Here is a 527,394-nt window from a genome sequence, read left to right on the forward strand (position 1 = left end):
CTCTCTTCAGTACAATAAAGACGGGTGTAAGAGAGGGTTTCAGACCCCGCCTTGTCCGGGTGGGGACAGTAAACCACATGAAACACGTACTGGATGCTTGTTAGTTATGTTACATTTCAGTACAATAAAGACGGGTGTAAGAGAGGGTTTCAGACCCCGCCTTGTCCGGGTGGGGACAGTAATCCACATGAAACACGTACTGGATGCTTGTTCGTTATGTTACGTTCCTCTCGTCAGGACAATGAAGACCGTGATAAGTGAGGGTTTAAGACCCCGCCTTGTCCGGGTTGGGACATTAAACCACATGATACACGTACTGGAGGCTTGTTAGTTATAATAAATTCCTCCTGACAGGACAATGAAGACAGTAATAAGTGAGGGTTTAAGACCTCGCCATGTCCGGGTTGGGACACTAGACCACATGAAACACGTACTGGAGACTTGTTAGTTATTTTACATTCCTCCTGACAGGACAATGAAGACAGTAATAAGTGAGGGTTTAAGACCCCGCCTTGTCCGGGTGGGGACAGTAGTCCACATGAAACACTTACTGGAGGCTTGTTAGTTATGTTACATTCCTCTCGTCAGGACAATGAAGACGGTGATGTCAAAAGTGAGGGTTGAAGAATCCTTTCCCCTTTTCCCACCTAGAGCCACGTCCCTCACCCCTATGCACGTGGCTTTTTGAGACTGTTTCTGCTGTAGTGGTCGGGAGGGGAGTTACAATTCAGAATTATTCGTGTATTCTTAAAACTAATAAATCTAGTAGCGTTTCAAATACTTTTTTCACTGATTTTCTTAACAACTTAGTAACAGTAGAATATGAACATTGTAAATGATTAAAACTGGAATATTTAATAGTCAATTCAAACAATAGTTATGTAAAAAACGTGATTGAATAAATACTTTGATGTGACTCTATCACTGAATAGGAAATAAGAACTATTTTAATCTACTTAAAAATTGAATAAATAGTAGTTGTATATGCCACCGTCGAGCTGAAGTAAGAGTGTCGGTGAGCACTTTTCATATCTATTGTTGTTACGTGACAAGCGGTTCCCTTGACGTAAAATAACTATATTGAACGTGTTACATGTCAGCTTGTTGCCGTTCGCGATATGTTAAAATATGCTGATAATTATGAAATCGATCCAGTCTAGATATGTTGTTCTTGAGTGGCACAATTATACAGTTTTTTATTCGCTCAATATCGCTGGTGTTTCCTCCCGTAAGACACTGTTAATGCCAGACTCAGATAGTAAATGTTTAAAGCGGTTAAACCTCTCAGGTTGCCGATGCTGCGCTGGATAACAAGTGTGACATGGTCGGAGAATGTGAGGTTGCTGCCCATGAGTCGACATTTTGACACACGCCCACATTCTCGCCATTCACCCAAGACCCTTTCACCTCTCTCGTCGAGGACCACCTTAGGAAGCCACACATACGTTACTATTTGACAATACCTCAGACATCTGATTTCAGCCAATTATTGAATGTCATACATTAGAATATGCAATCCTGCATAGTAGCAAGTGAGCAGTTAACAAGTTACAGAGGGTTTGTCCCAAACAAGTGCCTTGCGACACACCTAATTTCTGATCAGCACAATAGTTTTCTTGCCCTTTACATCCTGTAACTACATAATAATCGAATCCATCATAGTTTTCTTTCGTTGTTTCGTTGACACCTTGTGTATCTAGTCGACTCGCATAATGATATAGCGTAACCAGAGAACTATACATGTCATATATGACTTTCAAATCTAAATGTTGTGTAACGAACTATTAAGAACAAAGAAAGAACCGCAACTTCTGTTCTGAAGCACTCACTACGTAACATTGGAAACGTTCCAACAACAACATGTAATTCTGCTGCCAGCTATACATAACACTTGGATATGAATTCATGCACTTTGAAATTGTATTCATTCATTACTTTTAGAGTAATTTTTATTATTATTATTTTTATTGCATTGTTTTAAGTGAGACAAATCCTTGGGCTATATAGGGTATAACAAAAATGTATAGGCTGGCTATGTATTTTTGATTGTCTGTGTGATTCTAAACTAAAAATTAAGAATGAATTTTTACAATTTCCGCTTTGCAATTACGTTTGTAATATCAGTTTGTAATTTCGTTATGTTTACATTTATTAGTTCAAAGTCAGTTTAAGTGTTGAATTTTAATTACAGTAACAGCTAATTTAAATAACTGCTGTTCAAATACTGTCAAATTATGGGTCATTTACTTTGAATGTGTGGTATGAAATCTTCCATAAAATACCTGTAGTTATTCCTAAGCCGAGTTTTATAAATGAGTATCCTTGGAAAGGAAAAGTTATTTAAAAAACCTTTTCGTATCTTATAACATTTTGACAAGAATAATTCAATAGGTTATGAAAAATTAATTGGCCTCCATTTTTAACTATTAAGTATTAAAAATTATTTTAAAATATTTTTTCTGATGTAATACCTTTTGACTTTGACCCGTTTACCAAGTTTTGTAACAATCGTAAAGATAGCAACAAAGATAAAATTGTTGTAATAAAAATGACAAAATTCCATATATCTCCTAATTACAGTGGAAATTGGAAAATGTTATTCTTCATTTTTAGCTTAGAATCACATACAGATTCTGAAATTGTGCTTAGCCAGCCCAACCTTTTTGTTACACTCTTTATATCAGAGATCATTAATTGATATTGTTGCTATGGTCCTCATTGTTTTTGCGCCACGGTGTTTGATGTTGGTTGATGAGATATCAAACAGAGGGCTAGTGTAGTAACACACTGATTGAGGTGCACGCCTCAGTAACGATAAGTAAGCTGCGAAAGAAACCTTTGATGACGTCAGCAGGGTCATTGCACTCCCTGGTGCACTTATGGATTTAGTGTCTTACAAAGCGTCTACCAAATACAGAAGGGTTTACTCCTCAATCTCCCCTGTTTTACGGTTGTTATTTTGTTTTAATGGTGATTCAGACAATCTGGCTGCGCGTGTGACGAGCAGTCTGGCGGATTAGACTCGGTCACACGAGGACCGGCTGACTCACTCAACTATTGCACTGACTCACTCACTCTCGGAGCCGGGTCGTTACCGCGGCACGAGCCAATCAGGACCGAGCTATGTTGTCCTTGCTGGCGGGATTGCGAAATTTTCACGCGATACTGTGATTACGCCTATTCTTGCGACTCACAGCACTACACACTTGCAGACATCTTGGATTCTCTTACCGTCGCGAACATTGTTTTCTATTGTTGAAACTTTAATGGCCTGGTCTGCCTCCCATATCCTTGTAATATTTTAGTAGCTATTATAAATTAAACATTGCATAAGGTGAGAATTGCCTGGTGGTTTCGGTTTGCTTAAGCGAGTGCTGTGGCGGTCACATTAGACTGAAAGCCTAGTAAATATATGTTATTGTGCTTTTCAAGATCCACTTTGAAAGTTAGTTTCGTGGTCGAAACCTGACATGTTTATAAAGAAGTGGTAAATTAGTACCAAGTTGCTTATATTCATTCAAATTCCAGTACGTTTGTAATAAAACCAGTAATTAACTAGTGTAATAATTTATTTAAGATCAGTTTACTATTTTTGATATTTAGATATTTTTGTAGATCTTAAAATATTAAATCTGTTAATTTCCTTAATGTAACGTATGAAATTTACAATTACAGTTAAAATTGTTATTCTTACAAATAAGCAGATGTGCTATTCAATTTAAACTCACTTGTTATAGTATTTCTTTTGGTTATTATAGTTGGATTCCAACCTCCGCATCCAACCAGTTTCATTCTGCAAAAGAAGGTCTAAAGCTATACAGATTGGCATACGATCTTCTAGCGCTTTCTACCACTCGAACCGGTCGTGCAACTGTTCTGCAGAAATCCCGGTGACGTTCTGCTGGAAGTGCGAACTTCCGGACCTACTCATGCCAGACTCTGATCTTTATATGATCATATGAGACTATAAGTACAGAGTGTCACACACTGCTGTGACTGATAGTATTCATAATTCCTAACTAGAATATCGTGTAAAGATAGGTCGAGAAATGTTTCGCTTATAACTAGAACTAGTAAAGCTAAAGATACCAAACTTTGGCTATAGGTTATGACCAATAAGGAAAAAATAAATTTGTGATTTGCTGTAATATTAACATGGCTCCTGTTGAAAAATTCAAAGTTCTAATAAAAAACCAGTATAAGTAGTTATAAAAACTCCACAGGATACCAAAAATGAAATCCATCAACAGATAAGCGAGTACGACCACTTTAAAGGTATGCTGTACAAGCCCGCCGTCAACAGATAAGCGAGTACGACCACATTGAAGGTAAGCTGCACAAGCCCGCCGTCAACAGATAAACGAGTACGACCACTTTGAAGGTATGCTGCACAAGCCCGCCGTCAACAGATAAGCGAGTACGACCACTTTGAAGGTATGCTGCACAAGCCCGCCGTCAACAAATAAGCTAGTACGACCACTTTAAAGGTATGCTGCACAAGCCTGCCGTCAACAGATAAGCGAGTACGACCACTTTGAAGGTATGCTGCACAAGCCCGCCGTCAACAGATAAGCGAGTACGACCACTTTTTGAAGGTATGCTGCACAAGCCCGCCGTCAACAGATAAGCGAGTACGACCACTTTGAAGGTATGCTGCACAAGCCCGCCGTCAACAAATAAGCTAGTACGACCACTTTAAAGGTATGCTGCACAAGCCTGCCGTCAACAGATAAGCGAGTACGACCACTTTGAAGGTATGCTGCACAAGCCCGCCGTCAACAGATAAGCGAGTACGACCACTTTGAAGGTATGCTGCACAAGCCCGCCGTCAACAGATAAACGAGTTCGACCACTTTGAAGGTATGCTGCACAAGCCCGCCGTCAACACATAAACGAGTACGTACGACCACTTTGAAGGTATGCTGCACAAGCCCGCCGTCAACAGATAAACGAGTTCGACCACTTTGAAGGTATGCTGCACAAGCCCGCCGTCAACAGATAGTATTCATAATTCCTAACTAGAATATCGTGTAAAGATAGGTCGAGAAATGTTTCGCTTATAACTAGAACTAGTAAAGCTAAAGATACCAAACTTTGGCTATAGGTTATGACCAATAAGGAAAAAATAAATTTGTGATTTGCTGTAATATTAACATGGCTCCTGTTGAAAAATTCAAAGTTCTAATAAAAAACCAGTATAGTTATAAAAACTCCACAGGATACCAAAAATGAAATCCATCAACAGATAAGCGAGTACGACCACTTTAAAGGTATGCTGTACAAGCCCGCCGTCAACAGATAAGCGAGTACGACCACATTGAAGGTAAGCTGCACAAGCCCGCCGTCAACAGATAAACGAGTACGACCACTTTGAAGGTATGCTGCACAAGCCCGCCATCAACAGATAAGCGAGTACGACCACTTTGAAGGTATGCTGCACAAGCCCGCCGTCAACAAATAAGCTAGTACGACCACTTTAAAGGTATGCTGCACAAGCCTGCCGTCAACAGATAAGCGAGTACGACCACTTTGAAGGTATGCTGCACAAGCCCGCCGTCAACAGATAAGCGAGTACGACCTTTTTGAAGGTATGCTGCACAAGCCCGCCGTCAACAGATAAGCGAGTACGACCACTTTGAAGGTATGCTGCACAAGCCCGCCGTCAACAAATAAGCTAGTACGACCACTTTAAAGGTATGCTGCACAAGCCTGCCGTCAACAGATAAGCGAGTACGACCACTTTGAAGGTATGCTGCACAAGCCCGCCGTCAACAGATAAGCGAGTACGACCACTTTGAAGGTATGCTGCACAAGCCCGCCGTCAACAGATAAACGAGTACGACCACTTTGAAGGTATGCTGCACAAGCCCGCCGTCAACACATAAACGAGTACGACCACTTTGAAGGTATGCTGCACAAGCCCGCCGTCAACAGATAAACGAGTTCGACCACTTTGAAGGTATGCTGCACAATCCTGCCGTCAACAGATAAGAGAGTACGACCACTTTAAAGGTACACATGTACAAGCACGCACCAACAAAAATTATTGTTAGTTGAGAGTCATCAACCACTTTGTCCTTTTACAACTTAAGATCTGGTATAACTAACAAGAGTGAGCGATAGAGCTGCATGTGTGAGTGCCACTAGAGCAGTACAATATCAGTGCAAGTGTCACTCAACGTATCAGAGGAGTTGGACAGTTGGAGTGCGGCCGGGTAGATGGCTCTCCCTGATGACAGTTAACAACCTGTTATCATAGTCCCGTCTGTCACGCCTAGAGTGCTACACACGATACTGTCTTGTTTGGTTATTGTCTTCAAATAATTTACAAAGTGTACATGTTGCATTGTATACGCACTCTAAATGAGCCTATATGTACGTAAGAGATGGCTGTAGCGACACGACCTATTAGGATAATGTTAATTAAACTTAATGCACTCCGCGCTCTTGAGTTTGATCGTAGCATTATGGGAGATTCTTATTTTAAGGATATCCAAACTCTTATTAGTCTATGACGTACAAAAAAGTATATACTTTTAATAACCTATTAAAGTTTAAAGAACTAAAAAGCGTGTATATGCGTTTTAATTATATCTTTAAAATAAGACATCTTCCATAATTCTAGGACTAAAAATAAAGCCGTATGGGAGTTAACTAAGCTACAGTCAAGATGGCCGCAACTACAGGCGGCTCTTATGGTATTGGAGAACCCAGCAGGGATCACTTCTGGCTGGTTTATACCTTCCAGTTGAACCTACTACCTCTGGGCACATTAAAAACAGATGTCACTTAAAACTCTGCAAAAGGCAAGGGTGGTTGATAGGTCTTAGTCTACTGCGGGAGATGACTGTTGGGGTTTGTTCCCTAAGTATCAGAGGTTCTTGCTAGCCTCAAAAAGGGTGTGCCACTCCCTGCCTGCTTTGACTGAAGAGGCTGGTTCAGAGCTGGCCTCCCCTTCAACCGGGGGGACATGACTTTGAGATTAGTGCCCTAATTCTTCCTCATGGATCTCGATAGGAGGCGGCCCCTACCCCCTAAACTTACCCATTCTGAATATCCTGTCACTCCGGCAGCAGCGCAAACGTTCTTATGGGACTAAGTGTAAGTTATAGCTTCGTGTCCTAAGAGAACAAACAAACAAAAATAAATAAAATGGTATTGGAGGCTGTTGTTTATTTTGGATTCCGGGTTTGGTCTGGGGAGGGATCATGGTGCTTATCGCGAGAATCTGATTTCCTCTGATAAGAAAATTTCAAAGCAGCATGTGGATGGATAGTTTGGCATCTTGAATGTTCTTCTATAGTGCGTGCACAGGGCATATATGAAGCAGTTATACATTGTACACCTATTTTATTTACAGGGTTCAGCTACAATTACATATCGATTATCTTGTTAATTACTCACAAAATTAGATAGAGGTGTTGATATTTGATGAGGGGGGAATTAATATCAAATCCATATCCAATATTTCCCGATTTCATGTTAACAATGAAGACGTTAGTTGTTACGTTGGTCCAGTAGTTGTCATGATCACGGTACTATGGAGTGGAGTGTTACAGCTTATATTTGTGAGGCTGTGGTATTGCGTGACACGGCCTACTCCTGCATGTGACGTCACAGATGATGGATAGCAGTAGCAATCAGGTGACAGTTGCCAGTCCGTACACTGGCCAGGCTGTCGCTTCGGTCCTCACCTATCAGTAGTATTTATTGTACTTTACGTTGACAGGAGTTACTGTTACATTTGTAACTGACACATTCTTACTTGCTAAAAGTCTTATGTTTGTTGTTTTGGTAATTACTGCTTGAATAATCCTAGATACAAAATGAGGTCACCCAAACAAACTTGATTAATTTTTCCCAGACAGTCTACCAGCGAATAGCTTATAATTTGTCCATTTCTTCTTAGTTCACTCGAGTTAAATGAGTTATCCTTTACATGGAAGGAGGCAAAATGGAAATTTATTTAAAAAGACGTACTAAGTAAGCAAAAAAAATTCCCGCTAGATGGGTGCCGAGTTTGCTAACCGAGGACAATAAGAATAATCGACGGTGAAAATGGTTGAATTGAAGTTCGAAACGTTGCAACATCCACCGTATTGGCCAGATTCGGCCCCCGGTGACTTCTGCCTGTTTCCGAATTTGAAAAATGGCTCAACGGACGACCCTTCACTTCAAACGAGGATGTTATTGAGCAAACGAATGCTTGTTATAATGAACGTCCTAAATCGTATTTTGTGGTCGGATTAAAAAAGAAATTTGGTCGAAAAAAAGATAAAAAAGGAATGTATAGAGCTGAAAGGAGATGTTGAGAAATAAAAAAGACTTTGCCGAAAAAACTAGTTTTCTATCTTTTTTTAAGGACTTATTGAACGACCCTCGTACGTTAAAAAGTAACCCATTTTCTTTTACTCTTACGGAGCAAAACCAATAAAGAGATAATCATGTACATTAGCAAAATGGCGTTTCGGAAACATGTATTTTGCATGATGTAATGTATAAAAACTTTGCCTTAAAAACTAGTTTTCTATTTTTTTTTAAGGACTTATTGAACGACTCTCGTACCTTAAAAAGTAATCCATTTTCTTTTACTCTTTCGGAGCAAAACAAATAAAGAGATAATCATGTATATTAGCAAAATGGCGTTTCGTAAAGATGTATTTTGCATGATGTAATGTACACATTAAGTAAAAAAAGTTTTGTATCACGGTAACATACCAGAACGTACTAGACAGTTTTTTTTATTTTCAATTTTAAAGGGCCCCATACACCTGCGAGTCTGGCTCGCGAGTCTGGCTCGCGAGCCTGGCTCGCCGAGCTTAGCTCGCGAGCCGGACCCGCTGATTATATTCACCATACACCTACGAATCTTGCTCGCCCAGTTGCAAACATGAGTTTTTCGAAGAAGGTTGCAGCTGCGGTCATAGTTTTAGATGAGCTAGGTGTATTGTATGAGCTATGTAATAAGAAACGGAAGAAAAGGGTAATGTAGTCAAAGAATTGGTTAATAAATAGAAAGAGATTTAGTCACATGAATTTATTGAATTTTGTTAGGAATGATAGTCGCCAAGACTATCAGAACTAATTAAGGATGTAAGCTGAAAGTTTTAACATGTCATTGGACAAGGTTAAACCGCTTGTAACACAAAAAGACGCTATACTGCGAAACGCTATATCACCAGAGGAACGCCTCACTGCTACTCTCCGTTTTCTGGCTACCGGTTTACATAATAAATGCTATCGGCAAATTTCGATACTCTTCAATAAATATTGTTAAAAAATCAAGGCTCATAAATAACTTGGAGTCAGCCATGTTAACTCAAAACAAACAAAACACCTTACCCATGGCGGAACGAGTGGTGCGTAACGTTTGGCCTACAGTGGTGAAAACGGAATGAACAGATTTTTCGATGGTGGGGGCACGAGTCCGATCCGTAATGCGCCATACACTGGCGAACTGATACTCGAGCCGAGCCGAGCCGAGCCCCACGGCAAGCAGTGGCGGATCCGGCTCGGCTCGCCTGAATTTGACTCGGCTCGGCTCTTTATTGTCCATACACTGACGGATTTGGTCCATTTCTAGGCGAATCGAGCCAGGCTCGCGAGCCAGACTCGCAGGTGTATGGGACCCTTAACACTGTTTTCCACTGTTTAACTAATTTAACGACCTGTCAGTGGGACAGGTGACTTTTCATTTGCCTTCTCACTATTTACCTAATTTGACGCCTCTAAAGGAGTATAAGAGCTGCCTTAGCTCGTACAACATTAAAATAATACATTTTTATTCAGTTAGTAAATGGTACATTATAGCTTCGCTATTACAACGTAATTATTGATCTCGAATTGTCGCTGTTGTGTCTAGAAAGCAGTGACTCATTAAGTTTGATGGGTTAAAACATCAATTTACGTCCTTTGTTTACTTGTACGTTTTATGACGTAGTACCAAACTAATACATTCATAAGTTACAAAGGTGCTAGGATGGTGATGACTTCTTTTGACTATTTTGCAACTATGATTGGAGAACACACCTCGGGCGAGATAAGTTGACCTTTGACCGGTACTTGACCTGCTATCTCGACTGTTTACACTTGAAGTGTTATCTTTCAGTTTCGCACTCAAACTTGAATCTGTATAATTAACGAAGTTCTCGAGTTTTTTGCAGTCTGACAAGAGTTTTATCTTGTAAATCCACAAGTGTGCTCAAGCCACTGGGATTGGCTTTATTTAAACCTAAATTTATCTCAAATGATTCGAATGGATGGAGCTATCCTTTGACATTTAAAACTATTTATTATTTGAGCCAAACGTCACCCGTATTCAAAAATAAGTGAATAAGAAATAAATATAAATCGTCGAGAGACAGACCTCACATTTGCCAAGTTCAATCGTACTCTCGGATCAAAAAGTATAGATAATTATCCGAGTTCAAACATCAACAGCAAACTAACCACTAGACCTGCAATAGCTGCAGTTACACAAGCTTAGCATGTCTATTTTTGCGTTTAGACATATAAAATGAATTATTTAACAAACTATCGACTTTCAATGTCGATACGAGCGTAAAAAGAAGTTTTGCCTTGGACAGTCTCGCAGTTTGCATGTTTAAACGAGCAGACGCTGGCTGCTGTAAATTACAAAACATGCTCAATGAAATCTGTGATAAAAATTAAGTAAATAGTGTTTGACAAAATTATATGCCAAAATAATGACTGTCAGAATAACTGACCAAGACAGGACTTTTCAGAACCGCACAACTAGGAATAAAAGCTAAGGATTTAATTGAATAATAACTTTTGTCTTATAGTTCTAAACTTCTAAAACTGTATACAGTACTCAAAAATTGTACTCTTGCACTTACATTGTATAATAATGGGGTATTAATTCTATATTACCAAGATATCTACAATTTTCTAAGATTTGAGTTCTCAAATTTGCAGGGACGTTGTAAAACGTTAAAGCCAGCACTTATTTCTGTGTACCGGCATAAAAATAGGAAATTATACAGTAATTAATTATTGTAGTAAATAATTTGATGTCTAAACGCGGAAATAAGCAAGCTCAACTAGTGTAACTTATCCCGTTATTTTAGCTCTACTAGTTTTTGGTTAACATTCAAACTCGGGTATCTATAATTTTTATCCAAAATTGTTTTACAATTGTGTTATTATTTTGTTTCTTATTATATATACTACTATACAGAGTAGATACTAGTTACTAGAAAACTTTAGCTTAAGAAATACATAGATGCTCTTGTTTTGTTTTCTTAACAACGATTAGTGAATATCTTATTTAAATTTTATTGTTGATGGATAGTTAAAATAAGTTTGGTTAAAATAAAAAAAGGTAAAAATTACAATGTTGGGATTTCCGATACAAGATTGAAATGCGCGAATTGGGAATTAAATTTAAGTTATAAATATACAATTAAATCCACGTTTCAATGATGATGTAACAGCTAAGACGACCAACTCTAGATTAAGTGAACTAAATTAACGAACAATAAAATTATCTCAACATTAAAAAAAAAATTACCTAACATTTGTTTATATTATTAATTATTAATATAATATAATATATTATAATTTCCAAGTGATCTGTATAATATTTTTGATAAATGAGATAGTTAAATGATTGTTGAAATGTCGCTTTCTATATGATTTAGTATTCTATTCGTATACAAAACACACACGGATACACCATAACTGGGGTAAAATTTCTGTATAAATAGTAGTTAACATCAGCCATTGCCACCCCAACCACATTGCGGGCATGACTTTGTCATGACCAGAGTTTGGTAGTCTTTAACATATAGTAACATATTATATACGTACAATATGTTATTAAGTACCACTAAGCTAAGTGGCCAAGTACTATCTACTCACTAGTACTATCTACTCACTAGTACTATCTACTCACTAGTACTATCTACTCACTAGTACTATCTACTCACATTCTTTGATTCAACCAAAAATGATTTGATGGATGTTCCTGGGTATTCTTTATCTCTGATAAGAAGGTTCAAAGTTCCGAGTGGCATATGTGATGAAATACGCGGAACTTCTTTACAGGCTGAGAAAGTCTTACTGATTGTCAATTCCACTCTTATTTTTATTGTAGGACAGTTCATTTTCTGACTATCTTATATTTCCTGTGATAATATATTCCCTTTAGTGCTCGGGTGGAAACATCACGAGTTGAAAAGCTGTAACAGAATGTATTAATCTTTCGGGTGGTATTATAGGATTTCAAAATAGTATAAGACTTAGAAACAAGAGTGATTTTTTATTACTATATTGCTTTCATGAATTTTTAATTACATCTGGATATTGTATCCTAGTTTTTGTAGCTGTCGTACAAGAAATATTAATGTACGGTAGAAGTATTTTTATTTTCAAAAAAGTGTCGATATCTCGGAACTAAGCAGTAAATTTGACTAAGATTGTGTTTTTATTGTTCTTAAACACTAGCTGAATTATCACCTCGTAGAATTGATCGTTATTGGACACTCTGTACAGCTTGTAAGCTTACAGCAATGTAAGGAATCCAGCGCGATATGGCAGATCAGTACACTCATTGAGTTTGGTCTCTTGTAAAATGACCCATTACTTCAACAGATGTTCCTTGTACTGGACTTGTATTTTGTGTTGGCTTGGTGTAGTCTGCTTCAGTGATAGGTCCATAAATGCAAACTGTGTAATCATACTCTTGGTGATAAGCATTCTACAAGATCTTGCTTCTCAGAATCGTTGATCATCGTCATCGTATAAATAAGGATCTTGTGAAGTGAATAATCTTTTGTATTCTTTAAGAAAATTGCACGCAAAGAGATTATAGGCTGAATGAAAAGTACAAAATAATTTGTTGCTCATTTTTCACCTGTGTGAGTGAGTTTTATTGATAAATTAAACAATATGTTCTTCTGGTTTACTTAAAAACAATTGTACACAATAGTAAAAATACATAAAATTTTGGCTTGCAAATTAAAATTTATGGTGGATTTAGATTCCGATCGATGAGTGTAACAAAGTAAACTGAGAATTTGTTATCTATTTTCTCATTAGCCAGTTAACAATTTCTGAAACGACATTATGTAATATATTAATGGTAAATAGGAACAGGAGGACCTCTGGGTTTCTGTGGAATATCACCCAATGTGTTTTAGTTGCCTATAGACTCACACTCTACACTATCAGGACGCATCTACGAAACTCGACCCTCAGGCTGTGGCGGCCATAAATGTTACTCCTGCCATCAGACCAAAGAGTGTGTTCCTTCAGTAGATTGACAGGTCTCGGTGTCTAACGCGAGATGTCTCTGCTAACTGAATGACGTCGCAAATTAATCGGGTACTCTTAGGATAGTGAATGAGTTTAGAAGAAATATTTAAAAGGTGATATGATAACCTCACTACCATCTGTACAGTGATATAGACAAACTACAATGGTATAGCGTGTTCTAGAGAAAGTCACGTGAACCTACGATACTATCCTGCAGAAGTGTGCAGTGAACAGGAGCCGAAAGAGTGTACTGCAGATGACCGATACACAATGAGCGATGACGTGGTGATTATCGCCCTCGAGAGCCGTTAACTGGCACAATTACCACAGGTCAGAGATTACATTGAGGTTTTGGTCACCGTGGGCGAGTCGGTTAGTCTTGTACACATCACCAGCTCGTCATCGTGTCACATGCTCATGTTGCAGTAGAGAAATCACGTGAACCTACGATACTATCCTGCAGAAGTGTGCAGTGAACAGGAGCGGAAAGAGTGGACTGCAGATGAGCGATACACAATGAGCGATGACGTGGTGATTATCGCCCTCGAGAGCCGTTAACTAGTACAATTACCACAGGTCAGAGATTACATTGGGGTTTTGGTCACCGTGGGCGAGTCGGTTAGTCTTGTACACATCACCAGCTCATCATCGTGTCACATGCTCATGTTGCAGTAGAGATCACGTAAATCTACGATGCAATCCTGCAGAAGTGTGCAGTGAACAGAAGCGGAAAGAGTGGACTGCAGATGACCGATACACAATGAGCGATGACGTGGTGATTATCGCCCTCGAGAGCCGTTAACTGGCACAATTACCACAGGTCAGAGATTACATTGGGGTTTTGGTCACCGTGGGCGAGTCGGTTAGTCTTGTACACATCACCAGCTCGTCATCGTGTCACATGCTCATGTTGCAGTAGAGATCACGTAAATCTACGATGCAATCCTGCAGAAGTGTGCAGTGAACAGAAGCGGAAAGAGTGGACTGCAGATGACCGATACACAATGAGCGATGACGTGGTGATTATCGCCCTCGAGAGCCGTTAACTGGCACAATTACCACAGGTCAAAGATTACATTGGGGTTTTGGTCACCGTGGGCGAGTCGGTTAGTCTTGTACACATCACCAGCTCGTCATCGTGCCACATGCTCATGTTGCAGTAGAGGTCACGTAAATCTACGATGCAATCCTGCAGATATGTGCAGTGAACAGAAGCGGAAAGAGTGGACTGCAGATGACCGATACACAATGAGCGATGACGTGGTGATTATCGCCCTCGAGAGCCGTTAACTGGCACAATTACCACAGGTCAGAGATTACATTGGGGTTTTGGTCACCGTGGGCGAGTCGGTTAGTCTTGTACACATCACCAGCTCGTCATCGTGTCACATGCTCATGTTGCAGTAGAGATCACGTAAATCTACGATGCAATCCTGCAGAAGTGTGCAGTGAACAGAAGCGGAAAGAGTGGACTGCAGATGACCGATACACAATGAGCGATGACGTGGTGATTATCGCCCTCGAGAGCCGTTAACTGGCACAATTACCACAGGTCAGAGATTACATTGAGGTTTTGGTCACCGTGGGCGAGTCGGTGCGTCTTGTACACATTACCAACTCGTCATCGTGTCATATGCAAGTTCTTTGGACCGTTGTCAATGGGTTTCTAGTTTTAAAGAGATCTCGTGTTGTCTTCAACTCAATGTCTTCTATAGAGAGAGTAATTATTTAATTATTTCTAATATCTCTGTTGCATAGATTAAAGTTCTCCCTACTTTGAAAATTGCCCCGCTTGTGTACATCTTTAGTGTGTTTACCATGTCATAGAGGTGGCGGTGTCTTTAGAGGAAAAAATATTTATGAATAAACTATGTCATATAATGAATTTTCAAACACTCCAAAATCTTGTCGTAGTCTTAAAACATTTGGAAGATAGGTTTCATTTGGTCCAAGGAAGAACTCTACTGATTTTGGAGCCAAAGGGTCAAAATTGAAGGTAGAAAAAAATTCTTGCATTTTACCGTCGTCTTATGGGTACCTAACCATGTAAGCAAAGAGAAAGTCACAGAAACTGTTTAAACAAACTGAGTATCATATGACATTTTCCACGACCTTACTTTCTTGGATTGGTTGGTAAGATTTTGTTACGTTTTGTAAGGGTCCTTTGGATTTTGGATTTTATTATTTATTTAAAATATGCAAATATAAGGTAGATAAATGAAATGAACAAATTTAGGTTTCAGTTAAAATGTAAAAATTTTAAACTAGAAACATTTCTACTTTGTATTTTTTTGAACTTTTATTAGAATAGTAGTCATATTACATTTTTTACATGAAATTATTTCAATTAAAAAGATAACACATGCTAAAATATTATAATTTTGAAGATCAGAAATGCTAAAGGATGTTAATATGATTAGATGTACCACCTGAATAATCCCGAGTCTTAAATAAATTCCCTTGTTTTAGTATTTAGAAAAAACAGCAACTTTAATTTTTATTGATTATTATAAAACCGATTTTGATAGCGTATTATATTACGCATAACCATAATATTATTCTCATAAATAATTATTTCAGACAGTAACACTTCCTCTGTCTTTGTTGTGTTAACTCATTAATTGTTTTAAGATTCAATTGACTTTTCCTTTTTTGATATAAACATTTCTTACTATATGCCGATTACCTCACACCGCTGTACTCTTGTCTACCCAATGTATTCAAAATTTCCTCCTGATCCGGTGAACGGTCTGAAGGGGAGAAGTGTATTTGAATGCGACATCTTATTTAAGTCGATTGACAAAACTCCGCGCCGGAGACGAAGTGTGGGGAGGGGGTGGAGGAAATTGTTATTTGTTTGGTGGGAGTGTATACTGACAGATTGGCGAGTTTACCCCAACTAATAATGCGGCTTGACAGAACGGCAGAAGTGGTTTCATTAGTCATCCGATTCGTCCATACAAGAGCAGCTTAACATCCATACAGAGTGGGTTTTAAGTCTTACACTCCGTCAACACATCTTAAGTGTTTTAAAGTTGAAAATCGTTTGAATCAAGCTTACTAACCCCTTCTCAAAGGCGGGGTGCTACTAAACATTTTAGAATGAAATTACCTATTGAATAAACGCCTCAGAAGAATTTCCTCTTTAAGATTTCGGCCACATCATTGTTATAATCCAGAAGCCTAGAGCCAACTTATACTGTATAAGCACAACCTCGTTAAAATGTAGAGGAATTTGTGCTAATAAAGCAATGGATCGACATCCAATTAGTTTTGGTAGAGGTTGATATGGGTTGGTAGTCTATCAACAGGGTTAAAAATAAAAATAAAAGTTTTTTTCCGAATCGTATTTTTCTTAGCTTGACACACCTCTAACCAACCGTCAGATACGTAAATAAATGTTAAATCAGCGTCAACTAACCATATACTGACCCTTAAAACGGCCCTTTAGTATCTAATTTTAAGCGTATAAAGCTATGAAGAATTTTATCTGGGGGGAGGGGAAATTCTCGATTCATATTTTTTTAACCCTTTTGATACCTTTCCATTGCGACCTCCGCTAAAACTAGCGTGGCTGACAAACGTTTCTATATGGGAGATAACGATTTCAAGGAAAACGAGGCTGTGTTATTGTATACCGCGAATTGGCTCTCCTTTCCTAGAATATAAATGTTGCTCTGCCAAAACTATGGTGGCTGACAAACGTTTCTATATGGGAGATAACGATTTCAAGGAAAACGAGGCTGTGTTATTGTATACCGCGAATTGGCTCTCCTTTCCTAGAATATAAATGTTGCTTTGCCAAAACTAGGGATGGCTGACAAACGTTTCTACATGGGAGATAACGATTTCAAGGAAAACGAGGCTGTGTTATTGTATACCGCGAATTGGCTCTCCTTTCCTAGAATATAAATGTTGCTTTGCCAAAACTAGGATGGCTGACAAACGTTTTTCTACATGGGAGATAACGATTTCAAGGAAAACGAGGCTGTGTTATTGTATACCGCGAATTGGCTCTCCTATCCTAGAATATAAATGATGCTTTGCCAAAACTAGGGATGGCTGACAAACGTTTTCTATATGGGAGATAACGATTTCAAGGAAAACGAGGCTGTGTTATTGAATACCGCGAATTGGCTCTCCTTTCCTAGAATATAAATGTTGCTTTCTGCCAAAACTAGGATGGCTGACAAACGTTTCTACATGGGAGATAACGATTTCAAGGAAAACGAGGCTGTGTTATTGAATACCGCGAATTGGCTCTCCTTTCCTAGAATATAAATGTTGCTTTGCCAAAACTAGGGTGGCTGACAAACGTTTCTACATGGGAGATAACGATTTCAAGGAAAATGAGGCTGTGTTATTGTGTACCACGAATTGGCTCTCCTTTCCTAGAATACAAATGTTGTTCTACGAGAAGACAGTGAGTGGGTGAGGAATAACTCTATAAGCTTCGATAAGATTGGTTATCGTGAATTAGTTCGCATGAAAAGTCTTTCTAAGAAGGCCTATATCCGAACGTGTTTTAATGTTGATACCGTCATCCGGTCTGCCTAAGTTAGACTATCCTTTGATGTGTCACTCAATATTTTCGTGTAAAAAGGTTTACTTTTAGCATTTAATTTTAGGAAATCAGGCACAATTACGTATCAACTAGAATCATTTTGAGCTGATTTTATTATTGTTTCTTAGGGGGAATTTGAAACCGTAAATAATTTAAAAGGTCATAAGGTTTTAAGGATAAACATCATGCCTGTAACACACAATTTAATGATATAATTATCTTGGTAAGAATACAGTTTTTTTTCAGATAAAAATCTACAGTAATACAAATGCAGTCAGATTTCGGAATACCTAGCTCGAGAGCTAGACCTCCACTATTCCCACGAAACTGATGGAAAGTCCCTTACATCTTGGTCCACAGGATGAGACAAAAACGAGTACCATACTGCCAGTTACTTTATCTATTTTTACATAGAATTGGTAAAATAATAATAAAAACAAGTTTTTAAGAAATTCAATAACGGATAACATTATAAGTTTTCAAAGTGATAACAAAGAGGGACTAAAACTTCTGAGAAGCGCTTAGTCATACAGTGTTTGTTTGCATAAGAGGCGAAGCCTAATGGACTCATTGGCTAAAGTTTGTGAAAAGCGCTGTTTCCCGTTTTTTGCCAACTAAAATGGCTTCTTTATGACTTATTAAAATCGTCCTATGTGTTTCCTTGTCTAGAAGATCTTATAAAATACACATCACTTTGTGGTAAAGATTTAAAATGTTTTTGCTGGCATTATGCTCATTATAGGAACATGGTTAAAGTTGTTAAAAACTGATTTAATTTAATAACATTGTCTTGGATTTTTTTGGGAACAAGTAATATATAGTGGTGAAGGACTTAGCCAGAAAAACATTTGGGGGAGGGGGATCAAGACAAATGTGGAGGAGGTGGAGGGCCTCCCAAGGAAACATGTAAAATTGTGAAACTTTCAAATTAAGAAACCAAATTTTGCTAAAAGTATTTACCTAATTGAATAAGTTGTATTGGCGATTGGTATTCATAACTATGGAGGGTCTGCTTTAGTAGGCTGTGTAGGATTAATAATTGAAATTGATTAGACTTATGTAAAAAGGTAATTAAAAAAAGACTATACTTTTCCTGTCTGCAAAACACAGTACCGTACATAGTATACAAATCCACCTTCATAAATAATGAAATGTAAATTAATTTTTTACAAAAGTAAAATTCTTCTTGACTTCTGAGCCACGGTATTTAGTACTTGCTATGGAGAAAGGTTCTTGAACAGTCTCAATGTTGAGAATGATCTTTCAGCAGTAATACAGAATTATTTAAATAATAATAATATTTTGCTAAAAAATTGAAAACAAAATCATAAACTGGGGGGATCCTGATCCATTTGGACCCCCTCGCTGGTTACTGCTGATATAACGAAGTATTCAAGCCAAATGTAGAGTTAACAAGCCGGGATTACTTCAAACAAAATATATAAGTTGTATGAATAGCAACATGACAGTATGAATGATGGGGATGTTTTATTCACGCCATAGATTACGTAACAAGAATGACAGGAAGTGACTAACGTACAACAGTTCATTATCGCGATTCATTATTATTTATGAACATCGAGTCAATCGCTTCATTATCATATCTGTGTACTTTTAGTGGTTTAAGTTGTGTTTATAATGTATCCGCATCGCAATACGCACTTCTAATCTAAACCATTATCTCATGTCATTTGATTACGAAAATTATTTCCATCACTTAACTGTAAGTGGCAATTTATGAAGTACTTTTGACTTAGATGTGATTTTGTATTAAATTCCAAATTTTGCCCTGTTTTAAACGCATATTTAATGCCAAAGTCACGTGATTCCCCATAGCGTGAAAGAAGAAATTCTATGTGGTTTTAAAAACCATTCACTGTTTCTTTTTTTATGTATACAATGTTATAATATACAATATTAGCACGCATGAAACATATACCACATGTATATGGTGGGCATGGTGTGTACATGTATGTGTTTATATTACTACATGTTTTATGGCCGCTAGTGACAAAACTCGAAAACTTTCCAGTGAGTGAATGTTGGATACTTTCCGCGAATTTTTAATTATGGGAAAACATTTTTTTATACAGAACAATAGTACATTACTCATTAAATATACATCCTTTTTAAAGTTTTCTAATGTATTTTCCCTGCTTATGATGAAAAAAAATCATTAGTTGATGACATTTTCGTTTCAATATATTTTGATTGTACATAATATTCAATGTAAATATCCCACATTTTTACGCAATTTATATATTCGTTAGCAATTTTTCAGCTAAATGGAAACCTATGTTATTGAAAGTACAGGCGAAGAGAGGTATAATCTGTGCATGTTGTAACGTGATGGTTAGCTTCGTGATGAGGAAGGACGTATGTTGTGAAGTATACAGTCATAGATTGCATGCCGCCCACCAGCAGGTGGACAAGATGACTCATATGTTGCCGGAGTGACGCGGTGTGTATTCATCGTTTCCTCGTTTCCTGGTGCTGTGTACAGACCAAACCATGTAGCGAGATGCGCGACCAGCGCATGCGCACAATCTCCCCCCTCTCTCCAGTACATTAGAAACGAAGCACGTGGTACAGTCCAAAATAAAAGTAGTGTTATCTTTGGTGAGGGCGACTTGTACTATCAGTTGCTCGTGGATTTTGGAACGAGTTGTACTCAGTCGAGCCACGGGAGGAGTAGGCTATTTGCAAGTAGTGGGGGAATGTGACATCTTCCCCGCGCGGCGCTCCTTGCTAAATGGTTCGGTTTGCAGCGATTCACCAACTGATGCAATGCATGATCTTCGACGTGTGTTGTGATGGAAATATATTGTCAGGAGAAAGCAAGCCGTCCACTACGAGACATGTGAAAAAGACGGCTCTTTCCTTGCAGCAATGGTGTACCTGTAGTCTACTACATTCATCGCTGCCTACTCATCTAGCCCTTTGTTGGAGAGTGACTAAGACCGCTATTGTAACACTAGGCGCAATGTTATCCTATAGTAATTTGGTAATGTAAGGTCTTATAACAAAATGATTAACGTGATAATAAATTTACTGTGAATAAACGAGTATTTTAAGAATTATGAAATGTATTAGAATCTTGTGCAATAGTTGGTACATTGCTCAAAATATGTTCTACACCACTACATGTAAGTTTTTTTCACAAACGGGTATGAATTGTGTGTGTAAGAGACCATATCGGCATGTTGTGACAAGTAGCTGTATGGATTGTGATGGATGGGGGAGGGGGAGTGTCAGACAAAACAGTCACCTGATGGCCACGAGAGAGCGGACCGCTCAGCAGATGATTGGTCCGCCTGCCTGGGGCCGCTATCACTTCTTGTATGCCTGAGCCTGGGTCGCTGTCGGGCCGGATGTAGGTTACAAGCCAGTGTTTCTGGGTAATGAACCGCTCAGGGCGTACCTGACTCGTCATCTGGCAACTTCGCATCTGTTTACTTTCCGTGCGTCAAGGTGACTTGGCTGCTCAGGGGTCCTTTCTTCATCTATTGTAAATAGATTCAGAAATATGTTTTACAAACATTCTCATGTCAAAGAAGGGTAATATAATTCTGGATAATATCACCTGAAGCGAATGACAAGGTTAAACATTGCGGTATAAACCATCGTTATACGGTTGGGCTATATTGTTTTAGCTTTAATTAGTCTGCAATACCATTACAAGTTGAAGTTTTTTTTTTGCAGTTTAAACAAGTTCCTACTTGACATGTATCGCCTGCAATGTGTTAGAGCCTACACCACGCTCACCCATCTGAGGTTTGGGTGATGTGAGGTTGTGATTACGAGTGTCCCTTGTTCTTTCTATTTCTCGATTTGTTCAGTTATGTTACTGGCAGTGTATAAAACAAGCAGATTAATGTGTATTGTTTGCTTGCAGGTACGGTACCAAGTTCAAGTGCGGTAGGCAAACGTAAGTAAGTAACCCATATGCTGCTACTCAACGGTGAAACGATGGGCGTGATTTAACATTTTTTCTAAAAATCATGGCATTGTAGTAAGTGAAAAAAATGCTGTGAATAATTAAACCCGAAAGGGGCAACAAAAAATTTGTATTGTTAGTATTTTAATTAATTAAAAAAATTAAAAAAATAAATATATTTGTTCTTGAAATTAATGTAAGATTCATTAACGTATATATATAACTGAGGGCTAATTATATGTTTTTGATTTTTGTTATCGTTCTTAGCATGAATCCTGTTATGTTTTCATGTAAATATATACCTAATTTTAATATAATATGTAGAATTTCATGTAATAAATACGTTACTGATTATATGTCATGTGGAAAGCAATAGATTGATGTCGTTTTCTTGGAAGTAAGTATTACCTTTATGTGGGAATATTACGTTTACATTTGTAAAGTCATGTGAAAGTGACCTAAATGTACCGAAATTCTTTGATTACAGTTTGTTTTTGAAAGTGGAAGGATTGTGAAGAAACTACTTTTCAGGACTTTTCAGTTTTTAGAATTTTGTTGTTTAAATTAGACCTGACGTGACCTAATTCTTTAGTTCGGTTTTAATAATTAGCGTTTTGTTTGTATTCAGTGCATGTTTTAAAAATAGGTGCATAGAGATTACACACAACGTGGTCGTTGTAGTTTTGTATCTCAAAATGCTCTGATATGATTAGTGTATTTTAATCTATATTTTAGTAACGTGTTGGTTAGTTATATACCTGGGAAAGAGATTGAAATGCAGATCTAGAAACGTAGTGCTATTGATTTCGTGTATCACTGTATAATTACAATGTCCGGAAACTTCGTGTCTCTTCACAAGTGATAGAAGATAATTAACACGCTCTGAGATACGGATATTTTTGTTTTAAAACCAAAACTGTGTGTACAGATTGAAAGAATCCAGCGGTTGTATGTGGTCCGATGAGAACGCCGATCATCAGTTGATGAAACGCTTGATGATGCAATTCCACAGTTGGGATTGAACGTTGGGGTGCACTGTAGAGCACGGAGGTCCCCTCGCTCGGATTTGGCCAAACTGGGCCGAACTGAACGCAACGCACGCACTTTATTGATCCCCCGACTCGTCTCTAGTCGCTTCGTCACTGCTCGAGTTGCAGTTGACTTCGACACGACACAACTATGACGTTGGGGTGCACTGTAGCGCACGGAGATCTTCACTCGGATTTGGTCAAACTGGGCCGATCTGAACGCAACGCACGCACTTTATTGATCCCCCGACTCGTCTCTAGTCGTTTCGTCACTGCTCGAGTTGCAGTTGACTTCGACACGATACAACTAAGACGTTGTGAGCACGGAGGTCCCCTCGCTCGGATTTGGCCAAACTGGGCCGAACTGAACGCAACGCACGCACTTTATTGATCCCCCGACTCGTCTCTCGTCGTTTCGTCACTGCTCGAGTTGCAGTTGACTTCGACACGATACAACTATGACGTTAGGGTGCACTGTGGAGCACGGAGGTCCCCTCGCTCGGATTTGGTCAAACTGGGCCGATCTGAACGCAACGCACGCACTTTATTGATCCCCCGACTCGTCTCTCGTCGTTTCGTCACTGCTCGAGTTGCAGTTGACTTCGACACGATACAACTATGACGTTGTAGAGCACGGAGGTCCCCTCGCTCGGATTTGGCCAAACTGGGCCGATCTGAACGCAACGCACGCACTTTATTGATCCCCCGACTCGTCTCTCGTCGTTTCGTCACTACTCGAGTTGCAGTTGACTTCGACACGATACAACTATGACGTTGTCGAGCACGGAGGTCCCCTCGCTCGGATTTGGCCAAACTGGGCCGATCTGAACGCAACGCACGCACTTTATTGATCCCCCGACTCGTCTCTCGTCGTTTCGTCACTACTCGAGTTGCAGTTGACTTCGACACGATACAACTATGACGTTGTCGAGCACGGAGGTCCCCTCGCTCGGATTTGGCCAAACTGGGCCGATCTGAACGCAACGCACGCACTTTATTGATCCCCCGACTCGTCTCTCGTCGTTTCGTCACTACTCGAGTTGCAGTTGACTTCGACACGATACAACTATGACGTAGAGCACGGAGGTCCCCTCGCTCGGATTTGGCCAAACTGGGCCGATCTGAACGCAACGCACGCACTTTATTGATCCCCCGTCTCGTCTACACGATACAACTATGACGTCACATCCCATCGCCTCACATGCCGCTGTTCCATGCATCCATCACCGACTAACAGTTTATATTTAGTATTTCAAAACGCTGTCGAATGTTGTGCACATAATTTATTCGATGTGAGAAGAACAGGCGGAGCGGAAAACGAGAAGCTCGTTCCGGATATTGCTCCAGACGAGGAAGAAGTAGACGCTCGTAATGCTTTTGATATGTTAATCGTCCCCGTCCTCCTTACATGACTATTCATCAGGCTCCACGAGCACGTGAAATAATTGAATAATATCGGTCAGTGACTTACGTTGTCGCTAAATTTGTTTTTACTTTTGTACGTTCAAGATTTGGTAAGAATGCGAGGTTATTTTGTTACTTTAAAGTAAAACAATTGTTAATTGTTTTCTTTTGTGTATTTGATATCTGTTATTGTTTTGGTTACACAAGAAATAAATCATCCAAAGCTATAAATTGGGCCATGGAAGAAGTAAGTGCTCGAACCGCCCTCTGTGGACGTCTGGGGAATGAGACCAGATGAGAGCTGTAGAGATCGTTTCCGATCTTGTGGGATCCTTATCTTGGCCTCCCTTTTAATTTTTCATTCGACGATGTTTGTTTTTCAAAATAAACATCTTTTTTCACATTTTAATCATGATCATAATACACAGAAAATACCTAATTTCAGACAGTTTCAGACTCAACCTTTTCAAAAACTAAATTTTTTAATCTTGGGTCTAAACTCTACAATTTACTTCCAAATGTAATCAAAATTCGAACAAATGTAAACAGTTTCAAAACTTATTTAAAGGTTTACTTGATCGAGAAGGCTTTCTACAGTCTCCACGAGGCTCTCGTAATACCCATGTCTTGATTAGACCGATTTTTTTTAGTAGGAATAACATAAAATTGTTACAAGAATTTATTATGTTCTACTTTTAAATTGTATGCTCTGTTATAAACAGTTGGTCTGTTGCTTTTTTATAATTACTGATGATATGACTTGCACAGAAAACCTTTGAGTTCTATTGTGTGAATACATTATTTTTATTCTTATTCCGTGGAGTGAGTTGCTCAGGTAGAGGCTCGGAACTCAACAAACTGAAATAATCCTCCATACCTCAGTCAGATAATCTCTGCGCTATGAAGGATTTATTTACCGTGTTACTAATACAATCAAAGGTTATGCGAATCAGAAAGTATTTAATTAAGCAATTGTCGTTTTCTTAGCGGTTTGTTGTGGTTTTAAGATTTGCAGTTTAATTTTTTTTTAACTCAATACTAGTGACTAAATAAATATTGTGTTTCTTATTCTCCGTCATATTTTTTTCATATGGGAACGTTTTTATTATTTATAACTCTTATATCCCAAAAAGTGACGGTGCCTGGCATGTGATTGCATGAGCACTGTTCTGACATGCCATTGCCACGCAGGACTGTGATGGTTGGGAATGCATTTTGTACGTTGACTGCACCGTGCCGAGCCGTTGTCATGTGGCAAGTTGCCATTATCACTGCACCCCCCCCCCCCACCTCACAACAGGTGCGCATTACACCGCCACTGAGCTGTTAATGTTTTTATCGGTTGTTAGAAACCCGCGCGCCCAGCCACTGATCCAATTTTAATTTTCAGCCGACACGAGTAAACACAATCACCTGCCGCGCGGAATAATTTAATTTTTAGCGAGCGACCGTTTACAAGCTTATTCAGATTTTACACCGGTGATCGATGATGTGTACGCTCTGCCTAACGTCGTTTACTGCAGGTAGTGTGTAGTGTGGTACTGTCCGACCGTTTACAAGCTTATTCAGATTTTACACCGGTGATCGATGATGTGAACGCTCTGCCTAACGTAGTTTACTACAGGTAGTGTGTAGTGTGGTACTGTCCGACCGTTTACAAGCTTATTCAGATTTTACACCGGTGATCGATGATGTGAACGCTCTGCCTAACGTAGTTTACTACAGGTAGTGTGTAGTGTGGTACTGTCCGACCGTTTACAAGCTTATTCAGATTTTACACCGGTGATCGATGATGTGAACGCTCTGCCTAACGTCGCGTCGTTTACTACAGGTAGTGTGTAGTGTGGTACTGTCCGACCGTTTACAAGCTTATTCAGATTTTACACCGGTGATCGATGATGTGAACGCACTGCCTAACGTCGTTTACTACAGGTAGTGTGTAGTGTGGTACTGTCCGACCGTTTACAAGCTTATTCAGATTTTACACCGGTGATCGATGATGTGAACGCTCTGCCTAACGTCGTTTACTGCAGGTAGTGTGTAGTGTGGTACTGTCCGACCGTTTACAAGCTTATTCAGATTTTACACCGGTGATCGATGATGTGAACGCTCTGCCTAACGTCGTTTACTACAGGTAGTGTGTAGTGTGGTACTGTCCGACCGTTTACAAGCTTATTCAGATTTTACACCGGTGATCGATGATGTGAACGCTCTGCCTAACGTCGTTTACTGCAGGTAGTGTGTAGTGTGGTACTGTCCGACCGTTTACAAGCTTATTCAGATTTTACACCGCTGATCGATGATGTGAACGCTCTGCCTAACGTCGTTTACTGCAGGTAGTGTGTAGTGTGGTACTCTCCGACAGTTTACAAGCTTATTCAGATTTTACACCGGTGATCGATGATGTGAACGCTCTGCCTAACGTAGTTTACTACAGGTAGTGTGTAGTGCGGTACTGTCCGACCGTTTACAAGCTAATTTAGATTTTTACACCGGTGATCGATCGCGTGAACGCTCTGCCTAGCATCGTTTACTACAGGTAGTGTGTAGTGTGGTACTGTCCGACTGTAGAAGAGGTTTTGTGGGATGACAGAGTCGCTTCCTTGACAATGTTATACGCGGAGATCTTGACCACGTGTTTCACAAGGCTGTCTAGAATATTAATGAGGTTTTGTGGGATGACAGAGTCGCTTCCTTGACAATGTTATACGCGGAGATCTTGACCACGTGTTTCACAAGGCTGTCTAGAATATTAATGAGGTTTTGTGGGATGACAGAGTCGCTTCCTTGACAATGTTATACGCGGAGATCTTGACCACGTGTTTCACAAGGCTGTCTAGAATATTAATGAGGTTTTGTGGGATGACAGAGTCGCTTCCTTGACAATGTTATACGCGGAGATCTTGACCACGTGTTTCACAAGGCTGTCTAGAATATTAATGAGGTTTTGTGGGATGACAGAGTCGCTTCCTTGACAATGTTATACGCGGAGTTCTTGACCACGTGTTTCACAAGGCTGTCTAGAATATTAATGAGGTTGACACTCTCCCCTCCCCCCTCCCGCTTTTGTCAATTGCAAGAGGGTTCACTGGCGGAGGGTGCTTTTTGATTTCTTCATCGAATAGAGGGGGGAAGAGGATTGTCAGACTGTAACACCTCGACAATTTTGGTCGACATTTAACCGTTTAAAATCTGCGCAGAAAGTACGAATAGTATGCACCTTAGTATAGTAAGATACAAGCTGGGAGTGATGCTTTATTGTTTGAAGCTTATTAATGAAAAGATAACGCTATAGGCCCTTTAAATCTGAGTTAAGCTGTTGTAATATCTATTCAATAGGATTATTTTTCTTTGTTTCACAGTTACAGCATTTCAAGATACCTTCCTTAAAGACAAAAAAAGTGAAAAAATGTATCATTCCATGAAGGAGTGTATGTTCCTAAGGTTGTTTATTTGGCCGTTTTCAAATCAAGTCCAGAGGCAAGATGATTTGCCGTCGTTCAGTGATACAACCATCAGTAACACTACGTTTCAAGATCTGCAATCTGATATCTACCTCAGGTGAATAGCTAACCTAACACATAACGAAGATATCAGATTGCAGATCTCGAAACGCAGTGCATCCGCTTTGTTGTATCACGGAACTATGGGAAATCTGGTTTGGAAAAATCCTGTTTCCTTCACAATCCTTCATCAAAAACAAAGAGTGGCAATATTATGATATGATACTTTTACAATATTTATGTGAATGGAAACCTTTGATATAACAAAATTTAATCATGTGTCTTATATATATATATATAATATTTCACTTATTGAAATGAAAAAACAAAGATTATAAGGCTTCTATATATTTCGTGGGATTTAATACCCACATCTTCAGGAACCATAATATAAATGAATAAAACAAGAAACACAACAAATAAAATAACCAAAAATGTAAATACGCAACTAAAACATTCAAAAACCCAGCTGATATATCATTAATGGCACAGATGGAAATTTGGAAAAGTTAAAATTAAAATTATCTTAAATTTAGACCATTTGGGTATTTTGATTTTAAAAGTAATTGATGTGCTTGTTCCAGATTTTTTAATTTTAATCTATTTAAATTCTCTTCAGGACAAGGGAAGACCTTATTAATTCCTTTAAGGTTATAACATTCTTCAATTTTGTCTTTTTGGTGCTCAGCAGCATGTTTGGCCAATGGCTTCTCCTTGTCTTTATGGAAAATATCAAATCTGTACCCTGTTATTCTGACTCTAAGGTGGTTAGATGTTTGTCCAATGTACTGTTTGTTACAAAATATATATATATATATCTTTTAGTACAAGACATGCCATTCCCTTAAGTTACTTCATATACATAATGCGAAATATTCATGCTCTTACCGTTATTGGGCATTGCGCTAAAATGGTTTGTCAGTTTTGAACAATAAAACTAATTTAATTTTGGTTATTGAATAAAGAGAATTACTTTAAAATCTGTGGTGAATATTACTCTTTTTCAATTCTCTTCCATCTTAACCAACGTCGACTGTAACATTATCATATTTTACTTTCGTATCTAATGACAGTAAAATAATTGTACTCACAATAATACAACTGTTTTTATTATTGCTCTGTTATATTTAGTGCCTAATGTCGTATTGCCTCGTGTAGTTGTAGTGTACACTCGAAGTTCGTCGCTCCTGTGACACACTCTTATCGAGCCAGGACCGGACAAAACGGTAGCAATAACCTGTCTCTATAAAGGGCCAAGTAATGCCTTTGATATGGTGATCGGAGTGTTCCCTATTCAACGCTCTGTCAGGTCTCCTGGAATATATTGAAAATTTATTAAAAGCTCATCGCCATTCAATTTTCTCAGACGTAGCTTGTACAAAACGGGACAGAGTAACCGTCCAAAATCGTGTGAAGTATTTTAAATCCGTTTGATTTTCTAAGGTTAGAAAGGCACACGAGGGGGTTGGATCTTTTTTTTTTGATATGTGTTCGCAAGCTATCTCGAGGACGAAGTGGTCTTTACACTTGAAACTTTATTTCTGTATAAGCCACATCAAGTTCGATGATGGCGCATTTCACTCCAAGGGATTTGGCTTGATGAACATGTTTACTTTGGTCGTATGTTAAACCATTATAACTACGAGAAAATCGCAGAACAAATGAATTTTTTATCAAACAGTACAATCATGTGCCATTTTAACATGTGACGTAGTATGCCTAACTTGCCGCAAGATATCTTGACACTAATTCCATCCTTCAACTTTACATAATGTATAAAACAATTCTACATAGACAAGAATGAGTTACATAAATATGACAGTGCATGTCCATGCAAGCGATTTGAATAAGCGTCATTAAAACATATCACCAAATAAACGGGCACAATTTCTTTTTTGTCTGCTTAGGGATGTAAACATTTAGTTTTTAGTGGTTAGTGTACCTGTTCCTAGGACTTTCAAGAATGAAATGAGTAGTTATAGAATTCAAATTTTACAACTTCCTTAGGGAAGAATCATGCGCAACACCTTGCATGTTTCTACCTTGATTAATACGTGTTTTTTATTATTGGCAAAATTTATTATAACATATGACACGTGAGAAATTGAAGCGTTGTTGATAAATATTAAGTTTTGAAATGTAGAAATCGTTGTAAATCGAGTACAAAATATATAATAATAGAAAATTTTAATGGCTTATGGCTGGACCTAAACAAGGATAAAGCGTCTTTTAATTAATTAAGTTGCTAATTTTGAGTTTGTCTGTACTCGAAGTGTGAGAATAAAATAGATTAAAAAGGGGTTGTTTCCCTTTTATATTAATTACTTTGAATCCCGTTCCTGGATGGAAATGGATGCTGGACATACCTAAGATCTGAATTGATATTGTCAAAATTACTTCAAGGCCTGTGATGAATGAAGAAGTTTGACGCTGACTACAACGGAGGGCTTGTTATCACCTTTGCCCTTCTGTTAGTCTTAGCTACAGTTGTTCGTCAGTGTGTACAAGTCATGTGTCGTGTAGTCGCAGCAGTTCTGCGTTTGAGCGATTACTTTCTTAGTTCCCTCCCTTCGCCCGTACTCTGCGCCTTCACTCCACGGTATGTCGGTAGTCTTGGCTACAGCTGTTCGTCAGTGTGTACAAGTCGTGTGTCGTGTAGCCGCAGCAGTTCTGCGTTTGAGCGATTACTTTCTTAATTCCCTCCCTTCGCCCGTACTCTGCGCCTTCACTCCACGGTATGTCGGTAGTCTTAGCTACAGCTGTTCGTCAGTGTGTACTAGTCGCGTGTCGTGTAGCCGCAGCAGTTCTGCGTTTGAGCGATTACTTTCTTAGTTCCCTCTCTTCGCCCGTACTCTGCGCCTTCACTCCACGGTATGTCGGTAGTCTTGGCTACAGCTGTTCGTCAGTGTGTACAAGTCGTGTGTCGTGTAGCCGCAGCAGTTCTGCGTTTGAGCGATTACTTTCTTAATTCCCTCCCTTCGCCCGTACTCTGCGCCTTCACTCCACGGTATGTCGGTAGTCTTGGCTACAGATGTTCGTCAGTGTGTACTAGTCGTGTGTCGTGTAGCCGCAGCAGTTCTGCGTTTGAGCGATTACTTTCTTAATTCCCTCCCTTCGCCCGTCCTCTGCGCCTTCACTCCACGGTATGTCGGTAGTCTTGGCTACAGCTGTTCGTCAGTGTGTACTAGTCGCGTGTCGTGTAGCCGCAGCAGTTCTGCGTTTGAGCGATTACTTTCTTAATTCCCTCCCTTCGCCCGTCCTCTGCGCCTTCACTCCACGGTATGTCGGTAGTCTTGGCTACAGCTGTTCGTCAGTGTGTACTAGTCGCGTGTCGTGTTGTCGCAGCAGTTCTGCGTTAGAGCGATTACTTTCTTAGTTCCCTCCCCTCGCCTGTACTCTTCCCCTTCACTCCACGGAATGTCGGCGACAATGAGAGCGAGTGCCTCGGGGTGAGATGCTCTTGTAAAAGGGTGGAAACTGTAATTAGAACCAGAGAGGGTGCCCAGGGGTGTTTACAGTTGGTCTTTGTTTAGGTGACCTTTGACCCCGAGTATTCAATTCAAGCGGTTCACGGGGGAAAATGTTTTGAAATCTTTTTTATCAATTTCCTCTAACGTTAAGGTGTGGATAATATTTTGAAACATTAGAAAATCCGTACAGTATTGTATAGAAATCTATAGATTACTTGTATATAATGTATATAAATATGTATATATAAATAAATTTAATAAAATAGTATACCAGCAATTTCACTTCTGAAGCCATTGAGATTAATAAACATAAACATTGGCACTTAACGCTGCATTCCGTCTAACCTCATGAAGTTGAAAATTCAGTGAAATAAAAGTTATTGTTATAATATTTTTACTACTCGGATTTTAATTGAGTAATATAAGGTTTATATATATATATATATATATATATATATATATTATATATATATATATTTATATATATATATGTTTTTTTATATATATATATGTTTATATATATATATGTTTATATATATATATATATGTTTATATATATATATATATATATAATGTTGGATTGACAACAAATCCATTGCACATAAGAATGAATAATCATCGTTGTTCGTCTAAAAAACAGGATGAAAAAATTGGTTTCACAACACGCATTAGGCCACCAACAAAATTTTGAACAATGTTATTCACTGAAAGGTATTTGCAAAGTACCCGAAGATGGAAACAAAATTGACTTAGAAAATTTAGAACAGGCACATCAATTAATATTAAAATCAAAAGTACCCTTTGGTCTGAATAAAAGATGAAATGATAAATTGTTTTTATTATGTATTATTTTTTCTAAATTATTTTTCTAAATTCTTTCTCTGTTCATGATATTATTAATTATTTATTTCTCTTTGGTGTTAATCACATGTTCAAAAATTCCTGTTTATTTATTTATGTCAATTTTTATTTATTTACTTTTGTAAATTTTGTTGCTGTTTTGTTAATTTTTATTATACCTTTTTGAAAACGATAAAAGCCGAAATATTAAAGGAACTTTATATCAAGAAGTCTAATAAGTGATATATATATATATATATATATATATATATATATATATATATATATATATATATATACGTTCGGATGATTTTACTTCAGTTATGACTTCGTTAAAAAATTTGTCACATACCTGGAAAAACTGTTGAAACACTATTTTTGGAAACAAAAATAAATAAATAAAATTATACTTTTTGCATTAAAAGACAGACCGGCCGCCACGACCTAGAAGCCGGTGACGCGGTTAGTAGACGTTGTTTATTTCCACATCATTTCACTTGCGGTCATGGAATGGTCAAGGCCTCGGTTTCACCGTGGAAAAGATAACTGATACTGTTATCTATAAAAAGACGTTTTCTATCAATAAAATGTTGGTTACAAAGTTTATCTTACCACAGATAATTGCGATGAAATATATTTACCTTGCATTTCGTGGAACTCGATAATATTCCGAGGACATTGTTAGTTTAGGAGTAGTTTTGATTTTGATAAATCAAAGTTTAATTAAGCGTATGCTTTTATGGAATTAATTTTTTATATTGGCCTAAGTAATTTTTGTTATCGAAATAACACACTTTCTTCTTCTGTTCAGAAAAACACACTGATTTAGCGTTTTTTTTTTTATATTATTACTCGTATTTTATTGGAATTTTGTTCATTTTATAGTCATCCTATTTCATGTACTTAACAGGAACTATATATCATTTAGTTAATGATATTCAGTATCACATTGTTTTTAGTGTCTAATCAGTACTAGAATACTTAGAATTAACAAACTCTAATATGGTAGTTGAAGTGGCTTGTATAGTAGTATACAGATAGTATGTAGGATTTATATTCACCAATGCCGTTTGTAGGATGAAAGTCGTGTCGCGAGAAGTGAAGTGGCTTGTATAATAGTATACAAATAGTATGTAGGATTTATATTCATCCATGCCATTTGTTGTAAGATGAAAATCGTGCCGCGAGAAGTGAAGTGGCTTGTATAATAGTATACAAATAGTATGTAGGTTTTATATTCATCCATGCCATTTGTTGTAAGATGAAAGTCGTGCCGCGAGAAGTGAAGTGGCTTGTATAATAGTATACAAATAGTATGTAGGTTTTATATTCATCCATGCCATTTGTTGTAAGATGAAAATCGTGCAGCGAGAAGTGAAGTGGCTTGTATAATAGTATACAAATAGTATGTAGGTTTTATATTCATCCATGCCGTTTGTTGTAAGATGAAAGTCGTGCCGCGAGAAGTGAAGTGGCTTGTATAATAGTATACAAATAGTATGTAGGTTTTATATTCATCCATGCCATTTGTTGTAAGATGAAAGTCGTGCCGCGAGAAGTGAAGTGGCTTGTATAATAGTATACAAATAGTATGTAGGTTTTATATTCATCCATGCCGTTTGTTGTAAGATGAAAATTGTGCAGCGAGAAGTGAAGTGGCTTGTATAATAGTATACAAATAGTATGTAGGTTTTATATTCATCCATGCCGTTTGTTGTAAGATGAAAGTCGTGCAGCGAGAAGTGAAGTGGCTTGTATAATAGTATACAAATAGTATGTAGGATTTATATTCATCCATGCCGTTTGTTGTAAGATGAAAGTCGTGCCGCGAGAAGTGAAGTGGCTTGTATAATAGTATACAAATAGTATGTAGGTTTTATATTCATCCATGCCATTTGTTGTAAGATGAAAGTCGTGTCGCGAGAAGTGAAGTGGCTTGTATAATAGTATACAAATAGTATGTAGGTTTTATATTCATCCATGCCGTTTGTTGTAAGATGAAAATTGTGCAGCGAGAAGTGAAGTGGCTTGTATAATAGTATACAAATAGTATGTAGGTTTTATATTCATCCATGCCATTTGTTGTAAGATGAAAATCGTGCCGCGAGAAGTGAAGTGGCTTGTATAATAGTATACAAATAGTATGTAGGTTTTATATTCATCTATGCCGTTTGTTGTAAGATGAAAATCGTGCCGCGAGAAGTGAAGTAATAAAATGAAATGAAATATGCCTTTATTTAAGAGGCGGAGTTAGGGCTATTTAGCCCTCTCTACCACTCAACCTCACATAATATAGATGTACATTGAATGATCTTAACTAATAACAAATTTTAAATTAAAAATAATGCTTAAAAATTAACCAAAATATATACATACTACGTAATAATTAAAAATAAAATTTATCAGTTTAATATGTAGAAAAATTCAAACAAAGTTAAATTAAAACTTAAATTAACAGGTTACTTTTTAATGAATTTCTCGTTATTACTACATTCATTCTCTCAAACACACAGCCTGACCACAAGCACGCCACGAGCACCGCCACCCGTCACCCCTACAGACCGGCCAGCAACAAGTCCTTGATCTGAAGTGGCTTGTATAATACAAGATACAAACAGTATGTAGGTTTTACATTCCCCCGTGCTGTTTGTAGGCCGAACGTGGTACCGCGAGTAGTAAAGTGATTGTAAACAGTTTACGATGTCAGACGTTCTTGTGTATTATTATGCTAAGAGTTTGTAGGTCACTGGACTGTTTGAAGTTTTATTACAGTAGTATTTGCGCTGCACGCAGATACAAACAGGCTATACCAAGTGCTATAGTGGAACCCGAGTAGTGTGTGTAGTTTAAGTTCGTTCTGTTTATATGTCTCTTTGGTATCTGATACGTGTTTGTACCTTTGGTAGCATTAGTTTTAAAATGATATGCCGTAACATGTATTGCCTAGAAGTTCCTACAGATTAAGCTTTATATTTCTAGAAACACTGAGTTCTCCTCAGTTTGAGGATTTTACTGCATAGTAAGCCCACATGTTTTATTGACGCATAAAAATCACTACTTGTATTCATAATAAAAACAACAAGAAAAACTCAGCCGAAATGTTTTTTTAAAGAAGTTGTCGTTTGCGGGCTCTGGATTGCGGGTGCTGCACACATCTCTCAAAAAGAACAAAGCATCAAAGTGATAAAATGGAAAGGGATCAAAGCCTCTCGGAAGCACTGCCGCTAAATCGTGCCCGACTGGATTTGGGCCACTAGTGCTTGCTTTGCGATTATTATCCATGCATGTATTTTGGCGGCAGTCGGATCCGTCTGTGCTTTAGTGAGTAACCAACGGTAAAAACTGTATGACACATATTGTGTTGCCACAAAGCTTCACCTGCTCTAATGTACGGTCCGGGTGTGAAGAAAATGTTCTCGTTCAGATCGAACTGACAGTTGAATAAATACGTCAAAATTGTCTGCGTCCGCCTGTTACCACTATTAATACGTTACTAGTGTTTTTTTCTAAATGTATGTTTTGTACCGTTGTTTAGTTTGTATTTTATATAATTAATATTTTTGCAACCCTGTTACTCGTTACTGGTTAATATAAGCTACATCCGATGTTCTTGGAACTAAATTCTTGGCGGGTTAATAACCTAATTGGCACGCGTATTAATTTTTTTTTCGTGAACTTTGTAGCTGCCGTTCCTGTTGCTGAGCAACATCTCGCGCGCCATGTCCGCGAGTTCAACCGAGTCTCTTATTTTAACTTCGAGTGCTTGCAGAATTCATGTTTTAGACTTCTAGTTTACTAATCTTCACTTTTTCCGACTACAGCTGCAATGTCGAGCCAAGATGCTGACGCCCGCGCTTGTGAGTCGACATCAACGTGAAAGGAAGTCAATTTCAAAGTTGTGTAATTATTAAGTTCGTATGCAAAATTCCCATAGAACATTGGAACCGTTAGGCCCACCCCTATGATGTCATTTTGTTCACCATCTCTCTATTTGGCAGCAACGTGGCAATACATTATTTTATTTTCAATCTCTATAAGTGGTACTTTTATGTTTATTTGCTATAATTAAACATATAAGTGAACTTTGAAAATCGAGTATTCATTACTATGACCTCAGCGGTATCCAACCTCATGGATTTCGTCCATTCGGTACAGTTTTATATATTAATTCATTAGTGTGAAGATTAAAGTTAGTTAAATTTCATACATAAAGCAACAATAATCCAGAATTCGTTCCACACATCAAAGCGAGTTCTAGCCTAAACAATACACTTGTTGAAACGAACTATTGATATTTATCGGGAAAAATGTACAGTTGGAGTGAGATTGGTTTTAATTTGACCAGTGGCTTTGTGAGTCAGAGCATCCATGTATTAAATATTTACTATGCGTTTGGTAAGTAATTAAAGCCTCTTGGACCAGTAATTATCAGGAATTTATTACCAAAACAAGTGTTTCCATAAACACATATTAATAAATACAAAAAACTAATCTAGCAAAATACAGCCTCTTGAAATTCCTTAACAGTGTATTGGCACACATTCGTTTAAAATTGTAAAGTTTTGGTTTTAAATGGGCTTGTATGTGTATAGGTTTTCATAATGACACATAAGGTACTTTCATAATGACACCTCCTGACAATTAGGTTAGTTTTATTCCTAGTTCCATACTTGTGTATATCAGCTTTTACAAGTTTGGATTGATTAAACTGAATATATAACACAATTAATAAAACATACAATGAAGGTAAAGAAAGTATGGCTAGCCTAATGCACAGCGGTTTACAGTGAGTTTTAAAAGGAACGCCACAAAATAGGCGAATAGATCTCTTCTGTAAAATAAATATTTGGGTAGCGTAACCACAGTTTGTCCACAGAGCAGTTCCATATGCTAGATGATTTGTGTACATGTCCATAATATATGATATGGAGAATGACAAGGGCCTACATTATTGCTTAAGGATCTTAACAGAAACATTCCCTTCGAGGGTTAAGATGGTGTAAGTCAGTGTGATGTTCCCACTTAAGGTTATATTGTACAATTACGCGCCAAAATTTAATCGACGTCACGTTTTGCTTATTGAAAGACAAAGCGTTAGGTCATGAACCTTGTCATCATTCGACTGTGATTTATTTGCGTTAAAAGTAAAGTAAAAGTAAAAGTAAAGAATGTCTTATTTTACCACCCAAGTTAGGGCTAAGAAGCCCTCTCTAACACTTAACCTGGGGACCAACGGCTTAAAGTTGACTTCCGAACCACCACCAATGGCCGGGCAGGCGGGCCGCTTGCAAGGACAGGATCGCTCAGCGGTCAACTATCCAAGCAGCGGCCACGCTCGACGTTGCTTGATCTGGTTATCTTGCGATAACCGCCGTACCCGCTACACTACGGCGTTGGCTAATTACACCAGTCAGTGATCAGCTCAGATGTAGTGTTTAAGAGATCACTTGTAGAAAACAATGAGGTGTCTTGTACACACAGACCATGCAAACGTCATGCAAAAGTCATGCAAACAGAAATATCAAGCTTTAGAGCTGTTTGACATACTTTTTTTCTTGAGGGAGAGGCAGGAAAATGTTTTTACACACACAGGTGGCCAGCCTGTAGTGTGGGACTTCTACTTACGTAGAATACCCACTAAAAACCTCCTTTACTTCTAGTATTCTAGCCTTTAATCCTGTTTGACATACTCGAACTAAAGGTAAGATCATTAATATAAAATATAAACAGAGTAGGCCCCAAGATAGAGCCCTGAGGCACACCATACCTTACAAAAATCAATGTTTTGGATCACAAATTAACATTGATTGTATCTAGGGTTTCAGTGTTGTTCGGTGTACACATTATTCTAAGTACACATATTTTACTCGTATACCTTGGCTCTAACGCCGTGTATCGGACGGAAGTAAAATGTGTCAGATTTCAGACGCTGCACTGAGTGGAAGGTGAAATGGAGCTAACTGAACATTTGCATGGTAGTAAAGTAACCCTGCCATCTTAGTTTCGTTTAAAATTAAAAAAAAAGTTTATAACAAGAAAAATATATGAAAATTAACGATGCGTGAAAGTTTAATTTTAGGATAAAGTAGAAACAGTATTACAGTATCTTACCATTTTATTGAAATTGCAACGTTGTTATGTGTTTTACGTCATTACTGTAATAAAAAATTTTAAACTTATATTTTCCTATTAATATCATAATGTTTAAAATAAAAAAGTTATGTATAACAAAATATACAAATAAATTTGAAATGTAGTAAACGTTAATCTTAAATGTTGAATTTTGTTATTTATACAATGTGATGTTTTATAAGTTCATATCCCCCTTTTCCAATTCCACAACGCTTGCAATCACTCACGGTCTTTGATTTTCTGCGTTCTATGAAATCTTTAAGTCTTTTGTTTGAAGTTTATTTTTGACGGATTATAAAAGAATCAGGATTTTCGGACATTTGCCATCGTTCAGTGATACAAAAAATCAGTAACAATACGTTTCCAGATCTGCAATCTGAACTCTTATTCAGGAAAATAACTAACCTAACACATAAATACCATCTAGGTTAAAATACTGACGTGTCACAATGCTGTGGTGATTTGTTTATTTTAACCTAGTTTGTATTTAAGATTGTAACTTAACTATGTACTCGTATATCCTTATTAGTCCAACGTTTACTCAAGTAAGATTAGATTACAATATTCGTGAGGTTAATTTATATTTGATAGTATTGTACATATTCCTTTGTTTAGTAAATTAGTTACGTATGTTTTTTAATTAATCTTTCTGTTCGCATATACTTGTATTTATTCAAAAAAACAAAACACACGGGGGGGGGGAGATCTTATCAGCAGTATCGCAGGCTCTAGACAAGAGTTATGGGAGCGTTTCTTGTTGCTACGGGAACTGTTGCAGCGGAGATGTTGGAACAGAAGAGTTAGTTTACAACGTTGCTCATGATTCACAAATATAGTTGCCCCAGATGTGAGTTGTTCTTTCTCTTCTCGGTTCAGCAACTTAAAGTTGTGAATCTTGTAGAAGGAAACTTTTTATGATCTTTGCTGGAATTTTTGGTTTATTTGAGTTTGTTCTATGTGTTTCTAATTATAATACGAACTGAGTTTCTACAATAAACTGACTTTTTCTACTTCTTACGTATTTACATCGGTTCCATTACATTTATTATGCGAAATCATTCTGTAACGGTCATTTATAAGATGCTGCTATTTCAGACGTGTTAAACCATATTATTTTAATTAATTATTGGCTTCTTATAATAAAGTAAAAGATAACATAAATTATGTTGACATCGATAAAAGCATTATTGTTTATAGGTTGATTGCTGAGCGTTAGCAAAGCGCATCACTAGAGGGTCTGGCAACATTTCACTTGTCTGTATATCAGCACGATATCTCGAGAATAAACTAACCTACGGACTTGGAATTTTGCACAAAGCTTCTATCTCGGAAAAAGTCTCGAAAACCTTCAGATTCTATAAGATTGCTATCAATTAATATATTTTGTTTTAAATTGTAGTTTTTTAAAATCCAAATATAAGGAGATATTAAGTACCTTCGTTAATCTAAGGGATTTTCTCTAATTTTTTATCTGTTTTATTCATTTGCTCAAAAGTAATCACACATATTTTTTCAGCGTACTGACCATTCCATAAGGGATGAGTATAATAGATAAGATTAAATTTTTACTTTTGCCTTACCTTGTTTATGTTGTGATACGTAGTGGCATGCGAAATTGGAAACTAGTTTGAACCTGCATACAATACGGCAGTTCAGTGGACAGTAGATAAGGTAGAGAGGTGGCGCGGTGTAGCGGCAGAACCAGGAAGTAACCATCTCGAGACTAATCTCATCATCCACCTACCGGGCAGACCTTAAGCCACTTTTCCGCTCTGTTGTCTTTAGTACCATGTGAGGTTCTCGTGTTCTGTGATCGCATGTAATTATCCACCTAATTTTAAGGTTTCACAAGTTGCTAGCTTTGGGATCGGTGGTTGATCACTGAAACGCCCAATAGACCTCCCCGGAAATGCTTTTGAAGTGTATTAAAATTTTGTGGTCAATGAAATGACACATTTAAACATGACCATAAATAGGCTACATGTTTAAATAGGGTATTACATTTTCTACGGAGTAAAACATGACATATTTATTACATTTTTTGTTAATTTTCTGGTATTTTTAGACAGAACACATTACCTTTTTTTAAATCTCACCATTTTAACTAAAATTGTGAATTGACTAACACTATCTCAACAAATCTGTAGTGGAGGTATTATTCCAGGCTATCGTTTTTTCTATGTATTGTTTAGGTGTACTGATGGCGAGAGAAAAGAAGAGACCTGGATTCTGGCCTATCTGAAATTTGCAGGCGTTACTACTAGTATGTTGCCGCGCCCTGTTTCGTAATTCCATTATTGTTTCACTGTTCCATTGCTAGGATAAACAATTCGCAGGGTTGGCTGTGGGGCGAAGCGCCTGAAATTACCGGGCGGCAACACACTAGTACACAGCTGTGCGCCGGCACGGGCCAGGTCTCTTCTTTTCTCTCGCCAACAGTATAGTAAGCGCTCTGTGGTGTAATGGTAGCACATTCACCCGGCAAGTCAGAGATCCGGGTTCGACTCCCGGCGGAGCAAGTACTTTTTGCGATTCAATGTTTATTGAAATTAAATAAGGCTATTGCCATTTATACAGTTTAATGTAAATAAAAGTCGTTTGACAGGTATTTGGTCTTCCGATCATATGTTAGTTTGCTTATTTACACGCATATGTGACAGATACGGCCAAATACAAAATAATTGAATCGGAAAAAGTAAGCGCTCTGTGGTGTAATGGTAGCACATTCACCCGGCAAGTGAGAGATCCGAGTTCGACTCCCGGCGGAGCAAGTACTTTTTGCGATTCAATGTTTATTGAAATTAGGTGTATATTATCTAGACATAAACCTAATAATGATGTATATAATTCATTTGTGGTTTTCATGCAGTTTCACATAATAACAAGGGAAAGCTTTTAAGATTGACACGGAGTATGTGCGACCACGCAATTGTTGTGGGGGTAATGTGAGTACTGAGGTCAAATGTCAAGTGCGACAGACCATCTGATGTGATTTCACAGTCAAATCTGTGAGTAGTTTTCGCTGTTGGAATCTGTCCGTGAATGAAATTATCATCTATAAACAGTGATTCAAGCCGTCGCGCCGCGAGCTACGCGTTGACTCACGGCCAAGCCCTTCTTTGTAATAATGGACCTCTTCACTGATATCTTCTAATCAATCTTCTGTCACAGTGTGCAAAGTGGCCTAGTTTTCTTGAATTATGTTTCAATTGCTTAAAAGTTATGAGTTTTTGAATCGTGATTTATTTGTGTTTTATTACTATGTCGTGGGATGAATATATAGTGCTCTAACATTTATAAATAACTTCATATATAAACATAGATCATCAAAAATCTTAGCTTATTACAATCAACACAAGGATATAATTTGTGTTGTTTGGGCATACCCAATCAATATTGTGGAAGGTAACAATATTTTTTCATTAAGACGTGTTCAACGCGAGAGTGACTGTACCAACAGTCAATTAATAGTAAAATTGAGTTTATTGGAAAATATACCATGTTCGGGTCATCCACACTGAGAGAAGGTCGAGTAGTTATAATTCTGTGTGTTTTGAACTGTACAAGGAATAATACAGTCATTGATCTACATTATTGCCATAATTATCATTTGATCATGAGTGCTTTACGTATGTAGTTGTAAAAACTTAGCTAAAAAAAAGGTACAATTAAACAAACTGTGAGTACAACCTGATTATTGTCGATAACATATGGCCACAAAACGGCCAGAGGTAATGCTGCTATCTGTGTAGCGACGTAGCCTGAAAGATAACTGCTTGTCGTAGATGATCGCAGATGTAATCTCGCAGCCTGAGGCAGCCACTACTGATGACATGCACTTCCTTGTTAGCTCGCCTGTTATACCACTCATCCTGGCTATTATACAGACAACCACTGTCTGGAAAACAATCAGTAAATATAACAAGAATGCTGTCGATATCAAGTGACCAATCCCTGGGCAAAGTTAATGCTGCTATCTGCGTGTAGCGATGTAGCCTGAAAGATAACTGCTTGTCGTAGATGATTGCAGATGTAATCTCGCAGCCTGAGGCAGCCACTACTGATGACATGCACTTCCTTGTTAGCTCGCCTGTTATACCACTCATCCTGGCTATTATACAGACAACCACTGTCTGGAAAACAACCATTAAATATAACAATAATGCTGTCGATATCAAGTGACCAATACCAAGGCAAAGTCGATGCTGCTATCTGCGTGTAGCGATGTTGCCTGAAAGATAACTGCTTGTCGTAGATGATTGCAGATGTAATCTCGCAGCCTGAGGCAGCCACTACTGATGACATGCACTTCCTTGTTAGCTCGCCTGTTATACCACTCATCCTGGCTATTATACAGACAACCACTGTCTGGAAAACAATCATTAAATATAACAAGAATGTGTCGATATCAAGTGACACCAACACTCGGACAAAGTTGATGCATCTGTCTGTGTTTAGCGAGGTAGCCTGAATGGTAACTGCTTGTTGTAGATGAATGGAAGGTGAATTTGAATATGAATGAGGTGAAACCTTTTACGCTCGACAGCTTCTAAACTGTCTGATACCAGCTATTTGCCTGTTCAGTCACATTATACAGTTTTAGGACAGTCCATGTCATAAGTATCAAAGTCATGGTTTAGTGTTAATTTGCTGAATTTTTAATTTTTGTATAGTTTCATAAGTCAAATTACTTTCCGTATTCGTGTACAAGAACTCATTATGACGCCTAAGGTCGGACGCAATTAGATCATTACAAATACAACATAGTGTCAAGGTACCTTAAGTATATTCTTTTAATTATGGTAAAGATGTTAGATGTTATGATTGAGAAAGAATATGTTTTAAAGAGGCAAAGAAAAGAAGCTAAGCGTATGCTCGCGGAATGGAGGAGCGCTATCAAGCCTGAGCCTAGGCCTAGGCAATTGAAACGAACAAGGTCATGATACATCGGAGGGCAATGGTTGCATGTCCCACAATCAACCAGAGGACAGTAGTTACATGCACGATAGATACTGAGTATCTCACGTGTTAACGTCAAGGTACAGTCTGGATGGGGCCATAATTCACCAGAGGACAATGGTTACATGCTACACAGTATCTCGCGTGTCAACGTCAAAGTACAGTCTGGGTGGAACCATAATCCACCAAAGGACAATGGTTATATGCTACACAGTATCTCACGTGTCAACGTCAAGGTACAGTCTAGGTGGGGTCTTAATCCACCAGAGGACAATGGTTACAGCTACACAGTATCTCACGTGTCAACGTCAAGGTACAGCCTGGGTGGGGCCATAATCCACCAGAGGACAATGGTTACAGCTACACAGTACCTCACGTGTCAACGTCAAAGTACAGTCTGGGTGGGGCCATAATCCACCAGAGGACAATGGTTACATGCTATACAGTATCTCACGTGTCAACGTCAAGCTACAGTCTGGGTGGGGCAATAATTCACCAGAGGACAATGGGTACAGCTACACAGTATCTTGCGTGTCAACGTCAAAGTAAAGTCTTGGTGGGGCCATAATCCACCAGAGGACAATGGTTACATGCTACACAATATCTTGCGTGTCAACGTCAAAGTACAGTCTTGGTGGGGCCATAATCCATCAGAGGACAATGGTTACATGCTATACAGTATCTCACGTGTCAACGTCAAGGTACAGCCTGGGTGGGGCCATAATCCACCAGAGGACAATGGGTACAGCTACACAGTATCTTGCGTGTCAACGTCAAAGTACAGTCTTGGTGGGGCCATAATCCATCAGAGGACAATGGTTACATGCTATACGGTATCTCACGTGTCAACGTCAAGCTACAGTCTTGGTGGGGCCATAATCCACAAGAGGACAATGGTTACATGCTATACAGTATCTCACGTGTCAACGTCAAGGTACAGTCTGGGTGGGGCCATAATCCACCAGAGGACAATGGCTACATGCTACACAGTATCTCACGTGTCAACGTCAAGCTACAGTCTTGGTGGGGCCATAATCCACCAGAGGACAATGGTTACATGCTACACAGTATCTCACGTGTCAACGTCAAGGTACAGTCTGGGTGGGGCCATAATCCACCAGAGGACAATGGCTACATGCTACACAGTATCTCACGTTTCAACGTCAAAGCTACAGTCTTGGTGGGGCCATAATCCATCAGAGGACAATGGTTACATGCTATACAGTATCTCACGTGTCAACGTCAAGGTACAGCCTGGGTGGGGCCATAATCCACCAGAGGACAATGGGTACAGCTACACAGTATCTTGCGTGTCAACGTCAAAGTACAGTCTTGGTGGGGCCATAATCCATCAGAGGACAATGGTTACATGCTATACGGTATCTCACGTGTCAACGTCAAGCTACAGTCTTGGTGGGGCCATAATCCACCAGAGGACAATGGTTACATGCTATACAGTATCTCACGTGTCAACGTCAAGCTACAGTCTGGGTGTGGCCATAATCCACCAGAGGACAATGGTTACATGCTTTACAGTATCTCCCGTGTCAACGTCAAGATAAAGCCTGAGTGGGATCATTCAGTCTGTATATCACTCTTGGCTGTTAAAAAAAAACAATAATACCACAATTCTTCCTGGTTCAGAGTAAACGATACACTACTGTATAAAAATGTTAGGCGCATCAAAAGAGTGGTAATTTTTATACTTCGTTGAAGCTAACTTGCACACTTATGTAATTATTATTAGTGTGATGTTGTGGTGAAGGGTATTAAAAATCAGTAATAAATTACATTTTAGAGCAGGTGCACACAAAATTGATTTGGCTCAAATTCCTTCCCTTGTCTGGAATGGGTATTTTGTACTACCCTTAGTTATTCGGGGCCACATATTTATACTAAATAATGTAGTCAGTTTGTATATATATTATATTGGCAATATTCTACTATACTGTATAAACACTACTCAGCACTGTAAACAAGATCAGGACGCCGCCAGGCTGACTGTGTTGCTCGTAAACTTGCAATGTTTCCCTATTACTTCTGTTCTTAATTGTTTACTTGATGGTGCCAGGCCGCAATATTCTACTGTACTACTGTACTGTATAAACACTGCTCAGCACTGTAAACAAGATCAGGACGCCGCCAGGCTGACTGTGTTGCTCGTAAACTTGCAATGTTTCCCCATTACTTCTGTTCTTAATTGTTTACTTGATGGTGCCAGGCCGCAATATTCTACTGTACTACTATACTGTATAAACACTACTCAGCACTGTAAACAAGATCAGGACGCCGCCAGGCTGACTGTGTTGCTCGTAAACTTGCAATGTTTCCTCATTACTTCTGTTGTTAATTGTTTACTTGATGGTGCCAGGCCGCAATATTCTACTGTACTACTATACTGTATAAACACTACTCAGCACTGTAAACAAGATCAGGACGCCGCCAGGCTGACTGTGTTGCTCGTAAACTTGCAATGTTTCCTCATTACTTCTGTTCTTAATTGTTTACTTGATGGTGCCAGGCCGCAATATTCTACTGTACTACTGTACTGTATAAACACTACTCAGCACTGTAAACAAGATCAGGACGCCGCCAGGCTGACTGTGTTGCTCGTAAACTTGCAATGTTTCCTCATTACTTCTGTTCTTAATTGTTTACTTGATGGTGCCAGGCCGCAATATTCTACTGTACTACTATACTGTATAAACACTACTCAGCACTGTAAACAAGATCAGGACGCCGCCAGGCTGACTGTGTTGCTCGTAAACTTGCAATGTTTCCCCATTACTTCTGTTCTTAATTGTTTACTTGATGGTGCCAGGCCGCAATATTCTACTGTACTGTATAAACACTACTCAGCACTGTAAACAAGATCAGGACGCCGCCAGGCTGACTGTGTTGCTCGTAAACTTGCAATGTTTCCTCATTACTTCTGTTCTTAATTGTTTACTTGATGGTGCCAGGCCGCAATATTCTACTGTACTGTATAAACACTACTCAGCACTGTAAACAAGATCAGGACGCCGCCAGGCTGACTGTGTTGCTCGTAAACTTGCAATGTTTCCCCATTACTTCTGTTCTTAATTGTTTACTTGATGGTGCCAGGCCGCAATATTCTACTGTACTACTGTACTGTATAAACACTACTCAGCACTGTAAACAAGATCAGGACGCCGCCAGGCTGACTGTGTTGCTCGTAAACTTGCAATGTTTCCTCATTACTTCTGTTCTTAATTGTTTACTTGATGGTGCCAGGCCGCAATATTCTACTGTACTACTATACTGTATAAACACTACTCAGCACTGTAAACAAGATCAGGACGCCGCCAGGCTGACTGTGTTGCTCGTAAACTTGCAATGTTTCCTCATTACTTCTGTTCTTAATTGTTTACTTGATGGTGCCAGGCCGCAATATTCTACTGTACTACTATACTGTATAAACACTACTCAGCACTGTAAACAAGATCAGGACGCCGCCAGGCTGACTGTGTTGCTCGTAAACTTGCAATGTTTCCCCATTACTTCTGTTCTTAATTGTTTACTTGATGGTACCAGGCCGCAATATTCTACTGTACTGTATATAAACACTACTCAGCACTGTAAACAAGATCAGGACGCCGCCAGGCTGACTGTGTTGCTCGTAAACTTGCAATGTTTCCTCATTACTTCTGTTCTTAATTGTTTACTTGATGGTGCCAGGCCGCAATATTCTACTGTACTGTATAAACACTACTCAGCACTGTAAACAAGATCAGGACGCCGCCAGGCTGACTGTGTTGCTCGTAAACTTGCAATGTTTCCCCATTACTTCTGTTCTTAATTGTTTACTTGATGGTGCCAGGCCGCAATATTCTACTGTACTGTATAAACACTACTCAGCACTGTAAACAAGATCAGGACGCCGCCAGGCTGACTGTGTTGCTCGTAAACTTGCAATGTTTCCCATTACTTCTGTTCTTAATTGTTTACTTGATGGTGCCAGGCCGCAATATTCTACTGTACTACTGTACTGTATAAACACTACTCAGCACTGTAAACAAGATCAGGACGCCGCCAGGCTGACTGTGTTGCTCGTAAACTTGCAATGTTTCCCCATTACTTCTGTTCTTAATTGTTTACTTGATGGTGCCAGGCCGCAATATTCTACTGTACTGTATAAACACTACTCAGCACTGTAAACAAGATCAGGACGCCGCCAGGCTGACTGTGTTGCTCGTAAACTTGCAATGTTTCCCCATTACTTCTGTTCTTAATTGTTTACTTGATGGTGCCAGGCCGCAATATTCTACTGTACTGTATAAACACTACTCAGCACTGTAAACAAGATCAGGACGCCGCCAGGCTGACTGTGTTGCTCGTAAACTTGCAATGTTTCCCATTACTTCTGTTCTTAATTGTTTACTTGATGGTGCCAGGCCGCAATATTCTACTGTACTACTGTACTGTATAAACACTACTCAGCACTGTAAACAAGATCAGGACGCCGCCAGGCTGACTGTGTTGCTCGTAAACTTACAATGTTTCCCCATTACTTCTGTTCTTAATTGTTTACTTGATGGTGCCAGGCCGCAATATTCTACTGTACTGTATAAACACTACTCAGCACTGTAAACAAGATCAGGACGCCGCCAGGCTGACTGTGTTGCTCGTAAACTTGCAATGTTTCCCCATTACTTCTGTTCTTAATTGTTTACTTGATGGTGCCAGGCCGCAATATTCTACTGTACTACTGTACTGTATAAACACTACTCAGCACTGTAAACAAGATCAGGACGCCGCCAGGCTGACTGTGTTGCTCGTAAACTTGCAATGTTTCCCCATTACTTCTGTTCTTAATTGTTTACTTGATGGTGCCAGGCCGCAATATTCTACTGTACTACTGTACTGTATAAACACTACTCAGCACTGTAAACAAGATCAGGACGCCGCCAGGCTGACTGTGTTGCTCGTAAACTTGCAATGTTTCCCATTACTTCTGTTCTTAATTGTTTACTTGATGGTGCCAGGCCGCAATATTCTACTGTACTGTATAAACACTACTCAGCACTGTAAACAAGATCAGGACGCCGCCAGGCTGACTGTGTTGCTCGTAAACTTGCAATGTTTCCCATTACTTCTGTTCTTAATTGTTTACTTGATGGTGCCAGGCCGCAATATTCTACTGTACTGTATAAACACTGCTCAGCACTGTAAACAAGATCAGGACGCCGCCAGGCTGACTGTGTTGCTCGTAAACTTGCAATGTTTCCCCATTACTTCTGTTCTTAATTGTTTACTTGATGGTGCCAGGCCGCAATATTCTACTGTATTGTGTACTTCCACTGGGAGAACTGATTCTATATTCTAAATCATATTAAAATTAATGCTGCTGTTTTAAGGATAGTTTTAATTTTTATTTTATTAATAATGTTAGATGGTTAATTTAGAATATCAATCAGGGGGTGACGAATTTTATTTCTGTCTATTTGTCAATCGGTCACACTCACTGTCACAGCTCTCTTCGATTTTTATCGGCACGGTATTCTTCAAAGATCTCGATGTTAATAGGTTTTTTTTATTAGGCCTCTATATTATTGGTTTTTATGACAAATTTATATTAGGTGAGTTTTTTCTTTGTTGCCAATTTTTCATTTAAATAATTGAAACCGTCTCTTTCCTACCCAGTTTAAAGTGTGGGAAAAGTAGTTTTCAGTTTTATTAAAAAAGACACATTGTAACAAGGAATTAAGGTATCTATTTTGTGATAATATATTCTTGGATTTCTTTTCAGGATTAGAAGAGAGTGTTTACAGTTACCAAAAGATGTTTAAAAAGACCAGTAGCTATGATCAGGCGGACATTAATCTTTCAAATATAACTTATTTACTGATATTTTACATAGTAAATATAGCAGTAAGTCCACGATGACTTGGTCTTATTGGAGGTATAGGCTGTGATGTGTACTAATCCTGTACACGAGTGTGAGGAGATAGCTACGAAATCAGCCAAAGAACAAAGCGAAGGAGTGAGACGTGTAGCCTATAAGGCGTCAGTAGGCTGACAGCACATAAACATGTGGGTATTTATTGTCGAGTGACGAGGGGGGGGGGTTGGGGGAGGAGGTGACGAAGAATATAGGTCACTACCGATGGTCTGTTTATTTACATCTATTCTAACACACGGTATTTATGTACGGTAAATTGTTTAATCTCACAGTCCATTTCAGTCAGTGCTTTCCTGTACAGCCTGCTTCCTTCTACATCTACGCGTTATTGGCTGAGCGTTAGTGTAGCGTATCACGCCAGGGGCTCTCTGTCCACACGGCATTTGCATGAGCTTCATTTCTTTATAGGCAACATAAGAGTTTAATGATGGTGCATGTCACTCCAAAATATTTGGCTGAGCGTAAGTGAAAATTTTTACGTTTGTTTTATGGATATCATGATGTCAACGAGAAGATAACGCAACAAATGAATTTGTGAACATACTGAGTACAATCATATGAGATTTTATATGTTATATATTAACCTAACTACACAATACATAGAGCATCATCGTTTGGAGATTTGGTGTGTAGACTTTTATTATTTTAATGCTATAAAACCTAACTTAATGTCAAAAATATAAATGTATCATGTGACATGATATTTCAACAAAGATTTGATCTGTAGGCTTTAAATTGTTTATGTATCTTCATTTCTATATGGACAAGAATGAGTTCTGTGATGGAACAATTTCTCTGTTGTCTGCGGTGAGATGTAAAAATGTTTTTTGTACGAGTTATGCCTGTCTTTCCGTCCTAGGATATGTAAAAAATTAAATGAGTTATAGACTTGGAACTTTGCGTGCATTCTCAGCGTAGCTTGTTACGCGTCACGTGGTTTAGCGTACTCCTGCGTTGTTTAAAAATCCGAGTTGTTTGTTACCTGTTGTTCTGTCTGACATGTTTGGATTTGATGTGGTTTTGAATTGAGTACATATATGTTCTTAGTGTATTAAACACATGAAATCCAATCGCTAAGGGAAGAAAGTGAGTGACCCCTGAAAACAAACTGAATGTAAATACCCATCTCGTCTAAGTATGTACTCATGTACTTTATTTGCATTAATAAATAATATAACCTTCAGTTCCGGTCTGTTTGGGTTATAGCATTGTTTGGCGAAGTGCTTGCTATCAAGTGAAGTGCCTAATTTACGTAACAACGAGTTAAAGTAAACGAAGTTAGTTATGAAATGGGTTCCGGTGTTACACAGCCAGCAGTTCACAGAGACGAATTTAAATGAAGTTCCCGCTCGTAAAACCGAATTAAACTTTCCCTTTACCTGCTACAACAAAACTCGGTTATACTTTCTTCGGCGTAATTTCGAATGTGTCCGCTTGAAATACCGACGGAGTTTGTCATAAACAAACCGTTCGAAGGTTTGACGCCACTAGGAGTGAAGTTTGTCTCGGCAACAAACGTTTGTTCCCCACCAATAGGAGTAGAGTTTGTACTTAAACTTCATCAATCACTGCCGTGTTGAAAGTTTGGTTAGAGAGAATAGGGTCAAACTTCCATTTGGCGGTGCACTCGAAATAAACCGACCTTTTATATGTTGTTTGTAGAGAACGATTTAAAAAACAGTTAAACTATGCTTTTTAAGTTTTAATGTGTTGAGCCTTTAAAAATTTATATGGTACTCAATCCTAATTGATTTTTATTTTTAATTTGCTCTCAAAGATTTTAAAATCATTGAGGATTTTAGGTTTTGTAACATTCAATGATTTTTCAAAATAACGTGGATATATGTATGTTAGCAAATTTATATCCCTCCAATACATTTACCAGTCAGGTAGTTTTGAGAGTAAATTCAAGAAATTATGATAATAGTTTACATAGGTGTAACCAAGACAATAAACCAGTTAAGAGTTTATTAAAAAAACCAAAAATTATTAACTCGAAAAATAAAAACAGACGAAAAACGTGTTTCAGTTTGAGTACCTTTAGGAGTTCTCTATCTCTGGGTTTTTGCTTGACACGAATTTTTGGACCAACCTGTAAAATTGGATTTTTTTAGTAATGTAAGAAAATGTGACTAATCATTTATGTTCTTGCATAAATTGATTCGCGACAACCTGTTATTTATAAAGTCTGTATCACAATGATAATACATCTAGGAGAATAACTATTTTCCGTTAAAAAATTATGTTCATTCAGAACAAAAACAATGCACTGACGATTTTCATTCATAATTGGAAATGATACTCTGAAAAGACAATAAACGTTTACAGTAAAGCACGAACGGTGAGTCAATAATGTCGTGTCAATTATAGACCTATTTAGCGGTGTAGGGATATAGGTGAGGAAAGCCAAGATGTTTATGTCTGCCTGTCTGGTGACGACCGTTAAAGATGGCGCTCAGAGAGTAAAATATCTGATGAAAGCGCTCGTCCGTTCATTGAAATAGCCAGAGTGTCGACAAAACGCAAAAGCGTGAAAGATCGCGTTCAAAAGATATTTTCTTAAAACCCGCTTTTCTGTCGTGCTTACGGTTACTTACCTTTCTCGAATTATAGGATAGCAAAAGCTTAAACATTATATGCGCCTCATACGAAGAAACACGTGTGTGTTTGCGTGTATTTTGTCTGTTTGTCTAGCAGTATTCGGCACATCACTACAGAGCAGAGTTATAATTTAGTTTAATAATTAATGTCTGGACTAAATTAACAACACCAGTCGTGGGTATATTATCCTCTCTTTCTACTAATACCCTTGTGAGGAGTGTGGTTATAAGATTGTCTGCGCTCAAGGTATTGTAACGTACATGCGATGGGGTGCTTTGAAAAACCATCAATGAGAGTACTTTATGTCGTGAAACTCTTCATACGCATGACAATACATAATGGTATACATTAGAATACTTAGCTGCTGATCTATCACAAATATAAATATGCATAACGTTTTTGAACTTTCAGAAATTAATACTTATGATTAAAAATAAAGATCTTTCCTAACTGAAGCATTCGCTTTTAGCTACGCTCATGGGGAGTAATAAAAGGACAGCTTGTAATGTGCTTGCTATCTCTAGCTATATAGTTTGACAGGTGACATCATTCTTGAGTTGAGTGGACCGCAGAGACGGTCTAGAGACACGTACTCCTCCTGGAGAACCAATCGATAGCTATTGAGCTGTCGTCGGCTCTCGACTCTCCTCCCTCTCTGTCCTCATGGACTATATAGTTTGACAGGTGACGTCATTCATGGGTTGAGTGAACCGCAGAGGCAGTCTAGAGACACGTACTCCTCCTGGAGAACCAATCGATAGCTATTGAGCTGTCGTCGGCGCTCGACTCTCCTCCCTCTCTCTCCTCATGGACTATACAGTTTGACAGGTGACGTCATTCTTGGGTTGAGTGAACCTCAGAGGCAGTCTAGAGACACGTACTCCTCCTGGAGAACCAATCGATAGCTATTGAGCTGTCGTCGGCTCTCGACTCTCCTCCCTCTGTCTCCTCATGGACTATACAGTTTGACAGGTGACGTCATTCTTGGGTTGAGTGAACCGCAGAGGCAGTCTAGAGACACGTACTCCTCCTGGAGAACCAATCGATAGCTATTGAGCTGTCGTCGGCGCTCGACTCTCCTCCCTCTCTCTCCTCATGGACTATACAGTTTGACAGGTGACGTCATTCTTGGGTTGAGTGAACCGCAGAGGCAGTCTAGAGACACGTACTCCTCCTGGAGAACCAATCGATAGCTATTGAGCTGTCGTCGGCTCTCGACTCTCCTCCCTCTCTGTCCTCATGGACTATACAGTTTGACAGGTGACGTCATTCTTGAGTTGAGTGGACCGCAGAGACGGTCTAGAGACACGTACTCCTCCTGGAGAACCAATCGATAGCTATTGAGCTGTCGTCGGCGCTCGAGACTCTCCCTCCATCTCTGTCCTCATGGACTATACAGTTTGACAGGTGACGTCATTCTTGGGTTGAGTGAACCGCAGAGGCAGTCTAGAGACACGTACTCCTCCTGGAGAACCAATCGATAGCTATTGAGCTGTCGTCGGCGCTCGACTCTCCCTCCATCTCTGTCCTCATGGACTATACAGTTTGACAGGTGACGTCATTCTTGAGTTGAGTGGACCGCAGAGACGGTCTAGAGACACGTACTCCTCCTGGAGAACCAATCGATAGCTATTGAGCTGTCGTCGGCTCTCGACTCTCCTCCCTCTCTGTCCTCATGGACTATACAGTTTGACAGGTGACGTCATTCTTGAGTTGAGTGGACCGCAGAGACGGTCTAGAGACACGTACTCCTCCTGGAGAACCAATCGATAGCTATTGAGCTGCCGTCGGCTCTCGACTCTCTTCCTCTCTGTCCTCATGTTCTATATAAAATTAAATGAAATGAAAGTTCATTTCCACAATTTTCATATCGATATAGAGATTACAAACATGTTTGCAAAAAATTAATTTGTTAGCTAAGTATTACAAATTAATTTTGTAATTTCTGAATATATGTTTTTTGGAAATTTGCCTACATTGGCAAGCAGCCTGTGCTTAGGACGTTATCCTTCACAGAAATTAATATTAGTTCATTTTTGTGAGTAAGGTACAGAGACAAACGAGAGAACAAGAATAAAATTAACAATTTAAATTAAACTATCCGGCATGAAAATATATTTCATTTACTTGAATTAATTATTAACTTGAAAATGAAGATGAATGACAGGTGCTGTTGGGGGGGGGGGGGGTTAGAGAAAGGACCAAGGTCAATAGTTTGACAGGTGACTTCTTTCTTGGGTTGAGTGGACCGCAGAGACAGTCTAGAGACACGTACTCCTCCTGGAGAACCAATCGATAGCTATTGAGCTCTCTCTGCCTCTCTTTCTGTCCTGTAGCAATATATTGTTCACGTATTTTTCGGCTCCTTTTCTAAGGGTAGTCGCAGAGGTGTCTTAACTTGATATACGATTTTGTCCACTTAACAGACCTCAACACACCGATACGATTATGTCCAACAGGATTTATTACACTTTAGGAATGCGATTTCGTCCAGCAGCATCTATCAAGGTCTTAGTTAGAGCCATGCCTCCTTCCGCCGTCTAAACTTTGGAGTTACGCGATCCTAATCGCTGTGTAGATGGTTAAAGTATATCGAGGGCGGAGGCTTCCAGTGAGTCAACATATTTTAACTACTTTACGTTGTGCTTTTAATTTTTTCTGAAAAAAGGCATTATGAGCATTATTACTATATTATGGGGAAGTCCCAGCGGAGCACGTACTTTTTGTGATTCAATCTATAGGGTATTGAAAAATTTAATCAGGCTATTGCCGCTTATACAAACTCGAAGACTGTAAAAAGTCGTTGTTCAGGTATTTGGCCTTCCGATGATATGTTCGTTTGCTTATTTAAACACATATGTGACAAAAACGGTGATATAAAAAATATTGAATCGTAAAAAGAAATGTCTCTGTAGTGTAGTGGTAACATGTTCGCCTGGTAAATGAGAGACCCGCGTTCGAGTCCCAACGGAGCAAGCACTTTTTGTGAATCAACTTTATTGAAAACTTTAAACACTCTATTGCCGTTTACACAAATTAATAGATATATATGCAAATACACACACATTATTTTATTTATTTTTAATGCTACGCATCGCAGCTTGCTGTTTTCTCAAGCCAAGAGTAATGTTCAACGTTACATACCAATAAACTAAACTTTTATAAATTTAAGGTCTTCTAAATAATTGAACAAAGTTATCTCTTTATCGCTTTTCTTTACATAACTTTCTCATAGTTCCGCTGACGAAATTGTAAAGTATCGATAAATTATGTGGTCTTTTTACGCAAAATACACAGAAGCAAGTTACTAAAAGTCACTATTATGACACTATTTATTGAGAAATAGTAACAATATGATTAATATTTTTGTGTTGCTAAAGTCACTTTGCTCCTTTTTTGCCCCATGTGTTGACAACCCTGGTTACCAATGCCATAAAGAAATGGCAACGGTATGTATTGATGTACAGAATCTTCGAGAAGTAGCAATGCAATCTTAGAATTGCTCGTATTACAATTTCCATAATCCGTATATCATAGCTAGATAGCTATAAGTATTATATGTTACTGATTTCCCATCTAGGTAGTTATGAACAATTGGTAACCAAGTATTGTATTATTAGTTACATTAGTAACAAACTCAGTAATAATTGCTTTTCTAGAAAATATGTACACGTACAGTTTTTATCTCGCTTATGATTATTACCCTATGACCTATGGTCTTACTTGTAATGGATGTGAAGGCAACTTTTTATGTACCCTGCGTATCTTGCGGTCTTACACTATAAGCCACGCCCACGTGAGTGACGTGGCCATGTCATAGTGGCTCTCAACGCGTTTACTGCTTCCGCGACTATGTATGTCGCCGTTCAAGGGCAAATGTGTTGCCGAGTAACGTTTACGTGTTACCCAACTGTCGCTGTTGTTGCCTCCAGTCTGTACAGGATGTTCCGTGAATCTGCGACAATATTCAAACGATCGATAGTTTTTCTCAGATTCCGCAGTATAAAAATTAGTCTAAAATCACAAAAACAGGTCTTGAATTTGTAATGTGAAACCCCTAATAAAATCAAATTATTTTCTCACCGAGGTATACTTATAATAGTGTTAAATACGATGCAGTTCAAAACCAAATGATTACCAAAACCTTTTCCGTAAAACTCAATGTTTTCTTCGCTAGCAATTATCGTAATTGTGATTTAAAATACATTAACCAAACAAAAGGTTACTTAAAACCGAGAGTTAATGAAACATAGATCATGTTTAAAATACCAAAAAAAGAAATATTGGCCACGGCAAAATATGCACTTTCAAACACGAAACACTGTTTTAAAATGCAAAAGAAATCCAAAATAAAATATCCCTCCATGCAAATGAAACAATTTTTATAAGAAGAGCCAAAATAATCTACTAAATAATGAACCTGGGTCTTTTCTAAATTAGCAGTTACTTTTTTATCTAGTTAAAATTAACTTTATTTTGTGTGTGTGTGTGTGTGTGTGTGTGTGCGTGCGTGCGTGCGTGCGTGCGTGCGTGCGTGCGTGCGTGCGTGCGTGTGTGTGTGTGTGTGTGTGTGTGTGTGTGTCTCCCGGCGGAGCAAGTACTTTTTGCGAATCAATGTTTATTGAAATTATATATATGTATTGGCATACTTTCCTGTTTTAAAACATTGTTGTACAAAAATGTTTATATTATTATTGTAACCGTTTTATTCCAGTTGTGGCTCTGATGATGTTTTCTTTGAAAACTAAATACCTTACAAAACTAAAAATGTTTTTATTTTAAAAAGTAAGTACACCATTTAGGTAACAATTTCTTTTTTCTAACAAATATTTTAGCAAAAAGTACTGATTTAAAAATAAAATAAACTACAGTGTTGCTTATTTATAATTTAAAAATATCAATTATTATACGACTTTTAATATACGTAAAACATATGCCTTTATTCTATTTAAAATGTATGCTGCAGTAAAGTTTAGTATTGGTAAATGGTGTTTGAATTACGACGCAGTCTGAAAAATAGAATAGCAACTTTTTAGGGAAATTCTCTCTGTTCGCTCAGCCGCGAACTTGAACAGACTTTCCTCATTTATAGTACACCAATAATACGTTTGTATAAGTGATGTGGCTAGGAGCAATATATACAAATTTATAGCTTTAAAATTTATAGCTTAATCAAATTATAGCTTTAATACTTAAAGTTTTTGTGATATCTTATGTGTGTTTGTACAGCTTTGAGAAAGTTAATTTGGAATTCCAATACTTAATTAAAAATATGTAGGTGCAGTTTTGATGAAGTACAAGTTTTTAAATATTATTCTGCTATGTTCACTAAATGAACACTGAGTATACGTTTTATGGGTATACACATGCTTGTGATGTACATTATACGCACACATGATATATTTACATTTACAAATAGCCATATATATAATCTTGTTACCCAAACCTGAAAGAAGTTGTTTTGTTTCAGGTAATGATGGCGCACAAAACATTTTGGATGTTGTAATGTGAGTAGCAGAATTTTCATTTGTGATAAATTGATGTTTGTTCTCTTATGTTGCATTAAAAGGTTTATGTTTACACCTTTTGATGTATATATATATATATATATATATATATATATATATATATATACATTCATTAAATTTGTATAAGTGGCAATAGCCTAATTTAATTTCAATAAACATTGAATCGCAAAAAGTACTTGCTCCGCCGGGACTCGAACCCGGATCTCTCACTTGCCGGGTGAATGTGCTACCATTACACCACGTGTGCATATATATCATATATATATATATATATATATATATATATATATATATATATATATATATATGCACTTGATTTTGAATATTATTCTTTAGACGACTATTCCGCTTCTATGAACAAAAGTTGTACATTTTACACACCATTCTTAAAATTATAATTGAAAAGTGTATAAAGGTTCAATATCATCGGCCAATAAATGAGGATATCATGGAAGCTTAAACGTGTTAACCTTTTCGTGGGACTCACTGTATGTAAAACGTTGTAAATAACCAAAATGTTAAACAGATAACAAGATTTCATACTATAGTAACTTTTATAAGAAACGTCGTGTTATATTGAATAGTAGATAAAAAAACGTTAGAGATTAGACCTTTTGAGAACATGGATTACAAATTCAAATTAAAAATTGTCGCTTTTAGTTTAATCGTCTACGTGTCTCAAAACCGTAATCATTGTTTCTATAAATACGTATTTAAAACACTAAAGTAATTATATGATTACTAAACCATTCGGCAATGTTGGATCACTAAATTTATACAAGGTTTTTAATTTATAAATATAGATTTTTTTATTTATTTACTAATTTTATTTGTTAAATTTATTTTATTTTTTACTTTATTTGTTAAATTTATTTCATTGGCAATTTTAGCGAAGTTTATTGTAAGATTGTTAAAAAGAAAACTTAACCACTGGGGCTTATAATTTTGCTTACATCACGGCTATAAATTTAACTTAAAAACGATGATAATATAAAGTTCCATTGTATAAGGTCCGGTGTAGTAGAGCGCCGTGCTGCGGACAGGATAGGCAATGCTACACTGTATCAATATTGCCCGTGGACGAGTATGAAGGCGCTAGCGGTCGGGTGTCGAAGCTCTAGCTAGTAGTTCAGCGTTTCGCCGCTAGGTGGTGTGCACTGCTCGGATAGCGCCAGTCAAGGTTATTCCAGGAGCGTAAATCAAACTGTCGTCCAGTAATTGTTGTCGGTTATCGACCCGTGTCCAGACCAATAAAACTGGACCTTGGTTACATCTCTGACCCACGCTACACCCATCGATGCAAAATTCCGGCATCGTTAGAGCCATGCCCTTCATAAATCAATCATAACAATGACAATTATTCGTCACCGATTATATTTATGGCCTATATAAATAAAGGTGTTCCGTCGGGAATAATTGCGTAGTTGCCAGTCCAGTCGGGATCGGGACACATATAGTAATCAATTATTATAGGGCCAAATGTACAACCCTGTTTTCAATAAATCATATAAGTAAAATAATTATTAATTATCCTTATTAATGATTAATTATTAATTTACTATCCACACTCAATTAGCATTAAAATTTGGCACAAGTCATTTCTACAGATATTTAATTTATAAGAAGAGAAATGAGTGGTTAATATCAGAAGAAATTCCAATAATGAATTAATAAGGAATAAACTAATTGTTGTTAATGGAGATTTGTTTTCCACATTATCTATTTACATAACTGTGTTGTATTAGAAATATTAATTAAAGGTTACTGTGGGTTTAATATGTACTGTAGTTGTAATAGAAACTTTATCGGAACTGATAATAATATTTTTATTATATATTTTATTATATTTTCAATATATAACTGCAATTGGCAATAGAAAGAAATATGTATTACAACCTAGAATGTCGTATTAGACTTAATCCTCGGTTCCTCACCATAATCTTTCAATTTTTACTAATACTTTGTGTGGTTAAGTCTTATCGATCATGTTTAGCGTACTGTTCATATATTCCACTGCTTTGTTAATCGCCCATATCAGATAGGCTATATATACCTGGTAGTGGGGGATTTGGGATATAATTTAAGTTAATCTGTTTATAATACAACTTGCACTTATAACAATGAATAAATACAATCTACGTTACAGGGATCATTATTATGTAAGTCTTGTAAGAAAGTAAAGTTTCACTTTATATACGAGTATTCGCACAAGGTATCATAATTTGATACTATCTAAATGATAATAAACGAACAGATGTACTCTAGAACGTTATCGTAGTTTAATAGACTTAGTTTACTCTGTAGATCTTAATTTTAATCTGGTTTAAGTACTTATTCAAATTGACTTAATGTTTCTTATATGTAGGAAATTTGATAACTAATATAACATTATAATAAACTAAAAAATCTACAATATTTTCAACGTAGTTTTTTCAAATGTCTAAAATTTAGTATTTATAAAAATAATAGTTTAGAAGTGTTTATAAAAATAAAATATGTTTTAAAATATAAAATTTTAAAACGTTATCAGATGTTTTTAAGACTAGAGGGAACTAATAGAAATGAGATCATGCGACTTTGTACCTAGCAGCAAAAGTGTGGTTGTGGTCTACGAGAAACGTGACGTGACGTGGGGAATGCGAGGGGAGCGGTCACTAGTACCGGCTTTGACCGGTCACTCGGCTACTGCAGTCGGTACTGGACGATCTGCTGCGGCGCTTAGCAGCAAAAGTGTGGTTGTGGTCAGCGAGGAACGTCACGTGACGTGGGGAATGCGAGGGGAGCGGTCACTGGTACCGGCTTTGACCGGTCACTCGGCTACTGCAGTCGGTACTGGACGATCTGCTGCGGCGCTTAGCAGCAAAAGTGTGGTTGTGGTCAGCGAGGAACGTCACGTGACGTGGGGAATGCGAGGGGAGCGGTCACTGGTACCGGCTCTGACCGGTCACTCGGCTACTGCAGTCTGTACTGGACGATCTGCTGCGGCGCTTAGCAGCAAAAGTTTGGTTGTGGTCGGCTAGGAACGTGACGTGACGTGGGGAATGCGAGGGGAGCGGTCACTGGTACCGGCTTTGACCGGTCACTCGGCTACTGCAGTCTGTACTGGACGATCTGCTGCGGCGCTTAGCAGCAAAAGTTTGGTTGTAGTCGGCTAGGAACGTGACGTGACGTGGGGAATGCGAGGGGAGCGGTCACTGGTACCGGCTTTGACCGGTCACTCGGCTACTGCAGTCTGTACTGGACGATCTGCTGCGGCGCTTAGCAGCAAAAGTTTGGTTGTGGTCGGCTAGGAACGTGACGTGACGTGGGGAATGCGAGGGGAGCGGTCACTAGTACCGGCTTTGACCGGTCACTCGGCTACTGCAGTCGGTACTGGACGATCTGCTGCGGCGCTTAGCAGCAAAAGTGTGGTTGTGGTCAGCGAGGAACGTCACGTGACGTGGGGAATGCGAGGGGAGCGGTCACTGGTACCGGCTTTGACCGGTCACTCGGCTACTGCAGTCTGTACTGGACGATCTGCTGCGGCGCTTAGCAGCAAAAGTTTGGTTGTAGTCGGCTAGGAACGTGACGTGACGTGGGGAATGCGAGGGGAGCGGTCACTAGTACCGGCTTTGACCGGTCACTCGGCTACTGCAGTCGGTACTGGACGATCTGCTGCGGCGCTTAGCAGCAAAAGTTTGGTTGTAGTCGGCTAGGAACGTCACGTGACGTGGGGAATGCGAGGGGAGCGGTCTCTGTGACCGGTCACTCGGCTACTGCAGTCAGTAAGGGACAGTGTTGCGTTGAAACTTCTCATAGGTAAATAAACAACCAGTACCGTATGGAGAATAAAGTCTATTTGTACTGTGGTAATTCTTGATAACATCGTATACATGTAACATTGTGTATTGTTATCCAGTACATGTTCTCGAGAATATATGAATAAAAAATGTCATTATTTATTGAAGACATTAATTTGTTAATATACGAAGTATGTACGCTATTGGTATTTTTTAATATAGGAAGTGTGTACTCTGTTGGTAACATTATATCAAAGCCAATGGTTATAGATAACTGTAATCAGCAGGTTATCTATAACCTGACGTGTATGACGGGACAGTCGGACGGAGCTTGCACGTCGCTCTGTGACCCCGGAGTGAAGTGGATGTCAAAGAGCACGAACCAAAGCCAATGCGATCAGACGACTGTAATTAGTAGCGGTCCCACTCGGTGTCGATGCCGCGGCCGCGCCCCCAGCTCCGCGATGACGCGGACATTGTCCTGCGATTCATGGCCCATTGTCCCCACACTCGCTCGCCCACCGCACTCTATTATACTTTTGTTTTATACCCCCGTGTCTGCGTCCAGGGGCCGCGCCTCACTTTACCTATCCGCGTCGCGAATCCTTCTTTCGCCTGCAACTGTCCTTCACTCCGAACAGTTCCTTTTAGTTTAATAGCTTTTGACATCGATAACTTCTTTTCATAACGTTCTAAATTATCTTTTATGTATATATATATATATATATATATATATAAAATTGTTCTACTAAATTACAAAATTATGTTATTAACCACTTGTTTAAAACTTGAATTGGTTCCCAACGATTTACAGCCGAAATTTCTATTATTTAGTTTTCCACCACAACTTCGAAAAGAGGTAAAAGTATTTGGTAGCATTCTGGCAAACAATTGACTGATGTATATATATACTAGCTGTTTCCCGCGGCTTCGCACGCTTTACGTAAGCCTTCGCCATGTATTTGCACTTCTGGTTCAAGTGCATTATATTTCTAACACCGATTTAGAGTTTGCCTTGTTGTCACGATCAAGAAAATCTGTGTATGCTTATTATATAGCCATTATACACGTACATGTATTTTATTATAAAGGCGGTCTAACAGTCAAGCTTTAAGTTCAACCACATATTTATCATAAAGACAAACATATATTCTAACTTAGTGCCTTCAAATAGTCTTTGGCAAATTAATATACGTAACTGTCTCGTAATTGCAGTTTATAATGTGCAGGCGCTTTGAAAACTTTTATATTTTGCAGCGCCACCTCGTGGTGAGTTTTATAAATGAGTATAGCATATAAACCTTCTCCGTCAAAAAGTACATATACATTAAAATTTTCATTATGATCGGTCAAATAGTGTACGATTCCATAAAGGACAAACGCACAAACATTCATTTATATATATATATATATATATATATATATATATATATATATATATATATTCTGTAACACCAATCGGCTTCAACACTCTTCTAATTACTTTAAAGTTTAGACAAAAACAGATAACATTCAGTGCTCATGTTTTAATTTTCGAGTTCTCAGAAAACTTCATCAGAAACACACTGAATTAAAAACATACAAACAGAACTCAAACCAAGAACAAGAAACATAGCCAAAATTAAATTTTAACAAATAAATACCATAAACAACAAGATTCTAATCGGCTGTATGTAGAATGTTTCAATCAGCTGTACGCATGATACTCTTTTCCTTCTTAAAACTAAATTTTTTGTTCTGTATGTAAACATTTACAAACATTCTTACATATATATTGTATGCTAAAATAAATGCGCAGAGGCTTCTTACAACAATAAAAGAGAAAGACTTCATACAACCCTTTAATGTTTCGACGAATTTCTAAAACTGAAATTTCATCATCGGTGAGATTATATTTCGAAAGGTTTACTACATTGGAAGTTAATTTACTAACCTTACATTAACTTGAGGTTCCTGTTATAGGATTCTCAGTATTTTTATCATAGAATTACTGTACGCTAGGTAGATGTGATCTTAGAGTTTTAGACGGCTTATTCAACAAGGCAGGATCATCTTTTGAATTACCATTATAGCAATTAGTAGTAGGCTTTTTAGACCTGATGAGATTAAAAAGCTTTTTGGATAGGGTGTTCATTTTATTATCCATCACGCTTTGTAGTTCAAGGGGCAAACCATTAATTCTTAAAGTAAACTCTGGTCGATTAATAAGATCTTGATACGACACTCTCAATTTTACTGCATGTTCTCTTGGTAGCTGTTGAATACTTATTCCGTCACTTGTTTGCCAGTATGCATGGCAAATACTTTAACCCCGTTTCGAAGTTGTGGTGGAAAACTAAATAATGGAAATTTCGGCTGTAAATCGTTGGGAACCAATTCAAGTTCTAAACAAGTGGTTAATAATATAATTGTTTAATTTAGTAGAACAATTTTTACGGAGTGATGTTGAAATTGTTTTATCGCTGAGTGTGAATTTTCGTCTAGGTTATCCATTAGTTTTAGACAGTAAAAGCTTGAGATTGAAGAAGTCTAACTTACGTATATTACATTGGTTTTTGTACAAAGACAGGGAATATACATGTCACAATAACATATAATGTAGCGTTACATCCTTGGATTGGCTTTGTGTTTTTAAATGATTAGGAACGTTTCTCTGCTGATTGACACCATTGGTTAGATCAAGTAAATCCTTAAACGAGGCCATACATAATACAATACTTACAACTGTACGTCTCTTGAAGTCGCGGTGGTGTGATCTTTGTTTTCAAAAAATTATTTATTATTTTTGTCACAGTTATATAAGTTCGTTCTCCGCACACTAGGAAAATGAAAGATGAGTATCAAATAAATGCACTGGATGTCACTATTAAGTTGTTTTGCACAAGATTATATAAATTAAGTGAAGGGGCTAATAACTATGATGCAGGATTGACCATATGTTAGACTATATTTGCAACGATTCTTTCATTAAAACGCAAATTCTTTTAATGAACTGTTCCTGATCCAAATTTTATTAGATTTTAAAAATCAATACAGTTTTCTGTGAGGCTTTTTTAATGTACCGCATATTTCCTACTTATTGTGGGTCTTACATTACCAAGAAATCAATTCACTTTTATATCTTAAATATGGGCTGTTTAAGATTCTTTGGTTTGATTTATAAGTGACACATATAAATCACTATAAAATCACCATAAAATTCTATTTTCCCATATCGGAGTTGAACTATGGCGGGTGCGCTATGATTAAATAATTTCAATTACTTTTGGCCGTTAGTCCAATAATTGATACTTCCATAAAGTTCCAGGAAGTATTGCTATCCTATAGTAGTTTTGTTTATCAAGTTACCGTATATACGGTAAGTAGAGTATATAGTTTTATTGAAGCCAGACAGACGTATGTGGATACTGGATGCGATGTTAAAGGAATATTATTATTAGTCTTGAAGAACGCAAATTACTCTTTTGTCATTACTTCCCGAGCTTCTAGAACTTTGCAGAGCCGCGCTGCGAAGGGAAGTGAGTGACGGGTGTCGAGACTTCCTCCCGATGTTATCCACTTGTTGGCGGCCTGTCGTAACTTCCTCCCATATTGACTTTGTGTCACCGCCACTTGCAAGTTTCTAGTAACCGCTCGCTCTCCTCGAGATGGTCGGTTCCACAAAGCTTTATACATCAAGTTACACAACTTTTAATGGAATCTAGTACGAGGAAGCCATCTTATCTTTCATGCGATTATCCTTCCCCGCAAATCGTCGTGTAGAATGTTCCCGTGTTCGTTATCCAATACGTTGCTGATGGATGTATATCACATAGCATTTCACAAGAAATTACAGTGTAGGTATTGTTTGCGTAGTTATCTGAGGAAACCATCTTATCTTTCATGCGATTATCCTTCCCCGCAAATCGTCGTGTAGAATGTTCCCGTGTTCGTTATCCATAGGTTGCTGATGGATGTATATCACGTAGCATTTCACAAGAAATTACAGTGTAGGTATTGTTTGCTTCGTTATCTGAGGAAACCATCTTATCTTTCATACGATTATCCTTCCCCGCAAATCGTCGTGTAGAATGTTCCCGTGTTCGTTATCCATAGGTTGCTGATGGATGTATATCACGTAGCATTTCACAAGAAATTACAGTGTAGGTATTGTTTGCTTCGTTATCTGAGGGAAACCATCTTATCTTTCATGCGATTATCCTTCCCCGCAAATCGTCGTGTAGAATGTTCCCGTGTTCGTTATCCATAGGTTGCTGATGGATGTATATCACGTAGCATTTCACAAGAAATTACAGTGTAGGTATTGTTTGCTTCGTTATCTGAGGAAACCATCTTATCTTTCATGCGATTATCCTTCCCCGCAAATCGTCGTGTAGAATGTTCCCGTGTTCGTTATCCATAGGTTGCTGATGGATGTATATCACATAGCATTTCACAAGTAATTACAGTGTAGGTATTGTTTGCGTCGTTATCTGAAGAAACCATCTTATCTTTCATGCGATTATCCTTCCCCGCAAATCGTCGTGTAGAATGTTCCCGTGTTCGTTATCCATAGGTTGCTGATGGATGTATATCACGTAGCATTTCACAAGAAATTACAGTGTAGGTATTGTTTCCGTCGTTATCTGAAATATCGACGAAAAGTACAAAAATGAAAAACATTGTCCAATCGGGGAAATCTATCTTTATTACTTGGACTTTTATAGTTTACCTAATGGTGGGATTTGTCATATAAATGGTTTGGCATTTGAATAACCCTGCAGTTGATATTGGAATCCAAGCCTAATCCAGGATTTGATTCTAAAGCCGCCGATATTATAGAACTGATGGCAGATATCGTGTCGTTAGAGTGATTTATTAATCCGATAACCGGTTTCCGGTGAATCCGCCCAATATCAGCCGATGTTGCGCGGAGCGGCCCAGGTGGTCCGATATCCCTAATCTGCTTACTGATAGCGCAGCAAGATATCGACAGACGTATCAGCAGATACAATCCTGGCAGCACGTGGAACATCAACAGCATTAGTTTATAATGACATATCAGGAATATTCACGTAATAGTACTAATTAATATTCAGTACCATATTTCCTGTATTATTAGTGTGCTCTGTCGATTTTGCTCTTTAAAGGCAAATTGATAATGATTGTAAGTAAAGTGACAATTGTGTGAAATTTAAATGGTTTCATTCAGCCTGACTTGGACCTGATCGGAAGTATTAGCAAGATTGATTTTATATTACTGGCCATTTTCGGTTTTTAAGTGGATAGTTCAATTACTGAAAATACATAATTATATTTCACAACAGACCATACTATTTTTATAGCAATTTCTGCAATTTTCTGTCTGGGCATAGTAGATTTACATACCCCAACAGATAGATATTCGAATTAAGGAACAATAATTGTGTTAATGTCACGTGGGCTAATCGTAATCAGTATTGAGACGGTTTGTATCGTCAAATAGTCGAATCCTACAAACGTCTTGTAAATGGTGTGATATTGGCTTTTCTTGTTATGTTCTAACATCCCTTAACGAGGCATCCAGAAAATCCTGGATTACGCTTAAAAGTTTAATTTCATCAAAGAGTAATTATTATATTAAAGTTTTATTTTAAACGTTGTCAATAATAACATTTTACGGACAAATGAACAAATTAGACAAAATGTAAGTTATTTAGTTTCATTGATCGTAACGTTTATAGACCACCGGCGATGAGATGTTTCTTAACACCACTGCGAGGTTTTATTGAAAGCAATCCTCTGGAAAACAAGTTCACATCAGTTGAAGTATTTGCATTTCTCCATGTCATACTCGTAACATTTTATGTTATTGTAACATGTATATTCCCCCCGTCTTGAAATTTACTGAAGTGTAAGGTAACGTTCAACTCCCGCAAATTTATATTTTTGTTGTTTAAATAACACTGTAGGTTCGTAAGAGTTTAGAACGTATTTATAGTTCACAATACTATAAAACTGAATTGCCCATTTTCGAGTTAGTCTAACAAAACAGAAGATCTGACTCTACCGTCAGTTGGTGAGCTTCACGCGATGTGTTGTGTGCTGTGTGAGATGGGTGACTGCCAGAGAGTTTCATCACCCTGGCAGCAAATCCTCTACGTGTTTATACTGATGTCTTCTTCAATCCGTTGTTTGTTTCTCCTCTCGACAACTAACAAACACAATGTTCCAGTTGGCCATCCTCATCGGCCTACTTGTCCAATTGCCCGGTTTATTGAGTTAGATTTATTTTTTATAACGTGCATACTTACTTTGCACAGCCACACACTTTATAATTAAGTATATTTGCTTATTACGCCTTCGTCAGCGAATCGTGCATGACGAAATCCCGTGGCTTCTTACCGCGTAAATTATATCTGTCTCTGTTGTTTATTAAGTAAGTGTTGCCCAATGTGGTCACCCAATTCTGAATCGACTTATATATAATTTATTATATGCAATTTACTTATGTAACAGCATGTTGTGTTTCAACATTTTCGTCACCTGGCCTGTGGTGAGTGGATTAATTTAATTAACATGTTGGTCGTTTCGGTGCAGCACGGTGGTCTAGGAGTGGTAGCCGGTGGGGCTTACACGTAGTTCACTTCTTCCTACGTGGAGTTCACCACACGGCCCGTGCTTCTGTATAATGATACGGTCGTAATAGTAACGGCTGGACCAACAGTCTTGTGATTGCCAAGAACTGCGCAAACCTGCTTTTCCTCGAATATAGTCCTTTATCAATTACAAACATTTTCAGGAAGTAAGTTACTGGACAATTTATTGTTCACCTTTAAGTCATGACAAACACTGAGTGGACCTTTAAAAGCATTTTAAACTTGTCTTTTACGCATTGTTTAGATTGATGCTAGTTCAGCTTGTAATAAACTTAGAAATAAGGTGATGACTATATAACAAGCTTGCACGTAAAGTAACAAACACTCCAACTGTAACACTTATCAATTGAATCACTGCGGTAGAGATGAGTGGTTGGAGTTGTGGACAGCCCGAGGCGATAATCTATTGTGGAGTCGCTGGCGCAGCTTTGTCGCTCCGGGGCCACTTTTATACCCTCGGTTTAGAAATGTCAATATCGATACAAATAGGTCACCTCGCAATTGTTGTTGCCGCAACAATTTATAATTCCAGGCATTGCATTCCTAGAACCATTCGGTAAGTTATGATTTGCCGCGAAGTACACTGTCCACTGCGATCCGTACTTGGTCTCAATCGTTTACCGCGGGTCATTGTGAGAGCTGCCATATGTCGCGCCAGCCACCACCTGCACCTTTTGTGGCATGTTTCACCGTAGACGGAACGGCTCAAATCATACGCTACGGATTGTAATTGAGTGATTGGCCGATGTGTTAACTGTCCCTAGCCAACAGTCGGGCGGGAGTTGTCTAGCGCTCAGCGCCCAGCCTACGACGGCCTCGTCCCACCCACATCGCGTCGCACTCCCAGCCATCAGTCACTCGGTGTGTTGGCGGCCCTGCGTCTCTCAGTCACGTGGAACGTTCTGATTGCTTCTGATACATTGTTCTGATCACACTAGGGGCCGATGTGCTAACTGTCCCTAGCCATTAGTAGGGCGGGAGTTGTCTAGCACTCAGCGCCCAGCCTACGACGGCCTCGTCCCACCCACATCGCGTCGCACTCCCAGCCATCAGTCACTCGGTGTGTTGGCGGCCCTGCGTATCTCAGTCACGTGGAACCTTCTGATTACTTCTGATACATTGTTCTGATCACACTAGGGGCCGATGTGCTAACTGTCCCTAGCCAACAGTCGGGCGGGAGTTGTCTAGCGCTCAGCGCCCAGCCTACGACGGCCTGGTCCCACCCACATCGCGTCGCACTCCCAGCCATCAGTCACTCGGTGTGTTGGCGGCCCTGCGTATCTCAGCCACGTGGAACCTTCTGATTACTTCTGATACATTGTTCTTATCACACTAGGGGCCGATGTGCTAACTGTCCCTAGCCAACAGTCGGGCGGGAGTTGTCTAGCGCTCAGCGCCCAGCCCACGACGGCCTCGTCCCACCCACAACGCGTCGCACTCCCAGCCATCAGTCACTCGAAGTGTTGGCGGCCCTGCGTCACGTGGGACCTTCTGATTACTTCTGATACATTGGTCTCATCTGTCATTCATCGGCGCGATTGTATCTATTGGCTCAATTGCAGCATCAGTCGAGCCCTTCACGTATCTCAACAGAAAACTCGATTGATGCCCATAGTCATTTTAAGGAGAGATGAGGAAACTACCTATTGATTAGGAATACAGACAAAAGATATAAATTAAATTATCAAAACAATTTAGATCGTAGTACCCTGCCAGTTACTACCACAAGCGTATTTTGCTCAAATTGGATTATTGGCATATTTAAGCAGCCTACTACCTCCATACCCTACAATTCAGATATTAGATTGGCCTATTATAGTTGATTTCAGGAGACATGAAAATACAATTAGGCGTCAATCAAAAACATCACTACATGAAAAATGCATTGTCAAAAAAAACACACACACATATCTGGGCAAATACCAACATCGAAATAGTGTGACAACAGATTCGTGGATTTTCCTATACATGTTGTATCGTGTTATAAATCTTCCATTTTGTACATGAGTTATTTTCCACAAATTATTTTCGGCTACTAACTTACTCGTTAGAGATTAGTTAACCGTCCTATATATATAATTTGGCTTTCGGGTATATCCTTTAAAATATTCATCAATTCTTGCATGCGGTTTCTTTTAAATTTAATGTTATATTCTTAATTTAGTTCTCTTATCTGTGTTTTTATGTCAATGGTACTACAGCACTCGTGTTTTATTTTTCCTTTCATTCTGGTGTTAAGGTTCATGTTAATCCTTGAAGTCGCAGAGCCCGATCTGCAGGCTGCAGTAGGTATTTTGTTCTCTTAAGACAGGAAACTTTGAAAGTACACCTAGTCCTATAAGGACCTTTGCGCTGCTTTCGGAGTGACAGGATATTCTGGATGGGTAAGGTTGGGGATGGGGGCCACCTCCTGTCGAAATGCTCGAGGAAGAATTTTGGACATTACTCTTAGCCATGTCTTCTTGGAAGAAGAGGAAGCCAGCTCTGAACCACCCTCTCCAGTCAAATCAGGCAAGGGGCGGCACACACTTATGTCTAGGCTAGCAAGAAGAACCTTTGACACTTAGGAAACGAACCCCACCAACTCTTAATAGTCATCTCCCGCAGTAGACTAGACCTATCGAATTACTATTGCACCACAGAATATCAACATTGCGGTTAGTGATGTGCCGCTCCTGGTCACCCAAAAGGTTGCCCAGATGGAAGTGACATATCGGTTTTGCAGTGTCCAGTGCGGGTTCAACTGGAAGGAAGGTATTAACCAGCCAGAAGTGAACCCTCCTGGGTACTGCAGTAGGTTAATTAACATCACCGGCACGCCCAGCACGTGGTGGCGGTCAGAGGTAAAGCGTGGGCCGCTCTGCGCGTACGTTCGGTCACAGAAATCGAATATCGGGTCGGGAAAGCGTTGCGTAACATGATCGAACTGTGCGCGGCGCTGTCTCGCGCGGCGGGCCACGACACAACTCCACTTTCTCCGGATCACCCTGCCCTTCACTTTCATATGCATCGCGCACCCACCGTGTCCTTCGCGAGTCCTCCTCCACCACAGTACCCGAGCGCTGTGACGACTCTCTACTTCGACACTTCCTTCGTTGTTGAATTGCGTTCTCCTGTCAGCCACCTCATAATCCGCAGTGTGTTAGTTGAGATTGTGTGCTCGTCACAAGGATCGGGTCGTCGTGTCCTTCGCGAGTCTCCTCCACCACAGTACCCGAGCGCTTTGACGACTCTCTACTTCGACACTTCCTTCGTTGTTGAATTGCGTTCTCCTGTCAGCCACCTCATAATCCGCAGTGTGTTAGTTGAGAGTGTGTGCTCGTCACAAGGATCGGGTCGTCGTGTCCTTCGCGAGTCTCCTCCACCACAGTACCCGAGCGCTGTGACGACTCTCTACTTCGACACTTCCTTCGTTGTTGAATTGCGTTCTCCTGTCAGCCACCTCATAATCCGCAGTGTGTTAGTTGAGAGTGTGTGCTCGTCACAAGGATCGGGTCGTCGTGTCCTTCGCGAGTCTCCTCCACCACAGTACCCGAGCGCTTTGACGACTCTCTACTTCGACACTTCCTTCGTTGTTGAATTGCGTTCTCCTGTCAGCCACCTCATATTATCCGACACCCATCGAGTAGTTGCAAGGTTCAGTTCCGGCCGACGTTTTGTTTTTGCTAGCCAAGAAGTGAATGAAAACGACAATAATAAATAAATAACAATAAATGTTTGACAACATTGGGAAAACCGGTTACCGCATGTTTTAGGGTTGCACTGAGTGGGTTGGTTTTCTTTATTAGTACTGTACTCTCGGCCTTGTATTGTACAGATATACGGACCAGAAGAATAAATCCAAAAGAAGATGTTCGTTTCATGAAATCTGCTATGTATACTATTATTGCTATTTAGGATACACAATTGTTATAGCTCTCATACTACGAGACAGAGCGTTGCGAGCCGGAACGTTTGCCTCCATTATGTATTAATAATGTAAGAATATATCAATTAATAATTTTAATATTAGAGTTATCGCAAGAGTATAATCTCATATACTTATGCGGAGTTTAACAATATAACTCAGTCTAAGTGTATTTGTTTCTAAGCGTATAACAGTCTATTTGATATACAAACACAGGCTTGGAATGATGTGGCTCGTACTGTAATAAACTCCCCCCTTTGAGGCTGGATTGTACCCTCCAGTCGAACCTACACTGGGTTCAGCAAAAACCGATTTGTTCCTTAAATCTGGGGGTCAGAACGGCAACTGTCGAGATTCTGGTGTGGAAGGGTAGATCGATAGGTCTAGTCTACTGCGGGATATGAGTATTGGAGTTGGTGGGGCTTCTCAAGTGTTAAGGGCTGTTGCTAGCCTAGACATAAGGGCACAAGGGCGTTCCGCCCCCTGCTTTGACTGGAGAGGAGTTTTGAGCTGGCTTCCCTTCTTCCGAGAAGTCATGACTGAGATTAACGCCCCAAATCTTTCCTCATGGTCTCCACCCCCTCAACCGTACTCATCCAGATGATTCTGTCAGCCGGAAGCAGTGCAAAGGTTCCTGTGGGGCTAAGAACAATGTCTAAGCTTCTTGTAATAAGAGAACAAAACAAAATTATCAAAAACTTTAGAAAACTAGTAAAAAATGTCAGTTTCGTGGTGAACATATTTTTAAAATTAATTTTACTTTAGTTATAACATTGACACAATTAGTGTATTACTAATACAACACTTATGACAAATGTAGTTGTAAGACGGTAGAGACGAGACAGCGGCATACGGGATCTCCTCTTCCTCAAAACGGGCGAACTGTAGATGGAGGATCGGCCGGTTCACCTTGGGACCGAGCCACTACCGTGGTCGAGCTGTGGGCGGGGAGCGTCGATTGATCCTAACCTCAACACCGACACAAAAACTGGGCGAGTACATTTTAATAAACGCCGATCCTATCGTGGAATATCGCGTGTAATGGGATTTACGATATTAGTGCTTCCAGGGGCGATAAATATTATCTCCTACGGAAATGTAAGTTGTCGGATTGAATGTGCAGTTTTCTTGTACAAGTAGTGTAATACCGCAGAGCAGCGCACGCTGTAATGCGGATAACGCGGTTGGCGAGTATGTCGCGCTTGTCGAGGAAACAACATAAAGTCCAAGCTCGGGTAATTGCTCGGTGGGCGGCTCCTGACCTTGAGCGAGCATTTCGCTATCCGACTGCTCATTTCCTGTGTTCGTCAATAGAACTTGATTAGCTTCGTTGAATTTATTTCCCGGTCGTCAAATACCGGACGGTAATGACAGTAGCATACAGACAAGCTGCCCATACGTTACGAGCAGAGCCGTGTTGTACACTTCGTCATTGTGCATGCATGACTGAGTATGGGCGTTTCTGTTTTCATGCCATTGTACATCAAGCAATTAGTAATAATCAATTGTAATAAACCAAACAGGTTCCGACAAATTCTATAAAGTATGATTATTTATGTTATTTTAGTATCAGTGTGACACAATTTCTCATTTTTATGTTACGGTCATCCTGATTAATTATCAATTCAATCACGCCACCCGATCTCTCGGTTTTTACCCTAACCTAAACAAATGTGTTTCTCCGTCGACCTCAGTGAACATTGGTGTGTTAATTATACCAATAATGACTTCCGAACATTTGCTATAACAATACTTCCAAGTTCGTATACGTGTGAGTTTTCCTATTCACTAGACTAATAATCTGTTTTCTTCGTCTTGGTCTTTAATGATATTCTGCCTAGTTTATGGTAACTTTCATTCCACCGTCATACATTACGACCGTGCGATCTTCTCTGATACTATGCATGTGAGGTTGGATCTGCACCGAAGAGGAATACTTGCTATCGCTCGGTATTAGAGGCAGGCACACTGTTACGTCTAAACTGAGTTCTATGTGGTGCTGTGGATTTACACCAAAGAGGAATACTTGATATAGCTCGGTATTAGAGGCAGGCACACTGTTACGTCTAAACTGAGTTCTATGTGGTACTGTGGATTTGCACCAAAGAGGAATACTTGATATCGCTCGGTATTAGAGGCAGGCGCACTATCACGTCTGAACAGAACTCTTTGTGGTATTGTGGATCTGCACCAAAGATTACTCCAAAGACAACTCTTCAGTGAAGTTACAATGTAGTCAGTTGTATGATTGCCACAATGTACGTTGGTGGGGAATGGCGATGATCAGGTAGAGATTACAGTGTCCTTATTGTTGGACATGGAACTCCCTGCATGTAGATAGTATCTGCTGTAGTTGTGCTACCAGACGTTTGGCACACGCACCGAGTCAGACGCGGACGTGGGATGTAATACCCTTACTCCGGTACATACAGCCGTGTTGCCCGTGTCGCAAGTGACCTTGTGACCTCGGCCCAGGCCGGGCGCATAACTGTGCCGCCACCACCGCCGCTGCGCAACACTTGGCCAACTCTGTGGTCTTGTCGTCACACGATCGTGTCAGTCTGCCGTGAGTCTGTTGTTGCTGTGAATTAATTGTCTGTATCACAATCGCACCAGACAAGTGCAATAAGGATTCCACTCCGTGAGTTTGTTATTGTTGTGAATTAATTGTCTGTATCACAATCGCACCAGACAAGTGCAATAAGGATTCCACTCCGTGAGTTTGTTATTGTTGTGGATTTGTTGTCTGTATCACAATCGCACCAGACAAGTGCAATAAGGATTCCACTCCGTGAGTTTGTTATTGTTGTGGATTTGTTGTCTGTATCACAATCGCACCAGACAAGTGCAATAAGGATTCCACTCCGTGAGTTTGTTATTGTTGTGGATTTGTTGTCTGTATCACAATCGCACCAGACAAGTGCAATAAGGATTCCACTCCGTGAGTTTGTTATTGTTGTGGATTTGTTGTCTGTATCACAATCGCACCAGACAAGTGCAATAAGGATTCCACTCCGTGAGTTTGTTATTGTTGTGGATTTGTTGTCTGTATCACAATCGCACACCGACAAGTGCAATAAGGATTCCACTCCGTGAGTTTGTTATTGTTGTGGATTTGTTGTCTGTATCACAATCGCACCAGACAAGTGCAATAAGGATTCCACTCCGTGAGTTTGTTATTGTTGTGGATTTGTTGTCTGTATCACAATCGCACCAGACAAGTGCAATAAGGATTCCACTCCGTGAGTTTGTTATTGTTGTGGATTTGTTGTCTGTATCACAATCGCACCAGACAAGTGCAATAAGGATTCCACTCCGTGAGTTTGTTATTGTTGTGGATTTGTTGTCTGTATCACAATCGCACCAGACAAGTGCAATAAGGATTCCACTCCGTGAGTTTGTTATTGTTGTGGATTTGTTGTCTGTATCACAATCGCACCAGACAAGTGCAATAAGGATTCCACTCCGTGAGTTTGTTATTGTTGTGGATTTGTTGTCTGTATCACAATCGCACCAGACAAGTGCAATAAGGATTCCACTCCGTGAGTTTGTTATTGTTGTGGATTTGTTGTCTGTATCACAATCGCACCAGACAAGTGCAATAAGGATTCCACTCCGTGAGTTTGTTATTGTTGTGGATTTGTTGTCTGTATCACAATCGTACTACACCGGCAAGTGCAATAAGGATTCCACTCCGTGAGTTTGTTATTGTTGTGGATTTGTTGTCTGTATCACAATCGCACCAGACAAGTGCAATAAGGATTCCACTCCGTGAGTTTGTTATTGTTGTGGATTTGTTGTCTGTATCACAATCGCACCAGACAAGTGCAATAAGGATTCCACTCCGTGAGTTTGTTATTGTTGTGGATTTGTTGTCTGTATCACAATCGCACCAGACAAGTGCAATAAGGATTCCACTCCGTGAGTTTGTTATTGTTGTGGATTTGTTGTCTGTATCACAATCGCACCAGACAAGTGCAATAAGGATTCCACTCCGTGAGTTTGTTATTGTTGTGGATTTGTTGTCTGTATCACAATCGCACCAGACAAGTGCAATAAGGATTCCACTCCGTGAGTTTGTTATTGTTGTGGATTTGTTGTCTGTATCACAATCGCACCAGACAAGTGCAATAAGGATTCCACTCCGTGAGTTTGTTATTGTTGTGGATTTGTTGTCTGTATCACAATCGCACCAGACAAGTGCAATAAGGATTCCACTCCGTGAGTTTGTTATTGTTGTGGATTTGTTGTCTGTATCACAATCGCACCAGACAAGTGCAATAAGGATTCCACTCCGTGAGTTTGTTATTGTTGTGGATTTGTTGTCTGTATCACAATCGCACCAGACAAGTGCAATAAGGATTCCACTCCGTGAGTTTGTTATTGTTGTGGATTTGTTGTCTGTGAAATCGTACTACACCGACAAGTGCAATGAGTGCATAGGTCGACATCGAAACCTTTTTGTGGTCACCGGTACAAAAACCAGTGATGTCTTGTTGGTTTGTGTGGAGTTGCATTTTAATGAGCCTCAAGTGGAAGCTCACAACCTGATGAAAATGTGTTGTGGTGCAGAGAGAGCTCGGTATTCTAATGCGAAGATGAGTGTGGTCCATTACGTGTAATAGCTGCACTGTGTTGTCGTCGACCGTTTATCTGGCTGTGTGGGAGAGGAGACACCCACCACGTCTAGTTGGACCTTGGACCTGTGAGAATAAACTGCTCAAGGCTGTAACACTCGTGACGCTTCTAGGGTTTAAGAAACAGTGGCGAAAGTATCTAAACCAGAGACACACTCGGTCTCCAGATATGCTAGCTACGGCCCTGTGCCCTCGCAGCTAATTGTAGTCCTGGAGAATGTCACCTGAGCGATAACCTTGCTCCATTGTTTATACCTGGATATTCCGGTATCTTGTGCAGCCTGTTTAACCTGTTGGATGGTCCGGTAAGTAACAGGCGAGTCACACTCGAAATCCGCATATAAGAGTGTTCAATCAATTCCTGTACATATGCCTTGTTTATTCATCCGAAGCGATACAGTACAAGGTCTGTGGTATTGAATTATTTATTACTATGTTCTTGGTATATGCTATTAAGTCGTTTACACCATCGTATATAATGTATATTTTGATAATATGGTTTATGAAATCAATTTATTTGTGAATGGAAATGTGATAAGAGTGCATCCAGACAAAGACAAGAATGTCCTGTGGCCTGGAGGTCCTTATTTTTCCATAATTTAGTACGAGTTACTAATTAGTTATAGACAAGTTCGTATGGGTAGAGCAGTGGCGAAGCATGTAAAACTAAAGTGTATGTAACACATATTGAGGAAGTGATTATGTAGTGACTCTAGTGTTGCTTTAGGTTTGGTATAATATGATATATAAGGTAACATACGGTGATGGGTCGAGTAACCGGTGTATTGTACCATCCAAGTTGGGAAATTTTTTCAGAGCATTTCTTTGAAGACCGTTCAGAATGTTTTTCCTCCAATCGTTTTTACTGCACTCTATTAGATTGTCTGTCTCTTTTGAATCGAACACAAAACAGTAAGTAACTGTTTGTTGGAATTACAACTAAGAGTTCAGAGTCAACAAAAATAATGTCTTAGAAACTAAAATGTTAGTGTTGATATAACTATTGTGCAAAGTAAATTAAATTAAACTTTATTAAATATATGATTTCAAATTGTTACGTGTTTTTTTCTTTTTAAGTCTAATTACAATTTAGTATAACGTAGCCTACTACTAATACAACAAACAATATCAATGGGTTTGTTTGTAAAGTTAAATATGTTAATATGATAACTTATAGTATGATAACTTATGCATAAACAATTACAATGGATTAGAAACATTAATTACCGTTCCAATAGCACTAACTATAGACAGTTAAAACTCCTTATACCTAATTTGAGACTTCTGTTGCAATGGATAGGTACATATACGATGCTGGATTTTTTCAACAAACAGCACCGTACACAAGACGATGAGTTTGGAGAGATCACTGATCTTACCGTCCAGCAAGTATCTTCTCTTTGGGAATACCCAACAGATGATAGTATACAAAACATCAGAGGGCATTTAGTTAGACACACTCTTATTGTCACTGTATCAGCAGACTTTAAAGAAAACTGAAAATTTTTGTAAATGCGAGACAATCAATGTTACGAAGAGTTGAGCTCTCCATCGATGCAGGCAAAAATCAATATTTCTGTAAACGTAAATCATTACACCTAATTTTAATTATTTTTCATTGTGATGTGTTTAATTTGTTTGTTTGCAAGCAAAAATAACAAACAGTAAATTTTGTTTTTGCGGCTTTGAGTTTCCTTATACAAATTTTAAAGTGGACACGAAAACTTCAGGCCACACGCCTTTAATAAATTTGTAATTATTTTGTAAACGATACATTGGCGACGCTAAGTGTTAGTGGTGAGAAACATTCTCAGTTTGTACACTGCCCCCCAACCGTCCATCTCGTCCATTGTACATTCTCCTCCATTGTTGTAGGCCGTAGCGTACGAACTACGCGCGGTACGTCAGACAGTAGTCCCAACCGGTTTGTTGCGGTGAGCACATTAGCTCTGAAGGCTATAAAACCGTAGCGTGTATAATTTTTGGTCATCGGCGATAAAATATTTCAGTAATGGGCTCCCGTGGGCACAAATCCGGCAAAGGTAGCTGCCGTTGATTTCGTTTCGCGAGATGAGGTGTCGGGTCGGGCCCCCGTGTAAGATCAATCGCAGGGCGGCGTTCCCCAGGGGTCCGCTTTGTCTCCGCTGCGCCGCTCTCACTGTTATGAAAGCTCTCATTAGTACTAGGATTGCCTCATCTCGCAACCGAATAATAGTTATAGGCCTTGTTACAGTAATGGACCTGTTGCCGATTCATCGGGCACCGGTTCCTGCCGTGTCGTTACGTGCCGATCGCTCTTTATGAGGAAGTAATATCGGCTAAGATTCGGTCGTTGCTACGGCTCCATTTCACCACGGTCTTTCTCCGACTGTTTCACCGATGTTTAAAAGGAACCTATTATAAGCAAATGCAATATTACAACATAAGGTATTATGTTACTGTTTATAGTATAATTAAGATGGTAAACCCATATCTTGAGTATAAAATGTAACCTTAGAAAAAGATTTTTGACGTGCAGACTTAAAAATAGACACTGCCTGTGTTAGGCCTAGATCGAATACATGATTATGACATTGCGACTTGAAAATTTAATTTTTATTAGTTTGAATACTAGGCACATATAAATTGAGTCTTTTTGAAATGTCCAGTTTGAAATATAGAGCTTAAGCACTCGGCTGTTGAATAATTACTTTCCGTCTAAATACAGTAATATAAAATGCATTATTTAACAAATTGTGGGTTTCAGGAAGAGGTTATATTTGATCAAATCTAAATTTATTCTTCTACTAATAAAAGTACGACAGTGAAGCCGATAATCCTAAACGTGAAAACAAAATCAAACTAAAATATTTTTTATCATTTTTAAAAGCCTGCATACGAGTGCGAAGCGGTAAGCTTTCTTGAACAAAAACCTAGCTTTTTTCTTCCTCGACTCTTCCGTGACTCCCGACGTAGCCTTTCCGCGATTCTCCTAGGGGTCACGACCCCCATGTTGAGAACCCCTGGCCTATATTATTAAGGTACTGACGGGGCCGTCTATTCTAGCCTTAAATCGTGTCGTACTACTTCCGTCTGTGCGATATCCCTTGAATGCCCCTAGAAACTTGAATTTTGGCACCTTAGGTTCCTGCTGGCCCAAAAAAGAATTGTATTGATAAAAAAAAAATGTTTGGGTCAAAAGATCAGAGGGCAGCAAAGGGTGACTTTCGTTACGTTCTGTGGGGACTTCCTATAGCACACTTATTATTTATTTTCTCAATTATTCACCTATTCCCACTTGTGCTCATTTCATATTATCAGGAATAGATGTTCAGTTTGTGACTTTTAACACTTTAAACATTTCCTTCTTTCCAGAAGACAGTATGATTAATGTAGAGTAAAACAGGATTCAACCCAAGCTCATTTGATTCGAGGTGTAAAAATTCGAGGAAAGACATTGTCACGTTGTTGACGGAGGAGCGTGGACGAGAGCAAGAGTCGTCTGGAAACGAGCAAGGAAAGTTATGTCGGGAGGAAGCTCCAACTGGAGCCTAATTCACCTACAATTAATTATGGCGGGCTACCAGTTCACAGTTAAAACAATTAAAGAGCCGTTATCCTCGCGACGCGCGCCGACCGCCTCGTTACCTTGGTAACAGAACTCGCTCCTGCACTTTCTGCTGCTTTCGTTTTTTGTGCCAATTTTCCTTAATGCTTTGCTGGGTTGAAATAAGAGTAAACGTAACGACTTCTAGGTGTTCTAGCAAGCGTAGTCACGTTTTACTGAGTGTCTAATCAGGTTTTTGTAGAATAACTAAATTTTGTACGTGGCGAATATTGTATTTAGAAATAAAGAATATTTAGATTTTTTGTTCTCTTAGTACAAGAAGCTTATAAATTGCACCTAGTCCTATAGGACCTTTGCGCTGCTTCCGGAGTGAGAGGATATTCTTGATGGGTAAGGTTGGGGGTGGGGCTGCGTCTTATTGAGATCCATGAGGAAGAATTTAGGGCACTAATCTCAAAGTCATGTTCTCCCTGAAGAAGGGGAGGCCAGCTCTCAAACAAAGCAGGGGGTGGCACACCCTTGTTGAGGCTAGCAATAACCTCTGAGGTTAGGAAGCAAACCCCACCAACCGCAACAGTCATCTCCCGCAGTAGACTAGACCTATCGAATTGCCCTTGCACCCCATAATCTCGACATTTGCGGTTAGTGATGTGCCGCTCCTGGACATCCATAGCGTCGCCCAGATTTAAGTAACACATCGGTTTTTGCTGTGCCCAGTGGTAGGTTCAACTGGAAGATTTAAACCAGCCAGTGTGATCCCTGCTGGGTTACTTAGATTTTAGTACAGATAGCCCTTACCATAATAGTCCCACGTTGGATAGTGCGTCTGATCCCCCCACTAAACCCCTCTCCAACACTGATGTCAATTTTAAGTGCAGGAACACTACTAATCAGTCTGAGCAAACACCATCAGTTGTTACTTTACACAAATATACGTACGTTTGTTTACATTCAAATGTTTTGCATACAACGTATAAGTCAAAAAGATAGTAGTATATTGTGGGGACAGCTGGTGCTTAGCAGCGATATGGCAACACCGCTCACAGTATCATCGGGCTATTTTGGTTCGAGCTGCTCTAGAAGTCGCTTGTGGTATGTTACAACCGTGGAGTTATTGTTCTTGTTGCACTGCAGATGCAGCGCGTCCCGTTAGCTGACATTTTATTGTTTTCTGTTGCGTCATTATCTCCCACTTTCTAAACAAACAGCTGATGAAGATGTGCACTAGCCTCGCGTCGTGTACTGTAGCCTCGCACAGGGTGCACGCAGGTGGCGGTGGTGACGCAACGGGTACAAACACCTCTGAATAGGCGGATCAGATTGTCGGTAGGCCGGGACCCGGGTCCATTGTCCGACAAATAGACGGCTTTAGGCAGTTCATTAGCACATGTCATTAATCAGACGTGCCCGTAGGGCGCCCTCCTGACATCTTCGGTTGCCTCACCGACCACGGGTGATGATGCGCCGATGGCCATTCCTGGGCCGCGTCCCAATTAGTATCTGCCATTATTACCGTCAGAATCTGAGGATGATCATTCTACTGCAGACTATCGTGGGAGAAGTACTGTTGCTATTTTAAGGCTAACTGAAGAAGGTCACTCGTAGTATTAGGTGTCTTAAAGAGTATTTCTATTGAAATGGCGAACTCGATAAAATGAGTCAGGACAAATAATTAAAAAGTTGCTTTCAAAGAAATAAGATTTAAGTGTGTTGAATATAATATTTTTGTTTTGTTTCCTAATCAGTTGTTCAAGAATTTGAAGGAATCACGACTCTGCTAGACGAGTTAAAATAGTACTAGTTTGAAAACTATCGTGAAACTTTTCACTGCTTATCATTGGCTTACTGAAGGCTCACTTGTACAGGTGGGAGAAATGTTGAAAATCAAAGCTAAATTGAAATTTTATATTTTACTTTGTATATTTGTAGGATATTTAGCAGACATAGATTACCTTTGATAATTAAATAGTAAACGTTCATTTGATTTTTACACTGTCATAATTGAACAATCTGTCAGCTGGAGATCGCACAGTGGAGCAGCCAGCATGAATTCAAAATAATTCAAGATTGGTTTACAATTTTTTATTATAATTTTTAAAACCTACTACAACCCATGAGTTTTTAGCCAAATTTTGTATGTTTGATTTCGGGCACACAGAAATCGTTGGTGCCTTGTTTCTAATGGACAGAAATATTGACACAATGGAAAGTAAAGTCGGGGAAAGTCGACTGCCTGTGGTAATTCGGTGAGCCAAAACCGAGGTCGCAGGTCAGCAGGTTGCTCCACACGTCTGTGCGGCAAGGGTCATGGCGAGTTTCTGTTCCCAGCCACTCGACAACCGTATTCTTGTCCGCTTCCTACTAGGAGCGAGGTCCAGGTGAACGACGTTGTTACACTCGCTGAAATGTCGGGAGGGTTGCAGTGGTTTACAATCTCTTGTATAATTTTGATATCGGATGAGAACTTCAGTAGTCTGACAGTGTCTGCTAAGTTGGAAATTGTCCGCTCATCAATTTTTCATGTACTATGCTTTTTCATCTTTCGCTCGCTGCCTTACTCGGGAAAATGTAATGGTTATTACTAGATTGCAAAACAGAGCTCTGAGATTTATCACATTAGTGAGTTTAGTTTAAGTTCTAAGGTGTTATCGATTAAAGATTGCTGTGACGCAAACTATTCAACTTATTTACAAAATTATTCAGACTGGCAAGCCTGAATATTTCGGGAAAAAAGCAGTACTTGACAGGACGGCCTACTTAATTTGCTAAGGGTCCGTCTAGAAATCGGCAAGAAAGCTTTTAGATACTTTGGTCCGGAAATATACAATACTTTGCCCCCTGCTTTGAAGAGCCTTAGTTCGTTTAAAAATCATGTCAAAAAGATTTTTATGTAATTTTATTAAGTTTTAGATTTGAATGATTGTTTATCTGTTGCTATGACAAGAGATGTCTTGTAAATCAGAGTCTGTAACTTTGAAGAACGCTTGCTGAATAAAAGACGTTATTTATTTATTCATTTTAGTCCGCACAAATGCCGCTGCATATGTGCTCTGCGGAACCAATCACGGCACTGGTGCAGGTTTGCCGATGGGGTTTTACTTAGCACGGTTTGCTGTTCTATTCTCTCATTAGACAGTCAGTTTTCAATCGAATGAATATTAATTCGATTAATACCGTTAATGTCCTGTGAACGGTGCTCTGACAGACAGACCCTGGTAATATTTTAACAATTCCAAACTTACAAATTTCACGGACTCTCCCTACGTACGCACTATACAGTACGTCCATCTCAACAGTGCATCTTGTCGCTGTTTCACTGTAGAATTCTGTGCAATAAATGTCTAAAATTAAAATTGGGTAAACAATATAAAGGGGTTTCAACATGAAGTCATTATAATTTAGTTTTGCAGAATTTAATGCAAAATCGTATAGTTTTAGTAAACGCAATTTGTACAAGAACTTTCATCTTACATAACTCTTGTACAAGAACTGCTAAAGATATGGAGTTTGTAGAATTTGATCTAGCTTCTAAATTGACTGTAAAGAATTGAAATTTAATCAACGTTTTTAGACCGGGTTGTTAAGGTTTCAATTGTTTACCAAAAGTACGGGTTTTGAGTAAACTAATTAAATCAATAAATTTTTAGCAACATTTAAGAATGTATGTGAGTAATTACAACTACCTCCAAAAGTTTTTGAAAATTGATATTTTGCGGAATACAAAAAGCCTACAATTTTCTTTTAGTTAAAAACTAAGACACTTTATGAGCTGTTTTAAATGAAGACAAGATTACATAACCGTGAAGCGAACAAAACCGGTTTGGGGCACAGCATGCGTTCGTCCCCGAATCAGGGACAGAAAATCGTAGCTGCAAAGCTTCTCCACTTTTTAAAATTGCCTGCGGTCTTCAGTATTAATTCTGAACTCGCTAAACAAACATTAAGTGTAAATAGTATCGTGTATTAGTGGCATGTATTAAAAATGTAATCTTCTAATTGGTTGATTTTTTATTATGTTCTTTCTTAATGAGTTTTGTGTCTTTTCAAAGCTGTCCGCATGTTAAATTTAATATTTAAATTTAGTATTAATTATTTCGGAAGTCGCTTTCAGAAAATTTTTGTGGTTCTAAAGGTATAGATTTTCAAGTCTATGCTTCAAATAGTAAGACATATTTAGGATTTAAACGGATTTTCGAGGTTATTTTATGGCATTTTATAATAGTCTCCAAGCAAGTGTTCTTTCTTTGAATATTTTGATTTATGACAGTGAGTGGTATATTTTTGTTGGATACACATACTTAGCACATTTGTATGCATTAATTATAGACACGCGCTAATTATAATATATCATCTTATTTTAAATGGTATATTTAAAATTATCGGATATGTGTGTTTTTTTTATAATTTATTTATTACTACACTGAAGAGTATTTTGATCACGTAAATTTACTGAACTCGGTTATCGTGGTGGCGGCAGTAGCTGGCTCTGGTGGCTGACGTAACGTTAAAGCAATCACAAGTGTGTGCGCATGCGCGGACTGATATCGAGTATTCCTACTCTCACTGGAGTCTTCACCGTTGTTCAAGGCCGTGCGCATCATGGCCTGTTGGTCTAGGGGTATGATTCTCGCTTCGGGTGCGAGAGGTCCCGGGTTCAAATCCCGGACAGGCCCACTATTTTTGTGCACATTTATATATCTAACATCATTCTCTATTTCAAATTAATTTCGTCTTATAAATTCCGCAGTTATTGTCATGTTAAGAAGTAATAAAATATTTTTTGTATATGTAGCGTTTCTGCCATTGTCGCATACTTACAGATTATTGATTATTAAGTATCGCAAAAAATTATGTCCTTGGATGGGCAATTGTGTTTGATTACAATCATTTTCATGTTCCCGAACAATCCAGCAAGTTACCCAGGAGTATTGATGAACTTTATTTAATAATTAAAGATTGGAAAAAATTAAACATTTTGTAAAGTACATATACAAAAAATACACGTTGTGTAAACATAACTTATCTTCTTGATTCCCTCTTCTTTCTAGATTTATTTTATTATAATCCATCCGAAATTAGGTTTCTTCTGAAAATATATAAAATATTGTTTAGATGAATAGTGTTGACACTGTTGTTCTTTTTTTCAACGAGATCTAAATATAAAGGTTTAAAACCGATAAGTATCTTCAGCAAGCTATTACCAAACAACAATAAATTATAACCTTGATTACAACAGGATTGTTCAAAACTACGTACGTGCAACGATCGCGTGCAAACTTAGTTTTAGTAACAGAGTTGTGTACAGAGCCGCAGATTATTGTTATAAACACAATAAACCTCGGTTGTACGTAGTTTATGACTGTTGTTACTGGCTTGGACGAGTTTTGATATTCATATAATATGATATTTCTGTTGTAAACAATTTAGTGCGTTGTAATCATGTATTACCTCGTCAGTTATGTGTTCGTATATGACGAATAGAGAGAGACTTTAAAAATTGTATATGTAACTTGTGTATATAAAAATATAGATTTAAATAATTAGTATATCATTGGTTTACATTTTCATACTTTAAAGGTATTTATAACCATTGGCAACTTTCAGGAATATTAAAAAGAATTATAATCTCTTCAGCTATTGATACAACATTGGCACATTTCAGGAATATTAAAAAGAATTGTAATCTCTTCAGCTATTAATACACCATTGGCACCTTTCAGGAATATTAAAAAGAATTATAATCTCTTCAGCTATTAATACACAATTGGCACCTTTCAGGAATATTTAAAAGAATTGTAATCTCTTCAGCTATTGATACACCATTGGCACCTTTCAGGAATATTAAAAAGAGTTGTAATCTCTTCAGCTATTGATACACCATTGGCACCTTTCAGGAATATTAAAAAGAGTTGTAATCTCTTCAGCTATTGATACACCATTGACACCTTTCAGGAATATTAAAAAGAATTGTAATCTCTTCACTATTGATACACCATTGGTACCTTTCAGGAATATTAAAAAGAATTGTAATCTCTTCAGCTATTGATACACCATTGGCACCTTTCAAGAATATTAAAAAGAATTGTAATCTCTTCAGCTATTGATACACCATTGGCACCTTTCAGGAATATTAAAAAGAATTGTAATCTCTTCAACTATTGATACACCATTGGCAACTTTCAGGAATATTAAAAAGAATTGTAATCTCTTCAGCTATTGATACACCATTGGCACCTTTCAGGAATATTAAAAAGAATTGTAATCTCTTCAGCTATTGATACACCATTGGCACCTTTCAGGAATATTAAAAATAATTGTAATCTCTTCAGCTATTGATACGGGTTACGATAAGGTTGGATCATATATGACTCTAGATGTTTCATTATAACATTATAACCTCAATCTTCCATTGATGATAAGAAACCGAATAAAAAGAATAGGGTGTTTATTAATAGGCGGATACATATACATTATATTGATTATTCTTTGTTTAATGTTTGTTAATGGTGATAGAAGTTTTGAAATGATAACAGGATTTCGGACATTTGCCTTCGTAATATGATCAGCTGTCCTCTTATTCAGGTGGGAGGGGTGGTTATTAATAATTCTTTTTGATCTTTATTTTTGTATGTATTAATACCCCCACCACAACCTGACGAAGAGGATAGATTCCAATCCTCGAAACGTTGTGTTATACCTTATGTATCATATAACGAAGGCAAATGTCCGAAATCATGTTATACTGATTATGATCTACTAAGTAAGTTCTGAATATAACACATACTGTAATAATTGACTAATAGTTACAAATGCAACCGCAATCCTGTATAATGCAAATTCAAGTCTTGCAGAAAGTTTACGTGCTGGGTAGTTTTACAGTTTCATATTAAATATATCCTGCCTTTATACCTCATAAATGTCAAATGATTGTTGTTTAATACACGTAGCTCTTTTGCAGATTTTTAATTATTTACACAAATGTCTAGTAGTCGTGACAAGAAATAAATATTAGTCTCAAATGTGACTGGAGAGAAACGTCGCGCCCAGGTCAAAAGAACCGTTTCAATCAATATAATACGCTATAGATTGTTTGGAAGACCATCCGATAATACTCAGTGGTTTGTTAAACGTACTTAAACCAATCATTTAAAGGGAGGGAATCATTTCGATCGCATATAGCTGGGAAATCTTCCCCTTTGCCTCTGTATTTATATTCTTTGAAATTTTGTCGCAGAAACAAAGATTTAAAATTTAAAATCTAAAAATGTAAAATTCAAGAGTGCATGTATCTATGGAGAAATGCTCTGCCACGTATGTAGTGTTATTTCTGAAACCATTTGGATTACTGACATGAAATATTTTATTTATCTTAAAATAGATACTACTTTGAAATAAATACTACTAGATAGATGCTTTTTTGCGTCATTGTTTTTAAATTTTATATATTTTATATTTATTAATAACAAACACTACACTAAAGAAATGCAAGCTTTTACTCTCCGTATAATGCAGAAAGACCATGCAAATGTTCAGGTGTCTGTAGCTCTACTAGTTTTTACAATGCCTATCTAAAATATAAAAAAAAACACATCTTACGAAAAGTCTTGTCTAAAGTGTGATGAACTACTGCACTAAAGCCCACCACCAGGGCAATAATTACTAACTCCACTTTTCTTTTTCCCTAGAGCCTTCTTACCCCCTTTTCTTATTCTCATTTTATACTTCTTTTTCTACTTGTCATGTTCATTTTCTGTTGATGTCCAATACCCCTTCTATTGTCGTCCGGTTTTTGTCGATTGCCTCTACAAGAACTTTTGTAGATCTTCTAATCATAGTTATTATTGAAAATAATAGATCACTCAGAATAGTCATAACCCATAAACCTCACAAAAACTGCACAGCAGCGAGCACTCTCACAAACAGTACCGGTATACAATAACTTTTACATCAGCTGCTGTCTGCTACCATGGATAGCAACTGCAGAAACGAAAAAATGTGAATGTGTGTATGTATATACAACCATACGTATGGTGAAAATAAAGCGCTCAAGGCAGGCATAACGCTTTGTCTTTAAAATATACAATCTAATACAATAAAATAAATATATCATGTTTTTTTAATACTGAACGTATATTAATTGTTCGATGTACAGTTTATAATATTATGAATGCTTTATAATGTATAAGGTGTAAAGTATTATACATGCAATTAAGGGAAAGAAAGGATTATGTTTTAAATACGTATTACCTCAAATGGTACGTGTTATTCCCTTAAGGCATATTGTATTACATATCTTATATTCATGGTTTAGTGTGGAACTGTGTACACAGCACACAGATAGCACACCATGCGCCGAACAGTCGCTGTTGAATATTCATGGCGAGACAGGTGATAATATTTATCCTGGTACATTGTCCACCCTGAGACAGCAATGTACCTATCAACTAAACTGTGTACACAGCACACAGATAGCACACCGTGCGCTGGACAGTCGCTGTTGAATATTCATGGCGAGACAGGTGATAATATTTATCCTGGTACATTGTCCACCCTGAGACAGCAATGTACCTATCAACTAAACTGTGCACACAGCACACAGATAGCACACCGTGCGCCGGACAGTCGCTGTTGAATATTCATGGCGAGACAGGTGATAATATTTATCCTGGTACATTGTCCACCCTGAGACAGCAATGTACCTATCAACTAAACTGTGTACACAGCACACAGATAGCACACCGTGCGCCGGACAGTCGCTGTTGAATATTCATGGCGAGACAGGTGATAATATTTAGCCTGGTACATTGTCCACCCTGAGACAGCAATGTACCTATCAACTAAACTGTGTACACAGCACACAGATAGCACACCGTGCGCCGGACAGTCGCTGTTGAATATTCATGGCGAGACAGGTGATAATATTTAGCCTGGATGCCAATTTCGTGTGCCCTTGTTTCCAATACAGTGGTTTAACTGCAGTCAATTTAACATGACAGGTCCATTGCTCTTTATAACGTTACTGCTCTCACAGTAGTGTGGGTCACTGTTATCTGTTTATGTGAGTAATGAGTATGTTGCTAAGAAATAATATTAACAGTATTTTAGCTAATCAGATGACATTTAAAATCTCTCCAGAATTTATTTGTATTTATTAATTCGTTGTCTTTTTCAGGTATGGTGTATTTCTTGCATTTCTGTCTTTCAAAAATTATGTAAGTATGCATGTAGAAAAGTATTTTTAAATCATAAAGGGTTGTCTGTAAACTATAAACAACTAGATACTTTGTTTATTTTTGACGATGGAAGGGTTGTGAAGGAAACAGGATTTCCGGACATTGTTCATCATTCAATGGTGAAAAAAGTAACACTGCGTTTCGATATCTGCATTCTGACCTCTTCTTCAGGTGAATAATTAAAATATACAAATCGTATCAGAGTGTTCTGACACGTAGAAATTCAGAAACCACAACAACCCATGTTGTGTGTCAACTCCATGCACGCAAACTATAAACATAGTTTTTCGGAGTTTAGTATCACTAAACAATAGCCAATGTCTATTACACCCCTGTTTTTTTTTTCATAACTAGATAACTGAACATGTGCATAATCAGTCACACGCGTGAATTATGCGTGCATTTTATTATTTATGACGTTGTTTATGTTCAGTACGCTTTAGGTCATAAACGTTCACTGAAAAATGGTTTTAAACAGTTCTCGATTCTGACTATTGACCATTTCACATATAAAAAATGTAAACATAACCAAATTAACAAGTTTGTAAGATCAGTTTGCAATTTATTGGTAGTGTTATGGAAAACATGTATGACGGACATGCACCTGACGTATGTACGGCCTTGTAAACTGCAACCGTGATGATGCTCGTCGTTTGTATGCATTTTAATTACAGTAACAGCTGATTTTAGCTGTTAATACTATCAAATATGAGCCGTTTAGTTTACGTGTAGTACGAAACGTTCCATAAACTGGTCATTTTTAACAACTTTAAAAAAATGAGGTACCCTTGGAAAGGAAAGGTTATTTAAACAGTTTTTTGCGTCTTATGCAATTTTGATAAAAACAGTGGTTTTTTTATAACACAAAGAAAATGACCGCCATTTTGAAAATATTGAACTTATTAAAAAATGTCGTTTTCTTGTACAATATCTTCTGGCATGGACCCGTTTACCAAGTCTTGTAACAACAATCGTAAAGATAACAACAAAGAAAACATTTTTTAATAAAAAAACAAAATGGGATGTAGCTGCTAAACAAAGTGCAAAAATATTCTGCATTATTAGCTTAGAATCATTCATAGAATCTGAAAATGCTTAGTCGGCCCAACTTTTACAGTTTGTTACCTTTAAAGTCTGTTACCTTTACTCTGTATATACATAAAACAAAGTCGGGTTAGTTACATCGTTTATAACTCAAGAGTGGCTGTACCGATTATAATGATCCCTGATTTGTTGGATTCGTCTCCACCCCGAATATCAGAATGAATATTAAAATATCGTAAACGTTCACAGTAGAATCAGATAAATATAAGAAGAAAATGTGTATATAATAGTATAGATTGAAAGAGATGGTTAAATGTAATCAGCTTTTCTGTGTAAACATTGTTTAATTTTAAATAATATAACCACTATTTTAAATTTTATTACATTTATAGCCTTGAAATAATTTGCCTCTTACTTTCCCACATATAGTAGACCAATGTCGGACATTGACAAAGGGCCAATTTGTAGACGCGATAAAGTTGTGGATCTACTCCAGTAAGCGCGGAAACGTACTACATATCTACATCAATACTTGGATCGTAAAAAGAGAACAACCAGGTCTACAACATACTGTACGCGAAACGTGTAGTCTAAATAAGGCAGTTCAACTGACCGTGTTCGCTCATGTATACATTACGTGACTCACATGCAGGAGAATACTTCATCCTACAGGATTATACAGGACAGTGGATTCCTTCACCGGTTTTAATAACACAACTTTTACAAAACAAGTTCAGATTTGACAAATAATTTATAAAATAAATACCTAGATACATGGACGTAGCATTAACAAAGTAATGCACTGCTGAACTAAGACCCGAGCAGTGTCAACTGTCCCAGTTATCAATGACAGATAACAGTCCTGCTAATTGCTTTCTGTCGGCCGCCTTGTTACCGCCTGCACATGGACTCAGCCACCTGTATTAGATACATGTACGTAGCACCAACAATGTAATGCCACTGCTAAACTAAGACCCGAGCAGTGTCAACTGTCCCAGTTATCAATGACAGATAACAGTCCTGCTAATTGCTTTCTGTCGGCCGCCTTGTTACCGCCTGCACATGGACTCAGCCACCTGTATTAGATACATGTACGTAGCACCAACAATGTAATGCCACTGCTAAACTAAGACCCGAGCAGTGTCAACTGTCCCAGTTATCAATGACAGATAACAGTCCTGCTAATTGCTTTCTGTCGGCCGCCTTGTTACCGCCTGCACATGGACTCAGCCACCTGTATTAGATACATGTACGTAGCACCAACAATGTAATGCCACTGCTAAACTAAGACCCGAGCAGTGTCAACTGTCCCAGTTATCAATGACAGATAACAGTCCTGCTAATTGCTTTCTGTCGGCCGCCTTGTTACCGCCTGCACATGGACTCAGCCACCTGTATTAGATACATGTACGTAGCACCAACAATGTAATGTCACTGCTAAACTAAGACCCGAGCAGTGTCAACTGTCCCAGTTATCAATGACAGATAACAGTCCTGCTAATTGCTTTCTGTCGGCCGCCTTGTTACCGCCTGCACATGGACTCAGCCACCTGTATTAGATACATGTACGTAGCACCAACAATGTAATGCCACTGCTAAACTAAGACCCGAGCAGTGTCAACTGTCCCAGTTATCAATGACAGATAACAGTCCTGCTAATTGCTTTCTGTCGGCCGCCTTGTTACCGCCTGCACATGGACTCAGCCACCTGTATTAGATACATGTACGTAGCACCAACAATGTAATGCCACTGCTAAACTAAGACCCGAGCAGTGTCAACTGTCCCAGTTATCAATGACAGATAAGAGTCCTGCTAATTGCTTTCTGTCCGCCGCCTTGTTACCGCCTGCACATGGACTCAGCCACCTGTATTAGATACATGTACGTAGCACCAACAATGTAATGCCACTGCTAAACTAAGACCCGAGCAGTGTCAACTGTCCCAGTTATCAATGACAGATAACAGTCCTGCTAATTGCTTTCTGTCGGCCGCCTTGTTACCGCCTGCACATGGACTCTGCCACCTGTATTAGATACATGTACGTAGCACCAACAATGTAATGCCACTGCTAAACTAAGACCCGAGCAGTGTCAACTGTCCCAGTTATCAATGACAGATAAGATTCCTGCTAATTGCTTTCTGTCCGCCGCCTTGTTACCGCCTGCACATGGACTCAGCCACCTGTATTAGATACATGTACGTAGCACCAACAATGTAATGCCACTGCTAAACTAAGACCCGAGCAGTGTCAACTGTCCCAGTTATCAATGACAGATAAGAGTCCTGCTAATTGCTTTCTGTCCGCCGCCTTGTTACCGCCTGCACATGGACTCAGCCACCTGTATTAGATACATGTACGTAGCACCAACAATGTAATGCCACTGCTAAACTAAGACCCGAGCAGTGTCAACTGTCCCAGTTATCAATGAGAGATAAGAGTCCTGCTAATTGCTTTCTGTCCGCCGCCTTGTTACCGCCTGCACATGGACTCAGCCACCTGTATTAGATACATGTACGTAGCACCAACAATGTAATGCCACTGCTAAACTAAGACCCGAGCAGTGTCAACTGTCCCAGTTATCAATGACAGATAAGAGTCCTGCTAATTGCTTTCTGTCCGCCGCCTTGTTACCGCCTGCACATGGACTCAGCCACCTGTATTAGATACATGTACGTAGCACCAACAATGTAATGCCACTGCTAAACTAAGACCCGAGCAGTGTCAACTGTCCCAGTTATCAATGACAGATAAGAGTCCTGCTAATTGCTTTCTGTCCGCCGCCTTGTTACCGCCTGCACATGGACTCTGCCATCTGTATTACATACATGTACGTAGCACCAACATTGTAATGCCACTACTGAACTAAGACCCGAGCAGTGTCAACTGTCCCAGTTATCAATGACAGATAACAGTCCTGCTAATTAATTGCTTTCTGTCGGCCGCCTTGTTACCGCCTGCACATGGACTCAGCCACCTGTATTAGATACATGTACGTAGCACCAACAATGTAATGCCACTGCTAAACTAAGACCCGAGCAGTGTCAACTGTCCCAGTTATCAATGACAGATAACAGTCCTGCTAATTGCTTTCTGTCGGCCGCCTTGTTACCGCCTGCACATGGACTCAGCCACCTGTATTAGATACATGTACGTAGCACCAACAATGTAATGCCACTGCTAAACTAAGACCCGAGCAGTGTCAACTGTCCCAGTTATCAATGACAGATAACAGTCCTGCTAATTGCTTTCTGTCGGCCGCCTTGTTACCGCCTGCACATGGACTCAGCCACCTGTATTAGATACATGTACGTAGCACCAACAATGTAATGCCACTGCTAAACTAAGACCCGAGCAGTGTCAACTGTCCCAGTTATCAATGACAGATAACAGTCCTGCTAATTGCTTTCTGTCGGCCGCCTTGTTACCGCCTGCACATGGACTCAGCCACCTGTATTAGATACATGTACGTAGCACCAACAATGTAATGCCACTGCTAAACTAAGACCCGAGCAGTGTCAACTGTCCCAGTTATCAATGACAGATAACAGTCCTGCTAATTGCTTTCTGTCCGCCGCCTTGTTACCGCCTGCACATGGACTCAGCCACCTGTATTAGATACATGTACGTAGCACCAACAATGTAATGCCACTGCTAAACTAAGACCCGAGCAGTGTCAACTGTCCCAGTTATCAATGACAGATAACAGTCCTGCTAATTGCTTTCTGTCGGCCGCCTTGTTACCGCCTGCACATGGACTCTGCCACCTGTATTAGATACATGTACGTAGCACCAACAATGTAATGCCACTGCTAAACTAAGACCCGAGCAGTGTCAACTGTCCCAGTTATCAATGACAGATAAGAGTCCTGCTAATTGCTTTCTGTCCGCCGCCTTGTTACCGCCTGCACATGGACTCAGCCACCTGTATTAGATACATGTACGTAGCACCAACAATGTAATGCCACTGCTAAACTAAGACCCGAGCAGTGTCAACTGTCCCAGTTATCAATGACAGATAAGAGTCCTGCTAATTGCTTTCTGTCCGCCGCCTTGTTACCGCCTGCACATGGACTCAGCCACCTGTAATAAAGTATTGATATGGGTAATTCTGTTTGTGCACGCCATGTACGCCATTTGAATGTGTTATAAGTAAAATGTTCATGATATAGATAGAAAAGATTTTACAGAATGATATATGAAAAATTTATAGATAACTCTACAAACAAATATATCCACCTGTAAATTTTATAATTAATTTATATAACCCAGTATATGTTGCTTTCAGTGAGGTGAAAACTATAAATACAGCCTCCTGGCTCATAATTAAAGGACCGAAACCGCTGGAATGTCTCCATTCTCTGATGTTTCGATAATTACAGATGCTAACAATTTGTTGATTGAGCGCGAGGCGCTCTCGTCGACTCTCTACTCTTCACACGAAAATTTAACCATCGTAATTTTGAAACCGCCTTGGTGAAACTGGTCATCAAAACTGCATTACCGGTACTTCGTAAACAATAAGTAAAGATTTTGACAGTTTTCGGGTGTAAACGAACTGAGGACGGTTAATGTCTGTGCAAGTTTTATTGTTACAAACTACATCAGTATTAGTTGCACTGGATTTATATTTTATTGCAAGTTGAAGCTTTACTACATGATGGTAGTTTCTGCTCCTTTACCACCTGTGAAATAAGACACCGTTACTTTACTTTAAGTGAAAAGTAAGACCCTAAATATAGCATAAAATACCAAAAACCACTGCGAGAGGGTGATGGTGGAAAATGAAATGAATCTTCAAACTGTATTTAACTTACCTTCAAAATCGTGTCCATGTAATCGAAAAACTTCCGATGAAATTTACCAATGACTTCCAGCATCACTGAAGTATGTCGTGAAGGATAAAATCTTAAAATATTCGGATGTAAGTAGTGGGTTGTTCACACATACCAAGTGATATTACAACACCTCTGTAGACTGACATAGAAAAAATTATCTCAAAATCTTAGGATGTATTTTACGTGCCTCCTTGTTCAGGCGTACTAATGGAAATTCCAGAACCACTGGAGAATCTCACTGAGCGTATTATCCCAACACCTTCGGAGAGCGTATGGGAATGCTCACAATATCAAGAGAAAGTTCAGAACTACCGGAGAGTCTGATGGTGCACTCATCTCGAGTGTCAATAGCACAGTATTAGAGCAAGCAGTAACGTGTCGACTGTGGAGTGGCGGTGATGGGAGTTGAACACTGCTACTGGAACACTAATTGACTGGTAACAACACGGCTGCGCTGTTTGTAGCGTTTCTACTTGTAATTGTAATTGCAGTAATGCAGCACAGTGTACGTGCAGTAGGTCACTAGCGGCCCACATCTCATAGTGTGCCGTCATCACTCGTCCCCCTTACTGACCACACGTTATCCTCTTCTTGTGTTTCACAACATCACTCGTCCCCCTTACTGAACACACGTTATCCCCTTCTAGTGCTTCACGTCATCACTCGTCCCCCTTACTGACCACACGTTATCCTCTTCTTGTGCTTCACAACATCACTCGTCCCCCTTACTGACCACACGTTACCCCTTTCTCATTCTTCACATCATCACTCGTCCTTCTTACTGACGACACGTTATCCCCTTCTCGTGCTTCACAACATCACTCGTCCCCCTTACTGACCACACGTTATCTCCTTCTCGTGCTTCACGTTATCACTCGTCCCCCTTACTGATCAAACGTTATCCCCTTCTCGTGCTCCACATCATCACTCGTCCCCCTTACTGATCACACGTTATCCCCTTCTAGTGCTTCACGTCATCACTCGTCCTTCTTACTGACGACACGTTATCCCCTTCTCGTGCTTCACAACATCACTCGTCCCCCTTACTGACCACACGTTATCTCCTTCTCGTGCTTCACGTTATCACTCGTCCCCCTTACTGATCACACGTTATCCCCTTCTCGTGCTCCACATCATCACTCGTCCCCCTTACTGACCACACGTTATCCCTTTCTCGTTCTTCACAACCTGTGTCCACATATCCTTTCAACATGCCTAAGCAGAATTGAATTATGTAAATATTTGAATCGTTAAAAATAAAAAAAAAACAAGTACAGCGAAAAGTTTTGTTTGGGAATATGGAAAATCAAAATGCACATTCATATAAACGGGTTGTTTCAGCTGTGAATATGACCATTCGATGTCTTCTAGGGAGTAAAACTTGTCTGTTTTCATAATATGCAAAGCTATATAAAATACTTCTAAACAAGCAGTAAAGTTTAATGAAGCTGAGTGGCATTAATGATGGCGGAAAAAAACTTAGCAAAAGGCTGCCTGAGCATTTACAACATCTCACTTATGTGAAAAAGGGAGACATTTATTTTTAGATGAAATACACAAGAAAGAACATACTGAATATTCACCTTCTTTCCTTATATTATAAGTGAAACACATATTTCTCGGAACTCAGACAAACGTATAAATGTAAACAAAGTATTGGTTGTTTGGAAAACATATGTCATGACGGAAAAACGAGTTTCCAAATTAAGTCATAAATATTACGACATGCAAAGAAACATTACGTAATATTATAACATGGCACTGTCAATGTGGCATTGAGCGGATTTAAAAATGTCCTAGATCAGATTCTAAATAAGGATAAGGTGGATTAAGATAATGATTCTAAGGATAGACGGGCAAGTGTGGAACGATCAAAGCGAGTCAGAAATCGGACCCGGCACTAACTAGATTACTCGACATCACGTGACGTGTTCCTCCTTGCCTGACTCTACCCTCTTAAGTGTCTGCTTGTTTTTTTCTCCACACGGTCGCAGGTAAATACTAAAAAGGTTATGTATGCAAGTATAAAATGGTACGAATAAATATATTTCCTTTTCTAATATTCTTTTTTTCAGTTCAACCTTTGATTGTATTAGCTACACACGAAATTACTCTCATGAATGGAGGCTAGGAAAAAGTTAGCTCTCGGACTGTTCTCTGTTGAGCGAGAAGCTCTGGTAGCTCAGACAGTAAGTACTTGAACACTAACTGTAAACGTTACGTGGCGCAGCCCTAGCGCCGGACCTCAGAACTAACTGAAATAATACAGCGGCACTTAGCACACCTCGTACCTCATCCGTATGAATCATTTATATACAGTGTAACTAATACAATGAAGGCTCAACCAACCGATTTTCAACCTCTCAGATCAATAATTCTGAGAACTACAGGTAGATGATCCCGTAAGACCTTTTCTCGGTGGGGAGCGTTATCAATTTGGCAAAACTTTGGCTTTGACTATGCTGAGAATCACACTCAGTTTGTTAAGAAGTAAATACATGAGGATTGGAATGTCGGCAATAAGGGCGGAGAGTAACTATTTACCAAGTAGTTAGGGAGACGAGATGCTCGAAGTGTTAAAGTGGCGCCACTTCGGGTTTTCGACTGTGAGGACCCAAATTAGGGATTCTGTGCACGACGTTCACGTTCGAGTCAACTGCCTGCCTACATAAATACGAACTACGAAGGAAGACGATATTAAGATATCCAGCGGCGTGGCCTGGTATTAGGGTATGTAATACTAAGTTGCCACGGTCACGATGCTCAGTGGGTTTTCATGAGGCAACGTAAACCCGAACGTTCTGCAAGAGGGGGATAACCTGCACATTATTACCGAGGCCAAATATAAAATTCATAATTCATTCTGGATAGCCCAGGATCGATTTAATCACTAAACATAAATAGGTTTTGTACCCTATCGTCAATCCCACATGCATCTGTGCCTACGATGACGTGTTTCGAAGGTTAACCTTAATTTTTAAACTTGTTGGATGGCTTTGTTATAAAATTAAAATTACACAACACTATACATATACAAATGAATAAACAAATATCACTCTGATATTGTGTGTACTGATATACTCTGTTATACTAATACCACAAAGAACCTCAGGTCGCACTGCATTGGGCTTGTTAGCCATACCTCAACAAGAAAAAAAGGTCCGACGAAGAATGTTAATCTCCTAAACATGTCACCGTAGGAGCACATACTCTTGGATTGGATTGACGGTAAGATATAAAACCTATTTATTTATTTTAAAACAATTATAATAGTTAACATAGTACCAGCTCCATTTTAAAAGTAAAATGATACGTCCAAAACTTTGTCTTTACGTACGCAGGCCCTTAGTCAGCGCGCGTTCTCTGACAGCTAGGTGAAATTTTTCCAGTTGTACAATATTTCAGAGCTGTAAGAGCTGACCAGCCACCCATACATACTATGTGAGGGATTTGGCTGAATTGGGAGGATCAGTATTGCAGCTTCAGCGCCTTTATATCGGTCCTTCTATCTCCTATTGTGTGCCATTTCCTCGCTAGTTTCTGTCGTAGGTAATGGTAAACGTAATCTCCCATGGAGATGGAACATTGACCTACAAATTACTCATTAATTTTTATGTAAGCTACAAAATACGAACAGGTGTTACGTGGTGTGTGGTACATTTTTAAATTTAATTCGTCAGAAAAGTTTGACGAATTTTAATCCGAAATCCACATTGAACAGCATCGTAGAAGTCACATGATGCAGTGGCAAAGCAGATGTTTCTTGCATTCTTGATTACATCCTACATTTTTTAAACTTTAATCACTCATAATATGTATTTAAATTCTAGCAATATATTACTGATGCAATTAACGAAACAGGATTTTTCCGAACATTTGACATCGATCAGTGATACAAAAAAATCAGTATACTACGTTTCGAGATCTGAAATCGTATCTCTTCTTCAGGTAAATAACTAACCTGACACACAATTAAAAACTAGTTTAAAATAAACAAATTATACCAGAGCGTTGTTAACACGCGTAAGTCAGGAATCACAAAACCACCATGTTGTCAACTTCACTAACTCCAAAACACGCACTTAATTGTTGTGTTAATAATTAGTGTTGTGTTTAGTCTTTTATTAGGAGCATGTTTTAGAGTTAGTGAAGTTGACACACAACATGGTGGCTGTGATTCCTGACTTACGTGTGTCCCAACGCTCTGGTATGATTTGTTTATTTTCACCTAGATTTTAATTATGTATTAGGTTACTTATTTACCTGAAGAAGAGATCGGATTGAAGATCTCGAAACGTAGTGTTACTGACTTTTTTTGTATAACTGAACGATAGCAAATGTCCGCAAAAATCCTGTTTCCTTCACAATCCTTCCATCGTCAAAAACAAACTTCAAACAGAGAATTGATGCATTTAAGGTAAACTTCCACTTTAGACACGACAAAATAATATCTTAATTACCATAAACACCCTAGGGTCGGATTTGAATATAGGGCCGACTGGTTAGTAGCACTGAACCCACCCAAGAAGTAGTTCCTGGAGCGTAAATTTTACGCCTCTAGACTTCATGTTTCTAAATCAACGAAAGCATGAGAAATGTCTTACTCGCGAAACAAATCGATAATGAATAGTAAATGAGGTAACGCGCTTTAAAATTGGCGAGAAAACTGGTGTTGATGTTGCGGGAAAGTAAATTATTGTTGTCTGCATTGTACCTGACGAACGCATTGTATGACGGATATCCACTACATTATGCAACGTGTAAATAGGTCAGGAGGACATGAGCGTACTGTACATGAAGATTGCACTTATCAGATTGTACGGTTTTATGCAGAATTGCGTAGTACGCTTTGTGCAATATATTGTAACATCTGGATACATCTGACAATTTATCTTGATAGCATTCTAATCTGAGATTCAATCAGTTCAAAGTGCAGTAATAAAGTATTTTTATAGGACGCCAATGGCCAATTTCAACTGGATATCATTCCGTGTCGAGAGACAATTTGGCCACGGATCGAGCCCAGGAGACTTTGAGTAATGGTTCTTGCGGACAAGAACAGACAACCGTCCTTAGTACCACGGGAACATTTGACCTGACACCCGGTTACACCTAGACGTAATCACGTGGTCACTGAGTAAAACATCAGAAACTCCCCTTGTAGAGTGACAGAACAAGGGCGAAGAACGACCGTTGTTTATGTGAAGGTCACTTTAAATGGTCAAAATACTCCACAACTCCACAATTTCCACGTGCAATATTTGAAGAAGTTCTCAAATTGGTAAAAACGTCTCTAAGCTATTTAATCAAATCACACGACATTTGGCATCAATATTGTTAGAAAGGCGTGGGAATTACAAGCTTGAAATGTACGGAAATATTCTCAAAATTTATTTTCATATAATTCAATAATTTACCTTGACTCAACTTATACCCAACTCCAGAGATTCCGCTCCTGAACCTTAAGGCGAGGCATAAACGTTTCCCGAGACAAGAGGCAAAGACTACTACCAAGCTCAGAGTTCCCTAGCTCACAGCTTCCGGAGATTTGCCTGAAATGGTTAGATTGAAATTAATCAATGGGATTCCTGAAGGTAGAAAACAGTTAATCAATTAAAATCACAATTTCTTCTGATTTGATCAGTTCATGATGAGCCGATGTGACATTTGACATTTAAAAATCATAATCTGGCGTGTAAGCTGGATCTGGTGTCAAGTATGAGATGTGTGTTTGTAATTTTGTGGTCGAGTTTAGGAGAAAAATACTCATTAATTGTAATTGTAATTATGTATTAGGTTAGTTCTTTACCTGAAGAAGAGATCAGATTGCAGATCTCGAAAAGTAGTGTTACTGATTTCTTGTTTTACTGAACGATGGCAAATCTCCGGAAAAATCCTGTTTCCTTCACAATCCTTCCATCGTCAAAAATAACTTTCAAACGAAGAACTCATTAATCAATAAAACATCGGGGTACCAGCAATAATCAACAGCTTCACTTATGACAGTAACAATCTAACAGATGTAGCTGATTTCACGGGCGTCAATTGGTTTCTTCCACTTTACATGAAGGAAAATGTAATAGCGCCTTGTTTGTTCGATTCATCCAGTTTATACAAAGTACTCCAATACGATGTTGGTTCTATTTCTTTTGCTAAATCAAGTCAAGATATTCTAATCTAAACCAATCGAGATACAGCGTCCAAACTGAAAACTCAAATAACGGATAGTGAATAAAATGTGTGCTAATTTAATTACCACTGATTTACTTGCTGGTCAGTAATAAATATTACATTTAAAACATGCCGAATTGTGATGTAATTAGTGCAATCTGCAGTGAAAGGGCAAAATGGTGTGTAAAGTTTAAGTAAACACAAGAAATTAATTTACTTCGACCTTTGATTCGCAAAGAAGATAATCAATCATACAGACGAGAAGTGGTGAGGTCCTGGGAATTATTTCAGTTAGTTCTGAGGGCCGACACTAGAGCTACGTCGCCTGTCTTTGATTGTTACCATTCCTGATTTTACTCCACATGTGGCAGTTCAAGCGCTCACTTTTCCTACCATTCCTGATCTTATTACTCCACATATGGCAGTCCAAGCGCTCACTTTTCCTACCATTCCTGATCTTCTTACTCCACAGAGGGCAGTTCAAGCGCTCACTTTTCCTACCATTCCTGATCTTCTTACTCCACATATGGCAGTCCAAGCGCTCACTTTTCCTACCATTCCTGATCTTCTTACTCCACATATGGCAGTCCAAGCGCTCACTTTTCCTACCATTCCTGATCTTCTTACTCCACAGAGGGCAGTTCAAGCGCTCACTTTTACTACCATTCCTGATATTCTTACTCCACAGAGGGCAGTCCAAGCGCTCACTTTTCCTACCATTCCTGATCTTCTTACTCCACATATGGCAGTCCAAGCACTCACTTTTCCCGTGCCTCAACTTATAGCATTTTATGAGTTATCTTGTAGTGCAACTAATACAATCAAGGCTTCAACGCACTGTTATTGTACAATTTCAAAAATGGGGTACACTCCAACATATTGATGAAAAAATGTAATATTATTATTCACAATTGTCCAAAATCGTCTAAACACTTTAAATGATATTTTTTATTTACTTTAATATCCAAATTAAAATGTAATATTGAGTTTTGCAAGTTTTACCGATGGAACTAAAATCAAATTTAGTATACAAATGAACATTACTGTGAAACAAAACTGTTTCACTATCTAAACGAACAAAATTTAAGCTTCTAACTGAAAAATAAATATTAAATCATAATATATAAAATTTTAAACAGAAGTGAAAATGCAAAGTATGTTATAACAATAAAAACTGATGAAATCGAATGATTTAAATATGCCGCTTCCTATCACTTAATATGAAAATATTTATGAAACAAATATACAATTATTTCAGAATTACGAAAAGCCTCCAGCATGTCTTTGTCTCTGCGTGGGCGGGTTAAGCCAGACAGTACAGCACAGTACTGCACGGGACGGTCAAGGTCACCTGCAGGTCAAAGGTCACGTATGGCGACGTGTATCTTCCTCCATAGCGGTCTTGCGCACCGCTCCGTGCCTGCCCGCTCCTCAGTTTATTGAACTCGACGCAACAAACAATGGGCCGATTGTTCCGTTATCGGTCGGGCCTTCCTTGTTCCATGATATGATATAACATGGATGCTCATATCTCTGACGTTATCGGACGGGCCTTCCTTGTTCCATGATATGATATAACATGGATGTTCATATCTCTGACGTTATCGGTCGGGCCTTCCTTGTTCCATGATATGATATAACGTGGATGCTCATATCTCTGACGTTATCGGACGGGCCTTCCTTGTTCCATGATATGATATAACATGGATGCTCATATCTCTGACGTTATCGGACGGGCCTTCCTTGTTCCATGATATGATATAACATGGATGTTCATATCTCTGACGTTATCGGTCGGGCCTTCCTTGTTCCATGATATGATATAACGTGGATGCTCATATCTCTGACGTTATCGGACGGGCCTTCCTTGTTCCATGATATGATATAACATGGATGCTCATATCTCTGACGTTATGTAATAGGTCTTCCTTGTTCAATAATATAACGTGGATGCTTATATCTTTGACAAACTATCAGATAAGGTTAAATTGACTTCGTTCGTAACTCCAGTCCTTACTACTGATTATTAGAAGTTTTGCGATTATTAACCCGTTACTGGTAGGTAATGCGGACGGTTGACTGTTGACAGAGTAACGTCATCTCGTGAGCCGTGAGAGGAGTGTGACGGGCAGATGGTCGGTTGATTCCAAACACAAGCTGCAGTTAACGCATTGCAATACCGACCATATGCTGTACTTACACAACCCTTCATACCCTATTCATGCAAACACCCTATTGAGAGTTTATTGTCCAATCCCTCAGTTTCTCAATCCTATCGCGCAATTCATCTATTTGACAGAGTTAACGAACGTTTGTTAGATCTCATGACATCAGCACAAGTATAAGTTCTTCCGTGCCAACTGTAATAAGAGTTTGTAAGATTTAAGCCACAATTATTTGCTAATTACGTACTCATTCAACTCACTACAGTTGGAAACAAAAACTGCTTGGACAATTAATCAGATCCTCGATTAATGCGTCGATGAACCAATCAGCGTGCTAGGAGACCGCACATCTGCTGGGATAATCCGGACATAAACGTCTCCGGGAACGTTGTTTTTAAGCAGGATTAACCTGAGAGCTTAGTGCCATAACGTTCCCCAGTCATTACCGTCCCGCAGACACCACCAACCTCTACGTGCCTACATGAATATGTAAAGTAGCTGGCGACTAAATGAGCTTTGGGTCGCCTGTCTCACACGAACTACTTAGTTTATTATTTTATATTTAGGAGAGCCCTTAACCTTGATTACATGACAGAAAATATATTACACCGTGAATACCTATTTAATAACATAACAATAACCATTTTATTTCATTTCCATTGAATTTACAATTACAATTTTGTTGGAAAGTTTACAGTATGAACTATAGTTTACTGCGTAATAATAGCATACTCTTAAAGATAGACATATACATTTCATTAAATTACTACGACTTTCATATTAGTTATTCAGGATCGAATATTCTATATCACTATAATATTCTAATTATGCTAACGAATACCTTATAGAACACAACCTATTTATTTAATTTGTATTGAATCTCCAATAACAATTTTGAAAACTTTACTACATAATAGCAAACTATCAAGAGTTACATTGAATTCCTAAAAACACTGACACTTTTTTTAATAAGTAACCTAAATTAGTTGTCTGGCATCGTATGTATATTCTTTATACTATAATGTAAATAATAGTAATACGACATTTTATAGAACAAACGTTTTCATCTGCATTGAATGTACAAAAAAATAATTTTTGTATCTATAAACGTGATAGCAAACCGTCACATATATTCACAAATTTAAAATTACAGAGTCTTGTATGTAAATAAATCAGTATATACTCAATACATTATTAATGACAATGTTATAGGACTAGAAAAAATTCTATTCCATTTGCATTGCATTTATAATAAAAAGTGTTGGAAAGTGTTCGTTTGCTGTAGCACACTCTAGCTGTTGTACAGAAGTAATTAGTCTTTCGCCATAGGGTACTGCAGCCATCAAAACCATAGCTATCCTTACTGCCGTGTTACATAACCCGAAGGCGTAGTGACGAGGCGGGGTTCGGTTCCCATATAAAGTGCAGGACCCTGTGCAGTTGTAGCGTTGTACCTGTAGCACCCACGCGAGCTGTCGCACATAAATATAGGCCCGCTCCCTGTCCCGCCTGCTGTCTATGGTGAGGTGCCGGGCATCCCTTGCCTATCGGGCATCAACCCGCGGGGACCGTCCCACCATCTGATCTGCAGTTCACACTGGTGGTATGCAGAAGCGAGTACTTTGATAGGTCATATTGAGTCCACTTGGCGAAGGAGGATAGGCAAATAGACAACCTCGTTTCAGAGACCCATTTACTATCTGTGCTGAGGTGCCCGTCATCCTTTCTATTATCGGACATCAACCCGCGGGGACCGTCCCACCATCTGATCTGCAGTTCACACTGGTGGTATGCAGAAGCGAGTACTTTGATAGGTCATATTGAGTCTACTTGGGGAAGGAGGATAGGCAAATAGACAACCTCGTTTCAGAGACCCATTTACTATCTGTGCTGAGGTGCCGTCATCCTTTCTATTATCGGACATCAACCCGCGGGGACCGTCCCACCATCCAATCTGCAGTTCACACTGGTAGAATGCAGAAGCGAGTACTATGGTGTGTCACAATTTGTCCACTTGGGGAAGGAGGCTAGACGAATAGACCACCTCGTTTCCGAAACCCTTTTGCTACCTGTGCTGAGGTGCCGTCTTCCCTTCTATTAACTGACATCAACGTCATCAACCCTCTGGAACTTATCTACCATCCAATCTGCAGTTCACTCTGGTAGAATGCAGAAGCGAGTACTTTGGTGGGTCACAACTTGTCCACTTGAGGAAGGAGGATAGGCGAATACACCACCTCGTTTCAGAGAGTCATTTACTACTTGTGCTGAGGTGCTGTCATCCCTTCTATTATCGGACATCAACCCGCTGGAACTGTCTTATCTAATCTACAGTTCACATAGGGACAATACAGAAGTGCTTTAGTTGGTTTTACTTTAACGGCTTAGGGAACGAGAGGCTATGAGATTAAGCTCACACACACTAGGTGAGACTGTGTACAGACACTATCGAGATAGTGAATAGCTGGTAGAATAAGAATATACTATAAGACTTTCTGGGCAAGATGAGTAAAACTGATGGTTTAGTGGTGTGGTAGTAGGTATGGTAACGATTACCACTAGCTGCAACTCATTGTGTCTGGAACTGGGGAGAGAAACTCGGACGATCAGGTGAGATCGATCCTGCAGAGGAAAGGTGACGACATGGACGCCGTATCGGCCAGTCGAGTGTTTTAAGTGTGGTAGTAGGTATGGTAACGATTACCAGTAGCTGCAACTCATTGTGTCTGGAACTGGGGAGAAACTCGGACGATCAGGTGAGATCGGTCCTGCAGAGGAAAGGTGACGACATGGACGCCGTATCGGCCAGTCGAGTGTGTTGTGCGCCCATTGTGTCTGGAACTGGGGAGAAACTCGGACGATCAGGTGAGATCGGTCCTGCAGAGGAAAGGTGACGACATGGACATCGTATCGGCCATTCGAGTGTGTTGTGCGCCCATTGTGTCTGGAACTGGGGAGAAACTCGGACGATCAGGTGAGATCGGTCCTGCAGAGGAAAGGTGACGACATGGACGCCGTATCGGCCAGTCGAGTGTGTTGTGCGCCCATTGTGTCTGGAACTGGGGAGAAACTCGGACGATCAGGTGAGATCGGTCCTGCAGAGGAAAGGTGACGACATGGACGCCGTATCGGCCAGTCGAGTGTGTAGTGCGCCCATTGTGTCTGGAACTGGGGAGAAACTCGGACGATCAGGTGAGATCGGTCCTGCAGAGGAAAGGTGACGACATGGACGCCGTATCGGCCAGTCGAGTGTGTTGTGCGCCCATTGTGTCTGGAACTGGGGAGAAACTCGGACGATCAGGTGAGATCGGTCCTGCAGAGGAAAGGTGACGACATGGACGCCGTATCGGCCAGTCGAGTGTGTGTTGTGCGCCCATTGTGTCTGGAACTGGGGAGAAACTCGGACGATCAGGTGAGATCGGTCCTGCAGAGGAAAGGTGACGACATGGACGCCGTATCGGCCAGTCGAGTGTGTTGTGCGCCCATTGTGTCGGATTGCTCACGCTATTGTCTATGCAGACGTGACTTTTCACTTCCTAGTTTCCTCTTAGTGACCTTGTAAATTGACAACCTCTTACTTCGCTCGTGCCAGGGCGTCCACTAGCACCTTCAGTCATCATCCGATAATGCTCTATCCATATTGTTTATACGACTAGTTTATCATACACTCTCGATGCTTCAGTTAGACAATCGATTTGGACTTAGGTGCTTTTAGTTGCGGTACTTAGCTTCGCGGTTGTGATAGTCAGCATTGTTCTTCAACAAACGATGGAATTAACTTGAAGCGCCTTGTCGTCGTTATACATTTCTGAAATTAAAATCGACAACCTCTAAAATTTACGATTTCGAGATGTACTTAATCGTTATATAGGGCAGTTTTATTTTTATTTCTCGGCACACATGAATATGGTCCGAATATGGAAAATGTACTTTTCTTTGGTAAACAACTAATAGCTTACAACCTTTTTCATTTGTATTTTTGTATCACACATTGGTTCGTTTCAAAATGCTGCACTGAAGCAATAATACCTCTTCAACAGCACCGATTCCTCTAGCTGGATTTTTCCTAGTTTATACATTTATTTTTTATTTCATTACATCTTCAAGACATCTGCTAGTAATGTGGTAGGTTGTTCTGCGTGTTGACTTTTTGATCCTTAAAATACAACATTCCTTAATTTTTTCATCTCTTTAAATCTTTCCTTTAATCTATTTGTAGCATTTACGCTAATAAATTTCAATACCGTATTATCTAAATACGGTGTGTGTGTGTGTGTGTGTGTGTGTGTGTGTGTGTGTGTGTCCGTGTTGATGTTGTATGACAATTAATCACCAGATTCGTCCAAAATCTCCAAGGAAGCAACTCGAGCCTTTGCACAGGCTTTTCTGCCCATGTAGGCTGATTTCCTAGGCCACTTTAAATTGATGTGTATCATATTTTTATGTAAACATTTAACTAGTACAGGAATAAGATAATATAAATTTGATAGTAAATTTGCACGCATGTAAATATTTTTTGGAAATAAATGGTGATTCAATTCAATTGAATAAGATGGTCTTCCATAAATACTACTCTGTGAAAGAGATACTGGAATTGTAACAAATGTAAAGACAATGAACTACCTATATGTGTATCTATACAGGGTGATTCATGAAGTTCTCCCCCCACTTCTATAGCACATTGTACTAGTAAAAATAATGAAAATATGTTATATAAACATAGGTCCGAAAAACGCTTCGTTAGCGAGTTACAGCTAGCGAAAGATTTCGCCTGAAATTCCTGGGTTAAAGAGTAAAATAAAGCCGTACTGAACTTTTGGAAAGGTTAATTAAAGTAAGAAATATCGTGGATTCTTATGTATTTTTTACCTGATAAAGCTAATAAAATAGGTTTCAGAACTGTACCTGTAGTAGTTTTTGAGGGATCCAGGGTTAAAATGCAAAAAATTGGGGCACGAAACAATGTTTTTTTAAGTTTGATGTACAATAACTTTGTTAAATTGGTAATAAATACATAAAATCAACAAACATTAATTGTAGAGAGAATTTAATTCTGAGAAAATTGATATAATCAAAGTCTAAAATAAAACAGAAATAAGTACCAAAAATCGAGTTTAATTCAGTGTAATACATCAAGAGCTGCGGCAACTCTTCTTGAAGATATTCAAATAGAACTCAGCATTTAGGCGTCCAGGTAATATGAAAGGTCCAATCAGCCGATTGTGCAAAAAGGCCACACCAGACAATTGACGCTAAATCGGTGTGTTGAAATTTCTGTTCCACTATCTCATGTGGATTTTTCTTCTGCCCATGAGTGTTCATTGTGCAAGTTATTGACACCATCCCGAGTGAATTGTGCCTCATCCGTAAACAAAATACGCTTGTATGAGTTGATTATTAATATTCAAAAAGTTGCAAAACTCCAAGCGAAGCGGACCATCCCCTAGCTGTAGATGTTGAACCTTTTTGTTTATGAAACGGATAAAATTTGTTTTCGATTAAGTGACCTCCACACCGTTGACTGCGAAACTCTTATCCGCCTAGAAATACGTCGTGTACTTACACCTGGACTGCGATGAACAGCATTAATAACAATATCATTCATCAAGTTGGACAGCTCGTTCATAATTGGTTTCTAGTACTTGGTAGTGATCCTGTTTCCCGAAGAGTACGAAAAAGTTCCTGAAATTGTTTTGGTATCTGGTAATCTGGAATCCTCCTATTAGGGTAACGTAGTTTCATATTCTTTTTTACAGCAGCTCCTAGCATTACCATTACAGTAACCCAAAATAAAAAACCATATCAGCGTATTCCTCTGATGTAAATAAGTAAGGCATTTTTTTCGCTGAAATAAACAATCGAATTATAACTCACAGAAAAATTGCATTTAAATAACACGATTCACAGAACCCGATCTCCTGCTGTAGCTTGCAAAACACCACTAATACACAGTTCTAACGTAACAGTACAGAATACCATTGTTGATCAGCTGTTATTCGTGCGTTACCAACTTAGAAATTAATAAAACAAAAAACTGCATTTCGATGATTAGTAAACAATAATGGGAAAATGTTTGCATCATTTATTTTCGAACATTTGATGTAAATTTTTATTAAAAAAAAATACAACGTAAATAAAACATGATATTTTTATTTACGAACAAATTTATTTAACAGTTAATCTTGTTTTCTCAATTTATCTATCATTAAGGAACAAACATTTTCCTGAACAGTTGGCGCAGCTCTTGATGTATTATACTGAATAAACTCGATTTTTTGGTACTTATTTCTGTTTTATTTTAGACTTTGATTATATCAATTTTCTCAGAATTAAATTCTCTACCATTAATGTTTGTTGATTTTATGTATTTATTACCAATTTAACAAAGTTATTGTACATCAAACTTAAAAAAATATTGTTTCGTGCCCCAATTTTTTGCATTTAACCCTTAATCCCTCAAAAACTACTACAGGTACAGTTCTGAAACCTATTTTATTAGCTTTATCAGGTAAAAAAATACATAAGAATCCACGATATTTCTTACTTAATTAAACCTTTCCAAAAGTTCAGTATGGCTTTATTTTACTCTTACCCAGGAATTCAGGCGAAATCTTTCGCTAGCTGTAACTCGCTAACGAAGCGTTTTCGGACCTATGTTTATATAACATATTTTCATTATTTTTACTAGTACAATGTGCTGTAGAAGTGGGGGGAGAACTTCATGAATCACCCTGTATAGACTATGATTGACTAGGAATTGCTCTTTGAATAATCCTACCGTCGAAGCCTAGCCAACCGTGCCGTGACCTTCACTGCCCTTGGACTAATGGCACTTGAGTGAACACTCTGATCAGTATTCGCATGTCATCTGTCCTTGAGGCCATCCCGGGACTTCCTTCATCACCGTGCCTGTGTTTGCATTACCGTGGATGACGCCGTAATGTTGAATCCTGATTAGCCTCTGTCTCTTATGCAACTGAGTCAGCCCGAGTCACGTGACTTCTAGCCAAAGAGCTTTTGAAATTAGTTTTATATCATCTCGAATTACGGCAATTGGTTGCCGCAACAGCGGTTGTATGGCGGCAATCCAATTGACTATTTCAAACCAGATGGTGCATTCGAGCATTATTTATTACTACAAGATTTATTACTCAGTAGCTCTGTGTTAGACGAGACCATTTCGATTTTCAATTTTATTCTTGATGAATTAGCTTCTTTGTTACACTCGCACACAGACTTATTTCAGCGAGCAAAGAGCAAGCATTTATGCGTTTCAGAACTCAGTAGTCGTTCTGCCGTTACGCCGTGTATTAGCGTAGGCGACTAGCAGTATGGTATCTTTATTGCAGCATCTATTATATACTTTACAGCGTATTTTGTTGCTTCCTATTCATCATTTGTGTTATAGATCGTAAATATCAGTTCATTGTCTTTCATAAATTATCCTGAAATCGTTTATTTTTTATGATTCTACGTACAAGTTCAAGTTATTACAGATTTCCGTCTTGAATCCAATGTTTTTTTTTTTTACTCTTGGAATTTCCTGTGTCCGATTTGTATTTTTGTCTTCATAGAAGAATAAAAAAATAAATATCTATTTGTTTTTATAATAAATAACTGTAGTTAGAGAAAATAAGATATTCGAAACAAAAAAATGAGTAAGACGACAAAACGGTGGGCAAGAAGTTTTGATGTTATCAATTAAAACAATATAACTACAATGTGAGACGTTGTAAAGTACATGAATTATTTAGTAGTTTGGTAAGAACAAAAAACAAAACAATCAATAGAGTTTTTTTAATAAAATAAAACTTATGAACATAAATTTTGTAACAAATATGTATTTTATGTTTATGCGTTTGAAGAAAACGAGTGTTGTCAAGTGGGTTTTATTTAAACAAAATTGTCAGTTTTGTATAAGCTTAAGAATATGTAAGTATTTTGAGCCATTTAGACATTTTTCTTAGAATTTTCGTTAACGACGTTAAATTTTAACGGTTTTTGTTAAAAGGTATAGATTCCCGTATAATTTTGTTTTCAATTTTCACTGAACCTATATCCAAAAAACGAAATCTATATACGGTATATAAAAGGAGATGTCAGGAGGAGCGACATAGCAAACTGAACTTTGGTACCAAAATCTGTAAAGCTGAAAGTAAATGAAAACTTCCGAAAGTATACATCTGAGAGTTTTCGTGATCGGGATGACGAGGAAAGCAATTTGCCTGGACTTTGGTAATGAAATTTAAGGAAACCAGTAGCTATTATACGTACGTGCAAAGCTTAAAATAAGAGGCACATAACTATGAACTCTTGACGTAATATGAACCTAACATATGCCTACTTCCGTCTCTAAACTACATAGAGGATCATCACTTATTACTGGGAAGCTGAGGACTTTATCGTTGGGATTCCGACACCTATTGGCCAGAAATAATTCTATTGTATGGAGTGTTACTGAAACCTTTGGTCATATTCAATCAAATACCATGGAATTTGGGAGATAAATTCGAGTGTGTTCACCGGTACTTTCAGTAAAACTGTTTTACTCTCTTGACTTCAGGATGTCAAACACAGTTTAATCTAAAAAGGATCCGGAGAATAAAATATCTTTCGTAGAATATGCCCATGTTGTGTGAACCACAAGTAACTAATATTAAGTTCATTCAAGTTAATAATTACCTATGCGTACAATTTAAAAATAAACAAATAGTTCATCGCTTTTAAGATTAATAGTTATGTTATAAGAAACAACAATATTGTACCCATATTAATGTTTGACATGGCCAGTTCCTTATTGCAAGTAACTACTTATTTCTCGGAGATATCAGTCTCACCTTGTACAAAGGCGCGCCATACAGTTGGGTAATATCGCTGTATTGTGCCTTCGGCATGATTTGTGCACGTTTCTTTCGTCAGGCTGCTGTTGGTAGTGCTGCCTTGTAAGGTAGGCGTGGCTGCTCACAGATACTACTCGCGTATTGAAACCTCTATCGTGCCCAGTTTCTGTTAGACGTCTTTATATCGTCAGGCTACTGTTGGTAGTGCTGCCTTGTAAGGTAGGCGTGGCTGCTCACAGATACTACTCGCGTATTGAAACCTCTATCGTGCCCAGTTTCTGTTAGACGTCTTTATATCGTCAGGCTGCTGTTGGTAGTGCTGCCTTGTAAGGTAGGCATGGCTGCTCACAAGTACTACTCGCGTATTGAAACCTCTATCGTGCCCAGTTTCTGTTAGACGTCTTTATATCGTCAGGCTGCTGTTGGTAGTGCTGCCATGTAAGGTAGGCGTGGCTGCTCACAAGTACTACTCGCGTATTGAAACCTCTATCGTGCCCAGTTTCTGTTAGACGTCTTTATATCGTCAGGCTACTGTTGGTAGTGCTGCCTTGTAAGGTAGGCGTGGCTGCTCACAGATACTACTCGCGTATTGAAACCTCTATCGTGCCCAGTTTCTGTTACACGTCTTTATACCGTCAGGCTACTGTTGGTAGTGCTGCCTTGTAAGGTAGGCGTGGCTGCTCACAGATACTACTCGCGTATTGAAACCTCTATCGTGCCCAGTTTCTGTTAGACGTCTTTATATCGTCAGGCTACTGTTGGTAGTGCTGCCTTGTAAGGTAGGCGTGGCTGCTCACAGATACTACTCGCGTATTGAAACCTCTATCGTGCCCAGTTTCTGTTAGACGTCTTTATATCGTCAGGCTGCTGTTGGTAGTGCTGCCATGTAAGGTAGGCGTGGCTGCTCACAAGTACTACTCGCGTATTGAAACCTCTATCGTGCCCAGTTTCTGTTAGACGTCTTTATATCGTCAGGCTACTGTTGGTAGTGCTGCCTTGTAAGGTAGGCGTGGCTGCTCACAAGTACTACTCGCGTATTGAAACCTCTATCGTGCCCAGTTTCTGTTAGACGTCTTTATATCGTCAGGCTACTGTTGGTAGTGCTGCCTTGTAAGGTAGGCGTGGCTGCTCACAGATACTACTCGCGTATTGAAACCTCTATCGTGCCCAGTTTCTGTTAGACGTCTTTATATCGTCAGGCTGCTGTTGGTAGTGCTGCCTTGTAAGGTAGGCGTGGCTGCTCACAAGTACTACTCGCGTATTGAAACCTCTATCGTGCCCAGTTTCTGTTAGACGTCTTTATATCGTCAGGCTACTGTTGGTAGTGCTGCCATGTAAGGTAGGCGTGGCTGCTCACAAGTACTACTCGCGTATTGAAACCTCTATCGTGCCCAGTTTCTGTTAGACGTCTTTATATCGTCAGGCTGCTGTTGGTAGTGCTGCCATGTAAGGTAGGCGTGGCTGCTCACAAGTACTACTCGCGTATTGAAACCTCTATCGTGCCCAGTTTCTGTTAGACGTCTTTATATCGTCAGGCTACTGTTGGTAGTGCTGCCTTGTAAGGTAGGCGTGGCTGCTCACAGATACTACTCGCGTATTGAAACCTCTATCGTGCCCAGTTTCTGTTAGACGTCTTTATATCGTCAGGCTACTGTTGGTAGTGCTGCCTTGTAAGGTAGGCGTGGCTGCTCACAGATACTACTCGCGTATTGAAACCTCTATCGTGCCCAGTTTCTGTTAGACGTCTTTATATCGTCAGGCTACTGTTGGTAGTGCTGCCTTGTAAGGTAGGCGTGGCTGCTCACAGATACTACTCGCGTATTGAAACCTCTATCGTGCCCAGTTTCCTGTTAGACGTCTTTATATCGTCAGGCTACTGTTGGTAGTGCTGCCTTGTAAGGTAGGCGTGGCTGCTCACAAGTACTACTCGCGTATTGAAGCCTCTATCGTGCCCACTTTCTGTTAGACGTCGTTATATACAAACAGATGATGTTCTCACGTATTTCGCGAGGAAAGCGAAAGCGTTTTGAAGCCAACTTGCATCAAAATCACATCAAAATTTTACCCGAGTTTCATTGGAGCATTACAGGGCGAGTTTCAAGAATAGACGTCCAAGATATAAATAAAGTAAAATGAGAATTGTCCACAAAATTATAAACTGAAAAAGGATTACAACAGTAACTATTACTCACACAGTAACAGTAACAGTAACAGTAACAGTACAGTTAGTAACATTGATATTAACACTAGGCTGAATAAGAATACAGTTATTATTGAATATTAGCAAGTAATTCACTACACTTTACTTCGTGCCGGAACGCGGGCAGATGAGATCGTGTTATATGACAAGGATGTTACACGCTGTTATATTCCTTCACGGTGATTATGTTAATTCTGCGTGTAATTTTGACGGCCGAGCGAGGCTTCTGGCCATTACGCTTGTCTGTGTGACAGCTCGAGATCATGTCCGTAGGGAAGGCTTATTAATTTCACGATACTCACCGCGTTCGTGAAGGAAACAGGTTTTTTCGTGCATTAGCATCGTTCAGTGATACTAGAAATTAATAACATACGTTTCGAAATCTGTAATCTGATCTCTTCCTCACGTGAAAAACTAGCCTAACACGTACCTACAATCTAGGTTAAAATGTAAGATTCACACCATGTTGTGTGGCAACTCCATTTAGACTAACTGAACACAATAAGTCTACAGTCTATTTCAATTTTAGCTTTATTTAAACTACCCTTGTTTTAGGATCGAAGATGTTATGAAACAGAATAATGAGAAGTTCGTGCTTAGACTGGGCAGATAAAGAATGCTCTATCACTGACAGTATTAGAACCCAAATCTATTTCAAAGTTGAAGGTCAATCAATCATCGTAGAGCCTGTGGCCACTGGCTCTTCCAAATTATGGTCGTAGAAGATCCTCAGAACACGTATTCGTGAAATTCATATTCCTCAACATGCAGCCCGAGCTCGAGTCCGGCGCCACTGGACCCTTCCAGGTGCAAATTCCCGTCCATTCTTTGCAACTCCCCGGTCCTGGCCTTGTCGCCAGCTGCATACTGCCCACCTGAGTACCGCTGACCTCCGCACAGCGTCTCGCTGGAGCCTGCGATTGCACAATCTCGGTCTCCACACCACTTCCTGCGTCCTGATGATAACACTGACAGGAAAAGTATATCCTTGTAGAGAGGATTAGTCAATGTGGAGGAAAACACATCCAGGAGTACAATAGATCCATAATTAGATATTTATTGTTTTAATGAGTTATATTAAACATGTATAGAGTTTCAGAATTACAGTAGAGAACGTTTTATTAACTACATTAACCTTCATTGCATAACATGCATTATTCATCAGTATACCAAGGTCTTGGTTCAGTTAATAAAAACGATATAATCACATAAACACACGTTTTTGTTAAAATATAGTGTTTTATTACTCCTGTATTTGACCGTAAAGATGAGTTCATGTAATCGTAAATAATTTAAAACAAAATGAACGTGTACGATGTGTCAGGGCGCACATGTGATGAATATGTGGCGTGGACGCACCCACTCGGGGCGTTGTATTTCACGTTGCGGTGTGACGGTGATGCTTCAATCACATTTTTATGTGACGTGCACAATGCAGAGGGCGTTGTCACTGCCACTGGCCAATAACCAGATGTATCCAGTGTACCGCGGTCGTGAGACATGACCTTATCCCAGACCGGATATTGTGGAAACACCGGATACGACGCTGTTTGTGGCCGCTCCGCAGTAATGTCCCGATGTTCGGTCAAATATATATCAATCTTGTTCACGCCTAATGTTGCATTTTCCTCGCCGAACGCCATTCTATCAGTCCATCCAGCATATATGTTAAGTTTTGTGCTGAAAATAAAAATAAATAGAGTATAATGCAAATAATTAATATAAACAATTAATATAAAGCAGTTTCAACTTGAAGTTTACCAATAATTGTGTAACATTGTTTTAAATACATTTATTCGAACATAAGATTATAGGCCTACATGCTATCTGTAAATGTTTGGGTGAAAAGAAAACTACATAGCATGTTTGTTAATGTGTGACGAAAACACGATGAGCTAATAGATTTCGTCATATAAATTTTAAATCTATTATTTATCAATAACTTGTTAAGGTATCAAAATGGCAATGGCACTACACTACCTTATTATTGTAATGTACTGAAACTGAAATATATCAACATGGTAGAAGTTGAAAGCTGAAAGAGTCAAAAACTTGAAGAAACTTTTGATACACTGGGAGTCCCAGGAGGCCCAATTCTTTAGAGGTCGGAAGACATTGTGTGGCGGAACATAAAGCGAAGGCTCCAGCAGTCCTGAAGAAATCTGTTATAGATGATGTGAGGTCATTTTGTGAAAGAGACAAGTCACTTTGCGTATTTAGATGAGTAGAACTTGAATGGATCGATATCTGGGTGATTACTTTGTATATCTAGTACTTTGTAGATAATATGAGCCGAGGGCTTCATTAAGTTTTCAAGAGCGATTAGGTCTAGTGCTCGAAACGTTCTTTTGAACTGCGATGGAAATCTACCTTTCTTTAAAAATTTAATTTTAATATTGAAACCAGCAAGGCAAAAGCTTGTGATTTTTAATACCTCGCGAGTTGAATATGCACAATAGAAACATGTTTCTTGAAGCTGTATCATTGCGTATTTACGAGATGATAAACTCATAATGTACAGTCAAAATGTGGAATTTGAAATTTTCTGTTTGGCTAAAAATGTATATGTTGCTTGTTTATACAGTATTAGTAGTAAGAGGTACTTATCTTATACGTCTCTTCCAGTTATCATTAGCGGTGGTCTGAGAAATCCACAATTTCGTTGTTAAGATAGTAACCCAATTCGAGGATATTAGTTAACTACAGATTGCAAATAGAGATTGAGGTGAAGGGTGAATGTGTGTATAGTTCTCAGGCTGAGTAGGCTACATCAATAGAGTACCGGTCATCTCATCTCATCACATCACATGCAGGTCCGACCAGTAACCACACAATCCATCAGCTATACTACCGCTCCTCCCCGCTCCAGTGACTGTCATCGATTGGATTTCTCTTGATAAAGAGTACCGGTCATCACATCACATGCAGGTCCGACCAGTAACCACACAATCCATCAGCTATACTACTGCTCCTCCCCGCTCCAGCGACTGTCATCGATTGGATTTCTCTTGATAAATAGTACCGGTCTTCACATTATATGCAGGTCCGACCAGTAACAACACAATCCATGAACTATACTGCCGCTCCTCCCCGCTACAGTGACTGTCATCGATTGGATTTCTCTTGATAAATAGTACCGGTCTTCACATTATATGCAGGTCCGACCAGTAACAACACAATCCATGAGCTATACTGCCGCTCCTCCCCGCTCCAGTGACTGTCATCGATTGGATTTCTCTTGATAAATAGTACCAGTCTTCACATTATATGCAGGTCCGACCAGTAACAACACAATCCATGAACTATACTGCCGCTCCTCCCCGCTCCAGCGACTGTCATCGATTGGATTTCTCTTGATAAATAGTACCGGTCTTCACATTATATGCAGGTCCGACCAGTAACAACACAATCCATGAACTATACTGCCGCTCCTCCCCGCTCCAGTGACTGTCATCGATTGGATTTCTCTTGATAAATAGTACCGGTCTTCACATTATATGCAGGTCCGACCAGTAACAACACAATCCATGAGCTATACTGCCGCTCCTCCCCGCTCCAGTGACTGTCATCGATTGGATTTCTCTTGATAAATAGTACCGGTCTTCACATTATATGCAGGTCCGACCAGTAACAACACAATCCATGAGCTATACTGCCGCTCCTCCCCGCTCCAGTGACTGTCATCGATTGGATTTCTCTTGATAAAGAGTACCGGTCATCACATCACATGCAGGTCCGACCAGTAACAACACAATCCCTCAACTATACTGTCGCTCCTCCCCGCTCCAGTGACTGTCATCGATTGGATTTCTCTTGATAAAGAGTACCGGTCATCACATCACATGCAAGTCCGACCAGTAACAACACAATCCCTCAACTATACTGTCGCTCCTCCCCGCTCCAGTGACTGTCATCGATTGGATTTCTCTTGATAAAGAGTACCGGTCATCACATCACATGCAGGTCCGACCAGTAACCACACAATCCATCAACTATACTGTCGCTCCTCCCCGCTCCAGTGACTGTCATCGATTGGATTTCTCTTGATAAAGAGTACCGGTCATCACATCACATGCAGGTCCGACCAGTAACAACACAATCCATCAACTATACTGTCGCTCCTCCCCGCTCCAGTGACTGTCATCGATTGGATTTCTCTTGATAAAGAGTACCGGTCATCACATCACATGCAAGTCCGACCAGTAACAACACAATCCATCAACTATACTGTCGCTCCTCCCCGCTCCAGTGACTGTCATCGATTGGATTTCTCTTGATAAAGAGTACCGGTCATCACATCACATGCAGGTCCGACCAGTAACAACACAATCCATGAACTATATTGCCGCTCCTCCCCGTTCCAGTGACTGTCATCGATTGGATTTCTCTTGATAAAGAGTACCGGTCTTCACATTATATGCAGGTCCGACCAGTAACAACACAATCCATGAGCTATACTGCCGCTCCTCCCCGCTCCAGTGACTGTCATCGATTGGATTTCTTTTGATAAAGAGTACCGGTCTTCACATCACATGCAGGTCCGACCAGTACCAACACAATCCATGAACTATACTGCCGCTCCTCCCCGCTCCAGTGACTGTCATCGATTGGATTTCTCTTGATAAATAGTACCGGTCTTCACATCATATGCAGGTCCGACCAGTAACAACACAATCCATGAACTATACTGCCGCTCCTCCCCGCTCCAGTGACTGTCATCGATTGGATTTCTCTTGATAAAGAGTACCGGTCATCACATCACATGCAGGTCCGACCAGTAACAACACAATCCCTCAACTATACTGTCGCTCCTCCCGCTCCAGTGACTGTCATCGATTGGATTTCTTTTGATAAAGAGTACCGGTCATCACATCACATGCAGGTCCGACCAGTAACAACACAATCCATGAACTATATTGCCGCTCCTCCCCGCTCCAGCGACTGTCATCGATTGGATTTCTCTTGATAAATAGTACCGGTCTTCACATTATATGCAGGTCCGACCAGTAACAACACAATCCATGAACTATACTGCCGCTCCTCCCCGCTACAGTGACTGTCATCGATTGGATTTCTCTTGATAAATAGTACCGGTCTTCACATTATATGCAGGTCCGACCAGTAACAACACAATCCATGAGCTATACTGCCGCTCCTCCCCGCTCCAGTGACTGTCATCGATTGGATTTCTCTTGATAAATAGTACCAGTCTTCACATTATATGCAGGTCCGACCAGTAACAACACAATCCATGAACTATACTGCCGCTCCTCCCCGCTCCAGCGACTGTCATCGATTGGATTTCTCTTGATAAATAGTACCGGTCTTCACATTATATGCAGGTCCGACCAGTAACAACACAATCCATGAACTATACTGCCGCTCCTCCCCGCTCCAGTGACTGTCATCGATTGGATTTCTCTTGATAAATAGTACCGGTCTTCACATTATATGCAGGTCCGACCAGTAACAACACAATCCATGAGCTATACTGCCGCTCCTCCCCGCTCCAGTGACTGTCATCGATTGGATTTCTCTTGATAAATAGTACCGGTCTTCACATTATATGCAGGTCCGACCAGTAACAACACAATCCATGAGCTATACTGCCGCTCCTCCCCGCTCCAGTGACTGTCATCGATTGGATTTCTCTTGATAAAGAGTACCGGTCATCACATCACATGCAGGTCCGACCAGTAACAACACAATCCATGAACTATAATGTCGCTCCTCCCCGCTCCAGTGACTGTCATCGATTGGATTTCTTTTGATAAAGAGTACCGGTCATCACATCACATGCAGGTCCGACCAGTAACAACACAATCCATGAACTATATTGCCGCTCCTCCCCGTTCCAGTGACTGTCATCGATTGGATTTCTCTTGATAAATAGTACCGGTCTTCACATCACATGCAGGTCCGACCAGTAACCACACAATCCATGAGCTATACTGCCGCTCCTCCCCGCTCCAGTGACTGTCATCGATTGGATTTCTTTTGATAAAGAGTACCGGTCATCACATCACATGCAGGTCCGACCAGTAACAACACAATCCATGAACTATACTGCCGCTCCTCCCGCTCCAGTGACTGTCATCGATTGGATTTCTCTTGATAAAGAGTACCGGTCATCACATCACATGCAGGTCCGACCAGTAACAACACAATCCATGAACTATAATGTCGCTCCTCCCCGCTCCAGTGACTGTCATCGATTGGATTTCTTTTGATAAAGAGTACCGGTCATCACATCACATGCAGGTCCGACCAGTAACAACACAATCCATGAACTATATTGCCGCTCCTCCCCGTTCCAGTGACTGTCATCGATTGGATTTCTCTTGATAAAGAGTACCGGTCTTCACATTATATGCAGGTCCGACCAGTAACAACACAATCCATGAGCTATACTGCCGCTCCTCCCCGCTCCAGTGACTGTCATCGATTGGATTTCTTTTGATAAAGAGTACCGGTCTTCACATCACATGCAGGTCCGACCAGTACCAACACAATCCATGAACTATACTGCCGCTCCTCCCCGCTCCAGTGACTGTCATCGATTGGATTTCTCTTGATAAATAGTACCGGTCATCACATCATATGCAGGTCCGACCAGTAACAACACAATCCATGAACTATACTGCCGCTCCTCCCCGCTCCAGTGACTGTCATCGATTGGATTTCTCTTGATAAAGAGTACCGGTCATCACATCACATGCAGGTCCGACCAGTAACAACACAATCCCTCAACTATACTGTCGCTCCTCCCGCTCCAGAAACTGTCATCGATTGGATTTCTTTTGATAAAGAGTACCGGTCATCACATCACATGCAGGTCCGACCAGTAACAACACAATCCATCAACTATATACTGTCGCTCCTCCCCGTTCCAGTGACTGTCATCGATTGGATTTCTCTTGATAAAGAGTACCGGTCATCACATCACATGCAGGTCCGACCAGTAACCAACACAATCCCTCAACTATACTGCCGCTCCTCCCCGCTCCAGTGACTGTCATCGATTGGATTTCTCTTGATAAAGAGTACCGGTCATCACATCACATGCAGGTCCGACCAGTAACAACACAATCCATGAACTATACTGCCGCTCCTCCCCGCTCCAGTGACTGTCATCGATTGGATTTCTCTTGATAAAGAGTACCGGTCTTCACATCATATGCAGGTCCGACCAGTAACAACAACACAATCCATGAGCTATACTGCTGCTCCTCCCCGCTCCAGTGACTGTCATCGATTGGATTTCTCTTGATAAAGAGTACCGGTCATCACATCACATGCAAGTCCGACCAGTAACAACACAATCCCTTAACTATACTGTCGCTCCTCCCCGCTCCAGTGTCTTTTATGGATTGGATATCTCTTGACAAATCGTTAATTGATGCAGTTCTTATTAGTAAAATGGTTACAATAGTAAATATAGTAACGTCGATGTGATATTCTATCTCCTTTGTTGGTGTTCTATCAATTAGATAATTCAATCAGTTATTGGATTTTTATGTTCAATGTCTTAGAATGGAATTATTTATTAATAATCACAGACGTTATCAGTTGTTTCAAGAGCTGTTTCTGAACTTAATATAATATATAAAGGGAAAATTTTGTAAAAAAGGAATCGTTATAACGTTAAATATTAAATGATTGCAAGATTTTGGACATTTGCCATCAGTACAAGTTGAAAAAATAGAACATTGCGTTTCGAAGTTGTGCGACAAAACAACTTGTTGTGTTGTAACGTGAACTGTAGTGAGTTCATCGCCTTATATAGATTTTTACTTGGTTAACCTTGTTTCGCAATGTTTTTACTCAAGAACAGGATAGATTCCAACCCTCGAAACGATGTTTTCTATCTTTGATACGTAACGTTGGCAATTTTTCTAAATCGTGGTACCCCTTAATATTTTCCATCGTCAATAATTTAAAAATCTATGTACTGATTAATAAGCCACTGAAAGATATAACTCTATTCTCAGCCAATTCTAAATATTCTAAAACAAAGAGTTAGGGTTTTATTAACACTAATAGAAGTAATGGTGTACTGGATAATTTTCTCAATCCAAGAAATCTGAAACCTGCTGAAATTCAGTTTCAATAATAATACCTTGACATTTTTCATTTTTTGAAATGTTGTGAGTTTGAAACGGTTAAAAAAATTCACTGTTTTAAACCTACAGTTTTTGGGAATCTGGAATTACAATAGGCCTTACATGATGGAACACAATATTTTTCTCACAAGTTATTAATAACATCCCAGGCACATTACGTGGATTATCTAGGTCATTTTCGTGATACTCCAATTTTATTTTTGATTGTTTCTTCGACTGTGGTATGAGAGTAAGAGCTGCATTTCCGGGCTAATCTCACCTGCAGAAAGTCCTATTTCGCCGTAACATATGACCTGGTAATTCCAACCATCAATATTGTGGAACACCATGTATATTTAACGAAAATTCCAGAGACGGTCTGATTCGAATAGAATCAATTCATGTCTGACCTATTGAATTAAGATTTTGGGTTATAGACAAAAACGATATTTTAGCACTGTAGTTAATATAGCAAGTTAAACATCAGTGATGTACCGATGTGAAGAGATGTAACGGGCGCTGGTGTACTGTCGAGTCAGCACAGCTCGGTATCTAAAGTACAGGTTAGTGCGATAAGAGGATTACGTCGACACAGCATTTCACTCACTTCTCTTTTACCTTTATCGTCAGCAGTTTTTGTTATGATTATTTGCTTTTCTGGACGCGTTTCTAGTTTTCATCTTCACAATGGTGGGTAGTAAAACCGCTGGAGAGCCATAATATTCCAGACTCGGTAAGATGGACAGTTTTCTTTTTTGGTGTCATAGAGCAGCTTCTAAGTTTGTCGTAAAATCTTAAATAGTTTTTTTTTACGAAATGTTGATAAAAGTTTAGGTTCCCTTGAAATATTTAAGTTGCTTTTATTCCTTAACACATATGCATGAGTTATTTAAATGAACTGGAACAGAGTCGGGTTTTTTAAGTTTTTTTACCGTGGCATCTAGTACTCGCGCTACATAAATTTCGAGTGATTATCGTGTAATGATACACAGAATCTATGTAGGTAACATATCATTTGGTCTCATATAAAACATCATTTAGAACCCAAGCTGTTAGTAGAAGTCTATTGGCACAGTACATATTTGTATGGAAACAGTCTACTGAGGAATTAGTTGTAATATTTTGTTAAAATCAACCATATGACACATGTGTAAACTAAACTTAATTGTGTTGAAAATAAGGGCGAACAAATTTGTCCTACATGTACTTTTTTATTTCGCGCAATGTGATGGTAGTCATGTTCAAGGAGACGAGGAGACACATCACTCAGACGCTGATGTCTGACCATTGGGTTATCAGGCGACCTCAATACATCTCTCACTCAGCAGTCCTGATGTTAACATAACCCCAATCCATACGCGTTCTATACTTTTGGGAAATAGTTTGTAACATTGTTATAACGAATTCCTGCAAGGACAATTGACTGCTGTGCACGTCCACCACTGTGAACCACACAGAACCAACACGCTTTCTGAAGACTATTTTCCAAAACTTGTTTCCTGTGTTTACATTTTTTATATAAATGTTTTCTGACTTTTATTGGATGTAGGTTTGTTAAGCGGCTGAATGAAATTGCAATAAAGGCTATGCTTACAGAAATTGCAGTTTACACGAATTAGTTAAATTAAGCAAATATTTTCCTTGTTGTCTAAAATAGTTGTAGAGAACATTGACATTAAATCAGATTAAAAGCATATTGCTAATTCTATTCCGTAAGTCGTTTTGATGTAATTTGGGACCGGTTTTACTTGTGAACAGAACGTAGGAAGTCGACGCATCCATAGGAAATATGACTGGGAAGCAATTAGCTCTAATCGTCTTAGGACTTAAAAGCGTCGTCTACTTTTTTCTGTTCTTGGAACATATAAAGAAATGTTTACTACATTACCCGAATATAAGATGATAAGAGTAGAAACGTGTATGTATTTTTCATAAATGAATTATTAGCATACGAAGTTCTTAAGAGGGCGCAGTACCCCTCAACTATCACGAGTTTAGCCTCATATGTCCAATGTTAATTTCAAACTGTCGTCCTGACCTTATTTTTAATCTAATTCGTCGACTTTTTCATAATTTTACTCGTTAATGCACTGTCTTGAGAATCCAGTGATTACTTTATAAATAAAACACAAACAAACAAAACCTCGAAATTGTATTTATTACATGCTATTTTGTGATTACGTTATCAGTTCATTTTATTCTCAATTACGCAACTTTAACATCACTGGGTTCCCTTTTTATCTCGTATAGGTATGTCAGGAGGACAGTTTGATATTAACATTGGATATGTGGGACAAAACTCACCATAGTCGATGGATACTGCATTCTCATAAAATATAATTTTATACAAAAGTTTTTTCCGGGTGCGAGGTGGTACTGTTTTTCGGATAAGATATACGAGTACATTGAATTGAATCTTTTAAGTTTTTCTACATATCCAATGCCATCGATTTCCCGGAAACGGTTATCTGGCGGAACAGTGGAAAACTCGCATTGTGTGACAATCATAGTGGGTGTCTTTCTTGTCGCTCAAGAAACAATAAAACGTCAGTCCAGTCAGAGGTGCGGTGGTGTGGTGGTGTGGGGTGTGGTGGACGCGGAACTGTACCTTATCTCTGCTATCGGTCCGCCACCGCCGCACACCGCTGTTAGGAAATGTCTGTTGTAGCAACAACTTGTTACTCTCGGCGACCCGGTTACCTATAGCCTGGCTGAGCCCCCTGTTGCAAACACCCGCCGACCTTAATAGTTCGGAGCCGGTCCGGTCCCATTGTTCTGTTTCACTCTCTGTGACACCACGTTATAGTTCAATTTACATTGTTGGTTAACTGACAGGCCCTGTGCGAGTGCTACATTAGGTTCGTTATTGTAACAATACTGAGCGGTCAGTGGTAAGTTTCAATTGTATTTTTCCTAGAAATGTGTAAACTTTTTTAATTAAGGAGAGGCCGATACCCTTCTAAACCTTTTTCTTTCTGTCCTCATGGACCACTAGCCTGTGCGAGGATCTTATCAAACAGAATATCTTATCTCCCCCTTATTCCGTTTGATAAGATACTCGCACAGGCCAGTGGCCCATGAGGACGGGCAGAATAAGGCTTAAAAGGGGATTGGCTTCTCCTTTTTTAAAAAAAAAAAAAAAAAAAAAAAAAAAAAAAAAAAAAAAAAAAAAAAAAAAAAAAAAATAAGGGGGAGAGTCGATACAGTACAAGGTCAATGGTACTGATAAAAAAGTGCTTCGGTCACAGACAGGATTTGACCCCCGCTATCTCTAACTCAGACCTAAGTCCAACGTCTAGACCGCTCGGCCATCGGCACTCCCTAATTCCGAACTATTCCGAAGATTCCCGTAGTGTAAACACTCGACTGTGCTAGTGGACTAGTACTACTAAAACGTCGTCCAAACCAAAAAGGACTTTAATAAACGAAAGGATGTAACTGAAATTGCCATCTACCAACTCTCGCAGGCGAGTCTCTGATAGCCAGGCTCGGATAAAACGTTTGTGCTGATTTAGAAAGATGGTGAAGAGAAAGTAATCAGAAGATTCGGTCGGTCAGCGTAATAGAAAACTGTTGTAACAGGAGTCCCTCCAACATTCCGTGATGCACAAAAGACATAAAGCGATGCAGAGTGGTCTCGAGAGAAAATGGAGCGGACGTGACGGTTGGTGGGTCTGGGTTAAAATTTTCCCCGTCGTAAATACCACAGACACATGTCTTTGTCTCCGGTAGCGAGTTGACCACACATTCCGGCCACGACACATCCACGGTCACGTCACGCTGTTCACGCATCAATTCTAGCGCGTCAAAGCGTCGGCCGATCCGAGCCCAATTTCATCGTGGCTTTTATACGATGTGTAACTAGTTTGGCTTTTTTGTCTTTGTCTGTCCATTGTAATAAAATACGGCGAGCCTGCAGAACCGGTTGGACACAGCTAATCAAGATGGACTCCCCCCTCTCGTTCGCCCCCCCCGGTCTTCTCACGACGGACAATGGACCCGATCCTCCCCCCCTCCACTCTTAATAGTTCTCTGTTTATGTTCTCATCTTATCCATTATCGGTCGCCCGAGGCCCCAGCCCCGTGTAAGTCACGTTAAATGCTCTTTAATTGATTGTTGCCAGGTACCAGTTTCCACGCGCGTTGCGTGCTATTTTGCTCCAAGGTGTGATTCATCCTGTAACCAGTTTACCGGTAGCTGAAGCGTGTGCGATGTAGCTCGAGCGCTGTCAGCAAGGATGCCTTTTCAACTGCAATATCCGAACCCAGCGTCTCCGTAGTCGATGTCTAGTTATTAGTGTTTCATCACATATTTAGTCTATTTCAACTTTGTTTACCCTTACATTATTTGCCATTTAATTTTTCTAAAACTATAGCTCCAGTTTTTTCTACGAGAAAGATAATGCACCGTTATTTAGTTGTATTTGATGTAATACATATTTTTTCAACCCTGTTACTCGTTACTGGTTAATATAATTTACATCCGATATCCTTGGAACCCAATTCTTGGCGGATTAATAACCGAATTGGCACGCGTATTAATATTTTCTCTCGGGAACTTTGTAGCTGACCATCTTTAATAATTATTAAGTTCGTAGCAAAATTCCCATAGAACATCGGAACCGTTAGGCCCACCCCTATGATGTCATTTAGTTCATCATCTCTCTATTTGGCAGCAACGTGGCAATACATTATTTTATGTTTAACATCTAGAAGCGGTGCTTTTATGTTTATTTTCCACAATTAAACATATAAGTAAACTTTACAAATCGAATATTCATTACTACGACCTCCGCGGTATCCAACCCAATGTATTTCGTCCATTCGGTACAATAAGATTGAATGTATTGCCACGTTTATATTTATATATATTCAATTTTATTTATATTTCAAGCCTTCAAAATGTGTAGTGTTTGCACAGTAATATTGCTTTCTTTATCTATTTTCCTATAAAAAGGAAATGGTCTTCTTTGAATATATTTCACGTTGCTATTTTGTAATAGCAGAGCATATTTTTTGTTTTCATTGGACTCTGTTCCCGTTATTTTTATTTCGACATAGGGTATAACTCATCAGGCTAGAGAGAGTGAGGGGTGTGGAGGGGCGGTGGTGACATGGGTCGACGCTTTAGACCCAAGTTCTCGGGAAGGGAGTGGCTTTCTTGACATTTCAAATGTTTCAACACCAGACCGGAGATAGGTCCGTAGATTTGTCTTTTAAATTAATTGCTTTCCGGATGAAAAACTAATTCATGATTATCAAGTTCGTGATTTTAATTGTGCGGGGAGAGCATAACTCGTCCATAACAGTGAGTCGATCAGTACTGAGATTGTCCCATGCGGGCTGGTTTCTTAGTTGCTGCATAACTGATGATTCAGCAATGGTAATCTCACAATTCCGCGACAATAACCTAAGCAAGGGAATGGAAACGTTAAAACTAAAACCGTTGTTTAATGTCCTCAAGGCAAAATTTGTTGACTACAAATGCATGGGCTATATTTTGATCATCTGGATGCTACGTACAGATATTTATTGTGTTTTTATGATGACTTTGGTGTGAGTACTGGAAGTAACGTTAAAACCTATTTAAATATTGAGTATTACACTTGTGGTGGGATTGTAACTTGTGGTGTACGTGACATTGTCTCTGGTACCCCAAAACGTGATATTTTCACAGCTTCACGACAATAATAACGGTGATTTATCACTTTGTTATATATTGGCCTTTAACAAATACTATAAAAGGTTGGTAGCTTTATAAAACGATTTGACTCATACAGCCGACTAATAAAGCTGCGGCAATTAACTGACTGTTCCTTTTTTATAATTCAAAGAGATGCACAATCAATGGAACATTAAAACCAATTAAGCTATGTTTAAATAACATAGCTATGGTGGGAAGGACTGAGAATGTCGAGTTTAGCTCCAGTTGACCTTCTTCCTAGTTCAGCGTCGACTTCACTCCTGAAATCTGGAGTCATCTCCGTCTCAAGTGATCCAAACAAGAATCGGCGACGAACAAGCTCACGTTCGTTGTCTAGGTATCTTTGATGTGGAAACGATGTAACGAGTTCGTTGACTCATTGGTGAATATGACTCCAGATTTTAGGAGTGAGGTCAGATTCCAGACGCTGCACTAGCTAAATGATTGATCCCTTTTTACACGCTGAGAAATATCGATTAGTCTAATACTGTCCAGTCCGTCTTTGCATATAGGTGACCTCTAACCCTCTGAAGACCAGAAACACGTAAATGATGAACCCGGTTGGTGATGGATGGGTGGAAGTGACAGGAAGGAAGAGGACACAATGTCGTGGCATTTCCGGTCGTGTTGTGAGCGGCAAGGTTGTGTCGTGGTCCGCCGCCCCTCGGCATGACAGCGGGCACACGGCAAGGTTTATGTGCTGATTTTATGGTCGCGGAAACGTCACGTGGATCCTGCAAGGATAAGTCATTTATTGTATTCCTTTAAATATACTTGATATTTGGCTGTTGAAATTTTTTTGCGAAGTACATAAAAAAAAGTTAGTTATACGTGTTTCAGATTCAAATGTAGAAACAAATACTTGAGAATTGACCGATTACGATGGTTACATTTAATTCCAATAGTTATGGCTTGAAATAATAAGTAAATAAAGGGATTAAAATGCAATTTTATATTCAGTCGGGCTGATGTGATAATATAGGAGCCGTGCCGTTAGTTCCAAAGCTAAACAGGGATTAAAAAGGAATAAGAAATTATACCTTCCAATATGTAGTATGATCACAAATCTCTCGTCTCGTTGTTTTAACTGGGATCATAACGAAAACCTTTCGTTTGTGGATTTGTTTTTACATTATAACAGCATTAGAACGTCAGTATTTAACAACATTGCTTTAACAACAGCGCCACCTATCGTGACCATCTAGGGATCGTAACGAACTTGAGATAAACCCTATATTTGTGGATTTGTTTTTGCACTATATCAGTGTTTTTACGTCACCATTAAAGGGAAAGATGGCGGAACGAACATAATTACGGTGCTTGCCATGTAGGGGTTATCAGTAGATAGTAATTAACGTGGTTGACGCAGTTTGACACCACCAATACTGATCGTCAACCTTCCAATCAGCGCGCAGCAGTGTCACGTTGCAACCATTGTCTGCTGCAGAGAAACTTAAAATGTGGATAACTTAAATATTATAATGAGTGTGGGGATTTCCAAATTAAATATTTTTTTTTGCTTTCGATAAAACTATTATTACTTTCAGTCACACATTTTGAGGCTTGAATTTTACAGTTTTGTACATAATAAAAATGAATAGCAATCGTGTTGTTGTGTCTGTAAGTTACATTATCGTATCAAACATGTGATATTTGTACTTCAATATGAAAATGTTTGTAACTGATTTATTATAATCCACTGCATTCCCAAATATCGAACTTGAAGTGGAGAGTATTAAAACACGCGTTTATTGTTTTAGCACATGCGATATGGATTTAGGTAAACCAAAAGGGGTTTATCAAACGGTAACAATTCATAATATAGTATTATTTATTGTAGAGTTATGTAATTTCACAATAGAAAATTCCTGGCCTTCATGAATTGAATTTAAAACAAGAAGATGGATAAAGAGGCAAGGGATATTGAGTTTGTCATAAAATTAAATTTGTATTAAGTGCACCAAGTTACCGATAGAAAATATATGTGAGTGTGTGAGAGAGAGAGAGAGAGGAATAAGAGGTAAAACTATTGAATCTACACTTTATATTATACAAAAAATTCCATTAAAGGAACTAAATTGGACGCTGCCGTCGGAGTTGATTTTTAGTTGAATGGAAGTACAGGTAAGAAGAAGGAGATGAAGCGTAGGTAGCTAAAAGTGAAATGACGTGTGTAGAGTGAGAGAGAGAAGGGGAAGAATGTGGTGGGATGTGGTGTGGAGTGGTGGAGTGGCGGCCTTGCTGCTAGCCCCGGGGCGGCGCGACCGGCCGGCTAGCTGGCTGAGCGACTCGGCTCGGGCTGCCATTGCTTTCTCCAGCTCAGTCAGTGTACTGCGCGCCATGGGCAATGTCGTTGCCCCGGCCACCGGCTCGCCTCCGCTATGAAGCCCATCACGTTCGAGAACCTGCGCCGTCTCGTTGGCGGCGGCAGGAAGAAGAAAGACCGAGCGGAGTCCTCGTTCAAAAGAAGTGATTCGTTCAAGAGGATATCGATTCGGAAGAATTACCTGGACCGCGGCGGCAAGGGAAGGAACCCTCTGAGTGCGGCGAGTCGCGCACAGGCGGCGGAGAAGAAGAACGGTGCGGTGCCTCCGATCAGTGAGACCAGTGCGGAAGCCGGCGCGGTGCCGGTGGTGATCGGCTACGGCCAGTGGATAAAGTGCATGAAGGCTGAGGATTATGGCAGTAAGGAGAGGACTCGCTCGCCCTCGCAGGAGAGGAAGCCTCCGACCCCGCCTCCCAGGAAGAAGTACAACACTCCCAGTGCGGACTCCTCCCTGGAGATACTCAGGTTCGAGAAGTCGCCCATTTTCGTGCGCAGGCGGTTTCGGATGTCGCCTCCTCCGTCGTCGAAGGTGTTGGATCCCAAGACCGAGGACCGGGAGCGCAGTGATTCCGCTTTGAGCGTCAGTCTAGGGCGAGTGTGGATGGACGCCCCTCTGGCGATGGCCAACGCCCCGCGGAGCTTGGAGTTGCCCAGGCCGTCGTCCTCGTCCGCGGACACGGAAGTCAGTGCACGCCGGGCTCACCACTCGCTCGAGAGTGCGCTAAAAGACCGGCGAGACGACAAGCCCCAGTGTTCCCGACGCTTCCATAACTACCCCTCCCGCCCTCTATCTCCTACTCCCTTCATAATGCCCAATCCGTCAGCCATATGCAGGACCTTATCCTCCACCACTCAGACCACATCCACCAGTAAAACCATCTCGTCGAGGGGCTCCACCGAACTGCTCAGTACGAGTAAAGATTCCGGATTCTCTTTTTCGATATCGATCCCTCGTCTCACCGATTTCGGGTCTCCAAATGCCGGTGGAGGAGGTTTCTTCCGTAAGAAAAAGTGCACCAAGCCGAAGCCCAGCGTCAGTAGAGACGGTTACTTTAAGAGGACCAGTGGTGCTTACAAACAGGTGGACTCGCCGCGGCGCGGGTCCTTACGCAGGAGCAGCAGCCGTACGAGCGCCAAGGCGGGTAATGGTGCCGGCAGAAAGAAGTCGTACGGCGGTACGGCGCGGAGTGACATGTACCAAGTGGTGGTAGGCCGGCCGCCGAGGTCGTTAAAGTCCCTGAAACTGGATCCTATGATCTTCGTACCGCCGGAAAAACGGAAACCGACCAACACCGTGCGGAGGCCAGTCAAACTGGAGGTGCAGGAGATCCGGGACTACTGTTCCCCGAGAGACGTGCGCGAGGAGGTGGACGAGGGTCTGTACGAGTGTATCTCCGGGGAGTTGTCGAGCGAGGGCGAGTGTCCGCCGGGGCCGACGTTCAGCGACAACGACGCCGACACGGAGGACGAGACGTACGCGCCCCTGGGAGTGTCTCCAGTGCCGGACCGCAGACCAGTGCGCCGCAGGAAGTCTGCACGGAAAAACGTGAAATACCTGGTGAAACCGACGATACATCGTGCTCCGTCCACCCTCAAGAAGAACAGGAAAGCCGTCAAGAAAATAGGTAAGTTTCGTCATTTTCCCGTCAGTGGCCGTAGTGGCCGGGCTGGGCCAGAGTGTCGTTACTGGCATCTGGCGAGCCGCACTCAAATAATCAGCTATCTTACTTGCTAGGGTTCTTCTGTTTATTGTGAAATGCACTTGCGTAATATAATTGTGACGGCCGCCACGCCACTGTTGGGGTCGGCTTAGTGCTGCATGGTTCCGTACACTTTAGGAACCGTGAACTGTGAACTAGTACAGAAATTCACTGGAGTAAGCTTTTAACTCTTGTTCTTAAAATATGAACAGTAAGTTTGTATAAACGTTTTTGAGTAAACAGTTTATTAAATAGCACAATCTTGTTCATTTTGGTGGCGTCGGGTATTGGCTTAAAAGAGAATTATTTTTTACCGTATCATGCTAAATAATGAAGTTTATAAAAGTAGTTTATGACCTGATGTGATCTTGTTGATTGTCTGTACAGTATATCCATGTCAGGATTGTCTCAATAATTACAAATTACATTTAATAAACGATAGTAATCTTTAAACACTTCATATATACCACTTTTTTATGAATTTGGTTTTATGAGATATTAAATTACTCATAAAGGTGTAATTAATCACACTTAGATTGATAGGTTCTGATCATTGATTAAAATTAGGTTCTTTCGCTTGTGACGAGTCCCACTCGGATATCTCGAGGGGTGACCCCTTCTATACGCCGCAGGGGCTCTACGTGAGGACCCCTAGCTCCCTCACTCTTGGCTACTTCCACATGCACACTCCCTCAATAACTTAGCGACCCGCTGCTGCAGTCTCGGACGAGGAAAGGTCGACCATCCCATCAGTCTGGTCTCGGATATACAATTATAATGAGCTCGACACTGTCGGAAATGAGTTCAGGACTCGTTAATATTTATTTCTCACGTTATACATTGCTATTACGTTAATGTTAATCTATTGTAATGCCTTGCGGTTAAGGTCATCCAGGTCGTAGTGACATAAAGATGCGTATTTATTAGTGTTCTATGTTGTGTTTTTAACTCACAAACTTGTTTATATACTTATTTAACGTAACCAACATTAGTGGAAATTAGACGATACTAAATAACACAGGAAGTGATGGCAGTTGATGAAATTCAAGGATTAGCAACAGATGTTGTAGTCACCAAAATTCAGAGATCTCTATGATATTAACCAGTCTAACATAATCCTTTAGGACTATCTAAGAGATGAAGTGTAAGGGACACCAGTAAAAGATGCAGTGGGTATTGCCATGGCAGTAGGCTACCGCAAATGCGGGAAAACCGCAAATGTGTATAAATTCTATACAGCACATTCTACGAAGCTTGGAATGACAGTAGGAATCTCATATTTCTGGTGATCATACGTGATTTCCTTTTTATCATTATGATGTGTTTTTTGTTTGTAAAATGGTTTGGTGAAATTAAATTACGTTGCTGTAGTTCTGTGTTTTGTTCTTCAAATCTCTAGGAGGAGATAACAACTAGTAACTTGAGTAAAAAATTCTTAATTTTCTTGAAACCTGTTTTTTATATTATTGAGATGGTATCCCCATGTATATAGGCGAAAAATATTCACAATCTTAACCAGTGGAATATAATATCATTGTTTACGTTAATGTTTAAGAAGCAAACTAGAAGATTTTGTAGAATGGATTGGTGGTAGTGTATGCAAACATTTATATTTAGTTGTTATAAGAGGGAAGCGAATTCTCTTAAGCTTATCCGAGGTTGACACACGACACGTTCTGCGTTTTACATATTATAATAGTTGGCGTGTAGTGTTCTTGATCAGTAACAATGTTAAAACAAGAATAATACCGATTGAATAAGGCTAACTAACAACACTACATTCTGTCTGGAGATATGTGGGCTAATGTTTAGACTAATAATCATATTCATGTCTTACAGGAGACGTTAACGAAATCTGATTATATCCTAGACATTGAAACTATTGGACCTATATTATTCAATGTACTCACAAATTGTACAAAATGTATGTCTGTTGTTTACAATGAAGTATTTTAACTGTTGCGCAGAAATGTTCGGTTTTACTGCTATAACACATGGGAACTATATTATACATAATTGATAACAATTGCACATGTGTTTAACACTTGTAATTATACTTCAACTCCCAAATCTGAAATTTCAAACCAAATTCAATAAACTATTATTTGTGTAATTTTATTGTTCTTTTAACATAAAGAAACAAAAGTGTTATGTACTTTACAACGATTAATCGTTAGTCTAACTGAAGACATATCAGTGAACATCTACTTTATTTTTGTCGCTGATTACTTATCAAGTTGTTGTATCTTTATGCCTATCGGTCCTATGAAGAAATATAAATAAACATAATAGTTTGTTTATAAGTATTACCATCGTTATCTAACTTTAATCTGTGTTGACATGCATACAAACAGTAACAGTAGATACGGTGTCGACTAGAGATTGTCTCAAATGTTGTTTATTCGATAGCATTTTGAGTTGCTTTAGTTATATTTTTATCTAGTTTTAGTTATATTTATGTTATGATATGTTCAGTAACAAAGAAAACTGCGTGCAACGGAATAACTATAGAGAATTAGTCTATTACTTATGTTTATATGAATGAACCCATGTGAACGTCGCATTAGCTTTGATGGTACCCTGATACTGCTGGACATAGACTGGCCATAGGTTCCGCGGACTCGACAGGGTCAATCTCGCAATTCAAATGTTATGAATATGATGAAGCAGGATCAATATGATGCAATCCTGTTGTCTCGCTATGACAGCAAGCTCATAAAATATGTTTGGTGTTAGCTGTTAGTATGCAGTGCTCATCCCGAGTCTGTTACATGGGGTAGGCTATAGCAGACTCCTAGTACTTGTAGTTTCTATATGTTATAATCATTTATTGGTTTCTGTTTTAAACTCTTTCTGGGTACATTACGTTTGAGGAATATAATGATTAAATACATTCCAGTTATACCGTGTACAACACTTAGGCATCTATTCTCTCTCTAAACCCTTATGGTGATTCAATATGATGCTCAGTTTCAAGTTTAAATGAAATATTTTTATTTTAATTGGCTAGAGGGCACAATCACGTTAGTATAATAGCTATAAAATACAATCCTGCACACATACATTACAATCATGCTGCTGGTAGATTTATCGACTGATCGATGCTACAGTTGAGCTGGCTTTCTGTTGAAGATCGATAGGAGGTTGGTTTAGCTTTATGTTGTGGCAGCCCTGGCTCTTGCTGTTTTTACACTAATCGATGCTACAGTTGAGCTGGCGCTCTGTTGAAGATCGATAGGACGGTTGGTTTAGCTTTATGGTGTGGCAGCCCTGGCTCTTGCTGTTTTTACACTAACCGATGCTACAGTTGAGCTGGCTCTCTGTTGAAGATCGATAGGACGGTTGGTTTAGCTTTATGGTGTGGCAGCCCTGGCTCTCATGCTGTTTTTATACTAATCGATGCTACAGTTGAGCTGGCTTTCTGTTGAAGATCGATAGGAGGTTGGTTTAGCTTTATGGTGTGGCAGCCCTGGCTCATGCTGTTTTTACACTAATCGATGCTACAGTTGAGCTGGCTCTCTGTTGATCGATAGGAGGTTGGTTTAGCTTTATGGTGTGGTAGCCCTGGCTGATTCTGTTTTTACACTAATCGATGCTACAGTTGAGCTGGCTCTCTGTTGATCGATAGGAGGTTGGTTTAGCTTTATGGTGTGGTAGCCCTGGCTGATTCTGTTTTACACTAATCGATGCTACAGTTGAGCTGGCTCTCTGTTGAAGATCGATAGGACGGTTGGTTTGCCGTTATGGTGAGGTCGCGGTGCAGAACTATTACTTGCAGTGTGCAGAAGTTTACAACCCAAGAACAATAATCGATAAACGATGAGGCATATGAGTGTTTTGTGGGTTTTGTTTTTACCACCTTCATCTGATAACGTATAATAGTTATTAGATTCAGCCATTAGAAACATTTCTTAATTTATCTGCAGTGTTAACAAAATTGCGTGCTCAGCACTGAAAATGCATTAAATTTCTAAATATAACTATATTTATTTGTATTTGATTAACAACTAATATAACTATAAAAAAACTAATCAGTGTTGAAGTTTTGAGTACTTTAGAGGAAACTAAAGGGGAAATTGTAACAGAACGTAATCTTCAAGCTGATAACAATAAAAATTAGCTATCCCTGAATATCACCAAGCCAGACACCAAATATCCTCACTCGCTCCTTGAAGTTGCCTAAGAGAAGATCTTTGAAACTGTTACAAACACTAATGTGTTACAAAATCTACTATTTGCTTGTTATTGTTATGTGTTATACTCGTATTGTTGTATGATTGCGGTCAGACGGTAGAGTATGTCTAGCACAGAATGATAGGCAGGTGTGCGAGACTATGAGGCGTCTCATCTGACTTGGAACACCCTGTGCTGCTGATGGCCGAGATAGGCCAGTCAGTGCTGAGCCGTTGGTTGTTTTTCTACGTCTCGCTCATTGTTTCCATATTTATAACACCTCTTTGCAGGCTTCAAACCGCCGCTTCGCTCACCTTGCACTTGGACTCGTCGTATAAATAGTTTGTTTTTACGTTGCAGTTTGTTGTAGTGTTTTATCTACCAGTTCTCTGTTAGTGGGGCAAACTTTCTTAAACATGTTTTAAAATATTTCCTAATTATCTTTAGAGTTTTCATCAAAAGTATTTATTTTTGCGGATATACATACAGTATTGACTTGTAAAAATTCTTCATGGTAAAAACTTAATGTGAATTACAGGTACTTATTTGATCTGTCTAAATTATGCTTTTATCGCTACAAAACTATCGCAATAAAATAAATCTGGTGATGATAAATTTGGCAAAACGTTTGCTGTTGTGAAGGAAGTGAAGTTAACGCACAACGTAGTGGTTGTGATTCTTGACTAGTTTGTAACTATGTGTTGGGTTTGTTAATTACCTGAAGAAGAGATCAGATTGCAGATGTCGAAACGTAGTGTTACTGATTTTTTTGTATCACTGAACGATGGAAAATGTTCGGAAAAATCCTTTTTTATAATAATATTTGGTATAATGTTTCTCGTTATTGTTTCCTATCAGTATATACTAATCTCTTTAGGATAACATCACAAATAACACTGGCAGAAGAGCACAAGGCAACAGCGGCCTTTCCTAATCCTTGCACATGTGTGTGTGTTAGTATCTGTGCGGGGGGGGGGTTAGATTCTGCGTTTGTGTTAGTATAAAACTACCCGAGCTCCAGCCGCAGTCACTCACTATTTGCTAACGCCATAACTATGAAACCTACTCCGCTTGTAAAGTGCGGTTTCATACACGGAATCGAATCAGAATGAGACCAAGAGCAAAAAGTTGGTAATTTATCCCCGGTAGAAACTCGCAAAGTGCTCCAATTAGCGCCATTTGTTTTCCCAGTTTTATATTTCACTTATAAACCACTAGGTTTGTCGCTTAATGTTTCAATCGGGAGACTGGAAATTCCCGACTGCTTGTTAATTTACGGAGTACATTTTATGTACCAGTAAAATAAGCTGTTAAGTTTTAGTTACGGAGTAAAAAGTGCTGTAAGTAATCAGAAGGTAGTTACTACGATGTCGTGAACGTTAAACCAGTTCCTCGAAGGCACTTCTCCGAGAGACCATATAAAGGAGTACGTGGATCACACACTCTAGTTACTACGTATATCTGTAATTAATAACACACTTTTTCATATTCTAGGAATTAATTACGTGGTTTGTATAAATTTATCGCGAATTCAACAGATGAATAAATGAATATAGTGTAATAAAATGTTTAGACGCAAAGAATGATGGCGTTACTAAGCGGTGTGCTGTGCCATTGATGAATAAACAGAGGCCCCGCCTGTCACCCGCATCACTGTGAAGAGTCACGTATTAATAATTTCGGGACAGTGCACAGTTAGTTGGGGACAGGAAGTAGGTCTGTTACTGGGTCATGGTGGTGATATATTATGCACCCTTTACTATTGTGTTCACGGTCGTCCCGCTACACTAATCTAACCCGGTATTTCAATACAATATTGCTTTTGAACAGTCAGGAGATTATTGAAATGATAATGGTGATTTAAAAGTTAAATTAGTTAAATTAAATTAAAAGTTGTTGAAAAGAACATGAACAAACCTTTGTTATTGATGTTAATACATTTTCTTGTGGTATTGAGAAGTATTATGTAAGTAGAATAGTAGAAATGGATGATACAGAGGTGGTGAAGGATTTCCTGACATTTTCCATCGTTCAGTGAACAAAAAAATCAGCAACACTACGTTTCAAAATCTGCAATCTGATCTCTTCTTCAGGTAAATAACCAATCTAACAAGTAATGACAAACTAGGTTAAAATAAACCAATCATACCAGAGCGTTGTGACACGCGTAAGTCAGAAATCACAACCACCATGTTGTGTGTCAACTTCACTGACTCTAAAACATGCCCTTAATAAAAAACTAAACCCAACACTAACTATTAAAACTGAACTACAGAATACAGGTCACAATACGTCTGCATTCGTCGACCAACCACCTACGTCTGGCCAGAGGCCAGTAATTAATTAATAATTAGTGTTGTGTTTAGTTTTTTATTAAGTTTATGGTTTGGAGTTAGTGAAGTTGACACACAGCATGGTGGTTGTGATTCCTGACATAAGCGTGTCACAACGCTCTGGTATGATTTGTATATTTTAACCTAGTTTGTAATAATGTGTTATGTTAGTTATGTACCTGAAGAAGAGGCCAGATTGCAGATCTCGAAACGTAGTGTTACTGATTTTGGTTTTGCTAAACGATGGCAAATGTTCGGAAAAATCCTATTTCCTTCACAATCCTTCCATCGTCAAAAATAAACAACAAACAAAGAACTGTGTTATTGATGTAAATACATTTTCTTGTGATATTGAGAAGTATTATGTAAGTAGAATAGTAGAAATGGAAGATCTAGAGACGGTTTGCTGCGGCGGTGGCAGGGACCGCTAGACGCTAGGCTGTACAACCGGTACCCACGGTAACTAACTGGTCTACAGGCCTCAGGCCGGGGGACGGCACCCAGCCGGCACACGGCATTGTGACCGGTCCGGGATAAACGCTCTCCCGTAATCTAATCGGTCATCCTCCCGAAATACGGTACGGTACATCCACCAGTCTGGCACAGTTCCATCCGCTTGTGCCGGGGAGACCATTCGCCTATTCTGGACCATTGCGGTGGAATGGTCCACCATGGAACTGTGGACAGTTCACACGATAGACAGGAAACGTGTGAATGAAACGCACCCGCACAAAACTCCTGGATGCGTCTTAGAAACCTCCCGCTTAAACAATTAATGTTCCTGGAGGTATTTTCACTTGTGTAAAAGATGGAAGTTGTTGAAAACGTTGTCATAGTGATGGATAGTACAGTAGAAATTGATGTAAAGTAAAAGTAAAGTAAAGATGTCTTATTATACCAGGCGAAGTTATGCCTAAGAAGCCATCTTTCCTCTTTTATAACCTGGGGACTATAAAACGACTTAAAAGTGACTGCCGAACCACCACCAACAGCCAGGCAGATGGACTGCTTGCAAGGACGGGATCGCTCAGCGGTCTCCCATCCAAGCAGTAGTCACGCTCGACGTTGCTTAATCCGGTTATCTCGCCATAAACGTTGTACCCTTTATACTACGTCATTAGCCGTCGAATTGTGTATTACAAAATATTTATATATTTGTTTAAATTTAAATGATTAGGTCGTTAGTTTCGTACTATTTTACACATATTAATCACAAGTACCACTCTGTATCAAGCGCTGGAGGAGGTGGCTTGTGGTGAAAACTATAGTACTGTATCCACTCGATCTGCCCCACATCTACAGTTCGCAAGTACCGGTACCAGTTATACGGTTGCTGGGGACTGGTGAACGGTACAGTCCCGTCACGCACCTGATATTGTACTGCCAACACTGTACGCTGCACTGACTGTACTCCCAGGTAGACGTAATGAGCATAGTCAATGTGCGTACATACGTATTGCAGTATTCGAGGAATAAGATATTGTTAATTAATATCTCTAAAATTTGTTAAGCTAAAGAAACCATTTTATTGCAATTCCAATGGTATTAGTTTTAACGGTTATCCTTCAAGGTATAAACGAGCACAACCCTTTTGAAGGTACGCTTGCACAAGCTTTGAACTGCAAACATTTTATCATCAGCTGTATTATATCAGTTATAACAAATTTATAAGGTACCAACTATATGGAAAAAGTTTGCAAGCCTATCTTTAAAGTGGCCGTGCTCGCTTATGCCTTGACGGATTTCGTTGAAACTAGCGTCGGTGGAATTGCAATAAAATTCTGAAAATAATTGGTCTCAAGTACATTTTTTATAAACATTTTTTTAAATTAGACTTTAAATATTTTCAACAGTACATTCAGTAAATTTGTATACCTAATAAAGAGATTCTAGTCTTTTGTTTGCATTAGTTATTGCGTCTAAATCTAATTTTTGCAAACTGTTTTACTTCAAAATAAATAACTGTTTGAGTGTAAGGAAGACTGTACCATTAGAGCCAATAGTATGTCGACTGAACTGTGTAATATTCTATAACCGTGTGCCGGGGGCGTGATCCGCATATCACTTGCAGGATTTACCCAAACACCCCGTCCTCTGAATGTATCGCTGAGCTGTAATTTAATCAGGTCTCCCACCACCCGCATTTGTAACTTGAAGACTGCTGAACATTATATTTCGTTTAGCAGACGGCCTCGCCTTTGTTTGTCGATCCATGTTCTGTGTGTGCCAGCCAGCAGTAATATAGTGAACGGCTGTCAGAGGTGAACAGTATCACAGGCCACCATTGTCATGCAGATCCCGCCCGACTGTTCATTAAGGTAAAAGGACTGTAGGTCCACGTCATAAAACTGTCGGGATCATTTCTTACCTACTTCTTAAGGGGTGGACATTGGGTCCACGGTCCCTGCCTAGGACCCACTGTCCGACTCGGTTAATGGACTGTAGGTCCACGTCGTAAAACTGTCGGGACCATTTCTTACCTACTTCTTAAGGGGAGGACAGTGGGTTCATGGTCTCGGGCTGGGACCTACTGTCCGTCCTAGGGGGTTTCTTTTGACGAGGGGTTGACGGAGGATCGTCGTAGTCTGCAGCACTGGAACGAGTGTTGCTGAGACACCGTCGTTCAGTGATTACGCCTCACAAGACCGGTGGGTGAATCCTCAGCGGCCAAACACAAACAATGCACATAGCGACACGTGTTGGTGGTCACGTAGCCTCCCGGACACATAGTGCACGGACTCGCGGCCGAGGGTCAACGGTACCTCAATGGCACCCGAAGTCACGCACACATCGACTGCGGAGTTCGGCTCGAGACAGTACGAGGTCTGCACCTTTGTCGCTTCTATGGATCTATATTCTATCTTCTTCCCATCCCCTTCAGTCGTCAACATGTCATTTTCGTAAAAAGTATATCTTTATCTACAGCGGTGTTTCTCTTCACCCTAAGACTGCTTTTACACAATTCGTCGTGAAATTTAAAAAAAATTGTTTTTTCTGTCTCGACTGAAGATATCTCTTAAAGGGCTGTTACTGAAATTATTTTTAAATTTCACAAAAATGTATCCAACTAAAATTCGATTCCTGTTCTGGTACTTTCTTTGCTATAAAATGGAAAAGGAATTGTGGTTCGATTAGAGCATTTTATGGCTCAGAATCCACGAAGTATTTACAAGTATTTTTGCCTTATGAACAATTTATGATTTTATTTTTATACAAACGAATCTGAACCTAAACAATCATTAGAAGTGGTACACAAAGAATTTATTATGATTAAATGTAGCAGAGGCAAAGTACGCATACGATAACCAAGTTATTTGGGAAAATGAATACAACATCGACGAAGAACTTACATATTTACCATCGAGGAATCCCGTACTGTTTGCCCACAACTAGACGGATGACGGGTGAACCTCCAAAGTCAAGTGGAGAAGAGACGGATAGCGGCGGCGGTGGCTGTACAGTGTTTGGCAGAAGTGGATGAGATGACGGGTGAAGCTCCAAGGTCAAGTAGAGAAGAGACGGATAGCGGCGGCGGTGGCTGTACAGTGTTTGGCAGAAGTGGATGAGATGACGGGTGAACCTCCAAAGTCAAGTGGAGAAGAGACGGATAGCGGCGGCGGTGGCTGTACAGTGTTTGGCAGAAGTGGATGAGATGACGGGTGAACCTCCAAAGTCAAGTGGAGAAGAGACGGATAGCGGCGGCGGTGGCTGTACAGTGTTTGTCAGAAGTGGATGAGATGAAGGGTGAAGCTCCAAGGTCAAGTAGAGAAGAGACGGATAGCGGAGGCGGCACAGTGTTTGGTAGAAGTGGATGAGATGACGGGTGAAGCTCCAAGGTCAAGTGGAGAAGAGACGGATAGCAGCAGCGGCGGCGGCACAGTGTTTGGCAGAAGTGGATGAGATGACGGGTGAAGCTCCAAGGTCAAGTGGAGAAGAGACGGATAGCGGCGGCGGCGGCACAGTGTTTGGCAGAAGTGGAACGACCGGTTTTCACGTTATTTTTGCGAGCCTGCCGAGACAGAGACTGACACTCGATGTAATCGCCATATATAGATACAGATGGCAGAGGACTTCTTCTGTTACGTCACCTACACGCATTGTATCGGGGTAAAGGGGCTAACTGCCTTGGCGTTGTTGGCAGATAGCGATATATCCCGTGGGAAGTACAGCACGTGCAATATGCGGACATAAGCTCTACAATTTACGTTTTTAATTACCCATTGTAAAGTTTGTTATTACTTTTGAGCCTATTTCCCTTGTTACATGTAAATTTAGCATTTAAATACCGCTTAGATTTCATGTAAATATCCTTGTGCATCGAGTTCTATGGAACGTACATTATCGAAATTGAGTCAAAGCAGACTTTAGTCACTGAAGTGTAAAATATTTGTTTATAATAAATAATAAACATATACAGCGATGAAATATTAATCTACAAAAAAAAACATAATTTAACTAAATGTAAATTACAATTAAACATAATCTGATATTAGGTTGGTTAGGAAAATGGGATGACCGCCTGAGCAATACAATGTTGTAGTAGGCTAATTAGCTGTATTAAACTAAACAAAAGTGTTCTGTTAAAGTAGACAGAGTCCTACAATCGGGTATTTTTCACAAAAGGTGTATCTAGTGTGTAAGAGCTTTCGATTGATAATAATTATATAATATAACAAACTGCCTAATAATATAGGTACTAATAATATATAGGTATAGGTTTTAATAATATAGGTACATGTGTTTCTAAGATTTCTAATCTATTTTGAGTTGGTCGTACCTATCATTCACCTAGTAGGGGTAAACCCTGACTTATTTATATAAATGCTATTATCAGCATAATGCATAGGGCATCCTATCCTAGACAAATGTTTTTGTACAGAATTAAATTTTATTGCCTTCGTTGTGTTACGGATTATTTTTAATCATGTATTATAGCAGTACGCTTAGTATTTGTATGTCACAACGCGATATCACCTGTAATCCGTAGAAACACACCAGTGTGGGTTTCTAAATCTTAGTGCATTCACAGATTTAGCAAAAAAATATATTGAGACACAAAATTATAATGTCCTAATCAAATCCGTTTTATAACAATTACAAATTTTAATATTAACTCACGACTTTGGTTACACCAAAGTTATTGTTTGAAATTAGAAAAATATAGGCTTTGCTTTGATACATTGTCCACGCAGCATTATAAATTAATACAGGCTAAAAATGCTGGAAATATTTTTCATATGGTGTTTTGGTATTAAAGTTGTGACTAAATACCGCAAAATTCTAGTTAACTAAATAGTTGAAAATTTTCCATTCAGTTGTGTTTCTTAAGTTTTTTTTTATGTCTAGTTAGTTTGTGTCTTTGAAAACTAAAAAAATCTAATTAAATAGAACATGAGTATTTCAGATTCATAAATGTATCGATCCATCAAGGCATTTGTAGAAGTAATTTGAACCAAATTAACAACTATTTTTTCATAAAAAACTAAGTGCATTTTCAGATCGTGGAAAAATACTTTTAATTTTATACACATTGTGTCTTTGACACGATTATTAAACATTGTGTTTATTCCCCCCCCTCTTTGGTTCTAAGTCTTAAGGAGGCCAAGAACAGATATTTATTTCCAGTACATGAAGTCTACACATACGCCAAGTTTTGTAAGACATACTTACCTACTGTAGATGTAGAGTAACATTTAGTAAAGTTAGGTCGAAAAACTGCCCTCCGTTAGTTTAGAATGTGAAGTACATTAGAATGAATAGTCTTGTAAAATTTACTCTGAGATAAAAGCAGACTGTTTAAAATTTTCAGGTTAATTTCTTTTATTTGATTTTGTCATTTAGTACGGGAACTGTTCAATTTTGTTTTACACTAGTTAATAATTTACCATTTCTTGTGGATAATTCCTTAATATTAAGCACATAACATTTTGGACACATTAACATTAATATTAACAGTTAATATTGTATCTGTTGTAAACAAGAAATCTAAATGTATAGGCTATTTTGTAAGTAGTTTCAGAACAAACTGTGGTGAACAGACAAATCTGAAAAAAATTGAATATTTGGAGGATTATTTATTAAACATTGCTAAACAACATTACTATGTAAGGAGCTTAGAAACGATCTACACATAACATAACATAATACAGTACATATGGGGCTAATTGGGCAGCATTCGCCGGACTTGGGTAACGAGACATTGTAGGCTGGTGACATCATCGTTAGCAGTGATCAGGCAGATTGTAGAAGGTCGGTATTATACTACGCATACGGTTCCATTGTGTCTTTAACAAATTATGTAATACAGAACAATGAAATTCTATTCAAAACTCAGTAAGATTCGATCATATCTTTTATTAACTGCAAGATGTAACCCAGACAAATAAGAAATACCAGTGTTATTACTCAGGAATTCAAATTAGCACAATGTCTTTTCAGACTGCACTTGAATTTTAAATAGACTAACGTTATAAAACTGAACGACGCTACGGAATTGCGATCCTTCGGAGTTGAGCTTTCTCATAAAACGTTATTTTAGTTTTTATTTCAGAATTTCTATTCTGATTTAGTTATAAAATTCTTCCTGGAATTGCTATGCAACGGTTTACAACAGTGACAAATGGTTTATAAACTAGGGGACACTCCTGCCGGGTTCACGCACAGAATTTGGCTTGTACAAATAACTTATACGTACACAACTTTAAGCCTGGTGACGCGTGATATAACTTATGTTTTTTTACATATTTTATGCAATTCATGTCAGTACTTTTTTATTCGCATACATGAACAACTCAACGGGGATGTCATACACGTTTCTTTTTTTTTTTTGCCCGTAACGGTAACTGTAATTGTATTCTGAATCATATCTAAAGCTTAATCTTCTACTTGCAGACTTAATCACGTGATTAATTTTATCAAAGTTATCTGATGTTTTTGACGGTGGGTTATTCCATAAAGTATGACATTTCTAAAAGTAGTAGTGTACCTGAATTCGGAAAAGACATCAACCATTGAGTAGTTTGCAAGTACGATTGGTATTAACGAATAAATCCCAATTTTTGAGCAAGCTCAGACTTTAATACGGAACATTTGATAGACCGAATAAAAAAGGAAGTAGGCGGCCATCTGGAACTCGGCCAGCAAGGATTATGTAGATACAGAAACGGTAATAAGATAGGGATGGTCTTGCCTTCTTTAGTGAAGTTTTATTTTTGTAACGTACTACACAATACACAATTACAGAATACAATTCACTACGCATCTCACATTATAGGAGATTACTGCGGCCGCTGTCACACATGTGTTATATATAACACAAGGTAGGAGTAGCCACACCTCGTGTCGCCGAGTTCGGATGCAAAATTTCAAGTCTGTAGTTTATTTCATTCTCGACACCAAGATGGACAGCATACATTATACCCAGAAATATTTATGTTTTCCCTCAGTCAACAAGAAATTGTGTCGGCCTACTGAGTGATATGCTTTACTGAATTCTGCAGACGATTTCTAACACTACACATTTTTGCTACACAATTATAATTGTGTTTATTGTGTTAGGTTTGACAATAGTATTTAAATAAAATAATATAAATAATCCGGAGAGGACTGCAACGCAAGAGTGCGCTGAAGTCAATTCTTGTCACCGACTTTCAAAAATGAATTTCGACTCTCTGTGTTTTTTTGGACATGATTGTTCTCAGCTTGTTTATACATTCATTTGTTCTGCTGTTTTCTTATTGCCGTCATGGTCACCCGTAAGACCAATGTAAAATTATTTGCTAACACTCAACCCATGGAGCCCCATGGAGTAACATGTACCATCATCAAACTCTACTAAAAACTATAATTCAGTTCGTTTTCGACATATAGAACCGACAGACAGCATCGCATAGTGACGCACGATTGTGATCACTGTGGAGAAAGCCATTCTCTCACGTCCCCACCACCACACACACACACACACACACATGTGTGTCGCATTCGTTACGTGCAGCTATTAGACATTCGTAATATCATACAGGAAGAGGTTACGCAATAGAGTGATCGGCGAGATCCTCAGATTAACAGAGTAGCAGCTTCGCTTTCACAGCGGACAGAAGGAACACGAACACATATATCTCCGGCCTTATCTGCACATCTCCGCCGCCTCGGTGATTGCGCTACCGAGGTGTGATAATTGGTGAGGGCTGTGCGACGCCAGAACAAGTCTGCATGCATTAAACGTGTGCAGTCTGCCACAACGCTGTAGATTAACTGGATATATGGGGACGTTTTGTGTTTATACTGTCTACTTCATTTCATTTCCCGTACAACATTTCCCCACTAATGACTAGGAAGAGAGAGATGCCAGTTTGTTGCCAATGCTGTTAATGCAGTTCGGGTAGACACATTAACGGCACTCGCACAAGGCTGAGCTCCACTCGGTACTTTGTCGTTACATGTGTCTGTGTCGTGCTAATGATGTTAATGCAGTTCGGATAGACAAATTAAGCGCACTCGCACAAGGCTGAGCTCCACTCGGTACTTTGTCGTTACATGTGTCTGTGTCGTGCTAATGATGTTAATGCAGTTCGGATAGACACATTAACGGCACTCGCACAAGGCTGAGCTCCACTTGATGTTTTGTTGTTACATGTGTCTGTGTCGTGCCAATGCTGTTAATGCAGTTCGGATAGACAAATTAAGCGCACTCGCACAAGGCTGAGCTCCACTCGGTACTTTGTCGTTACATGTGTCTGTGTCGTGCTAATGATGTTAATGCAGTTCGGATAGACACATTAACGGCACTCGCACAAGGCTGAGCTCCACTTGATGTTTTGTTGTTACATGTGTCTGTGTCGTGCCAATGCTGTTAATGCAGTTCGGATAGACACATTAACGGCACTCGCACAAGGCTGAGCTCCACTTGATGTTTTGTTGTTACATGTGTCTGTGTCGTGCCAATGCTGTTAATGCAGTTCGGATAGACAAATTAAGCGCACTCGCACAAGGCTGAGCTCCACTCGGTACTTTGTCGTTACATGTGTCTGTGTCGTGCTAATGATGTTAATGCAGTTCGGATAGACACATTAACGGCACTCGCACAAGGCTGAGCTCCACTTGATGTTTTGTTGTTACATGTGTCTGTGTCGTGCCAATGCTGTTAATGCAGTTCGGATAGACACATTAACGGCACTCGCACAAGGCTGAACTCCACTCGGTACTTTGTCGTTACATGTATCTGTGTCGTGCTAATGATGTTAATGCAGTTCGGATAGACACATTAACGGCACTCGCACAAGGCTGAGCTCCACTCGGTACTTTGTCGTTACATGTGTCTGTGTCGTGCCAATGCTGTTAATGCAGTTCGGATAGACACATTAACGGCACTCGCACAAGGCTAAGCTCCACTCGGTACTTTGTCGTTACATGTGTCTGTGTCGTGCTAGTGATGTTAATGCAGTTCGGATAGACACATTAACGGCACTCTCACAAGGCCGAGCTCCACTCGGTACTTTGTCGTTACATGTGTCTGTGTCGTGCCAATGCTGTTAATGCAGTTCGGATAGACACATTAACCGCACTCGCACAAGGCTGAGCTCCACTCGGTACTTTGTCGTTACATGTGTCTGTGTCGTGCCAATGCTGTTAATGCAGTTCGGATAGACACATTAACGGCACTCGCACAAGGCTGAGCTCCACTCGGTACTTTGTCGTTACATGTGTCTGTGTCGTGCTAATGATGTTAATGCAGTTCGGATAGACACATTAACGGCACTCGCACAAGGCTGAGCTCCACTCGGTACTTTGTCGTTACATGTGTCTGTGTCGTGCCAATGCTGTTAATGCAGTTCGGATAGACACATTAACGGCACTCTCACAAGGCTGAGCTCCACTCGGTACTTTGTCGTTACGTAGTTAAGTGTGTCTGTGTCGTGGCGCAATAGTGTTACGTACCGAGGTTTAATTTGGGTGCAAAAAGTGTGGTCGTAGCGGAGCGTGTAAACGCGGCCATTAGGATTGGCCACGCCACGGTGGAGCGCTGTCCATTCTGTGACGTGTGTTACGTCACTACTGATGTGGATACTATTAGAGCGTGACGTCATAACCGTGCTGTGCTACTTGGAGTCGTACACAGGAACTGGATTCGGTGTTCTGTTGTTGTTGATAATTACGCTCTTACAGACAGTCAGGTCTACTTGTAATGCGTATTCCCTACATGATCAGCTTTAGATCGCAATGTTTGTCAGTCCTTTATTCCATCTATTATTGTACACTCCAAACTGCAGTGGTAGTCTGATTCTACTGTTTTTCGATGAGGTGCCAACAGAAAGGTATGCAACGGTGTATTTTTTACCAAACTGTATGAAGATATAAATAATCTATTTTATTATAATTATACTGACTTTCAAATAATGTGGCGTTTAAAGATTTTACGTTACATAAATTACTTATTTACATTATTTACGTACGATAAATTATTAAGAATGTTGGGTGGTAGGTATTGGAGTCCTTCATTGTTCAGGCGATCACTTGGGAATAGCTTTTCACTCTGGGAATGAAATTACGTCCGATTATACAGTTGGAGGAATTGAGCTGTGCTCGTAGGGCCAAAATACTACCCTTTCAACAAATAAACGCTACCTGTGTGGCGGGTTACGTTTACGTGCTAGCCGCTGAGATGAAGGTGCAACAATCTCTTTAACGACTTTAAACTTACGATTTCTATTTGCAGATTAGTATTGACAAATACGTTATTTTCAAAAACACGTTAAACAACACTCTAACAACTGAAAAACAAGGATAAATCCTATTATTGCTATTATTTGGTATTCTCTTATTATTTAATTCCTCTACAATCAGCACTGTCACAAAATAGACTGATTTTAGCGAGTATGATGAGTTATTTGACCAATACGATTCCTGAAAGGAGGGTTTTACCTATGAGTCACAGGAAATGTTTTCGGGACGCAGCGCATAATGCTACCCCGCCACTCCTCCCGTTTATCAACACACGTAATGTCACGCGCGCAGCTTAAGTCCTCGAACTTGTATGAAAGTGGTAATCCCATTGACGTAATTTCTAAGACTTGTGGTACATTGATATCTCGGCAATAAATCCTTTCCGAAACTTCTTAATTGAGTAAAAAATTAAGGTAATTGTTTTGAATATAATAAGTCGTAAGTAGGGAAGAGCCTTATCTCTAAGGGTGCTTCGTACTTAATAACAAGGGTTCCAAAATTTTAAATAACATAGTCATGAACGTAGGTCGATAGACGAAGTGCTTACGAGCTTTTTCAGGTTGGTGTGATACTCGACAGGCTGTAAATTCTGAGTTATTCATTATCCCTGATCGAGTTGGTGGAGTTCTAATTGCTTGGGCTTCATCAATTAATTAGAATTGTAGAGAAGAACGATTGACAAAACATCTGCAAGCCCGAGCGTTTGATAGACGATAGCTGTTTAGTCAATGGTGGGCTCAGAGGTGGACCTTGCTACGTTCGGTTCTATCACGTCCGCATCAACTTGTCTTGAGAGGTATAGGGCAAGAGTGAGTCGTCATGTGCCAGAGGCTGTCGCTTACGTAGTTGCATTATTACATCGAAATGATAGAGACCGACTCAAACTGCTGAGACGTTGTGTGTGATGAGGTTGCTGCAGTCACATAGAGACCCTGTAGAGTAGTACTTGTTGTATTGGGAGTCCTAACCGTGTGTAATCATTACGTCCTTGTATGCATTATTCTGTGTAAGGGAACACTTGGCAACCCTCATGTATCAGCACCATTACACTACCGTTGGAAAGTAAAACATCGATTCTTTCTGTCCATTGCTCGAAAAGGACTGCTTCCCCATCATGTCTTGCGAAATATTCAACTGTCTGCCAATACAAGTAAGAGATCTAGAAATGAAGACTCTCGAAAACAAAGTGAAGTGAAGTTAAAGGCTTTCTATTCCATAAGGGAGTTGTTTGTGACTGATTTGTAGAGTATTGGTTCATTCTTTGTATACTGTATAAATGTGCCACCACAATCAGTCCAGTTTCATGACCTTAGCCTGAGTTATTTTAACACTTGGGTGTTATGTAGAATCGCTTGTTGGTCGCCAATGTTAGAATATTTATACACACAACCATTATTATTTTACAAATTTATGTACTAGAGTACTTCTTAAAAAAGATGATTTCAGAGAACGTATACACGTTTCAAAAACTTCTGTTGGATAATAAATATTTATATTCTTTATTGTTTTGTTTAGTGCCTAGTGAAACCCAACAAGATTTCCATATCTACTCAACTAATCGATCGGATTGTTGATGGCAATAATAGGCCGTTAATCGTCAGTAACAGAGTTAACGTGTAGTCTACCGTATTGACCAATGCGCGACTATGGACTGGGTGGAGAGAGTATTAATGTACAGGGCAGGGGCTATGTACAGGGCGCGCAGGAATGTGGTCGACGTTAGTGTAGCGGGTGAAAGGTCCAAGGTTGTGGCCGGCACGACTGTCTCGCTGCTGCACTCTTTCTTTGTTATGCAAATCGCTCTTACTTTTAGTGAAACAACGATGATGTTGTGCGGCTAATTTTGAAATTTCCTCGCACTTTCTATTAAGCGTAAAAGAACACTCGCAGTTGAAGATTGTTTTTGACGTTGGAAGGATTGTGAAGGAAACAGGCTTTTTCCGGACATTTACCATCCATCGTTCAGTGATACAAAAATTAGCAACACTACGTTTCGAGATCTGCAATCTGATCTCTTCTTCAGGTAAATAATTGCAAACTGGGTTAAAATAAAAAATCATACCAGAGCGTTGTGACACGCGTGTCAGGAATCACAACCACCACGTTGTGTGTTAATTTCACTAACTATAAAACATACACTTAATAAAAAAATACACACAACACTAATTATTAAAACTGAACCACAGAACACAGGTCACAATAGGTCTGCATTCGTCGACCAAACACATACGTGGGTGGTTGGTCTGCATACGTAAACAGTCATAGTTTGAAAGCAATCGAAATTTGAGTTCTAAATAGGCTGGTAGAGGTACCAAGTCGTGATTATGTAGTTTATACATTCATCCCTTTGGTAGTCAATGGTTTACGTTGTTTTTCCGAATCTTGACTTCATACACAATAGTTGTGTGCGAGACATATATCGTGGTAACAACCTAACGCCGTTTTAGTTTTATACACCGGTACATAACATAATACAACCGTGTTGAATCCTTTCTTTGAGCTTTAAGGCCTTTTTAAGTAATTAATTTAATGTTCTTATTCGATAAATTGATTTATGATACAGTGTATGATGTTTCTTATTACTGTTAGAGTACAGATATTTAATTAAATAGCCATTATTATTTTATATTAGTATATTAACCGTTATTATTTCAGTTGTTTGGCAATGTATAGCAAGCACTGTAAACGTTTCAGAAACGCAATGGATTTCTGTAAGGTTTATTTTTGGGTAACTAAGAAAACCGCACCGATCCCAAGTTCTCATGTTTTACTTAGCACTCTGTGTTCGTGTCCGTATGAGTGTTTATAACACAACATTGTGTTGTTACAGGTAAGCCGGAGTCTGACTGCCCTGTTCCCGGTAAAGTGATTAACAGCTTGTCACAAATGGAAGTAAGTAGAAGGTAACGGTACCGGCCGCGCCGGCGACAATGGGGTAATTAGGCGCGAGTCACTGACTAGAATAACCGCCCAAGCTCCTCCAACTCTATATGGGTTATGTTCGTCCTAGTGGAGATCCGGCGGAAAACGTTTTGCGAGGCGCCTACAGCTGAGCTTGCGGCATGTATCTAGTGCGTCTTCACATTGTTGGGTTTTTATCTAACGTGGAAGATACCCAAAGGTTTTACAAAAAGTGGAGTACCATTTATAATTTCAATAAATAGTGAATCACAAAAAATACTAGCTCTGTCAGGGCTCGAACCCGGATCTCTTACTTGCCGGGTGAGTGCGGTACCACTACTCCACAGATGCCTTGCATTTTACGATTCAATTATGTTGTATTTGCCCGTTTCTGTCACATATGTGTTTAAATAACCAAACGAGCGTATGCTCGGAAGGCCATATATATTATATAACTAGTATTTTAAATGGATTCACGTTCTTTTGAGGTTAAGGCAGGGATTAACCACACGAAGCCTGTGTTAGTGTGGTCAATGCAACAAATAATGAATGATCCAAAACTAACCACGTTTTTTTCTGTTTTAAGTTGGTCGTGTAGTATCGCAGAATTCTAAGAAATATATAACATAGAAAATATTCTATATTTTGCAATTGTCAAAAACATTACATTAGCTATTCAAAAATGTAATCTTCAATTTGAACATTATCTCTTTTAAATGGTTTCTAGCTGAAGATTGACTCTTCTGAGGAAAGTGGATACTTACTAGTCATTTGATGCATGCAGTATGTATATGCTCATCAGACGATCGTATTTCTTCTGAGAGAGGTGGACACTCACATTAATTAATTGATGTCTCTTCTGAGGAAGGTTGATACTTACTTTATGACATGATATATGCAGTAGGTATATGCTCTCCAGACGATCGTATTTCTTCTGAGAAAGGTGGACAATCACATTAATTAATTGATGTCTCTTCTGAGGAAGGTTGATAGTTACTTTATGACATGATATATGCAGTAGGTATATGCTCTCCAGACGATCGTATTTCTTCTGAGAAAGGTGGACACTCACATTAATTAATTGATGTCTCTTCTGAGGAAGGTTGATACTTACTTTATGACATGATATATGCAGTAGGTATATGCTCTCCAGACGATCGTATTTCTTCTGAGAGAGGTGGACACTCACATTAATTAATTGATGTCTCTTCTGAGGAAGGTTGATAGTTACTTTATGACATGATATATGCAGTAGGTATATGCTCTCCAGACGATCGTATTTCTTCTGAGAAAGGTGGATACTCACATTAATTAATTGATGTCTCTTCTGAGGAAGGTTGATACTTACTTTATGACATGATATATGCAGTATGTATATGCTCATCAGACGATCGTATTTCTTCTGAGAGAGGTGGACACTCACATTAATTAATTGATGTCTCTTCTGAGGAAGGTTGATAATTACTTTATGACATGATATATGCAGTAGGTATATGCTCATCAGACGATCGTATTTCTTCTGAGAGAGGTGGACACTCACATTAATTAATTGATGTCTCTTCTGAGGAAGGTTGATAATTACTTTATGACATGATATATGCAGTAGGTATATGCTCATCAGACGATCGTATTTCTTCTGAGAGAGGTGGACACTCACATTAATTAATTGATGTCTCTTCTGAAGAAGGTTGATAATTACTTTATGACATGATATATGCAGTAGGTATATGCTCTCCAGACGATCGTATTTCTTCTGAGAAAGGTGGATACTCACATTAATTAATTGAAGTCTCTTCTGAGGAAGGTTGATAGTTACTTTATGACATGATATATGCAGTAGGTATATGCTCTCCAGACGATCGTATTTCTTCTGAGAAAGGTGGATACTCACATTAATTAATTGATGTCTCTTCTGAGGATGGTTGATACTTACTTTATGACATGATATATGCAGTATGTATATGCTCATCAGACGATCGTATTTCTTCTGAGAGAGGTGGACACTCACATTAATTAATTGATGTCTCTTCTGAGGAAGGTTGATAATTACTTTATGACATGATATATGCAGTAGGTATATGCTCATCAGACGATCGTATTTCTTCTGAGAGAGGTGGACACTCACATTAATTAATTGATGTCTCTTCTGAGGAAGGTTGATAATTACTTTATGACATGATATATGCAGTAGGTATATGCTCTCCAGACGATCGTATTTCTTCTGAGAGAGGTGGATACTCACATTAATTAATTGATGTCTCTTCTGAGGAAGGTTGATAATTACTTTATGACATGATATATGCAGTAGGTATATGCTCATCAGACGATCGTATTTCTTCTGAGAGAGGTGGATACTCACATTAATTAATTGATGTCTCTTCTGAGGAAGGTTGATAATTACTTTATGACATGATATATGCAGTAGGTATATGCTCATCAGACGATCGTATTTCTTCTGAGAGAGGTGGATACTCACATTAATTAATTGATGTCTCTTCTGAGGAAGGTTGATAATTACTTTATGACATGATATATGCAGTAGGTATATGCTCTCCAGACGATCGTATCTCTTCTGAGAGAGGTGGATACTCACTAGACAGTTGGTGTTTCTTCTTAGGTAGGGGGATAGATGGATGATTCTCAATCAATGAGGGATATCGGGTTGGATACTCTATAGAGTAGTAGACCGACGATGGGTGATGAACAGAGTGATGTGACGTCAGGAGATGATAAGCCCGGAGGGTGCTGGTGGCGCGGCCCAGCAAGGACGCAAGGTCGATGGATGATAGTCCGGGTGATGTGACCTCAGCAGAAGATAAGCCCGGAGGGTGCTGGTGGCGCGGCCCAGCAAGGACGCAAGGTCGATGGATGATAGTCCGGGTGATGTGACCTCAGCAGAAGATAAGCCCGGAGGGTGCTGGCGGGGCGGCCCTGCAAGGAAACAAGGGCGATGGATGGTGGACCGGGTGATGTGACCTCAGCAGATGATAAGCCCGGAGGGTGCTGGCGGGGCGGCCCTGCAAGGACACAAGGGCGATGGATGGTGGACCGGGTGATGTGACCTCAGCAGATGATAAGCCCGGAGGGTGCTGGCGGGGCGGCCCTGCAAGGACACAAGGTCGTCGACCGCAGACAATCACTCTTATTGATATCTGTGGCCGGGAACCAGTTCCAAACTAATTATGTGGCCAGGCCAGGCCGGCTCGCTTCACCCCGTCTTTGCATTCATCCCAACTCACTCACACTAACTAATCATAATCTTTTGTAATGACCGGGTAGGGTCCATCAGCTGCTACTTGGTAGCTCGTTTTTTCTATCGCATGCGCCTCCTCCCCCTCTCCTCCCACTGAGATAGGAATGTCGCTGCCGCACAGGCTCGGCCACGGGCAGTCGGTGTTAGTGAACTCCCGTTGACATGCCATGAGAACATTATCACCAACTTCATAACGTGGATAGGTTTATTTCTTGCAACTTAACCAGCCTATTCCTCCCTCTAACTTCAAAAATACGTCGTCTATATTTATCAGCTGAATAAAACATTATTTAAAATTCAAATATCATTTTTTTAATAGAACTATAAATACCATTAACATTCTGATTCGTATTTCCAGTGTAGTAGTATCAGGAGCACGAAGCCATCCATCACTCGGAATGACCCAGGAAAAAGTCTTTCAATGTGTCTGATACTACCAGAGAGATTATTGAACATATGACTTGGTAGGGGTATCTACCAACTTGTGTTGTAGGTAATATATTGCTACATCTTACACAGCTTACGCAAATGTGTGAAATGAAAGAACTCCATTAAAACCTACATTGAAAAGATCTGTTTTTCAATATATTGTCTAAAGAGAGTATCCACTTGTAGTACTCGTGAGTACCTTTCAACTGTTATGTAAATGAATATAACGTGTCGTACTCGCGAGGTTCTTTCAACCTTTATGTAAAAGAATGTTATGTGTCGTATTCGCGAGGTCCTTTCAACCTGTATGTAAAAAGAATATAACGTGTCGTACTCGCGAGGTCCTTTCAACCTTTGTGTAAAAAGAATATAACGTGTCGTACTCGCGAGGTCCTTTCAACCTGTATGTAAAAAGAATATAACGTGTCGTACTTGCGAGGTTCTTTCAACCTTTGTGTAAAAGAATGTTATGTGTCGTACTCGTGAGGTCCTTTCAACCTGTATGTAAAAAGAATATAACGTGTCGTACTCGCGAGGTTCCTTTCAACCTTTGTGTAAAAGAATGTTATGTGTCGTACTCGTGAGGTCCTTTCAACCGTTATGTAAAAGAATGTAACGTGTCGTACTTGCGAGGTTCTTTCAACCTTTGTGTAAAAGAATGTTATGTGTCGTACTCGTGAGGTCCTTTCAACCTGTATGTAAAAAGAATGTAACGTGTCGTACTTGCGAGGTTCTTTCAACCTTTGTGGAAAAAAAATGTTATGTGTCGTACTCGTGAGGTCCTTTCAACCTGTATGTAAAAAGAATGTAACGTGTCGTACTTGCGAGGTTCTTTCAACCTTTGTGTAAAAGAATGTTATGTGTCGTACTCGTGAGGTCCTTTCAACCGTTATGTAAAAGAATGTAACGTGCCGTACTTGCGAGGTTCTTTCAACCTTTGTGTAAAAGAATGTTATGTGTCGTACTCGTGAGGTCCTTTCAACCTGTATGTAAAAAGAATGTAACATGTCGTACTTGCGAGGTTCTTTCAACCTTTGTGTAAAAGAATGTTATGTGTCGTACTCGTGAGGTCCTTTCAACCTGTATGTAAAAAGAATGTAACGTGTCGTACTTGCGAGGTTCTTTCAACCTTTGTGTAAAAGAATGTTATGTGTCGTACTCGTGAGGTCCTTTCAACCGTTATGTAAAATGAATATAACGTGTCGTACTCGCGAGGTCCTTTCAACCTTTGTGTAAAAGAATGTTATGTGTCGTACTCGTGAGGTCCTTTCAACCGTTATGTAAAAGAATGTAACGTGTCGTACTCGTGAGGTCCTTTCAACCGTTATGTAAAAGAATGTAACGTGTCGTACTTGCGAGGTTCTTTCAACCTTTGTGGAAAAAAATGTTATGTGTCGTACTCGTGAGGTCCTTTCAACCTGTATGTAAAAAGAATGTAACGTGTCGTACTTGCGAGGTTCTTTCAACCTTTGTGTAAAAAAATGTTATGTGTCGTACTCGTGAGGTCCTTTCAACCTGTATGTAAAAAGAATGTAACGTGTCGTACTTGCGAAGTTCTTTCAACCTTTGTGTAAAAGAATGTTATGTGTCGTACTCGTGAGGTCCTTTCAACCTGTATGTAAAAAGAATGTAACGTGTCGTACTTGCGAGGTTCTTTCAACCTTTGTGTAAAAGAATGTTATGTGTCGTACTCGTGAGGTCCTTTCAACCGTTATGTAAAAAGAATGTAACGTGTCGTACTTGCGAGGTTCTTTCAACCTTTGTGTAAAAGAATGTTATGTGTCGTACTCGTGAGGTCCTTTCAACCTGTATGTAAAAAGAATGTAACGTGTCGTACTCGCGAGGTTCTTTCAACCGTTATGTAAAAAGAATGTTACGTGTCGTACTCGCGAGGTTCTTTCAACCGTTATGTAAAAAGAATATAACGTGTCGTACTCGCGAGGTCCTTTCAACCTTTGTGTAAAAGAATGTTATGTGTCGTACTCGTGAGGTCCTTTCAACCGTTATGTAAAAGAATGTAACGTGTCGTACTTGCATTGTTCTTTCAACCTTTATACACATGTCTGTGGTTATGGAAACACGTTTCCACAGAGAGTCACCATTGCAAGTGTTACCTATCTGGCGACCACTATAGATATTTTTAAATCCTTTTACAAATGGATTTATTAACATACCTGTTCTTATTGGTTTAAAGGTACGAAGGGGGTGATTTAATAAAATACTTTTGATGAGTAAAATGTTACCTGTCTGTAACACCAATGTTAACCTTCCAGTTCAGTGTTGTGTATCAGTGATGTTTCCTTATTGGGTTGAGTTGTTGAATACTGTACAACGTTGCGTATTTTACTTCAGCAACTATACTGAGGAGTAGAATTGTACAGTTTTATTATACTAGTAATGCTGCCTGGCCGGTACTGAAGGCCTGCGACAAGCTTGTCCGCCGCGCCGACATGTCAGAAGAGGTACGTACTTATAATGATGAATGACATTGAGCGAGGGAGCATTACTAAGTTGGGCTACTGAATACTGTATATTGCCAAGTTGTTCGGAACAAAACTGGCAAGTCTGACTCGGGAATTATACAGTTGGGTTAACTTGTTGACAGCAAGGCAACTTTGCGTTTAGCTCCGTCTACAGTTTGGTACACGTTATTTTCAATCTGTTGATTCTTGTTGATCGTGCATTCATGTTTCATCCACTTTTGGATGTATGATGTAAAAATTCAATATACGGAATAATCGTAGAGGTGAATAAATTTAAATAGAATTTTAACATACATACTTTACTGACAGTCATACATTCTCTGTTTATTTTAGCGTAGTTTTCATGTCGTTAATCATACAGTAAAAGGAGAAGGCGAAGGCCTGTTGGATCGTTGAAGCGAGCATTCTGTCTCGATTGAGAAGTGAATCAGATTCGCGTCGTTAGGCACTCAGTCGGCGGCAATTGCAGCCGTGATTTAGTAAACAACCGAAAGTGCAGCCGTAAAAGTAAATTTCACTCTGTCATCCCTTGCACTTTCCTCACCGGCTGTTGGGTAACAAGCTGTAGCAACGGCTGTTGTTGGTAATCAGACTCGCCAGTCCTTCACTCTCGTTTTCAAAATGGACTCAACTTTTACTAGTAATTCGAAATGATTTGTTGAATTGAGGAATCTTGGTGAATTAGTGTAAGTACAGAAGCGGTAAAACTTCAGAAAGTAATATGGTTTAAGTTGAGATCTTCGCTGCTGTGAATGCAATTCCAACCGCACTAATCGGGAACCCTAAATAAATGCAGTTAAGCAGCGATTTTACTTGAGGAGACAATAATAATGTTAGTTTGATATAAAACAAAATTGTTTATTGTTTACTGTGTGCATTTTATTTAGGGTACATACAATAATATCAGTACAAAAATGAGACTTCTCTTTTATATCAAGAAGATGTCACATTTAAATTCTCAGCTGGTTTAACGTACCGTTAAAATGTTCTTAGTTTTAAGAATTGCCTATAGTAAAATAACCTTGAGGTTTCCCCTATGAGAACAATGTTACACCTTATGAAATTTTAAGGCCTCACATTTTATCGTAGCGTTTATTTTAAATATATAATTAATATGCCACTAAACTATATTTTGTTTTATTTTTCTGATACGTTTTTAGTATTTACAGAGTATCAAATAACAGGGGTTTTGACTTTTTTTGTGTGAAAATCTACTAAATATATATAAACAAGTGTTGCACGCATATTCCTTATTTATTTAAAATGAGACATCTCCACTAGTAATTCTAGTGGAGATAACCAAACAAATGTAGAAAAAATGCATGAGGTTTATCCTTTCTACTGGTGGTACAATGTTGATGGCCGCCAGTGCAATATTATAGGTGAGAATAGCGGTGCTGGCAGTATACAGAGATCTCGAAGCGGGTTTCAAAGGTGGATAATGTAACTCTCCGGCGATCAATCAAAGTTGGACTTCCTCTCCGGCGAGGCGTGGGCAAGGACAAGGAACAATACGACATAAGATTGTCGGTGTTGTCAACCATTAGCCGCGCCGGTTTACAAATGGGCGAGTTATGTAAATGTAACAGAGGCGCGTAGGAGGAATGATTGCACAGTTACGTGTCTTAGCACATTGCGCCCTCTTGTCATCTGCGACGTTTGACGTTGTAAAACTTGTCAACCATGTCCGTGTCTGATAGTGGCCTAATGTAACAGAGGCGCGTAGGAGGAATGATTGCACAGTTACGTGTCTTAGCACATTGCGCCCTCTTGTCATCTGCGACGTTTGTCGTTGTAAAACTTGTCAACCATGTCCGTGTCTGATAGTGGCCTAATGTAACAGAGGCGCGTAGGAGGAATGATTGCACAGTTACGTGTCTTAGCACATTGCGCCCTCTTGTCATCTGCGACGTTTGACGTTGTAAAACTTGTCAACCATGTCCGTGTCTGATAGTGGCCTAATGTAACAGAGGCGCGTAGGAGGAATGATTGCACAGTTACGTGTCTTAGCACATTGCGCCCTCTTGTCATCTGCGACGTTTGACGTTGTAAAACTTGTCAACCATGTCCGTGTCTGATAGTGGCCTAATGTAACAGAGGCGCGTAGGAGGAATGATTGCACAGTTACGTGTCTTAGCACATTGCGCCCTCTTGTCATCTGCGACGTTTGTCGTTGTAAAACTTGTCAACCATCTCCGTGTCTGATAGTGGCCTAATGTAACAGAGGCGCGTAGGAGGAATGATTGCACAGTTACGTGTCTTAGCACATTGCGCCCTCTTGTCATCTGCGACGTTTGACGTTGTAAAACTTGTCAACCATGTCCGTGTCTGATAGTGGCCTAATGTAACAGAGGCGCGTAGGAGGAATGATTGCACAGTTACGTGTCTTAGCACATTGCGCCCTCTTGTCATCTGCGACGTTTGACGTTGTAAAACTTGTCAACCATGTCCGTGTCTGATAGTGGCCTAATGTAACAGAGGCGCGTAGGAGGAATGATTGCACAGTTACGTGTCTTAGCACATTGCGCCCTCTTGTCATCTGCGACGTTTGTCGTTGTAAAACTTGTCAACCATCTCCGTGTCTGATAGTGGCCTAATGTAACAGAGGCGCGTAGGAGGAATGATTGCACAGTTACGTGTCTTAGCACATTGCGCCCTCTTGTCATCTGCGACGTTTGACGTTGTAAAACTTGTCAACCATGTCCGTGTCTGATAGTGGCCTAATGTAACAGAGGCGCGTAGGAGGAATGAGTGCACGGTTACGTGTCTTAGCACATTGCGCCCTCTTGTTATCTGCGACGTTTGACGTTGTAAAACTTGTCAACCATGTCCGTGTCTGATAGTGGCCTAATGTAACAGAGGCGCGTAGGAGGAATGATTGCACAGTTACGTGTCTTAGCACATTGCGCCCTCAAAATGTAAAACCACAATGTAGAAAGGAAATAAATATTCCACATGAACAGTATCAGTAGTATTAACAAATAAAGTTACTGTTTTAAACATTGGTAGTGGCTTGATGGCTAAAAACAGTGTGAAATGTAATTAATTTAATGAAAGAGAGATCCAATCGGGATGATTTTATTTCCATTTCCAATCAATTTGAAATAGTTCATCAGAGAATGCACCTGTGTGATTCGAAGTCAAATAAACAGATTTCGGTTTTTTTTTTTTTGTGTTCTTTAAACACTGAAAATCTTGCCATCATGTAAAAAGAAAGAGAACAATAGTTTAGGATTAAAAGGAAAAATACACGAAGGTCGAACTGATGTTTATTTTCCAATACATAAGTATATAATATAGATTGATGAACAAAAAGTACTCGATATGCCGGGACTTACATCCGAATCTCTCACTAGCAGGACGAGAATATACACCACAGTACTTTTTATTCTTTGATATTTAAATTAAGTAATCACATTGTAACTTACAGTATAGAAACATTAAACAATTAACATCAGTCTATGTTGTTATTAATCAATGGTAAACACCTACATAGTATTTTAACCATAGTTCTATGTTACACAGTTACTTAAAGCCGTAGTGAAAGTATTATTAAACAAAATATTGACGATTCCATATTATGGCACATTAATAATGTTAAGTGTCGCCTTACATAACGCCTGGTGTGTGCTCCAACATAATTCGTTTTATAACTAGTACTTGGAAAATTTAATTTGCAATATTCTCTGACAAGAGGGTTAGAAATACGTAGAAACGCGAATAAAACTGTTTTATTTACCCAGTAAACAGAACAAAACATTGATTATATTTAATTCAGTATTTAGAGATTTGGATTAGTCAATATTGAAACTAACAATTTAATGGTAAATAACAAACCAATCGCTTCTGTTTTGAGTGTTGACGCAGCTCAGTTCCCTTGTAAACATATACCTACAACCAACAAAACGTACTACCAGCACATATTACCCTTGTAGATCTGGTACCTTACCTATGTGCGCGACTGTACCTGTTGTAGGTTATCTCTGAGGTTAGAAGGAAACATCTAGATATTGAAAACATAATATAACTACCAGCACATTTACCCATGTAGATCTAGTACCTTACCTCTGTGTGCGACTGTAGCTGTTGTAGGTTATCTCTGAGGTTAGAAGGAAACATCTAGATATTGAGAACATATTAAAACTACCAGTACATATTACCCTTGTAGATCTAGTACCTTACCTCTGTGTGTGACTGTAGCTGTTGTAGGTTATCTCTGAGGTTAGAAGGAAACATCTAGATATTGAGAACATATTAAAACTACCAGTACATATTACCCTTGTAGATCTAGTACCTTACCTCTGTGTGTGACTGTAGCTGTTGTAGGTTATCTCTGAGGTTAGAAGGAAACATCTAGATATTGAGAACATATTAAAACTACCAGTACATATTACCCTTGTAGATGTAGTACCTTACCTCTGTGTGTGACTGTAGCTGTTGTAGGTTATCTCTGAGGTTAGAAGGAAACATCTAGATATTGAGAACATATTAAAACTACCAGTACATATTACCCTTGTAGATCTAGTACCTTACCTCTGTGTGCGACTGTAGCTGTTGTTGGTTATCTCTGAGATTAGAAGGAAACATCTAGATATTAATATTAACATAATATAACTAGCACATATTACCCTTGTAGATCTAGTACCTTACCTCTGTGTGTGACTGTAGCTGTTGTAGGTTATCTCTGAGGTTAGAAGGAAACATCTAGATATTGAGAACATATTAAAACTACCAGTACATATTACCCTTGTAGATCTAGTACCTTACCTCTGTGTGTAACTGTAGCTGTTGTTGGTTATCTCTGAGATTAGAAGGAAACATCTAGATATTGAGAACATAATATAACTACCAGCACATATTACCCTTGTAGATCTAGTACCTTACCTCTGTGTGTGACTGTAGCTGTTGTTGGTTATCTCTGAGATTAGAAGGAAACATCTAGATATTAACAACATAATATAACTACCAGCACATATTACCCTTGTAGATCTAGTACCTTACCTCTGTGTGTGACTGTAGCTGTTGTTGGTTATCTCTGAGATTAGAAGGAAACATCTAGATATTGAGAACATATTAAAACTACCAGTACATATTACCCTTGTAGATCTAGTACCTTACCTCTGTGTGTGACTGTAGCTGTTGTTGGTTATCTCTGAGATTAGAAGGAAACATCTAGATATTGAGAACATAATATAACTACCAGCACATATTACCCTTGTAGATCTAGTACCTTACCTCTGTGTGTGACTGTAGCTGTTGTTGGTTATCTCTGAGATTAGAAGGAAACATCTAGATATTGAGAACATATTAAAACTACCAGTACATATTACCCTTGTAGATCTAGTACCTTACCTCTGTGTGCGACTGTAGCTGTTGTTGGTTATCTCTGAGATTAGAAGGAAACATCTAGATATTAACAACATAATATAACTACCAGCACATATTACCCTTGTAGATCTAGTACCTTACCTCTGTGTGTGACTGTAGCTGTTGTAGGTTATCTCTGAGGTTAGAAGGAAACATCTAGATATTAACAACATAATATAACTACCAGCACATATTACCCTTGTAGATCTAGTACCTTACCTCTGTGTGTGACTGTAGCTGTTGTAGGTTATCTCTGAGATTAGAAGGAAACATCTAGATATTAACAACATAATATAACTACCAGCACATATTACCCTTGTAGATCTAGTACCTTACCTCTGTGTGTGACTGTAGCTGTTGTTGGTTATCTCTGAGATTAGAAGGAAACATCTAGATATTAACAACATAATATAACTACCAGCACATATTACCCTTGTAGATCTAGTACCTTACCTCTGTGTGCGACTGTAGCTGTTGTAGGTTATCTCTGAGGTTAGAAGGAAACATCTAGATATTGAGAACATATTAAAACTACCAGTACATATTACCCTTGTAGATCTAGTACCTTACCTCTGTGTGTGACTGTAGCTGTTGTAGGTTATCTCTGAGGTTAGAAGGAAACATCTAGATATTGAGAACATATTAAAACTACCAGTACATATTACCCTTGTACATCTAGTACCTTACCTCTGTGTGCGACTGTAGCTGTTGTTGGTTATCTCTGAGATTAGAAGGAAACATCTAGATATTGATAACATAATATAACTACCAGCACATATTACCCTTGTACATCTAGTACCTTACCTCTGTGTGCGACTGTAGCTGTTGTTGGTTATCTCTGAGATTAGAAGGAAACATCTAGATATTGATACCATAATATAACTACCAGCACATATTACCCTTGTACATCTAGTACCTTACCTCTGTGTGCGACTGTAGCTGTTGTTGGTTATCTCTGAGGTTAGAAGGAAACATCTAGATATTGATAACATAATATAACTACCAGCACATTTACCCCTGTAGATCTAGTACCTTACCTCTGTGTGCGACTGTAGCTGTTGTAGGTTATCTCTGAGGTTAGAAGGAAACATCCAGATATTGAGAACATATTAAAACTACCAGTACATATTACCCTTGTAGATCTAGTACCTTACCTCTGTGTGCGACTGTAGCTGTTGTAGGTTATCTCTGAGGTTAGAAGGAAACATCTAGATATTGAGAACATATTAAAACTACCAGTACATATTACCCTTGTAGATCTAGTACCTTACCTCTGTGTGTGACTGTAGCTGTTGTTGGTTATCTCTGAGATTAGAAGGAAACATCTAGATATTGAGAACATATTAAAACTACCAGTACATATTACCCTTGTAGATCTAGTACCTTACCTCTGTGTGTGACTGTAGCTGTTGTAGGTTATCTCTGAGGTTAGAAGGAAACATCTAGATATTGAGAACATATTAAAACTACCAGTACATATTACCCTTGTACATCTAGTACCTTACCTCTGTGTGCGACTGTAGCTGTTGTTGGTTATCTCTGAGATTAGAAGGAAACATCTAGATATTGATAACATAATATAACTACCAGCACATATTACCCTTGTAGATCTGGTACCTTACCTCTGTGTGTAACTGTAGATGTTGTTGGTTATCTCTGAGATTAGAAGGAAACATCTAGATATTAACAACATAATATAACTACCAGCACATATTACCCTTGTAGATCTAGTACCTTACCTCTGTGTGTGACTGTAGCTGTTGTAGGTTATCTCTGAGGTTAGAAGGAAACATCTAGATATTGAGAACATATTAAAACTACCAGTACATATTACCCTTGTAGATCTAGTACCTTACCTCTGTGTGTGACTGTAGCTGTTGTAGGTTATCTCTGAGGTTAGAAGGAAACATCTAGATATTGAGAACATAATATAACTACCAGTACATATTACCCTTGTACATCTAGTACCTTACCTCTGTGTGCGACTGTAGCTGTTGTTGGTTATCTCTGAGGTTAGAAGGAAACATCTAGATATTGATAACATAATATAACTACCAGCACACATTTACCCCTGTAGATCTAGTACCTTACCTCTGTGTGCGACTGTAGCTGTTGTAGGTTATCTCTGAGGTTAGAAGGAAACATCCAGATATTGAGAACATATTAAAACTACCAGTACATATTACCCTTGTAGATCTAGTACCTTACCTCTGTGTGCGACTGTAGCTGTTGTAGGTTATCTCTGAGGTTAGAAGGAAACATCTAGATATTGAGAACATATTAAAACTACCAGTACATATTACCCTTGTAGATCTAGTACCTTACCTCTGTGTGTGTGTGACTGTAGCTGTTGTTGGTTATCTCTGAGATTAGAAGGAAACATCTAGATATTGAGAACATATTAAAACTACCAGTACATATTACCCTTGTAGATCTAGTACCTTACCTCTGTGTGTGACTGTAGCTGTTGTAGGTTATCTCTGAGGTTAGAAGGAAACATCTAGATATTGAGAACATATTAAAACTACCAGTACATATTACCCTTGTACATCTAGTACCTTACCTCTGTGTGCGACTGTAGCTGTTGTTGGTTATCTCTGAGATTAGAAGGAAACATCTAGATATATGATAACATAATATAACTACCAGCACATATTACCCTTGTAGATCTGTTACCTTACCTCTGTGTGTAACTGTAGATGTTGTTGGTTATCTCTGAGATTAGAAGGAAACATCTAGATATTAACAACATAATATAACTACCAGCACATATTACCCTTGTAGATCTAGTACCTTACCTCTGTGTGCGACTGTAGCTGTTGTAGGTTATCTCTGAGGTTAGAAGGAAACATCTAGATATTGAGAACATATTAAAACTACCAGTACATATTACCCTTGTAGATCTAGTACCTTACCTCTGTGTGCGACTGTAGCTGTTGTTGGTTATCTCTGAGATTAGAAGGAAACATCTAGATATTGATAACATAATATAACTACCAGCACATATTACCCTTGTAGATCTAGTACCTTACCTCTGTGTGTAACTGTAGCTGTTGTTGGTTATCTCTGAGATTAGAAGGAAACATCTAGATATTAACAACATAATATAACTACCAGCACATATTACCCTTGTAGATCTAGTACCTTACCTCTGTGTGTGCGACTGTAGCTGTTGTAGGTTATCTCTGAGGTTAGAAGGAAACATCTAGATATTGAGAACATATTAAAACTACCAGTACATATTACCCTTGTACATCTAGTACCTTACCTCTGTGTGCGACTGTAGCTGTTGTTGGTTATCTCTGAGATTAGAAGGAAACATCTAGATATTGACAACATAATATAACTACCAGCACATATTACCCTTGTACATCTAGTACCTTACCTCTGTGTGCGACTGTAGCTGTTGTTGGTTATCTCTGAGATTAGAAGGAAACATCTAGATATTGAGAACATAATTAAAACTACCAGCACATATTACCCTTGTAGATCTAGTACCTTACCTCTGTGTGCGACTGTAGCTGTTGTAGGTTATCTCTGAGGTTAGAAGGAAACATCTAGATATTGATAACATAATATAACTACCAGCACATATTACCCCTTGTAGATCTAGTACCTTACCTCTGTGTGCGACTGTAGCTGTTGTAGGTTATCTCTGAGGTTAGAAGGAAACATCTAGATATTGAGAACATATTAAAAACTACCAGTACATATTACCCTTGTACATCTAGTACCTTACCTCTGTGTGCGACTGTAGCTGTTGTTAGGTTATCTCTGAGATTAGAAGGAAACATCTAGATATTGAGAACATATTAAAACTACCAGTACATATTACCCTTGTAGATCTAGTACCTTACCTCTGTGTGTGACTGTAGCTGTTGTAGGTTATCTCTGAGGTTAGAAGGAAACATCTAGATATTGAGAACATATTAAAACTACCAGTACATATTACCCTTGTAGATCTAGTACCTTACTTGTGTGCGACTGTAGCTGTTGTAGGTTATCTCTGAGGTTAGAAGGAAACATCTAGATATTGAGAACATATTAAAACTACCAGTACATATTACCCTTGTAGATCTAGTACCTTACCCTAAACTGTATACTGAGATTACAGCCATACATATTACCCTTGTAGATCTAGTACCTTACCTCTGTGTGCGACTGTAGCTGTTGTTGGTTATCTCTGAGATTAGAAGGAAACATCTAGATATTAACAACATAATATAACTACCAGCACATATTACCCTTGTACATCTAGTACCTTACCTCTGTGTGCGACTGTAGCTGTTGTTAGTTATCTCTGAGGTTAGAAGGAAACATCTAGATATTGACAACATACTATAAACTACCAGCACATATTACCCTTGTAGATCTAGTACCTTACCTCTGTGTGCGACTGTAGCTGTTGTAGGTTATCTCTGAGGTTAGAAGGAAACATCTAGATATTGAGAACATATATAAAACTACCAGTACATATTACCCTTGTACATCTAGTACCTTACCTCTGTGTGTGACTGTAGCTGTTGTAGGTTATCTCTGAGGTTAGAAGGAAACATCTAGATATTGAGAACATATTAAAACTACCAGTATATATTACCCTTGTAGATCTAGTACCTTACCCTTGTGTGCGACTGTAGCTATTGTTGGTTATCTCTGAGATTAGAAGGACATATCTAGATATTAACAACATAATATAACTACCAGCACATATTACCCTTATACATCTAGTACCTTACCTCTGTGTGCGACTGTAACCCATCTGTAACAACATAATATAACTACATATTAGTACATCTAGTACCTTACCTCTGTGTGCGACTGTAGCTGTTGTTAGTTATCTCTGAGGTTAGAAGGAAACATCCAGATATTGACAACATACTATAACTACCAGCACATATTACCATTGTAGATCTTCGCTCTATGAGGAAACCATACAGCACGGGTACCGTGTGTTGTGGGTGGCTAATGCAGTACACGTGGGGGCCAGGGCCCTGGCCTTGCCCTGTCCGCCATGGTTACAAGACTCATTCACAACCACTTTCGTAATCGTGATATAGAAATATCCCGGCCCAGGAGACTGCGCTCGATTGGGAAACCACAGCCAGAGATAGAATTCGGCCCTTATTTGAATAATCCGATTCCTATTAATATTTTGTCGCTTTCAGCCTTGAAAACAACGCGAGAGAGTAGGTGTCCTTGTGTTTTGTAATTGTCGTGATTCGAAATCAGATAATAATTGAATACCAAGATTTTATGTGTACCAAATCGTTAAATTAGTATTCAACAATGTTAGGTATGGAGTCTGTTTGTGACCAATTGTCAACGAGAGTCTTGCCACTCAATGGTAGTGATCATTATAAAATGTTAGGTTTGGTAGTAAACGGCATGTTATACTGACATATGTTATACTAAGAATTCTTCGATTTTGTTTTAACTGATTTAACACTTTATGATAGACACAGATGTCAACGTGAAATTGTTTGAAACAAGAATTGTAGTTCGACGTATCTTCCCGAAGTTCGCATGCATGATGCAAGAGCTAAAGTTTTTTTTACTTATTCTTGAAATGGAGAAATATAGGTGTCATATTTAGGGTTATGTTATTTAGTATACAGAAAACTCAATACGGTAGGTTTTCGAATTACATTTTATTTAATACATATCAATAAAATGGGTATAATTTGTTTGTAAATGATAAACCACGGCAGTGTGTACATTGCCCGAAATTGATGATTTCTTTTCATATAGAACCATGTTATAGTTATCTACTATACTAGTAATAACTGTGCCGCATACATGTATTTAATATAAGTATAATTTTATCGATTCTTTTTGTTTTTGTTTTTTTAGTAGTTCCTACAATGACACTGCACTCTTTTATTGACGTTTCTTAGGCGTTCTCCATTGTTTCATTATTTTTGTTGACATACTTAGATTTAGTTTTGTAATGTGTTAATTAGTGTATTGTTTATTAATATGGTTGCTGATTTATCATTATTTATTTTAGCTTCATGGATGAGAGAAGTTTGTCATGTCCATTCGGGTTCTTTGCACTTCATCACCCATATCTTAGAACTTTTTGGAAAGTCTTCCAAGTTATATAGAAATCTAGCGTGTAAACAGTTTTCTAGACAGAAATCCAACTTTTAGTTTATACAGATTAATTTTTAATTACTTATCAAAAGTAATTTTTTACTACACGAAAAGTTGCTCAATGTTAAAATTACACTGACAAACATTCATCTCGTATTATCTCTTTTTTGAGTTCTTGCTTGTGATATACAGACATGACATGACATGATATACGCAGCGTAACTTGAACATAGCTCACCATTTATTCTTGTTTCCTTCTATTGATTTTCTCATCAGCGTAGAAATGACTTCTCTGCCAACTTCGTATCTACCATTACGGGTCATTTAGGAAACTCAGGACGGTTTCACAATAACGACAATTGAAGAATAGGCTGAGTTATGGGAGAGCTTGAACCACAGCGACTACGCTCACTCGATTGCGTCTAGGACAAGTGATCTGTCAGCACTTGCAGTACGTGGCTCAGCAATACCTTGCCTTCATTTCTCGATCATTCTGTATCTTATCCGCTACACTAACTGGAAATAATAATGATTGATTTACAAGTTTACCACAACGTCCCTCAAATTGAAACTGGAAAAGGAAAAAAAAGGATTTTCCATTTTTTACAGTACAGTAAATAATACACCCAAAATATAAATATTTACTATATTTCTCATATAACCGTACTTATAATCAATTAAAGCTAAAATAAAATTACACATTATTAGTCACAAAACCTCTACTGTAAAAGTATCTAGTGTAAAAGTAGTACGCAATATCATTGAGCTCTATATTATTTTGACAAAAGTGATTACTTCTACTTATAACTCAACCATGGTGGAAAGGGTCGGTTAAGTGGGAGTATTGTGGTTTTGCTTCGTGTCACCTTCCGCTTAGTGCAGCATCTGAAATTGTACACCAGTGAAGCAATGTGAACACCTATTCTTCTGAATTGCACTGTTCGGTAAACCAGACGTACAGGCCTCTATTGTAATCTGGGTGTCTCTGATGTTGAAACTATGCAAATAGTTCATTTTGAACGCCTTCATAGTTGACTTTTTAAAAATAACTTAAGTTGGACCTGGCCTCACGATTTTAGGAGTCAAGTCTATGACAGTGTCAGATTTCAGACGTTATACTAAGGAAGGTGAAATGCCAATATTCCCAGCGACTATTTGTTAAGTTGTTGGCTTTGAGATTCTTTGAAACCACTGGGGAAGATTAATTTCTAGTCTTACTCATGCCCACCTTGACATGCTACTTGTCCCCCTCCCCCACCCCAGAGCTGAGCCTCAGACTCCCAAAGCGCGAGGAGAGGGGAGCAGTGGCACCCGTGTATCGGAAACAATGCTGTTCGAGTCTCTGATTGAAACCGTGCGACAAAGCCAGTTAATTACGCGCTATCTGATGAAACGTGCTTAAACAGTACAGTGTCATCATGTCGCTCGCTTAACGACCTGTGTCTCCAAGTTAACCGTTCTAACTACACGGCTGCCGTGTAACGAGCTCGCTCCTCGCATGTGATATTTCATCGAAATGCCTTTACTTTGTAATATACTTTGCACATCAGGAATTCTATATAAGACTTTGTAATTGAGTATTTGTTAGTGGCGTGCAACTTCAGGCAAATTATTGATCGTTCTGTTGGCCAGGGTAGAATTATCAATTTCCAACTACAACGCCACACAATTGTGTCCATACATACATATTATATAACCCTGGAAGGTCTTCTGCATTCTCATGTCGCACTTTCCAAATGCAAGCACGTAGCCTCGCACGATATGCGCATATATTCCCGAAAGAGCGCGGCAGGAAAAAAGAAAACTCTCCATGTAGAATATCGTAGTACAGTGATTCTTGGCTAGTTCGGCACTAAATAAATCTCCAGTGTTGCCACTGAAACAAAACTTCCGAAGAATTGCTGGATTGTGACCAACAACACTTGAAGTATTTTCTCAACTTTTTAATCTTACGAAAAGCAAGTCAAATCAAAAAGCGGTAGTCTCTTTTAGAATTTTACTTTTTTATGTTTATAAAACAAAAACAAATATATTCCTTTTTTATTTGGACTAATCAAAAAGTTATTACTTATTAGCAAGAGCCTTTTATGATATAAAATTTGACGGAGAGCAAATATAAACATTATAAGAAAGCAGATCTCAAATGTAAAACTTTACCTGCACATTACCTACTTTATTACCTTATCAACAAATTTTTTGGGCTCAAATACAAAAACGATTCATCAGGAAACATACGCTGTTGGCCGACCTGTTAAGAGCCGACTGTACTAGTGGTCATTTGATTGTAGTCTCTCAAGAGTCATAATACACCTGGTGCACCTTTACGACCTTATTTTAGTCGTAGAACTTTCAGAGTTATTTTGTTTTAGAGATGCATCCTAACGCTTTATTCTTTTCGTAATATTTATAACAAAAATCTCAAACTTATATATAAAAAAATAGGTTGGGTGTTTATGAATTGTAACTTTAAAATAAGACGTCTTCGATTAACCTACGATGTGCCCTAACCAGGGGAATTAACATAGACGGGTATGAGTCTCGAGGTAGAGATAACTACCGAACTGGAAGACAGAATTGTGGTTTATAAGTAGGCCTACTTTCCTTCGCAGGCAGATGTTCATTTCATCAACAGATTTCCAAATTCTATGACAACGCCCAAGACTTCATAAGCTCCAAAACAGCCCGACACTACAGGATGAAATGACCGCCAGTTCTAGGGTTAAGTGGTTTTTAGTGTCCAATGCATTCCACAGCGTTGACGAGTTTCTGGCGTTTAACTAGGAGACCGCCCAATTCGATGACCGATTCCAGCGCTGGAAGTGGGTTGATATTGGAGAAGGATGAATGAGACTGGAATTTATGAAAAATTATGTAAGTTTGTACGTGGTGGTAATGTGGTATGAGAGTTAAAGATTTAGAATAAGTTATGACGTTTGTCATACAATGTGCAAGTGTTACGAGAAGTTAATGATTTGATTTGACGATAAAAGTACAGAGAGCAAAACTGCATGAGTCCTAACATTGTTCTTATGAAGGAACACTTAAGGTAATTTGACAATAGTCGGCTCCATAAACTAATAGTTGGCAGATCGTGTTTGCTGACACCTTCACGCCTGGTGACGAGGATGCCCTGCCCACTGCCCACACTCCTAGCACGACCCCGAGTAATTGGACAGCTCTATCGGAATGTGCTCGCCTCGCCGCTCGGTCGATCCGGTTGCGCAGCGCGGCGATCGCAGATTTATTGCCGGTCGCCCGGTTCCTATTAGTTTTTGGCAACATTACGTCACCGGTACGGACAAATGCTGTTTATTACACGGGGTGATTTAGTGAATCCGATAACTCGCCAACTCATTGTTCTGCCAAGGTTCCCTGCATGATCACGTGTCGGCTGGGATAATGGACTCTTTGTCCGTATCCAGGTCAGCGTGATGCAAAAACGCGCACAGCTGAAGTCGCTCAGTGCGAGGGATTGGCAGCGATTACGGGCTGAGCTGTCGGTTAGGTAATCGGTTTGTTCTTTCAGTCCGTTTATGTATTTTGGTCAGCAGATGTTGTAGACTTTAATAGTTTTCTTACACACGGTCCTGTATATTCTACCAGAAATAAAAACAGTTTGATTGTACCGCATCATAATTATAACATTTTCCGAAAATCAACACAATCTCTAGGACCCAAAGTTTAAAATACATTGCCAGATTATTTAAAAACCAGCCCTTCCTTTTCATTCTTTAACTGTACGCTTAATGACTTCCTTATAAAAAAACTGTTTTTATTCACTCTCTGAAAGTTTTTGCTCCACCCATCCATACCATTAATACATATCCATAGTACTGAGATTTTAATCTATTAGTTTTGAAATAGTCAGTCAGATTTAATATTACACTAATAGTATGAATACTTTTCTACATTACGTTTAGCATTTAGTTGCTTTATGTATATCGCTGTCGGCTAGTCAGGCGGCTCGTGGTGATGTAACAATGCTCTGTGGAATGAAGACTTTAACGCTAGATGCTTCAGGTGCCAATTGCGGTTTCTCTTTGTTGTTTTTGACTAACTTTTGCGCTGCCATGCTCAAGGACGCTGCCAAGCTGAAGTGCGCAGCAGGACCGCGCGAAACGAGCTGTACACAGGATACTAGCGACCGGAAGGATGGCTAGCGTAGCGCGGTAGCCAGGAGACCGCAGAGCGGCCTCGACTCTGCGTGACGCGGTGGTGACTACGACAGCGAGTTTCACTCTAGCCAGCCGCACGGTCACGTAGCGCTAGCAGCGGCGGAAATCAAATAATGGTAATTTAACGATGTAAAAAGTAGCCATTGCCCGTGTCCAGTGGAGGGGAAGATCAGTTTCTCCTTCGCGGGACGTGTGGACAGCCGACTGGAGGCCGTGTACGTGCGAGAAATCTCGCGTGACAACGGTCGTAACGTACAATTGTCGATTATAAGAAGTGAAAGTGTTCAGTGTCTAACTGTGTCGTTAAATATCAGTCTTTAGTTGAGAGGCTTGATGGATCAAACAGTTTACAAAACATAAGTAAAATTAGCTCTTGGTAACACCCAATACTCGTTTAGATTAGTTTTGGCCATACTGTAGAACTAATTAAAAAAATACATTTTCCACTGTCTAAAGTATGTTAACGATACAAATTTACTCATGTTCACATAGACTGTCACTCGAGGTGTGGGGAAAAAATATATTTCCACCTGCCTGTCTGTCCGCACGCGTTTTTAAAACGAACTATGAATTTGAATATTGCTTAAAACTTTTTTTTTCTCGTATAGGTAACACTGGGTTCCATCATGATGTATGTCATTCCGTGTGACTTGACTGGGCGTTAGCGAATATCTTTGCATTGGTCTTAATATTCAGAATAAATAAATTTGTAAACAAACTGAGTACAATTATATGAGATTTTAAATGCGGTTTTTTATTCATAAAGTAACAATAACAGAGTAGAAAGTCAATGTTAGAAGTAGGTGACAAGATTCGTTTGCAGCGCACTCTTGCGTTGTATACCGTACTACCTCACTGGAACTTTTACAATTTAAACACTGCCAATGAATGAAACCTTGCTCAATAAAAAAATGTGAATATATCATGTGGCAACATATGGAATTTGGCGACTGTGAAGCTTATCAGTAGGCCTATACAGCAGTTGACACAATTTCCCTTTTGCTTCCCAGGAAATGTAAGCATTTTTTTCTGTTTGGTTGTCTCTCTGTCTACCTCTCAGGACATCTCAAGAGTGAAAAGAGCTGTAGATGTGAAATGTTGCATGCAATCTCAGCGAAAATTGTTACGTAATACTTTGTACCTTGCTTTAAATAGTGTAGTGTTTCATTTTGATACCAATGATCGACTTTCAGTATTTGAACTGTTCACTCTGCATAGTCGAATATTAGAACGCTCGTTGTCTGTCTAAAAATACTGGTGTGTAGCGGAGCAGTGTCTTACCTGTAATTCTGTTTGAGAAGTTGTTCTGGTGAGATTCACTTGGCGGAGCAGTGTTTGCGGAGGTACGCTCGAGCCCGATGTTATGCAAGGTGCGCTCGACTGTGAAGACGCGCTCAGCCGATTATCTGACTATCGCTGCGTTGCAGGCTTTACAGTGCCGGTATTATCCCTGTTTGTAAATGAACATGTTCATATGGGAAATAAAGTTCGGAGTGAGTTAAAAGTCAACGATTTCATGTAGTTTTATGGGAATTAAACAAATCAACCGTAATCGATTAGTATAAGATGTTTATGATCAAATTGAAAACTTACGGATCAACCGAACTATAGATGAGCCAAGCGATTTGAGCGCGCACGAGCTGGCCGCCAGACTGTTGGTCGGGAGAGAGAGGTGTCTTTTCCACGAACATCGGGCATTCAAGAACAATATTCTAAAAACAGTATTAATAAAGAATACTCTGTTTTGTTCACAAGTAAAGTTATATTTAAATAAAAGTTTTTCTGTTAGTTCAGTTCTTTTAAATCAATCACCAAATGACATAGCATATGTGAGATCAATGTTTCGTGGATGGCTAGTACAGCTTAGGCCGCGCGCCCAAAACCTTGGCCTACCTGTACTAGCCATCCACGAAACATTGCAAGCCACTTTGCAATGACAAGGAAAGTTTTCGCTGAATATGTATGGCCTCGTAAAAAGTTTTGGTTGAACCAGCCTTACAATGTTTATGAATATTAATTATGGAAGTGAGCTAAATAAATTGTTATTTCGAAGGATGTCAATATATATTTATTATTCAGTCCGGGTTTGTAAGCATACGTAATATTACACCAATTAAATATCCGGCATTTGACATGCCATGTTTTGGCTTTATTCATCCTAAATCCATTTTGAGTAGTTTTTGTAATCGTGTATATATACAATAATACGCATAAGTTGTATCCGAACTCATATAACTCGCTATAAAACATGCAATTTGTCCACTAAGAACATAAAAAAGATAAGCGATTTGAACTTCTATTTATATTATACTATTCGTTTAATTCTCCAAAATCACCGACTTAACAGTGCGTCTGTTTTTAGTATGAGGTTTGTTTTGGCTCGCCTCTTACTACCGAACTGCTAATACTCATGAGCGGTGCTAATTTAATTTGTAATTTTAATTTCGATGTTATATGTCGCAGATTTTATTAATCGTATAAATAGTTCCTATAAAAGTAGTAATCTATGTAATAGAATCACGTTTTATGACGACTTGGGAACCATAGTGTACAAAAATGATTGTTCGAGACTTAAGAGTTATAGTGGAAACCAACGAGAAAGGTACATATAGTTAATTATTCGTTATTTTGCTATAGTTGCTTAGTTAGTTAGTACCGGTAACATAATCTGTCACTCCAACATCGTAGTTTACTATTTTTATTTTAGATAAAATCATGGTTAAAGTGAGTGATGTAATTTAATGTTACGTTCAGTTTTGGTTTTGACATTTATATGTCAGGGTCCTTCACTACCTTTGTGTGAAGCTTACGATGGATAGAAACTCACAAGAAGGCTCTCTTAGAATATGCATAATACATATACTCAATATTGATTAAACGTGTAGTAACAGGCGAAACCCCCAAAGTAAACCGTAGGTACATCTTGCTTTCTCCACTTACAATAATGGTATATGATAGGTGTACCGCGATGACGTCACGCTCGCGGTACGATGCCGTGCTGCAGAAGAGAGTTGTGCAAGACCCGGAGTCGGATCTACCCACGCGTGAAGTGTTCACGCGAGGATGTACCGTTGTTATACAACGGGGGGGGGGCGTGTGCTCGTGTGCGCGCGTGTGTCGGCGCAATTAGTCTTCACACCCCGGTTACGCACAGCCACAACACCGTTACGCAACTTCACTTCCGTCCGAGATAGGGTCGCGTATCTGCGTAGATGTGCTAGTGGCCGCGTGTAATTGGTGTGAGAATTGAGTGGCTGTCACAGCCAGGTGTGATCTCTACTTGAGCAGTGTCCGCCTTTAGCCGGTCACGCAGTTCCCACTGTTGCTGCTCACCCTCGCCACCATTCTACAGTTCCAATACTCCGGGACACCTTTATTTATGGATTGTGCATACGCGAAGGAATCTGGTCCATCATACGGCAATATATGCCTGGACTGACCATCTACGCCCGTATATGGGGCTAAATTTGAGAGTATAGGAGTAAAATGAACTGTACTACCATCATAATAAATATAATACAAATGTTATATCGCAACAAATGTGTTGCTGTTCGAACTAAGACTAGAGCATTAAACCATTTATTTATGTGCTCTTTAGTTTGCTAAAATGTCTTTCCAGCGGCGACGATTAGTTTCACATCCAAATTCAGCTGTAGACACATTGTTAGTCCATCAGTGATATCAAAACATAAATGCATTAGGTTATCTATTATAACTATTAACTAGCTGTTTCCCGCGGCTTCGCACGCTTATCGTAAGTTTTGTACGTATATGAGCCCTTCTGGTTCAAGTGAATTATATTTCCAACGCTGATGAAGAGTTTACCTTGTTGCCAAGGAAGTCAAGAAAGTCTGTCAAGATTGTATGTTTATAGCCATTGTACACGTACATTAAAGTGGTCTAACACTCAAGCTTAAAGTTCAACCAGAAATTTATTTTAAAGACAAATATAAAAACTTCGCGCCTTCAAATAATGTTTGGCTATTTAATATTCGTAGCTCTCTTGTAATTGCAGTTTATAATGTGCAGGTGCTTTGATAACTTGTATATTTTGCAGCGCCGCCTGGTGGCGGGTTACACCAATGGGCATAGCATATAAACCTTCTCCGTGGAAAAATACATATACATACAAATTTTGATAATGATCGGTCACATAGTTTCTAATTCTATAAAGGACATACATACAAACATTCATTTTTATATAGATAGATTACGTTAATTACAACGTGAAGTAATAAAACATGTAAGGAAATTGATAGAAAAGTAATAGGTACCGTTAAGAATTTACGAAAGCGTATTATTCATCGCTGTTTAAACCCTGTTCATAAAATAAGTAGCGCACAAGGTAATTTTGGTGTGGAGGAACACAATTTTCCTTGCCGTGCAGTCTAATCTGGTGAGATATGCTAATTGGTAAAAACTCATTAGCGCCTACGCAAGCATATTTCGATAACGTACGCAATGTTTAACATTTTGCTGGCACCTACGCTCCGGGAAATCCCACTTCAGTTGGTTATTATGTAACAGTTGAGGAGTTACCTGCAGAGTAATAAATCCCGGATTAATTGTGCCATTGAAGTCAAACTACATATCGCATGTTAATGTTCCGAATTTGAATAGCAAATTTAACAAACAATTTTCGCAAACATTTGTTTTAGTATGGAAAGATATAAGCTGCCATTACAGTGATTGTAGCCACTATGATAATTGTGTACTGTAGGCTATAATTACCGCGTGTACCAGTAAGGGCGGCACAACCGTGTTGATGGCCTGGCCTTGACAGAGCGGTAATGAGTGAGCCTCGCCTCTTAATCAGCCTAGTGTACTAGTAGTCTGGAGGCTAATCATGCTAATAGCCTGGTGACACATACACGTCCTCTGACATCACAGAGCCGAGGTGTTGCGAAGGAGAACACAAATCAGTGATAAGTCATAACTGATAGTCCGAGAGTATCCTTGGCATGTATCTACTAGGAAGAGCGGTACAACCGTGTTGATGGCCTGGCCTTGACAGAGCGGTAATGAGTGAGCCTCGCCTCTTAATCAGCCCAGTGTACTAGTAGTCTGGAGGCTAATCATGCTAATAGCCTGGTGACACATACACAACCTCTGACATCACAGAGCCGAGGTGTTGCGAAGGAGAACACAAATCAGTGATAAGCCATAACTGATAGTTCGAGAGTATCCTTGGCATGTATCTACTAGTAAGAGCGGCACAACCGTGTTGATGGCCTGGCCTTGACAGAGCGGTAATGAGTGAGCCTCGCCTCTTAATCAGCCTAGTGTACTAGTAGTCTGGAGGCTAATCATGCTAATAGCCTGGTGACACATACACAACCTCTGACATCACAGAGCCGAGGTGTTGCGAAGGAGAACACAAATCAGTGATAAGCCATAACTGATAGTTCGAGAGTATCCTTGGCATGTATCTACTAGTAAGAGCGGCACAACCGTGTTGATGGCCTGGCCTTGACAGAGCGGTAATGAGTGAGCCTCGCCTCTTAATCAGCCTAGTGTACTAGTAGTCTGGAGGCTAATCATGCTAATAGCCTGGTGACACATACACAACCTCTGACATCACAGAGCCGAGGTGTTGCTGAGGAGAACACAAATCAGTGATAAGCCATAACTGATAGTCCGAGAGTATCCTTGGCATGTATCTACTAGTAAGAGCGGCACAACCGTGTTGATGGCCTGGCCTTGACAGAGCGGTAATGAGTGAGCCTCGCCTCTTAATCAGCCTAGTGTACTAGTAGTCTGGAGGCTAATCATGCTAATAGCCTGGTGACACATACACAACCTCTGACATCACAGAGCCGAGGTGTTGCGAAGGAGAACACAAATCAATGATAAGCCATAACTGATAGTCCGAGAGTATCCTTGGCATGTATCTACTAGGAAGAGCGGCACAACCGTGTTGATGGCCTGGCCTTGACAGAGCGGTAATGAGTGAGCCTCGCCTCTTAATCAGCCCAGTGTACTAGTAGTCTGGAGGCTAATCATGCTAATAGCCTGGTGACACATACACAACCTCTGACATCACAGAGCCGAGGTGTTGCTGAGGAGAACACAAATCAGTGATAAGCCATAACTGATAGTCCGAGAGTATCCTTGGCATGTATCTACTAGTAAGAGCGGCACAACCGTGTTGATGGCCTGGCCTTGATAGAGCGGTAATGAGTGAGCCTCGCCTCTTAATCAGCCCAGTGTACTAGTAGTCTGGAGGCTAATCATGCTAATAGCCTGGTGACACATACACAACCTCTGACATCACAGAGCCGAGGTGTTGCTGAGGAGAACACAAATCAATGATAAGTCATAACTGATAGTCCGAGAGTATCCTTGGCATGTATCTACTAGTAAGAGCGGCACAACCGTGTTGATGGCCTGGCCTTGACAGAGCGGTAATGAGTGAACTTGTTGATACGTATTTTGTACAAATTCATGATCCTTTCCTGGTTTGCCAGTCTTTGAATTCGATTTTGTCGATGACTTCACAAATGTGGTCATTTGTTGTGTTGGAACATTTTTTATCTTGCTTCTTGTTTTCATAAATTTATTTTCTAATCGTATCTTGTCCCGATTCTTTTTCCGGGTTCGCGTTCTTTCTCTAGAATTTTCTTTTATGAACTGCAATAATTTGAAAAAGCCAATTTCTTGTACTTGTACCTGTTGTGTATAGTGTAATATTATTCATAGGCTGTATATTTAGGACAATGCACACTAAATAAATTAGTATTAGAAATACTTGCTGTTAAAATTGATACATAATGACTGAGTTTATGTTGGAACTTGTGTAATCCATGTGGAACGTTATATTTACGCGGGAGTGTGAACTTTACAAACACGAGTGAATAATTGAACATTCCACGTATCTGTCTCCCGTGAATTTCTTGTCATTGGAACTCAGTATAAACCTTTACCCTAAAGTCTATTCATTCTTTGTAATGTGTGTGTATCGGTTGTCTATTTTAAATTGTTATTGTAGACTGTAAAGTCGTATATATTGGTTTAATTTACATCATTTGTAGAATTAGAATTACGGTACATATCAAAGATATTCTAGTATGCTATCCTTGAATGGAAGTATGTAGAGATATGTTTAAAGAACCCCTAACGTCACCGGACTTGCTGTGAACATATTTCATCTATCTTCTCTATGTACACACAAAATGTACCATAATTTGAATCTTGATATTTTCACAATAAATACTGACCGTATCATAATTGTTATGTTTATTATGTTTTACATACAATTGTCCACTATAAGTTTTGAACTTATACAAGGGTCGTTTTTTCAACTTCCAATCTCACGCCATGACGGCCAGACATGTGACAGGTCCGCGGTGTGCGCAGTAGTCGATCGGGCATCTTCCCTGCTACATTTGTCGCTGCCGAGTTCAAGTAGCTAGTTTGTACTGAGCAGCAGTCGCATAAGCATGACCGCCTCTATTGATTCTCCCGTCAAATGTGAATATAGGAGTTTTATTCGTTTCCTCCAATCAGCAGAAATCAATCGAAGAATGTTACGGAAAAAACATAATGAGTAATGGTGTTGTATTGTACGTGAGTGTTGTAGAAAGCCCAAGATGTTGACTGACACAAACATCACTAAATAGCTTCACCTTTGACATTTAGTAAATTTTATCAGCTCTAAATGTGTAAACGTATTAATAGTCATACAATGTGGTAAGGATTAATTAAGACATTATTGGCGGCTCCATGGCAGCTGTTAAACGTATAGACTCTTTTTTAACTCATATTAAAGTAGTTATTGACAGTAATGCAACAAGTTCTCAATGTTTAACCTTGCGAGATATAACACTGTTAAACGACCTATTCTCACCACGAATTTGTTGCGTTCGTTTATAAGACTGATATTAATTTAAAACTTGTAATCGTAACGGTTCACTCTGTGTTATAGCTAGTTATTCTATATCTTTCACAAGTTATTTTGGAAAAAGGAAGGGGATCTAATATAATTTAAAAATTTCCCGTCATCTGTTTCGACGACCATCAATCGATTACGTTAAATACCGTATCTCATCAACGTTATTTGAATTGTTGTATGTAATGCACCAACATGTGATATTTAACATGCATGTTCTGACGTTTACGCGCAGTGAGGCTAGGAACATCGACAGTGACAGTGCACACTGGACAGTATTGTACTGTATCAGCGACCCTTGTCTCTGCTAATGTATGCAAGTGTTAGGTGCCTGGCCCCGCGCGCTGGGACACATACGGCAACAATGTTCAGTATGATGTACCATCGCTGGGAACCGTCAATCAATGCAAATGTAAGTGCTGGCTGGCCTTCTGTTGATCCAACTCGCCCGCCGCATGCATTGTCACGGCTCACTAGTCTGCCTTCACTAGCAATTTTTCTTTTTTTAGTTTTGATCTTTTATGTGTTAAGTACGAAGCTTTCTTCAAGTTGCATATAAATCAAATTTCGATTCTAAAACCGATATATTTACTTACTACAGGCGCCATCTGTGATGATTACAAGTCGTATTGCTGTACAGCACAGTTGTGTCCTACTCTATTGATGAATGCATAATTAATATATCAACACAATTTAATCTGTATTAATAAATAAATAAATACTTCCCAATTGATCAAACAATATTTTTCATGCTATCAATTTGTGGACAACATTTTGAACGTTTCTTTGTTTTAACATCCTCTTTTTACTCGCACTAATGGTAAAGAGTGTCTGTAACAAATGTGTTACTAATTGTGTTACAGAGTAGCACAGTAAACAAGTACTGTGCAGTGAATGTGTCAAAATATCCGGATATAACCGACTGTAACATTCTACACATAAAATTCCGTAAACAAATACTACCTTCTCATTGTGTTTATTTACACACTTTGAGATGTGCTCCATTCACAATAGTTATGACACATAAGTACTTGGTCGGCTATAATGGACACCCAGTATGTTTACCACCACAGTTTGTGCACATGGTGGCAGAACACACAACGTGTCCCAGACAACAAGTCACCCGACATGTGAGTAGTGGCGTGTCAATCGCTCGACAGCTCGTATGGCACGCAGAAGACCGTACGTAGCAGGAAAGGCGGAAGGCCATTATCTGCACATCGCGATCGTTGCAGAGAGAGTAAAGTCCAGTCGAACAATGGTACAGGCCAGTTCTGTGTAGCGCTTTCTCCCAATCTCATTTGGCCATTTGCGAGACAAGTTCTCGGTCAAGACGGCACGACAGGGGGTCGACTTTCACTTCGCGACCTCTGCGCTCTGTTAGTCCCTACCTACCGCTCTTGCGTCATCTTGCGCCCGCACACCGACCTCAGCACTGGAAACATCTGTACGACCTCTGTGCTCTGGCTAGTCTCTATTGCTCTTGCGTCATCTTGCGCCCGCACACCGACCTCAGCACTGGAAACATGTGTACGACCTCTGTGCTCTGGCTAGTCTCTATTGCTCTTGCGTCATCTTGCGCCCGCACACCGACCTCAGCACTGGAAACATCTGTACGACCTCTGTGCTCTGGCTAGTCTCTATTGCTCTTGCGTCATCTTGCGCCCGCACACCGACCTCAGCACTGGAAACATCTGTACGACCTCTGTGCTCTGGCTAGTCTCTATTGCTCTTGCGTCATCTTGCGCCCGCATACCATCTGTACGACCGCCTGAAATCCATATTACTCCTCTTTTAGGTTAGTTTTAATTTCGTTTTGAAATGTTGGACCTTTTAATAAATTTTGTTGAAAGATTATAACTAATGCTCCACCTATTATCACGTGTCATTCATATCGGACATGTATGTCCTGAACAATATGGGGCGTACGAATGACCAGATATGCAAGTATCACATTCATATGTGGGCTCTTTTAATACCTTGGAGTCAGAATTATTTAGTTTTAACGCACTCTATTAAGTTTGTAATGGTGTAGAAGGCTACTATCGATGTAGGTGGTCCGGATCCCTGAACCAAGAGACCAAATCTACCTGTTCGAGCCCGAACCCTCGTCAAAATGTAGTGGGTCGGACTTCCCTTTCTTCTTGAAGATCTGTGTAAAAAGACCAACTACGATGTTGCTTCTGACCGTCTCCAAAATGTGCAGTCAATTTCCAACAACTGCCATTTTCGGCTTGCCTCACACTCTCCCAGGTTCAATAACTGCAAATCACAGAGCTTGGATAATATTTTCAACATTTCAAACTTGTTTGTTTCTTAATGTGATTATGTTTGCAATTCACCTCCCCACAGGTATAAAACACATTTTTATTTCCGATAATGTTGAGTTCGACATTTGTACTGGGATTGGGTTGGAAATGCTAATCAGCTGGATATTGCAATTAAAGCTCTCAAATTAATTACTGTGCCATTTACCTCGGAGATCTTAATGTACTCCCCATTATAACTAATGTCACTATATTCAAGAGAAACCCTAAATCCCGACAGACGCTTGTCTTCATGAAGGGGGCGGGAGGAGAGGCAACGGGTGCTCTTTGGGTTTTCAGACTGCCAGATCCTTTCAGAAAACTGGATGATAAAAAAAACTCACTGGGCTCTCCGTCCGACCCAATAAAAACTAAGGAGAAACTAATCGTCTCTTGGTCGTAGCAATCGGTGTATAATAAATAGTACATAGGTAGTAACTGACTGTAGGTGCTTGTAGCAAACTCTTGACTACATAGTTTCATTCAGAGTATGAAGAGTTTCATTCTACTCTTCTTTTGAATAAACCAAGATTACTAAAGCTAGCAGTTTTAATCAATGAAGAATTCTAAATTTGACCAATCTAAACACCTCTTTTGAACGTAACTCCTTAGCAAACTAAAACGTCGGTGAACCGAAAGGGATCGCGTAATACTCACATCACATGTAAAATCGCTGTAAGTAATATTATCGCATGTAACTAACTGTTGACCTTCGCTGTAGTGTTTTAGTAAGTCTGTGACTCTCTAACAGTGAGGTCACGGGGTTCGATGCCTGGGGAGGTCAATAAATATATTTTCAGGTGGGTTTGGATATTTCCTTTTTCTAAAACCGTTTAATGTGCTCAATTAAAGTGTCGTAGGCGTTGGCTGAACCTCTTTATAAAGTGTGTCATTTTTTGGGCGTACAGGATAATGCACTGTAATTAATACAGACTAGAAAACGTTGAATATAGAAATAAACTTTAATCTATTTGTTTTTTTATTTAATTAAATTGAGAAAAAGTTAGGTTATAAAATAACATTTATAAGCACTTCGCAATAACTGAATGGATACCAGTAAATAACCCGCGAGTCGACTGTACCATATAACTCGTCTAGCTGTATCGTGTACTAGCTGTGCCTCTATAATAGTCGTATCGCAACTCTAGTCGTTGCCCCGGTGCGCGCGGTGGCGCGGGAGAGCAACCCACTACTGGAGGGCCGTAAATTAAGCGGTCTCTCTACAGCAGCATTCTTGTCGCTAAATTAAGCGGTTTCCACTAAACTTGCAACTTTACGACACCGACTCGTGCAGTGCTCCTGACTCCGACTACCAACTTTACTTTCCGCCCTCTTCACAACTTATGAGTAACAGTGACTTTGCTACAGGTATACTTTTCTGTAGCTTTTCTGAGCAGCTTTTTGTATAGCTTTAAACTTAAACTAAATGAATGGCGGATATAGTATATTAGTGAAGGTAATTTTTTGTTTTGTATTTTTATTAATAAAATATAATTATATCTTAAAGTAAAAATTACACGGAGTGCATTCTCGAACTGTGTTGTACCAAAAAAACTCTCTTTTCCTAAATTTTTATCACTTTATGGTTTACACTTTATTACCTGATTAATTAGTATGTTTAATTTCTTGCTTTAAATTAAATTATATTATTTTACAGCTAAAATGAATACGTACAAATCAACGTTTCACAAATTCTCAATCTTCTCGGAAACGAAACATTTGCAACCCCTTGTGTATTGGACTAAAATGTTTGTATTCACATCCTCTATCAACCCTGATAAACTGCGCACTTTTATAGGAATCGCCCGGAGCTACATTGTTATTGTTATATAGAGAAATGTTCCGGTATAAATAACTCTTTATTTACCAGTTCAGAGTATGCAAGAAGTCGACTACAATTATTTCCAGCTTGTTACAAATCTGTTTTGATTTATTATCGGCCAATCCTGTAGACGGTTGGATTGTGTAACTGTTGGTTATTAATGGTGGAAAACACTCCGAGATATTCACGTGCGTGGGCATTCTGATGGCCGCAAGTTTCCTTAAAGAGTAAATCTGAAACAAGCTTGGTAACCATTTTCCTCAATAGCCTTATATTTCGCTGTCTCCTTCAATGTGCAAAATGTACTACTGCTCGTTCACTATCGTGATAGATTATGCGGGGTCCAAAAATGGTTGTACGTATATGAATAGATAGGCTATTAGTTAAGAAACGTTTAGGTAGTCTAAACAATTTTTTTAATAACAAAAAGTCTGTTACGAGGTTAAATTTGCTGTTTTTGTTGGACATTTTCCACTTAACTTAAAAGCAGTATAAACTACGATTTTACAGCTGTTCCTAGTGACAAAATCTGTTTTAGCAATTGTACTAACTCATGAAATCATACATCTACATGAGATCAATATGGGTGTGAAGTTTCTTGTGTGACAATATGACTTCAATTGTGTCACTAGGTACATTATATACTAGGAAATTTTAAGTGAAAAATCAAATTAATAAAATTTAACCTCGTGAGGGAATTTCCAATAAAAAAAAATTTTTTTTTGATACTAGCTAAATAAATGGCCTGTTCATATGCATATAAGCATTGGCTAGTTTAATCCGTTTTAGAGTGTGTTCTATTTTAAGCCGTTTTTACAAAGAGAAAAAGTTCTGTGAAATCCACTTTGTTGAAAATAGAAAGGTTAATTTTTGTCAAAAGTTTTGTATTTCATTGGCTGTATGATAATAGCATAACATAATTAAATCATAGCAAATGTTGATGTACTAAAGTATATGTATTAGTGTCATACTTTTGACATACTCGGTATATTATTAACACAAATTATTCCAATTCATCGTTTGTACATATCTGTAATGTTAAATCATAGCAAATGTTGATGTACTAAAGTATATGTATTAGTGTCATACTTTTGACATACTCGGTATATTATTAACACAAATTATTCCAATTCATCGTTTGTACATATCTGTAATGTTAAATCATAGCAAATGTTGATGTACTAAAGTATATGTATTAGTGTCATACTTTTGACATACTCGGTATATTATTAACACAAATTATTCCAATTCATCGTTTGTACATATCTGTAATGTTAAATCATAGCAAATGTTGATGTACTAAAGTATATGTATTAGTGTCATACTTTTGACATACTCGGTATATTATTAACACAAATTATTCCAATTCATCGTTTGTACATATCTGTAATGTTAAATGATCGCGAATGTTGATTGAAAAACGATTGCCTTTTCGGTTTTCTCATACGGACAACGAAATAATAAACCTCTAAATAGTTGTGTCCTTGTGTTGTTCTTGGATATTTGCTGGCAATTGTTATTATTGTACTTTACAAGTACGCTCTGGCATCCAACTGCACTGAAACGGCAGCATTCTTGTAGTGTCGGGAACGTTATTCCGTTAACGGTTTATTTACGACGGTATTTTTTGTACCTGTATAAAGTTACTCGTATAAGTTACGGAACTCATTGTAGTCTCAACTTGGCACTGTAAAGTTGTGAAAAGGTTTATGCTTTCTGTCGGGATTGAAATAACTAAAACTATTTTTTATAGTAGGTGTCCGCTGGAGACTAACTTCCATCTCTCCAAGTTTAATAGCAGTGTATAGTTCCGAGGGTGTATACCGACAGCTGTAATAGATAGTTAGAGTGATAAGTTTGTCTCTTGTATTACACCGGGTCACACACTGTGACTGTCACAGAGCTGTCACAATATTGTGCGCTGTATTAAATAGAAAACCGTCTAAATCTGTAATCAGTTTTCTTCCTTTTTAAAAATTTTCTACAAATTGGATTTGTTGTTCTTGGTTTATTCGATTGTCAAACCTTCCGGTGCCAATCGATATCAAATCGACCATCCGAAAAAAGGAAACGTTTCTTGAGGTGACGTCATATGTGCTCAATATGCAAGTCTTCAACACATTGTAACGTCCTCGTAAAAATGAATACATTTCTGATTGTCTAAAGTCAGCGTCTTTCTTCTGTTGAACAATATGCTAGAATGGATTGTCCGATAGGTAAGCCCAGGAACGTCGCAGGAATGGCGGCTAATCACGTGTTTCCTTCCTCCATCGTCCTCGTCCCCGTGTATCGTTACTGATGGGAACTTGGCCAGGGGCGTGAGACGTACGCCGGCGTAAACCGTGGGTGGCGTATTTGTTGGCATATTCTTATCGTGCTGTTCATTTATTATGTAAAATAACTGATTGTGATAATTCCATAGGAGTATGATTTAGAGAGTGGCAAATAAGTAATTTTAAATATATTGTACTGCATGGAAGATCGGTACGATTTGGTGCTAACAAGTGTAATCTTATTGTGTTTGTACAACACCTGGGAGTCGTATATCACTAACTTTACCATTAACTTGAAGACAAATCACTAGTGATCCATACTATAGATACATTGCCATAGGAACACGATTACATGTAGTTTGAATTTGTGGTGTTACTAAGTGGCAGTAATTAATGTAATCGTTTGTGAAGTTTGGTACCGTTATTTGTACTATGTTTGTATAACACCGGGAGTCGTATATCACTAACTTTACCATTAACTTGAAGACAAATCACTAGTGATCCATACTATAGATTGCCATAGGAACACGATTACATGTAGTTTGAATTTGTGGTGTTACTAAGTGGCAGTAATTAATGTAATCGTTTCTGAAGTTTGGTACCGTTATTTGTACTATGTTTGTATAACACCGGGAGTCGTATATCACTAACTTTACCATTAACTTGAAGACAAATCACTAGTGATCCATACTATAGATACATTGCCATAGGAACACGATTATATGTAGTTTGAATTTGTGGTGTTACTAAGTGGTAGTAATTAATGTAAACGTTCCCGAAGTTTGGTACCGTTAATTGTACTGTGTTTGTATAACACCAGGAGTCGTCTATTACTAACTTTACTATTAACTTTAAGACAAATCACTAGTGATCCATACTATAGATACATTGCCATAGGAACACAATTATATGTAGTTTGAATTTGTGGTGTTACTAAGTGGTAGTAATTAATGTAAACGTTCCCGAAGTTTGGTACCGTTAATCGTACTGTGTTTGTATAACACCGGGAATCGTCTATTACTAACTTTACCATTAACTTGAAGACAAATCACTAGTGATCTATAGATACATTGCCATAGGAACACGATTATATGTAGTTTGAATTTGTGGTGTTACTAAGTGGTAGTAATTAATGTAATCGTTCCCGAAGTTTGGTACCGTTAATCGTATTGTGTTTGTATAACACCGGGAGTCGTCTATTACTAACTTTACCATTAACTTGAAGACAAATCACTAGTGATCCATACTATAGATACATTGCCATAGGAACACGATTATATGTAGTTTGAATTTGTGGTGTTACTAAGTGGTAGTAATTAATGTAATCGTTCCCGAAGTTTGGTACCGTTAATTGTACTGTGTTTGTATAACACCGGGAGTCGTCTATTACTAACTTTACCATTAACTTGAAGACAAATCACTAGTGATCCATACTATAGATACATTGCCATAGGAACACGATTATATGTAGTTTGAATTTGTGGTGTTACTAAGTGGTAGTAATTAATGTAATCGTTCCCGAAGTTTGGTACCGTTAATTGTACTGTGTTTGTATAACACCGGGAGTCGTCTATTACTAACTTTACCATTAACTTGAAGACAAATCACTAGTGATCCATACTATAGATACATTGCCATAGGAACACGATTATATGTAGTTTGAATTTGTGGTGTTACTAAGTGGTAGTAATTAATGTAATCGTTCCCGAAGTTTGGTACCGTTAATTGTACTGTGTTTGTATAACACCGGGAGTCGTCTATTACTAACTTTACCATTAACTTGAAGACAAATCACTAGTGATCCATACTATAGATACATTGCCATAGGAACACGATTATATGTAGTTTGAATTTGTGGTGTTACTAAGTGGTAGTAATTAATGTAATCGTTCCCGAAGTTTGGTACCGTTAATTGTACTGTGTTTGTATAACACCGGGAGTCGTCTATTACTAACTTTACCATTAACTTGAAGACAAATCACTAGTGATCCATACTATAGATACATTGCCATAGGAACACGATTACATGTAGTTTGAATTTGTGGTGTTACTAAGTGGTAGTAATTAATGTAATCGTTCCCGAAGTTTGGTACCGTTAATTGTACTGTGTTTGTATAACACCGGGAGTCGTCTATTACTAACTTTACCATTAACTTGAAGACAAATCACTAGTGATCCATACTATAGATACATTGCCATAGGAACACGATTACATGTAGTTTGAATTTGTGGTGTTACTAAGTGGTAGTAATTAATGTAATCGTTCCCGAAGTTTGGTACCGTTAATTGTACTGTGTTTGTATAACACCGGGAGTCGTCTATTACTAACTTTACCATTAACTTGAAGACAAATCACTAGTGATCCATACTATAGATACATTGCCATAGGAACACGATTACATGTAGTTTGAATTTGTGGTGTTACTAAGTGGTAGTAATTAATGTAATCGTTCCCGAAGTTTGGTACCGTTAATTGTACTGTGTTTGTATAACACCGGGAGTCGTCTATTACTAACTTTACCATTAACTTGAAGACAAATCACTAGTGATCCATACTATAGATACATTGCCATAGGAACACGATTATATGTAGTTTGAATTTGTAGTGTTACTAAGTGGTAGTAATTAATGTAATCGTTCCCGAAGTTTGGTACCGTTAATTGTACTGTGTTTGTATAACACCGGGAGTCGTCTATTACTAACTTTACCATTAACTTGAAGACAAATCCCTAGTGATCCATACTATAGATACATTGCCATAGGAACAAATGCGATTATATGTAGTTTTGAATTTGTAGTGTGTTACTAAGTGGTAGTAATTAATCTAATAGTTCCCGAAGTTTGGTAACGTTAATTGTACTGTGTTTGTATAACACCGGGAGTCGTATATCACTAACTTTATAATTTACTCAGACGAACCATACTAAGATACATTGTCACTGACGTACGCTTGCGGTTGTTTTCTGTGCGGTCTAACAGCAACGATATTGCTCAGACAGTATTACGACACCTGTTAGTTAGCCAAAGCGTTGCACAGCCGCAGATGCGTGAAATGCCAGTTTGCGAGAATCACAAACACTCACTAGTTGAACACGCTGCGGCGTGGTATCTCATCGAATTTCAGGAGGCGATTGCCTATATGCGTCTTTAAGTCTTTGGTTTACCGTTTATCGGTCTGTAAGTGTTATTTACTTAAGAATTTGTAGCTCAATAACGCGTTGAGTTACAGCGTTGTTATTACTTTCTACACGTATTCGTCTAACCGAGAGACTAAACTAGAGGAAACAGTTTAAAAAGTTTCATAATCAAAACATTATTGCCATAAAACAGAAGTTGCATTGGCAAACAGTCAAAAGAATTCTACATTCATTTCACATAACATCACGCTACGATAATATTAACAAAACGTTATTACAATAAATTACTACGACTTACATTCACATTTAGAAACATACCAAAAACTGGTCACTAATGAATATCGCGTTCATGGACACTGTAAAAATACCCATCAACGAGGAACATCTTTCATTTCTTCTGAAATGTATTTAACGGTAACTCAACCTTCAAGCAAGCTGGAAGGAATTTAGACATGGTATTGCAGTTGTAAAAAGTGTGTTTTTTAAAGAATGATTTTTTGTGGGATGGAATTGTAATGTTATGAGGAAGGCCAAGTGAGTAGACAGAAGGAAGTTTGTTACAGTGAAAAAGTTTTCAATTGTTAAAAATAATCATTGACTCATAAATATAAATATTGAGAAATGTAAGTATATTACCTTTAGTAAACAACCTTGATCTCTGATGCCTTTATTTAAAGGCATTGCTCAAATGAACGTACACCTCCACAGGCTCTTTCCTGTCGAGAGCTTGGACTAATTTATTTAGGAAAGAAAAAAATTGCGTTCATTATACTCTTATGCCTCCGATTAGGAAATAAAAAATTACTTTTGGCAAAAAAGGCAACATTCTATCAGCCACAACTCTTTCAGACACTTTAGAAAATGTTGACATAATTGAAATAGGCCTATTACAACCGTGTCTATTCTACTTCATAAAAATAGGTTTAATAATGGCGATGTTAAAAAAAAATTTTTAAGAAAAACATCACAACTTAAAGAAATATTTATTTGAATATTATTGGGTAAACCAGAAGGCTTATGTAATCATTGAGCAATTTAGAAGATACATCGTTTTCTGCTTTCAATAATTGATCTAAAAAAATAAACGTTAAAATTACGTAATACGACAGCCAATTTCTTATCTTTTAATATTTTAGTCAGACCATTATCGATTCGTTCACAAAACACATCGAAATGATTCACGCAAAAAGGTGGAGGTCTGTACATTCATGAAACAACCAACGAAGTTCAATTGTTACAACTACAAGTTTGCTCAAACCTTCCCGACAAAAACCGCTTACGTCTAATGAGTAAAACTTAAAATTATAAATAACACATACCCTAGTTTGTTGTAAGGAATAACTTCTCAACGTTTATTGCGATGTTTGTAATTTGTAGTCAGAATATTGAAGAGGGGCCATAGCTACAGGGAATGTAGACTCGCAAAACGCCTGTAGTCCGAGTCTCGTGTGTGGACGGTCGCTGGGCCTTGAGCTGACACTGACAGTGAGCTATCGGGGAGTGGGCGTTGGGCGCGCGGCCAGACACGTGAAGTACTTGTCAACAACTGTCACTGTCGTCGGTTGGACCTCTTTCTTGGCCTTCAGTTCGACCGCTCCCAGACACTCCAACGTTGGCCGATTGTGATTGATGATCGAAATTCCTTGGATCAATTTAGCGAGCGTCAGGTTTTAAATGTTTGATTTTCATATTCTCATTTTAACATTGCTGATATTTTATTTATTTGCGACAGTAAATCACTTAACAAACCGGTTACAGTTACATTTGGCAGTTGAATTACATAACGAACAACATGAAATAAATCACAATCCTATAGTGTACAAGAGTACATACATAAGTAAAGTGGCGCTTTATAAACAAATAAATGATGATTCTCACAATATGGAATAGCCAGATCAATAGTTTGATACATAAGTTATATTATTCATAGGTTATTTCTTAAATATATTAACTATTGCTATAAGACATAACGAACAACATGAAATAAATCACAATCCTATAGTGTGCAAGAGTACATACATAAGTAAATTGGCGCTTTATAAACAAATAAATGATGATTCTCACAATATGGAATAGCCAGATCAATAGTTTGATACATAAGTTATATTATTCATAGGTTATTTCTTAAATATATTAACTATTGCTATAAGACATAACGAACAACATGAAATAAATCACAATCCTATAGTGTGCAAGAGTACATACATAAGTAAAGTGGCGCTTTATAAACAAACAAATGATGATTCTCATAATATGGAATAGCCAGATCAATAGTTTGATACATAAGTTATATTATTCATAGGTTATTTCTTAAATATATTAACTATTGCTATAAGACATAACGAACAACATGAAATAAATCACAATCCTATAGTGTGCAAGAGTACATACATAAGTAAAGTGGGCGCTTTATAAACAAATAAATGATGATTCTCACAATATGGAATAGCCAGATCAATAGTTTGATACATAAGTTATATTATTCTTAGGTTATTTCTTAAATATATTAACTATTGCTATAAGACATAACGAACAACATGAAATAAATCACAATCCTATAGTGTGCAAGAGTACATACATAAGTAAAGTGGGCGCTTTATAAACAAATAAATGATGATTCTCACAATAATGGAATAGCCAGATCAATAGTTTTGATACATAAGTTATATTATTCTTAGGTTATTTCTTAAATATATTAACTATTGCTATAAGACATAACGAACAACATGAAATAAATCACAATCCTATAGTGTGCAAGAGTACATACATAAGTAAAGTGGCGCTTTTATAAACAAATAAATGATGATTCTCACAATATGGAATAGCCAGATCAATAGTTTGATACATAAGTTATATTATTCTTAGGTTATTTCTTAAATATATTAACTATTGCTATAAGACATAACGAACAACATGAAATAAATCACAATCCTATAGTGTGCAAGAGTACATACATAAGTAAAGTGGCGCTTTATAAACAAATAAATGATGATTCTCACAATATGGAATAGCCAGATCAATAGTTTGATACATAAGTTATATTATTCTTAGGTTATTTCTTAAATATATTAACTATTGCTATAAGACATAACGAACAACATGAAATAAATCACAATCCTATAGTGTGCAAGAGTACATACATAAGTAAAGTGGCGCTTTAATAAACAAATAAATGATGATTCTCACAATATGGAATAGCCAGATCAATAGTTTGATACATAAGTTATATTATTCTTAGGTTATTTCTTAAATATATTAACTATTGCTATAAGAACATAACGAACAACATGAAATAAATCACAATCCTATAGTGTGCAAGAGTACATACATAAGTAAAGTGGCGCTTTATAAACAAATAAATGATGATTCTCACAATATGGAAATAGCCAGATCAATAGTTTGATACATAAGTTATATTATTCTTAGGTTATTTCTTAAATATATTAACTATTGCTATAAGACATAACGAACAACATGAAATAAATCACAATCCTATAGTGTGCAAGAGTACATACATAAGTAAAGTGGCGCTTTATAAACAAATAAATGATGATTCTCACAATATGGAATAGCCAGATCAATAGTTTGATACATAAGTTATATTATTCTTAGGTTATTTCTTCAATATATTAACTATTGCTATAAGACATAACGAACAACATGAAATAAATCACAATCCTATAGTGTGCAAGAGTACATACATAAGTAAAGTGGCGCTTTATAAACAAACAAATGATAATTCTCACAATATGGAATAGCCAGATCAATAGTTTGATACATAAGTTATATTATTCTTAGGTTATTTCTTAAATATATTAACTATTGCTATAAGACATAACGAACAACATGAAATAAATCACAATCCTATAGTGTGCAAGAGTACATACATAAGTAAAGTGGCGCTTTATAAACAAACAAATGATAATTCTCACAATATGGAATAGCAGATCAATAGTTTGATACATAAAGTTATATTATTCTTAGGTTATTTCTTAAATATATTAACTATTGCTATAAGACATAACGAACAACATGAAATTAAATCACAATCCTATAGTGTGCAAGAGTACATACATAAGTAAAGTGGCGCTTTATAAACAAACAAATGATAATTCTCACAATATGGAATAGCCAGATCAATAGTTTTGATACATAAGTTATATTATTCTTAGGTTATTTCTTAAATATATTAACTATTGCTATAAGACATAACGAACAACATGAAATAAATCACAATCCTATAGTGTGCAAGAGTACATACATAAGTAAAGTGGCGCTTTATAAACAAACAAATGATAATTCTCACAATATGGAATAGCCAGATCAATAGTTTTGATACATAAGTTATATTATTCTTAGGTTATTTCTTAAATATATTAACCTATTGCTATAAGACATAACGAACAACATGAAATAAATCACAATCCTATAGTGTGCAAGAGTACATACATAAGTAAAGTGGCGCTTTATAAACAAACAAATGATAATTCTCACAATATGGAATAGCCAGATCAATAGTTTGATACATAAGTTATATTATTCTTAGGTTATTTCTTAAATATATTAACTATTGCTATAAGACATAACGAACAACATGAAATAAATCACAATCCTATAGTGTGCAAGAGTACATACAAAAGTAAAGTGGCGCTTTATAAACAAAACAAATGATAATTCTCACAATATGGAATAGCCAGATCAATAGTTTGATACATAAGTTATATTATTCTTAGGTTATTTCTTAAATATATTAACTATTGCTATAAGACATAACGAACAACATGAAATAAATCACAATCCTATAATGTACAAGAGTACATACAAAAGTAAAGTGGCGCTTTATAAACAAACAAATGATAATTCTCACAATATGGAATAGCCAGATCAATAGTTTGATACATAAGTTATATTATTCTTAGGTTATTTCTTAAATATATTAACTATTGCTATAAGACATAACGAACAACATGAAATAAATCACAATCCTATAATGTACAAGAGTACATACAAAAGTAAAGTGGCGCTTTATAAACAAACAAATGATAATTCTCACAATATGGAATAGCCAGATCAATAGTTTGATACATAAGTTATATTATTCTTAGGTTATTTCTTAAATATATTAACTATTGCTATAAGACATAACGAACAACATGAAATAAATCACAACCCTATAATGTACAAGAGTACATACATAAGTAAAGTGGCGCTTTATAAACAAACAAATGATAATTCTCACAATATGGAATAGCCAGATCAATAGTTTGATACATAAGTTATATTATTCTTAGGTTATTTCTTAAATATATTAACTATTGCTATAAGACATAACGAACAACATGAAATAAATCACAACCCTATAATGTACAAGAGTACATACAAAAGTAAAGTGGCGCTTTATAAACAAACAAATGATGATTCTCACAATATGGAATAGCCAGATCAATAGTTTGATACATAAGTTATATTATTCTTAGGTTATTTCTTAAATATATTAACTATTGCTATAAGACGTCGCAAAATGCAACGTGGGCTTTAATTAGCTGTAATTTAATAAATACACACTGAGGGATATGGACATATGTTCACATTTTTTTTTTTTAATTAGGCAAAGAATATGTTCGTTGGAGCAATCATAAAATTGAATATAATATGAAAATGAAAAAAAACTTTCTTAACTGGATAAAATTTTTACATTGGATATTATTAAACTAAAAATCAGATATATTTTTTAAGGAAAAAAGAATAAGTCAATTCTTAATGATATAGCATTTCTATTAAAAAGCGTTAATTTGAAGTGGAGAAAACAATCAACAATTCAAATTGTATTGTGTTGATTGTTGACAGTGTAATGTCTTAGGATAGAACCTCGATATTTCGAATTCAACAGGCAAAACAAAATCCAAATGTCTTTTCTGTATAAATAAGAGAGAGACGGATGTAGCGAAACTATTCTGAGTTTCCCTATACAAAGCCTCATTCACTTGTATGGCCGTTTATCCCATTGTGATCTTTCTAGTTTTTTGTAAATACACCTTGAACATTTTAACGGTGAAGTACAACAAAGTTTGAAATCATTTATGGATTACCTATAAAATTGCAAAAAAACTGAAGAACTGTTTGTTTGAGTATTAATTATGTGTATTTAAAATAAGACATTCCTCTTAATTCTACGACTGGAAATAAGGTCGTGAATGTTTACAAGGGTTAAAATAGTTTTTTGTTGGAAAACTGAAGAACTGTTTATTAAGTATTAATTATATGTATTTAAAATAAGACATTCCTCGTATTTATACGACTGGAAATAAGGTCGTGAATGTTTTACAAGGGTTAAAATAGTTTTTTGTTGGAAAACTGAAGAACTGTTTGTTTGAGTATTAATTATATGTATTTAAAATAAAACATTCCTCGTATTTATACGACTGGAAATAAGGTCGTGAATGTTTACAAGGGTTAAAATAGTTTTTTGTTGGAAAACTGAAGAACTGTTTGTTTGAGTATTAATTATATGTATTTAAAATAAGACATTCCTCGTATTTCTACGACTGGAAATAAGGTCGTGAATGTTTACAAGGGTTAAAATAGTTTTTTGTTGGAAAACTGAAGAACTGTTTGTTTGAGTATTAATTATATGTATTTAAAATAAGACATTCCTCATTTATGCGACTGGAAATAAGGTCATGAATGTTTACAATAGTTTTTTGTTGGAAAACTGAAGAACTGTTTATTGAGTATTAATTATATGTATTTAAAATAAGACATTCCTCGTATTTATCGACTGGAAATGAGGTCGTGAATGTTTACAAGGGTTAAACATAGTTTTTGTTGGGCCACAATGAAGATGTCCAGAGTTGTACGTACACATGTAGGCGGAACACAGTTAAGTTATGTGCACTACCAGTTGCAAGTTAAGAGGCAGTTAAGTCGCTAATAAATCACCGCCGCAGTTTACAGCAAGGCGTCATCTTGCTCTGACACACGCTCTCGCTTCTACACTTTGTCATTTACTAATTTTGAACTTCCGTCTGACGTACTGAAAACGATTATGTTTTCTTCTTGTGACAGATTTGTTTGCCATTTTTCACCTTACCTTGTACCAGTTCTTTATTACTTTGGCTTGTTTTAGTGTCTAATATTCGACAAATTAAATTTATAAGTTCATCCCATTCACCAGTGTAGAGCGGAGCGAACTGTGGGAAATACATTGACAGTCCTGGATCTCTGCGGTGTGAGGATTCGTCTTGCTCTTATGAAGAGTACTTTGCTTTCCACTCTATGGAGCAAAAGGTTCATTATCAAATTTACACGATTTAAGAGAAACGTTTTAGACGCTGCAGAGACAGTGTTCATGGAAACATAGTGTTTAATGGCGCTCAGGTGCAAGAGAGGTGTTTCAAAACTTTTTGTAAAATCCACACAAAAAATGACACCGAGAAGGATAATTTATCCTTACAAGAAATAACTTTTTCTTTTCTCTGTTTTTAAGATTAGATTGAATTATTTAGACGTAAAGAAGAAATTTTAGATTTTATCTCCTTCCTAAAAACGTGTCAAAATAAGTCAAATACAATTTGAAACACCCCCCACCCGCAGAGAGCAACATCGAAAAATTGTTAATCGGTGAAAAAGTAGGCATTAATGATGTATAAACGTTTTTCTTGAAAATGTTTTAATTTTTCTACGTGGAATCATTTATAAATAACCTAAACTTAGCCGTGTACAAGCGTAGCATATATTTTATTTACAAAAACATTTAAATCGTTAATGTGTTAGATAAAACCTATTTTAAAGACCGATTCAAATTTTTCAATTTCCTTATTTACCTATTATTATATAAGGCTAGTGCTAAATTTTAGAATTCGGCTTTAAACTGATGTGAATCATTAGAAAAAGTCACTCTTTATAACGTCCTATTTTAATTTCACTATTGTGGTGACAACTGTTTTTAATTTAGTTTTAAAACTTTGATTTGTACTTTTTACAGTAAATCTTATGTTTTGGTCGACATGGACGCTGTGATGAGTGAGTGAGTAGTCTCCTTAACTAGGTAATCTCCGTACAGCGTAATTGATGTGCGAAACTGTAACCGGTGGTGTAAAGAGACCTGTAATTGTTACGACCATGGAGACGTTAAGGTGGGAATTATAACACACAAGTGGATGGTGTCGACCAGTCTCTCTCGCCAGAGGCTGTCAGACGCCTTGGGGTCAGTGACCGTAGTACCGTCTCCTCTGCTCAGCCTGCACTTCCCAGCTTCTTGGTCCTGCAGAAGACATCGGAGCAGGTGCTCCTAAACAGTATCAATGTTCAGTCTAAGTAGTGATTCTAGTTTATTTACATCGAGATCGTGACTGTATCAACTGGTTGAGATTTAAATTTCGGAGCGAGCCCATGTTACATCGTGTGTGTGAAGGGATATGGCGTTGGTGAAAGGTGTTTCCAGGAGATTTTCAGTTACCTTTGCAAAATATGGCCTTTAAACATTACAATTTAGGGTTGGTTGTAAGACAGGGCCTTATGGCCCGAAATTCGCCCCTTTGTACATTACGTATATGATACAAAAGTCATTTGATTGATTGATTGATAAACATTGGGTTGGTTTTACATTTTTACAATTAGTATTAACCAATGTTCAACCATTAACATTGTGAATTCATTACAAAAAATTTAACATTATTCTCATTATGATTGTATTAAAAATGACACTTTTATTAACAGTTCAGTAGGCTACATGCACTGGGTACTCTTGTTTTCTACACAAATGTGGGAAGTTTTTGAAATTATTTCCTTAACCTCTTCATTAATTATTAATGTTCTAATAAAAGAGTAATAATTTGTCTTACCAGCAAAACTGTAAAAGTATAGGTTGGTCCTTGCCAAATATTTAATTACAGGCAAAGTAATTTTAGAAACTTAACCGTCCCTTTTACGTAGCTGAAAAGTATACGTACAACCTCCAACGAAAAGGCACAGTGCCTTTCCTGAATGCTTTGTATTTTGTATGACAGTGCACAACTGGTATCTGTTGTGGTTCACTGACCTGGAAGAATATGGATACCAACACAAAATTCACGTTGCTTTAGTTTTAAGAATGTCTAAATGTTTTGTACACAGAAAAGAGTCAATTGTATGGTTGAAAACACGGAACGATATTTAATGGCACGACTTCCACTGCTCTTATACAGACTGTACTCTGCAATATTAGCGTATTGTTAACCGGTCCTAGTATATATGATTCTCTTTTTTTGTATATTCTTAAGTGGCGCAAGTAACGAAGTACAGTACATTGAATTTTAGATTATTCCATTACAGTTAGTTTGCTATCTATTGCATTTACATATGTTTCATTTAAAAGAATTCATTTTCGATTTTACCCATCGCTTGTCAAACATTATTGGTTAGTTGATAAAAAAGATTAATTACTTAGCCTACGCAATTCTAGAGATTTGAAGAACGATTCTTGATTCCACTGTAAGTGAAAAATGTTTAATACATTACAAAAAAAGAAATAATTAAATTATGACGAATTATTTAAAATGTCGATTACATAATTTGATATCAACTGTTGTACGTGTCACGTTCGTATTGTATTTAAAGGAATCGTTAAAAGTATTTTTTAGAATTTTTATGGTCCTGAATAACTTGTGGTTTACTACAGTGCTATAAAAGTATAAAATATAGTTTTCATATAGATCAGTTGAGGCCGAGATCTGATGCGCTGTAGTGTAGATTGATGTGTGGATCGATGTATGAACCGGTTCCCGGGTGCTGGTCGAGAAATAGGTACCAGCCACCATATAGGTAGTCATCGTCACCATGCAGGCCTACTGTTTGTTTTTGAACCTAAAACATTAGTTACTTTTGTACAATGATTCGCTCCGAATTACTAATTAAATATTATTTTTGTTTCAGGTGGGTTGTGCTGGTTCAATAAATGTTGACAATACTCTAAATGTAAGTATTGTATGCATACTGTTGTTTATTTTAATGCAATAATATCTTACATAAATAAAAATGATTATTAGTTAAATTATGTTATTATATCTGATGCAATCATCACACACTCTGTTCTCACATCGGTTTATATCTCCGATGGCAAGTAGGTATCACACGTTATTAAAACAAATGAAAATATGTATTTGTTTTATCCATATTAAATTTAACCAGGGTTCTACGTTTACCATTTATTACAGTAAACAGTTCATTTAAACCAGATGTATGTAATATTATGGAGTCTACATCATATTTAAAAGAGGAAGGTTGAGATGACATATCATAATACTAATGATAAGGTATTATGCGTTTTTCTGGAACTCCTGAATTCTTATTCTTACCTCAAATTGTATACCCGTGTTGTATATGAGTAAACGAGCCTTACTGCATACTAGGAATCAGCTAATAGTTGTTGTACACGATATGTTGTTATTCCATTTGGTTGTTGGATTCATCTTTGAATGTAGTTATTTTCTTGTTGTAACTATAATGATATGGAACGTCGGAAGTGAGGTTTACAGTATAAGAAAATACGTGTTCGTGATGTATTGTACTGTAAGATCAGTGTATTGCTGTCTGTCAGGGAGATGACCAAGCTAAATGCTAAATGCCGTGAACCCGGTCCACACGTTGCGAATGTGAACAAAATGTGTGATAAATCTGTGGGAAATAACACCAGTCCCACCTCGGGAACAATATACTACTTGACAGCCGCACAATATGTGGCCATAGAGGAGCATGTGTGGCCCCGTACCGTTGTAACGTTCACTTCCATCCTGTAGTGCGTATCAGCTACAAACTGGAATCTAGTCTTTGATTATTAGTATCGATTGGCTAAGCTTTAGCGAAGCCTATCAGTAGAGTTGTTGGAAACATTCCATATCTGCCTGTGTCTATCCTCACTATATCTAGGAAACGATTTGACCTACAGGAGGAACACTGAGTTAGAATTGTGATTCACCATCTTTTCTTAGTTAGTAATAAAGTGCGTCGAACGCACGCAGATGAAGTGTTAATGTGATGAAACGTCAATGTTTGTGAAGAAGATTGTAATTGACAAAATTGTCTTTCTTAGGATATAAGTGTTTCATTTTCTTCCCTGCCAAACCTGTGAAACTCGGTTTGGGTAATGTTAACAAAATTAATTAAAATTAACTTAACACAAAATTAACTGTTGTGAAATGAAATGAAAAAAAAAAAATGAAATGAAAAATTCTTTATTTATACAGGCAAAGTTAGGGCCGCATGGACCTTTCTTACACTTAACTGCGACAACGTGAAATGTAAAACATTACTTAAGTATTACCTTAAAAAAAAAAGAATTAAAGAAATAATTACATTTAAACAATGTGGTGAAATTAATATAATATTTTTTAACATGATAAAATTAAAATCTAATAAATTAATAAGATAACCACTTCTGTAATTCTTAAAACATATGAAATAAAATTATACTGTTAATATATATATATATATATTATATATATATATATATATATATAAAACTAAAGTAGTTATTAGTAATGAGTCTAACTTTTATAACACGCAATCTCACATTCGCCCCTCTGTCAGTGTCACGCCCACAGCATCTCAGACCGGACCTGCCTCGGCTAACCGCTTAAGATAACAGCTAACCGCTTTTCTTTTCTTTTCTTTCTTTTTTTGTTTTTTTTTTTTTGTTATTACTGGGTACTATTATATTGTGAGTAACAAAGTTTCTCGTTCACGGTTATTTTAGCACTTATCGCATTCTTATTATTATTATTAACACTATATCGCGGTTCAAAACCTTAGTTGAACGTTTTTTGCTCAAATATAGGAGTTCATGTAGTTTTTACATTTTTAATTTTCCAGTCCATTATACATTTCTAAGGGGGGAGGGAATTATGCCCTCTCGTTATAATTCGTCCCTAAAAAAAACCTTTTTATTTTTGAAAATAATAGTTATTTTTATAATACAATATCTTCAAATCAGGCTGATTCAAATTATATATAGCGTGATACATGTACTAATTAAAAAGACCTTGTTAAGATACACTGTACAGCCCAGGAGGAAACATTTTATTATAACCTTAAATTAAATTAAATATAAGTAAATGAATATAATTTTGGACAACTGTAGATTAGTGAATGATCTGATGTAATTTCAAAGCTACCAATATAGAGTGACTCTTTGTCTGGCTACACGACGGCGTAACATGATGTCACGTCACACGTGACTCCGTTACGTGACGTGACGTAACGTTCCGCCACTGTGTACTCTGAGATTGCTATACATTTGAAGTGTTTTACATTCAATATGATGAAACTTGAGAAATATATCACTTCTATCTAATACCATACAATATTACCTAAAAATATACCACCACTCTTTAATACCATCATACAATATTACCTAAAAGTGAAGTTATTACCTTGGTACTATGACATTTACACCATGTAGTTTGTAGTCAGTGCCAACACATAATGTCTGGAATTAGAGACTTCCATTGATGAATGCAGGACGAAGTTCTGGATACCTTGAACTGGAGAGACTCGTGAAGGACAGAGAGAGGAGCGCCTGGGAGGTAACCCGATAGGTGATGTGGCGGGGGTGAACAGTGGACAGGTTTTTGTAACCGGAGCACGGACCCTCAATGACGCATCCTCACCGGCTACTCTAGCGGTACTGGCCAGAGGGGCTACTACTGCCACTGCCAGTGCCGACTGCGTACACGAGCACTGGGTTTAGGTGACAGTACCATTGATTGTATTAGTTACATACAGATATCTCATCCAATGCACGAAAAAACGTGAGCGCTCGGACTGCACTCTGTGGAGTTAAGGTAGCATTGCAACGATAACTATCAAAGGTACGTGGCGCAGCCCTAGCGTCTGATCTCAGAACTATCTGTAATAGTCCCCCAAACCTCAACACACATCTGCACGTATGACTGACTCTTCTGTGTAACTAATACAATAAAATGCACAATTCAATCTTCCTTGTAGAAGTATCACCAACTTTAAAACCCATTATTTTAGTTAATTGTAAGGTAAGAAATTAATGTTATATGTTTAATGATGTGTAATATGTTACTATTACATTATATAAATTATTAGAATTCCTATGCAACATCACAATAAAGAAACATATAACGAGGTTAAAATTGGCTTGCGGAAAGATTTCATTTTAGGGCAATAAATTAATAAGAATAATACCTTGTAACTTTACTTAAACTCTAAAACTAGATAGTGTTTTCCCTTAATGCATAGATATGTTCCAGTTTGTTGATAAAGTTTAACAGAATTTATTGTATGAGAAATGTTAACAACCAACCGTACTGGGTATCTTGATTTCATCTCCATAATAACAATTCAAAGACCTCTAAAGAGCTTAAATCATTTGGTCTTGTTGTAGAATTGTGGAATATGTATCACAATGTTTGGACCATTATAAATCGCCATCTTTGAAATTTATTGATTTTATTGTAAGTCTAGGATTGAAAGTAAGATTAAGATTTAGCATGATGAGTTTGCAACAGGTGGCTCTTAAAAGTAAAAAAAAAAACATACTTTTAAACTCATGTTTTTTATTTAAAAAATAAGAAAACAAAGCGTAGGTGATGTGTATGGGTAACGGTCACACGGATGTGGACATTTCCTGCTAAAGCAGGTTACTAATGCAGGAAGTCATGATACTGTTGATTGGAAATTAATTCAGTGATATAAAAACCGGTGTGTTATGTTTCCCCTGTAGTTGCGGGCGCCGGTTTCCCTGCGCGGAACGTCCTTGTGTTGTACGACGTGTCGCCGGTGTCGGTTACGTTGTGGCTGACCCGAGCTCGGACGTTGTTAAAACACAAGTAATTGTTTAAATCAATAAACCAAAACTGCCATGTTTTAATATTATAGACATTTTATTCATCCACAATTTTAATTTATTTTAAAAGCTCTTTCGCCGGTGAAGGCATCATTAGTTAGAGTTTATAGAAAAACATATGATACAATAGTTAAAATAAAATTTAAAACTAATTATAAAGACAAAAAACTAACAAATTATAAAAGTATTATGTAGAAAAATAGGATAAAATATGGTACAAAAGTATTATGTATGACGATTTTGAAAGATAAATATATTTCCCAACCTTCCGTAAATTTCATTGACTTTTTCTACCTTTTTTCTTTAGTAAAAGAAGAAATCCATTCAAAAATTATGAATTGCAAACCATATTTTTCTACATAATACTTTTATAATTTATTTAATTTTTGGCCTTTATAATTAGTTTAAAATTTTATTCTAACTATTGTATCATATGTTCTTTTTCCTATTTTAGACCTATGTTTTTCTGTAAACAATAACTGATGATGCCTTAACCGGTGAAAGCGCTTTTAAAATAAATTAAAATTGTGGAAGAATAAAAAATGTCTATTATATTAAAAACTGGTGACTTCCTTCAAGAATATAAAGCAGAAAACAACATTGCCATACCAACAGAGATTCAAAACACGGTCTAGAAGCCGAGAACTATTTTGCGCGTATAAGAAACACAATCTGGTTTCTCATGAATTCATTAGAGGAATTTGTTCTCAAAAAGAAAGAAATCGATTGTCAGCCAAGCTAGTGCTGGTGGCGGTCGAAATGAGTGAGTACCAAAAGGCCTAAAAACATGACGGATTTGCTGAAACAAAATATGATCTGAGAAAAATATTACAATTTCATATTCTTAACCCTTTTGATACCCTTCCATGTCGACCTCCACCAACTTCCTGTTACGTCAAGGCTGTAGTTTGTACTCCCCATTACCGCACACCCACTACGCTGGGCCGAGTCCTCGCCCCCGCACTCTGTTGTGGATCTGTTTTGTAACTAGTATCAATAAACCTTGAAAACCGGTGCGAGTGTTGTTTACTATGGGCTAAGTTGTTTTGTTTTATTTTGTTGATAGCCCAACTCCTATTTTCAAGGAGAAAAGAAACAAACTTTTAACAAGGTGTTTTGGTTTATTTATATCGATCCCATGTCGTTAGATAATTACTAACCAATAAAAGTCATGTTTTATGGCATCGTATAATATGTCTTCACGGTGTATAGAGAGTGTGTGATTAGTAGCCATCACCGTCATGTATGTAATCGGAGGACACTGTTAAGTAGATGGTTAAATTGCAATGGACGATGGATCCTAACAGGAACACGATTCCATTTGTTTATGAAGGTCAGTTGAGATACCATGCAGTGAAAACGACCTGATCTGCTAGTTTGCCGTTCGGTAGATATGGCTGGTTAGGATTTGTATTTGGGACCATTCGTAGGCAGACGTTTGAGCATAAACGAAGCGATGCCGCTTTATACCCAGTGTGTTCCCGGACTGATACACTACAATGGTCTGAATACGGTGAAGTAATTTTCCAACGGTTTTCTATATTTCGGGCAACGCGAACGCAAACTTTCGCGGAGTGAAATCCGTGATGTCGACCGCAATAAATGAAAGCTTATCTGAAATTGAATCCAGCCGTGTGAGGGTAAGGCTTGCCGCGTCGGCGCACTAGCGTCCATGTCCGCTGTACGGTACACTGAGTCGTCTATGTATTACACTATCACATACTCGCATAGTACAACATGTTTCAGAACAACGATGAAATAGATTTCATCACGAAAGTTCAGAGATTCAAGTATGTACTGGAATGATAAACGACATTGACGATTATTTTTAATAATTTAATAATTTTTTATTTCATTTTCCATAAACGAATTAAACCCACCGCTATTTAGAAAATGATGTTTTAGCAATATTAAAGCACAAATGTGAATTAATGTACTCGTATGGCTACATCCGTAATAGTTCAATTCAATTTCAATCCAAATTTTCAATTCACATACACAAAACAATATCGTACACAGTAGACTCACAGTATCCATAATTTCAAATGAATAATTTCCCACATAGACCATAGGTCTGTGAAGGTATAGGTGTGTGAAGAGTCTATAAATCAGTCTTTTCTTGATTTAAATTTATCTAGTATAGTTTTATATAACAAATTACTAAAGGTTAGTTTAAGATTGTACAAAATATATAATTCTACAATTATAAAAATCATATATATATATATATATATATATATATATAAAACTCATACAAATGATGATGTATATATATATATATGATTATTATAATTTTATAGTAGTATTATATTTTATATATATATATATATATATATATATATATATATATATATATAAAATGTATCTCTATACCCATGTATCTCTATACAGTGTAGGGACCGCTTAACCACCATATTTACTATTAGATGGATGTAAACAATCTAACAGCATCACCAAACCACATCCTACAATAATAATGCTTATGTACACAATATTTCAAAATAATTCGCTGTTAACAGGCTTCTACGTAATTTATTGGTAACGCGAACGAATCAGTGCTTCTGCAGCAGCATCACCCAGGCTGAGCAACCACCGATCCACCCTACAGTTCGGCTACAGTTGCCCCGCAGGTATCCAAGAGGATAAAGAACTCATCGATCAAACGTTTTTAAGTGTCTGGGATCTTACTATTTAGATCGTTAAACAGCAGACATGGAGTAGTGTAATTACGAAGCAGTTTGTAATCTCCACGATGATTGCTAGAAGATCAATATGAAAGTGGAGGACCAGCCTAGATCTGTTATCACGCTACGACTGACAGAGAGCCCGGGGTTTCATCATCAGTAAGACACGAAGCTCTGCTCGGCTTCCGCTACTGTAGATTGACGGCCCAGTTATGGTTTCGACTTTTAACCTTAATGATTTAATATCTTCCATTATTCACAATCCAGGATGTCCGGTCGTCCTGTCCGTCTGTATGGCGTGAGCTCCGCTTTTGTGCTACTTTCTCACAGTTAGGGCAGTGTTATGAAGCTCTTTCTCGCTGTTATGGGGCAGACGTTATGGAATACAACAGGCGTGCATTTAATTAGGTTCGTTCCTCTTTTTATTTACCTCACCTTCTTCCCTTAACATGGGTATCATCAGGCAGTGCTCGGGTGGGTAAGGGATGAGCTACGCTACTTAGTGGATAATACCGATAAAAAGTTCTCAGGTTTACGCAAGATTCGATAATTTAACTGATCGATAGATGTTCTTCAATCATTCCACTGTCGTAGGGCAGTACTGGAGGTTTTTGTGAAGTCCTTGCTGATTTCTATTATATGACGGCATTTCTTGAATAGTTTCTAATAGAATAGTTCAGACGATGATATTGTATACCTTCATATCAGTTTGTTGAAAAGAATTGTTTAGCAATGTGGTCATATAACAGCCCACCCGAACCCGGACTCCAATTCCTAAGCTTTTACCATTCAGATTCTCATAAGCTTTTAAGACGGAACAGCTTGTGGCATTCCTCCTGTCCTATTCGGTCAGCGTGAATCCTATAAAACCTTTATAAATGGTAAAACCGTGTGAATAGTGACCTCCGACGATACTGGTCCTACCTGTTGATTTGGATTTATTCGTCTTGCGTATGTTTATTACAACATGTGTTGTAATCGCAAGATTAATATTTTTATTACTTTTTGCTGAAGTTTATTGTTAAAAATGTGCTTGTTTGTACAGTGTTTCCAAACGTGTTATCACTTTTTAATAACTATAAGTTAAGATGAAACAGTACTTGTTGATCATTCTCAATTATTGTAATTGTAGCATAAACCTCTATAAGTTTCAATGTACGTACAGCTTCTACATGGTAACATTGTAAATGTTGCAATGCAAAGTTGCCTTTGTGGATGTCAATACGGGATCCCTTTTCCGGTTAGAAACACGATAACCTCTCATTTAGCTTTTTCGGACGAACATAATTAGTATTCCGCGGTGACAGGGTTGCGAGAAGAGGCGGTGAATCGCTCACTGTCAGTGAAAGTGGGAGTGAGTGATGGCGATGTGACGATGTCCTGCAGCTGTAACAGAGCCACGATGACGTCACGAGGTCAGTGTCAACTGGCGAGACCTTTGGCAGATAGCTCGGCATGTGTGTGAGTCTAGTTGTCGACATCTATCATTAAACGCGAACACTTTACGAAGCAAAGCGGTGTTTAGAATTTGCTAGGTTTTACTTTTTAAACGCATTAAAAATTAATGATATTCGCCATTGTTCCGCCCTAATTTGTTTACATAAGCCGGATCAGTTGTGGAACCGAGGTGTGGGGGCGTTGACTGTAATTACCAGACTCATGAATAAGCTGGGCTCGAGTGGGCAGGTGACCTTGTTCGGGGAACAGCGCTTGTTTGTGTTGACACACGTCAATCATCTGGGAACTGTGTCGGCTCTCGGCTGCTCCTGACCCGGTGCGGTGACCTTCCTGCGGTCGTCTGTCTGTCTGATGGTGCACTCTCCCAGGCGAGCGTGGAAGTGTGGCTCGAGATTCCCCTTTAACTCGTCGGAGGTGAAGATAAACAAGCAGACGAGACAGGAGTGTCTCGTGTTGATTATAGACAAGATGATTTATACGCTTCTGTAAGATGAGCAGTTCCGAGAACAATGGCTGCAATTATTGTCAGTCTTGCTCTCGCTCTCGGTTCAAGGTCGCCTACGTTTATAGACCAGTTGTCCAGGCATCGAGGAGACCACAATAGGTTGATCAGACCGTAAGAGCCTAAACATACACCGTATGAGGCACAAGGCTGAACACTTTGCTTGTCACAAAAGTATTTTACGTGTGTGTGGATGTGAACCTACCTTGGTCTTGATCCAGCGGCAATCCGTGATTGTTAATACTCTGTCTATCGGCTATACCTGCCTGACTTAAGTTATCTACTGGCATAATCGTGTAGAGAGATACATTTAAAACGGTTTTAACACTGAAATATTGTTGTTATCTCCATGATAATGTTTACAGAGTTTACAATATCATACATATCTCACAGAGAACGTTTGACTAAATTTCTTAGCATATTTATACTAAATTTCCATTCAAATTTAAATGACAGTTGCAAAATAGAACAGTCTGTTTTCTTCTTAGGCGTTCATCCAACTTGGAGCTTTTTAAATAATTATTTTGATGTTGCTTAAATGATACATTAATTGCCGCAAGTATCCATTCCCCTATCGCATTCAAAAGTATAAATAAAAAAAAACGATATCGACATGCATATAAAGTGGTATAACTAAGTAAGCACAACAATAATAAATATTTAACAAACTCAACAATTACATATAAACGAGAGAATATAAAAGATACTAAATAATAAATATGCAACAATAAATAAATTACAATTAAAAAAATCCGATAAAAACTATAAATTGCTTCGCTGTTTACAACGTACTTTTTTCATTTACATTTTAAAATTTGTTTTGTGTAAAAGATGACATAATTTCCCACATTTGATATGCAGTTGTTTATGATCTTAGAGCCCATTTAACTGAAATGTTTTAAAACATTAGTATAATTCTATAATTTATAGAACATGAATATACGAAAAAGCGAGAGTAGTAGAATGGTGGTCTCTCTATATGTATATTTAACACTTTATGAAACTGATCAAAGCAGTCCGGGACACAGTCTGTGATTGACAGTTCAGCGCAATCATTAGGGCTGTGAGTGTGCGTACGAAAGTGTCTGCGACAGCAGGAGTCCGTAATCCTTCAGGACCACAGCTTTGAGTAACTAGCTAAACATGAGTGTCCTGGACAATTTATCCTCGGTCGGAATGTACGGAAGCAATCTGTTCGTTCCTCATGATTTGCAGCCTAGCCAATAATTCACTGAAGAGATTGGTCAGAGCATAATGCCACTGTGGTAGTCTGTATGAAGCAATAATACAAGTTACGGTGCGCGCGGCGACTGGCAGTTTCACTTCTGTAGCCCGAGGAATGCTTCCTGGTCCGGCCTGGACCTTGCACTTTAGTACGGTAATCGGTTGTCAGCCTTCGGCAGCGTCATCGATCCCAGCGGCCTGCCATCTTCTACTCACGTTCACCATCTTATGCTACGTAATATATCAGTCAACCTTACAGGAAATTTTATAGTATTTAAATCATAGAGCTTTTTCTCCGCACCATTAATAAGAATGCGTCTCACGAAGATGTCTACTGTTTTGAATAATCACCATATACATTCTGGTTATATTTACATATTCTGTAATTTTAACAATTATTATTGTTGTTTACTTCAGTATAAAAGTAGTGCTACATTTTGTTGTTGTTAATAATAGTAATTAAATGGAAATTACAATTATTATTTTAACCTCTAACCAGAATAAAACGTCAACCAATTATTACCGAGATCAACGTCAAAATGTTAAAGTACACTTCTGAATAATATGTTTCCAACGTGTGTGCAAACGTCTATACAAATCGCTTGACGTACACTTATCGGTGGCTGTTCAAAAGTATAAATACTTTTATGGGGCACTTGGTATTTCTAATAGTTTGACCTTTTTAAGTGTAAGTGAAGGAAATGTTTAATAAATTGGTTGGATTATATTTCTGTTGGATACTGTGTATTTGTAAAATAGAATTATGTTTGTAAGCAGTAAGGGATTGATTGACATTCTGAAGAATTGAACGTACTTTGATCGTTTAAAGTGTGTCATTGATCTTGTGCCATGGGACTAGTAGAGGGATTTAGTGAATTGCTTTTTGTTCTTAGTTATGAAGAACCTAGTGGTAATAATTTTATTCCTAATTTTTTTTTACAATTTCACACTTTGAGGATTACTTAGGATTAAACTAACCACGAGTTCAGTAGTGTGGCTGATTATATATTAAATCTATTATGTTATTATCTTCACATTATATGGATAATGTATATCTCAAGGTTAACTTGAGAGGTTAATGTACATTGATGGCGGAATGCTGAAACGCGTATGACAGATAAATGTTTAAAAAAGGGGTTTGTTTTAGTTGATTATTACTCTAATACTAAATCTAATATAGATTCAATTATATTGAATTCAGTATTATACATCTTTTCACTATAATGCTATGCTACTCTCCGTGCGCCTGCATGAGTGCTAACAGAATACAGCTACAAATACATGTCATTCCCTTACTACTAAATCTAGTATGTCCTTAAATTCATCCTACAATTATAATTGTTTATAAGACTCTCCAGAAGTAAATGGCAACCCTGTTACTCGAGAAAACCGGCAACGTCGGAAACCCCCAAATACCGTTATCAGCTGAGATAAGGTGCAAGCAGTTACCGAATCGGTGCACTAGAGTAAACAATTATTCGTGTCCTAGTTGTTTAGAGCTGTAGCATTTAGTTCAGTGTCACATGTGGCCTGTATTAAATTTTATAGTGCAAGTGTCGTGTGAATGATACCAGTTACATTATTGGCATTGCAGTGGTATCCCGATACATGAAAGTCTGTCACAGTCTCAGTTGCTTAGCCGTGATGTTACAGTTAACCTTGTACAGAGCAGTGTCAGTCAGTGTGTCGCTGTCGCAGTCTCGCAGCTGAGCCTGAGCCGTGTGTTATTATTATTGTAAGCCTAAACTAACAAAGACTCCCCTCTCTCTCTATTCTTCTCGCATCTTTGTACACATTGAAACGTGCTCAACTGAGAGCTACCATTGATCATTTCAATTCCGGCTCTGAGTGTTTCTGCAGTCTCGTCTCTGTGTTTGACACAAAACGTGTCTGCTGGGGCGTGTTCTGTAGTGCTCTCGGGGCCGTGTGTTTAGCGCAAGGATAACAGCTTTAGTTCGTAGATTTCACACCAGTAATGACTGTCCACCTGAGGAGTTGAAAACTGTCTGTCTGTCTCTCCGCACAATATCTCGAGAATGGACTGACCTATAGAATTGGAATTTAGCATGAAGGTTTATTTATACAGTACCAGCACTGAGTTGCATGTCACTCTGTGGGTTTTGGCTGAGCGTTAGTGACCATTTTGCATTGGTCTTAGGGCTAACTATGATGGCTACGAGAAAATCTGAGAATAATTAAATTTATAAAAAACTGGGTACAATCTTACAACATTTTAACATGTGATTTAGTAACACATGTAGTCTAACTTCGTATCTAAATATCTCTAGAAAGGTTTCATTTGTAGACTTACAATTTTGCAATGTACAAAATAAATAAAATAAAAACTAAAAAAGGGGTTAATGAATTCGTTATTGCAGATATCGTTATTTACTGGTGTATAATAATTGTTTAAGTTTATGAGTATAAATGTGTGTATATGTATATATTGTTATTATGTATTTGCTGTTATTGTTATATATTTATTTGGTTATTACTATAATTACTTTTTTTATTCATTTAATACTTTTAATATTAGTTAATATTTTCATTAATTTTTAATCAATTCTTTAGTGATGAAGAAACTTGTAAAAAAGTATTGTGGAAACAACTAGTAAAAAATAATAATTGATTTTGCAATACAACAACGGACTGTTGGAAATATTGTATCTGACAGTCTCCAGGCAAAGCAAACAAGCGGAGTAGACAATAACATTAGTTTACTGCATGTCAAGTATCTCTCAGCGCATTCTGTGACAAACTGTCGATATAAAATACAAGCACTCGGATTGCCTCTTCATACAGCAGTTGATCAAACAGCTACTACTTTTTGTATTTCGTTCAATTTAATATTTCGCAGTTCACAGTATTGAAGTTAACGTATTTATTGTCTCAATCAATGCTCGTCTACGTTTAATCCACCAAAATAAAATAAAATTCTTATAGATGTCCTTAATACTAGACTGGATAAATAGTAATGGTTTACATTGCACTTATATAATTACCCGTACTGATATGATTTCAATACATATTTTTTTAGTAGTGTGTTGGTATTAACGAGATTCTTTGTTCATTAAATCGGGAATAAGTAAATCTTTTCCGCTGAAATCGTCGTGTGGTTGCCGTGTATTGGGGTCTGCCCAGTGAAATGTCAAGATGCTCTCTCTGTTAGGCAAATTTCGTGCGAACAGACAAGCAGTTAAATGAAATTTTTCCAGCACATCGAGTGATAGACCTCGCTAAGGCCCAAGCAATTATTGTCATGTTCTTGGTAAATGCTTGTTTAGCTACTCAATAAATTAAAAGTGAATTTCCTTTTTCTTCATGTTGGAGTTGAGTAAGGCAGGTAGTTTTATCTTCGTTTTGGGAAAGGGATATGTGCTTTTACCACCTGTAGCGATGGACTCTCCGAAATTAACGTAACATCGTTAGTTTCAATTTTTGAGATAGAACCAAAATTGGGGTCTGTATTGTGGCATTGTCCTTTCTATCTTTTCTCTTCTTAACCCACTTGGTCCCAGTTTTTCTCTCCGGTATGTTTCTAAAACATGAATGTCGTCGATTATTACTGCAGACACTGTATGAGGGACGTTCTTCGTTGCCCACGGATCTGTATTTCCACGGATGTTGAGACTGGCAGTGAATTGTTTGTTGGAGAGACAGGGGTGGTATGCGGGTGTGTTCCTGATGGCCTTCCTGAGCAACTTGTTGAGACTGTGGTGTCGAGGGATGATGGATGTGCCACGCCGAGGGGTAGCTAGTCAGCTGACAGGTGGTGTGGTGGGGGAGGTAGGGGTGGCTCCCCTCCCCTCCAGCGCCAGTAGCCAGTTTCAGTGTGTGCGCGTCTCCCGCCCGTCACGTGTCGCCGCCTCGGTTACGTCACACATTGTTGTGTTGTGCCCGCGAGTGTTGTGTTATCTGGTAGGATTACCGTCCTCCCTGACCCCTTCAAGGTCACTAGGGTTACAATACGTTAATTTCAAAAAAATTTGTTTACTTTGTTCGCGATGTTGTGCTTTTTGGTGAATTGAATTTCACAAAAATTGTAATAAATTAGGTATCTGTTTATAAATTAATTTTCTTTAAGGGCAACGTTTTGAGCTTAGTCAAAAGAGTAAAATATGTTTAAGGTGATATGGATGTGTCCAGTCAGTATATACGCAATCTATTTGTAGTTTTCTAAATTTATATCTACGATGGGAATTTTAATCACTTACTGTCACAAAATTAGCTGAACATTAAAAATTTATATATTCGTAATTTGTATATTTTGCTGTACAAACTTTTTAGACAGGTATATGATTTATTATTGTAAATTAACGTTGGATACTAAGCGAGTAGAATTAGTTATGTAAACGTTGTTCATATAGTATCTGAATAAGGTTTTAATCATAAAATTATTTAGTAAAAACATAGTGTTCTTATTGATAACATAAATCAATATTAATAATTTTAACACGCTATATAAATTTATGAAATTATATTGAATTCCTTTGGAAGAGGTATCTGAGGCATTAATACATACTGCTATTTAGTCCAAATACGCCTATAATCGTTTAACTCAATAGTGTTTTTGTTAAATTGTAGTTTATCAATTTGGTGTGGCAGGTTATACAGCAGTGGGTCACAGAGTCGACTTCCGGTCTGACCGGAAACACGCACGTCACAGTCACGTCGCCCGGCTATTGTTTACGGGCCAATATGTCCTTAACTACCTGTCTTTGTGTTTGTCGTCCTTCCCAGTCTGTCATTTCGTTTATAGTTTTATCAGTTTTATATTTGTGTGTATAAATCTTTGAGTCACGGATTGTAAAGCATTGCAACGTCTCGATTTTTAATCACTAGTTTATATCGGACAGTTTATCTTGAAGTGATCTGTAATAGTTTTACTGTGATTGTATGTTCACATCGATTGTGGGTTTTCTGTCAAACTGGAATACTTAATTGGTGGGGGTTTATACTTCTGTAGAGTTTGCAAAGAAGGTCGTGATTGAATTAGGAACATGCGTGAGCACTTAATATATCAGACAGCGATGGAGCCATTTGTCCGAGACAACGCCACTTTTTGTGTGAACCTATCAACAGTGAACCTTTCTTTTGCATTTAATCTTGAATTTAAAAGGAGTCCTTTGTGAAACCTTTTAGATTACCAAGGACCCTTGTGTTCTTAGTAGGACCTGAATATTGAATTTTGTAATTAGTGTTTTAATATGTAAATCGTCCACAAAGTAGTAACTCTACGCAAAGCATTTCTACTGCAAACAAAATTCTTTGTTATACCGGTGTTTATTTATTTATAGGGGATTTTTAAAGTTCCAATATATTATACTTGCTTCATTTATTTCTTTCCAAGATCGAACTGTCATCAATACCTGTTACCACGCCGCCTCCATACCAATGGACGAAGGTCGGCTGAAGAAGAAAGACAGGTTAGCGCGGGTGTGATAGATTAAACCTTCATGCGATTGATTGATTAGGTTGGATCAAAAGTTGTTTCATGAACGAATGAAAAACGTGCACTGACTGCTTCTCCTTCAATTGTTGCCTTTTGTTGAGCGAAGATGATCTGAATTGTGACCTACATTTCATTTTAAGAGATTTTTTATAGTGAAAGAAATGTTTTTTTTTTTCAATTTTAATGTCAGGTTATTTTCTTAACTTCTTTAGGTGAGATGCTTTAGTGGAGTGAAAATAATAAACATAGACAATTCCTTCTTTCTTTTTTCGTTAATATATCCTTTACCACCAAGGACGTTTTATAATATTGTTAACCAGATAAAACCGCGTTATTTTGATGTTTCCTTATTTTTTTTGTAATTATTGAAATAATGTTACATAGTTCGGCGAGGACTCTATCCGAATCATTACTTTACTCCGTTACACTTAGATGCTTATTTATAAACGTCACTGGTTTGGGCGGGTCAGGGTTTAAAGGAGAGACAGGAAGAGATGGGTGGGCCGGCCAGTACCCATTTATAACCCACGCCCCTTCCCTTAACTTGTTCATAGTAGCTATAAGTTACTTGAGATACTCTTTCCTCAGCCAGTTTGCCAACGAACTGGATAATCGCAGGATAAATATTCATCTGTATGTTCTTTTATGGTGTCCTGTATACGACTTGTGGTAACAGGAGAGTTGAGTGTGGCGGTAAAAGAGTTCATTGTATTTACGAGCATCTAATAATATTACCATATTATCATAATTTATAAAAAAAGAAATAATCCATTTTCAATGTTTTACTCGTAAACACATTCCGGTCAAATAGATAACGTCACTGGCTGGAAAAACTTATTTTGCCATCTGCAAAACATTAATTAACAACTTTTTTAGTCGTGGTTTAATAGAATTGCTCGATTGGGAAGTTAACTGGTACTGGACAAAAGAAAAGTATTTGAAGGAACGTATAAGGAAAGGAGTACGATACTAAAGACGATACAAGAATCCCGACAGTTCCAACAACAGTCGCTATCAAGTGAGTCGAGGCATGTCGCGACGGGGTCTTGTTTCACAACTGCAGACGACACCAGCTGATAGCGATGGTAACTGTCGTCCGTCATGTCCACTTCCGTCCATCTGGACTGTATTGGTGTACGTGTACATGATGGCAAAATCTTGAGTCAGCAGTAGTATCGTTATCGAGTATCGTAGCATGTCGCGACGGGGTCTTGCTTCACAACTGCAGACGACACCGGCTGATAGCGATGGTAACTGTCGTCCGTCATGTCCACTTCCGTCCATTTGGACTGTATTGCTGTACGTGTACGTGATGGTAACATTTTGAGTAAGAAGTGATATCGCTACGAGTATCGTAGGCATGTCGCGACGGGTTCTTGAGCTTTTACAAATTCAAACGATTTCAGCTGATTAGTAACGGCTAGTCACGTCTATTGTTCGCTGGTCTTAGATTACATTGTGATGACAACTCCCAGATTTATTGGTTTTGGACGTGATTCGGTTACTAATAATTATTTTTTAGACTGAAAACACACGAATTGTGTTCGTTAATTTGTTGAATGTGCCACAGGTTAGGCGCAGAAAGTACAGTTTCGGTCCGCGAGTAGATTCGACAGTGGGCGGGCGGTGTGGCGCTCTGAGACCAATAGGCAATTAAAGAGGGACCCGGAAACTCGGAATGACGTCATATTTTCACTTGGAACGCAGATGTGTCTGGCAATCCGTGCGCTCCGTTTGTTGGTGCGAGGACACACAACCGCCGCACAGCCGTACGTCTACATTCCTGTCGTCTGCAGTTACATTCCGGGGCAATCTGTCGATTTGGTCTTCCGCAATAAAGTATACATATAGTTGTTGGTGCGAGGACACACAACCGCCGCCGCACAGCCGTACGTCTACATTCCTGTCGTCTGCAGTTACATTCCGGGGCAATCTGTCGATTTGGTCTTCCGCAATAAAGTATACATATATTTGTTGGTGCGAGGACACACAACCGCCGCACAGCCGTACGTCTACATTCCTGTCGTCTGCAGTTACATTCCGGGGCAATCTGTCGATTTGGTTCTTCCGCAATAAAGTATACATATATTTGTTGGTGCGAGGACACACAACCGCCGCACAGCCGTACGTCTACATTCCTGTCGTCTGCAGTTACATTCCGGGGCAATCTGTCGATTTGGTCTTCCGCAATAAAGTATACATATATTTGTTGGTGCGAGGACACACAACCGCCGCACAGCCGTACGTCTACATTCCTGTCGTCTGCAGTTACATTCCGGGGCAATCTGTCGATTTGTTCTTCCGCAATAAAGTATACATATATTTGTTGGTGCGAGGACACACAACCGCCGCACAGCCGTACGTCTACATTCCTGTCGTCTGCAGTTACATTCCGGGGCAATCTGTCGATTTGGTCTTCCGCAATAAAGTATACATATATTTGTTGGTGCGAGGACACACAACCGCCGCACAGCCGTACGTCTACATTCCTGTCGTCTGCAGTTACATTCCGGGGCAATCTGTCGATTTGTTCTTCCGCAATAAAGTATACATATAGTTGTTGGTGCGAGGACACACAACCGCCGCACAGCCGTACGTCTACATTCCTGTCGTCTGCAGTTACATTCCGGGGAATCTGTCGATTTGGTCTTCCGCAATAAAGTATACATATATACCGCCGCACAGCCGTACGTCTACATTCCTGTCGTCTGCAGTTACATTCCGGGGCAATCTGTCGATTTGGTCTTGGACCGCAATAAAGTATACATATAGTTGTTTTACAGAATTATATGTTGGTTCGAGTGTGAAATCTAGTCAGGAGAATGTCGATGTGAACTCGGGAGCCGAGACCATAGATTGTCAATTGTCAGTGTTGTGTGGCAAACATGTGATGTGTGAGTAAGTGGACTAGAGCCAGAGACCGAGGCCATGGACGAGGAGGACGAGGCCGCTCGCCAGCAGAGTCTGGTGGACCTGGAGCAGCTGTACGAGTGGCTGCAGCAGTTCGAGGACCCAACGATCGGTAAGTGGCGCAATTCGTCAAAAACATTCCCAGAAACGTATATTTCGTCTTAGTAAAGCCAGGTCTGAATCATCCAGGTTACTGCAAAAATAGTATGTCGTGCTTTGGGCTTCATTAATTACAAATCCTCTTCCAATTCTTTGTTTGAAGTTTACTTTTGATATGGAAGGATTGTGAAGGAAACAGGATTTTTCCGGACATTTCCCGTCGTTAAAAATAAAAAACCCCATTCCTGTCCCCCTTCCTTTCTATTGCCGCTACCTTGTTTTCTGCCGTGACGATCGCCATTTACTATTAGCCTCCGGTCAGACGTAGGTGGTTGGTCGACGAATGCAGACGAATTGTGTGACCTGTATTCTGTAGTTCAGTTTTAATAATTAGTGTTGTGTTTAGTCTTTTTATTAAGTGCATGTTTTAGAGTTAGTGAAGTTGAAACACAACATGGTGGTTGTCATTCCTGACTTACGCGTGTCACAGCGCTCTGGTATGATTTGTTTATTTTAACATAGTTTGTAATTATGTTTTAGGTTAGTTATTTACCTGAAGAAGAGATCATATTGCAGATCTCGAAATGTAGTGTTACTGATGTTTTGTATCACTGAACGATGGCAAATGTTCGGAAAAATCATTTTTTATAATACTCTATATCAGTTTCAGTATATTATATAATGTTTGGTATAAATTTTCTCGTTATTATGTTTCCTATCTATATATACTAATCTCTTTTTCCTGTCTAAAAATCCTGTTTCTTTCACCTCTTCCAAATCTAGTAAGGCTTGATTTTTTGTGATTTGCGTTGGTCGCCTCAGCTTGGATAATTAAGCATCTGTTACATCGCAGCGTGAATTTGTTTTACGACTTGGCCATGTGCCAGAGCAGTTTTAGGACATAAAAACGTAGGAGGTAACAATGTACGCGTGTCAGTGCTGGCCAAACGGTACTGTTTAGTCCTCTTCTTTGGGCTTTGCAAACTATCCAGGTTCGCGAGACTCCTGTTAATCGATTCCAAGAATTGTTAATGAAGTGATGTGATTTGCTAGTTAACAGTACTTATCGTTGGCCACGGTTGTTCTCACTGTTGGTATAGACTTCTTACATTCACACACACAGCCTACAATAGCCGTTGTTTGCCGGTGGGTGTTCCGCAGATGCACGGCGTATGGTGGCCCGTGTTACGGTATATGCGTGCACCGCGGCTATACTTAGCCCGCAGTTGCCGTGGAGGTCTGCGCCTAGCCACGCGCCCGGCCCCGGGCATTCCTGTCGGTCAACAGCTTCGCGGAACACTTGTGCTCACATTGCAGAAGTGTGTCAAGCACTGTGTCATATTCAATGGAAGTTATACGTCAATCCAACTTTCGAGTTCTTAAAATTTCTTTCTGATGAGACATTTAATGAAGAATCTCTTTAAACATTATAAGTGACATAAATAGTCTAGATGCTCATGTTCTGTCGATGCGGACAAAGCTTCAAAGCCTACACATTAAAGGGTGATAGTACAGTGATGGCAATTAATCCCCGGCAAGCTCCAAACTTTGCTCGCTGAGCTTCTAGTAGCTCGGGAACAAGTAAGCCGCTATCTCGCCGACATATTGCTAGGTTGTGTAAACTTCATAGCCTCTCAAGTATTTATGCTTCAGTATGATCATTTTAATTAATTCGTTAAATTAACAAATCCAGAAACAGGGACGTCACACGCTGATGTGATATCACATTTCTTCCTGTGTTCCTTGAGTCTGCATTGTACTCCTGGACGGCTGTAGGCTCTTTCACAGTGCGTATTATGATCACAGTTAGTTGAAAGTGAGGGAGATTGTCACGTGATGTCTATTAATAATCAATCGACTATTTCGAAACACGTCCTTATTCTGGATTAATAAAGTTTCTCCGGCCGGTTTACTGCCTGTAGCATTACGTCCTTGCGTATTTCCTATAAGGCCAATTTTAAAGCTTGAACTGTTTTACACCGTTAATCTTTGTCGTAGAACCATGGTTGATGTCTCATTTAAAAGATACGATTTATACGTATAGAAATGTATAACAATATTCAAAGGTCTTGAAAAAGCATTTTGATGGTTATTGGATGTGAGACACCCTCCATAATTTTACCACAAAAGTAAGCTGTACAAGTGTTTGAGGTTAAACATTGCTCTTATAGGGCTAAAAAATCAAGATGGCCGGCTCAGAGGGCCAGTTGGATAAGAAGGTTAAGGTTAAGGGGGCTTTAGGCAAAATTAGAAGTAATTATTGGTAGTCATTTGTTGAAATGATAACAGGATTTCCGACATTTGCCGTCGTTATGGGTTATAAAAAAGGTATAACAGTACGTTTCGAGGATTGGAATCTATCCCCTTCGTCAGTTGGGGAGGTATTAATACATACACAAATAAAGAACAGAAAGAAGTAAAGGAGGGAAAGAAAAGGGTTCAAACATACCCGAAAGCTGCGTGGAGTCCAGTCCACTCGTTGTCACTGCACAGGATGCTAGTCCCGAGCACAAATCACAAGGAGGATCACAATCACACACCACACAAGCACAGACATTAAAAAATAATGAAAACGTCATTTGTTGGTTAGTACTTAGACACCAAGCGTCTAGTTTTGGAACGATTACTACACTCAGGTCGTGAAAAGCTCATATTACACTGTTCAACTAATTAGAAGTAACTAATTTAATTTGAATGCGTGGAACCCTGAAGTGGTGTGTCGTGACGCTGGACGTAAGAGAGGACACGTCGCCGTTACCGTATCGGTACATCCTCCCCGTCCTCTTGTCGTGAACGGTATTGATAGTACATTGTAGAAGTGCTGGAACACTTCAGATAATGTCTTTAATACATGTTTGACTCCACATCGGGTTTATCGGGGACAATCAGGTCGTTGGGTATTGGGTTTCTTTTCGTTCAGTATCATAGACTGAAAGTGCTTTTCCTATTCGTCCACTTTGTAATTCGGATTTTTTAATGCATAGTTTGATAAAAAGTAATTATTATAAGTCGTTTGAAAAAAGCTGACTTACTTACGAGATCAAAGAGCGACCAAGGCACAACCCGTTGTTCATACGCAAAGCGTAGTTTGTCGCTTTTAATTGAAGTTAATAACATCCTTTGTAAGCTTATTTAACGTTTGAATGGAATTAACTTTGATTATGTGTCGTAATTCCGCCGTTTACTAACTACTGGAAGAATTAATTATGATTATGGAAATGCTTGATTATTTCATTTTCGCTTACTAATGTGTACATAGAATTTACAAGGTTTATACAAGGTAAGGCTTTTGCAACAGTGTTGTACCCTTCTGTTCGTATTTTATGGAGTTAACCATAGGTGTGTCAATGTCAGTAATTGATATATTTTTATCAGATGTAATCATATCAACTCTGTTTATAGGTTAAGTACTTGTAGTGTTTTAATCAGAACTAATCACCCGCACGTGTATTTATTATACACAGTCTACGATTGTATAGAAATGTATGTCTTGCTTAGTAATTATAATTTAATTAGTAATTTATTCATAATATTGTTGGGTAAAAGGGAATTTTAACAGTCCTGGTAAGTGAAGCTCTATCGATCAGATGGAGCAACACCTCAGTAAAACTAATCCTTGGAGGGCTGGATTCAAGCATTCTAAACATTGAGAACTAGTTCTTGGAAAGTACAAGGGAAAAATGCGAAGAACAACTCTGCATTTCCTTTCTTGAGTGCTCTCCAAAGTATAAAGTGATTCGTCACTATTTTAAAACTTCGTTAAAAAGTTTACAAACAAGTTCTGAAGTCGCAAATTGAGGAGTCCAGAAATGTTCAAACCCTCCAAAGTTGCAAAAGTTAAGACTTTTGTTTAGAAAATTACCGAAATTGCGGAATTTGATTTCCGCTGATGTTTTTTGTTTTTTTCAGTATCACAATACGGGTTATTATAAAGACGTCTGCAGAATAAAGCCGCGCCGCTGTATTATCGTCTTCTTTATTAATCTATATATATATATATATAAATGAAACTGTTCGTGTGTAACAGCATCACTAACAAACGGCTGGACGGATTCGCCTAATTTTTTTTTTTAATTTGTTCGTCTTGATCTGTAGAAGGTTATAGGATACTTTTTATCCCTTTCCCGATTCAGGATTCCGCCCCACTGGTTACAGAAATACCCGTAAGAAATGCATTGCAGCAAACATATGTTATTAAGTGAAAGAGTCTTTTCAAATTTTTAATCAGCTGTTCTTTGTAAACATATATAATGCGACAAAAAATTGTTGTTATTTTTGACAGTAACTAAGTAAACATAAATATTTTTGACGTTTCTATGTAAACAAACATTTTTTGACATTTACAACGTGTCACAAATGTCAAATTTTTGATAAACGTGATTTGATATCTTTTTTACAATTTCCAAGAACAGTGTTATTTTCCATCAGTAAAAGGCTTAAAAAAATAGGCAAGTATTTTTGTTTTCTCATGTAAATATTCTTTGAAGAATGTTTTTCTCAACATTTTTTTGTTGACGATTAATAAGGCACAAGGACAATCACTTAACGTCGCAGGAATCCATCTGGAACCCTCATGTTTCTCGCACGGTCAATTATACGTCGCTTGCTCAAGAGTCGGAAACCCGAAGAACCTTTATATTTATGCTCCAAATAATACAACTAATAACGTTGTTTACCAAAACGCATTAAAATAAACAAAAAACTTTTATAATAGATTTTATGATATGCTACGATGTATTAGTAGAGCAATAAATTAATTGGAAAAACGTATAATAAAATTAGTATTTCTTTTCGATGCTTGATTGATGTAGCCCTCTCTACTGCCACGCGAGCGGAGCCGCGGGTTTAGGCTAGTTATTTATATTTGTTGAAACATCATACTTTTCCTCATTACACTAGTGGCTACATCGATTGAGGTTAGGTTTCTCTATGTAGCCATTATCCCGCTGATAACATTCGTTCAGTGTAACCGTTACCTATACTCGTTATGCTATTTAAATAAAAAACAGTCTAAATACCTAGAAAATCTAATTTGTTTCAGACCTTTACCCATATCTGTTTTTAATAATTCGTAAATGCATTGGTACGGTTTACAGTCAAGTGAAGATTACCTGAGTACAAGAAGTGCTAAACAGTGTTACTGTAGTCAGTGTTCAGCGCATGTCTTGACAACCAGCGTAGTGTTCCAACAGCTTGTATTTATGATAATCATATATAATTACATACCTCACGGCATCCATATATTCCGTCAAATTAGGTCAGATAATACTGAAGGGCTGGCCAAACAGATACCAAAAGAGTAGAAGAAATGGTCGAACATGTAATTTGACATGTAAGTAATGTTAATGTAAGTATTAAACAGTATACTCTGGTAAACAATATTGCTTCGTGGTCATAACAAGATCAAATAGAAACACAAACTTATAAATCGGTTTTTAAATGTAATAATATCAAACCGTTTTATTTAATATATTTTTTATTTTTATGGTATTTATTGTAGTCTTAATGGACGATTTGAAATTTCGAAGATAAACGTCATAATAATAAAAGAAAAGAAAAACAAACAATATGCTTTCCTTGTAAATAGTCTGTTGATTTGTTATGATGGGTGGGCTTTGCACAGTTAAATATGTCTATTTATATTATAGTATAGGAATTATAAAACACAACATTGGTGGTTTTGTAAATAGTCAGTCATTCTTACACGCCGACATAAGTACGATGAAACATAAAATCATGTGACATCTGTATTAGTTATTTTGTATTTGGAACATTTCCCGAAATAGCTCTTTGCTAAGGTTAGCCAAATCCCATAGACATTCACCATCATCGAACTCAATGCTGCTTATATATAAATAAAGCTTCATGTGCAATTTCATGTCTATATGTAAGTTTATGATCATTTGAACAGACAATCGGAAATAAGTTTTGCCGTTTCTCTAGTGATAAGCTTCTTTAATGTTCAGTAAAAAACTTTCTACTGTCGGCATCTGATACTGCATCTGATCTGGGCAAATATGTATTTCCTCTATTTAAAGCAATTATACATTAAAGTATGAAGTGGTCGTTAATTGGATATTAAATATCCAAATTTTGTGGTTTACCAGTCCCTCGTAAAGAAGCCTACATCTGTCAGAAGTCCAAAATGTATTAATGGTACGTTCAAGGAAATCGTTAACGCACTTATTGCAAATTAGTTAAGCTGTCAGAACTCAATATTAAAGTTCATTAAACTAAACGTCTAAACCCAAGAAAGTATTTGTGAGATGAAGAAAGTTTGATTCAAACGTTCCTCACTAAGCCTTAATTAAAAAAGTGACAGATGCTACTAGAATTTGCCTCTTCCTCCAGTTTAGTTTTAAGTGTGTATTGTTTTGCATTTTTATTACTATTGAATTATTATTTATGCTGTATAAATCAAATATTAGTAAAGTAATGTAATATTCGCCCTCAATTAGATCTTACCGTGCCCATTTGATAACAATATATCGTTTTAAATATAATCTGTACAAATACAGTTGTAATGATATTTGATTCTAACTATTGCACGGAGCTCGAGAATTGAAAGACCGCCACTACCAAACCAGATCTATAAGTCGAAGCGATGTCTCAGTAAACATATAAACTTGTAGAGCTGGATATAAGTAGTTTCCGGAACTCCATCTACTCTATTACCGATCCCGATCTGGAAAAGTTTCTGAATAGTAAGAAGAATATGAGTAACTTTGCATATTCTTTCTTAAGTGTTCCCAAGATTAAAATGATTCATTACTGTATACAAGTTTGGCAAACAAGAGGATAAAATAATGTACATCAGACCCATAGACCACAAAATGTAGAGTCATCAGTGTCTCATCAGGTGCACAACTAGAGTAATGAGAATACCTCTTCACATAGATTACACTATATTTTGTGGCCTGTGTGTCTTTCGAAGGTATTTAACGAGTTCATTGTGTGATTCTTCGTCGCCTACTTTTTGGATCTCTACAGACGAACATGACTCCAGATTCCAGGAGTCAAGTCTGTGACAGCGTTAGACTCCAGACGCTCCACTAAGAGGAAGGTGAACTGGAGCTTAACTCTACATTCACATGGAATCAACGCTTTCCAACATGGCTAAGTTATGTGTAGAAAATAATTTAATAATAACATATAATAATATTATAAACTGAACAGTAAGCACACCTTTTACCCGCTAGGGTTACAATGGTTTAGGCTCTTTTTCGTACAGTGGAATATTTTCTTGTGAGATCACACATAACAGGGGTTGCTATCATCTTAAGTAATATTCAGCGAACAATACTCGTGAATTACTGATTCATTAAGTATCGCGAAGTGAAAATGAGGGTAATAAAGTTAGCAGACTATGTGGAACCGCCGCCTCCTCATTTCGTTGGTAATGATTCATATTATTTGTTATATCGTTATGCTTGTCCTCATTGCACCATTGCAGTTTAACCTGCTCATTATACCCATTAGCGTGTCGCTACTTGTGTAAAATAGTCACTTGTGTATCACAGTGTATCACTAACATGCTGTGTGATACAGGATATCCCTCGTATCTCGAGGTTAACCCTACAACTCTATATCAAGTCGTTCTATATATGAAAAATGAGTCTTTTCATCATTTGATGCTCATTTAATCAAACTGTATCAACTATCTCTCTTTTTCTTGATAAGATCCTCGCACAGACCAGTGGGTCATGAGGATGGGGAGGATAACGGCTCAAAAGAGGATCGGCCTATCCTTAAAGAAATAAAACTATCCATTCCATCGCTCCGAGGTTGATGCTTCTAAAATCCGGTTTAAAGTACTTGGAATGATTGCGCATCCCAAAGATTCCCGATCTGTCGTACCCACGCCGTATAAATAATCGCGTCCTAGATATAAACGTTCTGACCCAGTTTACCCCCGAGGTGGCATCGTAGTTGTACATAATTCCCAAGCCACCCCTGTCATCAAAATGGCTTTGTTTAAAACTTTAGCCATTGCTAGTGAACTCACTTTAAGGACTTTGAAAGTTCAACAAAGGATTATTGGAAAGGTATTAAAAGTTCACCTCACTCGGAGGGTGGGGGGCTTTCTTTAACTTGCGGACCTCTTCTAAACTTCCTGATACATGTTCTGCCCCTTGTCTACGCACTTTAAGGACGAAATAGTGTACGATACATGAAGATTGAATGATCACCTTTAATCTTTAAATAAGTATAATATTTATTTGACAGCTCGAAAAATACAATTGTATACCATTTTCGTAGTACTGCTTGGTACTGAATGTGTAATACTTCTCAGGCACGGGTAATAAAATTGTCTTAGATTGACTGAACCGGAGGCTAGGTTTAGGAATACTGCCGAAGATTTTGTCTTATTGTAATAGCACCTTATTGTTATAAAGCCGGGCTAGGTTTAGGAATACTGTCAAAGATGTTCTCTTCTTTTTATAACACCGTATTGTTATAGAACCGGAAGCTCGGTTTAGGAATACTACCGAAGATGTCTTTTGTTGTTATAACACTTGATTGTTATAGAACCGGAAGCTCGGTTTAGGAATACTACCGAAGATGTCTTTTGTTGTTATAACACCTGATTGTTATAGAACCGGAGGCTAGGTTTAGGAATTCTACCGAAGATTTTGTCTTATTGTAATAGCACCTTATTGTTATAGAGCCGGGCTAGGTTTAGGAATACTGTCAAAGATGTTCTCTTGTTTTTATAACACCGTATTGTTATAGAACCGGAAGCTCGGTTTAGGAATACTACCGAAGATGTCTTTTGTTGTTGTAACACCTGATTGTTATAGAACCGGAGGCTAGGTTTAGGAATACTACCGAAGATATTGTCTTTTGTTGTTATAACACCTGATTGTTATAGAACCGGAGGCTAGGTTTAGGAATACTGCCGAAGATGTCTTGTTATAGCACTGTGGCACGCGTGTGTGGTGTCGAGGTGCTGAGCGGACAGCGAGCGAGGACAAGGGAAGTCACTTAGACACTAGTCACATATAACATGTCGCCATTACCATATCCATATAACCCTGCGGCCTTCCCTGTCGTAACAGCTATTGATAAGCAATATAAGTGCCAGTGCACTTCAGATAATGTCCTTGATACATGGTTTACTCTACGCCATGTCGTCACTCTCCGCTATCTTGCTACCCGTAGATTATACGTCTAGATTTTGTTCCGGTACACTTATATTGTTGTATGTGGTAATACGTTTTATACTCTATAACGAAATGCAAACGATCTTTTTCATGAATTATATAGAATTAATCATACATCTCAATGTTTTGTGATTATTGTTTTTTACTTTGTCATTGCGGTGACTTGTGCTTTTGTGTATCTGGAACACCTTGCTTGTAATGTGAAGTAAGATGTTTTAAATTAAAAGTCCTAATCAATTGCCTTAATATTGTTCGTGTCCGACAAATAGCTTTTTAAGGTAATAAATAACTCGTTTACGGTTGAGACACTTTATCGTAAAGTAAAAAACTTAATTAGGCACGACACGAACAAAAGCACAGTGTTTTGCCTCTTAACTATATCCCTTGTTCAAAAGCAAGACGTAGTGTGTCGTTTTTTACCTAACACGTTTTAACATACTTGTCAGTAGTACCACTATCAAGAAATTCTCACTTTATTTTAAAATTGTAATACCTTTGAAAATACTAAGTAATCTAATAGTAGATTGTTACAGTCCTGTAATAGAATACAGTGTCATTGTCTGGTGTTAAATATGATTTTGCAGGTTAATGGGTTTCATTTTTTTTAGTTAACCTCTTAAATATTTAAAATAGAGGAACATATTTGCTGGTGTAGTAATTGTCCTTATTGTGAAAAGAGAAAAATAATATTAACGAAGCCATTTTGCTTATATACTATAACATGTTTTAAAATCTACCAATACTCCGTATGGTAAATACCAACCTTTCTGGCCTGTACAGCAGGTCTTTTGGCACTGGAATTCTGTGTCCGTAGTTTTACTGTTCAATTTATATCCACACAAAAATTGAATGTTGATGACAAAATCAAATAGAATAATGCAATATTCTAGATCGCTTGGTTAGTTTATTGTCTGTGGTATTTTAATCTATTTACTCGTAATGTATCAATCTGCTGTTGGTTACAGTTTAAAGTACAGTAGAATCAGCCCTACATCATGTAGGGGAATGTCGTGCGAATTTCTCTGGCGGATATATCCGTAGTTGTATATTTGCCTTATGGTCAGTAACAGATATATTATAGTGGTACGTTAATTGGACATAGTAAATGGCTCTAATACTAGTTAGTTATGAAACTCAATGTTAGGATACATTAAACCTTTTGACGACAAGGCGGCCCCTATAGCGTATTTGTTGGATAAGGAACATTTGATTTAGAGGTTCTTCAGCTGGACTAAGAGTCGGCTGTACTGGCAGCCATATTGATTGTAGCCACATAAGAACAATGTTAAACCGTATGTGCTCTTACGACCTTATCTTTAGTCGTAGATCTATGGCGCTTTACCTTTAAACTGTTCAAAGAGTCCGTGTATATGCGTATTAATTATAGATTTCAAATGAGACATCTCTTACCTCTGCGATAAGAAAAATAAGGGTACAGAAGTGAATGAAGTACATTGTTCTTATGTGGAAAACCCCAAGGTCATTTTACTACAGCTGGCTTCAAATATCTGATGCTACCGTAAATTTTTGTCTTTTTTTACTTACGAATACGAATTGTAACAACTATAATTCACTCTTATTAGGCTTACTAAAATCGTACCTCAAATTCCGTACTTATAATATTTTTATACTGCTTTTAGAGAAATGATCTTGAGTGCTGCGAAATTGTCGTAATGGAATGCTTCGTGTCCTGGAACGAGATTAAATAGAAAAGTCAAATCGATGAGGTATCTCGGCGAAAGCGCCTCAGAGAATGGGGTCGGAATAGTTTCCCAAACTCCATCCACATCGTTACCTATTCCGATCTGATGCACAAATATTGGAATCGTGGCCAGCAAGAGACTTTTCTTCTTAAACTTTACTCTAATGTAGATTGAATTGTAAGCATTTTTAAAACCAAGCTTATAAAAGGTTAAATAATGCTGAAGGGTATGTTCAAATATTCGTTTCAGAATTGTTAATTCTGTCACGAAGTATACGTACTCTATACGATTATAATGAATCTTTAATTTTCGGAAGGCAAGTTTTACGCTGGCGTAGGTGTAACAACCTCGATTTGCGTAGAGAACGTGAAGGGCCTATTTCTTATAATTCTAGCTTTGTTTCCTCTCAGTGTTTAAACATTGAATGTCTACATGCCAAGTCACTATAAAATTATGTCCGTGTTGGAATAGTTTGGCTACATGTGTGGATGGATATTTACATGATGGATTTACATTTACTAGATGTATTGAGATTATTTACACATTTATGTATTCTGACATTTTCTCGTTGCCATCTTGGTTACCCATAATACCAATGTTATTTATTCGCAAACGCTCAACCAACTCTCTTGGGAGTGACGTGCACCATCATCTAACTCATTATTCCTCATATAACTGGAACTTCAAGCACAATTTCAAGTCAATTAGTTACTTCGCGTTAGAAATATTGTGTGGACAGACAGGAATGAAATCTTTCCGCCCCACGAGTGAAAGACTTCGCCAAAGCACAGGCAAGACATTATCCACTAAAATTCTAGCGTCTGTATGGTACTCAAATGTCTCTTCGGTACACACTATCAACAATATGTCACTGGATAGACAAGTATTTCTGTACTACTCTAAGCCAATATGTTTTATCAGCATTTTACTATTATTCTTGCGTATTTGGAATATAATTTACATCTTATTCAATGGTTTAATTATAATTTGCAGTCACTCATTGTATCTTACATTCTCTTCCAACCATCATACAATTTGTAATTGGGACATTATATGATTATTAACGTAGCTATGGTGGGAAGGGTTGATTCAATGTGAATGTTGAGTTTAGCTCCAGTTCACCTTCCTCTTAGTGCAGCGTCTGGAATCTGACGTTTTGTTTTGAGCTTCTTCGTCGCCCAATTATTTTGTATCTCTTCAGACGAACATGATGCTAGAATGTGGGAGTTAAGGCTGCGACAGCGTCATATTTCAGACGCTGCACCAACAGGGAGGTGAACTGGAGCTGAACTCAATATTCTCAGACGATTACTACCGTGATATTGTTTGTTAACTGATGTAACAGGTCGTCTGAATTTCTGTTAGTAAATATAAACTGAAAGGATAAATATCACACAATAGCTTAATTTTTGTTTTTGTTCTTTTTAATATTATACTAATGAGTCAATATCTTTTTCTAAACTGTTTGTTCCCCCGTAAGTCAATGTAGAGTGTGGGCATGAAATCAAACAGACGATCGGGAGTGATCCATTACTAATCTTTATGCAGAAGTAACTGTTAAGGAAGTGTCATAAACGGTTAACTGTTCACTGTAACATTCCCTTAAAGGATTTATGTCCTAATTCAGAGTCAATACTCTCGCGTTACGACCCGTTGTTTATCTACTTACATTTAGTTTCACGTTATTGTACTGCTCGACACAACGTAAGGGTTAGTGTGTTAACTATAACTGACTATACCGGTGGCCATCTTGGTTGTTGGCCATAACAACAACGTTTAACCTTGTTGTTAATCACTTTTTCGACCCAGGTTTTAGTAGTGGAATACTGGAAGTTGTCTCGTTTTGAAGAAATATTTATTACTCATCGAAGGGATTTATTATATTTTTCGATATTTTGATTTGTTTTTTAGACCAGCTCTTTTAATTTTTACAATAATGTAAAACCGTTAAATACTCCAAAAGTATAGTCTTAAACAAGTTTGGATGCCTATTAATTATTGATTTAAAACAAGGATTTCCCATAACGCTATGATGAACCATATGCGTGAAGATAAACAGATGTCTTGTGTGTGGGGGGGGGGGGGGCTAGTAAAAAGTCGTTTTACTAAAGCCATCTTTTACGATTGTGTCGTTACTGAAAGCTGTATGAACGAGAGGATTGCAATTTGTAGTTAATTAATTCGTAGTGATTTAAAAATATTTTTAATAGACAAATATTTATCTTATACCTAAATGTAAATTCGGTTTTATCCTCCATTCTTCAGGTTCTATAGATGAAACGTTATCGTATCTCATAAATTGCCATTTCTGAATTGCGATATCCGTCCTAACATAAATAATAGTGTCCGAGATATAAACGTCCTGACCCAGTTCACTTCGAGAGGACGGTATCACTTCCCTTCCCTATTCTTCAGGTTCTATAGATCGATCGTTATCGTATCTCATAAATTGCCATTTCTGAACTGTGATATCCGTCCTAACATAAATAGTAGTGTCCGAGATATAAACGTCCTGACCCAGTTCACTTCGAGAGGACGGTATCACTTCCCTTCCCTATTCTTCAGGTTCTATAGATCGTACGTTATCGTATCTCATTAGTTGCCATTTCTGAACTGTGATATCCGTCCTAACATAAATAGTAGTGTCCGAGATATAAACGTCCTGACCCAGTTCACTTCGAGAGGACGGTATCACTTCCCTTCCCTATTCTTCAGGTTCTATAGATCGTACGTTATCGTATCTCATAAGTTGCCATTTCTGAACTGCGATATCCGTCCTAACATAAATAGTAGTGTCCGAGATATAAACGTCCTGACCCAGTTCACTTCGAGAGGACGGTATCACTTCCCTTCCCTATTCTTCAGGTTCTATAGATCGTACGTTATCGTATCTCATTAGTTGCCATTTTGGAACTGTGATATCCGCCGTAAAATAAATAGTAGTGTCCGAGATATAAACGTCCTGACCCAGTTCACTTCGAGAGGACGGTATCACTTCCCTTCCCTATTCTTTCAGGTTTTATAGATCGAACGATATCGTATCTCATAAATTGCCATTTCTGAACTGCGATATCCGTCCTAACATAAATAGTAGTGTCCGAGATATAAACGTCCTGACCCAGTTCACTTCGAGAGGACGGTATCACTTCCCTTCCCTATTCTTCAGGTTTTATAGATCGAACGATATCGTATCTCATAAATTGCCATTTCTGAACTGCGATATCCGTCCTAACATAAATAGTAGTGTCCGAGATATAAACGTCCTGACCCAGTTTACTTCGAGAGGACGATATCACATAGTTGTGTGTGACACCCCTCCCTCCCCCTCCCGCGCAATCACGCTGGGGTCTCAGTTATTGCTCGTTATAAAAGTTTGAAAATTAAAACGATTTACAGCTCACCTAAGTTGGCGCTTTTCCGACATTCCAGGAACTCTTCCACACCGCCCGATGTATGTTCTGCTTTTTGTTCACCTTGTGCTCGTGTAGAGTATATCCCTAACCCAATTAAACTTGGTAATTTGGTATTATACGGGGACCACTATTATACAGCGCGTTACGTTAGGCATGTTAGATTAGGTTATCGCAAACATGTTACTAATAGTACCAAGTTTTAGGTTAGTTCTCACATGATCTGAGCTTGAATTTAGTTACTATCTCAAGGGATGTTTTTTTTCGTCAGAAGTGCGGAGTGGCGTCAAAAGCGCCACCGGATCCCGCACTGATGGCCGGGAGCATTTACGATCTTCTGTACTTTTCCGACCTCAGATCACGTTGAACGATCTGGTGAAAAAAAAACGTTCCTCTAGGTAGTACCTAAGTTCAAGGTCAGACCAGGTGAGCGCTCGTAAAGTTTAAATTTAACCCTTTCCAAGTAAATAACGTACTTAAGTACGTATTTAAGTTTAATACATACTTAAGCATTTTAATAATTATATATCGTAATAATAAGTAGTACATTCGTACCTACTATACTAGTGGCCTCCGTACGATACATGAGTGCCTAAACTTGTTTAATGTATTACGTTTATATTGATTAATGTAAGTAAAATCACTCTAAAACCAGAACTGCGCCGTGTAATTCACAAAATAGCAAATAGTTGTGTTGTATGTACGTAAGATTAGATAGCATATTTTAATTTGTGTAACCTTTAAAATATTTGGAACACAACATAATGGCATATTAAACCATTGTTCTGCTCGAGTAACAATGCAATAAGACCAACAATTACTTTTCCCTCAGCAGTCATAACGTACCTTATGTATTATATACTATTTGTAATTTAAGGTAGTGCAATAATAACAATACATTTATCATATTATTAAAGGTTGGATCAGGTAGGAAGCCTGAAATGTTTTATTACTGACGTAAGGGACATTTCATTGCAATCCTGGGTTGTAGCAAATAAACTGTTGTTTAATTCCACCTAGAATATATTGTTTAAATGTGGTGTGATTAGAGATTAGTGGACTACCGCCTGGAATATATTGTTTAAATGTAGAATGATTACAGTTTAATGGACTTCCACCTGGAATACATCGTTTAAATGTTGCATGATTACAGTTTAATGGACTTCCACCTGGAATACATTGTTTAAATGTTGCATGATTACAGTTTAATGGACTTCCACCTGGAATACATTGTTTAAATGTTGCATGAGTATACAGGAGTGAGTACTTACGATAACAATACTGTTAAATTTATTCATTGTTGATAATTATACTTATATTATTAATAATTCACAAATTGTTAGGATCGCAATATGTCCCGTAGTACCTATATCAATAATTTACGTTGCGTCTGTAATGGTGTGCACGGAGACAACGAAGAAGTATCACTTTGCTTCGAACTTAGGTTTGTATTTAACTGCTTCATATTTATTTGATATTACTTTAAGTGTTGGTTGAGTCTAGTGCAAGATTTAGATTCCACAAAATGTTATAATACTCATAAATTCGAGAATAAGAATTGTACAAAAATCAAACATAGTCTAGTGTGTAATTAAAGTTAAATGTAACAACGGTAAATCTCCACAAGGAACGTTACAATTCATTTTATGTGGGGTGAAATTACAATTTAACTTTTAAGCCAATTTATTGTGGCGGGAGTCATTAAAACCTCACAGACTTAAGCTTGATAAAAACAATTGTCCGTCTGACTTAGTTAATTAGTTCTTATTCTCTTGCATTTTTATCGTTCAGCTCTGAACCCTGTCTTTGGTTTACAAAGTTTTTAATTATTTTAATATAGCGCCCCATCATTGTATGAGACAAATAATTCGAGTGATCTATTAGAAATATTTTTTTACATTTTCATGATGACATTAATTAGCACTAATAATAATCCACTACAAACAATAAATTCTCTTTAATCAACTGTCTTCAGTGATCGAAATTAGAATATCTTAAACGGTATTTAAAAACCAAGTAAGTAGCGATGGAGTAACGATCATTTAATCGTTTTTTACAAGCCTTAGTTAATAATTGCAGATTCTACCTTCCAAATAGAATTTAATTGCTAGTTTTGCCTACCTTACTTTTCACTCTGAGATCGTGTCCCGTTGCAATTGTATTACTATGAATGAAATTGTAATTTACGCCACCACATTTTATTGTGATGGCGTGAAAAATACGCTCAAATAATATACGTACGCGCGTATAATAACTTTAATTTCATAGGAGGTGCTTCTTGTCAGAAATAGCTTGTTTACAGATAAAAGAATATTTTATATAGAATGCGTAGAGTTGTGAGATCCAGAGTAAAATTAAAGATCGTCCAAAGCGGTGACGTGTACACCTCTATAAAAGTAAATTTTGTTATTTTTATTGCGCTGGGTTAAAGTGGATTCCGTAATGTTATATTACCCATTCCGATCACACGCAGTATTCTCTGGAAATTACAGGAATCGAGAACAACTTCGAGTTTACCTCCCTGAGAGCGCTCCAAGTATAAAGCGATTCATCATTGTCGCATAACTTGGATAAAAACTTTACTAACAAGTTCCTGAAGCGTAAATGGAGCGGAAAGGAAGTATTTGATGTTCTGCTCGCCGGTATAATTTAAGTTTGAAGACTTTTGTTGGAAAAATAATTTTTTAGTACTTAACTTAGTATTGGTTCTGGCAATCTATTCAGTGTAATTTCTCATTATGTTCAATAACTTGTGTTCACGAATAAGCAAAAATTCTCTTATAAAAATTTAAACTTTTCCTGATGTATAGAGAGAACGTTATGTAGATAAGAACTAACAATGTTACAAATGACAACTGTAATACGAGTACATTTTTAACTTTTATTATTTAAGTTTTAAAATTGAAACAGCTACTAGATTTAAAGTACTATTTCAAAAAACCCGTAAGGATATTATACACGACCTAGTGCTTTTGATAGAAATCGTAGTTGGAAACTGTTCATTTTGAACAACAGCCCAGTTCATTAAAGTTAAAATGTAGCAACAAGGGCAAAACGCTATAGGTTTAAACAAAAAGTAAAAAGACCAGTGTGCGTGAATCATGTTTGTTTTTGCTTTCCAGAATGAATTATTCATTGTTTGATTAATGTTCAATAACTTATTAAATAAGTGTAATATTGTTTTACAGGCGTAATAAAATTGTTTTAACGGGCTCGTGATATAAAAAAGAATAAAACGACGTGCGCCTCACTACCTTTTTGTATTAACAGACGTCTATAAAAAACGGAGCGGAAACTGTACCATACTTCATATTAGAGTAGTTTATCATAATGGTTTTTATTTTTAAGGTTGATATTTTTGTATAGAACCTTTTTTACACACTTGTGTAACATTTTTTTACATTTCAACTTAATTAGAACGACAATACGAATTATAAAATAACAAAACCGTGTACCATTTCTTACGTGACTGGTATAAAAACGAACCATCAGAAAAATTACTATAACGGTTTTGATGAGCTGGTGAAACTAGAACTGGAGGGCCGGGGTGAGACGGATTCAAACGTTCTGTAAACTAGTCCATGGGAAATACAAAGAAAAATATGAACAAACTCTGCATTTCCTTTCTTCAGAGCTTCCCAAGTATAAAGTGATTCGTCACTATTTTATAACTTTGTTACAAAGTTTACAAACAAGTTCTAGACTCCCAAACTGGAGAACCCAGTAATTTGCTACCTTGTGGTGTCCAAATATTTAGACTTTTGTTTAAATAATATGTATTATACCACAATTGCGGAATATAATTCTCGCTGATGTAGCAGTTCTCGTATACGAATGTTCATTAAGTATCATAGAAGGGGTTACAGCGAAGATGACTACAGAATAAGCCGTGCCGCATAGTGATTGACAAAGGCTAAACATTGCTAAAGTTGTATAACTTACTAAATTTTGGGTGAATAATACATGTGTAGCGACTTGTGTAGTTATGAATTGTATACAGATCTCCAGTAATGTATTGTATACAGCTGTTTCGTTATACATTGTATATAGCTATAACGTTATCTATTGCATACAGATCTCCCGTTATGTGTTGTATACAGACTTCCCGTTATGACACATGACTAGTTACGTATTGTATACATATGAATAGTTATGTATTGTATAGAGATATCCCGTTATGTATTGTATACAGATGACCAGTTATGTATTGTATACAAATGTCCCGTTATGGGTTGTATACAGACTTCCCGTTATGTATTGTATACAGATGACTAGTTATGTATTGTATACAGATGTCCCGTTATGGGTTGTATACAGACTTCCCGTTATGTATTGTATACAGATGACTAGTTATGTATTGTATACAGATGACCCGTTATATATTGTATACATATGACCAGTTATTTATTGTATACATATGTCCCGTTATGTAATGTATACAGATGACCCGTTATGTATTGTATACATATGACTAGTTATGTATTGTATACATATGTCCCGTTATGTATTGCATACATATATCCCGTTATGTATAGTGGGATACGCTATAATGAGGATAAATCAGCGGAAGAAGCCGAGCCCCCGCCTCTCCTCTTGTCATACATTGTTAGCGATTCATATTTGTTGTAACATTAAACCTGTCATCATTAAGTCTCCGTGCTGCTTATTGCCCCGCTGAAGCTTGCACTGCTCCTTATACTGATTAGCCTGTTGCTAGTTCAGTTGTTGGCTTCTCAACCTACCAAGTCGTAACAAATCTGTCTCTTCGTGTGTGGAATAAACTCAAAGGCAAACCGCTCAAGTGTGCAGTCTTGTCTAAACACACACTCATCATTGTGCAACTTGGTTTTGGTTCACCGATCTTTCTACACGAAATAAGAAAATGCGCAAGATTTCAACTACGAGTAGTTCGTTATTGCAACTTTAAATTTGACGTTTTATTTAATTTCCTCTAAACATTTGTCTTCTATGTACACTATTATAAATGTTTTGACAGTGTCTCACAGCTATGATTCAAAAATATATTATAAAGGCATTGATCGCTTAAATCGTCGGCTCTTACTCACTCTTTCTCACTGTTGTATAAAATTATAGTTAAACTTAAGACCCACATAGTAATTCTGTTGATGTTATTTCTGATCAAATCAACATTTTTCTTTATTTTGTAAATCAAATGATTGATGTCTTCATACGAGTATAACACTTATTATTTAAATAAATAAATAAATATAATATATATATATATATATATATATATATATATATATCAAGTAGTAAAATAATATATATTTCAGATTTTGAATTTATTTACCAAATTAGAACAATGTATAGCCTTAAAAATTAAATTTACATCAGTATTATTTTTAAAAAATGTGTCGATTTTTTTCTGTCACCTATATTACAAAAATAATATAAAGAAATAAATTACATAATTACTACAGCTGAAAATATATACTTTAAAACAATTGTTGAAATCATTGTCGTATATTTCATTAAATTTATAATTAAAAGTAATTTAGAGGCATGTCATTTTTTTACCTTAACTTGAGTTTACATTGCGGTCATGCTTAATTAATTTTTTCTGCACAATGAAATAGATACATTAGAATTGGTGACGTGGGTGAAGATGTTCCCGCTTCTCGTAAGCTCATCCTCCAGGCAAGCTTGCTGACACTAATAGTCGGGTTGCATATTGTTGTGCTCTTTGTGTTGTTCATGTGTTGTTTATTCACGCTGTGTTTTATGGCGGTTAAAATTCCTACCAGTGTTCTCGGCTCTTGTACATTTAACACATCTTCCTGTAGACGTAGCAACAGATTGTGTAAAACAACCGTGGATTCAAATGCTTACTGAATCGATAACCAATCAAGTACTTTCAGCTATAAATTTGTCGCAACTCTCATTTTCTCGCCCTACGTCACTACAGTATAATATCTAACAAGTAGACTATTTCTCGGTAGACAGTCATTGTGTATGAAAGGTCACTTGGGTTGTTAAGCAATGTTCATATTCTTTGTGTATTATTATTAGGGAAGAATAGAAGTATGTTTCATTATAGACCTTGATCGTTATGTTTAATTACGCGTACGAGTCAACGTTCGCATATCAACGCCTCGCATTCACATCGGGTATCGTAATAGGCGAGGTATTGTCGGGCCAAGTGGTTTCAACACGTCTGCGTACGTCGGGCTGAAGTGTGCGTACATTGAGCGCTCAGGAGGGGACCCGTCACCGGGATATTGTGTACGGGACCCCTGCAGCGGTACACACACCTGGCCCGGCAGTCTGGCACCTTTGTGTCACCACGTCAACCGTCACCACTTCATTACCTCATTAACCGCTGTCATTAACCGGCGAGTGTTTAGTCATTACACCTGCCGCTCAGCCAATCGACTGTACAGACTACGTGGGCTTGTTACGTATACCACACAACATAATTCGATTGCGTCTTTATTTTACAATCATATAATCTTAGGGCACTTCGAGATTTTATTGTGATATTTAGATCACATTTTTAAAATTATACTCAACACTTTGCCCTGCTTGATTATTCACGCCATCATATTTAAACTGAATGTAGAAAAGGATACGCGCCTAGGGCGGAAATTGTACTGCTAGTAAAATTTAATTTACATTAAATGCATGGCAGATACAACTAAACCCGATTAAAATTTGACATAAAAATTATTCGTAGTCCATTTGCACCACTGATCGTTGGCCAACGACCCTATCTTTTACAATTTACAGAAACGAAACAAATAGGGTCGTTGGGCCAACGAGCCAGTGGAGTAATCGAACCTCTATATGCTCATAAAGTGGGTCGCCCAACGACCCTCTGTACAAATTATATTTCTTCTAGGAGGGTCGTTGGGTCAGTGGAGTAAACGTACAGTCCCCCAAATCAAGACCAAAGCTATATCTTGATGTCTACTCTCGGATCAAAAAATATATACAAGTATATTTGTAGTTTGCACGGAAAATTGTGTTTCCGGGGAAAGTCTGATTGGCTCGGGTGGCTAGTTTCCCCTCTAATAGTTTCCGTAAGTAAACGCCGCGCCTCGTACAACCTTCCGGTATAACAGTCCGCCAGCCTCGGCAACTCGACCACGAGGTCTGTGACATCGTAACCCACATTATTTTATGGTTTAAATCGACCCCATGTAGACATTGTTTACGTATATGTATAGTAGACTTTTTTCTCTGGAGTAGGCCAAGGAATTGAATTAGTGCCAATCTGTTCATGTGCCAGTTATATTAGCTGTGAAATACTCTACAGCAGTATATTTTTACTTTCGTGCACTGGTTATATCGTTGATTCGTAACGGAATAAAGTTAAAGTTAGGAGGCAAACAAGTAAACAAAATTACCGCCAGTATGTGAAGGGGTAGATGTAAGTCGGTGAGTTGCAAGTGTGTCCAATGAAGACGTTAGCTTGTGCCCGAGTAACCTTATTCTGATAATTATCCATCATTTAAGTTCTTTTATTCTTCCCAACGTTGCGTGATGATAACGGTACATTGAATGAATACAAGAACTAATCGTTAGTCTTCTACACATGCTGCTGGAAATATTTTGTTTTCAACGATCATTATCAAGTAAAAACAAAATTAAACTAAGATGGTAATGCCGATTACTAAATGACCAAGATGAAGTAACGAGTACTGATGCCGTACTTGCATTTTTATTTCATTGTTGTTGTACATATTAAGTAATGTTTATAGAATCAATCAGTATAGAGTGAATAAATGCCCATTGTTAATACATTCCCATATGTTGACTACAACGAGCATTATCAAGTAAAAACAAAGGTAAATTAGAACGAAAATGCCGATTACAAAATGCCCGAGATGGAGTGGCGAGCACTAATGCCGGAACGCCCGGTGTGCAGCCTGTGATGTGGTCTGTCGCTGCCGGTTCTCATCACTGCACTAATGACAGCGCTCTCGCTCTTTGATTTCATTTCCCTAATGTAATCCGCATTCTTCGGCAAATTGCTGATCCGATCGCCCTCGTAAACAATATCGATTACCGGCCGTGCTGATGTCCGGGGGTTTCCTGGTGCTGCCGCCCGCTGACCCCGGACCGCTCTGACTACGGGATATTGTACCCAGCATCCTCTGTAGCTTATAATGTACACCACTACCGCTTCCGCCAACTATTGGCATGGTTTGGTGTTAGTGTCAGTTGTAACATACACACTACACACTGTATTTGCGGGGTTATTTATTTCTTTAAAGAAAGAACAACACCCCCACTCCCCACATACACATACCTCCCTTGGAGGATATTATATTTAGAATTGCTGTCTACTAGTTAAATAATATTAGGTAATAATAATTCTAGTTAATTGATAATCATAAATTTATAACCAAAGTATTTAAGTACAACAAACAATTTAATGTAGAACAGTTAATATGGCGTTTACGACTGATTATATAGTATGTTCAGTTAACACATGGCGACATGTTAAGCGCATTGTTTACTTAGCAAATTAGTTGTCGGAAACTGGAGCGTAAAATATAGCGATCCTTTGCCGTAGTGGGGTTTGAACACAAAGATATCAAAGCGCAGTAATTAATGACGTTGTGTAGCCTACGTAAAACATTTGATATTAGCTACGGTATACGTCGCAATTAAACATTTCGACACACTTTGTTTTTACATTTCTAGGCTGCTGTATCTGATTTCGTTATTTATTTTGTATAATAGTTGTACTTAATTATATGTGTGTGTAATTATTAATGTCGTTCTAGTTATACCATGTATAAGACAGGAAATTATTATCGGTTCCGTTCCTAGGAAATACTGTACAATATGGTACCGTATGGTACGTGTATCATGTACGAGTGTCTCTATAGATCATTTCATCTGGCTACATGTTTTACTATGGTGTGTTAATATCAGTTTATATAAAAAATTTTATCTGCACGTTTTTCGTTGTTATTACAGTTACCCTTAAGGCTAATGTAAAAGTATTCGCTTATTCTCAACCAAATCCATGGAATTACATGTATAAATATCGAACTCGATGCCGCTTTACTGAAATAAGGCTTCATTGAAGATTCTATATTACAACCGATATAAAAGTCTACACTTCAGTTCATTCTTGGGATATCGTACCGACAGGTAGACAGACAAAAATGAAATGTTTCAAACCCCTTGATTGTTGTTTACAACTTTGCTAGCGCTCAACCAATATATATATATATATATATATATATATATATATATATATATATATATATATAATATGAATGACAATAAATGACAGATAAATGAGTAAAGTGGTGGTGATATTTGTTTTGAATCAATAACTTATCATGGTCTAGTTTTAATTCGTGATATAGAATTTTTCATGTATATATTTGTTGACACGAGTTGTGTAAAACTGTTTGGATGTAGGATTGACCATGCACATTATTTTGTCACTGACGCAGGTTACTACGATAATACCTCACCCCCTCCCTCACCCCGCAGCACCACCATACCAACCTCACCATCCTTTGTCCGACGTGATGCCACAAGTGACTTGTTACACCTGTAATTAATTCCTGCCTTGTTGTTCAACGGTATCTTATACAAAGGAAACAGCAGTAGTTGGTTGGTTTCATCTATATTGCGTCAAGATATATGCTGCATCAACATGCCATTTGCAAGCTTATTATAACTGAATATTTTGACGCAGCTTACTACGATAATACCTCACTCCCTCCCTCACCCCGCAGCACCACAGCAATAACCTCACCATCCTTTGTCCGACGTGATGCCACAAGTGCCTTGTTACACCTGTAATTAATTCCTGCCTTGTTGTTCAACGGTATCTTATACAAAGGAAACAACAGTAGTTGGTTGGTTAATCTATATTGTGTCAAGATATATGCAGCATCAACATGTCATTTGCAAGCTTATTATAACTTTATGTTTTGTTACTGACGCAGGTTACTACGATAATACCTCACCCCCTCCATCACCCCGCAGCACCGACGCACTAACTTCGCCATCCTTTCTCCGCCGTGATGCCACAAGTGCCTTGTTACACCTGTAATTAATTCCTGCCTTGTTGTTCAACGGTATCTTACACAAAGGAAACAACAGTAGTTGGTTGGTTTCATCTATATTGCGTCAAGATATATGCTGCATCAACATGTCATTTGCAAGCTTATTATAACTGTATATTTTGTTACTGACGCAGGCTGCTACGATAATACCTCACCTCTTCCCTCACCCCGCAGCACCACAGCAATAACCTCACCATCCTTTGTCCGACGTGATGCCACAAGTACCTTGTTAAACCTATAATTACTTCCTGCCTTGTTGTTCAACGCTATCTTACACAAAGGAAACAACAGTAGTTGGTTGGTTTCATCTATATTGCGTCAAGATATATGCTGCATCAACATGTCATTTGCAAGCTTATTATAACTGTATATTTTGTTACTGACGCAGGCTGCTACGATAATACCTCACCTCTTCCCTCACCCCGCAGTACCACAGCAATAACCTCACCATCCTTTGTCCGACGTGATGCCACAAGTACCTTGTTAAACCTATAATTACTTCCTGCCTTGTTGTTCAACGCTATCTTACACAAAGGAAACAACAGTAGTTGGTTGGTGGTTTCATCTATATTGCGTCAAGATATATGCTGCATCAACACGTCATTTGCAAGCTTATTATAACTGTATATTTTGTTACTAACGCAGGCTGCTACGATAATACCTCACCTCCTCCCTCACCCCGCAGCACCACCGCACTAACCTCACCATCCTTTGTCCGACGTGATGCCACAAGTGCCTTGTTACACCTGTAATTAATTCCTGCCTTGTTGTTCAACGCTATCTTACACAAAGGAAACAACAGTAGTTGGTTGGTTTCATCTATATTGCGTCAAGATATATGCTGCATCAACATGTCATTTGCAAGCTTATTATAACTGTATATTTTGTTACTGACGCAGGCTGCTACGATAATACCTCACCTCTTCCCTCACCCCGCAGCACCACAGCAATAACCTCACCATCCTTTGTCCGACGTGATGCCACAAGTACCTTGTTAAAACCTATAATTACTTCCTGCCTTGTTGTTCAACGCTATCTTACACAAAGGAAACAACAGTAGTTGGTTGGTTTCATCTATATTGCGTCAAGATATATGCTGCATCAACATGTCATTTGCAAGCTTATTATAACTGTATATTTTGTTACTAACGCAGGCTGCTACGATAATACCTCACCTCCTCCCTCACCCCGCAGCACCACCGCACTAACCTCACCATCCTTTGTCCGACGTGATGCCACAAGTGCCTTGTTACACCTGTAATTAATTCCTGCCTTGTTGTTCAACGGTATCTTATACAAAGGAAACAGCAGTAGTTGGTTGGTTTCATCTATATTGTGTCAAGATATATGCTGCATCAACATGTCATTTGCAAGCTTATTGTAACTGTGTATTTTATCACTTTTAGGATATCCTATGTCAGATACGTACATGCTGTGAAGTAAAATTTAAACCGTCATAATTGAAATTGTGCAATATTTTATTACTCCTAGGAATAAAAGAATATTCACGGCTTTAAATACTTAATCGCAAAAAGATACAAAAATAGTTTTATTGTTCATATTTCACAACATACTGTATGTGTTAATCCTATATTTCTATTCATTCACTAGGCACATTAATTTATTGTATAAATTGTTTACTTTTATACAAGAATTACATATTGTGTTTTTGTTTCAGGTAATAACGGATTGTGATCAGTTAGTGAGTACTCATAGTATTAAAATAATCAGAACGTAAATTTTATTGTAGTAGAGAATATCGAATAAAACCACGATCAAGTGTTATCGTGTGTTACGCTTCTAAGCACAAAACCGTACATTCTGTTCCAGTTAAGGCACCATTGAATCGTTTGATTCAATTCATTTGTTTTTTTTAATACATTTGTTTAACTTGAATAAAAAATAAATGAGATTAAATCGCACTATTAAACAGGTGTATCCATACGTCGAGTGGTTTCTTAAATTACTGTTCTAAATTTGTATTTATCTAAAAAGTCAGCTGTGACCCGCATTATATCGTTTCGGTGAGGCAACTTCAGCTTTATTACAAAAAGATAACTCAAGTAGTAAGATAATTGATGAAGATACTATTTCACCTTCAAACTTACATCCTTGCATCATAATAAAAACATCTTTATTCCTAGAAATGAACTCAACATAACCTTTTTTAATTGCAGTAATGGAAACTAGCAATTTGGTGATGTTTTATTATTATAGCAGCAGCATTTTGTTCTCACACATAACTTTGCGATAGTTTTATAGAAATGATTTCTCTTCATTTTGGATTGATTAAAACGTACTTTTGCTAACTAATAGAACGTACACCTTATTGAGGTGTACGTTCTAACTTATTAACTTATTGCGGCCTATTATATTGTGTTGTACTTTATCCCTAAATGGATAAAGTACAACATTAGGGATATCCATTCAGGTTGGTACCTTTCGTTTACTCACGCACATTCTAAGGTCTGCGACCTGTATGCCGAATATATATATATATATATATATTGTATATATATATATTGTACAGTCTGTTACAATAAATGAACATTAAATTTGTTATTTGGTCTCTATCTTTGTGAATTTCATTGGTGTCTGCTTAATACTCTATTTAAGGTAGGTACAAGCTCGAAGGAAACGGTACAGTAGAATACTAAGTAAAAGTCAACATTATATAGAAGACGAATGTTTGTATTCATGCGTGTCTGTGGACGTATGGAACTGTGCTTTTGTGTCAGAGTCACTGGTATAGAACCGGTCCCGATTAGTGTGATTGGCTGCCACTAGAGTCGCTCACATCTCATAGTCCTCTTCCTGGAGAGTCTACGTACTACGTCTAGTGAAACACTTTACTCCAGTGCATATAACGTAACCGGTCTGCGATAGAGCTGAAGTGCAGGGAAACAGTACGAGACAATATACGGTATGACGTCATACCACATGGGATGCGGTCGCGTGCGGTATTCCCTAACGGAACATTGAGCTGATAACTGTTCAACAAAGGAGATAAAGGATCAACCTTTAAAACTTTTTTTAATTTTACTTTTTTAAAAAAAAAATTTTTGTTAAACTTTTTTTAAAACCTTTGCCCTTTTGTGAGGGGTTTTTTTTTCATTTATTTTTTTTTTTCCCCAAAGTGGTGAAAAAATTTATTTCCCCCAAAGAAAAATTAAAATTTTGGGGGGAAATTTTTCGTAATTTTGAATTTAATTTTTTAAAATTTGTTTTTTATTTAAAAAAAAATTTTTTAATAATTTATTTTAATTTTGGGTTTTTTTTTTTTAAAATTTTTAATTTAAATTTTTTTTTTAGAAAATGTAGTAAAATTAAAAAATTTTTTAAACCCAAAATTTTTTAAAAATTTTGGGATTACCTTAAAATTTTATTGACAACAAAAAATTTGTTTTTTAAAATTTAAAATTTTTAAAATAAAAAAAAGAAAAAGTTTTTAAATATAAAACAAACAAGGTTTTTTTAAATTTTAAACCCTTTTTTTCCCCAATACTCTTTAAATGATTAGTTTTTAAATCCCAAAAAAAAATTGTTTAAAATAAAAAAAAATCAAAATTTGAAAAAAAAAACGGTTATGGGGGTTTTTTTTTTAAAAAAAAAATCCAAAGGGCAATTTTTTGGTTTAAAAATTTTACTCAAAAATTTCCCTTTTATTAATTTTCTTTTTAAAGTATAAATTGAATTTTTTTTTAAACCCTTTTATAATTTTAATAAATTTTTAAAAATTTAAAATTTGAAAGGGGGAGAATCCCAAAATTTTTCGGATGAAAAAATAAATGGTTCCCCTTTCCCTTTGGTTCCCAAAAATTTAAAAAGGGTTTTCCCTTTAAAATTTTTTGCTTTTAAAATAATTCAAAAAAAATAAACTAAATTTTAAAAAAGTTTTTTTTACTAATTAGGTAAATTTTTTCGGCCCCTTTCCGTTTTTGAAAAGTTTTTTAAAAAAAGGGTTTTTTTAAAATTTTTAAAAAAAATTTTTCAAATTTTTTTTGGCCCCCCTTTTAAATCAAAAAAATTTTTAAAATAAAAAATTGACGAAAAGGAAAAAACCCCTTTTTTTTTTAAAGGGTTAAAAGGAATTTTTTTTTTTTTAAAAAAAATCCCTTTGGCCGGGGGGCAAAATGTTAAATTTTTAGGGGCCCAAAAAATTTTGGTTTGGTTTCCAAACCAAAATCTGCCCTTGAAAATATCCCTTTTAAAAAAAAGGTGGGAAAAATTTAAAAAAGAAAAAATTAAAAAAGACCTTTTTTAAAAACCCCTTTAGTGGGTGGAAAGGGGCAAAAAAAAACCCGGAAAAAATTTTAAAATTAAGTCGGTTTTAAACCCGGGGGGAAAAAATAAATTTCTTTTTTGGGGGAAAAACAAATCGTTAAAAGGGGAATAAAAAGCTTTTTTGGGGGGTTACAAAATTTGGTAAAATTGGGAAAAAATTTTTTCCCTTTAAAAATTAAAAAAAAACCTATTAAATTTAAAGGAACCTTTGGGGATTAAAATTTTAAAAAAGGGACTTCCCAAATAAGGGGGGGGCCCTTTTAAAAAAAGGGAATTTTTAAACAAAGAAAAAGGGGGTTGGGGGTTTTTACCTAGTTCCAAATTAAACTTTTATGATCTTTGGGCAGTTTAAAAAAAAGGGGTTTGGGGAAGTAAAAAAAAAAGGGGTTAAAAATTTAAAACCCCCTTTTCGGAAAAAACCCCTTTTCAAAAATTTGGGCTTTTTAATTAAAAAAAATAAAAATTTTTGGTTTAAATTTGGGGAAAGGGTTTATGGAAAAATTATGTCCTTCAAATCCCCAAATTAATTATCGTCATTTAAAATTTTAAAGTGAATTTTTTTAAATTTAATTTTTGTTTTAAATCCCAAATTTTCTTTAAAACCTTTTTGGGGTTTTAAAATTTTTAAAAGTAAATTGGAAATTTAAAAAAAAAAATTTTTTTTAAAAAATTTTAAATTGGTTTAAAAATTTAAATTTTTTTTAAAAAAAGTTTTTTTTAAATTAGGAAAAAAAAAAAAACCTTTTAACATTTTTTGACCTTTTAAAAACAAAAATTGAACCCCGAAACAATTATGGGGAAATTTTTAAATGAAAATGAAAGAAAAAAAAGATAAAAACCCATATTAACCCCCAAAAAAGGAAACAAAAAAAAATTTTTAAAGCTTTTTTAAATAAAAATCTGGGGTTTTTTTCTAAAAATTTCGGGAATAATTTTATTAAAACAAACCCCAAAAAATTAGGAAATTAAAAAATTTAAAGGGGAAACCAAAATTTGAAAACAAGAAATTAAAGGGGGTTTTTTAAAACCAAAATTAGGGGTTTTTGGCCAACTAAATTTTTTTTAATTAAAATTTTAACCGTTTTTCAAATTTAAATGTATTTTGAATTTTTTCTTTTTTTCCCCCCCCAAAATTGTTAAAAAATTTTTTGGTTTTTTAAAATCAGAAAAAATTGAATTTGAAAATTTTTTTGGGGGGGAAACCCCCTTCTTTTTAAAAAATTTTTAAAATTTTCGGCCGTATTTAAATTTAAAAAATTTTTTTCCCTTTTTTTTTTGGGGTTAAAATTTTAATTTAAAAATTTAGGTTTTTTCTTTTAAATTTTTTTTTTAAAAAAAATCCAAAATTTTAAAAATTTTGAGGAAAAAATTGGTTTAAAAAAAGAAATTTTAAACTGGTTTAAAAAAAATTTTTGGTACTTTAAAAAAAAATTTTTTTGGAAAAAAATTTTTAAAAAAGGAGGGTTTTATTTTTTACTTTTTTAAAAATGACTGCATTTTTAATTTTTAAAATTAAAAATTTCAATTTCCCAAAATAGAAGAATTTTTGGTTAAATTTTTTTTTAACCCAAAAAAAAACCGTTTATTTACCCCAAAATTTAAAAAAAACAATGAAAAGGGAAAAAATATCAAAAAATTTTGGGTTTTAAAATTATTTTTGTTAAAAAACCAAACCCTTGGTTGTCAAAAAAAATTTGGGGGGGGGGGGAAAAAAGGGTGTTATATTAAAAAATATTTACAAATTTTTTTGTTGGAAAAGTTTATCCAAAATTTTCCTTTTTAAAAAACTTTAAAAATTTTGAAGGGAATGTAAATTATAAAAAATTTTTCCAAAAGGAAATTTATTTTATTTATGGTCATTTTTAAAAAGGGGAAAATCCAAAGGGAAAATATGTTTAACGGCTGCGGGATTATCCCAACTTTTTTTTGGTTTTGCAAATTTAAAAATTAGGTCAGTTCTAAAACAAAAATTAAACGTGAAAAAATTAAAATTACCAAAATATTAAAAAAAGGAGGATGGAAACTTTTATAAATTCGTTTTTTAACTGAAAAATTCGGAAGGAAAAAATTTGAGGAACTTCTTTGGGATTATCAACATTCGATTTTTAACCCTTTTTTTGTTAAATTTTTCCCCAAAAAAAGGGGGGGTGGCGGAAAACATAATTAAAAGTAGGGATTTATAAAAAAATTTGGTTAGACAATCCCTTTAAATTATGGTCATTACAATAACAAAAATTAATTAAAAATATCATAACTTACGCCTTTTAACTCCCAAAATTTGTTCAACTGTAAAACCCCTTTGGGATTTAAAAAAAATAAAACCAACTTTGAAAAAATTTTCAGGAATTTTGGGATTCCTTTAAACAAAACCAACTTATTGTATGGCCCAATCTTTTAAATTTATTTATTAATTAAAATTAAAAATAAATTTTGGGGGAAAATTATTTAAAATTTGTTTTGTTTACAAACTTTTTCCCCCAAAGCTAATTTTCCCTTTTCGGATTTTAAATTTGGGCTTGGGTTAAAAAAGAATTTCTGTAAAAAAACCCTTTTAGGAAAAATTTTTCTTTTTAATTTACTCATAAAAATTAAATTAAAAATCTAATGGAAAATTTTGGGTTTTCCCCTTTTTTTAAAAACTTTTATGAAAATTAAAACTTTAAATTTAAAAAATTTAAAAAGGAACTTGAAAATATATACCTTTTTTTTGGGTTTTATTTAAATTAAAGATGTGTTGAAAAAAACCCCCTTAAAAAATTTGGTTTATTTAATTGTAAAGCTTTTTGGGAAAATTTTAATAAAAAAAAACCCCCCCAAAGGCTTTAAAAAAATTTTTAAAAAACCCCCCCAAAAAACAAAAAAAGTACCTAATTTGGGAAAAAAAATTAAGCCCCGGGTTTATAAAATAAAAAATAAAAATTTTTCCCCCCCCAAAAAAAAAGGGTTAAAATTAATGACTTTTTAATTAAAAAAAAGGGAAATTTTATTTTAATTAAAAATTTATTTTTTGGGGGGGGGGGGTTTTTTTTTTAAAAAAATATTTTTAAAAATTTTAAATTAAAATTATAGGAAGGGGGGGAATACCCCTTTTTTTTAGACAAAAATAAAAAGTTTTAAAAAAAAAAAAAAATTTTTAATTACCAAAAAATTTTTTAAAACCCTTGGGGGGCCCCTTATTGTTTGAAGGAAAATTTGTTTTTTTTTAAAACCCAAAAGAAAATCCCCAATTTAAAAATTTTTTTTTAAAAAAGGGTTTAAAAAAAAAAAATTTTTTAAGAAATTTTTCTTAAATTTAAATAAAGGTTTTTAAAAATTTTAAAATTTTTTTAAGTATTAAATTTAACAATATTTAGGTTTCAAAATTTTTTTAAAAAAAATACCCTGGGCCCCCAAAAAAAATTTTTTTATTTAAATTATTTTTATTTTTGTTTTGGTTTTAAATTTTTAAAAAAAAAGGGGGGGAAAATTTTTATTTTTTCCCCCTTAAATTTTTAAAAAAAAACCCCCAAAATTAAAACCCCCAAACACGGAATTTTTTTAAATTACAAAATTTAAGGGAAAAAAAATTTTTGTCCCCCTTTTACGGCAAAAATTTTAAAGGTTTTCCCTTTAAAAATTTAAATTCATCAAAAAAAAATTGGGGCTTTTGGAAATGGGGATAAAAATTTTTTAAAAAACTTTCCCCTTTTTAAAAATTCCCAAAAAAAAAAATTTTAGGGAAAAATTTATTATTTTTTTAAAAAATTTAGTTTTAAAAAATTATTTTCCCTAAAAAAAAAAAAATAAAAAAACCTTAAAATTTCCCCGAAACCACCTTTTTGAAAAAGAAAAACTTCGGGCCGAACAATGGTTTTTGGGGGCAAAATTTGTTTTTTGGGGCCCCCTCCCCCCAAAATATACCAAACCATTTTTAACACCCCTTTCCGGGTTTATTTTTCGAAAATTTTGGGAAGGGGGTTTGGGAAAACGGGGCTCAAAAAATTCCCCCAAAAAAATTTGGGGAAAAATTTTAAAATCTTGTTTTTTAATTAAAAATTTTTTCATTATATTTCCCCCTTTTTCCCCTTTATTTTTAAAAAAAAAAACCCCTTTTTCCAAAACCCCATAATTTTCAAAAATTTTTAACTGTAAAAATCAGGTTTTAAACCACTAATTTTTTACTTTCCAAAAAAAAAATCGCCCTTTAAAACGAAAAACTTTTTAAAATGAAAATTTTTTTTCCACTTTTAAAATTTTTTAAAAAAAAATTTTTTTTTCCCTTATAAGAAAAACCCAAAAAAACCAAAATAAAAAAACCCCAAAAATTTTCAAAATTAAAAAATTTTTGTTGTCTTTAAAAATTTAAAAATTTTGGATTTTTTAAAAGGAAAAAATTTTTAAAAAAACGTTATATTTAAAACCCATGGGAATTAAAATTGATATTTTTTTTTTTTTTAAAAAAAAGAAAATTTTCAAAAAAAAAAAAAAATTAAAATTAAATCACAAATTTAAAAAAATGTTTTTTATTTGGAAAATTTTACCAAAATTTTTTTTAAAAAAAAGGCCCTTTTAAAAAAAATCAAAAAATTTCGGCAAAAAAAAATTTGGGTAAAAAATTTAAAAAACCCTATTTTTTTTTCCCACTTAAAAAATTTTTTTTAAAATTAAAAATTTTTTTTTTAAAACCCCAAAAAATATTGAAAAAGGGTTTTTAAAAGGTTTGAATTTATTTTTTTTTTTATTTAAACAAGTTGTTTTTTTTATTTTAAAAAATTTTTTAAAAAAAAAATAAAATGCTTTAAAAATTTCTATTAAAACAAAATTTATTCTCATTTTTAATGGAAAAAAAGTCTTTTTTTTAAACTTTTTATTTCTACACTTTTCAAAAAAATTTTTAATTTTTTTGGGAAAAATTTTTTTTTATTTTTTAAAATTTATCCGTTCTTTTTTTTTTTGGAAAAAAAATAGGTATTCCTATTGAAATCTATAAATTTTTAAAAATTATAATTTAAAAAAAAAACCCTTATCCTAACACATTTTTAAAAATTTTTTTATTTTAAATTTTTAAAAAAAAACTATTTTGGGGAAAAAAAAATTTAAATTTGGGAAGGGTAAATTTTGAAAATAATTTTTAAAGGGTGGTATCGAATTTTTATTTGTATTGTTTGTGTTTTATTGTTTTTTTAATTCAACGTTTTTTAAAACATCAGGGCAAGTGACCATATTTTTTACTAAATATTTTATGTTACGAATTGGAGATCGTTGGTGTAATTTAACTAGAAGAAACTCTATCATATCTGAAAAACCAAACACCAGGAGTTGCAATCAAATTAAGATAATTGTTCCCCAAAAAATGAAACGAATTTTCATGGACCCCTCCGGGGGTGTTTTACCGCTTGTCATCTGTAACGTTCCGTTCGGTAAAACGAAACGTTAGGAATGTGCAATCCCCCCCTATCCGTTTAATTGAAAAAAATTTTCCGGTTTTAAAGGATTCAACTCCTATTGAATGTTAGCGAAGAAAAGACAGGAATACTGGGGGTTAAGTTTAAATTTAAAAAAAAAGTACGACACAGACAATAAGTTTGGGGTAAGCCCCAGAAAAAACTTCCAATAGGAAAAAGCGTTTTTCCGGCCAAAGTTTTTTTTATCCTTTTGTTTGTATCACGTTTTGCTCTTACAAGGGGGGTGCTTTCAAACTGTCCTGTACCCCGCTTTAAACCGTTATTGTTCCATTATACTGCAGGTACCTCACGTATGGTAAGACTAATCACACCTTTATGAAGGCTTTTAAACTGTCTTTTATCTCGCTTTAACCCTTTGTTCCATTTCTGCACTGGTACCCCCACTTTTGGTTTAAGACGTAACAGCACCTTATGTGAAAGTTGCTTTTTAAACCTTTTTTTTCCCTTTAATTTTTTTTGGGAAAAAAACATTTAAGAAAGGGCCCTTTTTTTAAAATTCTTTTTGTTTAACCTTTTTTTTCCCTTATACTATTGGAACTTTTGCTAAACACAAAACCAAAAAAGGGGTTTTCCAAAAATTCTTTTCCTTTTTAACCATTTTTCCCTTAATCACTCCCCCAAAGTTAAAGTGATTTTAAAAGGGTTTAAACGCGTGATTTTAAACCGATTTTTCCTTTATTTCAAAGGTACCCCAGTATTAAACAATCCACCTTTAAGTTTTAAAAGTTTTTAATGCTTAACCGTTTTTGTATTTTAAATCCGTTGTTGGTGCTTCAGCCCTTGATAAAAAGGCTTTAAAATTCCTTATTGTTTTCCGTTAGTTATTTCATCCCCTGGAAAAAGGGTTTAATTTTTTGGGGGGTTTTAAAATTCCGAACCGTTTTTGATTTTTCCTTTAAGAAAGGCTTTTTAAGTTTAAAAAAAGCCCCTTTAAAATTCTTTTAAAATTTTTTTTAAAGTTTTTTTCCCTTTTAATTTTCCTGGACTTGTTTAAAGAATAACTTTATTGGTTTTCTTTTTAACACTTTAAATTAAAAAATTGAAAAGTCCCTTCACTTACTTTGGTTTTTAACCTGTCATTCAATTAACATTTCTAAAACCCCCAATTAAAATTACTTTTCAAACAAAAATTTTTTAAACATCCTAAATTTTGTTAAAAGAAAGTGAGTTAATAACCCAAAATTTCCATTGTTAGTTCAAAACGTACCCCCTATTTTTTAAATTTTAAAAGGGGTTACCGATAAGAAAAAACTCCGGGGTTCCACCGGGGCCCAGGGATTTTTTCTTAATTTTTCGATTTTTTGAATTTTTAATCCCCTTTTTTATTTCGAATTTCACGCCAAAATCTTTTCAGAAAACAAATGGGTTTTTTAAATAGAATTTTATTTAAGATCAAATAAAATTTTTTTTTTTTTTTTTTTTTTTTTTTTTTTTTTTTTTTTTTTTTAAAGCTTTCTAATGTGAAAAACTTTTTTTCTTCTCATGGGTAAAAATTTTTGGCTTTCAGGCCCTTGAAAATTTTTTATTTGGGTAAAAGGTTTTATTTCTTCCAAAAAAAGCAAAGAATTTTTGGGTACGCCCTGGGATGCTTTAAAATTTTTCAAACTAACCAAATTTGGTTTGGCCAAAAACAATTTTTAGTTGTCTTAAATTTGATAGTTTTTTCAAAAAAAGGGAACCATTAAATTTTTTTAAACAAAGTTTTTCAAAAACCCTTTTTAAAAATTCTGGGGTTTAATTGAAAAAAATTTTTTTTTTGGAAAAATATTTTTTTAAACCCCTTTAATATTTTTTTAAAATTTTTTTTCTTTCCCTAAAATAGAAAAATTTAAAAATAACTTTAAAAACAAACCCTTTTAATCCCTTAAAAAATTTTTTAAAATGTTCAAGTTTTTAGTTTTCCCAAATTAAAAAGGGGGTTTTTTCTTTTTAAAAAAAAAAAAACAAAAAAATTCTAACTTTCTCTTTAAAAGTAATCTAAGTAAAAGCAGGTAAAAACGTTAAAATGTTTATTAAACCAAAAAAATACAAATATTCAAATACAATTTCTAAAAATCGGGTTCTATAGCGGAGGGAAGTTTAAAACTGTTTAAATCGAATCTTTCCACAATTCCAAAAAATGTTCGGAAAAAAGAGCTTATTTTTCCTCCCCTTTGAAATGCCCTGAGTAATGAAAAGGGGTTCTATTTACAGCAACGTGTTTTTTAAATTGAGAAAAGGGCGGGGAAGCAAATTAGAGGGTTAAATTTTTTGGGGGTAGTAAAACTGAACGCTATGAAACTTACACAACAAATAATGGCGGCGTGGCCTTTCTGTGTAGGCATTGAAACATTTATCAGTGAGATACTCTATTTCTTATTTCGTTGCAAGGTTTTGTATTTTTTTTTGGGGGTTTTTTAATTTTTTTTTATGAGGGAAAAACAGAAAATCCGTGCATCTTTTTTTAGGTTTTATTTCTTTAATCGAAACATTCAGTTTACATTCTTTTTCCGTTGTTATATTAATATGGATGTATGACGATGTTATACCTGTGGAGTAAATTCCAGACGTGTACGACCAGTGAGAGAAAAAAAACTAAAAACCCAAATTTAAAACCCCTTTTTATTACAACTTCATTGAGACAATTTTCTTTTTTTATTCGGAAAATATAGTCATAATTCGGGAAAACGTTTTTTACGAACTTAGTTTTTTTAACATTATGTTTCCGGGTTTCCATAATTGGGGGGCCTACTTAAAAAATTTTATTCAATAAATAATTTTTTAATACAGTTTTATAAGTTCGTGTAAGGTTGTCCTCCTACTAATTATCCATACAAACGGTAATCAAGCAAAAAAAATTAAAAAGTTAAAACATCCGATTACAGTATTAGAATAACAAGAAAATTGTGGGGTGAAATTTTAAATTTTTTGATTGTGAATCACACTATTTTGGTGATTATATGAAAGTACATAGAATTGTGTTAGTTTTTTTTTCTCAGCGGATTGCGGCACTAACCCAACCATTTCATGTTTGAGGTAGGTCGTACAATTTGCAATAACAAGGGTTATTTTCGTTTCAGGACCTTTGGGGTAGGCGCTAGGCTGCCGGCCACTGTCTGTTAAAAGTAACGGCCAAACACAAAATACCTCATTTAAGCAGTTACCTGATATATGCAGTTTTGAGGGAGGGATCCGTACAAAAGCAATAACAAGGGTTAGTTACGTTTAGGACCTTTGGTGTAGTGCGCTAGGCTGGCCGGGGCCCCGTCTGTTAAATGTAACGGCCCAAACACTAAATACCTCATTAAAGCAGTTACCTGATATTGCGTTTTTTAGGTTTTGGGGATACGAAATTGCAAAAACAACGGGTATTAATTTAGGGTTTTTTTAGGCCTTCGGGCAAAATCTTTAAAGTTTAAAGGCCTAAAATAAAAAAACCTCGTTAAATTTTTCCTATATATCAGTTTTTATTTAGGTACTTAAATTAAAAAAAAGGGTTAGTTAAGTTTAAAATTTTTATCGCTAAACTGGGATTCTTTAAATTTGTTTAAAAAAGGCTTATTTTTTTTAAAACACTTTAAAAATACTCAGTTTTTTCGCAGGTTAAAAAAAAAAAATATTGTTTTTTGAGTTGTGGGAACTGTCAAATTCAAAAAAACAAGGGTTATTACATTTAGGATTTGTTTTTCCTACTCCGGCACTTTGTTAAATTAACCCAAACCCTAAAAACTCAGTTCGCAGTTCGTATTGAGTTTTGAGTGAAGGGAACGTAAAGAAAAAAGGGGTTCGTTCAGGACCGGGTAGGCGCTGGGGCGGGCCATGGCTTTTAAATTAACGGCCCCCCAAAAACTAAAATACCTCCCATTTTAACGCAGTTATGATATATGCAGTGTTTTTGGGGTAGGTACGTCCCACAATTTTCAAAAAACAACGGGTTTTTTACCCTTTCAACTTTGGGGGTGTGCCTATCCCCATGGTCTGTTTAAAAAAGTAAAAGGCCAAACCTAAAATATATTTAAAAGCAGTTACCTGATATATGAGTGTTTATTTTGGGGAAAAGTAAAATTTTGCAATAACAAGGGTTTTTAAGTTTAAAAATTTTTTAGTGCGTAGGCTCCGGGCCATGGTTGTTAAAAATAACCCTAAAACAAAAATACCTCAATTTTCGCTTACCTAAATTTAGTGTTTAGTGTAGGGATTTTCAAATTAATAAAAACTTATTACGTTTCAAATTTTGGGTTTTTAATCCTACTCCGGCCCCGGTTTTAAGTAACGGGTAAAACTAAAAACCCCAGTTAACGCATTACCTGATATTGCAGTGTTTGAGGAGGGGCCGTACAATTGAATTTAACAACGGGTTATTAAAGTTTCAGGCCTTTGGGTATGCGCCCCCCTCCCCCCCCCCCTGGCTTTAAATTAAACCCCCCTTTAAAAACCAAAAACCCGTTCCAGTTCCTGAATATGAGGTTTAGAGGGATTTTTTTGTACAATTTGCAAAACAACGGAGAAGTTTTCAGGACCTTTGGGTATCCTACTCCGGGTTTCTTTAAAGTAAAGGTAAAAAAAAAAATACCCCAGTTAAAAGCATTACCTATATATCATGTTTGGGTGGGATATTAAAGCAAAAACAAGGGTTGTTACATTTAACTTTTTGTATCGTAGGGGCCCCCATCTTTAAATGTAACGGCCTAAACATAAAACCTAGTTAACGCATTACTTGCATTCGAGGCGCTTTAAATTTTTTGCGGGTTTTCCCAAAAAAAATTTTTTTTCGTTTACAGGTTTGAAAATGGAAACCAGAATTTTTTTTGTAAAAAAGAAGTATTAAAATTAATTTGTTTTTTAAAAGGGTCCTTTTTTAAGTCTTTTAAATTAATTACCTTATACAATTAAATATTATAAATGTAAATAAAAAAATAAATAAACTTTTTTATAAAAAATTTAATTAACAATAAAATTCTAACAATCATAACGTTTTAAAAAATAAAAAAGGGGAACTAAATTTAAAAATAAATTTATTTTTAAAAGTTAGTTTAAAAAAAAATACTTTTAAAATTTTTATTAAATAAAACAATAAATTAATGTGTAGTTTCTTTTAAAAAATTTTTTTTAGTACCAATTTTTAGATCGATAAATGTTTTTATTTAGTATAAAACCGAATCACAGTTTCAAAATACTGCATGTTTTAAAATTTCGATTGAAAAAAAAACCAAAAAAAATTTGTTTTTTTGTGGGTTTTTCCTCTTAATTGGGTTTTTTAAAAACCTTCTCCCAAAAATTAAACATTTTGGAAAAAAGTATTGTTTTTTTAAAAAAGTTAGCCTATTGACTTCCAGGTCAGTTGTCTTGCATCTCCTAGTTGGCAATTACCTGTTCGCTTTTGGATTAGTTGGCACTCGGTAAACTAAGGTAATTAATTACATTGATGTAGGACAGGAATTTTAACTTATAAATATCCAATAGGACTTGATGAATTTTCTTGTTTAAACATTATAAATTCAAACGTAGGTTTTAATAACTTAAAATCAACTTTTTTATGACCAATTTTACTTTCTTCAGAAAGCAAGTACATAGACCAGTGCGCTGTGTGTAAAGCAATATTTCGCCCGCCGGACAAACAGCACTTCCAGAAAGTGTTTATATCTGACTAATTGTTAGTTTGTTAGCGTATAAAGGCGTGGCTGATGCTGGCCGGAGAGTAAACATCGTACCATGGTGATGGAGACCAGACTACCGGGCTGTTGGGTGTCTGGGTCGGCCGCTTCTCTAGAACACGTCAACAAACTTGGCCTAGTGTTTCATCGTACACTGATGTTCAGTAAGTGCAGGAACACTGTTTCTGCATTACTGTAAACAGGTAATCAGCTGCTAACACGAGCTAATTGTAACATCTGTCAATTTGTCAGTATCAGCCCACATCAGAGAGCGAGAGAGTAGCTCTTCATTACTGCGTTATTTACTCCATATTTATGTCAGCTACTCCTCTGGAACACGTCAACTCACCTTGTGTTCAATGAATGCAGGAACACTGGTTATGACTGTCAGCAGGTAATCAGCTGCAAACACGATCTACTTGTAACACATCTGACAATTGTTCAATATCAACCCTTAGCAGAGATTGATTAGCTCTTAATTATAGCGTTGTTTACTCCATGCGTGCTTCTGCTACTTCTTTCAACTCGTTAATTCACTTGGGCTTGTGTTTGATTGCATCCTCTCCATTGCACTCAGATGTTCAATAAATGCAGGAACACTGTTTCTGGATGACTGTAAACAGATATTCAGCTGGTAACACGAGCTAATTGTAACATCTGTCAATTTGTCAGTATCAGCCCACAGCAGAGAGACTAGCTCTTCATTACCACGTGATTTACTCCGCTTCTGTATTTGAACCGCTTTTTGTCCTCCTGCTTTCTCTCTGTGGTTATTTATTCCGACTACCCCGCACCCTCCCCCCCGCCACCGGCCTAGGTAATTGAACACAAAGACCACATTCGTTACGTCTCTGTGACTTGAACACTCTTCTTCCAGTGTTCAATTACTGTTTTGTGTGTATGGCTCTGTTTTCAATTCCCGTTTTTAGTATATACATTAGGCTCTACTAATCTAAGGTTTTTTTGTATACGCATTTTTGTGTGGAAACCATATAATACTGTATACGGTACATATATATTGCAATAGAACCACTTAAACTTTAGATTGCAAAAACACAGATTTCGTTTTAACATACCATAAAGGTTTTAAGCTCATTAATTAGTCTATTAATGTAACTCCGAAGATGGATTGAGATGTCTAAATATAGTCACTCGTATGGGTTGACAAGCGGGGGAACACGGGCAGCGGCTTATTCCCCTGCTTTCTGTACCCACGTTGCATTTAATCGGATTACCAGATGCAATCTATTTGTACGTTTGTGAAAGCCCTGCGAGTGAAAGAAGGTTGTGAACTGTTGTGTACAGTGCAGTACGTTTTCTATTTAGCTAGCTTTTATGTACTTTAAAGCACACATTACCTACGACTAATACACATTTTTTAAACTTGTCAAAACGATTCCACACAGGTAATTCCACCAGATTCGTTTTGTTCTAAAGTAACTGGGGAACTGCGGTGACGAGTTAAATCAGTGATAAGTCCTAAATAGAGTCCTGCGGGACCTCAATCCCCCGGAGTCCTCGGTTATTAGTTGAGCTCGAGTTCCGCAGTTTTCCAGGCATAGCGTTGCGGCTCTTTGAATGTTTCATGCGCATGAAATGATTAACCTTTTTTCTCTCTCTTGACTTTTAGGAATACGATTTAAATCAGGAAATGACGTAATTTCACTCCTGGCAGTGTTTATAATGTTACCTTTGGGATAAATAATCTTATTTTTGAACTTTAATTTTACGATTCGATATAAAAGAGTGAGGACATAATAATCACACAGCTGTTGAAGTTTGAGAATAAGAAGTTTCTTGAAATAAGGAGAAACATGTTTCAGTATCAAAGGCCTTGGGAAAACAAATACAATGCTGAACTAATGTCATCAGTAATTTTCAATAACGCAGTAGTAGTGCTATGGTTTGAGCGAAATCCTTATTGAAATTGAGTTAAAATGTTACAGCTTTCCAGATAGTAGTTGAGCAACTGATAGACCACTTATGTTGTATTGGAAAACTGTAACGACGATTTATTTAAGCAAAAGTACTTCCATGATTGTTAGATCTTAAATTTTTAAGTGTGTCTCAAAAATCTAAGCACATGAGCTAAATCTGGTGCTTTTTGCGCACCCAATCGAGTAATGAGAGAAGATTCCCGTACTAGAAACATAACGAACTACTGTAACTTACCAATGATCTTCCTGTGAGGTCACCTGTCCTTTGACCGGTGTTCCAAATGCCTGTGCTCTCTCCCCCACCAGCTCATTACAGTCAGAACCAATAAGCTCAGCCGTCTCTTCGAGCTGCCTGCACATCCTGCATATGACTCCGTCGAAGACAACACCCCTCCTGAGAAGGTGCTTTCTCAGGGGACAGTTTCCTGTTATCCATCGCAAACCACCTCTCTCCAACTGAAATACCTGTAGGGTGACCTCTCTGAAAGGAGAGAGAAAAACTTGCTTTTGCCCATCCTAAGCTCCGGCGTGGTGGCCAATATCCAATGATGCTTATTCCTTGCCCAGGAGTTGAGTACCTTTTGTAACCTCCTGTGCAAGAACAGGATGTTTTGCTCTACTGTACCGTTCCTACAAGTTTTTCCAAATTTCTTAATGTTTTTAGAAAGTATTTAATGTTACTTGGAAAGTTTTGATAATGAGACTTTAAAGAACCAATAACAGGAGTCCTGCTGTTTTATACAGAGTTCAACCCAGTGGGGTTCGAGTCGTTGGGGAAGCCGAAATCCAGTTTTATACACCAAATTCAATCTGTTCCACACCCATGAATAATATGGACTCTTTTACACATTTTTCAAGGCAACCCAGTCCCAAAACGGAGGTAGACTACAGACCTTGACATCCCATCCATCACATTTCGGACAAATTAGTGGTAATTTCGTTTTGAATTTAGAACCACAGTAGCAAGCACTCCTCTCTTCGTATCTTCTTTATTGTTTGTGTTTGGGATTTGTTGTATTTCAACTCACTTGAAAATATTGTATTTCTACTCAAATGAGTATGCGCGGTAAAGATCGTTGCACTTTAAATTTCCGCCCATTTGAAAAGTTTTAATACAGAGTAAATCCAGTTAGTTTGTAACACAAGTGAATACTAGTATGAGCAAATCTCGTCGTTGCCAGAAGTAATTTTTATTTCCAGCAACTTTATTCCAGCCCAAGTCCAGTTCCAGATGACAAGACATCAGAGTGTTGACAGTTGGCCACCCGCCAAAGTTCTCTGGATCATCAACCTTTCTGGCACGTGTCGACTTGTGCTCTGCTGGTGGCACCACACGTGTGGTTCTCGTCGACTACACGGTACAGCACGTGTAGTGTGTATGCATCACTACCGTTCATTGCAGGCGTAACGACCAGCGGAATTTACAGCGGAATTAAAATTGGCAGCAATGGAGTCGAACTAAACTGGGTGGACCCAATGTTAATTCGGGGAAACAAGAGTTGTGTTAAACAAGCTAAGTATTACCAGCTAACACGCACTGTAAAATGTCGATGAAGAAATCCCCTTCAGAAATTGAGTTGGTAGTTCTGATGTTCACACTTGTACATTTTTCCGGTTTAGTTTCAATGAATGCAATTTACAACAATTTACAAACTCTTAGTTATTGAAAGCTTCACAAAAGTTCTTTTTTTCAGGATAGGATGATCCTTTTTTTACGCGTTATTCTGCCTAGTCCTTGTGGTTCTTTAGCGAGGATCTTATCAAGAGAAATAAGGATGAGAGGTTGGTTTTAGTACAAGGCATGATCGTTGCAGATTAAAAGTGGGAAACGGTCACAGGCCAGGAATTTCAATTCAACCTCCGCTGATCTCCTAACTCACAAATAAAAGGCCTACACCCCTTCAGAACCGCTTTACCAACCAACTATCAAAGAGAGGTTTAAAGGATTGTAAATTTATTACAAACAAGATAAATTGAGCTTAGTACTTCCGATAAAATAATGTGGTTTGGGAGATTTCTCAGACCCACTTTAAATGATGTGGTTTTTCTGTGGTTTCATTGTCTGAATTGCTCGGAGAATGGTTGGGTAGCCGTTAATTGCTTATCTCGTGGAGTCTGTATCTGTGGGGACGCTGTTTACGTACCTCGGTGAGTGTATCCTGAATTCTCTGTAACATCCTCCATTCTATGTGAAATGCCAAAATTATCTCGGTTATTCATGACCGTCGGTGCACACGCGATACGCACGCTCGGTTTAACGGTTCCATACGCAAGCTATATTATTTATTCGGCCATAGTTAAAGCCGGTCTGTTGTGCCAAGGAAAGGTTGTGGCACAACGCTAACCTTTCTGCGCCCCTCGTAAGTAAATCCAAAGGATAAGCGTGTACGTGTCGTAACGCGGGGTGTGGTGCGGCCCTTCACCACACTCCCGGGCCGTGCCGCACCCCTTTCGGACTTTTCTTCCTGTTCCGGCAACGTTCCCTGGCGCGTGTCCTCCTCACGTGAGGACGTGTGGTGCAACGGTTTCCCACGGGCGCGCCGCCGCCCAAGGGCACGACGAACATTTCACGAATAATTGAGCACTCGAGCCGCGTTACGACATCCGACCTTCAGGTTACGCCATTACGAACAAACCGTTTCTGCGGTCATTATCGAAGACCTTCCCACCAAGGACTTTGAGGTTGATTGATGTTAAATATGCACATTCACTACGGCTTCTTTCTGCTGTCCGCCAATACATGTCTTGATATCGGTACCAAGGGTCTGCCAAATACGAGTATTATTGGCAGGTGTGAAGAAACCGTAATTCTTCTACACAAAGTGTTTTCAATTACAGGAGTCTGTTCTGTATTTAAAAAAATAATTCACGACAGTTCACTTTTGCTAGTTTAACCTGGTGGTTTTGAAATATTTGTGATAATTTTTTTACATTATGAGCGCTGAAAGTAAAAAGGTGAATTTTTTACAAAATTACCTTCATGAAGCCAACATGTTACTTATTCAATTTATGTCCAATAAATTTATAGTTTTTTAATTCAATTTAATTTTTAAAAATTGTGGCATTTAAATTTATGTTTTTTTTTAACGTAATAAATTTACAAAATATGCTACTTACTTATTAATATTTTTGTAAAAACTTTTATAAAAATTCGTAGTTTAGAATATCTGTGACATATCACGTAGAATGATAGAAAAATGTGAAAATGTTTTACTTTGGGGAATGGTATCTTAATAAAAAGTCTCTTTCAACAATGCCATTTAAACCATGCTTAAGCTATAAAGATTTTGAACTTAACAATTTTTAAATTAATTGTGATAAAAAAAGGAAAAGAAGATTGTAAACAGACTTACAAACGTGAAAAATAATGATGCATTTAACATACTCTAGAATGACAGTAATCCCAAGATTGCTATCAATCTGTAACACTAACAAGTGTTAGTTTGTGTGTGGAAAACATGTGTACAAATGTGTGTGTGAGGCCCAAGTTATCTCGCCAGTTTTTTCGTGTGGTGAGCGTTATTTCACGCGCAGCGTTAGCACGCGGTTGCGGCAGTATTGGACGCGCATGTGATAAGACCTGTCCGGGTTTATACGGGGCCAATTGCAATTAATTCCGTTCTTCTTTGCAAGACAAGGTTAATATAACTCCATTTTTACCCGAGTTTCACTTTAGCGTCGCTTTTGGACCTGTCGACCAAGCTTTGAATGCGCGACGTTTTACCTTTGACGACCACTGACCTGTATCCTTCCCGCGGGGTGGTGGGTCAGAGGGTGATTGGCTAGTAGTAGGCTCGGGACGATGGAGAGCTCACTTTTATATTATGTGTCAGTGTGATATTTCCCGGTTGTGGAAAATAAATAAAAAATGTATTCTTGTTGGGCTCTGCCATTAGCAAAGGCGTATCTTTTCGAGTGCTGATACATTTTATTTTCTGGCTGTCTATCTGCCCGCACGTTATCTCCAAAACGAAATTGAACCTATAATGACATGCCAAGTTTGAATGATACTTAAAATATAAAAATTGCCTTTATTAAAGAAGCAGAGTTTATGGGCTAATGAAGCCCTCTTTACCACTCACTCTCATGTTGTACTAACAGTAAAATTTTACAAATTAGTTTTTTTTAATACAAATTCTGGTAAGTTATTTAACTAATTCTTTAAATAGAAAAAAAAAACAAAAATGCTTAACCTATACAAAATTAAATTAACTTAAAGTAAAATATCTATGATAATTTGACAATGAATTCAATTACTTAATATACTGAAACAAAAACTTTGTACATATTAATGATTATTACAGAAAATTAAAAAAAAGAAAGAAATATTAAAAGTTTTGCCATGACGGGCATTTATCATTTTAATACGAGCAAACAATTGAGTTCAATGATCGGTCTTGTCGCGTACAAGCGGGATTTGGCTGCTGAGCTTTTAGCGAATATATTTTTAAATATTGGTTCTATCAAAGGCAACGAGAAAATAGCAGGGAAAAATAAAATATTTGGTACACAAGGTAAGTACAATCGTTAATGACATTTTAACGTAGCGCCAGAGTAATAAAATTTAGCCTAAATTAAATTAAAACTATAAGGTATTGCAACATCAAGAGCCATTGTAATGCAACATGGTGATAACCTCCTACCATGTAGCAGTGATAAATTCGAAGAGATGGGAAAATAAGCTGTCTCTTTTAACAATATACTGGCCTACACCGCATATTTTGTCTCTCTTTACAAATCTTATCACTGGTATGGATTATTTAGTGTGGAGGAACTCCTCAAGTAACTATTGAGCAAGGAAAACGTTTTTTAGTCACTACAGACAATCCGCGACCGCTGACTACACACAAAATCCATACCGAATACACTTGTCCTGATTTCCCTAAAACCTTTGCCGTCAAGCGCTTTAGAAGAAACCTCGGGTATCTAGACATCCGACACCTGCTTCACAATTAAGCTTCTGAAAGCCTGTACCACCTAGGTTGACAATCACAGTATTTACCACTAGAAACGCACATGCACTATGCCTTAACCTACACTCACCCGACCTGACCCTCGGTTTTAAAACGAACCCTGGCCTACAATCAACGGCCCTTAGTTTAGTTAGGAAAGGAAATTTTTAAAATGCCCGACCTTTTTCATGAACGGTGATTTCGGTTAACTTCGATGTTTCCTGTAGATAAACGAATCCGAATTGATACTGTTGCTGAACTCGGTTACACGATGAGACTGGGGAGATGTTATTTATATCAATATCGATGTGTCAAGAAACAGTAATAGCGCTTTTATCACTGTCTCACGTCGTAAATGCAAGTTGTTAACCAACCAGTCCAGCAGCTAGGACGCGCGCTGGAGGGAGCGATGTTTACGGCTTGCAGATAGGAATCGAATCAAACCGTTTTATAATTTACAGATGAAGTGGCTATGACACATGGCAGGCTGATTTGTTAGACATAAATCTGTTGCCGAATTTAAATTAAAACTGCGTCTAGGCGCAATGACATTCTGTATTTTTGTGTCCCCCCTAATTCCAATCTACGCATTTTTACGGATAGTTGGTTATTGTTTTTACTTGAGAATCACGGTGTTTGCTAGAATGTAGTAGCTGCCAAATTATTGGATTTTTTGTTGTTAAAAAGTTCAGTGTACAAATTAAATTGAATTGTTGAAGTAGCGCTATTCATTTTTAATACCATATAGTATTATTTAGTATTTGAATACCATTTTCTTTACATGTCCAAAATTATAACTGTACACTTATACATCACCATAATTTAACAGTTATTTGATAATTTTTCGTTTCAAGAAATCATTTGTTTACCTTACTTAATATGTCTCGGGTGTATTAACAAAATAAGACTCAACCTTATCGAGAAAAAAATCAAATCACTCTGTATAAGTATACCAATTGCTCAAATACACACACCAAAAATATAATTTTTGTTGGAGGTAACAGACCTATTTTTTTTAAATTGATTTGTTTTAATTAATTTGAAATGTTGTTTGCAGTGGATGAAGCTTATATGGCTTAAAAAGATGATTAGTGACGCAATGTCAGCACACAAGTTGTGTATAATTGTTAACATTAAATGACAATAAACAATTATAGATATTTCAAATTGAAAAATTATATGAGAAAATTCCATATTTGAATTTGTGATAGGTGATTTGAATCTTCATGCTCCATAATGAGTAATTTGGCCAGAAAAGAGGTGGGTATAGATAGTTTTGACACATTTCACGATTCACGAGCTCGTGTGTGAAGCACGTGTTTTTTGGAACTGGAAAGATAATTTCCGTACAATTGTTTTAATAATTATAAGGCCTAATTGTGATTTGTATTATAACATTGATAAACGTGTATCTATGGAATTGGCATTATTGCAAAAGAATACAGCCTCACGTGGAGACTTACGTTCGCTTTAAAGATCATGGTCAATAATAAATTCTTAAAATTCTGTTTGAATGACATCCCTAAAATGAATGAAATTAATAGGAAATTCCTTGCAGGCCGCATAGGAAGAGCGCTCGTCAACGGCAAGGGATTGTAAGCCGGTGAAGTTCAGTGATCGGGCAAATATGAAGCGTCGTCACCAGGCAAGGATGAAGTGCCTTGGTGAAGATGCAGGAATCGCCAAAGGAAGCGGTCGTCATCGGCAGAAGGAAGTAGCCGGGTGAAGTGCAGGTATACGCCATAGGAAGGCGTCATCACCGGCAAGGAATGTATGCCGGTGAAGGTGCAGGATCGCCATAAGGAAAGCGTCGTCACTCGGGCAAGGATGTAGCCGGTGAAGTGCCAGGATCGGCATAGGAACCGTCGAACCCCTGGCAAGGCTGAGTTGGGCCGGTGAAGGTGCAGGGATCACATAGGAAGCGCGTCTATCACGCGGCAAGGGAGTGACTAGGTTTGTGGCCGGTTTGAAGTTGTCAGGCATTCAGGCATAGGAAGCGTCATCACCGGCCAAAGTATGTGGCCGGTTGAAGTGCATGATCAGACACAGGAAGCGTTCGTCACCGGCCAAGGTTGCGCGCCGGTGAAGTTGCAGTCTCAGCATAGGAAGCACCGTCACCGGCAAGGAATGCGGCCGGTGAAGTGCGGAGGATCAGCATAGGAAGCGACGTCACCCGGCAAGGTTGCCGTCCGGTGAAGTGCAGGATCATGCATTAGGAAACGCGGTCGTCACAACCCGGCAAGGATGGCTGGCAGGTGTAGTGCCAGGGGTCAGCATAGGAAGCGACGCCACCGGCAAAGGAATGCCGGCCCGGTGAACTGTCAGGGTCAGCATAGTAAGCGTCGTCACAAGCCAAGGATGCGGCAGGGTGAAGTGCAGGTATCAGCACAGGAAAGCGTCGTGCCACCGGCAAGGATGCGGCCGGTGTGAAAAAAAGTGCAGGATCATCGCATCGGTGGACGTGAAAACAACCCCGCAATATTTTATGAAGCAGGAAATTACGGCGGTAACGTGGCCGTGCGTGGGCTGTGGAAGTATGTGGACAGTACTGTAATCTTTAAAAACATCACAAACGATGAAGCTTTTTCATTCCGACTCGACGTTATTTACGTTTGTTGGTGGCGTTCTTTTATTAGATGTTATACTGTAAGTCTCATGTACGTTCCTCATTCCTTCGGAAGTTTGAGTATTCTTATTTACCATCTTAGAACATAAGTTACAGGTTGTCAAAATATGGTATAAACTTTTAGATGCGTCGATTCGATACACTTTTTTAGAATTAAAATTTCTCATTTCAGTGCGTTTTTGTTCTTCGAATAGTAAAAACGTAGCTAATCAAATGCAATTCTTTCTTCAGGTGATTGGTTTACACATTAATAATGATTTATATCTTGTTTAAAAAAAAAAATTGTATTGTTAGGGAAGATGTGGAAATGAGGACCGACCTCCCTATATTGTTTGTTTCATGTTTGCATATGTAAGATCGACTATATTGAGTGTGGATTTATCGACAGCTTCTTGGGATTGCTAAGTGAAATTTATTTTCACTTTAAAGTTAGTGACTTGCAACAGGTCTTAATTAATTGTATTATAATGATTTTTGTTCACTAATCATGGCCAGAGTCTTAGTACTAGTTGTCAAATTGTTATTGTTATTGCTCTCTTAATTACTTCTATTTCTAAGTAGTTAGTGAGTTGTAATTGTAATGAGGATCTTTTGGTGTACCAATATTGTAGGAGGTACCATAAAATTATATGGTTCTCGATAGGTTTGTGCACCATGTTGTTTTTGTCCTAAAAACTCTCCGGCAGCTGGTACCAGGAAAGGCCTCGCAGGTGAGGCGCACCACAACCACTGCCCTTCTGTCGGAACCGAATTTCTTCACCTGCAGGCTTTGCGTCACCGGTGAAAGTGCTCCCGCGTTTGGTTGTTCGTCTCCCTGACAGTTTGGGTGTGTGGCCGGTCCACGCATCTGCGTTTAATCTACGCAATTTCCATCGTCCGTGATGTGAGAACACTCGGTTCAGTGACGATTTCAAATACCTGAGTGTGCTCCCCCCCCCCTTTAGCAACGGTTTTGATAGATTCTAAATTCAACCCAATTCTCCACCGAAGGTGGGTGAAGGCACTGAACTTTTTTTAAATTAGAATGATCCCATCGAAATGTTTTGATGAGGCCAAAAACCTTCACACTAAGAAAGTCCAATTACTGGTCGACTCCATCCAAAATGGATAACGTGAGAAAGATGTGGAAACCTAACTTCAAATTGGATGATCGAATCAGCTTAAAACATGAAATGCTAATCATTCTTTATCTTATCATCAAGAGCTTGATTGAAATGGGTTTTTACACACGATTGTGTTTACCGCATTTAAAGATATGTTTCCCCTCCCCCTAAAATTAAGAGTTTTTTGGGGGAAATGCTAAAGTTGCTGCGGAGGACTTTTGGACGCAATCCGGAATATACGACGTAACTGATTAGCTAAATATGTTTTTCAATGTTCACAGTTGTTTTATTGTCCTTGATTTTTGATATTATGAGTTAATAATGGTTAGTTTCCTTTCAGTTTTACTTTTGAAATAAAATAATATCTTTGCTGTTGAAATCGAGGTTCTGGACCTAAGATCTAAGCAAGTGTAAGTAGTTTTTTAAAATCAGCCAATTACAAACGTTAAGTTGATAGTGAACGATTCTCTTCAGAAACTAAACTTTTTCACTACTGCTGTCAATACAATGAATTCATTATAATTGCCGCAATTAAAAATCTGTTTCTGGCATACTGGTGTTGTAAACTCCCAATGTCGAGTTTTTCTTGCTCGATGTTTTTGACACAAAAAGGTTTTCTTAGTTTTCCAACATCACGGCCGTCAGAACCGCAGGTCCGGTTTGCGGTCACTGCGCCGAAATCCATTCTGTTTCCGCAGCTAAATTGGACCGACGTTGCAGCGCCAGCAATCAGGGAGTGGAAGCCCATTTTATCAATATTTCAACATACATTGGTATAACATTAGTCCGCGATACTCGGTCCCGGCTTAGCGTTCTACATCTGAGGGCTTTGGTTGTTTTACGTCAACCGCAGACTGTCGTAACCGTACCGCACGCCTGGACGAGTGTCGTAAAACAGTTGTTAATTTAATGACAATCTGGTTGTAAAATATTGGTAGCATCAATGTACCTGGTATACGTTTTGGGGAAAAATACTTAATGACATTTATATAATCTACTATTTTTTTCCGGTGGCTTTTCACCTCTTATCTCCAAACCATGACGCCACAAGAATGTAGGTTTTCCTCTGAATTAGTGGGTTTTTCCTCTTTTCCCGTTTACGTAACTTGGGTTTCTTGTGCAATATGGCACTTCACATCACAAAATGCATTTGAATTATACTTTGTCTTTAAACATTTGGACATGCCTTGGAATATTCCAAAACATCCAAATTGTGTTTCTTAAGGAAGACATCGTAAGTTTTAAAATTGGTGTATATACCAGGAGTTGGGTTGCCACTGAAACACTCCTCTCTCTTCTTCCGATGGTTTTGGAGTCGTGGCTGACTCCAGAGTTTAAAAAATATATATTCCCAAACCTTTTTTCCTTCCCTTTTTGATTGATACGCCCATTCCAAATGATTTTATATTAAAACTAATACTTAATATGTTCGTGTACGGTTGCTGAGTGGTGCACAAAAACTAAGAAAACTGATCCGGACCGTTTTCTCTCCCTTTTAACAAAACGTTTAAGAGTGACTTATTTTTTACCAAGGCGATAGTTAGGGATTAAGAAGCCCTCTCCTAACATCCGAACCTGGAGAACCAAACGGCTTAAAGGTGACTTTCAAACCAACCACCATTGGTCGAGCAGGAGGACGGTCTAACATGGCAAGGGACAGGATCGCTTCAGCGAATCTCCACGTGTCGCTTACTTAACCGGGTTTCATAAATTTCCGTGATCTTCGAATTTGGCGGCTATTCTTAACATACACCTTGTTTATGTGAAAAACGTTAGAATTACTACCATCAGGGTATTAATACGAATAATTTAATACATGTTCATTCCCTTGTGTTAGTTCAGGTGATAATATGCTAGTCATGATATCGGTTTAATTAATGTCTAGGGTTTACTTCTAAAAGTGAACGGTGACTACAGCTGAGTACTAGTTGAGTCGTGAACTATTTCCTGACAGAATCGTTTCTAACCGGAAAACCAATTTGAAGTAAAAATTTTGTGATAACTAGACACTTACCGGTAGGAAACCCTATAGTTGTACTTGTCTATGTACCTTATAATTACTTGATACAGCGAAATAAATGACCAAGCATACTCAAGCAAAACCGTTACTGATAAAACCATTTATCCAGTGCTGTCTTGCCGTGAACCATTGCATCAGTCCCATATTGCGCCGGTTCTCGCAAGCTTTAACGGGCGATGGTGTATAGATTTTCTCAACTCAACCAAGGTGTTTGGATTAAATTATATATCTAGAGTGTTAACATGACACTGACTCAGTCATTGGCACTAGCCTTACCCTGCTTTTTTTCGTGATGTTGTGAAGAATGTGCTCCAGCTCATTCAAGATGATATGGTACAATGAAATCTAGAGTGTTTTACGGTCTAATCATTGATTCAGCAATTTAAGTTGGTGCAGGACCTTGCTTTACGTGACATAAATATGATAAAAGCTTTCAGGATAAAAGTAAAACAGGGTTCTACAAAACACACCCTTTGATCAAGGATTTGATTCTACCGTAACATATATAATAAACGTTAAAAATCTAAAACTCACGGCTTACAGGCACCCATATCAATTCACTTACCGCGGCTGCGCTGACCAGCTCCCATATTCATATTATTCACTTCTCGCCGCGCTCACCGGCTTCCTTTTATTCCAATCGGACCCGTGGAGCTGAATAGTCTCACATATCATTGACTTCGCCGTCGCGCTGACAGGCTCCCGCATCATTCCACTTACTCGCGCTGCGCTGACCAGCTCCCATATCATATTTATTCACTTCTCGCCGGCGGCTCGCACCGGCTCCTTTTGATCCACTTCGGACCGGGCTGATAGGCCCACACATATCAATGACTTCCCGCGTTCGCGCTAGACAGGCTCCCGCATCCATTCACTTCGAGCCGCGCTGACAGGTCTCCCCATATCACTTCACTTCGAGCCGCGCTTGACCGGGCTTCCCATATTAACACCCCTTCATCGCCGCACGCTGATAGGCTTCCCATATCATTCACTTCGGTGTCGCGCTGACAGGCTCCCGTATCATTTCACTTCGAAGCCGTCGCTGACAGGCATCCCCATATCCATTCACTTCGAAGCCGCTCTGACCGGTCTCCCATATTATTCACTTTCTCGCCGCGCTGATAAGGGCCTCCCTATTCATTCACTTCGTGTCGCGCTTGACACTCACTCTCGCCGTATTCATTCACTTCGAGCCGCCGCTGAACCAGGCTCCAATGATCATTCACTTCTTGCCGCGCTGACCGGGCTCCCACATCATTTCACTCTGACCAGCACCGTGGTCAGCCCTAGAAAGGCGCCGCAACCGCCAGGCCACCGTTTGCCGGCCCGGTCTCTGTTAAATTAAGCTCCCCAACGTCCTTGTAAGCGTCTCAGGCGAGACATGCCGGAAATAGCCGCTAAATAGTTTTATGTAACACCTCGCAGCTGACTTGCGTCAGGTAAGTTTTTACGCGATTTCGTGTACACGTTTTATATGTCCTGATTTGAGTCTAGCTGTCCCTCTTTACTTTAATTTACTATCATCAAACAGCTTGTATCAAGTAAGCATAAAACCTCACAGATTCACCTCCCTTATGTGTATTTTTCCCACGAAACGCTATGAAAAGAATTTGATTTTTTGGGGGTGATAATAGCTTTTGTTACCATTCTACCGTTAGAATATTTCTTTAGTGTTGTCAAAAAAATATAGTTTAGAAACTTTATTTGATTTAAAATCCTAAGGAATTGTTGATTTTATTTAACCAAATGGTCCAGTATATACTCTTTGCTTTAGTAAACTTGTGTGCACTTTTTGAATTTTACATAATAAAACTGTAGTTATAAAATTACATGTCGTCAAACGAAAAATAAACAAATAGAATTTACTAAAAGGGAATAGACAATATTCTTAGTTTAGTGTTTTTAAGAATTATGCTCCAGCTTCCCCATTTCAGGCTGGAGTTCATTTAATACTTTATACTTTTACACCGTTAGGCCTATAAAGATATAAAATATTTCGCGGTGGGGGCATTTTAATAACTAGAATGGTTAGAATTTCTGTTTGTTAGGAACTGTACGCCGTCCAAGACCTGATTTCCTGGAAACCTTGAGTCATGTTTCAGTATGGAGAGATAAAAAAACGTCGGGCCGGCGAAGAAGCTACAAAATGTAACTCTTTGCACACCTTCTCGGCCATCAGAGGACAAAACGCACTACAAAATATAGTGCAATGTAGGAGAAGAGGTATTCAATTTGTCATTCGATGCACAATAATTGAGTGTACTAACGAGGGTATTGTTTTTAGACAGGAATCTCTCTAAGTGATGTGGAGCAACCCGAGTTTTCCACACATAAATGTAGCTGTAGGAAAAGAGGGAAAGGACGATGGAATTAGTAGGGAATTGTAGTACAGTCAAAGTGTACACTCCCTTTACACGATGGTTCTGTAACAGTATCTATTCCGGATCCTGCCTAAAGAGGACGGTGAACTGAAGGGTGGAAACATGTACACTGAATTAAATTCCTGCAAACCTAGGTAGGGTTATCATCCCCAAATATTTGTAGAAGGACGAAAGCGGCTACGATGATGGAGTAGGAACAGGTCACACGGAACAAGCATCCTTCGACGCCGATCACACACACATTTCACTCGTATATAAAAGTTTTATTGAAGGAATGGCACATAAGAAACTTTTTAAGGAAAATAATGTAATTGGAAGTTATAGGACCGCTCGTTTTGAGAGTAAAGGTTCACCTTTAACAACATAAGCCAGGGCGTTAAAACCGTTCACAACTCGAGGACACGAGGAAGTCTAAAATTCTGAAGGAGTGGTGAACAATTCCAAGGCACAGTTTTCACACTAATGGAGAAAACGTCTTTAATGTGTAATATTAAAAACTGTTACACGAAGCCGGTGGGAAAGATTAAAAGAAAAGTAACCACACTTCAGGAGGGATAGTGGGGAACTACTTCCTACACGACTTGCTCCCGGATTACGCCCCAACGGCACTGAACGTGTCCACGTTCCGGCCGCTCCCAACATTTCTGCATCACCTGCAACGTGCCGGGTCATGCGAGTCCCAGCAGGTTGTGTCCTCCCTCATTCTTCTCAACTACACAACCGCGGGATAAATTAATAATTCTTTCTTAGCATTGCAGGAACGGAACCAAAAATTATTAGCACATATACTTAGCATGGCAACCTATTAGTTATACTATAAATGCAGTATTCGAATTGCGAAGAGCGCTTGTCCCACTAGATTTCCTTCAGTTTAATTTTTTAGAAAGTGCCATCCTACCTATCGCATGTTATTTTGGCGACAACAAAAACCCTTCTGTAATCAATATATTAAAGCAATAACGAAAAAGCGACAAATTGGTATTACAAATGGAACATTCTAACATCGAAGAATTCGTAATTTAGCTACTACTGTATCAGAGATATAGCGAGACATGCCCGTTCTGAAACGTTGGAACAAAAATCTATTGAAATATAAGAATGTGGCACTACACATAAATCGTCGGATTCGATGGAAGCTTCAACAGGAAACTCTTCTCACGCCGTTTCCGGCATCAGAAAAAAATGTTGCCCTTATCAACATGCACACATTTAGGTGCAACAACGATATCTTTTAGAAACTATATCTAAATGCTAATACGTGTGGAAAAAGTGCTATCATTTTTTTCGTCACGAGATCTCATTACCGAGGCAACAATTACAATAGCTTGGCTACCGGTATTTATTAGGCTTGTGTTATAGTGTTTGTGGTGATGAACTAATCCGGCCTCACAGGCTTGTGCAGTACTCACGGGTGTAGAGTGGTCCCCTAGCGGATACTGCCTGCTGTGCTCCCATTGTGATAGTCATCTGACTGCCCAGATAGAAGACCTAACGTTTATTATTAGCTTGTGCTATATAGTTGGTTTGTGGTTGATAAACTAATCGGCTCCACAGGCTTGAGCTAGTACTCACGGTGGAGAGTGTCTAGCGGAAACAGCCTGCTGTGCTCCATTGTGATGGTCTCTGACTGTCCAGATAGAAGAACCTTAACGTTATTATTTAGCTATGTGTTTATAGTGTTTTTGTGGGTGATAACTAATCGGCCTTCACAGTCGGTGCAGAACTCACAGGTGGGACGAGTGTCTAGCGGATAACTGCCTGCTGTGCTCCATTGTTGATTGTCCTCTTGACTGTCAGTTATAGAGACCTTATAACGTTATTATTAGCTTGTGTTATAGTGGTTTGTTGGTGATAACTAATCGGTCTCACAGTCTGTGCAGTACTCACGGTGGAGAGTGTCTTAGCGGTTACTGCCTGCATGAGCCTGCATTGTGAAGTCTCATGACTGTCAGAATAGAGTACCTAACATTATGTATTAGTGCTTGTGTTTCTAAGTGTTTCGTGGTGGATTAACTAATCGCTCACAGGCTGTGACAGTACTCAGGGATGGAGAGTGTCTAGCGGATTTACTTGCCTTGCCTGTGCCTCCCATTGTGATGTCTCTGGACTTTCAGATAGAGACCTAACGTTTATTATTAGCGCTTGGTGTTATAGTGTTTGTGGTGATAAAACTAATTTCGGCTCACAGACGTGCAGTACTCCACGGTGGAAGAGTGTCTGAGCGGATACTGCCTGCTGTGCTCCAATTGTTGAATGTCTCCTGGACTGTCAGATAGAGAACCTAAATGTTAATTATTAGCTTGTGTTATAGAGTTTGTGGGTGAATTAACTATCGGCTCACCAGGCAGGTGCATTACTCCACGGTTAGTAGTTGTTTTCACCCCTTAGCGGATACTGCGCTGCTGTGCTCCATTGGTGATGTCTTCTGACTGTCAGATAGAGACCTAACGTTATTTATTAGTCTTGTAGTTATAGTTTTTGGTGATGATAACTAATCGGCTCACAGCTGTGCGCGGTAACTTCCCAAACGGTGTGGAGAGTGTCTAGCGGATACTCGCCTGCTGTGCTTCCATTGTGATGTCTCCTGGACTGTCAGATAGAGACCTTAACGTTATTATTTAGCTTGTGTAGTTATAGTGTTTGTGGTGATAACTAATTCGGACTCACAGGCTGTGCAGTAACTCACGGTGTAGAGTGTCTAGCGGGATACTGCCTGATGTGCTCCCATTGGTGATGTCCCTCTGGACTGTCCAGCATGAGAACCTAACGTTATTATTAGCTTGTGTTATAGTGTTTGGTGGGTGATATACCTAATCGTTCTCACTAGGCTGTTCATTACTCACGGGTTGGAGAGAGGTCTAGCGGATACTGCCTGCTGTGCTCCATTGTGTATGTCTCTGTACTGTCAGATTAGAGACCTAACCGTTATTATTAAGCATTGTGTTATCGTGTTTGTGAGGGTGATAACCTAAATCGGCTCACAGGCTGTGCAGTACTCTACGGTGGAGAGTGTCTAGCGGATTACTGCCTGCTGTGCTCCATTGTGATGTCTCTGACAGCAGATAGAGACCTAACGTTATTATTAGGACTTGTGTTATAGAGTTTGCTAGGTTGATTAAACTAATCGGCTCACAGGCTGTGGCAGTAACTCACGGTGGAGAGTGTTCTAGATGCTGTTACTGCCTGCCTTGTTGCTCCATTTTGATGTCTCAGACTGTCATATAGAGGACCTAACGGTTATTATTAGCATGTGTTATAGGGTTTTGTGGTGAGTAACTAATTCGGCTTCACAGGTCATGTGCAGTACTCACGGTGGAGCAGTGTCCTAGCGGAAAACTGCCTGCTGTGCTCCATTGTGATGTCTCTGACTTGTCAGATAGGAGAACCCAAACGGTTATTATTAAAAGCTTTGTGTTATAGTGCTTTGTGGTGAAAACTAATCGGCCTCACAGGGCTGTGACAGTACTCACTCGGTGGAAGATGTGTCTAGCGGATACTGCCTGCTGTGCTTCCATTGTGATGTCTCTGACTGTCAGATAGAAGACCTAAAACGTGATTATTAATTAGCTTGCGTTTATAGTGTTTGTTGGTGGATAACTAATCGCCTCACAGGCTTGTGCCGTACTCGACGGTTGTAGAGTGTCTAGCGGGATACTGCCCTGCCTGTGTCTCAACTTTGTGATGTCTCTGAACTGTCAGATAGAAGAACCTAACGTTATTATTAGCTTGTGTTAATAGTGTTTGTGATGATAAACTAAATCGGCTCACAGGCTGTGCAGAACTCACGGTGGAGAGGTCTAGCCGGATACTGCCTGCTGTGCTTCCAATTGGTGATGTCTCTGGACATGTTCAGATAGATGACCTAACGTGTAGTAATTAGCTTGTGTTATTAGTGTTTGGTGGTGATAACTAATCGGCTCACAGGCTGTGCACAGTACTCACGGTGTAGAGTGGTCTAGCGGATACTGCCTATGCTGTGCTCCATTTGTGGATTCCTCTTGACTGTCATATTAGAGATCCTAACGTTATTATTAGCTTGAGTTATAAGTGTTTGTTGATGAAAACTAATCAGCGCACCGCTGTGCAGTACTCACCGGTGGAGAGTGTCAAGCGGATACTGCCTGCTGTCTTCCATTGTGTATGTCTCTGACTGTCAGATAGAGACCTAAACGTTATCTTAGCTTGTGTTATTAGTGTGTGTCGGGTTGATAACTAATTCGGGCCTCATCAGGCTGTGCAGTACTCACTGTGGAGAGTGTCTAGCGGGATACTCGCCTGCTGGTGCTTCCATTGAGCGTGAGTGTCTCAGACTGTCAGATAGAAGACCTAAACGTTTTATTATTAGGCTTGTGTTAAAGTGTTTTTTGTCGATGATAAACTAATCGTCTCACAGCTGTGCAGTACTCACGGTTGGAGATGTCTAGCGAGAATACTGCCTGCAGTTGCTCACCAATTGTGGAATGTCTCTGACTGTCAAGATAGAGACCTAACGTTATTATTAAGCTTGTGTTATAGTGAGGTTTGGGATTGATAACTAATCCGGGCCTCACAGGCTGTGCAGTACTCACGGTGGTGAGGAGTGTCTAGCGGATATACTGCCTGCTGTGCATCCATTGTGAAGTCTCTGACTGTTCAGATAGAGACCTAACGTTATTATTAGCTTGTGTTATAGGGGTTGTGGTGAATAACTAATCGGTCTCACAGGCTTTGATGCAATTACTAACTGTGGAGAGTGTGTCCTAGCGGAGACTGCCTGCTGTGCATCCATTTGTGATGTCTCTGACTGCCTGCTAGAGACCTAACGGTTATTGATTAGCTTGTGTTGTGTTGTTTATAGTTTATATTGTGGGTGAGATAAACTAATCGGCCACACACAGGCAGTTCAGTAACTCACGTCGGAGAGTGTCCTAGCGGATACTGCCTGCTGGTCCTCCATTGTGATGTCATCTGACTGTCAGATAGAGACACTAAGTCGTTATTAATAGCTATGTGTTTACAGTGTTTGTTGGTGATAAACTAATCGGCGTCAACAGGCTGTGCCGTACCCCCATCACGGTGGAGAGTGTCTAGCGGATACTGCCTGCTGTGCTCCATTGTGATTGTCTCTGACTGTCAGATAGAGACTTAACGTTATTATTAGTCTTTGAGTTATAGTGTTTGTGGTGATATACAATCGGCTCACAGTCTGTGCAAGTGCTCACGGTGTAGAGTGTCTAGCGGAATACTGCATTGCTTGGCCTTCCATTGTGATGTCTCCTGACTGATCAGATTAGAGACCTAAACGTTATTATTCAGCTTGTGTATAAGTTTTTGTGATGACTGAACTAATCGGCCCCCCTTCACAGGCTGGTGCATGTTACGCACGGTGGAGAGTGTCTAGCGGATACTTGCCTGCTTTGCCTCCATTGGTGGATGTCTCTGACTGTCAGATAGAGACCTAACGTGTATTATTAGCTTGTTGTTATAGTGTTTGTGTGGGGAGATTAACTAATCGGCTCACAGGCTGTGCAGTACATCCACGGTGTTAGAGTGTCTAGCGGATACTGCCTGCTGTGGCTCCATCTGGTGATGTTCTCCTGACTGTTCAGATTAGAGACCTAACGTTATTATTAGCTTGTGTTATAGAGTTTAGTGATGATAACTAATCGCACTCACAGGCTGTGCAGTTACTCACGGTGGAGAGTGACTAGCGGATACTGCCTGCTGTGCTACCATTTGTGAATGTCTCTGACAGTCAGATAGAGACCTACAACGTTATTAATATAGCTTGTTGTTATAGTTTTGTGACTTTTGGTGGTGATAACTAATCGGCTCACAGGCTGTGCAGTACTCACGGTGGAGGAGTGTGCTAGCTGATTACTGCCTGCGGTGCGTCCATATGATGTTCTCTGACTGTCAGATAGTAGACCTACACCTGTTTATTAAATTAGTCTTGTGTTATAAGTGTTTTGTGATGATAACTAATTCCGGCCTCACAGGCTGTGCAGTACTCACGGTGGAGGAGTGTTCTAGCGGGATACTGCCTGCTTGTGGCTTCCATTTGTGAATGTCTCTGAACTGTCAGATAGAGACCTAACTGTCTATTATTAGCTTTTGTTAGTAGTTGTTTGTGGTGATAACTAATCCGGTCTCACAGGGCCAAGGCGTGGTGCAAGTACTCAACGGTGTGTGAGATGGGTCTCGCGGATACTGCCTGCTTGATGTGCTTCCAATGTGATCGTCATCCTGACTGTCATATAGAGACCCTAACGTTATTTATTAGTCTTGTGTTAAAGTGTTTTGTGATGAGAACTAATACGGCTCACAGGCTGTGTCAGAACTCACTGGAGAGGGTAGTGAATGTCAATCACCTCGGATGTTCAACTAAGCGGATACTGCCTGCTGTGCTCCATTTTTGATGTCTCCTGACTGTCAGATAGAGACCTACACGTTATTATTAGCTTGTGTTTTAGTGTTTGTGGTGATGACTAATCGGCTTCACAGGCCGTGCCAGTACTCACGGTTGGAGAGGTGACCTAGCGGATACTTGCCTTGCTGTTGCTCCATTGTGATAGTCTCTGACTGCCAGATAGAGAACCTAACCGGTTATTATTTAGCATTGTGTTATAGTGTTTGGTGTGATAAAACTAATCGGCTCACATGGGCTGTGCAGTACTCACGGCGAGTGGAGTGTCTAGCGGATACTAGCCTGCTGTGCATCCATTGTGATGTCCTCTGTCTGTGCAGATAGAGACCTTAACGTTATTATTAGCTTGTGTTAACAAGTTGTTTGTGGGTGATAAACTGTAAATCGGCTCAACAGGCCTGTGCAGTTACTCACCTCGGTTGAGAATGTTCAAGCGGATAACTGCCTGCGTGTGCTCCATTGTGATGCTCTATGGACTGTCGATAGAGACCTAAACGGTTATGATTACTTGTGTTTATAGTGTTTTGTGGTTATAACTAATCGGCTCACAGGGCTGTTGCAGTTTACCTTCACGGTGTAGAGTGTCTAGCAGGATACTGCCTTGCTTGTGCTCCAATTGTGATGTCTCCTGTCCTGTCAAAGTTAGAGACCTAACGTTATTAATTAGCATTGTGTTTTAGTAGTTTGTGATGATAAACTAATCGTGCTCACAGGCTGTGCAGTACTCCACGGTGGAGAGTAGGCTAGCGGATACTGCCTGCTGTGCTCCAATTGTTGATGTCCACTGACTGTCAGATAGAGACCTAACGTTTCATTAGTTAGCTTGTGTTTATAGTGTTTTGTGGTGGATAAACTAATTCAGGCTCACAGGCGGTGCAGTACTCACGGTGTAGAGTGTCTACGGATACTGCCTGCTGTGCACCATTGTGAATGTCTCTGACTGTCAGATAGAGACCTAACTTATTATTAGCTTGTGTTTTATTAGTTGTTTGTGATGATAACTAATCGCCCTTCACAGGCTGTGTTCAAGTACTCACTGGTTGGATGAGATGTCTAGCGGATACTGCCTGGCTGGTGCTCCATTGTTGATGTCCTTCTGACTGTCAGATAGAGAACCTACAACGTTATTATTAGCTTGGTGTTTATAGTGTTTGTGGTGATAACTAATCGGCATCAAAGCTGTGCAGTACTCACGTGTGGAGAGTGTCTAGCGGATACGCCTGCGGTGCTCCATTGTTATGTCTTCTGGACTGTCCCAGATAAGAGACCTCTAAACGTTATTTATTAGCTTGTGTGTATTAGTGTTCTGTGCTTGATAAACTAATCGGCTCACAGGCTGTGCAGTACTCAACGGGGGAGAGTGTCTAGCGGTATACTTGACCTTCAGTGCTCCATTGTGATTGGTCTCTGAACTGTCAGATAGAGACCTAACGTTATTGATGTTAGCTTGTGTTCTATGTGGTTTGTGATGATAAACTAATCGGCCTCACAGGCAGTGGCAGTACTCACGGTGGATGAGTGTACGTCATTAGGTCTGGACGTTCCTCTATTCCAGCGAAACTTCTAAAGCGGATACTTGACCTGATGTGCTCCATTGTGATTGTCTCTGACTGTCAGAATTAGAGACCTTAACGTTATTATTAGCTTGTGTTTATAGTGTTTGGTGTAGGTGGATAACTAATCGGCCCTACACAGGCTGTGGCACGTACTCTACGGTGGAGAGTGTTCCAGCTGGAATACGAGCTGCTGTGCTCCTTTACTAATGTGAATGTCTCTGGGACGTGCCAGATAGAGACACCGATAACGTTATTATTAGCTTGTGTTATAGTGTATTTTGTTGATAACTAATTCGGCTCACAGGCTGTGCAGTACTCACTGGTGGAAGAGGGTCTAGCGGGATACTGCCTGCTGTGCCTCCATTGTGATGTCTCTGACTGACAGGATAGAGACACTAACGTTAATTATTAGCTTGTGTGTTACAGTGTTTGTGGTTGAAACTAATCGCTCACAGGCTGTGCAGTACTCACGGTGGAGAGTGTCTAGCGGATTACTGCACCTGCTGTGTTCCATCGTGGATGTCTCTGACTGTCAGATTATAGAGACCTAACGTTATTATTTAGGCTTGTTGTTATAGTGTTATGTGGTGATAACTACATCGGCTCACAGTGGCTGTGCAGTACTCAACGGAGTAAGAGTGTCTATCGTATAACTGCCCTGCAGTGCTCCAATTGTGAATGTCCCTCTGACAGTCAGATATAGGACCTAACGATTATTATTTATCTTGTGTTTATAGAGTTTTGTGGTGATATAACATAATGCGGCTCACAGGCTGTGCAGTAATCACGGTTGTAGAGTGACTAGCGGATTACTGCCTTGCTGTGCTCCATTGTGCATTGTCTCCTGACTGTCTAGATAGAGACCAAACGTTATTAATTAGCTTTGTGTTATAGTGTTTGTGAAGATAACGAATACGTGTCTCACCAGGCTGTGCATTACTCACGGTGGAGAGATGTCTAGCTGGATACTGCCTGCTGTGCTCCATTGGTTGATGTCTCTGAGACTGTCCAGATAGAGACCGTAACGGTTACTTATTAGCTTGTGTTTATAGTGTTTGTGAGTGATTAACTCTAATCGGCGTCACAGCTGTGCAAGTTACTCACAGGAGTAGAGTGTTCCTTGCGGATACTGCCTGCAGTGCTCCATTGTGATGTCCTACTGACTGTCCAAGGGAATAGAGACCTAAACGTTTATTATGTAGCTTGTTGGTTATTACGTGGTTTGGTGGTGATAAACTAAGCGGCTCACAGGCCTGATGCCAGAACTCACGGTGGAAGAGTGTCTAGCGGATACTGCCTGCTGTGGCTCCATTGTGGATCGGTCCCTCTGACTGTCAATAGAGACCTAAAACGTTATTATTACTTGTGTTTACAGTGTTTGTGGTGATAAACTTAATCGGCTCACAGGCTGTGCAGTAGCTCACGGTGGAGAGTGTCTAGCGGATATTGACAGCCTCCTGTGTTCCCATTGTGAAGTCTCATGACTGTCAGATGAGACCTAACGTTATTATTTAGCTTGTGTGTTATAGTGTGTTGTGGTGATAAACTAATCGTCAGCTCACAGGCTTGTGCAGGAACTCACGGTTGTAGAGTGTTACTAGCTGTATACTGGCCTGCTGTTCTCCATTTGTGAAGACTCTATGACTGTCAGATAAGAGACCTAAACGTTTATTATTAGCTTGTGTTATAGTGTCTTGTGGTGATAACTAGATCGGCTCACACGGCTGTGCAGTACTTCACTGGTGTTAGAGTTTCCCTAGCGTGATACTGCCTGCTGTGCCTCCATTGGTTGTGATGTACCTGCACTGTCAGATAGAGAACTAACGTTCATTATTTAGCTCTGTGTTATAGTGTTTGTTTGAGGTGAATAACTAATCGGCTCACCAGGGCTGTGCAAAGATACTCACGGTGGAGAGGTGTCTAGCGTGATTAAATGCCCTGCTGTGCACCATTGTGATGTTCTCTGAACTGTTCCAGATAGAGACCAAACGTTATTAATTAGCTTGTGTTTACAGTTGTTTGTGGTGATAAATCTAATCGAGCTCTCAGCTGTGCAGTACTCACGGTGGAGGAGTGTCTCAGCGGATACTGCCTGCAGGGTTTCCCTTTGTGATGTCTGCTGACTGTCAGGACTATAGACCTAAACGTTATTATTAGCTTGTGTTATAGTGTTTGTCGGTGATAATTACTATCTCGGCTCACAGGCAGTGCATGTACCCACGGTGTAGAGTGGTCTAGCGGAACTGCCTGCTGTGCTTCTCATTGTGATGTCTCCTGACAGTCGAGATAGTAGTACCTAACTACAGTTATTATTAGCTTGTGTTATAGTGGTTTGTGGTGATAAAACTGAATCGGCTCACAGGCCTGTGCAGTACTACACGGTGTAGAGTGTCAAGCGGATACAGCCTGCCTTTGCTCCATTGGTGGATGTTATCGCTGACTGTCAGATATAGACCTAACGTTATTTATTAGCTTGTGTTTATAGTGTTTTGTGATGATAACAAATTCGGCTCACAAAGGCTGTGCAGTATCTCACGGTGGGAGAGTGTCCTAAGCGGATTCTGGCCTGCTGTGCCTCCAATTTTTTATGTCTCTGACTGTCAGATAGAGGACCTAACGTTATTAATTAGCTTGTGTTATAGTGTTTTTGGTGATAACTATATCGGTCTCACAGGCTTAGTGCAGTATCTCACGGTGTAGAGTGTCTAGCGGATACTGCCTGCTGATGGCTTCCAATTGTGATGACTCTGGACAGTCCAGATAGAGACCTAACGTTTTAATTATATTAGCTAATGTTATAGTGTTTGGTGGTGATAACTAATTCGCTCACCAATGCTGTGCAGTACCTCACGGGTGTAGAGGGGACATTAGTGTGTCTAGAGGATACTTGACGCCTGCTGTGGCTCCATTGTGATTTCTCTGTGACTGTCAGTATAGAGAACCTAAAGCGTTATTAATTTAGGCTTTGTGTTATACGTGTTTTGTGATGATAACTAACAATCGGCTCATCAGGCTTGTGCAGTAACTCACGGTGTGAGAGTGTCTAAGCGGATACTGCCCGCATGTGCTCCCATTGTTGATGTCTCTGACTGCCAGATAGAAGGACCAAACGTTTCAATGCTCACCCGGCCAATTTACCTGCAGCCGTCTATAGCCGATATTAGGTGCTCGCCGTTAGCGTATTACCACACCCGTATCTGAAGGGAAATTGATATACGCATCAACCCTCTGCGTTTACGCCGGTACTGAAGGGATTCGATCTAGGGCGGAACCCGCCTTCAAGATCTATTCAGAGGATTGTTGGCGATCGGATTGTTCTTTACTTAATCGTATAGATTTAAAAGAGCTCGTTGTAGTTATTTATATTGGCTTTACAGCATTCTGCTAGTTAAGTGTCACTGTTAAGTTACGAGGACTAAGTTGTGAGAGATTATAAACTGCTGTTTTAATGACTTTATGTCAATTAAAAAATTGTTGTTTAAACTTTTTTAGGTACAGTTTGCTTTTAGCAGCTGACAATTAGTATTAATATTATTAATTAATATGGCCTTTTATAGTATTAATTAATGGTGAAGCTCAGAACGGTGGACGGACCTCCAATTTAATTACTACGTACATGCAAGTGTCAACTAAATCGATAATTGGTGGTTCCATATATCGATAAATTTTAGTCCTTGTTCAGTGGAAGGAATATACACATGATTTTTTATTTACGACACAGGTTGTCTCGGAAAGTAAATAAAATGTGAATGGTATTAAAACCATAGTTTAATGTGAGCTACTATTACTAGACGAAAAAGTGAACTACAAACGTTTCAGGCGTTCGGGTGAGTCCGTCTTGATACATTTTATATTTTATTATGATTTACGGAAACATAGTTAAATGCGACGATTATCATTTACTATAATACGAAGCAAATTTGATTATTTAGATGTTTAATGTTGGGTATGCGAAGTTTTTCCTAGCACAGGTCTGCAAGTCCGCCCGTGATGTAGCATTAGCTGTAGCAAATTTCACTTCACATGGAAAGTGTTGGTGTGCTGTTTGTCAGAAATATTCTTTTAGATCAACGTAATTACATACTCTGCAGATTGCCTTAAAACTATTAATATCTATAACTGAACAACAGTTTGTGGACTTCCTTGTTGAATTTGGAATGTGTGGCAAAAAAAATCCACAAAAATCCGTGTGGAATTTGTCTGTTGATGGAAAACAGTCTATAAAATGTAACATACTTCAGTATAAAAAAAAATTTTTTTAAATACAAGGGACATTAATTTTCAGTTGAAAGGAGGACTAATTTAAATAAAAACAAAATTGCAAGGCTATTACTAGCGGATACAGTGTAAGTATGTTGTTTTTACATTATTTCCTATTACAATAGATAACAGGTGAGATTGGCTGGAAATGGACAGTCCAGCAACAACCTCTAGGACCGTTACTACAAGGACTAGGAGATTGGACATGAACCGAACCGTATTGATAACTGAATGAAAGTACCTAAACAAAGCAGTAAAACAACACATATTCTCCCTCTTCCCCTCCTTCTCCCTCTTCCCCTCCTTCTCCCTCCACACTCCCTCCCACCTCCCTCCACACAGGATTATAGACATCCTCATGTTCTAGTTCTAAAATTCGCACTATCCTCTTTCCGCACGTCGCTCCAATTATCCTTGTCCTGCGACAGCTTAGCTAACTAACTGCCAGGATCAGGTCGCCTCGCCTTCTCAATCTGATTGTGACCAGTCGCTATACAGGACTAAACTTATTATCAGACTGTGGAGTAGTCGCGATCAGATCGTACGTAGGAAAGGGACAAATAATATTAATGACACCATATTTATTACAATGTTGACGTACACAAACTAAGCGACTTCTGAATAATCATTATGTAAATTTATATACATTAAGATTAATATGCATACGTGTTTGATAACACGATATGTGATCCGATTTGAATGTATAAAGAAATAAAATTTTAATTTCCAGAAATCCAAGCCAGAAATCTTGTTTTGTCTATACGCATTACGATTCAAGAAGGGATGAAACTATAAGTTATAAAATGATGTCTTGTCACATAATGGTGTAAGATGTTAAATATCATTTTAATCTTATTTCGTCTGTATTTTGTAACAAGAATCGTACGAGAATGGTTAGGATAGATACTGGGTAAAATTTAGTTTTAATACAGACTTTTGAGCAAATTCTTATGGCAGATGCACATAACTACCTCCAACTTTAGGGCGTCTCGAGAAGAATAATTGACGTTTTAGTCTTACGGATTTTTTTTCGAGACTATAAGTTCGGGGTTTCATCTCATACTCTGGAACTAAATGTTAATTTTACTGTAGGTGAGACATTGTACAGCTAATAGACGAAAAAAGTTATATGGGTGTGAACAGTACATCTGACAGTAAACATTGAAGAATACTCCTGAAATTATATCTGGATCTAAAAACAAGAGTCATGTCAATGGTGGATTGTTTATTTGGAAATAAAGCCGAAACGTCACAGATAAACGGTTTCGAATTATTCCTCTTACGATGTAGCGAGATTTTACGATTCGGTTACTGCATAAATTCCGCCATCGAGGTCAGTCCACTTTGCATATTCTAATAACGCCCCCGCTAGATTGTATAGCGTCAGCAAGGCGTTGTATCGTCCTCCCCTCCCCTCACCCTCTCAAGTTGTACGTATGTTAGAGCGTTATTGTTGCATTACTTATGTTATATTTCTTTGTTGCAGGTAAATCCCAACAATGAAAAGCTTTGAAGGAAGCAGTGACATCGCTCAGTACGTAGAATATAAATTATTTACAATAGTCACAAACTATTCCATTCTAAAAGTAAAACTGAACTATAGCAACAACAAAACATTAAGCTTTATATGAGTACACATTGTATGTTGTTAGTTCTTTTCAAATCAATGGTAGTTTATGACTGTAATTACGTTCTCCGAATGAAACCAATCGACTTTTGCGATCGGGTGGCGGTGAGGAGGGTACGTTACAGAATCCGAGCAGATTCTGAGAAAAGACGATATACAGCTTCTCCTGTCATTATCACGTAGACTGAAAGATCCTTTATTTCGATACTGTACGTTGTTTATTATTAAACTATACAAACTAGGAGCACAGAAATGTTGTAGTCACGTTTTCAATGAGAATACTTACGTGTCGCATTATCAATTCGGCAGACAGTGTAACCCACTTGAAACATTGTTCTGTAATAACAGCAGTACCAATAAAAGGTAGAATACAAACGAGGGATATTAATTATCAGTGCTTCAATAATCCATTCTCATTTCATAAAACAGCTGTTTAGTACAGGTTAAAAAATATATTTAAGTTTGGAGCGTACTATTTTTTGGGTACTTATACTCGTATACGTAGGTAATACATACGTACGTATTACAAATAAAAAAGTTAAAGTAAATTGTTACGAGCGCTCACTTGATCTGAGCTTGAATTTAGATTGAGGAATGTTGGTTGAGGAATACCATTTCGAGGAATGTTTACCTTCCTCCTCTAGATCCGCGAGTTGGCGCCGAAGGCCGCACTCATGGCCAGTGCCATTTTATATCGGCACTGTTCTGACTTCAGGTCACGTTGGACGATATGGCACGTGATCTGAGGTCGGAAAAGTGCCCCTGGCTATCAGTGCGAGCTTCGGTGGGCTCCACCCCGCACTTCTAGCGGGAGAAGGAAAACATCCCTCGAGATAGTACCAAAATTCAAGCTCAGATCACGTGATCGCTCGTAAAGGTTTACTTTAACTTAGGTACTGTTAGTAACAAAAAATGTATGATGACCTACTTTATCACGTAATAAAAAGTAGTAATAATAATAATTCTTTTATTGCATTTTGACTATAAGACATTGATTGCATTGCAAAAGTGAGGTGTGTATTATTAGTTAAAATCCTTACTATACACATTCATACTTACATTACTTATTCAAACATACATATTTTGCCCATTCACGCCAACATTCATTCAACATGAGACTCGGGGCTCTGACTAATTAATGTTTATTTAAATTTTAATTCTAATTCTCCCAGCAGCAATGAACTCTTCGACAGAATAAAACGCATTCGACACCAGCAGGCGCTTCAGAAGAGCTCTAAACTTGTTGAAACTATCCGACTGTATAAAACCCTCAGGGAGCCGATTGAAAATTTTGACTCCAGACTGTGACGGCAAGCGTTCGAAAGCCACCGTCCTATGCTGTTGTGCACGGTAGCTCTCCCTACCTCTAGTTTCATTGGAGTGAATGTCAGTACCCCTCATAAGAACACACTCTGATCGACAGTACAGGGCAACCTCCAATATATAGAGGCAGGGCAGAGTCAGCAATTAGAGCTCCCTGAAAGCAAGTAGTAGATAGGGACAGAATGGCCTCCGTATAATACCAGTCTACGTTATTTTGTTACTCACAGTAACAACGTCGATACGTACTGATAGTTAAGTACGAAAGGAAAGAACAAATGGAAATATCGGATCAGGGCAGATTTGTGTAGTAGTGAATACGGTAGGCGTGACGGTGCGGTAACCGCCTCTGGTATTGTTCCCGTGATCTGTGGCACGGCAGGCGGACATCTGTCGATGCGGACAAATGCACCGACAACGCGCTAACATTCAGTTTTTCCGCTGAAAAAGATAACGAATCCGGCGGCCGGCCAGTGTACACAGAACCGTGTATTCTGTTACTTTCCTAATGAATGCCGGTCGGTTTTTTACCCTGTCGGAACACAGTCGTCAGCCGTCTGGCGGTGGGCAGTTGCTATTGACTCAAACTGTTCGTGTTTTGTTCACAGTCTATTGCTGTACCGTATGTGGATCTCATCTTCACGTCTTTCAATTAGAGAAATGAAAAAGCCGTCCGAACAGCCCAATACCAATACAAAGCGTTGATTGTTTAAGGATACTCTTAGCTATGGTTACCTTTTATTTTTTTTTTAATTAGGTAACATCAATATGGAATTCCGAGTATCAATATTTAGAAACAAGTAAACATATTCGGATGGCTAAATGGGGACCTAATTTGCTATTAGTAATATATAGGCTACAGGGTGTTTACAAACTTTGCGGCAATATTTTGGGAATTTGTTCTTTGTGTCAAAACAAACAAGAACGATAAATATACTCATGGGTCCGAAATGCTTAGTTTACCGTCGTCTGTCTGTATGTATTTGTATTTTAATTTATATTTCAGAAAGGAGCAGGATAAAAAACTCAACGTTTTGCTGAACTATTTTTTGGCGGCAGGCATACATATAAAAAATTTATTATCCAGGTATTATGTTGACGGACATTTATTATTATATGTTTATTGTTATGGTGACGGACGTTTGAAGATTTTAAAGCTTAGTACCGTAGAAACTAATAAATATATGACATTTTAAAATGTTAATTGAGGTTATTACATATAATACAAACTTTTTACCCAAAACATAAATATCTGCCAAGGAATAATGCAGCTGTAAGCTTTTAACTGTTAATACACGGATAAATCATCATTGTTTTCACATTTACATTAAATGTACCGTGTACTTATGACATACGTTACGTAGGTCTTTGAGAAAAAAAAATTTCCATCTCTTGATTAACTTTAGAATAATTGGGGTGGTAAGTTTAATTTATAGTCTTTTTCCGTCTGTCGGGATCGGGGAGAAAAACACTTGTTATAAACTACCAACGAAATTCTATGCAGCATTCGAATTTCTGTTTAACATTCCATAAGAATTGATCAATAGCTCAAAAGGTGTCAGTAGAACCATCTTTTGCCATAGAGGAGGAATATTCATTTCGGGTTTAAATAGTTAAGGGTTGTACAATATAACTAAGATTTAAAATTACAATCATCCAACAGTTGTATACTTTTTATAATTGACAGATCACCGCATTATACCCAGTTTTCCCATGTACATATTCCAGGCTCTCTCACTCTCACACGCGATTGGAATTGTGTTGGAAAACTCTGTTACGGAATAAAAGGATTTTTATGCCAAAAATTCCTTGAATCGACATCTGAATTATTGAGTCGCTAGGAGTCCCTTTCTGAAGTGTCTGATAAGAAAGATAAGTATCATGACTAACCAATATAACAACCTACATGTTATACTAGTTTATTATTTAAAGATTATACTACTGCTATGATTTATTGAGTCACCTTGAGAAATAACGTTTAAGTATAACTTATTTAAAAAGAAACTGAATATTATTAAACTTTAATTATACACTTTTTTCCGTGGAGTATTCAGAAGTGACATTTCTTTTAATCAACACGCCTTGTTAAAACGTTATAAAAACAATTGGAATGTGACTTATCGTAAGAAACCTGTTTTGCCGCGATCCAATTAAAAGAAGTGTATGTAAACAACACACACGCGGCCATGATCGCAGCCTGCTGGCAGGTGTCACCTGGGTCTCGGAGAGTGAGAGTTGTGTTGGGCGGCCCGTCAGACTGCTGGGCCATTACACCTCTGATGGTCTGTTACACAACACAGCTACCACAACAGTGCTTTCTTCTCACCTCCATTCCGTCACTGAGAACCCTTTCTTATCCTATCGTGAGTTCATCTTCAAGAGCTATAACTCTTCCTCTTAAAACTTAAGACACGTTTCTTATCGTCTCAGTCTTACTCTGCAGTTAACGGTTGTGTTGTTGAGATGTGACATGGCTTTACTGTAGTCTAAGAGTACAGCAGTTGATGTTTCCTTCTTCTAGTTGACCTAGAAAAAAATCTACTAAACTTATCAGTGCTGTGCTCGTTGATTTTCCAGCCAAGAAACCATGTTGATTGTGTGTCAGCAGTGTATTAAGTTAGAGGTGTTGCGACAGTCTGATTAAAACTATTTTTTCAATTATTTTAGAAAAAGTGGGTATTAGCGAAATGGGACGGTAGTTGGCTGCTTGGTTTGTTGTTGAGACATGATATTGGTGTCAACATCCTTATCGTCTTGTGAGATCACCTTCCAGGGCTATAGCTGTTCCTCTTGACTAAAGACACGTTTTTTATCTTCTCAGTCTAAATCTGCAGTTGACAGTTTTGTTGTTGAGACATGATATTGGTGTCAACATCCTTATCGTCTTGTGAGTTCACCTTCCAGGGCTATAGCTCTTCCTCTTGATTGAAGACACGTTTCTTATCTTCTTAGTCTTGCTATGCAGTTACCGGTTGTGTTGTTGAGATGTGACATTGCTGTCAACATCCTTATCCTCTTGTGAGTTCACCATCAAAAAGAGCTATAGCTCTTCCTATTGACTAAAAATACGTTTCTTATCGTCTCAGCTATACTATACAGTTACATATTGATACTAAAGCCATCACTGACAATGATTATATTCTTGTAATCTCCACCTGTCATCGTAATATGGTCCGTGGTTGCATCAATATTTCTAAAGTCACCTGAACAACAAGTAGGACTGTTGTAAATGGGTGTACAATGTCCTGCTACAGGTGAAGTTACAGCTAGTGTCCTCGCTTAAAGCAGGATACAGGATCAAACTGACAAACACTCGAGGACAGTGTTTGTATTGGATCAAGAGCTCAAACACTCAGCTCGGTTCCTCCTCCACCTTTAGCCCAGACATGCTTTGGACTATCTCAAAATTGTTTTGATGTTGCCATTTCAAAGCGTTCTTTAAACTTAGTTTTATGTGTAAGATTGTAATCGAACCAAACAATTAGTGAAACATTTCGTCATTCCACAATAATATACTATATATATATATATATATATATATATATATATATATATATATATATATATATATATATATACACGGTAATATGTGCGGTATACTATGAGATTGCAAATAGGTCGAAATTCGAGCGGAAAGGCCACACTACATTGCTCTGTTGAGGGGAAGGGGGTGGAGTAAATCGGGCGATGAGAATCGGAATTGCAAATAGAGTGCACAGTTTGTGCGGTAGCTGGGTAATTGTTTTCGGATAATCCAGTAGAAAAACTGTTTACAAATGTACTTTCGGGGCATTTATACGGTGATGCAGTGATGCTTGTTGTGGTCCTACTACACAAATGGTGCCAACCAAAATTCCGATTGACCCGCTGTGTTAACTGATGAGATGTTTGCACTGTAGGGAGAGTTCCCGCTGCAATTTATCCCAATGTGAAACTGAGAAGAGACTCACAATGTAACTCCACTGTTTGTGTCTACTATTCACTGGATGTTTGATTACGGGTATCTTACCTGGATGTATACATTCACACAACCTTACGTTTCCTATAGGAACAGTACGAATACACTCTACTCCGCCACAGTATTTTAAATGTTTTCTTTACGGCAATATTTATCATGTATTGATCGGACAAGTTTTACTAAAATATAATTTCTCTGCATACCCATTACACACAACAAGAGCTATACAGGTGACACGTAGAACGTCATAACTATAGAATAATGTTCTCCGACTCCAAATGAAGATGTATTAAAAGTAATGAAATTGGTGGTTTATCTTAGTTATAATTGCAATTAATTTAATCAAACGTTTGATTTTAATAAGCGATTGATATTCGTACGGGACTACACACGCTTTTTAGTTAATTATATGATTATGATCTTGATTAAAATCTCGAAAACACAATAAAAATAGTTTTACACAATTTTACAGGTGTACCAATTGTCTTTACTGAAACAAAGGAAAATTATTTTGAAAACACATTTTCATTGTTCACATGAAAAATGCCCTTATATAAAACGATTATTTCCTAGATATGAATGTTTTAGTCTTGAAAATGTGCATCGATATATAATCTTCACACGCCAGTTCTCACTAGTACAACTCAGTCTTGTACAATCAGTATTGGTTACCATTAAACCCCCGCCTCAAATGTTCATTGCCCATTTAAATTACTTAAAAATTTACTTTTTTCAACATTATCATAATCTAATTGTTCTTATCATGAGTGCCATCCGGCTTATGTCATCTTTGACATAGCAATAGCTCTTTACGCATACTTCGATGTAAAATGTTTCATTGTTAGACCGGAATCTCTTCCTTTTGTGCTGCTTGAATGTTTTCTGTGTAATACTTTTGCTAACGCCCTGTTCTGTTTTAAAAATACAATTTTTCTTGTAATAGTAAGTGTAGAATATCATTAACTCGCACGGAGTGATATCGTAGTTGCTTTCTCTATGTTTGGAAGGGTTAATTCAGTATCAATTTTGAGTGTAGATCTAGTTCACCGTCCTCTGTGTGCAGGGTCTGGCATCTGATACTGTCACACACATGAAGAGATCAAAAGAAATTGGCGGCCGAGAAGCTCAAATACACTTTACATCGTTTCAACATCAGAGACACTTAGACTACAAAATATAGCTCAATCTAGGTGAAAATGTATTCTTATTTTCTCATTAGGTATACTAATTGAGTGTACTACGGTACTCTTTTCCTTTTCCCTTAGCTACGTTATGTGTAGAAACTCCGTTGCTCCACCTTTGCTTAGGGAGATAGTGTCTAAAACTCGTAGTACACCCAATATCGTGTGTCTGCTGAGACAATGAGAATATCTCTTCTAGATTGCACTATATTTTGTAATCTAAGTGTCTCTGATGTCGTAACGATGTAACGAGTACATTTTAGTTTCTTTATTGCCAATGTTTTATCTCGTTAGACGAACATGACCAGTTCCAGACGCTGCACTAATATGAAGGTGAACTTTAGCTAAATTCAACATTAACATTACGATAATGTTCTGATTTAAATGTTTCTCGATATATAGATAGTAATTTATTGACTACAGAAGGTTTTATACTCGTCGAGAGACGTGTTGGTGGCTCTTGTTAATATATTAAACTAAAGGAAATGTAGTGGACAAAGGCTCTCCATACTGCATTACATAAACTAATGGTTGATAAGTACATGTGCTAATAATTCTCTGTTCAGTTCACCTAAAGTAAGACAGAATTATTAATGGATCCCGGGAGAATGAGGTCGTGTAGTAGAAGAATGAGGGCGGACACGCTGCTGGGCCTAGCATGACCCGGCACGTAGCGGTGATGCAGAAATGTTGGGCGGCCGGCACGTGGACACGTTAGTGCCGTTGGGCGAAAACCGGGAGCAAGACGTGTCGGAATAGTTCCTCCCCCCCTCCCCCTGTAGTGTGGTACTTTTCTTTTATCTTTCCCCGACTTCGTGTAACAGTTTCAACATTACACATAAAGACGTCTCCTTAGTGTAAAACTGTGCCTCGGGACTTGTACACTCTCCAGGAATTTTAGACTTACTGTGCTAGCTGGAGTTGTGAACGGTTAACGCTGACTTTTGTTGTTAAAGATGAACTTTACTTCAAAACGCGGGTCCTATACTTCCAGTGTCCTTAAATATTTCATACAAGCATTACAATTTATTGGCGTTTTAACCCTATAGATCCCAACATTTGTATTCACGTGAACGAAACTTACATCAAGATTCGACCAATGATTCGATTAAAAAAGATCGACCTTCCTAGTAGGTATGAACTAAACTTTATACATTATTTTACAAATTCCATACAACATACCATTTTCTAGTATCTGAAAGTTGTGTTGGAACTTGTTATAAATTCTATACGTAAATCTGCTAAAAATGATAACAAACCACGCAATTTACGGGTGAGCGAGCGTTGCATTGTTTGGCTTTATTACTAATTTGGGTGTACTGTTGTATTTTTTATGTTAGTGTTTATATTTAATGCTTTAGGCCTAATCAGTTTGATTTTTTCTAATAATTTGAATCAAATTTGCCATCCTTGAAAAACTTATATTTTTTTAATAAATACCATGCTCTGTTTATTTATTTAGATACATGCATGAAATTTGGTGTTGGTGCTTTTTTTAACTGCAAATATGTATAAAGTGGTCATATAAGTTCTTAATATTTCATGTAATCTTAAATAAAAAGCCAAAACAGGTTTGGACAATGTTTTTAGGCGTGCTATTTTTAGTGCAACGTGCTGCAATAATAAATATTATTATTGTATGGCTTAATATACTTAATGTTGAGTTGAAATAATTTAAAACCCGTTTTTTACAGATCCCTACGAAACGGGTAATATAGTCCTGGAATTTATAACAGTCAAAAGTGTAATAAATAGTCGGGATTTTATGAAGTACTTGGCAAAAAATTAATTTCTAAAATGAATAATACCCAATAATCTCGCCAATCGTTTCTAAATCACGTTTTACTGTGTAAGTTTATTATTAAGTCGTTTTAACTTTTAACCTGATTCCTGAAATGATTATTTTTCTACTTCAAACGTAACAACTAACGCTAATTTATGATATAAACTAATAAAGCCTTAACGACTCGAGCCCTTGTAAAATGTGTTTACTAGGTATCACAATTAAATTGCAATTTGACGTGTAACATTCCTTCACAGCTGCCGCATTGAAACATGTGAGAGAGATTTAGATCTCGCTTACTAAACTTCGTACAAAGCAACCCAATTACTCAACTAAGTGTGTGCGTGCGTGCGCGCGCGAGAATCAACCCTACCTTGCGGTGTTCTATCTGTATGTGTATGCAAGTACACATGCTACTGTATAATGTTAACATCGGTGGCCTGCAATTATTTCTCGTGTAAGAATTAAAATTAGATTGTCTGCCATAGAAATGAAATGTACGACAACCATACTGCATTTGCAAGATGAATGTTCTCAATACTTCATGGGCAGTTCATTAAAGTGTGATTAGTTCAATGTAAAGAAAAATATTGAAATCTGTGTTACTTATTGAAGGGTTTATGGTAGAGAAGAGAGAGAACATTACTGTCACCGCAAATGTTGTCTTTGTTCCACGCTTGTACACAGGCCGGCGTCATATAGGAGGACCCTATGGAACTGCAAATAAACAATTTAAGCAAATGCCAATTATGTATTGTGTTTTTCTCGTTGTGTATTGTGCATTACATTTGAATTGTTTTTCTGAAATTGTATGTCTTTTATTTTGAAAATCTCTGTAGGTTTCCAGACAATACCTTTTTACTCGCTTAAATGCTGCTTTGATCATACAAATTATATACACGGTATTATATAAGAACGGTGTGTTTTATTTTAATAAATGCTCAAAAATACTTGTTTTCTATATTAATCGTTAACTACTAGTAAACAGTTACCGTATCAAAATCACGAATCTGACTTTTTGTCCTCTGTATCTTGTGTCGCAGTAGCTTCCACTGAAACTCTTGTGTAGGCGTTTTAGCCACATTTTCTATTAGTCAATAGTCTCTCTCTCTTCTGTTATAGAGGTAATTTCGTACAATCCCTATACCAAGTGATAGTTTGCTGGGGTATCAAGCCATGACATTGTGTCGACCCTATTACTCGTGGAGCTGGAAAGTTTTAATTTCTGTTTGTCTGTCTGCACGACATCTCGAAAACAAAATGATCTATATATTTGTAATTGTGTATGAGGCTTCACATCTATGTGAGGAACATATAGATTGATGATTATGCATGTCACTCCATGGTGTATGACTAAGCGTTAGCGAATATCTTTACATTGATCTTATGGGTAACCATAATTGCAACGAGAAAACAACAGAATAAATAAATTTTTAAACAAAATGAATACACGTTTAAGAGTTCAAACACGTGACACGTGTGGCCTGAATATCCCAATACGTACAGCATTTTATAGTCACTTGTTGAATAGACATTTTTTAACGCTGATATAAAACTCGAATTATTAAAAAAAATCTGAACGTATCATGTGGCAAAATGTGTTGGAAAAAGATTTAATATGTCAACTTTAAATGTTGCATGTAACTTCATTTTTACAAGAGTGAGTTCTATGATGCGTCATTTTTGTGTCAATTTCTTTTAGTATGATTGTCCGCAAGTCAAGTGAGCCATAGATTTGAAGTTAAGCGTGCAACCTCAGCGAAGCCTGTTACGACAAATGGTGTGGCTTACCCCTATCTTATAGTTATACACTCAATGTGAGCGCTTAGTTTCAATTGCAAATGCATCATATCGTTACGGAATTGAAACTTGAAATATAAGATTTCTAGGTTTGGCTGCTAAAATTGTGATGTGATTCCATATGATTTCTTTACTCGGCTGTATATGATATTAATATGAATGTCTTATTTATGACTTATATTATCATATTTTCAACCCAAACACAAACTCATATTTTTATATGTGAATTGGCGCAAGCCACTTTTATACTCCCATTAATTTCCTCAACATTTACTGACATCATTTACTTCAATAGCTTTATCTGCTTGCTCGTCCGGATAATTTCTCATTTAAATATATTTAATTGTACGGTAGCCAATTTCCGCTACAATCTGCTATATATTCGTGCACGCATTCATACATTAATTAAATTTTAATAATTGTTAGCTAGACAGAATTTTAGTCTTCATTTGTTTTAAGTTCGGATGTGTAATTACGAGTAAATAGACCACACAAAGTCTTCTCGATGGAGTTTTCCGTATATGTTTTAAGTATTATTCATCGCTCTGCAGAACCTATCGCTCTGGAACCGAGAGCCATTTCGCATTTTAAAATCGATCGCCAAGGATTGTGGACTTTAAAATGGGATGATATCGAAAGGGTTTTATATATTGAAATAGTTAATCAGGGTATAAAAATAAATGCATTAAAAGTGACATGTTTTTATTTTGATCAGGTTTTCATTAGGGCTGAGTTTAGTATGCCTCTAAATGATGCTTTAAAAGGCAACAAGTTCATGTGGAATAATAAAAATGTTTCTTTGTTTTTTACCTTGGTTTAGAAAAGATTCTAATTGGATATCATTTTTTTAACCGATTGTGCTACATCAAAGTATATTTATTTGTATATTGCTATTTCTATATTATGAAGTCGATTAAAAACGTTTTATATAACACGCCTCAGACGATATACAATTGTAACGTTTTAATACAAAAACTCGACTCATGTACAGGTGACAAATAATCCGATACGATCCGATATGGTGTAACACATGTGACGTGGCGGGGTACGTGCTGGGAATATCTCTCGCTGTAACATCGCGTCGCGCGTCTCCTCTGCTGCAGAGCTTGGGGTTACACACCCCTTACAGAGTCTTGGAAGGTTTTAATCATAAACTCGACTTGTGTACAGGTGACAAATAATCTGATACGAGCCGATATGGTGTAACACATGTGACGTGGCGGGGTACGTGCTGGGAATATCTCTCGCTGTAACATCGTGTCGCGCGTCTTCTCTGCTGCAGAGCTTGTTTTTTAGGGTTACACACCCCTTACAGAGTTCTTGGAAGGTTTTAATCATCAAACACGACTTGTGTACAGGTGACACATAATCTAATACAAGCCGATGTGGTATAAACCATGTGACGTGGTGGGGTACGTGCTGGGAATATCTCTCGCTGTAACATCGTGTCGCGCGCCGTCTTCTCTGCTGCAGAGCTTGGGGTTACAACACCCCTTACAGAGTCTTGGAAGGTTTTAATCATAAACACGACCTTGTGTACAGGTGACACATAATCTTAATACAAGCCGATATGGTTGTAACACATGTGTGACGTGGTGGGGTACGTGCTGGGAATATCTCTCGCTGTAACATCGCGTCGCGCGTCTTCTCTGCTGCACAGAGCTTGGGTTTACACACCCCTTACAGAGTCTTGGAAGGTTTTTAATCATAAACACGACTTGTGTACAGGTGACAAATAATCTGATACGAGCCGATATGGTGATAACACATGTGACGTGGTGGGGTACGTGCTGGGAATATCTCTTCGCTGTAACATCGTGTCGCGCGTCTTCTCTGCTGCAGAGCTTGGGGTTACACACCCCCCTTACAGAGTCTTGGAAGGTTTTAATCATAAACACGACATTGTGTACAGGTGACACATAATCTAATACAGCCGATATGGTGTAACACATGTGACGTGGTGGGGTACGTGCTGGAATATCTCTCGCTGTAACATCGTGTCGCGCGTCATCTCTGATGCAGGAGCTTGGGGTTACACACCCCTTACAGAGTCTTGAGAAGGTTTTAATCATAAACACGACTTGTGTTGCAGGTGACACATAATCTAATACAAGCCGATGTGGTATAACACATGTGACGTGGTGGGGTACGTGCTGGGAATATCTCTCGCTGTAACATCGTGTCGCGCGTCTTCTCTGCTTTTGATTTATTTTTTTTTGTTTGCCAGAGCAGGCCGCCATCCAGAGCTTGGTGGTTACACACCCCTTACAGAGTTCTTGGAAGGTTTTAATCATAAACACGACTTGTGTACAGGTGACACATAATCTAATACAGCCGATATGGTGTAACACATGTGACACGTGGTGGGGTACGTGCTGGGAATATCTCTCGCTGTAGACATCGCGTCGCGTGTCTTCTCTGCTTGCAGAGGCTTGGGGGTTACACACCCCTTACAGAGTCTTGGAGAAGGTTTTTAATCATAAAACACGACTTTGTGTACAGCTGCACATATGATCGAGGTAGCCGATATGGTGTAACACATGTGACGTGGTGGGGGGTGGGATACCGTGCTGGGAATATTCTCTCGCTGTAACAACATCGTGTCGCGCGTCTTCTCTGCTGCAGAGCTTGGGGTTACACACACCCTTACAGAGCGAGTCTTGGAAGGTTTTAATCATAAACACGACTCATGTACAGGTGACAATAATCTGATACGAGCCGATATGGTGTAACACATGTGACGTGGTAGGGTACGTGCTGGGAATATCTCTCGCTGTAACATCGCGTCGCGCTTCTCCTCTGCTGCGGAGTTACACGCTTCGTATAATGTCTTTTACGGCCTTTTTGCTTTTCAGTCACACAGTTTTCTCTTCTTTGTTGTAGATATCAGTTGAATTCTTTACAGACTATGAATTTATAATGATAATTTTGCAGGTTATTAAATGTTTCTTTTAATTTTCAATTTAAGATGTTGCTTAAAACACTTTTGAACATAACCCATGATTTGGAAATTATTGATGTACACGTTAGTGCGTCTATGGCTTGGATAACTTTAATTTTTTTTTGGTATTAATAATTTGCATAACAAATGTATACACATTTCCTAATTCTAATTAAAACAATTCTGTCCATTTTCTCACAAGTGTTTTCTTTGATACAAGCTTAGCGATCAATGAGCTTGTTATTTAGGTTCAATATTGGATATTGTCTCTGATTGCCGACAACATCCCACAGGCGCTAGTACTGACTGCTGAATACATTTCAATAATTACCAGAGTGCTTTGCAGCGTTACAGTGTCAACGTGCCGACAACATCCCACAGGCGCTAGTACTGACTGCTGAATACATTTCAATAATTACCAGAGTGCTTTGCAGCGTTACAGTGTCAACGTGCCGACAACATCCCACAGGCGCTAGTACTGACTGCTGAATACATTTCAATAATTACCAGAGTGCTTTGCAGCGTTACAGTGTCAACGTGCCGACAACATCCCACAGGCGCTAGTACTGACTGCTGAATACATTTCAATAATTACCAGAGTGCTTTGCAGCGTTACAGTGTCAACGTGCCGACAACATCCCACAGGCGCTAGTACTGACTGCTGAATACATTTCAATAATTACCAGAGTGCTTTGCAGCGTTACAGTGTCAACGTGCCGACAACATCCCACAGGCGCTAGTACTGACTGCTGAATACATTTCAATAATTACCAGAGTGCTTTGCAGCGTTACAGTGTCAACGTGCCGACAACATCCCACAGGCGCTAGTAATGACTGCTGAATACATTTCAATAATTACCAGAGTGCTTTGCAGCGTTACAGTGTCAACGTGCCGACAACATCCCACAGGCGCTAGTACTGACTGCTGAATACATTTCAATAATTACCAGAGTGCTTTGCAGCGTTACAGTGTCAACGTGCCGACAACATCCCACAGGCGCTAGTACTGACTGCTGAATACATTTCAATAATTACCAGAGTGCTTTGCAGCGTTACAGTGTCAACGTGCCGACAACATCCCACAGGCGCTAGTACTGACTGCTGAATACATTTCAATAATTACTAGAGTGCTTTGCAGCGTTACAGTGTCAACGTGCCGACAACATCCCACAGGCGCTAGTACTGACTGCTGAATACATTTCAATAATTACCAGAGTGCTTTGCTGCGTTACAGTGTCAACGTGACAACATCCCACAGGCGCTAGTACTGACTGCTGAATACATTTCAATAATTACCAGAGTGCTTTGCAGCGTTACAGTGTCAACGTGCCGACAAACGTGCCGACAACATCCCACAGGCGCTAGTACTGACTGCTGAATACATTTCAATAATTACCAGAGTGCTTTGCAGCGTTACAGTGTCAACGTGCCGACAACATCCCACAGGCGCTAGTACTGACTGCTGAATACATTTCAATAATTACCAGAGTGCTTTGCTGCGTTACAGTGTCAACGTGCCGACAACATCCCACAGGCGCTAGTACTGACTGCTGAATACATTTCAATAATTACCAGAGTGCTTTGCAGCGTTACAGTGTCAACGTGCCGACAACATCCCACAGGCGCTAGTACTGACTGCTGAATACATTTCAATAATTACCAGAGTGCTTTGCTGCGTTACAGTGTCAACGTGCCGACAACATCCCACAGGCGCTAGTACTGACTGCTGAATACATTTCAATAATTACTAGAGTGCTTTGCAGCGTTACAGTGTCAACGTGCCGACAACATCCCACAGGCGCTAGTACTGACTGCTGAATACATTTCAATAATTACCAGAGTGCTTTGCTGCGTTACAGTGTCAACGTGCCGACAACATCCCACAGGCGCTAGTACTGACTGCTGAATACATTTCAATAATTACCTAGAGTGCTTTGCAGCGTTACAGTGTCAACGTGCCGACAACATCCCACAGGCGCTAGTACTGACTGCTGAATACATTTCAATAATTACCAGAGTGCTTTGCTGCGTTACAGTGTCAACGTGCCGACAACATCCCACAGGCGCTAGTACTGACTGCTGAATACATTTCAATAATTACCAGAGTGCTTTGCAGCGTTACAGTGTCAACGTGCCGACAACATCCCACAGGCGCTAGTACTGACTGCTGAATACATTTCAATAATTACCAGAGTGCTTTGCTGCGTTACAGTGTCAACGTGCCGACAACATCCCACAGGCGCTAGTACTGACTGCTGAATACATTTCAATAATTACCTAGAGTGCTTTGCAGCGTTACAGTGTCAACGTGCCGACAACATCCCACAGGCGCTAGTACTGACTGCTGAATACATTTCAATAATTACCACAGTGCTTTGCAGCGTTACAGTGTCAACGTGCCGACAACATCCCACAGGCGCTAGTAGTGACTGCTGAATACATTTCAATAATTACCAGAGTGCTTTGCAGCGTTACAGTGTCAACGTGCCGACAACATCCCACAGGCGCTAGTACTGACTGCTGAATACATTTCAATAATTACCAGAGTGCTTTGCAGCGTTACAGTGTCAACGTGCCGACAACATCCCACAGGCGCTAGTACTAACTGTTGAATACAGTTCAATAATTACCAGAAGTGCTTTGCAGCGTTTACAGTGTCAACGTGCCGACAACATCCCACAGGCGCTAGTTAGTGACTGCTGAATACATTTCAATAATTACCAGAGTGCTTTGCAGCGTTACAGTGTCAACGTGCCGACAACATCCCACAGGCGCTAGTACTGACTGCTGAATACATTTCAATAATTACCAGAGTGCTTTGCAGCGTTATAGTGTCAACGTGCCGACAACATCCCACAGGCGCTAGTAATGACTGCTGAATACATTTCAATAATTACCAGAGTGCTTTGCAAGCGTTTACAGTGTCAAACGTGCCGACAACATCCCACAGGCGCTAGTAGTGACTGCTGAATACATTTCAATAATTACCAGAGTACTTTGCAGCGTTACAGTGTCAACGTGCCGACAACATCCCACAGGCGCTAGTACTGACTGCTGAATACATTTCAATAATTACCAGAGTACTTTGCAGCGTTACAGTGTCAACGTGCCGACAACATCCCACAGGCGCTAGTACTGACTGCTGAATACATTTCAATATATTACCAGAGTACTTTGCAGCGTTACAGTGTCAACGTGCCGACAACATCCCCACAGGCGCTAGTACTGACTGCTGAATACATTTCAATAATTACCAGAGTACTTTGCAGCGTTACAGTGTCAACGTGCCGACAACATCCCACAGGCGCTAGTACTGACTGCTGAATACATTTCAATAATTACCAGAGTACTTTGCAGCGTTACAGTGTCAACGTGCCGACAACATCCCACAGCGCTAGTACTGACTGCTGAATACATTTCAATAATTACCAGAGTACTTTGCAGCGTTACAGTGTCAACGTGCCGACAACATCCCACAGGCGCTAGTAGTGACTGCTGAATACATTTCAATAATTACCAGAGTACTTTGCAGCGTTACAGTGTCAACGTGCCGACATCCATCCCACAGGCGCTAGTAGTGACTGCTGAATACATTTCAATAATTACCAGAGTGACTTTGCAGCGTATTACAGTGTCAACGTGCCGACAACATCCCACAGGCGCTAGTTAGTGACTGCTGAATACATTTCAATAATTAACCCAGAGTGCTTTGCAGCGTTACAGTGTCAACGTGCCGACAACATCCCACAGCCGCTAGTAGTGACTGCTGAATACATTTCAATAATTACCAGAGTGCTTTGCAGCGTTACAGTGTCAACGTGCCGGACAACATCCACAAGGCGCTAGTAGTGGACTGCTGAATACATTTCAATAATTAACCAGAGTTGCTTTGCAGCGTTACAGTGTCAACGTGCCGACAACATCCCCACAGGCGCTAGTAGTGACTGCTGAATACATTTCAATAATTACCAGAGTGCTTTTGCAGCGTTACAGTGTCAACGTGCCGACAACATCCCACAGGCGCTAGTAGTGACTGCTGAAAACATTTCAATAATTACCAGAGTGCTTTGGCAGCGTTACAGTGTCAACGTGCCGACAACATCCCACAGGCGCTAGTAGTGACTGCTGAATACATTTCAATAATTACTAGAGTGCTTTGCAGCGTTACAGTGTCAACGTGCCGACAACATCCCACAGGCCCTAAGTACTGACTGCTGAAAACATTTCAATAATTACCAGAGTAACTTTGCAGCGTTACAGTGTCAACGTGCCGACAACATCCCACAGGCGCTAGTAGTGACTGCTGAAAACATTTCAATAATTACCAGAGTGCTTTGCAGCGTTACAGTGTCAACCGTGCGACAACATCCCACAGGCGCTAGTAAGTGACTGCTTGAATACATTTCAATAATTACCAGAGTGCTTTGCAGCGTTACAGTGTCAACGAGGCCGACAACATCCCACAGGCGCTAGTACTGACTGCTGAATACATTTCAATAATTACCAGAGTACTTTGCAGCGTTACAGTGTCAACGTGCCGACAACATCCCACAGGCGCTAGTACTGACATGCTGAATACATTTCAATAATTACCAGAGTACTTTGCAGCGTTACAGTGTCAACGTGCCGACAACATCCCACAGGCGCTAGTAGTGACTGCTGAATACATTTCAATAATTACCAGAGTGCTTTGCAGCGTTACAGTGTCAACGTGCCGACAACATCCCACAGGCGCTAGTAGTGACTGCTGAATACATTTCAATTTAATTACCAGAGTGCTTTGCAGCGTTATAGTGTCAACGTGCCGACAACATCCCCACAGGCGCTAGTACTGACTGCTGAATACATTTCAATAATTACCAGAGTGCTTTGCAGCGTTACAGTGTCAACGTGCCGACAACATCCCACAGGCGCTAGTAGTGAACTGCTGAATACATTTCAATAATTACCAGAGTACTTTGCAGCGTTACAGTGTCAACGTGCCGACAACAATCCCACAGGCGCTAGTAGTGACTGCTGAAAAACATTTCAATAATTACCAAGAGTGCTTTGCAGCGTTACAGTGTCAACGTGCCGACAACATCCCACAGGCGCTAGTAGTGACTGCTGAATACATTTCAATAATTACCAGAGTGCTTTTGCAGCGTTACAGTGTCAACGTGCCGACAACATCCCACAGGCGCTGAGTACTGACTACTGAATACATTTCAATAATTACCAGAGTGCTTTGCAGCGTTACAGTGTCAACGTGCCGACAACATCCCACAGGCGCTAGTACTGACTGCTGAATACATTTCAATAATTACCAGAGTGCTTTGCAGCGTTACAGTGTCAACGTGCCGACAACATCCCACAGGCGCTAGTAGTGACTGCTGAATACATTTCAATAATTACCAGAGTGCTTTGCAGCGTTACAGTGTCAACGTGCCGACAACATCCCACAGGCGCTAGTAGTGACTGCTGAATACATTTCAATAATTACCAGAGTGCTTTGCAGCGTTATAGTGTCAACGTGCCGACAACATCCCACAGGCGCTAGTACTGACTGCTGAATACATTTCAATAATTACCAGAGTGCTTTGCAGCGTTACAGTGTCAACGTGCCGACAACATCCCACAGGCGCTAGTACTGACTGCTGAATACATTTCAATAATTACCAGAGTGCTTTGCAGCGTTACAGTGTCAACGTGCCGACAACATCCCACAGGCGCTAGTACTGACTGCTGAATACATTTCAATAATTACCAGAGTGCTTTGCAGCGTTACAGTGTCAACGTGCCGACAGCAGAACTGCTTTCGTGGTGAATTGGGAGGCCGGGTCAATAGACTGTATTTGAAGTGAAAATCCTGCTTGATTTACTGTAGAGTTTCAGTTGAAATTTACTTAAAAGTGTGAAAAGTTCAGTGATATAACAATAAGTAATTGGCTGAGGACTATTTCAACAGTGCTGTTAACATCCACACTAGTCGTATGTGTGTTTTAATTATTCCACTAGAAATTCCAATCATTTCAAGTGGTGATTGGAGGCATCTTGGAATCTGGCCCAAAGAAAAAATGACTGACGTTAAGGATGTGGTGGACATTTTACTAGTTGTAAATTTAGGCTAATATATATAAATGACCTTTTTTCAATACACATTTAATTAAATTCCTATAAATTAGATTTTATTTAAGCCCTAGTAATCTTCTCTTTTCTCTGGGTCATTTACTCAAATAGCGTTAAACAGTCAATCCCTAAAATCACTATTCAAATCAAAACTGTATAAATTTACGTTCTTATTTTCATTCGTTTTTCTCTGGAGTAACTGATTTAAAAAATGTACAAAAGAGCAACGTTAAGGCAAACTGAAGTTTAGTTATTAAAATTAAGTTAATTTAAAATTGGATTTTATACGTAGTACATTCATTCTACAGAATTACAAGCATTTATAATCCTCGTTTATAAAATATTAAGATCCTTGTGAATGGTATGTACGCTATGAACTCTACTATTGCGCTTCTCTATACAAGAAAGAAAAGGCATATCGCTTTACCACATCTTTGACAAGTGAACTGCAATTCATGTTTTATCTGAGTAATTTATATTCGGTTTGTTAACAATTGTAATTGCGTTGAGGAAGTATGCCATCGGTTCCAATTATTCTACAAGTGATAACAGTGTTTTTAGTGTCACCCTTAATGCAATCTGTTTCGGGGTACACTTTGTAAGTAGCTGCTATAAAGACCTAATTGAAAACAGATTATGGTGCCAGGAAGGATAAACAATGTATAACGTGCAGCTTGTACCAACGGTGTGTTTACTTCGGCATCAGCTGATCTTTCTTATATTGCCCTTGGTGAGGTCACGTCACACAGCTTATGTTGTAACGAGAGGTGAACCGATATAACATAGGTATCATGAGGTTCTCTAGATTATGGTGGCAGGAAGGATAAACAATGTATAACGTGCAGCTTGTACCAACGGTGTGTTTACTTCGGCATCAGCTGGTCTTTCTGATATTGCCCTTGGTGAGGTCACGTCACACAGCTTATGTTGTAACGAGAGGTGAACCGATATAACATAGGTATCATGAGGTTCTCTAGATTATGGTGGCAGGAAGGATAAACAATGTATAACGTGCAGCTTGTACCAACGGTGTGTTTACTTCGGCATCAGCTGATCTTTCTTATATTGCCCGTGGTGAAGTCACGTCACACAGCTTATGTTGTAACGAGAGGTGAACCGATATAACATAGGTATCATGAGGTTCTCTAGATTATGGTGGCAGGAAGGATAAACAATGTATAACGTGCAGCTTGTACCAACGGTGTGTTTACTTCGGCATCAGCTGATCTTTCTTATATTGCCCGTGGTGAGGTCACGTCACACAGCTTATGTTGTAACGAGAGGTGAACCGATATAACATAGGTATCATGAGGTTCTCTAGATTATGGTGGCAGGAAGGATAAACAATGTATAACGTGCAGCTTGTACCAACGGTGTGTTTACTTCGGCATCAGCTGATCTTTCTTATATTGCCCGTGATGAAGTCACGTCACACAGCTTATGTTGTAACGAGAGGTGAACCGATATAACATAGGTATCATGAGGTTCTCTAGATTATGGTGGCAGGAAGGATAAACAATGTATAACGTGCAGCTTGTACCAACGGTGTGTTTACTTCGGCATCAGCTGATCTTTCTTATATTGCCCGTGGTGAAGTCACGTCACACAGCTTATGTTGTAACGAGAGGTGAACCGATATAACATAGGTATCATGAGGTTCTCTAGATTATGGTGGCAGGAAGGATAAACAATGTATAACGTGCAGCTTGTACCAACGGTGTGTTTACTTCGGCATCAGCTGATCTTTCTTATATTGCCCGTGGTGAGGTCACGTCACACAGCTTATGTTGTAACGAGAGGTGAACCGATATAACATAGGTATCATGAGGTTCTCTAGATTATGGTGGTAGGAAGGATAAACAATGTATAACGTGCAGCTTGTACCAACGGTGTGTTTACTTCGGCATCAGCTGATCTTTCTTATATTGCCCGTGGTGAGGTCACGTCACACAGCTTATGTTGTAACGAGAGGTGAACCGGTGTAGCATAGGTAGCATAGCTTCTCTGGTCTAGAGGTCACCATTGGTTCCTTCTTATGTTATTTCTTACTAATGGATAGTACCCGTAAATAACCTATTTTAAAAGTTAACTCTTTAATGCTGCTAAGGGACATTAAATGTAAATAACCTATTTTGCAAGTAATCTCTTCAGTGCTACCAAGGGACAGTACCCGTATATTTACAACAATAGATTATTATCTATTTTCCAAGCATTAAAGGGATAATATCAGAAAATAACGTAAGTTACAGGTAATTTCCTCACTTGTGCTAAGGGACAGTGTCCGTAAATAACTTAAGTTACAAGTCAGAAGTCAGAAATCCTTTATTCGGAAATATACAATACAATGACATGCAAAAATAACCCAGACACAAACAATGGCTTGTGTGGGCATTATACCTACTCAGTAATTAAACTATTTTTCATTTTATGTGTGCCTACTTCCATATTAGTATTCCAAATCATATCCCTAATACTACAACCAATACATACCAATTCATACCTTCTCAGTACCTATTCTACATTACATCTATCACTAATAAATATATATAGAAATAGTATATAAATAAACACCAATACCAATAAATAGAATATTATACCTAAATAACGATAGCTAGAATCTTACATCTAAATAACAATCATGCAAAAAGAATGTTATAATTGACAAATAAATAGAAAACAATAATATTACCACTAGAGCACACAACAGCTCTCATGTTTATCACACAGTCAAGACCATGTACCGATTTTCCCCAGCGTACCCTACCTTTTGTTTGGAAGCAGAAATACTTTCGGCTAAACTTTACCAAACTTGGAATTCAACAATTAAGCAACAAATATACACAATAAATTATATATAACTACTATAAATAAACTATAAAAATGTAAAACAAATATAAACTCTCACAGAAAATAACAACAATATAAACTATGAAATTACAGGTAATATTTTCAGTATTGCTAAGGGACAGTACCTGTAAATAACCTATATTGCAAGTAATCATTTCACTCTTGCTAGGGGTTAGTATCTGTAAATAACTTAATTTACAAGTAATCTCTTCAATACTGCTATGGAAGAATACCCGTAAATAACCTATTTTACAAGTAATCTCTTCAATCTTGCTGTGGGAGAGTACCCGTAAATAACCTATTTTATAAGTAATCTCTTGCTGAATAGTAGTACTCGTGAATAACCTGTTTATAATAAGGCAGTGACGCCAGGCGATACAACAGATTGAGAATGTGTCCCAATCTATTTATAAGTCTTATTTTAAATTATCCTCGTACGTCATACCTATTTCAGAACCTTGACATAAGTCCTAATTTATAAAACAGGGACTATTAATTTATTTAGTCTGGAATGACATGACATGTAACATGTGAGCAGATCAGATTGTTTCCCGTACTTATATTACGAACACATCGCGTATGTACAAACTACAAACAACGCTCGAGTTCATGATTCGGCAAGTTTCAGAGTTTGAATCAGCAAACCAAGCTAAAACAAGCAGTGTATTGGTTAGCATTTGACAATGCTGCATGAAGATAATTTCGTTGGCTTTTCCCCAATCCAGCATTTGTTACCATACAGCATTTGTCAGATGTAAGGTACCTCTAGTTATGTTTGTTTCGAACCGATTGTTTGTAAATCCACATTATACGATCAATTATGTTATGCTTTGTATCATGTTAATCACTAATTCAAAATAAAATATCTGTCTTGTCCAATGCCCAATAGTAGAACACTTATTGTCAAAGAATCCGCCATTATGAAAACAGCCTCATCAGAGTTTAAACCATTTTTATAAAATTAGATATTTTTTAAAACAACTTACCTTTACAAATGTTCACTCGATCGTTACAGTCCTCGTCTAACAACAATTGTTGTGTGACAAAAACAAAGATTCAAAGGGTGGTTGTTTAACACACTGTTTACAGCCTTTCTGGAAAAACTTCCCTTTGCAACTTGTTTTATTGCTCTTTAAGGACGAAAACGGAAGGACTTCCGCGCCCTTTTACATTGATTACACTGCCACATTCTGCTGATTTCGTGGCAGTATTTAATTGTTTTGTATCTTTGAAACGCTTTCCCAATGGCAAACTAGTAGTAGTAGTGTTGCATTCACTGTTTTAAATCGAACTTTTGCCTTAATTTTTAAAATGTCTTGCTATTCGGAATGTTCTTTTTTAATTACTGTATAGTTTACTGAATTATAACGCGCAATTGCACACACTAAAAATTAAAAGTTGAGACGGTGTGATTTCCTACTTCTGCTCACCTGTAAAACTTTACTACTTAACAAAACAACTAAATCAGATTTTGTAAAATTATTCTACTATTTTGCGTAGACAACGTTATTTTGGAATATTTTGCAAAGAATACAATATTTTTTAACATTTATTTAAAAAAAATTATCTGACACTTTTATTTTATTTAATGTTGAATGAAAATCACTACTAGTTAAATGTGAAATAATTATTTAAATATACAGGTCAGCTGTTGGTACTGATCAAGATAATATTAAATAGTATTTTCCTCAATGATTATTATTATATCGATTTTCACAATGTGCACAACTAGCAAAACGTGCCTGCTACTACAGGTTGTGCAACTGTCACTTCCAGGGTAAAATATTAAAAATGCACAATTTAAGATAGCAATAAAGTAATAAGTTGTTCTGGTGGTATGTAATAACAATGCTTGATATAGTAATAAATAATGTTTACAATCGAACAAATATTCACAAAATAACGGATTAAACTCAAACGAATGGCTTTTCAGTTTTCCAGTGCATCGGGCTTAACACGGGTTTTTATATGGCTTCATCAGTCAGTGATTATTGTTAATCCTACACATAATACTGCCTGCACATGCTCGTAGCTGATAAGACATTGTCACATTCACACTGGCACTCTTGTTTCAAATCCGGTTTAACACTAAATGTGTATATGGCTTCATCTGTCAGTGATTATTGTTAATCCTACACGTAATACTGCCTGCACATGCTCGTAGCTGATAAGACATTGTCAGATTCACACTGGCACTCTTGTTTCAAATCCGGTTTAACACTAAATGTGTATATGGCTTTAACAGTCAGTGATTATTTTTAATCCTACACATAATACTGCCTGCACATGCTCGTAGCTGATAAGACATTGTCACATTCACACTGGCCTTCTTGTTTCAAATAAAGGATAAGATGTTGGTGGCAAGTCCTGCAATTTAGTTATTTTTACTATTGAAATTAACAAAGTATTATAAAGTAATTCTGCAAAATACCGTGTACTGTACTTTTAGACCTTAGTCACTTAGATATAAAATATACGAGGTCGAACTTCTAAAAACTACTAGAATGGATATATTAAAATAGATAAGTTTGTAATTAAAAAATAAAAATAAATACGAAGGCAGCAAAATCCTAAATATCTAAATTCTACCACAAGTTATAATAATGACACAATCACAAAAACCATTTGGCACAACTTTGTAGAGAAGCTGTGAGAGGAGGTCACAGTAGTCCAATTAATAAACTTCCATAGCTGATTATAAACATTTCCTTAGAATACGTGGGTTTGAAATAGTAAACAAGTTGTTTTCTGGAGAGTGAGATCTTTAATTTGTTGTGTGCAACGTTGTCTGACATTGTAACCCGAGTCGCTCACTAGAGTATGTAGTTCTTCTAATGGCCCAAGATTGCACCCTTCTCTCTTGCTGCTTCAGTTCAGTACCATGCTACTTTGTTTTCTAGAGAGTGAGGTCTTTAAATTGTGGCTTGCAACGTTGTCTGACATTGTAAACCGAGTCGCACACTAGAGGATGTAGTTTTTCTAATGGCCCAAGATTGCACCCTTCTCTCTTGCTGCTTCAGTTCAGTACCATGCTACTTTGTTTTCTAGAGAGTGAGGTCTTTAAATTGTGGCGTGCAACGTTGTCTGACATTGTAACCCGAGTCGCACACTAGAGGATGTAGTTTTTCTAATGGCCCAAGATTGCACCCTTCTCTTTTGGTGCTTCAGTTCAGTACCATGCTACTTTGTTTTCTAGAGAGTGAGGTCTTTAAATTGTGGCGTGCAACGTTGTCTGACATTGTAACCCGAGTCGCACACTAGAGTATGTAGTTCTTCTATTGGCCCAAGATTACACCCTTCTCTCTTGCTGCTTCAGTTCAGTACCATGCTACTTTGTTTTCTAGATATTTACATTTTGGTGTGCAGCGTTTTCTGACATTGTAACCCGAGTCGCACACTAGAGTATGTAGTTCTTCTAATGGCTCAAGATTACACCCTTCTCTCTTGCTGCTTCAGTTCAGTACCATGCTACTTTGTTTTCTAGATCTTTACATTTTGGTGTGCAACGTTGTCTGACATTGTAACCCGAGTCGCACACTGGAGGATGTAGTTCTTCTAATGGCCCAAGATTACACCCTTCTCTCTTGCTGCTTCAGTTCAGTACCATGCTACTTTGTTTTCTAGAGAGTGAGATCTTTACATTTTGGTGTGCAGCGTTTTCTGACATTGTAAATATGTAATAAAAACACTATCCAACAAAGTCAACTTCTGTTAAAATTTGTCTGCAAGAGACAGATTCGGTTTTTACGCAAGTCATGTCGGACAGTCACTTTGGACGAAACCGAGGTGGAAGAAATCTACTCAACAAAATTCCTTCGAGTACACCTTGATTGAGCGTAGACCTGAGATTGTCATGTAGACAGCATGAGACAATTATTTAAATACTGCCCAACTCAGGTGCTGATGACGGCGTATTATGGGGTACCTTACTAACTGCCATTTCTCCCATGGCGTAGATATGGAAAGATGTCAAATAAACCCATCAGAATAATTTCCAGATTGCAACTTTAAAGAGTCGTGCAGACCAGCATTCAGAAATATGAAATACTTTACATTTTCGAGACGTGTCTTTTTTTCTCATGACAAAGTGCAATCCTATAGGAGGACAGTGACACACTCTCATGGAACCAGAAGTACGGATATCTATTAAACTGGAAGACACAGAACTATGGCTAATGAACGTTTGCCTTCTCAGGCGGGAGTTCAATTGGTCGAACAGCTGCCCAATTCGATGAAGTGCTGCAATGCCCAAGGCATTTAAAACTCGTCTCAAAACCGTATTAATTTAGAAGCATTCCATAGTATAGACGAGTTTATGGTACAAGTTTGGGAGTCCAAATGATTGGCTGACTGACATTTGGACAAGAGTGGGAAATATTCCAAATTGATGGTAATTGGAATTAATGTAAAAATTGTTAGTATGAGTGAGATTCGAATTAGTGAATGAAAGCAATACATTAGTGTTTCGTTCACTTTGACGGTTGTGATGACAAGTAAGAGTTTATATGCAATGAAACCTAGTATTATATTATACATTAATAAACTAATAAATTAAAAATATGAAGTAACTTTTTATTTTTTATAAATCAGTTACTGATTATAATAAATCATTAATATAAGTACGAGTAACGCTACATCATAGAATTATAATTTAAATTTTATTTTTTAATATACTTTTATTATCATAACTAACCCCAATCAATAGATCTAGGGTGTAGCCATAACAGGTGCGGCCGGTGTCTATAGTAGCTGGTGTGGGTTTCACCGTTGGCATTGAAATGCATCCGATGGGCGTGATCTGAGTCATTGTTTTTATTGTGGCAGCGATTTCAGTTGTAATGACTTCTGTCAAGGCCGTCACAGACAGATGAGTCACTTGCTGCTGCTACCCACTGTTGCCACAGCCCTCTTTGTCAAGGTCACTGTCTCTTCTCAAGGTCGTTCTGGACACCTAGCTAGCTCTCGTGCATCTCCTCACGCTCGGTTCTCATACCAGCGCTGCAAAATGAGAGTGAGTCATTCGCAGCTGTTAGAGACAACGGATCAATCCTATTCGTCAAGGTCACTGCCTATTCTCGAGGTCATACTGGTCATCTCTCTCTCGTGCATCTCCTCACGCCCTATTCTCATGTCAGCACTGCAATGGAGAGTGAGTCATTCGCAGCTGTTGGACATAGCGGGTCATTCCTCTCTGCCAAGGTTACTGGCGTTTCTCGAAGTGCTGATTTTGCTCGAGGTTACTCTTTCTCGTGCATCTCCTCACGCCCTATTCTCATGTCAGCACTGCAATGGAGAGTGAGCGGGTCATTCCTCTCTGCCAAGGTACTGGCGTTTCTCGAAGTGCTGATTTGTCTTCTCGAGTGCACTGCAATGGAGAGTGAGTTTTTACTGGCGTTTCTCGAAGTGCTGATTTTGCTCGAGATTACTCTTTCTTGTGCATCTCCTCACGCCCTATTCTCATGTCAGCACTGCAATGGAGAGTGAGCGGGTCATTCCTCTCTGCCAAGGTTACTGGCGTTTCTCGAAGTGCTGATTTTGCTCGAGGTTACTCTTTCTTGTGCATCTCCTCACGCCCTATTCTCATGTCAGCACTGCAATGGAGAGTGAGCGGGTCATTCCTCTCTGCCAAGGTTACTGGCGTTTCTCGAAGTGCTGATTTTGCTCGAGGTTACTCTTTCTTGTGCATCTCCTCACGCCCTATTCTCATGTCAGCACTGCAATGGAGAGTGAGCGGGTCATTCCTCTCTGCCAAGGTTACTGGCGTTTCTCGAAGTGCTGATTTTGCTCGAGATTACTCTTTCTTGTGCATCTCCTCACGCCCTATTCTCATGTCAGCACTGCAATGGAGAGTGAGCGGGTCATTCCTCTCTGCCAAGGTTACTGGCGTTTCTCGAAGTGCTGATTTTGCTCGAGGTTACTCTTTCTCGTGCATCTCCTCACGCCCTATTCTCATGTCAGCACTGCAATGGAGAGTGAGTCATTCGCAGCTGTTGGACATAGCGGGTCATTCCTCTCTGCCAAGGTTACTGGCGTTTCTCGAAGTGCTGATTTTGCTCGAGGTTACTCTTTCTCGTGCATCTCCTCACGCCCTATTCTCATGTCAGCACTGCAATGGAGAGTGAGTCATTCGCAGCTGTTGGACATAGCGGGTCATTCCTCTCTGCCAAGGTTACTGGCGTTTCTCGAAGTGCTGATTTTGCTCGAGGTTACTCTTTCTCGTGCATCTCCTCACGCCCTGTTCTCATGTCAGCACTGCGATGGAGAGTGAGTCATTCGCAGCTGTTGGACATAGCGGGTCATTCCTCTCTGCCAAGGTTACTGGCGTTTCTCGAAGTGCTGATTTTGCTCGAGGTTACTCTTTCTCGTGCATCTCCTCACGCCCTGTTCTCATGTCAGCACTGCGATGGAGAGTGAGTCATTCGCAGCTGTTGGACATAGCGGGTCATTCCTCTCTGCCAAGGTTACTGGCGTTTCTCGAAGTGCTGATTTTGCTCGAGGTTACTCTTTCTCGTGCATCTCCTCACGCCCTGTTCTCATGTCAGCACTGCGATGGAGAGTGAGTCATTCGCAGCTGTTGGACATAGCGGGTCATTCCTCTCTGCCAAGGCTACTGGCGTTTCTCGAAGTGCTGATTTTGCTCGAGGTTACTCTTTCTCGTGCATCTCCTCACGCCCTGTTCTCATGTCAGCACTGCGGATGGAGAGTGAGTCATTCGCAGCTGTTGGACATAGCGGGTCATTCCTCTCTGCCAAGGCTACTGGCGTTTCTCGAAGTGCTGATTTTGCTGATTTTGCTCGAGGTTACTCTTTCTCCTCATCTCCTCACGCCCTGTTCTCATGTCAGCACTGCGGTGGAGAGTGAGTCATTCGCAGCTGTTGGACATAGCGGGTCATTCCTCTCTGCCAAGTTCCTTTGCATTCCAGTCCCAAACGAATTGAAAGTAAATTCCTACTGTAGTCATCGCTCCCTGCCGTTATATTGCTTCTTCGCTTCCTCAGATAATGTAAAACACTATTCCTTAAGTTTCATTTAGAGGTGAAGAATCATTTGCTACTACTGCTGCCAACGGATTCTTGTCGGTTTGTTTCTCTGTAAAGGTCATTGTGTCCTATCAAGGTCACGCCAATCGTTAATTGTTTCACATTATCCAGATATCGTACCGAAATCGGCACTGATATCCTATCTCATAGTTATTTAAGTCAATATCTAATGTTGAAACAAATAGGACCTGTAATTTGTTCACGTAAAAGATATAAACTAATCACTGTATTCTGTAGTTCCATTGACAAAAACTAAGAGAACAAATCTGCATGAACGCCTGTCCATTTACTGATCGAACAAGATCTTATTCGCCATCGAAAGAGGTAATTACAGTTGTTGCAGCAGCTGTAGTATATTGGAGCCAGAAGGCCCAGGCCCAGCTGACAGTTTATAGGCCATCATCTGTCCGCCGCGCCATTAGCCGTAATCTGTTCTCTTGTTCCGCCAGTTTAGTCTTGCTGCTGCCAACACCGTCTAAATCTTCCTCCCGGTAATAAAAGCGAACGTGCAATGTTTTGTTTCGTTAGCTCCATTTATGGATTGCCGTACACATTCAATACGGTGAATACAATTAGTTAATGAATGCTGTGCTTCGTTTTAACGAAGTTGTGTTTGTTGCAGGGGACATCACACAGAAAGGCTACGAGAAGAAGAGGACGAGGCTGCTGGCGCCCTATGCTCCCAAGCAGACGCAAGGTAAGGTCCGACCACTAGTCAGTGACACGCTTCCTTACTTAGCACTGGTACCGCTCGCTTCTAGAGCTTACTGGAACATAACCTCAACATCTGTCCGTCCGTCACCACTACGTAATCTGGTGATTCTTGACCCCTCTGTTTGTTGTACATTTTTTATGTTCTGTCGCATAGTGTATGGCTTTGAGATTCCGCACTTTCAGATAAATCGTACAGAATACACTGAACAACAAGCGAAATACAGTATTGATTTAATATGGAAAATATTATAATTTCTTAGAGCTCATTACTCCAGTCCTGTTGCTTCCCACGTCTATTGAGAATTCTCGAATGAAATTTATTACTTTTACAGTAAAAAGGAGATTGCTTTTACAGTAAAAAAAGGGAGATCGCTTTTACATTAAAAAAAGGAGATCGATTTTACAGTAAAAAGGAGATTTCTTTTACAGTAAAAAAAAGGAGATCGCTTTTACAGTAAAAAAGGAGATCGATTTTACAGTATAAAGGAGATTTCTTTTACAGTAAAAAGAAGAAAAGAAAGCATTGGTTTATATAAACACAGGGTATCTTCCTTTTGCTATTATTTACTATTATAGTAGTTAGTTGTATATGACTTGTTGGTATACTAAAAATTGAATGCTTATGTGCACGTGAAAATTATTAATTTTATGTTGTCTTGAAAGAAATGTCCATCCTGAGGCTAAATTTAATATTGGAATCGTCACGGAAGTTAATGTTAGAATACCAGATGTATGTACGTATAATTAAGTGTACATGTGATAAGTGGTAGATAGTTTAAGTGGTATAACCCGAGTCTGTGGGTCTGTGTGACTAATGGCATATCTGTCCAGTAAACTCTAGTCTATGGTCTGTCAGTATCAGTCCAATGGCGCTCACCTCAGTTTAATGGCCACCAGTTCCCCATTAGGGCCCTTGAATTATGAACGGGCCGCCCATTCAACCGCTCCTCTCTCCGTCCTTTTGTTTTTACACCCACCTCATGTCTTATTTGCTTTCATAACTCCCCTTGTTTTCATATCCACAGGTTTTGTCTTCAGTTTGTCCATTCTTTAGGAAACAGGAATTGCTTTCAATTTGTTGTAGATTTAATTTTACGTAGTTCACCCAATTAGTTGTTATACTGTTTCTGCTCCCACTTTAGTTTTTTATGTTAGATTGTGTGTTTTCTTCGTATTAATACACAAAATACACAATCACAATTTCTGAACATTTTCCAAAATAATTATTGTATTAGATACATCGTTGCAGGCTTGACAGTATAGGCAGTTACCGCATCCCACTTCCCCCCTCACCTTGCGGCGTTGCCACATTGTCACGTCAGCAGCTAATCGGTATGAGACGGCGCGACGATGTCTCGCATCGTTCCGGTTGTTTACACCTATTTCGTTTTTCGGCATTCGATTATTCTGCATGTTTTTATACTATTATCTTTTGCTCAAGTTCTGTGTGGTAAATTGTGAACGTAAAGAATTCAAGGAAATAATGATAAGTAAACGTAAAGCACCAGCGGTAACGATTGATCGATTGTTGAATTCAATCGATTATTCCATCGCTAGTCATTCTTCCGTTACAGCTGGTAACACGGTGTCACAACTCAGGCTTGCATTGTTATATCTCGTACTATAGTGCCTGTCAGTTGTTCAATTTTAGTTTGTTTGAGAATATGTCAATCCCTGTGGTGACAATATTAATTTTTAATAACACAATACTCCGTGATCACTAATAGTAGAAAAGTGTAAGGAAATTATTTTTGTCTGTATAAGATTACTGTTAAACAAACGCTATACAGAGGTAGCCCTACATACAGATTTATACTATGCAAACGTATACAGATGCCAAGAAACCATGCCAAGAACAATTATGCCATAACCAACTAAACCAATTATGGAAACTTTTGTAATGTATTGGTTTAGTTCTCGAATTTCATTTTGCATATGTTGAAGCTATTGTCGACGAGTTTTGTAAACAGCATCGATAGCCGATGTTGAGGCTATTGCGGACAACGTTCGTTGTAAACAGCATCCATCGATAATCGATGTTGAGCCTATTGCACACAACGTATGTTGTAAACAGCATCGATAGCCGATGTTGAGGCTATTACGGACAACGTACGTTGTAAACAGTATCCATCGATAATCGATGTTGAGCCTATTGCACACAACGTACGTTGTAAACAGCATCTTTATCCGAAGTTGAGGCTATTGCGGACAACGTACGTTGTAAACAGCATCTTTATCCGAAGTTGAGGCTATTGCGGACAACGTACGTTGTAAACAGCATCTTTATCCGAAGTTGAGGCTATTGCGGACAACGTACGTTGTAAACAGCATCTTTATCCGAAGTTGAGGCTATTGCGGACAACGTACGTTGTAAACAGCATCTTTATCCGAAGTTGAGGCTATTGCGGACAACGTACGTTGTAAACAGCATCTTTATCCGAAGTTGAGGCTATTGCGGACAACGTACGTTGTAAACAGCATCTTTATCCGAAGTTGAGGCTATTGCGGACAACGTACGTTGTAAACAGCATCTTTATCCGAAGTTGAGGCTATTGCGGACAACGTACGTTGTAAACAGCATCTTTATCCGAAGTTGAGGCTATTGCGGACAACGTACGTTGTAAACAGCATCTTTATCCGAAGTTGAGGCTATTGCGGACAACGTATGTTGTAAACAGCATCGATAGCTGATGTTGAGGTTATTGTAGAGAACGAAAATTGTAAACCGCATCGATAGCGACTGGTCTATGGCGAGTCGAGTCGTCATAAATCTAGATTTAGTATATTTCCAGCACCATCTCTGTACGTGTGTACACAGGACATCATTCACCACGTGAAACATTTCAGTGTTTTATTGCATATAAAAGTGACTGTACCATCCTACATTACATTATTGAGCCTCTGGACACTACAGTAAAAACAGTAAATCTGAAATTATTATAAATTAAATTGTACATATTGTATACGTTTGATTTGTAGTACTCTATAAATTATATGTATCGTCACATTATACACGTAAATATAATGTGATTTTACTTTTCAGCTGTATATCGTATCAGAACATTTACTTAATAGATTTCAACAATTGTATTCATTGCACGCTTGTAATTAAAATTATTAATAGTCATTCTCGAAAACATTTACAATAAATCTTTGTAACAAAACTAGTAACAAAAACTGACCCATAATATGACCGTAGATCGCGAACACCTAGATTTTATCAGGTGAGGTCAAAGTCCAAAAAAACGAGACAACAAAGGACTTTGAAACTTTTTAGTAGTCTTCATAAGGTTTGTCAGAGAGATTGAGTTTGGCATGTCTCAGGACAAAACAAAAATTGTATTTGAAGCAATGAGGCCTCTCTAATGTTACATCTTGTACATTTTATGTTAGAAATAGTTTAACCGTGGATTAACAGTAAATTGGTGAATAGAATGGAGATAATCGTGCTAAATTCTAGGCTACGTATAATATTCGTAGTAACGTATGAATTAACGCAAATTCTGTATGTTTCCTGCGCAATATGATCGGTTCGATGCTCTATTGAAATGTGTTTCGCTGTTTTGATGGTTTTTCGGAATCTATAGGTTCTCAGAAACATGTTAAAATATCCTTGCTTGCCTCTCTTCGAAGTTTTGTCACTTTGGGATTTAACCTTATACATTAAAAACAGTCTACGCCCATCTTTAATATAAATAACATTTGCTTACATATACAAGACAGCATGCTGGTTCTGTTTCTCCAGGTTATTTAATCCCCATATGTAGGGCCTATAGCTTATTAGTAAGTTCGCATGTTGGCTATGTTAATGGTGGCAGGGAAGGTGACGGTACTATGGAGGACGTGGTGGCCCAGTGACGGGTGTCTCCACTACGACAATGTTGACGTGGTAGCCCAATGACAGATGTCTCCATGAGGAACGACAATGTTGTCGTGGTGGCCCAGTGACGGGTGTCTCCACTACGACAATGTTGACGTGGTAGCCCAGTGACAGATGTCTCCATGAGGAAAGACAATGTTGTCGTGGTGGTCCAGTGACGGGTGTCTCCACTACGACAATGTTGACGTGGTAGCCCAGTGACAGATGTCTCCATGAGGAAAGACAATGTTGTCGTGGTGGCCCAGTGACAGATGTCTCCATGAGGAAAGACAATGTTGTCGTGGTGGTCCAGTGACGGGTGTCTCCACTACGACAATGTTGACGTGGTAGCCCAGTGACAGATGTCTCCATGAGGAAAGACGATGTTGTCGTGGTGGCCCAGTGACGGGTGTCTCCACGATGACTATGTTGTAAAAAGCACACTCTCGGAAAAGTCCCCGCTGCCGAACTTTGGTAACGACGCAACTTTATTACAAACTTAATTTAACTTTTTGTTCCAAACTTTTCTACCAAGTTTATCCGATTCAATTAATCGATGCTGCCACCTTAACGTGGGTTTGGTTCGAAGTTTGCAACCAAATTTATCTGATTTAGTCAATCGATGCCGCCATTGTTTCGTAAGGTTAAACGGTTCCAGCTATGCACGAATGAATAGTAGCTGGCTTGACAGGGCGTTTGATTAGTAACATTTAATCGGTAAAACGATAACGAGTACTCGGTGAAATTTTTATATATTTGGCTAGTATTTTCCTCTAAATTCATTTGTGGTATATCATACTACTAAAGTTAATACGTATGAGTACATTAATGTAGGATTTGGATTTAACTTTACCTTTTAAAATAAGTGGTAAAATAATCTTCAATTAACTTGATCGCGTTGACTTTTGTAGATAATAATAACATGTTTAAGTCTTATTATTGGTATTATTATTATTATTCAGTATTGTTATAATACTGCTGTATTTGTGTCTTATTTAATCGGTTTAAAAAAAATTCAAGTTGCAGTCTATTTTAGTCACCAGATTTTTAGAAATATACGCATAATAAAATTGCGTAATAAAATAATTATAAAAAATAAAAATAAATATACTCTATATCTGTTTAAATGTTTTGTTTGGTATCCATTATTTGTAGGAAACATTTATGTGGCCAATGCGACCAAACATTTTGTCCACCGCTTCTACATACACACGTTATCAACAGATGTTCAATTAACTGACATGTACATTGACGTTGTATTTATGTGGCCAATGCGACCAAACATTTTGTCCACCGCTTCTACATACACACGTTATCAACAGATGTTCAATTAACTGACATGTACATTGACGTTGTATTTATGTGGCCAATGCGACCAAACATTTTGTCCACCGCTTCTACATACACACGTTATCAACAGATGTTCAATTAACTGACATGTACATTGACGTTGTATTTATGCATTTACAGGGCATAACAATCGGTACACTCTTGCAACTTTAACCATTTCAATTTTTCTCATACATACAATTTGTTTATATAGAATTTATTAGTTGATCTCAGTGAATATATCCATAATTAATTATTAATGTATTCCAAATATATAATAAATTATGTTAATATGTATTTGCAGTTGAATTAGCGTTTTATAATTGAAGTAAGAAAAATGTTTAATACTAATCACATTCTTAAAACCTCATCTACAATAATTTGAGTGACAATTATGAACGTTTTCTTCAGAGTGAGCAGTTCGGATGGGGTGTTTATATGTAAAGTATATTATATTATTAAACACATGATTAGTTACATATTATAGTTAGTTGAGAGTTTTGAAGTCGTAAAATGTCTTGTTATAAGCGGTTTATTAAACAGCAGATGATTTGATCACGTGTGTACATTATCTGTACTCATTTTCACGTGCGGATTGTATCGTTACCGGTACATTATCTGTGCTCACTTTCACGTGCGGATTGTATTGTTACCGGTATTATCTGTGCTCACTTTCACGTGCGGATTGTATCGTTACCGGTGCATTATCTGTGCTCACTTTCACGTGCGGATTGTATCGTTACCGGTTACATTATCTGTGCTCACTTTCACGTGCGGATTGTATCGTTACCGGTACATTATCTGTGCTCACTTTCACGTGCGGATTGTATCGTTATCGGTGCATTATCTGTGCTCACTTTCACGTGCGGATTGTATCGTTACCGGTACATTATCTGTGCTCTCATTCACGTGCGGATTGTAGTATCGTTACCGGTGCATTATCTGTCCCATTCTTTCGTCCATCTTATTCTGATGCGCCCGTCAAATGTTTTTGGGATGTGACAGCGATATTAGATCAATATTGCCCTAGGCGTTTTTAGTTTAATCTCGAGGTTATCTGATTGGTGCAGGGAAAGGTACTGCCAGATCCGAGTATTGTCAGGTTACGGTATTAAAACGGCGAGTTTGGCGTTTGTCGTGTAAAGGTACAGTTCGCCCTCCAGGGTCTGAAGGTTCACCCCGGAGTGTGGGGGAGGCTGGACAGGATGCTAGGGACCTATTGTTGTGTTCATGTATTATTTGATTGAGAGGTCTAACCAGCCATCGGGTTCCCGCCCACCTACAGTCTGTCGCCCACCACTGTTTACAACAATTCACTCCTTATCAGCTACAACTTTCTTTGATCCTTTTCTTTCTCGTGTTCTTTGTACGTCGTGCAGATGTCATGTTCCATTAAATATTTGAAGCGTGTGTAACAATATGTTTTAAAATCCTCATAGAAAATGATAAATTATGACCATTAATGGGGCTGTGCGAACAATGGGCTACGCATGGGTACTGGATTTATTTCAAGCGTTGGTTTGGGTGATTGTTTTTCCTATTTCGGTCAGTCATCCTAAAATGCGAGGATGATAGTTGAAATTCCCAAAAAATGCACTGTAATACTACATCTTTCATAATGTTGTAATTAAAGAAACAAGAGTATGCGTTTGTATTAATAAGCTTGCCAAATTGAATTTAGAGAGGTATCTTAAAATAATAATATATAAAATGCTGAGAAGTCCTATACAAATGTAGACAAAACCAAATTCCATTATTTGTAGCCTAGTGCTTTTATGCGATCTTGAGTGCAAGCTTGTACAGTATTCTCACTGTAGAGGTATTCATCTCACTAAAAGTTTGTTTAGACATTTTTATGGTGTTTTACTAGTGATATTTAAAACATTTTTCTTGAGACTTGGTTAGTAGTATCGAGGAAATAGTACTAAACTGTTCAGTAGCTAAATAAATCGAGATAAAAAATTGTTAATTGATGAATTGTCCTGTAGAAAAGTTCAGTATGCCTCAGAGCTGCTCGGTTCTGCGTGTGCAGCATTTAAATAAGTTAAATTCTTTACTCCAATACACTTAATTCACCTGCTGCCTGAACAGATGAAATGCTATGTTAACAGTTTACGCAGTTTCTCCAAGTTGGGGGCGAAGCAGATTTTCCATAATCGCGAGAAACAATCGGATTATTGCCTTCACTAAAAGCGTGTCAACTCGTCACTCAAACTGCCTTTTATTCGGGCAATAACTTGATCATGCGTTCAGTAACCGATTACCTTTCACAGTTTATCGCAAGTAAATAATGCTGACATGTCGTGCACGAATCAGATATTTGCAGAGACAGTCCAGGGTGACGTGAATGTTGCAGGATTGTCAGATTTAATGCTGCCATAACAGGGCTTGTGTAAACGTACATACTTTTGGATGTACGATGTTCTGGTAGTAATTAATCGTGTATCTTACCTGTTATGAGTGTTTACCCCGTTTACAGATTAGTAAAGTAAACATGTCTTATTTTACCAGGCGAAGTCAGGACAAAGAAGCCTTCTCTAACACTTAACTAGGGGACCGGCTTAACGGGAGCTTCCAATTCATCACCAATGGTCGGGCAGGCGGGCTGCTTGCAAGGACAGGATCGCTCAGCGGTCACCCATCCATCCATCGACCCATCGACCCATCTTGCGATAACCGTTGTACCCGCTATATTGCGCCATTATTATTAGTGGTGGTCGAAATTCCAGTTGTACCATTTCTTTTACACTGTCAGTCTTTTATCGTGATATGGAAAAAGATAAACGGAGTAGCTGTGTGCATGATATACCTGAATGGGGTGAAAGATTAAGAAAACAAAAGCAGCTACGAAGTAAAAGATTTATTGGAAATAGAAAGAAAATAAGAGGAATGACGAAATTGGAATGAGGTGAGCAGGGTATGCAGTATAATGCTCCGATGTGGAATGAATGGTGTGGATACGTTGATTACAAGGCGTGTTGGTCGGTGAGTAGTAAATGAAGGGTTTAAACCTGGGTTGGGGGAGTGGATGTAGCTACTGCTTCGTTCTGACCTATTTGTCATATCTTCTTTGTGTACTCTAGTCTGTCATTCAGTTCGAATGCTGATACTACGTCTTACCTTAAGAAGATTCCACACAAAGCGACAATATAAGCCTTGAATACCAGATTAAAATCGAATTAGACTATTTATTTTAGCATTAACATTACACAATTTTTGGCGTTAGTCAACTGAGACAATATTAAAAGTGTAATGAAGATTTGGATATGATATATAAATTCATATGGTGTGGATATAATATCACGTAACCTTAGCAAAGCTACAATAACATGACCTGTTAAGATGCCAAGTTAACATACAGTTCATTTAAGCTGTAAAAAGCTCTTTAGCACAGATAGTACCTCGATTTGTCTTTAAATTTGTAGAATTCAGGGACAAGATTAGGGTATGTTTATGTCTAGTATAAAAGTTAAGGGTCAACGTTTTTTTAATAATTTGTAATTTAATGAATTATAAGATCAGTATGATAATTCAGGAATTAAGGTAATATTAAATTACCACCCGTCCCTATAAATTTCACAGGTTGCGACCATCAAACGGTTTTCATCGCTCTCTTTTGAGAACAAACGCTCTATTGAAATTATCCGGAGAGGTAAATTCACGATGGTCAGGAGGGACTGGGTAACTCCCCAGTTATGTAGGTCCTGCTTAGTACCCTTGAAATCGACGGTGGATTTATAATTGTTTATGATACTTAATACAATTAAGAACAGCAACACAAGGGTAGGTTATATTATTGACTTGTCAGTAAACATGTCTAGTATAAACTTTAAGAGTCGACGTTTTTTTAATAATTTGTAATTTAATGAATATAAGATCAACATTATAATTCAGGAATTAAGGTAATATTAAATTACCACCCGTCCCTAAAAATGTCACAGGTCGCAACCCCCACACGATTTTCATCGCTCTTTTTTGAGAACAAACGCTCTATTGAAATTATCCGGAGAGGTAAATACACGTTGGTCAGGAGGGACTGGATAACTCCCCAGTTATTAGGTCCTGCGTACCCTTAAAATCGACGGTGGATTTATAATGGTTTATGATACTAATTGTACGGCAACACAAGGGGGTGTGGTATATGGGTAGGTTATATTGACTGGTCAGTAAGCATGTTGTATGGTTGTTACCATACATAATTAATGTGGTGATAACGGCCGAGCGTGTCGACCGTGGGCTATCTCACTCTTCACACCTGATTACACTATAAATCTATCGTCCCCTTCTCGTCCCAGCCGCATTTGAATTCCTGATACACCCCCTCCCTGCGGACTCCTCCGCCTCCGAATTTTCCCCACACCGTGACCTTGACATAACCGACGATCCTCTCGCTCCCCTGCCGTCAGGATGCGCAAGGACTGCAGCGATAAATTCTGACTGCACTAATTACCCTAATTAAACCGACTCGCTATCGTTTAATATTGTGCGGAGTAATTAATCTTGGCGGCCCAATATAGCGCCCGCGCCGGCTGATGGATGGCCCTTCCCGGCATAATAAACAGATTAGTCCCGAGTACAGTCTAGGTAATTGGAATATATTTAGCAATTACTCGCTTAATTGTTCCAGTTACTTGGCTAATTAGCGAAAGTGTAAATAATTAACGTCAGTAACTTGAAGCAAGTACGGAACTTGTGTACTAATATAGTCAAACTTAATTGCATTATTAATGAATAGAAATTTCAATTCAAGTACAGGTGAATTTGTTTTACATGAATACCAAATTTCGTGCAGGTACAAGTTTTTAGAGTGGTGCATTAAGTTTTGGTTAAGAAAATGTATTTTTATTTTCAATTTGTAGCCCTTTAAAACTAACACAAAACAGTAAAAAAGGTATTGGCCACTCAACTAGAAATTACAACCTTTTAAGTATTAAATTTAAGCAATGCTTTAATTAGACCCTAATAAAAGCAGCTGAAGATGAAAACTTGAAAGGTTTACAAGTTACAGCTTAAAGGGCTGACATGTTTTTACTCATTTATTATTTATAACAATTATTTTATATTAACTAAATATAATTTTTTTAATGAGGTACTGTAAAATTTAATTTATATCCTTAACTATCCTGAATGGTTTTTCTTTGGGCCTGATTATAGGATGTTCCAAAATTCTGCATCAAATTACTACCACACCTCGTGAACTATAACCATGTCTCTAATGTTTTTAGAAAGATAAAATCGCTATGACAAAAAGTTTCTGGAAGTTGTGTACAGTCATGATTAACCAGGCATGATTAACGACTATAATATCTGGTTTATTATGCATAATGTCCAAATTCACACGTCTAAAAGGATACATAAATGATTTAAACTAGTCATAATAAGTATTAGTTAACGTGATTTCGATACAGTAATAATAGGCCTAGGGAAGGGTAGGCTATTTTTAGGTTAAGTTAGGTCAACATATATTTTGATTGGTGTGCATAATAAATGGTTAGCTACAATTATAAATAAAGCATGATTAATCACTTTGACCAACTTCATTCCGGTAATAGTGTAATGGCTGGATGAAATCATAATTAGAGCATTATTAATTACTTTGACCAAAATCACTAGCCATTACACATACTGTTTCGATATTACATATAATAAATAGCGTAATTAATTATGTGGCTGTAACATATATACAGATGCTCTTTGATATTAAGGGTGCTCGACTTTTGCTCTACGTACCGTTATTTCAGTACTTGATCTGTAAGTTTACTTATTTTAACTGAGTATCTTTGCTATTTGAAACACAACACATTATCACAGAAATATAGGTGTTGCCTTTATGTGAGTTTAGTGTGCTCTTCTTATCTAATATAGTTACTTTTCTATGGTTCATTGTTTAAGTACTCGTTCTATTTAAAAAACCATTAATTATAATAACTAAATTCAATTTTCTTCCATGCAACTGATTAAAATATATTTTATGTATTCTTTACGATCAGTTTTTATTAATTTTGTCGTATTTTGAGTAAGCAAGTAGATTATTTTCACTTAGGATATATATGGTTTTAAGACAGATCTTTAATGTGATTATGTTCGAAGTGTGTACTGGGTGGAAATATTGACGCAATTCCACCTACGATTGCGTGGGGCGTCAAGGCTGACGGGGCGCCCCCTGCTGGGAAGCTGTAAAATTGCATTTGGGTCAGTGAAACCATAGCCATTATAAACATGTTCGGTACTAGAGGCCACATCTGCCTACTCCACTGCTCACACACAAGCACACCTTCACCGCTTCAGGCTTCTCACATGATCCCACCCCACAGAACACATAACTTTGTTATTGTGCTCTTATAGAAACCCCACTAATGCCATTTAATTCCCCCAGTAAATAAACCTATCCACTGACCCACTTCCCGTTTTCAGCTGGTTTATGGCTCTTACAACACTACTCGTAACTTTGGTTCGGCAATAAAGTGTTGCCAGTGAGTGCTTCTTATTTCACCGGGAAGTGTAGTAACACAGATAGTGTCAATTCAACTGTTGAGCGCCTCAGCTTGTACTGGCCGCGTGCCAAAATACAACAGTAAAGCAATCAGTCCTGTCGCAGCCGCACAGGAAACTCTAGTAAGCCTAGTTCCAGACCCGAGTATAATACATCGCAATTTGTCATGTTTTCGTGGGATAAAAAACTTCACGATTTATTACCCACATTATCTGATCAGCGTGAAAATTTAACTTCACATTTCAGTAGAGAACTTACAGATTTTTTAAAAATTGTCTGTTAAATTTTATCAGATACTACTGATGTATATATATATATTTTTCGTCGTTTGATTAGAAATTCCGAACTTGATCAGTTGACTTACAGATTTCTAAATTTTTATCTATAATATAAATGATGATCTGGCTGTAGTAAAATGTTCTTGATTTCCTCCCCATAATAACAGTGGTAAACCTCATACGTGCTAAACGTGTATACACATGATTTCATTGTTTAAACATTCAAAAGTTATACACTTAACTTCATTGTTTATACATTCAAAAGGTATACGCTTAACTTCATTGTTTAAACATTCAAAATGTATACACTTAACTTAATTGTTTAAACATTCAAAATGTATACACTTAACTTCATTGTTGAAACATTCAAAAGGTATACACACTTAACTTCATTGTTGAAACATTCAAAAGGTATACACACTTAACTTCATTGTTGAAACATTCAAAAGGTATACACACTTAACTTCATTGTTTAAACATTCAAAAGGTATACACACTTAACTTCATTGTTGAAACATTCAAAAGGTATACACACTTAACTTCATTGTTGAAACATTCAAAAGGTATACACACTTAACTTCATTGTTGAAACATTCAAAAGGTGTACACACTTAACTTAATTGTTTAAACATTCAAAATGTATGCACTTAACTTCATTGTTGAATCATTCAAAAGGTATACACACTTAACTTCATTGTTGAAACATTCAAAAGGTATACACACTTAACTTCATTGTTTAAACATTCAAAAGGTATACACACTTAAGTTAACGTGCATGAGGTTTCACATTGTTGTCATGGGGGAAGGGAAACTGAAGGAAAGTTCGGTAGATGTGAAGGAAGAAGCACGCACTGTGTGTTTAGTGTGCGTGGGTGGACTAACACTAACAAGTGGTGTGTCTGTGGTGTGTTGTAGTGCCCACGCAGGGCCGGCAGCAGCCTCGCACGCGCCGCACGCAGCGCAGAGTCACGCACAATGAGAAGCGCTACCACTCAGGTACAATGCATGTCCATGTCCTTGTCCTTGTTGTGTCTGTCTGGTGTCTGCATGTCGCCTCCCTGCCTGCTATCTCTGTCTCTGTCTCTGTCTCTGTTCAACAAGGATTATATCTGCACTGCGCTAACAGTCAGTCGAAAGTTGTGAGATCCATCCATCATACGGGGAATAACATTCACGTTCTTAACATCATACTTAGTATTTAAACAGCTTAATTTACAAAACCAAATGTTAGGTTTATTGTTCTTAAATTCCTTGTTTGTTAGAACTGTATTACATGATGATTCAACTGACTGATGTTATAAAACACTTAGTTAAACAGCCTGCTGTTTTGCCATGTAAGTGAAATATAATTTTATGACAACATACCATATTTCTTGGATTAGTTGAACGGGTAAACAATTTCGTCCGCAAATTCGCTTTCTTTAAACGTTGATACAGACAATTGTATTTGTTATATTGATGATATACTTTTAAGATTAACTACATGTAAACAAAATGTATTGGTAATCTTGAGTTTATCTCTTACAAGATGTCATACGTTAATTCTATAATAGTAAATGTTCGAAGTTGTGTGAGCAGAACTCAAAAACATTTCGTGACGTCGGAAACTGAGCCAAGTTGATACAGGAAACGTCCTGTACACGACCTGATGTTGCTCACTCCGTCCTTCTTTACATCAGGTCGTTTACAGGAAGCCAAGTTCATCCTGTACACGACCTGATGTTGCTCACTCCGTCCTTCTTTACATCAGGTCGTTTACAGGAAGCCAAGTTCATCCTGTACACGACCTGATGTTGCTCAATCCGTCCTTTGAGCAGAACTCAAAAACGTTTTTCGTGATATTGAGAACTGAGCCAAGTTGATACAGGAAACATACTGTACACGACCTGATGTTAGTAATTACAGGAAAAGTAAAACACATGATTTCAGGTTTTCCCTTTAACGGAAAGTGTAATATTGAGATGTAAAATAAGACGAGTACAAGAGGCAAGTCGGCCGGAGATACAGGGCTATTGCCGGACTTGGCCTGAAGTTCTCGCGAGTTATTGTATTTATTCTCCGCTTCAGAGTTCGCAATTTGATGTCGTAATTGAATTGAAGCAATAGAAGTAGTTACCTCCAATAACAAACATCAGTGAGATTTGATTCTCAGAGAAGATTGCAGCAAGTGGCTCGGCATGGCTTCAATCTGCGAAAGAATTGCTTTCCCCTCTGTTGTTGTTATTTTGTGTTAAGTGTATCCTTTTCTCTTTTGGTACTGAGAATGTCATTGCTTGGTATGTTTGTACGTGCACGACTCATCCCATTTACCGAATGGTTTCAAAATAGATTGTTATTACAAAGCGTCGCTTAAGCCACATTTTTAACAGGTATACTCTCACTTGGTCTTCAATCTTAAATCTTAAATCAGCGAAAACAGTAGGTACACAATCTTAAAATCTTATTATGCTACATTATTCAGATACTTCTACTAGGTCTTTCTGATATATAGGTGACACGTGAATTGTTAATCAGCGTAAGCAGAAGGTACCCATTCTTAAATCATATTATGCTACAATGTTCAGATCATTTAAATTTTAAGAAAATTGGTACTTGATTCCTAAGTAAGTAAATGTTTTACTACTTTGTGTCACAGAGTTGTCTGACAACAGTTGTTGGACACATCCATTATTAGTAGTGTATGTGTTTTGTAATAGTTATGATTGTTTGTCCAAACCGGCAAGGTTAATAAATTCTTAGTAGTTCTCATAAGTTTCATTGTAAGTAAGCCACCTTCTTTCCTTGAAACGTTATCTCTGTTTCTTTCTCCAACTGTTCTATAAAAGATTCAAACTACATTGATAGCTGACATTATTGTCTAGGTATTTCAAATTTAATCTCCCAAGTATATACACATAAGTAATAAGAGTATCAGCGCGAGATTATAGACAAAGACACTAAAAGTCACCACACCAATTTAAACACCGGTCCTTGTGTGGTTGGCTGGATCTTGTTCTAAATGTGATATAAGATCTGTGACGCTGTTTAACCCTTGAGGCACCGTCCCATTTTGATCCCCACCTAAACTATCGGGTTGACTTTCTTTTTTATTTGCTCCATCGATGTCTCGCAGAACTCGATTATCTGCAATAGAACGCAAAAAATGCTCACGACTACTGGACTACTCAGACAAGAGTAAACACCCAGTGAAAAAGAGTAGGTTTTGTTTCAAAAGTCGAAAATTAGATTAATCAATTCAGGTATAAACCATCTATAAAACAGCTTCACTGTCTCAGGTGTTTCAACAAGATTTATATGCCGCCTGTTGTTGAGATCTGCAGGACTGTGACGATCTGCAGCACATGCGTGCCGAATCAAGCTCGTGCAGACAGTGAGGAAGAAGTCGTGAGTCAGGCGATGACCCCGGGTCAATTGTCACCAGCCTCTTGTTACTCAGGGGCGTTCTTTAACTGGCGATGATCTACAAGTGGAATTTTAAAGAGAAAACGTCATGATTTGATTAGACGAATTAAGTAAGTTAATGTGGACGGCTCTGGGTTAAAGACGCGAATTCACATCCCCCACATTTAATCGGTCCGTTTCTTATGGAATTATGTTAACAATTTGAAGGTTGAAGAGCCGTCTGAAGTAACACTGCCTCATGCACTTTTTCGTGCTTATTTTAACCGTACAGTTATGGGGGATGGCTCATTTTAAAGGTACAATCAATACGCATCCAAATGCTTATCAAAAAATGTTTAAGCGTATATAGTTTTTGAATATTTAACGACGAAGGAAAAATAAGTTAGAAGGGTTTATTCAGAATATCATATACAAACTTAAAAAACTAAAATGTGGTCGGATGCGTAGTAATGATATATATATATATATATATATATATATATATATATATATATATATATATATATAATGAGACATCTACCATTATGCTATGACTAAAAATAATGTTGTCGTAAAAGTGCAGAATGTTTTAATACTGTTCTTATGGGACTACAATGAAAATGGGGGTTTAAGAGCGTTACAGCATTAAAGATCAATGCAATCCTGACCTCGCAAATATAAAAACACGTAAAATCCGCACTCTGGACTCAATGTCTGTATGGAATCTGTCTTCATCCTTTGATCTAAAAATCAGAATGAAAATTTCATTTATTTTTAATTTTAAAACCAGATGCTTTATTAGATTGAAACACAAAGTCGTCATAAAAACGAGAACTATTTCACTAGAAGTGTAAATAGAAAATGAAGCTTGTGATTTCTCCCACACTTTCTTACACAATGTCAATTAGTACGGAAGTGATGGGCGCTGTTTTCATAAGCTCGTTTGTCAATAGTACATCAATTCCATTGGCGGTTCAGTATTACAGTTTGTAACGATCCACAATGTTGGTAGGACCAGATCCACACAAAGTCAATTAGTACGGAATTGATGGGCGGTGTTTTCATAAGCTGGATTGTGTATAGTATATCTGTCTCATTGACGGTTCAGTATTACAGTATGTAATGATCCACAAAGTCGGTGGTACCGGATCCACACAAAGGCAGTTAGTACGGAATTGATGGGCGGTGTTTTCATAAGCTGGGTTGTGTATAGTACATCTGTCTCATTGACGGTTCAGTATTACAGTATGTAATGATCCACAATGTCGGTGGTACCGGATCCACACAAAGGCAGTTAGTACGGAATTGATGGGCGGTGTTTTCATAAGCTCGGTTGTGTATAGTACATATGTCTCATTGACGGTTCAGTATTACAGTATGTAATGATCCACAATGTCGGTGGTACCGGATCCACACAAAGGCAGTTAGTACGGAATTGATGGGCCGTGTTTTCATAAGCTCGGTTGTGTATAGTACATCTGTCTCATTGACGGTTCAGTATTACAGTATGTAACGATCCACAATGTCGGTGGTACCGGATCCACACAAAGGCAGTTAGTACGGAATTGATGGGCCGTGTTTTCATAAGCTCGGTTGTGTATAGTACATCTGTCTCATTGACGGTTCAGTATTACAGTATGTAATGATCCACAATGTCGGTGGTACCGGATCCACACAAAGGCAGTTAGTACGGAATTGATGGGCCGTGTTTTCATAAGCTCGGTTGTGTATAGTACATCTGTCTCATTGACGGTTCAGTATTACAGTATGTAATGATCCACAATGTCGGTGGTACCGGATCCACACAAAGGCAGTTAGTACGGAATTGATGGGCGGTGTTTTCATAAGCTCGGTTGTGTAATTAGTACTGCAGACTAGCACGGCACATTTATCAAGCAGGAGAAATTCAGTGCCGGATTACACTGCGGTGAGGATTGATGTGTTGGCAGCGAGGCTGACTGGTGCGGTCCCGGGACTGGGTCTAACAACTGCCCGCCACCGTGTAAACACTTGGATTTTTAAAGTTGATCTGTTTAGGGGGGTCACGTCATCCTGTATACCACGTGAAAGGGACCTTTTTTTCAATTTCAAGTGATTTTTTTTGTATTTTTAAACTTTAAGGCCACGTGTTATGTTGCTTTGCCGTTGCCTTACAAGTATATTACTAGAAGCTATGTTTACAGTATAGATTATAAAGATGACGGTACAATTGTTGAATCATTGCAGATAATGCAGTAAACCTTTACATATCATTAATATGAAATATTTTTATAACTAGTATATTATTTTACACCATATCATGGGTCGGTCGCCAAGGATACTATTGTGATCAAAATCGTATTGCTTTATCTATAATAATTCAAAAACAATATTTCCATCCTCAATACGATAGCTTGTATGCTATATTTGCATTACGTCCTGTCCCCTCTCCCCAATATATATATTGATATACACGTTACGAAGTAAACATCGAAAATCACTACAGAATTTACTGTTAATAGTGAATAGAAATAAGTTATTTATACCTTAACGTACATGATTTGAAATTTGAAGGAATGTGTAGAGATATTATAATTATTTTAATTAGAAATGAACGGTAAAAAATTCACGGTTATTATGGGTTTCACGTTTGTTTGTAAGCTTGATTTAAAAAAATTGTGTTACTTGAATTGTAATTGTTAATTACAATTTCGTAATTATTGCTAGTTTCCTGATTATTCAAAGATTCGGTAATTGTCGATCCGGTAGCGTTGTTTAATAGCTCACTGTACACAGGTTTGAGGTGTAAAACCAGTAGAGCACCATGTGTAGTGTACCACAGCGTAATGTGGGGAATCAATCTTAGCCGGCCCACACAGCACGTGCACGTAAGCTATTGCCTCCTTTCCGATACATTTGTCATTGCCTGGCCTCAACTGTAATTGTTTCTTGTTACTGGGTCGTTTGTTCCGTTCGCCTAGTTTGTTTCCTGTTCTGGCATAGGCACAAGCTTCAGGCGCTGTTTCCTGTTCTGGCATAGGCACAAGCTTCGGGCGCTGTTTCCTGTTCTGGCATAGGCACAAGCTTCGGGTACTGTTTCCTGTTCTGGCATAGGCACAAGCTTCGGGTGCTGTTTCCTGTTCTGGCATAGGCACAAGCTTCGGGTACTGTTTCCTGTTCTGGCATAGGCACAAGCTTCGGGTGCTGTTTCCTGTTCTGGCATAGGCACAAGATTCGGGCGCTGTTTTCTTCCTTTTAATAGTTGACCTTTGCTAGAAAAATGATGAACCCTTTACCCTGTCTCCCACTCAATAAAAAGCGTCTATCACGCATTTAGTAATTTTAGGCGGATGGGATTTTAGGGGATCGATGGGCGTTCCTTCCAGTCCCGAAAAGTTTTCCCTTTAAAGCCTTATTGTGCCCGTCCTCATGTGCCACTGGCCTGTGCCAGGATCTTATCAAATAAAATAAGGGGGAGAGTCGATACAGTGCTACGGTCACATACAGGATTTGAACCTGTACTATACAGTACATATCTGCGCCTCACTATAAGTCCGACGCGACGCCTTAAACCGCACGGTCATCTGTACCCCCACACGCACCTCATCGGAGGATTAGGGTCGTGCTTTTGTGTATTATTTACAAAAGTAATTTTTTAACGCTTCAAAGCTGTACTCTGACCGTACTTATCAAACTGTTAATTTCTCCGTGTAGGGAACCAAGCAAGCTGGGCAATGGAGAATAAGCAAGGGAAATAAAGAAATCTACAAACTATATTGTAATAATATAAAGTTCTGAGGCCATTGACGTAAGATCTAAGGTTTAGTGAAGATTCAGTGTTCTAGCATTCCAACTAGCTCTTTAGTCCGTACAGATGGCACAAACAAACCAAAGTTATTCTAATCCGGTTTAGGAAATTCAGAATCGCAATATGGAAATTCAAAAGCACAGTTTAAACAGGCTCGGCGCGTGACGTTGACGAGCAGATATAGAGTTATAAACGACCGACTGTCAGAAAGGATATATATTCTTTTTGTTAGGAAGAGTCCCGAGAAGACTACAATGTTGTGTTTGACTAATGATGCTCAGTTTCTTTCGGTTTGTTTCCGCCCGAGTTTCGCGCGACATTAAGCGTCAAAATCTTTGTAAGATGGGTTCATAACTGCTTGTGCTTTTAATTTGTGATTTGTTTTACACTTTTGGCACTGACAATACAATGCATCGCAACCGTCGGGTTTGTTTTATTAACGTTTAAAGCATATAATATAATCTCTTATAGCTTATTATTTCTACACACCTTAGGCGCCCCCCCCCCCCCACTTATCTTCTGTACTCTGTAAGCGGTCATTGGATTCTTTTGGTAGTGGGAATTAGCAGCTGCTGACCCACATTACGATTACCTACTAAAATCAATTGTGTTCTTTATTGCTATTCTGTAATACGCATTGAACGACCAGACAGCATAATATTTCTCCGGTATAGTTGTTTTAATTTACTTTTGTATTTATCTTTATAATATCCAAACACTAGATGAAGCTGGAAAGTTAAATCTTTTACTGAGATTAAACGGTGGTCTGAGAAATGTGTTAACTTTGACGGATGTGTCTGGGATGTGAGTCGAGAACATTCAGAACATCCGTAAAGTGTTTTTTTTTTACCCACATTAACAAACTGTTTTGCGAAATACTCGTATAATTGCTGTAAAATATTTTAGTTATATTAAATATTGAAGATAATTAATAAATAATAAGTTCCCAGGATCTCTGTGTTAAGAAATTCGTCATAAGGGTAGTTAAATTTCAACTATTGCCTCAAAATCAACATAGCTCTTCTTTGGGTCAAGAGGAATGCGTCTCAAGTTTCAAGTCTTAATGTACTTTCTATCGGAGAGAATATAAAAAAACAAATCAGCTGATGATATAGATGATAGTGGATGTTATAACAAATCACCTGATTTTTAAATACGAAACTGTGACAAAAATCTAAATTTTAGGCTTTAGCACTGTTTTAGTGATGCCAGATCGAGCGCTTTATCACAAAGAAGGGAATCTACATTTCTGTCCTATGACTGCTTGGTGCCAACACGTCATAGCTATGAAGGGTATGATGAAGAAAAGACAGAGACCACTACTTCTAAGAAAAAACTTTGAGAAGTCTTCTGTTTACGTTTACTCATGAGGGGAGTACGTGATAGAAGGATTACATTTTTAAGTATTAAGACAAGTTGTGAATAAAATAGAACGATTATGCTGGCCTCTACGCTGTTTAATGGCTGCACAGAAGATGAGAACAACAATACAATACAGCAATCTATCCCGGGGCTATCCGTCCAGCAGCGAATTCTTGCTACTAGTGCCTATCTTCGTCTTGACCCTGTTCTATTGTTATCCCGTCTCATTCTATTACACCCGCACTTATTTTATTATTATTTCAGAACTCTAACACAGACTACAAGTTTTGATAAAGGTGCTTACACCCTGTTTGCGATAATCTTTCAAAGTAACAACGAACCAAAAATTAATACACTCATGAATTGCGTTATATCCATTAATTAACGAAGGGCTGCTCCGAGTTGTTTTCAGTAGTAAAAGAAAACTACAACATACAAGATTTAAGTGCAGATAATCAACGTTTCTATGAAGCAATGTTTCTAAACAACAATAGATTATGCTAAATATTTTTATTAAATTTAAAAAATCGCAGAAGAAATTACTATTTTTCTATTGTAACTATTATAATGAAGATAATACTTGCTACTAAAAGTCGAGTAGTAGCACTGAACTACGTATATGATATCAGAGTAGTCCAGTTTGCTCTCATATTGCTAGGAGACGGGTGTCAGTGCGGTATTTTAGGTGGCTTCTCGTGTCAGAGTGGGAAATGAGGAGATGGCTAATGCCGGTAATATTAGTGATAGTTGTACGCACCGTCACAGCCGCAGTCTCTCTGGTATTGACTTAACACTCATATTGCGAAGAGACGAGCGTCACTGCGGCAATTTGAGGTGGCTTCTCGTATCAGAGTGGGAAATGAGGAGATGGCTTAATGCCGGTAATATTAGTGATAGTTGTACGCACCGTCACAGCCGCAGTCTCTCTGGTATTGACTGAACACTCATATTACTAGGAGGACGAGCGTCAACTGCGGTATTTTGGTGGCTTCTCGTGTCAGATTGGGAAATGAGGAGGATGGCTAATGCCGGGTAATATTAGTGATGGAGTTGTACGCACCGTCACAGCCGCAGTCTCTCTGTATTGACTTTGAACACTCATATTGCTAGGAGACGAGCGTCAGTGCGGTATTTGAGGTGGCTTCTCGTGTCAGAGTGAGGAAAGAGGAGATGGCTAATGCCGGGAATATTAGTGATGGTTGTACAAACCGTCACAGCCGCAGTCTCTCAGGTATTGACTGAAACCACTCATATTGCGAAGAGACGAGCGTCACTGCGGTATTTGAGGTGGCTTCTCGTATCAGAGTGGGAAATGAGGAGATGGCTAATGCCGGGAATATTAGTGATGGATTGTGTAAGCACCATCCAGCCGCACTGGTATTGACTGAACACTCATATTGCTAGGAGACGTCAGTGCCGGTATTTAGGTGGCTTCTCGTGTCACAGTGGGAAATGAGGAGATGGCTAATGTGCCGGAATATTAGTGATGGTTTGTGATAGTCTCTCTGGTATTGATGAACACTCATATTGCTATAGGGAGAGCAGTGCGTCACTAATGCCGGTAGTGTTGGTTGTGAGGTGGCTTGCTCTCGAGAAGGAGTGTCAGTCGTATTTAGGTGGATTCTTGGTGTCACAGTGGGAAAATGAGGAGATGACTAATGCCGGGAATATTAGTGATGGATGTACACACCGTCACAGCCGCAGTCTCTCTGGTATTGACTTAACACTCATATTGCGAGGAGACGAGCGTCACTGCGGTATTTGAGGTGGCTTCTCGTGTCAGAGTGGGAAATGAGGAGATGGCTAATGCCGGGAATATTAGTGATGGATGTACAAACCGTCACAGCCGCAGTCTCTCTGGTATTGACTGAACACTCATATTGCGAAGAGACGAGCGTCACTGCGGTATTTGAGGTGGCTTCTCGTGTCAGAGTGGGAAATGAGGAGATGGACTAATGCCGGGAATATTAGTGATGGATGTACACACCGTCACAGCCGCAGTCTCTCTGGTATTGACTGAACACTCATATTGCTAGGAGACGAGCGTCACTGCGGTATTTGAGGTGGCTTCTCGTGTCAGAGTGGGAAATGAGGAGATGACTAATGCCGGGAATATTAGTGATGGATGTACACACCGTCACAGCCGCAGTCTCTCTGGTATTGACTGAACACTCATATTGCTAGGAGACGAGCGTCACTGCGGTATTTGAGGTGGCTTCTCGTGTCAGAGTGGGAAATGAGGAGATGGCTAATGCCGGGAATATTAGTGATGGTTGTACGCACCGTCACAGCCGCAGTCTCTCTGGTATTGACTGAACACTCATATTGCGAAGAGACGAGCGTCACTGCGGCATTTGAGGTGATTAAAAATATGAACAGGTATGGAATGATAAGATAGGCACTCTACTTTCAGTATTTTATTTTATATATTTCACATATGAAAGAGGTGGACAGATTACTGTGTCCCCACATTTATCTTTAATAGTCATCGCATTCCGAACATTTTTTTTATTTTTTACTGTCCATAAGGATCAGTATGATAAAATGTTTAGGCATTTTTAGTAATTTTATATAAAGCATATTCCGTCGATTCTGTACAGTTTTGTAGACATTTTATATTAACTACTGAAAATTTCTATGCTAATTACCTTGATGCATCTTGAAAAATATACAATTTAACATGATTTCCTGTTATTTTCAGCAACGTATTTAGCTACAAAAACTATAATTAAGAAAACTTAACTGACGAAGATTTTTGGTAGTATTCGATAACATACGTGTTGAATTTGACACAAGCATTTAAAATGAATAATTAGAAACTATTTACAAGAGTAATGATCTTTGACAATATACGAAACGTGGCTGTGGCAGAGAAATGCCATGGAATGTTCCAGCCATGCCAGGCTAGCGCGATGCACTGCCACATTATTAACGGCGAATGCCAGGAGTCCGTCTCCTGTTGGCCATTATACTCTTCCACTTCATTTGTCCTCCTTTCTCGTGCCGTCTTCAATTTTTCTCATTTGAATTTTTATGTGCGCCCGCAAAAGCTGTGACCTGAATCACTGTCATCGTAAGTGCCATCTAACAGCACAACATCTAGGGTTGGAATTTTTTAACAAAACTTATCCCTGCTCTGCTCAGGTATATATTTAAATAATTATTAAGTTTTAAACGTTTTAAATATTGTTGACTGCCGTCTTTAATTCGCCATATTGTAATTGTATAAAACATTGTAGTGTAAAGGTGGTGTTTTACATGATATCAATTAATTTTTTGCAGCAATTCCTATTACATTATCTTTTTTCTTAATTCTGTAAGGAATTATAAAAATATTTTATCTAGCTTATTTATCATTCTAACTTAAGCAAAATATTATATATATATATATATATATATATATATATGATACTTAATACAATTAAGAACAGCAACACAAGGGTAGGTTATATTGACTTGTCAGTAAACATGTCTAGTATAAACTTTAAGAGTCGACGTTTTTTTAATAATTTGTAATTTAATGAATATAAGATCAACATTATAATTCAGGAATTAAGGTAATATTAAATTACCACCCGTCCCTAAAAATGTCACAGGTCGCAACCCCCACACGATTTTCATCGCTCTTTTTTGAGAACAAACGCTCTATTGAAATTATCCGGAGAGGTAAATACACGTTGGTCAGGAGGGACTGGATAACTCCCCAGTTATTAGGTCCTGCGTACCCTTAAAATCAACTGTGGATTTATAATGGTTTATGATACTAATTGTACGGCAACACAAGGGGGTGTGGTATATGGGTAGGTTATATTGACTGGTCAGTAAGCATGTTGTATGGTTGTTACCATACATAATTAATGTGGTGATAACGGCCGAGCGTGTCGACCGTGGGCTATCTCACTCTTCACACCTGATTACACTATAAATCTATCGTCCCCAGCCCGCATTTGAATTCCTGATACACCCCCTTCCTGCGGACTCCTCCGCCTCCGAATTTTCCCCACACCGTGACCTTGACATAACCGACGATCCTCTCGCTCCCCTGCCGTCAGGATGCGCAAGGACTGCAGCGATAAATTCTGACTGCACTAATTACCCTAATTAAACCGACTCGCTATCGTTTAATATTGTGCGGAGTAATTAATCTTGGCGGCCCAATATAGCGCCCGCGCCGGCTGATGGATGGCCCTTCCCGGCATAATAAACAGATTAGTCCCGAGTACAGTCTAGGTAATTGGAATATATTTAGCAATTACTCGCTTAATTGTTCCAGTTACTTGGCTAATTAGCGAAAGTGTAAATAATTAACGTCAGTAACTTGAAGCAAGTACGGAACTTGTGTACTAATATAGTCAAACTTAATTGCATTATTAATGAATAGAAATTTCAATTCAAGTACAGGTGAATTTGTTTTACATGAATACCAAATTTCGTGCAGGTACAAGTTTTTAGAGTGGTGCATTAAGTTTTGGTTAAGAAAATGTATTTTTATTTTCAATTTGTAGCCCTTTAAAACTAACACAAAACAGTAAAAAAGGTATTGGCCACTCCACTAGAAATTACAACCTTTTAAGTATTAAATTTAAGCAATGCTTTAATTAGACCCTAATAAAAGCAGCTGAAGATGAAAACTTGAAAGGTTTACAAGTTAGGGCTGACATGTTTTTTACTCATTTATTATTTATAACAATTATTTTATATTAACTAAATATAATTTTTTTAATGAGGTACTGTAAAATTTCATTTATATCCTTAACTATCCTGAATGGTTTTTCTTTGGGCCTGATTATAGGATGTTCCAAAATTCTGCATCAAATTACTACCACACCTCGTGAACTATAACCATGTCTCTAATGTTTTTAGAAAAGATAAAATCGCTATGACAAAAAGTTTCTGGAAGTTGTGTACAGTCATGATTAACCAGGCATGATTAACGACTATAATATCTGGTTTATTATGCATAATGTCCAAATTCACACGTCTAAAAGGATACATAAATGATTTAAACTAGTCATAATAAGTATTAGTTAACGTGATTTCGATACAGTAATAATAGGCCTAGGGAAGGGTAGGCTATTTTTAGGTTAAGTTAGGTCAACATATATTTTGATTGGTGTGCATAATAAATGGTTAGCTACAATTATAAATAAAGCATGATTAATCACTTTGACCAACTTCATTCCGGTAATAGTGTAATGGCTGGATGAAATCATAATTAGAGCATTATTAATTACTTTGACCAAAATCACTAGCCATTACACATACTGTTTCGATATTACATATAATAAATAGCGTAATTAATTATGTGGCTGTAACATATATACAGATGCTCTTTGATATTAAGGGTGCTCGACTTTTGCTCTACGTACCGTTATTTCAGTACTTGATCTGTAAGTTTACTTATTTTAACTTAGTATCTTTGCTATTTGAAACACAACACATTATCACAGAAATATAGGTGTTGCCTTTATGTGAGTTTAGTGTGCTCTTCTTATCTAATATAGTTACTTTTCTATGGTTCATTGTTTAAGTACTCGTTCTATTTAAAAAACCATTAATTATAATAACTAAATTCAATTTTCTTCCATGCAACTGATTAAAATATATTTTATGTATTCTTTACGATCAGTTTTTATTAATTTTGTCGTATTTTGAGTAAGCAAGTAGATTATTTTCACTTAGGATATATATGGTTTTAAGACAGATCTTTAATGTGATTATGTTCGAAGTGTGTACTGGGTGGAAATATTGACGCAATTCCACCTACGATTGCGTGGGGCGTCAAGGCTGACGGGGCGCCCCCTGCTGGGAAGCTGTAAAATTGCATTTGGGTCAGTGAAACCATAGCCATTATAAACATGTTCGGTACTAGAGGCCACATCTGCCTACTCCACTGCTCACACACAAGCACACCTTCACCGCTTCAGGCTTCTCACATGCTCCCACCCCACAGAACACATAACTTTGTTATTGTGCTCTTATAGAAACCCCACTAATGCCATTTAATTCCCCCAGTAAATAAACCTATCCACTGACCCACTTCCCGTTTTCAGCTGGTTTATGGCTCTTACAACACTACTCGTAACTGTGGTTCGGCAATAAAGTGTTGCCAGTGAGTGCTTCTTATTTCACCGGGAAGTGTAGTAACACAGATAGTGTCAATTCAACTGTTGAGCGCCTCAGCTTGTACTGGCCGCGTGCCAAAATACAACAGTAAAGCAATCAGTCCTGTCGCAGCCGCACAGGAAACTCTAGTAAGCCTAGTTCCAGACCCGAGTATAATACATCGCAATTTGTCATGTTTTCCGTGGGATAAAAAACTTCACGATTTATTACCCTCATTATCTGATCAGCGTGAAAATTTAACTTCACATTTCAGTAGAGAACTTACAGATTTTTTAAAAATTGTCTGTTAAATTTTATCATATATATATTTTCGTCGTTTGATTAGAAATTCCGAACTTGATCAGTTGACTTACAGATTTCTAAATTTTTATCTATAATATAAATGATGATCTGGCTGTAGTAAAATGTTCTTGATTTCCTCCCCATAATAACAGTGGTAAACCTCATACGTGCTAAACGTGTATACACATGATTTCATTGTTTAAACAACAAAAGTTTTACACTTAACTTCATTGTTTACACATTCAAAAGGTATACGCTTAACTTCATTGTTTAAACATTCAAAATGTATACACTTAACTTAATTGTTTAAACATTCAAAAAGTACACACTTAACTTCATTGTTGAAACATTCAAAAGGTATACACACTTAACTTCATTGTTTAAACATTCAAAATGGAAACATTCAAAATGTATACACTTAACTTCATTGTTGAAACATTCAAAAGGTATACACACTTAACTTCATTGTTGAAACATTCAAAAGGTATACACACTTAACTTCATTGTTTAAACATTCAAAAGGTATACACACTTAAGTTAACGTGCATGAGGTTTCACATTGTTGTCATGGGGGAAGGGAAACTGAAGGAAAGTTCGGTAGATGTGAAGGAAGAAGCACGCACTGTGTGTTTAGTGTGCGTGGGTGGACTAACACTAACAAGTGGTGTGTCTGTGGTGTGTTGTAGTGCCCACGCAGGGCCGGCAGCAGCCTCGCACGCGCCGCACGCAGCGCAGAGTCACGCACAATGAGAAGCGCTACCACTCAGGTACAATGCATGTCCATGTCCTTGTCCTTGTTGTGTCTGTCTGGTGTCTGCATGTCGCCTCCCTGCCTGCTATCTCTGTCTCTGTCTCTGTCTCTGTTCAACAAGGATTATATCTGCACTGCGCTAACAGTCAGTCGAAAGTTGTGAGATCCATCCATCATACGGGGAATAACATTCACGTTCTTAACATCATACTTAGTATTTAAACAGCTTAATTTACAAAACCAAATGTTAGGTTTATTGGTCTTAAATTCCTTGTTTGTTAGAACTGTATTAATGATGATTCAACTGACTGATGTTATAAAACACTTAGTTAAACAGCCTGCTGTTTTGCCATGTAAGTGAAATATAATTTTATGACAACATACCATATTTCTTGGATTAGTTGAACGGGTAAACAATTTCGTCCGCAAATTCGCTTTCTTTAAACGTTGATACAGACAATTGTATTTGTTATATTGATGATATACTTTTAAGATTAACTACATGTAAACAAAATGTATTGGTAATCTTGAGTTTATCTCTTACAAGATGTCATACGTTAATTCTATAATAGTAAATGTTCGAAGTTGTGTGAGCAGAACTCAAAAACATTTCGTGACGTCGGAAACTGAGCCAAGTTGATACAGGAAACGTCCTGTACACGACCTGATGTTGCTCACTCCGTCCTTCTTTACATCAGGTCGTTTTTCGTGATATTGAGAACTGAGCCAAGTTTACAGGAAACGTCCTGTACACGACCTGATGTTGCTCACTCCGTCCTTCTTTAGCATACGTCGTGATATTGAGAACTGAGCCAAGTTGATACAGGAAACGTCCTGTACACGACCTGATGTTGCTCAATCCGTCCTTTGAGCAGAACTCAAAAAACGTTTTTCGTGATATTGAGAACTGAGCCAAGTTGATACAGGAAACATACTGTACACGACCTGATGTTAGTAATTACAGGAAAAGTAAAACACATGATTTCAGGTTTTCCCTTTAACGGAAAGTGTAATATTGAGATGTAAAATGAGACGAGTACAAGAGGCAAGTCGGCCGGAGATACAGGGCTATTGCCGGACTTGGCCTGAAGTTCTCGCGAGTTATTGTATTTATTCTCCGCTTCAGAGTTCGCAATTTGATGTCGTAATTGAATTGAAGCAATAGAAGTAGTTACCTCCAATAACAAACATCAGTGAGATTTGATTCTCAGAGAAGATTGCAGCAAGTGGCTCGGCATGGCTTCAATCTGCGAAAGAATTGCTTTCCCCTCTGTTGTTGTTATTTTGTGTTAAGTGTATCCTTTTCTCTTTTGGTACTGAGAATGTCATTGCTTGGTATGTTTGTACGTGCACGACTCATCCCATTTACCGAATGGTTTCAAAATAGATTGTTATTACAAAGCGTCGCTTAAGCCACATTTTTAACAGGTATACTCTCACTTGGTCTTCAATCTTAAATCTTAAATCAGCGAAAACAGTAGGTACACAATCTTAAAATCTTATTATGCTACATTATTCAGATACTTCTACTAGGTCTTTCTGATATATAGGTGACACGTGAATTGTTAATCAGCGTAAGCAGAAGGTACCCATTCTTAAATCATATTATGCTACAATGTTCAGATCATTTAAATTTTAAGAAAATTGGTACTTGATTCCTAAGTAAGTAAATGTTTTACTACTTTGTGTCACAGAGTTGTCTGACAACAGTTGTTGGACACATCCATTATTAGTAGTGTATGTGTTTTGTAATAGTTATGATTGTTTGTCCAAACCGGCAAGGTTAATAAATTCTTAGTAGTTCTCATAAGTTTCATTGTAAGTAAGCCACCTTCTTTCCTTGAAACGTTATCTCTGTTTCTTTCTCCAACTGTTCTATAAAAGATTCAAACTACATTGATAGCTGACATTATTGTCTAGGTATTTCAAATTTAATCTCCCAAGTATATACACATAAGTAATAAGAGTATCAGCGCGAGATTATAGACAAAGACACTAAAAGTCACCACACCAATTTAAACACCGGTCCTTGTGTGGTTGGCTGGATCTTGTTCTAAATGTGATATAAGATCTGTGACGCTGTTTAACCCTTGAGGCACCGTCCCATTTTGATCCCCACCTAAACTATCGGGTTGACTTTCTTTTTTATTTGCTCCATCGATGTCTCGCAGAACTCGATTATCTGCAATAGAACGCAAAAAATGCTCACGACTACTGGACTACTCAGACAAGAGTAAACACCCAGTGAAAAAGAGTAGGTTTGGTTTCAAAAGTCGAAAATTAGATTAATCAATTCAGGTATAAACCATCTATAAAACAGCTTCACTGTCTCAGGTGTTTCAACAAGATTTATATGCCGCCTGTTGTTGAGATCTGCAGGACTGTGACGATCTGCAGCACATGCGTGCCGAATCAAGCTCGTGCAGACAGAGAGGAAGAAGTCGTGAGTCAGGCGATGACCCCGGGTCAATTGTCACCAGCCTCTTGTTACTCAGGGGCGTTCTTTAACTGGCGATGATCTACAAGTGGAATTTTAAAGAGAAAACGTCATGATTTGATTAGACGAATTAAGTAAGTTAATGTGGACGGCTCTGGGTTAAAGACGCGAATTCACATCCCCCACATTTAATCGGTCCGTTTCTTATGGAATTATGTTAACAATTTGAAGGTTGAAGAGCCGTCTGAAGTAACACTGCCTCATGCACTTTTTCGTGCTTATTTTAACCGTACAGTTATGGGGGATGGCTCATTTTAAAGGTACAATCAATACGCATCCAAATGCTTATCAAAACATTTTTAAGCGTATATAGTTTTTGAATATTTGACGAAGGAAAAATAAATTAGAAGGGTTTTTTTCAGAGTATCATATACAAACTTAAAAAACTAAAATGCGGTCGGATGCGTAGTAATGATATATATAATGAGACATCTAACATTATGCTATGACTAAAAATAATGTTGTCGTAAAAGTGCAGAAGGTTTTAATATACTGTTCATATGGGACTACAATGAAAATGGGGGTTTAAGAGCGTTACAGCATTAAAAATCTATGCAATCCTGACCTCGCACATATAAAAAACACGTAAAATCCGCACTCTGGACTCAATGTCTGTATGGAATCTGTCTTCATCCTTTGATCCAAAAATCGGAATGAAAATTTCATTTATTTTTAATTTTAAAACCAGATGCTTTATTAGATTGAAACACAGAGTCGTCATAAAAACGTGAACTATTTTACTAGAAGTGTAAATAGAAAATGAAGCTTGCGATTTCTCCCACACTTTCTTATACAATGTCAATTAGTACGGAAGTGATGGGCGGTGTTTTCATAAGCTCGGTTGTGTATAGTATATCTGTCCCATTGACGGTTCAGTATTACAGTATGTAACGATCCACAATGTCGGTAGGACCATATCCACACAAAGGCAGTTAGTACGGAATTGATGGGCGGTGTTTTCATAAGCTCGGTTGTGAATAGTACATCTGCCCATAGACGGTTCAGTATTACAATATGTAACGATCCAAAATGTCGGTGGTACCGGATCCACACAAAGGCAGTTAGTACGGAATTGATGGGCCGTGTTTTCATAAGCTCGGTTGTGTATAGTACATCTGTCTCATTGACGGTTCAGTATTACAGTATGTAATGATCCACAATGTCGGTAGTACCGGATCCACACAAAGGCAGTTAGTACGGAATTGATGGGCGGTGTTTTCATAAGCTCGGTTGTGTAATTAGTACTGCAGACTAGCACGGCACATTTATCAAGCAGGAGAAATTCAGTGCCGGATTACACTGCGGTGAGGATTGATGTGTTGGCAGCGAGGCTGACTGGTGCGGTCCCGGGACTGGGTCTAACAACTGCCCGCCACCGTGTAAACACTTGGATTTTTAAAGTTGATCTGTTTAGGGGGGTCACGTCATCCTGTATACCACGTGAAAGGGACCTTTTTTTCAATTTCAAGTGATTTTTTTTATTTTTAAACTTTAAGGCCACGTGTTATGTTGCTTTGCTGTTGCCTTACAAGTATATAACTAAAAGCTATGTTTACAGTATAGATTATAAAGATGACGGTACAATTGTTGAATCATTGCAGATAAAGCAGTAAACCTTTACATATCATTAATATGAAATATTTTTATAACTAGTATATTATTTTACACCATATCATGGGTCGGTCGCCAAGGATACTATTGTGATCAAAATCGTATTGCTTTATCTATAATAATTCATAAACAATATTTCCATCCTCAATACGATAGCTTGTATGCTATATTTGCATTACGTCCTGTCCCCTCTCCCCAATATATATATTGGTATACACGTTACGAAGTAAACATCGAAAATCACTACAGAATTTACTGTTAATAGTGAATAGAAATAAGTTATTTATACCTTAACGTACATGATTTGAAATTTGAAGGAATGTGTAGAGATATTATAATTATTTTAATTAGAAATGAACGGTAAAAAATTCACGGTTATTATGGGTTTCACGTTTGTTTGTAAGCTTGATTTAAAAAAATTGTGTTACTTGAATTGTAATTGTTAATTACAATTTCGTAATTATTGCTAGTTTCCTGATTATTCAAAGACTCGGTAATTGTCGATCCGGTAGCGTTGTTTAATAGCTCACTGTACACAGGTTTGAGGTGTAAAACCAGTAGAGCACCATGTGTAGTGTACCACAGCGTAATGTGGGGAATCAATCTTAGCCGGCCCACACAGCACGTGCACGTAAGCTATTGCCTCCTTTCCGATACATTTGTCATTGCCTGGCCTCAACTGTAATTGTTTCTTGTTACTGGGTCGTTTGTTCCGTTCGCCTAGTTTGTTTCCTGTTCTGGCATAGGCACAAGCTTCAGGCGCTGTTTCCTGTTCTGGCATAGGCACAAGCTTCGGGCGCTGTTTCCTGTTCTGGCATAGGCACAAGCTTCGGGTACTGTTTCCTGTTCTGGCATAGGCACAAGCTTCGGGCGCTGTTTCCTGTTCTGGCATAGGCACAAGCTTCGGGTACTGTTTCCTGTTCTGGCATAGGCACAAGCTTCGGGTGCTGTTTTCCTGTTCTGGCATAGGCACAAGCTTCGGGCGCTGTTTTCTTCCTTTTAATAGTTGACCTTTGCTAGAAAAATGATGAACCCTTTACCCTGTCTCTCACTCAATAAAAAGCGTCTATCACGCATTTAGTAATTTTAGGCGGATGGGATTTTAGGGGATCGATGGGCGTTCCTTCCAGTCCCGAAAAGTTTTCCCTTTAAAGCCTTATTGTGCCCTTCCTCATGTGCCACTGGCCTGTGCCAGGATCTTATCAAATAAAATAAGGGGGAGAGTCGATACAGTGCTACGGTCACATACAGGATTTGAACCTGTACTATACAGTACATATCTGCGCCTCACTATAAGTCCGACGCGACGCCTTAAACCGCACGGTCATCTGTACCCCCACACGCACCTCATCGATTAGGGTCGTGCTTTTGTGTATTATTTACAAAAGTAATTTTTTAACGCTTCAAAGCTGTACTCTGACCGCACTTATCAAACTGTTAATTTCTCCGTGTAGGGAACCAAGCAAGCTGGGCAATGGAGAATAAGCAAGGGAAGTACAGAAATCCCTGTATTACAAACTATATTGTAATAATATAAAGTTCTGAGGCCATTGACGTAAGATCTAAGGTTTAGTGAAGATTCAATGTTCTAGCATTCCAACTAGCTCTTTAGTCCGTACAGATGGCACAAACAAACCAAAGTTATTCTAATCCGGTTTAGGAAATTCAGAATCGCAATATGGAAATTCAAAAGCACAGTTTAAACAGGCTCGGCGCGTGACGTTGACGAGCAGATACAGAGTTATAAACGACCGACTGTCAGAAAGGATATATATTCTTTTTGTTAGGAAGAGTCCCGAGAAGACTACAATGTTGTGTTTGACTAATGATGCTCAGTTTCTTTCGGTTTGTTTCCGCCCGAGTTTCGCGCGACATTAAGCGTCAAAATCTTTGTAAGATGGGTCCATAACTGCTTGTGCTTTTAATTTGTGATTTGTTTTACACTTTTGGCACTGACAATACAATGCATCGCAACCGTCGGGTTTGTTTTATTAACGTTTAAAGCATATAATATAATCTCTTATAGCTTATTATTTCTACACACCTTAGGCGCCCCCCCCCCCCCACTTATCTTCTGTACTCTGTAAGCGGTCATTGGATTCTTTTGGTAGTGGGAATTAGCAGCTGCTGACCCACATTACGATTACCTACTAAAATCAATTGTGTTCTTTATTGCTATTCTGTAATACGCATTGAACGACCAGACAGCATAATATTTCTCCGGTATAGTTGTTTTAATTTACTTTTGTATTTATCTTTATAATATCCAAACACTAGATGAAGCTGGAAAGTTAAATCTTTTACTGAGATTAAACGGTGGTCTGAGAAATGTGTTAACTTTGACGGATGTGTCTGGGATGTGAGTCGAGAACATTCAGAACATCCGTAAAGTGTTTTTTTTTTACCCACATTAACAAACTGTTTTGCGAAATACTCGTATAATTGCTGTAAAATATTTTAGTTATATTAAATATTGAAGATAATTAATAAATAATAAGTTCCCAGGATCTCTGTGTTAAGAAATTCGTCATAAGGGTAGTTAAATTTCAACTATTGCCTCAAAATCAACATAGCTCTTCTTTGGGTCAAGAGGAATGCGTCTCAAGTTTCAAGTCTTAATGTACTTTCTATCGGAGAGAATATAAAAAAACAAATCAGCTGATGATATAGATGATAGTGGATGTTATAACAAATCACCTGATTTTTAAATACGAAACTGTGACAAAAATCTAAATTTTAGGCTTTAGCACTGTTTTAGTGATGCCAGATCGAGCGCTTTATCACAAAGAAGGGAATCTACATTTCTGTCCTATGACTGCTTGGTGCCAACACGTCATAGCTATGAAGGGTATGATGAAGAAAAGACAGAGACCACTACTTCTAAGAAAAAACTTTGAGAAGTCTTCTGTTTACGTTTACTCATGAGGGGAGTACGTGATAGAAGGATTACAATTTTAAGTATTAAGACAAGTTGTGAATAAAATAGAACGATTATGCTGGCCTCGACGCTGTTTAATGGCTGCACAGAAGATGAGAACAACAATACAATACAGCAATCTATCCCGGGGCTATCCGTCCAGCAGCGAATTCTTGCTACTAGTGCCTATCTTCGTCTTGACCCTGTTCTATTGTTATCCCGTCTCATTCTATTACACCCGCACTTATTTTATTATTATTTCAGAACTCTAACACAGACTACAAGTTTTGATAAAGGTGCTTACACCCTGTTTGCGATAATCTTTCAAAGTAACAACGAACCAAAAATTAATACACTCATGAATTGCGTTATATCCATTAATTAACGAAGGGCTGCTCCGAGTTGTTTTCAGTAGTAAAAGAAAACTACAACATACAAGATTTAAGTGCAGATAATCAACGTTTCTATGAAGCAATGTTTCTAAACAACAATAGATTATGCTAAATATTTTTATTAAATTTAAAAAATCGCAGAAGAAATTACTATTTTCTATTGTAACTATTATAATTAAGATAATACTTGCTACTAAAAGTCGAGTAGTAGCACTGAACTACGTATATGATATCAGAGTAGTCCAGTTTGCTCTCATATTGCTAGGAGACGAGTGTCAGTGCGGTATTTTAGGTGGCTTCTCGTGTCAGAGTGGGAAATGAGGAGATGGCTAATGCCGGTAATATTAGTGATAGTTGTACACACCGTCACAGCCGCAGTCTCTCTGGTATTGACTTAACACTCATATTGCGAGGAGACGAGCGTCACTGCGGTATTTGAGGTGGCTTCTCGTGTCAGAGTGGGAAATGAGGAGATGGCTAATGCCGGGAATATTAGTGATGGTTGTACACACCGTCACAGCCGCAGTCTCTCTGGTATTGACTGAACACTCATATTGCGAAGAGACGAGCGTCACTGCGGTATTTGAGGTGGCTTCTCGTGTCAGAGTGAGAAATGAGGAGATGACTAATGCCGGGAATATTAGTGATGGATGTACAAACCGTCACAGCCGCAGACTCTCTGGTATTGAACTGAACACTCATATTGCTAGGAGACGAGCGTCACTGCGGTATTTGAGGTGGTTTCTCGTGTCAGAGTGGGAAATGAGGAGATGGCTAATGCCGGGAATATTAGTGATGGATGTACACACCGTCACAGCCGCAGTCTCTCTGGTATTGACTGAACACTCATATTGCGAGGAGACGAGCGTCACTGCGGTATTTGAGGTGGTTCTCGTGTCAGAGTGGGAAATGAGGAGATGGCTAATGCCGGGAATATTAGTGATGGTTGTACGCCGTCACAGCCGCAGGTCTCTCTGGTATTGACTGAACACTCATATTGCGAGGAGACGAGCGTCACTGCGGTATTTGAGGTGGTTTCTCGTGTCAGAGTGGGAAATGAGGAGATGGCTAATGCCGGGAATATTAGTGATGGATGTACACACCGTCACAGCCGCAGTCTCTCTGGAATTGACTGAACACTCATATTGCGAGGAGACGAGCGTCACTGCGGTATTTGAGGTGGTTTCTCGTGTCAGAGTGGGAAATGAGGAGATGGCTAATGCCGGGAATATTAGTGATGGATGTACACACAGGTACAGCCGCAGGCTCTCTGGTATTGACTGAACACTCATATTGCTAGGAGACGAGCGTCACTGCGGTATTTGAGGTGGCTTCTCGTGTCAGAGTGGGAAATGAGGAGATGGCTAATGCCGGGAATATTAGTGATGGATGTACACACATCTACAGCCGCAGTCTCTCTGGTATTGACTGAACACTCATATTGCTAGGAGACGAGCGTCACTGCGGTATTTGAGGTGGCTTCTCGTGTCAGAGTGGGAAATGAGGAGATGGCTAATGCCGGGAATATTAGTGATAGTTGTACACACCATCACAGCCGCAGTCTCTCTGGTATTGACTGAACACTCATATTGCTAGGAGACGAGCGTCACTGCGGTATTTTGAGGTGGCTTCTCGTGTCAGAGTGGGAAATGAGGAGATGGCTAATGCCGGGAATATTAGTGATGGATGTACACACCGTCACAGCCGCAGTCTCTCTGGTATTGACTGAACACTCATATTGCGAGGAGACGAGCGTCACTGCGGTATTTGAGGTGGCTTCTCGTGTCAGAGTGGGAAATGAGGAGATGGCTAATGCCGGGAATATTAGTGATGGTTGTAAACCGTCACAGCCGCAGTCTCTCTGGTATTGACTGAACACTCATATTGCGAGGAGACGAGCGTCACTGCGGTATTTGAGGTGGTTTCTCGTGTCAGAGTGGGAAATGAGGAGATGGCTAATGCCGGGAATATTAGTGATGGATGTACACACCGTCACAGCCGCAGTCTCTCTGGTATTGACTGAACACTCATATTGCGAGGAGACGAGCGTCACTGCGGTATTTGAGGTGGTTTCTCGTGTCAGAGTGGGAAATGAGGAGATGGCTAATGCCGGGAATATTAGTGATGGTTGTACACCGTCACAGCCGCAGTCTCTCTGGTATTGACTGAACACTCATATTGCGAGGAGACGAGCGTCACTGCGGTATTTGAGGTGGCTTCTCGTGTCAGAGTGGGAAATGAGGAGATGACTAATGCCGGGAATATTAGTGATGGATGTACACACCGTCACAGCCGCAGTCTCTCTGGTATTGACTGAACACTCATATTGCGAAGAGACGAGCGTCACTGCGGTATTTGAGGTGGCTTCTCGTATCAGAGTGGGAAATGAGGAGATGGCTAATGCCGGGAATATTAGTGATGGATGTACACACCGTCACAGCCGCAGTCTCTCTGGTATTGACTGAACACTCATATTGCGAGGAGACGAGCGTCACTGCGGTATTTGAGGTGGCTTCTCGTGTCAGAGTGGGAAATGAGGAGATGGCTAATGCCGGGAATATTAGTGATGGTTGTACGCACCGTCACAGCCGCAGTCTCTCTGGTATTGACTGAACACTCATATTGCGAAGAGACGAGCGTCACTGCGGTATTTGAGGTGGCTTCTCATGTCAGAGTGGGAAATGAGGAGATGGCTAATGCCGGGAATATTAGTGATGGTTGTACGCACCGTCACAGCTGCAGTCTCTTTGGTATTGACTGAACACTCATATTGCGAAGAGACGAGCGTCAGTGCGGCATTTGAGGTGATTAAAAATATGAACAGGTATGGAATGATAAGATAGGCACTCTACTTTCAGTATTTTATTTTATATATTTCACATATGAAAGAGGTGGACAGATTACTGTGTCCCCATATTTATCTTTAATAGTCATCGCATTCCGAACATTTTTTTTTTTTTTTACTGTCTATAAGGATCAGTATGATAAAATGTTTAGGCATTTTTAGTAATTTTATATAAAGCATATTCCGTCGATTCTGTACAGTTTTGCAGACATTTTTATTAACTACTGAAATGCATTTCTATGCTAATTACCTTGATGCATCTTGAAAAATATACAATTTAACATGATTTCCTGTTATTTTCAGCAACGTATTTAGCTACAAAAACTATAATTAAGAAAACTTAACTGACGAAGATTTTTGGTAGTATTCGATAACATACGTGTTGAATTTGACACAAGCATTGAAATTGAATAATTAGAAACTATTTACAAGAGTAATGATCTTTGACAATATACGAGACGTGGCTGTGGCAGAGAAATGCCATGGAATGTTCCAGCCATGCCAGGCTAGCGCGATGCACTGCCACATTATTAACGGCGAATGCCAGGAGTCCGTCTCCTGTTGGCCATTATACTCTTCCACTTCATTTGTCCTCCTTTCTCGTGCCGTCTTCAATTTTTCTCATTTGAATTTTTATGTGCGCCCGCAAAAGCTGTGACCTGAATCACTGTCACTGTAAGTGCCATCTAACAGCACAACATCTAGGGTTGGAAATGTTTTAACAAAACTTATCCCTGCTCTGCTCAGGTATATATTTAAATAATTATAGTGGTTAAGTTTTAAACGTTTTAAATATTGTTGACTGCCGTCTTTAATTCGCCATATTGTAATTGTATAAAACATTGTAGTGTAAAGGTGTTGTTTTACATGATATCAATTAATTTTTTGCAGCAATTCCTATTACATTATCTTTTTTCTTAATTCTGTAAGGAATTATACAAATATTTTATCTAGCTTATTTATCATTCTAACTTAAGCAAAATATTATATATACTAGCGGGCCCGGCGCGCTTTGCTGCGCATTTCAATAATTTTTTGCAAAAGTTGCCCGCGGCTTCGCACGCAATTTCCCGTTGAAAACAGTACACTATATTCACTTATTCTTTTTCTATCACATTCTAAACATTGCTGAGATAATTGATAGTCGTTCCATCGTGAGCCTCTTGGGCGTATTATGAAGGTATGTACCATATTCCTGCCTCTATCTAGCTGTTACCCACGGCTTCGCACGCAAATCTTAAGAACCGAAGTCCTTATATTACTTAGTAAATTTTTTTTTTTACTATAATAAATTTTAGATTAAATTAGTTATATCTCCGATGCCACGATTGAGCTTGCTTTGTTGTCTCGATCGAGAGAATATGTACACACGGAGTTTTGAGAACCATACTTCTGTCAAAAAAAACAACTAAGGTTGATTTTATAACATTCTTTATATTTGTAGCCAACGTAAGATAGTAATTATGATATCTGCATTACTCTTCTGATCAAGCATGAGCATGGTTTATATTAAATAAATATTGCAGTTAAAGGTGAATTTTTACGTCAAATTTGAATTGTATTATCTGGATAGTAAAGTCTATGTTTAACAGTGATTGCAAAAACAGTTTTAAACAAAATTTGTCGTTTCTCTTAAGATTACTCTATGCTTTAAAACTATAAGTGTAATATATGTTTACAAAGAACAGCTGATTAAAAATTTGAAAAGACGTTAACATATGTTTGCTGCAATGCATTTCTTATGGGTATTTCTGTAACCAGTGGGGCGGAATCCTGAATCGGGAAAGGGATGGGCATAGCTTATAAACCTTCTCCGTGGAAAAATACATATACGTACAAATTTTCATCATGATCGGTCCAATAGTTCACGATTCCATAAAGGACAAACATACAAACATTCATTTTTATATATATATATAATGATATTCATTAGTTAAAATTCTTTTTTGGTTATGTTTTTTTAAATTCTTGGTTTGGGTTCTGTTTGTTTGTTTAATTAAATCAGTGTGTTTCTGATGAAGGATTCTGAAACTCACAAATTTTGGGAACTAAAAAATTAAAACACGAACTTTGGTTTCTGTGTTTTTAGAAACTTTGAACTACTTGGAAAAGTGTATATATATATATATATATATATATAAAATATATATTATGTATATATAAATATATGATATTATATTTTATATATTATACAAATTTAACTTATGTAAATACAGTACAAGTAGTTTGAAAGGTATTTTGGCTTCTGGCCATATGTTAGTTTGGTTATTTTAACACATATCTGACAGAAACGGCCAAATAAAATAATTGAACCGCAAAACGTAAGTTCTCTGTAGTGTAAGGGTAGTGTACTCACCCGGCAAGTGAGAGATCCGGGTTCGAGTCCTGGCGGAGCAAGTACTTTTTGTGATTCGATGTTTATTGAAATTATATACACACATATGCATAAGCGAATTGAGGATCGTGTTTAGTTAAGAAATACGTTGAAATCATTTATTGCAACACCATCTTTAAAATTAAACATTTATCCGGATCCTAGGTGGCGGCCGAAAATATGAACTAATTTAAAACGAAGCACTTGCTACTCGACAACGATGAGCGTTAGTCCGCGGTCGATATATGAAGAAATGTGGGAAAATGTGAAACGAGGGGACATTTGAAACTTACCGTGTACGGGTAAACATAAATAAGTAAGTAGAAATACTAATGGTTAGCAAAATAAACTAATGATGTCAACACATTGCACACAGTCATGTCATCTGGTGTGTAGTTAAATATACCCCATGACAAAGATGCTAGTTTGGTGTATGTGTGTATATATATATATATATATATATATATATATATATATATATATATATATATAAGGATTACTTACGTTATTTATCAACGTTTGTAACTTTCATTCTTATCGCGGAGCGGTGATTATGCCTGCTAATTAAGGCCTAACTTTATTACACTTAGAAGACTTTAAATTTAATACTGTAGGCGTCGAGTTTTCTTTTAAATTAAAAAACATTCAGGTGTAAAAAGTTTAATTTTATGGAAACCAGGTTAATGCTTGGATGTAGACTAAAGTTCTGATTCTATCAGACTGGAGATAATTAATATTTTCTTAATCTGTTTAACTTGGCCATTATAAGTTTATTGTGATAACAATGTTTAACAAGGTTAACATTAGTTTGTATACAAGTTGCAGTCAGCTTGATTACTACACGAGGGACCAGCTCGTAAAACCGGGCGCACCTCAGATAAAGTTATTTTGTTACGTTATAGCGGTCTCAGGAGTAACATTGAAACTATTATTTGTAAAGGAATTATCTTCAAGAAAGTTAAACTTAATAATAACAAAATAATAAGTCAATTATAACATTAAGACGCAGTATGTTAATGTTTAAATTATTTATTCATAGTGAAATTACATTAATGTACACCTTTGATTAGTAAGGAAAACGCAAGTCTGCTATACTTGATTAAGATATATTACTTTCATGGAATTGGTCAGTTTTTTGGCATTTGTGTATTAGGTCGTTTATGTTCCCCACGTAAGCTCGTATTCAGCTGTGTGTTATTGTTATCCGCAAGAGTTAATGGTTATTAATATATATCATTGAACATTTTGCTATGAAGAACGTTTTTGTTTTCTCGTGCGTTCTTCTCTACATAGGTACTTGGTTAACCAGGCTATATGTGCAATACCATTTTAAAAAGTACGAGCAGTGCGTTTGGATTATTTCATAGCTCTCTATTTTGGAATTATCATATTTTATCTTCAGAATCTCCTGTTAAGGGAAGACGCAGTTACTGCATTATTTAGCATTCCCTCGACTTGTCACTCTTCCCTCAATGAGTAGGTTTCACAATACCCCGCCAGAGTTGTAGACTTGTTGAGGGATGTCAGAGTTGTCTCAATATTTAGCATTCCCTCGACTTGTCACTCCTCCCTTAGTGAGTAGGCATGACGACACCCAACCAGAGTCCCTTGTTGAGAGTTGGCAGTTGCCTCAGTATTTAGAATTCTCTCGACTTGTCACTCCTCCTTCAGTGAGTAGGCATGACGACACCCAACCAGAGTCCCTTGTTGAGAGTTGGCAGTTGCCTCAGTATTTAGAATTCTCTCGACTTGTCACTCCTCCTTCAGTGAGCAGGCATGACGACACCCCACCAGACTCCCTTGTTGAAGGATGTCAGTTGCCTCAGTATTTATCATTCCCTCGACTTGTCACCCCTGCCTCAGTGAGTAGGCATGACGACACTCCCCAGTTCCTTGTTGAGGGATGTGAGAGTTGGTACAGTATTTATCATTCCCTCGACTTGTCACCCCTGCCTCAGTAAGTATGTGTGACGACACTCCCTAGTCCCTTACCCCGCACCGTGGTGAGCGCCAGAAGCCTGGTATTGACGCACCTGTGGCGAGGATGTGCAGCATGTCTGAGGCTCTGTGTTGTAACAGTGCGAGGAGCCAGCCAGGGCCCGGCCCAGGCCCAGAGTAGCCCCAACACGAGGGCCCGTCGCCGCGGCAATCGTCGCCTCACCAGGAACGAGAGTCGCTACCACTCAGGTAACTCAGCAGCTAACTCCCGCTTCGCTTGTCTTACTGTTCTGGGGGAGAGCTTGGGACGCTTGTGGTTAGTTGTAATCTTTACTGGTGTATGTATGCTCATCATTATTATTTGTTTATTTTCTCTTTAGTGGTAAAATTTCAATAAAATAACACATGTGTAAAATACATGGAAAGTAGTAATGGCAATTTTTTGAGTGTTATGATTTTATGAATCAAGTATTTTTGTAAATGTAATTGTTACAAATACATTTCCTATTTCCGTATATTAAAATGTTGTTGTTAATTAAACATATCAAGTTAATATTAAATATTCTTTAATTATTAGACCCCGGGTGCTACGTACGTCGTTGCCTACAACCCGCGTCTGGCGTGCAGTGTTTCTCTAAGACGAAGCTAACGTATTTTAATATTCAGATTTCCTGTATGTCTGCAACAAAATGTGTCTGGAAATACGTCCAGAATAACGTCTCGCTGCGTATAGGGAGCAACATCGGTAACAATTTTCTAGACCTTGAGCTGTTACCTAGCATCTTTGTGGTCATTGACGACCACTGCAAAAATCCCAGACATTGGTAACCATGAGGTAGATGCGTGTATTATGATTATTTAAATACAATACTTACATGCGACAATGATTTCTGAAATATCAGTATTTCTGACATCAAATTTAAAAATCTTCTTAATGGATCCAAAACGCATCCGGTTTTACTGTATCAGGTCAAAGGTCTCGTGGACTCTGAAAGTTGACATCTGCAATGGTCATCTGGAGAAATGTCCATCTCCAGGACTTGTGACACGCTCCAAAATTAATCCCGACGTCAATGATGATCACGCATTGGAATTTTCTCATCTTATTCCTGTCATTCCTTGGAAATAAATAATAAATTCCGGCTCCTTGGCGGTTTTAACCGAAAAGTATAAGGCTCCTCTTCAGAAGCCACTGCAAGAACGATTCTGCTCTGCAAAGAGAGTGGTGGCTCTGTTGTTGTATTGTCACTTTCTACCATTTTAACTGTGTTATGTAGTTGAAATTATAAGAAAATGATTTGATTTTTTAAACCTTACTATTTGAGTATTAATAGAAAACTGTTTGAGAAAACAATAGTGGTTTGAGAAAACCCTGAACAAATTACATTACTTATGCATAAAATTATGCATTTTTGTAAAGTAACACAGTGTCAAAATCTGTAACATTGTATTTTTAAATCAATTAATAATTTCTTGATTAAACAATCAAAGAGAATCTGTCCTAAAGGTGAACACTCCATTTAATTGTTGGTATCGAGATATCGTAGTAGGACATATATTACAATACATAGACGATGAGCTTGATTAAAAACTCCTGGAGACGGTCTTGTATTATAAAAATGAATTTGCTAAAAGTACAGTAGTAGCCTCTCCCCTTGCGTCGGCAGCCCAGCCTCGCGCCGCATCTGCTATTATCCACTTGCCCTTCCTCCAGGGACACTCAACAGATTACAGTACTTAAACTGCCATTGTAACCCGATCACTCCTTTGTTGTAGGTTACCGTCGACCGTTGTAACTGGATCATTCAATATCTCCTGTTTAATTAGAAGATTTACCGAAGAGATGTTTGTCATTTTTGTTGGCTGAGCGTTAGCGAAGCCTATTATTCAAGGAGCTGGAACATTTTCATTTCTGCCTGTCTGTCCGCACAATATCTCGAAAGATTTGTCACTAAATAAACAAGCGACTCAAATCAGGTGCTGGAACTAGTGACTCCACGTAGGAGGTTCATACTAGAGGGACTCAGAACCAAGTGGGCGGAAGGAATCCTACGGCGACCAAGCTATTTCAATTAATGCCAAGAGGGGTATCCACTATTGCCCCGATCAATCGGAGACAAGACGACCGATCACATATCGTACATGTGTGCAGCCAGTTGCAATGTATCTCATTGTAAATTATATATAAAACTGCCAATGTGAAACAAATTAGTCTTAAAGTGAAATTGTATTTTATATTATGGAGGAACAACGTTATTATGATATCTAGAGAATGAATTTAGCTGTGGACTTGAAATTTTGCATGCGGTGTAATTTCTACGTAGGCAACGTCGGGTTTGATGATGGGCACGTGGCTTAGGCTTTACAGAGGTTCCGAAGCATATCTTGAATTCATGCAATCCTTGAATTTTGCTTGTAAGTTAATTTCTACATAGACAAGATTAGTTCGATGAAGATTCCTGTTTACATATACGATTTAAATGAGTGTCATTAAAGTCTATCGCTCGTTAGGCTGGCAGAATTTCTCTGGTGGCTGTAAAAACTTCCTTTGTGTCTTGTTTGTCTTTCAATTCGCAGAGCATCTCGAGAATGAAATTAGCTTAAGACATGATCGAAGCTTCTTACTCAACACGTGGCGTGGCGTACTTATAAGTCGTAATACGTTTTAATACGTTAAAATGTACTTAACAACAGTAGAAACAGAGAAATATAAATCTAAGAATCGTTGTAACTCCAAAATAAGGTGAAACCCTGTTTAACTAACTACACTAATTAAATAGTTCCAATTAAAATGTGTATTATTTCTTCAGTTAAGCCTTTTTTAGATGAAATTAAAAAAGATATTTTGGTTTTGATTAATACATCCCTTAAGAAGAATTCGTATATATATTTTATTACTTTCTATATCTATAATTATATACATAAATACTTATTGGTCCTAAATTAAACCCGTTCAAAGTTCGCAAAAGTAGCATCATCAAAATGATTTTCACCATATCGTAATACTTTATGGTTTTAATGTGTAGGCGTGTGAATATGGTAAGCTTTACATTCTAAGCTGCGGTCTGGTAAACTTTCAATAAGTGAGCGCAATGAACACAGTAGTATCAGAATATTTATCAAAAATTATCAAATTTGCGTCTAATAATATTTTTCGCTCGAGAAATCAGGGGATCATGAATTGCGGGAGCTGAAAGGGGGGGGAGGGGGCTCAGTATCGCTGGTGTAAGCCAAGTTTGCGGCTCGCACCTCGGTGTTGGCTCGCTATTGATTTATACGGCAATAACTGCCACCTTACCTGCTCAGCATTCATGCTAGCCACTGGCTTATCTATCAGTGGTCGGGCTGCTACTTCTCTCCAATCTGTCCCGCCCTTCGCTGCCACCTTACCTGCTCAGCATTCATGCTGGCCACTGGCTTATCTATCAGTGGTCGGGCTGCTACTTCTCTCCAATCTGTCCCGCCCTTCGCTGCCACCTTACCTGCTCAGCATTCATGCTGGCCACTGGCTTATCTATCAGTGGTCGGGCTGCTACTTCTCTCCAATCTGTCCTGCACTTCGCTGCCATCTTACCTGCTGAGCATTCATGCTGGCCACTGGCTTATCTATCAGTGGTCGGGCTGCTACTTCTCTCCAATCTGTCCCGCACTTCGCTGCTATTTTACCTGCTCAGCATTCATGCTGGCCACTGGCTTATCTATCAGTGGTCGGGCTGCTACTTCTCTCCAATCTGTCCCGCACTTCGATGCCACCTTACCTGCTCAGCATTCATGGTGGCCACTGGCTTATCTATCAGTGGTCGGGCTGCTACTTCTCTCCAATCTGTCCCGCACTTCGCTGCCATCTTACACCAAACCTCAATAATATGTAGTTCCTTACGTTCCCGTCACTAAGACACCGGATCATTTCTATCTGTCTGTCTGTCTGGCCGCACGACATCTCCAGAACGAACTGACCTATCGTCTTGAAATTTCACATGAAGCCTCATTTCTACACAGACAATATCGAATTCGATGATGGCGCATGCCACTCCGTGGGATTTGGGCGAACATTACCGAATATCTTTATACTTACATTGGCCTTGCGGGTAACCATGATGGCAACGATAAAATATACGAATAAATGTTTAAACAACACAGAGTAGCGTACAATCATATGAGATTTTAACCTGTGACAATTGTTTCACAGATTAAGAATATAACAGTGGAGTGGTGAAAGTCAATGTTAAAAGTCGGTAAAAAATTTGATTTTAGCGCAATCTTGCGTTGTAGTACCGGCACTTTTATGTTTTTAAAACTTGTATTAAATACTACTATTGAATACATCGTATGACAAGACATCTCAAGAAATATTTTATTCGATAACTTCAATTTTTATATGAAACTTCGACTATAAATATACGAGAATGAGTGGTATGAAGGTGAATGTTCAACAATGGAATTTAGCTCAGCGTCATTTTTGTGTACATTTGTTGGTCTGTTGTCTATCTGCACGCAGGGCATCTCGAGGATGACATAAGCTATATATTTGAAATTTTGCATTCCACTTTGGGGGAAACTACCTTGTAGTTGTAATCAATATGTTATTGTAGTTCTTGTATTTATGCTATATTTTGTGAAATGGAATCTTTTTGGATTGGACAAAAAATCTTTTACCAGTAATAAATTAATAGTAGTAATAGCGCTACTTTCTCAAACACCACACATTTGTTTTTGTTGTCTTTTTGTAGACGGTTGTGGTGCAACCTCATCTCGTATAACAGAGCGAATGGGGAAAATCCTCGTATCCTAGTGGGATATTTCGGAAGTCACAGTTAGAACCAGAATGGGGCAGGGTCGGTTTGTACCACATTTAATCAGGTCGAAAACCACAGTTCGAGCCGCGACCGGTAACGAATTGATGAAAAGTTAATTGCCGGTAGCGGGCAGGCGTGTAGTTAGCGTCACGTTACGCTGTGCTGTGCTGTCCAGTCGGAAATTACATGATATATGGAAGCCAAGGTCGTGGGAGACAGGCAGGGTCAGACCGTACCGTAGGGCTCCAGACCCAGACCACTTTCTCTCGCTAACTGATCTCTAATTAAAAATCGTGACGTTCCCTCCAAAGCTCTCCGGGCCTCCGCGGTTACGTTTCTATTTTACAACTACAAGTGTTGCTGTAACCGTTACTAAATGTTGGATGTAAGTGTTAATTAGTTTCCCAATCAAAATATTATTTCATCATAAAATGGCGAACCCGATTCTAGAAATAATTAAATATTGCAATAATACTGTTAACAAGGAAGAGAGCTCATAGCTGGAGGCCGGAATCTTCCACAATTCGACTCTCTTCCAGAGACCGAAATGTTCCATAGTCCGAGAGGGTTCAAAGACCAGAAGTTGCTTTAGACCGGAAGTAAGACAGTGACGGACCCAACACGTCTAGAGTTTCCGGATACAGATATCCCACGTCAAGTAATCCAGAAACAGTTACCAAGACTACATTCAGGCAATCAGTCTACAAATTACGATAGGATGCGTTAAATATGTTCACTTGGACATAATTATTTCACCAATTGTTCTTGATATTGTTGCATTACCCTCTGAAGACCAGCCGTTTTTGCTCTCATATGTTGTACGAATAAAGTATTTTATAAATCAACGTGAATAAACCTACGGTGTGAAATTTAACGTCTCAATTTCTTTTTAAGGAACTTGGGGTTTTTGTAAATTCGTTTTCATATTTTTATGGAAAGATACTGCACTTCCATTAAACAATACATTTTATTTTCTGATGACTATTCTTGTACGTTTCCTATTCACTTACTAAGTACGTAAGCTTGTTCATTTATAGTCCTCGTTGTTTAGAAAAAAAAAACTCAATCTTCCTCTTTGATTTCATATTGCAATGATCTGTTGTTGTCTTGGTATTTTCGGTCTGGACGCCCTGCACTGTATGTTATACAACACGTGTTGCATTCCTTTATTCATTCACAACTGGCGTGCAGCGGACTTTAATTGAACGACTCGTGCAGAGTATTTTAACCGATACATTGCAAATGTGTAAAATGTTATCCTCACACTGTCTAAAATGTATACAACATATGGAAGGAAATAAAACAATGAATGTCAGGACCATTTGTCGTTCACCCCTTTTATGTCTCAACTGAAATCATTTTAAACTCAGATTGGAAAGCCTTTTTATTTTTGAAGGATAGTTTTAATGTAAAACAGTCCTCGAGTAGGCCTTACGTGCAAAACACCAAGAGTGATTCTATATAAGCATAGATTTACTGCAGTAATATGGAAACAGTTTTGGTAAATTTTCCATGGGTTATCATACCATTTTGGCACAAGTAACCTACCTGGTTGGTTGTTTTTATAAGATCACGCTTTTAGATTTTACATGATTTTTTTGTAATAAATGTACTGTAAACCATTCTATAAAAATATATATTTCTTAGCCCTTTCACACTTTAATTAAACGTTTTCTTTACAATATTGAAATATTCGTTTTTTTCGTGTTTACATTTAAACAAGATCATTTAATATCTGACTTCGTAGTACTTTATAGATATTAACTAACTACATTAACTAATCAGACATCAGGCAATCCATTTGTACAAGGCAAGGGCGGATCCTAGTAAAATTGATTTTCGTGGTGGGTCGCCTTTGTTTTAGTTTACCACTATCTTTATTGTAACTCGAAATGTTGCATTTTAATACAAGAAAAAAAAACATGTTTGGAAAAAATAATCACTCATAATCAAAGTTTGTTTAATTTTAAGTACAGTACACTTTACAAAATGAGAGTGATTAATTACTTTGTTGAAAATCTCGGAGAGGGCCAAGGCCCCCTTGTACTCTTTCTTTGATCCGCCCCTGGTACTATGTAAGGACCGTTCTTTTTGTGTGCTGTTTTCAACAATAATAGTTAATTAGAAATTTCTTACAAAGTTTTGATTGACCTTGAAATAAATCGTCTGGACTTTTGTTTGTTAAGATTACGAATTTACAAGGACACTGATTTAGACATACTCAAACTGTCCAGCTGCGTATTCTGACTGTAATGTACCGTCATGGTGACACGGCCATGAGTGTAACGCGCAGTGGGTGTCACCTCCATTGTGTGGGTACTCCGACGAGTGAAACCGTGAGAAGCCGAGGTACCAATAACCTAAGTGGCCTTCAGTAAGGATGGGTAGACCTCGGTATCACCACACACAATACGGCGTACTGAGGTCGACCCTCGTGTGGGAGGTAATCACACATTGTTTGGAAATTGCTGGGATCGAATTTCCCAATATAGTGTCCGTGAGTCGGGGACTATACTGGGTCGTAACTTCGGTCGTAGAATAACCGTCGCCCTTTGTTTGGCGTGCCGGGCAACATTGGACACACAATGACATTATAAACCGTGATTGATCCATTGAAATAATTCTTTTATCATTTTCATGAGTAGGTAACACTGCTTTGGCAAATAAACTATTAAGAAACTATCTTACATACATAAAAATAGCTGCATGTAAATATCTGTAGATTATCTTAATTGTCTGTGAGATAAACCTTCCAAAGAGTCAACAATTTGTAAACCGTTGTAAGATCTTAATCGTCATTACAATATTTAATCGTGAGGATTTAAAATTTGCAAGTATTACGTACAATTAATTTTCATATATTCGGACAAACACATAAATACTCTGTTAAACATGTCTTAGTCACACAGAGATAATCTTAATAACCTGGCTGATGTCATCAGAGTGTTAAATTATTAACCAGGAATGTGTTCAAAAGGCGTTTAAAATGAGCTCTTTGTTTCTCGATGTTTTTATACTTTTAGGGAGCAGGGGGGAGTGATTAATTTCCCATCAATTTAACACAGTTGTTTAGATTGTTTCATTCTGTTATGTTGTTTCTCCTGGGTTTTGTCCCGTATTGGTTACTATTCTCCCGTCGGACATGTGTGGATCCTGTATGAGTGACATTAGATGGCCGCCTCATATGACATAGCAAAATTAGTAGTGCACTACAATATTCCTAATCGACCACTATAAAAGTCTCTGTCATTAGACTTCACGGGTAAATGAGGTTAAAGTAAGAATTCTTACAACTTCTGGCAACGTAAAACAGTATTTCTTATCTTGATATAACGGATGTAGGCTAAGCGAAATTATGTAACCACACACCATTGGTTAATACACATTTTACGCAAGATTCAGCCATCAAAGTTAAACAGTACTTGATTTTACTGTACGATATCAAAAAGAATAACAAGGAATGGCGAATCATCGGCGTCACGATCCGGGCCTCATGATTGACTCGATGGCCAAACACCGCTTATGCAATACTGAGAGCACATTAAAAGCGAAAGGTTCTCTATATCTGTAATACGGGTTTAAATCAGGACACAGGAGAACCCGCCTTCTTGGGACCGAAGACTTACACTGGCTTTGACTCATTTCCGGCCAAGACAGCATTCCAGGAGCCCCCGGCCAGTTGATAAATAATTCATTACGGACCCGACTTGTTCTTTATGGGACGAGTTTGGCGAGCCTTCAGGCCCAGCGGAGTACAGACTAGGCGACGATTTGTCCCCGCGTCCTCTCCACCCAGCGGAGTACAGACTAGGCGACGATTTGTCCCCGCGTCCTCTCCACCCAGCGGAGTACAGACTAGACGACCATTTGTCCCCGCGTCCTCTCCACTCAGCGGAGTACAGACTAGGCGACGATTTGTCCCCGCGTCCTCTCCACCCAGCGGAGTACAGACAAGGCGACGATTTGTCCCCGCGTCCTCTCCACTCAGCGGAGTACAGACTAGGCGACGATTTGTCCCCGCGTCCTCTCCACTCAGCGGAGTACAGACTAGACGACGATTTGTCCCCGCGTCCTCTCCACCCAGCGGAGTACAGACTAGGCGACCATTTGTCCCCGCGTCCTCTCCACTCAGCGCAGTACAGACTAGACGACGATTTGTCCCCGCGTCCTCTCCACCCAGCGGAGTACAGACTAGGCGACGAATTGTCCCCGCGTCCTCTTCACCCAGCGGACTACAGACTACGACCATTTGTTCCCGCGTCCTCTTCACCCAGCGGACTAGACTACAACCATTAGTGACCGCAAAGTAAATAACCCTACAAGAACATTTAACTAGGATATTTGTAAGTTTATCCAGAATTATAAAATACAGACACGTAATGTTCAATTCAGTATGTCACTTTATTGAAAAGAATCTCAGGTAGTGACAAGTGTGTTTCATATTTTGATACAATTTTGAAGACAGACAGCAAAGTAAAAGTAGTGTATTCGCGTTTGAGAAGTTGTTAGTTCTCCCTTGACAAGAAAATGTGTCTTGTCAGTCAGCCAGTCAGCGAGCCAAACTTGGTGTTATTTGTTTTCCTTTCATGTCTTAAACAATCACTAGCTTGTTAAAATACTACGGCAGGGATTTGCCATAACACCCCCACCCCCCTCTCGTTACTACAGTACATATAGTCGGCCAGGCCACTGTAAACAGTGCAATAATATCGTGTAAACGGAAAAGCGGTAGTAATCAACGTAGCGCAGCAGGTAGTGGCAGCAGATAAATTTAAACAAAAATCAGTGATAGAAAACTGATTGCTGTTCCCAGTAATCAGCTGCTAAATCAGCATTTTTGTATCAACTTTGTGCTCTCTTACTTCTTTACAATTTTGGAAGTAATAAAAGAAATATACTTTATCTTGATTAAATGAAAAGTTAAAACTCTTACATACAAGTAATTCTATTCCTACACATAATATTTAAATTCAACAATAAATAGGTTTAATACGCATTAAATATAAAACAATACTAAGAACTTTAATTGGATGGAGTGGGGACAAAGTGTTTTAACACTTATAAGTGTGGGATAGTAGTGATATTACCACCACAGTTAGCCCTGTGTGCAGCTCAAATTCGGGTGTTCGTGAGTGACCTATACACCAATACAAGTGACACAGTAACCCAACTTAGCGTACAGTGTATTGTTCGGGTTCAGTACTGGTAACAATGTCGTAGAGCACTGTAAACAAGTAGATGATAACTACAGTTGTTGGTCGCCAGATTTAACCCTGTGTGCAGCATGAATCGGGTACAATACAAGTGACACAGTAACCCAACTTAGCGTACAGTGTATTGTTCGGGTTCAGTACTGGTAACAATGTTGTAGAGCACTGTAAACAAGTAGATGATAACTACAGTTGTTGGTCGCCAGAGTTAACCCTGTGTGCAGCATGAATCGGGTACAATACAAGTGACACAGTAACCCAACTTAGCGTACAGTGTATTGTTCGTGTTCAGTACTGGTAACAATGTCGTAGAGCACTGTAAACAAGTAGATGATAACTACAGTTGTTGGTCGCCAGAGTTAACCCTGTGTGCAGCATGAATCGGGTACAATACAAGTGACACAGTAACCCAACTTAGCGTACAGTGTATTGTTCGGGTTCAGTACTGGTAACAATGTCGTAGAGCACTGTAAACAAGTAGATGATAACTACAGTTGTTGGTCGCCAGAGTTAACCCTGTGTGCAGCATGAATCGGGTACAATACAAGTGACACAGTAACCCAACTTAGCGTACAGTGTATTGTTCCGGTTCAGTACTGGTAACAATGTCGTAGAGCACTGTAAACAAGTAGATGATAACTACAGTTGTTGGTCGCCAGAGTTAGCCCTGTGTATGTACACAAACACAACGACACAGTAACCCAGCGTAGCGCACACTGTACTGTTCGTGTTCAGTACTGGTAACAATGTCGTAGAGCACTGTAAACAAGTAGATTATAACTACAGTTGTTGGTCGCCAGAGTTAACCCTGTGTGCAGCATGAATCGGGTACAATACAAGTGACACAGTAACCCAACTTAGCGTACAGTGTATTGTTCGGGTTCAGTACTGGTAACAATGTCGTAGAGCACTGTAAACAAGTAGATGATAACTACAGTTGTTGGTCGCCAGAGTTAACCCTGTGTGCAGCATGAATCGGGTACAATACAAGTGACACAGTAACCCAACTTAGCGTACAGTGTATGGTTCCGGTTCAGTACTGGTAACAATGTCGTAGAGCACTGTAAACAAGTAGATGATAACTACAGTTGTTGGTCGCCAGAGTTAACCCTGTGTGCAGCATGTACACAATACAAGTGACACAGTAACCCAACTTAGCGTACAGTGTATTGTTCGGGTTCAGTACTGGTAACAATGTCGTAGAGCACTGTAAACAAGTAGATGATAACTACAGTTGTTGGTCGCCAGAGTTAACCCTGTGTATGTACACAAATACAACGACACAGTAACCCAACTTAGCGTACAGTGTATGGTTCGGGTTCAGTACTGGTAACAATGTCGTAGAGCACTGTAAACAAGTAGATGATAACTACAGTTGTTGGTCGCCAGAGTTAAGCCCTGTGTATGTACACAAACACAACGACACAGTAACCCAACTTAGCGTACAGTGTATTGGTTCCGGTTCAGTACTGGTAACAATGTCGTAGAGCACTGTAAACAAGTAGATGATAACTACAGTTGTTGGTCGCCAGAGTTAGCCCTGTGTATGTACACAAACACAACGACACAGTAACCCAACTTAGCGTACAGTGTATGGTTCGGGTTCAGTACTGGTAACAATGTCGTAGAGCACTGTAAACAAGTGATAACTACACAGAGTTAGCCCTGTGTATGTTCACAGTAAACACAGTAGATGATAATTCAGATTGTACAGAGTGAGACTGTAAACTGTTGTCATGCCAGAGTTAGCCCTGTGTATGTACACAAATACAAGTGACACAGTAACCCAACTTAGCGTACAGTGTATTGTTCGGGTTCAGTACTGGTAACAATGTCGTAGAGCACTGTAAACAAGTAGATGATAACTACAGTTGTTGGTCGCCAGAGTTAACCCTGTGTGCAGCATGAATCGGGTACAATACAAGTGACACAGTAACCCAACTTAGCGTACAGTGTATTGTTCGGGTTCAGTACTGGTAACAATGTCGTAGAGCACTGTAAACAAGTAGATGATAACTACAGTTGTTGGTCGCCAGAGTTAACCCTGTGTGCAGCATGAATCGGGTACAATACAAGTGACACAGTAACCCAACTTAGCGTACAGTGTATTGTTCGGGTTCAGTACTGGTAACAATGTCGTAGAGCACTGTAAACAAGTAGATGATAACTACAGTTGTTGGTCGCCAGAGTTAACCCTGTGTGCAGCATGAATCGGGTACAATACAAGTGACACAGTAACCCAACTTAGCGTACAGTGTATTGTTCGGGTTCAGTACTGGTAACAATGTCGTAGAGCACTGTAAACAAGTAGATGATAACTACAGTTGTTGGTCGCCAGAGTTAACCCTGTGTGCAGCATGAATCGGGTACAATACAAGTGACACAGTAACCCAACTTAGCGTACAGTGTATTGTTCGGGTTCAGTACTGGTAACAATGTCGTAGAGCACTGTAAACAAGTAGATGATAACTACAGTTGTTGGTCGCCAGAGTTAACCCTGTGTGCAGCATGAATCGGGTACAATACAAGTGACACAGTAACCCAACTTAGCGTACAGTGTATTGTTCGGGTTCAGTACTGGTAACAATGTCGTAGAGCACTGTAAACAAGTAGATGATAACTACAGTTGTTGGTTGCCAAAGTTAACCCTGTGTGCAGCATGAATCGGGTACAATACAAGTGACACAGTAATCCAACTTAGCGTACAGTGTATTGTTCGGGTTCAGTACTGGTAACAAATGTCGTAGAGCACTGTAAACAAGTAGATGATAACTACAGTTGTTGGTCGCCAGAGTTAACCCTGTGTGCAGCATAAATCGGGTACAATACAAGTGACACAGTAACCCAACTTAGCGTACAGTGGTGGTAACAATGTCGTAGAGCACTGTAAACAAGTAGATGATAACTACAGTTGTTGGTTGCCAGAGTTAACCCTGTGTGCAGCATGATCGGGTACAATACAAGTGACACAGTAACCCAACTTAGCGTACAGTGTGTGGTAACAATGTCGTAGAGCACTGTAAACAAGTAGATGATAACTACAGTTGTTGGTCGCCAGAGTTAAACCCTGTGTGCAGCATAAATCGGGTACAATACAAGTGACACAGTAATCCAACTTAGCGTACAGTGTGGTAACAATGTCGTAGAGCACTGTAAACAAGTAGATGATAACTACAGTTGTTGGTCGCCAGAGTTAACCCTGTGTGCAGCATAAATCGGTACAATACAAGTGACACAGTAATTCCAACTTAGCGTACAGTGTGGTAACAATGTCGTAGAGCACTGTAAACAAGTAGATGATAACTACAGTTGTTGGTCGCCAGAGTTAACCCTGTGTGCAGCATAAATCGGGTACAATACAAGTGACACAGTAATCCAACTTAGCGTACAGTGTGGTAACAATGTCGTAGAAGCACTGTAAACAAGTAGATGATAACTACAGTTGTTGGTCGCCAGAGTTAACCCTGTGTGCAGCATAAAATCGGGTACAATACAAGTGACACAGTAATCCAACTTAGCGTACAGTGTGGTAACAATGTCGTAGAGCACTGTAAAACAAGTAGATGATAACTACAGTTGTTGGTCGCCAGAGTTTAACCCTGTGTGCAGCATAAATCGGGTACAATACAAGTGACACAGTAATTCCAACTTAGCGTACAGTGTGGTAACAAATGTCGTAGAGCACTGTAAACAAGTAGATGATAACTACAGTTGTTGGTCGCCAGAGTTAACCCCTGTGTGCAGCATAAATCGGGTACATACAAGTGACACAGTAATCCAACTTAGCGTACAGTGTGGTAACAATGTCGTAGAGCACTGTAAAACAAGTAGATGATAACTACAGTTGTTGGTCGCCAGAGTTAACCCTGTGTGCAGCATAAATCGGGTACAATACAAGTGACACAGTAATCCAACTTAGCGTACAGTGTGGTAACAATGTCCGTAGAGCACTGTAAACAAGTAGATGATAAACTACAGTTGTTGGTTCGCCAGAGTTAACCCTGTGTGCAGCATAAATCGGGTTACAGTACAAGTGACACAGTAACCCAACTTAGCGTACAGTGTGGGTAACAATGTCGTAGAGCACTGTAAACAAGTAGATGATAACTACAGTTGTTGGTCGCCAGAGTTAACCCTGTGTGCAGCATGAAATCGGGGTACATACAAGTGACACAGTAACCCAACTTAGCGTACAGTGTGGTAACAATGTCGTAGAGCACTGTAAACAAGTAGATGATAACTACAGTTGTTTGGTCGCCAGAGTTAACCCTGTGTGCAGCATAAATCGGGTACAATACAAGTGACACAGTAAATTCCAACTTAGCGTACAGTGTGGTAACAATGTCGTAGAGCACTGTAAACAAGTAGATGATAACTACAGTTGTTGGTCGCCAGAGTTAACCCTGTGCAGCAGCATAAATCGGGTACAATACAAGTGACACAGTAATCCAACTTAGCGTACAGTGTGGTAACCCAACATTAAGCATGTCGGGTACACAGTACAGACTTAGCGTACAGTGTGGTAACAATGTCGTAGAGCACACAAGTAGATGATACTACAGTTGTTGTTCGCCAGAGTTAACCCTGTGTGCAGTAGAAGTGACACAGTACTTAGCGTACAGTAACAATGTCGTGTCGCCAGTTGTTGGTCGCCAGAGTTAACCCTTGCAGCATGAATCGGGTACAGTACAAGTGACACAGTAACCCAACTTAGCGTACAGTGTGGTAACAATGTCGTAGAGCACTGTAAACAAGTAGTGATAACTAGTTGTTGGTCGCCAGAGTTAACGTGAGCAGCATCGTCGGGTACAATACAAGTGACACAGTAATCCAACTTAGCGTACAGTGTGGTAACAATGTCGTAGAGCACTGTAAACAAGTAGATGATAACTACAGTTGTTGGTCGCCAGAGTTAGCCCTGTGTATGTACACAAGTACAACGATACAGTGACCCAGCGTAGCGCACACTGTACTGTTCGGGTTCAGTACGGCTAGCACTGTAAACAAGCAGAGTATAGACGGTGATAGACCTTTTCCCTGTGTCCCATATAAAGTCGGTTGTTTGCCATCGGTCTATACACAAACTCGGAAAACGTAACTCAGCGTGTCGTAGTATTGTTTGGATTCGATAGTGGGAACATTGTCGGACGATACTGTTGTGTTATTCTCTATGTACGAGTATGTTTGCTGGATGACCAATAGTGTGAACTGTAACTGCTAGATAAATTGCTGGATGTACAATGTGTCCCGTACACATCCTTTTTCTCAGTATCCTCCACAGTATTAGTAGTTTCTTTTTACGCTTCATTGTTTGTGCGTTATTTATTCGTGGAATAGACTGTACGGATAGTATACATTGGATAGTTATTTGTACATGTTTGTTCCATTAAAAGCAGCTACAAGCGTATACGATTTATGGAATGTATGTTGTAAGAAATGAGTGAACTATTTTAAAATTTTATTTTATTGTAATCTTAAATTGTTTTAGTACAACCAAATTTAAATGTATTGGGATTTGTAACTGTATTTTTGTTATTAGATTCAAATTGGATTCATTTGTTATTTAGTGGAGGCTGTAATGAAACGAGCTTAAATTCACTCCGTAAGAACAGTGGTAAAACTCAAACCTTTTTTTAAGCCCTTACTGTTGATCGTAGTGTAGTAGAGAGATGTTTCACTTTAAACATATAACTGATATGTATCTAAGAGCTGTTAGTTTTTCTTCTAAAGTGTATAGTTTTTGAGTATAATTAAACTATAAAGTTAACGAAAGAAGTAAAGTGTGTTAAGCGTAACAGATGGAAATATAAAAATGTCTGAAGGTTTTTGGTTGCGTATTAATAATATTTTTGAAACAATACGTGTCCCATAAGTACTTGACCAGAAATAAGGAAATAAGTGTTTCCAACCGTACGAATACAAATATTTCATGAAGTAATTTTCTTATTGCCTTCCCAAATTATAGACAGTGTTCAATATTTTTATGCACCTTTTTATTGAACTAACATAAATTCCATTCATGTTTACTTCATTAATTTCAAACTGTGCTTTAGCCATTACTATTCAGTTAAAAAATGTTTTGACCAATACGTCTCTTCACGATCATTTATCTGCTACAAATTACGTCCTTTTACAATTGAGTTGTAAAATAAAATTAGAACAAAACATACGGGGGATATTGAGAAACTTCGCTCAGTGCAAATTTACACGCTCATAAATACAGTTTAATATACCATTAAAATTTGTGTTTGTGCTTCAAACTGTGTAGGTCAGTGTTCACTTACCATCGACACAAATGTAATAACAACAAAGGTACGATATTTAGTTCTATTTATCTATTATTTAATTGTACAAATCTCAGCAAATGTTACAGAGAGTAACGGTCTCGTGGCTCACGCAATAATGTTCGTAAGTTAAAAAGAGCACTTGTACTAAGACGAACGCGGCCTTCGGGAATTAAAGTTTACGATTCAATAAAGTTGTGAGGCGAGGCACAGCGTGGTGCGGCGTGGCCCAGTCCCACCAAGGCGCTGGGAGATCAATAGGATGGGATAAGCGGGCGAAATATTACGGGCTCAACAGTCCACCACTGGCGTGCGATATCGTACACGATTGTCCTGCAAGTAGTTCTAGACAATATACTTCACCTCCTCATAGATAGGTGTTAGATGTCGTGTTTCACTGGGAGATAAATAGGATGGGATAAGCGGGCGATATATTACGGGCTCAACAGTCCACCACTGGCGTGCGATATCGTACACGATTGTCCTGCAAGTAGTTCTAGACAATATACTTCACCTCCTCATAGATAGGTGTTTAGATGTCGTGTTTCACTGTGAGATAAATAGGATGGGATAAGCGGGCGATATATTACGGGCTCAACAGTCCACCACTGGCGTGCGATATCGTACACGATTGTCCTGCAAGTAGTTCTAGACAATATACTTCACCTCCTCATAGATAGGTGTTAGATGTCGTGTTTCACTGGGAGATAAATAGGATGGGATAAGCGGGCGATATATTACGGGCTCAACAGTCCACCACTGGCGTGCGATATCGTACACGATTGTCCTGCAAGTAGTTCTAGACAATATACTTCACCTCCTCATAGATAGGTGTTTAGATGTCGTGTTTCACTGGGAGATCAATAGGATGGGATAAGCGGGCGATATATTACGGGCTCAACAGTCCACCACTGGCGTGCGATATCGTACACGATTGTCCTGCAAGTAGTTCTAGACAATATACTTCACCTCCTCATAGATAGGTGTTTAGATGTCGTGTTTCACTGGGAGATCAATAGGATGGGATAAGCGGGCGATATATTACGGGCTCAACAGTCCACCACTGGCGTGCGATATCGTACACGATTGTCCTGCAAGTAGTTCTAGACAATATACTTCACCTCCTCATATATAGGTGTTTAGATGTCGTGTTTCACTGTGAGATCAATAGGATGGGATAAGCGGGCGATATATTTACGGGCTCAACAGTCCACCACTGGCGTGCGATATCGTACACGATTGTCCTGCAAGTAGTTCTATACAATATACTTCACCTCCTCATATATAGGTGTTTAGATGTCGTGTTTCACTGGGAGATCAATAGGATGGGATAAGCGGGCGATATATTACGGGCTCAACAGTCCACCACTGGCGTGCGATATCGTACACGATTGTCCGGCAAGTAGTTCTATACAATATACTTCACCTCCTCATAGATAGGTGTTTAGATGTCGTGTTTCACTGGGAGATCAATAGGATGGGATAAGCGGGCGATATATTACGGGCTCAACAGTCCACCACTGGCGTGCGATATCGTACACGATTGTCCTGCAAGTAGTTCTAGACAATATACTTCACCTCCTCATAGATAGGTGTTTAGATGTCGTGTTTCACTGGGAGATCAATAGGATGGGATAAGCGGGCGATATATTACGGGCTCAACAGTCCACCACTGGCGTGCGATATCGTACACGATTGTCCTGCAAGTAGTTCTAGACAATATACTTCACCTCCTCATAGATAGGTGTTTAGATGTCGTGTTTCACTGGGAGATAAATAGGATGGGATAAGCGGGCGATATATTACGGGCTCAACAGTCCACCACTGGCGTGCGATATCGTACACGATTGTCCTGCAAGTAGTTCTAGACAATATACTTCACCTCCTCATATATAGGTGTTAGATGTCGTGTTTCACTGTGAGATAAATAGGATGGGATAAGCGGGCGATATATTACGGGCTCAACAGTCCACCACTGGCGTGCGATATCGTACACGATTGTCCTGCAAGTAGTTCTAGACAATATACTTCACCTCCTCATATATAGGTGTTAGATGCCGTGTTTCACTGTGAGATAAATAGGATGGGATAAGCGGGCGATATATTTCGGGTTCAACAGTCCACCAGTGGCGTGCGATATCGTACACGATTGTCCTGCAAGTGGTTCTATAAAATATACTTCACCTCCTCATATATAGGTGTTAGATGCCGTGTTTCACTGTGAGATAAATAGGATGGGATAAGCGGGCGATATATTTCGGGCTCAACAGTCCACCACTGGCGTGCGATATCGTACACGATTGTCCTGCAAGTGGTTCTATAAAATATACTTCACCTCCTCATATATAGGTGTTAGATGCCGTGTTTCACTGGGAGATCAATAGGATGGGATAAGCGGGCGATATATTTCGGGCTCAACAGTCCACCACTGGCGTGCGATATCGTACACGATTGTCCTGCAAGTAGTTCTAGACAATATACTTCACCTCCTCATATATAGGTGTTAGATGTCGTGTTTCACTGTGAGATAAATAGGATGGGATAAGCGGGCGATATATTTACAGGACTCAACAGTTCCACCACTGGCGTGCGATATCGTACACGATTGTCCTGCAAGTAGTTCTATAAAATATACTTCACCTCCTCATAGATAGGTGTTTAGATGTCGTGTTTCACTGGGAGATCAATAGAATGGGATAAGCGGGCGATATATTTCGGACTCAACAGTCCACCACTGGCGTGCGATATCGTACACGATTGTCCTGCAAGTAGTTCTATATACAATATACTTCACCTCCTCATAGATAGGTGTTTAGATGTCGTGTTTCACTGGGAGATCAATAGATATAGGGATAAGCGGGCGATATATTTCGGACTCAACAGTTCACCACTGGCGTGCGATATCGTACACGATTGTCCGGCAAGTAGTTCTATTAAAATATACTTCACCTCCTCATATATAGGTGTTTAGATGTCGTGTTTCACTGGGAGATCAATAGGATGGGATAAGCGGGCGATATATTTACGGGCTCAACAGTTCACCACTGGCGTGCGATATCGTACACGATTGTCCGGCAAGTAGTTCTATACAATATACTTCACCTCCTCATAGATAGGTGTTTAGATGTCGTGTTTCACTGGGAGATCAATAGAATGGGATAAGCGGGCGATATATTACGGGACTCAACAGTTCACCACTGGCGTGTGATATCGTACACGATTGTCCTGCAAGTAGTTCTATACAATATACTTCACCTCCTCATAGATAGATGTTTAGATGTGTTTAGATGTTTCACTGGGAGATCAATAGAATGGGATAAGCGGGCGATATATTACTTGCTCAACTGTCTACCACTGGCGTGCGATATCGTACACGATTGTCCGGCAAGTAGTTCTATACAATATACTTCACCTCCTCATAGATAGGTGTTTAGATGTCGTGTTTCACTGGGAGATCAATAGGAATGGGATAAGCGAGCGATATATTACTTGCTCAACAGTCTCACCACTGGCGTGCGATATCGTACACGATTGTCCGGCAAGTAGTTCTATACAATATACTTCACCTCCTCATAGATAGGTGTTTAGATGTCGTGTTTCACTGGGAGATCAATAGGATGGGATAAGCAGGCGATATATTTCGGCTCAACTGTTCACCACTGGCGTGCGATATCGTACACGATTGTCCAACAAGTCGTTCCATACATACTTCTTTGTTTAATCTCTCGTTTGACTTTAACAATGACAATTATTATTTCAAGAAAACATTACAGCCTTGTCCGTATTATACCAATGGTAAGATTTTGACACTCCCTTAAAACTTGTAGTTTTTGTACTAAAATGAATGTATTTGTAATTGATTTACGAGTACAAAATGTCAGGCTGTGTGCTTTTAAAATGCAAAATGGGTTTCGGCTCCTGGTCTAGAAGTTTTTGGAAACCGTTGATATTTTTCTAAAAATTCTGTATTATTCTATGTTTAAAATACTGATGTTGTGAAATGTTATAACGTAATTGATGTGAACGTGGTCTGACATGAGCACAGAGCACAGAAGAGATGCTGAGGCGAGCAGCACGACATGTGCGAGGCCCTCCAAACGCACGTAAATCTCCGCCCTATAACTCATCCGCCGCCGATTTTTCCTGTACCCGGATATACCGCAGTAAATCACTGTTCCTTGCAACAACGGTTTCTTTGCTGCCTCCTCCTTCTCCTCGGTATTTTACGGCGTTTGACGTCGACTTTGCCACTTACGGACAGTTTATTACTGTATATCCCTCGGATAGTTCCTTGTTCACGTTACACATGGTGCACTACACGTTACAGTGTAGCGAGCACGTCTATTACACATCATTACACAACATCTCTGTCTCGCCTTGTCATTTGATTGGTTTAATATTTATTACCTATCCAGGGTGTGACAACACTCTGTATACAAACTGTACGTTATTGTTCCAGTGACCAAAAGAAGCTAAAACTAAAAACTAAATGCAACATACAGTCTTATCACTTGTCGTTTACCTCTATCGAACTATCTGTGTGTGTGTGTGTGTAAATTAGTTTTTACAATTTCATTCCAGACGCCATTAAAGATTAAAGAGACTCGAATTTGATACAAATATTTTTCCTGCAGTAAGTTTTTTATTTTTCCTTATCAAATCAGTATAACAATAATATATTATCATATCACGTTTCAAGATGGCTGGTGGTTGAAGTTTTTAAAGCTTAATACCGTAAAAAGTAATACAATTATGACACTTTTTGTAGAATAGTAATCGTTGCTAAATCTAAATGAAAACATTGTGACATCTAAATTATTAAAATCCGTAATTATAGAATGTAAATGTTAGCTTTTAATGGTTGTAATGCAGTTAAGAATACTGTAATTACGTAAACAAAGAATTTTACCGTGTGTGACAGCAATTACAATTTACATCTTCATTATTTCGTGGTAAACGTTTTGAGTTTTAGGTGTCAAAATGTTTGTAGTCATATTTGACAACTTTTATTATTCTTTAACATTTTTCATTATGTTATTAGGTTTTACGGTGTAAATAAAGTTTGTGTTTGTTACACTTTGCATATTGTAATTCTTTTAGTAAATCTGGAAGTGCAGAATAAGTTATTAATGAAACATTAATAAAAAAAAGTGTACATCATAAAAAGTTCGCTTTGTATAACTTTACACTGTAAATTAAGATGAAAAAAATCTGTTCAAATAAATTTGTTTTAAATTTATTTTATAATTAGCTTTCTATTGTGACTTTCTTGCGCTAGAAATTACATTTTTTATAAATTGTACAATTAAGAAGTACACATGTATTTTTTTTAAATTTGTTAGTATTATATGTATTAAAAGTGCAGTCAAGAAATGTGTTTGATAATTAATAATCATAAAATATACGATTTAGTGAGTTCGGTAATCGGTAAAATCAGTAATTTACACCAGACTATCGCCAACCGAGACTTGTTCGTAACACAGATATTGCTGCGTTAGCTATAACGGTTCCAATCTTTTAATTAGACTTCTTCCGTTTTCACTGTTTAAGCTGTGAAATAAATAAACTGTGTCTAAAATTTTATAACTTTATTGAAGTGCTATAGAGGGTGGTGGAGGGTTTATCTTGCAACACAATACGTTTAAAACTTTTTTTAAATGTCATTGATTATAGGTTTTAGCTTAATGATCATTTTATTCAATTACATTGTAGCATTATACTATAAATTTTTAAATTTAAGCTAGTTAGCAAATATACAATATACAAAATACAAATAACCAATACTCAATCATGCAAATCTAAATACTAATAATACGTATTTTTATGTAATAATATGCATACATAAGAATATTATTAATATAATATTTATATAATAATAAATAATATAAATATTATATTTATATATAAATAATAATAATTTTACGTCGTTAGTTCAAATTAGGTTTAACCTTTTTAACGAACATAGTTTTGAACTGTTGATAAACATTAACTTTATATCCAAGAGGTATAGAGGAACCTAATTACTAAAAGTTAGGTATTGTGCTCGATGAAAATCGTCATGTAAATGCAAAATACTATAAGAACTTGGTTACACCGGCCAGTATGCCTCTTTAGTACTCCATCGGTAATATCCTCAAATTTTCTTCAATAGTTCCTATTAAGAACAAATATTAAGAACTTTTCCGGTAGAGAACTTTAGGCTATAAGTTTACGATGAACAAATTTTAATGTTATTAAACAATCAAATTGACATTTGCCCCGCTTATAACATTGTGTGCAAAGTACGGCGTAGATGAACAACTAGACTAAAAGTTATAATTACAAACTTTACACTTATTTCTTCAATGAGTGTAAAGTGCTGTTGCAACAATCGGCGGAAGGAAACTAACTATCTTTGCTCATCTCTCTCCGAGCGAAGCACGGACTGCAATTGTGCTTCTGTAAAATATTGCTCAGTTATCTAGATCTAGATCTTGGCCTAGATTCGCACGGTTCTTTCTATCTGTCTTAACATGCATGACACGTTATTCACGAGAATTATTGCTTGTGCTGGACATTCGTGTCGTATTAAATCATGAAACCCAATTCGGCCACAGTCCATTGATTAAATATATAATGAGTTGTTAGATAATAAATATGTTATGTAATTATTATAATTTCAGCCAATTTATAGAAATTGTAATAATTTATTACATTTAAATAGTAATAAATGTTAGATTCTCAAGAGTCCCAATAGAAGTAATTGCGTTGTGTAGAGGAAGATGTGGTCGGTTGGATTGTCGAGGAGGGACGTTCTTCATTTCAAAGCTGAGAGGTAATTAGAGATAACGCGGAGGGCTGGAGAGGTACACAAACACGGCCGAGATATTGCGGTCCTCCTTCACTCCTGTGACTGGCAACACAATTTCCCGTCGGCCTTCCAGAATCCGCAGACCAACAATTAGACACGTCTCTGTCGTACATTCCCTCAGGACGGTCCATGTCACTCTGTTGGATACAGCTGAGCGTTAGGGAATATTGGTTTCATAGGTACTCATGATGTCAACTATTCAATCATAGAATAAACCTGTAAACAGAAGGTGCTCAATCATATGACACTTTGACACACAACTGATCTATAGACTTGATATATTGTACCAAGCTTCATTATTGTGTACACAACACTGAGTTCGGAGACGGTGCATGCCACTCCGTTGGATACAGCTGAGCGTTAGGGAATATTGGTTTCATAGGTACTCATGATGTCAACTATTCAATCATAGAATAAACCTGTAAACAGAAGGTGCTCAATCATATAACACTTTGACACACAACTGATCTATAGACTTGATATATTGTACCAAGCTTCATTATTGTGTACACAACACTGAGTTCGGAGACGGTGCATGCCACTCCGTTGGATTTAGCTGAGCGCTAGTAAAAATTTATGTTGCAACAAGAAAATCGAAAATAACTTAATTTGTAAATTAACTGAGTACAAGCGTATTTTAAGATGTGACATAGAGTTACATACAACCTCAGTGGACTGTTATGCGACATGTGGTGAGGCGTACTAATGATGGTCTAAATTGCACAAAGTTGCTCATTTTTCACTTTTTGTTTGTGTCTACTGTGGTTTGAAAAGGCCTACGTATACTGCCCGGCCCCGGAGGGAATAAGGTATTATAGTCCGTTAGTCTACCGGCTTCAGCTAGTGCTTGGACGTCGCATTATTCATATTTTCTAGTCACGGTGCCCTGACGGACTCCCGAGAGCGCCGGGATGGTACATGAGTGTCGGCGAAGGTCGAATACCGGCCTGCCTTGCCCTCAGTCTCCGCTTCGCTCTGGGCCGACCGTCGAATTTACAACGGTGCTTTCTCCTTTCACTTCCGTGCTCGTAAAACACCGGTTCGGCCAAACTTATAGGATAATAAAGACCAGGCCGGGGCATGTTCCGCGCTAGTTTGAATTGATAATGAAACAAGTGTTGTGAGGTTATGCGTTTGTTCTTTCAGCCCACTAAACTCGTATTATGCCGAAGTAAATGTTGGCCAACGACTATGTAATATCAGTTACGGCCGAAGATCAAGGGTCCTCTGACGTGGAGTTCAGGGATCTCTTTTAATTATTGCCTCACGTGACATTTGTTGTAGCCATAGCTAACTCCTGAGTCCTCCCTGTGGAGAGCTAGCTGGAACATGTCAACATTAAAACGTCTAGAAGTTTGTTCAATGTAACTTAAAACAGTGGCCTTTTCACTTGATTAATAAGTACAGTGCACATGATTATAGGATAGTGCACAATTTAACCTTACATTGACGATACCTTCTGTATGTGGGGAATTTTTAACATATCAGTATCATTGGAGTCGATCCTGCAATTCAATGGCATTTGGTGCATAACATTGTTAGACTACATGACAAATTCAATATTAGGACAATATGTTTTCATATCTCAAATCGCATCCGTGCTTCGAATTATTGCTGCCGATGAAAACACACCAGGTCCCATTGTGGAATAATCCAGCGTGACAGTCGAGACAAACAATGATTGAAAGGTCGGCAGTGTTCGTTAGCCTCGTTATAAATGTGAGGTCGGATGTTGCATGTGAGGCCTACCGTAAAACACAACACACCGTGAGCGGGCAGTGTGCCAGCAGTCGCCCTTGTGGTTTATTGTCCTGTCTGCACTGCCATCGTCTTCCTGTCGAGCCTGTTGTCGGTTGGCAATGCTCCTTCAGGCCGCAAACTGTTTTTTTTTATGTGAAGGGTTGTGAATTGTTTTTGAGGAATTTTAATATTAAAAATGTTTGACGGCGCCACCAGATTTTGTATATTAAAAATGTTTTATCTGCATTCTGATGTCCCACGAGGTGCACAATTGAGATTAGATAGTGAGACTACCACTTCACCTATTTATAGGTGTCTCTGATGTCGAAATGATGTCAAGGTTCATTTTGAGCTTCTTCGTTGCCGACTTTCTGTGGATCTCTTAAGACGAACCCTACTCTCCAGGTTCAGTCTTCCAGGAGTCAAGTCAGGTATGCGTCAGATACCAGACGCTGCAATAAAATCAAGGTGAACTGGGGCTAAACTCAACGTTCAAATTGATCCAACCCTTCCTACCATAGCTACGTTATGTGTAGATAACTGATGGAATTAAAACTATGCTAATTTTGCCATATGAAACAGCAGTATTACATAATTTATGACTTAGGAGCCTCAACACAAAGAGTAATGAGTGCATGTGTCGCTATCAGTTAGTATATGCTTATGATATGCTGGGCACCACGCCCTCGCCAGTGCAAAGGTCGCAACATTCATCCAGTACATGAACACTTTTCACATCGACAACGCTTCGTCCGTGTTGTACGCGCCGCGCCGTCTTATTAGGTCTGACTGTATTAATATTAATTGTTTTTTTTTTACTATATGAGGTAGATTTATTGACCCCTTCTCAATGTCAAGAATGTCCGTTGACTTGATAATTATAGTTTAAACTTTTGTTATCAGAATTTCCTAATAAAAAAAAGTATTTTTTTAATAGTAAATTACAGTTATTATTTTAATTTTAAAAATTTCAGCGTAGGGCATACTTCAGTGTTACGTTTATAAATGTGTTTTGTAATATACTGTGTGTGGTATTCACTACATAAGGAGTATTAAACTATTCTTGAAATAATAAGGTAACAGGTAACACGGATGGAAAAACTCATTAAGGAGATTGCCCATCTCTGAAGTCTGGATAGAGTATAAACAGGTAATTGCTTGTCAGGAGGAAAAAAGTGACACTAAAAGTTTATGATCCGCGATTAATTCAAAAGATTTTCCGTGCATATATTCATTAAACTTCTTGACCCCAAAAATTATAGACAGAGCTTTCCAATCTGGCCATACCTTTTCTTAGCATCGATAAAATGTTTTAAGCACAGTTATGCTAACTACTTACATAAAATAATTATAAATTATTAACTGCTTGACAGAAGTATATCCTGTCCTGCCGTGATTATACTCAGTTATATGCAATCGCCTCAAGAGAGACTTCAATAGTATAAGAAAAGCTACTAGGGAAAGTTTCGTTTCGAAGTTTATGTTATTTTTATTGATAAAAAGTGAAGACCGCCCTGCAAAAATGATGAGGTTGTCAAGAAACGCGCATAACGTTTGATATTGAAGCTATGAAGATTGTTCGGTAATGGGTCTGAAGGCGAACCCTTGTGTAAAACGCACCGCACCATATTCAGGGTTAAAACCATCATACACTGACAATATGTAGAAATTGGTTTCCTGCCTTGGTTTAAATGTGTTATTTTTCGTTTTTTCCTTTTTCTGTGTAGTGTGGATTACTATAATTGAAATAATAGAATATACAAAAGTTTAACTCCATTTTTGTTAAACTAGCCACTGGTACCCTGTTGCTTTTGTTGTTCATTTTACAAGTATTGCTGCCAAATGAAATATTTTAAATCGAATCGCTACTCCCCACTGTTTATACATCAGTGTGCATTATTTTCTATGTACGTGGGGTTGCACACGAAGCTAAAGAAATACGAATAATTGAAATCCGTGTCGGGATCGAATCGAATGATCCAATATCGATTCTTATATTGTCGACTATTTGTTTCCGTAGTATCGTAAGGTCGGTGATGGCCATCGGAAAAGATATTACATGTCGTTTGCTGGCCTGTGCCAGAACTTGTCACTTCCAACCATTGTTACCTTATTGGTTCCCCTGAAATTTCTAAAGCCAGTGATGGTCCTAAAGTATAGTAGTACGATAATTCCAAACACCTTTCCATTTTGAGATAGGAAATATTTCTTTATTCTCCCCCCGTAAAGTCCATGTTATTTGAGACCGATAGGTTGGTATATATTTTCCAATCGCGTCGATTGTGTCGGTTTTTATAGTTAATTTTACATATTCCCAAGGGAATGTTTTGATCTGTTATTGAATGTTTTGAGTCACTTTAAATTTTCCAGAGAAGTGTAGAAAATAAAGTTTTAATACTATACTAATTATGGTTTGAGACCAAGCATGTAAATGTTGAATTGCATAAAATGTTTTGGAGAAGCCATATTAGAAGATCTAATGCTTCACATCTAAAATGTAAAATTCTTAGTATCCCAAAGCTTCACGTAACTTCAAGGTCTTTTCTGGGTTTCATTGTTGACGCTATTTATGTTGTGACAGCAAGTACGAGTATACACTAGTTTAATTGTTAATTACGAAAACATCCTACACATTCCCCTTAAGAACTTCTAGAGTAGTCTTTTTGTACTAAAACTTTGAAGTTTTCATCTCAATTGTCTTCAGTACCTACTAATAATTAATGTACCTAAGCAATGTAATATTTTTAAACAATATTAATGTTAACTGTGTTTAAGTACATCCAAACAATTTCAAATTACCAACTTTGTGGAACACATGTCTTGATATAAAAAGTGTTCTATTTATAAAATTTTTGGACAATGTAGGAAGTTTAGTAGTGGTTTCAGTGAAGGCTAATCTACCTATACAGTATATGCAAGTTTTCTGTTGTATCAGGAAGTGCCTTATTATAATACTGTATGGTGCGTATTACGTTACATTCACTAATACTTATCAAGGAGGCTGAACGAAAAACAAGTTTGAGTACACAAATGTCAATTACATGTTATCAGTGAGTCATGTACATTCTTGTGTAGTGTCTCAGACAGTCGCAGTGTAGTGCTGTACTGTCAACAAGGGCAGGCGTCAAGGCGCCGGCGTCACAGGGCCAGTGACGTCAGTGTGACTACAATCGTGACTTGTGACACGTCTCACCGATACACCACATGCTCGTACTCGTATTTCGTTCATTTTCCGAAGTATGAATACTTTCTTGGTGCAGATAATTACTTTGAATGTGGCAGAGCGAGCTTTGTCAGAAATCTAATGCGATGTTCAACATTACGATGTATTACTACCAGGGCGAGTTAATTTCTTAACTGCTGGATTGTGATATTTTTTCGTTCAAGGGGTACGGGTTCGACTTACTCGGACTCTATTGAACAGGTCCTTTCACTTAAGTCCAGCTTTGTGTGGCTTTCACGGATAACGGAACTTAGTCATATAATATATTCTTCATTCATCTCCTCTATAGAATACTAGTTATTGATAACCCCGTATTCAATTCTCCGTTTTCGTATTACGATTTTGATTGCGCCTTTCTGAGAATCATGCCTTGTTCTCGTACTCCTCTGTGGTTATAGGTCTCATTTTTGTCTCACTGTAAAGCCAGTGTAATTTTTTCTTAAGGTAATGTTTAGTTTCATCTCCATTTCACCTTCCGGGTAGTGCAGGGTCTGAAATTTGACACTATCAGAACGTACTTGCATATACGTAGGCCGTCCTTCGCTAAAACCAACTACTAAAAATTCACACAATCATTCATTACAATTTTATTTTCTATACTTCTTTGGGGGATTTTAAGTGACTACAATAAGAAAATTCCCTCGGGAATATTTAAAATAACTATTAATAACTGACAGAGTCGACGAAATTGGAAAATATATACCACCCTGTCGCTCTCAACTAACGTGTACTTACAACGTGTACTTACAGGGGAGGGGTGGGATCTGTATAAAGAAAGTATACTTTCCTATCTCGAAATGGAAAGGTGTTTGGAGGTTTACTATATATCTTTAGGACCATCACTAGCCTTGGTAATTTCTGGAGAACCAATAATTAGATTTGACTCCTGGAATCTGGAGTCTACATGCGTCCTAAGAGATCCAAAAAAGTCTGTGACTTCCGTCAGATTTCAGACGCTGTACTGCACGAAAGGTAAAATGGAACTGAACTAAACATTCACATAGAATCAACCCTTCCTACCATAGCCAAGTTTTCCCCTATAGTATTGTGGTAGTGCTTTGGAAAGATATTAAATACGATAGATTCATAGCTGACTTTTGTGGTCGGATAACTTACAAACTTCTTGCCTAGTTGTACGTACAAAACACATCACTTTGTTTCATACTACTTCTACCCAATATTTCTTTGTAGAGAATTGTTTCTGTTAGATTTTATTAATTCTCAATGATCCTTTTTTATTGTTTCTGAAAAAGAAAAATAGTGGTACTTAATTTGTTAAGAAACACTCAAAATAATTATGAAATTTTATTTTTGTAAGGCCTTGTGTGTTCAATGAACACATCATCAGACCCACGTAACTGAAATAAAAGTTTTATAACTAGTTTTATAGAATTATGAACTGTAATTACTGTTACGAATAAATGAAGTTTCCAGTCAAAATAGTGAATTATTGGATTCATCATACCTTAAATTACATTACTTAAACCTAACTACTTAAACCTACTTAAGCCTTCATAATCATTATAAACAATGTATAAATCCTGTCCCGTATAGGTAAACACAATATTCTGGTACAAGGAAAATCAGTTCATGAATCGAGGTTAGCTCTTGATACTGTGGAAAGCCAAGCTCAGTTCAATTTTCTATCTCCTCCGCGGTCGCATCCCCTATAACGTGTATAAAGTACCCCAGGGTTGCTGGGACCTGTTTCATCACATCAGACTAGGACACGGCACGATCTCTCCTTTGACGGCCAAGCGCATACACCCAGGCTTGCCGTGTTCGATCTGGGAACCAATCTGTGCTAGGTGGCTATTCCCCGAGTATAAATTTTGTGTCTTAATAACATCTATAATCTTAATTTAATCTCGTTCATTGCAAACTATGTACATTACGAACACGTCAAATATAGTTTTGTACAATAAAATTGATGTTCACATAACTGTAAATAAAAGTCAGTTATCGAAAACAATAATGTTTTAATAATATTAATATATTACTAAATGTTAATAAAAACGTTACTTTTTCCAAATTGTTTATTTTTTGGACGAGGCCTTTCGGAACCAAAGGTTTCATCTTCAGGCCACTCCACAAATAAATATTTACACATTGTTTGTTACAATTAATATTAAAATAACATATTATGGTAAAAAATGTAAAAACAAAAATTTTGGAAATATTTCAGCCAGTATGAAAAATTAGATTTGACTAGAGTTTAATTTTTGAATAAATTGAGAAGAAAGAAGATTGGAATTTTCAATAGATAATAGATTTTTTTTATGACATCATTTTAATATATTTATGTCATAACACTTTTGGTCATAACATAGCCCCTTAATCCTTCTAAATGTAGGTGTTTCGCATATAATTTTCAGGTAGTTTTGAAATTTATTAAAATTTGTGACCTATGGTCTCAATTAAATTTGTGATAAAATTTGTGATAAAATGGTTCCTTTTTGTACCTAGTGAACCGGCATTGAAAACTGTTTCCTACCTCTTGTAGGGTACAAATGAAAAATTCCCATTCTGGAGAAATAGTTCGGGATGTGATCTGACAAACATACAACACTCGTACCCCTCCAGTCCAGCAAACGCCATTTTGAAACAACAAATTCAGTTAATTGTCGTCAAATAATGATTTATGACTTGTAGTAATGAAAGAAAATAAAAAAAGTAGTCATTGAGCACAACTGTGCAGTGTGCGAGAGAGTACACGTGTGTGCGTGTGTGTGTATGTATGTAGTACAGTACAGGGTGGACAGTGATTAGGAGGCGGGCGGTCTGTCAGCGCTTATCAATGGACCCAGTTGACCTTGCTATCAGCGTCAGTCTCGTCAGTCCCGCGGCTACTCGGTTACGTCATGTTCCGTCCACAGTAATTGGCTCCATTCACTGTTTTCTTGTGCACTCATTCAATTAATAGTGTTTCCTTTCCTTTCGTGTTCTGTGGTACATGTTCGAAGGGCAAAGGGAATTGTAAAATGTAAGTAGATCTCGTACTTTATATATCATGTTACAGCAGCAGCAGAATACTTTAATACGTACTTGATTTCAGTTAGTTCTGACGAAACGTACACAAGTTTAATTCGTCTAATTGTAATGAGCTTTAAAGTTTTATCTAAATTAATCTTTTCTATTTGTTTAAAATTTGTTATTAGTGATGGAAGGTTGAAAAGGATTTCGGACATTTGCAATTGTACATATATATAAAAAAAGTACAACAATACTTTTGAGGATTTCACGTACACATTGCTTCAATTTCGTCAGTTAGGAAGTGACATGTTAGTGCTCTTAACTTGTGTGCAGTGACATAGATTAAGTTTATTCTCTCCAGTTTGGCCTTCATGAAGTTCTTAAGGCATCACTAAATTACTTTAACTTTGAATGTCAGTCCCTTGCCATATTTTTTAATGCCTTATGGTTTTTATCACCTGAAGAAGAGGGTAGATTTCAATCCTCAAAACTCTGTGTTATACTTTTTTGTAGCTAACAATGGGAAATGTGCGAAATCCTATTATCCATATACATATTTAGCCTCTTCAAATGTAATCCTGATATACAGGAGTATAATCAAAACTATTAGAATCTGCCTGTATATAATATGGAGTCATTAATTTGTGTCCAATCTATAGTGTTTAGCTGTGAACTTTGTAGTGGTGAGCCAGCAAGAGGGATATCCATAGTAAAGTATGATTATGTAATTTACAATAGGACGAATTTATGTGAATATAGTAAGGAGATAGCTATGCGTATTCGCTGGTTTTGAGCTAAGTGGAACCTTTCATGAAATTAATATAAAAATCGTTCAATTTTCTGTGGACGTTGAATTTGAAGAGACAAAATTATCTGCCTGCACAATAGCATTACGTCAGATCCGTTGTAGGACCTATCGTAAGGCACATACCAGCCAGGACCGATATAACAGAGGCGCTGTCACTGCCAGCTGTGTGTTGTACCTGCTTACTATCGATAATGAAGTCAACTTGTTCGAAGACATGAGAATGGCTGTCTGCACAAACAGTGTCAAAGCGTGGATCCTTGTATCACACCAGTGTAGGAGTTACCATAGGACTACGCATGTCCCAATGAGACACACCAGCTCGTATATAACAGAAGCTTGCCTGTCTGCACCACAGTGTCAAAGCTATGTATCAACCTCAGCTGTGGGAGTTGCCATAAAGGCTCAAAGCACTTACATGATTGTAATCAATATTTACTTATTTAAACTTATCCTCACTAGGAGGATATAAATTATTGAAGTGAAAACTTCTTTAGGCGCGTTGAGCGTTTTAGTAGAGGGTAAAATCCTCGGTTCGCGTCACCGACATGCTAATGATACTAACCTGCATGAAAAGTCAGTCTCGCTGTGTTTTTTTAACCGTAGACTTGGCCGCGGACTACTAACCTGCATGAAAAAGTCAGTCTCGCTGTGTTAAAACTGTCCCGGCGGAGTATGAAAACAGACTGCGAAAATCAGTGACCTTTACGGCTTCCTCTCGCGATTTAAAAGTGAAGCCAATGTCGTACAATTCTGTAAGATGCGTCAAATTAAAGCTCTTAATATTGGCAATCTATTGGTTACATTTTTAAATATTAAAAAAATTTCGAAATAATTTTGTTTATTGTTTACATTTTACATATCGTTTACAATGACAAGAAAAAAGTAGTAAGCGAGGATTTTTTTTTTATTTTTTGGTCAGACAAAATTTGTCAGCGAGAAAGTTGTGTGAAAATAGATGAATATTTTTTTGTAATTTATCATTTTTTTATTGGAAGTTTAGTTTAGCCTGTAGTAGCGTATGAAGTGATGAGTGAACGTTTCTGCCGGAACTGTAGTTGGCGCATTGGCTCACTGATACCGTATTAACTCAATAAATTAGTTTATTGTGCAATAAAAATACCTTTACGAAAGAACCAAGTTAATTTAACTAATTTATTAGTTTTAAAAATATTGTGGGTTTAATTGTTATTGCAATTATATACTTTATCCGTAGCAATAACTTTATTATTTACAACGGTGTTCAACTCACTGTTGTTCACTCGGTGTTTACTCACTTGTATTCTATGTTTAACTAACTATTAATATTGAGCAATTACAACATATTTTTATACAGATAAATGAATAATGAAAACAACGAATATATTTTTAAACATTTTTAATATTTGTACGAATATTTGTATTTAAAATTTAGCATTATTCATTTTACTTATGTTTTTAATATTTAACCTCTTCATCATGAAATGAGTATTATTACGGTATAAGATTTATCTTACTAGCGTGGTAAAATAGATTTATAGTTATTTGATAATATTTTTTCGTGGATTTTAAAATTGGAAAATTAAAAACGCGTCAAATTTACAATTACAGATGTACTGCTACTATAACGTATTGTTAATTACTCTCAACTTAATAGTTCCGTTTTCACTTCTATCGGCAGTCCCACGACTGCTACTGTTTTTTTTTTTAATTTTATTATATTATTAAAATATATCAATGTACCCTTTAAATATTTTTATGTCAATACACTGTTATTAATACAAGATCTGGCTCATTGCCTCACCCATATGCTTCATCTGTCCACTAGGACTGTGTTGTTTGTTTTGTGCAGTGAGGTTTGCAATGTCTATCAGCGATTATGTAACTACAAACAAATCAGTTTATCAGGATTACAGCACTGCTAATAATACAAGAACTGTCTTGTGCTAAAGTCTGCCCACATAACGCTAATTACATGAGACGATACTGACATTACATGGCTCATTGCCTCAGCCATATGGTTCATCTGTCCACCAGAACTGTGTTGTTGTTTTGTGCAGTGAGGTTTGCAATGTTTATCAGCGATTATGTAACTACAAACAAATCAGTTTATCAGGATTACAGCACTGCTAATAATACAAGAACTGTCTTGTGCCAAAGTCTGCCCACATAACGCTAATTACATGAGAGATACTGACATTACATGGCTCATTGCCTCACTCATATGCCTCATCTGTCCACCAGAACTGTGTTGTTTGTTTTGTACAGTGAGGTTTGCAATGTCTGTCTGTGGTTGTGTAACTACAAACAAATCAGTTTATCAGGATTACAGCACTGCTAATAATACAAGAACTGTCTTGTGCCAAAGTCTGCCCACATAACGCTAATTACATGAGACGATACTGACATTACATGGCTCATTGCCTCACTCATATGGTTCATCTGTCCACCAGGACTGTGTTGTTGTTTTGTGCAGTGAGGTTTGCAATGTCTGTCAACGGTTGTGTAACTACAAACCAATCAGTTTATCAGAGTTACACCACTGCTAATAATACAAGAACTGTCTTGTGCCAAAGTCTGCCCACATAACGCTAATTTCATTAATCTATACTGACATTACATTGCCTCACTCTATATTTCTGCAACTGATTGTTCTCAATAGAGCAATGGAAATTGAGAATCATAAAAATGTTTTATTGTCGATATTTATATACTATATTGGCAAATGCTAGTATAGTATTTATTTCTGGCTTAGGTTTAAAAAAGGGTTATCAGGAGCATATTATTTTTAATAGTATTCAAAACAATTCTGAGATACTTGATAGTCACTGAAAATTATTCCAATCTCTGGATGCATTTTAGATTTAAGTTTGAAGATGCGTTCCTGACATCGGAGAGTGATACTTTTTCTAAGTATCTCTTAAATTTCTCTTCAATACTCCATGATTTTTTACTGAACAACTTCAATGACTTCCATAACAACTGGATTATTTTAAACCAGAATGGAGAAATCCTTACTGTAAAGTTGAAGCTTCTAGCTTTTCAGTTAACACACTTATGATGTATAAATTATGTTATTGACAAGCTTACACAAAGACAAGCTTCTAGCATAAAATTCGTAAAGTGTATTTAACTTACACAGATGAAGAACAACAAACGTTTACTATTACCGATTTAAATGTGTATAAATTATTATACTTATTATTCTTGACTTTCGCATATGTTTAAACGCACATTTGCTACATAATGATTAAGCCGAAAGGGAGTTTTCAAGACCAGCGGGACGTAGCCCGGAGCGATTTTTGAAGAAGGAATAAGTGTGTGTGTGTGTGTGTGTTAACCAGGGACCCTAAGAATGTCCATGTATAGTTTCAGTACAATCGGTCCTGAAGTTTTACGTGATTGGGTAAAACACAGACGCCATTAGAGTTTATACAGCACTATATATAATCAGCAATAGAAGATTTATCCGAAAATCTGATTGATCTTATGGTTAGCTTTGAAACAGATGTGTAGATTGACACTCAAGGGTAAGGGGAGACCGGAGAAATACTGACTCAACCATTGTTCTGCACTTCAACCCGCGTAACAAACATTGCATTATCTTTAATGCTGAAAGAACTTCGCTATCCATCTAATGGAGGCATTTCAACTAAAAGAGAGCACTCCATCTTTTGTGGTATGGTTGAATGCAGTTGTAGCTCTCTTTTCTGTAGTTTGTCCGTTTTTGTATGGAGTCTGGCATTTCGTCTTTAGTAGCCTTTGCATTAATTTAGTTTAGCATGGTTGTTATCAGGATTTCAATTATTTTGTAATTACTAGATGTCTTAATGTTGTGAAATATAACTCTTGTATAATTACAAATAAAGGGTTAGTTTGCGTTGCAACTTAGCTTGTCTTCAATTCTGTGTGACATTGGCAATTTTCTATACCAGTCCTTCTGTACACTGACTGACTGACTCTCCGATGTTACAGAGGTGCGGCAGGAGGCTGTGCAGCAGGCGTTGGCTGCGATGCAGAACCGGCCAAAGCCGTCGCTACCGATGCCTTCCAAGAGAACCTCCGTCATGGCCAAGAGTCCAGACAGGGACCGCCATGATTCCGGTAACTACATGTTGTGGTCTTGCTTTGAGTCACTTGGCGCTGCAGAGAAAATACTTACTCCTCAGATTTCAGATTTGTGGTGTAGTCTCAGATTAACTATCTAAAATTGGCTACTTTTTCAGCTATATAAAATTATAATTTATGTATATCAACCATGAATTATTGTTAAAATAATTTGTGGTGACTTAGGATTTAAACTTCTCTAAAAATGTTATGGAAAAGATAATGTTTTGTTAATGTTTTAAACCTGTTAATTTTCAAAATATTAATGACTGTAATCTCATTTATTTTCAAGCTACATAGAAACCAATGTACTTAATTATTTCTGACCTCAAAGTTTTGTTTTTGGTACATTTCATTTTAATGGTGGAACTTATTCACTTTGAAACATACAGATAATGTATTAGTGTTTCTAGTCATTTAACAAACATAATATAATTAAAAGATTGAAGCACTTTATTGTAAAATACTAGAGGCTACACGTTTTACAAAACCCCCAATTCGGGTGTGTTTAATTAAGCCTTATTAAATCTTGAAAATTCTGGAATGAGTAAAAAAGAAGAAAAGTAATTTAAGGTTTCATATTATTGCTGTTCTTAGGTGTAAGTTCAACAGCCAGCTGTAAAGGCTCAACTGTTAACAGTGTTTTCAGAAGTGTAGTTTTAAACTTTCATCATCTGATAGAGGAAGTAGACATTATCATTCTACTTCATTTTTTGAGACTAAAAACTAGAATATCACCAGTAAAAATTAAATAAATCCGACTGTGAAAAGAAATACATGACTTCAATCTGAGTGTTATTACCTAATTAAGCAGTATAGTTTTGAAATTTAAAAAAAAATATATTACTAAAACAATTTTCCAATATTAATTTGTAGTTTGTGCTCAAAAATATTAATATTTGAAAATTGCCTGATCACCATTAGTTGCATAAAATTATAAAGAATTTTCAAATTTGTTGAAGAATCTTGAAATGTAATTGTTATTACCTTCTCTTGAGAATTAAATATATTAAGAAACAACAAGGTTTATCAGACAGAGTGGAGCCTCTTTTAAAAACATTTATTTTAAAAGTCCAATGCAAGTTACTTTACTAAAATGAGCCTTCACACTGATGAACTCGTAACCCTAAAAAGCTATAGAAACGAACTTGAGTGTCAAAACAAATATTCACTTTTTGTTAAACCGATTGCGCTGTTACTTCACTTCCATTCCATTGGGCTGACTACATCTCTCTGTCACTCATGTGTCAGGCTTGGAGAGAGACTCCTACACTTCTTGTCTGTGTTTTTAGAGAAAACGGATTGGCAGTTTGATTTCCTCCTCATACTTAACTGTTTGAACTCTTTTGTCTTTTTACAATTACTGTTCTATTTTTAAATCTCTGTCTTCATCTCAAAAATTAAAACTTGTATTTTAAATAGTTCAGTTGAGATCTAATGAAGTAACTAAATTATACAGCTTACTTTTCCATTAACTGACATTATGTCTCTTGTATTATGAGTTATTCAGTGACTCCATACAAAAGAGGCACACCTGAAATTGGTTATTGTTTGATAAAAATAATTAGAATCTATGGATTGAATTTTATCAAAGTTAATTATCTACTTCGAGCTTTTGTCATTCCGCTGTTAATTAAAAGCGCCAGAGTTTGTGCAGTGCTCAATCAACATAGTGCAGTAACATTTGCTTTTGTAGGAGATTGTAAACATGAAAATGACTGTTTATTATTGAACGTAACTTTTCACGTTTTACTTTTGTAAGTCTATGAATATGTTATTGATTTGTTGGTTGTAGTTTTAAAATAATTACAGATAAACACGTGTATGATAGTGGAGTGTAAAATTTGTATCTAAAGAAATTAATCAGCACAAAGAATAAATAAAATTTAAATAATTTGTTAATTGACTCATTCATGCCATTTCGTAAAGAAACAGCATATTTATTATTCTGTTACTGTTGAAATATAGTATTGTACTTAGTCTCATTTTATGCATAATAAGTCAAATAAACATAGATTATCTATCTTGATTAGATTTTTTACAGCTGGTAAAAGCTATTTACAAAATATGAGAGAGAGTGAGTGCAGATTTTCAATACTTTACACTATTATATAAGAACAGTCATATTCATTATTACAGGTATATTTTTTTTTTAAACTTGGGTAAGTTATACTTGTTCCTAACTAAATAGGGCGCGATGAAAAGTTGCATAAATGTATTAAGATCGAAAACTTACAATTTTTCTTTATCAACATGTAAAAAAAATAAAATGTTTTCGTATAAAATTTAAATTTCAAAAATTCAACAGGTTTTATCATCCAAATGAATATCATAAGTCATATCCTAATTTTCCCCCAACACAATAAAACAAAAATCATTGTGTATTAAGAAGTTGTGAATTTTGTTGTGAACCGCTACACAAATACCAAACATAAGAAACAATAAAAAATGCATACAAACAAATCAAGATCATAATATTACAATGTTTTTATTCTAAAGTAAAAAAAAATTAAAATGTAATTTTTCTTTGTATTTTTTTCTATGTAAAAGTTGTAACATCTTTTATCATTCAATAAATATTACAAGTTATAGTCTACTTTTCTCCCTACACGATAACAGAAATATCCTCTTATTACGTTTATTTCTTTAAGTTTAGATTATTTGGCTGAACACTACACAAACACCAAAAGAGTGCTTGACACTGAGAGAGGTAACCTGTCATTAATGCTTGGCTCTGACATCACTACCCCTTCAATAGTGCTTGGCACTCAAAGGGTTAATAGCCCAGTTACCAGGGGAACTAGTGGGGATTAATTATTAGCCCAGTTAGCTAGGCAACTACTAGTGAGTTCTTCCATGGAATGATCAATCTTAATTAGACCTCTCATTTAATAATAGAATTGACTTTTGACTCTGTAACATGTCTTGATGATATTGTTAATAAAGCATGTCTTTTGTCTATAGTACTACATTAATCAATAGCCCAATTGGGAGGAAAAATAAGAGATTAATAGCCTAGTTACACAATAAAACAAGCAAAATAAAATATGTTATACTTTGATGGATCTTTAATTATATTCTAAATAAATTAGTTATTAAAAATAATTTGTAAACTAATGTTCTTTATTGTGTTTAAATGATACAAAATCTTGAATATTATTTTAAGAATAGTTTGCAACCAAACAATTATGTGTTGGAAATGCAATGGTTGCAGTACGGATGTGATCGTGATGTCGGTTTAAGTCACAGTTGTATGACAAACTCAGCAGGAACAGTCTTAGCTCCGCTTATGCAAAGTAGAATATAAGTGTTTACCTCACTGTTGTATGAGAAACTCAGCAGGAACAGTCTTAGCTCCGCTTATGCAAAGTAGAATATAAGTGTTTACCTCACCGTTGTATGAGAAACTCAGCAGGAACAGTCTTAGCTCCGCTTATGCAAAGTAGAATATTATTGTTTACCTCACTGTTGTATGAGAAACTCAGCAGGAACAGTCTTAGCTCCGCTTATGCAAAGTAGAATATAAGTGTCTACCTCACTGTTGTATGAGAAACTCAGCAGGAACAGTCTTAGCTCCGCTTATGCAAAGTAGAATATTATTGTTTACCTCACTGTTGTATGAGAAACTCAGCAGGAACAGTCTTAGCTCCGCTTATGCAAAGTAGAATATAAGTGTCTACCTCACTGTTGTATGAGAAACTCAGCAGGAACAGTCCTAGCTCGCTTATGCAAAGTAGAATATAAGTGTCTACCTCACTGTTGTACGAGAAACTCAGCAGGAACAGTGTTATCCCCACTTAAGCAAAAGTAGAATATTAGTATTTACCTCACAGTTCCATGACAAACTCAGCAGGAACAGTCTTAGATCCACTTTTACAAAAGTAGGATATTAGGATAGGATATTATAAGTCATAGTTGTATGACAAATTCAGCACGACAAAAATCTTAGCTCCGCTTATGCAAAAGTAGAATTGAAGTAGTCGTAAATAAATGTCAGTCCTGAATGTATAGCTCTTATAATTCGATTGGACCGAGAAATTGAGCTCTTCATTATCCACTCAGTGACTATTATCCTCTTACCAATTTGCCACTATGTTTGGTTAACTTATGGTCTACTGGTAGAGATAATATTGAAGGGGAAATTCGGTTACAGACGGAATTGATGGGAAATTGTAAAACTAGTTTTGGGAAAGTTCAGAAACTATATCATGACAAATACCATTGTTGTATATAAATTCAACCCATAGTTAAAATGTTAACAATTTTATCATTACTACTTATCATTACTTATCAAGATTTTTAATAAAATACAATTTAAATTAAGTTAATAATGTTACTTTATAACGTTGATTACATCTGAAACCGTAATTATTGTGTTGTGTTTAGAAATATTTAAAATGCAGATGGTTTGAGTTGTATAACATATTGTATTATGCTTGTATTGTTTTGAAATTATGCAAAATACTAAAAAAATCTCTTATAAGGTTCCAAAGACACCATAAGAATTTCTGAGATTCATCTTTGTGATAAATTTATCGTGGTCAGGTCAAATATGTATTTGGTTTTATTTTTAAGGTGCTTTAGTTAAGCAACTGGGTACAGAGATCAATGTTATTTTAGAGTTCTCAATGATAACCTGTGATTAATGAAATAAACTATCTAGTATATACATCATGGTAAATTATAAATATAACTTTAATGAATTATACTAATTTGTAATCTTAGAATTCGTGAAGATCTTAAGAAAATTTTACTATAACAACCTTGCAACAAAATCATTCCCAATTAATATTTCGTAATAAGAAAAGAAAGAGTTTAATACATTTTGATTTTTAGACATGATGATGTGAAAGTGAATTCCTAACTCTATTCATACAGGAGTCGATGTGATGTCTCAATGTTAGGATGAATGATTTTATTTTTGTGGTTTTTAGTTATAAATTCACTGTCTTCATTTGAGGGATCACTTCAAAATATGATTAATGGAGAAGAAAATTCAAAAAAATTAAATACACCCTTAAAAGGTCCTGTTTTATATGCTCATTACAAAAGTTGATACCAAGGTAAATTAATTATAAAATTTGTCGCACACTATTAAAAAACTAAATGTGACATTAATTGGACCTCTGATTTTTAGCGGGTTTTAGCTCATATTATACTACTTATGTGGAGTTTGTCAGAGTCTTAAGAAGTGAGACTCTATGGAGTCTGTTAGGATTAGTTTTATAACTCACAACAAAGAGGTAGGAGAAGAGTGTAGTTGTAGAATATATCTTTATAATTCTTTATTACAATTCAGATGGTACAAGACAGCATCTGAGTATCATTCAGTCCATATACACAAATTACTATTCACTTTAAAATTTATTCAATTGTAATTTAAAGAAGTGAGGAAAGAGCTGTGGGATTTGTCTGTGAAGCTGACAGAGATGTCTCCTGCTTAGAAATTATGGTGTCAACAATTTTACAACGAATTCTGAAATATGAGTTAAAATTTGTCTATGTTTGTTGTCATAACTGTATATAATGCTTCCAATTAAAATTCCATATTGAAGCTTTGGACTAAATTTAAGATTTTACTTTTTTCCTTCTTTCCAGAAAGAAACAATTTTTTACTGGTGCCTGAAAACATAAAAGGTGTAAAATGTTTAAATTTAGATTGAAATATAATTTGTAACATAGTAATTACATTCCATACTTGAATCTTTTATATCATCGACTAAATTAAACATTTTCTTAAAAGGAACAACAGTTTTGTAGGGTGAACCCCTATCATTATGCAAGCTATACAAGGTTCTATTATTGATTTATAACATGTTCACTATTTAAAATAAACTGTATATTATTTAATTACTGATTCGACACTATTGGTGTAATGTTATCTATAAATAACACTGAAATAATAACTTAACATTAACAGTACATAATTAATTACAACCGGTATAATAGACTTTTGTATGAATTGCGAGCATCGATGGAAAACAGTGGCCAGCAGTCCATGATTGACTCGTAGCTCGCAATCCATTTTGTTACTGCCTCCGATATTCCCGTATTAAAGCCACCATTCAGATGGAAATTATGTTTAATGTATTGTTAAATGCTTCACCAGTCAATGTTTCAAATGAGCTTATGCAGGATCAGCCGTTTGATAAAAACTGGATTGCTTTAATGAATCTAATTTATATTGTGTGTATCCTCTTCATTCCCAAATTAATCTTCCTGTTCATTTGCCGCTTTGGATTTTCCATTAACAGAAACCTACCTTCACAACACTTAATTATTTCGAACGAAGTACGAGTATAGGTGAAATGTGGAACTGTTTGTAAATAACTTTAAAATTAGTGAAAACTTTGGTTAATAAACAGTAAAGTTGTAAATATAAAGATGAGCTATTTTCATATTTATTTTCTTTTCAGTTAAATTCTCTGAATATTCATATGATTCCACCAAAAGCTTCGGACTTTATACTGTGCCTTGCAACGTAAAATGGATTTCTCCACTTTAATGGACTTACTTCGCTCTAAAAGGAATGTTTCCTTTCTTCTCCCCAATATTACATCTCATTATTCATGGAATCTCTCTTCACTTCTGAGAATCTGTAACGAACCTAACGTTCTATCGAGGTTCATGGATTTGACCTTCTTTTTGGTACCACTTGTATTAGCAGTGTTCCCTATTCCTAACAAAGAGTAAATAATAATACCGTATGGTACTGGTAATTTGGTAGTATTTCTAACGTATTTACAATTTTAGTCTCACATAGTATATACCTAATAACTTGTTTCGTCACAGCCTGATACAAAAATGGAAATTATTTATCATGAAATCAATAACAAAATCTTAAATATTAACCTAAGAAAAGAATCTATTGTACGTCAAATATTTTTTTTTCATTACAGTGTCTAATTACTAATATTTTATACATATTAAATGTAACATGCCAAAAGTCTGTGATCATGAGGAATAAGGGACAAATATTATAGAACTATATATTGAACTAAAGGTTGTTTAAGAACAGCTGGTACTTCAGTTAGGCTTTGCAATTAGGTAAATTTAAAAAATTCATAATTTTTTACTCTACCTATTGCTTGTGATCCGGATGTAATAACGTAGTCTATGAATAGCGTAAATAATATAATAAATATCAGCTTAGGTTCTTTGGAAAATAGCTTTCAATTGAAGATACAAGTATGTACACAACTGATTATCTTCCTAAAACCTATGGAATTACACATTGTGCCCAACATTTTCTGGAATTACTATCCATATACAAAATTAAGACATAACATTACCGTTTTCTTGAATTACTTCACATGTCTAATATTTTACTATAGTGACTAAAACATGCAGCTAATTAAGATATCCATTTGGAAAAATCTTGTTAATACTTTGTAAAGTATAGAACTTCATTTCTATAAAATTATTTACATTTAACGTAGATATATTTAAGAACAAGAAATCTGTTATGTAATAAGTACGGTACATTTAATCATTGGAAATCACCAAATTAAATAGAAGTTTATCGAGGTTGTGCAGAAATGTGTTTACTGAAATTAATTAATGAGACATGTAATGGCAAAAGTTAAATAAGCGAAATTTGCCATGTCTCAGTGAGATTGCAATACTGTTAGGTTACAGTGTAAATGTGATGGATGCTGTAGACAGAGTCTGTTAGCTCAGTTAATGAGTCAAGACATACTCAGTATTTGCCTGGTTCCAGCTAAACTTGGCTCGGTTTACACTTTAAACACACAAGGAGAGATAGAGATACGGCTCAGCAAGCATTTTATACTCTCAGTCACCACCTCAACTGACTGAAGAATTTTATTATTTATCAATAAAAACTGTTCCTGGTGTTGTTGGATGCTATAATGAAATAGCTAACTCTGTATGTACATGTTCTCATTTATTAGATTAAAATTAGAGTAAGCAAACTAGTTTTCAAAATGTTTCGCTAATCTTGGCTCTCAAAATCGTATCTACTTGGATATAAAATATAGCAAGATTATAAATTTGAACTATGTAATCATACATTTACTTGTGTCACTGCTGACAATTTTCAGTTTAATATATTTTAAGCTATGTATTACTTGAACTTGTAAAGAGCATAGTTTCATGAAATAAATAACAAATAATGTATATTTATGTACAAATTTTTAATTTAAGTTTAAAAATAAAATATTAATTACAAGAAGTTGAAATGAACAAAACTTATTAATTATAAGTTGAAATGAACAAAACTTTTGGTGTTCTATTTATTCAAAATATATATAGCTTCTAAAAACACTGCTATAAGTCAAAAACCTTTGTGATGTTTATAATTTATATCACTGCCTATAGTTTTCTAAATTATTAAAGGAAGGAGTGTTCATATTTAACATTCTCTGCTTTGTATTAATATTTGTTATTACATACAATGCGAGAGGTCTTTGATAACACTCAGCCAACAGTACAAGAGGTCTTACAAATGTACAAGACCAAGTTAAAATTGTGAGGTCATAGAAGAGTTCTTAAATAAATGATTTATTAATGAATTTGTTAAAGAGATTCAATTGTTTTCTTTTAAGTTGAAAATAGTAATAATTGTAAATGAGGGTTATTACAAATGTTCCAAAAATGCTATATGGCAAAATTAGGAATATTACTCCATGATATGCGGTTATAACAAACAGTTATAGTATTATGGACTTTCGCTAAACTACATGTTAACAATATTCAAAACAAGATTTTTACTTTTACTGTCCACAAGACATACAAGTCATACAATGCAGATTATAATTTAATTTAAAACAAAAAAATTATGCTTTTTGGTTTGTTTGCACAGGTATTTAGATGCTATTCCAAAAGTTCAATGCGGTTATTGATTTTAAGGTTTGCACTTCTCCATTATCTTTAGACTCTGCTTGTCAAGAAACAGATGTTTCATTTGTTTATCAGACAACTGTCTCTTTACCTTGTTGAACACTCTGCTTAGATGTGACATTTCTGGTATCATTAACATCACCATTTAATATAAAAACTATGTACTGATGATATAAATATTGTATTTGTTTTGGGTCTGTGTCTAGGTCAAGGGAAATATGATGAGGACCTGTTCTATGGTGTGGTTTTTATGTAGTAGTTTCCCATCTGTTTATTCTCCTTGTATTTATGTTGATGACTTCTTTTGTATGTCTCTAAGGAACATACATGTGGATTGACCCTCCTTCAGTAATTTCAGTTTAATTTATTTTACTAATTGCAGTTGACTTGCACTATCATTAATACTAAAATTAATACTTCTTATTAACACTGTGGGATATGTTTAATGTTACAATGTAGCAAGTTTTGTTTATGGGGACAAAGAGTTAAACAACATTTACTTATATTGTATGGGTTTGGTATATATGGCGTGAAGTTTACCACATTTATTTCCTCAGCTGAGTTTGATTAAACTTCAGAAATGCTGTCTTAAGTAGAAGTTTCTAGTTTTTAATTAATTACACTATTTCATAAAATATGAAGTTTTCTTAACATAGTGAAACCGCTATATCGGTGTGGTATATGTGTAGCGTCCAGCTCTGACGACGAGAGCGTGGGCGGAGGAGACCAGGGCAGTACGCCAGAGCGAGAGAGGGTGAGCAACCGAGGGGTGCAGCCACTGCCCCCCCAGTCTGATACCAGCAGCACAGGTTCGGCCAGGGAGACTCCCCCACAACAGCGCCAGATACACAGGCACACCAGGTAATGAGATGGTTCATTATAATAATGCTAATACACCCTAGTGTAGTTTAATGATAGTACCAAAGGTATGTTATAAGTAAGTACTGTTTTAAAATATGGTCAGTGAAGTTGTGTTGGCATTGACCTGTACATGCTCACTTGTATCTGCATGTATGGGTGGGCGAAACTGAACAAATAGGCAGAGCTTCTATTTTTCTTGGTTGGTACTGTCGCTGAAACATGCGTGACTTGTTTTATACCTGAGTTAAGATAGCAGTGCATGAAATGGAGGCATTCAAGAGAGTAGAGTTGAAGCAGATGGTTTCAGCTTGAGAGACTATATGCAGTGTATACTGGATATAGCAGGGTTTGCATTTTGGTTTTTGGTTGAAGGTGGCATCACAAACACTGAGTGATACTGTAGGACCCTGACAAAACTGTGTTTTGAGTGAGGGGATTGTTTTGTTTTGAGACAACTTAGGTCCTCATTACAAAGGCCAATGATCTCATCACATTTAGAACAACTGGGTCATTCTCCTTCCGGGCCTTAATCTAGCACTTAGTGACCTTAATTGTTTTGGAAAGTATCTAGGCTGTTGGCACCAAGATTATGGCATCAAAGTGTTTTATTGTGGTCGGCTATAAAGTTCCCGATTTGATAATGAAATTGAAAACTTGGTTGTACAATGGGTCAAATGCCTTCATTAATAATTATGGTTGAATTTATATTTAAAAAGTAAATTAAGATACCGGATTTCATGTAAAAATAACATTTATATGTCAGTTTAACTTTGACAGTAAAAAGTATTAACTGTTTGTTACTGGATAATTAAGTGATCAAGTGGTCATTAAGAATTCTAGTAAATAGACAATGTTTATGGTATGAACTTTATACACAACAATACTTATGAAAGGACAACAGAAAAACTAACTCGTAATACATATCAACAAACTCATTAAGTCTCACCGAACATCATAACAGAGCAAGTTGTAAGTCAAAAATAAACATTTACTGGATGGATTGAGTGAAGGTTTCTATCTTCAATGTGCTGTACAGTCCAGAGATGGCAAAAAACTGGTGAATATCAATTTCACACACCCTGTGGCATTCTGTACATAATTGAAAACAAAAAAAAACACGATGAAGATGATTATGAGAGAAGAGAGAGTTAAAAAGTGACACCTTTATCCTTACATTTTCGTTCTTGGTCCTCAAGTTATAGTATGTGTTTACATGTTATCAGATGATATTTCTATGATTGTTACCATTTAGTTAGGTTTCCAAGTGTTGATCTTTTTAATATAGGTAGCTAAAGTGGTATACCTTCAAAGGAAATTTGCTTTACCATTTGATCTGCTTATTTTATGTATGCAGTCCCAATTAGTCTTAAAGGAATTATATAACAATTCCTTTCACAGTGTATTATTTTGTCTTTATCCCACTTCATGCATGTATTGATAATTTTCACACTAGTAATTTTGAACAATTTGAGATTTTTTTCTCAAGCTCTTGTATTAATGTATTGTTTGTTGAAACTATAAAAATGTTTGAACTACTGATACTTTTAATATATTTTGTATAAATCTAAGCTATTTTAAAAATAGGAATATAATTGTTAAACCTTTTAGCTTATGGAATTTTTTATTTGCAAACCAATATTTGTTAAACCATTGTCTTTTTAATTTTTCTTTACTTGAATCTTTTTCTTTCGACAGGTTAAAAATTGCAATCGTAAGCATACGAAGCACATGATATGTGAACAATAGACTATAGAGATGATTGTGTTGTGTGCAGGTTACCAAACGGAGGTGCGGGCCAGACTGTGTGGGAAGATCACCGGGAGGAACACAAACGCAACAAACACGAGATCACAGACTTGGCAGATGTGATGCACAACCTCAGGCCTTGTCAGTATCATCTCATTGTATCGCTAGTAACCCCCCCCCCCTCTTGTTGTCTTGTGAACTAATTAATTACTGATTCTCAGAAACTTGTTATCCATCAAAAGGTAGCATCAACAAGTTTGGTGTCATGCATTTATAAAAGGTTTTTATTACTAATTAATTTGAAGATAATATAATATGATATTGCTACCAGATAACAAGCAGTGCTAGATTTAAGTGGAGGGGGAGGGTACGGGAGTGATCACCTCTCGCCAAATATTTTTCAAATGTTATGTATGTTTTTAGTTTTCTTTTTTCATGAAAGTAAATTTTTTTAGGACGCCAAAATATGTAAACATTTGTTTTAGGACGTGTATATTTTATATTTTCTGAGAAGGTTCCGGTGTGAGTACTCTATAACCCCAGATCCCTCATGCTAAATTCACTCTTGACAGTAAGATAATTATATCTTATACAGAATAAGAAAACAAGAAAATCACTTTAAAGTTAAGAAGTAAAACAAATTGTAATCCTACAGCATAAAAAAAATCAAAATTAGATTAAAAAATAGTCTGCAGTCTCTTGTCATCAACATAATGGACAATGTTACCAACAAACAAGATTTACTATTAATTTGCGGAGTGGATTGATTTTTCTCGCTGAGACTTTAATTTGATAATTGACATGAATACAAGTTCTCGAGGGAAGAGACAAAGTTTTGTTGAGGCCACTTTGTGTAATCACTGTATCTTGCCTGACTTCGGTCACAGCCCTTCCACTTGGGCTCATTAACTTTGGTTGCAAAATTTGTCAGTATAATTAAACTTTCCTTCAATATTGTGTAACCAGCAAACATTAATGTAAATGAGATTTGGTAGTGAATTTAAAATTTTATAATGTTAACGCCAATTAAGACAAGCTTTTGGATGGTCCTAAATTTAAAAATACAAGTTTATAGATGTCAAATAAAATGAACTAATGATCCGAAATTACATTTGAGATTTTTATTTGTGGAGACTGCAATTTTGGATTATTTTTAACAGCAATAGTATTTTGGCTTGACAATGTGACAAAGTTTCAGTTAAGTCACTCAGTTACCTACTCGTACTCGTATTATTCAGTTGTAGTTGGAGTAGTATCCTTATAGTCCATACGATTTTAATTGAACATTTAGCAGCAATTGTATGGTGTATCACAAGGAGAATATCAGTTTTTATCAATTTATTTATTTTAAGAAACAATCCTTAAGAGGCAGTAGGTGTTAGCTCTTATTAATTACTTATTTTTTTTAGAATCAGAAGGGACACTAATAGTAGTGTTAAGTGAAGGCTTTCAGGGATTTAATATACTTGCTATTATGAGGGTTTTTAGATAAATAGTGTATGTATTATCAAATTATCATTTTCTTATTGAAATACACATTTTTAATACAGTTTTCATTTGGAAACAATCTAGCCTTGACAAATGTTATTTATTGTATCTGTTTGACAGAATTACAGTAATAATTATAATACAGCAATTATAAACAGATTAATATGATTAAAATCTAGCTAAACTATACATAATGGCATAATCAAGGAAAAACTATCACAGCATTTAATACACAATGTTGATCAGTGTAATTAAGTGATTAACTACCATGTTTAGTACCCAGATGTGTACTGCCAAGCAGATTAGATCCTACAGCCTTTTAAAAACGCATTCTTATTATTAATAGTTAACTATTGTGAAGCTGATGATGGAAAGCTAGTAACTACAGTGTTGTGTATGTACAGACTCTCAACCCCCTGACGTGACGCACAACACAGCACAGTCGAGACGCATCACGCCAGCCGATCGAGTCAACCGCTACAACCAGTCTCGCCAGTCCTCCGACGATGGCATGGGTCAGTCCTCCATTTCTCTAAGCAGCTTAGAAATATTTTCATTATGGTCAGACCAGATGAGGTTCAATGTATAAATCTGTTGACTTAAAAGCAACTTGAAACAATAAATTCGTCTTGTATGTCATTTTTTAATTGTTGTGAATAAAAAAATCTAAGTTTTAAATGAGTAATTTAGTAGAATGTATGTTTTTTGTTAATTATCAACAAAACCACATTGACCTAATTACATTTAAACACATAAACCAATATTTAAAACTTTTATTTTTGTGAGGGCTTTTGATAGCAAGGCTATCTTCGTCAGCCATATCACAAAAGCCTTGCTATCGAAAGGCCTCACAAAAATAAAAGTTTTAAATATTGGTTTGTGTGTTTAAATGTAATTAAGTTAACAGTAGCCAATACAAGCTCCATCTTCTACAAAACCACATTAGGTCAAGGTTCCCCTGGAATTAATTAATTCATAGTTGATAATTAATGAAAATCTCTGGTGAGAGTTTTACAATTAGTACAGTTTTAGTATCAGTGCAGTTAAGAGTACTGAGTACTGTAGAGCACAAATACATGGCAGAGTAGGAATAAAACTGATCTTAGATCAATAACATATGACCACATGAGAATTCATGTGTTAAATCTATTGTCATATTATAATATTATTACTTTTTAAAGATCTCATTCCTATATTGTGAACATGTGTAGGCCTTTCAAATACTGCTGTATTATCATGTATGAATGAAATGAGTCTGCTTGATGTATTAAACTGTTATGGAAGCCAACATGTATTATAGTGGTGGTTTGTTTGTATTGTATCACTAATCACTGTTTGTTGTAGTTAGAACGAAGAAGCCCTCTCTAACACTTGGGTTTCGTATTGTGGCTTAAAGACTTGTGTCTGTTTGTGGAAGAAAGTCTGTAATCCAGTGGTGATGTTGCAGGTACAGTGACAGGCACGGGGCGGTGGAAGGTGTCTGCCAAGATACAGCAGCTGCTCAACACCCTCAAGAGGCCCAAGCGGCGACCTCTGCCAGAGTTCTACGAGGACGATGACATTGAGCTCGAGATTGCAGCCAACCCGAAGGATCCCAACGCCCCCAAGCCCGAGGGTGGGACCATGACCCCTGCCATTGGGGAGCAGTTGGTGGTCAGTCTAAAACCATAACTTCACATTTTCACTTATATCATCCGCACATATTGTGTTAAAGTTGTTTGTAAGTTTAACCCATTCTGTTCTACTGCAGTGTCCTTGCGTTCTTCGACTAGCAATAACTATTTTTTTTTCTCTTAGGACAAGAAGCTTATAAATTGCACTTAGTCCTGTAAGAACCTTAGCGCTGCTTCCGGAGTGGCAGGATATTCAGGGTGGGTAAGGTTAGGGGGTAGGGGCCGCCTCCTATTGAGATCCATGAGGCAGAATTAGGGCACTAATCTCAAAGTCATGTCTCTCCAGAAGAAGGGGAGGTCAGCTCTGAACCAGCCACTCCAGTCAAAGTAGGTAGGGGGTGGCATACCCTTGTTGAGGCTAGCCCCTGGACATCCATAAGGTTGCCCAGATTTAAGTGACACATTGGTTTTTGCTGTGCCCAGTGGTAGGTTCAACTGGAAGGTATATAAACCAGCCAGAAGTGATCCCTGCTGGGTAAAGCAATAACCATTGTATTTCTTGATATTTCTGCTAGATTGCGTTTGGATGCTCTTACTAAGTTTGGTGTTTTTGCAGTAATACAGTAAATATCTGTAGAATGAGAGCTCAGGTGTTCTGTTACATTAGTTTTATTTATAAATGGCAGTCATTTGTGTATTTTTGTTCATTTCAGAGCTTTAAATAAATGTGATTGAAATATTTTTGGTCACTATGTATTAGTTCATATTTATTTACGTATGAAATGTATAAACATTGTATAAAAATATGTTTTAGAATAACGTTCAATTAGTGCAATAAAAAATTACTGCACATAAATTGTGTATGCACGCACCGTTGCCACTGCAAATTCGAATAACTGATGCCGCTGGGTGTCAAAAAAGCTCTGAGATTTTTTTCTGTCTGCAATGGGTTAGAGTGGAAGTAAAATATTGTGATATCTACTCAATACAAATATGAGGGATACTTGATGAGTGTGTGACAGTTTAGGCAATGAGATCACACACTTGAGATTACAAACCTATCCAAAAGTCTGTTCAATAGTTTTTATGAGGATTGTACATAGTTTCACCTCAAAACCTGTCCTTCATTTGAGTAGTGGACAGGTTTACTACCATCTCAGTTTATCATGCTTATTTTGGATTTAGTTTACAGCTGTATCACTGTTACTATTAATTCACACCATTTATTTATTGTTTAAAATGCTTGATGGTGATTAGAACTGCTAATCATATTTTTATTAACTGATTGTGAATTTCAATATTTTTTACTTTCCATCAAAGGAAATGTGCTAGTTATGCATCTTGTGATAAAATATCAGTTACTGTATCACTCAGACCAGTAGATAGTACCATGCTCCAGAATTTTTTTCAATTTTTTGGAGGCAAGAACATTAATAGACAATTTGAAAACAATTCTTGTAAACTGTGGTTGTCAACATATTTTACCAATAATCAAGCATGAGCTTCATCAAAATTTGTAAACTAGAAGTAAAAATAATTTTGTTCAAACTTTACCAAGCACAATATTATATATACATAAAAAGTTATTTTTATCTTATGCAATACATTCTAAAGATTCTGTATTTTTATCTTTTACAATGAATTCTAAAGATTCTGTATTTTTGTTTTATGCAATGAATTTGAAATATACTGTATTTTTGTCTTATGCAATGAATTATATAGATTCTGTATTTTTGTCTTATGCAATGAATTCTAAAGATTCAAATTTTTATCTTATGCAATGAATTCTAAAGATTCTGTCGACAAGGAAGCCATTCACACTTATTTCACACTTAGGGTTTGTAATTGCTCATTTGATGACATAGCAGTGGCTGGACCTTGACCTCCTTATCTACTTCCCCCAGGCTTTGTTGTGTGTTATTATCTGCTTCATCATCTCTTTCTCATTCCCAGTGAGACAACTGCAAACTGTTTGTTGTCTTGACAAGTCATTCCCAACTAGGACCTCCCAACATCATCACAGTGTCTATCATTTTGTAACTTTCTCTCTGTGTGGTGTGGCTTTGATTTAATGGAAAAATGATATGTTCTTCACTCGAGCCTCGCTTGGTAATTTCACAGCACATGTCCATAAATATTTATAATGACACACTCTAGTGGCATGCGCTAATTGCTAATTAGAACCAACTTTAATAATCACAGAGGGGATACTTTATGCGCATCATGTACTCTAACTATCTACTAATAGTCGTAATTAAGTTAATTGTATTGGTTTTTTAGCTAATCATTGGCAGTAGGTAATTAAATCACATATAAACTACATTTGAATTTTCTAACAATAACTGCAATAATTTAAAGAAGTTTGCAATTTTAATGACATTCAGCTAACCGTTACTGTTACAAAGGCTAACCATGAGTGTTCTGCAGGTTCCCTCTGGACTCCCCCGGAACCTGGAGGCTGCCATCCAGAGGTATGGCTCAGCTACCTACAAGGCTCCAGTAGCGACAGTGTTGGACCCCAACGGCAAGCTGAGCATCACTCTGACGTATGGTGAGTCATCAGGTGGTTAACTGTACTGAAATTTTGTTGTAAATATATGCATGTTTACCACTATAGTTTGCGATTAATAGTGGTAGGTTGTAAGAATAGCAGAGGTAGATTAAGGGTGCCATTTGGGGGGGGGGAGTAGCCCCCAATTAAGTGGAGGTCCTTCCCCCAGAAATTTTGACACTGGTTTGAAAGATTTTAAAGAATTTAAACAATGATTTCAGAAAAAGTATTAATTGATTTTTTGCTATTTTAATGTAAAACGTGTATTTATTAATAAATAAAAAAACTCGTTCCTTATTAAATTATTATTTTTCCCAAATAGCTTACAGACATAACACAGGTTCAGTTAAACTAAACATCACAAGAAAGTTTTTCAATAGCGTTTCACGTCCCCTCTTAATATCCACCTCTGAAGAGGTGGGAAGCCGGAAGTAAGGGAACTTACGAGTAAACTGGGAAAATTGGAAAGATAATAAATAAAAGAGAAAATCAACAGTGAAAGCTACACATACTTTGTTATTTACAATACAATACATTATAATTACATAATCGACCAAAGTCATTATGTAGTCATTGATCATTACGTAAATACTCAATTCTAAATGATCATTGGAATGTTATCTTGCAGTTGGCAATTTTTATTTCAAACATTTCTTCCAGTAGACTATGATTTGTTTTATCTCTTATCAATTAAAATAGTAAATGTGAGACAGGAAATATTAATTGCAAACATTATCTTAAGTTCATAAAAAAACTTGCTCTTCTGTCTCCTATGGAGATTTTGTCTAACAATAACATCAGAGTCTGTGTTTTAAATGCTTCAAACATCACAGCTCTAGTATTCATGCTGAGTGAAGGATCATTGCAACTGTAGCGACATTGTCTACGAAGAATAAACTGTTAATACATTGCTAGCTATTGTACCCGTAGTAGTTACCTCTTGTACACTCCAGCACACTTTTGCAGGCAAATTGCTGAGCAGGTCACAGAAAGTTGCGTACACGCTGCTCAACAAGTCTTTCAGCAAGTCCGGCGAGACTTGTCTCAAATGTGGCGACCGAATTGCTCTGGTCTACCCCAACAATGACCCCATCAACTTCATCTGTGCGTTCTACGGCTGCATGTTAGCAGGCATCGTGCCTGTCCCCATCGAGGTGCCACTCACCAGAAGGGTGAGTTAACTATTATCATTTATAGTTAACTAATTATCATTCATAGTTAACTATTATCGTGTTTGATTGATCAACTCAATAACCTACTGAAGACCCTTTCCTGTAGTTATGCAAGTATATTTTATAAAAATACTTAACTGTATCTAATTATACATTGTCACATATAGTTTGACTTCATAACTGTCTGTAACTTATTATTAAATATATGCTATTTTATAATATAAAAATCTTCTAATTTTGTATTTCTTGAAAAATGTTGGGCTAAACAGTCTTTTCTTTATTTTATGGTTCTTCATTATAAAGTTCATTTAAAAAAAATTCCATAATACACAAATTGACAAAACTCTGAATGGGACACTTTTTCTGAAAGTGTATCATGTTATTCTGTTTATTATAAAATTATTACATTATATTACCCTAGGTAACATATAAAATAGATAATAATTATTATTTTTCATGTTTGAAACAATGTTTTTTCATAAATTAGCCATATTATGGCAAAAAATCAAATTATGATATGTAAATTACATGACAATCAAATCATTTTTCTACATCATATCACTGAATAATAATGTGAAAAATATAATTTATTTGCTACACGAATGTAAATAAACCTACTTGTCAACAAAACATCAACAATGTTGAGGCTGAAGAATAAATTGTCATTCCTCTTAACCTGATATACTGTCTAAACCAGATTGAATAATAGAAATAATATTGAACTTAATGTACTAATCAGTAGTTCAATTCACTTACTATTAAATGCCAATTAATTTAATTGCTGTATAAATTTACATTAAACTCATATAAATTAAAATAGGGTGAAATTGTATGTATTAAACAAAATGTTATCTTTAAATTATGAGAAAATTTATCTTTTTGTTTTCTTTCTTACAAAGTAAGCATTGTTCAATTTTTACAGTGTAGGAGGAACCAAACAAGACGAAGTAAAGAATTAATTAACAAAGTTCAGTAACAGGTTTCCAGTTGCTCAGCCATTGTTTGCTACTGATGAGTTCTTACAGCAAAGAATTTAATCTTGGTGTCTATTAATTAAGCCTCCTTCGGCAAGTGAATGATCTCTCAAGTTTTATTTTATCTAAATTCTTTGTACATACAGTAACTTTTGTTTAGCGAGGAAATATAACATTATCTTCTAGTTAGTTGTTTACTCTTGTCAGAGTTACGTTGATTATTTTCCTTAATTAATAACCTTCTTCAGCTTTCCTAATATGCTTAATTAAAAACAACATAGTTTATTTTATTATATTGCCATGAATAATGTTGAAAAAATAAAAAGTAATTCTTATTATGGATTTTTTACTTAATGTATTATCAGAACCAATATACATTTTATGTTGTATATTTCAATTTTTTTTATTCTGCTAGACCTCCGGAAAGAAACAAATTCTAATAAAAACTGAAATTGACACAATTACAACTCAATAAACTGAAGCCAACCTTAGTTAGTATGACTATTTTCTCATAGATCACATAATAGAAATAAACCAATAAAATGAGTTATCGAAGAACCCACAGAACATTATGAGAGAGGTAGCCTACAGACAGACAGACTGATCTATTTTTTAACCCTAAAATCAATAGAGGTCTTCTTTAGACCAAGAGGAAACTATGTACAAAAGTTAAAAGTTTCCAATACAGTTTTATCAAGAGTTATCACACAGATGGACAAACAAATAGACCATAAGATATACAAACCAACTGTATTTTGACCTTTTGACCCCAAAATCAATATGGTTCTTCCTAACACTAAGAGGAACCCCTAGTGTACCAAGTTTCAAGTCTCTAGGACCTTTCTATAAAGAGTTATTACACAGATGGACAGAAAACAACATGATTTCAAAAGGCCCTTAATAATGTGATTTTTCCTGTTAATAATGTGAACGATTATTGATGTATACCAATGTGATATTTACAGGACGCTGGATCACAGCAGATCGGGTTCCTGCTGGGCAGCTGTGGTATCCAGGTGGCACTGACGTCGGAGGCATGTCTTAAGGGCCTGCCGAAGACTGCGGCCGGGGACGTGGTGGCGTTTAAGGGCTGGCCCAGACTGCACTGGTTTGTCACTGAACACTTGGCAAAGACGCCCAAGGACTGGCTACCCACACCTAGACTTACTGATGACACTCCTGCGTACATTGAGGTCAGTACTTCTTCGCCATACGATCGTAGTTGAGTGTTTCATTTTATCAAACAGTTAATGTTACACATATCTTCTTATTAATTAACCACTTACTGCAACTAAATTTAATCATTTTGGAAACAGATCAAAATCCTTTCAAATTATGTTAACACTATTTAAAAATTCTTCACAATAAAATTATGCTTTACATTTTTAATACATGTCTGTTCAACTGAAACAATTATTATATTGCTAATACTAACTATTATAATTTTTGAAAGCTTTCTGTCATTGCCAGACCTTGCCTTGATTGAAGTATTACAAGCTAAAAGTGGGAAGGATAATTTTATATTTTATTATTATAGAAATTAGATGATGTTTGTAAGGAACTCAGTTTTTTTACCAACATAAGAAAAGTATATTTTTTTCATTTGTAGTAATTACAAAGAATCTTTTTTATATTTCCTTTGGTCTTGACAGTACAATATTGTACGTCACGTTTGCCCTAAACAGACCATTTGCATGAGAAAGTGTTGTGTCTTACCAAATCCTAATTTGTAAAAGTCACTACCACGTTGACGGCACTAATGTTACCTTGTGCGACAGTACACTACGGACAAGGACGGCTCGGTGATGGGTGTGACAGTGACACGGGCTGCCATGCTGTCACACTGTCGCATGCTGACACAGTCCTGCAACTACACCGAGGGGGAGAACATGGTCTGCGTGCTGGACTTCAAGCGTGAGACAGGCCTGTGGCACAGTGTGCTGACCAGTGTGCTCAACGGCATGCATGTTGTCTTCATCCCCTACGCTCTCATGAAGGTTAATCCTGCCTCTTGGATGCAGATGATCACCAAGTATAGAGGTATACATACTAGTATCTTGTTACTGTAATCCCCTACGCTCTCATGAAGGTTAATCCTGCCTCTTGGATGCAGATGATCACCAAGTATAGAGGTATACATACTAGTATCTTGTTACTGTAATCCCCTACGCTCTCATGAAGGTTAATCCTGCCTCTTGGATGCAGATGATCACCAAGTATAGAGGTATACATACTAGTATCTTGTTACTGTAATCCCCTACGCTCTCATGAAGGTTAATCCTGCCTCTTGGATGCAGATGATCACCAAGTATAGAGGTATACATACTAGTATCTTGTTACTGTAATCCCCTACGCTCTCATGAAGGTTAATCCTGCCTCTTGGATGCAGATGATCACCAAGTATAGAGGTATACATACTAGTATCTTGTTACTGTAATCCCCTACGCTCTCATGAAGGTTAATCCTGCCTCTTGGATGCAGATGATCACCAAGTATAGAGGTATACATACTAGTATCTTGTTACTGTAATCCCCACGCTCTCATGAAGGTTAATCCTGCCTCTGGATGCAGATGATCACCAAGTACAGAGATGCAGATGCAAAAAGTACGAGGTATACAGATGATCACCAAGTACAGAGGTTACTAGTATCTTGTTACTGTAATCCCCTCGATCTCTTTTTACACTACACTAGAATATGACCACTTGTGTAGCAATGTGTTGGTAAATCTATCATATATGATTATTGTTTTATATAAATATTAATTTAAAAGAAAAAGGCATATGCTGTATTTAAGCATAATAATTCACTTCATCTCTGACCATACTAGCCTTGGACTTGAGTTGTTTGCGTCGGAAAAACTGTGCATTGGAAATACAAGTGACAAAAACTTTTTAGCAGATGAAAATAATTATGAGATTGTGTTTTTTTTAATATGTCAACATCATACGATGATGGAGATAAAGAACAGTCATAAATACACCATCCACGTTATAGTGACATGGAGAATACATTTACATAGGTACATAACTATAAGTTTTAATTAAATGTGTAGTAATTTACGGATTTCTATAATGTAATAGGAGGTGATCCTTTACGTGTTAAACTAGAGAGACAATTGCATTTCCTTTTGTCCTCTCTGAGAATAGTGGTATGTTTCATCATTCTCTCAACATTCCAGGATAAGTAGAAGAGGTACACTTTCATTAACTCATGTAAACTAATGCGTTTTATCACAACTGATAATTATTTCAATATCTGAAAATTACAGTAAAATTATCGATACTCCATGACTTCTAGATCAGATTTAGCAATCCTGTACTATTTGTAACTGTGACTTTCCGATATCAATCAGTTACACTGATGAGTTTACAAAGTTGATCATGTGTTGACATTGTGTGTTACAGCGAGTGTTGCTGTAGTCAAGTCCAGAGACCTACACTGGGGCCTACTGGCCACCAAGGACCACAAAGATATCAGCCTGAGCTCTCTACGTCTGCTGCTGGTAGGCGATGGTGCCAACCCCTGGTCCTTGTCTTCCTGCGACCAGTTCCTCAGTGTGTTTCAAGCCAAAGGTCTGCGCCCTGACGCAGTCTGTCCCTGCGCCAGCTCAAGCGAATGTCTCACCGTCTCTGTCAGAAGGTCAGTTTCTACCTTTAACCCTTTTAGGATGACGAAAAGTTCGGTTATTTTTTCTGGTACATATAATTTTTAGAGTGACTACTTTTTTCTGAAGGATGCACTGTAGAAGACAAAGGTGAAAATAGGGAAAATGTTAACGTTTTATAAACACATTAAGTGTAGTCTCTATATATAAAAATGAATGTTTGTGTAAGCCCTCCGATATTAGCCAGAGAGGCTCATGGTTAATAAAAGGGATAGCGTTTTGCTGCCACCACCCTAGCTCGTAGGGAAATTTAGAATAGTGGTTGAGAAGGGTCTTGAAATAATTACTCACGTTTCTCCTTTGTTAGAGTCCAATCTATATTCAAAATGCACTAAAACACTCGTAGGCGCACCCAAACTACTATATGTGTACCGGTGTGTTCGCATCTCACTCCACCAAAATAAACTTACTTCACACACTCTACATTGCCAATCCCTCCGCCTACCTCCGAGCCCTCAACTCGACTGCCGACCCGTGCTGACGAGTGCTGACCCTTGCATTTCCTCAGCACGGCCAGTCACCTCACATCACGCGGTTAAAGGGACTTGGGTTAGTCCAGTTAATTTACACACTGTGTAATTACTAAAATACCATCTAAAAATTACTATATTAAAATAGTAGTGTGCGTGCGCGCTACATCACTCTCCCTTTCAGGAAAGATGGATCATACAGAATTTTCATGGTGATACATCTTAGATTCTCAGAATATAACAAACATTTACAATACTTCAAAAAAAAATGTATAGGATAACATTTTACATTACATCATTTTTTCACAACTTAAAAGGACAAAATAGTATTTTAGGCTGCGTAAGTTCTTATAATCTACAATTTAATTCTACTTGACATTGACAATCACTTAAGATATATGTCCTCCTAACTACATTACATTTCTTGAGCTTGGCAAGTCCCCACATATTTATAACAAATATAGTCTTTGCAACACTGACCTGACTGGTTCAGCACTACAATGAATTTCACAATACCGTACTTCAAGGCGGGCTTGGTGTATTGAATTGAACAAAGGAAGACTCCTGAATAATTTCTGCGAGCGGAGTTCCATGTTCTACTCGAATGGTTGGGGCTTGCCGCTCAGCAACTGAGGACATCCTCGCACAGGTTGGCATTTTCCTGTGACAAAACAAAACTACGCAAAGTACACTATTCAAAATGAACAAAATAAACATTGAAACTATGATAATGTAGAAATAGTTCAGTGGGGTTTCTATACTTTCTTTGATACTAGGGTACAAAACATGTGTATCATTTAAAAGCTTGTTAAGGTCTAGTTCTATGTGATTATCTTTAAGATTGTCCTTGACTTTTTGCATTGTTTCAAATAACAAGCTACTGTTTTTAAAGATTAGATTTTCTTCGTGAGATAGCAACAGGTTAATCTTTGGGATGTGCAAATGGTTAATGTCAAATTTATATTTTATATTTCCTTGAGTCCTCGAGAATAACTTATTATATTTACCAAAGATAGCGCAACTTGAAGCCTGTTTTAATATTCCAGACTTGTTTAAAGTTAATTCTAAATAACCTAGATGTGGTGGAGAGATAACTGAGTTTTCTCCATCAGAACTCCTCATACAGTTAAGTATGACTTTATATGGTTCCTTTAGGCTATAGATCCAATCATTGCCGTTTTGGATCCATACAGGTGAAGTTACATTTATGGTTAAGGTTCGTGAACATTTTTCTGTGACTAGGTTAGATCCCATGAATAGAGCGAATATACAATCATTAACGCTATGATGCAATACATTTATAGAGTTAGGACACAAATAAAAATGACTTAGTCTACACTGACTTAGTGTGTTAAAATCGATAGGTGCATAATACTGTCTCTCTTTGGAGATCAACAAATAATCAACTTGTACATTCCATTTTAACCAATGTTGAAGGTTTGTTTGGTACAATGGAATAACTTCTACTTTATAAAGTTCAAGACGTCTGTCTTGCGAACTTAAAGGTACAGTTACGATCAATCTAATTCCTGTCTTGGTGGCTAAAGCATGAGCAGTGCAAAAGGTGTAATACATAAATACGTCCTCTTCATTAACTGGTATAATTAGTTTCAAATGACGAGGTATGACTTTTCCTATGTCAAGCAATATGTTTACAAACTCATGGGGTGGTAGTAATTTGCTGCTTATTCTACCTGTGTTTACTAATTCTAAAGCTTGCCTAAACTCAACAATTCTTAACTTTGCTTCATCTATGGTTTGACCTAAATGACGTGCTAGACTGACAGATTTTAAATGTTTTGTTAATGAACGATGTAGCATAATGTTTTCTTGTTCGAATCCTTGGAGTGAAGTGATTAACATGCTATTTGAATGAGTAAGTTTAGTCATTATCTCTGATATGGCTTTAGTATTTGTTACCATCTTTTCATTCATGTCTTTCATTAAGGTGATTTGGTTTTCTCTAGAACTCAACAGTGATCCGCTAATCTTTTTTATCTCTTCAACTTTACTATTAACTTGTTCCATATCTTCGCTAGTGGGCACACCAAACAACCATTTCAATGCATATCCTCCTGCATCAACTAGTCCTCGCTTGGAGCGTTCTGTAGGTAGAAGTCTAAATAAGTCACTTACATCGGATTCATACTGGTCTATCCCGGTCTTAATTCTACTATATTCGAAAGCAAAGTCCTCATCCCACACATTTACACTAGTGTTCGTATAATAAACTAAGTCTGTGCACAATGTCTTAAGTGACTCAAGTTCGTCTCTTATTTCTATCATATTAAAATCTAATACAATCTTCCATTCATCCTCGGAAATAATTGTGTCATGAAGTTTCTTGAAAACGATTCCCTGTGTCATTTCATTCTCTGCCATTCCTGTCTCGACAAAGAGTACAAGTATTCCTGAAATCATCATTTAGATCCTAATAATTGTTTACTTCATGAATATCCTGACTTATTCGAATTTATTTTATTACGTACAGCTTGATCTTATGTTTCTTATCTTAACCTGCGTAGATATAACTTCTTTCCTTATAGTGTACTCAATCACACATTTGAATTGTTTGGATCCTTTAATTTGGCTTTTATTCACACACCTTGCATACCCATTCATCAACATTCGTTTCACAGTCATACAACATTCATACTCACGCATACAACCCATTCAATTCGGAGTAACTATTGCATTCTACTTTGTACGTGGTACTCTAAAACATCTTTTACTTACACATCAGACAAGAAGCATAACATACTAACGAGGAATATTTTAGTGTATCATATAACATCCTCAAATAACAAACAATACATAATTATTCAATACATTGCGTTTACTTTTAACTACTAAATAAACGATGCAATACGCGTTCACTGTCGTAACAATATGTATATACATTCCTATTATTTAATAAACTTCATAGTCTTTGAATCTACACGGTTTTCTTCTATCTCTTATGGATCTAAAAGGGCCTGGTCGCTCTTCTGCGGTTCCTGGGCTTGGTTCTCTCCTGTCTTGTTCTTCATTTTGTCCGGCTACTCTATTGAATGCCTCTTCATGGTCTTCGGTCTCTTCAATGATTTCTTCCTGTTCTTCTTCTTCTGCTACCTGAGCAGCTTTTGGATCATTTTGGCTACTTCCTTGTTCTTGCAACTTAAACTCGGTGACAGGTTTTACTCGATTCACATGTACAGTTACATTCTTCCTTTTAATTCGGAGTACGACATTCAAATCTGATATAACCTTGACAATTGTGTATGGACCTTTCCATGGTCTAGACAACTTCTTCACTCTTCCTTTTTTCACTTGGGGCACGTGAAGGTATACTCGTTGGCCCTCTTCAAATTTATTTAGCTTAGAATTCTTGTCGTATTGTCTCTTTTGCTGGGTTCTTGCATGGTCTTGGCATTGTTGAGACAAATTCCTTACGGCATTCAACTTCATCTTAAGATCTTCGACATAATCAGGGTAACCATCATCTTCTTCTGTGATCAATAGATCATCTTCTAAGGGAGTCTTCATCTCTCTTCCAAAGACTAGCTCAAAAGGAGAAAATCCTGTTGAATCATGCACTTGAGAGTTATAAGCCATATTTACCATTGGTAGGAGCTCGTCCCAGTCTGTTTGATTTCGGTTGACATAATGACTTAGCATCTTGGGTATGGATCTATGAACTCTTTCTGTTCTACCATTGCTCATGGGATGATATGCGGTGGTTTGAAGTTTCTTTATTCTTAGTAGAGCACACATGCTTTTCATTATTTCGGATGTGAAATTTGAGCCTTGATCAGTAATTAATTCACAGGGTACTCCCATCTTCGTAATGACTCTCTGCACAAGTGCTCGGGCTATTGTTTCTGCAGTTTGGTCTGGCAATGCAATAAACTCTCCGTACCTTGTAAAATGATCTATAACTGTCAGTATGTATTTGTTTTTGGAGCTTGTTAGGGGTAATGGGCCAACAATGTCACACGAAATCCGGTATCCAAATTCTGTACTTTCTTGAAATTTACCTAAAGGTGCTTTAGTTTTTCCGTAATCCATTCTTTTATTGCATGGATCACATGCTCTGATAAAGGAGACAACATCTAATTTCATTTTCGGCCAATAAAACTTTTCTTGGATTCTTAACATCGTCTTCTTGATACCTCCATGACCTGCTGTCGGGATATCATGGTGTAAACGAATAACCTTCTCTCTTAACCGTCTTGGAACGACTATCAGTTGTCTGTCCTGCCTCTTTATATAGATGACTCCTTGTGGACTTGTTTTGAACTGAGGGTATTTTTTCAATCTCTGGCACTCTTCATCCTTACATTGATTTTCTTTAATGCTGTCCACATCCAATATAGGTAGACTTTCCACAGTATTCTTGCACACAATTCTGCTCAGACAATCAGCGTTTTGATTTTTTATCCCTGGTTTATGGAATACCTTGTAGTCATATTCAGCCAATTTCAGTGCCCATCTAGTGAGTCTACTCGAAGGATCTTTTAGCGACAGCAGCCATCTGATTGCGCTGTGATCAGTATACAAGGAGAATGATCGTCCGTACAGGTAGCATCGGAAATACTTTACTGCCCATACAACTGCTAAAAGTTCTTTTTCTGTTACTGTATAATTCTGCTCAGCAGAGTTTAACTGTCTTGACGCATAGGCGATAGGGTGTTCTATTCCATTAATCACTTGTCCTAATACTGCGCCAAGTGCAACATTACTTGCATCAGTGCTTAAGACGAATTCCTTGGAGAAATTTGGATACACTAATAAAGGTTCAGTTACAAGGATGGTCTTCAATTTTTCAAATGATGTTTCCGCTTCTTCGTTCCACTCAAACTTTTGGTCTTTTTTGGTTAATTTTGTCAGAGGTTTAGCGATGTCGGCAAATTTCGGTACATGCCTCCTATAGTAACTACATAGTCCTATAAATCCACGAAGTTCCTTTTCATTCTTGGGTCTTGGAAAATTTTTGACAGCTTCAATCTTATTCTGACATGGTTTGATTCCATCTCTCGATACAACATGGCCTAGGAAGTTAATTTCAGACTTTGCTATTTGGCATTTCTTCAACTGGATACTCAAATTTACCTCTTGAAATCTCTCTAGAACTTCACTAAGATCTTTAGCGTGCTGATCAATACTCGAAACTGAAGATTAGGATATCATCCATGTAGGGCAAACATGCTTTTCCTTTCAGACCTGTGAGAGTAGTATCAACCAATCGTTGAAATACAGAAGGAGAATTGATCAATCCCATTGGCATGCGTGTATATTCATAATGACCATCAGGAGTACTGAAGGCCGTCTTCTCTTGACTTTCAGGGTGCATTTTTACCTGATAGAAACCTGAATTCAGATCCAGTGCCGAGAAGTACTGACTGCCTCCTAACATGTCTAAAGTTTCATGTATATCTGGAAGGGGATATATTTCCGGAACTGTAATTTTATTGAGTTCCCGATAGTCTACACATAGACGATAACTGATGGTACCATCAGAGCCTGCTTTCTTGGGGACAATGATTACCGGTGCTGACCATGGGGAAGTACTGGGTACAATTACACCTTTATCCAATTGTTCTTGTATCAAATTTTGTAGAGTACCTCTCTGTGATTGTGGCACTCTGTAAGGTTTCTTATTGATCGGAGGATGTTGGCTCGTGTTGATTTTGTGAGTAACTAAAGAAGTACACCCCAAATTCTCTATTCCTCCTAAGCTAAATAGACGCTTGTAGCGTTGGAGAACATTTTTTAATTTATTTTGGTCTTCAGTTGGGAGGTGCTTTAATTTTTCTTCAAGTTTTCCATTGAATTCCTCTGTCCTATTTTGTGTTAGATTTACTCGTTTCCATGCTCCTTTATTTGCTTCACTGTGTGGCTCTTCTATTTTGCAGAGCAGCGTATTCTTGTATATCACTAAATTTTCAGAGGTGATATTTATGATTTTGGTCCAACACATTCCTTTATTCACTTTTGAAAGGCTTCTAGCGACATTGATGCCATGAACTTTTACTAACGCTGGTTCTGTAATTACTGTTTTTCCTTCCATTTGTTCCATTTGATCCTTTTTGTTTTTGCTTAATTTTACTTGAATAAGCATTTCTGAACGGGCAGGCACGTTGATGTTTGTGCGACTATACGCTAAAATGTCAGGTATTTCTTCCTTCAGGATTTGTTTTGGTGGATTAAGGTTTGTTGAACTTGTTTCGTGGGAACATTGAACAATGCCAATGCCACTTCTCCTGCTTCGAGTTACAGGGGATTCTCTTTCATGGAAACTGCATGCTATCTTGTTTCCAATACTCAGAGACTTATTCTCAAGGTCAATCACAGCCTTTTTTCGTTTCAAAACATCGTATCCTAGGATAGCAATATAATCTTCAGGGAGATCTGTTGCTACGAAGTCACATTTTAAATCAAGTAACTCCAGTTGCAAGGTCTCTGTTACAGTGCCGTAAACGTTCATAACAGCACCAGTGATACCTCGTATTTGGATTTCAGTTGGAGTTAGCTTGTTCTGAGCCATTGTCCTATCGATCAGTGATACTTGTGCTCCTGTATCGATTACAATGAGACCGTTCACTCCTCCTATGCACCCTTGTACAATTAATTCACTCACACTTTCTTGTGTCAAAGTGGCAACAGCTTTGAAATTCAACTTCGCCTGTCTGAGTCCCGTGTGGTTCAGATTTAATGATTTCTGAGGTTCCCAGCGGCGTGCCTGGGTCCCTCGTTGTGGTTTAACGTGTTCGAAGCTGATCCACGTCCTCCATGCTGATACCCTCTGCTCCTGAAGGTTCCTCCTCTAGCTGCGCCTCTTCCTAATGCTGTATTTCTCATACCCCAACAATTGTTTGCTGTGTGTCCAGGTTTTCGGCAATTTTCACAATAATAGGTAGTTGTTTCACTTTTACTTCTACAATCCCTCTCTTTGTGACCTTTCTTCTTACATGTATAACATACAATATCTACTCGCCTGGATTGGCATTCTCTGGCTTTATGGCCTGGTTTCCCACAAGTGTAACACGTAGTATCGGTGATCGTTCCAAAAACTCGCCTTGTCTTCTCCTCAAATTCGGATGGTCTTTTCTCTAAGTTGTTTAGAGCTATCGCCGTGGTTACAGCTTCTCTGAATGTTTTAGGGAACTTGATCCTGGTCTGCCGTCCTATTTCACCATTTAATCCTCTTACAAAGGCATCCATGGCTCTTCTATCGGCCTCTTCTCTCAGAATTTGGTTTGCTTCAGCGTTGTTTGTAACTCTTAGAGTTTTATCACTGACCCTTTTTACTCGGTCAGAGAACTGCTCAATAGTTTCTCCTCTGTTTTGTCGTATGCTAGCCAATTGCTCGAAGTAGTAATGATCTGGTAGGCTATCGCCGAATCTTTCCATAAAAGCAGCTTTTATTTCTTCTAAAGTTGTTGAGTTTTTACATTTTTCGTCTGACTTTGCAAACTGTAGAGCACTGCCTGTTAGTTTAAGTTTTAAAACTTGAAGTTTTTGAGCTTCACTCCAATTGCTGAGCTCTCCAATTCCTTCGATGTTGTCAAAGAAGGGGGCGACTAGATCTGCTTTCTCTCCATCGTAATGGGCTATACTTGAGACAAGCTCAAATGACGGCTTGCTGTCTGCAAGGGTCATGTCCATCGGGTACGGAGATGTTTCAGTTTTGTTCACCGCGGAGGTAGAAGCGTTGGCTAACGTTTCATCTAGTGTTACTTGAAGCGACCTCACTTTATTCGATATGGCATCAAAGGCGTCTTGGACCTCAACGGTCTTCCCTTCTAGGTGTACAGTGCCCATCGTTAATAATTTAAAAAAAATTTGGTTTTCCTCTTTGGAATACAGTAGCTATACAATTCTCTAGGTTATCAGTGATATTCAATAGTTAAACTTAAACGCTCTAAATGAAATCCCTAAAAGACATTGACAGCAACAATGTGAATAACTAGTTTCCCTATTTTTCAGTAAAATAACTTTTCCCTTTTTTTTTTTCAATTTTCGATAATGGATCAATCAAACAATAAAGTTTTTCGATTTCCAAATGATACCAATCACTAATCGGTAGATTTGAGTTATCAATGGATCAATAGTCTAACAATGCCTCGATATACAAGTATATCAATACTGTAATGTGACTCAATACAGCTGCAATAATATTAAATAATCGTATTTGTTATATGATATACTATGTGCTATTACTTATATACTCTAATAGTTAACCACATTAACTGATATCACTTTGTTTTCAGTATAATTCGAAATTTACCCTTTTTATAAGTCAGCAACAAGTTACTTCCAACAATTATTGCTATTATACTCTTTTACACTTATATTAAAATTTCTACGGGTTTCTTTTTGTATACAGATATTAATGAATTATCAATCAAATTGAACAGTAAGCTAATATAGAATCATTGGCATATCCCTATTTCCAAGCAAATGATTTTAATCAACACGTTATTCTGCTTATATTTACGCTGAAAACATGATGGACTGAATGCCCTGGAGGTGACGACCTGACATGGAGGCTTTGGCAAAATAAAATACTAGGATGTTATCCTTTTAATTTCTCTTATTTAAATAATTCTGAATCTGTTTGTCAATAAAGAAGTTTAATGCTTAAAGCCTGGCCTCAATGCTGCATTCACCATTTATTTCCAAAGCATTTTTGAACCATATTATTTAACCAACTATTTACTAATAATACGTAGTCTAATCTTAGGTTTCGCCAATGATTTAATTTAATTTAATTTAACAAAGTTCCCACTGCTCACCAAATAGTGACAGGGCTGCCATCTCGAAGGCTGTGGATGATCGTGACTGCGTTGACGGAGATGACAACATCTGCGTAGACAGTGGTCGGCAGTTGGTAGTTCCGGTCTGGATCACTGGATGTCCGGTGACGTATGCCCTCCTTGTTCCTTTCTATGTTCTATGATGACGTATGATGATGGCGTCCAACTTCCGCTTCATAGTGTAATGGCGTTGCACATGGTGTAATAAGCACACAGAACTAATCCAAGTCCATCTTCGTTCATATAAGTTGAATTTACTCGAAATTTAGAAATATAACATTGCAATTAATTTGTAAATGAATTTAGAATAGTAGTTATTTGGATAATGGAGTGTAAACTGAAATGTTCTAATAATTTTCTCAACCACGTGGTACACTTCTTTATTTCTTTTAGAGTTCTTTTAAAGTTTTGAAATCATTTTGAAATAATTTGCTGGTTTAATTATCGTATCCCACCGCTGGTCACCACTGTAAGCCCTCCGATATTAGCCAGAGAGGCTCATGGTTAATAAAAGGGATAGCGTTTTGCTGCCACCACCCTAGCTCGTAGGGAAATTTAGAATAGTGGTTGAGAAGGGTCTTGAAATAATTACTCACGTTTCTCCTTTGTTAGAGTCCAATCTATATTCAAAATGCACTAAAACACTCGTAGGCGCACCCAAACTACTATATGTGTACCGGTGTGTTCGCATCTCACTCCACCAAAATAAACTTACTTCACACACTCTACATTGCCAATCCCTCCGCCTACCTCCGAGCCCTCAACTCGACTGCCGACCCGTGCTGACGAGTGCTGACCCTTGCATTTCCTCAGCACGGCCAGTCACCTCACATCACGCGGTTAAAGGGACTTGGGTTAGTCCAGTTAATTTACACACTGTGTAATTACTAAAATACCATCTAAAAATTACTATATTAAAATAGTAGTGTGCGTGCGCGCTACATTTTGTGTGTTTGTCCTTTATGGAATCGTAAACTATTGGACCGATCATTATGAAAATTTGTATGTATATACATTTTTCCACGGAGAAGGTTTATACGATATGCCCATTGATGTAACTCGCCACGAGGCGGCGCTGTAAAAGATAACAATTTTCAAAGCGCCTGCACACTATAAACTGCAATTACGAGACAGTTACGAATATTAATTTGCCATAGACTATTAGAAGGCACTAAGTTAGAATATATGTTTGTCTTTATGATAGATATATGGTTAAACTTAAAGCTTGACTGTTAGACCGCTTTATAATAAAATACATGTTCGTGTATAATGGCTATATAATAAGCATACACAGATTTTCTTGATCGTGACAACAAGGCAAACTCTACATCGGTGTTAGAAATATAATGCACTTGAACCAGAAGTGCAAATACATGGTCAAGGCTTACGTAAAGCGTGCGAAGCCGCGGGAAACAGCTAGTGTTTTATAAAATATACATATAATTGTTTATCCTATTATTCAAAATTAAGTTATCTACGATATAACATTATTGAATTATATGACTAAGTATAAAATTTATACTTTGCTGTTTGGTTCTTTTATTGACTGTTAGTTTAGTATAAGAACAAAAAAACTTTACCGTTAGGAACAACTTTATTCAGTTAATTTTCTTTAAGATAAAATATTTTATGTTCATTGTTTATAAAACAAGGATAAAAAACACAATTACACAAATACATAAAACAATTGCCTGTATAATGACACAGCTGGGATGAGGAAATGTGACAGCTGTTACACAATGTAAAGAAATTGTAGAACACTTATACCAAAGAATTACCGCATAAATATTTGTAGAAAGGTCATATAATGTACATTTGCACAGAAAATCATGATTTTACTTTTATTTTTATGTTTTGTGACTCATAAACATTAAAACAAAAACCCTGCTATAGTTAGCGTGCTCGTCTTTTTTGGCAGGACTAAGTGCTGCATCGTCTTCTTGAACAACGAACTTTTTACAGTTTGTGTTGCAAAATCATTGTGACTGAGATTAATTGATGTAGCCTGTTGGTTAATAACGTCTTGTAACCAAAACAATTATATTGGCTATTGATGAGATAGCAAATTTTGTTCAGATGTATATTATCAAAAAATAACGGTCTGTTACAACATTTTTTAAATAGAAGTATTAATGAATGGATAAGTTATTTATTTTGGAAGGAGATATAACAACTATTAGGTTTTTTCTTACACAACATGTGTCAAACTAAGTATGAGTACTAATTTATTTGTAACTAAAAGAAAAAGCACTTAAATCATGGTGAATAATACAAACAGCTACTTGCTTCATATTTATTCCTGAAGTAAAATAATAAAAACACTATGCAACTAATAATCTAAGCCAATACTTTGGCTCATTGGCTGATTAATAATACATTTGTGATTGAAAAAGTTTGAGGAAATTTTGGTAGGCCTCACCAAAAGTAGGTTTAACTGTAATCAGTATCAGTTATGCCAAAGCGTAATTAAATTAAATTAACATATTTCTGGAATTCACGTGGATTGGTTGAACAAAATTACAAATTTGCTATATAAATACAATTGGTGATTCTTATAACATTTTATTTATTACATTTTTTTAATTTTGTTTAGGTTTTTATTTCTAAGATAGTTGTGAATTTTGATGGTTTCTGAAGTGTAATTGTATTTTTTCTTGAACAGGCCTGGCAGAGCGGGTGTGAACGCCACAGGACGGGGAGTGCTGTCTATGTCTGGCCTCAGTTTCGGTGTTGTGAGAGTCGACCAAGAGAACTCCCTCACCTCCCTCACGCTGCAGGACTGCGGTCAAGTCATGCCTGGCTGTGAGTACAGGAGACAGATCTCTCTCTCGAGTGTTACCATGACAGGCGTTGGTGACAGTTTCTGCTATGAGTTTGTACTGTTGTTGTTGCAGGTGTGATAGTAGTAGTGAAGATGGAGGGACCCTCGTATGTGTGTAAGACTGATGAGGTAGGAGAGATCTGTGTGAGCAGTGAGGCGACTGGCAGCCAGTACTGGGGTCTGGCCGGACTCACCAACTCTACGTTCAAAGTGCAGGCTCTACTGGCTGACGGCAAGCCTCTTAGCGACGCTCTCTACACACGCTCGGGGTCTGCTAGGCTTCCTTGGGCCGGTTAGTATTCACTGAGACTGGGAGAGACAGACTCGCAGAAAAACTCTAGTTTATTCTGTCTGTTAACCAGACTTGTGTTTACTGTTTAAATGCTTGTTTTTGTTCCTGTAGAAAAATTTTAACATTTAAAAAATTGACAAATGAGTTTAAAAATAATCAATTACACAAATTATTTTGGTACAAAAACTGTATTCAAAATTATGTCTCAAACAAATGTTAGTTTTTACTGAAGAATAAAGACCTGACAAAAGCAGAACCTCCATCCAAGAAAGGTTTTTAAGATCGTAGTTGTTACAATGTTGTATTTATATGTGAACTGTAAAGGGAAAAAATAATTTGTACACAGATGGTTTTTATACACTTAGATACTAATGGTTATTTCCCTCTCAGGGAGGTTTGGTGTTTGTGTGCGGCTCGCGAGATGGCTTGATGACAGTAACCGGACGTAAACACAACGCTGACGACATCATCGCAACTGTGCTGGCAGTGGAGCCCATGAAGTTCATCTATCGCGGCCGCATCGCAGTGTTCAGCATCCGTGTGTTACGAGATGAGAGGATATGTGTGATCGCCGAGCAGCGTCCTGACTGCAGTGAGGAGGAGGTAACACCTTATCTTACTGTCACTTTTATCTGCAGAGGTTGGTAACCCCCCCCTCCCTAACTGTCTTCTGTCATGTGTTCCCTAACTGTCTTCAAAAAATATTACTGGCTTGGGAAATAGTAAGGTTTCTTTTTACCAAACTACAAACATTTAGAGGTAAATAAATTCGTAAAATTTATGTAAATATTTGGTGACACTTTTGTAAGTAATAATCTTTTCGCCTGTCATGTGCCCCTAGACAAAGGCCATTATTATATGAAGTGCGTTACCAACAAAGTGTTCCTTATTATAAACTGTAATAAAACACCTGAAGTCAATCTGTATGATGATAAAAATAAAAATATTGTGGGTTGTTAGTAATTCAGAACGAATATATATTGACGTTTAAAAACCATGTCTGTTCCTCAAGTTGTATTTTTTAATTTGTTTTCAGTAAAAGAATTAATACGTCAAAGTTAACAAACAATGCCTTTTCTCCCTGTTTTTGACAACCAAACATTCTCAAAAACCATTGATGACCCTTTGTCAATTTTTGGTCTCACATGGTAAAAAAACCAATAGTCTTAGATCATTGGTTGAAAGAAAATGCATTCTGTTCGATACAAAAATTATTATAAAGTGATATAAGTGACCTTTTAGCCATCATTCGTTTTTAATTACCTACTTTTTATACATGCTATGAATAATGCTTTATGATTAGTTCTCATTTCATGCTAATGACATTTAGCTATTTTTATCTGGAAGTCTATAGGGTTTTTACTGAACTTTCTCACTGGAGTTGTAAACTTTTTAATATTAATTCCAAATATTTTCCAATAAACTTTAATGTCTATAAAATGCAGCCATTTTTTAAAAACTACTAAAAAGCTGGCTAATTAAAAAAATTTTTCTTTAATAAGAAAAAATTCATTCTTTTCTAATGTCCAGTGCCATATATTGTCCAGGGATTACATTTATTGTTTAATTAGTTTTATATCATTTAAAATATAAGCAATGTATGTGTTGGTTAATTGGTTTGATTTTTAAATACATGGTGTTTATTTTATTTTTTCCCAGAGCTATCGTTGTTAATAAAAACTTAATGACTTTATCATGTCTGGTACAATAAGGTAATATTTATAATACTTATAGATAATTTTTGAATTATGTTCTTCTTTCAAATGAATTAAACTCTGCTTGTTAATAATATCTGAATGATTAAATGTTAATTTGTTTATTTAATACAGATAGTAAGATATAATCGGTGTATTCTGAAGAGCATCTTTCATTTGTTAAGAATACCCAAGATTGGACCCCTCACCCTGCTCCTTCCCTCTCTTAAGGACTGTTCGGTATGTAATGTGTACTCTTGATGGTTAATCAACTCCTTTATGGCTTATTTTTTTAATGAGTAAAATTACCTATTTTTAATTTTACACCTAAACACATTTTTTATAATAAATAGAACATTTTTAAAGTATTATCTATTTTGGCTTGAATGTTACATAAAATTTGTTTTTTAAAGTTTTTACCTTAATTTTAAACATTTTTTTTATATAGGCTTTTATTCAATAATACATTCCATAGAGATTTGCAATTCTTACTTGATATATTCTCATCGTCATATTATTGAACACTAACTAAGACATAATCATACTGCTAATGTCAAACCATGTAACAAACCCTCCTATATTGTCATTTGTATAACACGTAGCATTGACAGAACAAACATTTCAGATTATTCTACAAAACTGAACATAAATACTGTAAAAGTACATGTATTTTACCAGTAATTAGGTGTACAATGAGAATATATTTTTATACATTAAGTAATACAACATCAATTTTCACACATGAACCGAATGGCACTCAAGATTCCCTGTATCCCCTTCCTAGAAACAAAAACTTTTTTTGGCTTTTGGTTGTTGGTAGTCGTCAGTTTCTGAAATCAAACACAACTCTGAGTAACATATCATTCCAGGCCATATAAACAGTGATTTCCCAAACCTTTTCCAATTTCAGTGAAATTACTTTATTTTTCTTAGCCATGATGGCTAATTAAATAATAGTAAATAGCTGATATTTTGTTGTGTAATATAATACAATAATTAATTTTAATTGTATAAATTGTTCAGTCAAAGTGAAAGTCGAGTGATAATCCATCAAATGTCAGTCATTCTAGTGATGCAGAGAAAATCTACGTTTAGGCACAATAATGCCATCATCAGGAATGCAGATAAAAAAATGACATCAACCAGCCAGTGGTGTTGTCAAATCACTTAAAATCACTACATAAACACATTTTACATTATGTTCACAATAAGAATACATGCGGCCGAAATTGAGATAAACAACCAAGTGCACTGGTATGTCTACGGAATGGCTAAAGCAAAGCTATTGTGCTGAAATATGTAGATTTTCTCTGCATCACTCTCATGACCGACATTTTATAGAAGGTAAGAACCTTGTTTTAATTGATTCATTCAGTTCAAGTGCAAACAATAAGTTCATGATGAAAATCATCACTGAAAAATAGTTTTTTATAATAAAATTTGGGTTAAAAAGCTATTCTTAACAGTGACTTACATGCAGTTCAGATTCCAATTGATATAGTCATAAACAATAACATTTATTTAACTTAATTACATTTAAAACACACAAACAAAAGTGACGTGTCTGACAAAGATAGCCTTGCTATCGAAAGGCCTTACAAAAATAAAGTTTTTAAGTATTGGTTTGTGTATTTTAAATGTAATTAAATTAATAGCAGCCGATACCAGCTCCATCTTCAACAATAAAATTAATATTAGGGCTAAATTTGGATATACCAACTTTTTAAGAGTTTGTAATGAGGAAATAGTTTTTGTTGGTTTGACAAAATCTATCCTTATACAAAAAAATCAAAATTTAGAAAATTATAAAGGAATTTATGTGATCAGTAATAAAAAGTTGAATTTGGAGCATTCATTTTTGGCAGTATTGTGAAATCGTGATTCAGCTTATATTTAGCATTGAGTGGTTACTTTGAAGGTTTATCAGCATGCTATATGCTGACAAGGAGGAAGATTACTTGCCCTAAAGAGATCTACTGCAGTATAAATGAAATATTGCCATCTGATATACTGTAGATGCATATTCAAACCCCGGAAGAAAAGTACGTGTTATAGTAATAACTGTGAAACTAGGAAACTTGGATGTTGCAGAGTTTCCAGTGGATGTCTCGAGTGTTTGCAAGCAGTTGACTCGATACACCAGGTGGGGCTGTACTGCCTGGCTCTGGTGCCCCCCAACTACCTGCCCAAGACTCCGCTCGGCGGTATCCACCTGAGCGAGTGCAAGCGGCGGTTCCTCGAGGGTACCCTGCACCCCGCCAACGTGCTGCTCTGTCCCCACACTTGCGTCACGAATCTGCCCAAGCCTCGGGAGGTCCACTCAGGTAACAATTCACGGTCCATCGTAGTTAGTCACTTTACATATCCCCGTGTGAATTGTAGACAAGTTTTTTTTACGATTTGTGTTGAATGCATTGCATCACTGAATCATAGCATGACTGAGTATTGATAGCTTGGGTGAATTAAAAAATAGGTAATGGTTATTTTATGTGTAATATTTCTTATTTGTGTATTGGTGTTTTAGTTGAATTAGTGATGGGTTTGATTAAAGTCCATTTTACAGGTTCATAAGAAAACAATTAATTGTGATCAAAATTAAAAAAAAAAATTGTATTTAATCTCATTCTGGTTCCATATAACGGTCTCATTAGATGCATTTACAAAATCTCATACGGAATAATTCAAATAATAATTTTTTTTTTAAATAAAATATTTGAATCCAATTTATAATTTTTTATATGTTTCTGACTGTCCACATTGACATATGAACAAGCTATACTACATTGTGGTTAATTCTAACTTGGCCAAGGTTCAACAAAGAAGAAAGTTATTTAATCACTTAACATTTTCAATTTAAAGTGTTTTTAGACCATCCTAGTGTTCAAAATTGTAATAATGTCTTCGTGAAACTAAAGTTAAATTTTTTGTTTGAATATCATATTTTAATATTGATAGCTGGTAGTAGGTGGTGGTGGGCAATGAAGTATTCAGATACCACCTAAAAGTCAAAACTAAAAATACAAACTCTAGTTATTTAAAATGTACTGTCATTATAAGTATGATATAATAAGTGAATATCACAAAAATAGCAATACAGTACAATCTCATTTATTCATATTAATTGGGATCGGAAGTGGTGTAGATAAACGGGAATCTGGATATGCTGGGAATACATTACAAACCCATTAGATTAAAGAAAATAAAAAGTATATTTGTTACATATAACAGTAAAAGAGAGCCAATTTATTATTTTGTTTTACAGAGAAAACACATAAATCAACAGATAAAAAGAAATGTTTACAGTTTTGTAAAAATCTGTAAAATCAGTTTTTACCTATTGGAGCACCGTGGTAAAGTTTGATCAAATGGTTGCGAGACACTCTGTATATTTCAAAAGACATGAATTAAAACATTCAGTGTTGTATTGTTCTTTCATAACTAACATAACTCATAAGAATTATTACGTAACTTAGTAGGACTTGGGCATGATTTGTGTGACAGTGTTATTGTGACTAATACAACCTGTCACCACACATGTAGTGTGTACTGTAGTGACAGTTGTTGTTGTAACTAATGTGCCCGTGTTGTTGTCGTGTGGCTGGGCTCTCTAGCTACGAACTCTGTTCTAGACGTGGGCCCTGCGTCAGTCATGGTGGGCAACATCGTCCAGGGCAACAGGCTGGCCAGCGCACAGGGTAGGGACATGGGCATCGTGGACGAGGAGTCCGATTCCGCCAGGAAGGTCAGTTACGCTGTCTACTCATCTATCAGAGGAAAATGTAACATTTTCCTGTTAGAAGCCAGGAAATTTAAATTTAGTATATTTCTTATGCATTTTGCTACAAAAAATGCATTAGATTACATGCAAATTATTAGATTACATCTTCACCCTTGTATAAAAAAACCTCAGCACGAAAAGTCTGATTATTTCAAGAGAAATGTCCTCAAAAATAAATGTTAGTTAATAAAATTAATATAACAATTTGTGTGCCTGCCAAATGAGTATTTTATTGTGGATATTCTCAAAATAAGGTTGGCTGTTTTTCTCTAAAAAAAGACAATTTATTTATGTATTTATGAATTATATTTTGTTGGACTAAAAGTGATTGTCCTTTACAACTAAAGCATAGCCAGAATTGATGTTAAAGTGGCAATATTTGTATTAGAAGAGGGTACAAGTAACAACTAGCATACATTAAATGGTATATCAATTATGTTGATTTTGGTACTAAAATATATTATATATATTGCGTACCACCAAAACTGTCCTGAAAATCTAGTGGTAAGTTCTTTAAAGTGGAGTTTAAAACTCTGGTTACATTTCACACCCTGCAATAAAATGAAGTGTTAGGAAATTAAATACAGTTTCAAAATTATTATTTTGTTTCTGAATTAAAAAATGTCGACTGAATCAAGAGTTAAGTTATGGCAATGCCTGTGATGGTTTCAGTATCAATTCATCTCAGAGATCCTGCGGTGGCGAGCTGTCAGCACGTCCGAAACACGTCATATTCACGTTGCTCAATGCCAAGGGCGGGGTGGCTCAGCTACTCTCCTGCTCTCAGTTGCACAAGCGAGCCGAGCGAGTCGGGTCCCTGTTGCTGGAGCGAGCAAAGATCAACACGGGTGATCATGTCGCACTAATCTTCCCTCCAGGCATTGATCTCATTTGCGCCTTCTCCCCCCCACCCCCCCCCCCCCCCACCCCCCCCCCCCCCCACCCCCCCCCCCCCCCACCCCCCCCCCCCCCCACCCCCCCCCCCCCCCACCCCCCCCCCCATTGTTGGCAGTGATCACGGCCATACTAAATTGGAAGGACATTATCACAAAAATAAATAATGTGGAAAAATCTATAAAGCACAAAGTTTGCATTAAATGTATGGTTCTCGATGATAAAATTTATATTTAAAAGCCATTATTTTTTTTTAATGAACCACAAGCCCACACATCCTAACTTGTGTCAATCTCATCTGCACGGATATAAAACACGAACCGCTTAAGAATCAATAAAGGTACAACTTGGCATCACTCGACAACTCCTCGCAGAGATCGATTACACCACAAGCCACACATCCTAACTTGTGTCAATCTCATCTGCACGGATATAAAACACGAACCGCTTTAAGAATCAATAAAGGTACAACTTGGCCATCACTCGACAACTCCCTCGCAGAGATCGATTACACCACCAGACACACATCTTAATCTTGTGCCAATCTCATCTGCACGGATATAAAACACGAACCGCTTCAGAATGAATAAAGGTACAACTTGGCATCACTCGACAACTCCTCGCAGAGATCGATTACACACCACCAGACACACATCCTAACTTGTGTCAATCTCATCTGCACGGATATAAAAACACGAACCGCTTCAGAATCAATAAAGGTACAACTAGGCATCACACTCGACAACTCCACTCCGAGATCGATTACACCACCAGACACACATCTTAATCTTGTGCCAATCTCATCTGCACGGATATAAAACACGAACCGCTTCAGAATCAATAAAGGTACAACTTTGGCATCACACGACAACTCCATTCCCGAGATCGATTACACCACCAGACACACATCCTTAATCTTGTGCCAATCTCATCTGCACGGATATAAAACACGAAACCGCTTCAGAATCAATAAAGGTGTACAACTTGGCATCACTCGACAACCTCCTCGCAGAGATCGATTACACCACCAGACACACATCCTAACTTGTGTCAATCTCATCTGCACGATATAAAAGACGAACCGCTTCAGAATCAATAAAGGTACAACTAGGCATCACTCGACAACTCCACTCCGAGAATCGATTACACCACCAGACACACATCTTAATCTTGTGCCAATCTCATCTGCACGGATATAAAACACGAACCGCTTCAGAATCAATAAAGGTACAACTTGGCATCACACGACAACTCCATTCCGAGATCGATTACACCACCAGACACACATCTTAATCTTGTGGCAATCTCATCTGCACGGATATATAAAACACGAACCGCTTCAGAATCAATAAAGGTACAACTTGGCATCACTCGACAACTCCACTCCGAGATCGATTACACCACAAGCCACACATCCTAACTTGTGTCAATCTCATCTGCACGGATATAAAACACGAACCGCTTCAGAATCAATAAAGGTACAACTTGGCATCGATCGACAACTCCTCGCAGAGATCGATTTACACCACCAGACACACATCTTAATCTTGTGCCAATCTCATCTGCACGGATATAAAACACGAACCGCTTCAGAATCAATAAAGGTACAACTTGGCATCACTCGACAACTCCACTCCGAGATCGATTACACCACAAGCCACACATCCTAACTTGTGTCAATCTCATCTGCACGGATATAAAACACGAACCGCTTCAGAATCAATAAAGGTACAACTTGGCATCACTCGACAACTCCTCGCAGAGATCGATTACACCACCAGACACACATCCTAACTTGTGTCAATCTCATCTGCACGGATATAAAACACGAACCGCTTCAGAATCAATAAAGGTACAACTTGGCATCACTCGACAACTCCTCGCAGAGATCGATTACATCACCAGACACACAACTTGATCACTTACTCCCAACAATTCAATTATGTATACACTTTGCACCAGAAACTTTAAATTATAATTACACATTTCGATGAAATCCTTTCAGACGATTTCTAAGTATAGATGCACTTATATTAATATCAGGGTAAGTTGTAAAATTACATTTTAAAATTCAGTTATTATACACTTAGTCAATTACTTACATGTATATAGTGTAAAAGAAATGTTTTATTAATGGCTCTATCGATAAGTTAAGTAATAAAAACTTAGTGATTATGGGAGAGCACTGAACAAACGCCTACAGGACAGATTACCCCAGGACTTGCACTAACCGTTTCTGTGTGATAAAAGAGATGATCTTCTCAATAACCAGAACGCTGTACCAGTCACTCATTAAGATACGTTGGGAAGGTTCAGATCTGATAACGAAGACTCCTTTTGAACTCAGTTTGAAATATTTTCAACAGCGCTTAAATATTTTGCAAAGTTCTTGGTCCTTATATTAGATGTTTAGTTGGCTGAATAATAGTGGGAAAGTTGAGATCCTTTAACGCTTGGTTCGATCCGTAAGGTGCCGACTCCAATTGAAAAATGGCCTAGAATGCTCAGGGATGACTGACTACACTTGCACTGTTAAGAGATCGCGCCAAACCCACCAGTTCTATCACTCTTAATTTAAGCGTGCCTGCTATAATGTACTGTTGTAATAGCAAACATAAACCGATCTGTAATTCGTATTAGTATTAACTCCGTCAATGGAAAACAATAATTTACTGTTTAATGTCTTGGTTGTTTTTAAATACATTAAACTTTTAATGTTCTCGTAAAATCAACCAAGGATAGCATCACAAAATTATAACAGATCAACATAACTTCTTTCTCCACATACTAGTTCGTTTTCAGATTCTAGTTTGTGCTTTCTTACTGATCAAGCGTGGTTCCTTGACAATGTTTTCCAATACAAAATCTATAACCATTCAAGAGAAACCATGACCTTCCATATAAACAACAACTCAATACCAAAATTCATTTGCTTGACAGGGATTTGAAGAGAAAAGGCACCGATTACTTATAGATGCGATTGTACAAGAATATTAGGAGCCAAATTAATTTTATTAGAAGTCCAGCTCTACTGTTGAAAAACATTAATAAAGTTGTTTTATTAAACTAATTTCACTAATGAAATTGGTGTAGAATATTTTAAATTGTTAATTAACAGCTCCCTCGCAAATTTAACGAATTTTCGATTAAATCAATATAAGAGTCTCTATCCATTATTATCTTGGTAACAACACACTAAAATTACTTCTAAGTAAATTAAATTAGATTAATTTTTATGACAGACCATCCGGAAACAGGGTTAATTTAGCTGTATAACTTCTATGAACGACGCTGTTATCCATTTATCTAAGGGACGATATGGGGCCAGCAGGGCAAACGATACAGCGACTTCCAGCGTCCGTGACACACATCCACTAAATATCGTGTATCACTAGTACAATATAACTGACTACTGCTGAGCGTTCAACTCGTACAGTGGCACACATCCGCCATGTATCGTGTAGCACTAGTACAATAATACAACTGACTACTGCTGAGCGTTCAACTCGTACAGTGGCACACATCCGCCATGTATCGTGTAGCACTAGTACAATAATACAACTGACTACTGCTGAGCGTTCAACTCGTACACTGATACACATCCGCCATGTATCGTGTATCACTAGTACAATAATACAACTGACTACTGCTGAGCGTTCAACTCGTACAGTGGCACACATCCGCCATGTATCGTGTAGCACTAGTACAATATAACTGACTACTGCTGAGCGTTCAACTCGTACAGTGATACACATCCGACATGTATCGTGTATCACTAGTACAATAATACAACTGACTACTGCTGAGCGTTCAACTCGTACAGTGGCACATATCCGACATGTATCGTGTACCACTAGTACAATAATACAACTGACTACTGCTGAGCGTTCAACTCGTACAGTGGCACACATCCGACATGTATCGTGTATCACTAGTACAATAATACAACTGACTACTGCTGAGCGTTCAAACTCGTACAGTGGCACACATCCGACATGTATCGTGTATCACTAGTACAATAATACAACTGACTACTGCTGAGCGTTCAACTCGTACAGTGATACACATCCGCCATGTATCGTGTATCACTAGTACAATAATACAACTGACTACTGCTGAGCGTTCAACTCGTACAGTGGCACACATCCGCCATGTATCGTGTAGCACTAGTACAATAATACAACTGACTACTGCTGAGCGTTCAACTCGTACAGTGGCACACATCCGACATGTATCGTGTACCACTAGTACAATAATACAACTGACTACTGCTGAGCGTTCAACTCGTACAGTGGCACACATCCGACATGTATCGTGTATCACTAGTACAATAATACAACTGACTACCGCTGAGCGTTCAACTCGTACAGTGGCACACATCCGACATGTATCGTGTATCACTAGTACAATAATACAACTGACTACTGCTGAGCGTTCAACTTTTACAGTGATACACATCCGCCATGTATCGTGTATCACTAGTACAATAATACAACTGACTACTGCTGAGCGTTCAACTCGTACAGTGATACACATCCGCCATGTATCGTGTATCACTAGTACAATAATACATCTGACTACTGCTGAGCGTTTCAACTTAATACAGTGATACACATCCGACATGTATCGTGTATCACTAGTACAATAATACAACTGACTACTGCTGAGCGTTCAACTCGTACAGTGGCACACATCCGACATGTATCGTGTACCACTAGTACAATAATACAACTGACTACTGCTGAGCGTTCAACTCGTACAGTGGCACACATCCGACATGTATCGTGTATCACTAGTACAATAATACAACTGACTACTGCTGAGCGTTCAAACTCGTACAGTGGCACACATCCGACATGTATCGTGTACCACTAGTACAATAATACAACTGACTACTGCTGAGCGTTCAACTCGTACAGTGGCACACATCCGACATGTATCGTGTATCACTAGTACAATAATACAACTGACTACCGCTGAGCGTTTCAACTCGTACAGTGGCACACATCCGACATGTATCGTGTATCACTAGTACAATAATACAACTGACTACTGCTGAGCGTTCAACTTTTACAGTGATACACATCCGCCATGTATCGTGTATCACTAGTACAATAATACAACTGACTACTGCTGAGCGTTCAACTCGTACAGTGGCACATATCCGACATTTATCGTGTACCACTAGTACAATAATACAACTGACTACTGCTGAGCGTTCAACTCGTACAGTGGCACACATCCGACATGTATCGTGTATCACTAGTACAATAATACAACTGACTACTGCTGAGCGTTTCAACTCGTACAGTGGCACACATCCGACATGTATCGTGTATCACTAGTACAATAATACAACTGACTACTGCTGAGCGTTCAACTCGTACAGTGGCACACATCCGACATGTATCGTGTATCACTAGTACAATAATACAACTGACTACTGCTGAGCGTTCAACTCGTACAGTGGCACACATCCGACATGTATCGTGTATCACTAGTACAATAATACAACTGACTACTGCTGAGCGTTCAACTCGTACAGTGATACACATCCGCCATGTATCGTGTATCACTAGTACAATAATACAACTGACTACTGCTGAGCGTTCAACTCGTACAGTGATACACATCCGCCATGTATCGTGTATCACTAGTACAATAATACAACTGACTACTGCTGAGCGTTCAACTTTTACAGTGGCACACATCCGACATGTATCGTGTATCACTAGTACAATAATTACAAACTGACTACTGCTGAGCGTTCAACTTTTACAGTGATACACATCCGCCATGTATCGTGTATCACTAGTACAATAATACAACTGACTACTGCTGAGCGTTCAACTCGTACAGTGGCACACATCCGACATGTATCGTGTAATCACTAGTACAATAATACAACTGACTAATGCTGAGCGTTCAACTCGTACAGTGGCACACATCCGCCATGTATCGTGTATCACTAGTACAATAATACATCTGACTACTGCTGAGCGTTCAACTCGTACAGTGATACACATCCGACATGTATCGTGTATCACTAGACAATAATACAACTGACTTATGCTGAGCGTTCAACTCGTACAGTGGCACACATCCGTCATGTATCGTGTATCACCAGTACAATAATACAACTGACTACTGCTGAGTGTTCAACTTTTACAGTGGCACACATCCGTCATGTATCGTGTATCACCAGTACAATAATACAACTGACTACTGCTGAGTGTTCAACTTTTACAGTGGCACACATCCGTCATGTATCGTGTATCACCAGTACAATAATACTACTGACTACTGCTGAGTGTTCAACTTTTACAGTGGCACACATCCGACATGTATCGTGTATCACCAGTACAATAATACAACCGACTACTGCTGAGCGTTCAACTTTTACAGTGGCACACATCCGACATGTATCGTGTATCACTAGTACAATAATACAACCGACGACTGCTGAGCGTTCAACTTTTACAGTGGCACACATCCGACATGTATCGTGTATCACTAGTACAATAATACAACTGACTACTGCTGAGCGTTCAACTTTTACAGTGATACACATCCGCCATGTATCGTGTACCACTAGTACAATAATACAACTGACTACTGCTGAGCGTTCAACTCGTACAGTGATACACATCCGACATGTATCGTGTATCACTAGTACAATAATACAACTGACTACTGCTGAGCGTTTCAACTCGTACAGTGGCACACATCCGACATGTATCGTGTATCACTAGTACAATAATACAACTGACTACTGCTGAGCGTTCAACTCGTACAGTGATACACATCCGACATGTATCGTGTATCACTAGTACAATAATACAACTGACTACTGCTGAGCGTTCAACTCGTACAGTGGCACACATCCGACATGTATCGTGTATCACTAGTACAATAATACAACTGACTACTGCTGAGCGTTCAACTCGTACAGTGATACACATCCGCCATGTATCGTGTATCACTAGTACAATAATACAACTGACTACTGCTGAGCGTTCAACTCGTACAGTGGCACACATCCGACATGTATCGTGTATCACTAGTACAATAATACAACTGACTACTGCTGAGCGTTCAACTCGTACAGTGATACACATCCGACATGTATCGTGTATCACTAGTACAATAATACAACTGACTAATGCTGAGCGTTCAACTCGTACAGTGGCACACATCCGACATGTATCGTGTATCACTAGTACAATAATACAACTGACTACTGCTGAGCGTTCAACTCGTACAGTGATACACATCCGCCATGTATCGTGTATCACTAGTACAATAATACAACTGACTACTGCTGAGCGTTCAACTCGTACAGTGGCACACATCCGACATGTAATCGTGTATCACTAGTACAATAATACAACTGACTACTGCTGAGCGTTCAACTCGTACAGTGATACACATCCGACATGTATCGTGTATCACTAGTACAATAATACAACTGACTAATGCTGAGCGTTCAACTCGTACAGTGGCACACATCCGACATGTATCGTGTATCACTAGTACAATAATACAACTGACTACTGCTGAGCGTTCAACTCGTACAGTGGCACACATCCGCCATGTATCGTGTATCACTAGTACAATAATACAACTGACTACTGCTGAGCGTTCAACAACTCGTACAGTGATACACATCCGACATGTATCGTGTATCACTAGTACAATAATACAACTGACTAATGCTGAGCGTTCAACTCGTACAGTGGCACACATCCGTCATGTATCGTGTATCACCAGTACAATAATACAACTGACTACTGCTGAGTGTTCAACTTTTACAGTGGCACACATCCGTCATGTATCGTGTATCACCAGTACAATAATACAACTGACTACTGCTGAGTGTTCAACTTTTACAGTGGCACACATCCGTCATGTATCGTGTATCACCAGTACTACAATAATACAACTGACTACTGCTGAGTGTTCAACTTTTACAGTGGCACACATCCGACATGTATCGTGTATCACTAGTACAATAATACAACCGACTACTGCTGAGCGTTCAACTTTTACAGTGGCACACATCCGACATGTATCGTGTATCACTAGTACAATAATACAACTGACTACTGCTGAGCGTTCAACTTTTTACAGTGGCACACATCCGACATGTATCGTGTATCACTAGTACAATAATACAACTGACTACTGCTGAGCGTTCAACTTTTACAGTGATACACATCCGCCATGTATCGTGTACCACTAGTACAATAATACAACTGACTACTGCTGAGCGTTCAACTCGTACAGTGATACACATCCGTCATGTATCGTGTATCACTAGTACAATAATACAACTGACTACTGCTGAGCGTTCAACTCGTACAGTGGCACACATCCGCCATGTATCGTGTATCACTAGTACAATAATACAACTGACTACTGCTGAGCGTTCAACTCGTACAGTGATACACATCCGCCATGTATCGTGTATCACTAGTACAATAATACAACTGACTACTGCTGAGCGTTCAACTCGTACAGTGGCACACATCCGACATGTATCGTGTATCACTAGTACAATAATACAACTGACTACTGCTGAGCGTTTCAACTCGTACAGTGATACACATCCGACATGTATCGTGTATCACTAGTACAATAATACAACTGACTAATGCTGAGCGTTCAACTCGTACAGTGGCACACATCCGACATGTATCGTGTATCACTAGTACAATAATACAACTGACTACTGCTGAGCGTTCAACTCGTACAGTGATACACATCCGACATGTATCGTGTATCACTAGTACAATAATACAACTGACTAATGCTGAGGCGTTCAACTCGTACAGTGGCACACATCCGACATGTATCGTGTATCACTAGTACAATAATACAACTGACTACTGCTGAGCGTTCAACTCGTACAGTGATACACATCCGACATGTATCGTGTATCACTAGTACAATAATACAACTGGCCTATTGAGCGTTCAACTTAAAACACGTATCACGGTTTATACCACAAATCAATGAATGCATTACACTCGATTCGTCTAATATTTGAGATTTATAATCGACTATTATTTTAATTATGACTCTATTTATTGAGCGTGTATGCATATTTTATGTTCTTACATTAAATTTTATAATTAGCACAGAACAATAACATTACTCAGGAATGATATCCTGCGTTGTTTCGGCTGTCAGATTTAGACACGCACAACTTCTTCTACGGTCGGTCTGGGCTTAAACTTGAGTGTTGTTTTAAGGGCCAGGGGCTATTGATAATATGGAATTAGGTAACTGTTCACCACAACCCTATTAAATATTACTAACCCAATCGTTTGCAAGATGATTCAGTAATTAAGTAAATGGAAATCCCCTTCTAATCGGGAATCGAAATCATTGATACTAATATGTGGACCGAAGAAACTGATTAGCTTCACTTACAGTACAAACGAGTCCAATAGAGCAGCCCGCACCAAAATAGTCCGACGACACTTGAGGCGGTGTTGCCATATCGCTGCAGACCACCAGCTGTTGCCTGATGTTCAGTAAATTTTCCTACACGTAAAACTGGCAACAGTGTTAGTTGAGGAGAGTAAAGAGGAGGATCAAAATGCAACAGATAGCTACGGATCAGTTTGTTGCGGTCTGTTTTAACATTCACGCACCCTATTTAAATTCCGATCACCTCGAAACGCTGTCAGTTTCAGAGGATTGTCAGGAAGATTCACCGAGTCGCTCCATTGGGAGTTAAATAAATAATTAAGAAACGGCGTAACAGGAAAACGTCACAGCGAACGTAGTGACAAAACAGAACGGGTTCAATTAATAATGAAATGAACCTCGTGACAGTGGAGATCGGGCGACAGCTGACACAGGAACACTCTCAGCGCAGCGCTGCGCAGGCAGCAGCACGGCCTCAGCGAGGTGTCAGCCTGCTGACTGACTAATGCTGCTCCACTGTGTCACTCTGATGTGGCAGATTACAGATATAGTACAACAATCTACATTTACTTACTAACTTCAAGAGTCTTGTCAGAGTCACGTTGATCTCTACAATTACTTGTACAGAGTAATGAAACTTGATTTGTCTTTACCCAAGACTTTGTACTGTAAATGACTAATCTGTAACAGTATAACATATTACGGTGTTTTAATATATTTTTGGTATTTCTTCGTATTGCATCCTACATTTTTAACTATAAAACTGTATGTTTATATTTTCCGTGCTTACGTTTCGTAATTCGTACGGTTGCGTTGACTTGACTTGTTTTGTTTGCGGCTTGTTTTGTTTGCGGCGCTAGCCAACTAAGGTTGTTTTTAGCATTATTACTTTTATAATGATATTTTACATTGTTGTAGGAGGGATCTCTTAGATTTGTGCTTTATTTTCTCTTAAAAGTGTGTCTAATCCTGAACGTTGTGCATCCATAGTTTACGTTTGGAAAAATTTTTAAATACTATTAATAAAAAGAGCTTTGAATTAACCTGAATATCTCGAGAACCCCTCCCCCCCCCCCCCAAAAAAAAACCAAAACAGATAGCGCCAAAATTCTTATTTATTATACTATTTCCGAAGAGGTATCACAGAGGAGGTGTTCCAATTTGAAAATACCCGCTCTTCCATAGAAATTTGAACAAGCACAAAATATGTTCTGCATGTCTAAAAACAACACTTCTTGAGTTTCGTTTGTCTAACATAATTCGTTAAAAAATTAGCAGAGGACAGTCTACATCACTCCGTATAGGCAAATTTCATAACAATCGTCATCGTGACAAAATTTTCAAGAAAACTGTTTGTATTTTATAAATTTAATTTTTAAGTTTCAGTGGTTTAGGGTTTAAGGGCCATAATCGGAGAAAAATCATTAACATATTTTCCCCTTCATGTCCATTTGATGGCAATATGTACAATATTGTATTACATAGTACGAATACAAAAAATAGCGTTGTGGTAAGTACGTGTAGTCAGCACGTCCGAAATACGTTAGTTTTGTAACAACGTAAAATATTCATCCTGTTTTTCCCGTACCAAGTATCAATTAGAATGTTCAATATAGCTCAACTGGTAAGAGATTTTGCTAACTAACTTTGAGTTTCTTGACGTAGAATAATGAAACTGATTAAATGAGTATTCTGATAACTTCGTTTTAGGAGATTACAGCTTAATAACAATTATAGTACTAGAAATATTACTAAAATACTGTTCTTTGTTAGGGAGAATCTCGAGTGCTATGCAATTAACTAATTCTGTACAATGGACAACATGCACTCTTTAGTGTTACCATGCTTGAAAACATTTTAATAATAGCAATTTTGTTGATAGCATATACATATGCTAATGTGAACTTTCATTTAACGAAATGAACAGTCAGTGCATTATTGCATAACGAATCAGTTACAGTGTCATGTGAAGTGCACGGTTACTGTTGGATAGTACAGGCTACCCTAGCGCTGCTAGATTTTATACGGTCGTTTCCCCCATACTTTATGGGGTACTCTTTGCAGCTTTGGTCCTTTGTTGTTCCAGTCGCCACAGTTCAAGGAACTAAACAAGGAGCACAGAAATGTATTGTTTTGCACTGTTTAAGACGACAATAAAAGTTATGTACACGTGATAAAACGTAGTTCTTAATAATTTTACTTATTTATTGAAACAAAGGTCTCACTGAAGAAGTGTGTTCTTATAAACGCTTTGACACGATCAAATGTTCAGACCGTCAATTTCCTGCAGAGCTCTGACACGACTATTGGACACGAACAAAAATACTGACCGTCCCATTTTCTGCAGAGCTCTGAACAACTATTGGACACGAACAAAAATACTAACCGTCCATTTTCTGCAGAGCTCTGAAACAACTATTGGGCACGAACAAAAATACTAACCGTCCATTTTCTGCAGAGCTCTGAACAACTATTGGACACGAACAAAAATACTAACCGTCTTTTTTCTGCAGAGCTCTGAAACAACTATTGGGCACGAACAAAAAATACTAACCGTCCATTTTCTTGCAGAGCTCTGAACAACTATTGGACACGAACAAAAATACTAACCGTCTTTTTTTCTGCAGAGCTCTGAAACAACTATTGGACACGAACAAAAATACTAACCGTCCATTTTCTGCAGAGCTCTGAAACAACTATTGGGCACGAACAAAAATACTAACCGTCCATTTTCTGCAGAGCTCTGAAACAACTATTGGGCACGAACAAAAATACTAACCGTCCATTTTCTGCAGAGCTCTGAACAACTATTGGACACGAACAAAAATACTAACCGTCTTTTTTCTGCAGAGCTCTGAAACAACTATTGGGCACGAACAAAAATACTAACCGTCCATTTTCTGCAGAGCTCTGAACAACTATTGGACACGAACAAAAATACTAACCGTCTTTTTTCTGCAGAGCTCTGAAACAACTATTGGACACGAACAAAAATACTAACCGTCCATTTTCTGCAGAGCTCTGAAACAACTATTGGGCACGAACAAAAATACTAACCGTCCATTTTCTGCAGAGCTCTGAAACAACTATTGGGCACGAACAAAAATACTAACCGTCCATTTTCTGCAGAGCTCTGAAACAACTATTGGACACGAACAAAAATACTAACCGTCCATTTTCTGCAGAGCTCTGAAACAACTATTGGGCACGAACAAAAATACTAACCGTCCATTTTCTGCAGAGCTCTGAAACAACTATTGGGCACGAACAAAAATACTAACCGTCCATTTTCTGCAGAGCTCTGATACAACTATTGGACACACATCAAATGACAAGATTTTATTTAGAATTTAATGTGAATTTTTTTTTAAATGTTGTCTCATAACAGAGCACATTTTGAAATGTTTCATTGATATCTACTACGGTGGGCACTCACACTGGCCACATTGTCGAGAGGAGAGGACCAGCAGTCCTGTAGGTGGGAGATACGTCCTTCACAGCTTCCGTGTTGCGTGCGCTCTGTCTCCTCTTTCCCCTGCTTTATCACCGCTCCGACCCATTCTAATGGTAAATTTACAGTTTCCATTACTGCTTGCTTTGTACAAATGATTAAGGCGACACAACCTAGGTTTTACAATTCTCAGATTGTGCTTTAAAAAATAAAGATACAAATCGTTGTACTTTAGATGGTGTAACTGGATCTATACACATTAAAGCTAATAATACTAACTCTGATTTAAAATATAATGCAACTACATAATTTTAGACAAGTGTCATATCACCCAGTAAATTTACTTGTATACGGTAGCTCATGTGGATTAACTTTTTAAGTTAATTTACAGACAAGTGTCATATCACCCAGTAATTTACTTGTATACGGTAGCTCATGTGGATTAACTTTTAAGTTAATTTACATAATTTATTATGTATTGTAGTTGTAAATGTATTTTTGTTAGAGAAACATAAACTGGAACATCTTAAATATCTATTACAGATACAAAATACCATACATTTTCCGTACTTTTCCAACGCAAGTATCAGCGTCCCTCTTTAAGCCAATTAGCTTCTGCGTGGATACTTTCTATTTACGCGCCATTTGCCTCTTGGCTGTAATTTTTAAAACGTGCCACCACGTATTGAACTCGCCATTTTTATTATTCTGGATATCCCTCTCTCTCTCTCTCTCAATTATTTTAAGTATAGGTTTAAAAGTACCATTGTTAAAGGTTTTAAAGGTTTTACATAATATGGATTATTAAAGATATTTTAAGCCAAATCTTTATCTTTCGGTCATTAAAGAAATCTTTACTTATTTACTGAGGAGAAAGTTAATTGCAAACACAAAAAATAGGGGTAGGGTACGATAAGCGTACCCTGTTTTTTATATCGAAGAATGCAGTCATCGATACCTAATATTTGCATAAAAGTATCTATAGTCCTCAATAACAATCATATGTTTTAAATTAAAATATGAATTTAATATTTACAGTGATCAAACAAATTATTATTATAATAAGAATTAGGAAAACTGAAGACGACCATATTTACTCCTCTCACAGATACAGTTGTTTCTTTCCCACAAATTTCGCATAATGGGTTTTTCTGTACGTCCAACATGTTGAAGCCACGAAAAAACACGTCTTATCTTTCAAAGCAATGTTTTCTAAAATTGACTGCCATTTTTAATAATCAAAATTACTTGTGTAAAATTGAAATATTACCCTACGTGTATTATTTGAAAGTGTTTACAGCTGTTGATATAGATAATTTAAGTTAATAGTTTCAAAATAATTAATCAGTATCGATTTATTATATCGATGGTTACTGCCATTTTTAATAATCAAAATAACTTGTGTAAAATTGAAATATTACCCTATGTGTATTATTTGATAGTGTTTACAGCTGTTGATATGGATAATTTAAGTTAATACTTCAAAATAATCAATCAGTATCGATTTATTATATCGATGGTTACTGCCATTTTTAATAATCAAAATAACTTGTGTAAAAAGTTAATAGTTCAAAATAATTAATCAGTATCGATTTATTATATCGATGGTTACTGCCATTTTTAATAATCAAAATAACTTGTGTAAAATTGAAATATTACCCTATGTGTATTATTTGAAAGTGTTTATAGCTGTTGATATAGATAATTTAAGTTAATAGTTCAAAATAATTAATCAGTATCGATTTATTATATCGATGGTTACTGCCATTTTTAATAATCAAAATAATTTGTGTAAAATTGAAATATTACCCTACGTGTATTATTTGAAAGTGTTTACAGCTGTTGATATAGATAATTTAAGTTAATAGTTCAAAATAATTAATCAGTATCGATTTATTATATCGATGGTTATGAATAAGTAATAGCGTTTGCCAATTTCGATATAAAAACCGAGTCCGCTTATCGTACCCTACCCAAAAATAGTAAGCACTTGACAATTAAAAGTATTTGCGTATTCCATTCACCAACACCTCATAGGAAACAACTTGGTTTCGTCATGAAGCCACTGTGAACTATGCAGCTATATTATCTAGCACTCGGCTGTAATGTAGACCGGGGTTTGAAAGTAATGAGAAAGAAAGGGGGTTTTGAGTTCACATGTTAGGAGCGGAAATGTCGATAATGGCAACCATAATAAACACACTCTAGGTCTTGGCGGCACTCCACTTCCACCACCGCTGAATGTAAAAACGGTTCTCTATCATTCTAGTTCCAATAACCGATTCCATTGTACCCGCTGACCCAGATTTTTCAATAGTTGGGAACCAATTTATCACGTTTGGCTAATAAATAGGTTTTTCCACAGATATTTTAAAACGCAAGTATTATTACACTCGGAAGATGGCTTAGTGCCAAAACAAGTGTTATTTACATTTAATAAATGTTTCTCTACTTTTTGTACTAATGTGATAGCTATCACATTGTGTAATTAATAATACAACAAATATTGAACTACTTAAATTCAGTCCCTGCTCGGTCCCTTGAAAACAATATAAATGTAGAGATGCCTCACTGTTCTGTCCTTAAAGTAACATATTCACCAAACCAATCAGAGTATACAGAATTAAAAATTAAAACATAATTTCACAGTGTTTTACGTTTTTATTTTCCCACGCTGCACATCAGCTCTTAATTAGAAAATCATATATCAATAGTGCTTTAATTTATTAATACCGTTCGTAAGTCTGTTATAAGGAAAATGACAGTGATCTTACCCATATAAACGGTGGTAAAAATTAAACCATTTTGAATCCATTTTGTCTGTCTCAGAGTTGAGAGATTTCTTATTATACTATACTCACATATTCTAATGCCTTTGGAGTTTTTAAAAAATAGTGAATATTTCCCTTTAAGACACAAAACTTTCAATAAAGATGACTATCTGTAGTGTTTATTGTAAACAAAAATTTCGGAATACCACGTAATAATGACTATACAGTTCTGATATTAAAGTAGACAAACATCTGTTCATCTTTAATGTTACAAAATTAAAACTAACGCTGTGACTTAAAAAAGTCCGACATATTAAATTTTACCTTATTGTGTCGTAACAGGCTTTTCTGAGATTTTAAATCTTTAGTACATTTTATTCTAGAGATGTTCTGCAGTCATAAACGACCAGACAACCTTACAAAAGAGAAATTGACACAAAATCACGCATCATAGAACTCATTTTTATAGAATTGAAGTTTAATGCAAAAATTTGAACTCTGTATAATTCTTTCTCTATATATCTTGCTACATGATACATAAAGAATTCTATTCATCAAATAGAGTTTCATATCGGTATTTAAATGATAGTTCTCTAAATACCGAGTCAATATAAAATGATTTTGTACGTATTGAGATAGTGATGCTAAATGTGTTAATAAGTCACATGTTTGAATATCTTATATGAGTATTGAATTTTTTTACACATTTATTTATCTTCCTATTTTCTCGTTGCCACCACAGTTACGCATGAGACCCATATGTAAACCGATAACGCTCAGTCAAATCTCAAGGAGCGACATGCACTATCATCGAACTCAGTGTTCCTCATATAGGAATGAAGCTTCATGCACAATGAGTCTATACAGGGTTGCTACAGGAGTCCAATAATGAAATTCCCTGACTTTTCCCTGATTTCCAGACCAAATTTTTCATTTTTCCCTGACTTTTTTCGACGCAATCCCTAGGGTTTTTGGCAATTAATGGGTGGAAAAAAGCGGTGTTGAGGCTAACAGGGTGCCAAATATAAAAAAGCAAAAAATAAAGTGAACACAGTTTAATGCGGTACAAAAAGAATTGACTTAAATGATCTTTTACAACACAGAAGTAAAATACTTTAGAACACTGCACCATAAGTAATTAGTAGCACATGTAAATTACAGAGCTAAAGAAGGTACATAATTTAAACATCAACTTTTAAAATCACAAAATTGTCAGGTAAGTAAAAGCATGCTTTACTGCAGGAACTTTTTATTAACTTAACATACTAAAAAGCACCTTTCACAGTTGCATAACTGTATGTACGATTTTAAAACTAGGCGATTTTAGGTAGACAAGTCTGTCGCACCGGCCGGGCCGGGCCAGCCGAGCCGCCTCGGCAGTAAGTTTATTTGTGTAAAGGGATTTTATATTTTTTTCCCTGACCAACGTCGAAATTCCCTGACTTTTCCCTGACTTGAGACCGGATTCCCTGACTTTTCCCTGATTTCCAGTCCTGTTTTTTCCCCTGACTTTTCCCTGACTTCCCTGATTTCCCTGACCTGTAACATCCCTGCTATAGGTCAGTTCGTTTTTGAGATATTGTGCGGACAGATAGACAGACAGAAATTAAATTTTTCCCACGCCCACGAGCAATCGCTAAAGCACAGCCAATTAATTAACATTTCTCTCATGAAGGAAACAGGATTTTTCCGGACATTTGCCATCGTTCAGTGAAACAATAAATCAGTAACACTACGTTTCGAGATGTGAAATCTGATCTCTTCTTCAGGTAAAGAACTAACCTAATACATAATTACAAAACTAGGTTAAAATAAACAAATCTTACCAAAGCATTGTGGCAAGCCTAGGTCAGAAATCACAACCACCATGTTGTTTGTCAACTTCACTAACTCTATAACCATGCACTTATTAAAAACTATACAAAACACTAATCATTATAACTAAACTACGGAACACAGGTCACAATACGTCTTCATTCGTCTACTGACCATCGTCTTGTTTCACTGAACGATGGCAAGTGTCCGGAAAAATCCTGTTTCCTTCACAATCCTTCCATCGTAAAAAATAACCTCCAAACAAAGAATTTCTCTCATAGTGATACAGGGTACTGAGGTGAATTTGTGAACCAGACAGATTGAAACAATTATTTTAAATAAGAAAAACTTATATTCGACTCTACTGATGCGTTAGTACAACGTACAAGGACGTTATATAACGACCGTATCATTATGTGAGCGGTATCGATAAAGTGCCATGAAATGTAATATCGCGTTTATTTTTAATTACGAAAATTGAAACAAACCACGAGCGTATTATCAACAACGGTAAACAAATGCCACTGACGTGATAGTGGGTTAAATGGAGATTACTTTGGGTAGCTGCCAATATTCGGGTCGTGTTTACCACATCTTTATTGTGTTAGATGGTTATAAACACAGCACGTCGTTCTATTATTTTGTTCAGTTCCGCACGCGTTTTTTTTCAATTACTCTTTTATTCCATATACTATCTCGTGTCTAGTTGCTTTAGATTGCCTGGTGTATTAACTAAACAAACCCTAATTTTCAAACTATTTAACAGTACTTTGTACAAGGTAAGGAGTGCACAACACCGAATGTCGTGTAACAGGTTTGGCGAGGTTGTATGCAACATTGAAAATACCATGGCTTAATTCATTCTTGAAATATCCCGCAAACAGACATATAATTGTGCCAGCCAACTGAGTGACAGGCTTTACAAATGCGATGACACTCAGCCAAACCCCATGATGGAAAATGTACCATCGTAGAATATATTCTTGTCACACAAGTTAGAAAGCTTGTATTTCATATAAATGCTACAATAGAAATTACAAAGTGTTCCATGGGTCACAAATTATAACCACCCCCCCCCCCCCCCACCCCATGTAGCGGGGAGGATGCGCGATCGACATAGCTGCGCACACCGCGGGAACCTGTTTCCACATGTCTCGGCCGTCAATGGCGTGAGAAATTGGAAGATTGAAAAAAAACGACTCTTGTATAAGTTCAAAAACTTTGATATGTGGGACAATTGTATGTAAAAACATAATAAACATATAACAATTATGATACGGTCAAGTATTTATTGTGAAAACATCAAGATTCCAAATTATGGTACATTTGTGTGTGTACCATAGGAGAAGATAGGATGAAAAATATGTTCACAGCAAGTCCGGTGACGTTAGGGGTTCTTTAAACATATCTCTACATACTTCCATTCAAGGTTAGCATACTAGAATATCTTTGATATGTACCGTAATTCTAATTCTACAAATGATGTAAATTAAACCCAATATATACGACTTTACAGTCTACAAATAACAATTTAAAATAGCCGACCGATACCACAATACATTACAAAGAATGAATACTTTAGGGTAAAGGTTTATACTGAGTTCAATGCCAAGAAATTCACGGGAGACAGATACGTGGAATGTTCAATTATTCACTCGTGTTTGTAAAGTTTCACATTTACGCGTAAATATAACGTTTCCACGATGGATTACACAAGTTCCAACATAAACTCAGTCATTATGTATCAATTTTAACAGCAAGTATTTCTAATACTAATTTATTTAGTGTGCATTGTCCTAAATATATACAGCCTATGAATAATATTTCACTATACACAACAGGTACAAGTACAAGAAATTGGCTTTTTCAAATTATTGCAGTTCATAAAAGAAAATTCTAGAGAAAGAACGCGAACCCGGAAAAAGAATAGGGACAAGATACGATTTAGAAAGTAAATTTATGAAAACAAGAAGCAAGATAAAAAATGTTCCAACACAACAAATGACCACATTTGTGAAAGTCATCGACAAAATCGAATTCAAAGACTGGCAAAACCAGGATAGGATCATGAATTTGTACAAAATACGTATCAACAAGTTCACTCATTACCACTCTTTCAAGGCCAGGCCATCAAACACGGTTGTGCCGCTCTCTTACTAGTAGATACATGCCAAGGATACTCTCGGACTATCAGTTATGACTTATCATTGATTTGTGTTCTCCTCAGCAACACCTCGGCTTCTGTGATGTCAGAGGTTGTGTATGTTGTCACCAGGCTATTAGCATGATTAGCCTCCAGACTACTAGTACACTGGGCTGATTAAGAGGCGAGGCTCACTCATTACCGCTCTATCAAAGGCCAGGCCATCAACACGGTTGTACCGCTCTTACTAGTAGATACATGCCAAGGATACTCTCGGACTATCAGTTATGACTTATCACTGATTTGTGTTTTTGATTTGTGTTCTCCTTCGCAACACCTCGGCTCTGTGATGTCAGAGGTTGTGTATGTGTCACCAGGCTATTAGCATGATTAGCCTCTCAGGACTACTAGTACACTGGGCTGATTAAGAGGCTGAGGCTCACTCATTACCGCTCTGTCAAGGCCAGGCCATCAACACGGTTGTGCCGCTCTTACTAGTAGATACATGCCCAAGGATACTCTCGGACTATCAGTTATGGCTTATCACTGATTTGTGTTCTCCTCAGCAACACCTCGGCTCTGTGATGTCAGAGGTTGTGTTATGTGTCACCAGGCTATTAGCATGATTAGCCTCCAGACTACTATGTACACTGGGCTGATTAAGAGGCGAGGCTCACTCATTATCCGCTCTGTCAAGGCCAGGCCATCAAAACACGGTTGTGCCGCTCTTACTAGTAGATACATGCCAAGGATACTCTCGGACTATCAGTTATGGCTTATCAATTGATTTGTGTTCTCCTTCGCAACACCTCGGCTCTGTGATGTCAGAGGTTGGTGTATGTGGTCACCAGGCTATTAGCTATGATTAGCCTCCAGACTACTAGTACACTGGGCTGATTAAGAGGCGAGGCTCACTCATTACCGCTCTGTCAAGGCCAGGCCATCAACACGGTTGTTGCCGCTCTTACTAGTAGATACATGCCAAGGATACTCTCGGACTATCAAGTTATGGGCTTATCACTGATTTGTGTTCTCCTCAGCAACACTCGGCTCTGTGATGTCAGAGGTTGTGTATGTGTCACCAGGCTATTAGCATGGATTAGCCTCCAGACTACTAGTACACTAGGCTGATTAAGAGGCGAGGCTCACTCTTTACCGCTCTAAGGCCAGGCCATCAACACGGTTGTGCCGCTCTTACTAGTAGATACATGCCAAGGATACTCTCGGACTATCAGTTATGACTTATCACTGATTTGTGTTCTGATTAGCCTCCAGACTACTAGTACACTGGGCTGATTAAGAGGCGGGCCAAAGGATACTCTCGGACTATCAGTTATGACTTATCACTGATTTGTGTTCTCCTCAGCAACACCTCGGCTCTGTGATGTCAGAGGTTGTGTATGTGTCACCAGGCTATTAGCATGATTAGCCTCCAGACTACTAGTACACTGGGCTGATTAAGAGGCGAGGCTCACTCATTACCGCTCTGTCAAGGCCAGGCCATCAACACGGTTGTGCCGCTCTTACTAGTAGATACATGCCAAGGATACTCTCGAACTATCAGTTATGGCTTATCATTGATTTGTGTTCTCCTTCGCAACACCTCGGCTCTGTGATGTCAGAGGTTGTGTATGTGTCACCAGGCTATTAGCATGATTAGCCTCCAGACTACTAGTACACTAGGCTGATTAAGAGGCGAAGCTCACTCATTACCGCTCTGTCAAGGCCAGGCCATCAACACGGTTGTGCCGCTCTTACTTAGTAGATACATGCCAAGGATACTCTCGAACTATCAGTTATGACTTATCATTGATTTGTGTTCTCCTTCGCAACACCTCGGCTCTGTGATGTCAGAGGTTGTGTATGTGTCACCAGGCTATTAGCATGATTAGCCTCCAGACTACTAGTACACTAGGCTGATTAAGAGGCGAGGCTCACTCATTACCGCTCTGTCAAGGCCAGGCCATCAACACGGTTGTACCGCTCTTCCTAGTAGATACATGCCAAGGATTACTCTCGGACTATCAGTTATGGCTTATCACTGATTTGTGTTCTCCTTCGCAACACCTCGGCTCTGTGATGTCAGAGGTTGTGTATGTGTCACCAGGCTATTAGCATGATTAGCCTCCAGACTACTAGTACACTGGGCTGATTAAGAGGCGAGGCTCACTCATTACCGCTCTATCAAGGCCAGGCCATCAACACGGTTGTGCCGCCCTTACTGGTACACGCGGTAATTATAGCCTACAGTACACAATTATCATAGTGGCTACAATCACTGTAATGGCAGCTTATATCTTTCCATACTAAAACAAATGTTTGCGAAAATTGTTTGTTAAATTTGCTATTCAAATTCGGAACATTAACATGCGATATGTAGTTTGACTTCAATGGCACAATTAATCCGGGATTTATTACTCTGCAGGTAACTCCTCAACTGTTACATAATAACCAACTGAAGTGGGATTTCCCGGAGCGTAGGTGCCAGCAAAATGTTAAACATTGCGTTACGTTATCGAAATATGCTTGCGTAGGCGCTAATGAGTTTTTACCAATTAGCATATCTCACCAGATTAGACTGCACGGCAAGGAAAATTGTGTTCCTCCACACCAAAATTACCTTGTTGCGCTACTTATTTTATGAACAGGGTTTAAACAGCGATGAATAATACGCTTTCGTAAATTCTTAACGGTACCTATTACTTTTCTATCAATTTCCTTACATGTTTTTATTACTTCACGTTGTAATTAATGTAATCTATCTATATAAAAATGAATGTTTGTATGTATGTCCTTTATAGAATTAGAAAACTATGTGACCGATCATTATCAAATTTTGTATGTATATGTATTTTTCCACGGAGAAGGTTTATATGCTATGCCCATTGGTTGTAACCCGCCACCAGGCGGCGCTGCAAAATATACAAGTTATCAAAGCACCTGCACATTATAAACTGCAATTACAAGAGAGCTACGAATATTAAATAGCCAAACATTATTTGGAGGCGCGAAGTTTTTATATTTGTCTTTAAAATAAATTTCTGGTTGAACTTTAAGCTTGAGTGTTAGACCACTTTAATGTACGTGTACAATGGCTATAAACATACAATCTTGACAGACTTTCTTGACTTCCTTGGCAACAAGGTAAAACTCTTCATCAGCGTTGGAAATATAATTCACTTGAACCAGAAGGGCTCATATACGTACAAAAACTTACGATAAGCGTGCGAAGCCGCGGGAAACAGCTAGTTAATAGTTATAATAGATAACCTAATGCATTTATGTTTTGATATCACTGATGGAACTAACAATGTGTCTACAGCTGAATTTGGATGTGAAAACTAATCGTCGCCGCTGGAAAGAACATTTTAGCAAAACTAAAGAGCACATAAATAAATGGTTTAATGCTCTAGTCTTAGTTCGAACAGCAACACATTTGTTGCGATATAACATTTGTATTATATTTATTATGATGGTAGTACAGTTCATTTTACTCCTATACTCTCAAATTTAGCCCCATATACGGGCGTAGATGGTCAGTCCAGGCATATATTGCCGTATGATGGACCAGATTCCTTCGCGTATGCACAATCCATAAATAAAGGTGTCCCGGAGTATTGGAAACTGTAGAATGGTGGCGAGGGTGAGCAGCAACAGTGGGAACTGCGTGACCGGCTAAAGGCGGACACTGCTCAAGTAGAGATCACACCTGGCTGTGACAGCCACTCAATTTCTCACACCAATTACACGCGGCCACTAGCACATCTACGCAGATACGCGACCCTATCTCGGACGGAAGTGAAGTTGCGTAACGGTGTTGTGGCTGTGCGTAACCGGGGTGTGAAGACTAATTGCGCCGACACACGCGCGCACACGAGCGCACACGCCCCCCCGTTGTATAACAACGGTACATCCTCGCGTGAACACTTCACGCGTGGGTGGATCCGACTCCGGGTCTTGCACAACTCTCTTCTGCAGCACGGCATCGTACCGCGAGCGTGACGTCATCGCGCTACACCTATCGTATTACCATTATTGTAAGTGGAGAAAGCAAGATGTACCTACGGTTTACTTTGGGGGTTTCGCCTGTTACTACACGTTTAATCAATATTGAGTATATGTATTATGCATATTCTAAGAGAGCCTTCTTGTGAGTTTCTATCCATCGTAAGCTTCACACAAAGGTAGTGAAGGACCCTGACATATAAATGTCAAAACCAAAACTGAACGTAAGATTAAATTACATCACTCACTTTAACCATGATTTTATCTAAAATAAAAATAGTAAACTACGATGTTGGAGTGACAGATTATGTTACCGGTACTAACTAACTAAGCAACTATAGCAAAATAACGAATAATTAACTAAAAGTACCTTTCTCGTTGGTTTCCACTATAACTCTAGTCTGGAACAATCATTTTTGCCCACTATAATTGCCAAGTCGTTATAAAACGTGTTTCTATTACATAGATTATTACTTTTATAGGAATTCTTTATACGATTAATACAGTCTCCGACATATAACATCGAAATTAAAATTACAAATGAAATTAGCACCGCTCATGAGTATTAGCAGTTCGGTAGTAAGAGGCGAGCCAAAACAAACCTCATACTAAAAACAGACGCACTGTTAAGTCGGTGACCTTGGTGAATTAAACGAATAGTATAATATAAATAGAAGTTAAAATCGCTTATCTTTTTTATGTTCTTAGTGGACAAATTGCATGTTTTATAGCGAGTTATACGAATTCGGATACAACTTATGCGTATTATGGGTATATTACAACGATTACAAAAACTACTCAAAATGGATTTAGGATGAATAAAGCCAAAAACATGGCATGTCTAACGCCGGATTTTTAATTGGTGTAATATTACGTATGCTACAAACCCGGACTGAATAACAAATATACATTGACATCCTTCGAAATAACAATTTATTTAGCCCACTTCCATAATTAATATTCATAAACATTGTTTCCTTGTCACTGCAAAGTTGCTTGCAATGTTTCGTGGATGGTTAGTACAGGTAGGCAAAGAGTTTTGGGCGCGCGGCCTAGGCTGTACTAGCCATCCACGAAACATTGATCTCACCTATGCGTTGTCATACTGTGATTGATTTAAAAGATCTGAACTACCAGAAAACTTTTATTTAAATATAACTTTACTTGTGCAATAAACAGACTATTCGTATTAATACTGTTCTTAGAATTTTATTCTTGAAAGCCCGGAAAAGACGATATTGTATGCCCGGATAAGTTCTTGGAAAATACACTCCTCTGGCGGCCGCCTAGGCCATGTGCTCAGATCGCTTGGCTCATCTGTAATTAGAATGATCCGTACAGTTTTTAATTTCGTCATAAACATCTTAAACTAATCGATTACGGTTGATTTGTTTAATTCCCATAAAACTACATGAAATCGTTGACTTTTAACTCACTCCGAAACTTTATTTCCCATATGAACATGTTCATTTACAAACAGGGATAATACCGGCACTGTAAAGCCTGCAACGCAGGCGATAGTCAGATAATCGGCTGGAGCGCGTCTTCACAGTCGAGCGCACCTTGCATAACATCGGGCTCGAGCGTTCCTCCGCAAAACACTGCTCCGCCAAGTGAATCTCACCAGAACAACTTCTCAAACAGAATTACAGGTAAGACACTGCTCCGCTACACACCAGTATTTTTAGACAGACAACGAGCGTTTCTAATATTCGGACTATGCAGAGTGAAACAGTTCAAATACTGAAAGTCGATCATTGGTATCAAAAATGAAAACACTACACTATTTAAAGCAAGGTACAAAGTATTACGTAACAATTTTCGCTGAGATTGCATGCAACATTTCACATCTTACAACAGCTCTTTTCACTCTTGAAGATGTCCTGAGAGGTAGACAGAGAGACAACCAAACAGAAAAAAATGCTTACATTTCCTGGGAAGCAAAAGGGAAATTGTTGTCAACTGCTGTATAGGCCTACTGATAAGCTTCACAGTCGCCAAATTCCATATGTTGCCACATGATATATTCACATTTTTTTATTGAGCAAGGTTTCATTCATTGGCAGTGTTGTAAATTATAAAAGTTCCAGTGAGGTTAGTACGGTATACAACGCAAGAGTGCGCTGCAAACGAATCTTGTCACCTACTTCTAACATTGACTTTCTACTCTGTTATTGTTACTTTATGAATAAAAAACCGCATTTAAAATCTCATATAATTGTACTCAGTTTGTTTACAAATTTATTTATTCTGAATATTAAGACCAATGCAAAGATATTCGCTAACGCCCAGTCAAGTCACACGGAATGACATACATCATGATGGAACCCAGTGTTACCTATACGAGAAAAAAAAAGTTTTAAGCAATATTCAAATTCATAGTTCGTTTTAAAAACGCGTGCGGGACAGACAGGCAGGTGGAAATATATTTTTTCCCACACCTTGAGTGGACACTCTATGTGAACATGAGTAAATTTGTATCGTTTTAAACATACTTTAGACAGTGGAAAATGTATTTTTTTAATTAGTTCTACAGTATGGCCAAAAAACTAATGTAAACGAGTATTGGGTGTTACCAAGAGCTAATTTTACTTATGTTTTGTAAACTGTTTTGATCCATCAAGCCTCTCAACTAAAGACTGATATTTAACGACACAGTTAGACACTGAACACTTTCACTTCTTATAATCGACAATTGTACGTTACGACCGTTGTCACGCGAGATTTTCTCGCACGTACACGGCCTCCAGTCGGCTGTCCACACGTCCCGCGAAGGAGAAACTGATCTTCCCCTCCACTGGACACGGGCAATGGCTACTTTTTACATCGTTAAATTACCATTATTTGATTTCCGCCGCTGCTTAGCGCTACGTGACCGTGCGGCTGGCTAGAGTGAAAACTCGCTGTCGGTAGTCACCACCGCGGTCACGCAGAGTCGAGGCCCGCTCTGCGGTCTCCTGGCTACCGCGCTACGCTAGCCATCCTTCCGGTCGCTAGTATCCTGTGTACAGCTCGTTTCGCGCGGTCCTGCTGCGCACTTCAGCTTGGCAGCGTCCCTTGAGCATGGCAGCGCAAAAGTTAGTCAAAAACAACAAAGAGAAACCGCAATTGGCACCTGAAGCATCTAGCGTTAAAGTCTTCATTCCACAGAGCATTGTTACATCACCACGAGCCGCCTGACTAGCCGACAGCGATATACATAAAGCAACTAAATGCTAAACGTTAATGTAGAAAAGTATTCATACTATTAGTGTAATATTAAAATCTGACTGACTATTTCAAAACTAATAGATTAAAATCTCAGTACTATGGATATGTATTAATGGTATGGATGGGTGGAGCAAAAACTTTCAGAGGAGTGAATAAAAACAGTTTTTTTATAAGGAAGTCATTAAGCGTACAGTTAAAGAATGAAAAGGAAGGGCTGGTTTTTAAATAATCTGGCAATGTATTTTAAACTTTGGGTCCTAGAGATTTTGTTGATTTTCGGAAAAATGTTATAATTATGATGCGGTACAATCAAACTGTTTTTATTTCTGGTAGAATATACAGGACCGTGTGTAAGAAAACTATTAAAGTCTACAACATCTGCTGACCAAAAATACGTAAACGGGCTGAAAGAACAAACCGATTACCTGAACGACAGCTCAGCCCGTAATCGCTGCCAATCCCTCGCACTGAGCGGACTGGTTCGCGCGGCGACTTCAGCTGTGCGCGTTTTTGCATCACGCTGACCTGGATACGGACAAAGAGTCCATTATCCCAGCCGACACGTGATCATGCAGGGAACCTTGGCAGAACAATGAGTTGGCGAGTTATCGGATTCACTAAATCACCCCGTGTAATAAACAGCATTTGTCCGTACCGGTGACGTAATGTTGCCAAAAACTAATAGGGCGACCGGCAATAAATCTGCGATCTCGCCGCGCTGCGCAACCGGATCGACCGAGCGGCGAGGCGAGCACATTCCGATAGAGCTGTCCAATTACTCGGGGTCGTGCTAGGAGTGTGGGCAGTGGGCAGGGCATCCTCGTCACCAGGCGTGAAGAGTGTCAGCAAACACGATCTGCCAACTATTAGTTTATGGAGCCGACTATTGTCAAAGTACCTTAAGTGTTCCTTCATAAGAACAATGTTAGGGACTCATGCAGTTTTACTCTCTGTACTTTTATCGTCAAATCAAATCATTAACTGCTCGCAACACTTGCACATTGTATGACAAACGTCATAACTTATTCTAAATTTTTAAACTCTCATACCACATTACCACCACGTACAAACTTACATAATTTTTCATACATTCCAGTCTCGATTCATCCTTTCGCCAATATCAACCCACTTCCAGCGCTAGGAATCAGTCATCGAATTGGGCGGTCTCCTAGTTAAAACGCCAGAAACTCGTCAACGCTGTAAAATGCATTGGACACCAAAAACCGCTTAAAACGAGCTTTTGACGCCTCGGGCATTTTCATAGAATTTGGAAAACTGTTGATGAAATGAACAACTGCCTGCGAAGGAAAATACTCATAAACCACCGTTCTGTCTTCCAGTTTCACGGTAGTTATCTCTACCTTGAGTCTCATACCCGTTGTCATGTTACGTCCCCTGGTTTAGGGGCACATCGTAGGTTAATCGATAACGTCTTATTTTAAAGTTACAATTCATAAGCACCCAACCTATTTAAAAAATTTTTTTTTTTATAAATGCAACGTTTGAGATTTTTCTTATAAATATTACGAAAAGAATAAAAGCGTTAGGATGCGTCTCTAAAACAAAATAACTCTGAAAGTTCTACGACTAAAATAAGGTCGTAAAGGTGCACCAGGTGTATTATGGACTCTTGAGAGACTACAAGTCAAATGACCACATAGTACAGTCGGCTCTTAACAGGTCGGCCAACAGCGTACATCTCCTGATGAATCGTTTTTGTATTTGAGCCCAAAAAATTTGTTGATAAGGTAATAAAGTAGGTAATGTGCAGGTAAAGTTTTACATTTGAGATTTGCTTTCTTATAATGTTTATATTTGCTCTCCGTCAAATTGTATATCATAAAAGGTTCTTGCTAATAGGTAATAACTTTTTGATTAGTCCAAATAAAAAAAGGAATATATTTGTTTTTGTTTTATAAACATAAAAAAGTAAAATGCTAAAAGAGACTACCGCTTTTTGATTTTGACTTGCTTTTCGTAAGATTTAAAAAAGTTGAGAAAATACTTCAAGTGTTGTTGGTCACAATCCAGCAATTCTTCGAAAGTTTTGTTTTCAGTGGCAACACTGGAGATTTATTTAGTGGCGAACTAGCTCAAGAATCACTGTACTACGAATATTCTACATGGAGAGTTTTCTTTTTTCCTGCCGCGCTCTTTCGGGAATATATGCGCATATCGTGCAGGGCTACGTGCTTGCATTTGGAAAGTGCGACATGAGAATGCAGAAGACCTTCCAGGGTTATATAATATGTATGTATGGACACAATTGTGTGGCGTTGTAGTTGGAAATTGATAATTCTACCATGGCCAACAGAACGATCAATAATTTGCCTGAAGTTTGCACGCCACTAACAAATACTCAATTACAAAGTCTTATATAGAATTCCTGATGTGCAAAGTATATTACAAAGTAAAGGCATTTCGATGAAATATCACATGCGAGGAGCGAGCTCGTTACACGGCAGCCGTGTAGTTAGAACGGTTAACTTGTGAGACACAGGTCGTTAAGCGAGCGACATGATGACACTGTACTGTTTAAGCACGTTTCATCAGATAGCGCATAATTAACTGGCTTTGTCGCACGGTTTCAATCAGAAGACTCGAAACAGCATTGTTTCCGATACACGGGTGCCACTGCTACCCCTCTCCTCGCGCTTTGGGAGTCTGAGGCTCAGCTCTGGGGTGGGGGAGGGGGACAAGTAGCATGTCAAGGTGGGCATGAGTAAGACTAGAAATTAATCTTCCCCAGTGGTTTCAAAGAATCTCAAAGCCAACAACTTAACAAATAGTCGCTGGGAATATTGGCATTTCACCTTCCTTAGTATAACGTCTGAAATCTGACACTGTCATAGACTTGACTCCTAAAATCGTTCCGAGGCCAGGTCCAACTTAAGTTATTTTTAAAAAGTCGACTATGAAGACGTTCAAAATGAACTATTTGCATAGTTTCAACATCAGAGACACCCAGATTACAATAGAGGCCTGTACGTCTGGTTTACCGAACAGTGCAATTTCAGAAGAATAGGTGTTCACATTGCTTCACTGGTTGTACAATTTCAGATGCTGCACTAAAGCGGAAGGTGACACGAAGCAAAACCACAATACTCCCCACTTAACCGACCCTTTTCCACCATGGTTGAGTTATAAGTAGAAGTAATCACTTTTGTCAAAATAATGTAGAGCTCAATGATATTGCGTACTACTTTTACACTAGATACTTTCACAGTAGAGGTTTTGTGACTAATAATGTGTAATTTTATTTTAGTTTTAATTGATTATAAGTACGGTTATATGAGAAAAATAGTAAATATTTATATTTTGGGTGTATTATTTACTGTACTCTAAAAAATGGAAAATCCTTTTTTTCCTTTTCCAGTTTCAATTTGAGGGACGTTGTGGTAAACTTGTAAATCAATTATTATTTCCAGTTAGTGTAGCGAATAAGATACAGAATGATCGAGAAATGAAGGCAGGGTATTGCTGAGCCACGTACTGCAAGTGCTGACAGATCACTTGTCCTAGACGCAATCGAGTGAGCGTAGTCGCTGTGGTTCAAGCTCTCCCATAACTCAGCCTATTCTTCAATTGTCGTTATTGTGAAACCGTCCTGAGTTTCCTAAATGACCCGTAATGGTAGATACGAAGTTGGCAGAGAAGTCATTTCTACGCTGATGAGAAAATCAATAGAAGGAAACAAGGATAAATGGTGAGCTATGTTCAAGTTACGCTGCGTATATCATGTCATGTCTATGTCTGTATATCACAAGCAAGAACTCAAAAAAAAAGAGATAATACGAGATGAATGTTTGTCAGTGTAATTTTAACATTGAGCAACTTTTCGTGTAGTAAAAAATTACTTTTGATAAGTAATTAAAAATTAATCTGTATAAACTAAAAGTTGGATTTCTGTTCTAGAAAACTGTTTACACGCTAGATTTCTATATAACTTGGAAGACTTTTCCAAAAAGTTCTAAAGATATGTGTGATGAAGTGCAAAGAACCCGAATGGACATGACAAACTTTTCTCATCCATGAAGCTAAAATAAATAATGATAAATCAGCAACCATATTAATAAACAATACACTAATTAACACATTACAAAACTAAATCTAAGTATGTCAACAAAAAATAATGAAACAATGGAGAACGCCTAAGACCGTCAAGAAAAGAGTGCAGTGTCATTGTAGGAACTACTAAAAAAAACAAAAAACAAAAGAATCGATAAAATTATACTTATATTAAATACATGTATGCGGCACAGTTATTTACTAGTATAGTAGATAACTATAACATGGTTCTATATGAAAAGAAAATCATCAATTTCGGGCAATGTACCACACTGCCGTGGTTTATCATTTACAAACAAATTATACCCTTTTTATTGATATGTATTAAATAAAATTTAATTCCGAAACCTACCGTATTGAGTTTTTCTGTATACTAAATAACATAAACCCTAAATATGACACCTTATATTTCTCCATTTCAAGAATAAATAAAAAAACTTTAGCTCTTGCATCATGCATGCGAACTTCGGGAAGATACGTCGAACTACAATTCTTGTTTCAAACAATGACAATTGACAATTAGTCACAAACAGACTCCATACCTAACATTGTTGAATACTAAATATAACGATTTGGTACCACATAAAATCTTGGTATTCAATTATTATCTGATTTCGGAATCACTACAATTACAAAACACAAGGACACCTACTCTCTCGCGTTGTTTTTCACGGCTGAAAGCGACAAAATATTAATAGGGAATCGGATTATTCAAATAAGGGGCCGAATTCTATTTCAGGCTGTGGTTTCCCAATCGAGCGCGGTGTCCTGGGCCGGGATATTTCTATATCACGATTACGAAAGATGGTTGTGAATGAGTCTTGTAACCATGGCGGGACAGAGCAAGGCCAGGGCCCTGGCCCCCACGTGTACTGTATTAGCCACCCACAACACACGGTACCCGTGCTGTATGGTTCCTCATTAGAGCGAGGATCTACAATGGTAATATGTGCTGGTAGTTATAGTAATGTTGTCAATATCTAGGATGTTTCCTTCTAATCTCAAAGATAAACCAACAACAGCTACAGTCGCACACAGAGGTAAGGTACTAGATGTACAAGGGTAATAATATGTGCTGGTAGTTATATTATGTTGTTAATATCAGATGTTTCCTTCTAATCTCAGAGATAACCAACAAACAGCTACAGTCGCACACAGAGGTAAGGGTACTAGATCTACAAGGGTAATATGTGCTGGTAGTTATATTATGTTGTTAATATCTAGATGTTTCCTTCTAATCTCAGAGATAACCAAACAACAGCTTACAGTCGCACAGCAGAGGTAAGGTAACTAGATCTACAAGGGTAATATGTGCTGGGTAGTTATGTTATGTTGTTAATATCTAGATGTTTCCTTCTAATCTCAGAGATAACCAACAACAGCTACAGTTGCACACAGAGCTAAGGTACTAGATGTACAAGGGTAATATGTGCTGGTAGTTTATATTATGTTTTTAATATCTAGATGTTTCCTTCTAATCTCAGAAATAACCAACAAACAGCTACAGTCGCACACAGAGGTAAGGTAACTAGATCTACAAGGGTAATATGTGCTGGAGTAGTTATATTATGTTTTCCATATCTAGATGTTTCCTTCTAATCTCAGAGATAACCAACAACAGCTACAGTCGCACACACAGAGGTAAGGTACTAGATCTACAAGGGTAATATGTGCTGGTAGTTATATTATGTTTGTTAATATCTAGATATTTCCTTCTAATCTCAGAGATAACCAACAACATCTACAGTTACACACAGAGGTAAGGTACTAGATCTACAAGGGTAATATGTGCCTGGTAGTTATATTATGTTGTTAATATCTAGATGTTTCCTTCTAATCTCAGAGATAACCAACAACAGCTACAGTCGCACACAGAGGTAAGGTACTAGATCTACAAGGGTAATATGTGCTGGTAGTGTATATTATGTTGTTAATATCTAGATGTTTCCTTCTAATCTCAGAGATAACCAACAACAGCTACAGTTCGCACACAGAGGTAAGGTACTAGATCTACAAGGGTAATATGTGCTGGTAGTTATAATTATGTTTGTTAATATCTAGATGTTTCCTTCTAATCTCAGAAATAACCAACAACAGCTACAGTCGACACACAGAGGTAAGGTACAGATCATGTACAAGGGTAATATGTGCCTGGTAGTTATATTATGTTGTTAATATCTAGATGTTTCCTTCTAATCTCAGAGATAATCTACAACAGCTACAGTCGCTCGCACACAGAGGTAAGGTACTAGATCTACAAGGGTAATATGTGCTGGGTAGTTATATTATGTTGTTAATATCTAGATGTTTCCCTTCTAATCTCAGAGATAACCAACAACAGCTACAGTCGCACACAGAGGTAAGGTACTAGATCTACAAGGGTAATATGTGCTGGTAGTTATATTATGTTGTTAATATCTAGATGTTTCCTTCTAATCTCAGAGATAACCAACAACAGCTACCAGTCGTCTCACACAGAGGTAAGGTACTAGATCTACAAGGGTAATATGTGCTGGTAGTTATATTATGTTGTTCCAATATCTAGATATGTCCCTTCTAATCTCAGAGATAATCAACAACAGCTACAAGTCGCACACAGAGGTAAGGTACTAGATCTACAAGGGTAATATGTGCTGGTAGTTATATTATGTTTTAATATCTAGATATGTCCTTCTAATCTCAGAGATAACCAACAACATCTTACAGTTACACAGAGAGGTAAGGTACTAGATCTACAAGGGTAATATGTGCTGGTAGTTTATATTATGTTTCCATATCTAGATATGTCCTTCTAATCTCAGAGATAACCAACAACATCTACAGTCGCACACAGAGGTAAGGTACTAGATCTACAAGGGTAATATGTACTGGTAGTTTTTATTATGTTCCCAATATCTAGATGTTTCCTTCTAATCTCAGAGATAACCAACAACAGCTACAGTTCGCACACAGGAGGTAAGGTACCTTGATGCTTACAAGGGTAATATGTGCTGGTTAGTTATATTATGTTGTTAATATCTAGATATTTCCTTCTAATCTCAGAGATAACCATCAACAGCTACAGTTACACACAGAGAGGTAAGGTACTAGATCTACAAGGGTAATATGTGCTGGTAGTTATATTATGTTGTTAATATCTAGATATGTCCTTCTAATCTCAGAGATAACCAACAACATCTACAGTTACACACAGAGGTAAGGGTACTAGATCTACAAGGGTAATATATGTGCTGGTAGTTATATTATGTTTCCATATCTAGACGTTTCCTTCTAATCTCAGAGATAACCAACAACATCTACAGTTACACACAGAGGTAAGGTACTAGATCTACAAGGGTAATAATGTGCTGGTCAGTATTTAATTATGTTTCCAATATCTAGGACGTTTCCTTCTAATCTCAGAGATAACCAACAACAGCTACAGTTACACACAGAGGTAAGGTACCAGATCTACAAGGGTAATATGTGCTCGGTAGTTATATTATGTTTCCATATCTAGATGTTTCCTTCTAATCTCAGAGATAACCAACAACATCTACAAGTTACACACAGAGGTAAGGTACCAGATCTACAGGGTAATATGTGCTGGTAGTTATATTATGTTTCCATATCTAGATGTTTCCTTCTAACCTCAGAGATAACCAACAACATCTACACAGTTACACACAGAGGTAAGGTACCAGATCTACAAGGGTAATATGTTCTGGTAGTTATATTATGTTTCCTATTATCTTAGATATGTTTCCTTCTAATCTCAGAGATAACCAACAACATCCTACAGTTACCACACAGAGGTAAGGTACTAGATCTACAAGGGTAATATGTGCTGGTAGTTATATTATGTTTCAGATATCTAGATGTTTTCCTTCTAATCTCAGAGATAACCAACAACAGCTACAGTTACACACAGAGGTAAGGTACCAGATCTACAAGGGTAATATGTGCTGGTAGTTATATTATGTTTCCATAATCTAGATGTTTCCTTCTAATCTCAAGATATAACCAACAACAGCTACAGTTCACACAGAGGTAACCGGTACCAGATCCTACAAGGGTAATATGTGCTGGTAGTTATATTATGTTTCCATATCTAGATGTTTCCTTCTAATCTCAGAGATAACCAACAACATCTACAGTTACACACAGAGGTAAGGTACCAGATCTACAATGGGTAATATGTGCTGGGTTAGTTATATTATGTTTCCAATATCTAGATGTTTCCTTCTAATCTCAGAGATAACCTACAACATCTACAGTTACAACACAGAGGTAAGGTACCAGATCTACAAGTGGTAATATGTGCTGGTAGTTATATTATGTTTCCATATCTAGATGTTTCCTTCTAATCTTCAGAGATAACCAACAACAACTACAGTTAACCAACAACATCTACAGTTCGCACACAGAGGTAAGGTACCAGATCTACAAGGGTAATATGTTGCTGGTAGTAGTACGTTTTGTTGGTTGTTGGTATATGTTTACAAGGGAACTGAGCTGCGTCAGTTACTCATAACAGAAGCGATTGGTTTGTTATTTACCATTAAAATTGTTAAGTATTCAATATTGACTAATCCAAATCTCTAAATACTGAATTAAATATAATCAATGTTTTGTTCTGTTTACTGGGTAAATAAAAACAGTTTTATTCGCGTTTCTACGTATTTATAACCCTCTTGTCAGAGAATTATTGCAAATTAAATTTTCCAAGTACTAGTTTATTAAAACGAATTATGTTGGAGCACACACCAGGCGTTATGTTAAGGCGACACTATAACATTATTAATGTTGCCATAATATGGAATCGTCAATATTTTTGTTTAATAATACTTTCACTACGAGCTTTAAGTAATTGTGTAACATAGAACTATGGTTTAAAATACTATGTAGGTGTTTTACCATTGATTAATAACAACATAGACTGATGTTAATTGTTTAATGTTTCTATACTGTAAGTTACAATGTTGTTTACTTAATTTAAATATCAAAGAATAAAAAGTACTGTGGTGTATATTCTCGTCCTGCTAGTGAGAGATTCGGGTGTAAGTCCCGGCATATCGAGTACTTTTTGTTCATCAATCTATATTATATACTTATGTATTGGAAAATAAACATCAGTATCGACCTTCGTGTATTTTTCCTTTTAATCCTAAACTATTGTTCTCTTTCTTTTTACATGATGGCAAGATTTTCAGTGTTTAAAGAACACAAAAATACAAAAACCGAAAATCTTTTTTATTTGACTTCGAATCACACAGGTGCATTCTCTGATGAACTATTTCAAATTGATTGGAAATGGAAATAAAATCATCCCGATTGGATCTCTCTTTCATTAAATTAATTACATTTCACACTGTTTTTAGCCATCAAGCCACTACCACAATGTTTAAAACAGTAACTTTATTTGTTTAATACTACTGATACTGTTCATGTGGAATATTTATTTCCTTTCTACATTTTGTATACCACGTAAAACAATCTACAAGTAACCGTGCAATCATTCCTTCCCTAAGCGCCCTCTGTTACATTTAGGCCACTATCAGACACGGACATGGTTGACAAGAGTTTTACAACGTCAAATCAGTCGCAGCTATGAAAAGCCCCGGGACGCAATGTCTGCCTTATATTGACACGTAAACCTGTGCCAATCATTCCTCCTAGCAGAAACTCTCTCGCTTACATTAGGCCCCATTTTATGCTAGACACGGAGACATGGGGTTGCGTTGCACCTGTTTTACATACAGTCAAACGTCGCATGATGAACAAGAGGGCGACAATGATGACTTAAGACCACGTAAACTGTCCGAAATTCCATTCCTCTTACGCGCCTCTGTTTACATTAGGCCAATTATCAGACACGGACGTGGTAGTGACAAGTTTTTACTCACACAACGTCCCAAAACGTTCGCAGATGACAGGAGGGCGCACATGTGGCTCAACATGCTAAGACACGTTAACCGTTGCAATCTCATTCACTCCTACGCGCCTCTGTTACCATCCCTAGGCACCCACCTAAGATCAGACACGGGACGTGGTTTGACATAGAGTTTTACCACCGTTCCAACACGTCCGCATGATGAACGAAGCGGGACGCAATTGTGGCTAATGACAGCGCTAACTGTCGCAATCATTCCTCCTACGCGCCGCTTGTTACATTATGGTCCACTATCAGACTACGGACATGGTTGACAAGGTTTTACAACGGTCAAACCCCCGTCGCAGATGAAAAAAGAAGGGACGCGATGTGGCTACATGTACACGGTAATACTGTTGGATGAATCATTTCCTACCTAACGCGATCCTCTGTTACAATTAATACGGCCACTATTCGGGACACGCGACATGGTTGACAAGTTTTAACCAAACGTCAAACGTCGCAAGATGACAAGAGGGCGCAATGTGCATAAGACACGTAACTGTGCAATCATTCTTCCTTACGCGGCCTGCTGTCTAACATTAGCGCCACATATCAGACCACTGGACATGGTTGGACAAGAATTTTTCTTTACAACATACGTCAAACGTCGCGGATGAAAAGACGGGCGCAATGTGCTATAGGACCACGTTATACTGTTTGCAATCATTCCTCCTACGCGCCTCTGTTAACATTAGGCCAACTATCAGACACGGACATGGTTGACAAGTTTTTACAACGATCAACACGTCGCAGATGTCGAAAAGAGGGCGCATATGGTGATAAGACAATGTAACTGGTTGCAATCATTTCCTACTACGCGCCTCTGGTTACAATTAGGCCACTATCAGACACTGGACATTGTTGACAAGTTTTATAACGGTCAAACGTCGCAAGATATGACAAGAGGGCGCAATGTTGCTAAGACCACGTAAACTGTGCAATCATTCCTCCAACGCGCCTCTGTTTACATTACGCCACTATCAGACACGGACATAGGTTGAACAAGTTTTATATCGTCAAACGTCGCAGGATGACAAGAGGGAGCGATGTGACTTAAGACACGTTACTCGTGGCATTCATTCCTCCTACGCGGCTCTCTGTTACATTTACATAACTCGCCCATTTGTAAAAACCGGCGCGGGCTAATGGGTTGACAACTCGACAATCTTATGTCGTATTGTTCCTTGTCCTTGCCCACAGCCCTCGCCGTGGAGAGGAAGTCCAACTTTGATTGATCGCCGGAGAGTTACAATTAATCTCACCAAATACCACACCAATCCAAACACACTTACTTTGAAGAAAAACCCGCCTTCGAGATCTCTGTATACTGCCAGCAACCTGCCACGATATTTTTAACTCATCCTAATAATATTGGCAAACTGGCGGCCATCAACCTATTGTACTCACCAGTAGAAAAGGAATTAAAGCCATCTTGCATTTTGTTCTACATTTGTTTGGTTATCCTCCACTAGATATTTACTAGTGGAGATGTATGTCTCCATTCTTAAAATTAAATAATGGAATATGCGTGCTATAACACCTTGTTTATATATATTTAGTAGATTTTCACACAAAAAAAGTCAAAACCCCTGTTATATTTGATACTGTGTAAATACTAAAAAACGTATCAGAAAAATAAAACAAAATATAGTTTAGTGGCATAATTAATTATATATTTAAAATAAACGCTACGATAAAATGTGAGGCCTTTAAAATTTCATAAGGTGTAACACTTTGTTTCTCATAGGGTAAATACTGTACTTCCTATAGTAAAATAACCTCAAGGTTATTTTACTATAGGCAATTTCTTAAAACTAAGAAACATTTTAGACGGTTACGTCAAACCAGCTGAGAATTTAAATGTTGACATCTTCTTGATATAAAAGAGAAGTCCCTCCATTTTTTTTAACTCGATATTATTGTATGTACCCTAATAAAATGCACACAGGTAAACAATAAACAATTTTGTTTTATATCAAACTTAACATTATTATTGTCTCCTCAAGTAAAATCGCTGCTTAAAACTGCATTTTATTTAGGGTTCCCCGATTAGTTCGGTTGAAATTGAAAAATTCAACAGCAGCGTATGATCTCAACTTAAACCATATTACTTTACTGAAGTTTTACCGCTTCTGTACTTACACTCAATTCACCAAGGTTCCTCAATTCAAACAAATCATTTTCGAATTAACCAGTAAAAGTTGAGTCCATTTTGAAAAACGTAGAGTGAAGGGACTGGCGAGTCTGAATTACTCAACAACAGCCGTTGCTACAGATTGTTACCCAACAGCACGCCGGTGAGGAAAGTGCAAGTGGGATGACAAGTGAAATTTACTTTTACGGCCTGCACTTGTCGGTTGTTTTTACTAAATCACGGCTAGCAATTAGCCGCCCGACTGGAGTGCCTAACGACGCGAATCTGATTCCACTTCTCAATCGAGACCAGAATGCTTCGCTTCAACGAATCCAACAGGCCTTCGCCTTCTCCTTTTAACTCTGTATGATTAACGACAAAATAAAAACGACGCTAAAATAAACAGAGAATGTAATGACTGTCAGTAAAAGTATGTATGTTAAACTTCTCTTTAAATGGTTGTTCACCTCAACGATTATTCCGTATATTGAACTTATTACATCATACAATAATCCAAAAGTGGATGACAACATAGAATGCACGAATCAACAACAGAATCAACAGATTGAAAATAACGTGTACCAAACTGTAGACGGAGCTAAACGCAAAGTTGGCCTTGCTGGTCAACAAGTTAACCCAACTTGTATAATTCCCGAGTCAGACTTGCCAGTTTCCCCCCCCCACCCCCCCCCCCCCCCACCCCCCCCCCCCCCCACCCCCCCCCCCCCCCACCCCCCCCCCCCCCCACCCCCCCCCCCCCCCACCCCCCCCCATTCGTCTCCGACTTTTTTGTATCTCTTCAGACGAACGTGACTCCAGATTCCAATAGTCAAGTCTGTGACAGCGTCAGATTCCAGATGTTGCACTAAGAGGAAGGTGTGAACTGGAGCTAAACTCATCATTTACATTGAGTACTCAGTTGTTTGGTGTTGCATTCTTTCGATATCAAAGACATCACTATATTCTGTTGATGTTTTCTACAATAAAATACTAATTACAGAAAGGTATAATAAAAGATTTAGTACACATACTTCACTAAGCATTTATTTAAATTCTGTAAAGGAATTAAAATATAAAAAGTTATTATAAAATATACCTTAGCCTATGAGGTAGTAGCCTATGAGGTAGTAGCCTATGAGGTAGTAGCTTATGAGGTAGAAAATGACTAAATGTGTGTAAACCAGAATGTTGTTATGAAATTATATGAATGGAATGAAGACTTACAAAATAATTTTACTGTGCCAGCAGGAATATACTGGTAGTATGAAAATTTTCAATGATTTATTCTGAATTTTTTATTTTTTCATCTACCAAAAGAAAAGAGTATTTTAGCAAAGCCATAATGTTTTCAAAATTAAAAAAAGTTTTGATCTCTCTCTCTCTCTCTCTTCTCTCTTCTATATATATATATATATTTATATATATATATATATATATTATATATAAAAATGAATGTTTATATGTTTGTCCTTTATAGACTCAGAAACTATTTGACCGATCATTATGAAAATTTGTATGTACTGTATATGTATTTTTCCACGTAGAAGGATTTTTATGCTATGCCATTGATGTAACTCACCACCAGGAGGCGCTGCAAAATATGTAAGTTATCAAAGCGCCTGCACATTGTAAACTACAATTACGAGATAGTTGTGTATAATAACCACACACTATGTGAAGGCGCTAAGTTTTTATGGATATTTGTCTTTCAAATGAATTTCTGTTTGGCCTTATAGCTTGAATGTTAGACCACTTTATTATTAAGTACATGTACGTGTACAATGGCTATAAACATACACTTTTGGCAGATTTTCTTGATAGTGTCAACAAGATAAATTCTACATCGGTGTTGACAATATAATTCACTTGAACCAGAAGTGCTCATACACGAGCAAAGCTTACAAAAAAGCGTGCGAAGCCGCGGGGGAACAGCTAGTTAATATAATAAAATCAATTAAATTTGTAGTAATCCAGTTACTTTTTAAACATATTAATAATATTATATAATAAAATAATCGGTATTTCTGTTGTAAACAGTAGTTGTACTATATATCTTTGTAATGGAAAATTGTAGCAGAAGACACACGGGGGCGACGGTAAGGAACTGGACTGAAGCTTATAGTGTGATGAAACTCCCGCAGCTTGGTCTGAGACCTCACAGGTGTCTTCCTCTCAGGTTCATTGAACACTGTTACGTGATGTAGATGGTTGATGTGCTTTGTCTTCTCAGGAACATAGATTACCACTCTGTGGACAAAGACTTGTCATAATCCACCATTCATGCGGACATTTGCTATCATCAAATGTAACAAAACACAGAAATACAGTTTGAGATCTGCAATATGATGTCTTCCTCTTGTGGATGAATCATTCAATCTTAAGACAATACAGATTAAAAATATAATATAACAAGACTACTATACTGCAGATTGGACGGCTGAGACCCCAGATGCTACAAAATACCCCCGAAGTGTATTCCATGGTTCCTCCCTCACAAAATTGTTAACTTTTGAGATCCCCTGGATATCTACTTGTGTTTTGGTATAAAATTTAAAGTATCTCTTGCTATCAGGACATGAAAGAAAAGCTTCATTTTGTCTCAAGAAAATTTGTGTAACTCGACTTGAGGTTTTTAACGAAAGCCTCTGCCACCAGTTTCTGATTAATAAAATTTGATTTTATAACAAAGTACATCTGTTCTAGGTGTGTATTTAGATATTGTAAGTGCTGGTATAAGAAAGGTAAATTCTGTTCCTGTTCAGACAGGATTTGAATCTGTGAGCTCTAATTCTAACTCAAAGTCTTAATACCAACTTAGTTCACGTCTACTATATGTTATTCAATTTTTCCAATTAAAAAAATAATCCTAAAATTTGTATTTAACAAAAACCTGTATACATGTAGTTTGTATGGAATTTCTAGATGAAATAATAGAATCACAATCTTTTTTTCATTCATAAAATGTGAGGTGGGAGATAAAAAAAATCAGTTTATTATTTATAGCTTCACAATATTTAATTTAGTTCACAAATAATAATTTGGGCAAATAGCAATAATATAGTTATGAGAATAAAAAAATTACCATGTTTAACAAAATACAACAAATATATTTCCAAATATGCATTTATTAACACATTGAAGGTGCGTTAACTAGATGTATTAGAGCTGGCCAGTTATTGTTCAGCAGTTTTACACGTGACACTAGTCAAAATCACCTAGTATAGATCAGCAGTGAAGGTGTTAATGTTTATTTAATATATGTTTGAACTTTTTACGTCTCCTTATAGTGATGAACAATCTTATACTTGCAATGATTGACAAGGTTTCAATGTGAATTGGATACTAATTTAATAAATTTACTGTCATATAACTTATCTCATATTCCTAGACTAAAGTTGTAAACTGTGTTGTGTATTAGCAATGGCCATTATTCAATAATTGTGACAGGAAATTTTATCTCATATTTTATAACACCCCAAAGATTTTGAGATAGAATGAAATATACTTTAGGAGAAAAATCAACTTAACACAAGTATTTTATACGCAGATAGGGAATTACTTTTAAAAGATTCAGAAAATAAAATAACAGACAATTCTCCCAATAACATTCATTTATCAGCAAACCATCTCATATTATTATACAGAAGAATAAGAACTTAGATTGATTAGAAAATAATTAATATTCTGCAGAACAGTTTGAGTGGGAGAGAAGCCTATTGTAATTGTTTTCATGGTACACTTAAAGAAAATGTCCACATAACTTAACCAAACATGAACCTGAGAGCGTAAAAAAAACCTCCCCCCCCACAAAAGTTTCAAAGTTTATACTTATATATATTTCTATACTATATAACGCAGCTTCTGGAAACTATAACTGACACAAAAAAGCCCACATAATTTGAAACTTTGTACAAAAATGTATCTGATAAAATATTGGGTGAGTTTTTGTGGTTGTCTCAGTTTGCATTTTCATTCCAATTTGGTAGCCATTTAAACTTTTACAAAAATTCACAATTATTCCGTTATTTATTTACCTAGAGAAAAATTGAAAAGGGTTCAGGAATGCTTATATTATTTCCCTAAACAACTTTTTGTAATTTACAATTATCTTGTATCTCAAACGGTTCCCAAGATATCGATAACATGTTAATCCCATGTAAACAATAATATTCATTTACGAATTACTGTATATCCTCATTAGATTTTTATCCATTGTTATGATTTTAATTTGTAGTTTATCGTTTGTTATTTATTGAATTGAATTGAAAACATCTTTATTCATATAATATACAGTGGTATACATTGAATGGCGTCGTTATGTTAAATTAAACTAGCCGCATCTAAGTAACAGTATTTACAGTTTTCTCCATAACAAATCAAACTACACCTACTACCAGATTCAACATAAATTAAGGATGGTTGTCAAAGTTCATCAAATTTATATAATGGGTTGTTTATCAAATAACTTTTTTATTTTTTTCTTAAATAATTTAATATTGTCTATACTTCTTAATTCCACAGGTAGTCTTAGTAAAAAACTTTGCACCTGCATACGATGTCTTTTTTGGTATAAAATTCTAGCCTATGGGAATTAATAGCAATTGGATTTCGATTTCTTGTGAAATATGAATGACTGTCACCTAGTTTCGGAACCAATTTATTTATGCTTAGTTTTTTTTACATGGAGTATTGATCGGAAAAACATATAAACTATAAACAGTCATTATTCCTAAATCAGTAAAATGTTGACGAACAGAGTCATCAAATTTTAGATTTCAACATGGTTCGTATTACCCTCTTTTGGAGAAGGAGAATTCTATCCAAATTCTGTTTTGACGTACCCCCATATATTTCAATACCAAAACTTATTTATGATTCTATAAGAGAGAAATAAATTATTTTTAAAGTATTTAATGAGAAAATTTAAACATCCTATACAAAGCATACAATCCAGAAGTAACTTTATTAACTATGTGTTCAATATGGAGATTCCCATGTCAAATTTTCATGTAAGATTAAACCCAAAAAATTTTGTGGAACTTACTTTTTTGCAAAAGAGTGGTTGTTTATTTTTTATTCCTGGATTTACTGAAGATTTCCTTTTTCCTGCATTGAAAACAATAAAATTAGTTTTGCTGGTATTTAATAATAGTTTATGATTATTAAATAAATTATTTATGTCCAATAAACTAGAAGAAGCATTATTTTCCAAATTATTTAATGTACTGCAACTAATTTTTAAACTTGCATCTTCAGCATACAGGCAAAGTGTTTTTGTTGGACTGTTTTGAAAAGAGAGCGAAATACCTTTTACATAACAGAGAAACAGCAGTGGGCCAAGGATTGATCCTTGCGGAACACCATGCTGAATCTGTGCTAGTGAAGAATTATTGGTGACTATTTGATTCTTAATGCTACTTTTATTTCAACAAATTGTTTTCTATTGATTAAGTATGAACTGAACCAATTTAGAGTAATGCCATTGATTCCCAGGCCTTCAATCTTGTTTAATAGAATTTTGTGTGAAACGCTATCAAAAAGCTCTGCTTAGGTCCAAGAAAATACCTATTGTTTTCTCTCCTTTATCTACAGAGTCAATGACAGAATTAATGAAATCTATGCCAGCAGTAACCACAGATCGATTTGGTCTAAAGCCATGTTGTTCCTTATCATGCAAACAATGGGTTTTCAAGAAAATGTACTAATTGATTATAGGCTGCTCTTTCAAAAATTTTTGAAAAAGTAGGTAGTAACGATAATGGTCTGTAGTGTGATGGGTTTTTTTAATCTCCTTTTTTCAAAATCGGGATTACTTTGGCTATTTTGAGTTTTGACGGAAAGATTTGTTTGTATTATGTAATGGTTTTGGCATTAGATGAAATAAAAAATAACATTCCATAAGAGCTAAATTATTAATATTCCTGTTGTCACAAAATTTATCTGCTCTTCTTACTGAGCCATAAGGAAAATTTGTGTCTCTTTCGATGAGCTAGTTTTCTATAAAAAAGGTGAATTCAGTGCAATATCAGTTTAACAAGATAAACTTACCTTTTACCACATGCAACATCTTGGTTTATCACCAAAAGGAAAGAAACCTGTAACAATAACATTTAGTGATTGATCACATACAAATTTAGTTTTTGTGTGTCCATAATGTACAGTGTGTTTAAAATTTTATGCACACTGAAGGGAACTTGGAAACCTTAGATACAGCAAGTATTAAAAGGACAAATTTGTGCGTAATAACAAAACTAACAAATCAATGTGGTTAAGTTAATTATTGGTTGTGTCATTCATTCTCTGTGCTCAAAAAACAGTTTTTTAGTCCAAATCTTCAAACTGTCACAGTTTTCTTACTAGTACCTTTATTGTAAAGTTTTTTCATATTAAAGCTGTATGAAATTTCTTCTAGATTTTAAATAACATAATGAAACAATTTTTAAACTAGCAAGCACGGGATGTAGGGTTTGAGTCAATTTCTTTTAATGCATCGACCCATTTTTTCACCTAATTAAAAGAAACCATTTTTTTACTGATCTCAAAAATACCATATATGTTATACTTTCCTCGTGGTTTTCATCAAAGAAGAGAAATTTTATTCTATTAGTCGGATGGTTGGTAAACCTGCCTGATAACCTGATGTTGCACTGCAATTGTTGGGACAAGCTGTTACAAAATATTCTATTCATTCTTTAATAGAAGGGATGTTTTTCTCTACAACTTAGATTAAACTCTTTAATTATTGTTAATAAACAACTGTTGTTAACTTTTGGGTATTGAAAACTCATTCACTCTCAGAGATGAACCCTAAAATCAGTATTATATTGAAAATCCTTCTAGAAACAGTATGAAACTTGTTAATAATAATATATTTATTATTCATGCTCTAACAGATCTGGTTAGTATACCCTGAGTAGTCTGGTGGTTTGTGCGTTCAAATGAGCAAGCACCGCCCAAGCGAAATTAAATTAATATGCTCAATTAAATCTGTGTCAAAAATTAAACGTTTTAAATATTGGTTTATAAGATTATACGACAAATATAGTGATTTTATGAGGACCATATCGATACCAATGACGAATCTTTTGGACCACCCTATCATGAATTAAAGTTATGATGGCAATAATCTTTTCATGAAATTTTGAAATTCTAAAATTATATACTCAAAAACAGAATGCTCGTATCTTGTATGAAAATTTGGTCTTAATCGGATCACAAGCTTCCGAGTTACGAATGTAAGTTACAGTTTGGATGAAAAACTCCAGAAACTGGTACACTATTTTGTTGGTATTGTCATAAAAATTGAAGTGATGTGTGTAAATAATTTTTTTATACGTATAAATGCAGAAATACACAAGCACAATTGCAATGTAACTTTCAAAAATGTAGCTCTACTAGTTTGTGATTAATTTTCAAACTCGTTGTATCTATACTTTTTGATTCGAGAGTATATTCTGGTATTGAGTACACATTTCATATACATATTCTAAGGTGTAATTTGTGGGTCCTGGAATTGTTAGTTATTTTTGGACTCCTTTGGAGGTTTTTTTTGTTCTCCAAAAAATTTTAAAGAATTTCAAATGTCTACAGGCTATTGAAGAGAGGGGACAACGTTAAGTGATTAATTTCTTAAAAACAATATAATGAATATGCTGTCATATATTGAATTTAAATTCAAGTAAATCACTTCAGCCAGTGACGTAACTAAGGGGAATAGGGGATTGTTACCACCTCCTTAAAGCTTTGAAAACTAGTAATTCAACTTGTTTACAATTATTTCTTTGAATTATGGCTGTATAATGTATTAACATTTAGATTTATTCAGGTTCATCCCATACCCCCAGTGTAGCGTGATCTTCAATCAGATTCCTGCTCCTACACATAAAGTAGGGTGGGAAGGGTTGGTTCAGTAAATGTTATCTCTAGTTGACCTTCCTCTTAGTGCAGCGTCTGGAATCCACTGTGCTTAAAGATGGTGAACTGAATTGTATACATAATGGGATGAAAACACTTCTTCACCTATATTAAATCATATTTTGTAGTTAAGGTGACTTTAAGAGTTCATTTTGATCTTCTTCATCGCCGACTTCTTTGGATCTCTTCAGATGAACATAACTCCAGATTCCAGGAGGCAAGTCTCTGACTAGTCACCGCATTAGGAGAAAAGTGAACTGGAGCGAAACTCAACATTTACACCAAGTCCTCGTTACGCCACTGGTTCAGACAGTGAGGTGATGAAAAAATGTAATGTAATGAGTATCAATAAACTCTGATATTTAACGAGTGGACATAGTATTGCAGTATTAATGTTGTATCAGGTATAATAAACACAAGCTCGCTGTGTGCTATTTACTATCATACTGTCACCAGGACAGACTCCGGCACTCTCAATAATTGACAGAGAGCGAGACGAGTCACTCTCACTGTACAGCGCTCCTGATCATGAAAGTGAGGGATTAGCTGGTGAGTTGACCAGGATCAGGACCGGCCACCAGGACGTCCAGTGATGGAGCGCCAACTACCCACTTTGCGGTGGTGATCGTCCGACCGTCCAGTGACGCAAGAGACAGTAGCGCTGCGGGCGGGGGAAGGCAACGGCTGATCGATTAACTAGATAGATGGCCCGGACCGTAAATTGGACAAGGCTTCCTGACACGACTAGTCAAAGAGATAAAAAAGTTGAAACGTTACAAGCAGTCGTTCACATAGAAACCCGTCGGGAACTTATCTACACTACCACATTATTCTTACAGAAATTAATCAATTCCTCATAAAGATCGATTTTAAATCGTTTTAGGTGACATTTTGATTAATTAAAAAGATTTTTACTTCTTGCAATATACTAAAGCTGCGTAAAGGGGAATTTTGTGTGTTAAATGTTGGGAATGAGTAAACCTTGGAATTGAACGTCCGAAATATCACTCATTAAATTTAAAAAAATCTTCCTTATTAGTTTACTTTTGTTCAAACATTTTTATTGCTTTGAATAATTCATAAAGTATTGTTTCGTTCGAAAAATGCCAAACATACTGTTTTCTAATCAAGCAAACTTATCAACTAAACACCCCTACACATATCGTGCGGAAAATTCATACATAAACCATAAATTTAATATCCTATTTGAGAAACGATTTTTTGTTTTAAATCTGTTTTTGAAGATTGAAGATTTCTGTAGGAGACATACATTTTCCATAGTACATTTTACATTGTTTCAGCGATACAAAGAACCAGTGATACTGCTTTTCGAGATCTGCAATCTGATCTCTTCCTCATTGGCATCTCTCTTCCTTCATCTGTCTCTGTCATTGGCCCCAGTCGTTGTCAGTGGTTGGTTATGGTGAAAAAACAAATGGTAGCATGTACGCCTATTATTTAGTTGGCATAACAGTAAATAGTAGTTTTATTATCTATTTTGATTTATTTCTATATTATATTGTATATATCTCAGAGACAGCGTACCCGTAGTTGACAAACAACATGTTTAATGTGATTCCTGGCGTGTGCTCGTCACGTTTGTATGGCATGTTAAAACATGTTTAACTTAGATTGTAGTTATCGACCTGATGAAGAGATCAGATTGAAAATCGCGAAACGTAGTAGTGCTGATTACTGAACAATGGAAAAACCATATCACCTTTACAAGTAACAGGTAACTACTTGTACATTGAGTATTGTTCCAATAATTATTAGTTTTATATTATTAAACTTTCTAAAAAAAAATTCTAAATAAATAAACGCAAGTTACTTACAAAGATTAGAGTACGCAACATTGAGGAGTCCATGTCTAGGTGTGTCGACGTCAAACAGTATCAATGATTCCCATCGACGAAATCGCAGTTTCTCGTCAAGCGCTGGTAAACACACTTTAGGCATAAAAACTATGTTTTACTGAGGGGTGCAGCAAGAAACTGACCACATTTTTACACTTGAACTGTCTCTTGTTACATCATAGTGGCTACATCATCGAGTAATCTATTAACATTGCGTATAACCAACGTTAAAAACAAATACCATTTCGCCTCAATGTTTCATTTTCGTCTATGCTTTGTACTGAAGATCTTGTTCATTTTCGTCTATGCTTTGTACTGAAGATCTTGTTATTTCTAATGTGTGATTTTTTTAAAGAGGCTGTAGCGAAATGGCGTGATCTTTAGGAAGATAAAGTGTTATTAATTAATAATCTACAATGCATGAAAGCTATAACCAAATCGTAGCTCATCATATCTCAAAAAACGAGAATGTATCTAAGTTGAAATTGTTCATGGTGTAGATAAACGTGCAACGAGGCTGTACTTTGCAAATACCACCTTTCAGGTGGATATACTTTTTTAGTACAACATCTTTTAGTAACATCAATCGATTGTCACTTGAGACGATTTGCTTAATTGTACTAAAAACATACATCATTTTATTGAAGGACAAAAATGTACTGCTTTATTCGTGGTTATCACAAAAGCATTTGATACTGCGAAAATAACGCCTCATAATGGGCTTCTAGTTATTTGTCAAGAAGCTTTAGTATCAATAAGATTAAGAGCGGATTTGAATGTTTTAAGTACGGCATACCTCAAAGATCTCTTTTAGGTCCGATAAAACATTTTATTTATGGATAATTAATGGTAATTTCGATTGTGAGAATGTACAGCTTTTACGGACGACACAGCTTTTTTAAATAACAAGAAAGACTGAAGAAGACAATAATGCATTTAATAATTAAATGAATAGATACTCTTTATTCTTACTTTTGAGGTTAGAATATAGATCTATATCTATAAGTAATTTAAAACCTATCGCATATCTATCTATTGCAATCGCCCTCATTGGAATTTGTGGAAGGATTGTTTGCATTTTCTCCAATCAAGACCGCCAGAACCCAAAACCATCAAAATGATTACCTTACAATACATTGTGAGGATGAGTTACTGTATACTATAACTAATGTTATTTAGTAGCAAAATACAGGTTTATTAAATTTAAATGTTATTTATACGTTATGGCTGATATGATTTGAGTTATATCAAATGAACAATCGTTCCTTCTTGAATTAGAAACTCAAATAAAAATTGTGCGCTTAAAGAAGAAAATCAAATTGTCCAATATTAAGAAAATAAAATGTTTTAAACATACTATGAAATTAAATTTATTTTCTTATTAAATCTGTATCTTCGCATATGTTTAAAATTAACTAAAAATTTCCACTACTTTGGATTTATTTATTTATTTACATTCCAGCGGCAATACACCAATTTACACACTTTACAACAAGTTGATGGCACATGTTAAGAAGAAAAAAAAAACAGCAAAAAAGTTAACGAGTAAAACAAACAATATTGGATATAACAATATCTATGCTACAAGATGCTTAACTGTCAATGCAATGCCTTACAACTAAATCTGACATTGAATACTTAAATACTTACTCAACGAAGATATCCGACAACTCTGTCACAAATGCTAATAATACGGTGACTAGAAAGTACTACGAATCAGTTAACAAAGATAACAGAAAGAACAAAAACAACGGACTTAATATTAACCATAACAAAGCAAAAAATAACAGAGCAATGCATAACAAACGAATAAATAACAACACTATAGAATAACAAAAACGATAGAGAATGTGATTAATAGCAAAAAAGAAATTGCAATAAGACTATGATTAATGACTAGAAGAGATGGCTAATGCAGGTCTGGGCTGGAGTCCGCAGCAATGCGTTTGATGGCTCGAAGGGATGTGGAGAAAAAAAATCCACAGACGAGCTAATGTCGTTGCCGAGTCGCATCAATCGTGGGATGGGGCTATGTCGGAGGTAGTTCTTAGCGGCATGACTCAGCTCGAACAAATGCTGCTGCCTTGTTCCTGTGGGGATGCGAAACCGGATAATTTCAAGTAGGCTGGAGCAGTTGATCTGGCAGTTTATGAGCCTGTACAGGAAGGAGATATCAGCAACTCTTCGTCTGCACTCCAGACTCCGAAGGACCATACGCAGCCGACAGCTCGTCCACTGAGACGTCAAAGTATCTCAGCCCAGAACGGCATCCCAGAAATCGCACAAAGCGTCTCTGCACTGACTGGAGCTGTTTGATATGCCCATGGTGGTATGGGGACCAGACCACAGGAATAATACTCAGCAGCGGGCGAGCAAGTGTCCTGACATAAGGGCAGCAGCGCCGGTACTCAGCCCGTGTTTAACTGTCGGATGATCAAATCCAATGACCTTGAGGCTCTGGAGCAAATGTGGCTGATGTGGGAGCCAAATTCGAATGACGAGTCGATTAAGACGCCAAGGTCCCTGATTACCTCACATCTCTCCACCCGGGATCCGGTCCATGGAGTACTCAGCAGCTATAACAGTCGTCCTCCTACTATAGGTGATAAGCTTGGTCTTCAAAGGGTTCACAGACATTTCGTTGGAAGTGGAACCAATTAAGGACATTGTCCAGGGCGCTCTGCAAAACCTGGCAGTCGTGGATAGATGTTACCTCAATGAAAAGTTTAATGTCATCAGCAAATAGCAGGAAGGGAACACCAATGACTTCCTTGATGTCATTTATGTGTATCGAAAAGAGAAGAGGACCCAGATGGGTACCCTGGGCACTCCAGAGCTTGCAACAAAGGAACAAGATAGGTGATTGGCAAAACCGGACGAACAGTCTTCGATCAGAGAGGTAGCTCTTGAACCATCGCAGCATCACCCCGACGACCCCGTAATCCCTCCAACTTAGCAAGAAGGTGCCGGTGACTTATTTTGTCAAAAGCCTTGCTAAAAGTCTATGTAAACTGCATCCACTTGGTTTCTGCGGCTAAGAGCGTCCATCACATAACACTGGAGTGAAAGGAGGTTTGTTTCCGTTGACCTTCCTGCGAGGAAAACCGTGCTGCTGTCATCAATGATAACATGCTTGAAGAGAGGCTGCAGCATGGAGGAAATTAAATGTAGTATTAATGGTTATTTTTACTAACATCATTGAATGGATTTTCAAAATAATATTCATTATGTCCAGAATCAGAGTGTCAATAGTTAAAAAAAATATGAATTATTATCATCCAAGCACAATAGCTTAAAATACGCCGCATGTTTAGGATACATCTTTAAACATACTCAAAAGCTATATAAAATTAAAAAATTATGGTTGCCTGTAAAGTCGGTTTACGGGCGAAGATTTTACGTGACAACGTCTTTTTCTCGGTAGAATATTTATTGATATGAATATTATTAAATTGCACAATAGGAACAAGGAATTGAATGAAAATAAGAATTGCACAAAATTTTAACTATAGAAATATATTTTGTTTACTAAAACATTGTACATAATTTGAAATTAATTAAAAATTTTTTATTGTAAATGGTAAAGTTGAATAACACATTTACTAAAATTGGGAATTTTGAAATTCTTGCTAAAACACAGTTAAATTCTAACTCCGCGCGTGGTGATTGGTCGGTTTAGTTCGTTTGGTTTGGTCGCACTGTTATGACAGGTTTAGAGGTTATAAATTTGTTATTTTAAATGTTTGACTAGCAATACGCGCTGTTTCTTCTCAATCGACTGAATTACGATTGATTGCAGAGTGATTTAAACTAATAATTTACTTAACACTATCAACATTTGTCAATAGTATGACATAACCTATAAACTCAGTTTCTCAACTTTTTGTGTCAATCTAACAATTAATCAATCAATCATAGTTTACGATAATGAAATATCAGTGTACAATTATTTACCTTTATTGTTGTATTTGTTGTAAATGACGAATCTAAGCACTCCACATTTTCACGAATAAACATAGTTATCTGCTTTTATCCCGTGCGGCGGACCCACAGTTATCTGCTTTATCCGTGCGGATCCCGTGCGGCGGACCCACTGGACGGGCATCGTAACGTTACCGGGCGTTTACACTTTTTCATGAGTGACTCCGAGCCGCAACCTAATTTTAAGGTTGGGGACACACATAACCGCACCGTGCCCGACACGTGAGTCGGCCGATTGTCGGTGTGCGGACTCGGCTCGGTTACCGTGAGGCCACACAGGTCCGTATGCAGTCCGAGCGCAACAATCTCACTGTTTGTACTAGAACATGTTTTCTTTTGAATTCGAAGTGACAGATACTTAAAAAATATTCGGAAGATTAAAGTATTGCTTGATAAAATTGTTAATATAATTGTTGTTATTTTATTAATCGCTGTGGTGAATGAAACATTGTAATGCTACAGTAAAGCTTTGTACAATCAGCTAGTATGTAAAATTTGTAAATATTATTATCTTGGTTATATTTTTTATCCCTAGAATTCTTGTTCATTGTGTTTCATTGCAATGAATTTCGGCCAAATACACTATAAACAGTATATTTAGTGTTTTTTGTATTAAACCCAAGAGCTATAGTGTGATGCAGAGAGTTTGCCATGTTGCAAGCCCTTTTATAATAATTTGTAAAAACATAGTAAAATATTTGTAAAAAATATATACTGGAGAACTTACAAAAAAAAAAACAGATTTTGCAAAAATGTTTTTCTTTTATAGCTCCGAGGACAAATAATTTATTGCCAGAATTAGTCAAAAATATTAGAAACATAAATATATTTTCTAAAAAAAATTAGAGTATGGTTGATTGGTCAAAATGATATTGAGTATATGTTTAAGATAATAAATTAGTGTATGGTTAGGTCTTGTCTGCTAAGTTATAATAATGTTTAAAGTTAGAGACATTATAAAATAATTATTTATAATATAATATTTAATGTTACATGTGTAAAGCAAAAATATGCTTTTTAATTAATGAAAAATGTTTATAGATTTTTCATAATTCGAATTTAGTTGTTTAAAATCACTTAATGTACAACATGGTTTTCAAATTTGTTGTAATAAGAAAATACGCACATTAAGATAATATGACTTAGTTTTACTCTAAGGTAAGAAAAATGTAATACTTTTATCATAAATATGATTTTGTACGCGAACACAGGATGTAGAGTTAGTAGGCTATACTAAATAATTCACTAAAATAGAACGTGTAGACTACTTAAATAGTTTTAAAAAGAAGAAACGCAACAATAAACAACATATGAAGGTTGGGACACACATAACCGCACCGCGCCCGACACGTAAGACGGCCGTTTGTTGGCCGTCATACGGTGAAAGAATTGCAGTGCAGGTTTCAACCTGCAAGTCCACACCTGTCCGCACCGACACCAGACCGTCGTGGCCGCACCGTGCCGCACCGTCACCGATATGTTTAGTTTGAATTTTGACGGGCACGGTGCGGTCTACGAGCGGCATCTTATGTTGTTTACTGTTGCGTTCTTCTTTTTAAAAACAATTTAAGTAGTCTACACGTTCTATTTTATTGAATTATTTAGTATAGCCTGCTAACTCTACAAACTTTTATCCTGTGTTCGCGTACAAAATCATATTTATTATTAAAAAGTATTTACATTTTCTTACCTTAGAGTAAACTAGTCATATTTTCTTGTTGTGTATATTTTCTTATTACAACAAATTTGAAAAAACCATGTTGTACATTAAGTGATTTTAAACAACTAAATTCGAATTATGAAAAATCTATAAACATTTTTCATTCATTACAAAATAACAAGCATGTAATTATTTGCGCAAAAATCTATTTTTTCTTTGATATATTGAAGTTACTTGATAAATTTATTCCGGTATTTTGTAAGGGTCATATTTAGAATGTTTCTATGACATTTTTATTTTTTTATTCTTTTCACTTCAATAAAGTAAAAAATAAAAAATATTTTATTTACAATAAGATTTTCAAGCAAGAAAAACTCATGTTAAAATAAATAATAATAATAATAATAATAAATCATTTATTTCCCCATAATAACACACTGAATATTACAAATAAATATTATTGCCAGTGCTTAGTAATAAATAATACTATGACATAACGTATTTACAATAGCAGTAAATAAAAAATACAAAAAAAATGTTTTCTACTTACTTTATTTCTAATTTATGTACTTGGAGTAATAAAATATAAAAAGTAAGTTACATCCTTTTAGATTTTTCTTTCTTTTTTTTAAACTAATAATTAGGCCAATAGATTTACAAAATAAGGGAAATTTAGGTACCCTATAAGAGGCTGTGCCTGTGTTGGGGATTTACTATATACAAAAAAGAGTAAAAAATAAAAATAGCGGAATCGAGCAAGAATGAAATGATAAAAATGTGTCATTGTAGCTTATTTAGTAAATAATGTACTCTTACGTTTAAAAGTTTAAATTTAGTATAAAACTAGTGTGCTGTATTAAACAAAAAGGATTTTATGCATGATTTGCAATTCAAATAATTAGGCTTTACACGTGTAACATTAAATACTATATTATAAATAAGTATTTTATAATGCTCTTAACGTGCCTATTTAAATATTATTTATAACTTAGCAGACAAGACTAACCATACACTAATTTTATTATCTTAAACATATACTCAATATCATTTTGACCGATCAAACCATACTCTATTTTTTTTAGAAAATATATTTATGTTTTCTACTATTTTTGACTGATTCTGGTAAATAAATTATTCGTCCTCGAGCTATATAAAAGAAAAAAATTTGTTAAAATCTGTTTTTTGTAAGTTCTCCAGTATATATTTTACAAAATATTTACTATGTTTTACAAAATTATTATAAACGGGCTTGCAACATGGGCAAACTCTCTGGCATCACTCTATAGCTCTTGGGTTTAATAAAAAAAACGCTAAATATACTGTTTGTAGTGTATTTGACCGAAATACACTGCAATGAAACACAAAGAACAAGAATTATAGAGATATAAAAATATAACCAAGATAATGGACATTTACAAAATTTTTACATACTAGCTGATTGTACAAAGCTTTACTGTAGCATTACAATGTTTCATTCACCACAGCGATTAATAAAAATAACAAAAATGAAATTAACATTCATATCAAGCAATACTTAATATTCCGAATATTTTTTAAGTATCTGTCACTTCGAATTCAAAAGAAACATGCTCTAGTACAAACAGTGACATTGTTGTGCTCGGACTGCATACGGACATGTGTGGCCTCACGGTAACCGAGCCGAGCCCGCACCGACAATCGGCCGACTCACGTGTCGGGCACGGTGCGGTTATGTGTGTCCCAACCTCTAGACGTTGTCACGTCAAAACATTGTAGGCCTATTAAAAGAGTGATTTTTTAAAGATATGTATCAAAATCTGAAAACGTTCTTGAAAAGTACAACTTTGTAGAATAAAACAGTTTTTTATGATCATTTCTTTACGATCTTTGATTGCATTACTGTATTAGTTTCACAAGAGATAACTCATTCAATGTCATAAATTACGGCACGGATTTGTGAGCACTCATGCTGCCATCTGTGGATTGAAGAGGTTAGGTAGCAAATATTTGAACAGAAAGAACCAGTGTTAGTGGCGCAGCCCTAGCGCCAAATCTCAGAACTATTAATATACCAAACCGCAGCAAAACTCGTCCGTATAAACGATTCCCTATGTAATTAAAACATTTAAAACTGTTACAATTAATTATTGAAAACATACCATATTTTGATTATAAAGATTCAATTGCTCCCCTTTTCGGTACGGTGTGCTGTTAAATTTGTGGAGAAAACTTACTTAACAAATATTCGTTAATTAGACAAAAAATATCCATTGGTATCTTTTTATTGTTCTTGAGTTTATCAAGTTTGCAGTAGTTGAGGACGTCTACCTACTAAAACGATATAAGGATTAAAAGGTGAGTAACGAGGCTATATTACTGGTGGAACTAAGCATTCCATTACTACAATAGACACTATGTTCCTTCTCTAATTAATTATCCACATGTTGTACCATTAATGAAATAACCATTCATTAAAATACTCAATGCTTTAATTAATAGCCTAATTAATTTGACAATATTAACGAAAAACAATTTTATAATATAACTTTCGAACTCTGTAGCAATTAATGTGTGCTGTAGAGACATTTCAAGTGGCTTTAGAATTACCCTGTAAACAATCATTCAATAGGAGAGTAAAATTATATTGATAATTGTTCAATTCTATTAATGTATATTCAAATAAGTCTAGAATTTGGCATTAAGTGCAGGTTTCCGTTACATCCATTAAATCCGGATCTGTCACTTGCCGAGCCAGCATGCTAACACTACAGCACATAACCCTGGCATTTTACGGTTCAACTATTTTTTAGCGGCAAATAATATGGATGAAAGTTTTTAACTGTTATAATCCACGGCAACATTTTCATTGTTGAAATGTTTACGTATCACAACCGTATGTTATAACAAAAAAACAAACATAAGAGATTATATTAATGTTATTTATTGACCGATATATTTACGATATAGGTGTCAAAATGTTTGTAGTTAGATTTAGCAACTTTCATTATTCTTCAAAAATGTTCATAATTGTATTTGTTTTTACGACATTAAGCTTAAAAGCTTCATCCGTCTGCCATCTTGAAACTTAACATAATATAATATTAAATTTTCTCTTGATTTGAGACTGCAAGAAAAATAATGGGACCAAATTTGAGTTTTATATCTTTACTTGTTTCTAAAATAAGAAAAAGAACTCAAAACACATATACATACAGACGGTAAACGAATAGAGATAGGCCATTGAGTGCATTTATTTTTAGCTCCTCTTAGTTCATGGAACAATATACTAAAATTTGTGTATAGAGTTTTTTTTCACACTCTGTATATTATAATGATTGTGATCATAATGTGATATCATATTAAATTCAGCTATGATTCAACAGAATTCAGACATTACCAATGTTAGTTTACAGAACATTCCAAAGGAATTGTCCTTAAGTACTGTGGACATATTGTCACTTCTAATCTGACCCAAAGAGTAAAAGATAAAGGAAATTTGTTTAACTTGTTGTCTTAGAGATACGATTCAATTTCTTGCTCTTGTATTCATTCAGTAAGAAATTAAAGTAGATAAATTCTTTGAAGAGCATCAATATTAGGATTCACACAAATGATTATATGCCTTCGAGAACTGTCCAACTTGATAATCCAACTTGATTTTACTGATAAGTAAAATTGAATATCACTTTATCTCAACACTGATTTTGAAGCCACCCTGAACTGAGACATTCCGTCAACGTCTCAACAGCAGTCGGAAGGAGGTTGTAACTTCTGGAGAACAATGGAACAGTTGGGGCGTCAGGCTCCACGGTCGCAGCGTCGATATCTAGGTGTTACATCGACACCGCAGGGAAGTGTCGCTAGGAAGTCGCCAGGAAACAGACCATTTCCCTAAACTCGACCCGAGTACTTCCAATAATTACAATCGGAGAGAAAACTCCACCATTTTCCCTGTCAGTGGGGCAGAAAAACACGGAACAAGTGGGCATGGCAAACCAAAACGCCTTAGTCTATAAAAGTGAGTCGAGCTTCAGTCTCCGCCAGTTGAAGTGGTGTTGGCAGGATGTGGAGTGCGGGGAACTTCAGGATTAATCTCCATACTCTCGTGAGTAGACTTTAATATTTACTACCATTCGTGTTCTATGATTCTCCAATAATAAGGTTTTGTACAGTTTTCTGTTTTTGGAAATCCAGTCTAGGTGTTCTGTGACTAGAAAGATGAAATCTGGACTCTGAAGAAATCATGGGTGTAAGAGGGAAACTCCCAATGTCGCGGGCCCAAATCAAATGTGCCGACCACTAAGACCCGATTTCACGCGTTGCCGCAACACCATGCCGGGAATCAGTCACGGCGCTAAATTAATTAAACTACGTTTATCAACCTTGTGCGTCGCGACGCATGCAGAACAGTAGTTGCGACTTTGCCCCACTTACTTAGTTTGTGTCACCGATTGATTCTATACAGGAGCAGAATAATTCTGTAATGTACACAAAGTATCAGAATGTTGTGATATTTATGTACGGTGTAAAAACATTTCGTATGATAATTCACAATATAATGTTTTAATAATTAAATCGTTTTAGCTCGATAATTTTTGTATTACTGATGACAGCCAACTGTTTACTCCATTCACGAACCTTTGATTTGTTGTTGTTTCATAACTGTAGTAACAATAATCACATATTGATTTATGATTTTATAAAGAAATATCTCGTCTAGTAGATGCTCTTGTCGCTAAGGATGAAATAAATTTATTTTGAATTAAAATATTCATACATATATGCAGTTTTGTTCAACCAGTTACTTGTAATTTGATTTTTCCATATGTGTAAGTTACCAGCAATATACTTAGGATTAAGCCCTAAATGGTACTGATTTTTAGGATTTTTATTTGACCTTTATTCAATAGACAAGATATTTATTTTGTAACTTCAAGATTTGATAGCTGTAAACCACAAATTAAATCTTGACATGTTTGTACAGGTGTAGATAAGACGGGATCATTAAAAATCAAAAGGCCTACTGTAATGAAATTTACAGTTAAAATACAGTATCATCGAGTCTAATGAGTTGCTAAGTTTTCAACGGAGTAACAACATTGAATAAACATGCATGGATCCTGCTGGAGTTAACCACAGGGAAACATACAACACAAATTTATACTACATTTTAAACGTTAATGTAATGATAAAACCACAGAACAACGGAGAGTATTAGAAGAAATGTCTCTACAGGAAGTGAATAGTTTGTTCACACAAGAAGTCATTAGAAGAACAGGTATGGAATAATGGATAAGGTTTTGTCACGCTGAGATATTATATGTAATGATTTTTATATTTAAATGTCTGAAATGAAGGTCTTCTGGCGTTGAGTTACTGTTACTAGTTATGATATGCTAAATATACCATATGCTATGTACATTCTCGGTGTCGTCCAAGATCGTTAGCTTTCGGGGCTGATGTAGCGGGACAGGATAGCGTAAGAAGGATTAATCCTTTATAATCCTTTTCATGCAATCTGCGAGATGCCTGAAACCTAGCCTGATGTAGTGATACGGAAACTGGTGTAGGAGGGGGGACTTTCTATCGATGACCGTTAAAGACCATAGACCATAGAAGCCCTCGGAAAAAATAGTTACTAAGGCAAGGGCGATGGTAACATTTCTGCTAGAGGGTAATAGTTTCCGACCCTGGTATTGTAAAAAGATGGTATGAAAGTGAGGATTTACCAGGGATTCTTGGCGACTAATCATCCTCATTGGTTGTCCGCTGGTTTTCCTATTGGATCCCAAAGGCTTCAAAACCTGCCTTCTACGTTAGACAGGGTTGGAATAAAGTATGAGGGTTATTCTCCAACGGTTATCATTTATCATATACATATGTATTGGAGATAATGGGTGGAAGGTCTGGAGGAACGAAAATTATGCGTGTACTGGTAAAGGGTTTTGGGATTTCAGGGCAATTTGGGGTTACATCTTCTTCTCAGATAAGGTGCCCAATAATGTAAAATGATACTCCTTTGTACATGAGGATCCTAGTATAAAGAGGTCCGTACCTTTCTCCTCCTTTGACCTCCTGGGAGAACCTCGAACCATCGGGAGCAATTTTATATCGTAAATAATGAGATAAAAAATATTATGAATATAAAGAATGGGTGTCCAATGTTGTTGAAGTTTACAAGGTTTGAGACCCCTTTCCTGACATAATATCATGAAGTACGAAAATTTCTATGAAGTACGTCTTTCGCTTTGACCATGTCATTCACAGGGCATATCGTGCCTAGGTATTATATACATTATAGTTCTCTTGCGACCCATGTGCAATATACATAACCAGAATATGTAACAAAACCATCCAAATAAATATCCTTTTAGCTCATTACTTACCATAGTTTGGATCACAACTACAATATTTCCTCACATTTAAATAAATGTGTATGTGTTGTAAGATCGGCACTGCACCTAAATGTTTACACACATATATAATATTAGTCCATATTTATCCCTTAAATGCCAAACATTGCTAAATAGCTTGTAATATGTTTCAATAGTAACGACACAATTTTTAAATTGCTATATCACATATTTTAACAACCTGATGGACGTTATTATACAGGCTGTCCCGTAACTCTCTCGACAAAGATATGTCACGATATTGCTCAGATCAAGACAAACGTATTTCACCATATGAACATGGGTTTCCGATGCTTAGTTTTCCATCTGTCTGTCTGTATGGGTTTTTATAAAAAAAATAATATCTTCAAAAGTAATAAAATAAATTATACAACATTTTGCTAAAATGTTCAGAATAACAAGATCAGTTACTGAAAAAGATTTATGAAATTAACTTTAATATTTTTAAAATAGCGGCCATTTTAACTTTTAAACTTTGAATATCTTAAAAATCAGCAAAATTTCTCAAGAATTACAAGAATAATAATTTAATTTAAGTTAATTTCAGGAATCTTTTTCAGTAACTGATCTTGTTATTGTAAACATTTTAGCTAATTTTGTATAATTTAATTTATCATTTTTGAAGATATTAATTTTTTTATCAAAACCCATACAGACAGACAGATGGAAAACTAAGCATCGGAAACCCATGTTCATATGGTGAAATACGTTTGTCTTGACCTGATCAGTATCGTGGTATATCTTTGTCCAGAGAGTTAAGGGAAACTCTGTATATCCCCTGAGGTCCAGAGGAGGGACAAGGTATAATATACAGGAACGTGTGAACGAAAATCAGTAATTAATATCTTTCGTTTGGTAAAATATTTACTTTAAGAAACCAAAGAATGTAAGATCCGTACATCTTAAATATGGGGCTCCAAACCACAACAGTGTTGACCCAACTTAGATTTTATCGCTGTTAAAAACCACAGTACACACCCTTCTTTTGTTTCATGAAACCCGATAAAATATTCATTTCTCAAAAATAATACCCCAAGAAACATTTACGAATTTTTACCGAAGTAAAAGATAGGATTTATATCCAACCCTTAACAGATCGTTAAAAAAATCGCTAGTTGAAAGTTTTAAATTGCATTATTTGGTTTGGAGTAATACAAAAATATTATGTTTTTTTCACTAAACATTGAACATTTAAAAATGTTTAGGTAAGTTTAATTTTTAAGTTTGATTTTTACAGATGGAAAATAAATATTTGTACTGATTAGCAAAAAATAACGAATTGACAATATATTGTCCAGCGGTCTTTTCGACAAAACATTGTCGGACAATATACTATTGTCGTTTGTATTTTATTGTTATGTATATATTACATGCGGTCTTTTGCCGACAGTACTTTGTTGGACGGTATATCATCCATTCGTCCTCAAAGAATAAAACCACATTCTAAACCTGCTTAGGAAATGATTAGCAGTCGAATAAAAGGTTTTCCTAAAAGTTATTCCAATTTTTCAATACCTTATTGGGATCTTGTGTTGTTCTAAAGAAACCATACAAGTCCGAGTGGCTAATACCAGTCAGCACACTCGTGCCACAGTGCCACACTATTGTCTTACTGGATGTATACGTTTGCGTTATATAAGCTACACATTAGAGTGAGCATTTTTCTGTTTTCTCAGACACTTTCGCGCCGCAGTCGAGCCGTGACGTGCCTAAACTGTGAGCTCTGGCCCGAGTGTCAGCCTGATTTACAGCTGTGTACCGCACTTAGAGCATTAGAGTGGGCTGCGGTTACGTGCGGCCTTGTTTGGTGCAGCATTGTCGCCCGTCACACCTGGCGCTCATCCACAATGCCTTAGCTTGTCAATTCCTCTCCTAAATCACTTCTGAACAACTTCATCTCATCCACCACTCACCACTCCTCATACCTGACAATGGCTCGAGGATACTACTAATTTTTATAGAAGTGCTTTTCGTAGTTTGACAGCTTCCTTGCTGAAGTCACTGAGCAATTTTGGTATTTAAAAGAATAACATAATAGCAAAAACAGTTTTTTTGCCGATAAGTGAAAAAATCAATATAGCCGATTAAAATAATTTTGTTAAATAGTTTACATCTTTGGCTCATAAAAGTAAAGTAAAGATGTCTGTACCAGGCGAAGTTAGGGAAGTCCTCTCTAACACTTAACCTGGGGAGAGCACGGTTTTGGCTATCGAACCACACACCACCAATGGCTGGGCATTCGGGATCGCTCAGCGGCCAAGCAGCAGCCACGCTCAACGTTGCTTGATCTGGTTATCTTGAGATAACTACTGTACCCACTACACTTTGCGCCACTGGCCAGTTTATGCTATTATTTGTTGTTTCTTTACGAAGTATGTTTCCATAAAAAACAGATATCCATTATCTAAGAAATAAAATTGGCTGAGCATTAGCGAAGCCTGTTCATCTAGAAGCTGGAAAAAATGTATTTCTGTTCGGCTGTCTATCTCTATCTGTCTGTCCGCACGATATCTCGAAAAAAAACTAATATAGATTTGAAATATTGCGTGAAGCTTCTTTTCTGATATAGGCAACATTGAGTTCTATGATGTTCCATGGTATTTTGCTGAGTGTTAGCGAATATGTATACAGGTTTTGTTGTGGAAAAACGTGATGGCGTCTACTAAAACCTAGAATAAATAAATTTCGAAACATTTGGAAATGAGCTATAAACATGAAATATTCCATGCAACCCTAAAGGTAATATTCTCTAAAAGAAGCCTGTTACGCGACGCGTGGTTTAGTGTACTTCAATATTGTTCATATACAAATCTTTAATTCACTATGATAAACTGAATTTAATTTAAAAATATTCTATTGAATACTCTTCGAAACAAATAAATTATCTCGATAGCACTATTAAACATTCTCAGGGTACCTATTATTCGTGATCTAGTCTAAATATTCGTATTTATCTGTACGTTGATGAAACACTTGCGGGTCTTTTTTCGTTTAAGGGCCAGCACAAAAGATCCTAGCTTGCCTATTCAAATCTCAGATCACGCGATGCTTGCCCGCTGCGCAGCGCTTTGCGCTGCTTGCTCTTTTGGAAAAAAAATTAACTCGAGCTTGCAAAGTCCAAGCCCAGATCAACTACGCCATGACTGCTTACACACACAAAACTCAGACAGAACTAACGCAGGTTTCATTACAGGCAAAAGATAAGCGGCGCGCGTTTATCACTGATAAGATAAGACAAGTTTATACTAGAAGTAGTACCTGGACTACTGCCCTATGAACTAATAACAAAACACACAAAAAAAATAAAAACGATTAAATGCACTGTCAGTCAGGTATAGTATGTTTGTAAGGTGCTGGCCCTTAAACGAAAAAGACCCACACTTGCATTTATAAATATACTTCCATCTCCATGGGGGAATCTATGAGGTACATTTATAACCTTAGATCAGATTCGCAGTCAAAGGGAGCATTATTAAAATAGTTTATAGCATTACTGTTCTTTCTTTTTTTAAATTTATTTTTATTTATATTTTTAGAAATTAATGTAAAGGATAAATTAAGTAAATATTGATTTGTACAAATAGTGTCAATAAGACAGGAGAAATTCGGCAAATCATTTATTGGCTGATCTTTAGCGAAGCCATCGAGAGGATGGAACATTCTGTCCGGACATCTCGAACAATGTGCCCTATAGACGGGAAATTTTGCACGAAGCTGCATTTTAAACACTGGGAAAAACTGTTTTTATGTCTGTCTATCTGCCCGCAGAAGATCTAAGGAGTTAAATGAGTTAAGGTTTTGAAATTTTGCATGCAACCTCAGCGAAGATTGGTGTACGACACATGTGGTGTGCTATTACAATGTGTATTAAACGCGTTACAATAAGAATATCAATAATTATTGTTATATGAATAAATACAAGTGGTTTATTTAATCAAATTAGTAATGAATGTATAAAATGATTAATAGTATTATTTCAATTATCTCAGCTGACACATAGACTAACTGAAACACCGTAAGCCAATAAGAGACGATACATCCTGACTAGCGCTCCTATCGGTGTAGTACCCAACTAACATCCATTGCTGAAGAAGAAGAAGAAATTAAAGACGATCACAATACATTGGTTAAACGGGCCTGGTATACTCGTATATATTGTTTCGTAAAAAGCTAATTTATAACTACTACGTAAGACAAACATTTTTGTAATCGCTTAATATTATACCGAGACTTATTGTGGTGAAAGTCTAGATACGTATAAATCCAAATATTCTTTCTAGACATTAAAAGAACAATTTATTGCTAACCACAAATGAACTTAATGTCATACGCCGATTTCAACCACATGTTACAGTGAAAGTAAACCTATTAAATTGTAACAAAAAGTGTCGGAAAACGTTAAATAACTTTTGAAGTGTACTAATTATAAAAAGAAAACACGAGAGCTTAAGAGATATTACGTGAGATACAATATCAATCAACGTGTGCCAAACATACATGCAACGTATAGACTAGGTAACCAAGAGTCAATTTGCACTGTATCGGCACACAACCTGCGTTTTATTGAAATCGATAGAGGAATATTCCTTAAGGAAGAATCGATTATCAGCTGCGCAGATTTTGGTGGAGGTCGATATTGGAGGGTATCAAAAGGGTTAAAAATATGAAACCATAATATTCTCATCAAACCATATTTTTCTTGGAGGAATCAGGATTTTTCGTACATTTTTCACTGTTCCACTGTGATAAAAAATTAGTAACACTACGTTTCGAGATCTGCAATCTGATTTCTTCTTCAGGTGAACAACTAACCTAACACGTAAATACAATCTAGGTTAAAATAAACAAATCATACCAGAGCGTTGTGAAACGCGTACTTTAGGAAGATTTCCGTGCGATAATGTGTGTCAAAACGCTTTGGTATAATTTGTTTATTTTAACCTAGATCTTAGTTACGCGTTAAGGTTAGTTATTCATGTTATGTTACATTTAATTTTTGTATCACTGAACGATCGCAAAGTACGGAAAATCCTGTTTCCTTCCCAATCTTTCCATCATCAAGAACAAACTTCAAACAAAGAGTATTTTTTTCAGCTTGAAACACTTAAAAGCAATTGTTAGAGATGTAAATAATTTTTAATCAGCAGCAAATAATCGTATGCTGCTGATACTTAAATTAACGAACAGATATTTTATCTAGTAGTTTAACGATGACATAACTGTTATTTATGTGCCCAATGGATAGTTTTAAGTGTATCATACTAGGAAAAATATAAACTGAGAAAAAACATTATCGTTTAATAATTTCAACCCTTTTTACCACCTTTCAAACCTCTATCGAAATATTATGGAGTTTGATAACCGATTTCGTATTAGAGTAAATTGTCTCCCGACTTCTTTGACTCCACGATTTATCAGAGTTAATGCAACATTTAAATGGATGTCAGTTTTAAGAATAAAATATGCGGATGTTTCATGTCCAAGTATTAGGATGTGTTCATAAAGTATTTATAACGGATTAACAGCATAACATCCGTAACTACTTTCTGAGTGTTTGGCAATGTAGCATGCTTTTAAAACATGATTTATGTAACTTTAATAACGAAATAACTCTGGTAGATTAAAAAAAAACCTATTTAAAGGTTATGATTTTCCGAATAAAAATAAACATTTCAACAGTAGATTTTACAGATCAAGCTTATAAACACCCTGTGCCCAACAATATTAAACTAGTTCGTGTATATGTCTTGTATATTTTTAGATTTGTATAAAACTTCTACTGGTTATTTATTATGCGATTCTCTTACGTGTGATAATAGACATCACTAAACCTAGAGCATTACGTTTCTAAAATTATAAAGTCTTCTAATCTTTCTTTATGGGCCCTTAGACAGTTTTTTATGTGTGCAGGGAAATTAATTTTCCTATTTGTTACATCTTATACTAAAAGAGTAAAAATAAAATTAGTACTAAGTTATATGTATTCTCACTTCATTTAAAGTACTCTATAGTTTGAAAGTTGTGTCCAACTAAATGTTTAAATGTCGGTTTATGTATTAAATGACATTCTTTTTTTGGTACCTGAACGGTTAAATCCAAATTGTTAATTCTGGAACTGTTTGCTGTATGGGTTCAGGGACTCTCTTATGAACACAGTTATTGGGTTACTCTCTAATCTTATAGGCTAATCGGAATATTAGTAAATTTTAATACTACGTGAAATGAATAATGCGTCTAAATCTTGAATCATATTTATATACGTTATTGGTTAACATTTATTGCTTCTTAGCAGCATGTGTAAGTTGATAACAAATTAGAAACAATTGTAAACAATTGATTTCCGTAATTTTATGCTGAGTTTGGATCCGAAGGTTCTGACATATTATATTGTTGCAGGAAAGGGATGGTAACTGTGATAAACCAGAAATTCAATGCCAAATATCTTAAATATTTAATTGATAAAATTGAAGTGTTTAAGATTTACAGATGGTTCAGTGATAACCAACCTTATTCTATTCATAACACATTTATGATAGGAATGGTTGACTGAAAATTCGTAGATTTATTGTAGATTTAGATTGTGATTTTAGAAGAGCGACTTCAAAGTCAACCGAGCGTCAATCAATTCTCAAAATCCGAGTAGCTGCATTACAGGAAGTTGCTGTAAGTAGCAATAAGTCTAACATTAATATGCAGGATCAACAATAAATAATTTGTCACGGTGTTACATTTCACATAAGAACGTTTTTCAACAGAACTTATAAGATTTTAAAATACAACTTTATTCAATGAAAAGTATTATGATTCGGATGAAAAAATTAATGTATTGTTCCAAATTTTGAACGCAACGATCTAAAGTACATACAACAGTACAAGTCCAATTTGGTTGGGTAAAATAGAACACAGGGATTCACAGGGTTATATTGATTAAACTTATGATACTTTTCCTGAAAATATCATAACAAAGAAATACAGGAGTTTTCCTGTATACTTCACAAAGAATACTTTATGTTATGTATTCGAGGTACCTTATGTAGTAATTATTATTACTATATAAGGTACCTTCTACACTAGGACCTGTAACTCTTCGGAATTTAAAAACAGAAAGGAAAAAAACTGATTACGTTTTTGTTTCCTAACATTAAACAGCAGATTCCAATTCCCACTCCTGATATTGATGAAAGTTCAAAAATGTAACACAACAAAGTTTTACTCTACATTCTGTCAGTTATAATTGAAGAAATAATGCGAGATTCGTAACATAACTAAATACTATGATAGAAGATTATTGAAAAAGATCAATTTACGAGACTGCAAAGACTGTAAAATAAGACTCTAATTATTAATGTCAGATAATTAATGACATAAATCCTTGGCTTACAGAGTATGTCATTAATTATCAATAACACATTATATTTCTGAAACTAATTGATTTGCAATACATACTAATTGATGGAGCTGCGACTGCCTTAATGGGAATAAATCTCAGATTTTTTTTACTTAGCGGGCGAAATAGCCTACTATATACAACTAAGTCCATTCAGTTGTTAAATAAAAAACGTTTTACTCATGCATGTTTAAATTATAAATCATAATATGGTCAATAAACTAAATCAACCAACATTTTGAAAACAATCTCTAAAGTACCAAATTGTCTGATATATTAGCAATAGTTTATTCCACATTTTGGTCGATTATCTCATTATCTGAACTATTAGTACCCTTTATTTAATATATGTTTCCAGAGGTGGAATGTAATACACGGATTTTAATAATTATTTGTAAAATAATACACATCGTAAATTACATAAAGACGATTTAAAAAAAAGAAAACAATCTTTTTACTGTGAGTGGAAAACGTCGTGGAACAATAGTTTAGGAGCCTTGAGTCAGGTTTCTACTATATCAACACGCAAACTGAGTTTTCTTGAAATAGATAAAGGGATTTTTCAAAGAAAAAAATCGATTATCATCCACGCTATTTTTTGAGAAGGCCAAAATGGAGAGGGTATAGAAAGGGTTAAAAATATTAAACAATAATGTTTTTCTCAGATTATATTTTTCCTAGTACGAGACTCTTACAACCGATTATCAGACACATAACTAATACTTACATCACCGTCAGAAAACAAGATAGGGAGGCTGAAAGTTGCCACTTTAGGGGCATTTAAATAGTCAGTGCACGCTGATTATCTTTAATTGTCTGAAGGTTAATTTTAAGTGTGTTTCACTTTATTTTAGCTGTGATAGTATTTTTTTATACGATCTGTGAAAAAATTATTATTTCATATTTTTAACCCTTTTGATAGCCTTGCATTTCGACCTCCACCAAATCTAGAGCGGCTGACGATCGATATCTATTTCTATTAGTTTCAATACAACTACATTATGTTGTTATGTTCTGTGCTTATACAATGCAAATTGGCTCTTAGCTCTTGGCCTATAACTACCAACATTATGTAATCCCGAAAAAATTACCTGTAAATTAATATTTACAAAGAAAATAACCCAATACTAATAATAATAATTGTATATTTGGACTGGCGATAATTCGTGTTTCATAATTAATTATAATACATTATATCGAACATCGGCTACTACAAAAGTGCTGTATAACTGATCTCTTCCTTTCCTTATTTTATTTAATAAAAAGGAGAGACCGATCCCCGTTTAAGCCTTATCCTGCCCTTCCTCATAGGCCACTGACCTGGGCGAAGATCTTATCAAACAGGATAAGGGGGAGAGTCGATACAGTACAAAGGTCGATAGTATTGACTAAACGGTCACAACGGTCACGGACAGGATATGAACCTGCGCTATCTCTAAGTCAGACCCAAGGATCCAACGTGTTAGACCGCTCGGCCATCAGCACTCCCAGGTCGAAATCCCAGGTCAAATAATCTACTACAATGAATAAAGAACCTTTAGTTTAAACCTGAATTAGGTTTCATGTTTGAAAATAACCATGTTTGCTGCATCAATGAAATGAAATTTCGTTTTATTAGAGGCGAAAATAAAAATGAAATGAAATAAAATATTACTTAATTTTATGTAAAATTAGGGCCGCATGACCCTTTCTTTCATTTAACCTCGTATAAAAGCTAGAACAAAATATTCTGGTTTTTGAATAACAATAAAATTAAATACTTTACTGTAAACATGTTCAATATGAACAGAAAAAGTACAACTTTATTTAAAAATATAAACTAAAACAATGTATAATGATAAAAAGGCATATAAACATATTTATAAACACATGCTCACACGCAAAATAATAACATGTACTTGTATATAATGAATATTAGAAACACACTATCCTCACACACTCTACTCATGCCACTGCAACCGCAGCGAAGAGACATGTGCCGACCCCGCCCCAACCATCCGCCCCAGATAGTGCTCCCTCTGGGACGCCACGAACCTAGGACGACTCTCCAAGGATGTTATACTACGAGGAAGAGAATTCCACAGACGACATGCCGTTACTACAAAAGACTTGTCATGTACAGCAGTTCTGTGCAACGGCATGCGGAGCACAGACGAACCAGAGCGAGTTCTATCCACACCACTTTGAGAGACAAATTGGAAGTCGTCTAAGAAATAATTTGAAAAGCCAGAATTTAAAATTGAATGGACCAATGTCAAGATTTTTATTGATCTGAGGTCATTCAACTTCAAAATCTTTGAATTAATACAATAGGGTGTTGTATGCTCATCTCTACTGAGATCAAATCCATATCTCATACAATAATTTTGGGTTCTCTGGAGTTTTTCACCCATAGCCACAGTCATGTCGTTCATCACACTTTTAATGAAAGACAAATGTCACTGTTCTGACAAATGTCAGAAAGACAAATGAGGCAGTATGAGTACTCTAACAAACAACAGTTTTATGTGAAGTGGCAAAAGCCTATGTAGTTTTTTCAGTGAATGCATTGATGCAAACACTTTTTTTCAAGTCTCTGTCACTGCATCAGACCTGCTAAGAGTACAATTTATTTTCAGTCCTAAGTTCCTAACTTTATCGTAATAAGGTAGTACAGTTCCATTTACAGTAACGTTACGTATAGGACTATGAATAGGAAGATACGACCACGAAGTCCTCTCTTCCACTTAACAATGTATCGCATTAAAGACGTAATAGAACATAAGCGAAAGATCACAATAACCCAGCAAAATAACATAAATATAAATACATAATCAATATCTATATCAATCTGCTCATTACGAGTATTTCATAGAACGTTTTGATAACGTTTGATTATTAGGTTTTATCATTACTTTCAAGGCGTTTAAACATTACATTCACTATTTTTGACCGAACACCTCTGACTGATCTGGGCGTGAACATCAAGGCCTGCCTAATCAAACCCAGTAACTCTCGGCACATGTGTGGGTCCGGCCAGTGTCGAAACAGATGCCGGACCGCGGTAATGCAGGAAACGATTGGGTCTAATGTCACATACACGTGAGGACATTACCCGGTGACGTAACAGAGAAGGTGACCGAGGAAGTATGACGGCTCACTTCCTAGCCAATAATAGATCATAAAGCGAGTTACGACCCGCGGTGCCGCCGGCTCGCCATCTTCCATCCACATCACCCAGTGCTCCATTTTTTGTCCGCATTGCAAAAATGGACCTTTGAAAGGCAGCGTTCATTTGTTAATACATCTGGTAATGTACCGGTACTTCGGTACGTAAGTGGCTTAGCGTGTACATATAGTATTTTCGATACAAATAAATTTTGAACGTATAATAGTCACTTCTTTGCTTTGATGAGCTAATTTAGCAGAATCGCTTGAGGAAAGTGAAGAACTTATGGAAAGTAGAAGAACAGATGTTACATTGGTTTTTACTAGAGGCAGGCAGAGTAGGAGAAGAATAGCTTTCTCACCTCTAATAGAGGAAGGATAGAAAAGGCACGACAATGAGGAGATCATAAAGAGGAAGGAATTGCTACGTTACTGTTGAACACTGTGTATTAGGACCAGCCTCTTGTTATTGTGTGTGCGTAGCAAACAATAACCACAAGCAGAGTTATTTCTCAATACATACAACGAAACGCTCGTGAGTAGTTTAATCCAGAACATAATATTGCTCTTTAAAGATGGAACTGATTACAGTGTAGTATAAATTTGTATTCCATTTACTTATTTTTAATTAAAACAAAAAGAAACCATATCAACCAAAAGCAATGTTATTTTTTCAATGTATACATGCATAAAACGAAATACTCGTAGGTTATTTGTTCCAGAACATATTATTCATAAAATATGTAACTGGTTACAGAATACATTTTTACTAAATTTATTTGCTTTTACTACTAAAAGAAAAGGAGACATCTTCAATACCTTGGAAATAGTAGAAGAATTAAATATGGTGTAATTTTCTTAAGTTGAACTTGTGTAACTTGTTAGTGAATTAGGAAACATACATATATTGGATATGAATATTTCCTACTGCATTGTAAATAGGCTACTAATAACACGGGTAGCCTATATAATGTAGGGCTACTGAAGTGCAAATAGGCTACGAATACTATGGGTAGCCTATGTAATTGGTTAATGGACTGCAAATAGGCTACTAATGTATGGGTAGCCTACGTAATGGGCTACTAGGCTGCAAATTAGCGATTAGTCCATAATAGTATGGGTAGCCTATATAGGCTACTGCATTGCAAGTCTTCGAGCAATGGAGTTGGTTAACATGTGTTATAAGAAGTTACCGCATAGATTTTGGGTCAATTCATAAAACAAGGGTTGATACGAGTTTGATGAAATCCGCTGTAGTTAGAACCACCCCTAACGTCCCTCACCGCCCACGACCGCATTGCTGCTAATTGTGTTAAATAATAACTATGTCTGCCCGCATTACGCGATGGATGACTGGTCAGACGTGCACCATTGTTGGCACCAGTCATGGCTAGAGGTGTCGATCCATTGCTTCGTGTTTCCTGCTAGACACTTCCTGGATGACTACAGATACTGGCTCGGGATTTAGGGTGAAAAGTATCTGGTATGGATGAAAACTGGTATCCTAAATATTCCATAAATTAAATTAAATCAAAAGTTTCATACGAATTCAAAACTTTGGGTTTTAACACTTTTACACCCACTATAGTAATTATATTTTTTAATTAGTAGTTTAAATAAGTATATTTATATAAAGAATTCGCTTGCACAAAATTTAAAATAAAAAAATCAAATAAATGAAAGTATTTCATTGTTTGGAACAATCAATTGCTGCGGGTTAGACATTAGGAGTTTAGAAAACAATCACGTTGAATTCATTTGCTACAAAACAGATTGTCTTTAAGTGTACATACTGTCAAAATTTCCCTGAGACTCTAATTCAAAAATTTTACGTAATAAAAAAAGGTATTTATAAAGAGTAAAAATATGAAAATAAAAGAGTTTATTGCGATCGAAAGAGTTACTAAATTAAAGGCGCTTTCCTTATAAACCTAACAATGAGCAAAATTTAATATAATTCTAAAACTATTATTATGCCATGATTGTATATAATGTTCTATGCAGTAGATTGTTGAATATCGGAATTGTGTACCTACTATCGTGTACATTCAGTCGTGTACCTACTATCGTATACTATCATTCGTGTACCTACTATCGTGTACCATCAGTCATGTACCTAGTATGCACCCATCCTCTTATCAATTCCCTTCCGTAATAATTTATAACCGTATATCATTAAATATATAAACATTTAGAATATAATATTTATCCTCGGGAAGGGTAATACAAAAGGGCATTGTACATTGTAACTATTAATAATTTTCAAATGATACTACAATTTTTTGGATTGAGGGGCACTATTTAGTTTAACAAATTATGTGTCAAGACTTGTGCGGACTGTACGTTTAAAATCTTCTTTATCTGTTTTTTTCTTTAAAGTCACTAATATTATTGGATAATATTACACTCAAAATTTCTGCAAAATGTTTCTGTCTAAAATGCATATCCATGTTAGTAGAGCAGAGTGTGACTCAAAGGAGTTGTTCATGAAACAAGATATGCCTTTGAGTTTTGGAGGCCTCTGTTAATATTTTTTGAGCCTATACACTACACATTATATCATTCAATCATTTCATGTAATCAATCAATAGTGATAATATCATTCATCAGTATTATTAATTTCGACACTATTATTAGTTTGTGTTATAACCTACAACACTTGACTAAATCTGTACTTAACCCCTGTTCAGAGAGTTAAAATGTCGATGACGATGTTCGTATCGAACTCTTTGCAACGTTTCGACATCCGAAACATGACTACAAAATAATTTTGTCTGATTAACCCAGCAGCCATCCAGTGTAATCTAGGTAAATATATTGTCTCACCAGATGCTCAATTGTTGGATCCCTGCAGACCTATTGGACTGCATATTCCAGGAGTCAAGTCTGTATCAGTGTCACATTTCAGCGGCTGCAGTAAGCGAAAGTGAAATGGAGTACTCGACATTCGCATTGTCAACCATTCCCACCATAACTACGTTATGTGTAGAATACTCGGTTGTTCTACCATTATAGTATAAACCACAGCTATTGATAAACATCTGTACCACAACAGTTCCACTGCAATAACTGTGGTTAAGTTGTGGACAGTTGCATTATCTAGAGTAAAATACCTGTTGTGTAAAAAGTTTGAGACACATTCATTAATAGGTTAGTTTCACATTGTACCCTTTTAAAGATATAATTAATACACGTCCAAACGGTTTTTAATATTTTTTACATTTTTACTGATTATTCAGACATACACATTATTCCAGGCCTCTAAAACCCCTTTCCTAAATATATAATGTTCATTTGAAAACTTCAAACCCAGAGCCAAAATTTTGAAATGGCAACTAATCCCTTGCGACACCTCAAATGAAGTTTACAAAGGATTTACAACAGTATTCACTGAGTAATTTTGTTGTTATTACAAGTAGTACAGAAGTTTGTAGACTATTAACTGTTGTGTAAGAAATTACATTATTGGCTGCTGATACCAAATGGCTTGGCCTATATCAATTTTTATTGTACAAAAATACAGCATTTTTATGAGTTTCAATTTGAGGTGTCACTAGGTATTAGTTGCCATTTCAAAATTTTGGTTTTTGGTACAGGGGCCATGGGGGTGAGTACCCCCATTTTGAAAATAATTTTTTTTTGTTCCCCCAATTAGTATTATACATTCTTCTTGTATACAGAATTTTGATCCTTGGGTTATAAGTCTTTTAATACGAGTTTGAAGTTTTCAAATGAACACTCTGTATAAGAAATGTATTTGATTTATATATAATGATTATTTTATTACAATTTAAAGTGTTATGCAGGGTGAGTGTGTGTCTGAAATTCTAGAATCATTTAGTCGGTTTCGTTATAGTGCAGAATTCCAATTCGAATAAATAGAATTAGAATTCGATTGGCTTTGGAAGGTAATCCCGTATAGAAAATTGGAGAGGTGACCCCGAAGTGAAACCAGGCCAGTTGTCGCCCGATGGTCCGGGGTAAGTGAGCTGTGACTGTGACTGCGACTAGAGGGTGTTGGGCAAGCGGCCTTGAGAGTTGACACACACCCCAAGTCGGCAGGAGACTCGGTCCGTTGGTGTTCCTAGATGTGACACGGTGAGGTGACGCAGTACCCGGCTCTGGACTCTGCACTTGGCAATGGCGCAACAAGCTCCATTACCTCCCATTGTCCCGGTTCTTGACCATCCCGACCGAGGAGTCGTCAGGGGCCATTTGAGTTTTCGTGTTCTTCGCTGACCTCTTCTTGGTGTGTCGATTCATCTTGATCTATTCATCGCTCTTGCCGTACTTTCACTCCCGACTTGCACCTGACCCTCGCAATGCCAGAGTGTAGCCTACTTAAAAGTGTAGCATAAAGGTGTAAAATTCCATACCTCTTAGGAAAATATTCAAAGAATTATAACATAGAAAAATAATTGTCCGGAATATTTAAGCTATGAAAACTGTATTTATAAGCTGCCCTAACCTTCCTAACAATGTTGTGCCAATTCATTAAATGCGCGTATTATTTCAGTGTCAGATCTAACTGCAATATTCATGATTTCCTTTAAAGATCCTCCTTTCAAATCATTAATTTAAAGAGGGTGGGTAGGGGGAGGGAGGAGGTGCATGTTCTTACAGTTCTGGGCCAAGTGAAATGAATTAGATGACCCTATAAACCTTGATTGTCGACTGTCTACTACATATAATCTTGGAAGTATACCCAAAATCTAAATGTGCCTTTATCACGAAAGATTCCATTGTTTTACAAGTTTTACTACTTACTAAGAATCCTAGCAATCAAGTAAAATTAAAAATGTCCTTAAAAGATGTTTTTAAACATCTATCTGTCTGAATGTTATGAAAATTTTCATAAATTATTATTTGAAATAGTTCATTTAGTTTCTAATCTTTTCAAATAGTAAGAGCAAGCTGCCATTAACTACAACAACTATTACTAAACGACAAGAAGTATTGCCCATTGACTTCCTGTCATCGTCGTAATAAATATTATATATACGACAACTAAAACTGTGTATTTCATATCTAACATTATTTCAATTGCTTGTTTGCTAGTTGGTATCCTTGCTTTGTCATTTAGTAGTACTTAAATTCTTCAGTACAAATACTCATTGCGCTACTTAAATAAAACAATAAAGCAGTAACAAAAGAAATTATTAATATAATTTAAAGATAGTAAGTAACATAAACATAAAAAGATATATGAATGAAGTAGTATAAATATTTTCAAAGATATAACATACATGACTTAACAACTGCTAATTTAAAAAAATGAACTTTAATTTAAGTAAAATATTCTCAATAATTGGTAATTATTTCTTAGAAATGATAAACAGAGCAATATTAGCAATAACTACAAGAAATACAAAAAAGCTCAATTATAGACTGAGCATTGTAATATTCTGTATCTAGACTCCTCAAGAAATTTCAAGCACTTGAAATTGCAAAATCTTGTGTTGGAAATCAACACATGATTTTTATGAACTTAAATTGTCAATGCTTTTGGAGTTAGAAAATCACTTAGTTCACATAATGCATTTCATGTTATTTAAAACCTGAATACACAAATACACCTTAAATTCAACATTTCAAGATTGTCCACACACGTATGAGCTGAAGGGCGAAGCAAATTACAGCAACGCCATTAGTTAGGCTGTGGCCACAATATTCTTGATCGCCCGTCCATACACTGGTCCTGACATGTTCATCCATACTGACATCATGTAATGTTACATCCACGGGTCAGTTTGACGAGCGGCTGTCATGGCTGTTACCGGTTACAGACTATTTGCGACAACCGCATTGCGATCCCTATTGTTGACAGATAGGCGTCACTGCAGAGTCTGACACAACATAACCTACTGCCACCGCCTGCGTCTGACTCGTCCGCCACGCATTCTTCACCTGTGAGCCGACCATCACGAATCATCTTAAAACTACATCAGAATTTTGTACTTTTTTGCACTTTTTTGTACAACAAAAATTTAATTTTGTACCAATTACTGAAAAGAGTTATTAAACATTTAAAAGTCGGCTCATAGGTCTACGCTTTGAAAAAAAAAACTTTGTCATTAATTAAAACATATTACACCACATTTTTGTACCAATTTTGTACCACCAATTTACATTTTTTTACCAGTCGAATAACGGCTCAGGAAAATATTTAAGTTTTGCTTGACGTGGTGGAAGAGAACTAGACGAGCCCGTTGCCCGTGCACTGCTGGGTTGCAGCTGATTAGTTGCAGGCGCGTGATAGTCAATTACTAGCCGTGGCTAAAGCTTATGTTTATTGTTAATGATGATTTCTTTTGCAGTTTAAGGTGATTATTTTAATGTTTGTGCGCGTGAATAATACTCTACTATGCCGGTTTGTGTAATATAAGGAGGTTTTTAATTGGACGATTATAATTGGAAAATGGCTACATTTTATTTTCAAATTTTACAGAAGACTGCTTTGTATTTTCTTAAACACTCCCTTATGAATTACAGCCCAAAATCCTACAGAAACAGAAACAAAATGCAGTCCAGACAAGAAAAGCGTTTAAAAGTCAGCTCACAGATCTTCGTATAAAAAGAGAACTATGTATATCAAATTCTGATATTTCATGATAAGAGCTTTCAAATAATACCATACATGCCCAAATCGAACAAATTATTTATGCACTGTAAATCCTCCACATTAAACTAAAAGCCACATAGACCACTCGAAGTAGCGGCTAGTTCGGTTTGTTTGCGGCAGTTGGTTAGTCTGAGACCCAGTTTATTTTCGCACGTGACCTAGTTTAGTACCGACCAATTTCCGAGATAACCTGCTCAAGACGGTCGAGTTGGGAAATGAAAGATCCTTTATCAAATTTTAGAGGCAATATCCATGAAACCTCCTTGCCCTGCAGAATGTGGTAATTTGGGTAAGAGAAAATTTTAAGTAGTCATTGACTGTGTCATTTGACTTCGTAACTTCCATGTCGATATACATATTGTCATGTAAAGATGTCCAGGTTACCAGCTGATGGTCAACCAATGAATTTAATATCACATATACTGATGATAATGCTATGAGTACATTGTCTCTTTTTATGATGAAATTAATGCAATATTTTTTGAAATCGCTTTCTCTGTTGTCTGGTTGTACCTTCCATGTGATAATAGTTACAAACACCGACGTCATGAGCGCGTTAAACGTTTTTCTTTTTGTAAATTAGATGTTAGATTGTATTAGGATGTTGTTTACATTAAAGATGGGAAAATAAATAATAAATTATCTGTAATCTGTTGGGATTCAAGATTGTGTATGTTTATCGTAAATTCTTTATACTATAGTACTGAATTCCAGCGTTCTATCAATATATTGGAGTCTGGAAACTCTGTAATTTATCAAATATACTATATTAATAATATAATACACGTGAAACAGTAGTATTCCGTTGGCTGTTGCATTATTAATAATGACATTTGTTAAAAAGTCATCGTATAAAAACAGTGAACTTCTCTTTTCCTTCTGCTATATTCCCCTTAAAACAGTATTTACTCATATGTGTGCGTTGACAGTCTCGGGTCTATGCATTGTGGGGCCTTACTCGTTATTGGCTGAGCGTTAGCAAAGGGGCTTTAAATTGTATTTCTGTCTGGCTGTTTGCATCAATATGTCAAGAATGAACTAACCTACAGATTTGAGAATTCAATTGATGCTTCATTTTTAGAATTCGATGCTAGTACAGATCACTCTATGGGGTTTGGCTCGGCGTCATCGAACCCTTTTGCATGGGTCTTTGGGTAAACGTGATGGCAGCTAGGAAATCATATAGTACATTTTTTCACTGAGTACAATCGTATGCCAATTTAATAGTGACTTAGTAACACATGTATTGCACCTAATGAAATGAACTAATAGACTTGAAAGCTTACATACAACCTCAGTGAAGATGTATCGCTCGCGTACTCAACCGTTTTATTTATCATACACTTGAAATAAAACCGAAATATAATTACTTGATAAGCAATATTCTCCTCCAGTATTTAAAAAAAAATTACACATTGTTTAAATGCAATAAATCAGAAGCTATTAATGGCAGTGATATAACTCATAATGATATAGTTATATCCCACGCTCATGAAACGTGTATCTGGTTTATCTTTTTTTCGTGTATACAGCCTACCCAGTACTGTCTCGATGTCGACGGAAACTGTTATACTAAGTTTAAAGTCAAACTTTCACTTTCAAAATGTCTGCAGAAAATGTTAGTCGATTTGAAAGACAAAATATCGCAGCCGTATAATAACGTCATTGCCCACTTATTGAGTAATACAGGAGCTGAAGAGATAAGGTTTGCCAAGAGATTCACGCTGATAAATGGGTTAATTTGGCACTTCACCTTTCTATCATTAAACTCTATAGCAGAGAGAGAGAGAGAAAGAGATACATGTCACCCGGACATCACGGTCTTTAGCTTCCTCAAATTATTAATATAATAGCAGGGAGTGGTAATTTCCTCTGTAGAAGTGATCAGGAGCTTATGCACTGCTACATATGGGTGAATCGATGTCTTATCGTGAATATTAACAGAGGTAGGTTTTATTAATTATTATTTTTAATTGTTCAAAAATAAAGCGTATATGTATTTTTGTTAGCAAAGGGGCTTTAAATTGTATTTCTGTCTGGCTGTTTGCATTAATATGGCAAGAATGAACTAACCTACAGATTTGAGAATTCAATTGATGCTTCATTTTTAGAATTCGATATAGATTATCCAGCGTATATAGATTACTGGAATAAGTAGAACAAAATTCTTTTATTGTTAAAATTCCTAAATTTCTTTAAAAAACATTACATTACCTTAAAAACTTAAACATTGGTTTTCATTATAAACATACAAACTATCACTACTTGAATGATTCACATTTATTGAGCTATTTTTATGGTTCAAGTCACAAAGATGATTATTCAGGTAGAAATAGCAATTTTGCGAAGCAGGTTGAAACGGTTTCAAATCGAAAAAGAAACTAAGTGAAACGTCAAGTCAAAGTTATATTTGTATGTATTTTATACCAGTAAAATATAACATTTCTCAAAGTTATTCCCAATTCATTTTGATTTGTTCTACTGATTCTTTTACAATCGGTGAACCAGAAACCTGAGGTTAGATAGTAAACACGGTTTTTAGTGTGCGTCTCTGAGGCAACATGTCATGGTGTAGGGTTCAGTAGTCAGGCTGTGAGATCAGCCTGTGACATGGTCACAGCTACAGCTGACACATTTCTGCATCGTCACACCTGGGTGACAAGTCGCAAGGATAGAGACGGTATCACAGATTACTACGTGATTTCGAGCGAAATCGGGAAAATCGGGTGCCATTTCCGGTGCAAAAAACCACATTGAACAATCTTCGCTAGATTCCTTGGTCTGCGGCATCTTCCGAATACCAAAAGGTCCCTTCCAGCTTTAGCAGGAAGAAAGGTTCATTTCACATGAGGCTGTCATCTTAAAATATTAAACTGATGATATTTAGACCGTTTAATTAATGTGAACAACTCTGATGGTATGATGACGTTTGATGTTGGCTTGTTAAAATACTCTTTTAATAATTGGTAAAACTTTTAAATATTTAGAAACATTACATGACAAAAATCTTTATTAGCATATAAACGTGTTTTATTTACAGTAAACCCGAAATTATGGTTGTAATGATACTCACTTACAAATATTCTATGTTATCGTGTACTTCTCTGAACGGACGCCATTTTGAAACCTTAGGAATAGTTATTAAAATATTCGTAAGTATAAAATTTGTACGAAACTATTTGCCAATTTTATTAAAATGTAAATTTTTCCTTATCTTGTACAATCCTCGAGATAATCCTTTGCACAAATGCGACTGGCAGCCATCTTGAACCTTTTTATTGGTTTAACTAGCTAACAAACTTCATCACGCAATGAGTAGGTTAAGTACTGTCCTAGCCGTAAAGTGCTAGTTTAGTTTGACTTCAGTAGTAATTACGGCATTATCTCCAACCATTTTCTTTTACTTTTCGGTATTCACTATTATTTCCATTATGTTATTGAATAGTCTAGTATTTAAAACATTATACGAAATCTTTCTGTAAAACTTAAAAAATATAAATAATCATAACAACGAAAACTATTGCAAACGCCCTGAGAATGCTAAAACACACTTTCACTCTCTCTATATATTTTTTATAACAGAGCTACAAAAACATCCCTTTTCCAAAATGTGAATGGCCACAGTTTTGAAATTTTAAGACGTACAGAAAACAAATTAATTGTAAGAATGAAAATATTTAATATATTGTAAAACGTTTATCATTTTGGGTGTATATTATAAAATAGTCAGGAAATTACTTGCATAAGTTATAATTATGAAATTAAATTATTATATGGCTTACGTATACATACATTTTGTAGATCACAGTGTTATTGGGTTTTAGGGGCTATGGTAGAAGAGACTTGTTTAAGAGTGCCTTATCCCCTTCCATCTTACAAAAAAAACTAAATTTATGAAATTTTCATAAATTTTTCTAAAGGAGCATATATCAGGCAATGTGATCATGTAAATATTTTATTTACTGATATATACATGAAGATCTTATGTAATATCATACAGATGATTTGCATGAGTGTTTTGATACTTTGATAAAATTCTTAACTCAGATAACAATTTGGATTGAATTTATTCATCCTCATTTATGAGAACTAATATAACCCCATAATATAATGTATATTATGAGATTATACAACCCCACAAAATGAAAAGATCCTGACTTTTTTAATTCAATACTAATTTGCAGAAATTAGGTATTGTTTTACAATTATTGTTGTTGGAAATGCTCTTAATAAATCTAGTATTAATAACGTAAGTCATCATTTTGTGATTGTGATTTTTTTTGTTTTCTAGCGAATTGTTGTTATCGTTCTGTCTTATTGTAGAAAAAGAACACGTTAATATTTACTTGTATATCAATGAAATTTCGTTACTAGGTGCAGAATTGGATGTTTTATTTGCGAGGCGAAGCCGAGTTTGAAAATAAAAATATGCACCAAAAGACAATCCGACTGATGATCATTGCCTTTATTATTCGGAAAATAAAAGTAAAAGTTTACGTTTAATTTAATTTTTATTACATGGTAACGTATTAAAAACAGCAGTTATTTAATTGTACTAAAATAATTTCAAACTTTACGGTTAGCGCACTAAAAAAAAACTTTTTAGATCCTTGCTACAGTTTCACTTCAGTGTGTAATAACTTAGTTATCAAAAGCAGGTTGAATGCATGCAGTATGACAAGTACACTAAGTTATAGCCTACTTGTTAACAATTTCAATTATGTCTCGCGTCTTCTAAATAGTTTATTTTTTATAAAAAGTGAAGGTTTGTTGAGTTGACAAGTGCGAAGGAAGGAGAACTCTACATTATATTTATATAACACTCACATGACGCAGAGTCCCGTAGGTGCTACCTGGGACCGACCGTTATCAATTGATAATGAATGTCACTTTGCAACGGACAATAGAGGGAGAGGTTGCGACAGTGCGGGGACCGGGAACGTGCCACACCGACATACCATGGTCACAGACCACAGCGGAAACAACGATTACAGGAGTTGCGCATGTATTCACGACTATTAAACTCCACTGTCTGTTTTAACGCGTCGTTGCGCACTCTTTAGTGATGGTCCAGCTTCAACGCGTAGCCTAGCAGGTGTCTTGTTCTTCAAGGAACAGTTTAGAAGTGATAATCAGGCCTTGTTAGTTTAATTATGCAGAAGAGACCCTAGAGGATTGTCAGAGACGCTGGTAGACGGGATACTTGTAAGGGTCTCTTTCAGTCCAGTGGCATCCTTACATTTGCCAGTCTTCTGTAGTCACATAATAATCTTTGCCGTAAGGAACAACGTATATTCAATACTTTCAATCACTGTTATGTATACCAGAAAAAAATTTAGTCATCGAAAGGTTAGACAATATATTTAAAAAATCTATTTTTTTCTACCCAAACTGTTTAATAAACTTCCTGCATACCTGAAAATAGTTGAAAATATTAAAGCCTTCATGTTCAAATTAATATGTTGCTTGGCTAAGAAGGATTTATACTCTCTTTAAGAGGCATCGAATGAAGCTAATCTGTGATCAATGTTAATTTTGTATTGCTCCATTTTCAAATATATTTGCATTTTATTAGTATTTTATTGTATTTTCATTAATTTAATTTCAATTTAGATGTACTTTAAGCAAGTAAACGTATTAAAAATATTGCATTTGAATTTAAATCCTTGTGAAATACAAGGATTACATTCAAATGTCTACAGAAAGATATCTTTTATGGGTGTGATTTTCATCACCACGGCATAGCACGCTGCACTTACTCCCAGTTTGTGCAAATTTCTATACATAACTATATTTACAGTAACATAAATCACGTTGCTTGGCCGCAGCGTACACATTTCTACCCGCAAATATATTTACATTCAACACAAACCAAATTGCTTGGTCGCAGCGTACAAATTTCTACTCGAAAATATATTTACTGCAACCTAAATCAACGTTGCTTGGCCGCAGTATACAAATTTCCACCCGTAAATATATTTACTGCAACGTAAGTCACGTTACTTGACTGCAGCGTACAATTTTATACCCGCAAATATATTTACTGCTACAACATAAGCCACGCTGCTTGGCCGCAGTGTACAAATTTCTACCCGTAATATACTCGTATTTACTCCCAACGTAAGTCACGTTGCTTGCTTGACCGCAGCGTTCGAAGCTTTCTACCCCGAAAATATATTTGCTACAACATAAGCCACGCTCCTTGGCCGCACTTTACAAATTTCTACCCGCAACTATATTTATTGCAACATAAGCCATGTTGCTCGGGCATAGTGTTTCCAATGTTGTGTCCGCAACTATATTTACCGCGAAATAAACAACGCCCTTGGCCTCCGCGCTTACAAATTTCTACCCGCAACTTCAGTCACCGCGGTAACACGCATCGCTTTGTTACTGTGGGTAACAACAATAACCGCCTCTAAACAATAATCAGTACCCAGCCGTTCCAGTGTGGCTGATGGTCTGGAGGAATTTTAATTTCAAGGCACGTTTATGACTACTTGTAACACAACCATGCTTGCCGAAATGTAACACTTGTGGCAGAGCTGGTTCAGTCCATTCAACGAGTATGCCTCACAGTTTTATTAAATGCCAAGACTTCATGGATCTATAAGAGGTTTTGTAAATATTTAGGTAACATATATGATTTATTTATTACACGACTGTAATATTATAGCGTGCTATAATTTGTCTAATAAAACAAAAAGAATTGATGAAAAATGTATGTAGCCTTGAATGAATCTTAATTCAATCTCAACTTTTACAGTAATTACAAATCACTCTACTACACGAATCAAACAGAACAAGTCATTAATTAGTCTCATAGTTTTTTTTCTCTATTTTGTACTGAATGCAGTACAAAATGGAGAAAAAAACTAGTATTGTAAAGTATTGGTAAACTCGTATAATGATACGAGTTTACCAATACTCGCATTTGATGGCGAAGGATGGCGAATTTACTATACAGGAATTTGTTTGATTTATTTCGTATCTTTTAGAGATGATCCTTGCCGTTTGCTTCAATGCGATCCGCATGCAGTTCCGGTTTCTTGCAAGTTAATTTTGTTTCTGGTCTCTGGACAACCCTTGATAATCATTTTGTTAGTATTTTATTGCGATCATTCTATAGAACAATCATTCATTTACTATTCAATTCCCATCCTCCCACAGTAACAGCAACATCTCTACCAATGCTAAGTTCAGTGTTAGTATTGAATTGAAAGAAATTCCGTCTTCCTGTTTCAGTCCCTTTGGCTGAGATCTTACTCAACGAATTATTTGTTTTCAAGGAAGAGTCACATCGCTCTTTGACGTGCCGCTTTGTGTGTTTATCCCTACACCCTGCCTCGCATTTTTTATGCAAGAAGAAGCGACCCACCGTGTCCTATGTGTTCGTATCCTAACTCAAACTCAAAGTTCTATGCCCTAGATCACTCGAAAACCGGCTCTTACATTCGGAAACCTTTAGATTTTCTCGGATGATGAAAGTCCCCCTAAGGTTGAATTTGTGGAAATTTCCTGCTCCCGCAATTTTCAAGAATGTTCAGTGAATGTTTCCAATTTGAAATACACTATTTCGAGAAGAAAATATATGTTACCAAGCTTATAAATACTAAAATGTGTAGTTCGAGAAATCAGTATCTGCCTATCTTTCCGTTCTTGAGATAATTAAGAAAATATCAAGATCGCGTCTTGAGTTTGGACACAACCCCCGCGCCTCCCCAAAATGAATGAATGTGAACAACACTAAAAATTCTTAAAAATCTGTTTTGAGGTAGAGTACGCCGTACCTGTCCGAATGTATTATAAAATTAAAACATCCTTAGTCAGGGAAAATCTTATAAAAAATAGTATTGAAATGGTAACTGAAAGAGTTTGAAATTAATTATTACAAATGCTTATTTATTAGTTATGGCACTGTTACGATATACAGGTATCACATTCCAGCTGCAGTTATCAGAGTTAGCGGAAATTAGGGGAGGTTATGACGAATGACTCTTATCCTTTTAATTTCTTCAGTTAATTTGTAAATTATGAATTTACACTTGCGTAAAAAATAATCGTTAATCGTTAAAATAGGTAGGCACCTAAGATAAGAGTTTAACGAATAAATATTATGTAATATCGAATATTATCTATCTTCTTTGTTGTTCTATTCTTTCTTATAATATATCTTCTTTGAGCCGTAATGGGTACAAGGCAGTACTGAAGGCAAGTTCCCTTGCAAATTCCTGCAGGAAAACTTTATTTAAAAAATTTAAGGTAATATTATTCGCAATAAATTACAAATAGTTTTGTTGTGTATAAAATGAAAAGTGTTAATATAATAATAAAAGCCATATAAAGAATTATACGCGTATATAAATTTATATTCTGTACTGATGGAATTTGCCAAAAGGGGGAATTCGGTACTTGAGGAACTGTACCGCACTGAGCTGCTGGCCGTTGCGGAACCACAAGGTCGTTGAGGCAACGCACCTGTAATCCGCCCTTCATGCTCAGACACTATTGTAATCCCCTTGTGTGGGGATATGCCTCACATCCACCACTACCAACAACACATGTGCTCGATCAAGTCTAAGTGATGACTTAATTTTACAACAAATTTCATATTTCTACACCTTTACTAGATTCTGTTGCGATAAATTAGGTGGCTCTGCCTCTAGTTTTTACACAGCGAGCATCACGAAGGCCACCATGAGGATATTACGATCAGGGCTGGTCATTTCCCTCTAAGTTGCTGATGTTAAACTGCAATCAATCCAGTATTTTTCGGATGGTATGGACACAACGTCAATTCTTTGTATTATATGACACATTATTACCATTTTCATCTTAAATTCATTCAGATCTTCTACTGACATATTTGAGGTGGCGATAATGGTAGCGTTTCTAAAATACAAGTCAGTGCATATATTGAACGAGCTTCATTATTCAACTCAAATAGGTTTCATATTAACTGATGTATAGTCTTAACTATCCTGTACTCACTGGATGGTCTTTGCCCCTATCAGTGTCGAAGGACAGTAGCAGGCTAATGGGCGTCCTGGAGAGGGGTACCACCTACGGTAAATGTTGATATCCTGAGATAAGGGATTCACCGATACGCCTAACTGCTGCAGAGAATGACTCCCGTCAGTGTCAAAGTGTATTAGCAAGCCAAATCTGAGCAATATTCTTTATCCCCAAGGTTGCAATGACAGAAGCAAAAATTACTCAATAGTTTTTTTTATTTAAGAAATGTTTGCAAAGTTTTGCAACATAAAATCTCTCTATTTTGCACTCTTATATAGATCGCAATATGCAATACATTAAATAAGTGTGGAAATAAAGCAGGTTCACTTACAAAATAATTTACTTATTCCCATATGTGTTTATGGGTTTTGGGAGAAACTAATACGATCTTTAATTTTTACTACGCTGTATATGTGATATTCAATGTGAATATTTGTAACTATAACTTTCTACGCTACATTACAGAAGCCTTATTATTTGTATTTTTTTAACAAAATTGGACACGACAATATTTTATTAAATATAAATAAAAAAACAAAATTCAGCTCAATCGGATCTTAGGAAGAAAGATTCTAGTTCCGTAATTCAGATTTTTAGTTATTGAACTAAAAATCAATAACTAAAATTTTTAATTTTCTGAGATCACTTAAAAATTCTGGAATGAGTCCAAATTCAATTCAGAGAGGGCTAAACGAAAAATTAAGTAATGAATTAATTAAGAGAAGGCTAAGTGATAGGACGTAAGCCGTAAATGTAATCAGAGAGGGCTGAACGACAGAATGTAAGCAGTGAATGTATTCAAAGAGGGCTGAGCGATAGAATGTAAGCAGTGAAAGTATTCAAAGAGGGCTGAGCGATAGAATGTAAGCAATGAATGTATTCAAAGAGGGCTGAACGACAGAATGTAAGCAGTAAATGTATTCAAAGAGGGGCTGAACGATAGAATATAAGCAGTGAATGTATTCAAAGAGGGCTGAACGATAGAATGTAAGCAGTGAATGTATTCAAAGAGGGCTGAACGATAGAATGTAAGCAGTGAATGTATTCAAAGAGGGCTGAGCGATAGAATGTAAGCAGTGAATGTATTCAAAGAGGGCTGAGCGATAGAATAGTAAACATATAAATTTTAGTATCATCTGAATAAACCTTTAATCTAAATTTAAATTCATACTATAATTTGATCTAGGTATATTATAACAAAATTGGGACATGGCCTTACATAGGGCTATAAAATTACAAAAATTAACAAATGATTTCCAGAAAACGTTTTATTTGCACTTTACAATTGTTTGTGTGTTTGATATATATGTAACTCACAATATAATATAATACAGTAACTAGTATTAACAAATAAAATCTAGTCTATTTTTTTGTATATATAAGACATCCATAAATAACTTATATAGTATTTAAATTGAATAAAGATATAATATTCACGCTTTGCAACATGTTTAGTCTAATTAAGATCTGATTTGAAAAAAAGGTTCAAACAAAAAAATATCTGGTTTTAAAATGGGGACCTCACAGCACTTTCTAACTGTAATAACTCAAAATGGGAGATTAAAAACATTTAAGGATAGTGAAATACAGGTTAAGTTTAGACAAATATTTTGATATCAAATTTATTTCGCGGCGACAAATAATAATAGAGTAGTAAGAGTTTTACTGAGCGCCATTTCAGTTCTAAATACGCCACTTCAGTGGTGCTCTAAATACACCAATCGAGTTGTGAATGTTGTTTAACTGTTGATTGATAATCAACTGATTATTGCATTTTACAGATATGATTACTAGCTCATTGTTGCCATTTCGTACGCTTGCTATGCAACTTGGAGCAACATTAAATTAATGTTGTTTAGCTGAATTATTGATCTTTACATTTAGTTTTATTTTTTATTTATTGCTACCAAACACCACTTTTTAAACATACAATTTCATGGTGTATACGTATTTTATCATTACTTTAAATGAGTTGATTTATTAAATTTACTAAAGAAAATCAATTCAATTAAGCTTTCATTAGTTGAATTTTAGCTGACTATTACATTAAACAATGAAGTTACTATGTCATTATTGCTGATTGTATTTAGTAAACAATCTCATTTGCAGTAAGAAAACAATTAAATAATAAAATTGTGTAAACCTTTATACTTAATGTCTAGTAATTGCTTACAGCACAAGTACAAATAATATTTAATCTTCACGTTTGCAAATTTAATGTAAAACACGCAGCAAAAATGACGTGGATATGTAGATTTAGAACGCCATTGTTGGTTAATGTAAATTTCACAGTGTAAGTATTTTTTACACTCCGCAGTATCTATTCAAATTATCTGTTTTCTGACGAAGAAAAACAGCCCAGTAAGAGCTGCTTATTGAGATTAAATTGACCCAGTTTGTCGTGATCATAACAGCAGCCAATATGATCAGGCAAGGAAAAGCCCCGGTGTATGTTTACGTAGGGAGAATTGGTCCTCAATACAATATAACATGTGTTTATAGTAGCCATAAGCTCAACACATTGACTGGATAGACTCACCGACATACTTATATCAGGTTTTATAACTAGTGACTAGCAACAATTGTAACTACTTGCTGAGTATGTCCATCGCAATGACCATTTAGTCTATCTAGTTACATACAGATAACATGCAGTTAAATGTAGTTAACTATTTACAGATTTCGGTGGATTTTTAATAAAAAAGTACGAAGTGTAACGATAATATCTCTTTTGTTAAAATATATTAAATGCAGTTCTATACCTCACAGTCCTCTGAAATTATTGAGAAGCTTTATACTAAATCATTAAATTCATATCTAATTTTTAACGTTAGAAT

At 37.6% G+C, this 527,394-nt stretch overlaps 2 protein-coding genes and 1 non-coding gene across 3 annotated transcripts; all 3 read left to right on the plus strand.

Annotated features, from left to right (window-relative positions):
• Nucleotides 1-84,255: 84,255 nt before the first annotated feature.
• Trnap-cgg lies at nt 84,256-84,327 on the plus strand. Its single transcript has one exon. It is a non-coding gene; the product is annotated as a tRNA-Pro (tRNA).
• A 45,884-nt stretch (nt 84,328-130,211) lies between these two features.
• LOC124353510 (disco-interacting protein 2-like) lies at nt 130,212-437,650 on the plus strand (the record flags this gene model as incomplete). Its single annotated transcript, XM_046803412.1, is given in 22 exon segments — nt 130,212-131,901; nt 317,677-317,751; nt 360,132-360,239; nt 395,826-395,954; nt 405,509-405,680; nt 407,455-407,567; nt 409,319-409,429; nt 410,362-410,567; nt 412,955-413,078; nt 414,045-414,250; nt 416,190-416,417; nt 417,003-417,264; nt 418,631-418,865; nt 430,821-430,960; nt 431,053-431,246; nt 431,248-431,271; nt 431,662-431,874; nt 435,057-435,080; nt 435,082-435,289; nt 436,595-436,707; nt 437,416-437,451; nt 437,453-437,650. Coding segments are annotated over 22 exon segments (4,689 nt in total), but the record flags the coding sequence as incomplete, so codon positions are not given.
• On the plus strand, nt 213,702-219,416 carry LOC124357470. The gene is made up of 2 exons (XM_046809302.1): nt 213,702-215,001; nt 219,287-219,416. The coding sequence occupies exons 1-2, from the start codon at nt 214,673-214,675 to the stop codon at nt 219,315-219,317; spliced, it is 360 nt and encodes a 119-aa protein (XP_046665258.1). The 5' UTR covers nt 213,702-214,672; the 3' UTR covers nt 219,318-219,416.
• Nucleotides 437,651-527,394: the final 89,744 nt, after the last annotated feature.

This window comes from Homalodisca vitripennis, chromosome 1, assembly GCF_021130785.1.
Source record: "Homalodisca vitripennis isolate AUS2020 chromosome 1, UT_GWSS_2.1, whole genome shotgun sequence".
Lineage (NCBI taxonomy): Eukaryota > Metazoa > Arthropoda > Insecta > Hemiptera > Cicadellidae > Homalodisca > Homalodisca vitripennis.

What these genes read in the sequence shown, in the direction of transcription:
- LOC124357470 (XM_046809302.1), top strand. Translation starts at nt 214,673, where the DNA reads ATGTTGAGACTGGCAGTGAATTGTTTGTTGGAGAGACAGGGGTGGTAT. An exon ending in TCCTCCCTGACCCCTTCAAG is followed by an intron (nt 215,002 to 219,286) that starts GTCACTAGGGTT and finishes GTTGTTTTACAG; the next exon opens with AATTATATGTTGGTTCGAGT.